The sequence below is a fragment of the Nymphalis io genome, chromosome 12, assembly GCF_905147045.1.
Source record: "Nymphalis io chromosome 12, ilAglIoxx1.1, whole genome shotgun sequence".
Classification (NCBI taxonomy): domain Eukaryota; kingdom Metazoa; phylum Arthropoda; class Insecta; order Lepidoptera; family Nymphalidae; genus Nymphalis; species Nymphalis io.
This window is the reverse complement of record NC_065899.1, coordinates 8,675,022-9,251,737: the sequence shown is the minus strand read 5'-3', so window position 1 is coordinate 9,251,737 and position 576,716 is coordinate 8,675,022. Positions and strand designations below refer to the sequence as shown.

General features: G+C 33.0%; 10 protein-coding genes and 1 long non-coding RNA gene across 23 annotated transcripts; 4 read left to right on the top strand and 7 right to left on the bottom strand.

Annotated features, from left to right (window-relative positions):
- Nucleotides 1-93,251: 93,251 nt before the first annotated feature.
- Nucleotides 93,252-97,331, bottom strand: LOC126772504 (histone-lysine N-trimethyltransferase SMYD5). Its single transcript, XM_050492901.1, has 7 exons — nt 97,174-97,331; nt 96,978-97,105; nt 96,464-96,700; nt 95,870-96,107; nt 94,158-94,335; nt 93,713-93,927; nt 93,252-93,474 (listed from the first exon to the last, which is right to left on the bottom strand). The coding sequence occupies exons 1-7, from the start codon at nt 97,210-97,212 to the stop codon at nt 93,355-93,357; spliced, it is 1,155 nt and encodes a 384-aa protein (XP_050348858.1). The 5' UTR covers nt 97,213-97,331; the 3' UTR covers nt 93,252-93,354.
- A 9,623-nt stretch (nt 97,332-106,954) lies between these two features.
- LOC126772490 (organic cation transporter protein-like) lies at nt 106,955-116,938 on the bottom strand. 2 transcript variants are annotated; one of them, XM_050492880.1, is made up of 7 exons: nt 116,839-116,938; nt 111,080-111,290; nt 109,336-109,436; nt 109,069-109,220; nt 108,058-108,684; nt 107,759-107,940; nt 106,955-107,610 (listed from the first exon to the last, which is right to left on the bottom strand). In XM_050492880.1, exons 1-7 carry the CDS (start codon nt 116,871-116,873, stop codon nt 107,452-107,454), a joined length of 1,467 nt encoding a protein of 488 aa, XP_050348837.1. In that variant the 5' UTR covers nt 116,874-116,938; the 3' UTR covers nt 106,955-107,451. The 2 variants fall into 2 exon arrangements, with proteins under 2 accessions (XP_050348837.1, XP_050348836.1); XM_050492879.1 differs by lacking the exon at nt 116,839-116,938 and adding an exon at nt 115,952-116,313.
- Nucleotides 116,939-126,145: 9,207 nt separating this feature from the next.
- LOC126772480 (structural maintenance of chromosomes protein 3) lies at nt 126,146-146,291 on the top strand. Of its 2 annotated transcripts, none has more exons than XR_007669665.1 (23): nt 126,146-126,234; nt 126,345-126,459; nt 126,820-126,959; nt 127,049-127,207; nt 127,624-127,749; nt 128,282-128,449; nt 130,402-130,493; nt 131,851-132,004; nt 133,600-133,829; nt 134,259-134,468; nt 134,755-134,854; nt 135,049-135,195; nt 135,587-135,745; nt 137,092-137,250; nt 137,655-137,866; nt 138,147-138,309; nt 138,430-138,593; nt 138,716-138,923; nt 141,536-141,712; nt 142,107-142,243; nt 144,267-144,447; nt 144,755-145,288; nt 145,675-146,291. XR_007669665.1 is itself a non-coding variant. In XM_050492860.1 (23 exons), the coding sequence occupies exons 1-22, from the start codon at nt 126,220-126,222 to the stop codon at nt 145,148-145,150; spliced, it is 3,612 nt and encodes a 1,203-aa protein (XP_050348817.1). In that variant the 5' UTR covers nt 126,146-126,219; the 3' UTR covers nt 145,675-146,291. The 2 variants fall into 2 exon arrangements, 1 of the variants encoding a protein (XP_050348817.1); XM_050492860.1 differs by having other exon boundaries at nt 144,755-145,150.
- Nucleotides 146,292-146,737: 446 nt separating this feature from the next.
- On the bottom strand, nt 146,738-207,976 carry LOC126772339 (5'-3' exonuclease PLD3-like). 6 transcript variants are annotated; one of them, XM_050492668.1, is made up of 11 exons: nt 207,713-207,976; nt 171,960-172,072; nt 171,536-171,700; nt 170,735-170,912; nt 170,525-170,659; nt 169,871-169,993; nt 169,358-169,426; nt 158,873-159,004; nt 151,455-151,594; nt 151,079-151,244; nt 146,738-150,434 (listed from the first exon to the last, which is right to left on the bottom strand). In XM_050492668.1, exons 1-11 carry the CDS (start codon nt 207,974-207,976, stop codon nt 150,189-150,191), a joined length of 1,731 nt encoding a protein of 576 aa, XP_050348625.1. In that variant the 3' UTR covers nt 146,738-150,188. The 6 variants fall into 6 exon arrangements, with proteins under 6 accessions (XP_050348625.1, XP_050348628.1, XP_050348629.1 ...); XM_050492671.1 differs by lacking the exon at nt 207,713-207,976 and adding an exon at nt 173,046-173,146 and having other exon boundaries at nt 146,739-150,434; XM_050492672.1 differs by lacking the exon at nt 207,713-207,976 and adding an exon at nt 172,313-172,450 and having other exon boundaries at nt 146,739-150,434.
- Nucleotides 207,977-212,428: 4,452 nt separating this feature from the next.
- On the bottom strand, nt 212,429-214,644 carry LOC126772417 (THO complex subunit 7 homolog). The gene is made up of 3 exons (XM_050492789.1): nt 214,457-214,644; nt 214,254-214,377; nt 212,429-212,956 (listed from the first exon to the last, which is right to left on the bottom strand). The coding sequence occupies exons 1-3, from the start codon at nt 214,464-214,466 to the stop codon at nt 212,485-212,487; spliced, it is 606 nt and encodes a 201-aa protein (XP_050348746.1). The 5' UTR covers nt 214,467-214,644; the 3' UTR covers nt 212,429-212,484.
- Nucleotides 214,645-215,093: 449 nt separating this feature from the next.
- LOC126772370 (solute carrier family 35 member F2-like) lies at nt 215,094-220,195 on the top strand. The gene is given in 6 exon segments (XM_050492722.1): nt 215,094-215,287; nt 215,366-215,557; nt 215,890-216,137; nt 216,386-216,753; nt 217,670-217,812; nt 218,244-220,195. Coding segments are annotated over 6 exon segments (1,200 nt in total). The 5' UTR covers nt 215,094-215,228; the 3' UTR covers nt 218,434-220,195.
- Nucleotides 220,196-221,920: 1,725 nt separating this feature from the next.
- LOC126772309 (RNA polymerase-associated protein CTR9 homolog) lies at nt 221,921-230,299 on the bottom strand. Its single transcript, XM_050492606.1, has 19 exons — nt 230,131-230,299; nt 229,951-230,049; nt 229,589-229,828; nt 229,161-229,429; nt 228,016-228,211; nt 227,568-227,795; nt 227,282-227,488; nt 226,585-226,739; nt 226,163-226,333; nt 225,386-225,600; nt 224,871-225,028; nt 224,642-224,770; nt 224,252-224,514; nt 223,955-224,186; nt 223,573-223,778; nt 223,323-223,446; nt 222,825-223,060; nt 222,480-222,722; nt 221,921-222,200 (listed from the first exon to the last, which is right to left on the bottom strand). Exons 1-19 carry the CDS (start codon nt 230,164-230,166, stop codon nt 222,011-222,013), a joined length of 3,597 nt encoding a protein of 1,198 aa, XP_050348563.1. The 5' UTR covers nt 230,167-230,299; the 3' UTR covers nt 221,921-222,010.
- A 403-nt stretch (nt 230,300-230,702) lies between these two features.
- On the top strand, nt 230,703-233,151 carry LOC126772338 (crossover junction endonuclease MUS81). Its single transcript, XM_050492667.1, has 3 exons — nt 230,703-231,762; nt 231,884-232,307; nt 232,682-233,151. Exons 1-3 carry the CDS (start codon nt 230,792-230,794, stop codon nt 233,018-233,020), a joined length of 1,734 nt encoding a protein of 577 aa, XP_050348624.1. The 5' UTR covers nt 230,703-230,791; the 3' UTR covers nt 233,021-233,151.
- Nucleotides 233,152-234,266: 1,115 nt separating this feature from the next.
- On the bottom strand, nt 234,267-240,727 carry LOC126772414 (sialomucin core protein 24). Of its 2 annotated transcripts, none has more exons than XM_050492784.1 (3): nt 240,546-240,727; nt 235,480-235,918; nt 234,267-235,353 (listed from the first exon to the last, which is right to left on the bottom strand). In XM_050492784.1, exons 1-3 carry the CDS (start codon nt 240,613-240,615, stop codon nt 235,236-235,238), a joined length of 627 nt encoding a protein of 208 aa, XP_050348741.1. In that variant the 5' UTR covers nt 240,616-240,727; the 3' UTR covers nt 234,267-235,235. The 2 variants fall into 2 exon arrangements, with proteins under 2 accessions (XP_050348741.1, XP_050348742.1); XM_050492785.1 differs by having other exon boundaries at nt 235,480-235,915.
- Nucleotides 240,728-267,643: 26,916 nt separating this feature from the next.
- On the bottom strand, nt 267,644-522,375 carry LOC126772449 (uncharacterized). Of its 5 annotated transcripts, none has more exons than XR_007669656.1 (3): nt 522,305-522,375; nt 268,058-268,119; nt 267,644-267,802 (listed from the first exon to the last, which is right to left on the bottom strand). It is a non-coding gene; the product is annotated as an uncharacterized LOC126772449 (long non-coding RNA). The 5 variants fall into 5 exon arrangements; XR_007669653.1 differs by lacking the exon at nt 522,305-522,375 and adding an exon at nt 418,786-418,847; XR_007669654.1 differs by lacking the exon at nt 522,305-522,375 and adding an exon at nt 374,103-374,145.
- LOC126772354 (octopamine receptor) lies at nt 410,979-412,797 on the top strand. Its single transcript, XM_050492691.1, has 2 exons — nt 410,979-411,045; nt 411,133-412,797. The coding sequence occupies exon 2, from the start codon at nt 411,286-411,288 to the stop codon at nt 412,720-412,722; it is 1,437 nt and encodes a 478-aa protein (XP_050348648.1). The 5' UTR covers nt 410,979-411,045; nt 411,133-411,285; the 3' UTR covers nt 412,723-412,797.
- Nucleotides 522,376-576,716: the final 54,341 nt, after the last annotated feature.

Sequence of the window (576,716 nt, the reverse complement as noted above, 5' to 3'; positions counted from 1 at the left end):
TGTCCAAAATCATAAGAAAAATATACTAATAAATTATTAACGAAAACATGTTTTTACTTATTTTTACTCCTTTGTATATATTGATATTCCCTAATTACATTCCGAGATGGCCCAGTGGTTAAAACGCGTGAATCTTAACCGATGATCGTTGGTTCAAATCCAGGCAAGCACCACTGAATTTTCATGTGCTTAATTTGTGTTTATAATTCATCTCTGCATGTGTCTAATTTCATTAAAATTCTGACTCATGTGTATTCCACCAACCCACATTGGAGTTGCGTGGTGGAAAAAGCTCCAAAACCTTCTCCTTAAAAAAGGAGGGAAGGCCTTAGCCCAGCGATGGGACATTCACAGGCTGTTACTATTCAATAATTATACATTTTTGCAATAATCGTCAGTTTCTATAGTTTATAACCGCCGGGCGTCCATGAACAGCCCATTTTTCATCATTATACATTTCTATAATAATAAAATCCGATTAAAACAAACATTTATTTAAAATTACTACTTGCGAACCAATGATGCTGAAAATTGTTTATCAATAAAATTCTAAGCTTATGTAATTTTTATGTCATATACAATTTTGCATAACTTGTTGTAGTAAGTTAGCAAGCCGGTATTCTATTATATAACCAGCGTGTACACAATGTACATTGTTAGTCGATCTCTCTAACGAGCCCGACCCTCGTCAAGCGTGCAATACCGAGTGGACACCGACCTTTATAATGCGACCGGAAAAATAAAGCTGAAATACAGGAAATGTACATAACGAACATTATATTTCTTAACAGAGACATTTTATTTCTGTTTATTTATAAGTAAATTAATGATACACATATGTTTTAAAACCAAATTTAACGAAATTAATTTTTAATTATTATATTATAATTAAATTATACCTTTTGCAAGAAAATATTTCATTACAAGAAAAATAACGTCACTTCTTCAGAAAATAAAAATATATTTTATGGAAGTACTGCAAATGCACATAACAAGGGAACTTCCTTTCAGAAATTTATCAATTCAGTTCACGTAGCAATACCCTAGCCAGCACAAGCATGCATTTAATGAAAATAATACAAAACTACTAATGACAGCCCTTTACGTGAAGGATCTTTAACTGCAAACTTTATAGTTATTTGTAAGATTTAATAAAAAAAATTACACATACCTTAATCAAAGTAAAAAAAAATGACTCAATATAGAAGCATTACACTTATTGATTGTCAAAAATCTACCAACTATTCGAAAAAAAAACAACTCAGATCTGAGAAGAACCGGCGAAATACACTCACAATCATACATATTCCTATTTGAACCGGTCTAGGATCACTTCATTTCCAAGGTGTCATCTCATCATCTGACAAGTCATAAGCTTTATAATATCGTTTAACACACAAACCTTCCTTAACGGTTTTATTTAATATTTGACAGATGAACATTTTGGCACGTTTTCTGGGATTCTGTTTTAAAAGCGTATAAATTGTCCAAAATAATTTTTAACCCTGTGTAGTCCAGTAACATTCGAAATTAGCTTATTTGTTCCTGGTAGTAACAGTATGTGTATATCTCACTTTCTAGAAAAACATTATTATGATTACTTTATCAAGTATATATGAGAAGCATAAAATAAATATTATATAAAATGCTATCGGATTATTAATTATGTGGACGATTAGTTAATCATGTTTTTTTTAATATAACGGGCCAATTTGATTTAAATTATAAACATACTTTTCGCTTTTCACAGTGGAAACCTTCAAAAAAGTACGCAGGCCCTTGGACCTGGGGGATTCCTGGCAATGGTCATTATCGACACGGATTGGAGAGACTACCAGATCGTGTTGATATAACGCAACCGGGGCTTCTGCCGTGCAGTGCTCCGCGCGGCCATGTGGAGCTCTCTTCAGGGGCGAAGGTGATCTTGCGGCCACCACGGCTGCTGTTCCTCTCAGGATGTTTTCCGTTCCCATGCCGCCGTCTTCTTCTGGACCATCGCGGTCTCATAGCAGTAAGCTATTCCCTAAGGAGCATCGCTGACAAGATTGCTCGCAGGGGCAGGTCTCGGCAAAGGATTTCATTGAATTTGTGTCTTTGATGATTTATTATAAACTTATGGACAAAAATAATGTACGAGTATATTACAAACCGGTAGTAGTTTTACATTTAATTTTGTCTTGTAAAATGACACCAAATTTCTTATAAAGGACTCCGTGGTTTTTAAATTTGGTTTTATTTATAGCAAAAGGCCTTTCCATGAAAATGTATATTTATTAACATATGCAATGAATACGTTTAATTTTTTGCAATGATTTAAAATGCTTTAAGCTTTTTTTTTAACTTTTTTAATTTTGACTTGTTTCTTTAAATTAATATTTTTCTAAATTTTTCGGACTATTGTAATATATATTTTGTCCAAAAAAAACGATAGTTCTTTACTCATACCAGTATTTATTCACATTCATACGGATAGACTTTGTCTCCAACCCTCAACGGACTTTATTCGATTAGAACTGTAACTTCGCAATACAAATAAACTGACTGCATTATTCACTTTGGGGTGAATGCTGAAGTGAATTGGGATTTAATCCGTAGTAAATTGCTTACCGACTGTTTGGCTTGAACTGATTATCTCTCAGTCTTCAGCTATATTCCGACTATTTACATTTGAGACTTCCACGCTTTGACATTCCAAGGCTCTTGAGCTCAGTCCTGGTATTTAATATACTAGTAACATTTCTAAACGAATCTATATTTATCTCGGAGCTTTAATGTAAACTACCAGTTCGTGGGCACAATGTAGTAATGTTTTACAACTTAACGTAATAAATCCGCCGTTCGTACTTTTTATTGAAAGTAAAAACAAATATTAAATAATACAAATAACAAACATTATCAAAATTAACAAAGATCAACAAACTTCTGGGAACACGTCGTTATATTAAAACCTTTTTGGATATAAGCATGGTGAAATGAACTCCAGCTCCAGTACAGTGGGACACTCTAAAAGCATTTAAGGCAACTTAAATCGCAGCCAATTTATTTTAACAAGTATAAATAGTATTCACCGATTTCAAATCTTTGGAGAAAAACCATTTCCAATTAAGAAGATTCATATAAACAAGTATCATAATGATATAGGTTTATTATTAGACATTGAACCAACTTTTGCAAAAATAATACGTTTATAATATTACGGCGTCACTTATAATTATTGTTTAGAGAATAATTAGTTAATGCTGTGTCTTTTTCTTTCGAATGTCAAATCAATGATGACAGATAGAGAGAAATCAATATTTAACTGAACTACTTTTATAAGACCTGCTTTAATAACTTTTTCTTTTCGATAAATAAGTAACACGAATTTTATACCGTAATCCGTAATCCGTAACAGCCTGTGAATGTCCCATTGCTGGGCTAAAGGCCTCCTCTCCTCTTTTTGAGGAGAAGGTTTGGAGCTTATTCCACCACACTGCTCCAATGCGGGTTGGTAGAATTCACATGTGGCAGAATTTCAGTGAAATTAGACAGATGCAGGTTTTCTCACGATGTTTTCCTTCACCGTAAAGCACGAGATGAATTATAATCACAAATTAAGCACATGAAAATTCAGTGGTGCTTGCCCGGGTTTGAACCCACGATCATCGGTTAAGATTCACGCGTTCTTACCACAGGGCCATCTCGGCTTAATTTTATACTAAGCTATAAAAATCATTTCATGGGAGCAAAGAAACTTTTCTTCTATATAAATATATAAAAGAATAGTTTGCTGACTGACTGACTTACTGACATATCAACGCACAGCTCAAATTACTACTTGCACCATAAAAATTTTGTATGAAAATCCTTAATTTTTAAAGAAAGTGCTTTGGAATTCCGAATTATGATGCAAGCGAAATCGCTAGTTTAAATGTAAATACGATTATATCACTCAAATGACTTAGTACGTAAAATAGCAACATAATATTAAAGTAAGACTCATTATGATGTCTCAAAGCGTTCGAACAACAAAAGATATTTTATATTCAATACTTACAAAGAAACCAATATAAGGAAAAACCTCTTATCTCTCCTCGCGACGATTTCGAGTGGGCAGTAAAGTTATGGATACGTTACTGGAATGCAGGTCAAGTATCCACAGAATATCTTGAAATGAGCGGTTTCTCCCGTAATCTTTGATATATAAAGAGACCCTTTGTTCGTTTTGATATTTGATGATCTATATATTTATAGCATCATTGTTTGGGTTCGCATAAATGAAGATGATAAGGTAAAACAAAATCTAAAATATATTTGGACTAAATCTGTCATATGAGAGAGTTCGTCATGGGTAAAAGTTACTTGTATAGGAAGCATTTATAAATGTATGCTGTCTTTGTAAATAGTTAGTTCCTAAAGATAAGTTGTAGTTACGATATACATATTAAAATATTAATATTGGCGTAAGTGGACGGGGAGGAAAATAAATTGGTACAAAGCGAAAAACTAGTCGCTAGATTACACTACGCATTATGACACTGGAGTGAATGTCGAAATGGTAGCTGATTTAATTTTGAATGACGACGAGGTATTTCCGATACGTCATGAATGACGTTGGTTGCTTAAATGCTTTCATTATTATAATTGTTAGATTATTGTTGAATATTAGTTTAATTTTGCTGAAAAGAATAAAATAACTTAAGTGATTTAATTTTTTATATGATTCAATCGTTTTTGTGGTTAAAGTTAGAGTGAGATACTTCATTCCAACGTTTTTGTTTCCATTAAATAATATTTTCCTAAAAAATCTTCTATTCATCAGCCTTCCATGCCTTAATTCCTACTTCTTCATTATCGCGGTATTATCGGTTGCATTCCAAAAATGCAAATGTGTACTATTAAGATCCAATCAACATATAGTAATGCAGTCATGCAATTACATACAAGTAAACAGTTAAAAACAAAAACTACTACTACTCATATTTAAAAAAAAATCACCACAATCGGTCCAATGATTTTTGTGTGAATAAACAGACAATTTACTTCTGACTTAGCCATTTCGTGAAAAATAACAGAAAACAAACATGTTTAATCTTCGTTAAAGCATCTTTTATTGTTCATTATTTATTCAATAGCTATAAACCGTGGCTTCGTCAGCATTGAATTCTTAAAATCAACTTCCTTGTTCTTAGAAAGTATTATAAAATTTTGAAATGTTTCTCGTTTTGTTTATTATAAAATATCTGATCGTTTTATATCTCTTATGATTTGGATTTAAAAATATGATTTCTTAGAATTGGGTTGATTTAGGATGTTGTTTACGAGAATTAGCCCAAATCCAAGTACAATTAATAATTCAACTGCTTACAAACTATCTTGACAAACTTTTTGCACTACCAACAAGATCTTAACACATATCCGAAACTCACAAAAATACGTGACAATAATAAGTGTCAATTAGTTCGATATTTCAAATAATTATTTTTATTTTTAATTTACTCGAAGGATTCTTACTTTGTCTTTCAATTTGACGCTTCGACGATCACATGTTACAACGTAATATCACGAGTTACGACAAGAGTGCTATTGCAGTATACAGAAACTTGTACCTGATACCTACTACTACTATAATATCTACTTTAAAGGCACGTGGAGCATAATCTTTATTTAAGATGGTATAGGTTGCGTATTATAGATATATAACCACTTGTTTCATTTTCAATTTTTTTATAAGTAATTACTCAAACATATTTTCAGTGTAAAATGTTACCTTGTTCATGATCGTTAATGCCCTTAGGCATTCGACCGGTTGGCGTGGTTGGTAGATGTAGACTTGCCTTTCACGCCGAAGGTTGTGAGTTCGATTTCCATCCAGAACAGACATTTGCGTGCATGAACATGTCTGTTTGTCCTGAGTCTGGGTGTAATTATCTATATAACAAAAGAAAAGTAGTATATGTAGTATATACTACTTTTCTTTTGTTATCAGTTGTCTAAGTTACTTGTACAGAAAATAAAATTTACTTTGGGTGTGCGTATTTGTGTTATGTTTTATCATTAATTTATTACATGAATATGAGATTTAAGCTTTATTTGTATTTAAAAATGTACAAATTATTTTTTCACATATACACACTAACGCTTGGCTCTCTGCTTCGCCTTAACATAAACGATTACATCGAGGCTGTTATAAAAACAGCTTTACAGAAACTCGGAGTTCTGAACAAGGTGCGGCGTTTTTTCACGCCACAACAACTGTGCCTGCTGTACAAAACACAGGTACGGTCTTGCGTGCAATATTGCTCGCACCTGTGGGACGGCTCCGCTAAGTACCTACTGGAGGCCTTGGACCGGTTGCAGCGACGTGCAGTTCGCATTATTGGCGACGTAAAGGTCACAAACACCCTTGAACCTTTACAATTGCGTCGTGAGATAGCAGCACTGAGCGCTTTCTATCGACTGTATCACGGCGAGTGCTCTGAGGAATTATTCTCTCTAATTCCTGCTTCCCCCTTCCTTCTTAAGTCCACGCGAGCTGGTTCTCGATGTCACCGCGAATAAAGAAATTTGGCAACTCCTTTCTTTGTCGCACTTCCAAAAAATGGAATTCCTTACCAGCTCACGTATTCCCCTCCTCTTACAACCCGGGTTCCTTCAAACGAGACGTGAAGAGGCATCTTGCGGGCCGGCAGGGCGAAGGCGGCTAGTGCAGAACGTTTTTCCCATCTGTACTGGCCGTCGTCGCGTTTGAACTCTACTACCACTTACCATCAGGTGGAGTAGAGTCATTTGCCCTCCCGGCGAATATAAAAAAAAAAAAAAACGAAATTCCTTTTTGAACAAAACGTGAATGCTAATATGTATAATGGTAGAAGGTCACTCGGCTCCTGAAACATATTTTCAGGAGCAGAGTTGACGTTGAGAGACGTTGCGATTCAGAAATTGACGTGAGCACACCGCTATGTATAGGTTAATGGCCGCTACTTATATTATAACAAAAAAATATACGTACGCTTTTATAACTTTTGATAGACTTAACCGATTCTTATAAAATAAGAATTAAACAGAACCTCAAAATAATTCTTATTATAATTCAATTATTTCAATTGGTAGTTTTTAGACGTTTCAATAATTAGCCTAGACAAACGGACAGACTGATAAAATAAAAATAAAGATTTTTGGTTTTAGTAACTCGCAAATAACATATTTTGTAATCACGGACAAGCTTCAATTTTATTAATTTTATATAGATTTCCATGGAATATCGTTTCTGCTGGATTAGCACATTGTGATACGTATTATAAATATAATTTACTTTTCATCATATTAAAAAGTAAATAAGAGTTCTTCAGCTGCAACAACTTCAGTCACATAAATAATTATTATAGCAATATAAATATTATGCATTTATAGCGTACGTAGAGTGGCTTATCCTTCTTGACCTAAATGTTTCATAAAACGTTAACTATGAAGATTATGGAGATAAAAATGGTCATGGCTAAGCCTGTACAAATTGCTAATAAAATCCATTCAATGATATAAGATTATTTTGAATATGTAATATTATATTAAAAATCGACCTTTAATTTTTTGTATATAAATAAAATTGGTCGAAACAACTCTTTTATTTTTTTTGTCATTGGTTTATTGTAAAATGCAGTATTTCGTTAAGATATCAATCAAATCAAATATATACTACAAAAATAAACGTTTATGTAATAGGAATATATTGATTTATGCTTTGATAACCTTATTATCAAATGTCTTTAAATATTTCAATATGGGAAATAAATAAGAATGAATATACTTTTTGACCAAATTTCGGCCACTTCACCACCACCACCACAAACTACAAAAATTATCTATCTGAGCAGGAGATATTAAAGTGCCCAAACAAATGTCCATCTTTCAATGCCCTTCCTGCATATGCATAATCGTCAATTTATTATTAGTCTACATAGGGATTCGAGCATCGGACCTCAAGGTAACCTTATAAGCTTACCTTTAAATAAACAATATTTAAATATAATACTAAGAAAAAAGCAATCAGTTACCCTGGATATCGCTTACTCTAACTTGACCTTTTTTAAATTAAATACATGGTCTGAACTGTCATTATGAATAATCGGATGATTGAACAATCGTGTCATAAAATACTCGTGGAACGCATGAATAAATTTTCAAAAGCGTTTAAATTAAATTCATTTCAGCAATCAATTATTACCGCATACAAAACCAAATAATGTTATCTTTTATTTACATACTGTTAAAGTTGTTGTTTTGCAGTAGCTCAATACGAGTCTAAATAAAAAAATATGAAAAAAAAAATAAACGTAATATTACATATAGTATATTTGTAATAACGAATTTGTAAAAATAAATCTTGATTCTTAAAAATCTTATATCATATAGCCATATTACGTTATCGTCGTCTAATTCCACACTAGTTTCAGGAATATGCATTTTTAATTTTCGAAATAAGTAAAAATAACTAATATCCTAGTCCTGAGAGTACAGTGGTTGGTGAAGGATATCGACTTTCAATCGATGAGCTGCATCGTTATCGTGAAAAAACGACACGCTCAACGACAGTTTTTCATTCTCTTTGATGGCTGAAAGCACTTTTAAAATTAAATTTGCATAATAGAGTCCAGTAATTCAATCTGTAATCAATAAAAATAATGTCATCATGTTTTAGTGATATTTTTTTCAAATCTCAATTAGAAGAAAAGTCTTTAATACAAATATATATATATATTTTATAAAATAAATAGGCGGACAAGCGTACTTCCATAGACATTGATAATGTAAGAAATGTTAACCATCGCCTGCATCGCCAATGCGCCATCAACCTTGGGAACTAAGATGTTATGTCCCTTGTGCCTGTAACTACACTAACTCACTCACCCTTCAAACTGGAACACAACAATACCAAGTACTGCTGTTCTGCAGTAGAATATCTGATGAGTGAGTGGTACCTACCCAGAGGAGCTTGCACAACGCCCTACCACCAGTAATATGACACCTTAAAAGTAATATGAACCTATGAACCTGTAAAATAATTATGAAAGAAACTGACTTCTTTATGAAAATACAAGACAGAAATATTTAAAATATCAATTTTATTTGATGCCACTATATCGAATAAAGTAAAAAAAAGTTCGCTACTCCCAAAGGAAATAATTTCTTTGCATTTTCTTGAAACTATCTTCAGCTGTTGAAAAGTATCGCTTTTTAATGTAATTTCCGATTCGGAAGGTCGACGTCCACGGGGACTCGGCTAATGGATTTTGTTCATGCTTCACGGGGAATCATTTTCCGACGGGCCGTATTATCGAAGTGAGTTTTAAACTTTATTATTGTCTTATAAATTTATTATTATATACTTAATTGATTATAAATAACAAAACAAATATAGGTAGGTATAATGCTTAGATTATATTAGGAGAGGTAAAGTACGATCTAATAATTTTTAGTCTCACATTTGGAACAGGGATCTACTGGCATTGTTGCGACTTACTTGCGGACTATCGCCTAATTAAAGTCTATATATATATATATATATATATATATATATATATATATATATATATATATTATACATGAACTGCAATATTATATGCAATAGAATTCGTATCTGTAGAATCATTAAAAATGACGTTATGAATGTCGGAAATTCGTTCTGGGAACTTAAGAATCTTTAGTTCAGTTATAAGCGTATCAAATGTTTTTAACCTATAGCATATCATTTAAAAAAGCAGAGTAAATTTTCCTCTACTACAAAAATAATTTTGAAACTTTTTGTAAATTTAGAGTTTTTTTATATTTTCGCAAAAATGTGGTTTATTTATATAAATACAAATTTTATACAATCATGAGTTCATATGCTATTTAATGTTATATAGATCAAGAAACGTGATAAAATGAGCTAAATAATAATATTTATTTATCCACAATAAAACGCTGTATAAAAAGAATGATTTCATTTCCCAGTTTTATTATTGTTGGGACTTAAAACCGGACCTAATTTGATCACACAATTTTCTTCCGTCGCTCCCCGCGGCTCAGTGTCAACGTTTCATTCGGATTTCATAATTCCAAAGCCTGCATTCTCATTATATATTCTTTTGTTCTTAACAATAAGGTTCAAAGTCGTTTAAACTTATATTTTATAACATTGTCGCCAATTCAGTGCAGCGGTCATTCTGTTCAGCCACAACTTGAACATTTTCCAAGACTTTGTACTGTCATTATTAAAGTAAAATGAGGATTGTTATGGCTGCTTTTGTATTATTAACGAGCAACTTTAAAGCATAACAAGTTGTTATCTTCAGGCTTTATAAGGATGAAATATTCCCGTTGTTTACGGAACAAATTTCAAAATGACAACACAATTCTCTCGACAACTTCATGTTTAAGTAAACGTGTAAGGGATGCTAACCTAAATATTGAAAACAATTCTATTTTTTTTCTTCGCAAAATATTTAAATATTTCATGTTTAAAATAAAGTTTTAGATGTTTTGATTTAAAAATACATCAAACTCACAAAGCTCAAAGTGTGAAAATAAAACTTTTTAAACGGTTCGACTGGATTTATGATATAAAATATAAGATAAGTCCTGCATGATATTTTGATTTTACAAGTTTTTTGATAGTGATTATTTTTTGATAATTCATAATTAAATTATTAAATTGAAAAACATTATTGCTTTCTCTGGATCAACGTTAGATAAATTCTGTAAAGTTCGCTATTTTTATCTCCAACCTATGCGAAATATTCATGTCAACCTCCTTTATGTGCATAATATTATAACTGGACTACTGGCAGAGAACCAAGAATGCAATTATCCAGTCAGCTATAAATATTTTATGTGCATTTTATTACATATTCCAAATTAATAACCATACATACTGATGATATTATACTCGTCCTATTTAAAATGTTCTTACTAAATGTATTAAATTCAACACCAGTATTTACAACTATTTAAATTTATTTAAAATAATTTAGGAACCGAAGTTGATAGCAGTTTAAAACCCGAAATTTCGAAATCAAATAAAAAACTATCATGGAAAGGGAAAAAAAACTGCCAAATGTATACACCATTTATACCTTAGTCCAGCAGTGGGACTCTTTTACGCTGGTACTTTCTTTCACATTTGAATATAGTTATAGTACAATATATTCAAGAGACATTAGTAGTAACAAATTGGAACAAATCAATTATTGAATAAGTAAGAACTGCAAGGCACAAATAAATTCTTTCAACTATAATTCCACTGAAGGAAACTACATGAACATGTTTGTACTCAATTTCACGGTTTGCCGAGTCCGCCTAAAGAATCCGCTCACAAAACAAAATCACTTATCTAGTACAAAGCTTTCGGAATGAGAACGAACGAAACTCTATGGGTGTCGTACAGAAAATAGACCGGGTCAGTTTTCAAAGAGTAACTTTTGCCTGGTTACAACCAGCTTAAATGTATAATATTTTACTATAGATGCATGTAATATGTACTTATAATACATTAGGCAATTTACGTATAAATTATCATCAAGCACTATCAATCAGTTACCAACTAATGTATACTTGATCGTAGGGCTTTGTAAGCCTGTAGGTTGCGGGGTAGGTACCACCCACTCATCATATATTCTATCGCCAAGCAGCAACACTTTATATAGTCCTGTTCCGGTTTGAAGGGCGAATGAGCTAGTGTAACTACAGACACAAGGGATATAACATCTTGATTTCCAATATTGGTGGTGCATTGGCGATTTAAGGAATGGTTAATATTTCTTACGAAACCATTGTTTGTAGGCGGTGGTGACCACTTCTTGTCACGTGGTTCAGTTACCAGTCCACCTACGTGTTATAAATATTAAAAAAAAATCTAATATAGAAGAATAGATTTTTTTTTGATTAAGTGAAATAACTCGTGACTATCAGTAAGGTTTAAGCATTAATGACGAGCTGGTTGGCGTGGTTTTTTGGATGCTTGCCTTTCACGCCGAAGGTTGTAAGTACATTTTGGTATATCTAATTCTATTAGAACATTTCTTAAGCTTCTTATTGTCTTTCTATCATATTCTTAACTGAACTGTCACTGGTAGAGAAATCCTTCTCAAATAATAAGTTATTATGGTTTTTACTGTTAAAAACTATGCAAAGATAAATATTGATTTATAATAAATATATAAAGTTACTTTTATAAGGTTATAATTATGATTAGATTTAAAAAATCACTATTGGAAAAAAAATAATTAAATAATATTTTAATCGACAAAACCACGCTCAATGTTGCCATATTAAAATTATTAAAAGTGAGTAACGACGTGCAACTATCGGGTGGGTCTAAGGTTCCTCTGCTTTTTGAGGAGAAATATCTTGCGTTAATTCCACCACGATGCTCCAATGCTCCGGATAAGCTTCAAGTGTCTAAATTAGACTGTCTAATACAATATTTGGTAAATAATTTTCGTATTAAAATATTTTTAGTAAAATTCATATTAAACAATGATTGAAAAGTGGGTCACATTCTTACTTTAGTATAAGGTCGACTTTTATAAGAAAATAATAAGGCAGATGTTACCATCACAAAGATAGTCATTATTGCATAGCGCTCGCGCAAAGGAGATTGCCACTAAGACACTTATAAGACGGGCCTTTGAAAGCCAGTGCAGTATAAATGTCACTCTATATGGTAATTTTCTAGCTACACTATGTTACTGATATAAATAAGTGTTATTTTTGTTTTGCTTTAATGTTACAAACATATTTGAATATAAAACGAATCCTTGCATGATGCGGTTTACTTCTATTAAAAAAAATAGTTGATAAAATTTTATGCTAATGAAAATAGCATAAAATAAATAAATATATAAATCATTAAATCGTTATCGTCTGCATAGTAAAGTGTTTGTTGATTTTGCGTAATGTTCAGGGAAAAGGGAACAGTTGCAAGCTAGTGTCAGGTTTAGACTCAGCTATAAAGTTAAGCTCTTTGTCACTCAATATATATTACATGAAATTCAAATTGTTATTATTTATTTAGTTCTGTATTTAATGGCAATACAAGAAGAATTTCTCTCTTTCAAGAGTGTCCGCAAACGTTAGTGTAAATGTTCCTCTTACAACCTGGGTTCCTACAAACGAGGCGTGAAGAGGCATCTTGCGGGCCGGCAAGGCGGGGGGAGGCTAATGCAGAACATTCTTCCGACTGTACTATCACTTACCATCAAGTGGAGTAGAGTCATTTGCCTTCGCGGCAAATAAAAAAAAATATATATATCCCACACTTAAAATTAAATAGAGCGCCGATCTAACACCGTTTTCAGTAAATCTTAATATTTGCGATGACAGTATAATATTTGGTAAGACACATAATTTATGATTTGTTGGATTATACTTAGGTGATGGTTTAAGAAATAGTATATTATTACATACATTTCTAATATCCCCAAGGCAAGGTACATCTTCCTTTAAAAACCTAAACCCAATAACCCAATTGTTTTTTTAATTTAAGTAATGGTACCTTGTCCAACAATCCAAATGTGCAAAAACAAAACAGTTTTTATAAATTCTATATGTCATGCTTCTCGTCTTCTATAAAATTAAAAAATAAAACAAATACTTGACTACTTTGCTAAAGGTCTTTTACTATTAATAAATATAAAATAATATATAAATTACAACTTAAATAAATAGTAAAATAGCTCAATTTACCTTGTATTTTGTATATAATTTGTAAATAAAAAATATACAAGATTTACTAAACATAAACAAGTTACAGACTTGTTTCATCGTTAAATCTTTGAAAGTAAATTTAAAATAAATAAATTCGATAATTGAAAAACTTTATCGCAATTAGGCTCGATCTAATATTTGTTGAATTTAAAGTTTTGTTTACTTTTCTATCAAAACAAGCAATTTAATAAAACTTTAAGGTTACGAACGTAACGACTCAACTTCGACAAATGTAAGAGCTTATTCAATAAATTTATAACGATAAAATCAATATGTGAACCAATTTTATGAAACATTATTATTTTATTATTTAAGATATCTATTACAATATAAAATAATAATTAATATGGTATGGATGTCAATTTGGACGTGGTTTTTTTTTAAAAGTTTACATTCTTCGAGGCTTTTAGCATTATATAAAATAATTTTCTTTTTTTACATTTTCTATAATTCAGAATAAAAATTTGTGATTTATGAAAAATAAACATTTTTAAAATATAAATTATAACTAACCCACATGAATTATTGAGTAGTTGAAAAAAATTACACAATTAAAATGAATCAAATTAAAAAAAAATAAAAAAACAAATAATATTTGTCTCAACTTTTTGTAGTGTGTGAGATGAAAATATAAAACTACGTAACTACTGATGCTTGGATCAAGCAAATAATTATCTGTATTTAAATTAAACTATTTCTTAAGTATTGAACGTTTTAAGGACAATATACATTAAATCCAACCTTTTCGTAAAATAGTTCCGTTCCTCCTAAAACTCGCTTATCTCCACTTCTACAAACGACGCTAACTTGGATTTAGAACGTATTAACGTTAATCCCTCGCTACTGTGAGTGAGAATGTATTTTTCATACGTCTGATTCCGTATTGTTATATAAATGCTTGGTAAAATTCTATAACCACGCCCAACCTTTGTCTAAATTAATCAGGATGATCGTGTTGTATTAAAGTTGTCCAGTCGGAATGACAGTCGGATGACTTAACTAAAAACTGTTAAGTTAAAATCCAGGCAAGTAACACTTAATTTTACGGTCGTTTCTGATGAAATTCTGCCACGTTTACATCTACTCACAGTAGATTTTTATGAAAAAACTTCAAATCCTAACAAATAAAGGAGGTATTTATCCAGATACGGGATTTGTATGAATTGTTTGAGCCTTCAAACCGAAATAAAACGATACTAAGTATTGCTGTTTGATGGAAGAAATCTGATGAGTGGGTTATATTAACCAAGGCTTGCACAAACCTCTACGATAAATAATCTATATTAATATTATAAATGCGAAACTGTGTTTGTCTGTTACGCTTTCACGGCTAAATTACTGAACTGATTTTTATGAAATTTGGCTACTTTTTTATACCTACCTCCAATCCTCCATCTCCACTTACCTAACATCCAGGCGAACACTAGTATTATAAATTGAAGAAAGCTCATATAATATTAAAACTGTAAATGTATTCGTATATCCTTGCACTGAGGACGTCGCGGACACTGTTCGTAATATAAATAAAGTCAAATTTACTAAATTCATATTTTAATTTCACGAAATATCGTAAAGCCAGAAATATCGTCTGATGGCCTATTTTGTACGCTTAAGCGGGTTTTTTTTCATCAGAACAAATAAAAATATATTACAAAAAAAAAGAAACAACATTTTCTATTAAATTATTTACTATTCATGTATTGAGAAAACTATTTTTAATGGCATGATTCTAAACGTTTTAATAGATGGATTGAAATGCGCATTATTATTTTCGTTGTTCAAATTATTCATTTGTTTTGGTGGCAAAATATTAAGAAAGTCATTAAATATGATACAAGGTTTTCAAAATAAGCTAGAAGAATTAAAATTAATTCAATGTTAGTGAAAATTATCTACGTTAACAAAATTTGAAATAGAACTCCTATTCATAAAGCTATTTTCAAAGTTTCGCTTCCACTTTCAGCATGGAACGCACTTCTACTAGGTTTAAGCCACTACGCAAGTTCATAATTAGCTATTTCCCATTTCGCCCGCGGCCCGCTGGCTTTGCTGCGCCTTAATTAACTGCACTGTTTTGTAATATTCTGAGGGGCACAGCGACTACAACATTGTATGTATCAGAATATGACATACTGGAAGGGATGCAAAGTTTTATTACGTTCCTTGTAGGAAAACATGAAAGTTTTAACTATTTTATTTAAAATAAATGTGGCTTACATATCGAAAGTTCGTTTCTACAAAAATCAGTGATATTTAATATATTACCGAAAAAAAGTATGAGAATCGATTTAATATATACAGATTTTCTGAAATCAGTATTCCAATAGTTTACTTAACCTTTTATTAAACATCAAACATAAGTATAAAATAATGTTTTCCGTAAATAATTTTATTATTTCTATAACTTATCAAGAACAATGCTTTCAACACGAACACTCTCTGAGTGAAGTGCTAAAGTAAAAGTCTTACGGTTGATAAGTAAAAACGCGAAGCTAGCAAAATATTAATAGCTTTTAACAGTTATAATTTATGTAAATTAGAGGAAGTGCAGACAACAGACAGTAGTGTCATATGTAAAATGTTAACTACCACCACGGGATATAAGATGTCCCTTGTGCTTCTAATTACACTGACTTACTCTTCAAACCGGAAAACCGAAATACAAAGTACTACTGTTTGGATATAAAATAATAAACATATTTCATATGGCAAAATACATATACACTCAGAAAAGTTATCACAGCTTACTACGCGCAAATTTTGCTAAATTGAAATATTGTTATAATATTATTATTAACATATATTTCCAACTATATGTAGGTGTTTGTCTAAAACAGCAATTTTATCAAACGATTTAAGATAGAATTTATTAATTAAGCTCTTTATTTTAGACGTTAAAGTAGGAAGTGTACGTCGTCAGCTTTTTTTTAATTCTATGTCTATTAATGCGGGTTAAGTAATTGTAAAAGTCAAGTAAATAAAAAAATACTTTACAGTTATGGTTACTTTTATATTCAAAACATTTTCAAAAGTAATTTTAATTGTCTCATATCTGAAATCCAGATCTTGAGCAATTAAAATAATACATTTTACGATTATTACAAGTGCCGAGTTAACACTCACGTCTATATTTTGTATACGTAACAGGTATGAAGGATATTTTCATATATTATTATAATAGTACAACCAAGGACTGAATATATTAAATAACCACCTAGAATACTTAAAAAATATATCGTTTAAATTTTTATATAAACAATCAACCAAATATCTGGTGAACTATAATAAACAGTTGAAGTAAACTGTAATAAATACAATAAAAATATTTATTTTTATTTATTTGGATTTTTTTTACAGATAATGGATCAGTTACAAAAGAGGTCCGGAGACTACTTTAAAAGTGTCAATTACTCGGTCCTCGGTACTGTGCATACGTTTTTTTTTATTTGGCCGAAGAAGACAGACAATCGAAAAGGTTCAACGGAGCTCACTTTCAGAAATAAAAATATTCCTCAAACGGCTAAAGTACCGCTAATCTTTGAGTTTAAGATATGATGTCTCCTATGTTTGTAAGCACAATGCCTCACTCAATCTTTAAGTTTTAAAGTATTTAATTTTGGTGGTAGAGCTGATTAAGGTAGAGGAGTAGGTAGTATCCATATTGTATTGCGCAAAGCCTAACCACATGGAAATTTCTAGAAAGTAATTTTTAATGGAATTTTTAATATCGTAAAGAATATTTATTCCCAAAGAGTTTATATATGATATCTTACACAGATCGCCGCACTTAGCGGTCATTCCGTAAAGAAGATTCATCGAATACAATTACGCGGTCACTTGCTCGATTGAGCAAGTGATCGAGCTTCTTTAGTGTGCTAATATCTGGCAAAATATATAATTCAATCATTATTCGTTTGCCCTTATATCATTTTTGACGAGCCGTTTGGCGTGGTTGGTAGCTGCCTTTCACGCCGAAGGTTGTGGGTTCGATTCCCACCCAGAACAGACATTTGTGTGCATGAACATGTCTGTTTGTCCTGAGTCTGGGTGTAATTATCTATATAAGTATGTATTTACAAAAGAAAAGTAGTATATGTAATATATCATTTGTCTGGTTTCCATGGCACAAGCTCTGCTTAATTTTGGATCAGATGGCCGTGTGTGAATAAAGTCCCAGGATATTATTATTATTCTTATTATTTGGAATAAGTGGAGTCAACATAGTATTTTGACACTACTGCAAGAAATGGGAATTGATAAACTGACTTCCTTTTGTGCTTGACCGTGTACGTACCTACTCATTACATATTTTACCACCAAAGGGTAATATTTGGTACTAAAAGTGTAAATCTCGAGTTCAGGTACGATACGTACCTGATCTCTTAGCGATAGTGTTAGCTTTATTGAGAATTATGAGAGTAGGTTGATCTCTCTTAAAATAGTCACAAATTTCTTAGTTGACCGCCATGGTGGAACTTGATCATGACATTAATTAGCACCATGACACACGTTTTAACATGTTTTTTTTTGGCTATGTGAGCAAATGTAAATTGGATTTACCTTCACCACGCTTCTATAAATAATTCTATATAAAAAATAAATATTCCCTATTCATGCTTAAAATTATATATATACAATATGAGACATAGTACAATACAATGAGAGCCTGGTTATCTGTAAAACAGTTGTAACTAGTGTAGTCTCTCACAAAGGAATGTAAGCATTGTTAACGGTTTTAAATTACTGATTAATAAAATTACCTATACTTTTTCCTTTGTGTTGAGAAAAAATAAATATCACTTCAAAAAATATCATTTCAATTAATACTATTAAATTTAATTTGTTTTGTAAGGGAGATAACCAAATGCGGTAAATATTAAATACATTACATGATACACGTTTAAAATGTATTTAGTTCACTTTCATTATTTATAGACTTACGGCCTTATAAACGGCTTAGCGACTGCTTAGTTAAACACTGATTTCGCTCTTTCTGTCATTATTGATTTGACATTCGAAAGAAGAAGACACAGTATTGTTTAAGTAATCACGTTTATAATTAAGGCCGTTATATACACTGGCCGCCAAAAAAATCGACCCACCCGTATTTTTTTACTTACAAAGTTGTTATCTTAACTATGCGACGACCTAGGTGGATTGTTTTACTTATGGGACATACATTTAACATTTTATTACCCACTTGATATTGATTTGGAGGAGTTGTAAGTGTTATTGAGGATATTTGGAATATTTTTAAAGTATTGATAAGAAAACGTTACTTTGTGCACAAAGTGCATGGTTAGTTTATTTCCAGTTCTTAACGCGGAGTCATCTCGGTTCGATGTTTATTATTGATTAAGTGTATGAAACTTTGTTAAAACAATAATTTTAATAAGTTTAAACATAAAAAATGGATACTACTGAAGCAGAAGCTGCTCAAGTCGTAGCTCTTATTCATGAGGGGTTAAGTCAGCGAAATGTGGCTAGAACACTAAAATGAAGTCGTTCAGCGGTGCGAAGAGTGTACAAACGCTACTTGGAGACTGGGGAGTATCGCCGGAGACCAGGATCTGGCAGGGGGCGTGTCACGAACCCGACCGATGACCGTTTTATTGGTTTGACGTCTTTAAGAAACCGACATCTTTCGGCTGTTGACGTTCAAGGTAGACTCCGAGAAAGTCGTGGAGTGTCTGTGAGTGAAAATACTGTAAGAAGAAGACTTCGAGAGCAAAACTTAACCCCTCACAAGCCAGCAACAGGACCAAAACTCACAGCATCCCATCGACAAGCAAGACTACAATTTGCTAGGCAGCACGTCGATTGGACACTGGACCAATGGGAGACAGTATTGTTCAGTGATGAAAGCCGAATGTCTCTAGTAGGCTCTGATGGACTACGTAACGTCATGCGAAGGCCAGGAGAACGCTACTCTCAGTGTTGCATTCGAGAAACAGTCCGATTTGGTGGAGGCTGTACAATGTTTTGGGGAGGTATTTCTTTGACGGGACGCACAGAGCTGGTTTTTTTCCGTAATCGTGCTGTTAATGCTGAAACTTACATAACGGACATTCTGGAGCCTCATGTGATGCCTTACGCTGGATATATTGGGGATAATTTCCAACTTATGCACGACAACGCACGACCTCACGTCGCTAGAATTGTTAAAGACTATCTCAGGGAAGTCGAAATTCCAGTTATGCAGTGGCCAGCCAATAGTCCGGACTTAAACCCGATAGAGCACCTCTGGGACCAGCTAAAACGTACGGTTCGAGCACGAAATCCAATTCCAGAAACCCTGAATCAACTGGAAGCTGCCCTAACTGAAGAATGGCAACGGACCCCACAGGAAGACATTAAAAAGCTAATCAGGTCACTTAATAGGCGTATGCAGGCAGTGATTAGGTCAAGAGGAGGAAACACTCCCTATTAAAGTAAGATTTAGGCACCCAAATTTAAAAACAAACGGCATAATCGTTTTGTACACAAAAAAATAAAATTGCGTAAAATTTTGTGTTTTCATGTTTTGTCACATATTTACCTAAAAACCTATTTTTTGCGCACTATTTCTGTTTTTGTACAATCCTACAATTGCATTTTTACATTATCAATCTTAAAAATATAAATATGTGGTAGTTTAAAACCATACGATAGCTTTTTTACAAAAAATGTAGGTGGGTCGATTTTTTTGGAGGCCAGTGTATATATAAATAATATATATGTAAATAAATAGTTTTTTATTTGTCTTATTTATAGTTTAAATGACATATTTAAGCTGTAAGTAACTTGTTTGGATACAGCAAATTACAGCGAACATATCAAAACAATGTATGTAAAACTTTAATTTGGGTGTACAATATTTTAGAGCGATTACGTTTCCACCCCACCCTACTGTCAACTGCAAAGAGCTTTCGTGCAAGGAAATTTTAGAATGGTCACGAGGACACCCCCGTCTAGTCTAGAGCTTTCAGAAGATACTTAGTTATACTAGAAGGGAATAAAAAAAATAATTAAATTTTTATCCCTCGAACGATCTTTTAGGACTTAAGATAAACAATTGTAATTGTATAACTTTAAAATAATATATATTTTTAACGTAATCATTTACATTATCACGATATTAACGATACTGCTTAGTCTAAAAACATATAAATAATTTTATTATATTTCCATTAATAAACGAAAACTAGAATTGGATTTAATTTTTTTGATCAAAAATCGATAAAATGTATTCGATAATTTAGTTTTTTTTAAGTTTTTATACCACGAGTAAAACCATTTCCATCTTACCAATATCCTTACAAAAGTTTAGACAAACACGCTATGTTCACGTCAAACTGTCAAGTGTTTGAGTTTCAGGGTTTTAAATTAGCGCGGACTAGTCAGAAAACAAGGAAACCAGCCTTAATCCACTTAGGTCACGCCACGTAACCTAACTTGAATCGTAATGTTTTGATTTTAAGACGAAAGCAACTTGGACTGAAATGGAACTAAAATTTGTTAGAAGTGATTTAAGTAATATGAAAACACCCCTTGAAACAAAGATTGTTTCATTTTTGGTTTAACACGGACTGTAATTATTATATTAACTATTATTATGGCTCATTAAGCGCAATGTATGTAATGATGCGAAAAATAAGAGTTATAAAAACCAAAACTAAGTCGATCAATTTTAGGGAGTTATTATATATCTGCGTATTATTCCAATTCGGACCAGTATAGTTATTCGGTTTTTTTCTCAAGAAAATCTAAGAGTTAGGACGCAGCGTAATATTTCTGTACTTTGGTGTGCAGGTAAAGCGGTTTATCAGGAGACTGATCATGACTGATTCTTCGGTCGTGAGTCTTTTGATCTGATATATAACTCTATATGAAATTATTTGAATAATGAAATAATATGAATTGAAATAATATAAATTTTAAGAATTTATATTATTTCAATACAATTACTCTGATAATATTTCTATTTATTTAATAAAAATATTGCATGAACTAAGTTCTAAATCTCAACAGTTAATTTTCTTTCATGGAGCCTGTTCATTTAGCTCAGAAGTGACAAGTCTGGATAGGCAAATTAAAGGCCATTCATTACCGCCTGAAGCTACATCTCTTTGTGACATACATGAGCAGTCCGGACTTGTAGACGTACAGGCATTAATTAAGGACCAAGACAAAAGACCGTCTGGTTAGATTTGCATAACAATTCGAATATTATTATCAATATAACCATGTATTTATATACTTTATGTATTTACCGCTGTGTGTACGTTGTGTTTATTTAATTACACACAATAAGTGGTCATTATGTTATGTAATGTTCTAAAAAAATATACCGAAAATAATACTTTGATTATTTATTTTTATTAACATTAAATGAATTGTTATTGATTTCAAACATTTTACTTTTTTAATAAATGTTATTTTTAATATTAACTCTTAATCTATAAATACTGCTCTTATTACAAATTCATCTTTAATATTTCATATTACGAAATATGAAGAAAATAATTAGATATAAAAATTTGGAGTTATGATTTATTGTATCAAACAAATTATCTTAGAATTTTAATATGAATTATTTTATTCGCATAAATTAGTTTCTGGCTATTGTCATACGAAGTGACAAGAACAATCGAGGAGTTAATTACTCGATCCCGTAGGAAGGGCTACATATTGGGGGTTATGGCCAATTATAAAGTTTGCACATTGAAAACCAGTTACACGAGAGTCCGGGCGCCCCCGAATTCAATACGAATTGTTACGACTTTTGTTGAATTCACAGTTCAATTGATGTGGTCGGTAAGTTACCCTCTGTTTGCGTTTGGTGAAAACCAGAACTGAGTTTTGTTTGAAACAGTGTCTGTTTACTGTTTGCATTTTGTATCTGGTGTGAAAGTGTGCTTTACAATTTTAGAGACTTTTTCCATAAATTATAAGACAAATTAATATATATACTAAAACTTTTTATTTTATTACATTAGGATAATATAAGCGGAAAAATCACTCGTATCAAAAGAGTGCATGCGCAAACGTAGATGCACTCTATATTCTCTTACTCTCATAATTCGATGCGACGGCAATTCGACACGACCGGAAAGAGTACAGGCGCAGACCAACGGCTTTATCACGTTCATAGCAATTAAATAAATCATTTTAATTTATTTAAGTTTCTTAAATGTCCCTATATTCGTAATAATTTTCATATATGATAATTCTGACATGGTAAATTATGTATAAAAAATAAATTTAATTATGTTAACTTATTACTTCACAATAAAAAAATTAAAATGCGCTTATAAAAAGCAAAACTTACATTAAAGCGTTTAAATGTCCTACTGCTGGACAAAAGGAAATATAATTTTGCAGTCCACCACTCTACTGCTAAGCCAATGCGGGTCGGGATCATGTGCATCCAACATGTGGCAAAATTTCATCAGACACATGAAAGTTATATCGCGATTATTTGCTTCACGAGTACAAGATGATTCATAAACATAATTTACGCACACGAAAACCCTAGTAGCAACAATAATAATAATAATATCCCGGGACATTTTTCACACACGGCCATCTGATCCCAAATTAAGCTTGTACAAAGCTTGTGCTATGGAAACCAGACAACTGATATACTACATATACTGCTTTTCTATTGTAAATACATACTTATATAGATAATTAAACACAGACTCAGGACAAACAGACATGTTCATGCACACAAATGTCTGTCCTGGGTGGGAATCAAACCCACAACCTTCGGCGTGAAAAGCAAGTATACTAACAACCACGCCAACCGGCTCGTCAAGTCGTCAAGTCTTGGTAAAATTTAAATCTTTTACCTTCTACGTATACAATAACACAAAGAACCTAAGTGAAACGTTATCATCAGTAATAATATGGTAAATTGAAATGATAATACAATTTGTAAAACAAATAAATTAAACACTGTGCAATAGCGTGCTAGTCTCTAATAAACTTTGTTCAATTATTTCGTTTATCGTACGATCTTAAATTCATTTGTAATGCGGATTTCTTCTGTTTCTTGTTTCTAATTGTGAAATACTTAAAAAACTTCTTAAGTCACTTCTTTGTTCAATGTTCTTGTGTTTCAACTTCAAATTGTTTGCGATTTCTGAAATATGTAAAATTTGTTTTGCATACAAAGGAATATAGTAGCTTAAGATTTTAGTAATTATTAAGTTGTTATATAAATATTAATTACTTAACAGCCTCGTTGGTCTAGTGGCTATATGTAAGGGCGCAGACCCGGAGGTCCAAGGTTGAAATCCCAGGTCGGGCCAATAAAAAGTTATTGAATTTTCTGTCTAAAATTTTTCAGTAGCAGCCCAGAATCTGGACGTTGTAAGTATGTACAATTCCGTGCCTCTGAAAGCACGTAAAGTAGTTGGTCCTGCGTCTGAACTCTTTCCGGTTATGTCGGAATGCCGTCCCATCGGATTATGAGAGTAAGAGAATAGAGAGTGCACCTATGTTTGCGCACGCACTTGTGCACTATATTATGTCCTGCGCAGTTGGCTAATCTCTCTTGAGATTGGCTGCTGTGGCTGAAATCGGTCTGGTGATCATTATTATTAATATTTTTACAGTTTGTTCCTATATTCCTTTGAATATAGCTCACCAGATTTCCAGGCCAATTTAACAATAACAAACCTTTTTATCTGATGAGTAGTTGGTACCTTCCCAATCTAGCACAAAGCACCACAATAATGAATAAAATCACTGATCTAAATGTTTAAGGTATGATAGTATAAATGATTTTGCATGAATAAAGCCTAATTTTATAATGAGTTAAAAATTGCAGGATTTTCAACTAAATAGATTGTATATATAATTCTGTCAAATCGCTCTAAGTAATTTAACTGTCTCCTTAAATTTCAAAACAGTAAATTACTTTAAAAACAATTTACCTAAGCTAAACGATGTATAACTGGCAGGCCCGAAACATGTCAGAGCATTGTTATAAGAAAACAAAATGGCGTCCAGTCAACATCGTTAACTACGTCAACGAAATTACTAAACACATAAAATGTTCCTGTCAGTGTGTACTATGGGTGCGCGTTTTGATTAAAACATGACGATACAAAATATCCAAAAACTTTTATATATTATGTGTTTTTTTTGCCCGTATATTATTTATATTAAATAATATATAAAGGGGAAAGGCTTGTTTGCTACTTACCTCACTATTTTATACTTTCAATAGTACAAATAAAACTTCGTGATTTTGAAATAAAATTATAAACTAACTATGTATCAGTGGTCGGTCTTATGAATTAAGTTTAAAACCTTTATAATGTTAATTTGACGAAGCTTTTACTAAGAATATCTACAAAATGAATATAAAGGTACTTAAAATTATATTCGAAGGCTACTTATACTTAAGGCCAAACCGTCTAACATTTTAAATAATCTTGAACTTTATAAACACATGCATTGAAATAGGAGAGCTACATATTTATATTATATCTAGCTACGTATGTATATTCTGGCTATACATCTGTACACTCTTGATAATTAAGAAGTATATATTAAATAACAAATAATTAAAATTTCAGTCGTATCGTAATATTGTAAACGAGGTAAATGTCATGTCACTCGTAAAGCTCCCATTAAGCAGCGTTCACACGTTGATAGCTATTTACACGTGAAGGTAATCTGTTTATTTTGTCGCTGAGAAACGTTATTTAATAACGAGCTGATGGCTGTAATTATGAGGAAGCTATTAGCTTTGTTCGACTATTTCGCTGTTTTGCTTTTATCTCTAAATGGGATTTGAAAATAATATTGTACTAAAAATCAAATTACACATATTAATACAGTATTTATTAGTAAAAAATCGCAACTGTTAGTAAACTTTTTCTTTGAAATATTTTTATGGAATTCAAATCCTATTTAATCATATTAATAGTTACGTATATCTCTTCTTGAGTAATTTAAATGAAACAAAATTATTCAATCAATTTATTAACTTTTTAGAAAAAATTATCATCATAATTCAGTAAATTATACTCCACTGCTACCTCTCCTAAAGTGCGCCAAAACTCTCGGTTACCCGCCTTCCGTCCAGTCGGCTCCTACTCCCGTCCACGTCCTACATTTGACGAGCCACGATCTCTTATCATTAATTCCATCATCTCCATTAACCCCTCTAGAGCTCCGTATTAAATTAAGCTTCAAAATGTTTCATTAAAAAACATTTCCATAAAAAAAGAGCTGTATTTTTTTAATATAAGATATAACATAGAAATAATATTTTTCCTTTATACAATCATATAAATTAAATGTAAGTAAGATTTATACAATAAACGTTATTTGGTATATAACGAACTTTACGCAAATATCTCACAGTGAAAGCCTTCAAAAGGCTGGAATACATTATTATTCTAATTAAGTTGTATGAAGGAAAATTAATTCTCGTCGATGCTTAATTCAGAACAGTTTGCCTAAATATTGTCGACGTTTAGGCTCACTCTTCCCTTGCATATATAATATATTATAACCTACTAACGCGTTAATAACTGTATTTTTACTTGTTTTTGTTTCTGTATTTTACTAAATTTTAATAAATATTGCATCTTTTTGAAATCCATATGTGCTATGTAAGTCTACAAGAATTGGAAGTGCCATAAAACATTTTTCACACATTTTTACGCAGTCAACACTGCATCGACCCCAAAGAATTTAAGATTAGGCAAGCAAATTTAATAGTATAATAATAAAGTGAATGTTTTATCTCAAGATTAATTTTTAAAGATATATAATATCAATCAAACAAATATAGCATCAAGTACATACTTATATAGACTCAGGACAAACAGACATGTTCATCATCATCATCATGCACACAAATGTCTGACCAGGGTGGGAATCGAACCCACAACCTTCGGCGGCAAGTATCTACCAACCACGCCAACCGGCTCGTCACTAACAAGTAACATCAATGAAAATAACCTTATTGAAAATTGATAACATCAAAAAATTTTATCTTACTATATAGCATTACCCGGCACTAAATGTGGTCAGAAGTTAGCTTCAAGCCGGGAAAAGCCTGCTCGTATTTCGTTGGCTGCACATGAATTGAAAGAGATTTCTAATTTACGTACATTACAGATCGTAAATTAAGCCCTTAATTACATTTGCAAAGTCTAAATTGAACATGCTTTTCGTATAAGGAGTTAAATTTTTAGCAGCAATAATGTGAATAAATATTTTGATAAAATATGATCACTATATAACCAAAATGTATTACTACATTATTACTAGAAGATTAATAACACCAAATAACATTAAAGAAAATATTCAATAAATTCTAAAGAGTATATAATGCTAACTTTAATTAAACAAGGTTAAATCTAAACTTTTTAGAACGAATACTGACAGTGTAGCGAACGTAAACGAGAACTTAAATTTACATTAAAGGTCTATATTGCACCAATTGTCTTTATTTTGTGTCGCATAACAATGAAAATGTTAGATTAAATATTACACTTTACAAATAATAAACAGTAAAGTTGGGGTTATATACTAATTGTGTTTTCATAACATATAGTTCTATTTATTTATTTATTTATATACTCTTTATTGCACACCAATATAGACAAAAATAATAGGAGTAAAACAAAAACAAAGAAAAGAAAAATGTACAATAGGCGGCCTTATCGCTAAAACAGCGATCTCTTCCAGGCAACCTTTGGTATAGAGAGTATTGGCATAGAGAGATAGGATGGTAGGGGTGTACAAATTATTTAATACATAAAAAAAAATAGATACAATATATATATTTATATATACGATACATAAATAAATATTCCATAAATATATAATTATATAATAATATAATATACATACACATTATAAATATATACATTTACATACTATAGATACTTACATAATAAATAAAATATTTAATTGCAGTATTTCTTCATGAAGCAAGATAGTGCTCTTTTATCATTTTTTTAAAAGAAGTAATAGTTGGTGCACGTCTTGCTTCTAGTGGAAGAGAGTTCCAAAGACGAATTGAATGGACTGTAAATGAGTCACTATAAAAAGATGTTGTATGAGGTGGTATTTTTAAAATCAAATTCTCTTCAGAACGAAGATTATGGCTATGTGAAGAACTAAGAAATTGAAAACGTTCTTTTAGATATGAAGGAGAAGACGGATTGAACAGAATACTGTACAGAAGTTGAAGGATGTGAGTATTCCTGCGAAGCCGGATTGGGAGCCACTTGAGCTTTTTACGAAATTCAGAAACGTGATCATATTTACGAAGACCAAATATGAATCGGATGCAAAGATTTTGGAGACGCTCAAGTTTATTAAGTTGCTCCTCTTTTAGATCAAGATAACATGCGTTAGCATAATCGAGAATTGGTAGTAGGAGTGACTGTGCTAACATAATTTTGGTAGGGATGGGTAGAAAGTTGCGTAACCTTCGAAGGGAGCCAAAGGCTGCAAAAATTTTTTTACTAACTTATCTGTGGTTCCCAAGACAGGTGCTGGTCAAAGGAAATTCCCAATATCCTAGCTGTAACACTGAACGGTATGTTAACACCGTTAAAGTGTACAACCGGGAGATCCGAAAAAGATATACGAGAAATTAATTTTGAACTACCAATAATCAGCACCTGTGTTTTATTTGGGTTTACTCGTAATCCAAATGCAGTAGACCACTTAGAAATATTTAATAAATCATTATTAACTAAATGTATAGTTTCAGGAAGGTTCGCAATTTTACTTTGTGAATAGATCTGAAGATCATCTGCATACAGGTGATAGAGAGAAGATATATGAGAAGTGATGGTACTTATAAAGACCGAAAACAAGAGGGGAGACAACACGCCACCTTGTGGAACGCCAGCAGTTATAGGAGCCCATTCTGAGAAAGAATCTTGAACTCTTATCCGTTGCCGGCGCCCATACAAGTAAGAATGAAACCAGTCAATTACTTTAGCAGATATGTTAAGAGAACACAAAATAGCAAGAAGAATATCAAAGTCTACAGTGTTGAAAGCATTACTAAAATCTAATAATGTCAACACAGTAACCTGTTGATTATCCATTCCTAATCTAATGTCATCAGTTATTTTGATCAGAGCCGTAGTCGTACTATGACCAGGACGAAAGCCAGATTGTAAAGGATTCAATAGGATATTTTTTGAAAGGTATTGGTTTAATTGATTGTGAATAAGGCGCTCAAGTACTTTAGACAGGAAAGGGAGAATGGATATAGGACGATAATCAGTGTAAGATGAAGGATTTGTTTTTTTGGGGAGGGGGATGACTTGTGCGTCTTTCCAGGATTCAGGGAATTCACAAAGGATAATGGATTGGTTTAAAATATGTGTGACTACAGGAATTATGATATCTAGGATTGGGAGGATCATCTTACGATTAATGCGGTCGTTACGGATCAAATGAAATCCAGGAAGAGAGTAGGAAGTAGAAGGTAAGCAGGGTTTAAGCCAGGACTCAGATACGAGGATAGCATGTATTTTATTGCAATCGAATGATGATAACATATCAGGATAATGTGCAGGAATACTCTGAGCATTAATATGGATAACATTAAAATATTTTAGACAGTCTGAGAATAAAGAATTTATAGTTTCACCGAGCGAAAGGATACTATGAAAGCTGTCATTACTGCTCAATCCATCAGAAGAAAAAGAAAGAAAAGTTTCGTCCAAATCGTCATTGTTTCTAGACATTTTTAAATTAAATATTCAGCAAATAAAATAAGTAAAAATATAAAGATAAATATATAAAATATATATGTAAAATAATAATAATATATATTAATTCTATAATTACAAAATAAAAATAGGTAAATGAATAATTATACGTTAATTAATTTCATATGAACACTCACCCGCCAATTGCCTAGGAATAATCACTTAAACACAAACATAACAAAATAGAAACAATAATAACATTAAAAACTAACATTAACAAAAAAAAAAAAATCAGATATTTATCAGGCTGCCATAACAACAATTTTTACTAAAAAGGAATATTATTATATTATATCTATATTTATCTATTATCTATCTATATCGAATATGAAAATGAAGTAGAGACGATCTTTATAAATGTCTAGTATAGAACTAAAAAACTAACCATCCAAAGCAAGAAAACTATGGCGCCTGATTGACAAACGTCAGAATGACGTTAACTTTTAACTAAATAGATTCGTAAATAGTTTTACACAACACAAAAATTAAATCGAAAGCAGGTAGACAGAGAAATAATTTTAAAATTATAGAAAAACAAACAATAATAAGAAGAAAGATAAATATAAAATAACTATTTCTTAACTACGCGCTTTGACCTCTGCAATACAACTTTATCGCTAGTGTTTGCGATGGGAATTTTTTGGACTGGGGACTTACAAGTTGAAATCGAGTCAAGATCAGATAAACATTCGGCACGATGTCTAGATCCATCTGGGGCGATAATGTGTATCAAACCGTCTCGTGTCCAACACTTGTTGATGCCGAACCGCTTCCTGGCCTCCAAAAACACATTGTGTCGGCTTTTCGTCAGGAACTCTGACTCTGTGACACCGGTGCCCTTCAACTTCATTTTGGCGAACCAGACCTTATCCCTAATAGCAGTTCTATATGTTGTGAAAACAGGATTCCTAAAAAAACTTCGATATAAAAAATCACAATATGAATGAATACTTCATGTACAAATTCGTTGTTTCTATAAACTAAATTTAATAGAATAAGGGTACCATGTGACTGAGCGCTAGAGCGCTGACTATCGCCACCAGGGAATGCCTCTGGGGCTCCAGCACAGCACATTCTATCAGGGTGTAGTGCGCCGTGTCTAGTGGCGAACCACACTCGTGGCACCACGGCGATACCTCCCGCCTCGCTATCCCGTGCAGGTAGTTACCGAAACAGCCATGTCCGGTAAGCACCTGCGTAAGCCTATACGTAAGTGTGCCGATTTTCTTTGCTACCCAGCAACTCAAGTGTGGGAGCTTGTGTCGCTTGCGCAAACGCATATTTATACGGACTTCGTATAAATTTATACGTGACGTGATTTCTAATGAATAAATACGAAATGACCATAATAAAAATTATTAAAGACGGAATTAGGGACAAACTTTTCTTATATTCGCTTACATTAAAATAACTTGAATCGATACTAACATCTCTTCTGCCGGGTTACCATATTTAATGATCGTTGTTGAATATAACAGACCGTTTTTGAGCTACGAGTCGTTAAAGTCATTTTTATCTATATGTCACATAAATCTTTTGAAAACGCTTTTGAAATAGAAATCTTACTTAATTTATCTACCCCTAGACAAAATTTATTATTTTTTTAAATATAGTAACCGAACCTAATAGGAAGACAAAATTATTTTCTCATATTTAAAAATTAGTGCTTATGATTGTTCGTTAACGCTTTGTCGATAACACTATCAATGTGCAATAGATGGCGCGTTAAAAACGCACCGCAACGCTTGCTCTTTTTTAACAAAAAATTAGAAGATTGACTCAAAAAATTTTTATACTTGACAATTTTCTTAAAAACCATATTATACAAATAAAAAAAGTAGTAAGGATATCACTACTTTTTTTTTCTAAGAAAACGTGCACACTTTAAAAACAAGAGTTTTTTTAGTTCTTACTTTGAAGTAAGGGAACCGATATTTACATTATATTTAGAAAACAGGGTATTATTTATCAATCAATCAATCAACAGCCAATCGTTGTCCACTGCTGAACATAGGCCTCTCCCAAGGTGCGCCAAAGCTCCCTGTCCTCCGCCTTCCGCATCCAGTTGGTGCCCGCCACCTTCTTAAGGTCGTCGGTCCACCTGGCTGGAGGGCGCCCTACGCTGCGCTTGCCGATTCGCGGTCTCCACTCTAGGACTCGTCTGCTCCAACGGCCATCGGTCCTACGACATACGTGACCAGCCCACTGCCACTTCAGCCTGCTAATTTTGCAAGCTATGTCGGTGACTCCGGTTCTTTTCCGGATAATCTCATTTCTGATCTTATCCTTCAAAGATACTCCGAGCATAGCTCGCTCCATAGCACGCTGAGCGACTTTGAATTTGTGGACTAGTCCCGCAGTTAGTGTCCACGTTTCGGCACCGTATGTCATGGCAGGTAAGACGCATTGGTTGAAGACTTTCGTCTTCAAACATTGCGGTATAGACGACTTGAGGACTTGACGAAGGTTGCCAAATGCTGCCCATCCCAAGCGAATTCTTCGATCGGCTTCCTTCTCGAAGTTGTTCCTACCGATTTGTATAATCTGTCCTAGGTAGGTATATTCACTAACAACTTCGAGAGGTTTCCCCTCGACGTATATCGGTCCCGGCACGACATGCCTATTGAACATGACCTTGGTCTTGTCCAAGTTCATGCCGAGACCGACACACCGGGAAGACTCGCCTAGGCTACGCAGCATTTCGGTGAGTTGTTCCAGCGACTCTGCTATGATGACGATATCGTCGGCAAATCGAAGGTGTGAGATGTACTCGCCGTTTACATTGACTCCATACCTAGTCCAATCCAGCGTTTTGAAAACGTCTTCCAACGCGTTGGTGAACAGTTTCGGGGATATTACATCCCCCTGTCTCACCCCTCTGCGCAATTGGATCGCCTTCGTCTTACAGTCCTGGATGTGGACAGTCATTGTAGCGGCGTTGTACAGACATCTCAGTACCTCGATATATCTCCAATCGATATGACATCTCTGCAATGAGTCGAGCACTGCCCAGGTTTCGATGGAGTCGAAGGCTTTCTCGTAGTCCACAAATGCCATACACAGCGGCTGATTGTACTCTTCGGTCTTCTGCACAATCTGCCGAACAGTATGGATGTGGTCCACGGTGCTGTAGCCTGATCGAAAGCCGGCTTGCTCTGGGGGCTGGAACTCGTCAAGTCGTCTGGCGAGACGGTTCGTGACGACTCTTGAGAACAGCTTATACACGTGACTCAGGAGGGAGATTGGTCTGTAGTTTTTCAAGAGGGTTTTATCACCTTTCTTGAAAAACAGTACCACCTCACTCCCGCTCCACGTTTCCGGGGTCTTGCCATGTTGGATGACGGAATTAAAGAGGCTTGCTAGCTCTTTCAGGACCGGAGTCCCGCCTGCCTTAAGCAACTCTGTTGTGATTCCGTCATCTCCCGGAGATTTGTTGTTTTTAAGCTGTTCTAGAGCCGCCCTAATCTCTCCTTGGTCAACGACCGGGAGCTCCTCGGAGTAATGGCGCATAAGAGGGGCGCGCTGGTCATCAATACTGATTCCCATGGGTTTATCCGATCTTGAAGAGAACAACTGCCCATAAAACCTCTCTACTTCTCCGATAATCTCAGGCCTAGAGGTAACGACCCCACCATTTTCAGTTTTAAGTTTTGTCAGACGCGGCCTCCCAAACTTGCGAGCGAACACTTTCGATCCCCGATTTTGCTCAATCGCAGCCTTGATGGCACGGGTATTGGAGCGTCGGAGATCGCGTCGCGTCAGCGTTTTTATTGTTCGGTTTAAGGCCTTATCTGACAAAAACGATGGTAGTTCTCGTCGTTTTCTCATGAGCTCGAGTGTCTCAGCAGAGAGTTTTGGTGCGTTGTCTCTTCTCTGTGGCGGAAAACACTTGCGGGATGTGTTTTGCAGTATTTTGACCAGCGTGTCGGTTCTCTCATCAATGCTGCTTATGGTTTCCAACGCGGTGAATTGATTTTGAAGTTCCATTTGGAACTTTTCGGAGCCTTGAGCAGCTTGGAGCATGGTAGGTCGGAGAGTAGACCTCATCATTCTCGATCTTTCGGCTTTTAAGTTGATATTTAGAGTGCCTCGAACCAAGCGGTGATCACTTCCGGTATTAAACCTGTTGATCACTGAAACATCTCTAAATATGTGCCTTTTATTCGAGATGATAAAGTCTATCTCGTTCCTTGTCACGTTATCGGGGCTTCGCCAGGTCCACCTCCTCTGAGGCTTCTTTTGAAAGAAAGAATTCATCAAAAAAAGCCCCTGCGCTTCGAGAAAGTTTACCAGCATTTGCCCCCTGTGATTTCTGCAGCCCAAGCCGTAAGGTCCGACTTTCGATTCACCGCTATCTTGTACTCCCACTTTAGCATTAAAGTCTCCCATAACAACATTGTAGTGGGCCCTCGAGGTGTCGTTGAGGGCCTTTGCGATGTCCTCGTACATCGCTTCGACCACATCATCAGAGTATGTCGAAGTTGGCGCATATACCTGTACAACCTTCAGGGAGTACCTGTCGGAAAGTTTTAGGACAAGGTACGCTACCCGGTTCGACACACTACTGATTTCCACAATGCTGCTAATGAGATCCTTTTTGACTAGAAAACCGACACCACCCTGGGAGAGGTTATCACCTTCGCGGAAGTAGAGTAAGTTACCGGACTCTAGAGTTATCGTGTCCTCCCCCTGTCTTCGGACTTCAGATAACCCCAGTATATGCCAGTTTATATGACTTAACTCTACTTCTAATTCGGCGAGGTGATGGTCCAGCCTCATCGAGCGTCCATTATACGTTGCCATTTTCAGTCGTTTTATACGGTAGCCTGCCGTGAACCGGTGATTCTTAGCACCCCCTGCCCTGCCGATACCGCGACCGCTACCTTGGTCGGGCCTAGCGGGCTTGCCGGTAACTGGGGGCCTTTTTTTGGGCGCATCTGCCATTAAGGGAGGGGTTTGCCCATACTCGCCGCGCTGGGCAGGCGTGTTGGCGAGCGCAGTAGGGGGTAAGATGTTTATGGGAGGGGGGACGCTGCTGCCCATCCCCCCTTTTCCCCGTCCCTCAGTCGCCTCTTACGACACCCACGGGATGAGATTGGGGGAGTACTATTCTAAGCCGGTACTCCACGGCATTATTTAACGGTATTATTTAAGTACAGTTAAATAAATTATTTGATCAATAAATGCTAACGGAAGACAGCCGTAATTAATAGAAGGCTTGCAAGAGCTCTATACACAAAACGGCATTAATAAACGTCAATATCATTCACACAAGATTATACCTTATGAACTAAGAAATAGATGTGTGAATCGTATAAGCAGAGTTCATATTATTTCCTTTGGATTGTTGCAAGTCGTACATTAGAGTTGGGTTGCAATGAATTGATTCACACGTACATTACATCAACTTTAAGCTGTAGTGTTGAATTTATTACGGTACCATGTTGCTACAAACTGTTTGCTTATTCACTTATTTAGTAACATATACTAATATTTGATTTAGTCATATTCAATTATATAACGTTCTATATAGAATTTTATTATATCAAATAACTTGCAAATGAAATGTTTAATTTAAATTTATGGAATATTAAATTCAGAAATTTATATGGTTTTTACTAAGTATTTATTTTAACGTGATTTTAAAAAATATCATTTAAATATATATATATATATATAATTAAACTAGCGTAAATTAATTATGCCAAATTATGGCTTAAGCCTGTTTCTATCCTTACTTTGAATATTGTAGAAATTATTTCATCCATGAAGGAAACTTTCAATAGACACTATCACACATCTATTTTCTATCTTTACACAAGTTTCTATACGAAATTTGATTCATATAACCAGACAGAAGATATTATCCTGCTGGGTTTTTCTTCTGAGGTAACAATAATCGCGTATTAATACACCTTTCGAATATTATTACACGAACCTTTTTCCAATAACTAAACAAAACTATACAAAAGACATTAAATACAGAGTCCATACATCCCTATCGATACAATCTGTCGAAAACAAATTCCACATTCAGTGTAGCACGTTAATTATGAACCCACCTCACCCCATAAAGCATGGTGAACCCATAACTAGTTTGGAACTTAGTAAAATACGATCAATTAAAACGGGGTTGAGTTACGTTCAGCTGTTATTTACTGTTCATTATGTCTCTCGGGTAATATACTGTCCGGTTATTGTTATTTTAAATTATGTTTATTTTAAAAACGAGCTTTAATTATGAAATGTTCACAACACGTAATATTTATCATATTATTTTTTTTTATTTTCATTTTTAGACTTTTTTCTATTTGGACATGTTAGCCCCATCATATCTTAACCTATTCAATACACAGATCATTCATTAAAGTATAAAGAGATTCACTGACGAGAAGAAGCTACTAAATCATAAATGGCTATTGCAGCTTCTGAATTTGGAAAACAGAGAATACCTTTTCGCAGCATCTACATTCATATAATTAACATTATATGTTGCTATTAGCGACTCCCTTTATGCTTTATTCTTACTACATTCCATAATCGAATGATATACATCTTCTAACACATTACAGACATCGCAATTTGGTGAATCAGTTTTTCTCATTAAATATTTAAACTTGTTGCATGGGTAGTGTCGCGATCGAATCCTTACTGCTAATTTAACATATTTTCTTTTTAATTTTTAATCTTCAAACCAAGGAATTCGCAGAGGCTCATATTGCATAATTTTATACTAGATTCCTTTCATTTTAGACGCTAATCGAAGTATTCTATCCAATGTAACCACAAACATTTAAATTCTGAGAGGTTTTCTGAATAATTAACAAGAATACTAATGTTTACCCGTTATACTGGGCATTTTTGCAAGTCTGTCTGCTTTTCATTTTTATTACCTTTTAGACCAATGTGTGATGGAACCTATTGAAATTTTAACACCCTACCGTACTAGATAAAATCATCATTTTTTTAGAGAATGGTATAGGCTATCGATACACCTCTGAAACCAGAGACGCATCGAGCCAGGTGTTGAGGCGCACTCTTGCTATCGGAAGGCACTACAACAAGAGTTAAATTATTCGCTATTGCATAGGTTAGAGCTTCTAAAATTGCAATGAGTTCCGGCGACATTAAAGACATATTATATTTAATTGTAAAGGTTTCGGCCTGTGTCCAACTGAGATCATACAAAGAAGCCCCTTGTTAATTAATTTAATCCTTTTTCCACATTTCGACCCATCCGTAAAAATTTTATGCCAAGTATTATCATATTTTTCATTTTATTCCTTAACGACTTTTGTTTTTAGACAATTAATTTCATACTTCTCTCTCTTTCTTCCCCAGGCTCGATTTCACATTTCTCACTTTGGTTTTGTTTTTGTTTTTTCTTTTTCGATTTTTAGTTAGCAGTAACTTCGTTATGTGTTTCCCCTAAATTTGCCGAAATGTTAAATTCTTCCTCGTCAGAGTCATTGATTATATCACAACTAACTTTCATTTTTTTCACTATGTTGCTATATGTTTCTGCGTTTACTACCATAGGATCCGGTAACACGCCCTTTTATGTGTATTTACTTGTTTCTCCAATTTTTGTATTAGAACTAACTTTATTATTTTTGCTTAAGATTACTTGTAAAGCCTTTTTGTATGTTATGTTTTCTTTACTCATTGTAACCCGAATATCCTTCTCTTTTAAATACAGTGAACAAAATTTGTCTAATACAAAGTGGGCACCGTTGCAATTAAGACATTAAAAGTCTTTAATTTCACAATTCACATGTTAAGTACTTCCACACTTGGGGCATAAACTTCTTCTTGTTGGACAAAATTTTATAAAATATCCAAATCTCTAACAACCTGAACACTGAGAAACTGAAAAGATGAAGGTTTCCACCTTAAATCTGCATCCATATACATATACGTAAGTTGGTTGTGATTCCCCCACTTGAGTCGCTGGGTGGAACGGAGACACGGCTCACTCACATTCAGGCTGACGCAGGTACTTACCGGACACGGTTGTTTCGTAAGTACCTGCAAGGTGATTTAAGATTAATTAAGGTTATGATTAATTTTTTAAAACAAATTCTTACAGTTTCACAGTATATCCATTCATCAGTATTCATACGCTTAAGCCGTTTAACAAACAATATTTTTTAATCACTTTCTAATACTTTTAGGACTTCTTCTTCGGACATATCCAAGTCAACACCCTTAATAATACCATAAGAATTCGTTGTCTCATAGGTCTTTTTACATCGAAAGTCCATTTCTTGAAATGGTGATATATGGTGATTTGTATCTTATTCTCATAATATTCTTAATATTTTCCTCCCTCAAAAGCTTAGCCATAGCCATTTGCTTTGGCAACTGTGTAACAGATTTCAATCAAATTTCATGATAATCCGGGGGTTTTAATTTTTCATTTATGTCGGTCTCATTTTCAAGCAACATACTATTTTGCAGTGTTGAATCACTTCTATACACTCATTTTGATTTTCTCCTTGTAATTGTTATAAATCCTTCTTTACTGCTACCAGTCTCCTCCTCTCTTACTTTTCTTTTCGAATTCTGATACTATTGAATCATCTAAGAATTTTCCTGCTCAGACCATTGATTTAACTTACTCTCAGAAGTATTATGAGCATCACTACTATCTCCATTCCGCATTGTTTTATTATTGTTATCACATTCCATCATATTTTACATCGGTGGGTAGTATTGAAAAAAAAAAAACGTTGATAACTCGATTTGTACTGCCTTAGCACTCCAGTCTTACGCGAGCCGGCTCACGTAAGACTGGAATGTTTATCATTGATTTGGAGTATTACTGCTACTCGGCACTCGGTAAGTACCGCCCACATATTCTACCGCCAAACAGCAATACATAGTATTTTGGTATTCCAGTTTGAAGGCCATCAGTAAGCCAATGTGACAATTCCGAAGGTGGCGTATCAGCGCTTACATCGCCATTGCTTATATTTCCTACAGATTACTTAACATCATGAGACCCATTTGCCTACCAGTATTTTCAATTAAAATAATAATTATTACAAATTGAACTTGATATGATAAATTATATAAAATAAAAGTAACAATCCGTAAATGTCACACAGCTAAGCAAAAGCCTCCTCTAATCTTAGACGGCTTAATGTTTATTCCACCGAGCTAATCCACTTCAAATTGGTGGATATACTTGTACGTGTAACAAAATTTATTTCATCCGACACATATTCATATGCTTATTTTGGGTGTATAAATTATATTTATGCTTAACAGCGAAAGGGAAAAAAGCATGAGAATATAAATATGGAAATGTCTATTGATACTATTTTTTTACAATTCAGATTTTATTTATTAATTAAACAAATGTTTATTAAGTTAGAAAATAAAACGAAAAATATTTAATAAGCTCTTGAACTTAATACCAGAATTATCTTATGCGGTACTTTATTATGAAAGATAACACACTTAGGTAGATAAATAAAATTATTTTCGCATGCGCGAACCAGATAACTTCCACGCGTTAATTTGCATTTTAATACGCTCCCGGGATTCTGGGAGCGCATGAATATCAACACGGTTACCAAGAAACACACTCATTATACAAACTGAATAAAAAAAACACGCTACCTTTACACTGCAGTGTTCCACGAACTTCAGTCTTTGGAATCGGGAGGCTTTTTAATGCAGTCTATAATGAGCCTACACAGGGGGTGCCTTTAAAAGTAAATATTCCGTGAGCAAGTCGTTTAGTGCTAACGCAGCTTGAAATATGGACCGCTAGATCTGCAGTGTTAGTCACGATTGCTGTGCATTTTAAAATGCCTCCAAACTGCATGGTTAACTATGAATAGCAATAAAGGTTTATTGCAAAGAGCTATTCAAAATGATATTATATAATGTTATTTTAATTCATTACTACTGAATTGTTACTTACTAATAAATTAATAATTAAATATCGAATTTAGTGTATTAGTAATTTAACGAAAACATTTATCAGCTGCCCTGTTGTTCTATTGGTTATTAGGCTGCAAGTCCTGAGGCGTTATGGATCGGTCAGAGTGAGGGAATACAGAGTGTGCATGTGTCTGTATACACTTATGCATTATAATATATTCGTCGGTCGACTGAAATTTACTCAGGAGGATATTAGACGACATCAATTTACATTTTATTATTCCTAATAATAGCAGGAATACAGAGATTTCAAACAGGTTAAAGTAGCACGATAAAGTGTGGACCAATTTAGTAATGATAAGTATATATATATATATTTCGTGTATAAGTGTTTAAAATTAAAATGGATATCCCTAATCTTTTTATTTAATATTAATAAACATTTTTTAATTAAAACTTTAGAAATGTATAATTTAAAATAAGCAATTGAACTGTTACTCAATTATTTATGTAAAAAAGCATTTAAAATCGTTACAAATTATATTTAAAATACAAACATTACCTCATGGTTCCCGATATGTGTGGATTATACATTAAAAAGTTACATTAGTCTTACACAATCATCGTGTTATTAAACTCTTATCACAATTAGTTTTATCCCTACATCGGCTATTAGAGCAAGCCACCGTAATGCCAAGTAATTAAACTAAACCGTATGACTGTAATTACATTACGCCAACATGTCAGCTTCCATACAACGAGACCCACTTCACGTGTTCTAATAAAATTGCACACAATTACTAATATAAATGTAATTGATATTATTTTTATTTTTATTTGGAATGCTATCATATAAAGACAGCCATAGAAATGACTCTCGTTTGGTAAGTCTGTAAATATCAGTACTTAAGGAAATAAAAACGTTTCTAACACCATCCTTCCTTATACTGCTTATTCCCCAATATTGCTTCAATGCGGATCAATGGATCTCACATTGACGACTAACTTTGAACATCACAACCACGAGATAATTTATAGGGTCCTCCAGACCGATTTCGGCTACAGCGGCCAATCTCAAGAGAGATTAGCCAACTCTGCAGGACATATTATACTGCACAAGTGTGTGCGCAAACACAGGTGCACTCTCTATTCCTAGTATCTATAATCCGATGGCGCAGGACCAAAGACTTTGCGTACTTCCCGAGGCACGGGAGTGTACACACTTCCAACTTTCAGACCCTGTGCTGCTACAGAGAATTTTCTGACAGAAAAATCCAATAATTTTTTATTGGCCCAACCTGGTAATTGAACCCAGGACCTCCAGATCAGCGGCCTTATATCTAGCCACTGACTTATAAACACAAACTAAACAATTGAAAACTCAGTCGTGCTTGCACTTACTTGAACCCACAATCTTAGAATAAGGCAACACGTGTTCCATCTACTGGGCCATCTCGCTCACGTTATCATGTAAATAATCTTAATTTATGTATAATAAAATAAAAGTAACGCATAGATAAAAAAATATCGTTAAAACAACCTTTACTTTATTAAATTAAATACAATATTAAAATAAAGAAAACATCTGTATAAAAAACAATACTTAAATGATTTCACAAATATATTTAAGAAATAGAAACCGTAAAACTCCTTACAAAATTGAGATACATAAAAGTCATGTCAACGTACATCTGACCGGAGCCATGTCCCGCTCGTAGCGCTACGACGTGACGTAGCGGATAACCGTAGGGCGTCGTTAAGCTCATGAGATTAGAGAACATCTTGACCCATTTCGTAAAACAGTTTCTACTTGCTAATGAAATTTTAAAACAAATTAGATTTTAAATTTAAGAAAATACGAAAATGCTTCTTTTAAGTTCCTTCCAGCATTTATTATGTTAAAAATATTACTATTTCTTATAATCAAGTGTGGTGTAAGTTACGGTATAAAGTGCTCTCACATGTACTTGGAATCGTAAAAATATATATTTTATAAAAGTCGAGAAAGTCTGGCAACCAAAAGTGTTTACGGCTATTTACCAATAGAAGGTCATATATTTATTATTTACGTTCATTGGATAACATATGATTGAAGTAAGAAATTCCACCAACCCGCATTGGAGCAGCGTGGTGGAATAAGCTCCAAACCTTCTCCTCAAAAAGAGGAGAGGAGGCCTTTAGCCCAGCAGTGGGACATTCACAGGCTGTTACGGTACGGAAGAAAGAATATTATCGTCTCCAAAAATGAGTAATTAGACTTAATAAATATTAAAATATAATGTATAAATTTTTTAGTATAAGCGAACACGCGGGCAATATTTGGAAGGACATAGTGATCATCATTATCACTTCTATTCTGAAAAATGAACTCTTAACAAAAACGAGGGAGTAAAATCAGCATATTTTTATTAAGAACAATAATTAACAGTAACATTCTACTTAGTTATAGCTTACAATGTCATGAACATGATTTCCCATTAAAGCAGTAAGCTCGAATTGAATCGGTTACTATTTAAACTGTCTTTCTTATTTAACACCTCACATTCGTCGTTAAAATAAGTGGACTTTAATTTTTACGTTTATATTTAGAAATTTAAATTTATTATGAAGTTTACTATAGTACATTACATTTAATTATAAAAGCGAACGGTGTTTAGTTATCACATTTCATACCAAAAATAGATATGTAGAATGTTCCTGTGTTCTCGTCACAATCGTAGCGCTACAACGTAACATGTCGCTATGTTCATAAGATTAAAAACAGTATTCCTATTCTTTATCAAGCTAACAAACAACATTCTTAGAATGTATTTTTAAACAGCGTTAGAGAACCCATAGAACACCCACTCTTACTCGTGCGAGCGATTACTGTTCGCCATATTTTCAATTTAATCTTGTACTAAATAAATAACATTTATTAATTATAAATGAAAAAATAAATGTATAAATTAACTTTGCTTTTTGGGGCAAATCTTTTTAGAAATAGATTAGTATTCGAGTCGGTCGCAATCGAATTTCAATTTCATCAAATTATAAACAAAAACGGTCCAGCGAATTCAATTTCGTCAACTTTACGACGAAAAAACCTGTAATCGAGTTTTGTTTATTTTTTTCCGAGTAATTACGAGCTCAGAGTTCGTAGAGTTAGTTTCGCTTGGAACTTTCGAGCACGTTTCTATCAACGGATAAGGCACTAAACACACCTGAAAAGCTAAGCGCAGATTCCTAACCAAGCGAAATAAGCTTTTTTATTATCACATCTGTAATAATAAAAAATAACAATTCCTAACATCAAATAAAAAATGATAGATTGTTTATATATAATAAATATTACAATATCCGATACAATTTAATCATTTTTGATTATCTTATTTATTTACAATTTCAGAATTAGGATTACACAAATATGCTTATTTACTAGTGGTAGAGCTTTTTGCAAGCTCGTCTGGATAGGTTCACCCACTGATCAGATATTCTACCCCAAAACAGCAGTTGTGTTCCAGTTTGAAGGATGAGTGAGCCAGTATAATTACAGGCACAAGGGACATAACATCTTAGTTTCCAAGATTGGTGGTGTATTGGCGATGTAAGCGATGGTTAACATTTCTTACAATGCCAATGTCTATGGGTGTGGTGACCACTTACCACCAGGTGGTCCATATGCTCGTCCACCTAACTATACAATAAAAAAATCTATAAGTAATATTAAGCTAAAAATTAAATATAAAAATTATGTTTATTTGATTACACATTCATTTTAGTAAAGGCTTATTACACTAAGAAGATTGTACATCTTTGTCTTAATTTTTACATGAAAAAATAAATATATACTTATAAAATATTTGACGGTTCAAATCCCACTGTAAATTAATGTTATGTTATTTTTCTCACTATATATACTCGCATCGAGTTTATATGACATGATTGAATGCGCTATAATTTATATGGGTAGAGATTCATGATGAGCCGAGATGGCCTAGTGGTTAGAACACGTAAATCTTAACCGACGTTCCTGGGTTCAAACCCGGGCAAGCACCACTGAATTTTCATGTGCTTAATCTGTGATTATAATTCATCTCGTGCTTGACGGTGAAGGAAAACATCGTGAGGAAACCTGCATGTGTCTAATTTCATTAAAATTATGCTACATGTGTATTCTACCAACCCGCATTGGAGCAGCGTGGTGGAATAAGCTCCAAGCCTTCTCCTCAAAAGGGAGAGGAGGCCTTAGCCTAGCAGTGAGACATTAACAGGCTGTTACTAGAGATTCATAAAATTTATGTGTATTCCGTATTATATGTGAGGTATGTGTTAGGCAAAGGCCAATTATTAAGAAGAAGGTTTTGGAGTCTATTCCGTCACGCTGATCCAATATTTATCAGCCTATTAAAAGCATGCATTTTCATGATAGTTTTCAATTAAAAAATAAACTGTAACTGTGTTATAATGCTTCTTCATCCAATATCGCAGCGAACAAAATGATTCAAATAAAATAAATACAAAAATGCTTTTGTGCGTAAAGAAAGAACTGATCGCCGCGAGCATGTTGTCTAGCAATTATAGCGATCGTTTATAGTGAACAGCTGGGATTTTAGGCCGCGCATAGAGAAGAAGCTCAACCCTGAGCCTCTTCTGATCATACGCAGCTTACTAATACATCTCATATTAAGCTTAATATTCTCATATGATAGCTAAATACAAAAATAAACTTTAATCATGTTGGCTTACAACGGGTGTTTTTTCCTGTGGCAGACATCACATAGGAAAATACCGAAAAATATCCTAACAATAACTGAAGTGAATGTATTAAAATTTTTATTTAAAAAATATACGTTCTATACAAACTATTTTATATGTATATTAATTGTACGTAACATATAAAGGCCATGTAGTTTCTTCTAACATTAGAAACCTCTTACATGAAAAGTTTTGATGTCGGCCGTGTTATAATTTACCGTCCAAAATTCCTAACTAGTTCTGAACATAATTAAACATTTCATAAAGTTTAGGTCTTATCGCGAACTATAATGAGTATGTTGTAACAGTACTGTACTTTGAATTATGGTTAAAGTTTAAACAAAATAACGCCTATATAATGTTTTACATGCTTAATGTCATCACAAACATGCGACTATCGAGATGAAAACGTTAAAAATAAATTGATGGCTTTAACATTGGGGAGTTTACCTTTAATCAGTACAGTAACAGCCTGTAAATGTCCTACTGCTGGGCTAAGGCCTCCTCTCCCTTTTTTGAGGAGAAGGTTTAATCAAAAAATCAAAACAAAGTCCAACAACCCGTCCCACTGCTGGACAAAGACTGACTTCCCTTTCTGAAGTTCTCTCCTCGCTCAGCCAGTCCTGAAGCAAGCTATCTTACCAAGTTTCCTTAAATAAATAATAAATTAAAAGTAAAATAACTGTTATAAAAAACTTAGTAATATTTGTTTGAATTTGACCCCGCGATTTTCATAAAATTATTAATTCGACGCCTGAATTGTCTAACAAAATTATAACAGTAGAGAACCCTATGTTATAAGATAAGGCACGTACGTTGTAAATGATCAACCCGCCTTTAAACTAGCCTTACACGTGACTCCTCTTTAATTGTTATACACCTTTTTGACACCTATAACTAATATTTTACAGTTTTTTCAGATAAATCGTGATTGTAAATATTGGATATTGATGCTTTATATTAAAGAATAATAATTTAATCTACAATCATGTTATATTTAGGCTGTATAATTTGTCTAGTCTAGTAGTAGTAACTGTTCGTTGTAGTAATTAATTAAAGTCGTAGCAGTAACTAGTCGTTGGTCTAGTGGCTGTACTGCCTAGATATAAAGCCGCAGATTTCGAGATCATGAGTTCAAGCCCCAAGTGGGGTCAATTAAAGTTTATTGGGTTTCTATCAAAGAATTTCAGTAGCCTGGAGTCTGAAATTTGAAATATTTAGCACGTAAAGCCGTTGGTCCTGCCTGAACTCTTTCTGGTTCGATCGGGTAATGAATGAAGTTGGCAACGGGGGCCAAAATCGGTTACGAATAATAATCATAATTTGTGCTAATGTATATCTAAGCGTACTTAATATAAGGAATAATAAGTCAAATTTGAATAAAATATTTTTGCTTTAAATAGGCCATATAACAACAAGCGCAATTTAATTCCTAACATAACTTTAAAGTTATAAATAATCTGACAAAGACAAGCGACAGACGAGAACTAAAAGTTACTAGCCTTTGAAACTGAAGCGTGTCGCTTGAACTATTACAACAGGTTTGGAAACCTAGCAAACAAAACTGTATGGCTATAAATGGCCGGCTGAATGTCTGGACTCGGTTCTCGTTACAAAATATTACATATTATACGGACCTATGACTACATTCTATCGATATTTAAAATAAATAAAGGTCTACTCTTAGTGACTTGAATTACTTTCAAATAAAGATCTTGTCAGGCCCTGCAAAATAAATTGTTTGATGAAGGCGATGCACGCTCACTTTTAACTCTCGCCACCACGCCCTCTACCGTTACTAAATAACGTTAATTTTTAATTTAAGCTGATTCCATCACGTACTACATATAAACTTCAACGGCATGTTACTCGATGTGATGCAATCGCAAAGTTAACATAAAAGATCAATGACATTTTGTTCTCTAGACGGACGCCAATGCGGTTGTGTTCTATATACATGTTATATAGAAAAGCAGTTACGAATTTCGGAAACCTCTACTCGTCTGCAGGCCTAACCGCAACGCTGTTAGATAGCCGACGGTGATTGTCGGGAATGTCTACTAAATAATGGTCAAGTATTACGATAGAAATAAAATAGGTGTTATGTTTATAACGTTTTAATAACATTGTAAATTATTATCTGTGCACTAAAATTATCCTGTTAATCTGTTTCTAGCTCAGTTAGTTGGATTCAATAATTATATTATTAATACATTACTAGTAATTTTGTAAAATCTGTAATCTATTGAAATAAGGAGTTAGTTCATTTATATATGTAACTTTTTTACTATAACTTATTAAATTTCTTACTTAGTCTCAGACAGCACTATCTCAGGTTATATACAACACAGGTTACAAATCATTACCTGTATATGTAACTCATCGCTATCTTCTCGACCAGGCTTCGATGGCAAGGTGGCTTCGCAGACGAGGTAGAGAACTTCAGCGCTTTAAAGTCTCGCTGAGCTGATGGAGGAAGCGCTTATTAAGCATATCTACTATGGTTTCCAAGGTCGACGAGTGCTGTTACCGCCTTGTAGGATATCGTTCTATCCCGCATCTATCGTTATATCTAGTTGTGAACGCAGTTCTGCAGCGGAGACACTTAGTTATTTGAATAATCTAAATTTTGATTTACTAATTAGCGTTCGCGTGAAAGTCGGCTTTAATGAAAAATATTTAAAAAAATGGATTTTCATGTTACGTTACTCATTTTTATCGCCCACAGTCGTCTACTAAATTGAAAATGAATATTGAAAATTATTTATAATTTAATATTTGAATTTATCTGAAAGTGACAATAAATTATTCAAACTTTTTTCCAGTTTAATTTATGTTCAAAGCAAACTCTTAAACTTTTGCCATAAGCTAAAACAACTTAAATTATCGGTAAACATGACGCCAGACAGTACAAAAATATTTACGGTAGGGAAAGTTGGCTTCGCAGTATTAATTAATTGACTGTGAATTAGCAAACGAAAACACATGCTTCAGCTATTTTCGTACCGTTTTTCTAACAGATCATTAAACCTTTAATTAGTTTAGTAACAGTTGTGGTATTTTATTCACAATAAAAGCTGAGTCAGGGCTTTTTTTTTTAACGAGTGTCGTGGACGGCGGCAACACTTCTCGCGGGCGATCCGCCTTGGGAGCTCCAGGCGGAGGTGCTCGCGGAAGTGTACCGGTTCCTGGCGAAAGTGAGGTCGCGTAGCGACCGTCCAGGGTTGGAGGAGGATCTGGGCGAGAATCAGGATTCTCGCCCAGCAAGCCCTGATTCACAGGTGGGAGGAGGATCTGAGTACGATCTGGTAACGAGAAAACGCGGCACACTGACCTTCAGACTGACTCAGGTGCTTAGTCGACATGGGTGCTTCGGTAAGTACCTGCACGGAATAGTCAGGCGGGAGGTAACGCCCTCCTGCCACGAGTGTGGTGCGCCTACGTGCACGGCATGCCACACTCTGATGGAGTGTGCCGCTTGGGGGCCTCAGCGCCTTTCCCTGGCGACTTTAATCGGCGGAGACCTTTCGCTGCCGAGCGTGATAAATGCCATGCTTGGTAGTGAAAGGTGCTGGATGGAGATGGTCTCCTTCTGCAAAAATGTCATGTCGCAGAAGGAGGCCGCGGAGCAGGAGCGCGAGGAGAGTGCCTCCGCTGACCCGCTTCGCCGAAGAAGACCGGGGAGAAGACGTCGGCGCTATGCGCATCTTCTCCTCCCGCCGTGCGTGTCGCCGGGGCCAGGGGGTCTCTGTACCCCGAGTACCCTCTAGGATTTAGAGGCCCGCAGAAGCGGGCCAACCGTCGGGACGGCACGGTAGTATGCGCAAGCGATCCCGTGACGTCCCTCGACAAGACAGAGTGGGTACCGCTGGTTTTTTAGTGAGTATTCCGGCGCCTTCATCGCCGGTGAGTCCCACATACCCCCCCACCTCTAGTGGGGGAAACACATAAATGTATTTTTCAAGCGAGAAAAAAAAAGGGCTGTTTTAACGAAGGGGTATGTATGCCTTTTGTTTACTTGTTGCTTATGGACAAATGAATTTGGTAACAGGTAAATGATCTATTGATGTATTTGTTATGTTTCTTTCTAGGCCTAAGCCTCTCCTGTAATAAGTGCGCCTAAAGCCAACAAAATTTCAGGTTCCACTAATGCGTCCCTTACACGTCCCTCACGTAGCGGAATCGACGACCGGCAATATACTATTTTATAAAAAAAAACACATATTTTACAAATTATTCTTAAGAATATTGTCCTTTTAACTATAAATGATAATGAATACATAGCGCTGTCATTTTTTTTATCGTAGTCCTTTCGTATCAACAGCGCTGCAGCGACTGATTTGGGAAACAAATATGTATATGATTGAAATGCTTCAACATGTGCCGTTTATTGATCCATTTTTATCTTAATAATCTTAAGCATTAGTAAGTAACAGCCTGTAAATGTCCCACTGCTGGGCTAAGGCCTCCTCTCCCTTTTTAGGAGAAGGTATGGAGCTTATTCCAACACGCTGCTCCAATGCGGGTTGGTGGAATACACATGTGGCAGTATTTCGATGAAATTAGACACATGCAGGTTTCCTCACGATGTTTTTCTTCACCGAAAAGCACGAGATGAATTATAAACAGAAATTAAGCACATGAAAATTCAGAGGTGCTTGCCCGGGTTTAAACCCACGTTCATCGGTTAAGATTCACGTGTTCTTACCACTGGGCCATCTCGACTTATATATCTTAAGCATTACGAGTATAAATCAAAATAATGTAAAAACTACAGGTCATTTCATGATTTTTTTTATGGAGCAAATTTTATTAATATATGTTTTTGATCAAATACAACCCTTGAAATATAGAATTTAGTTTCACATACAATATTTTATATTTAACTTTAAACTAGATAACATATACAAAATCAAATAAAAGCTTAGCAATTTTGCTCATAAGGTTAAGGTTAGGGACTTTTTTTATCACGATGTTGCACTGCGGTCAGTGATTATGCATGGGACAGAATTTTATTTGAAATTTCGTACCGATAAACCACCAGGTTTTCCTTTGCCACTAACTAAGACAATAATTAATAATAAATACAAGTTAAGCTTGTCAAAACCCAGTCCGCTATCTTCGACTAAGATCACATGTTTTATGCTATATGTGTTATATATAATATATCAAAATTATTTCTTTAAAGTAAAATTAGTACACTGTATTACGAAGTTATCATATATTTTTTCTTAACAAATTACACTAGCAGTCTTAGAATTAATTCCACATTACAATGTAAGTCATACTTACAACAAACTTTAAGTTACTTGAAAATAATAATTTCTATCGTGGCTTATTTATACATTTGTTTAATATTCGTTGAGTTTAAGAGATAATACAAATGTTTAGCTTAAACATAAACATTAGATTAATATTATTCGCAAACCTATCAATTAAGTCTGTCGCCGGCAGCAGTTAAACGCGTCTTTGCCACAATTCCTACCACATCGTCACTATCAACATTAACTAAGATGTATATGGCTTAATAGATAGTGGAAGTACGAATTTAGTTGTTCTGATGTAAAATTGATCCACCCTCAGTTAATGACACTATTACTATATATATAACAATGGATGTCGGTATATATTACTTGGCATGGCTTTAGGCAAGCTCTTCTGGGTATGTTGGTTGTACATACCCAGGTGGTACATACTCATCTGATATTCTATCGCCTAACTTCTTTGTTTCCCATGTTGGTGGTCACAAAGGAATGGTTAATATTTCTTAATCTCTTCTTAATTCATCTTATTCCACAACGGATTTAAATATCACAAAATATTATCAAACCTACCAATTCCCTTACAATTTCTTCACATAACACACGTACAAATCATTCCCATCAGATACACACATACACACATCTATATCATAAAAAGGTTCATAGACATGAATTTAATTACTTAACTTGATACAACAAACATATGGCGAAAATGAATACATATTTATAGTCATTATCTTATAACCGTACACTGTCACTTTCATAACGCGTCATATAATAACGTAAGTGCTGCGGATAACATATCTTCCATTAAAGAATTCTCATTGTCGTCACTCAATGTAATCAATGTATATAAAACAATCATAGATACCGTATTAACATTTCGACTATATCATAATTTCCCTGGAGCTTCGTGTGCTTCCACTCTGAGTTCTCTGTCTAATTGATCGTATTTCAACTCGATCCCTTAGGGCTTACGAACTATAGTTATGAGGTAGTTTACGGTAAACTTGTAAAGTGTAACGGGAACAACTCCATTAAAGTTAAATATCACATGCCCTAAATGTGTTTCGGGGCAGGTATCTTGTGTTTATGAGACGTAATCGTCTTTATCTCAGCTACAGCATCATAATATGAACAAAGATATAGTGTTACAGATACTGTAGTGTCATATCTACCGTCGTACTAGTATTACAAATAGCTTGTAATTTTTATTTGCTTTACCGGAATTAAACAAAAAATACAGTTCTGATTTATATGAAACATTAATATTACTTTATAGTTTTATAACGTTTTATATTAGGTCCTTACATATGAAATTAGCGTTTTGTCGTACCACCACTTTGATCTGAAATATCTCCTCTTTGGTTAAAAATTTAAAATTCAAATTTATAATTTCATTTAGCTGGAATATTTGAGTTTTGAAAACATTCATTTGTTTTTCCCTCATTATTTTTTTCTTTACCGCACAATGGAAAACATGAAACATCGGTATATTTACGAGTAAGAGTTCTACCGTGGCACCAGTGCTGCAGAAACAGCTCGAAGGATTAATGATGTGTACGGCCCTGGTGTCGCAAAAAAAGCACGATGCGTTTTGGTTTCAACGTTTTTGTTCTGGAAATTTCGACCTTCAGAACCAACCCCGTGGACGGCCGGAGACCTAAGTGGAAAATGAAGAATTAAAGGCTATTGTGGAAGCGGATCCATCACAAATCAGAATTTCTCGAAATTCTTCAAATTCTTCAGAGATAGCTGCAGGCGTCGGGGTAAGTGATAAAACTGTATTAATCCGATTGAAGCAAATCGGGAAAGTAAAAAACTTGAACGATGGGTACCTCATGAATTGAGTGAATCAAACTTGCAAACACGCGTCGACTGCTGTGTTACTTTGCTCAACCGACATAATAATGAAAGGATTTTAAATCGAATCATAACTTGTGATGAAAAGTGGATACTGTACGATAATCGGAAGCGCTCGTCACAATGGCTGAACCCTGGAGACCCAGCCAAATCCTACCCCAAACGAAAATTGACTCAGAAAAAGTTACTTGTGAGTGTTTGGTGGACTAGCGCCGGTGTCGTTCACTACAGTTTTCTAAAATCTGGCCAAACGATTACGGCAGATATCTATTGTCAGCAACTGCAAAACATGAAGGAAGAACTCGCTGCTAAGCAACCGAGATTGGTCAATCGCTCTAGACCACTGCTGCTTCCCGACAACGCAAGACCACACACTGCACAACAAACAACCACTAAGTTAGATGAGCTACAATTGGAATGTCTGCGACATCCACCGTACTCACGGAATTTGTACAACTTCTTACAAGGAAAAAAATTCAACTCCAATGTGGCAGTCCAAACCTCCTTCAAAGAGTTTATTGATTCTCGCCCCATGGTTTTTTTAGTAAAGGGATCAATGAACTATCTATGAGATGGCAAAAGTGCATAGATAATAACGGTGCATACTTTGATTAATTAAATATATTTAAAACGCCAATTTCATATGTAAGGACCTAATATTATATAGTGTATAGAGCATATTTGTTTTAAAATAAAGTTTATTATAATAACGTAGTCGAAAAGAAAATTGTCTATCCGGATTATTTTATAACGCTACCCAATATATAACCGATACACGGAAATTTTGAAAAGGTGGCGGAACAACTGAATACGGAAAGCAGAGAACTGGGATTTGTGGCATAGCTTAGTGGAGACCTATGTCCAGCAGTGGATTATGATTGGCTGATGATGATGATGTGATGGTTTCACCTGTGGGTATGGCTGCATTTTAACGGCTGCATTTTATTTGACGGTCGTAGCATACATCGGTAAGGAATACATTAAATCTTGTTGTAATTACTAACGGATTAATTTATAAACGTTGCTCAGCAGCTGCTTAGTTAAACACTGATTTCGCTCTTCCTATCATTATTGATTTGACATTCGAAAGAAGTATACACAGCATTCTTATCATCTGCTAAATAACTTTTGTAATGCGGTTAATATTTAAAAGATAAAAAATATATATGTCTCATTAGTGAAATATTAAAAGGAAAACATCAAACTTCTACATTTTGCAAATAAATCTATTCAAAAGTGTAGAGTTTCATCTTATAAACGCCAGGAATGTCCCAGAAGTTTTTTAACATTCGTTCGCTTCCATTTCATATTCTTAATGGACTCACCGGCGACTTAAAGTAATGCGAAATTGCGAATGTTCTTTCATTTAATACCCAACTATCTCAACTAAATTTTCAAGTTACAGTGTCTAAGTTTCCATTTAAATTTGTCCAAGATTAAATTATACGTAGACATTATATAATAATTTATTCATATAGTTTTGTAAGTTACTTGTGATTGTGTATGATATATGTTATTTTATTATTTATGAATTTATTACATAGGATTATATATATATATATATATATGGCAGGTCAATGCTAAAAACATTATCTAACAGCCAAACATAGTGGAAGTGCAGAAAAGAACGCTTAAATGAAACATAATTAAATTTAAGAAAAAATAATTCACTCATACATACATATAAGATAAACCAAAAATTACAAAATAAAATATTAAATACTGGGCCATATATGATTACATAGAACTAAAAATATTGATTATTGATATAACTTAACCCATTCCTTCATACTGAAATCGTAGTAATAAGTTACATTTATCCTTCTAATACTTTAACCGGCTAGCTATAAAAACAGCTATTTGACGAACAGACAGACATGAGTCTTTCTAACAGAATTCTACCCTTTTGATATGGAATCATAAAAAATATTTACATCAGACGTAACATATCAGAAAATTCCGATAATCAAATGATAAGTTACTCCACGACGAGTTAAAATTGTTTTTTTCTTTATTGTTCTGTTTTGATAATGTTATTTTAATATGCCAGCATTTTTGTTACCAGGCATAATAAATATATAATTTTCAGTAAGATGAATATAATGACAGCATCTACGAATACATACATCTAAAAACATGAGTAGTCTTTTCTAATCTTGTATTATATGTCGCTCATAGGCTCAGCTTATATTGTAACTAACAGTGATCGTTTCGTCATAATAATCGTGGAATAAAAACTTTTGAAACTTATATAACGATTTATACAAATCATTAATTATAATTAAGTAATTGGTCATACAATAAATAAATAATTACTACGACGTCTGCATGCTTCGCCGTCCAAGTGTTCGAATGCAATAGAATGAATTATTAAGGAATATAAATATTAATGGATAAACTTTTTATACAATATACATTTTTATTATGCTAACCATTCCTAAATAGTCTTGTATACTATTGACTATGTTATGCGTCGCCTTAAAAAGGTTCATAGCCCCTGTTACAGATATTTAAAAATAAACCTTAAACTGAATGCTATAAGAACTATTATTCATTGCAATTAGTATAAGTATTTAACGTCGGTATGTAATATCCTTTAGCATAAATATTTTTTCTCATTCTTTATCAGGAAGTGAAGCAAATGCTTTCATACTTTTGTTCATTAAATTGTATATTAAAAGATGTAAATAAAACGAAATTCCTTTGAGTACAAAGTAAAGTAAACTTTAATATTACAAAATTTACCGTTTAAGATAACAATTAAAAAATGCTTAATATTTTATACGTAATTCCAATTTTTATATTCAGTATATTGTGAACTTCTAGAACGTTTGTCTTCTAATCTTTTTCGTTGTATAATTTCTAAAAGTCGGCAAACAAAAAAAGAAAAAATATATGAACTTAATAAAGGAAGAAAATTATGAATGATATATCCTAAACGATAGTCAGAATAGCTGAGATAGATTGATCTATAAATAATATAATGGCTAAAATTTGCTCATTCCAAAATAAGAGCACCGGTTCAAATCCAAGAAAGCAACATTAGAACTTCGTGGATTTCATTTGTGTAATAAATCATCTTGTCCTGTATAGTGAAGGATAATATCGTAAGAAATCAGCATGATTCTTGGACATCAATCTGTGCTGTAGCAACACGCAGCAACGTCCTTTTTAGTCCTGGTGACCACTCCCTACAAGTAGTAGGTGTTTGTATAATATATGTACAAATAAATATAGCCGTCATCATTGAAAATATATCTAGTTTTATTCAGGATGGTCAGATATTAAATGCCACAACATAGAAACTATAAAGAACATCGTAATAACAATTGTCACAATTCCTTAAACACTTATATTTTAAACTTGAAATATTCTTGGATAATCAAGTAACACGAAAGTTTCGTTGTAATATATATGTATTTGTAAATATACTTACAAAACATATAGCGTATGAAAAAGAAATCTCTATGTAATAAAGGAACGATAAAAGGATATTAAATATAAAACAAACTCGTATGTGGGTAATATTTACGCAACTCGTTACTTGTAAGTGCTCATGAAATCCTCGGATCTCCCCCCATGGGATGGCTTTAACGCTGAAACGTAAACCATGTGCTTGATATTAGGTCAAGGTGATTTCAACGCACTACAAAAATTCGTTGAAGCTTACCCTTACTGCCAATTAATATTGAGTACAAAAACCAGCAGAGCGTTCCACTATTTAATGTTCGCAAAATATTATACGTGAAAATATATTTTATTTTTCAAAGTTTATTTCGAGAATATGGGTCGTATTGACTTTCCAATAAGTATATGGTAAAGTAATATCGCTTTTGAAGCTCATTAAAATATTTTGTGAATTTTTATTTTAAATTTTTATTCAAGTTGGCTCTTACAAGCAATTTTTATAAGATGATGAAGCACTCAACCTTAAATGGTAGAACTTTTTGCAAGCTCGTCTGGGTAGGTACCACCCACTCATCAGATATTCTACTGCAAAACAGCAGTACTTGGTATTGTTGTGTTCCGGTTTGAAAGGTGAGTGAGCCAGTGTAATTACAGGCACAAGGGACATAACATCTCAGTTCCCAAGGTTGGTGGCGCATTGGTGATGTAAGCGATGTTTAACATTTCTTACAATGCCACTGTCTATGGGCGTTGGTGACCACTTATCATCAGGTGGCCCATATGCTCGTCCGCCTTCCTATTCCATATAAAAATATATATTTTTTGAAAATATATTATTGTTACAAAAAATGTATTTTAAAAAAACTTTTTATCCTCATTTGATAAAGAGTTTTTTTAAAAGACATTTTTTACCGTATAATTTTATTTTAATGAAACTTTGAAGGACGTTTCGTAGACTAAATTGTACAAGTAGTCTCCTTCAACGAGCTCCCTAATACTCGAAACTCCTCAATTAAAACTCTTAAACGAAAGAAACAACAATACTTAATTAACTATTACGCTCAAATTGGGGAAAGTTCTAGAAAATCCAATGAGTTTCAAAGTTCTAAAACCGGCACGTTAAATACATTGTCAGGTTTTAAATGTACTTAGCGAAGTAGAAGCTTCGATTTTTTTAAATTAAGATAACAAATACACGACGTACACATGACATATGTCGACGCTGTATATATGATAACTGGCATCGGTAGGATGAATGATTTGGCTGATGTTTAGCTGTTTTACACTGACAGACGTCAAAAGAGTTGGCGTCCTGACATTTTCGAATCACTTTTGGTAGCCTGCTTCCCTTCAACCATACGAATAGTTGAGGAGCTTCTTGAAGGGCTTTGGTTTTTTCTTAATATTTTCCTTAATCGGTAGTTAGAATATGCACAAGTTAAATGGCTTATACATTAAGTCCACAATCAATTTAGAATATTTATTAATAATCATGAGACAGACATGCTACAACACAGTCTTTAAAAATCATGCTTTCTTTCTGCATATAAAAATAACTAAATATATTTTTGCAAATGAAAGTGGGACTCGTGCATTATATAATTTTTATATAATGCATGTTTGTGATTGTTAAATTTTATCATGAAACAATGAAGTATATTACTTTATTTTGTAACAATCACGTAAAACACATCATACTAAATTATAGATATTTCTAAAGTGAAACTAAATATATCTTTGAAATAATTCTTTATATAGTGGAAAACTAATTAAAACGTTAACATGATGTTTACTCCAAAGTTTATAAAAAAGTTCTTTTATAAATTTTTCTAGATAAATTTCACCACAAACCCACGGCATGCACAACAAATGCATCTACTATCTTCCCTTGTGAATACAAATGACCCCCTCAGTAGAATAGGCAGAGGGTCCGCATACGTTATACCGACGCATTTAATATCTTAAAATTCCAAGACATATTTATGCTGAGGAAAACAAAAATAAGATTTTCGTGCCTCAAGCGAATTCCACAAGCATAGCGTTGCCCCTTTAAATTATTTTGCTTTGCATATTAAGTCATAAATAAAGAGTTTTCGTATAATAATCGTATTTCGTATGATATTTGGAATATTTTAAACCAAACAACGATAGTTTTGGTAAATAAGAGAATTTGTAATGATATACTATTTTATTTTATTGTTTCATCAAAGTTATAAGTTGAAACCAAAACATTATCAGAATATAAAAAAAACAATAGAATTGTGTCAATAAATTGTTTTTAAGTGGATTGGCATTAACATTATGACATTTATGAGTTTTAATGTAATTAATATTGTATTAGGAACATGTTTTAGTTTGCTATAACAAATTAATTATTTCTGAAGCGATTTATTATAACTATACTACTTATTAACGTTGTTTAGCGGGTGTTTAGTTAAGCTGTGATTTCTATATTGATGTTCGAAAGAAAAAGACAGCGCCGTTTATAGATTCAAACAAAGCCCCCCACCCCCCTAAACAACATTTATACGTAGAAATCACTCGTGGACATATGAATGGGATTAATAAAACGATAACTGCTTAACATAATATTATTATGAGCCAAGGTGACCTAACGGATAGAATATATTATCATTTTAAAATGTATATGCTTAATTTTGAATAAGAAAATAATTTTTATCGAGTCCTAAATTAAAATTTACAGTTCTTATGGTTTTTGGTGAGAAGGAATATCGTAAGATGAATAGAAAACTTAGAAATGCATTCTGAGACAATACGTTTTTTTTTTAAACTTCCAAGCTAAGTAAATTAGTTGATGTATTTTTGTACTATCGTATTAATAGAAGAAACCCATTTAAGTCATATAGATTGTACGCAAAATACTTATTCAAATCTCTCTATAACTTAAAATGTATGAACAAAAAAATATATGATTTTTTTACGTTTAATAAAATCAAATTATATTGAACAAAATCAAGTCATAACCGCACGGGCACATAGACACTTCACAAAGGCCAGGTCTTCACCCTTCAAATATTAATTTCAAAAGATCGAGTTTGAAAGCCAAGTGGACATAGTATTATTCTTAAATGCGAATCTAAATAAATTCAATTTAAAAACGCTCTGTTCAAGGGCATTGCTCTGTAAGACATCCTATTTTTGTTTTTGCGTCGTGCTTGAGGGAACCAAATCTATTCATTGTTTTTTAAAAATACATAAAAAATTAAATCATTATCATAAAGTGCATTTTAAGAGAACTGTGAAGCACAAGCACAAGTTTTTTCTTGTCTATCAATTAGATATGAATGTTAATCCTAGTGATAAGTAATGCACACCTGTTTCGCAAAAGATTATATAGATTATTATCTTGTTTTTTCAACGAACGTATTATTGGGTAAAATACATTTTTTTTTCTCAAAGAAATTAGATTAATTAGTTTTCCTTTTTTTTAAATATTATCTACATTAATTTATTGTACTTACAAGTGATGATGAATATTTAATTATTGTTAAAAAAATATATTGGTAGAATTTTCATAAAAGTTATAATTACGTGTCTTAAAATAATACGTTTCAAATATATAGTCTTTTCATTTAAATCTTAATCCTAACTAATCATTGCAAAAGCTGGACTAATGAGTAGAGCCCTTTCATCTCATCCCTTTTGGAAAAAAGGTCAACCCTTGTACTTGATTAATTGCTAACATGCTTTGTTAAGCAGTCGCTGAAAAATCGCTTTAATTACAGAGCCATAATGGGTTTTGTATAGCCATCAAAGTGTTAAGCGAAAAGTAAAAAACTTGGGGAAAAATCTGAATAAATTGTTCTATTCTGATCAAACCCTTATTATCATCCTTTGTTACATAAGGGTACATTTGTGAATATAGTAACAACAGTTTATACTTTATTTAATTACTACCAGCCTTATCTTTAAAAGGCGAGGAGGCCTTGGTTCAGTGACGGAATATTTACTTGGTGGGAGGACTTTCTGCAAGACTGTTTAGGTAAGTACCACCCACTCATCAAATATTCTACGCCAAACAGTTAAGCTTAGTATTGTTGTGTTCCGGTTTCGGAGTGAGTGTGCCAATGTGTACAGGCACAAGGAACATAACATCTTAATTCTCAAAGTTGCTATTGCGATGTAAGGTTAATATTTCTTAAAATGCCGATTCTTTGGGTGATGGTGATCATTTACCATTAAGTGGCCCATTTGCCGGTCCACTACGTCCACTGGTTTCATACCGATTACCGATATTCTACCGCCAAACTTCTATATTCTGTATTTTTGTGTTCCGGTTTGAGTCAGCGTAAGTACAGACACATGCTTAGAAGCGCATTGTGTAAGGAATATTTAAAGTTATAGTACTGTCTATGAGCGAATGTCCATGCTTACCAAAGGATGGTTGCCTTCCTAAAATAAACTAAATTAATATATTGATCATATATTCATGATCATAAAGGATTCTTCTTAAAATTCAATTTAATATTATATAAAATTAATCTAAATAAACAAAGTTGTTATCTAATATAATATAATACCTAATAACACTACACTACTCCTAATTTAAAATAATATTACTTATAGATATATCTTATGTAAAGTAACTACTAAAACTACTACTCAACTATGTATGTATACTAAGATAATAATAATGTACCAGTGTCTGTACATGTACACTTATTATATTCAAAAATATATTTTGCATATGATAATAATCATTATATATATATATTAATATTAAATAAGACAATTTATATATATTTATAAGCATAATCATAAATAAATACACACATTATATATGATACATTGCCTATCTATATAATAAATAATCGCACAACAATTTAAAAATATAAAATTTAAAAACATCAGATAAATCTAATGTCTCACCTCGCTTAGTTATCATTACTTTGTATACGCACTATATTTTTCACTCGACTACCCTACTTCACGTCACAAACTATTCATACTTGTTTGCACTGAACCGATGTTATTATTTTTTTTTTTTTTTTTTATAGAATAGGAAGGTGGACGAGCATATGGGCCACCTGATGGTAAGTGGTTACCAAACGCCCTTAGACATTGGCATTCTAAGAAATGTCAACCATCGCTTATAGCCAATGCGCCACCAACCTTGGGAACTAAGATTTTATGTCCCTTGTGCCTGTAATTACACTGGCTCACTCACCCTTCAAACCGGAACACAACAATATCAAGTATTGCTGTTTTGCGGTAGAATATCTGATGAGTGGGTGGTACCTACCCAGACGAGCTTGCACAAAGCCCTACCACCAGTAAAGTATTATGATATTATTATGTTATTGTAACATTCATCGTATCACTATCTACGCCTATTCGATTTAATTTTTTTAAGTGATTTAAAAGTAAATCTTTTGAGAAAATAAATTTCTTTAACCGTATATAATTACGTAGTATCCCTAATATATAGTGACGTATACATTCATAATATTAGAACACAATAATCCTTTGGTTCTTGACGGGCAAGTTTAGTAATATGTATGATGTCATTCTGGCTGATTTTACGGTGGACATTTACAGACAGTAACCAACTGCGCAAGTTTGGATATAAACACCGGTAAACTCTCTATTTGCCTCTTACGTAACCGGAAAGAGGTTAGAAGCGGGACCTAAAACTTAACATGTTTTCCGAGGCACGAAAGTGTAACAGTATGAGCAAGACCGTTAACGAAACATAATAAATTCATAATAACTTACATTAATACATAATAAATAACTTATTACTTTAGCAAAAATAATTTATTTCGATTACTAAAATATAACATCAACATCACTTAAAATCCTTTACTAATTTCACCACATCAAACTTCGCACTCGTGATTTCCCAAGAGTTTCTTAATAATTCATTACGTCCCGTGTCCAAATCTTACATAAGTTGCAGGACTAATGATGAATTTAGTAGATAACACGAATTCACCCTGTGACCTACAAAACTGTTTGATGTAAGATTTGCTAAGTAAATGGTTTAAAAGGGTTTTTTTATTAGTATATAAACGCATTTTCCATGTACATAATCTTGAACTAAAGCGTCGTTAGTTTGATTGTGTAATTTATGTTACGTATTAGTAAAGTGCATTATCATTTATTTTTGCATATTTCTTATGAAATAAATATTATTACTATAATTTGAATGATCTTTCTGATACTTTTTTTTATATATATGAAGGTACTATAAATATACATTGTTAACAGAAGTAACATAAAAGGCTGTAAGAGTAAATCATCACCACACACCACACTTTAAAAGGAGTGCGTTCTTTTTGATTTAATGTTTTATCAATGTTGATTGAAACAATTATAAATAATGCATAATTTGTAAGGCAAGTTATAGGTAACTATCAAAATTTTGAATATTTATTATTAAAATATGATACAATAAATAATAATACAAATATAACTACCAATACGAGATTTAAGACACGGACCCAGGTGCAACACTGCATCACGTAGCTCCGAATCCTGCCAACATAAAAGTAATAACATTCACAATCCTGAAAATTTTGCAAACATTTTCAATGTCTGTCTATGAAAAATGTAATAACAAAAAGGTGAAGGCATTCTGCTCGCTTATAAAACTACTAACTCATAACAAAAGTAGTAAAATACTTGATTCTAGTTCGTACAAAATTGCTTGAGTTTAATTATTAAGTTTATATTATAATAAACTTATTCAAGCAAAGTTCTTTAATAACAGAAACAATTTAGCGTAGGTTTGCAAAATTGAAATGCCAAATCAAATTAAATCAATTTAAACACGGAATAATTTTGTTAACAACATCTATTTATTTAATAGGTTTTTAAAATTGTCAGTCAATATTTATCATACTCAAAATAAACTATATAATAAATTTATCATCTTATGCTAATATATATGATATTTTATATGGATTTGCTTACAAAGATAAAAAAATACGTCAATCAAAAGCTTCAAATAATAATCACTGAAGATTTTTGAAGCATTGTCATATGTAAAAAATGTTCATATTACTTATAGCGTGTTAAACACTACAAATTGCTTACCAAAACACCCGTAACTTTGCTAATGTGTCTGTAGTTGGAAAACAAAATAAAAATAGACATAACTCCTTAATTTCGTTACGGCGCATTGACCTCAAAACAAATTACGGTCAGATAGAAAGCAGAGGTCATTGTAATTGTTACATAAGTACACCATTAAATGCCATTAACCCTACACAAAAAACAACCCATAAATAACCGGACCGCAACCATGTGTCTTTCGGGCCCCACTAAATTTGGCAAACGAGAGCTTTGTAACAGTATTATGGACTTGATGCAGTGAAAACCACATTTTTATACTAACGACACAAAATAATTCACCATTTATAAATATGAAATGGGGGACCGTGGCTTAACTCATATAATAAATAAGGCTCATAAAATGAATCCAGTAAACATGCAAATGAGATTATAATTCTATGTACCAACCTAACCATACCCACCTCGACAAACAGTTTTTTATTGGTAACAGAAAGTAAAGCCAATGGGCTACCTGATGGTAAGTTTCCACTTTTTGAACACCGCCACTGTAAGAAGTGTACACCACTGTAGAGTTAAATTAATGGGATCTAAAATGTCACATCTTGGTGTCTGTAATAACGCCGTGTTTAATCATTACACAAAATATTAAAGTTTGGCGGCAGACCTATCCATCCGGATAGGTGATCCAGTCACTAGTTATTCTAATATATATAAACTTAATAATTATGTGAAGGCAGGATTGCCTTCACATAATTATTAAGTTCTAATTCTACTGCCTGTGCCACTAACTGTAATTTTGTTTGCTATATATAATAAAATTATACAATAATAATAACAATGGTCATTTTTAAAAAGATTTTACCTACAAACTAAGTGTCAAACTTATGTCTAACATCCAAATGGGCAGCAGTCTCGCACCATTTACCGGCTCGTAGACTGTAAAGACTAAAAGAAAATGAAGAAGAATAATACTCCGAAATAAAGTTAAATAAAAATCTGTATATTTCCAGACATAAGGAACGATGTATACTGAATAGTTCTGAATGCTCTTGAAATATTGCATTCAGCCAACGGGGACGATGTCATTTTATTTGAAGGTGTATTGAATAAGTTATTTCGTATCAAGCAGAGGCTCAGGTGCGAAATACGTCCCTTTACCTTGTATTCACGGACCGCAATCCGGGTTTTATTATAGAAGACCACTTCTTATTTACCGACGTTTCTCATAAACAAAGGGGAATTGATGTATGTATGAGCATTTTTATACGAGTGGCTTTTATTTATTAGATCGATTTATTCCGCAATATCTAAATAATACATCAAAACACACTGAACTTCACTAAGATTCAATTTTAAGTTCAACATCGACTATGAAATTAAAAATTACGATTACTATTTTTACTGATTTATTATTTTCATATTGAAGTGCGTATGACTTACTACTAATACTTAATTATAGTAGTATAACTACTGCGAGAGAATCACATACTTAAGGTGCGATAAATCGAGAATCCGATTGAATCTTATGTACAGATTTTCAATCGAATTAAAGCAACGAAAATCGATTTCATAAAAACTAACCAATTTTCAAAATTACTTTGATGATTATGGTAATGTTTTTATTTATTTAATTTATTTATTTGTAAGTAAGTGAAACAAACAGCATATTTTATATTACATAAAACTTATAAACCTTAAATAACACACCTGCCAATACAGTTTCCACAAATAATTAATCTGGAAGTGAACATATATATAAAAGAGATAAAACAGTAAAATTAAATGTATGGTAATTAAAAAAAAAAAACTAACTAACTAACAAGTGTAAAAATGTATATAAACCAAACTTATATCATGTGAAATATGAAAAAGGGAAAAAAAAAAGTTAATAACAAATCTTAATCTAATTATTTTTAAGTATCGAGTTAAACCTACTGAGACCGCTGCTGAACAAGTCTATGTGGTTATATTTTGTAATAATTTGTTTTATGATTTGGAGTTGCGAAAGTGGCTTTGTACCGAGCACTTAAGCGAGGACAGTTAAATAATATTTTATTTAGGAGATAAGGCGAATCTATAAGGCTGTTAATAATTTTAAATAGAAACAATTGGTCTCTATGTTCTCATCTAGTTTTCAAGGACAGTAGAGTAGGCAAATCGTGACCAAATTTATATTTTAATTTTTTAAGAAATTTATTTTGAATTGTTTCGATTGCTTGAATATACTTAGCATAACATGGATTCCATACAGTCGATGCATATTCCAAGTGTGACCGAACGTAAGCATTATAAAGTATAATGTGTGTATTAGGGTTCCTAAAGTCAGTACCTTGCCTTTAGATGAAGCCCAACATTTGGTAAGATTTTAAAGTAATTTTTTCAATATGCTTATCGAACACGAGTTGGCTATCAAGGTGTACACCAAGATCCCGTACCTCAGTTACCCTTCGCAATTTAACACCAAACATTGAATAACTGAAAGAATGTTGCATTTTTTTTCTTGAAAATGTTACAATACAACATTTAGCCAAATTTAGTTGTAAACCATTAGATTTGCAGTACTGTCCTAACCTATTTAGATCATTTTGGAGTTCGATACAATCCTAGTTATTTCTTATAACTTTGAAAATTTTTGTATCATCGGCATAGAGTAAAAACTGTGAGTTTAAGAAGCAGCATGTTAAGTCATTGATAAAGACGTTAAATAATATGGGACCAAGGTGGGAACCCTGAGGCACACCGGATGTTATAGGTACAAAAGTAGAAGTAAACCCTTTAACTGCGACAGCTTGAGTACGATCACGAAGGTAGGATGTCAACCATCGCAAAAGATCGCCGTGTACACCGATGTTTTCTAGTTTTTTTTGCAACAGATTATGAGAAATTTTATCAAAAGCTTTCGAATAATCGGTATACACGGCATCCACCTGGTGACCATATTCCATAGCTTTCAATACTATATCAAGAAATTCGCAAAGATTTGACTCAGTTGAGCGTTTATTGATGAATCCATGTTGATTTGGTATAAGTAAAGGCCTTAATAACGGAAACAAGGTATCAAAAATAATTTTTTCAAACATCTTAGGAATCACAGACAATTTTGAAATGCCACGGTAGTTTTTAACATTATTTTTATCGCCTTGTTTAAAAATAGGTGTGATTAAAGATCTCTTCCACTCCTGTGGCATACAACCCGTGTTCAAGGACTTTGTAAAGAGAATAGTTAAAGGAGTGCAAAGTGCCTTGCTGCAATTTTTTAGAAAAATAGGATGTAGGCCATCTGGGCCGCTACCCTTAGATATCTTCAGCTTTGAAAGATAATGCTCTACTTTGTTATTAGTAATCTCAATTGAATTTATTATTGTCTGATTGCAAGAGTTGTTAGACGATATGATCGACATGGACCCTGAATTCAATTCAAAAACAGAATTAAAAAAGTGATTAAACATATTCGAGATTTGTTGTCCATCAGAACTGAATTCATTATTATAATATAAAGTATCCGGCAGACTGTTATGACCTTTCTTAGATTTTATGAAAGTCCAGAAATGCTTAGAATTAAAATATATATTCAGTTCTGCTCTCTCTACGAATAAATTGTAACAATCAGTTTCAATATTTTTTGTTTGAGCTCGAAGGTCCGAAAATTTATTGTAATCATATATTCGTCCATAAATTTTCCACTTCCTATGCCATTTTAATTTTTTATTTATTAAGGTAATTAGTGTCCGAGAGTACCAACAAGGATATTTATTGTTTTCAGTAATTACTTTTGATGGAATAAAATGTTGTATGATCTGGTCCACGATTTGATAAAACATATCAACTGCTTCGGCTATATTTTTATTATTTAACTGAAGCTCCCAATTAACTTTGTTTAATTCAGCACCAACAACCTCATAGTCAGCCTTATGATATAAACGAACAATACGCCTATTAGGTCTTAAATTCCTTTCAATTAAACAAATATCTATCATAAGACAGAGAGCAGGGTGGTGGGCATCCTCTGGTTCAGATAAAGGGGCGGTACGAGATACATCACAGTGTAAATTTGAATTGTGAATGAATGAATGAATATCTCGTGCTTGCCGGTGAAGGAAACTTGCATGTGTCAGATGATATTTTTCCAAATGTGTATCCATTTACTTTAAATGGTGTGATCAATTCCACTTCTTATTAAGAAGAGACGATACCTTCATCCAGTAGCTTAGATGTACCTTTACTGCAATAGGCAAGTTCACCATTGAAACCAGAGTCCTAAATATTTTCTCCTTTAATAAAATTGTCGGATTTTCATCAATTACAAATTTATCGTTTCTGTCCACACGTTGTTAAATTTTAAATCAGTGCAACCACATTTAATTGATTACTAGAGCGGATTGATGGATTTCCTTATTTTATTATTTATGTGTCGGAGTGCAATTATTTTGCACGAAGTAATTACGTGCTAAATTAAAATCTATACTAGCACAGGAATATTAAAAACGAAGTCTTGGTACTAGATACAAATAATGTTGCCAATCATTCAAGTCATATTTATATTCATTTTAATTACGTTATTGCATCCTTCTTAAAAGAAATATGCACAATTTTATAATACGTAAATATTTTAAATCTTAAATTTAAAAATCATTAATAGAAACAGATTTTGTGTGATTTCATCAAATATTATTAATATATGTATCTAGGTACTTATTGCTTTTTTTATTTATAAAATGCGAACCACCGCAATTCTTACCGGATCTCGTTAGAATTTACTCAAAAGAAATTTGAAATGACTGATAATATTTGCTTAACCGTTATAGGTATATGAAAAGTGATTTAAAATATTATCCATGGTTTTAAAAAAATGTTACTCACAGATTAAAAAAAAAGAATAATAAAAACACTACGTTCTAATTTCAAATTATCTACCTAGCTATCTACCTGGAATGGCCGATAGATAGATATGTACCAAATGTATGGTCCAGGGATTCTATGGGGTTTTTAAAGGGGGCTTGAACATGCAATCTTCAGTTGAGATAAACGCGATCTAGGTTATATCGTCTGAAATGAACTGTAATATGTACTAATTATTTTCAAAGATCCATTTCAAATAATAAAATATTAGAAATTATGACAAAATTTACATCAGCAACACCTTTATGTCAATACATTTTTAATCAAATATAAAAAAATATTTTGTACATAATATACGGTGGTGCAGGTGTACACGGTGAGTCGACGAAAATGGTGCGGTCGCATCGACAACCACTCGACAACGGACCACCGAAGACGCGACCAACGCTACACATCATAAACCAAACGAAACCAGCCAGTTTACATTAATAATATAGTCAAATAATATATTCCAATTAGTTTAATTAAGCGCCCATAAGGAAACCATCACGGTTGTTCATAAAATCTCTGTATTGTCACCTACAGAATGAAAGAATTTGGAAAAAGAAGCACATAAAATGTATATCCAGCAGACGGTATATAACGAAAGTTGATTCAATTTGCCTTTGATCAGAGACAAAAACAGAAAGTTGATGCGATATATCTTTATAAAAGTATCAGTATCAAGGTAACTACGTTTAGGTCGGAAAATAAAATTATAGACTACCTTTTCGCAGGAGGAGCGTAACACACTTGGAACGTGATTCGCATCCTAAAGCTTCGGAATCGTTGAGAAAGCTTCAGCTATCGATTTCTGGAAAATTGAACGGCAAACATTCGCTGCTTTTATATAAACCTATAAAACTAAAATTTTCATGAACAATAAATATTTACCATGAAAAGAGATACATTTTATCACATTTTTACATAAGAACTAATGTTGATATATCTGTATGAGATTAATGGACTTTGATTGTTTCGTAGATTTTTATACTATTTAATTTGTTGTAAGTCTCTCGTTGGTGTTATTCATCTTATATATCGTTCAATCGATCGCCATTACTATTGACGCATATACACAGGCAAGACGTCTGCCGGGCTTGAAGTCGAAATCGTGAAGGTTAAATTCAAAATAAAATCAAAATATTGATTCAATAAAATCAAAATATTGATTCCATCGCTGTAAGAATGTAAAAGATCCTTTCATTGCCAATGCGCCATTAACCTTTTGAACTAAGATATTATGTCCCTTGTATCTATAACTGGAGATACGATACTTACATACTTAAGGCCTTAGAATATCAGCTAAATAAATTGATATATGTAGATAAAACCAATGTACAAACAAAAGAAAAAGTCAAAGTCAATTCTGTGAAATATATCATTTGAGTTGCACTAAACCTACTGATTGATTTAAATATGATTGAAAGGTAAATAATACATAAATTATTCTACATCACATAACCTTACTTATACATAGTAAACAAAATTACATTTGAAAAACGATAGGACAGTCCATGGAGACTTAAAAAGGCGTCCATGTCGTAAATATACCACGAAAACCGTTAACAGAGGGTTCGGGGATAGAGGAAACTAAAAGGTAAAAAAGGGTAAAGCGAAGTCCTGTGTCCGCGAAACGTGATGCAACTCTGAATACAAACTACCAACAAAAATATGCAGACCGCTGATGTCAAGTCAACTCTATTTTAAACTGGATACATTTTTTTGTTTTTTTTTTTTTTCTTATAGCGTCAAATTGCAGGGTACTATAAGATTATTCGGTTAAGATTTTTCTACATATAGGAGTTACATATTAAGATAGTATAATCGTGAGTAAAAATTATTGTGGTTTATGGAGAACTTCTTTAAGAAACAATAACTTAAAGATCAAATAAATCATAAAAATGTACAAAAATGGCGAAATACTCTGTTTTTGGCCAATAATTGCTTTGACTTACTATATTATTTACCATGTAAAACTTTATCATCATCATTATGTCAGCCGAAAGACGTCCACTACTGGACAAAGGTTTCCTCGTTGGCCGGTCTTGCGCTGTCCACATCCAACGGCTTCCCGCAACTCTTTTTGTGTCGTCGGTTCACTTTGTACCTGGGACCTGCCCAGGCTGTCTTCCGTTTCGTGGTCGCCACTCGAGAACCTTTCTGCCCCAGCGGCCGTCAATTCTGCGAGCGATGTGCCCCGCCCACTGCCACTTCTATTTAGCAATTCTTCGGGCTATGTCGATTACTTTGGTTGAAAAAAAAACTTACTGAATAAAAAACTATGTATCTATCTATTTAACTATAAAAATCATTGAAAAATACTCAACAATCAAAATTTCGATTTTTGAATATGTAATGGGCAAAAAATGCTCTTTAATCCAAAAAATGATTGGTAGTTTCGTTTATTGAATGATAGTAGAATTACATATTATTCTACAATTTTAAATGCCTTCTATAAAATTTAGGATAACTAGTATATTATCTACATTGATGGTTATTGTAATAATTTATAATAAAAGAAGCAATAAATAAAATACGTGGAGTAAACAAAACAAAAACATGTATTCGTTAATAAAACAATACGCAGCATGCACACACAATGAAGTAGAGAGCGGCGGCTGAGAGTAGGCGTGACGGGACTCAAGTTGCATGAAAATCAATAAATACTAATTTCACCTTCTTATATGTATAAGCTTAGCATCTTGTATTGAATACTATACTTGATATATTAATGATTCGATGTTAAAGGTAAATTATAAAAACTTCTATAGGACAGTGATTCGAACTTCGAAATAAATTTACATATTCCGTGTGGTTTTAAAATAGCTCTGCTATATTATGCACTACACATAGTTCTTCATTACTATATCCTTATTTATAATACAACATTATTCCACTTAACTACTTACATACACTTTTATTTTACTTCATAGTTCCAATAATAACTTCGCCGTCGTTCAAAAAGTATTATTTTACGAAACAATAATGAAAACCATACATCGCTTTAGATCTTGACCAATGATATGTCAATTCAGTATCTAAGTTTTATATTTATCATCACTACTGTCATTGGAATAGGCTACAGAAAGGTCATTAACCTTACTGTGCCGATAATAAAATAAAAAAATTATGAATTAAGTAACAAAAACATTGAAGACAAATCTTGTACATGATTGAGTGGGGTCAGAGTCAGAAAGAGCAGAGGTAAATCTAAAGACCAAACAGCACTCAAGTATGTCCACTTAACGACCCGGGCACGGATAAAGGACCTTAGACTGACCAGAATAAATAAATGAATTCTTTTCACGGAAGTCTGAGACGGATTCCGCTAAAGACATGGTAGGAAGTTAAGTAGATTTTCTCAAGTATGAAATGGAAGTACTCTACTAATATAAATACAAAGCTTAGAATGAAACGTAATGACTTAAAACTATTTAAAGTAAGTAATATACTATTTACTATTTAAAGTAAGTAATAGGTATATAATACTAATCAAAAATATTCAATTCTTGCTCAATAAAAAAGCACATACATAAAAAAGCATACTAATAAAGGGTATTGTGCAAGCCCGTCTGGGACCCAAAATTTCACAAAGCCCTTTTACCCAAAATTCCCCAATAACGCCAAATTAGTAATAATTAGTATTGTTGTGTTCCAGTTTGAAGGGTGAGTAAGACAGTGTACCTACAGACACAAGGGATAAAACAACTTAATTTCCAAGATGCATTGGTAATGTAAAAAATGGTCAATATGTCTTACAGCACCAATATCTACGGACAGTGGTGACCACTTACCAGCATGTGACCCATTATCCCGACCGCCTATACCTATTTCATAAAAAGAACATACATGTCAAAGTAATAGTTTTTGGAAGTTATATGCTATTTCACTAGGATTTTAATACCGTTTAAATCATGTATCATTTCTAAAATTAAGCCATATTTCGAATTTTAAATTATCTATGAAAGTGTTACCATAAATATATTGCAAAGGAAATAAAGCGTGCAACGTGTCCGAAACCGCGGCATTTGGCGGACACGTGTCGTGTTTAGAGCTCGAAATGTCAACCATCCCCGCTTGGTTTGGATTTGGGGCCACGAAGACAATTATTTGTACGTTATCTTGATTGTTATCCCCCCAAACAACGTCAACACAATTATGCAAACCATAGCTTCGCTTCGCATCGCTTAAAAATCAATTAATATAAACGGATCAGTTTTCCTTACTGAAATAAATCGTGTTTTGTTTATTTTCATTATCTGTGACTTTTTATTTACAGACGATATTCGAAAAACAAAAAAACAAACACTTTTAATATACAAAAAAAAAAGTTTAAAATAATATAAACTTTTAAAGTTAACTGTGTTGATTCACTATACACTTAGTTTTTTTTATATATAGAATAGGACGGTGGACGAGCATATGAGCCACCTGATGCTTATTGGTCACCAACGTCCATAGACATTGGCGTTGTAAGAAATGTTAACCATCGCTTACATCACCAATGCGCCACCAACCTTGGGAACTAAGATGTTATGTCCCTTGTGCCTGTAATTACACTGGCTCACTCACCCTTCCAACCAGAACGCAACAATACCAAGTACTGCTGTTTTGCGGTAGAATATCTGATGAGTGAGTGGTACCTACCCAGACGAGCTTGCACAAAGCTCTACCACCAGTAAATTTTTTATCTCATATCTGTTTGAATCCACAATAAATTATATAAACGTGAATATTTATTAGGTTTAGTTGCCCTACTCTTATTACGAACTGAAAATGAGATTTACCTATTTAGTATGCAACATTTTGTTGCTTACTATTCTAGAATACTGTATTACTGTGGAATGTATATATCAAAATTGGGTTCATAAAATTTTCAGCGCCTTATAAGAGAGTAAGATAATATGATTAAGAAATAGGACATAAGTTCAATTTTAATATCGGGTAATATATGGATTCAGGCCTCAGGCCGTTATTGGCCAGCGATCCCGTGGCACTCCTCGTTAAGCCGGAAAGGGTACCACTAGATTTTTAGTGGATATTCCAATGGATGGCGCCGAGTGTTCCAGGGCGCACTTGGCGTCTCGGACATAAATACCCCCCGTATATGGGGCTCGCCGGTCTGTTCCGTACGAGAAACGCGTAATGCATTTTTCCAGCGTGAAAAAAGGCCGTTAGTGGCCGCCAGTTTCTCTCTTTCTTTCATCAGAAAATTTGCATTCGTAAGAACAAGACAAACCACTGTGTAAATTATAATACCTTTAACAACGTATATTTTGTTATGTGTTTGTAACATGAGACAAAATACATAGTGCGACAAGGATCTTGTAGCAATCTAATAATATTGACAGGGAGTAAGATTTTTTCTGAAATAATTAAATGAAATTATTCCATGTCGAATTCTTCATTCATTTCATCTTCGCCATAATCTCCAGCAATATGTTTGCTATTGTTATAAGAATTCGTTATAACAATACGTTTATGTTCTCGTTTGAAAGGTGAGTCAGCCACAACAGACACAAGGGTCCAAACCTGATTTAAGATATATTTAATACTTCTTACAGCGCTAGTGTCTATAGGCGGTAGTAAACACTCACCATCAATTGGCTCATTTGCCCGTCTATTTTATGTAAACTGGTGGTAGGGCTTTGTGTAAGCTCGTCTGGATACCTACCCAGACGAGCTTACACAAAGTTTAAAAACATATTATTATATATGATATTGTCTGATTTCCTTCAGCAAACAAACACACAAACATTCTCAATAGAATAAATTAACAATAAATTGTAAAAAATCAACACACACTAACATTAGGTATTAGTGTTTAGTTTTTTCTTTTATATTCAACTTACGCAATGATATTCTATTTCGTTCACATTAATTCAATAGATAGCTTTTAGGCAAAACAAAGTGAGATTTGTCACCGGCAATGGTGAATTTATGGGGAGTCTTATTAAAGGCGCGCCATCTGCAATACGTCACGCAATATTTCGTGTCGAGGCTACTTAAACTGACTCGAATTAAAATAAGAGATACTTTATGTCTGATACTTAATTTTTACTGGGCTATTTAAATAATTATTAACTTTTTTTTCTATTTAATAATATGTCTGCATACCACCTTTCAAAATGTGTGTATTAATATTTGCCTTGTTATTTTATTAATTTGTTAAAAAAAATGACAAATTACGTCTAAAAAATCTGAAAATTATATTGAAACAATGTTTCAATAATACGTATTACCATATTTATATTCTTACGGCTTTACCTACAAATATTTTTAGTGGGTGATTAGTTAACGAGAGTTAGACGAGATGACCCAGTGGTTAGAACGCGTGAATATTAACCGATGATCGTGGGTTCGAGCCCGGGCAAGCACCACTGAATTTTCATGTGCTTAATTTGTGTTTATAATTCATCTCGTGCTTGACGGTGAAGGAAAACATCGTAAGTAAGCCTGCATGTGTTTAATTTCATTGAAATTAGGCCACATGTGTATTCTACCAACCCCCATTGGAGCAGCGTGGTGGAATAAGCTCCAAACCTTCTCCTCAAAAAGGGAGAGGAGGCCTTAGCTCAGCGGTGGGACATTAACAGGCTGTTACTATACTGGGTGATTAGTTAAACAATGCTGTCTTCCTCTTTCAAATGTCAAATCAATAATGACATAAAGTGATAAACTAGTGTTTAACTAAACACTTTTTATAAGTGACAGTTAATTTCTATAGAATAACATTTAATTATCTTTTCTAAGGCAACTCCACACGTAGCGACTCAATTTTTTTACAAAATGACATTTACATACAAGAATGTAATATAAGAGAAGATAATTTGTGTCAATATTTTACATAAAATACTGACTCAGATTTCAGATGATATTATTTCAAAAGACAGATGTTTTTAAATTTTTCCTCCTCTTTATTACATATATTGTTTATAAAATAATCAAATTGACATAATAATGCGAATAGCGAAACATTAAATATTGCACCCTCTTTGTGTGTGCAACAATTTTTAAGTCCTACAAGGGAAGGAAATTTTGCCAATTTGCATTCTTTATTACCAACAAAAATAGCTGCAGAAAAAATTAATACTATAAAGTTTTATTTTATTATCCTTCGACTACATTTGTAATTTATTTGCTTATTTGTCGATACTGTATGAACTGCTTCGGATCTGTGCTACATATACAAATATATAAGCTTTATTACGACTGATCCATCAGAATATCATAATCTTTACTAATAATATAAATGGGAAAAAAGTTTGTGTGTTTCTTAAGTTTTCACGTCTTAACTACACAGCTCAGCATCGTAAAATTTTGCATGTACTTTGTCAGGGGTACAGAGAAAGACGACCTAGTATGATCTTTAAGAGAAAATAAACAGTGATATTCAGAGAAATAATATGTCCATTACTTTTTGATAAATAGGGATATTGATATTATACCAACCAGGCTTTTTAAAACAATTATTATTTTTTCCCAGAGAATGGCGAGTCTCTGTCTAATGTTACGCGAATGGAGCAGCAAAGATATGTTAAGATCAACTTAAACATAAAATATTCATGCTCTCGGGTTAAGTTATATATATGATTTTATTATTACATTTTAAAATTTAGCTATATAAAATTTTGTTTGTTTTAAAATAAAATACTACCTCACCTATTAAACATTTACACATATATATTTATCCGATGTCGAATTCAAAAGGTGAAGTGGGGTGAGTTCGTATAGTTTACTGGTGGTAGAGCTTTGTGCAAGCTCGTCTGGGTAGGTACCACCCACTCATCAGATATTCTACCGCAAAACAGAAATTCTTGATTTCGTTGTGTTCCGGTTGGAAGTGTGAGTGAGCCAGTGTAATTACAGGCACAAGGGACAAAATAACTTAGTTCCCAAGGTTGGTGGCGCATTGGCTATGTAAGCGATGGTTGACATTTCTTACAATGCCAATGTCTAAGGGCGTTTGGTGACCACTTACCATCAGGGTCCATATGCTCGTCCGCCTGTTCTATAAAAAAATATATATTTTATTTACTGTATTACAATTAAATAAAATAAAATTTGGGCAGACAAACATTAAGAAATTTGCTTAATCAGAAGAAATTATGAAAACGTTAAAACAGCGATATAGCATAGTAGACTATTACTAACATTAATATAGAAGTGTCCATTTCTAGTGCTTTAATTTTTTAAATCCCTGTAAATTTTACCTTTTCTATTTCTAATAACTAACCGGCTAAAAGAATAGAAGACTTGACAGATTCTAGATATATAGGGCTTAGCGTCCAATTAAAATAGATTTGTAAAATGTACTAAAGTATAGATAATTACTTTTTGTGGTTCCTAATAATATTAGGATTAATGCATAAAAAATACAATGTACTAAGTCTATTTGTAAATATTGTCTATAAAGATATAACTGCAAAGATATAACAAAACAATATTAAACCTTTTATATTATAACATATTATATCTTAATGCATATAATTTGACAAGCCACGAAACCTCTTATACAAGACATATTTCAACCTTATGAATGAAACCTTAAGGACTTTACGACCACTTCGTCTAAAACGGGCTGATAATTGAATTCAGTCTTTACGATTAAGTGTTTAAAGTTTATAATAGCGTGTTTCGCCAGAGGCTTTACAAGATATTCAATTTTCCCGCACGGCTGCTTGGATCTTCGAGGTCTAGAAATGGGTTAACAAGAAGGGGCTACAATATTCGTAGTTAGGATCGTACATAGTCTTGTTATGTAACATATTATACGAGGTATGATATTTTCCAATTGGAAATGCAAAATTTGCATAATTTAGGGTTTATACATCCTACGGGACGTACCCTATGTACACAATATCCAATTATATGTTTCATTCAAGAGTAGTCTAGTCAAGTAGTCAAGGGTATAAAGCAGAATTGCTAATATTTTATTTTATTTTTATGGGTATATCCAGTTCAAAAGTAAAAACAAAATATTGTATGTAAATCACATTATTATGTATTTGAAAGGGTCGTGTCTGATCAAAAACATAAAAGCATACTATTTTCTCTATGGATAAAATCATAAATTATCTTATACTGTATATTGAGACAAAAATGACATGATTTAATTTCATTTTTTGTAAAATTCTTTTGGTGCTTACTACATTTTCTTTCCGCGAAAAACCACATTCAATAAATCAATTACTGTAAAACATTATCTTAAAAAAATTATATATGTTCAAATATTTTGTTTAAATAAAATATTAAATTTCTTTAGAATAATTTGTAAAATATGTGCAAGACGAAAAAAAATAATTAAATACAAACACTGAGATTGGCAGTGTACCGCCGTGGAGTACCGGCTTAGAATACTACTCCCCCAATCTCATCCCGTGGGTGTCGTAAGAGGCGACTGAGGGACGGGGAAAAGGGGGGATGGGCAGCAGCGTCCCTCCTCCCATAAACATCTTACCCCCTACTGCGCTCGCCAACACGCCTGCCCAGCGCGGCGAGTATGGGCAAACCCCTCCCTTAATGGCAGATGCGCCCAAAAAAAGGCCCCCAGTTACCGGCAAGCCCGCTAGGCCCGACCAAGGTAGCGGTCGCGGTATCGGCAGGGCAGGGGGTGCTAAGAATCACCGGTTCACGGCAGGCTACCGTATAAAACGACTGAAAATGGCAACGTATAATGGACGCTCGATGAGGCTGGACCATCACCTCGCCGAATTAGAAGTAGAGTTAAGTCATATAAACTGGCATATACTGGGGTTATCTGAAGTCCGAAGACAGGGGGAGGACACGATAACTCTAGAGTCCGGTAACTTACTCTACTTCCGCGAAGGTGATAACCTCTCCCAGGGTGGTGTCGGTTTTCTAGTCAAAAAGGATCTCATTAGCAGCATTGTGGAAATCAGTAGTGTGTCGAACCGGGTAGCGTACCTTGTCCTAAAACTTTCCGACAGGTACTCCCTGAAGGTTGTACAGGTATATGCGCCAACTTCGACATACTCTGATGATGTGGTCGAAGCGATGTACGAGGACATCGCCAAGGCCCTCAACGACACCTCGAGGGCCCACTACAATGTTGTTATGGGAGACTTTAATGCTAAAGTGGGAGTACAAGATAGCGGTGAATCGAAAGTCGGACCTTACGGCTTGGGCTGCAGAAATCACAGGGGGCAAATGCTGGTAAACTTTCTCGAAGCGCAGGGGCTTTTTTTGATGAATTCTTTCTTTCAAAAAAAGCCTCAGAGGAGGTGGACCTGGCGAAGCCCCGATAACGTGACAAGGAACGAGATAGACTTTATCATTTCGAATAAAAGGCACATATTTAGAGATGTTTCAGTGATCAACAAGTTTAATACCGGAAGTGATCACCGCTTGGTTCGAGGCACTCTAAATATCAACTTAAAAGCCGAAAGATCGAGAATGATGAGGTCTACTCTCCGACCTACCATGCTCCAAGCTGCTCAAGGCTCCGAAAAGTTCCAAATGGAACTTCAAAATCAATTTACCGCGTTGGAAACCATAAGCAGCATTGATGAGAGAACCGACACGCTGGTCAAAATACTGCAAAACACATCCCGCAAGTGTTTTCCGCCACAGAGAAGAGACAACGCACCAAAACTCTCTGCTGAGACACTCGAGCTCATGAGAAAACGACGAGAACTACCATCGTTTTTGTCAGATAAGGCCTTAAACCGAACAATAAAAACGCTGACGCGACGCGATCTCCGACGCTCCAATACCCGTGCCATCAAGGCTGCGATTGAGCAAAATCGGGGATCGAAAGTGTTCGCTCGCAAGTTTGGGAGGCCGCGTCTGACAAAACTTAAAACTGAAAATGGTGGGGTCGTTACCTCTAGGCCTGAGATTATCGGAGAAGTAGAGAGGTTTTATGGGCAGTTGTTCTCTTCAAGATCGGATAAACCCGTGGGAATCAGTATTGATGACCAGCGCGCCCCTCTTATGCGCCATTACTCCGAGGAGCTCCCGGTCGTTGACCAAGGAGAGATTAAGGCGGCTCTAGAACAGCTTAAAAACAACAAAGCTCCGGGAGATGACGGAATCACAACAGAGTTGCTTAAGGCAGGCGGGACCCCGGTCCTGAAAGAGCTAGCAAGCCTCTTTAATTCCGTCATCCAACATGGCAAGACCCCGGAAACGTGGAGCGGGAGTGAGGTGGTACTGTTTTTCAAGAAAGGTGATAAAACCCTCTTGAAAAACTACAGACCAATCTCCCTCCTGAGTCACGTGTATAAGCTGTTCTCAAGAGTCGTCACGAACCGTCTCGCCAGACGACTTGACGAGTTCCAGCCCCCAGAGCAAGCCGGCTTTCGATCAGGCTACAGCACCGTGGACCACATCCATACTGTTCGGCAGATTGTGCAGAAGACCGAAGAGTACAATCAGCCGCTGTGTATGGCATTTGTGGACTACGAGAAAGCCTTCGACTCCATCGAAACCTGGGCAGTGCTCGACTCATTGCAGAGATGTCATATCGATTGGAGATATATCGAGGTACTGAGATGTCTGTACAACGCCGCTACAATGACTGTCCACATCCAGGACTGTAAGACGAAGGCGATCCAACTGCGCAGAGGGGTGAGACAGGGGGATGTAATATCCCCGAAACTGTTCACCAACGCGTTGGAAGACGTTTTCAAAACGCTGGATTGGACTAGGTATGGAGTCAATGTAAACGGCGAGTACATCTCACACCTTCGATTTGCCGACGATATCGTCATCATAGCAGAGTCGCTGGAACAACTCACCGAAATGCTGCGTAGCCTAGGCGAGTCTTCCCGGTGTGTCGGTCTCGGTATGAACTTGGACAAGACCAAGGTCATGTTCAATAGGCATGTCATGCCGGGACCGATATACGTCGAGGGGAAACCTCTCGAAGTTGTTAGTGAATATACCTACCTAGGACAGATAATACAAGTCGGTAGGAACAACTTCGAGAAGGAAGCCGATCGAAGAATTCGCTTGGGATGGGCAGCATTTGGCAACCTTCGTCAAGTCCTCAAGTCGTCTATACCGCAATGTTTGAAGACGAAAGTCTTCAACCAATGCGTCTTACCTGCCATGACATACGGTGCCGAAACGTGGACACTAACTGCGGGACTAGTCCACAAATTCAAAGTCGCTCAGCGTGCTATGGAGCGAGCTATGCTCGGAGTATCTTTGAAGGATAAGATCAGAAATGAGATTATCCGGAAAAGAACCAGAGTCACCGACATAGCTTGCAAAATTAGCAGGCTGAAGTGGCAGTGGGCTGGTCACGTATGTCGTAGGACCGATGGCCGTTGGAGCAGACGAGTCCTAGAGTGGAGAGCGCGAATCGGCAAGCGCAGCGTAGGGCGCCCTCCAGCCAGGTGGACCGACGACCTTAAGAAGGTGGCGGGCACCAACTGGATGCGGAAGGCGGAGGACAGGGAGCTTTGGCGCACCTTGGGAGAGGCCTATGTTCAGCAGTGGACAACGATTGGCTGTTGATGACTGAGATTGAGTTGAAGTTGAGATGAGATGAATCTATTCTACTCTGTTAGAAACTATGTAGTTTCTGTGTGGTTACGTCTCCATGCAATAAATACTTCAGTACTTTCATTATAAAGATCCGGAAATCATACATACGTAGTGATAATCCAATAAGATTATCCAATAATGAGATCAAAATAGCAACCATTAATATAATACGCGACAGATACATGTGTTGTTCGAATAATCTCATCTAACATGATAGCACGGAATCATCGGAAGCCATGCGTGAAAGTTAATTTATCACAGCAACCAAACCATCCAATATTAGTTGAAACATGTTATATTTATACAAATATTATATTGTAATGGAGTGTTTCCACTAGTAAATTAATTAGAGACACGTACATATTCATTATTATTTATATCCAAATAAGATAAAGGATTTGGAGCTTATCCACAAATTTACGGACAAAGGGCTTTATGCAGTGTCATCTGAGTAGCTACCGCTGATTCTTATTAATGTTAGTTATCCTGCTGCCATTAAAGAACAATACTTTGTATTGCTTTATTCTTATTTGAATGGTAAGTGACCTAGTGTAATTGTGTAATACAAGCACAATAAAACTAAGAAGAAGGTGTTTCAATGCGAGAATTTACGGGCGTTGGTGGACCGCAGACCAGCCCTAAGTGGCTGCCTCCGAAATTTTATTAAAAAAAAGAAAGAAACAGATAGATAGATACATGTGTCAGGCTTACTTTTGATAATTATTAATAGCATCTTTCTTCATCGGTGAGCACGAAGTGAGATATAAACTCAAATATATCCACTGTAAAACTCAGTGATATTCAATTTGTACAACTGTTCTATTTGCTGGACCATTCTCATTTTCCATTATCTAGCATAATATAAAATTAAATATATATATATTTTACTATTACTTTATAAACTTTACAAGTGTAGCTAATGAGCAACTTTTTACCTACCACCTATTTTTAGGTTACCACTCGACATGAGCAAGGACCAGTAATTTAACTTGAAAAAAAATACAAAAATAACCTTTAAGAAAAAAAAATGTTTAAATAATGGATTTTTACCTGCGACTACAATAGTACCTAAGTTGAGGCTACGGTAACTTAAGATCAAAGAGAGACATGAGGCTAAATTGATAAAGCACCGACGCAGTGATACTCGAAGCGTAAATCAACTCTTGTTGCGTCGTAAATTTTGATTTGATTTTCAAATAAATATCATTTATCTGCCAGGGTAAATTAATACAACATAGTTCAAAGCTTGTAACTGAAGATTGAACAAAGTTAAATCAAGTCTATCCATTACGTAATTCATTTTGCAATGTTTTGTTGCACATTTTGCAAATTTGTTTACTGATGAGTAGGGCCCGTTAATGGTAAATATATTTAAGCGTATCTTTAATAGTGATTTAGTGTAATTTGTATTCAAGAGCTTATACACTTTTATTAAAGCCTACTTATATCTTTATATAGTATCTTAATCCGGGTCTGCACCAATATATACCAAAATATCGCAACAGTTCAGCTATATTTTGTAGGAGTAAACAGTTCAGCTATATTTTGTAGGAGTAAACTTAAAGCTCACCGTAGAACGTGATAGTGAAATGTCGGAAAGTGATACAACACTGACTAATAAGCACGCAACAATATCGGTTTTTAACAACTGGGCGAGATGTGGACGGTCATCGCCAAATATTTGTAATTATTAAATAGCTCTTCTGGACATTGTCCTTTTTGAACAATTATTCATGCACTCCATAAGTTGTCGATAAAATTTTGGATGCATTCATTTTAAATAATAATAATATATAATAATTTCACATAATAAGGAAAATAGTCTTCGTAAATTGTATGAATAGTTAATAATACTCTTACATCGAAACTTTGCTTTATTATTTCCAGAATGAATTTCCTAAAAGATGAGTTTTATCACTGTTTGAGTTTGAAGTTGACAATATGAAATGAAGAAAGTCCTGACAAGGTTATAACAAAGGATTATGAAATTTTCTCTTACTTGACTGACTTGTGACGTTTCTAGAGTCAATTATAATTAGAACAAACTAATGATAATAATAATATTTTGTGGTAACGATCAGAAAGAAGGAACTTTTTCTTAAAAAAAAATATATTTTTTGAGCTTCGTACAAGCCCGTCTGCGTACTACCCACTCATTACATATTCCACCGCCAAATAACAATACTTAGTTTTGTTGTATTCAGGTCTGAATGGTGGGTTAGCCAGTGTAAGTACAGGGACATGACATCTTAGTTCCCAAGCTCGGTGGCACATCATCGATGTAAGGAATCCTATATTTCTCACTTAGTAAAAATCAACTAACAATATGTGTTTTTTAGGTTTTAAAACAGTAATTTATTTAAGATATACGCGTGCCAAATTCTATAACAACAAAGATAACACACAATCACAAAATATTTATATTTATGGTGTGGATAAGGAATTAGCCCTTATCAACTTAGGCATCAATCTGTGACGTAGACTGAGCATAACCGTTACGAAGGAATAGAATGCTGCTGTTACGCACAAACTTCTGCAACATATCTCCTGCTTGGATGTATAGTATAAGTTACTTTTGTTTTATGAACGACGAATTCGATGTCGATAGTTAAGTACTTAACCAACAAAACAAGTAAAAGCCACATTTTCTATGTAATAAAATCAATCATTAATCCTATTAAAAGTTCATAGGAATCCCTAATCCCTGTAATTATATAGAACAAGCAAATCACGATAAGGAGCCGGGCTCACTTTCATCTCATTAATGTCGCGGACGCATTTAATTAAAATCCACCCTCCGAAGCACCGACTTTATCTTTGTAGAGTTTGAGCTCGTTATTAGCACATTCCATGGCACAGGGTATTTTGTTCCGTAAAGGAAATTACATTAATATATCATTGATTTTTATGGAGTACCAATACATGCTAATTTATACCATATACCTATATATACATGAGAAGTTTTTTATGTTATGCCTACCTGAAAAAAAATCTACACCAATAAACCAAATTAAGTATTTTGTATAAAAAATATATACAATATACAAAGAATACAAGAAGAGATAGTGCGTTTCCGAGAAGGTTTTAATATATATATATAATTATTATAATATGTAGCTGCGCTTCATAGTTACCTAGTTTAAAAGACTAGTTACCCAATTTATAAGACAAGACAAGCAGAGATTTCATGTTCTTGTATACGTAATACGACGAAATCATAGATGTAAGAGACATCTTAAATGTCGTAGTTGGCAGCGTATTGATGTAAGCAGTAATGTATTTTTCTAACAGTGCCAGTATTTACACGCGGACTCTTCTGTCGTAAAAAAAATATATCTATATATTTTTTTATTAAATGGACAAAAGCAGTGTTTACAAAAAATTACAAAGGAAAAAAAACTTACAGGAAATTTATTTGTGTCTAACTTACAGGAGGTCTATTTTGTAGTTCAACGGATTCAAAATTCGTCAGTGAATTCGAAGTACAAATGTGAAAACGTACTATCCTGATACTTACGTACATGTTATCTGAGATTCGACTTTATTTGTTTGACTTTCATAGTGGTGGTATCCTGATTTTTTAGTATTGTTAGTATAAAATTTATCCTTACAGATTTATATTGAAGACTCAATTGTATTTTTTATAATATTTATTAGATATTAATTATTGCAAATATTTAATTGAAAATAAAAGGTCGTTTAAGATCTCTCATATTCTGTAACAAAAATGACATTATTTCAGGTTTAAAATCATTTGTCGTATAATTTCATTTAAAAGAATAAATACCTTGAATGTTTGAACATGAAAATAATATTAAAAATAAAACAAGTCTAAATGAATGAAAATGTAGTTACACAAAAGACACAAAATCTGTCACTTACGTAATTTAAAAACATCTGTTGAGACAAGCCACAAGTCCTTATAGATTTGCCAACAGAAATACGTACACACACATCCGTAGTTTAAAAACGTACCTCGCCCTAATCCTGAGGTTCTCAACGATTATGCGGGCTGAGTAAGATTGATGATGACCAAGGAACGTCGGCCGACTTAACCCTCGAAATCCTGGATTATGAGGCATAAATAGCAATTCATTTTTATCCCAACACGTTTATTTAGTGTATAAAGTACAACAAACGGTGAAGGCAATCGAACAAGAAAAATATTGATACGATCAGATTTACTTATTGTTTTGTTTACATAATATCACTTGCATATACAATATGTATAAACAAACATTGCATTTGATAATATCAATAACTTATCTGAAATTTTACACATTAAACTATCACGATGCATGTATATATTAATAATGAAATCATTATTTAAACCGGCCCGTGACCACAACAGATACAAATAAAACGAGCGATCTTAAAAATCAAATAAAATATATGATGTTAATGAAACATGTACCCATGATGGATATAATACAGAATAAATACGAATAACTATACACGAAATTAACCTGATATAACCCGATTATTTTTTATCATTTGCAATAAAGTACTGTCCAGATAAATTAAACTTCAACATAAATATATAAAATTAATGAGCTCCAAACTTTCTACTTTATAGAGATTAACAACTTAATACAAGCCACTGTTAAATATATTTTTACTTAGATCAGATAGATACACAAAATTAAGCTCAAACTATAATTACACACAGGCTTTGTGCAAGCCTGCCTAAAAATTATCACCCACTCATCAGTTTTTTAACCACCAAACAGCAATATTTAGAACTGTTGTGTGAAAGGTGATTGAGCCAGGTACAAGGGGCATAAAATCTTAGTTTCCAATGTTGGCGCTTTGGCGATGTAAGAAACAGTTAGTATTTCTTACAGCGCCAACGTTAATATCTACAACTTTTATAGAAAAAAACAAATTCAATAAACGTTGAGAATCAACTTCTTTGATAGCAAAAATTACAGTGAATATATAAAAACAAAATTTAATTGTATCTATATTAAAGGTGTATTTTAGGCACGTCCTAGCTTATTGGCATTATGACAGTTTAAAAGACGAGTAATTCCTTCTACCTACGCAAAACCTACACGCAAATACCATCGGGCTTAATGAAAACAAATTTATATAGGTTCGATTCGATAGCTACTCATTCGTTAATATACAACTTTTGTTATACATTTTCCAAACACATAATAATAACATGTATCAGTGAATTTACCATTATCATTTGTTAGCATTAATTATATTCAATTTATTAGTGGGAAATATTTAATAAGCCTATCAGGGCACTAAAAGCATAATATTAATCTTAGTGTTTCTAAATAGCTTATTAAGATAATAAGGAAGAAGTTTTGCTACTAAAACAATATAAAGCAATACTAGCAAAGAGGTCAGAGAGGATTATGTACTTGAATTCAGTAATATTTAGTGACGCTTAGCCGCTTTTCCCTAATTAAGTAACACCTTAACTTATTCCGATGTAATAATTCAACCATTTTTAACCGAGCTTATATCATCGTAATAAAGTAAGACAGGTGTCTGATTGTATTTTGTTAAGACTGGTTTCAGTATTCATTCTCGTCCAATAATTTTCATTAAGTCTCAGCTTTAAATTACAAAAAGTAAAGTAGCAGCTCATTAATGTCCTATTGCTGGACAAAGACCTTTTAATCCCTCAAAGAGATACCTTATTCAACCACGTAAACTGCTGGTTGAATGTTGTCGGACTCATGCAGATTTCTACAAGATATCTTCATTCAACGCCAAACTAGATGATTTAAAATACAAATAAGGTACATAAAAAGGGACTTTAAGGCGCCACGTTCGTTTGATCCACGTGTTATTATCCACTGAACCATCTGCTCTTAATTAAAATTATAATCAAAGTTGAAAACATTCCTCGGGCTAAAGTTAATTAACCCGCCCGAAAAAACACTAGCACGTTCGGATTTCGCCTAAATTTTTATGAGCACTACTTGCTTAGTGGATACAAAAACCTATCCTCAAGTCGTTCCTACCCCGAGGGTCCGCTTAACCTATTTTCATTTCCCCGTTTTTATTTCCTGGCAGCTACGCGAAAGCGCTATATGAGCACGAGGCTTTCCAATTTACTACGGGCCTTCTTCGGAAATAGTTTTTGGTACAGCGGCTACTGTGAAATAGACATTTGGCTTTTGCTTGTTCTTTATGTAATACCAGTTTTGTTAAGTTCGTTTTTTAAAAAACAATACGTAAAGTTAATTAAAAGTATACATCTAAAACTAAGCATATATAATGCTTAATATTCAATCAGTAAGCTTCTCCTATTTCTTTGATATAATAAAGTAAAAGTAAAAGTAATACCCTTCAAATGTCCCAAAGATGTTCCTTCTTCAATTTTTCTTCGGTTTTGGAGCGTATTGACCATATTTTTCTCCATAATCACTCGATACAATATTACATTTTGGCAACGTTTTTAACTATGTTGGCTAAGTGTACAGAACATGTCAAATCATAATAACTATGAAAATCCGGACAAGTACCTCTCATAGACCATCGGCAACCATGTGTCAGATGATATTCTGCTACTTATGTACCTATCCAATAATCCACTCCGGACTAGCGTGGTGGAATAAGCTCCAAATATTACGAAAAAAAAAACACAAACAAACAGAACCTTTGCAAACCTTTGTGACATTTACAAGCTATTACTTTAGGTTTAAGTATTAAAATATAATAGTTCCAAGTTAATAATGGGCTTATTCATTCTCATATAAAAAGGCATTATTCTGAACGAAATAACAAATAGCCTTTTAATTCAATCAACTTGATGTAGACATTAATATAAAACATATTAAAATGTTAGTCGACTAGAACAACACGTTCTCACTCTAATTTAATATCGCAACAGTTCAACGCACCAATCATCAATATCAACAATGGTGTTAATGCAAATTGGACGCCATCTCATTTCTGATGTAAACATAATATACGCTGTCTATATGTTGATGCAATATGCCAATCACAATTTAATGATTAAATTAATTCGTGTAGTTCAACGATAATGCATTTTGCAGTACGTGAGTGTTGAGTATGTTATAGCTTTATAATAATAATTATAATATATAAAGAGGAAAATAATTTGTCAAAAAAACTCTGAAATTATGATAGTTTATAGATTCAAAACGGACGCAGAAAAGTCAATTTTTTTTATATTTTTAAATATAGTTCATCTTATTAAACCACGAGAGCTTCAAATTCGAAAATAAAATGTTATAATTTGGTCATTTTCAAGGTGAAGTGGCAATACTACAACTATATACACCAAAACTTTGTACGGGAAAATTAATATCATAGATGAGTGCTATGATAACTCGTAACTTACTTGGTAGTAAGGCTGTGTGCAAGCCCGTCTAAAGTACCATCCACTCATCACATATTCTACTACCAAACAGCAATTTTTAATATGGTTTTGTTCCGGTTAGAAGTATGAGTGAGTAACTCCCCGCACAAGGAATAATAATAGTCCACCTATCTACCATGAAAAAAAAAGGTTACTCCGGCACAATAATATTAAAAGATATTACAAAATGCTCGTAAGATACATAGGAAAAAAATGCAAACTTTGTCGCTTATAAAAAAAATCTACTTATTCGAAATTGGAACAGGTAATGTTAAAATTAAGTTGAAGTATACAGTACTAATCTTGTTTTTAATAACAAACCTTTTTTTTAGATGCAGTGAAACAATCTTTCTATATCATTCAAGAGAAATGGCAAGGTACAAACTTATTGAACTTGTCATTTCTTTTGAAAAAAAATGGGTTTTGTAAGAGACATTTTAATGAATGTTTTAAAGCATCGCTTCTGTTTCTAATGCCTGTGCTTGAACTGAGTCCATCCAATCTCCATACTATAACTCAGTTAGATATTATATAGTATATGACGGTAATTACGAAAAGAAGAAAACGAGTAAAGTTAGACCGATAATGTACACACTTCCAACTTTAAGACTCCGTGCTGCTACTGAGAATCTTTGACAGAAAACCCAATAACTTTTTATTGGCCCGACCCGGGGTATAAACTCAGGGCCTCGGGATCAGCGGCCTTATAAAGTATACAAGCCGGGCACAGCTATATATGTAGTATTCATAATAAGTTCAGGATATCACAAAATTAAATGAAAAAGTTCAGAAAATAGTTTTATTAATTAATTTAAAGGTTAATTACAATTCTGATAAAACTAATAAAATACCGCAACGATATATTATTTATATTTTCAATTAACCCCATCAATGAACTTCCAATTCTGATAAAACAAACACAGCCAATATTCCAGTATTGAGGCTGGTGTTATAGGGCTTCGGTCATTTTGGTAGCAACTGACGGAATGAATAACAAAATTGGAATTTGGAAGCTGATTTGATCAGCTTACGTCGTAACGTCGACTGCAAACGTGGGATGATTCCACTGGAAAACTGTTACTAGCAATGGATTTAGCGGACTTGCGAAATGGAATTAGAAAAACTACTCACGGGTAAGTTCTATTCCCCATTGTGAGTTTGCAAAAATGTAAATAAATTAAACAGTAAATCATTTCACTACATTACATTCAATTTTTCAAAAGTCTATTTATTTATTTATTATTTAAAAAATACAATGTCCATAATTATAACAGTTTTATTTTATTTTACGTGTTTTGCCTGGAATATACTAACACTCCAAACCACTATCCAAATTGGCATATTAATACATATATGTATACTTACATATACCCTACACCAATCACAGGAGGTATAAAGGCAAATAAACAACTTAGACATTGAATTAACATGATAATATAATTTGTCAGAATCTTGAACAATCTATGATTTTCATTATGGATTCGTGAAAAAATTACCTTTAGAATGTCGGCGATGTTGATATCGTAAATTTTCGAAGGTTAGTTAAAGCTAATATAAATAGTTATGTGGAAGAGTGTTATATAATAAATAAAGATATCATAATCAAGAAGTTATTGCAATGCATAATAAAATAGAGCTTTTATCAAATCGCATGAAATATCTAAAACTAAGATATGTGTATATCTACTCCTTCAATTGAAATAAGCATACAACACTAATTATCTCCCATCATACAATTATCCATAATATACCAGTTCATTTAAATTTTTAGGGCAAAAAATTCATTAAACGATAAAATGTAAACATTTATCAATAAGTTTTATTTTAGTACAATTTATTTTTATCATTTTGCATAAAAGTTAAATGAACAATTATACTTAGCATTATTGTATGTCTTTTTCATTAACGTAATCCTATTTAGTTATAATTCGTCTCTCTGCTTTGTAAAAAGAATTCCAAAAATAATTATACTGATATACATATATATATTATATTTGTTAATTCAAAAACCACAACATGATTTCGAAAAGAATTTTTCAGTCGAAGTAATTTTCCGTTCCAACTGAGAGACGCTCGGCTAACTTAATAACAAAACGACAAAAGGCATTTGAGTATAAAATTTGCCAATTATTCTCAACCCGCTCGAAGTCCAATATTTCGAATGGATCACAATTAAATATACCCTCGCCGCCATTTCTTCAAAGAAAGGGAACGATTTTAATTTAAATCCTGGTCGCCCTTGGATGTACCGGACTTCATATCAGGCCGTTATTAGCACATTCGTCAACTCGAGCGAGTCGATCCCTAAATAGGGAGTCAAGCTTTTGAGTAGCATTTGTATAATATTCTGTGTATTCAGCAGGATAAACAAAATCAAAAATTAACTCACATATTTTTAAATACGTACAAGCGATTTTTAAACGTCATTAAATATTAAATTAAATGTAAATGAAATAGATGAACGTAAGGTAAAAAAGCGCGTACCTCGCAACTGATCATAACTACTCATTTTGATAACTAATTTTAAATATCAGTATTAAATACTGATTGAAATACTTACTTCAACTTTTATAGTTGAAAAATTGACGCTCCTGTCGGAAAATTTAAAAAACCGAGTTATTTCTATTGTTCTACATCTCACAAAGTGAACTATCCGCATAAAAACTTGTATCTAATATCGCTTCAAGGCAAACCTATCTCCATTATATTTAAGATTTAATTTAATATCACATGCAGTATTTAAAGGGATGGTTCCCCGACCAATGAAATAGATCAAAGACTTTGATTTGAATGATGACTCGATTACAGCTATAAATGATTTTGTTTTATTAAATTTTTAAACGCAAAAAAGTTTAAAAAAATGTATCAGCCTGTGTTCCTCTCCCCCTTTTTTGAGTTTTGGAGCTTACTCTATCAATGGTGAGAAACACATATTAGTAGAGAATTATGCTATTTACCTAAGGAAATCTTAAATATGTAAATATAACCTCCGTTAAAAATATTAAGGCGGCTAAAAATTGTGACGAAAAGTCTGTTCAATTTTATTACGATTTTTTTTTTATAAAAAGTGGTATTTTATGTAGAAACAAGTTTATAAAACTGTTTTCATCGTTAAAAAAATAATTTAAACACGGTACTCCGCATCATCCAAATTCCTTGTTATAAATTTTACTACAGGTGAATACAAATTATCTGAATTCCAACAGTCTTGAAAAGAAAATATAAGTAGCGACAGGTCAAAGTCTTGCTATTAGAGTAGTGTAGACCGCTCTACACAGTACAAACATTCATTCGTGCCCACCCTACTTCAAACGTCTCCTTAAGGGGAGGAGAAAATTATCTCGTGAATAAATTATATTTTTCCCCTTTTATGAAGACAGTTGAAGTGCATTTTCGTTCATCTTTTTTTCTTGTTTGGCTCAGATCAAAGACATCAGGAATTCCGGGCCGTGAGGTCGCAAAAATGAAATGAATGAAGAATTTAATGTGACTTGATGTAATGCGTATAATAACATTAAAAAGTGCTTTAGGACGTTCTTCGTAACTCTGTTTGTTTTCACAATTCAATTTTCTCTTACGAATTTGCACTTTGTGACGTTACGCACCGCTCCCTTCGGCTGTTCCTTTGTGTAGCAAAAATAGAATTATAGATACGAGTTGATTTTAACTGTTATAGTTTTGTGACAATTATATAATTGCTCACGTAACTAATTAGCTATGTTTATTATTAATTAAACATGTTTTATTTATTATTTTAGATTGACTTGTTATAGATTAGTAGGTTGACTCACAAACAAACAACTTTCAGCAATTTGACGAGCCGGTTGGCGTGGTTGGTTCATACTTGCCTTTCACGCCGAAGGTTGTGGGTTCGATTCCCACCCAGGACAGACATTTGTGTGCATGAACATGTCTGTTTGTCCTGAGTCTGGGTGTAATTATGTATACAAGTATGTATTTACAAAAAAAAAGTAGTATATATAGCATATCAGTTGTCTGGTTTCCATAATACAAGCTCTGCTTAATTTGGTATCAAAAATCTGGCTTGAATTATAAGATGTCTAATTTAATAAACACCAAGCCAACTTTTACTTTTGCTTGACATAACGCAAGACTGTGCAAAAACCCTTCCTAAACTAAAAACTTATTAAAGCTTTTTTACAAGAATACTAGCAAAGTCCATTTTTAAGGAATAACTAATATTCCTATTTATTACTCCAATTATGTTTCAGCTTGTGTTAGGAGTCTTAACTGTTCTTGATTGAACCTGCTACTTTTACATACATAGGTCCGTAAACCTGATTGCGCTATTGACGCTTTCGATTCATTTTTTTTTTGTTTTGCATCATTTGTTATGCATCAATTGAATCAATGAATTGTGGGTAGAGCCATTTAACTACAGAAATTATTTCAAGTAAAAATTAGAATAATGAACGGACAAACCATGAGGCACGTGTTTTATTGCATATTCTGTTTGCTTTTGTTCGCGTATTCGACGGTTGTATTTGGTTCCCGATTCCGTTTACTTTGTGTTACTTTTTTATATCGAATCGACGACCTAAGAAAACTTCATAAAATGCTTTACGTTTTGGGTAATAAATAAAGAACTATATACCATTGTTATAAGGAATTTATTTCCGTTAAAATGCATTTAACTCTGATCTAACATTAAATACATTTAGGCTTAACAACCATAACATGAATTTAATCTAAAACGTTTAAATATATCTATGACGTAATAACACTATTGTTTCATCAAATTTTTAAACGAATAAACATATACGCTTTATTACTTAATAATATAACGACGGATATTTTTCATTAATGTAATTAGGCCGTTACATTTTTAGGCGACATACCAAATTCGTTTTTACCTGTACAATATTCACTTACATCTAAATTAATTCGAATTAAGTTTTTAAATATTCAAAATTTAAATTTCGATCCACTTCCAAACCTAACTTTTTTTTTAAATTGATGTAAGTCAATAATCTTACTCTACCTAATGGTGCGTTTCCACTGAAATAGTTGGCAATTTAAGTGTTAAAAGTCACTAACGATTACAAAATATTGCATAACTTTTTGATGACAACTTTAAATACATTGACTTTTGTCACCAACAAGAGTTGACAGCACAAAAGTCTCCAATTATTTTACTGGTGGAAACACAGCTTAAGTATGAACATACTTTTCATACTTCCACAGACATTTACAATACATTTATTATTTAAAAAGCTTACAGAATTAAATAGGGTACCATAAATATATACTACTATAGCAATTATAAGAAACACCCTCATGGGATCATTTATAGAAAATGTTCGTAACGAAAAGGGATGTTCTATCTAGCGTAACATTGTTGTATGAGGGTTGGTTTAAGTTTAAAACTGTTATGAAGTTTATTTATTACATATTTAAAGAATATATCTGTTCTAGTGAGATCTTAATTAAGACAAACACTTTCACTTTATAATAAAAATCGTTTTATAAATCATCGCCCTCTGTATCAATTTAATTTAAATTAAATACCGTAACCGTGAATGTCCCACTGCTGGGCTAAATGCCTCCTCTCCTTTTTTTTTGAGGAAAAGGTTTAGAGCTTATTCCACCACACTGCTCCAGTGCGGGTTGGTGGAAATATTTAATTAAATTAAATAATGAAAGGCATAAATGCTTGAAGGTGTTAATTAATAGGTTTAATTCAAAAAAATTAGTGTAAGCGTCTCGAATTTGTTAAAAATATGACATCAATGAACATTTTACGATAGACATGGTATCTTCAGCTCTCACGTTTTAATACTTTAAGTGATATAAACGTAATGGATGAATGGCGTAAGTACACGAATAAGTAATCAACAATCGATTTAATGTTTTGAACATTAAAACCAAATGATTTAAAAGCATTTTGTTTTATGTCACCTACCAATAATATTTTCAATTATTTATTATTCATATTAATGTTTCGATAAAATGTACGAATATGAGCCTACGGGATATTTTATGTTAGGCCGCATTTTCGCGAAGTCTCGCTCACTTGTCTCTAAAAATACAAAATGCATTGAAATACCGAAGTTTTATAAAAAACTAATGCAATAAAATTATTAAGTATTTACTGAGGAATATTGCATTGAAATTTCTAGCAGTAGATACAAAAGCATATTAATACATTTATATATCTTGTTACATTAGTATATAAAATAGACATTTTCTTTTTTTTTTTTTTTGACTATAAACAGACATACAGATAAGATAATGAACAACCCTTGCCTATTAGTAATACAGGTTCAAAGTTTATTATAAATCACATACTCAGAGTAAGCTACATACCGCATGTTCATTCAATAGTATAAAATCTTTATGTCATTATTTCAAACCTGCAATGACATCACTACTCGTCTCTTGGAATACTTTCACTGATAATATTTTATTTTTAAGTGAAAAATGAAATAGTTTTAATATAATCGTTTAAATAAAAATAAAAAATTTCTATTTAGGAATTTAATTTATCGATATAACATGTTTTATCCCCCTATTATTTGACAACTCGGGTTAAAGAAACTTTATACTCATCAAGAAGCACATTCACTAACATGAGAACATAATATTACTACAACAATTGCTCAGCGGCGCGTGCGCAATTGAACATTAAAAGAAATAGGAGCGGCAAGTAAGTGAATGGCTCCTACTTCAGACAAGTTTCGATGAACTGTTTGTGGTATCTAGCCTTCTCCGATTCAGTGGTATGACTTATGACCCTTATTTCTTGTTATTGGCACACAATAATATGTTTCACTTTGGCAATAGAATGCAATGTGGTGAATAAAGTCTTATATGTTACACACACTGGGAAAGGAATATTCAATTATTAATAATAAGGATTGTTTGCACAAGAGTCTTAAATGCCCAACAAGCACAGGGCAAGGAAGTTAGAACATCAGTCATCCGCATCAATCTCTTCTTCACTATTATCCTCCTCGCTGGTACAGTCTGGCTCCGAACTTTGAGAGCTACAACGTTGGCACCAACACATAAAAAGGTAGTTCTCTGCTAACTCCTGAAATAAAGTTTACATGAATTTATAAATACAATTTATAATGTATAAATACATTATCATATATCAAAGATGCTATTCTACTATGATTTAACTTCATAAAAAAAATATATTTTATGCATATCTTACACCTTCTTAGAAGAGACTTTGGATATCAAACGATCACGAAAAGTGTATTTAGATAATATGTTATCATCAAATCATGTTTCTTTCAGTTTAAAAACAATAATATTAACTTCACCTTTTGTCTTGAATGCCTCGATCTTTGCAGAGTACAGTCATCGAGATAGCTTATATAAATTTCTTCCCCTGGCATTATAGGTTTCAATGCCTTTAATTGTATCCTGTGATTGCCATATGGAAATGAGGACTCAGCATTTGGCGCACAACTGTGATTGCAAGCACTCTGCAATCGAAACAATCCAGAGCCTTCCGTGTTTAAAAATTGACCAGATTCTGCAACAATGTGAGATTTTATAACTATTTATGAAATATACTAGCTCAAGTTCAGAACATTAAATACAATACTGGGTTTATGCACAATAATAAGAATTGTTTTATTAGGATTTTATATTCTCTTCAATGTAATTTGATAGTTTTTGTCTGTGATATATTGTACTTATTCCATAAATAAATTTCCGCTACATGCTAGATGAAATCTACATACTACAAAAATATTGTCTTACCTTCTTCAACATACTGATAAAGTTTATCTATAAACATATCAAGCTGTTGCCTTTCATCATCTGACATGGTCAACTGCGATACTGAAGTGACCCACAGTGAAAGGGGACTTGTGCCAATTCCCTGACTATTAGTCCCCACTAAAGCCATCAGAGAACAGAATCCTTCAGGAGTAAGGAACTGAAAAAATATTTCTTTTGCTTATCTATAGATCATAATTTGAAAGATTATATTAATTATTTAGCACTTAAGTGTATATTATAGTTTTGGTATATTTACATACTGATTGTATATTCAAAATAATAAAATTATATAATATTGGATTCAGTTCAATGTAGAAAAATCGGTCAATATCCTATTACAACCACAGGAGCACAAACAAAAACAACTACACAACTATCACATTGAAATGATGTGATAACATTGGTCAAGATCTTGAAGAAACCATACTAATATTATAAAGAGGTAAAGTTTGTGAGGTTGTAGGGGGTATTCTCTGGATCTACCGAACCAATTTGGAAAATTATTTTACCAATAGAAAGCCACATTACTTGTGTGTCATAGGCTATTAATTGACCCATAAAATGAAAATCGTGGTAGTCGGATTTGCAAAGTAAGTCGGACAAAAACGGTCGAACGAAAAAGTTTCTCACGAACGCTGCCTTTACGATGACAGATATATGATTAAGTTATATAGAAAAGTTGTAGAGCTTGATAACGCCTACAAAAAAGTCAGCGACAGCATATGTGTAACTTTTATATTTAAGTCACAAAAAGTAGTTTTTTTATATTAAAAAAATAATTTAAATCCTTAGGTCATATTATCAACAATTATGAATTCTTATGAAAATAACTAAACTTATTATATTAAGTGTTTAAAACAAAAGACTTTTACTGATTCCCTTTTACTGCATATATTTGACGAATGGTTAAAGAGATAATACGACATAGGTATGGAACCGTGACCGTATCGTAATCTATTCGGTGATATTTCTATTTTTTTCATATACATCACATCATTCTAATAAGAAATAAATTGCTTTATCACCAAGGATATTTTATTTAGATAATTGGTTTTTACGGTATCTTTTTTGGTTGCATAGTATAAGAGATAATTTAGAATACCAAATACGCGAGACAATTTTATTAATGTTCGTCCAACGCAGTCAGTCAGTTTGGCAGTCAGGAAATCATAGCACTCAATACTAACCAAACTACAATCAAAATTTCATCACAAGTAAAAATGTTTACCGCCCAACGAAGTGGGCACGGGTCAGCTTGTCTATAATATAACAAATAATATAATTGTGTATTTGTGATTGCAGATTAGAATGTTGACGAAAGAACCAAAAAAATATTTTTTCTTGACATAAGGCACAGAGCCAACATTGCTTGTAGCATGTATGAACATGGAACATGTTATTTAAGCAAATTTCAGTTGTATATTTATGATTGTAAAGATTATATTTATATACTGTTACTTATTTTAATTACAATGTCTCTTTCAGTAAAATCTATCAAAATTTTTGTTTGATTACAACTAAATGGACTAACTTATAAAGAATGGAGAGTCTGTCTTCACTTCATTTTAAAGTAGTTTTAATATTTAATCATTTGTAATTATAACATTTGTCTTACAATATAATTTAATTAACTATTTTCATTCAAAATCTCAAATAAGTATGTGTGTATATGTAAACTTTTGAGAGCTTACCTCTTGTATATATTCTCCATTAATAACATTAGCCGTCATTTCCCTTAGAGTATTCAACTGACCACTAAACTCATCTCCTAATACTTTGTGAACTAATTCTGCATCTTCATTAACAGTTCTGTGACAAAATTGTTTGATTGTTGCAGCGGCAGATGCTGGATCGGAATGTTGCTGTATATATGCCAATATTCGAACTAGAAGCATTATATTTGCTGTTTCCGGAGGATAATGGATTTGTCTGAAAAATATATTATATTAACAATACTAAATAGATATAATGCAACTTATATTGATAAAAATTGTAAGTATTTAAAGTCAGTATGAATTAAAATTATATACAAATGTCATCTTATTTTAATACAATAATTAGATTAAATGCTTTATCAAAAAAAAAATTAATTTATTAACACAAAAAATTAACATTGAAACAAAACATCCAGTGGCCCCACACTTGGCAAGCCTGTCTTGCGGGTACCAACTATCGGTTACAATTTCACATGCTTAAACAATAGCTCGGACGATACATATTGGATTATATCTTTTGACATAATATTTATATATACTATATAATGATTATAAGATTAATTTACTTACTTCCATGTTTCAATGAGCAAATTTATTGGATGATGAGCATCATTTTGTATATAACACAAAGTGCGGTGATAAATAGCTAAAGAGTTCACTTTACATTCTTCGGAACAATACAGTATACCACATTGGTTACAACTTGTAATGTTTAATAGATCATCTTCAAAGCAATTGGAATGTGGCAATAAAATATCTGGTTTGCCTGATAAACGTATTACATTTTGTTCCGGGGTCTCCAGGGGTCTGAAAGATATATATTTACATTGTAATTATGATTGCTTTTAACTAGTCTACATAATATTGTGAGTTCTAAGATTGTGTAATGATTTCTCATAGTCATATTAATAGATGAAATGACGTAAACATTTTGAGTTCATAACACACCTAACTCAAAAAATTAGCATTGCTTATTGATGAAAAAAATTACAGATACATGCTAGGTGTTTTTAATATAAAGAGTAATATTAAAATTTGTATAATATAAATATAAACAGATTATTTTTATTAAAAAGAAATAAACCTCATGCAATGATCACATGCTAAGTATCTGTAGGCAGCATTCCAGGCAAATTGACATGATACTAAAGGGTCTTCCTCTAAAATAATGTCGCCTTCATTATACTGCTTAGTTGCGAACAGCCCCTTTCCCTGTAAAAATCATTTATTAGTAATTATTAAAAAAAATACATATATACATATGGAAACCGGTAAATTACCTTTTTACTGTTTGATATCCTTATTTCAAATCCTTCCATAATTGTTTTTCTGATAATCGGATTGGTAGTTTTTTTATACTTTTATAGAAATGCTTTGAATATTTTTAAAGGTTATTACAATTAAAGAATTAGAATTTTGATCAAATTTAATACTTGTCAAGTTGTCAGGTTAGAATTTGCTGTAGTTCAACGTCATTTGTCATTTTTTGTACAATCTTCCTAAACGTTTAGAAACATAAAAATTCTTCAAATCGATAATAATACACTGTCCTCAGTACTTTGTCTATTATTTTAATCTACATATTTATCTTATAAAAATGATATTATGCATGTAAAAAGAAGCAGATATGTTGCTGACGAGCACAAATTGAAGACTGAAATACGTCTCAAATTAGGACGTTTTTAGTGACCTCAACTGACAATAAATATTAAAAATGCTATTATTGTTTATTTAAGCTATTTTTCTAAGAAAAATATACATAATATCCTCAACTGACAATAAATATTAAAAATGCTATTATTGTTTATTTAAGCTATTTTTCTAAGAAAAATATACATAATATCATTGAAAAGCATAAAATTTATTAGTTTAATCCCCCACACTAGACTGAACTTTTAGGAAACATCTCAATTCGATAACTACAAGTACATGGAAATATTTCTCTAGATATGACAAATTCAACAATAAAAAAATCACGACTACCTACTAAAATATCACACTATTACATCGCTAAGCACTTGATTCACTCTTCGTTCAACTCACAGAATCGTAGAACTAAATGTAGTTGCGATAAACATAATCATTTTGGAATTCAAATTTTATTAGGTTACTGAATAATTTAAAACAGTTATGCAATAAGAACATAACCATCTATCTACCTAGTTTTCAAATAGAATACTATATTTTTTTTTATATGCGCCGGGATGGCAAATGACTACTCCACCTGATGGTAAGTGGTAGTAGAGTCCAAACGCGACGACGATAGTACAGTCGGGAAGAATGTTCTGTACTAGCCGTCCCCGCCTTGCCGGCCCGCAGGATGTCTCTTCCTGCCTCGTTTGAAGGAACCCGGGTTGTAAGAGGAGGGGAACACGTGAGCTGGTAAGGAATTCAATTTTTTGGAAGTGCGACAAAGAAAGGAGTTGCCTAATTTCTTTGTGCGCGATGGAATTGATGTCAGTTAGGCGGTGACATCGAGAACCAGCTCGCGTGGACTTAAGAAGGAAGGGGGAAGCAGGAATTAGAGAGAATAATGTTTGTTTTTAAAAGAGTTGTAGCTGTGTATTTGTATTTATTTTTATTAGTCTTTGCCAAAAGTACACTAAATGATCTGCGTAAAATTTTCTTATACTACGCAATTTTCATTTCAATTGTCATTTGACTTAAGAGGGTACTTTTGTAAACTTTTGACTTGCTTACTTATATTCGTTAGTAGCAACAATATCTTAGTTTGTATTGTGCGTGTTGTTTAGAATATTGTGAGTAAATCAGTGTAAAACGTCTTGAAGTCTTCAAAATGAATAAATACTTGATTTACTGCAAACCCTATTAAAAAATCAATCGGAAAATGAATCTGTATGCACAAATTTAATTAAGAATTACATGCTATTAGTTCAAACTATGATAGTGCAAACTCTGACTATCTGGAACACCCAGAGTATCTGTTACTCCTAGCGATTTTGCAGCATGTTAGCACTACTACTATTTATAAAAAATATATATATTTAATACAGAAAATAAATTGTGATCTTAAAAAATCTGTCTGTGTGTGATTTCAAAATAACTGCCTCTTCCCAAGTTAATATTACATATCTGTAGAAATATATATATAAATATACATATTAACTTTGACTATATATATATTATATATATCTACAGTTGTGGCCAACTAATTAGGGAGAATAGTTTTATGTAAGAAAATATTTTCTTTGTCTATATTTCATGTATATCAGTAGAGTTTTGAACATGCTTGCTCTATTTTAATGTTTATTATTAAGTTTCCTTGTAGTAATAAAAACTTTTTACAAAATAAATTCTAGTTATCCTATTTAAACAAGGATTAACGCTTTGCCGTGGAGTACCGGCTTAGAATAGTACTCCCCCAATCTCATCCCGTGGGTGTCGTAAGAGGCGACTGAGGGACGGGGAAAAGGGGGGATGGGCAGCAGCGTCCCTCCCATAAACATCTTACCCCCCCTACTGCGCTCGCCAACACGCCTGCCCAGCGCGGCGAGTATGGGCAAACCCCTCCATTAATGGCAGATGCGCCCAAAAAAAAGGCCCCCAGTTACCGGCAAGCCCGCTAGGCCCGACCAAGGTAGCGGTCGCGGTATCGGCAGGGCAGGGGGTGCTAAGAATCACCGGTTCACGGCAGGCTACCGTATAAAACGACTGAAAATGGCAACGTATAATGGACGCTCGATGAGGCTGGACCATCACCTCGCCGAATTAGAAGTAGAGTTAAGTCATATAAACTGGCATATACTGGGGTTATCTGAAGTCCGAAGACAGGGGGAGGACACGATAACTCTAGAGTCCGGTAACTTACTCTACTTCCGCGGAGGTGATAACCTCTCCCAGGGTGGTGTCGGTTTTCTAGTCAAAAAGGATCTCATTAGCAGCATTGTGGAAATCAGTAGTGTGTCGAACCGGGTAGCGTACCTTGTCCTAAAACTTTCCGACAGGTACTCCCTGAAGGTCGTACAGGTATATGCGCCAACTTCGACATACTCTGATGATGTGGTCGAAGCGATGTACGAGGACATCGCAAAGGCCCTCAACGACACCTCGAAGGCCCACTACAATGTTGTTATGGGAGACTTTAATGCTAAAGTGGGAGTACAAGATAGCGGTGAATCGAAAGTCGGACCTTACGGCTTGGGCTGCAGAAATCACAGGGGGCAAATGCTGGTAAACTTTCTCGAAGCACAGGGGCTTTTTTTTAATGAATTCTTTCTTTCAAAAGAAGCCTCAGAGGAGGTGGACCTGGCGAAGCCCCGATAACGTGACAAGGAACGAGATAGACTTTATCATTTCGAATAAAAGGCACATATTTAGAGATGTTTCAGTGATCAACAGGTTTAATACCGGAAGTGATCACCGCTTGGTTCGAGGCACTCTAAATATCAACTTAAAAGCCGAAAGATCGAGAATGATGAGGTCTACTCTCCGACCTACCATGCTCCAAGCTGCTCAAGGCTCCGAAAAGTTCCAAATGGAACTTCAAAATCAATTCACCGCGTTGGAAACCATAAGCAGCATTGATGAGAGAACCGACACGCTGGTCAAAATACTGCAAAACACATCCCGCAAGTGTTTTCCGCCACAGAGAAGAGACAACGCACCAAAACTCTCTGCTGAGACACTCGAGCTCATGAGAAAACGACGAGAACTACCATCGTTTTTGTCAGATAAGGCCTTAAACCGAACAATAAAAACGCTGACGCGACGCGATCTCCGACGCTCCAATACCCGTGCCATCAAGGCTGCGATTGAGCAAAATCGGGGATCGAAAGTGTTCGCTCGCAAGTTTGGGAGGCCGCGTCTGACAAAACTTAAAACTGAAAATGGTGGGGTCGTTACCTCTAGGCCTGAGATTATCGGAGAAGTAGAGAGGTTTTATGGGCAGTTGTTCTCTTCAAGATCGGATAAACCCGTGGGAATCAGTATTGATGACCAGCGCGCCCCTCTTATGCGCCATTACTCCGAGGAGCTCCCGGTCGTTGACCAAGGAGAGATTAGGGCGGCTCTAGAACAGCTTAAAAACAACAAAGCTCCGGGAGATGACGGAATCACAACAGAGTTGCTTAAGGCAGGCGGGACTCCGGGAGTGAGGTGGTACTGTTTTTCAAGAAAGGTGATAAAACCCTCTTGAAAAACTACAGACCAATCTCCCTCCTGAGTCACGTGTATAAGCTGTTCTCAAGAGTCGTCACGAATCGTCTCGCCAGACGACTTAACGAGTTCCAGCCCCCAGAGCAAGCCGGCTTTCGATCAGGCTACAGCACCGTGGACCACATCCATACTGTTCGGCAGATTGTGCAGAAGACCGAAGAGTACAATCAGCCGCTGTGTATGGCATTTGTGGACTACGAGAAAGCCTTCGACTCCATCGAAACCTGGGCAGTGCTCGACTCATTGCAGAGATGTCATATCGATTGGAGATATATCGAGGTACTGAGATGTCTGTACAACGCCGCTACAATGACTGTCCACATCCAGGACTGTAAGACGAAGGCGATCCAACTGCGCAGAGGGGTGAGACAGGGGGATGTAATATCCCCGAAACTGTTCACCAACGCGTTGGAAGACGTTTTCAAAACGCTGGATTGGACTAGGTATGGAGTCAATGTAAACGGCGAGTACATCTCACACCTTCGATTTGCCGACGATATCGTCATCATAGCAGAGTCGCTGGAACAACTCACCGAAATGCTGCGTAGCCTAGGCGAGTCTTCCCGGCGTGTCGGTCTCGGTATGAACTTGGACAAGACCAAGGTCATGTTCAATAGGCATGTCGTGCCGGGACCGATATACGTCGAGGGGAAACCTCTCGAAGTTGTTAGTGAATATACCTACCTAGGACAGGTAATACAAGTCGGTAGGAACAACTTCGAGAAGGAAGCCGATCGAAGAATTCGCTTGGGATGGGCAGCATTTGGCAACCTTCGTCAAGTCCTCAAGTCGTCTATACCGCAATGTTTGAAGACGAAAGTCTTCAACCAATGCGTCTTACCTGCCATGACATACGGTGCCGAAACGTGGACACTAACTGCGGGACTAGTCCACAAATTCAAAGTCGCTCAGCGTGCTATGGAGCGAGCTATGCTCGGAGTATCTTTGAAGGATAAGATCAGAAATGAGATTATCCGGAAAAGAACCGGAGTCACCGACATAGCTTGCAAAATTAGCAGGCTGAAGTGGCAGTGGGCTGGTCACGTATGTCGTAGGACCGATGGCCGTTGGAGCAGACGAGTCCTAGAGTGGAGACCGCGAATCGGCAAGCGCAGCGTAGGGCGCCCTCCAGCCAGGTGGACCGACGACCTTAAGAAGGTGGCGGGCACCAACTGGATGCGGAAGGCGGAGGACAGGGAGCTTTGGCGCACCTTGGGAGAGGCCTATGTTCAGCAGTGGACAACGATTGGCTGTTGATTGATTGAACGCTTTGCTACTTACATGCTGCGTTTTTTCCTGACCTAGATGGTCAGGAAAAAACGCAGAAAATTAAGAACATTATTACATTTGCGTTATAAATTCAATTTTTTTTAAATAAATACTTTTTCCTTCTTGTGCTGCTTAATTTTGGCGCCGTTCTTGAATTTGCTGTTTTGAAACGAATACTATTAAATTACTTCATAACTCCAAATAGATAAAAGCAAAAGCTGCGATGCTTCTTCTTTCTTCGACGTATCTTTATTGTTCAAATACTCTGGTTTATAATGCAGTTCAATACTTCAAAACGCATAATATGACTCAAAGTTTTCCTAGAAAAAAAAAACAAGAAAAAAAACACCGCAGCTCTTTGGAAGGATTGCTCGAAAAGTTCCTTTGCTAAATATGAACATATAGCGGCGCGGTTTGCCTACGATAATAAATTTGGACATTGGACCAGTGGAAATTGATGTTATTTTTTGACGAGACAAAAATAAACCTAATTTCTTCGAATGGTAAGCACTACGTAAGGCGTCCGTCCCGAAACCTAAATACACAAAAAAAGCAGGTAAAGCAACATCAAAATTTGAGGCTGCTTTTCGGGGCTCGGAGTGGGACTAGTAAAAAAATTTAAGGCACACAATTCAACAACAATACCGACAAATATTAAAAGAAAGTATGCTGCCTTATGTTGAAGAGAATCTTCCTATTACGGGACGTTTTAACATAATAATGACCCTAAACATACAGCATAAGTCTGTCAAAACATTTTTTATAAAGGAGTCTGTGACGGTACTTGACTGGCCTGCAAAAAGCCCAGATTTAAACCACATAGAGCACATGTGGTTTGAAGTAAAGAAGAATGTTGCAACTCAACGTTCCGGAATAATACACCAGCTCTACGACAAGTTTCAAGAGGCTTGGCACAACATTTCTGCAAATACTCGTCAATGCCAAATGGTTATAACCAATAATGGTAATCACACGGGTTACTAAAAATGTTTTTAAAGAATATTTAATTAAATTATCATTAACAATAAATTGGTAATTTATTAAATTATTTTTAATGTGATTCATGTTAAGATGTTTTGTGTCCTTAATTAGCTGTCCATGATTTCAAAAAGTATTTAATTTAAAGTTATCGTTAACCGTTGAAAAATAAACTATCTTGTCAACAATGCCTTTATTCAATTCCAGCTTTATTCAGGGTTAATTGTGTTTTCATTTGAGTACCAAAATAAGCATCAAAGCTCTACAGATACACTTGTAATACAGACTTAAAGTAAATATTTACTCACACAGAACTATTGTCCCTAATTAGTTGGCCACGACTGTATATATATATACATAGTTAAGCATTTTGCGAGTCACCAAACCAACCATCTTTTTTATTTTAGACTACCGCTGCTAAATAATAATTTAAATTTGTATATATTTACTAGCTGACCCGGCAAACGTTGTTCTGCCATATAAATTATATTTACTGAATATTTTGGATTTTAAATAGAAAGTAAGGAATTTATTGTAAGTGTGTTGGGATGGGATCTATGACAGAAAAAGGAAAGGAGCGCTGTAGACGATAACCGCCAATAAAAACAAAAAAATACCAACCATTAATTTTTTCAATTCAATGTATTTCATTAATGTAATGGACATATTCATTGTTTGATTAAAAGTTAAATGTAAAGTGAAAAAAGTAATATATTTTTATCCTAAAGCAGTTAATTTCGAAGAGCAATTGAGTGTACGATATTTTTTGTCCGTCCGCCTTTAGCCAACACAAATAAGCCCGATGGTTTGCCCACCCGAGAACATTCCACTTATCCGTGTGACACAAACGGACATCGTTTGGCCTTGCGACTTATTGATTGTCATTATACATATATGCATAAAGCACCACCCTGCGATTTTTTTCATGCGTTAATTTATTATTGTTTTCTTAGGTTATGTCTCGTCTCGTCCCACATTATGAGACAGAACTTTTGAAACTTTTAAATTACAGTACAGTAACAGCCTGTAAATGTCCCACTGCTGGGCTAAGGCCTCCTCTCCCTTTTTTGAGGAGAAGGTTTGGAGCTTATTCCACCACGCTGCTCCAGTGCGGGTTGGTAGAATACACATGTGGCAGAATTTCGATGAAATTAGACACATGCAGGTTTCCTCACGATGTTTTCCTTCACCGAAAAGCACGAGATGAATTATAAACAGAAATTAAGCACATGTAAATTCAGAGGTGCTCGCCCGGGTTTGAACCCACGTTCATCGGTTAAGATTCACGCGTTCTTACCACTGGGCCATCTCGACTTTCTCATGCTCGGTAGAGCATGAGACTCTTTTAAATTAATCCTTTTATAATTCCAGTGAGGCAACCGCGTCGTTTTATTGCCTTTCAATCGATTCAATTATTAGCAAGTAACAGTTTCTATTAAAACAGAAATTGAATTACTGCTAAATATTTTTTGGAATATAGTTTAAGATTTTACACAACTCGAGATGGTTTATTTCACACAGACTATATAAACAAACATAGTCTGTTCAAAGGTGGCGGTCCTTTGTTGTTGTTGTTTGTTAACAGAATTCAAATGGTTATTGTTTTACTTATTGCATTAAATAATTAAATTTGATTCAGAATAATAATATTATTTCTAAAGAATTTTATTCTGAATGTTGTCAAAGTAATTTAAACCCCTTAACAATAAATTAAACATCAAAAATGTCTTTAAAAGTTTCAAACAATCAAAACAGTGTATACTATAAATTAAATATTGTTATAATTGCTTTATAAATAATGGTCATTAATTTTGATTTTTTTTCTTTCGATAGTTTTTTTGACGCTGAGCATATGATTATACTATCATTTCTCTAATTATACTGTCAATAGTAAACACTCGAATCATGTGTATATTGAATGTATGTATACTTGAATTAATTTACAAGATTTATTAATTTATTTTTCGAGATTGCATTATTTACACTTGCTACAATTTCGGTTTCTTGACTTTCCTCCATAAAATGGCGACGAAGACACGATATAAGTCCCGTATTTATATTAAAATGATAACCCGAATAGAGACACGGGGAGGAACGAAGTCCTTTGCGATATTTTTTCGAATAGACTTCAGGAACAGCCTTGCTACTGGATACGTGCCGAAGAGCAAACTGTTCAATGGTGACATGCTCACATGTACATTTTCGTTATTTTGTTGGATTGTTCGTCTGTTCCTTCTGCTCTATTATTACGCATGCTTGATGCTTTATTAGTTCGACGGCCCAAATGCCAGCAAGACGCAAGGGATCACTTGTCACACACACTTGTCACACACACACACACACGCACGCACACGCACACGCACACACACACACACACACGCACACACACACACGCACACACACACGCACACACACACACACACACACACACAAATAGACCAAATTGTTGTATTTACTGATAAAAACGGTATACCGATAATGTATTTGATCTTTTAGTATTTTACCAACCTTTTCAATATCATAAAACACGTTTATATTTCTTATAAATTAAATAAATCGTTAAATATTTTGCCAATTTTTATATGTCAAAATGACGCGACGTTTCTCGATGAGGTTCACTATAAGTAATTATTTTGATATTGTTTATACAAAAATACTAAAATCGTGATTAAAAAATGGATAATGGGTTTGGAGGGTGAAAATTTGGGGTTATATGTATTTTTTGACGCTTAATTTAAATAAAATACAAAATAAAAAATGACAAAAAAATAGAAAAAAAACTGGATTTGTTTAACTGGATTTGATTTGATTGAAACCCTTAACACCTAGTGGTATGAAATATACTTTACGACCGATTCTCATACCTCCCAAATATACATAACAAATTTCATAAAAATCGATCGAGCCGTTTCGGAGGAGTTCGACCAAAAACACCGTGTATATAATAATAAATAATACTTTTTATTTACTATTACTTGTAGACTTATTTGAAATCGCTTTCATAAAATGCAGGATTCCATTTTTAGGTAGTGCTGCTTTATCCATTCGTAAACCTCACTTTATCGTAGTCAATATTTTGTTAGTTCATTAGTATCATATTGTTTAGTACAGCAAAATTTTAATTTACGCAGCTGGTATCTTCAAACAAAAGCTATTAAAATCAACGTTTCAAATGAATCTTTTTTGGATTAAAAATATTGCTACATTACAATTATTAGGATTTTTTTTATATAAAAATAATTAAATGTTAAGCTAACATGATTATCAACTAGCAAAAAATTGTCAAGAGATATATCTCATCAGTCAGGCCGACGTATCGACATGCCTAGAACCCTATATGGTCAAAAATCTGAAGTAATTTTAATTGAGATTTAAATCATTCTTATTAAAATGCCTAATTGAAGTATATTTTCAATAAAATATTAACATTAACCACATTATTGGCGACATTAAAACGGTAAAGGTATTTTTTTAGGTAATACCAAAAAATTTGTATAAATAAGACAATATATTTCTATCCTGAAAACTTATAGATTAACTCATATAAAACTAATTTTCATTATTCGTAACTTTGCAATCACATTTATTAATAAAATCGAATAATTAAACAGTCGATATAAAATATATCAGTATATATTTTTCGCTTTAACATTTTCACAAACTTTGAAATAAATTGCAGCTTCAATGAAATCCTTCAATGAAATCATAGTTCTTCTTGATCAAAACGACGGCTTATAAGACAAAACTATTACAAACGCCGATTTATATGCTTATTTTTTAATAATACTTGTTGTATTATTATTATATAACTTTTATTCTTAAATTATTATTTTCTATAAATAATAAAATAAGCTAATCTAATGATCTTCATCGATATAATTGCACTTCGTCAGAAGACATTGTCATAAAAACAAGTGTAATAGAATATTCTTATTTATATAACTTTAATATTATAATAAAACTTATAGGATAAACTTATAATATTACCTTACATGTAAATGTTGTTTAGGGGGATTAGTTAATGCTGTGTCTTCTTCTTTCGATTGTTAAATTAATAATGTAAGAAATAGCGAAATGAGGATTTATATAAACAGCCGCTGAGCAACATTTATAAGTAAGGCCTTAAGAGATCTAATTTATAAATGTGTCATAACTTTAGACTTGTGGTGTTCTATTTGAGTTATTGTATCGAATAACGGTAAATTTTTTGTTTCAGGTGTAAATGTGAGTAGAAGAGCTGCTATAACTGCGGTTGAAGAGAACAGGATCGACGGTAGAGCATCCAGCTCACTCGCCTGAAAAGAGTAAATTAAACATCTTGAATCACTATATTCAGATAACACGATTGTCGATTTAATCAATATAAGCTTCTGTAATTAATTTGCAGTTTTAGAATAGCAGCAATAGATTATTTTCTATTTGTGGAAATAAAAATTATATTACCAATAGAGGGGTAAGTGGCGCCAACATACTGCCAACCCTAGCTGCTGTATTGCCACATCCAACGAGAGTCCCTCGAACGCTAGTCGGGAATAATTCCAAACTGTACGTATAAACTCCTGTGAAGCAGAATGCGACTCCCAACTTTCCGAATAAAAATAACGATACTTTCACCCAGGTTAAAGCTGCAAAAAATTTTATTAAGAAATTAAAAATAAATATGTAATACTTATAAATATGTAAGACAGGTCTCTATTGTGCATAAAAATAAAAACCTTGTATTTATTTATATATATACTTACATTCAGGGGTATAAGTTTGAGCAATAAGAAAACCCGCGGAGCAAATATAGGCACATCTCAACGATATATTTCGCCCAAACTTTTTAAAACATAAAAACGCTAAATAATCTCCAGGGAAAGCTGTCAGTGATGATAGGACAAAATTTGTATATTTATTACCAGGTAGCAATACTGAATGAACTATTAGACCGTAATACATGAAACTCGATGTGAAAAAGCAGAAAGACGTAACCGATAAACGTAGCATTATCTCTTTAGAAGCCAAGATGTCTTTTATGGTTTCCTTCTGTTTTTGTATAACAACATCGAACTTTGTGCGTAAATCTTTATCACTTATATCATCAATTTCTTCGCCAGTTACTTTCAATTTGTTCATTTTTGCAACTAGTTTTAACGTACTTTTCGCTTCTGTTGACTTCCCTCTTATCATTTGCCATCTTATACTCTCTTTTAGCAATAGGGCATAAAAAGCATAAAGTACCGTCGGGGCGTATACAACTATGATCAAGAGCTTCCAATATTTCAAACCCATTGCTATGAATGCAAATAGTACTTCTCCAACGTAAACTGCATACGAAAAAATTACTCCAGCCATTACTCGTTTTGAGTCTCCACCAAGTTCTATCACTGTAACGAAACAAAGTAAAAATCGAAATATAAGTTCTGTCACATGAGAAAGCTTTAAAACGCCTGGGTTGGAGTTTTGCTTAAATTTACTATTTCGTAGGAATCTCTCCGATCTGTGCCAAGGACGACCATCACAGTGGTTTTAGTGTTTATGATAATTTATTTCGTACACGGAGATGAAAAAAATACATGGCACGGAGACCTGCATATATCGGAGGAAAAGCTGTACCCATATGTATCCACCAATCCGCATTGAAGCAGCGTGGTGGAATAACCTTCACCACAAACGGTGAAGAGGTCTTAGCCTAGCAGTGGAAAGTTTACAGGCTGTTACTATACTTTACATAATATATTATTGTGTAATTGTTAATAGTTATAACTTACATAAGACGACAGCAACCGTATAAAGTCCTGAGACAAGAACCGATTCTAAAAATTCGACTCCAAGGTATAAATAAAAATTAGTGATGAAAATTTTAACCAAGCCGACTATACCACCAACCGAGCAAATAATTATAGTAGGTTTTCTTCCAATTCTGAAAAATAAACATATAATATCTATAACATATACTGGTATAATAAGATTTTTATTTAAAAAACTATAACGCAACGTAGAATTTCGAAAACTACATAAATATTAAATTCAATTACTTATCAGCTATCCACCCAGTGATTATCATGGAAACAACCATTCCGGCATTGTGTAAGCCTCCGACGAGAGTCGATTTCCAGGACTGGCAACCCAAATTGAGCTGGAAAAAACCCGTAGAAAAAACATTAATATAATGCATAATGTAGGTACATAATACAATTTCTTGTTGCAATATGTAAAAACAAGAGAGAATTTTATTATTTTTTTGTTTTTAAATTTTGCTATTTAACAAGCTTCATATACTCAACTTATTACCACAACAGAATCATTTTATTCCCACCTCAACCTGTTTTCGCGTAATATCCCTCGTATTACGCGACATTTACTTCGCTTTGCTTGAATATCTCGCTTTATTAAGGCTCTGTAGTTACAGACAAAAAAGAAAACCTTTATGGCGAGACCGATACCTGTCACTATTTAAGTCGATGCACTCATGATTAAAGGTATGTTGTCTAAATACAATCCAAAGGCATGTGTAGTAAATCGGTACTCGATTATTTAACGCTTTAGTTGTCACTTCATATTCTTTCCAAATAGATAAAACGAAAATTGAGGTAAGCACCGCACAGCCTTTGAAATCCGACACCCTATACAAAAAACGATATAAAATTATTAAATCAAGATACAAAATAGTTATAACGTAGAACAGACATTCATATTTTTTCCCCGTTATTTAATTATATCTTCAAAAAAGAATTTGAAAACCTATTTTTTTTCGAATTAGGATATAACATACTATAATGGATTCTATCTTACAACTTAATTTAGTAGTTATAATATATCCGAAGGCTTATCTACCTAACCTGGTTTTTTTTGGAGCTAAAAATTATGCTAGCAACTTAACTAGCTAATAAAGCTAGCGAGTTAACGTTATTTTAAGTGCAAATAAATATAACATATTAATGAACAAAATTTTTAAGCTAACAACCGGTTCCTAACTACAGATAAAACAGTTTAAAAAACTAACCTACTGGCTACTAATCTAAATAGGGCAATAACCGCCCTTGACTCTTACATAAACTTCTTGTTTATACATAATTAAAAAATATTTTTTATGAGTTATTTACACATATTATTTATTAATAATATTTGCAAATCCCTTATCTTGTTTTAAAAAAAATATATCACGTCGGAAGGAAGACTATAAAATGATAATACTCGAAGGAGCTCACGTAGTGTAATCTTATAATGATTATTATATTGACAAATAATAAAGCAGTCACAAGGAGAGACATTATAATCGATACAGTGGTACTATTGTCTGTCTGTATAAACACGCGGAGCCACCTGATGGAATTATTTTGTTACTTTGTTATTAATTCTTGCTGGTTCTTTTCGGTCGAATCCACTTTCCAAACCGGTAAAAGTTTCATGTGAAACTGTCATTTGTGTCAAGCGTTGTAAGTGTAAAACATAGTGATTATAACTCTTTGATGTTAAGTGCTTAAAAAATAATTCATGATTTTTTTTAAATGATTTGATTATTATATACTCCTATCAAAGTAACAGCATGAGGCCCACTGCTGGTTCAATATAAAAATCAGATTCTAATCACGTTGCCTATAAATTAAAACACGCATACTGATTGATTTTAAACCACAAATATATATATCACGTAACATTTTATTATGATGAGAAACGTGCGAACTTTAGATGTAGGTACCTACAGCACAAATGTTAATAAAACAGAATTCTTCGAAAATCATGCATTTTTCTTACAAACCATGTCCACCCCAAGCTTACCTCAGCGACGATGGAGTTGTTGTTTTCATATACCCACTCGTGGCATTCTTCCAATATCTCTAGAAACGTGTTATTGGAACATGTTTGGTTTGCACTGTCATATTTTTGCATATCTACAACCGGTTTCAAACACCTGGCATTCACTCCTTTCGGCCACCAATCTGGTATCTCTACACTTGGATTCGTACCTTCGCATTCTGGCACCAGACATCTGGAACAGAGTGATTCATATTTGAGTTATCATGTACTTTTAATATTTTATCTTATATTTGTATAGTTTGGTAATTAATATTGTTAAATCAAAGCATTCTATTGATTGTTAGAATTAGTGAAAAATAAATTAAGGATGGCGTATAGTTATTATTCCGGTAGGTATATAAGTCACATACGAAATGAATCATAATTGACACACATGGAGCTTTGAATATTTCTTAAGTGGTATAAATTAGAACCATATTGTGGCTTCAATTGATGTAAATAAGAAATGAAAAAGTTTTGTGTTTGATTTATAGTTGTTTTAACGTTGTGAACTTAAATATAATACTTATTAATATTATCAATGCAAAAGTGAGTTTGTATGTTTGTTACGGTTTCACGTCTAAATATGTGGGGTTCGCCGGTGTCCAAGGCGCCGAGTGCGCCCCGAACATCAGAATCCCCACTAAATAACCAGCGGTACCCTTTCCGTCTTAACGAGGAGCGCCACTGGATTGCTTTCGCATGCTATCGTGAGGGTACCTAACACCTCAACCCTTAAAAGCTGGGAAATCTGCAGTCAGTCTTTTAGAGTATTTCAGCAAAATTTGAAGAAGATTATCTTCTCAGCAGTTTTTACTGCGATATCTTCGGCTATGTTGGGCTGTTTTGTCTAATCTTGTTTACTAGGATACTTTAAGAACAATCCTATTTAAATTGGATAAAAAAATCCAATTAAAATAAATGGGGCATTCGATAGTTTTGGCTTTCAAAACTGTTTGTTTAAATGTTGTTTTTAAACAGCGCATTTAAAAGGCCTACGCATATTTGTAATAAAAATGCTTATTTATTACTTAAAATTTATTTGAATTTTTATTTTTAACTAAACAAAAATAAATCATTTAGACATTATTTTTGTCGTCATCACAATATGATTGAATAAAAAAGTTTTGGTATGATATCCCTTTCTAAGTTAGCCTAAGAAGGACAGGAAGTGACATTGATGATGATAAATTTCTATATGATTCAAGTGGCAGACATTATTAATAGTGATAAATGCCGTGAGAAACATTAAGGACCGCGTGTGCCACCATGGTAATTAATTTGTTGATGACTTTTCTTACATATTGAGCGCTACGCAAGTGTGATCGGGGCCTTATCAATAATATACTAGCTATGCCAGTGGTTACAAAATACAAAACCAAGTGCATCTAATTAAATAAATACCAGTAAAATTTGCTAGATGTCTTGACGTTTATGATTACTATTTCGCTTAATAGGATCGTAGCTTGAAACTTTACAGCTATAGGTACTGGTATAAACTGGCTTTTCTAACATAAAAAGGTTTTTTTTTGTGAAATAGGTAGGCGAGCTGTGTCACCTGATTTTAAGTGGTCAATATCGCCACACACATTGGTGATATATGAAACCATTCCGTACATCGCCAATGCGCCACCAATCTTGGAAACTAAGATGTTATCTCCCTTGTGCCTTTAGTTACATTGGTGAAGTTACACACAATCCAAGCCGGAATACAACAATACTTAAAATTACTCTTTGGCGGTAGAATATCTGAAGAGTTTGTTACCTATACAGACGGGCTTGTACAAAGCACAGCTGCGTAATTGAGTTTAGCGTGTTAAAACATACAAATTCTTTAGTTTTATAATATTGGTAAATATTACCAGTTATTAAATGTTAAAGGTTAATACAAACTAATTGAACTGGCAACCTACGTTACGATATTTGCATAACAACTTAAATTATTTGTTATGGCGCCAAAAAAAGAACCCATACCGAATATTGGATTGGTGGATAGTGGATACACATGTGGTAGGTTTTCAAACAACACATGCAGGTTTCCTCACGACGTTTTCCGTCACCGCTGAGCACGAGATGATATTCATCATCATCATCATCATATCAGCCGAAAGACGTTCACTGCTGGACAAAGGCCTCCCCCAAGGATTTCCACCTTGGCCGATCTTGCGCTGCCCGCATCCAACGGCTTCCCGCGACTCGTTCTAAGTCGTCGGTCCACCTTAAAACAGGGCTGCCGGGGACTAGGGGCCGTGGTTTAGTTGCGCGAATCATTGAGGGGATTTGCCATAATCGCCACGCTTGGCAGACGGGTTGGCGATCGCAGTAAGTTAGTCATAGTACTCAGAGAGACGCTGCTGCCCGTTCTCTGGTGTATATTTCCTGGGGTCGACTTCTACGCCCCCCACGGGATGAGATAGGGTGGTGATATTCGTCGCCGTCACCACACGGCAAGAGATGATATTATAAATACAAAATAAGCACATAAAAATACAGTAGTGATTGCGTGCGTGTTCTAGCCTTAGGACAAGTTGGCAGTATTGACGTATTGTTAATTAATTAATAGACAATAAATATGGTTATTTTTTTATAAGTATTTTATTGAAAGTTAATATTTTTACAACAATGTCTTTATACCAGTATCAAACAAACAGCAATAGAAACTTTTTATTTTGAGCAGCGTAAACAGCGTATTTTATTATGTATTTTGTAACATGAAGAATAAAATAATTTAAACAAAAAACATAAAGCAAAAACAAACTCGTCCTGATTTATGCGATGTCAAAGTTCGACTAAATTTGTTTATTTTCCTTATGGTTTTTAAGTTTGATTTGAAAGTAGGGTTTTGCACAAATGAAAAAAAACATACACAATAAAAATATTTCATGTTTATTTGTGTTATACATTAATTGTATATATAAATTCTTGAATCATGAATATATTATTACTACTTAACGTTTGAGATATTTACGCGTTACGGTTCAAATAAATTGTGTACTAGGAAGCTCTTAAATTAATAACTGGAAACGTAATCGCTAGCAATAAAGTTATGTAAACAAAATTTTACGTCGATTTTGATCGTGGATAACAATATAACTCATTCATGATTTTTGATGTTCAAGGAAATATCAATATAATTATTATTAAAAAACCTAAAATATTTAAATATTAAATTTAATTAATTAATAAACTCCATATTTAAATATTTAAACGTTATTAACGATACAAAGATTTATGAGTTGATTTCATATAATATAGTTAATACTTTAGAGGTTTGATATATCCAAGTACTGAATTGAATTTTAAAAAGGTTCTACCTTATTTTTGCCGTTCATTTTTGGCATATGCCTCATTGAGAACCGGTGCGTCAGGTAGAATTGAGGCAACAGACTTGTAAATACCCAAAAAAGTGAAAATCGATATGAGCTCCTTCCCGAGACTTTTATACTTTTCTCTTACAAAGTGTGTCTTTTTTGACGAACATGTTCCTTCTAAATATATTTGAAATATCGAAATAATAACATGTAAGTATATTAAGATGTTAACGATGGTAGTGTTACATCATATAACCTTCTCTAAATAGGTATATGAAACTTAATATTCGATTCATTCTACCCAATCAATTAAAATAATTACATTATTTTATTCATCATGTTACGAAATACATAATTAATGCGCTTTTTAATAATACATAACTTTTTTTCTGTAAGCTTATATGTATTTAATTTGTTATTAATATAATACCATTATGTTGCTTATTATATCATTATATTTATGTTATCTATAGGAAAATTGCAGAGTACTGGAATTATTCTAAAAGAAATCTCAAATAAAACAAATTAGTGACAATAAACTCAAATATGTAATTTGAGATTAAGATAAAGATCTCAGTCTCTTTTTACATATTATGTTAAAAAGTAAATAAATAAAAGTAAATAATTAAGTAATAATTTATTCCTACTACCGTACTTTTTTCTTTATATAAGTGATGTATTAATCGTGGTCTAAAATACGAAAAGCTTTTTTAATGCATAGATATTTTCTTTTGAACCTAATAATTTGAATACTAGTAAAAACAAACAGCTAATTAACTGCCTACTATATCACATGTCAAATAAAATTAAAATCAATAAGCAAAAGGGTCTAATATTTTAAAATGTAGTTCATGTATTGTATACATACATGTTAAAAAATGGGAGTAAAGTTACTATATATATGACGAAAAAATCTCGTCAAAGAACTCAGTTAGGTGTAACGTTGACAAGTTAAGTGATACAACTATTATTTGTGAATGCACTGTTTAAAAATTATGACTTAAACAAGTTTTAATAAAAAATAATCAGAAACGAATAGAGAAACTTGTTTAAAAGTTAACGATTTTTATATGCACGTGAATCTCAAAAATGAAAGTGAATGATAAAAATATATTATTTTTTGTTTAAAAAGAAAAAAAAAGTGAGACTAAAAAAATTTTCAATTCTTTTAATTAAGCGCCATGTTATGTAGCATTAAAAATATTTATTTATTTAATTATTGATATAAGTAACACTATCGGCATATTATTCGGCACAAAATTAACAAGAAAAATACGTCAATAATAGACTAGTACAGTGCTAGGCAATGTTACACCAACAATGGTGTAAATACATTTTTATTGCCTATAAAGGCTTAAACGTGGATTTTTAGTTTTCCATTAAAAATATTTTTGTTTAAATAAAAATCATATTTATATACCAATAACACACTAGTTAATACTATTTTTGATAGTCTCTTGTTTCTATATATTTGAATTAAATCTTTTCATTTGATATTACATTTAAGGATATTTAACACTTTATAACAAAATAAATAATTTACCTGTGTTCAACGTCCTCAGCAACAAATATATAATTAACATGCATCATAGAAACCGTAACGAGTGGCATACATACTAATATATATTGAAACAATTGAAATCTACTAAATTTCTCGAACTCTTCATAAACATCATCGGATCGCGCACAGTTATTGGAAGTCGCGGTCATATTTATTATGATAATTCACAACTATGTTATAATTTTATGAAAAATTATTTATTCTACACTGTTTCACGATAAACCGAATACTATCAGATACGGATGCTGTCAAACAACTAATTATAAAAAAACAATTCTTCGATGTCTGGTACGAAGCGCTACGCGTTTCGTCGTGATCACAAGACGCATACCGAATGAATAGCAGTCTACTAAACTGGCTGTAAACCTCGTATAGTAAGATCTAAGTATTCACAGAAATGTGATTATAACGTTAAATCAATATAATATTTTTTTTATTTTTATAAGGTTATATATAGTTATTTTGTTGTAAATACGAACTTATATTATTTAACCTACAGCTCGTGAGACAGATATAATTTATAAGGCTTTCCTCTAATGATAACGTATGAAAATATACATTTACAGACATAAGTATATTATTGATTACAATATTATGTTTTCCATGGTCTCAAATATCGTATACGTTTTCATATAATTAGACTTGAATATAATGCGTCTAAAATTAGTTTTAACACTTTGTAATAATTCAAAATATTACAAATAAAGTGAAAAAGCAGTCTATAAATGTCCTCCTGTTAGGAACAGGGTTCTCATCTCATGGAGAAGGTTGGAGCTTACTCCACCACGATGTTCTAATACGGTTGAGTGGGCAAAAGCGGGCTTCCGATTTTTGCTGTGACTGCCATGCTTGAGATGAATTTTACTTACTTTACAGTGATACTCTCCCGGGATTGAAACCGCATTCTTCGGTTGAGATAAGCCACTGAGCCATATCGACTTATGAAAAGACATCAAGTCTAGAGAAAATTGGCAACTGTACGAATTGGCTTAGCCAGAGACAAATCATATTTTTAGACATTATATAATTGAATGAGTTTGGTTTGAGATTGCCAATTAATAACTTTGAAGAAAAAAAGTTTTACGGAAATAAATGTTATAAAAATCAACTAAATATTTTTATTATTAAAATATCACTATAATTAACTTTTTTTACACTAATTTTATGTAATTTATAGAACCCGTCGTCGATTAACCCACATACGGCTTTTTACATAACATGAATGAAAAAAGCTAACATATTACAACTAGAAATTATGAGTAATTGAGCTATGTATTACATCTTCATTTTAAACAACTATTTCATGACTGTATAATATGCACTTTACATTTTAGACCTTCAGATCTTTTACGAAAAATTTTGTTTAAATTTTCAATATCATTATCTTTTAACACTCAACTGTTAATGGAAGCAACACGAACCCCGATAGATAATTTTTCGTATATTGTAACATTCCAGGTTTAGTTAATATGAGTTAATAAAGTTCTTGTCTACCGTGTATGACGTAGGCATCATCTCAAAATGACTAACTTCCATCGTAGAACGCTTTAACTAATAATACTAATGAGACGCTAGACGATTTGACAACATAATACCGATTCAACCGATCAATTTATTGAAATACAAATTTTGTAAACTAATTACAGGTAGGTATTATACGTTGAAACCACAAAGGTTCGACCTTTAAGCATAAAGGTTCCACGTCAGCCTATTAATAAATTAAAAGTATATATTGTATTTAACAAATCAATACAATAAAGTAAATATAAAATACATGGAAAATAAAAAAATATATGAATATACCTATAGTTTATTGCCGGGAAATATTTTTTAAGGAGGGCAGCTAATATAAATAGTATATAATAATAACACGGGAAATAATATAGCAATTTCTATGTTATTTAACTTTTCCAAAAGTAATACATAAATGACAGTCATAAAAACTGTATGAAGGTCACAGATAATTAAACATCCTAATCAAAGATCAACACATTAAAATAATATTTATGTCATTAATAAAATGAAAAATCAATATGTCGTCCCATACCAGTTTAACGTAGCAACAAACGAATTATATTATAGGTAATAATTATAATATTTAATATAACATACATAATTACCTACAAATCTCATGTGGCAACTCATTAAAAACCCTCATTCCAAATTAAAAACATAAATAAACAAGTAATAAAGATTATGGTGAATTTATATGCATAACAATAAATCGGTCTGAAGACAGACACAAGCTAGACACTACAAAGACAGTTAAGAATATATCTGTATGCATAGTAGGTACGTATTTTTTTCTGATAATACAAGATTTTTTGGCCTTAACGAAAAAAAATGTACGGTCTTCACTAGTTTATTTTGGTTTTAAACGTCTTACTGATTGTTTTTGTATGAGAAAATAACAAAAGAAACCTGGTATGATATTTTACAGAATTTAATTTTGACATAAAATAGCGTTTTTCATCATTCATTTTGTGAAGTTGAGTTTTTCATCATAAACATTGAATCTTCAATAACTCAGATTTTTTTATTTACAGATTTTTTTTTATTATAGGACTAAATTGGCAAAAAATATATGCATTTCTGGCAAGGGGTTAAAGCAGATTAACCCCTTGCAAGGAATGCATATTATTTCCTGTTACATCTATCTCCACTTATTACACTATTTTAATTTGGTAAGGACAGTCGGACGGCCGACATATAGTAACGACATCGCCTGTAGAATGTAGACCCCAACAAAATATTACGCACCGACATTTATCTTTCGATCTTACAGTCAAATATATTTTTTTTAATATAAATTACGACGTAGGCGTTGTTGAACTACCATAAGAATACGGTTGCTTTTAATTAAACATAATGAAATTTATTTCAATTTAATCAATTAAGGATGTATAGACAAAGGACAAACTGGTTTTTTAAATTCATTTGCAATCCTAAAGAACAATTAGGATTGACAGCTCATGCTGCCGTCCAAATCACGGCGGGGTATCCGAAATACCGTAATAGCCAATGGATGGATTTAAATGTTATTTAGCATGGTGATTTTATAGTCGGGTTTCAGGTTACAAATAAATCACTCTCTGACAAAGGACATTTATTTAAAATTTAAAATTAAACGATGTAAGTTGCACGCAGAGCTCGTAATTAAATACTTTTAAAGTAAATTTATAACGTTATGGTGCCTGAAATTTATATTAAAGTCGGGTACATTATTTTTTATAAGCAAATCTCTTCTTTTTACTGTTACAAAAAAAATCTTTTGTTTAATCCACATGTAAAACGAATAAAATTTAGTTATAATTTACATAACTAAATTGCATTATAACCAACAATAAAAGTATGTGCAAATTTTTTAGCTTAATCGATCGGGTCGGTAAAACTGGTTTAGAAATAAATTTGCAAGATGACTTACGCATAGTGACAACGGAATTTTGTTCAATAAAAGCTTGTAAAAAAACGAATGCTAATATAAGGTGTTGCAGTTCATTGAATTACTAACATCACGTTTTATATTAATTTGTATGTAGCTATAATTTTTTGATTTACTATAAATATATTATATATAGATTTAGATTTAAATATATATAAAGGCTTACCACTTCTAAAGAAAAACTAATATTATAATCTACTAGAAGTTACCTACGTAAATAGACCACATCTACCGTTTTATATTAAATTTATTTAGGTAGGTATACTTTATAATGAATCTTCTCTTGAAGTAAAACATTTGTGATATGTTGTGTATTCACTTCTGGTTTTTTTTTTTATAGAATAGGAAGGTGGACGAGCATATGGGCCACCTGATGGTAAGTGGTCACCAACCGCCCTTAGACATTGGCATTGTTGGAAATGTCAACCAACGCTTATAGCCAATGCGCCACCAACCTTGGGAACTAAGATTTGATGTCCCTTGTGCCTGTAATTACACGGGCTCACTCACCCTTCAAACCGGAACACAACAATATCAAGTATTGCTGTTTTGCGGTAGAATATCTGATGACCCACTCATCAGATATTCCTACCCAGTACCTGGTACCTACCCAGACGAGCTTGCACAAAGCCCTACCACCAGTAGTAGTTTCTATGTCACTGTAGTCTTATAGCCAGTGTAATTACAGTTACAAGGGACATTACATCTAAGTTTTCATAACTAGCGGACACTGAAGATGTCATGAGTGGCTTAAAATTATTACAGTGTATGTGGGCGATGATAACTACCAGCAAGTGAAATATTTGGTCTCCTTATTTCCTTAAGTACCCAATGTAAATATTATTATACAAAAACTATATTTTTAAATTCTATTTTATTTATTAATATATATAATAATCTTATCTTCCTTTACATCAATGTTCATTCCTTAATTTGTTTCGATTAAGGTTTTATACAAAAACAATAATTAAGTTTTTATAACAAATCATTTTACATAAAACATATTATTCTATATAGGTTTTTATTTATTTATTTTAGGATTAAATTAAAGTTATTCTTTTAAAAATATAAATACATTTTAATATATAAAATGAAATATAAATTAGATGTTGTTAGAATTATTTTATAATCTCAAATCTCAAGTAGTGAGTGAGTGAATATTTATTAATTAATTAAGATTATTAACCAATTAGGAATATTTGCGATGTGGTCACATTTTATTACATCAATATGATGTAAAGTCACAATATTTTTTTAGGTTAAAAGCAGAAAAAAGCAAATCAAGTTTCGAACTCCGCAAAGTCAATGTGCCCTTTTTGGGGCAAGGAATTGGATTATATATTTCATTAAACTACAATTTAAAATTAAATTAATTATATAATGTTTAAAAACAAGCTTTTTATGCTGTTTATCTTTTGAGAGATAAAATTTCAACTCAGTAGGTTAAGTTGCAAATAAACCAAAATATATTTAAAAAAAACCACTATCAGACATATCATAAGATTATTCGATAAAGACTTCAATATACCAGGCAACATATATCAATAAAAGGGTAATTAATTATGGGTAAGTTTATAATCTCAATTGTCATCTGCACGTAATAAGAGGTTATTGAACTTTGTACCAATATACTGCTTGTGCTGCTCCTTGTATAATAATTTATATTATGTATATTTAATTATAAAAGTACATACAAATCAGCGTTGAATGTGCATAATATTTCATTTGTTAAGAATCTTTAAGAATTACTAAATTTTCCATGATCTTATACCAATATCTTTCATAAGAATATAAATAGTGTGTAATTGAAAAAACAAAGGCTTAAGACAAATAGTAACAATAAGACGCATTATATATTTAAAATTACGTCAGGTCGCTTTGAAGATATGTAAATTTAAAGCACGACCATTTTTAAAAACAATATGGTTACTTTGTTTTGAACTATATACAATTGTAAATGTATTATATAAAATTATAAATTTAGCTGGATATACAATGGTATAAAATCGTGTATTATAGTTATCGTTGGATATTTTTATAACCATTTTCAAAATCTTCTATTCTTCATTTCTCCTTTTTCATAATATTTTCATAATACGGATCACCAGACCCAAGAACTTAACTTAAGAATTAAAGAATCTTGGATTTAAAATTAAAAACACAATGCTGTGTGTGCAATGAACGTATGTGCCAGTGTCAAAATTTCAATTGCCGTGTTCGGAATTGTGATCAAAAGAAATTATTTTAAACATAAAATAGACTAACTAACTAAATTAATTAACTAAATAACATTTAAATATATAGAATTCATCCTTTAATAAAAAAATATATTGTAATATATGCTGAGAAATTGCCGTACATTTGGCTGATTGGCATTGAACATGGCAAATGACACTGCTTCTGAGTGTTCCTCTTTATATTGGTATAACAGTTTTGCAACGGAGATGTAATATCATGATTGTATAGTATATTCCAAGTTATTAATTTAAAACAAGAAGAATTACTAACAGTTACTATCAATAAATATTAATACTGGTGGTAGGGCTTTGTGCAAGCCCGTCTGGGTAGGTGGTACCACCCACTCATCAGATATTCTACCGCAAAACAGCAGTACTTGTTATTGTTGTGTTCCGGTAAGAAGGTTGAGTGAGCCAATGTAATTGCACAAGGGACATAACATCTTAGTTCCCAAGGTTGGTGGCACATTGGCGATGTAAGCGGTGGTTAACATTTCTTACAATGCCAATGTCTATGGGTGTTGGTGACCACTTACCATCAGGTGGCCCATATACTCGTCCGCCAACCTATACTATAAAAAAAGTACTTATATAGTTAAAACGTCTGTAAAAAATAACGATGTAAAGTATAAAAAGTTTTGATTTTATTATCGATAATCGATATTAGAATTATAAGATAAATCGACGATAGATCGATAAAAAAGGTTAAGGTTAATAAGTGTCATGTTTTTTGACAATAAAAAGTTAAATATTTGATAGTACCTACTGGAAACTTATTAATACCGGGAATCTATTAATAAAAAGAAAATTATTTACCAGCATACTCTGATATTTAAATCATAATGAGCCGAAATGGTCCAGTGGTTAGAACGTGTGAATATTCACCGATGATCGCGGGTTCAAACCCAATCCAGCATCACTACATTTTTTGTGCTTAATTTATGTTTATAATTTAGTTCGTGTTCGGCGTCTGTCCATGTCTATGATGGTAACTAATTTTAGTGAAATGAGTAATCCACCATATTGTGGTGGCTGAGTGGTGGAACGAATTGTAAATATTCTCTTCAAGGGGAGAGGAGACATTAATCTCGGTGTGGGACATTAACGGCCTTTAATGCAAACGTAAACGAATTTTACAGTGAAAGAACAAGAGTATATTCAGTTCCTAAATTTGAAATTAAATTTCAAATTACGTTTGACAGACGTTTGACATAAAACAGTTCTTAATACTTTGAAGCTTAACAAAAATATCTTCTTCCTTTTGTTGTAAGAGCAAGCTGTTCCTTAGTTAGAGCTCTTCGACACCTCCTCGTTTATTGATATTTAGTTATATGTCGTAGGTATTAGATTGGTCCATAATTTCGTTAAAGTGAATAGTGTGCAGGACAATCGGCGGACATTACTTCTGATAATGCATGTAATTTTATTTTAGAAATCTATTCAAAATACTGCTTATACATACTCTCTCTCTCTCTTGATGATAGATTAGATGATAGATAGATTTTTCATATTCGATTTTTAACTGTTCCGCGGCTCAGACCAAAAGCCGGTGCCGACCGCATGCCCATATGCGCACAAAACCCACAAAATTATGCAATGCAACATGAGTGATCATCAGTTTATGTAAATCATCATCTCTAGTTATCATCTCATTGATCGTTACATACGTTTCTATAATTAGTAGTTAAATATTTAATAGACTCGTTTAAGCCCTAGTCATTTAATTATATTTTTATTGTGTTTACAATTAAAATATGTACACCATAAATATAGCTCATTGTTAAACTCCAACTAAAACATTCCAGTAGTCATCAAATACTTACATAATATATCTCATAATCATATTAAAACATTTTTATTTAATATTCCACTCACAATTTAAGTGGTTTTTTTTATAATACAAACATAGAAGTTCTTAGTATGAACCATTTAGCTTAAATAAATAATGTTGATATTTAAATATTTGAATAATCTTAAATTTTTAAGAGACAACAGACAGATCACTTTGCACTTTAATTATCATTTATTATGATATTGTTATCATAATTTCATAACATCAGCTTGGGGAACTATTATCCAGTTGAGGTATCATTTTGTTATAAAATTGTAAATACCTATATATTTATGAAGTTGTGCGTGATATACCTACACGTTATTTTTATACGCGTGCGGTGGATCGATATAACAATAGTTTCGTCTATCTCTGAGATAGATATAAAGACTCAATTGTGCATTTTGCTTTGTAGGTAAGAATCGTCTACTTTTAACTACCTTCTCGCTACTTGCTCTAGCGGATAACAACAAAACTTTGTACAGCTGTGTTTCGTTTGAATTGTGAGTCAGTGTAATTAGTAAATACAAAAGTACATACCTTATTAGATTCTGTGCTTCCGCCAAGCACCAAAGCTATTTAGGATAAAGAGATTTATAATTTTTACTCACACAACACACACTAGCTTCCCTATCTCCGGTCCCATTAAGAGGACTATATGATCGTCTAAATTAAACTTAAAAAAATTAACATCTTAAGGGCAACAAGTACTTTGTCCTCTCTATATTTATAGTAATACATCAGCTTATAACGTATAATACATAAATAAATAAAAGTAAATATAATTGTAACGGTAAACATAAAATGTTTTATTGTTGATGCAATAAAAAGGAAATAGATAAAATTCAAGGAACCGAGACAAGGAAGTTAGACTAAAGCTAAACAATAGATCTCTAGCTTATTATACATTTAAACATTGACCTAACGTAACGTATGTAGATGCTTATAGAAAGGCCGTTTTTTTTATCATGTTATATGTAGGCGGACAGGCGAATGGTGTTAAGTGTTCACCACCGCCGATAGACAATGGCGATGTAAGAAATGTTAACCATTCCTTACATCCCCAATGCGCCACCAACCTTCGGAACACAGATGTTATGTCACTTGTGCCTGTAGTTACACTGGCTCAATCACTCTTCAAACAGGAATGCACATATACTAAGTATTGCTATTTAGCAGTAGAATAACTGATGAGTGGGTGGTACCTACTCAGACGGGCTTGCCCAAAGCCCTATCACCTTTATTTTCGCTGGAAAAACCCATTTACGCGTTTCCCCCACCCACATACACCCTCACGAGGTGGGAGGTATGTGGGACTCGTCGGAATACCCACTAAAAACCAGCGGTACCCACACCGTCTTGTCGAGGGGACGTCACGGGGTCGCTTGCGCATCCTACCGTGACGTATCGACGGTTGGCCCGCTCAAGCGGGCCTCCATTCGGGGAAGAAGGTGCGCATAGCGTTGGCGCCTCCTCCCCGGCCTTCTTCGGCGGAGCGGATCAGCGGCGGCTGACCTCGTTTCACGCTCTCGTTCCGCGACCTGCTTCTGCAACGTGACACTCGCAAAAAGAGACCATCTCCATCCAACACCTCTCGCTGCCAAGCATAGCGTTAATCACGCTCGGCAGTGAGAGGTAAAGCCCTATCACCAAGTAAAAGCCGTTGTTAAAACTACACTAAAGAATTTTAATATAAATTAGAATAATTAATCAATTTTATTTAAATTTTTAACTAAGCTTGACGAAATATATTTTCTCAAATTTGGTGTATTACAATAACAAAATCTTTCTATCTTTAAAAAAAACGACAAACATTGCATTATATCATTATAGTTACATTTATACCATAACCAAATACTGTCATGACGTACGATTTTTGATAAGCAGGAAATCTGCAATGCCTACTAGTTAATTTATAAGGAGATGGATGATATAATAATTTTCTCCATGTGCTGCATGTTTTATAATAATCGGTGACGTTAGTCTGTTAATCTCAAACAGATTACTCCAACATCCATATTTATGTACAAGTAATACTTATATAAATAAAAATATGGTAGAATTATTGCACCACTAAACACGAAATTAGTAATAATTAATCCGGCGTTCTTCGCTTAAGATCTAAATATTGTAATTTATATCCACTATCATGCGCGAAAACCGTAAAACTAATGTATTAAAGATGGCTTCGAGTACCCGCTTTGCGGCATTCCCCGTTCGGTGTCGGTTTTTAGTCTCGCTATTAAGACAGTGAAGGGAATATTGCGATTGTAGAGGACCATATTTTTCCGGCAGAGACCACGCGCAAATTGCGGCTAAAGTTCGCGGCCGCGTTTCCCGGGTGAGTGTAGAGCCGGTTCATCAATTGAACATTTAATTTTATATCAACAAAATGCCATCTAGTGAAATCTACAAACATTACACATTTGTTAAGCAATAGTATTATTAAATTGTTTTTTTTTTATTAAACTATTTTTTTTATAATAATAGTATTTTCTATAAAAAACGCTATATTAAAAAAGCAGAGAAAATATAATATAATAATGCGTACTTTATACATACATAAGGTAGTGCATACGGTACTTGCCGCCTATTTTTACTTTAAAGAATATATAAACTTCCTGTGGAATTCATTTATAATCTGTGACTATGTATTCATGATTGAAGTGTCAATGAAGAAATGGCGGTGAATGCTTGGATTAAATTTTTAAGTTAACTAAGAAGTCTTTAAATCACTAAAATGCATATAAAACAGGTAGAAAATTGAGTCTAATATTTAAAGTAGTTTTTCTTGACATGGCCTTGTCATTTACTGTAGTTTTCATTTGTGACGTGTATTGTTAAATGACATTGTTTTGTTTATAGGTAATTATTCAGGGTTTTAAGAGTTATCGTGAACAAATAGTAGTGGAACCTTTTGATAAAAGGCATAATGTAGTCGTTGGACGTAATGGTTCTGGGAAAAGTAACTTCTTTCATGGTAAGTATTAACTTCTAACCACATACCCTTAAGATTTTTAGAACATAAACAATGTGTTATAATTCTCTGTAATTTGTTTTTACTGAATAATATTCAGTTATTAGTAGTGATAAATTATATTATTTGATACCTTTTAAACCAGTTCCTCATTTGGTTAAACTTTTATGTACTTTTTTTATCAAAAATATTCATAGTTTACAACCAAGTGTGTCATGTTCTATTAAGGTGAACTTAAAATATGCAATTTTTTCCATACCGATATATTGTTAGTTAGTCTCTTGTTTATTAGTTTTAGTAGTCTTGAGTATTTTTTTTTTTTTTTTTTTTAGTATTTGATATACTTTTATTATTATATTACAGCAATTCAGTTTGTACTAAGCGATGAATTTTCACATCTCAGACCAGAACAGAGACTTGCTCTTCTCCATGAAGGCACTGGACCCAGGGTGATATCTGCTTTTGTGGAAATCATATTTGACAATTCTGATAATAGAATACCGGTAACTAAGAATATTTTTTACCATTCATAAGTTATTAGTAAATTTATAATTATATTAAAAGAGAATTAAATATTTCTATATGTTCTTAGATTGAAAAAGATGAAATTTTTTTACGCCGAGTTATTGGTTCAAAGAAGGATCAATTTTTCCTTAACAAGAAAGTGGTACCTCGCTCTGAAGTACTGAATCTTTTGGAAAGTGCTGGGCTTTCTAATTCAAATCCATACTATATTGTCAAACAAGGAAAGGTTAGTTAAATCTTACACATTTTATTTTTTATTTTGATGTTTTTGTATTTGTGATTTCTAAAAGTTGTGATAAAAACATGTAAATCATATCCTAATAAATAAATTTAATTCCATTTATGATAAATATTTTTAAATAGAATAGACTGATTTATTTTAATACATACTTTTTTTTTATTAAAATATCTGACTTGAAGAATATTGGGCTTTTTTGTCATATACTTTTTTTCAGAATATAAAAGTCTTTAAAATCCTGTGATCGTGCACCTTGATTCTCTCAGGTCCGGTTTGATTGCTATCTATATGCATAGGATTATGAGAGTGTACCTTTATGCTACATCTTCTTTATAGCTGGCTTGTTTGCAGTAAACTGCCACTGTGAATAAATATTCTATGATATATTTTTATTTGATGAACAGATTAATCAAATGGCGGTAGCTCCAGACTCACATAGATTGAAGCTGTTAAGAGAAGTAGCTGGGACTAGAGTGTATGACGAGAGGAGAGAGGAATCTGTCACTATACTTAAAGAAACTGTTGGCAAGGTTAGAAAGAAGTGGTTTTTTATAAAAACATCCTATATTTGATATAACTTTTATTAGTAACACATAGGCATACCTTTTTTTCATGTTAATAAAAATGATTCTTCATGTTCTTTCATTAGTGATAGGGCTTTGTGTGAGTCCATATACCTTAGAAGCAGTTGCTTTACCAGTGAATATTAAATAACAATTTAGATAATATGGTTGGACGAACGTTGATAAAGATCCTGTTGTTGGAGGCTTAAAAGAATAATTTACTATGGTTATAAATAAAATTAAAACATTGGCCATTGGTTATATTTTTTTTTATTTTGGTGCTATCTTGTAAATTTTAATAAGTTTCATTTGCAGATTATTAGAAGATAGTGCAATAAAATAACTATTTTGCTTGCTATATTATAAAACACTATAGTTATATGTGAAACATTATTAAAATAATATGTATTCTAAAATATTTATTTTCTTATTTTAAAAATCTCATTGTTCCATTTAGTAATATAATTAGTCTTAAATTTAAGACAATTCTCTGTTACAGGTCGAGAAAATCAATGATTTTCTACAAACAATAGAAGAGAGGTTAAAAACGCTCGAAGAGGAGAAAGAGGAACTCAAAGAGTACCAGAAATGGGATCGTGCTAGACGTGTCTTAGAATTCATCATCCACGACACTGAACATAGAGAAAATAAGCGCAAATTGGAAGATGTTTGTATACTTATTATTTTAAATATCTGGTAACTTTAAATGACATGTAAAATTAATTTAGATCTTTATTTAAGTCCATAATGACACTTAATGTGCTCATAACACTTAATGTCCAGCCACTTGATTGCATTCCTGACAGTTCCGTTATGGATGGACGACGTTACTTTGAAATTCTAAACAATTTTACTATAAAACAAAAAATATAAATATTATCACTCTATAAACAAATTATGTCATTCAAACAAATGTTGCCTAAGGTGTTCCACGCGGCTCCAATGTGAGTACAGTAAAAACTGTATAATTATATCAACGCACTATAAATAATATAATTTTGCGTTAAATTTAAGTTTTCATAAATATAACAATATATATTTTTTAATTCATACTGCGCGGGTTTGCTGTTGATTTTTCTATTGTAAGTATGACCGAATGACATGTGTCAGGACTCCAGAGTGCAGTCGGATTCGGCGGCCTGACTTTGCTAAATAAAATCAAACAAGCAAAAAAATTGTGTTGCTATGTTACGAAGTAGTGTTCAAAAATGATTTTAGTAGTTATCAAATATAATCGTAATTATATTAGGATTTTTACCATGATTAAATTGCTATCAGCCAATGTATCTAATATATATATATATGTATATATATATATTATTGAGATATAGCCTAATTTGCCAATGAATTATTCTGAGAGAAAATTTAGGTTCTTGATGGCTGTAAAGAAAATCTTGTTAAAAAAATTAAATCAGATACACATAAAAATATTAGTCAGTATATAATAATTAGAATAAAAAGGGCAAAATAAAAACAATTATTGCAGTTTAGTTCTAACTATCCTCATATTACCCATGCGAAGTTCAGATAGGTAGTTAGTATAATGTAAAATGGTCTTTTGCTATTTAACCTTCTTACGAGACACAGATACAGTTGAACTAAATATATTAAAGTAACATATGTATATTGTAATTATAATGGAATAATTATCCTTTTCATTATATTAAACATGTTATAAATAATAAATATATAATTCCATAAATCACTGGGACTGAATAAAGAATGAGTGTATGGTAAAATTATAAATAGTCTTAATTCTAAAACAAGTTTAAAAGTCAAAATTTGATAAAAAAAATTCTCAGACAATGAATAAGCGGTTTGTGTTTGAAGAAAGAACTCATCTGAATTATTGTACCGGCCATGACACTTTGTAACCTAATTCTGTGAAATCAGCATGTTCTAATTATAATATACTGACTAATATTTTTACACCTTCCATTATTGTTCAAATTGCTCCAAATGATTCTCTATTTTCAATACATATGAAATTAAAACACACTTGAGATAGGCATTAAAACATAATTTTCTAATCTTATCTGGTCACGGTAAGTGAAAATCAGTAAATACCCCACTGTTGGACAAAGGCCAACACTGCCTTTTTTTATAGAATAGGAAGGCGGGCGAGCATATGGGCCACCTGATGGTAGGTGGTCACCAACGCCCTTAGACATTGGCATTCTAAGAAATGTTAACCATCTCTTACATAGCCAATGCGCCACCAACCCTGGGAACTAAGATTTTATGTCCCTTGTGCCTGTAATTACACTGGCTCACTCACCCTTCAAACCGGAACACAACAATATTAAGTACTGCTGTTTCGCGGTAGAATATCTGATGAGTGGGTGGTACCTACCCAGACGAGCTTGCACAAAGCCCTACCACAAGTGAATGCCTCAATGAGGTTTGGTGAATTTATGTTTTTTATGTATATATTATTTATATTTGTATAATCATCTATTTAAAATATTTACATAGTTCCATATTGAATGCAATTAGTGAGATAAAAATATATGTTCAGTGGTTTACAATAAATTATAATTAGTTAAGCGATACTATGAGCTTGGTTTCTTAGTTTTTAATTTATGTCAATAGCGTATTAAAAGTTATAAATTTTTGCAGTTGGAGAAAATGCGCGCGAACAGTGGCAAAGAGCAACAGCACTACGCGGATATGGTCCGTGAAGCTCAAGACCATGTGAGGGAATCTAACAGGTATGAGAAAATAAACAAAATATTATATTAACTTACTTAAACTTTTTCTTCTATCTGTGCCCGATTGACGCAACTAAAACAAACTAAGCTAAGAATGTAATTGAAAATCTTTTTATCCTATTTAATAACTTATATTTAATTAGATAATATCGGATTCGCAGTAACAGCCTCTTAATGTCCCACTGCTGGGCTAAGGCCTCCTCTCCCTTTTTGAGGAGAAGGTTTAGAGCTTATTCCATCACGCTGCTCCAATGCGGGTTGGTAGAATACACATGTGACATAATTTCAATGAAATTGGACACATGCAGGTTTCCTCGCGATGTTTTCCTTCACCGTCAAGCACGAGATGAATTATAATCACAAATAAAGCACATGAAAATTCAGTGGTGCTTACCCGGGTTTGAACCCACGATCATCGGTTAAGATTCACGCGTTCTAACCACTAGGCCATCTCGGCTTCTCAACTTCGCTTCGCACTGGTAGATAAATAAAAAGTATTTTCCAATCCTATCCGATTTGCTTAAATTCCGTTCTTAGTGAGTGTCTACGTTGGGGAGTAACTTAAAAATTTCAAGTCAATCGGGCGGATAGTTTAGAGGATCTCGTGATGAGTCGCATTTCGCTTATATAGATAAGAGATACCAATAATCCAATTTGTAATAATATTATTTTAGTACTGGCCATTATTGTTGGTAGATATTTATAAAATTAGTATTAAAAGCCTATGAATGAATTTTTTGAGGAGAAAGTTTTGGAGCATATTTCACCACGCTGCTCGAATACGAGTTTTTTAGACACATGCGGGAAATTAGACACGTGCAGGTTTCCTCACGATGTTTTCCTTCACAGTCGAGCACGAGATGAATTTTAAACACAAAATAAGCACATGAAAATTCAGTGCTACGATTCACGCGTTCTAACCACTGGGCCATCTCGGCCTATGTAAAAGTATATAACTGGTCAGTATATAGCCGCATAAATTCATATTTAAAATTAAATCCCTGATGTGCTCCCTTGTACTTAACTTTCACCGTTTTAATTTCCTTTGTCCATATTACATTGTGAAATTAAATATTTAAATGCCACTAATGACTTGTATTCTGTGAAATATCATTGTCGTTGATCTTTCTTACTTATATAGCGATTCTTATAACATAGCTAATATGAACAATTAGCTTTTATACAAATTGGTATAAATAATTTTAAAAACTTTTTAATAATACTAAAATTAACGTAAATAAAGCTTTTTAATAATGATTAATTATTTTCTCGAAGATAAGATAAATAAATGTATAAATTATGAAGATAATAAAAAACGTATAATAACAATAAATTTTAAAATATTTTGAAATTTAAGGAAACTAAAAGACGCCCGAAAGGATGTGGCCGCGACACGAGAAGAGAAAGATATATTATCGACAGAACAGCAGCAACTACTGAGGGAGAAGACCAAACTCGAATTAGCTATAAAAGATCTTACCGACGATGTTGATGGCGACAATAAATCTAAGGTATGTCACTTAAAAAAAAGTATTTTAAATTTAGAATTTTATAAATGGGTAACAGTAACAGCCTGTGAATGTCCCACTGCTGGGCTAAGGCCTCCTGGGAGAGGAGGCCTTGTAGGACCCTTGTAGGACTTAAAAATTGTTGCACACACAAAGAGGGTGCAATATTTAATGTTTCGCTATTCGCATTATTATGTCAATTTGATTATTTTATAAACAATATATGTAATAAAGAGGAGGAAAAATTTAAAAACATCTGTCTTTTGAAATAATATCATCTGAAATCTGAGTCAGTATTTTATGTAAAATATTGACACAAATTATCTTCTCTTATATTACATTCTTGTATGTAAATGTCATTTTGTAAAAAAATTGAGTCGCTACGTGTGGAGTTGCCTTAGAAAAGATAATTAAATGTTATTCTATAGAAATTAACTGTCACTTATAAAAAGTGTTTAGTTAAACACTAGTTTATCACTTTATGTCATTATTGATTTGACATTTGAAAGAGGAAGACAGCATTGTTTAACTAATCACCCAGTATAGTAACAGCCTGTTAATGTCCCACCGCTGAGCTAAGGCCTCCTCTCCCTTTTTGAGGAGAAGGTTTGGAGCTTATTCCACCACGCTGCTCCAATGCAGGTTGGTAGAATACACATGTGGCAGAATTTCAATGAAATTAGACACATGCAGGTTCACTCACGATGTTTTCCTTCACCGTCAAGCACGAGATGAATTATAAACACAAATTAAGCACATGAAAATTCAGTGATGCTTGCCCGGTTTGAACCCACGATCATCGATTAAGATTCACCCGTTATAACCACTAGGCCATCTCGGCTCATAAATGGGTACTATTGTATATAATAATATAAGTTGCTTATTAACATAAACAAAATATATATATATATTCATTTAATTAAAGACAACGAAAGAGGATTCACTGTGTTAGACCGTAAATATTTTACAATACATATAGAAATCGACGCGACCTGAGCAGTGAAATGTATTAGTCCAGTATGGACATAAAAAAAGGCTTTTATTTTTCTTAAGAAATTAAATTAACCCTAAAAAAAGACTTATATGTTTCTTAAGAAATTAAATTAACCTTCAGTGAAGATTTATTGTCCAAGCAAGATATTATGATTATCATTAGATGTTCATCTTATCAAGCAGGATAATGCTAAATATAAGGTCCTGTAATAAGACCTCTACAATGAATAATACAAAATCTGTTAAAACGGATATCCGAACGCTTTTCATCGATACTACTGTGGTTGTGTGTACATTTTTTTTTTTTTTATATAGAATAGGAAGGCGGATGAGCATATGGGCCACCTGATGGTAGGTGGTCACCAACGCCCATAGACATTGTCATTGTAAGAAATGTTAATGCGCCACAAACCTTGGGAACTAAGATGTTATGTCCCTTGTGCCTGCCTACACTGGCTCACTCACCCTTCAAACCGGAACACAAAAATACCAAGTACTGCTGTTTTGCGGTAGAATATCTAACGGGTGGGTGGTACCTATCCAGACGAGCTTACACAAAGCTATTCCACCAGTACTAGATACTATATTTTGATAATTATTTGTAGGAAAGAGCAGAGGCTGAACTAGAACGTCTTCGTCAACAAATATCTGAAAAGGAACGTGAACTGGAAGAGCTTAAACCTAAATATGAAGAGATGAAGGCACGTGAAGAGGAATGCACCAGAGCACTAGCATTGAATCAACAAAAGAGACAAGAGTTGTACGCTAAACAGGGTAGAGGTACACAGTTCACGTCCAAGCAAGATAGGGATCGTTGGATCGAGAAGGAACTTAAGTAAGTACTGTCTTAAATTAAATATAATATGAAAATAGAATTGAATTGCAAAATTACTGGTGCATGCTTGCCTGTGTGGGTATATATAATAAGTATATATTTTATAAATATGTGTGCTGTGTGTCACATACTCATTTGGTCTATTGTGAAAATAATTAAGTGTACTTTTAATCATATACTTTAAAAAAGTATCGCACTCAAACAAATATTAGATCCATTTCTCTTTTTAATATATGATAATGTTTTTTTTTTTTAATAATCCCTATTAATTAATAAAGCATGATAAATTACAATCTATTGGTTGATTTCCTTGTCTGTTTATATAGAAATGTGTTTTGAGTTATATACAAGAGTCAAGTTGTTTATAAACATATATATCACTGGTAACACCTTTTTCATAATTCATGTTTTTATCTTTTTTTTTTCTAGATCGCTCAACAAACAGATTAAAGACAAAAAGGACCACGAGAACAAATTACGAGAAGATCTACGTCGAGACGCGACAAAGTTGACAGAGCTAGAAAAACGTATAGAGGAGATGACGAAAGAAATGGAACGGCAGCGAGTGGCTATCGACGAACACAACAAACAGTACTATGAATGCAAGAAGCGGAAGGACCAGGAACAGAGTTCTAGAAAGTGAGATATATAGTATATGCATAATAATAATGGTGGCTGTATCTATTATGGATGCTTTTTTGTCTAGTAGATAAGTTATAAATCTTTACATCCCAGGGTAAAAACTTATTTTGTCTCTCAAAGTATTTTTAAGTTAAGCTAACACTCACATTTCCTGGAAACAGCTTCAAAGTCCAAACTGCGTTATTTCGGTTACAATGCAGCATATACATATTATGTACTTTACATATTACTTGAAACCTAACTTTGAAAATGTAAATGAGTAAACTGTGAATATTCTTTTTAGTGAATTATGGCGAAAAGAAACAACATTAACGCAGAATTTGTCATCACTTAAAGAAGATTTGGCGAAGGCTGATCAAGCTCTACGTTCAATGGCTGGAAAGGTAAATTGCAAACTAAAATAAAAATCAGAATGCTAAACCCAGTATGGAACATTTGAAATATTATATCATATTTAATAATCGCAGGAAAAAAAAGTGTTCAAGTCCAAAAATCCATCACTATTTTTTGTAAGAGAGAGTTGTAGAGTTTGTTGTTGTAAATAACTAAGGAATTTAATTCTTCTTGTTACTTTCAGCCCATATTAAACGGTAGGGACAGTGTGCGAAAAGTTTTAGAAACATTCCAAGAGAGGGGAGGAGACTGGGCCAAAATTGCTACGCAGTATTACGGGCCCGTCATTGAGAACTTCACCTGTGATAAGACCATTTACACAGCGGTCGAGGTGAGTCTTATATTATGCACATTTTAATACATCTTTGTTATATATGTATATATTAATTAACTATTCCACTTAACTACTTAAAGACTATTCCAACGAAAAAATTGTGTTTTGAATGTCGGCGAATTATCGAAACTTTGTATGTAAAATTAAAGTATGATTGGCATAGATATAGTATAAGTCCAAAAGTGGCCTTCCTCTAGCAACTATTGCACTTATTTCATTAGATTTTTTTTAATATTAAAACAACATAATTATCATAATCATAATCTTTTCTTTTTTTTTTTTTAAGATTCATGCAAGAAACAAATAATCCAATTATTATATAACTTTGCAAATTCGGAATATGTAGCTAGTATATACAATAAAACATAATGTACAAAATTAATTTCAGGTTACAGCCGGTAATCGTCTTTTCCACCACATAGTAGAGTCGGATACAGTGGGCACAAAGATTCTAAAAGAGATGAACCGTCAGAGCTTACCTGGAGAAGTTACCTTTATGCCCCTTAACCGTCTCCAAGTTAGGGATATGGTGTATCCCAATGACAATGTAAGCGTTTAATTTCATTCATTCAATATACGTGTGTAATGTATGTTAATATTGCCGGTACTGGCAGGTAATAATTAGTAGTATATTTGACATAAGTTTAGAATGTGTCAGTTTGGGATTAAAACGGTTATGGCGAATTGGTATTATTTTTTCTAAATACAACAATGTGAAAGCATTATATGTAGCAGATTATTTAATCCATTTTAGTTTATAATGATTTGTCGCTTAGAGTGGAACTAACACTGTTTTCGAGGTGGAAAATTATAGACAAGGTGGTTTGTAAAACACTTGTTTGATATGGTCTTAGTTATATTGCAGGACTATTAGGGTTTTACAAATAACGATGTTTACTAAAAAACATTTTATTATTTATAAGATTTTATCTGCATGTATAAATTACATTCACAAGGTAAATACAACAAATTATTTGCTTGATTCTACATGATCAGATCCAAATAATTCTAAATATAAATTATGTTGTGTCAAATCAAAAGATTAATTCTAGATTTAGTTATGTTTAGTTAAAATATTTGTTTATTATTTTAGTTTTTACTTCTGTATGAAAAAGCCTTGAAATTGTAATAATTTTTATATTTAATGTAGAAAATATTTACAAATGATCTTCTAATTATAATGACATTTTTAATAATCATTAACGGCCTTAACTATATTTTTTAGCAGTTATTATTAGTATTAGTAGCAGTTAGTATTTAGATTAGTTAAAAATTCTGTGTTTTTTGTTTAATGCTTTACTGGTGGTAGGGCTTTGTGCAAGCTCGTCTGGGTAGGTACCACCCACTCATCAGATATTCTACCGCACAACAGCAATACTTGATATTGTTGTGTTTCGGTTTGAAGGGTGAGTGAGCCAGTGTAATTACAGGCACAAGGGGCATAAAATCTTAGTTCCCAAGGTTGGTGGCGCATTGGCTATAAGCGATGGTTGACATTTCTTACAATGCCAATGTCTAAGGGCGTTTGGTGACCACTTACCATCAGGTGGCCCATATGCTCGTCCACCTTCCTATTCTATAAAAAAAAAAAAGTGTGAATTCAAATCAATAGTGACAAAACAGGTTTTTTATAGGCAAGCGTGCTACATCTTAGACAGTGTCGATGCTTAACATCAGGCAAGTCAACGGTCAAACGGCCTATTAATTCTAAAAAAAAAGTGAAATCTATATTTAACTAAACAGCCGTTAGTAAGCAAGATCGTAAATAGTTAACTATTACTATAACTCTTTTATCCTTCTGTCATTAAAACATATTAAACTTCATGTTGTTACAAATAGTACGTACTTTAATTATTATTGTTCCAAAATAGTAACAATTCATTTTATTTCCAGAACGCAATAGCCATGGTACAGAAGCTAAAATACGATCCTAAATATGCTAAAGCCATGAAGTACATTTTTGGAAAGACACTCATCTGCAGGAATCTCGAGTGTGCTACTGAGTTGGGCAAACAGTTCCACTTGGACTGTGTCACATTAGAAGGAGATCAAGTATGTTCTATCTGAAATATTTTAAGATTAAAATAGTATATCTATGCGTTTCAAATAAAAACAAAATCAATACTTGCACGAAATTTCTTTAAAAAACTATATGCCTTCATTTTCGTTTTGAACTAAATATTATGAATTGTTAAATTGAATTGTTGGGGTATGGTTAGCAAAGAAATTACGAGTTCTTATCTGAATATTTGACATATTTTAACAATCTTGAGTATATAGTGTGTTATAACAGATGAAAAAGAGAAAAAAATATGTTTGTTGTAGAAATTGTCATTTAAAAAGAATTCAATCATCAATAAATACTATTCAATAGTAATTACTGCTATATGATAATACTATTTAACACTAACAATTTTATAGAAAATTGAAATAAATGACACCTCACACAATTTTAGGTATCCTCAAAAGGGTCCCTTACTGGAGGTTATTTCAACCAATCGCGTTCACGTCTTGAAATGCAAAAGACCAGATCAGAGCTCATGGAACAAATCACTACCTTAGATGAGGAATTGAGCACTCTGCGACAGGAGTTGAACAAGACTGAGACAAGTATAAACACAATAGTGTCAGAAATGCAGCGGACAGAGACGAAACAGGGAAAGGCAAAGTATGTACATCAATTAGACACCAATGAAACAATTGCAAATTGTAGAATTTAAATTAAGATGTTAATGTGTAATGTTGCAGTTGTAGAACAAACAGTTTCCTAAATAATTTTATTGACATATAGAATAATTTTAATTGGTTTTAATTTTTTTTAAAAGATCAACTTATAAAGATTGAATATTACCTACGTTTACTACTAAAATGTTGATATTTCTAACTAATTTGTGTAAATACATTTCCTAATTTATGACGGCAAAATTATCTAATTTGTAATTTTCTAGGGACATATTTGACAAAGTTAAAGCAGACATTCGTCTGATGAAAGAAGAGTTGGCATCGATAGAAAGGTTCAGGGGACCGAAAGAACGATCGTTAGCGCAATGTCGCTCCAGCTTAGAGGCGATGCAGGCTACGAAGGAGGGACTGGAATCTGAATTGCATCAGGTTAATGAACACAACATTTATGAACAATTCTATTTTTTCTTGGCTTCAATTCTTTTGAAATTATAAGCCAATAAAATCGATTATCATTATTAGTTATAAAAAACATATTTTTCATTTTAGGAATTAATGGAGCAACTATCGACAGCAGATCAAGGGAAGGTTGACGAACTAAACGACGCCATCCGGAGACTGACTCAAGAGAACAAAGAGGCCTTCAGTCAGAGAATGAATCTCGAAGCTACTAAAAATAAATTGGAAAATCTTCTAACGAATAACCTTATAAGGTAATCTGAAATAATTAAAGTTATTTATTTATGTGGATTTACATTATCAAGATTTAATAACAAAAAATATACTTTACAAAGCTTGTCGATCGTCGAAGTCTTATATGAATTAACTTGTGCAGACGTAAGGACGAGCTCGTGCAGGCGCTGCAGGAAATATCGGTGGAGGACCGCAAGCGTCGCCTCGCCAACAGCAAGGCCGACCTCGCCGCCGCAGAGAAGCGCATCCGACAGATCAACCGCGAGCTCGAGGACACCGAGCGCGCCGTGCAGGCCGCCGTGCGCAACGAGAAGGCGCTCAAGGTGGAGCTCGACAAGTGGCGCACCAAGGTAGGCACGGCCACACTAACACGGAGCGCGCCGTGCAGGCCGCCGTGCGCAACGAGAAGGCGCTCAAGGTGGAGCTCGACAAGTGGCGCACCAAGGTAGGCACGGCCACACTAACACGGAGCGCGCCGTGCAGGCCGCCGTGCGCAACGAGAAGGCGCTCAAGGTGGAGCTCGACAAGTGGCGCACCAAGGTAGGCACGGCCACACTAACACGGAGCGCGCCGTGCAGGCCGCCGTGCGCAACGAGAAGGCGCTCAAGGTGGAGCTCGACAAGTGGCGCACCAAGGTAGGCACGGCCACACTAACACGGAGCGCGCCGTGCAGGCCGCCGTGCGCAACGAGAAGGCGCTCAAGGTGGAGCTCGACAAGTGGCGCACCAAGGTAGGCACGGCCACACTAACACGGAGCGCGCCGTGCAGGCCGCCGTGCGCAACGAGAAGGCGCTCAAGGTGGAGCTCGACAAGTGGCGCACCAAGGTAGGCACGGCCACACTAACACGGAGCGCGCCGTGCAGGCCGCCGTGCGCAACGAGAAGGCGCTCAAGGTGGAGCTCGACAAGTGGCGCACCAAGGTAGGCACGGCCACACTAACACGGAGCGCGCCGTGCAGGCCGCCGTGCGCAACGAGAAGGCGCTCAAGGTGGAGCTCGACAAGTGGCGCACCAAGGTAGGCACGGCCACACTAACACGGAGCGCGCCGTGCAGGCCGCCGTGCGCAACGAGAAGGCGCTCAAGGTGGAGCTCGACAAGTGGCGCACCAAGGTAGGCACGGCCACACTAACACGGAGCGCGCCGTGCAGGCCGCCGTGCGCAACGAGAAGGCGCTCAAGGTGGAGCTCGACAAGTGGCGCACCAAGGTAGGCACGGCCACACTAACACGGAGCGCGCCGTGCAGGCCGCCGTGCGCAACGAGAAGGCGCTCAAGGTGGAGCTCGACAAGTGGCGCACCAAGGTAGGCACGGCCACACTAACACGGAGCGCGCCGTGCAGGCCGCCGTGCGCAACGAGAAGGCGCTCAAGGTGGAGCTCGACAAGTGGCGCACCAAGGTAGGCACGGCCACACTAACACGGAGCGCGCCGTGCAGGCCGCCGTGCGCAACGAGAAGGCGCTCAAGGTGGAGCTCGACAAGTGGCGCACCAAGGTAGGCACGGCCACACTAACACGGAGCGCGCCGTGCAGGCCGCCGTGCGCAACGAGAAGGCGCTCAAGGTGGAGCTCGACAAGTGGCGCACCAAGGTAGGCACGGCCACACTAACACGGAGCGCGCCGTGCAGGCCGCCGTGCGCAACGAGAAGGCGCTCAAGGTGGAGCTCGACAAGTGGCGCACCAAGGTAGGCACGGCCACACTAACACGGAGCGCGCCGTGCAGGCCGCCGTGCGCAACGAGAAGGCGCTCAAGGTGGAGCTCGACAAGTGGCGCACCAAGGTAGGCACGGCCACACTAACACGGAGCGCGCCGTGCAGGCCGCCGTGCGCAACGAGAAGGCGCTCAAGGTGGAGCTCGACAAGTGGCGCACCAAGGTAGGCACGGCCACACTAACACGGAGCGCGCCGTGCAGGCCGCCGTGCGCAACGAGAAGGCGCTCAAGGTGGAGCTCGACAAGTGGCGCACCAAGGTAGGCACGGCGACACTAAAACGGAGCGCGCCGTGAACTTGTTTATGTTAACATCGATAACTGCCTTCTTTCAGCGGATGTTCAAGTTAATAAACTTTAGTACACAAATCCATTGTTTAAATACGAAAATACAAAAAATGTATTAATAATGTCCTCCAGCCCGATTTCGACCACGGCGGCCAATCTCAAAATAGATTAGCCAACTACGCAGGCATTATAGTGCACAAGTGTGTGCGCAAACACAGGTGCACTCTCTATTCCCTAACTCTTATATCCGATGGGACGGCAATCCGACACGACCGGAAAGAGTTCAGGCGCAGGACCAACGGCTTTACGTGCTTTCCGAGGCACGAGTGTACAGACTTCCAACTTCCAGATTCCGGGATGCTACTGAGAGTTTTCTAAAGGAAAAACCCAATAACTTTTATTGGCCCGACCTTGGAATTGAACCCAGGACCTCCGGGTCTGCGGCCTTACATCAAGCCACTAGACCAACGAGGCAGTTAAAAAAAAATATATGCATTATTGTGATAATAAGTATAACTAGACATATAATTATTTTTATTTCGAAATATAAGGACCACCAATATAAAACAGTGTTTACACAGAAGTAATATCGGTGATCAAATGGTAATTGAAACAAAGGAAGTTCTTCCCACTGTTCAGACAATTATAAATAATTTGTCACGTCATTAATGGGGGAACACGAAATGGCGATGGGAGGAAACAACGAAATTATTCGTACGTGACCATAGCACGCGTGTTCAATCAGTACAAATCGAAAGGAACCGGTTGATTTCGAAAAAACTGAATTGACACGCCGTAGTCAGTTGCGCGGAAGGCGACCTATAATCGCTGCTACAACCACTTCCACATCATAAATACCCTAGAATCTAGACAGCGCGATTCAGAAATGTATCAGATCCAATCAACGCCATCTATCGCTACCGAGTAGTAATATATGCCATTACACACAAGGATATATTTTATTGTTTAGGAAAAAGAAGCACAAGACAAAATGGAAGAAGATGCCAAGGGTTTGGAAAAAATGGCTTCGAAAGAAGTATTACTGCAGGAGAAAATTCAAGAGTCCTTAGACAAAATAGCTGCTCTCGGCACCTTGCCCAATGCGCCCGAGTTACACTCGAAATACCAGAAGATGTCTTTGAAACAGGTAAGTGTGTCCTTTCTTTGAGTTATTTATGTGGTCTTTTATCTGAGCCGGAATGATTCAATCAATAAAAGGCACTACGATGAATGACTCAATCAATAAAAGGCAAGAACACTACGATTCCGATCATCAATGTTTTCATTTACTCAATTTGTTGTATGAGTAAATTAGTGTTTAGTTGAAAAGTTCACAAACCACTGCTCCTAATGTTGCCCTGAATGCATGTTATGTAAAAATATTTTAGTATAACCTCACGGGAACCTTTAGCTTTTTTTGGTTAATTGATTCTATTGAATAATCACGAAAATTAAATATTATTATAACCACATTAATGTATGTTACTATCATTTTTAACACATAAACAAATAATTTAATAAACTGCTACATGTGTTTTTAGTTATTTAAAGAGCTGGAGAAAGCGAACCAGCATCTCAAGAAATACAACCACGTTAACAAAAAGGCTTTGGACCAGTTTATAAGTTTTTCTGAACAAAAGGAAAAACTATACAAGCGAAAAGAAGAACTCGATATCGGGTAAGTTTAACAAGTTTTTTTTTTATATCAGAAACTATATTTTTTACTGTAATTTTATATAGTTTTATATAGCTTTTTGATTGACCCTTGCAATTTATTACCTAATAAATCATTCAACATGATAATAATCATGAAATTTTAGTGTGAAATTTCATTCATTTAAATTGAATGTATATCATTCGCGATTTTTTTACTTAATGTAATTTTGAGTCATTTTAAAAGACCGCTTTTCCAATAGCTGTTGTGAAATTACTTTGTTACTTTAATATAGAGTAAATAAAACACAAGAATGATAAAATATCTATTTATTTATTTTTTATAATAACTGACCAATAATAAATTCGTTTTCTTCTAGTGGTCGACATTCGACCGTAATCATTATTGAAACTTAAAAATAAAAATATATGTTGAACCTCTTTTTATATTCCTTTTTCCAAATTTTTTTATTGATAATAAATCCATATATTTAACTATAAACAGCTCAATTTTAATAGTCATTAAAATCTTGTATTTCCTTAACAATATTAGTGTAGATTAGATCTTTGGCTATATTAGCGTACATGTAATCGAAATGATTAAAGTTTTCCAAATAATAAGCGTTATAAACATTCGGTAGAGCGTTAAACAGTAACGAAACATCAGCGACATCCGATAACAAATCGTTACCACTATAAAAGAACACAGTCGGTACCGACACATTACTCAAATTATAATCGGGTGGCGTTTCTTGTCCATATTTCACCAAGTTCACACTCGCGCCGAAATCGAAACGACAAAATCTTCCAGACGAATATAATTGTCCATAATGAACAATTTGCAATGTTGACGAGCTGCTCGGCACGTGACCGATAATGACTGGCAATAATGTTGGTTTCATTAATTTGTAATCGTTACCAATAACAAATTGTAGCAAATTATCGCATCCAATTGTTAATATATTGCACAAGATATTTTGTATTTTATTTAAATGTTCCGTGCTAGATGTATAAATGTCGACGTTTAATAAATATCCAAGGATTCCGTAAGCCGACGTCAATATCTTGACTATTGGACTTTTCGCGTGACTCATCCAAGTTACCGGTGCTAGTGAAAACATAATTTTGACTTTACTGTTATATTCCGGTCTTAATGAGTTCATAACGTAAAATATTGTCGTTCCCTGTGAATATCCAACGTAGTATAATTTATCCTCTCCCGTTACATTAAGGACATAATCGATCATAGCTGGTAGATCGTAAGTTCCAATTTCCTCCCAAGAAAACTTCCAAAAGTCCGGTTGCGACTTGTTCAATGTTGTATGCGACGAGGAATATTTATTACCTCTCGCATTTCCCATCCAAACGTCGAATCCTTCGTCTACAAGGAAATATGCAAGGGCATGATTGGGACCTTGTAAAACCCAACTGTCAGAGGAATCGAGGATTCCGTGCATTAGGAATATAATACTTTTTGTTTTATTACGAGCTGGCATTCTTTGAATATTCAAAATGTAGCCGTCTTCGGTTCGTAACGTGTGTTCCTCAATTTCGTATTCATATTTTGTTACTAATTGAGTTATATTCAAATAGGCATCTTCTAGTTCTGGCACGCTTTGCTTGTTATTGTCGTTTGGGCTTACGACATCTTTTATCTCGCTGAATAAATTGTTAATTGCAAAGAAATTAAAATATTCGAAACCTTTTGAAAATAAGGGAAAAGTTATCAAACAAAGTAAAAAGAAATTACTCTTGAACATTTCGGTTCGCGTTTTGAAATAAATGTGGAATATAACTGGAAAAGTATTATATTTATACCGCGACAATTACTATTGTCATTACCATATCTTATGGTTTCATGTCGTTCCAAATTATATAATGAACTTGACATATTAGCTTATTACATTTTTTCTAGAGTAGTAGCTATTAACTATAATGAACTAATATATCAATTAACTTTTGTTAATATGTAAGTTGCTGGTATTTGAAACAGAAAAAAAAAATTTGATGACCGAGTCAAACTTAACAGATTATTTATTTTTTTACAGTGGAGAAAAAATTCGCGAATTGATCGAAACACTGGAGCACAGAAAACTCGAAGCCATTCAGTTCACATTCAAGCAAGTCAGCAAAAACTTCACGGAAGTATTCAAGAAGTTGGTACCTCAAGGGCGAGGGAGTCTTATAATGAGAGTTGCGCCGGATGAGGGGCAGGACACTAACCCCGATGTGAGTTGTCTTATATAGTCATATTAGTTTCGGACTGTTTACTTATGTAACGTTTGAATAGGTTTAAAAAGTTATGTATGTTTTCCAAGGTATTAGTATTAATATGGTATAATTCTTTGATTTAAACATCAACTATCAGTATTGATGTTTAAATCAAAGAAGCTCTTAACGTCTCAACAGTTACGGTGATCAAAAACTAACCGAACATTAGAGTTATAAAAAGGACTGCGCCGACCCAACATAAATGACATAAGGGTATGAGAATTATAAGTTCACTCTCTGTATCAAAGTTATGTTTAATTCGCAGCGCGCCAACGCGGACCCGTTCACCGGCGTCGGCATCAAGGTGTCATTCACGGGCGGCGACGGCGACATGCGCGAGATGAACCAGCTGTCGGGAGGACAGAAGTCCCTGGTGGCGCTGGCGCTCATCTTCGCCATACAGAAGTGCGACCCGGCGCCCTTCTACCTGTTCGACGAGATCGACCAGGCGCTGGACGCGCAGCACCGCAAGGCGATCGCCAACATGATCCACGAGCTGTCCACGTCGGCGCAGTTCATCACCACCACGTTCCGGCCCGAGCTGCTGGAGCACGCGCACAAGTTCTACGGCGTCAAGTTCCGCAACAAGGTGTCGCACGTCGAGTGCGTCACCATCGACGAGGCGCGCGACTTCGTGGAGGACAGCGCCACCCACGCCTAGGTCGGCCGGATTCGGCACTCAATACTATACGGATTCATTGAGTATCTGAACGAACACTATGTGTAGTGCCTTACCTGGAACTAGATTTGTCTGACGATGTTCATTGTTATTAGCTATTACGTCGTGTCAATTACTAAGGTAGTCCGTACATGTACACAATAAATAACAATAAAATAGTTAATTGTAACCCACTAGGTGCAAACATCACCCGCTCATAACAATAATATAATAACAGTACATATATTGTACAATTTAAATTTCAAACAATCTAGAAAAAAAGGCGCGTATAAAGGTTATTTAAAAAATAATATCTCATGAAAATAATGAAGAAGAAGTGAAAACTTACTATTTGAATCGATAAGAATTTTCTTCAGTCTGTAAAATGCGTTATATAACCTATGTTATTATTTTTATTAAAAAATATACTTTAATACCTGTCATAGTATATGTAGAATTCTATATTTTAATGATGCAAATCCATGATTGTAATGCAAAATTAAAATATTTTAAATAAATTGTTACAGATTAATCAATGAGCGATGATGAAAAAACCTGGACGACCTCACTATATTCCGAAAAAGAGAATATTGTTTGGATCGAGATCGCGAACTAATAAAAAACCTTTATTCAATTTGATTAAAAAAGAGAAAAGATTAAAAAGTTAAAAATAATTATTTGATGAAATTTTCTTCATCTTAAAATATTCATATTCATTGGATCTAAAGTGTACTAAATAGAAATGTATTCGCTAAAAACATTTCTTTTAAATGTGTAAATAAATTTAAAAAAGAAAAACAATGAAATTGTTGTTTTGACAACGTTACTTTCCGTTTAAATTCGCGAAGCCTCAATTGTGATCAAGCTATTATGTTCGCTAAAATAATTCTGTGTATTTCTTTTACAAAAGTGCGGGAACATTTTTTGTTATATTTTAGTTTTGTATTTGATATATTTTAATCCGAAAGTCGGTTTATCACATTCTTCATTGCTCTTGGTTGGCTCGGATGACGTTATCTTTATCTTTAATGAGTAAGTTTTCGATTTTTATTTAAGATTATTAAATATATTGACATATTTGTAATATTAGATTTTAAAACCGTGTTAAATTAAAACACAAGTTATTAATAAATAAATGAAAATATACGATTTATTTATTTTCCTTATATTATTATTAACTCCCTAGACCCTGCGACGCGTTTATTCGTTCTTGTGTTTATTTTAATTTTTTGAGAACAAGTATAGAGAAACTTTGTTTTAAACATACATTTACTATGCCAAGTAATTAATTTTCTTTATAAGTTTGTTATCAGATGATTTCAAAACGTCATCATATTTTATAACAACTTAAATATGTCTGAAGGATATCTTGGATAATAAACATTTTTTTTTTAATTAAATTTGTCCCAGCTAAGTTATTTAGCAAGCATTCATTTACAAAACTAACATTTAAGCAGTGTATAACTAGATCCTTATTTTCAAAAAACTTAAATTGAAATTATTACATTATACGTTAGGTGACAAGTAGTTTTGCTGTTGCATATAAAATACGTATCAGTATTCTAAGAAAGAAAAGTCATTATAAGATAGAAGTAATTTATTTACAACTTTAGAATAAGTATCACGCATATTGTCTCTCAATACAAAACGCTATTGCTTTCGAACCCTTATTCTAAGAAACAGATATTCAAAAAATTAATTAGATATTCTACGCCTTTCGAAGAAAAAACATACGATACATAAAAAAAACATGAGTTACAATTTATTATTATTTTAAGTACATTTGTATGAACTGGTCGGAAACATTCAATTTCAGCTTATAATTTTATAGCAACATTTTTTTCAACAAAAATAGAATTTAAAAAAAACGTAATTTATATGAAGATGCACATGAAAATGTTTTATACTTACTGTGTGTTTTAAATGTGAATATTTATTTAATGGTTTTTTTACAACAACAGAGTTTTATTATCACTTATATTACATACAGATTAATAATATAAATTGAACAAATCCTATCCGCCGCAAATACGATAAACCATTTCATTGATGAAAGAAATATAATTATGATAATACATAATTTGTTTAATTTATTTTATATTTTACCAGATGGGCTACATTTATATAGCTGACGCTTCGAAATTTGAACAATTCCTGTAGCGGTTAAGTACCAATACGCACAATTTAAATTGACCGACCTTAAGTAACGCTCTCGAAGACATTTACAAAACAGTGGAAATGTTAATCTATTACGTAATTGTAATCGCGTTAATATAAGTATAATTTAATAACAATATAGTACAACAAATATTTGTCAGCATTAAGACAAATATAACAGAGAATAAAATATGATTGTTACAGTAACTGCTTATAGTAATCTGATTAGTTCTTATAATGCAGCGCCAATGGTCAATTAATAGGTTACGCGTTACGCGAAGTCGTATAACAGTAACCTAAATCAGTATAATAGAAGGTATCATGAAGTCGAGTTAATGTCGATTAGAAAAACAACAAAATAAATTTCCACAGTATTTACAAATACAATTAACTTCTGACAGACACTATTGCGCGTGCATGAGTACCTACTCACGAATCTTAATAATAATCTGATGCGAATGGGCTGCTATCCTTACCATTGCCGTAGTTTGATAATAATTGCAATCATTTTACTTACATTATATAAGTATTCGGTATTAATGATATGTTCTAAGAATAACAGCTAAACCGATATTACTATTTTGATATATGAAAATAGGGTCGATAATTTAACAATTATCAATAGCTATTGCTATTTTAAGAAAGTTTTGCCATAATTTATAAGTTTAAATTTAATTAAATAAAAATGAAAAGAAATTGAATTAATTTAAATAAAAAAATATTATTGAATTTAGTCTGTATTAATACATACTACAACATCATTGCCGCCACAGATAAAAAAAAAACGAAACAGATAAATTAATTTCTGTTTAAAGATAATATAATAGAATAATTATACAGACGTTAGCTTAGAAAAATAGTTATGATTTTACAAAAATCATCCCCCAAGACGTAGGCAAGTGTAGGTATACAATTATTAGTGGGGGGTATGGTAACAGAGAATTTAAATACGAAGATAGAAAGTAATTTATTAAACGCTTATAAGCTTGTCAAACTAATGGTCAGTCTGAGTACGTGAACGACGCGAAAGGAGGCTTTTCCCAATTCCAGCCCGGAGTTAGAGCGAGAGGAACGATCGATGTAGGGGCCAGGTAGCAAGGGGAGCGAAAATGTCAGAAACAATTTCCAGGGGTACATAAGCATTTTTGATTTTAAGGTAATGTATATATTTAACAATTTAAAAGTGAAAGCGTCGATCAAAGGGCTCTGAAATACCTCGGTCTCATCAGGGCCGGCGTTGGTTTTACCGATGACAATTATTATATTTAAATATACCACTAGATAATATAAAAATCTACACACGAACAACGATCAACCGATCACACGATTTGAGAAGGCACGCTGTCAGGCGATTTTAAGACATTGGAGAAGGCTGAGCGCGTTCCGTCAAAGTCAAATGAGAGCCATTTCACATTAAAAAAAACATTATACACTAACGATGGGTTTTCAGTTCCGCAACTAATATTCTAAGATTAAGAAATATTAGATATTATTCGAATTAATTCATTGACATTATTTACTAGTAATAACTCGCCGAGAAGCCGAGATGGCCCAGTGGTAAGAACGCGTGAATCTTAACCGATGATCGTGGGTTCAAACCCGGGCAAGCACCACTGAATTTTCATGTGCTTAATTTGTGATTATAATTCATCTCGTGCTGTACGGTGAAGGAAAACACCGTGAGGAAGCCTGCATGTGTCTAATTTCACTGAAATTCTGCCACATGTGTATTCCACCAACGCGCATTGGAGCAGCGTGGTGGAATAAGCTCCAAACCTTCTCCTCAAAAAGAGGAGAGGAGGCCTTTAGCCCAGCAGTGGAACATTCACAGGCTGTTACGGAATTTACGGAATAATTCGCGACAAACAATAGAAAGACACGCTAGATATTTAAAACTTGAATTTAATTTTACGAAGTACGAGAATTATTTAATGTGAGAGATTTTAACACATCTAATATGTAGGTAATTTAATAAATTTTCATTAATTTATACTAAAATGCCCACAACAGGGACTACTCCATCCATACAGGAAGAAGTATTATATGTGTAGTTCCACATTTTTTAAACAAACAAGCCAGTTTACATTTATTTCTCATGGTGAGCGGTATATTGAAGTTGTAATTTCTGCTTGTTACTTATTGCTGGTTCAGCGTCTATGACCCGTTTACTCGTTTTACTTCCTATAATAAATCAAATAAAATATACATTCGTTTATTAAGGGAAGATGTGTTCTCTTTTTTGTGCATCAAGTGTAATTATTATTGTAAACTTTTTAAGTTATAATATCATAGCTTAGTGTTTTGCGTCATATAATTTACATAACGTAATTTGCTATAACTTATTATAAGTGTTTAAGTATTATGGAACACAAAATCGGCAGATTGTAAGATTTATTCGTAGAATACAAATCTTTGGCACGCTTGTAACGATAACATCAAAGATATTTTATTTTTTATTTTGTAAAAATGGAAAATGCGTTTTGGTAAAACTTATTCTATATTACTATCTACGGACTCAAAACAAAATATGATTATTTAAGGGTGTATTTACACTGTAATCATGTCAGCTCCGTATATATTTTTATTGATCTACATCGATTAGGTTGATAAAATCATTCTATTTAACCTAAATCAAGGCAAAAATGCATTAATACAATAACCGTACAATCTACACAATTATGTAATAAATGTTTGTTTATTAAATGGTCGTTGTCGTTTAAGATCAATTTTATGCAATTTAAAATTACTTTATTTTAAAGATAGAACTGAACCGCCATTTATGAATTAGATACATTATTTATAAGATATTTTGGCTGTATATATCAAGGTCAATGTTGCAAAATAAAAAAAAAGTTATAAAAAGTATGTGTGCGTGCACACCGCGCTATAAGGCACGCAGCGGCACGGCATAGGGCGAGGCCCAGTCGCGCTCGAACACGGCGCGCAGGCGGTCGTGCAGCGCGCTGCGCCCGCACACCAGCGCCGCGCCCGTCGTGTCCACGAAGTAGTCGCCGTACCAGTTGGACGTGCCCACATACGCGGTGCGCTCCGTCACCATGTACTTGTTGTGGTTGACGCGCGCCATCGGGATCTTGTCCTGCGCCGGCGTCGACGGCACGATGAAACGGCGCTGCGGGGGATTTGCTTATTATATGTGTAGTCTTAGAGAAATTTGTTTAAATGCGTGTTACTCCATAAACAACAATGTTTTGCTGGCACTTCAAGTCATAGAATAATTTATAAACAGAGTAACGACACATTATTTTTACCTAACCCGCTTTGTTACCACTTGTCTACAAACATGTTATAATAAAAAAAACACGAATATAATCATTTCTAAACTTATTTGAACTCTGACTTAAATGTAGAAAAATGTTAAAATACAATTTATAATCATCATCATCATCCTCTCAAGCGAAAGACTTCAACTGCTGGACAACGGCCCTTGGGGGAGCCCCAAGGATTTCCATTTTGGCCGGTCTTGCGATGCGGTTTCCCGCGACTCTTTTTATGGGATAGCAGGGCTGTCGGGGACTAGGAGCCGTGGTTTGGTTGTAACAATCATTGGGGGATATGCCATAATCGCCACGCTTGGCAAAGGGGTTGGCGATCGCAGTAAGTTGGTCATATTACTCAGAGAGACGTTGCTGCTCGTTCTCTGTATTTCATACGACACGTGTATGATTTATCTCAATTTTTACAGTGGTTATTATCCGCTCATACCGATGCGTAGCTATTAATTGTATATCTGTAGCAAGTAGTAGTGATACGTACCACCTGAATGTCGACGCGCGGGTAGGCGTTGGCGAGCGCGGCCAGCGAGGCGAGGAAGTGGTCCTCCGCGGGCTGCGAGTGTCGCCACCAACTGATCAGCATGCGCACGCGCACGCGCGCCTCCAGCGCCGCGCGACGTATCGCGTCGTCGATTTTGGGCCAAAATCTGAATAAATTAAAACAGCATATTTTATTTTTGTAGCATGTTTTCTACAACTGTTATCATTTATCCTGTTCGATTTCATGGATTTAACTGGAATATCATTTCATATATGGGTGATGTTGGCAACAAATGACCTAATTGCCTATTTTCAATTCAAAAAAAAAAACAACAACAAATAACTTATGGTAAATCATCTTAATGAAAAATTCATACTTAAGTTTGGGCGCATACTCCAGTGCCGGTCCGTAGTCCATTACGGCGATGTAGATGAACTCCTCGGCTGAGTGAATGATGTCAACGATTGCATCGTCGTCGTTGGTTCGACCGGTGGGACTTAAGGGCGGCGGTGAACTCTGCGTAAAAAAATTATAGCTTCATACAATAAACATTGAGAAAACAATAAATTTATCGGATAAGTAGTAAAGACGTTAAAAGCGTAACAAACTCACTTTACGTTTGTGTCTCTGTTCTAAATATCAATAAAACAGTTTACATCGAAATATTTCTGTATTTTGAACATTGTTATCTGAAATAAGCAAATAGTGATATACTGAAAACTATTTAAAACAATAAATACCACATAACACGCAAACATTCCCCGACAACAATTTAACGATAGCGATCCGCGGAATGGAGTGAGAACTCACATCGTAACACGAAGCTATGCTTGTTCTTCGAAACAAATGTGGATTTGTAAGATTACCGTGTTGGGTGTTGCTATTCCATTATTTACATTCAGCTCTCATAGTTCCACATCTATCTATTCTGTACTAGAAAATGATTTTTTTGTAATGCGTAACTGAAAAAACTACTAAACCAATTTACATAAAACTTATACCTGAAGCGTCAGCGCGTTTCGCTATAGTATAATAGTGTACATCGTACACCGCCGTACATTTGCGACGGGACAGCCGTGAAACGCAAGTATATAACCTATTCCAATCGAAGAAGAAAAAAATAAATAAAACTTAGATTTACATATTCCATGCGCTTTGCTAATAGTTCTGTTGTATTATGCACTACAAACAGTTCTTCATATATTTACCTTCATTTATAATACAACACTTAACTACTTGTAGTTATAACCACTTCAAAAGATCCGATTGCAACTTCCAAAGAATTTAACTTCCAAAGTTCCGATTACAACTTCGCGGACATTGAAACCACAATTTTTTCGCGAATACATAGTGAATATCATAGATTGCTCAAGATCTCGACCAATGATATCGCGTCAATTCGATCTCTAAATTATTTATGTGTCTTCCTTCTCCTGTGATTGGAATAAGGCTATAGATGGTTTCACTGCGTTCCTCGTTTGGTAACGGTTTTTTAGTCCCGCGACAAAAAGAGTGAAGAGAGCATTGTGAGTGTATAGGGCCATTTATTTCACGCAGAGACCACGCTACAGCGCCAATGATTAATGTATCTACAAATACGCATAGAAACAGCGTGGTAGGCTTCTCCTCAAAAACTTCACCTCGTAAAGGAGAACCGGAAAACCAAAATGTCTCACTGCTAAGACATTTACAGGTTGTTACTTTACTTAAGCCGAGACGGTCAGGGGTAAAAACGCGTGAATCTTAACCGCTGATCGTGGGTTCAAACGCAGCCAAGCACTACTGAATTTTCATGTGCTTAATTTGTGGTTATAATTCATCTCGTGCTAAACGGTGAAGGAAAACATCGTGACGAAACCTGCATGTGTCTAATTTCACTGAAATTCTGCCACCATCCTGCATTGGAGTAGCGTGGTAGAATAAGCTTTAAACCTTCTCCTCAAAAATGGAGAGAAGGCCTTAGGCCAGCAGTGGGAAATTCTCAAGCTGTTATTGTATCGTACTGTACTGACTACTTTACTTTAATTTTTATGTAAAACATTAAAACAGTGGATTTTAACTTATTATTTCTAAGTGTTTATAATGTTATAATAAGGTTATAACGATAAGGCCAAGCAAACAACATTAAACACATTGGTTGTACTTGTATAACGTAGCAATGGCCTGGTTAGTCAGAGTATTAGCAATAAAAACCGAGTCAGATAAGGCGAAAACATCACTTGACTGTATAATTAACAGATTGTGAATCGTTCAGTGCTAGTTAAAAGCGCCGCCTAAATTAGGGAAATTGGAAGCTTAGTTCATTGATTCACTAAAATTATATAAATGGAAATAAAAATATAAGATAGATAAAAGAACAAGTATATTTGAGATGTATATACATCTCAATATTTGTTTTGAAACAGAAAATATTCGACGATATTTCTCTCGAGTCGTAAATATGAGGTAAATTCCAAATACAAGCTTTTATCGAAAAAAAAAACTGTTTATTTTGCGGATATAAGCTTGCGAACCCCGTCACGTATCCGAGTATTATATTTAGATATGAAACTTATATTTTTTAATAAAACTATTTCATATAATATTTAAAATATACTTAACAAAAACAGTTAAACAGCTCTATTGTGTCAATCAAACTGGTGGTACGACCCATCCCTACAGGTATAATAGGTTTATGCGTCAGAAGGCAAAGGTCATTCGTTAACCGATCGTTTAGCTTTTAACCGTATGCAAACAATTCCAACAAATATATAAATGCTGATGTCATTTATAGCAAAACCATGACCCAGTCCGCTTTAATATAAACTTTATCTGACTCTTTTAGCTCGTCCTTCATAAATATTAAATTGAATTTCCAATACGAATACGCGCTGGGAAACAACTGCGAAATTACATGTTTATTAATAAAAAAAATTGTATATAAATAGGTACAATATTAATAATATTTTATTTATATTTTAAATAAATTGTTGAAACCATTTTAGAATATACTCTGGCGAAGAATATAATCTGCCATATGGAAATATCTATAATTTTTGGCTCAACTAAAGACCTGCAGAATTCATTTGAATTGACGACTATATTCCGTATTAACAAGTAACTTTAACGAGAAACTTTTTATCAATCATAAACTCAAATAGTTTAAGACGTAAAGTCTTTAAACTTTGTAAAGTAAACCTAAATCATTATTAACACCAAGAAAAAGAGGCAGGAAGCGAATAGTCCACTAGAACTTTCCATACTCTGTCAATCCACCGCCTCCCATGGAATCCCGAACTCGACTGTACTCAATATCATCCATACATTGATATTAAATAACAAATTATTACATTTTAAAGTACATTTTTATCACATCATTAACAATTTAAATTAAATTATATTACGTTTTTGATAATAACTAATTGTTAGATTACGTTAATTAAGTACAGGCGAGATTTAGGCATTTATGTGTAGTTTTTAATTTGTTTTTAGTTCAGTAAAATCAACGTCACCGTACTGTTTAATATTTCAATCAAATTTTATGTGAAAATGAATTACACATCGTCTGTGGTTGGAGCTTTCCTATCAATAATATGTTCAATTGTATTAATAACGGTATGGATTTTGAATCCAAAATGGCGCAGTCTGCATAACTTCATAGCCATCAACCAAATTGTTATCGGAAGTTTGCATTTGATTTCAACAAATTTGTCACAAGTATTTGAAGATAAATCGTATTATATGGAGCACAGCATTTTTGTTTTGATCAACGGGTACTTATTCCTGGCGTCGATGTGCTGGTCTCTGTGCGCGACTATACTCGCTTATTTAAGACTCGTGTTGGTTTACACAGGCAAGATAAGTTATGGAAAACGCAAGGCCATCGCCTTCAGCTTCGGTGTTCTCATTGCGATAAAGGGAATTAGTGATTTTCTTATACCTGTATTATTTCAACTGGAAAGTTTTAATGAATTATTAGCTCCAAGATTTTTGACCGTGTTCACGCTTATGACAGTGAATTTATTTTTGTTCGTTAAAGTTATCATCGCCGTGATACCTCGGGGCCAACCAATCACAAGAAGTGCAAAAGGGAACCGAGTGTCGTCGTTGATTGGTGTCGCAGTACTCTGCGATATGATCACGACTTTTGATTTATTAAATATTTTATTATTCGATATTTTTAGCTTTTCATCATACTTATTCGACTTCAGATTAATACCGCATACATATATTTTACTATTTAATAGAACATCAAGAGACTATTGGCAAAAACTTTGCAATAAAAGAAAAATGCGTACATTGAACAGGACAATTTAAGCGTTTATTAAATCGTAGTGGTCATGCAAATTTTTGTAACATGAAAATTATTTAAATAATTATAAATATGACAAAAATCAAATATATTTATTTAAATATGTCACTATATATTAAAAATTTCTTGGTCGTGTTCTCGTAGAATATTGCGCTTATTGAAAGGGGCTTAAAAATTGTAATTAGTAAGACCATATGTCTTATATATAACAAAAATATATTTAAATTTCACTTGTGTGTAAAACCTTAAGTTGCAAATTTGATTCAAAACAAAAAAAAAAACCTCCAATAAAATGACCCATTTTATACCGTACATAAATAATACTTCATGTGTGGTTTAATTTATTAACTAAACACCAATAACAAGAGTTAGGTGACAGCGATAACGGTCGCCATGTTTCGGCTTTAGTAATTCTATTAAAGAATTAAGTATTGTATGGTTTTGTTATGGTAATATGATAAAAACTGTTATATAAGATTTGATTTTTAAGTTATATTGTAAATAAAATAATGATTTTAATATGATTACTTTTTTCATTACACCCCTTTCGATATAGACATCACAATGTTTGGTTCATTGCGCGGTCCAACTATTCAATGAGGGTGATGCTTCGAAAAATAGAATTAGTTACCTATACGTCGACAAGTAAATTAAATATTATTTACAAATTTGTCACAAGTATTTGAAGATGAATCATATTATATGGAGCACGGCATTTTTGTTTTGATCAACGGGTACTTATTCCTGGCGTCGATGTGCTGGTCTCTGTGCGACTGTTATTTACAATTAAGGTCGACTTTTGGTAATTGAAGGTTGCGATTTTAAAAGAATTTTTAAGCAATGGTCTACTATAGTCAATAAAAAAGAGCGAAGATATCGAATAATAATGATAGATGTCAGCCACGGCGGCCATTTTCAAGTGGGAGTCGCCAGCCGCGCACGCGCACAAGTGCACTTTCTATTCGCTAACTCTCATAATCAGACGCGACGTCAAGTTAGGCATGATCGGAAAATTTGAGACGCAGGAGCAACGGTTTTTACTTTCCGAGGAACGGAAGTAAAACGCCTACCAACTTCCAGGATCCTAGGTACTACTAAAAATATTTCGACAGAAAACCAATAACAATTGTTTGGGACCAAGAAATTGGGATATTTGCCCTTATAAACTAGCCACTAAACGAGGCAGTAGCATACACAGAATTAGTGACAAGTCAATTAGTATCACAATAGATCACAAACAGTGAAACTCAAGAGGATCAAAAACTTAAAATATAGTCCTGAATTGATAACCTCCTTCATTTTGAAGTCGGTTAAAAACAGGAAAGCAGTTTCTATATTTTTTACCTCAAATATAATTATAGAGTGAATTTTATTGATGTTTGTATCGCGTGAACATTATTAAGTACTCTACGTTTACAGATTATCGGTTCAATGGAGAAATACTTGTACACATTAATTATACAAAACATGAATGACTTTCATAGAACCGAGTTATTTTTGAAATAAATGCCTGACAACCTGAAAACGCCTAAATGTCTGACAAACAAAGTCGATCTTTAACAGGACGTTTCTAGTTTTAATCATTTATTTATAAAAGGTAGACGAACTGTCAAATGGGCCACCTGTTGATCACCAATGCTCATAGATATTGGCGCTGTAAGACATTATACTTTTCTTACATTACCAATGCACCATACTTTAGGAAGTAAAAAATTATATCCCTTATACCTATTTATATTAGGTCACACACGCTTCAAGCCGGAACTCATCAATACTAAGTTGTGGTATTTAGCAGTAGAATAACTAATGAGTAGGCGGTACCCACTCAGGCAGGGTTGCGCAAAGCTAGGACTTTGTGCTAAAATTATTCAATAATTATTCACATCAGGTTGGGATTGACTACTGAGAAAACCGAGTTGTCTGCTGTAAAAGCGTTAATGTTAGCCCATAAATTAACCTCTTTATGAAGTTAATTTTAAATTTTATTAAGTTTTATTAAGTTAAGTCATCATATTTAATACTATTTATAATTTACATATTTTATTGCCACGTGAAACACGTATATCATTTGTTTTATTTTACAAAAGCAATTATGCTGAAATCATACTGTTATTAAATATTAAAATATATTTTATTCTTATCGGTATTTTAAATAAAGAGGTTTTTTCCGTGTATTATATTAGGTAATAAGCGTCAATAGCGCAATGGTTTACGGGCGGACGACGTAAAAGTCGCAGGTTCGATCCTGACCTCTTGCTGCTGTCACATATACGTTTAACCGTGTGTTCGGTTTTACGGTTATCTTGAGGGATAATTATAGGAATATATAAGTAATTCCTCAAAAAATGGCATTACTATTATTCTTTACAAAAAAAAACAAAACCAAAAACTGCCGGTTCATAAATACTTGTATTATACCTGGATAATTTTTTCATAACAATTATACGATGAATGATGATGTTATAAAAATATAGATATTCATATCCAATTATAACAAGTAGGATACAAGAATAATGTCCGGCAGACCGATTTCGGCCACGACGGCCAATCTCAAGAGAGATTAGCCAACTACGCAGGAGATATTATAGTGCACAAGTGTGTGCGCAAACACAAGTGCACTCTCTATTCCCTAACTCTTATATCCGATGGGACGGCAATCCGACACGACCGGAAAGAGTTTATTTTCCGAGGCACGGGAGTGTACACACTTCCAACTTCCAGACTCCGGGCTGCTACTGAGAATTTTCAGACAAAAAAACCCAATAACTTTTTATTGGCCCGACCTGGGAATTGAACCCAGGACCTCCGGGTCTGCAACCTTTCATCAAGCCACAAGACCAACGAGGCAGTCGATACAACATTAATGGCCCAAGTAAAAGCAAAAGTTTATCATCTAGCTCCGAGGGAAACGCCAAACTATAATAAAGGCAAAGCTATAAAGAGACCCGTCTACTGACATTTTGCAATAATAAATTCTTTATATCCTATCATATATATACAAAACGCAATGAATAATACCCTTGAAAAATATTGACAAATAAGATTAACGTCTTATAGCGCATATATGCAACTACCATTATATGTACCGTAATAAAAAATACGGCTTCATAATAAAAAATATATAAGAAAATTAATTAATATGAAATATTTATATTAAGAAAAGTTTCTAAACACAGCAAGTTCAATACCACATTTTTTTCTTTGTGCAATTTCATTGTCGAAGTGAAATATAAAGATAAAAATTGCTATAGCTGAGAAATATTTTTATTTTTTCTTAGATATCATATAACATACTAAAAAAACTTGTCATTAGTCTTGCATTAAAATGCAGGATTATTAAAAAAAATTTATTGTATGCAAATAATATACATGCCTACATTAGGGCAGTTCTTTCACCAACTATTATGATCAAACGTAACATTTAATTGAATGTCAAATGACGATTCAGGTGTGCTCGTGAAAGCCATCTTGATGAAAATATATTTTGATTTTATAATACTTACAGTTATGTACGCTCCAAAAGTACTGTTCCCATCAGATATGTTGATTTGGTGCTGCATGTTGATGTCTGTGCTGAGCTCGGATGGCCAGCTGTCCGGTACGACTGCGTCCGCCGCGCCCAGGCTCCAATACACCTTTTAATAAGACAATTATTACCCGGCTAGTATAAATAGGTATCACGTTCTTTAATTTTTTTAATATATTGATAGACGGACGGGCGAAAAGGCCACAATGTGGTAAATGGAGCATTATAGCTGTAAGAAATATTAACGATTCCTTACATCATAAATGCGCCACCAATCCTGGGAACTGAAAGGTTATATCTGTAGTTGAACTGGACAACCATACTAAGTATTGCTGTTTGCCGATAGAATATGTAAGTGGGTGGTACATACCCAGACGGGTTTGCAAAAAGCCTTGCCGTCAAGTACTTCCTTTAATTATATTATACGTTTATTTTAAAGTATACAAACATATTAACATCATTGTGTCCAAATATATATATACTTAGAAGCTATTTTAGACCAGTCAATTTAGCTCTAAAAATAGGGGTAAGGTTACAATAATTCCCATAGAGGCAAAAATTGGTATGAATGTTTGGAATACTATTATTAACTACTATTTCTTTTTATAACGGATCAATAATATATATAAAAGTACATTAACATGCGTATTGAGAAGGAAATGTTTTTTTCAATTGAAAAGACTTTCAAGAAGAAATGGCGATTCTTACGAAAATAAGTGTAGATACATATTTTGTAGAGAATGGAATGATCTACAATTTTTTTATATAATTATTTCATAAGATAAGTTTATATAATTATTTCATATTTTATTATATATACGTTTTTAAGGAATTGTGTTAGTAATGACCTTGTTTTACCTACATATATGTATTGAACTGCACACAACTGAACCGTGTGGTGGTTTCATTTATTTCTTAATTCATGAAAATATACATTAATTAAGAAATATATACAAAATGAAAATTTTCATTCTATAGGAAAGCATTACATTTACGTAATTAATGGATAAACTGTATCTTCAGAGTGTTATTATCAAGTTAAGTTACAATTTAAAGTCATTACTTGTTATATAAAAACACACAAATATCCTTTCCCAATTTTTTTATGCGCAACACTCCAATATACGTTTTTACTGGCATACTTTTATTAAATGTACCTATAACATTATGCTACAAAATACTTAATAACTTTGATATTTTTTTTAATTTAACAAATTTTTTTTATAGCTGAGATGGCCTAGATCGTGGGTTCAAACCCGGGCAAGCACTACTAAATATTCATGTGCTTAATTTGTGTTTATAATTCATCTCATGTTTGACGGTGAAGGAAACATCGTGAGGAAACCTGCATGTGTCTAATTTCGTTGAAATTCTGCCACATGTGTATTCTACCAACCCGCATTGGAGCAGCGTGGTGGAATAAGCTCCAAACCTTCTCAAAATGGAGAGGAGGCCTTAGCCCAGCAGTGGGCCATTAACAGGCTGTTACTGTAACAATTTTTTACTTCAATATTATTATTTTTTCAAATGTTACTGTTTAAAAAGCAAATTGAAGTATATCTAAACATGTCATAAAATATCTGTAGTGCTATTCTTTAAGAACTCAATCAGACGTGAAATGTAGACAACCGACTTATAGTACTATTTTGATGATATCACTTTCAGAAATTTCGCGACTGTTTTCTGAGTTAGTTTGGAGTTTAAGTTGTGTGATGAAGCTGTTAAATTCAACCAGAACTTCAATTTACAGAAGTTTAGATGAGTTAAGGAGTTGCGCCTTGATTGATTGAACGTCTTTCAGAACAACATTGCAGAATCGTAGTGTTTGAATTAAACTAGTTTTGTTACTCTATAAGTATTAACTATTTCAATTTACAGCTTAAGTTTTGGTAGATGATGAGAGATAACATATATGTTACCGTAGCCGTTATAAATTAGTAAAATTGGCTCAATGTTAGTTCTCTGATCGTGAAGGAATGTATTTTTGTTTGAGCACGCACTTGTGCAGCATATCTCTTGGGAAAGGAACATTCAGAAAACTGTAAAGTACGTTCTTTAAAAAATATTTTATATATATACATACATGTACAGATAATTATGTCGGGTAAGGCTCATTAATACGGAACGTCAATTGACAGCGAAACGCATGTGTGTAATTGGCGGCCTTCAATAAAATCTAATTAGATGTTCGTAAGTCGATAAAATGTGAGATTGCGTGTCCTGCAAACCGATTACATTAGTAGATATCGTAGACTATAAGTGATCAGAAACTGTCCAATGTTCTGTTGGATTAAATAAAATCATTATCCCGAGTTTTGTTCGCGCAGACACAATTCTAGTCAAATGTACTCTAAACAAAAATAAGAGATTTTTGCCATCCAAATGGCGGATCGACTTTGGGAAAAAAAAATGTAGAATACTTGTTAAAGACCGTAATATATTCATAATGAAAAACCTTCTGTTGATTCTCCCGAAGCTGAAGTTCCAGTCAGGCATGAGTCAAAATATGTATAGTAAAATGTATAACAAAGAAAATTTCTGATCCCAAATCAAAGAAATTCTTCTGATACATATTACCCGGCAAAAGCCGCGTCTGCGTCAACGCGGAATTCAGTTTGTGACGAAACATTTTACGTTAAGTTTAAAGATCTTTATTATTACTTAAAGAACATACAATTAACTTAAAGAGCAATTTAGCAAATTTCACAGAGTGAAAAGGGTAGACAATCTTAAATAAAAAATTGTCAAAAAATGAAATGTTATAACAAAATACAGTACAAATCAATGACCGGAAAAAGAAATGGAGATTCTAGAAACTAACAAAAAATAAATAATAAAATATACAGAATTTTATTCCTTAATAATGTTTTAGGTGGTGTATGTGTGCGTGTGTGTGTGCGTGTGTGCGTGTGTGTGTAATGTATATGTTTTTTCAAATGTGAGTGTGTTGTTTTAATCATAAATATTTGTAGAAATAAAACTTTTTAACTTTGATTTAAAGGCAGGCTTGTCGAACAATTTTTTATATCAGCAGGCAAATTATTGAATAAAGTTACTCCGTCGAAAAGAATGTTTCTTTTGCCAAATTTTGTACGGGGTCTAGGCTGTCTGATTTTTTTTTGTGTTCCTTAAGCTGTGCGTGTACATTCTTTGTGTGAACGATATTTCGGTATTAATGTCCCCGGGTATTTTTTTTTAAATTAAGACGCGTATGTTATGTGTGTATGTTTGTTTCAGGTTAAAAATTTTAGTTTTTTGGTATAATAGGAGAGTGTGTGTCAGTTTGTCGTAGTTGAATAATACTTTAATTAACTTGTTATGGGCGATCTGTAAAACTTTTAGGTTAGTTTTTAGGGCACAGCCCCAAATTTCATTAAATAATCGAGTTTAGATTTCACTAATGCGTTATATACAATTAGTAGTATCTTATGTGGGATACAATGAGCCATTCTACGTAATAAACCAGCCAATGAAATTAATTTATTTTTAATATTCTCTATATGAGGTTTCCAACTAAGTTTCTCATCTAAAAGTAAGCCTAGGTATTTTTCTGTATGCGATCTATTAAATACGTTATTGTTTATTGATAATAATGGATAATCTAAAATAACTTTGTTTTTTGCGCCAAATATTATATATGATGTTTTTGAGCATTATTTATAAGATAACATTGACACCAGTTATTATATTTAATAAGCTCAGTGTTTGCTTGGTTTACTAATTCATTTATATTTCTAGCAAAGTAAAAGGTCATGTATCATCGGCGTACAAGGTAAGGTGACCGGTTAATCCAATTTCGTTAACATTATTGACATAGGTTTAGAATAATAATTTTAGGCATTACTTTCTGAATTTTAGGTATAAAAAATTTAAACTATAAGTAGCAGCGGTAGTCTGAAATAAAATAGACAGTTGTTTTGGTTTTGGTAACTCAAAGTATATGGACGTTATTTTATCTTAAATATAGTGAGTTTAAATTCACAGACCGTTCTATTTTATTTATTTGTCCATAATTATTTATTCATAAATCGTAAAATCGTTGTACCTACATATTTTTGTTTCTATTACATAAAATAAAACATAAATAATTCGAAAGATATAGTACCGAAAAAAATGTACACATTTTTTTTTAAATATATTAATACTCCTTTTGATAGATCGTTAGATGAATATCCGCAGTCTGTTTAATGAGGTCAATAATAATGATGCGACAGTCACGTACAACTCCGTACCAGCTACACTTTGACAGGGAATGTAAAATTAAATCGTTTTTTAGTCACGAAACAACTATTAATATTCACTTTACTGCCTCGTTGGTCTAGTGGTATGATGTAAGGCCACAGACCTGGAGGTCCTGGGTTAAATTTCCAGAACCAATAAAAAGTTATTAGGTTTTTCTGTCAGAAAATTCTCAGTAGCAGCCTGGAGTCTGGAAGTATGTACACTCCCGTGCCTCGGAAAGCACGTAGAGCCGTTGGTCCTGCGCCTGAACTCTTTCCGATCGTGTCGGATTGCCGTCCCATCGGATTATGAGAGTTAAGGAATAGAGAGTATACCTGTGTTTGCGCACACACTTGCGCACTATAATATCTCTTGCGCAGTTGGCTAATCTCTCTTGAGATTGGCCGCCGTGGCTGAAATCGGTCTGGAGGACATTATTATTATAATATTCACTTTATATTTTCACCACCATTTTCAGGTATAAGTAATTCTCGAAACCAAAAAGCTAATAACAGATTGTTGAAAATTTATTTAAATCAAATTTTGACACCTTAATATTATTAATTTAATTTAAAAAATCAAACCTATCTTTATATCCTTCTCTTCATATTGATACGCAAACGCACACGCTTCATTTCCTAAAAACTGTACCTATCTACGTACTGTACCCACCCCACAGCTTAGGCCGCACGTTTTTTTTTTTTTTTTTTTAATATTAGCCGGGAGGGCAAATGACTCTACTCCACCTGATGGTAAGTGGTTGTAGAGTCCAAACGCGACGACGGCCAGTACAGACGGAAGAAACGTTCTGCACTAGCCGCCTTCGCCTTGCCGGCCCGCAAGATGCCTCTTCACGCCTCGTTTGAAGGAACCCGGGTTGTAAGAGGAGGGGAACACGTGAGCTGGTAAGGAATTCCATTTTTTTGAAGTGCGACAAAGAAAGGAGTTGCCAAATTTCTTTGTTCGCGATGGAATTGATGTCACAGTTAGGCGGTGACATCGAGAACCAGCTCGCGTGGATTTAAGAAGGACTTAAGCACGTATCATAGATTTAATAAATAACGCACATTCAATTTTAATTAGACCTCAACCTTCATAAGTATATAATATATATAGAAAAACTAAATAAACAAATGTATCCTTGAAATATTCGATGATAAAGTTTTATATACATTCGTTCCGTATAATATAAATTACGTTTGCATCAAACTTTTACATAATAAAAATAAATTTACAATAGATAGGTAGAAACTATACGAGTTAATTTATCAAAAATAATATTACACATATACGCTATCCTACTAATATTATAAACGTGAAAGTTTGTATGTGTGGATGGATGTTTGTTACTCTTTCACGCAAAAACTACTGAATGGATTTCAATTAAACTTTCCAATAATATAGCTTATACATCAGAATAACACATAGGCTACAATTTATAAAGATATTGTGTGAGCTGTCCAAAATATGACATTAAATGTCAAGTAACTAGGAAAAAACCTACCTTCCTGCGAGCTATTCTGGCGTGCGCTGCCATAAACGTTAGTTACACATAATTATGTAATGTATGATAGACATCATTTAGTTTAAATGCGCGATACTACGGGTGCGGTGTAGCGAGCGGTACAGAAGCGTGAGGGCAGACATCGTTGACTGTTGTCTCCGTTTTGCGAATTTTCATGGTTAGAGCGATTTTTTAAAAAAGGATTATACTTCAAGTAATATAGGCCCAAGATTAGGTATTGGCAGTTTTTTTTTTTGGTTAGGAGTTACACTTAAATAAGATACTTCATTTTTATTTAAATTAATAGATATAGGTTACTTACCTGTTCATTATACCGAATTCCTTCTTTTTTTTTGTAAATAACAGAGGTTGTAGGTAGGTTAGTAATTGGTCCTTTTTTGGTTGATTTATAATATTGTAAATAACGTGATGTATGTCAATGCGAGTTACCGAACTAGGAAGGCACATTGTGAATGCCACAATTTTAACTGGAGAAGCCAAGGGAGACAATGTTCTTATACCGCGCATCCCAATCATACCCAATAACTTGCCATTCAATTTTAAACGCCTGCAGTTCCCGTTAAAAGTCGCATTTTCAATGACGATCAACAAATCGCAGGAGCAAACCTTAAAGGTAGCAGGCATACATTTAGGCACGCCATGTTTTTCTCACGGTCAGCTCTATGTGGCTTGCTCACGTGTTTCCAAAGCAAAAAATCTGCATGTTTATGCTGAAGGAAAAAAATCGTTACATATAGTTTATAAGAGCATACTGCAGTAGCTAGATAACTATAGGCCTATGATCAGGGTTCTGCAGTGCCTAATTACCGTATATTTATTATATTGCCAATTTTCTTATGTTAAAATATTGTCAAGCAGTTATATTTTTCAAATGCGACTCAAAAAATATTTATGTCTTAATGTCAGTTCTTTTCTACGCCACGCTAATATAAGCTACTCTAAATACTAATCCTGCGTAGACGAAGTCGCGGGCACCAGCTAGTAAATAATAAAAGCCGATATGGCCCAGTGGTAAGAACGCGTGTATCTTAACCGATGATCGTGAGTTCAAACTTGGGCAAGCACCACTGAATTTAATGTGCTTAATTAGTGATTATAATTCATCTCGTGCTTTACGGTGAAGGAAAACATAATGAGGAAACATGCATGTGTCTAACTTCACTGAAATTCTGCCACATGTGTACTCCACCAACCCGCACTGGAGCAGCGTGGTAGAATAAGCTCCAAACTTATTTATTAACTATTACTAGTGGAATTATTTATTAACTATTACTGGTGGTAGGGCTTTGTACAAGTTCGTCTGGGTAGGTACCACCCACTCATCAGATATTCTACCGCAAAACAGCAGTACTTGTTATTGTTGTGTTCCAGTTTGAAGGGTGAGTGAGCCAGTGTAATTACAGGCACAAGGGACATAAAATCTTAGTTCCCAAGGTTGGTGGCGCATTGGCTATGTAAGCGATGGTTGACATTTCTTACAATGCCAATGTCTAAGGGCGTTTGGTGACCACTTACCATCAGGTGGCCCATATGCTCGTCCGCCTTCCTATTCTATAAAAAAAAACCTTCTCCAAAAAGGAAGAGGAGGCCTTTAGCCCAGCAGTGGGACATTCACAGTGTGTTACGGACGATAACGAATAGACGAAAATATTTTAGTATATTATAATATACATAATGAGATTTTCGGAGGTATTTCGGATGTTGTACAAGTAACTGAATAATATTGCTATATATAGGAACAGTATATATAATACTTACATATGTATAAGATAAGGATTACTACTCTGTGGTTACATATAATATAGTAGCACGACAAATAACTAAATCCTCATAAGCTTATCGTGACGAGCCTTTTGGCGTGGTTGGTAGACACTTGCCTTTCACGTTGATGGTTGTGGCTTCGATTCCCACCCAGGACAGACATTTGTGTGCATGAACATGTCTGTTTGTCCTGAGTCTGGGTGTTATTATCTATATAAGTATGTATTTACAAAAGAAAAGTAGTATATCAGTTGTCTGGTTTCCATAGCACAAGCTTTGTACAAGCTTAATTTGGGATCAGATGGCCGTGTGTGAAAAATGTCCCAGGATATTATTATTATCGTATCAATTTTTATTACTTTTCTCACTTTCACAATCTTCAATTCTTTTCGATTTATAAGAAGAACGAAAGCAATGAGTACAAACTAACACACGCTGCCCACATTTCTTTTGACATCGTCGAAGCGCGAGTGTGGATTTCCTGCCAATTTACTTCCGAAAGTAAATATAATAAATGGTAGCTATATCAATACTCTTTTTTCATACGTTGTTTGCGTTTAATGATAATGAATAGCCGAGATGGCCCAGTGGTAAGAACGCGTGAAACTTAACTGATGGTCGTGGGTTCAAACCCGTCCAAGCACCACTGAATTTTCATGTGCTTAATTTGTGATTATGTGAGTGAAGGAAAACATCGTGAAGAAACCTGCATGTGTCTAATTTCACTGAAATTCTGTCACCAACCCGTATTGGAGCAGCGTATTCTAATAAGCTCCATACCTTCTCCTCAAAAAGGGAAAGGAGGCCTTAGCCCAGCAGTGGGACATTCCCAGGCTATTACTGTACTGTTAATGATAATGATGCTGTCTTTTTGGAAGGAGACCACTTTGCGCCGATATTTCAGTATGCGCGTAAACACATGCATTCCTGAATACCGTTTGGTTTCTTGAAAGATAACTTTTAACCCAGTACCATTTGTTGCCTTATATTTACTTTGATTTTAATAAAACGTATATAAAAGACATATTCGAACCACCAATCTGCACACTGAAGATACTTCACAAGTCATTTTTCCGTATGGAAATCATCCACTTCATAGCCGTTCCACTATCTAACAGTAATAGCCTGTGAATGTCCCACTGCTGGGCTAAGGCCTCCTCTCCCTTTCGGGGAGAAGGTTTAGAGCTTATTCCACCACGCTGCTCCAATGCGGGTTGGTGGAATACACATGTGACAGAAAACTATCTAAAAGAAAACTAATTATATAAGCTTATGAGAAATAAAAACTAGCCATCACTATACCGATCGACAATCAACGATAATTATAAAAATACTCGATTACTGATAAATGTTTTCGATCTTGATTAGTCTACATTCGTTTTAGTTTGCTGACGTAATTTTTGTAATAATTTGCTACGTTTTGTAATAATTGTAATAACATGTTATGCCTAACATTAGGTCACGAAAAATAAAGGCCTTTTCAGATTTTCCGTTGGCAAATCGTTGCTACTACTCCCAAGGTAAATTATTCATGGTTTTTTTTAATTAAACCTTGGCCGGTCCAATACGGCGTTGGACTCACTTTTGGCTTTGGATAGTATCGGGTACCATTATCTTTGTTAAATGTTTTCCTTTTTATTGATGTATTTTAAAATATAAAAATAAATAACTACCAATTTTGTTACGCTGATGACTTGAAGCGATAACGCACCGTGTTACGCTATATTCAATGTAAATATTTAGCCTTATAGCTTAGGGAGTTCGTTAGCGAGCGTCGCTCTTGTAATTAGCACGCTTTGTGTCGAGACACGAGAACTCTTTAACGATGTACAATTTTAGAACGAAAATAACTTATTGCACGGAACAAATATTTAATGATATCATATATAGTACAATAATAAAATTATTAGTCTATAATTCATACGTATACAGTATGGTAAGAGAGCTAGAAAAGAGAAAAGGATATTTAGGTAATAATATTGAAGTGAGTTTTTCATGTTTCTACTAATCAAAGGTGCTCCGCTGGTATGATTCGCGCGTTATGAGAATGGCACGGAACTTTGTCAAAGTATATCGAAAATGATAGCTCTCCCGCAAAGTATCGTTAGCAAAAAAAATCTGAAAAACTATCCGACTGTGGCCAAAACAAAAGGGAGCGGATTATGTCTATGTAGGTGACTCGTGATTTTTAATGTTTAATATTAATGTTTAAGAGTTATTAAGGTCCCACTTGGCACAGAGGTTGTCCATTGCCGTATAGTGCGGAAATGCGGCTTTCATTATGGGCAGCTTTGCGTCGGGTGGGAATCGGGACGTACTATTTTAAATTTGAATTAAATAAGTTAAAAAAAATATTGACATTGTTATATTTCAGAGTTATAATCATCACTTACGATAATATAGGATATACATATTGTATTATTGTTATTATTATTCTTAAGTCTGTGTATATTCAACTATATACTTATAATGCATTAATTGTTACTGAGTTACTATCATAGACCTTATTCAAACGTAACCTCGAGGCGGACTGTCAATCTTATGAAGATATCGAGATGATAGGCATTTTTAGCACATTTTATAGTTTTGAAACATTTTGAAGATTTAAAAAAAAATGTGTTTTAAATATCGGCGAAATTGTTATAAGAACTTTACTACTTCCAAAATGTTATACCGTTATGCTAATTAAAGTGGACATAAGTTGTTAAGTGGAATCGTGTTGTATTATAAATCAAAATAAATTAATAAAAACTACATAATATAACAGAACCATTAACAAACCACATGGAATATGCCACATGTATATTCCATCAACCCGCATTGGAGCAGAATGGTGAAATAAGCTCCAAACCTTCTCCTCAAAAAGGGGAGAGAAAGCCTTTAGTCCAGAAGTGGGACATTCACGGTATGGTGTGGAATATATTACTGTTATAAAAAGAATCTGTAAATACTTACATCAAATATCTTCCCCAAGTCGGTCGCCAGACAGGAGCAGTTGTATGCTAAAATGCCTAACTCCTTCACCTGTGCGTAACAATGATTTAAAAAAAATTAAATATGACTTAATAAACATCAAACAATTATTATGGTATAAGAAATGCACCATTTTATAATCAGCTCAGACTTTGAAAGTGTAAAAACAATATTTAATTGTATTTCCATTTGAATGTACATTTTCTAGCTACACATTAACTCAGAGAACAAATAGAATCTTAATTGAAATCCGTTCTACCAGTCTTAACCTAGTATTTTTGCAAATATTTATCTCTATTTGCAAAAATAATAAGTATACTAATTATTTTTACTATACTAAAAATACTATTAATTTTTTTATGTATAAAGAAAATATTTATAAACGGTGGATTAGTATGGACAGCAAAAAAAAATAATTTAAAAACCATGAGATGAAATCATTCGTCATCTATAATTTTTTTCATAATTTTACAGTCGAAACTATCGAAAAATGACCTGTGTGAGCGACCTCCAGTCCATGTTGGCGCTGCCGATGTAGAAGTGCTGTCGGTCCACGATCCAAAACTTGGTGTGCAGCACCCCACCGCCCAGCAGCTTAGAGAAGTTCAGGCTCCTCACCTTCAACCAATTATACATGTTATTGTTTTAAAATAAATGCCAAAAATGATGTATGGACGCTTATGACTCAATCACACTCAAATTACTATGAATTACATTATAATTCAGTATAGAAGTGCTTAATATTATTTTTATTTTAATAGCAGTAAGATAAGAGGAGTTATAAGACTTTACTCATAGCATCAAATTTAATTGTATTATAAATTAGTATTATATTTAATTGTAATTAGCAAATGTATTTAATTAAAACTAATAATGTTTACAGAATTTATTATTTATATTGTTTACTATATAGGCTTTGGTAAAATTACAAGAGATGTAAGGTATTTTGTATTTTTTAATGCAATGGTAACACCATTCCATTAAAAAATACAAAATACCTTGCTAACCAATATCTTGGCATATTTATTTGTGAGCTCTTTGACATGCAATTAACAGATAATAAATTGCATGGTATTAAAATTTCTATAAAGATTTTTTAAGTATTTTTTTCTTAAGCTTAGCTTTTCAATATTTTTATTATGAGCTCACCTGTGCTGCCTTTTTCTTAACTAAGTATTCAGTATCTATATTAGGATTTGCCTTTGTGGGCCAGTTTTGAGCAATTTTTAAATCTATATTTCTCTTCGTACCAGCCGCAAGTAATGCTTGGAAAACTTGTTCACCCTAAAAATGAATATTCAATTACAATTATAAATTAAAACTTATAAATAATTATAGAAATAAATAAAGATAATTTACCTCTATAGAAGAATTATAGGGATACTCTTCATTAAACCTAAGGGTCCAATAGAAAGAGGCAATTTCTATTGATTTTTGAGCTTCATCTATCAAATCTAACCAAGCGTTTTTAGTTGGCATATGAGTTGCGTTTGGAGGATACATGTGACCTTCTGGTATACTCTCCACTAAAGATAACCTGAAAAACAGTCATTTGACTTGAATTTATTGTTAATCTATAAGAAAGTACATACTATAAGTACTAACTTAATATTTCTTAGAAACATTAATTCAAGTTTTAATATTAAATTAACATTAAAATCTCTATTTTTATTTTAAACTAAGCATTCTTAAACATATTTTTATTTATGTACATGAACATCATACATTTTTTATTATAAATATAAATATGTATATCATAAAAAAATAACTATTTTTTTTAAGCATAGTCATAAGACTAAACCATATATATGAATATAATATAATATTGCTTATGGAGGCAAATTTTAAGATGCATGTTGAAATGACCTTATTAAATATTAAACTTGTTAAAATGTTATAACTACAGAAGTCAGCATATTTTAAAACAATTAATGTAAACATTTCAATTGCAAAATAGCAAGCACCAGAAATGGGTATCGAGAATTTTTTTTAATAATACCTATTATTTCTATTTCACTACTTAACACTTATTTCAATAATTTAACAGCAAGAATAATTTAAGCAAAAACTGTTCCATATGATTCATATTTTTAATTTATGAACCAACCATAACTATAAAAAAAAAAACACATCATTATAGATTATAATTAAAATACTCACCTACATTCATCTGAGCAATGCAAATCAACATGAGCAATGGTCGGCAATACATGTGCAATGTTTGGCTGATCAAGCAGTGGGACCAGTACAACTAGCACTATTAAAACTATGACTATCGACACTGGGATGCATGACGGTCTGCACCATATACTTCGCTTCTTTCTTCTATGAAAAAAAAAGTTTAAAAATATCTTGTATTTAAATTAGTGTACATGAAATTTATGTAGCTAAGTAATCCCTTGTAAGTTTTCTATTATTTTGTGAACAGAAAATTTGCTTACAGTTGTGTATTTATATGCTAGTATAGAAATAAAACATTTTCTTCCATTCAAAAACTTAACTAAATTTAATTTGTGATTAACAATTATTATTAAGTTATTTTTATTTATAGAGCATTCAATTTGATTAATAGAACAATACCTACTTATCATTGTAACTATTTCCATTTTCATCTCTCATCATGAATATCTGCTCCCACTGCTCCAACTCCTCATCAGATGACGACGCGTTCCCCACACTCCCTGATTCTAGCACAGTCTAAAAGAATAAAAAAGTGTACATTAAGTATAAAAAGTTCATTAATTTTTTTAATTAACAAATAGCATTGTTTTGATTCAATGAAATTATTTAAAGCTTAATTTAAAACATACTCTTATTTTATCTCTTATACCCTTAAAGGGTGAAATTAATATCACCATTGTTTACTTTATTAAATTTTTCAATTAAATGAAATCAAAATTATATAAGTAATTATTAAATAAAATAAATAGCACCAACAAAATATGTTATAAAGAAACTTTATGCTTAGTATTGTACTTTATCATTCTGTTATAAGATAATAAATGACTTTTCTTCTAATATTTTTTGTAAACATCTGTAATTGTAAACTTTGTCTCTGTCATGATCAAATTATAGGTTAACATAAATCATTGACGTATGAAATTGATGTATCAAAAAAAAATCGTTAAAAAAAATCTATTTTCCTATAAGAAAAGTAAACATGTTGCTGGAAATTTGTAATAATATAAAATATAAATATATAAATTATAATATTAGTGAAACACTGAAAAGACAATCGTGTCATTAAAAATACCTCTTTTTTTTTTAGAAGTCAGTTAATAATATCGATATTCGTATGGAATGAATTGTCAAAATAAGAGCATCGTTCATATTAATGTGTCATTAGTCTTTCAAAATGATCAAACATATTACTTTAGATATTATTAATATAAGTGCAACTTACGATTAGTTTTACACTAGTAACGTTTTAAATTTAATATTATTTTTATTTTTTATTATAACAACATTATTTTCTTTAATTTTGAATGACAACTTGTTTTGTTAGAACTGTGAACTTTACCGGTAAGTTAATCGAATATAGATATCGATTTTTTAAGTAATGTGTCATCTATTATTTGTAAACAAAACACTATTAATAAAATATAACTAAAACACTTCACTGAAATATTATGTTTAATGTAAACTTTTAATAACTTCGATTTGAACTAACCATTTCAATATCGCTGACCACTTGGTGATCAGGAACTTCCAACCATTAAATATTGTAAAAATATTTTGCCAATCGTTTTTTATAACACAAGAAAACTTTGATAACTGCATTTTATGTAAATCCTGATGTTCCTTTACCAGTCGTGTAAGCGCATTTGCAGCGAAAATAGTACTGCAAAATAGATGACGTCGACTACAACCGCATTGTTCACGTGTATTTTGAATACAATGTCAGTTTCTAACCGTAAAACTATGCAGGGCCAAACTAATTTAAATACAGTAATTATTGTTGTACAGGCAATGGTATAATTTTGTTGAAACAGTGAATTAAATATATAATTTATTTCGTAATTCGTTTTTAGGGTTCCGTACCTCCAAAGGAAAAAAAGAACCCTTATAAGATCACTTCGTTGTCCGGCTGTCTGTTTGTCTGTCCGTAAATACCCTTTTTTCTCAGAAACGCGTAGAGGTATAAAGTTGAAATTAATACCAAATACTGAGGTCTACGGTCTCTTGGAGCTATGAAAAAGTCAAACTTGTAAGTGTCGCAATCAAAAGATATGGCCGTTTATGTTGCATCTCTCATACATTCGCAAAGAGAATCAAAACGTATAGAAGCAATATCTTGTAGCGCAAGTATAGGTAAAAATACGCAAAACGTAAATTTGTTATTTAAATAAAAGATTTTTACGAACAAATTAAAGGAAAATCTATGGAAAGTCTAAATCTTAAATAATCTGTTAAATATTTCAGCATTGTGTGGTGTTACGAAACCCTCAGTGCGCGAGTCCGTCTCGCACTTTAAAGTTTATTATATAGCTTACGACACTTAAGTACATAACTTTTTTTTACAAAAATATTTTGCCATTAAAATATACAAGCGAGATTTCATGTAAAATATTTTTGTCTGTAATTTTGTTGTGATTGTAGAATATAACATTTACAGTTTTAATACTTTTCAATTTAGTAGATAGATAAACTATCTTCTGTAAAAAAATATCTCCACAATACATAAACTTCATTAAATGGATTCTTCCTTACATATGTGATGGTACGATTAGATTAGGTATACCATAACTTAAGGTGACTTGAAGGTTTGCCCAATGCCAAGTAGTGTTTTAATTATTTTATTTCAATCCCTAGTTAAAATTTTTAATGGAATTTTAAATAGTCTTTGTTTTTGCTTAGGTAAACACTTAAAAAAAAAACATTTTATCATGCCATAAAGTAAAACTAGAGCACGGCCAGCAACAACTTACCTACTTAATTAAAAATAATGCAGTCAGTACTGTGTAATAATATTTTATTTGCGAAACAAAATATTTATAAAAATCAAACATTATCTAATAAAAAATACCTGACTAAAATTACCTTACCTAATTAAAAATAATTCTAAAATATTTTTTCAATTTTATTCCTTAGTTTCATTGTATATCATTTTCGTCTTTCACGCTTGTAGTGTCATAATTGTGGGATGATCATTGTAAACCATGCGACTCCACAAATCAAATGGACACGACCGGAAAGAGTCCAGGCTGGATCAACGCCTGTACGTGCTTTCCGAGGCACTGGAGTGTACAGACTTCCAACTTCCAGACTCTGGGCTGCTACTGAGAATTTTCTGATAGAAAAACCCAATAACTTTCTATTGGCCCGACCTGGGAATTGAACCCACGACCTCCGGGTCTGCGGCCTTACATCAAGCCACTAGAACAACGAGGCAGTAAAATTCGACTATAAAAAAAGCTCTTAGAAAAACGAATGGAAAACATTTTCTAAAAGCCATAATGAGAATATAAAATAGAACCGACTCAAATACAGCCGTAATTTTTATTTGCATTTAAAATTTTATTGGCTTTAAAATAAGTCTATCATTTTAATGAAATATATAATGTCCTTGGTTTAGTTGCTTTCACTTTGCATAATGTCGTCACTCGTTAAGCAGTGAAGAGCTACTTACTTTTAGATTTATATACTAATAACCATCTAAAGTAACATTATATTCAGGACGACAATTTTCATTTGCCTTTATATTTCTCCATCGTCAGCCACAATATATATATGTCAAAAAATGATAATAATGAAAACTTACTATTTGTCTAATGAAAATTTGGTCATATACTAGTCAGTGTTAATATAATCAAAATGTATTTATTCGTGATGTGTATGATATTATGATTTTTTCGAAGTAAGTAGGTTGATTTTTCAAAAAATAATTTTGTATGTAGTTTTTAATTAGTATCGGCCCCTATCGACTCCTTATATCATAGTAGCTCTTTGTTGTTCGATTCAGCCATCCACACACATTTGAAAAATTAATTCCGTATTTATTACAATAGGAATCTAAATTAGAATTTTCAGACTCAAACTAGTTAGACTAACATCAGCCCAGGAGGACAACATCACCCAGTGGGCAGTAAAAAACGCAATGGTTAACGTAATTTCATTAGATTGCGACCAATAACTAATGTAAAAGGAATTAAATATGATAATACATATTAGTTTCAATCTATATTTTTATGTTATACTAAATATGAAGTTATATTATATAACTTCATATTCAGTATAACATGAAAATATTTGTAAAAACTTGGCATATTTTTAATTTGTCAATTTGGAAAGTTGATACCTAATCTAATTTTAATGTTAAAACCAATGTATTTATTAATCAATAAGAAGTCACTTTTAAAGTGGATTGTAATATTATATAGAATATATTCGGGCTTATGATTGACATATGTCTATTTTTGTTCTAAGAAAATGACTAAAAACAATATTGATATAAAGAATTCAAATGAGTGACTTGATCTTACTAACGCCTTTTGGGCTTTATATGTACTGACGCGACGCCAAGTGAGCAAGAATTTGAATATTTTAAGAGCACATGTACAAGGAAAGCTACGTCTTAAATATAAATGGGCATTTAAATTGTATTTAGTGTTTATTTGTTCTCAAAGAAATGGCACCCGAAACCGTTAAAAGTCATTTTTAACAAATGTATGTTATGTATGTATGCTCCGTTTTATACGTGAAATGCTTATAATTATTTTATAATAAAAAAGACATAAGTGCATAAGTGTTACATAAATGTTATTATAACAATCATTTTAATAATATGATGCAATTGTAAGTTTTTTTCGTTCTGTATTAATGAAAGTAAAAATATTGTCATATTAAATAGTTTGTATTTTTCGACGTTGATTTGATTGACAAAAAAATTGCTAGGTTCAAGTAAAAAATCATTTCAAAATTGTATTAAAGGATTAGTTCTAAAAAATATACAGGAAGAAAAACTTGTCCGTTTCTAAAGTATACAAATTGAATTCCTGAAAAACGTAATTTCTATTGAAAGTTCAGCTCTCGTGTAAAAATATCACCTGGAACTTTCTCACGGTATTATTCAATTAAACCAGCATCATTAAGCTTTGTTTCCGCCATTAAACGTGTCCAACGTAATCCTTACTAATGTTATAAATGAAAAAGTGACATTTATTTGTTTGTTATGCTTCACGTCTTAACTCCTCAACCAGTTATCATGAAATTTTGCATACACCTTGTCAGAGGTACTTACAAAAAAGGATGCCTAGCATCTCCCTAATAAGCAGAAAAATCCGCAGGGAAAAACTAGTAGACTATACATGAGTCAAAAGCAAAACATTGGCCTTACTAACGATATATTTGAACTTATTTGTGAAATTTGTAATACTGAAATTAATGTTATCCCCATTAAAATATTATTTGTAATAATTACTTTTTTCTTCTGAGTAGCTTTAATTTTAAGCTGATTTCAAAACAAAAGTTATGATTATTTATTATCTATGTTCACAGATCTCTCTAAAATGGCTGCATCGAGTTAAAAGATTTAGAATTTATCATCTAATAAGGAAGGTAACCTATATTTTTTAACATATAAGACGTATATGTAGATGAAATATACCTTTTTAATTATATAATGTAAATAGTTAAAAAATAAAACATATAATCATAATATCCTGGAAAATTATTCACACACGGTCATCTGATCCCAAATTAAGCAGAGCTTGTACTATGGAAATACATACATACATATATAATTACACCCAGACTCAGGACAAACAAACATGTTCATGCACAGAAACGTCAGTCCTGGGTGGGAATCGAATCCACAACCTTTGGCATGAAAGACAAGTAACTACCAACCGGCTCGTCAATGTAAAATATTAAAACCAAAAATATATTTATTAACGTTTTACATTTGAATAATTAAAAACATAAGTTTACATTAAAGTCCCCGAGGATGCATATAAAATTTACTACACATATATATCGATTCAATCCATTAGAGAAATAAGCACGAACACTTACCATTCACTGCAATAGGAAATTAGTCTAGGCATCCAATCCATTTACTTCGACTTTTTAATCCCACTTAAGTCTTAAATTTTGTTCAGTTTAATATCATAAAACAGCTTTAAACCGTTTACTGCCAATTAAAATATACTTATTTTCATTCGTTCATTTGAAAGAAATACAGCTGGTGATATAAATGAATACAAGTTATGTTGGTTTTCTATTATATAAACTATTTTATTTATATAGAAAAACAAAATCAAGAGAAGCGCCATTCCTTCTATTTTATCCATTTGAATTATTAATTTAATGAAGTTTGCCTTTTGAAATTGCCATTATATTTAGCAAATCAAAACAAAAAATACCTACGACTATAATTTAAATACCGTCTTCAAACGAGCTAGTAAGGATAAAATAATTAAAAAGGTTTTAATTTCAATAAATAACATATTAAAACGATGTAATCAACATAACAATGCTGATTACGACCGGAGACACAGCAATAAGCGGCGATACGAAGCGGACGGGATAATAACAGTTCTGATATTGAATATGTATATACATATCTAGGAAATTAAGCAGTAGCGTGCTTTTGAAATGATTTATTTCTAACAAAAGAAGACATGATAAACATATTTGACAAACCATTTATAAACTATAATATCATATACAAGTAATAATTAATTATATAAAAGTGGCATTGGTATCTAAGAAAATAACATAAGCAGTCGAGATGGCTCAGATCTCAACTGAAGTCCGCAGGTTTGAAGCAGGGCAATAAACAATAAAATTTTGCAGCAATTTTGGTGTTTTCAACGAATTTCGGCAACGTGTTTTTCTACCTGCAGTAAAGTATGTTTAAGTAATACAATATAATAAATTTTATTTATATGTTATGTTACTTTTATTAGTAATAGTAGTCTATTCGAATAAAGCCGATGTAATTCACTTTAAAGCAATACTTCAAAAGCGCACAAATAATATTCGTTATTAGCTATGGAATTATATAGCAATAATGCATTTTAACTTTGCATGTTCCATCCTTGATCCTCAACCATTATCATTGCTAGTTAACTTATAAAAAATATAGCGTGCAGAAAAGCCGTTAATACCTGATAAAGTAATCGAAGATTACGTCCATTCCTAGCAACCGCTACGTCGGATATGTTTCTGTATTACTCAAAGCGGTTATAAAAATATTATGCGATATAAACACGCTAAGACGGTGCATTGAATTATAATAATATTATTCCAGTATTAAAACTGAGTTAATATTAATTACTTTCGTACATAACATTTAGGTATAAGTTCATATTATGCATGATATTATTTAAATGTATTTTAGAAAAACACGAGAAAATAGTCCACTGAATAATTGTACCATCGCTCATAGATATTGACAATGCACCACCAATCATGGATAATAAGATGTCCTATGTATCTGTTTTGAACATCGAAGTTTAATCACCAGGTAAAAAGTAATTATATAATATATTGTCATGAGCATGGGATTATTATACGTTATTTTTATTATGTTACTGATATTCGTCTGTGGCTGCGCCCGCGTGTGTCTGTACCCCTAACAACGTGTATGCAAAATTTCATGTTTGGTTGAGCAGTTAAAACGTGATAGCGTAAAAACCAAACAAGCACACAAAGTCACTTTTTCAATTAGGATTTCAATAAATAATAAATACTGAATTTCATAATCTTTTCGTTTTAATATTTCATACCGTATCTTAACTTTGTACATTTTTAAAATAACAATCCATTACCTATGCAAGAAACTGATGACTGCAATAAATTATAGGAATGCTATTTTAAGAAGAGCTTTCATAATTGAATTTTGCAAATGTTTTTACAAATATTCTACTCAATATCGCTGAAGAGGTAACTTTTTACACACCTGCTATAAAAATTCAATATTTTCAAGTGCTTCACTAGTCTACCCACTTGCTACGACTAGTTCTCTGAACATATTTTGTTGCGACTAATACGAATTCAGTATAAATAAGTCTACAATGTTTTGATTTATACTTCAATAAAGTAAAAACAATTACGTGTTATGTGTATTTTTATAATAATCGCTAAACGATAGACCGTAATACGCTGGACATTAATTTGTTCTAATTAATTATTTTAGCTATTTTTATTTGTTATGAAAAACGATGGGTATATTAATTTAGTTAGTTTTTTCTTATCTGTACCTTTTATTTTATTATTGACATTTGTAGTTAAAATAATTGGACACTTAAAATTTACCTTGGAGTACGTAATAACGTAAAACAAAAATTTAACAACCCATCTTATAATAGATCCATCCATTTGTGATAGTTTGTCCTATCGGACTGCACTCCAGACTCTATATTCATATCTTTGATTTGAACAAATATCTGGAAACTTAGAACCTGAAGAAATGACTGTAATTTTTGTACAATAGCGAGTGACAACACTTGAATTTTTTTCTTGCTTTTTTCTAGCAAGAATTTACTTAAAAATACTTAATTATATAGCATTTCACTGTAAGGAATATTTTTTATAATTGATGTCATAAAATAAAATAATGAATGTTAAACGTTTGACCCATTTCAACTGGTTACAATGTAGAAAAGGTGAACTCAGTTGTTTGCAATTAAAATACTTGGCTCAAAGAAGCCTCTCATCATTCATTTTTATTTTATTTTTAAGCGCCGTTTCTAGACGGCACAGTTTAAAACATTCAACTGCAGAGTTAGTTATTCTTGCCGCTTTGTCTGTCTTTTCTTGCTGTACCTTGCTGAGTTTTAAATGGTATAAATCAAACAAGAGTGTTTGCGAAATCACCATTACTTTAATAAAAAAACTTTTTGAGGTTAAAACGGGTACACATAAATTATACCGAATGCTTAAAAGGTATAGGTATGCTCTAGGTCTATTTTTTATATACACTTTTAATTTGCTATGACGTAACTTCATTATACAACTTAAAATGAAATAAGTGATATCACTTACAAGTTTTTGAATAAAAAATTCTGTAACAACATAGATCCGTCGGTTGGCAAATCAACCACAACGATTGGTTTTTAGAGATAGAAGTTAATTTAATTAAAAATTTCGTGTTACAGACACATATAAAAATTATTATATTAATTACGAACAATTGTTTATGCTCCTTGAATAATAATTTCGAATAATCCCGACTTTCTCACGAGGATATATTAAATAACGTTATACCTAATATTATAATATATTAGAGAAAAGTAACATTATAGTATGAAATTTTATGAAAACATCACTCCTTATAAATAGTATTGTTTTTTTTTTGTTTATCGTTAATTTCATTTTATAGATTGTAGGGGTATATATTTTATGTTCTATTATATTATATATAAAGCCATAAACTTCTTTTTTGCGGCAAACAACACATTTCCGCCGTGCAAATGTTATGTATGTAGGTATAGGCTATAATTAATAGCTCAGCGGTTTATGATTTTGTGTTTAACCATTAGACCTGAAACTACGTAGTGACTTTGTAATCTATATTTGTATGTAACAGGGTTCTACTTTATCCTAAAATAACGAATGTTGTTGTTAAAATAAGAAATGATTAAATATACTATTTTAGTTATTTCCACAGTATAATGATTTACGACAATACGATATTTGTGCTGCAAAAGAGGGCTATTCGCGCAATCTATAACCTAGGAGCTAAAAAATCTCTAAGACAAAAATTTAAAGAAATTAAAACATCAACTGTTGCTTCTCAATACATATTATGTAATATAATGTATGTACGGAAAACTATTTATGATTTTATGAGAAAACGTGATACTACTAACATTGGTACAAGGAACAAACACAAACTAATTACTCCTGTTACTCGACTGCATAGAGTCATCGGCTCCCGGTAATTTTTTTTAAACTGAATATTGTAAACGAAACATGATATAAAAAAACCGCTGAGTTTCTTTCGCCGATTCTTCTAACAGCTGGGTTTCTTTTCTAGGTAGCTGGGTTCTAGTTTGACTATCAATAAGTAAGTGTAATATTCATGTTGATAAAATATTTTGATTTTGACACTTAAGTTACATTTGGATAAATATAAAGTTATCTAAAAACTTACAAAACACCATTCTTTGTTTTATAAACATAAACCCACTAAAAAATTCTGAACACCCGAATAAGTAAAAAGGTCTCGTCCCGGCAGACTATTCCCTATCTCAGGGCGCAAATCTCGAAAAACCGCCTATTTTTTTATAGAGTAGGTAGGCGGACAATCATATGGGCCATCTGATGGTAAGTGCTCACCAACGCCTATAGACATTGGCATTGTAAGAAATGTTAACCATCGCTTACATCGCCAATGCGCCACCAACCTTGGGAACTAAGATGTTATATCCTTGTGCCTGTAATTACACTGACTCACTCACCCTTCAAACTAACACAACAATATCAAGTACAGCTGCTTTGCGGTAGAATATCTGATGAGTGGGTGGTACCTAACCAGTGAAGCTTGCACAAAGCCCTACCACCAGTAAATAATATGTTAGACGCATAAACAATCGAGCACGTAAGTTCTTCTACAACTCGTACCACAAACGTAAAGAAACTTAGCACATATACAATGTTGGAGAACAAATTTAACTACAAAAACGTTTACATGAGATTGCAATCAGGCAGGCAGCTTTAAGTCAGGCAGTTTTCAATCATCATGGGTACTATCGAGAGAGCTTGAATTTGTAAAGAATTTATTTACATGAAAGTATATTAATTTCAGAATTACTTGATTATTTCTTTGAAGCCTTTTTATGATAAAAAGTTTCTTTACTAAACCAATCCATCAATCAAATTTCGGATAAAGGGTATACAAATAATATTAGTTTTTTTAGTTAGAAGGTCGTACTCAAAGATTTATACTAAGACATGATAATCTATTGGAAATGGTGCTAAATATATTTTTTTCTATATACATGCAGTATATAGAAAAAATATATTTAACAGTTGTAGACAGCAAGTATCTGATATTAAATATGTTTATTTATTTGAGAATCTTACTATTATATAATAAATATATAAACAACGAGCAAATTTCAGCTTTATAATCATATTAGTATATGGTTCTACTATTAGAAGATTGTAATTTTTATTTCAATTGTATTAGACTGACTGATAAGTCGAAAACAAGTTGAGTATAATGATTGATTATTTATTTATTTACGAGATCAATTAAAAAAAAACATTTCGCCTCAATAAATAGGATATCTTATATAATATATATGAGATTTATTATATATTTTATATAATAATAAGATTATAATAGACTACATAACATGACAACACGACCAACACTGGCGCGAAGCAACTAGTCTAGGAGCTTATATATACGCAATCGACAAATGTATATACGCAATATATAAAATTGTTTCAATGGCATAAATAATACTCACATTGCTGTAATATGTACTTGTATCACTGAAATAGACACTTCCATTATAATCTTGTTCTAAGGTTGTAAATATTAGTAGGGAAACAACGTTACTACAGGTAACCATGACGACGGTTTTAATAACAAATTAGGCAAATAACATGTATAACGGTATACACAATTGATGAATCGTGTAACTAATGGATATATAATAATACTGAAGCTAAAGTAATGAGATCTTACATACAATAAATATACATATCACGTGCATAAAAATAAAATAGTATCAGACAATGACAATCATTATATTTATATATGTTCGGGTATATATTTATGGATATATTATGTATCTTCATGACATTTATTCCATAATTTCGAACTGCATACCTACTTTTTTCAATCGACTGTCCTTTGTTCAGCGGTTGTCTAGAAGAGATCGCTTACGTAGCGATAGTACTGTCGCATTACACATACATACCTTAAATTTTCTTTAAATTTTTCTTTAATCTTGTATTACTTTTATTTAAAAAAATATTGCCATGTAATTAAAATAATCTTTAAATAATAATCCAATCAATAATAATCTTTAAATATAAAAAGTAACTGACTGATATGAACACATGATCAAAGACGTTGGACTTGGGGCGAAAAAGCTGAAATTTCGAACCACCTCGGTTTTTTTATATATGTAGATAAAGAATAAAACTCAGAAAATATATTCCCTACATATAGATGACCCAGATTGGAACACGTGAATCATAGCAGAAGATTACGGGTTCAAATCCGGTCTAAGTAAGTAACAGCCTCTAAATACAAGTACGCAGCTTGCCAGCCCGTCCAGGTACACCTCATAGTCAGCGAGGGACCTATTAGGAGAGACGTAGCAACCGATGATAGCCAGAGAGCCTAACCTTATAGCCACGAATCTCTGCCCCCTTTCGAGCAAGGAACAAGGTGGGACCCCTACACCGCCCGCCAATACTGTTCCAGTTACGTCCCCGAACCAGCGAGAGTGGTCGGGGACATTATAGGGCTCCGCTATGACTGCGAGACCTGAGGACCGCTCCGCAACGGTCTGCATCAGCAATTGCTGAGCGTTGCGGCAGTGGTTAAGGTTCGCCTGCAGCACCTCAAATACAACAGCTGGGCTAAGGTCTCCTTTTGAGTAAATGAGTTTGAGCTTATTCCACTACGGGTTACTGGATTAACATGCGTGGAGTGTGGTGTGAGGGTGGGGTTTTACTAAATATTTAAAATATATTTATGTACCGTTTAAATATTAATGGTCATTACTGTATGTATTCAGTATTTAAAAAATATATGTTATATATTATCTTGTATATATAATTTAAGTAGAAGAAATATATATACGATTAAATTGTATTGATAGATCACACAATACATCAACAATATTCAACTTGAGAAACATTAGCAGTAATATTTAAAAAAATCACACATAGGAAGGAACTTTATTACAAAACCTAATAACCCGTGCATTCCCTTAAATAAATAAAATTGTTCGGACATTACAGTAATCCGTGATATTACACAATGGTCGTAGCTTTATACCAAGTTGATTACAAAAGCGTTAACCTTTAATTTCCTGAGTGCCTCGATCCAGTCTTTATGTCGAGTAAGTAACTGAAGATATTTCCTTGCAAAGACCTCATTCTTTCAGAGAGCTCTTAAAAGTCATGTAAGCACATTGAAATTGTATGAATGCTATTAGAACTTTATATTATCATAAAATAAAGTGGAATATTAACATTTTAATATAATAATAATAACTTCACTGAAATTCAATTATATTCAATTACATGAATCCAAAAAAACACACTTCATAGAACACTTTTCGGATTTCAAGATAATATTCAAAATTCTAATATTATTTTTATACGATTATAGTTCTTTGTAGATTTTACCAATAAATAAATAATAATCAACGAATAATAATTATAAAATGTATATTGTTACCTATGTGTTACGTGAATAATAATTATGGTCGAAATTACTACCACTTACCATCAGGTGGAGTAGAGTCATTTGCCTTACCGACAAATATAAAAAGAAAAAAAAAATTATACAATCTTAATACATAATTCAATAACTTCATTCAATTAAAATATCAAACACTTAATAATTTTCAGTTATGAGTTAGAGATAATTATATTTTTTTTTGATATTATTAGGATTCATAATTTTATCGAAAATTGCCATAAGTGAATGATCACAAAATGTCTACCTAAACAAACACCCTTATTAATATCCCTCGACAGTTCAATAACCTCAAAACCGTAACAACAAAATGTTTGTTGAATATCCTGTTAGGTTAACCCCAAACAACACGTACGCCAAACCTTAAAAAATTGGACGGTTGAAATACAAATTATATATAAGTATTTTACTATACGTAAAGTATATCGTTTCTTCAATTAATTTTTTTTATTATTTTGTTATATGTTATTAATGCGGTCAATAATATAACTAACGAATGCACTAATCTCATCCATTTAATTTTAATTAATGCTTTATTTCCAATTTTATTAATATATTTTTTTATTATACGAGTATACTTTCATAGAAACGCAGTTAACAATTTTTATTATTATAAAAAATATTTATTCTAAAAATCGTCGTCGAAACTTCTTGAAGAGTCGCTCATTTTATATTAAATCTGAATGGAAGTAATTTTTATTGTTACATATGTAGGTAAGTATAGCGACTGGTCCATAATTAATAATCCTTAATAAATAAGTTGTACTTATTAAAAAAAAAAGTTACATACTAATTCAGCGTTATTGACATTCAACATGAACTAGATCTGAGCGACAATCGATATCAAATTTACGGCTAGTGAGTGAGTTCGAAAGATTTTCAACCATTGCATTTGAAACGTCTATTGTGAAGGAACGGGGACAGACGAAGTCAAACATTCACGATAAGAAGCTTTGAACTGAGTGAAGTTGCAATACCACGCTATTACAAGTTCCAACTATATAAATGTGATACTTATATTGTATCAGTCAGTCTATGAATTCAGGTTGTAAATATAATTTAGTTACGATTTCATTTCCATGATTATATATTATGATTTGTATCTATTTTTAAATCTCACAACAAATCTAATGTTACATCTACTACGAAAAGCCTCATTTCCTCTTGAGGAGATTTAAAACTTATTCGACGTCGGTGTTGCAATGCTGGTTGGTTACATGTGGAACAATATTGTATGATTCATACAGGTTTCCTTGTGATGTTTTCACGGCTAAGCGCGAGAATTTTAAATACAGATTAAGCATATAAAAACTCATAAGTGCTTGTTCGAGCTTAAGCTTGTAATTTTCGATTAAGATTCAAATATTTAATTCTATAATAAAAAAATAAATAAACAAATATATAACATCATTCAAAATAAAATAAACATGTATATCTACTTAACATTTTTTAGATGTTGTAAATGAAACGTTACAATAGATATTACATCTATCTTATTATAAAGCAATATAAATTGCGGTTAAAACTCTCATTAGAGAACTTCAAAAATGGTAAGTTAATAAATTATTATATTTAGGTTTCATAGATATTTTCCAATACTATTTTTGTTAACATTAAATATTTAACATTTTACTTACTATATCATTTTAAGTTACTTACAATGTTTAATAGAACATGATCAATTTTCACATTAAACGAATCTATTTTTTATTGCGTCTCTGTAAACATAATTACCAGTAAAATATTGTATTGCGTAGTCAAAATTATTTAAAACAATATTTGCACGAAAAATTTTAACATACTATACTTTTAACACTGCTTCCACCTTCACAGGGAAGTTCTATAAATAGTTTTATTATTATTTTTCGGTTGGAATATTTTAAACCGTTGATCAAGTTCGATTGCGAGTGTGTTAATCACGTATATACATTCGTTTGAGCATAGTGCGTGTGAGTGTTTTCCTTGTAATAAGTGACGGTATGAACTACATCTAACAGCTCTTAAAAAGAAGACAATTTGACATTAGCAAAAACAAACGCACGTAGATGCTTAAAGTATGTTTGAGTTCTTCGAGTTGGATAAGTATCTATTAAAATTAAATTAAAATAATGTTAGAAAAAATATTTTGAGTGGTTTTGAAGAGCATCGAAGAAGAACCAATATTAAAAAAAACTATTGGTATAGTTTACAATATTTAACAAAATAATAATGTAATTTAGTTTTTTTAGTGATAATAATTTTTTTAGTGATAATAGTTTTTATTGAAAGTAAAGAGTTTGTTTTTTGTTTGAGCTAAGATTGACGCAATTAATTTAATTCCATCAATAATTGTTTTATATTAAATCTTAAAATGTAGACGCTTTGACCTTATTACCGATTATGCAATGACTAGCGCTTTACCCGCGGCTTCGCTTGCGTCATAATTCAGTAAAATATTGTCTTCAACCATTCTAATATTAAAAACATGCATGTATAATCTGTCCACAATAATATTATCTATATAGAACCCAAAAACCCTTTCATTTCGCATTTTAAAAATACGTAAATTAACGTACTCTATACGTATACGAGTAATGAGTTCAATTGTTTCGTAGAGTCTGAAATAAAAAAAAACAGATAATTTTCTATAAGTTTGAATTACCCATAAATTTGTGTCATTTTAGACATGTACGTAACATTTCGAACGGTTATTACGTAATTCAGCATTACTTTCGCTACATAAAATGTTATTATTAGCTTATATGGCATCACAAGCCATATTTTATGAGCAAGCAATCATTTTTAGCATTAACTTATTTTATGGTATGTAGTTAGAAATACTTTAGTCGTTAATAAATGTATAATAAACGCAATACGCATGAATATACGAAAACTATTCTCTTTCATAAATTCATAAGCTAGAATTATATAATATATATATTGTTTATTATTGTTAGCAACAATTGTTCCAGATACACTATAAAAATATTTTTAGTTTTTTTACAGTACAGTACAGTAACAGCCTGTGATTATCCCACTGCTGGGCTAAGGCCTCCTCTCCCTTAGAAGAAGGTTTGGAGCTTATTCCACCACGCTGCTCCAATACGGGTTGGTGGAATACACATGTGGCAGAATTTCAGTGTAATAGAAAGTTTTTTTTTTTGAAACAACATTGAAATGCTTAGTAACTTATCCATTACTAATCATTTCATTTTTATAAACGCAAAGATATCATATTATTACAACTTTCCTTTTTTTATGAGAATAAAAAAAACCTTAATTATTCATGTGTTTATAAATATGACACTTTAAACAGATTGATTAGATGAAGTTTCAAATAAACAGGGTGTGACGCCCTTCATTCCATTTAAAATTTTTAAAATCCTTTCGTGGTCTCACATTAACAAACATGTCTTGACTGTGTAACATAGGTAGTTATTTAAGCTAAACGCTAATTTTAATCAGTAAATCAGTCCGTTGCTTTATATATTATAAATATCTATCAGAAAATAACCGAAAGCTTCTCTTAATCGGCCATATTGACGTGACCCAAATTGTTTACGATGGTCTTTTAAAATAGTTCAATATTCATAAACCGTCTGGACGAAAAATAAAATAGTTAATAAATTTAATCAAACCAAGTGAATAAAAGTTTTAAATGTATTTAAAATTATATATTAAATTATCTTTTAATATATCATTTGTAATTTATTGTTGTTGCAGTTATTATTTACTTATTATTATTTACTGATGTGATTCAATTAATGATAAGAGCCATAACGCAATTCTTTATATGTATAATTTAAAGAAACCGCGAAATATTTAGGCGGTTTTCACTCAATGAACATTTTCATTATTTGCACCGTAATATATGACAAAAATGAATAGCTTCCACTGCTAACTCTAACTAAAATAGGAAAGTATTATTTTACGATAACAATACTATACTTTTTGTACACAAAAATACATAGTTTTATACAAACAACATAGATAAATAGAAGTTATATAAAAGGGTGTTGTGAAATAGCGATTTATTCCTGACAACCTGAGAAACATAGGCTCGATTAAGCGACATATCGTAATTATTTATTACTGTCGTTGAATTCATTGTTCTTCGGAACACATACGGTTTTTAAACCGATGGTGTCATTGATTTTAAAAGATCGAAGTCAAGAAGGCGTTTCCGTTCAAAAACATGTAAATATTATTTCAATAAAAAGACGACAAAAAAATGAAAATACAAAAAGGCATAAGTGACATTGAATTTAATCATGTCAATGTCACCTTTAATAAAACATTTGATTCGATATACTATAGCAATTGAAGTATGAAGGTCAAAATAGTGATAGCGTCGCGCTACACTTTAAAGTAGAATAGGGGTTGAACCTGCCACAATATGTTTGTTCGAATGTCAAGCGACTATCATCATTTCAATCTATGATTCAATCGCTGTTGACAATGGAACGAGTCGCGTGAGAATGCTCGATAGACGATCACGGCCGAGACACGTGCAAGCTGCCACAGGTATTGTATGGATGGTAAACAATATTTACGATACTACAAAATTTGTGTAAAGTAAACGATGTGACAGTAAACGGTGAGTGCTCTATTAGAAATAGCGTTTTAGCGAAATTCAATCTCAGCACACATTTACAGCATTTATTTTTATATAAACTACAATTTCACAGTTAATGCACTTTAGGCTTTTTAATGCACATTAAAAAGCCGTTTGGTGTTAAAAATGGTGGTACCATATGGCTTTGAACTAAGGCTAACCACCTATTAAAGGTTACATTAGGTATTTGATAGTTTGCTGTTCTAAAATACCTTAATGTTTTAAGTTAATTAATTGTTTTAAAAAAATATTTATTCATGTAACATTTGCCCTTGTACGTTTTGCGTTCATTCATTTTTTTCTTCATGACTCAAGCCTTGATACGCACCACGATTCCACCTTTAAAAGTTTGAATGGTGCGTCAAAAATAGAAATAGCGTAATTTTTCATAATTTTATACATTCTTATAAGTGTAGATATAACTGTAACGATTAATCAATAATCCTAAAGTACATCCTGAAGATCTCAAAATAAGTATTTGTACAGTATGTAAAAGTAACATGCCACAAACGTGAAACCGTTAATACTTTATAATTTTGTATTATATGTCTTTAGTCTCATATATACTTTTTATTTGTTATAATCACTGTAAGGCTGTTCGGCATAGAACCTACGTTTATATAGCCTTCTGGCGTATTGACAAATTTATTAAAGACATTAAGATAATCGTATATAATTCCTAATTTTTAACTAGTTAGAAATATTCCTAAGAAATTATTGCTTAGTTTCTCATTGAATGAAAATTTCAACTACATTCTGAATAGTCATTCATTCAAATCTAATCATAATAAAAGGATTTGTTCAAGAAGTCTGTCAACTTCTCCAGTGTTTTCTAATAATAGCGATATCTATAATACACTATAACTGAATAAGTAGGTACTTCAGTGCTCTTTTTAAGTATTTTACAGTGTAACTAGTATTCTACCACAAGGCAGAATACTATATATAATATGCTATATATAATACTATATATAATAGATTAATGAGTCTTAATAAATAAAACTATTTTCAAACATGAACATTGAGAATAGCTCGAACATACTTTTAGTATTTAAGCCTGTGAATGTCCCACTGCTGGGCTAAAGGCCTCCTCTACTCTTTTTGAGGAGAAGGTTTGGAGCTTATTCCACCACGCTGCTCAAATGTATACTTGTAACATTTTAGTGTTATAGATGTGCACTAGGTAAGCCATACCACTTGTAGAAATTAGTATCTCCTCCACGGAAAATATAGTCGTACAGATATGTGTGTAAAGTTTGATTATATTATTGAAATGTTATCACAAGCGCTTGGTAATGCTCAATAACTAGATTGACTATAATTATGATCAGAAGCATCGATCACTTTGTGAAAAAGATAGATAACTGATGGTATCGGTAAGCTCCGCTTTTTACATTGGTTAAAAAGGAATAATTAAATTAACTAGTTTCGACGTATTGTATAAAAAAATAATCGTGTGTACTTGACTTAGCTTGTTTTGATTGTTTAATTAAATAAATTAAATAAAAAAAACATACAGTAAATACATACATAAAATACATTAAATAGTTTATTTCTGATTATTAAATAAAAATTTAAATACATAAATTGCAGGGCAATCTTTACGTATAATAAGTGATGTACATATACAACTATAAGCATGAATATAAATGTAACAGTTTGAAACATGTTACATTTTTAGCAATAAACGACGTATAACAAGTAACGACATCAGTCAAGCAAATTGTATAATATGATCGTTTGTTAAAAAACATAATAAAATACTTACAATCACGAACGAACATTCGAGTACAGTTAACTTAATGTGTAGCAATCGCAATCAACTTCGGGGCAAAAATGTGACCTCCAGGGACTAAATATTAATACTTCCTATGACTAAGGGCTTTGGCTAGAAACGGTTTTACCATTGTTTTTAATAATGCTGTTACTAGAAGTTTTCGATATAATATATTTAATTATGAATACAATAAGAACACGAGCCTACAAGCACGAGATGCCCTAGTGAATCTTAACCGAAGATTACGGGTTCAAGCCTGGACAAGCTCCACTGATTTTCATGTGCTTAATTTGTGTTTATAATTTCATTCATTTGCGGTGAAGGAAAACATCGTAAGGAAACCTGTACGAGTCAGATAAAAATTTTATATTCGCATTCGAGCATCGAGGTGAAATAAACTCCAAACCGTTTTCTAAAAAGTGAGGTGGCCTTAGCCCAGCAGCGGAACAGTTATAGGATGTTACGTTACGTTCACTTTACAATAACATATATATTAACAAAACAACTATCACATTTTACGATGCATAGATGATTATACTTGCGTGTGTTGCTTGAGTTGCGTGGGTGCATTATAATGTTAGGTACATTCACTGAGACATACTTTAAAACGATTTTACTATGAATCACAAAAGCATTATAACGATGACTTATATATGAGTACCAATGTAATACATATATATTCCATTTTATTAAATGCTTTTTTTCTTGCCTGGTCTAATTAAACTGCTATTTTTTTTGTTGTCTAGATATAATCGTATATATATCATTAGCTAACATCTTTTCTCTAAAAATATTACACAGAGTTGATATTTAGTTTAATAGACTATAAGCCTATAATTGATATAAAAAACTAACGACATAATTTAGTTACATCGTTGAGAAGTATTTTCTCAAGCTTTCTTAAATTATTAATATATGCCTACATTTAATTCCTTGTCGAGTCCTTAAGATTTTTTTTACTTAAAACATTTTGCATATTGTATTCGTAAGGTTGTCTATTATTTGAATTTAGCTTGATGTCTAGCCTTATATGTCGTTAAAAAAATAAATCATTTAAATAATATTAATATATGATAATTTATAAAAGCACTTTAACCAAGGACAATACAATTATAAAACATAGTATCTACATTTTTACGACGCAATAGTAAAAGGGTTGGGTTAGTTCGATGTAACCTTGACCGATTTAAGTTAACCCACTTGTTTTCTTGCCGTTATCAATATGATAAGGTGGTAGTCATGAGCACGTTCTCTTACTAGTAAATAAATATTATGTCTTGTCTTGTCTATCCGTGCAGTGACGGAGAAAGAATACATTTCACTGCCCCTCTCTTTCCCATGGGTGTCGTAAGAGGCGACTAAGGGATATCTGAGCGACCATCTGCTCATCTGGTGGTAGGATGCTAACATCCGCCTGGCTTGTTACCACCGTACGCATGGTGAAAAACTCGTGAAGTGGCTTGCAGCCGCGTTTCGAGGTCAGCCAGCGTACAGCCAGAGCCCGAGCGAGTATTGTCGCGATGGGTGTTGGTCCGGTTGGAGACGGCTGCTGAACCAGGGTCAGGGAGACCCGAAGAAACGGCTGTTCCGCTGGCCGCCCGTGGCATAGTACAGGGGCCCGAGCGTGCCTAACCAGCTCGTGAGGCTGCCCCACCAGGCCACGCATAATCTCGGGGTGGACCGTCGTGCCGGTTGGTGACCGGTAGGTGGGGTCCCGGCGGCCACTTCCGGGGGAGTTCGGGGGCCCTTCCGTCCGGCGGGTCAGTGTATTTTTCCTTTTGGCAACCACTTGGGGAAACACGCCTCCACACTTTGCCCATCCCTATCGTGGCAATACATCGCTCGCTTCACGTCTCTTTTCCATTTAATTTCTCCCAAATGGCGCAACAAAAAAGAAATAACGGTCGTACAGCGGTGCTCACCCCCACCATACCCTCGCTGTTTGAGGTCGAGTTCTCTAACATCCGAGGACTCCACACTAACCTCAACGCTGTCCACCACCATCTCGAGACAGCACGGCCAGCAATGTTGTTTCTCACGGAGACACAAATACTCCGTCCTGCCGATACCAGCTACCTTAATTATCCCGGCTACACGCTTGAAGAATCCTTCAAAGCGAAAGCCGGAGTATGCTTGTTCGTCAGGACGGATGTTTGCTGTCACCGACTGCGCTGCTTGGAGGACCCCTCCTTCTCCATGTTGGTGGTACGTGTGGACCTGGTTCGTCAGAGCCGAGTCTACGTGTGCCTCTACAGATCCCACAATGGTGACTTGGAGACAAGCCGACTATTTGACCATCTTAGTCGGGTGGCAGATGCTGCGCAAGAGCAATTTCCTAACGCGGAATTGGTGTTTTTGGGGGACTTTAATGCTCACCACGAATCCTGGTTGAAATCCCTCAAAACTGACCATGCTGGAAGGACTGCTCATGCTTTTGCTCTCACACATGACTTGACCCAACTGGTTGATCAGCCCACCAGGATCCCAGACATTGATGGGCAAGCACCTTCTCTACTGGACCTTCTGCTGACTTCTCACCCGGTGGAATATCAGGTTGTGGTTCAGGCTCCTCTTGGCTCTTCGGATCACAGCCTTATTTCTACCAGAGTGCCACAGGCCAAGCTGCCGCCACTAGCGGTATGCAAACGTCGCGTTTGGCACTATAAGTCGGCGGATTGGGACGGTATGCGCGATTACTATGCGTCGGTCCCTTGGAAGGAACGTTGCTTCAGTGGGAATGACTCGACAGCTAGTGCCGCTGCTGTTGCTGGCGAGATCATGCTGGGAATGGAATACTACATTCCTAGCTCAGATCTCGTCAGTAGGAGTACGCGTAACCGTTGGTTCACTCGTGAATGTGCCGATGCTGTATCATCTAAGCAGGCGGCATATCGCAAGTGGATCAACGGCTGCATTAGCGGGGCATCTAACATTGACTCACTGAAAGCAAACTATAATAAAAATTCCAAGTCCTGTAGACAGGCATACACGAGAGCGGATGCACAGCGCATTGTACAGATTGGTCATGACCTTGTTTCGCATCCTAGGGGCTCCCGTAGCTTCTGGCGTCTGACCAAGTCTGTGCAAAACAATTTCTGCCAACCTTCGCTGCCACCGCTCAGAAATCCGGACGGATCGCTAGCTCACAGTCCGCAAGAGAAAGCTGATCTCCTGGCTAAACTCTTTGCCGACAATTCCGTCATCGATGATTGTAGTGCGCTGCCACCTACAATACCTTCATGTGGCCATACGATGCCTGACATTAAAATCAGGCAACGTGATGTGCGTGCGGAGCTGCAATCACTTGATGTACGGAAAGCTAGCGGTCCCGATGGAATACCAGCCATAGTGCTGAAGAAGTGCGCAGCGGAGCTGTCTCCTGTGTTAACGCGCCTGTTCCAACTTTCTCTCTCTTCGGGAAGTGTGCCGGAGGCTTGGAGAAGAGCTAACGTGCAAGCGGTTCCCAAAAAAGGGGATCGGTCTGACCCGGCAAATTATCGGCCAATAGCTATCACCTCAGTACTTTGTAAGGTGATGGAACGGATTTTAAACAACCAACTGATCCATTACCTAGAAGATCACTGTCTAATTAGTGCGTCAGTACGGGTTTCGACCAAAACGGTCCACAGGTGATCTTCTAGCGTACGTAACACACCTCTGGGGTGAAGCTATCGACAAGCATGGAGAATCGTTGGCTGTCAGCCTCGATATCTCCAAGGCTTTCGACAGGGTCTGGCACAGAAGTCTTCTCTCCAAGCTACCGGCATATGGTCTGCCTGCTCAGCTATGCACCTGGATTGCCAGCTTCCTACACAAGCGTAGCCTTCGTGTTTTAGTAGATGGTTGCGCTTCACAATTCTATGTAGTGAATGCTGGGGTCCCCCAGGGATCTGTGCTATCTCCCACACTCTTTCTTTTGCATATCAATGATATGCTCTCCCTTGGGAACATACATTGCTATGCAGATGATAGTACAGTGCATGGTGGATACCACGGACGCGCAGTGGCTGGGCGGGCGGAAACTGAGGAGAGGCGGGAGAATCTTGTCATTGAACTCGATAGGACGTTAGATCTCATCGCCAAATGGGGCTCTGATAATCTTGTTGAGTTTAATGCCAAGAAAACACAGGTATGCGCTCTCACGGCGAAAAAGTCAACATTTTCCCCTCTTCCCTCCCTCTGTGGTACTCCGCTGGTGATGCAAAGCAAAATCGCCATGCTGGGGATTGACGTTCGCTGCGACCTTAGTCCAAGGGATTACATCGAGGCTGTTATAAAAACAGCTTCACGGAAACTCGGAGTTCTGAACAAGGTGCGGCGCTTTTTCACGCCACAACAACTGTGCCTGCTGTACAAAACACAGGTACGGTCTTGCGTGGAATATTGCTCGCACCTTTGGGATGGCTCCGCTAAGTACCTACTTGAGGCCTTGGACCGGTTGCAGCGACGTGCCGTACGCATTATTGGCGACGTAAAGGTCACAAACACCCTTGAGCCTTTACAATTGCGTCGTGAGATAGCAGCACTGAGCGCTTTCTATCGACTGTATCACGGCGAGTGCTCTGAGGAATTATTCTCTCTAATTCCTGCTTCCCCCTTCCTTCTTAAGTCCACGCGAGCTGGTTCTCGATGTCACCGCCTAACTGTGACATCAATTCCATCGCGAACAAAGAAATTTGGCAACTCCTTTCTTTGTCGCACTTCCAAAAAATGGAACTCCTTACCAGCTCACGTATTCCCCTCCTCTTACAACCCGGGTTCCTTCAAACGAGGCGTGAAGAGGCATCTTGCGGGCCGGCAAGGCGAAGGCGGCTAGTGCAGAACGTTTTTCCCGTCTGTACTGGCCGTCGTCGCGTTTGGACTCTACTACCACTTACCATCAGGTGGAGTAGAGTCATTTGCCCTCCCGGCGATATAAAAAAAAAAAAAAAAAAAGTCTTAACCAACAATTTATAAGAGGTTTACTTAAAAGTCTCTTATTTTTGCTCTACTATAAAGTTTTAATTAAGTGACTTTTTATATTTTTTTGGGGAAAATAACTCTAATCCACCTGATGGTAAGTGGTAGTAGAGTCCAAACGTGACGACAGCCAGTACAGTCGCCTTGCCTGCCCGCAAGAAGCCTCTTCACGCCTCGTTTGAAGTGAGCTGGCAAGGAATTCCATTTTCAAAAAGATAGGATACAAAAATACTAAATTAAATCTTCCCCAAAGGATAATTTTTATGATATATTTAACTATAATTCATGTTAGGATGTAGCAAGGATACAACTTTTATCAAATTTATTTTCTTCGCCCAACGAAGTGTTCCTTCAACGCATTATTATGTATTATAGTTGCACTACCATGAATAAAATGTAAATTAAAATAGAGAATTGCTGAAAATATTCGTATATTATAATATAGTTTTATTTATTTACCCTTATCATAACCTGAGCAATACTGTCGTGTTGTTGAGTGGTATACATATATAATTATATTTGCTAGTAACTAGTAACAGCCTTTGAATGTCTCACTGCTGGGCTAAGGCTTTGTTGAGGAGAAGGTTTTGGAGCTTATTCCACCACGCATTTATTTTATATATAAAGTTAATATTATATATTATTTTATAGATAACCATTATTATCATATTAAGTAGGTAGTTTGATTTAAATTTTTTGTGAATCTATTAATGTAATATCACGACACGACATAATGTAGTCTGTACGATAAGACCGTATATTTTTTATTGTTACATTCAATATAGACCTAAAAAGAGCTAACCTTTAGCTCACAAAAGTGCCTTAGTAATTTATTTAACCTTAACATTGTAAATGTTCTAAATCTTCCTGGGATTCATTTGGAAAAGCATATACAATGCACTACAAATGAATGTCTGTCCTAGTAGTATATCTACATGATTAAATACAAGACAAAAGAGTATTGAATGTATATGTATTCGTTAACTTATACATTTAATACTTATATATAAATGCAGGATATATTAAAGTTGTACCTATATGATTATTATTAATGTATATGATTGATGATAGAGAGTAACCAAAAAATATGCGGTTCTTCTCGGTAAAATCTACATTCAAAATTAGTGCTAGATACAGATTTAGTTAATAAATTATTAATAAAATAACAATATATAGATGATACGATAAAATAATTGTTCAAAAATCGAATCCGCTGAAAATGAGTCATCACGCGTTATTAACCTTAAACTTGCTACGTTAAAGGGCTTTATGCTTCAAAAGTAATTGGCTTTTACAATATGAGACTGGTCCGAGGAGACATTAGTTTGTCAGCGTACAACGTACATAATTATATTAAGTCGTTGACCGGTTTTAATATTAAAAGACATGAATTCACTTAGTTTCCAATTTCCAAAAGAGAACCAGGAATGTATTTGGTTGGTCATTTCAATAGCTGTGAAAATGTAGAGACCAAATAATATGGCAGTCACGGGACTTTTGGCAGATGTGAAACATCAAAATTGATAAGTATTGAAATAATTTATAATTAAAGAAAAACAATAAATATATACTTAGAAAAAAAATATAAAAAAAGTTGTTTGGTTTCTAAAATAAACATGTTATTCTTGTTACCGTAATAATTTATAAAGCGACGAAGTATATAATATAAGAGCCACGTACACCAAAGGGAGTTAAGAGCGGTGGGGTAGAGGTGCATGACTACATAAGCTACGAGTAGCGATATGCCGTTTGTCATCACGGCGTAGGAGTTTGCCCCCAAGTCGCATCACCAACGAAAATCACATCACTTTCACTTACAATTTCGTAACTTTTGGATTTTTTACTTACAAATAAAAAATTATATTAAAAAAACATTATTATTTACCTCAATGTATGTTGTATTGCCTTAACCAAATTGATGATTAATTAGTAATTCACGTAAATTATCATAATTTAGTATATTAATATATACCAACATCATTACTCTATAAAAAAAGGTTACATTTGACACGTGGCCATGGTACTTTATTGGTATGAACTTGTAAAGTAGCAGTCAAGGTTACACTGAGGAAATTATTTTAAAAACAAGTACTCGATGCGGAAATGCAAGTTGACATACCATGCACAATATTGCATGTATGCCCTTCAGAGCTATACTTATATATTAAGGACAAACCGCAACTAAATACTTAGGAACAAGATTTCTTTGTAAGATTTTTTTTTAAGACTTCATGAGAATTTCACGTAGAAAAGAGACCATTTTTATGAGGCGTTTGATAAGAATAGTTTCTTATCGTGTATACCGTCAGAATACTTAAAGTTAGATAGGATCGGATTGAAATTATAAGAAATTTAATTTATTGAATTAAATTTGGGTACATGGTTACCATAAATAAAATAATTTTTCCAATACTGTAATCTATACAGATTGATATTTTTTAAAAATTAGTCTTAATATTCTTCTACAATCTTCATTATAGTTTGTTAGTATTAGAAGGTTATGTACTTATATAATAAATATTCGAAATTAAAATACACTGTTAGCTGGGAATTCATAATAATAATTATTACTTACATTTCAGAGCATTATATACATCGTCACGATACTATTGTAAAATAATTTTATTAATGAAAAAGAATAATTAACGATTGGGTTTCTTGCTGGTGTTTCTAGGAAAAATGTATATTCCAAGCCGCTAGCTTTACAATTTATTAATATTGTAGAACTTACGTACAGGGTATAAACATGACTGCCTTCGATATTGTTTATTACGATATAATTAATTTTACCAATGGTAGGCCAGAGGTTTTCACGGATGTATGCGGGGTCACTTATTACCAACGATATACTAGTTATCCTACCTCCAAACAGTAATTCTTTGTATTACTCCATTCCGGTTTGAAGAGCTTACTCGAGCCAGTGCAATTACGGGTATAGACACATAAAATACAGCTATATTATTAAGAAACATGTTTCCAATGCAGGATTATTTTTTCTTTGAATCAGTTACTGCAATAGAAAATATTATATTTAAATAATGTGATTTATCTAACGTATCATATATATGATAAATAAGAGAAATCACAGACATACATATATCCGATTACAATCTAAGGAGTTAAGACAAAAAAATCTTAGATTTACATATTCCATGTGATTTTCTAATAGTTTTGCTGTATTATGTACTACAAATAGATTTTGATTAATTTACCTTTATTTATAATACACTATTCCACATAATAAGTTACCACCTATTTTTTCCCTGGAAAAACGCATTTACGCCTTTCGTATGTAAGACTATCGCCATTCAGCACCTCTCGCTGTCAAGCATGGCGTTGATCGAGCTCGAAAAGAAGAGATCACTAGGGAATGCTTCTGAGGAACGCATCACACTCCATGCGTGTGGCGCATCGTGTCCAGTGGCGCACCACACTCGTGGCAGGAGGGTGATACCTCCCACCTTGCTATCCCGTGCAGATACTAACCAAAATAGCGATAAACACCTGCGTCAGCCTAAACGTGAGAGTGTACCGCTTAGTTATAACCATTTTATTTTTTCATTTTCATTTTTCGACCAATGATATCGCGCCAATTTGATGTCAAAGTTGTTTATTTGCCTTTACTCCTCTTGTGGTTGGAATAGGCTATAGAATTGTTTAATCTAAAGCATTTAATTGTATAGCTCGCAAAAAAATATTTGTATACCTAAACTCATATTTAAATAAATTTCCGTTAATAGTAAGAAAATACTTCTATAAATGAGTGTTCCGCTACCTCGTTGTTCTCGTGGCTAAAGGCCGCAGATACCGAGGTCCTGGGTTCAAACTCCAGGTCGAGTTAATAAAAAAATATCTGTCGAATATTTTCAATACCAGCCCAGTCTGGAAGTTGGAAGTGTGTACGTGTGTAAAGTTCCTTAAACCGTTGGTCCTACGCTTGAACTCTTTCCGGTCTATGTTATTTGTAAATTTGAAATATAAAAAAGTGCTGTTATTGTTAAACACAAAGTTGGAATATTTACAGCCACATCGCATATAATATTGATTATTTTAATAGAAGCAGTGACAATAATAATAATGTCCTCCAGACCGATTTCGATCACGGCGGCCAATCGCAAGAGAGATTAGCCAACTACGCAGGAGATATTATAGTGCACAAGTGTGTGCGCGAACACAGGTGCACTCTCTTTTCCGACACGACCGGAAAGAGTTCAGGCGCAGGACCAACGGCTTTACGTGCTTTCCCAGGCCCGGGAGTGTACACACTTCCAACTTCCAGACTCCGGGCTGCTACTGAGAATTTTCTGACAGAAAAACCCAATGACTTTTTATTGGCCCGACCTGGGTATTGAACCCAGGACCTCCGGGTCTGCGGCCTTATATCAAGCCACTAAACCAACGAGGCAGTCATAGAAGCAGTGACAAACGTGTGTAAAAACGATAAAGTAGAGATAAACTTGTAACATCAAGTTGCCGCTTTTATGAAGTCAATACAGGATGTATTTTTAGGGCAAAGTATTCTTTTCTGTATCTAGCTGAGTTTAGTCAAATTTGTTAAAAAAATCTCAATCTTTATAATATTTGACAGTACGCCAGAAGGCTACGTATGGATAGGGCTTATGCCAAATACCTTTGTCATAATTATCACGTATGTATACAGTGAGTTGGTAGTTAAATTAGACTAAATACTAATAGTGATAATACAAAATTTAAAGACTAAGTTCACTATTTTAATTTCCTATAAGATACTTTTATTTCACATAAGCATCCTTGAAATTATTGCTTACATACTTTGTATTGACCTGTTTTCGAAATTCGCGAATCTATGAAAATACGGGAAACAAACAAATTTTTCATTTCGAAATCAGATACTGATCTATATATGTATTTACATTATTTATGACAAATTTTGAGAAACTACGAGCAAACGCAGCAATAAAACGATTGGATGAAAGTTCAATTACCTGTGTGGGAACCTCAAGCTTATTTGTGACTGTTCTCAAGGCTATATGATGTAATCATTGGACTTGAGGGAATTCGTGATACATTTGTATTATGCTCTTAGTAGTATAATAAGTAAAACTTTCTCTAGTTATATAAATATGCTATTCATTCTTGTGCCTTAATAAAAACCGAAACATAAAACTGACGTCCCGACGTTTGGTCCGTCTGAGTGGGCTTCCATTCCTAAAGATGTGAAGGTTCGCAAAGCGCCAGCGCCACCGGCCTAGTATTCTTCGACAAGTCGGATCGGAGGCACTCTCCTTACGCTCCCGCTTCGTGGCCTCCTTCTGCGAGAAGACACTATCAAAGAAAGAGCCTAAGAAGATACCATATCCATCCCGCACCGCTTGCTGACAAGCCTGTACGTGAATCTGCCACCTCTTCTCGCTCCTCAATGACTCAAGTGAGGGTGGATCGCCTCTACTATCGCCAGGTCAGCTGATGGAGAGGTCTCAGGTCTACTATGATTCGCCGCACCTCTTCAGACCTTAGACGGACACTGTTAGCTTTGGCTTCCACCTTGAACCGGTACACTTCCACGAGCACCTCCGCCTGGAGTTCCTGCCGTTCACAACGTCTTACAGTAACGACGTATCGCTCACAGCTATGAGCCTGTGTAGTCTCCGTAAAAGGGCCTTGTTCTGAACGGTGAGAGCGTCCCCCGATATGGCCGTACCGTATGACGCCATGGAACACACCACATCAGCTTAGAGGCGCCCGCCTGAGTAACCTACTTGTTTTTACTGCGTAATTTTTTTTTCATTATTTAAAATAGGTATGTCCCTAGCGCTTGTAATGTACACCAAATGTACACCTTGGTCGCTGTTGTTGGCGTTTTATTAATCTCATGTGCTTAATGCAAAGGTAAAAGCGATTTTTTGCCCAACTATTTTTAATTTTTTTAGTTATATTTATTGCCGTTTATAATTATTGTTTTTGTGTTGAGTTCAGTAACCCAATGGTCCCAACTTCCATCACAATTTCATTGGTATAATCATAAAAGAAACATTTTCGTCCATTTCTAAATCACTTTTACATATTTTTTGAAAAAATATTTTTGTACATGTTAAATTATTCATTACTGTTATACAATAAATAGTATTTCTGAATAATAATTCTTTTTGATTTCACAATATTTATCTCAAATTATAAAACAAAAACAAATGTTAAAAACAAGCAATCAGAAATCAGAAATACATTATGTACGTTGAGTCTCTCGTTATAGTCCGGAACTTAAAATGGATGAATAAGTTGTCATAAATTAATCTCTTAAAACAGGACTTTGGCTAATGGATTCGTAATACAAACTATTAATCACAAACGAAATACACGCCCAAGTCTGTACGGGCCTTGACCTCGACCTACAAGAACTGTTGGCATTTGCAAAGGAAAGCTTATAAAAAATAAACTAAGCGAGTAACACGTTACACAACGGCTATGTTCTTTCAAGAATTACTTATAGCTATTGGAAAAGAATATGTAAAAAATATTCGCTATAAATATGCTATAAGTACTTACAAACGTAGTTAATGTGTGTTATTTTTAATCCATTTTAAAAAACACAAAATGAAATTAATAAATCTAAATTATTAGTTGTTACAGTCAAAGTATTAGTTCTTTTAGAGATGTCAATAGTTTAAAAATCGGGTGAAACTGCAAAGCACAGCTATCGAATTCAAAGGGTTCATTGAATTGTCACTATTTTTGAAATTGTAATTACTTTTAACAAAGTGTAATTAACAAATTTGAAGAAATAATCCAAAAACAGATCTACAAGGCATCTCATTATTGCTTCCACTGTTGACAAGATAACTGGTTCATTTTTGTAAAGACAGATAAGATTCAACGTAATGCTTTTTAAAGATTTTGTTTCAATTATAATGTCCCTTTTTTGCATCGATAATATTATCTAACAAAACCAAAATCTGTAAAAACGTATGTATATGAAAAAGTCTAATAGTAAAATCGTTTGTAGTTTTGTTAATTATCATGAGGATCTATAAAATAATTTGTTACGTATTTTTTCAATCAGTGTGTATTGTACTTTAAAGAATACTAGCGAGGCCTATTTTTAAAGAGCTTCTAATTTTGCTATTTCCTTTTTATGACAATAATGCCTCGAAAGGTCAGGCTCGACTCACAATATAGCGATATAATAACGATATATATCCATGTTAATTTCTTAGGTAATAGTGCTTAAGTGATGCTCAATTAGACAGTGCTAAAAGGTGAAACCCATTTTATTTAATCAAAAATGAAGATATAATCACGCGAATAGCCACGACAACGTCTAGGTTATATACTAGATGCGTTATTATTGAATTTATAACTTTTATTGTAACATTCGGTTCTTGAGATTGCATTTTAAGGTCTAAGAAACGTCAATAGTACGAAGCTGTTAATGTTAATGAAGGAATGAAGTCTATATAATCATCAACTTAGATCGTGTCAGTTAAAGTTTGTAAAGATTTCCGAGTGCTTGGCCTTAGCGTAGCTATCGCGTAGCAGGTCAGTCATCATTGCTACGAAATTCGTAGCAATATAGCTTATATACGTGACTGTGCTAAAACTAGGTCACGAAGCTAAATTACCACTATAGTCTTGAAATACTAAGTACCTATCGCTTTGAAATCTAGGTTATAAAGCATAGAGTCATGTACGTTCAGAATGCGTTGACTAATCAGACACGTGAGCCAACCTTCAGCAGTAATATAGAAAATAAGAAGTTATTCAATTTTTGCAGTCACAGTTATGCTGATTCGATAATTATTTAATATATATGAAGAATTCGAGATATTTTATTCCTATATATGCTAAACGCAACAACCAACCTAGCATGTAAATGACTAAACCACCTGTTTGGTGACGGGAACCAGTGCACCAACGAAAGCGACTGGCGGCTGTTAAAGTCTGCCAAAACATTTTATCATGCAGTTTACAAATTTCACTTCAGATGAATGAAGGCTAGCTAATAATGAATAGTGATGATACGTAGGTGAACCCAAAGCAAATATTTGTTTTTATTTATTTTAAAATAAGCTTAGCTAAAGTAATCGCATTTCAGAACGCTACAGATTATACACGAAGGCACGTTTTAGAAATGAATAGTCAAACAAAAAGTTTATATATTGGACGGTATGATAGTCGATGGCGAACGAAAGGTTCCCAGACAGTCGAGACAATACTATTAGTTCACTAATCGTTTAAATTACGAAGTGAATTTCTTACTATTAATTATTTATTATTATTATTATACGTACATTATAATTACTTACTATTACTGTAAATACTAACACATATTCATTATTGAAAATTTTAGGAAATCATGCATTTTTCGAACATTTTCTTCTACTCTAAATCTCATTTTTTTTTCTCAAATAAAAAAAAAGAGAAAATTGTACAGAAAAATTTCGTCTGTCTATATATATATATATACTTTTATATTCATTTAAATGATTAATAATTATTTTTTATTAATTACATTATCACTGAAAACAGTACATTTATGAACACATAATTTATTTTGCTTGCAATCGTAAACCTTAATATCAGTATAATTAAAAATGATTGAAATATTTTGTAGTAAAACAATTAAACCAATTCGATCTGGCGTATTTGTGAACTGCGGGTTTTTACGTCTTTGTGAAGCTAAGCCTGTAATAAAAACAGAAAAAGATTTCGTAAGCTTATAAATATTTATAAAATAAAATATTTATAAAATAAAATACATATTTAAAAGGTTATCAATCATAATAATTAAAAAAGACGGCCAATCGCAAGCCGGACTCACACACCAAGGATTCCGTACAAACGTGTATGTAAAAGTATGTAATTTTATTACGAAATTAAGAAGACATTTAGATGGAAAACTTGTCTCCACATACGTATGTCGCGGTTAGTTTTGTGACGTAACTACAATTTTACGGTTTCAAAGTTTTCGATGCTTTTTGTGCTACATGACATTGCTTCTTCAAGATTCTAGGTCAACGGGAATACCCTAAAAGTTTTGACTTACAAGTGTCAACGAGGCAGAAATGCCCGTATCTTTAGATGGCGTTGTCTTAAAAGTTTGATTTTTTCAATGCTCTGATTGCAGAGTTGAGTAATTGATATTAATTCCTGAGAAAAGGGTCTTAACAGACGGACAGACGGACAACTAAATCCCAAAACGAGTTAAGTTTTCCTTTCGACGTACGGGAACCCTATAGTAACCACACACACAGTAAACCAAACCCAAAAAAAAACTTTTAATACAAAACACAACAGATCGATTTATAAAATTATGTTTATGACTAAATTTCTTTTAAAAAAAAATATATATACAAACAGAAAAATAAACTAAGAGTCAACCTTTATATAGTAAAGCATTAGCTGACAATGACTCCTCGCCGCTGAGTATTCTGAACCCTTTGTTTCAGCTAAAACATTGTCTTAATAGCTAAATGCTTTTAGTGTCTAAATTGACAAGATGAAAATTCCTTTTAATATTTGAGTTAGATATTATAAATATATATTTAGTACCTACAACATGTTTAAAGTTTTAATAAGAATTTAAGAATAATATCCCAATGTTTTTTCAAGTCTTAAGCCGAGATGGCCCAATGGTAAGAACGCGTGAATCTTAACCGATGATCGTGGGTTCAAGCCCGGGCAAGCACCACTGAATTTTCATGTGCTTAATTTGTGATTATAATACATCTTTTGCTATACGGTGAAGAAAAACATCGTGAGGAAACCTGCATGTGTCTAATTTCACTGAAATTCTGCCACATGTGTATTCCACCAACCCGCATTGGAGCAGCGTGGTAGAATAAGCTTCATACCTTAGCCCAGCAGTGGGACATTCACAGGCTGTTACATTTTTTACATTACATTTAAAAAAAGTTGGGATTTTACTTAACGAATACAAATTAAAAATAAAAACTACGTGTCAATTATTTTTCAGGTTTCTTTAATTTAAACTTTTTTACTAATAATACGAGTACTTATAATTCTGAGAACCATGTAACTTCATGTTTAAATGTTCGTGGAATTAATCGTTGTTGCTCTTAGTTATAAGCTAATTTACATTGGCGTGGTATATTGGATTCCAACTAATCCTAAGTTAACGGTATACCCGAAAAACAAGCACAAAAGCCACAGCTAATACGAAAATAATTGGAACAAGGTCGATCGTTGGGGCAGAGCGTATGCAGCGACCGCGGTGTCTTTCTCTACGTATAAAATCAATATAGCGACAACATACCACCACGGCACGCTACGACGAAAAATAAGAACAACAAAATTATACAGCTGGTCATTCACCTCAAATAGAAACTTAGAGGCTTGCAAAAATTTGCGCGCCGCCAAAACTGCTTAGAAACACCGCACTCACACCACCTTGTCTTTTATTATTTTATGTCTCACTGTATCCGTTATACAATATATCGTTTATAACCGATGGACAATGAAAGTAGACTGGACTTACCCCGCGCACCTATGCATCTTTTAGACGGAAGACAAGGACGTAAAGTGATTGGCTGTAGGGTTCTATGATTTTTATCGTTGATGATAACTTTAGTAATTTTTCGCTTACTAACTTACAGTTCGCGTGTTGTTTAATACCAATTATAATTTCGAATAATAATTTGGAATAGTATCATCAATGAACTTCTATAACATTAACGTTGTTTGTCCTGGGACGTACCAACAAAAGAGATATCAGTACCTACCTAATTATTATGTCCAACTATGAGTCACGATAGTGCGGTCATTAGGATATAATGGCAGGTTTTATTCTCTTATTATTGTATAATACATAAATAATAAATCCAAGACAAAACAAATAAAAAAGCAGACTTAATCACCAAAGTTTATCAAAATCGGTGTATATGTTGTATGGTAAAGTTTATTTCTTTGTGCCTGATGAATAACGCAATAGGAAATTAGCATATTCATTTACTGAATAGAAATAGTCAACTTGTATTAATAACAGCGTTAGCCAGTTAATATTTAATAAGTTTCTGTTCTACATATTACTGACAAAAAGTATTTCGGAAACTAATAAAGTAAAAACTGCACCGATATAGAACATTTTACGAACAAAATACAGCATGAAGCACTAAAATTAATGTTCACGCCTTTCCAAAACTTGCGTCAAAAATAAAGCGTTCGTCACCTAATACAATATGCATTTTAAAATTGACATTAGTTATATGCTGTAAGATTTCGAAATATTTATTAAACCGTTTTTGATAATGTAGTAACTAATGTATTTACCTTCATTAATTAGTATTAAGTTCTAAAAAAAAAACAAAATATGTATAAAAAAATAATAATAATTACAATCATTTTAAAATTACTAAAACCGTTATATTTTTATATAGTATTTTGATGAAGGATCCTGGTAGAAACGTCTATTCGTTTAGCTACACTAAGAAGTTTTTAACAAATTTTGCTAACCTAAAAGTAATTTCGTTTTTTTTTGTTACTGCAAACGAATGTACTAAAAACAATGTTAATATAAAATAGAGTATATAAAAGTAAATACCTAATGCGTGCAAGTTTTTAAATTAATTGCTTGTAATACAAGTTTTATTTAAAAAAAATAAAGCAATATACACTTACAGATAGTCCAGGATTGCAGCCCGCCGTGATAGAATTTTTTCTAAATTTGGGTACGCAGATCTGCATCGAACTTTTTCCTTTAGGGGGTCCGGCGCATCCGTACTCGTCACTTCTATTGTTTCTTGTCAAATTAATATTATTCGTGTTATTGACCTTTACTAATATATTGCAAGTCTGTGAGGCTATTTGAAATAAACCTTCTTCTAAGTTTCGCTTATTATGATACTGTCGGTTAAATTGCAAATAGTCCCACCATGAAGGCATTTTCTTTTATAAAGACGTAAAGAAGAAGTTTCGTAAAAATTGTTGGAAGCGTCGCGTGCGAACGCTCTGAAACGAAGCCTCACTTTGACGGTACAGCCGACCCGAGCTTGCGCGTTAAAACTTTAGTTTGACGTGAAAAGTAAACGATATAAATGTTTAGTATTTTACACCTAGACCCACAGGAATTTGTTCGTGGGTTTTATTTGTTGGATCAAACACATACAATAGAATAAAACGTCCTTTCCATAAGTAGAGACACATTAACCATGCTATGTTTTTTTTAAATAATATATTTAGTTTGCGTTCCGATTCACAACTCATATAAATTAGGTATAGTTCATTCGGATAGTTGAATGTTTATTCAATATTATTATAAATATTTGTATTGTATCTATATGTACCAATATACCTCTGACTGCCGCTTTAGTTTAGTGGCTTGATGTAAGGCCGCAGGCCCTGAGGCCCTGAGTTCAATTCCCAGGTCAGCCAATAAAAAGTTATTGGGTTTTTCTGCCAAAAAATTCTTATTAGCAGCCCGGAGTCTGGAAGTAAGAAGTGTGTACACTTTCGTGCCTCGGAAAGCACGTAAAGCAACGGCTTACAATTTTTAAAAGGACCAACGGGTCCTACGCCTGAACTCTTTCCGGTCGTGTCGGATTGCCGTCCCATCGGATTATGAGAGTTAGGGAATAGAGAGTGCACTTGTGTTTGCGCACACATTTGTGCACTATAATATCTCCTGCGTAGTTGGCTATACCTTGTGCAAGTTAGCTTGATCTTTTTGACAGACGGGCTAGTGATGTAGTAGTAGTCCAAAAAATAACGTTTTAAAATACTTGTAACTGTGACGAGATGGTGTGGGTGTATTATGTGTGAAATTCTTTATTGCACTAGACATATAAAACTTTGGGTAAATTAGCGACGGTGGGTCAATATTCATAATAAGTACCTATTTAATATTACAGGGTTATTTTTGACCTCCCGCCAAATTTAAATAGGTGGTTTAGACCATGAAAGTAAACAACTTTCCTAAAGAAACACGGGTCGAATTTTTTTTTTCACTATTCGTAATTCAAATTAGAATTTAAAAAAATGTTTACCTTATTTTTCTAAAAAGAGTTAACAATGATGTTTAATAATGATTTTTTGTAATCGATATTTGTAACAGTTACTGCCTGTTATTCGTGTCCCATCCGTCTCCGACCGATGTAACATTGTACAAGCGTCTATTATTTTCAGTGTTCCTATTTAAATTTTACTTTGAAGCAATAAAAAGTCTTAAAATTTTCGGATAACGCTTGAATCTTTAGGTACTTTTGTGTTATATGTATTTCTTTAATATTTTTACAATTTTTAAAATCATTAAATTAAGAAAATAATATGTTCGTCAGTGCAAAATGTCGATCAGAAAAATTTACATCTGTCAAAAAGATCAAGCTAACTTGTACAGGGTATAATCTCTCTTGAGATTAGCCGCCGTGGCCGAAATCGGTCTGGAGGACATTATTATTACCAATATTTTTTTATATTATTTATTCTTTATATTATTTTTTTATTTCGCAGGATAAACCGTAAAAAGGGGGAATCCGGTTTATGTAGGATTCTTATCTCTTCCGTCCTCTGCACGAATTGGAGTGGTTACGGAATCGTTTAAATGTAACACACCCGCATATTCTGCAGAATTCTCCTCAGGGGAAGGAAGTGGCCCATTGCAACCCCAATCATTTGAGTTGACTGCCTCATTGGTCTTCAAATCCCAAAGGGAAGTAATTGGGTTTTTCCGTAGGAAAATTCTCAGTAGCAGCCCGGAATCTCGAAGTTGGAAGTGCGTACACTCCCGTGCCTCGGAAAGAACGTAAAGCCGTTGATCCTGCGCCTGAACTCTTTCCAGTCGTGTCGGATTGCCTTCTCATCGGATTATGAGAGTTAGATAATAGAGAGTGCACCTGTGTTTGCGCACACACTTATGCATTATAATATGTCCTGTGCAGTTGGCTAATCTCTCTTGAGATTGGCTGCCGTAGCCGAAATCGGTCTGGAGGACTATTATTATTCATTTGGGTTGCTCCTCACCGAGCGGAGAGGAAAACAGGTCGAAATCGAGATAAATCCCGACCTGTTTCACGGTGTTCCACAAGCATTTCAAAGTCAATTCAAAGTCCCCGCTGCCATTCTATTTCAGGCTATTTGTAAAAACGTGCGAGGCCCGGTGGACTGGTTGGAAGTGGGAAACTCCAAATGTTTCACCGATTTTCGATTTACGCCAACTTCACCCATCGTAATCATTGTATAGTATGTTAATTTTTTCTCTATATTTTGTGTGTGTATTGTACAAAAGCCGGCTTTATGCTAATTATTGCCAATAGCGTTCTCTGCTAGCCAATCCTAGGAAGTGCAAGATAGTACGTTTTATACGTGGGCAAAAGAAAAGTAAATGATTTTACAGAAAGTACAGTTTAGGATCAACGGGCTTTACTTTACATGCTCTGGAACGGGAGTGTACCATGCCAACTTCATAAATTGTTACTGAAAAGTCCCGAGAAATCCCTCTAAGTCGCATTTCAAGCTAGAGAGCTTGGATTTCCTCTAAATGTACTTAATAGAAGCAGTTAATTGTATAATTATGATATATTAAACTACGAAGAATATATTATTGCAATTTTAGCTTAGATGAGAAGTTTTTAAGGCAGCAATCTGTGTCTTTTGTTAAAAAAATGCTTTTGATACCTATAATAATAAATATTTGGAACAAAAAGTTCTTTTCGCTGTAGTTTTAAAAATTATTAATATACCATAAAAATGCTAATCAAATACTTAAATTGACGGAAAATCCAGTAATCTGTTTAACTTAAAAATTAAACCCGTCAATCTTACCTTATCGACCCAGAAACGAGAGCTCTTTTGCGTGATGTAGCAGCCTAAGGAAGACGGAACATTGCCCGCCAACTTTACATTTTATTGATTTGCACGTGTTTTGTGCTAATAAACTCGGTTTGAAGCTGCCATCTGGTTTCAGGATTTATTATTTAACAAAAATAAAACTTATTTCACCCATACGAAGTTGTAATGGGCAGTTAGTACAATATTAGGTATTAATAATTATAGCCTTAATAATAATACAATCTTATGTTATGAGCAGTTGTAGGTTTGCCGTGTGTTCTTTTCATTAATAATTCCAGTTGGGATTGCAAAGATGCATTGAGGTAGGCAGACCTATCTTAAGATTATTATGCTTATAATACGATATCGTAGGTTATTAATAAGTTGATTATATTTATATACATATATAGGGTTAGGTTACATTAAGAATTTAACTTATGGTTAGGATAAAAACAATATTTGCACATCATGGGACTGTAGACGTCTATAGACATCATAACAATTATTTAGTGTTTGCGTCTAGTATAGTATGCTAACGTGTGATATCTTACAATTATTGTATGATTTTTTTATTATTTAAAATACAAATAAAAATGTAATAGCAACGATCTTAGACGTTTCATAAAATGTAACTAGTTAGATTGAGTTGAAAGTCTCGTCTAATAAAAGCGAAACAAACACGAAACCGTGAAGTAGATATTAGCTAGTACGTAGTTACTTATAATTAAAGTTTTATTTTATGTCGTTTGAAAGGACTATCATGTTATCTATGTCGAAACATTTCTTTGTAGGTATATAACCTTATATAATACATTGAAAATATGTACATTTATTACTCCTCATGGACTGTTAACGTCTGCAAATAGTAAACCACGAAATTCCCCGGTGTATACCACCTGGGTATAGTGGACTTGGAATATTAATAATTCAAGAAAGGTACATATTTGAGGACCAAAAACAGATCAAAGCCTTGAAACATGTGCCAGTAACATTAAATATCTAAGTCATAACGAATTTACTTAGAAAAAGATTTTAAAGAATTATAAAATAATGTTTTTACGTGCTATTTGGGACGCTGTTTTCTTATCAGAGAAAATAACGCTACCGAACTCTTCTGCTAGCTAGGTGTAGTTGTTTCATGTTTGGCTATGCAGTCAAATGTGTATCTTAGTTATTAACATTATTGCTTTATTGCAAGCAAAGCCCATAAACATGTGTTAGTTACAAAAATCTTATCCTATGCTTTAATTATACGTAATGTTACGAGTCTAGTAAAATATTTTCGATATAACCTTTTTTTATTAAGATATGTAACTATATATTATAATAAAGAAAAAGAACAATACAATCATTCACCGAACAGGTCTTTTAAAAATATATTTACATAGATAATAAAAAAATATTAAAATTACAAAACAATTTAAAATTACAATATATAAAAATATTGTGTTTGGCCTTTTTATGTAACGAAATAAAAATATAGATATATATCCCTGAATTCCAAAGTTTACGGCAAATCCAATTCACGATATAGTTCATAATTATATTAATTTAATAAAATGAAACATCAAAACAGTTGCAATATTCAAAAAAATTTATTATCAAAAATAGTTTTCTTAATAGCTAAATCAATTGACAATATCCTTCATTTCGACATCGTCGGAAATAGATTCCAAATCATCAGGTTCGTCTAACAATGCTTGCAACTGATGTATCGACGTCACAAGCACGTGGAATTGTTTCTTCCTCAATGACAATCGACTCTCTAACTGTTGTTTCGTTGTTTCAAGACTACTTAATTCCGTTTTCAGTGTACCGAGACGTTCTAAAGTTTCCTTCCTATCAGGCTGTTCACTTATCACTTTCGCTAATACATCATACTCTATACGATTCTTCCGCACCGTTTTTGCTTGAGCTAAATCAGCTTTGCTCTTTTCTATATTGTCTTTCGCTATTTCTATGCCGTTTTCTAGAATTTTAGATAACGATTCGTAGCTCTGCAGTTCTGCGGCCATCATTTCAGAGCCGAGTTGAGATTTAGTTACAGCGAATTCACATTGAGCAAGTTGAGCTAACATTCTATCATATTGTGTTGATTTACTGAAAGTATAATGAAACATTTGAAATGTATTTTGTTATAATCTATTGTATTGTTGAGTTTATTCACGCCCATAAGTTAATCAGCCATTTCAATGACAGCCACGCCTATTACGCAGCACTTAGACTGTTGTTTGTGTAAGTAATAAAATATTGACTGTAGCTATTTATTTGAATTTGTAAATAAAAGAAGAACATAAATTAAAAAATCTGGAAAAATAAGGCAAATATAGACTATAGATCTGATTGCATTCTCTAATCGATTTGTTGATCATTCAATTCCAAAACTACAAAATATTGTGTATATATGTTTTTAAACAAGATCCTAGACAACATTAATATATTTATGATATACAGACCTTGAACATGATATTCCTTATATTAAAAATGTAAAAGTATATTTTATTGTTTTTTATGCTTATATTTCATGTTGAAGATTATGTGGACATACCAAATGTCTTTGATCTTTTTCTACTTAATATTTAAATCATTTCATTCATAGCTAAACAAGATTTTACTGTTCTGCTTTGAAAAAAATAATAATCAACTGCATTTCTCTCTTTGTTGATCTATTAGCTAGGTAGTAAAGGAATATATTCAATGGTTCTAAGTTTAAATATAGAGTCAGGCGAATAGTTGTTTTTCTGTTAAGAAGAGGATTTGCCAATAATCACTTTAATGCTTCAAAATGAAGCTAAAGCCAATGTGCCTGATTGAGAAGTGTGATGAATGAGAAGAGTTCAACACTCTTCTGGGCAGGATTTGTCATACCATTGGATTATAAGTCAAGAGAGAAGAGGCTTGGGTTTGATTGGCTAGTTATACTATTTTATGGTAAATTTATTAAAATAAATGTTACATAAAACTCACACCCACTCATCAGATATTCTATCGCAAAACAGCAGTACAGTTGTGTGAGCCAGAGTAATTCTAAAGCACTAGGGACATGAAGTTATAACATCTTAGTATCCAAGGTTGGTGGTGTGTTGGTGATGTATGCGATAGTAAACAATTCTTACAATGCCAATGTCTATAAGCATTGGTAACCACTTACCATCAGTTGGCCCATATGCTCATCCACCGATCTATTCAATAAAAAATAAAAACAAAAAAACAGTTATAGAATTATAAATATATATGTTTATGTTATTTATAATCTGCTTTTTGTAATTGTATTGAATGCATATATGTTTTGTAAAGTACAAGTTTAAAAGAAGAAAAAAAAATCTATCACTCAACTAGCCATAACTGTTAAATCATTTGATACAAATACAATCTACATATAAATCCAAATTCTAACCTCTCTTCAGATTTTTCATCTGAACTGTTACACCATTTTATTAATGTTTTTAACAAAACATTAAGACGACGATCGTCTCCTGTTCCGTCACCGTCTATCAGAAGCCTTCTTCGTATTACATCCTCTGCAAATGTAAAATATGTAACATGTATTCCATTCTAGCAAGTAAAACATAAAAGTTGTTAATCGCTATTATTACCTACCATCACCCATTTTATTAAAATTAAAGAACTCAACGTCCTACGTTAAGACAGGTGTGGTTTCGCACTTATTAGGAACTTATTAATTGAATACTAGTTAACTATAAAATAGTATCTTTTTTTAAATTCAATTTCAAACTTCAATCGTTTCAAATCAAACTTTCTGAAAATGCTTTGATGTGAGGGGTCAACTGACAATTGGCAGTGTCAAACCAAATAACAACAAGAAACATACAGGTTACCTAGAGAGGGCTTTTGAAAGAAATTTAAATTTAGCTTTACATTTAATTTAATCTTCTAAGCCCATTCGGAATGTTTTACAGGTAAAATATTCAGTAGCAGTATAGAAACTGTATTTCCCACATAATATATCTCAATAAACGTTAAAAATCAAAATTAACTATCATAATAAAACTTTACTACTAAAATAATAATTACTTTTGGTAATATAAGTTGAACAAATTAAGAATTGAAGAATATTTTTCAAAAAATGTTTTTTTATAAATAAAAATAGATTATTATGACAAACAATGAGTCGCACGAAAATCTAGTGATTACATTACTTTTATACTCTGACAATGTTGCTGTAACATACATTACCTACCTTAAATATTTCCGAACGTAATATGTCAAATAATTGTTTTGCTTTTGAGGTAGCCCTAGCCCGTTTGTAGTTAATTATGGCAAATTCCTATGGTTTATTTACTTATTATATGCAATTCATACTTACAAGATTCGTATTTATATAAAAGAAGCGGATTAATATTTTACAGTCATGGAAAACGTAAATTTTAGTGAGAAAGTAGAAAATTATTTTTCGGAATTGGGTCGATGGTTTGTTATCTTTTGCTGTTACGTATTTGTGTTAAAACAAATTTATAATAAAGAAATACAAAAATAATAATATTTCAGGAAAGTGTGGCGCTGCATAATATTGGGTCAACTATTGTCTCTACTGCTAAGTGGCAAATGTATTCTTACTACTCTACTTCAAAGTGCTACTTGGCAATTTCCTACTACTGGCCAGCTTATTGTACCCTATTTAATACTTTTTATTTTATTTACACCATCTCTACTATGCACTGGACCTAAAAAAATATTACAGTAAGTTTTTATACAAATTAAATTCAAACTTTCTTTCCAGAAGTCTCTTAGTAAATTTGTAAGTTGCAAATGTACCATAAGTTTTTAATTAAATGTGAAGCTACAACCATAATACTTCATAGTAACAAATTAATCAAATAAAAAAATAATATTCCATGCATTGCATTGTATGCTATAGAGTATGTTAAACTGTAGAATAGCATTTGAGTACCAAAATTTAAATATAATGAATTATTAAATGTATAATATGGCTAGTGTCAAATTAGCTGTGTGCTGGTTATAGTATATTCTAAAGATCATTGATTTTAAAATAAAATATTTTATATTTACAGAAAGTGGTGGCTAGTTCTCATAGCATGTACTTTAGATGTAGAAGCAAGTTGGCTTCTAGTGCTATCACAGCGTTTTACATCAGTACTTAGCTGACAACTGTTAGCATGTAGTGGAGTTGGAGCTGCACTAGTAGGTGGAGCTTGGAGAGGTCAAAGGTTGGGTGTGGCTCATGTAGCAGGTGCTACCTTAGGTCTCATGGCAGTTGTGTGTGTTGTGTGGGCTGATGTTGAGGGTGCTCCTACTGATGGTAATACTGATTTTTATTTAATTTTTCTTAAAGCCTATATTTGTTTCATTGTTAATAATTAAAATACATTTAATATATTATTTTATGCACTCATGTTTGGTATTATTATAATCACCTAAATATAAATATATATAGTTTGCACTTTAAATAATATTTTCGAACAAGTGAAAAGAATATTTTTAGTAAAATTATTTAATTAGTATTTTGGGGTGATGTGTTTGGATTTGTATTATTTCAAAATATTTCAGGTAAAAATCAACTAGTAGGAGATATGCTCTGTTTAGGAGGTTCACTCCTTTATGCAGTAATGACTGTGCTGCAAGAAATCATGCTCCAAACACATTCATGTGCAGAGTACCTGGCTCTGCTGGGTTTTATTGGCAGTGTCCTATCTTGCACTCAAACATTTTTCTTGGATTTTGGAGAAGTATTAACATTCAATTGGTATGAACTTGAAACAATTGTGCAGCTTGGAAGTTACTGCGGGGTGCAGACAATATTTCAAATATTACAAAGTTTTATGCTGCGTGACTCTGGCTCTATTATACTGCATCTGTCATTTCTCTCTGCAGATTACTACACTCTTATTGCTGGAATGTACATATTTCAATTTAAGGTAAGTTGACTTACTGCTGGGGTAGGGCTGCTTCTTTTAAAGGGAAGTTGCTCCGATTTGGGTTTTTTAATATGCTTGTGGTAAAATATTATTCTACAAATGCAAGCTTTCTGGCATTGCTAACGTGCCCAGCATGAGTTGAATGATAAATATAACTAATGCACATATAAATCTTAGTGGTACTTGTGATTAATTCATATGTTATGTCAGTTATTAGCTTAGAATTTAAGCATAATTTAAATAAATATTTATAACTTAATCCCAATAATACAGACAGCCCAATTAGCTACATACTGTATGGTAATATGGGATATGCATTTGCAATTCAAAAGTTATGCACTTCTTTTTCAATTGAAGAGCTAACTTAAATAAAGCATATTTTGATTTGCATTGTAATAAAATTGAAATTATATTGACTAATAACAACCATGGGATTGGATGTTATATGGCCTGTAAATACACTGAGTAAGCCTCATTCATGTCACTGGATCAAATTGATACAAGAATCACTGATTGATACTATGAGGCTCTCACCTTCAAGGTAGTTCAAAAAGCTATTTAACTACTAATACAGCTGACACTCTCTCTTTTCTCTGAAACTAAGTGTATAAGTAAGAAACTAAGTGTATAAGTAAGAAACTAAGTGTATAAGTAAGAAACTAAGTGTATAAGTAAGAAACTAAGTGTATAAGTAAGAAACTAAGTGTATAAGTAAGAAACTAAGTGTATAAGTAAGAAACTAAGTGTCTAAGTAATGTTTCAGGTTGTAAAAACCCTTTAGATCAATTTTTTTTTTATTAAGCCCGGACTACTGTATTTAAGGGAAAGGGGAATAAATATCTTAGATCCCAGTTGCCAGTCAGTGCATTGGTCCATTTACTGCTATCCAAAATTGACTTAATGTGTTTCCCTTTAGTTTCACGCTTTGTACTTCCTGTCCTACCTGTTGGCCATGGTGGGCGTGTTCCTGTTCAGTTCACGACCCACGAGTCCGCCGCCGGCGCCCATACTTCCACAACTCATCCATGATTCTGTGCAGTCGCAGGATAATGTCTCCATGTGAGTAAACATCCATACAATATTATATTTTTATATATTTTTTTTATGTTTACTAAATTCGAAAATTAATACTTTCATTAGTAGTAATTTATAAAGTGAAATATACTTTAAATAAATCATGCTTGGATAAAATGTCTTAGATTAATTCAGAATTTTTATATTTTATTATTCCTTTGACTATGGATGGATTATTTATGCTTAATAGCAAATCAATAATTCAATGAAATCTCTGCACAGTTGTGGATTTCGTCATAATATAAAGCATACTAGTTATGCTTACTAATATAAAGCATATTATTAATCTTGGAATTCTTAGTAAACATATGGTATATTTAAAAATAATAATATTTAACAAAAACTAAAGCTATGCTTTTAAAAATTTAAATCTAAATTGTATATGCATATTAAGCTTTTAATGTTTTAACTTATAGGGAGTTCACAGTGCCCACTCTGGACTGCATTCCCCTTTCAGAGGGACTCGAACCCCCCATGAGTAGAGATACAACATTTACATCATTCCTTGGAGGGCCGCAGACAAACTTATCTAATGTTCCAAATGGTAATGTCACTATTGGACACTCAAATGGTATAAACAATACTAAAGAACCAACTCAAAATTAACGTATTGAATTGAATATCTCATAGCTTCTTAACATTTGTATTATTAGTTTAAGAATAATTAAGTTCATATTTTAGGACCAAAGCAAGTAACCGCCTCAAATATATTGTTTTTGAATTATAATTTCATTTTATTCTAGAATCAAATTATAATTTGACTAGACATATTTATTTACAGTTGATTACGCTTAATAGTTATAATATAATTAGCTAAAATATTCTCATTCAAGAAGGAATTTGATGAGTTAGTTTGCTAGATTCATTGTATGTATTTGTAATAAAATCTACCTAACTTTAATTATTATTGTTCAGAACAGATTGAATGTTAAAACTCTTAGATAAATTTATAATTCTGTTATAAAATTGTCTGAATATAAATTGTATATGTAATTCTTATTTTGTGCTTAATATTTATTATACTAATAATAAATTAATAGTATCTTAATAAATCTAAATATAAAAAATAGTGACATTTAATTTTAAATGTTTGTAGAAGTATAAAGTACTAGTTAATATAAAATTTAGCGCACAGTAAAATCTATCAAAAAAAAAAAACAATATTGTTATTGGAATTAAATTTTAACCGGAAATAAACGAATTGAAAATTTATATAAACATAAACTGCCATATACTCGAATTTTTACTCAATTTTAATCAATTAGATTTAGTGATGTTTGTATGGAATTTTAATGTAGTTTCTACATAGATTTAAGTAATATTCTATGATAGAATATGTAATATTTTCTCGTGGTATTTAAAATAGGCACACTTTTTAAAACACCTAAGATTGTTTTCAACAGCCATGTTCAAGAGCTGCATTTACATTTCTATGAAACATATTTAAGTATAAAATAGTGTGTAATTTTAAAGATAATATGTAGGTAAATTAGAACGCTTCATACATTTATTTTATTTAACCAAAGATTTAACAATATGTGTCTTCAATTAAATCAATGAATATTTTATTTTCTTAGATTCAAATGATTTAAAATGAATTAAACTATTACATGCTGTGATTTATTTGATATTAAGAGATTATTGTGATGTTATATTTTAAAGATATTATTCAAATTGAGTTATATAATTAATTGTTTACTGTAATCGCTTGTCTAATATAAGATTTATGTATAACGCTCAATTACTAAAAGTAAGATTTTAATATGCAATTTAAATATTTAGTCCATTAGTTGAAATATTGATTAACTAAAAACGATAAAATGGATTTGAATATTTTTATTTCTTATATAAAAAAAAAAGTATGCATGCATAGCTATGGGCAATTTACTCTGGGTACCAATCACTTATTACTTATCTACTGTCAAACAGCCTTACTTTGTATTGCTATTTCGGTGTGATAAGTGAGTGAGCCAGTGTAATTATAGTGGATAATATTACAGTGGCAATGATTACCAGTTTATCTTCATAAATATTTGCATAATATTTGAAATTGACCTCTATTGACTTTTATTTTGTTCTTGAACAACAAGACGCAGCTGTATATAATGTGAATGTAAGTCCTTGTTATATAAATGCTACTGTTATCTAATTGCCTCTTTTTAGTTTTAAATCTAAAGCCATTTACATCATCATGATTGCACATAACAAATTTGGTATCTATAAATAAATAGGTTCAGATTAATTGATAATATATAGTAACATATTATTTTAAATAATTTATATTAAACAATAACACCAATATATTAATGAGAATTTATCCATAATTGTTTCTGCATGTCAAAAATTTGTCTCACTATATACTTATAGATCATGAAATATACAATGTTTTCAAGAATTTAAGTGTTGTTATTTCTATACATTTCCTAATACTCCCTTATAATTTTATTTAGACAGAATTTTCTGTAAAAAAATACGTCGACTATTATAATAGGAGTAGCTAGTAAGTATTTCTTGCTTGGCAATTTAAAAGAATTTCAAAATCTTATTTTATTTTTCATAATGGCAAAATAGCTCTAAAAAATACTTTACTTTCATAAAATTCATATGTGGCTTCCAACTTCCAATAAGCATTTAATCGTTTTGTTTATAATTCTTGTAGACGAGGGTCGAGAACAATATTGTGATGCTTTTGTCAATAACATAGGTAACTAAATTAATTTAAAAAATATATTTAATCATGACGTAAGACAAAATTACGATAGATGATTCATTTTACTTGAAATTAATTATTTTAATTAAAATTAACTTGTTATTGTGTCATTATATATTAAAAAATAAAGAAGTATATTTCAACAACAACAAAGAAACTTTTCACCATTGGACATAGGTGGCAAAGAGAATACAATCATTTCTGTTAAATGGATGAGAAATTTGAAAAATATAGGATAGAATTATTTGCAACATATGGTAAAATGCGTCCGAACACGTGGTGCGTAAACATAAACACAATTGAAGGCAAACGAAAACTAAATTGGATAAATAGATTTAAAAAAATTATAAATATAATGTTTTGACATTTTTTGCGTAGCAGCCGTATACACTACATACGGCTGCTACGCAAAAAATGTCAAAAGTTTGACAAAAATATTTACATAATTTACAAATTCATGTAAACACATGGTTAACACTTGTTTAGTATATTAAGTCCCTTCACAATATTAAAAAATAATAATGTTATTCTTTATAACTATCTCCTAGTAGTAGACTAATTTGGAAACAGAGATGCCTATTAACCGGTTTCCCCCGCATTGTACTTCACCTTCGCTGCAATTCACTACATCAGATAATATGTCTATCCATGACCATGACAGCGATGCTTCGCAATCAAAGGTTACATTTAGAAGTAAATGCAAACACAACCCTGAGCAAGATTATTTGAATAATCTTAAATTTGAAATAAAATTTTACATTCCCGAACTTAAATAGCTCAACATGTACCAGACAAAAATTAGTTGTTGGAAAGGATTTTCAGTATGAATTAGTATATCTCGATTTAATGGCTACTTAAGGTCTTAAGCAAGATATGAATTGTCCGACCGCATATTACCATTTACCGAAATATTACAATTTAAATAAATAAATAAAAACTGACCATTTAGTAGTTGTTTTTAAAAAGGGCAACATTTTACCTATTTCAATACATATGTTCAAAATTATACTGCTGGCTTGTAAGGACTCTTAAGCGGGATTTTATTATATTTTCAATGTTTATTGTTATCGTAAGACGTATACGATAACAATAAACTAATAAAAAATATATATATTATTCATATATTATTTGTTGTTGTTATATTTGTATGTATATATATTTTCGACTTAATTACCGCCTTCATGAATTTCCGCTTAGCCTAAAGGTTGACTGGTAGAGAATGCCTTTAGGCATTAAGTCCGATTTTTGTCATACTACTCAATGTGGTAGGCAAAAAGTCTTTAAATAAATAAATAAGACAACGAATAGGGGGATAAAAAAAGAAAGATAAAGATAAATCTGCATATATCATTTATATTCACAGTAGTAATTGAAGCTCAAAGGTCTTTATGTGATAATGTATTTGAAAGAAAATTACAATATAGGTACCTTGTAGGTTACACATTTTATATCACTAAATATATACACAAATATCTAAGCTTCATCTTCACTCGCCGATACAGACTTCCTGGATTCAGGTGTCGCTGGTCTGGAGTTCCTCGAACCTGATCTGGACCTGGAGCCTGAATGTGATCTTGAACCGGAACGACTTCGAGACCCGCTTTTAGATCTTGAACGAGACCTCGAAGCGCTCTTGGATTTAGATCTAGAACGGCTTTTAGATCTAGAAAAATAAAGATTTTATTTATTCCTTTGGTATAACATTTCAATATTACGAATAATATGTACGATACATATTCGACAAATAATATTATGGATTTTGGTAGGTACTATTACCGTTATATAAGAAATGAAACTGATTATATTTAGTGTATGTCTATACAACAATACCTATTTAAAATATCCATTTCTATTCTTTTATTATAAATTTTTTTTTAATATTCATTACCAAAAGAAGTTGCGAATAATGTAAGATTAAATTTTAGATAGTCATAAAATTTACCTGGAACGAGATCGAGACGGACTCTTGGATCGAGAACCACTTTTGGATCTTGAGCGGCTTTTAGACCGAGATTTGCTCCTCGACTTTGATCGGCTTTTCGATCTCGAACGGCTCTTTGACCTCGAACGGCTCTTGGACCTTGATCCGCTTTTTGATCTAGATCGGCTCTTGGATCTGGAGCGGCTCTTTGCTGAACCTGAACGCGATCGGCTACGGGATTTCGATCGGCTCTTTGAACGGGACCTTTGGAAACGAAAGAATTATTAAGAAATGGAATATTCAATATGAAAATATTCAATACATTATTATTGTATTTGTTAAGACAATATTTTGTTGCTAAGTTACCTATCGCTGTCCGATGCCGACATGATTCTCTTTCTGCCTTTAGTGGCAGGCGGACTGCGACTACCGCTGCGGCTGCGACTTCCACTGCGGCTGCGACTGCGAGACTTTCGCTCGTTGTCCGAGTCGGACTCGGACGTCGAGATAGTTTCCTTGGAAACGATTTTAGCGCGTTGTTTCATGCTGAGTTTCTCTTCAGCCATTTTCGCTTTGTCTCGACGCCCAATACCTTTTTCGCCCTGAAATAAATAGCTTATTAGTACTTTGTATAAGCTACAGAATCTCAGTGTGTTATATCGTCGTAAGAACCCATAATTAATAATTGAATGTTAATTGGATCTAACAATACTTTGCGTTTTAATAACCTGTATGGTGTCGAGAAACTAATCGACCAATGCTAAGGCTTTATCAAATTGGGTTAGTCAGACAGGAGATTAATAAGTAATCGTAGACCCAATCGAATGATGACCCGTATTTAAAACGCTTGTCCTTATTCGCTACCTTTTTGCGCGGTCGCTTACGCGGTGCGTCGCTGTCGCTGGCGGAGGCGCGCGCGTCGCGTCGTTTGCGCGAACGTCCCTTGCCCTCTCCGTCGCGTTTGCGCTTGCGCTGCTTGGCTTCACCACTGTTAAGCATCAAATATAGTATTTAGGCTTATATCTTTCTTAAATTTTTTTTTTTTATCTAAAATATCTTTTATTTTAAATAAACATTTTTAAATAATAGCTTTAATTAAGGGATAAGTACGTACCCTTCTTCTCTGGGTCTATCGGGCTCGCTTCCAGAATCCGAAACGTACTCGTCACGTCGCCTGCCTCGTCCCTTAGACTTGCTCTCAGTCGGCATGTCGGCGAATAGCAGAGCGTTTTTGGTCTTCTCTTTGTATTCTAGACGCTTCTGTGACATCTCCACCGTACTCTTCGCTTGCTCTTCTTCCCGGCGTTTGCGCTCCTCTTCCTAAAGAAAACGTTTTTAAGAATTTTTATTACGAATGCCACTATTGTCGCGTTCATTTTGATCTATTAATAGTTCAATAAATAGTCGAATAACATATATCGCAGCATCGACGAAACCTCGGATTATTTATCGGAGTAAGTGAGGAGTCCCGGGCGATCGACGCCGGAGCACAGTACCTGCTGTCGGCGGAAGGCCTCGCGCTGCTCGCGCTGGCGGTCGCGCAGCGTGAGCTCCTCCTGGTGCTGGCGCCGCGCGCGCGCCACGTGCCACTGCGCCTGCGACAGCAGGTCGGCGCACGTGCGCGCCTCGCCCGCCGCCGCCGAGGTCTCCGCGCCGCGCCGCTCCGCGCCCTCGCCCTCCGCTGCGCCCGTCGCGCCCGCCGCGGTCGCCGCCAGTCGCTGGAAGTACCTGCGGGCACGCACATCGTTAGACGGGCCCCCTGCGAGCGACCCTCGCGGCGCCGCCCGACGCACCTGTGCGAGACGTGCAGCTCGTGCACGGCGCGCAGCACGACGCGCAGCTCGGAGCGCTCGTCCTTGAGCACGTGCGCGGCGAGGCGGCGCAGCGCCAGCGCGGTGTTGTGCAGCAGCGCGGCGTCGTGCGGCGCCACGCGGCGCGCGCGCAGCAGCGCCGAGCGCGCGGCGCGGGCGCGGCCGGCCAGCGTCTGCGCGCGCGCCAGCCACGTCAGCCACTCCACGTCGTGCTGCATGCGGAACTTGCGGATGCAGTTCTCGTACTGAAATGCGAAATTCGATTCGTAAGTTCCGAGCCGAGTGTACATTGAACGAGCGAGGTTCACTGGCTCGTTTGTTTTTTCGTCATTATCTTGGTGGCGTAGTAGTAGAAATAAGAAAAAAGGTTACCATCTGTATCGCATTGATGTACTGCTTCTGCTCGACGTATATGTGCGCGATGTTCATCCAGACGTCGGGAAAATCTGCGGTCGCTTCACGTACTTGCGCGAAAATGTCACGGGCTTCGTTTATACATCCCTATAATACAATAAATAAAATAAAGTTATAAACACAAATATGCAAGGTAAATCTAATAAAAATGTACCAAAAATATCGACTTTCACAATTCTAAAACTACCTTATGTGCCAAAACACATCCAATTCCATTAGCCGCCCAAATGTTCTTAGGATCGTTCTTGAGGACTTGCTTATACATAGCTAGTGCCCGCTCTTGATGTCGCTTCTCTTTGTCTTTTTCGCGACACGGCTGGTGCAGAGTTTGTAACCACACATTTCCTGAAGAAATAGTTATATTAGCAACAAAAATAATACTTGTAAAAACTTAAAAAAGAAATTTGGTAATCCTTTACAGTAATTTTTATCGAAATTGTTAAATAAATTTTTTAATTACCTTGTAAAAATATGTTTCTATAACCATCTAGAAGTCTTAAGACCTTGCTTATAAACGTTGTTTAGCGGGTGATTAGTTAAACAATGCCGTATCTCCTTCTTTCGAATGTCAAATCAATAATGACAGAAAGGGATAAATCTGTGTTCAAAAATAGTTAAAGCCGCTAAGCAATGTTTATAAGTAAGGCCTTTACTTTCTACCAACAATAACATACTGTTAATAAAATAAAACCCTTAACTCACCAAGTGCAATGAGTGAATAAGCATCACTAGAGGTAGAAGAATTTTGCAGAATCCTTTCGAATTTCTTCTGTCCCGGCCCCCACTCCTGTTGTGCTAAATGCAAATTTCCCAGGAGAGACCAGGTGTCCGGATGTTCTGTGTTTACTTTAAGAGCTTCCTTGAACCAATCAGAGGCTTCATAGATTTGTCCCTTGTCACGAGCCATACAGCCCAATCTGAAAATAGTATTTTGTTTTATATTTATTATTTTAGGTAATGGTAATACTTAATGGTGCAGAGTCTATCATAACATTGGACCTGTTAGGACCAAAATGCTTATATATACTACATAATACAATAATAATTATTATGTCCTTTCGAGTGACCGATTCCGGGACGGCAGCCAATCTCAAGAGAGATTAGCCAACTATGCAGGAGATATTATAGTGCACTAGTGTGTGCGCAAAGACATGTGCACTCTCTATTCCCTAACTCTCATAATCCGGTAGTTCGGCAATCCGACACGACCGGAAAGAGTTCAGGCGCAGGACCAACGGCTTTACTTTGCTTTCCGAGGCATGGGAATGTAAACACTTCCAACTTTCAGACTCCGGGCTGCTACTGAGAATTTTCTGACAGAAAAACCCAATAACTTTTTATTGGCCCGACCTGGGAATTGAACTCATTCGTATCTTGCATTGAACAATGCAAGATTTATGAGATACGCATAAAAAAATGATGAGTTAATAAAAAAATAATTAATGTATATAAAGATAAATTATTTGCTGAGTAACTTACCTTAAATAACAGTCAATATAGTTAGGATGTTCCTTCAATATATCCTTATATAATTTTTCAGCTTTATTATATACACAGAGTGCTTCATTGAGTCGTGCTAGATTGTACATAGTTGTAACTGCAATTGAATTATAGTACTGTGCATCCAATGTTTCTGCATCAACTTTTTCTCTGTTGGTTAAAAAAGAAACAATAAAAATTCTATTGTCTTATTTATTCATACACACTGAGATAGAGAGAGAAAGAAAGAATATTATAAAAATTAAATCTATCTCTTGAGCTAAAAGAAATATAAAAATTAGTTTTGAACACTTTGAAAATCAAACAATATATAATGATTTATAAATCAAAATTTGAAATAGATAATTACATTAAAAAAATATTAGGTAATTGAATTAATAAACGAAATAACTTGATGTTACCTCTCTAAAGCATCTTCGAGATATTTTTTTGCTTCAGATAAATTTCCAAGTCTATAGTGTAACGCTGCAACATTGTTCAATATTTCAGCTGGAATATCTGCATTCACCTTTTCTTTGAGAATCTTCATTGCAGTGGAGTATGCATTTAGGGAGCCCTATATTAATAAATGATCTTTGTTAAAGGGAATAATTAAATAAATAAATACTCAATAAGTTGTCATGCTAATCTCTTTTTTAAATCTTAATAATAAAGTCTAATTATGTGGCAACAGTCAAACCAAGATGGCAGTGGTAAGAACGCGTGAATCTTAACTGATGATCGTGGGTTCAAACCCGGGCAAGCACCACTGAATTTTCATGTGCTTAATTTGTGATTATAATTCATCTTGTGCTTTACGGTGAAGGAAAACATCATGAGAACACCTGCATGTGTCTAATTTCACTGAAATTCTGCCACATGTGTATTCCAACAACCCACATTGGAGCAGCGTGGTGGAATAAGCTCCTTTTCCTCAAAAAGAGGAGAGGAGTCCTCAGTAGTGGGACATTCACGGGCTGTTACGGTACGGTAGTATAATGCAACAATGCATATTTTGTCAATTATATATTTTAAAATTATATAAAGAATTACAATGATCAATCACCATACACTAACTATATGCATAAAGTTATAACAATATTTATTAAACCATCACACCTGCAAGTCGTTCTGTTCTAATATTTGAGCCAACTCAATCCAAGCTTCTACATCATCTGGAAACTGTTCAGTGACCTTCTTCAAATGTTGTCTAGCAATATCTCTTTGTAATTGAGATGGAGAATTTGCATACAGGGATCCTAGGATCTTCATAGTTTCATAATTCCCTGGTTGGGCTTTGAGAACTTTTTCAAAACACTGAGCAGCCTGGTGTGTGATATATTTTATTAGACACGAAAATTAAGCAATGAAACTTTAAAAATAATAATGATTAAATCAAACTTACATTCTCAGTGTCTCCTCTGTAAATATACATTTGTCCTAAGCCGTAATGCGGCAGCACAAAATTTGGTGGTGCAAACTGAGTTGCCTGATAGTAATACTGGAAAGCTTGTACACAATCGCCTTGAGCATGAAACGCTCTTGCTAAATGATGACAACTCTCTGCTCGCATTGCTTCATTCTCTGTATTGTGAAAGGCGTGAAGAGCTAGATGTTGCACTTTGTTGTAATCCTGTTAATAAGTCAGTTGTATATATAGTAGTTGTAGAGACAAAATCAATAATTATTATATGACTAATTGAATATGTAAATTTGCTCTATAAATTTTATATAAACAAATATTATAATCAATAATTGAAGACATAGTTTTAACATGCTCCAATATTTTATACATAATATCATATAAGTTAAAAAAAGTTGAAGAAATACATAATCATTTTTTTAAATATTACCTTTTTAAAAAAGAAGTGGTTAGCTAAATGGTTAAGCACCATTGGGTTCTTAAGGTCAATAGCATAAGCCTTTGACAACATGATGACAGCCATTTTGTTAGATTCACTTTCTTGTAAGTTTAGTTTCAAAATAGATAGTCCTACTAATGCCCCAACACACTGAGGATCTAGTTGTAGGGCTCTTTCAAAAGCCATTCTAAAATAAAATAAAAAAATCAGAAAAAAAATGTTATTAAATTATGAGCATAATTACTAGAGTTTTACAATATTACTAATTTATAAATTGTTATTATGGTCTTGTTTTAAGCTTAAAAGTTGTTGTTCCTTTCTCTTCTATATTGAGCAGTGTTTATTACTAACCACAAAAATAATGTAGCAATATATAGTTCAGACAAATAAATCTTGTTTAAGGTTATATTATACAATTGGACATAAATTAATAATAGGTGGGCGACAAGTCAGTGTTAGGCTCCTACTTCAAACACACTTAAGAGTTGTAGTCTCTTGGTGCATCAGAATTAATTATCAAATTAAAATTATTCTATATAGGTTTCATGGGTATTGTTAGAACAAAATTTAGTATAAGTATAGAATATATTTTAATGTTATGTTTAATGTTTTTAAATGCATAAAATTTATATTCAGTAAAATATATGAGCAGGGAAGTATGGAATTTGTTCAGGATTAACTTAGATACCCTTTGAGTTTAAAAAATTTGTAATACTGCTAATGTTCTGAATGAACCCGAATGTTAGACCAAAAGAGAATATTGATGTGGAAGTAATAAGAATGTTTAGAATACGAAATAGCATATAAGAGGAGATGCCAGTAAAGCTAAAAGAAAACACATTGGTCATGATATGGTATGTCATTACAAGATGAGCTAACAAGTTATACCAATGTTATATTATATGATAAAAAAGATGATATTATGCATGTTTGTACACATAAAAAGACTCCTTAGTCACATAAGACAAGAGATGGAGATTAAAGCGGTAATCTCACTGCAACAAAGAAATGAGAAAGAAAATAGTAATTGATGATACTAACTTTTGCTATTAAAAATTTCTTATTTGATAAATAATACATTTATAAATCATAAAATTTAAAAGATGGTTCCATTTTTTATTCAATTAATTATTTACCTAGCTTTTTCCTGATTATTTAACTTCATAAAACAATGTCCCATTCCAAGACGTAAGGCCGCTGGACTATTTGGATTTGTTCTGAGCGCCTTCTTATAGAATGCTAAAGCTCCTCTGTAGTCCTTTCTATTGAATGCAATACAGGCTTTGCCAAGTAATGATGGCACATTGTTAGGAGATTGGTTTAATACAAAATTAAACTGAGTGTCAGCCTGTCCCATTTTGTCACCTTCGAGTAGACAAAAGTAAGCACGACCAAGGAGATGGTTCTAAAACATCATAAAAATAAACAATGCAATTGCAATACAATGTGACAGTAAAACAAGTGTTTTTTTATCAATTTATATTGTGTATTATTAATAAACTAAAATGGTCAAACATCTCTACAGTATTGATTTTATTTTATTAAGTAATATATTCGTAATTACCTGATCATACATTATAATTTTGTCTGCCATAGTATAAAGCAGTGTTGCTTTAGTGAATAGCTCTTTTTTCTTGTCCTTTGACTTCTCCTTATTCGCTTCCTGAACATAATATGCAGCCAACATATCCAGGGCACGCATTTGGTCACGCTCAAACTCCCTATAGTCAATATTCGCATCCACTCGAGATGCTTCCAGTATTTTAAGAAAATCATTGATTTTCTTTTGTTTATAATAAGCAAGCTGAAAACAAAATCCATAATAAATAAGGCATTATCGTATCTATCGTCGGAGATTGATTTATCAATGATTTCATTTTGAAATAAATGTTGACGCTAATTTTCTGGAGGTTAAATTGATCTTACCGCAACATTGATCCAGACATTAAGTTGGGATCGTTCTTGTTGTAAAATACTGAGCACTTCATCTCCAGACGGGAGTTGTTCCGGATCCAACTCTATTACCTGTATAAATAGTAAGAAAATTAATTACGCGATTGACATTATATATAAGAAAAACCGCGTCGTATCACTTTAATATCTCACCTCATCAGTACTCATTAACGGTATTTCGAGCGACATTTTGATGGTTTGCTATAGCAATTCACTTTCTCACAAATAAAACATTGTAGTGTTAAATAAATCGATTATTACAACTTCAAGCAACAACATTTAATATTATTGTCACCGTCACACATTCATTGAAGGAATAGAAGATTCGGTAACAGATTAAATTAACTATTTCAACTTTTGTCTAAGTTAGTGTTGCCAATGTACATTCGCATATTTCCAGTCATAACAAATCTTACGCTTGCCTTTCCTCGTTTATGTTTCATGAATATATCGCATATTTTGTTTGCAACCCATAAATGAAACATAATTAAAATTCTTCTTAATTTCTAATAATAGTCTTATTCGATATGGGTATACGGATGATAATCAAGAACATCAATATTTTTAGGACACGATGTACAATCGATATTATTACTATTTTTAGTTTACCGCTTATGAAAAACTATACACGGTGCAACACTAATTTAAAAGTTAAGTTGACATCTGACAAAGTATGAATTTATGTTACCTCTTACTTTAATTGTTTATAAGATGTAAAACAATGATTATGTATTAAATATAAATGAACGAATAACATTATAATTTACAACACATGTGCAATTTTAATATTTCTTTTTAACTGTTAATTTCAAGAATGAGTCTTGTGGAGGGCAAAAGAATAACTTTTAAAAGAGCCAGACCTAATCCATTGTTTCAGGACTGGCTAGAGGAATTATACGAACAAGCTCTACAAAAAAAGAGTAAACTTGGAAACATTCTGAAGGAAGCTTTGGATTCTATATCAAAATATCCATTGCCTTTACAATCTGGAGCAGAGTGTGCTATATTAAAAGGATTCGATAAACGTTTGTGCTTATTCCTTGACAAACGCTTGGAAGAATATAAAAATTTAAATAAAGTTACCTCGAACTCCTCCCCAAACGGAATTGTTAACATATCATCACCGCCCAGAAAAAAATATGCAGTAATTTCGCCTAGTCTACCTATAGAAAAGAATAAACCATCAGAAACTCTCTCTAGCAATGTTAATCCCAATCCAAGACACAGAAAAAATCATATTAAATACAAACCAGTTTTTCGTTCTGGAGGCTATGCTATCTTGATGGGTCTATTAGATCATACAACATGTAGCACTACAGAGTCACTCAATAAAGATGAATTAATTGAAAAAGCACAAAGATATTGTGATGAATCTTTTACCAGACCAAAACCAGAATCTTTTTATACTGCATGGTCAAATATGAGCAGATTAATAGCGAAAGGCTTAGTAAAAAAAACTGGAAGTAAAAAATGTCAATACTTTTTGACTGATTTGGGTATATTAGTAGCTAATGAACTTTTATGCGATACTCAAAATATGCCATCTGTTAATGATATTATTTTTAAAGATCAATCATATGGTACTGTAGCATCTCAGAATATAGAAAATGAAGTAATAGTGCTTGAAGAACATAGTTCTAAAACAGATTATGTTTCTGAGAATATAGATTTAATAAAAAACAATATGCTAGATGAGCAAATAGCTGACTTAGAACAACAATTGATAGTAATGGATGCTGGCACTTTCAATATCATACTACTAATTGACAAAAACGAAACTAGTGGGTGGGTTTATTTTCAATATTTATATTTTTTTACTATAAATTTACATGTTTTTCTGTGAACAAAAATGTTGCTGTACTCCAAATTAATATTTAGATATAAAATCAATTTTCTAGTATTTCAGGTTGTCCAAAAAGAATGACCCTACAGTGGCAGAGTTTAATAAATTCCCTGATTTGAAACATGAATACCGCAGTTTAAAAGTTGGAGACTTCACCTGGGTGGCTCGGCATAAAACCAGTAACCAAGAATTGGTCCTTCCATATGTTGTTGAAAGAAAAAGAATGGATGATTTGGGTGCTAGTATTAAGGATGGAAGATTCCATGAGCAAAAATTTAGACTGAGGAAGTGTGGATTAAAGCATGTAATTTATATGGTGGAAAGTTATGGAAAAAACAAATATGTAGGCTTACCTGTACAGACTTTGATGCAGGGTTTGGCAAATACCAGAGTTCAAGACAATTTCAAGGTCCATGTGACTGAGTCTCTGACTCATTCAGCTAGATTTTTAGCTATGATGACTTTAAGATTAACATTTGAGTTTAAGGTATTTTTAATAAATCTTCCCGTAACAGCCTGTGAATGTCCCACTGCTGGGCTAAAGGCCTCCTCTCCTCTTTTTGAGGAGAAGGTTTGGAGCTTATTCCACCACGCTGCTCCAATGCGGGTTGGTGGAATACACATGTGGCAGAATTTCAGTGAAATTAAACACATGCAGGTTTCCTCACGATGTTTTCCTTCACCGTAAAGCACGAGATGAATTTAATCACAAATTAACAAGGGTTTGAACCCACGATCATCGGTTAAGATTCACACGTTCTTACCACTGGGCCATCTCGGCTCAATAAATCTTATTGTATGTTATATATGATGTGCTTAGCTCTTTTAATGATTTATATTAATATTTATTTTCATTTCCAGGACAAAAGATTAAAAGGACATAACAAAGAATCATATAATGATATACTTATGACATTTGAGTTCTTCAATAAGTCTTCAATAAAAAATAAGCCACTTTCAGTAACAGATACATTTATAAAACTACTTCTTCAAATAAAAGGTGTCTCCGTTGAAAAGGCTTTGGCAATTACTAATGTGTATAAAACTCCAATATCTCTGATAAAGGCATATAAACTTTGTACAGAGAAGGAGGGAGAAATATTATTAGCTAACTTAAAATGTGGAGTAACAACTCGAAATGTAGGGCCTAGTGTGAGCAAAACTGTATACCAACTATTTAAATTTGAAATTATTAGCTGAATCTTACTTTCAAATGAAATTATGTTGTAAAGAGTAATATTTTATATGTAAACATTTTAGCATATTGTAGCATATAACATGTGCTTATCTTATAAAAATCAAGACTGTATTTTATATATTTTAATAAACTAAATGAGAAATCATTTATATTTTTATTACCACTATGTATAGTTTTTATAAAATAATAATTGTTGTTAAAATATAAGCAGATAATCATCTGCTTGTTTATAACAAACTATGATAGAAGATAATTGTTATCTGATTATATTAATCTATATTTTCTGATATCTTAGTATGCTTTCCCTTGTTAACAATAAAAGCTCTGTCACATACTATGTTTCACCATGAGTATATTCAAACTTGTTTTTTACTTATGTTATAAAAAAACTATGTTCAAAATCTGAGCCTTTTTGAGTCTGTAATTTTGACTGTGTGTTGTTAATCAGGACAAATCATTTCTAAGTACAGATAAGGACTACGTGTATGATTTCTCTAAGAAGTGACAAGTTTTTTTTACCTTACTGATACTTTTTTATGGCTAATACCTGACCTCCCACACCGTAGGAAAGCAAAGGGGACGTCGGGTAAGGCTTGCTGGAATATTACTTCTTGACGGTAGAATATGTGACAAGTGGTTGGTGAGCCAGCAAGCTTGTACAAAAGCCGTACCACAAAGTGATCAATGTATTAATTTAATCTAGGATTATAGGTTTAGATAGTAGGATTGTAGTTTCATTATCTGCATTTTGAGTGCAAAGAATTTGTCAATCTCAATTTCATATAAAAATCTGAGCTTAAATTGCAATTTGCTTAGGATATAGAAACACAAGTTAAGGAACACTTGTGTGCTAAAGAATATTACACATCCGATAACTTTTTAAATGATTGCACACCCTGGAAATGAAACGATCGCCTCCAGGTTATCTCAAATTAAAAAAAGGTATATATAATTTGGCTAGTGTTGTATATGTATTGCACTTCTTTCTAAAGGAATGAGATATAAAAAAACCCCGCCGAGTTTCTTTCGCCGGTTCTTCTCAGGTCTGAGGTGTTTATTTCCGAACCGGTGGTAGATTTACGATAGTCAATAAGCAAATGTAACGCTTCTATATTGAATAAAGATTTTTGACTTTGACAAGATTGTTTACACAATAGGAGGTCTATGTTAAGACAAAAATAAATCTTGTGTTATTAAAGAATAAAGTCTACTTTTATTTAATTTTAATGACTGAATTATAAAATTAAACATTTTAATTATATATACTTTATTAACACAACTATTGACTGTGACAGAGTGACATAACTTCTGAATAATCTGTATATATATTCAGATTTAAGAGCACTTTAGGATGGAATCAACTTTCCCAAGTTTACAAAACCATGAAAAATAAAATGCACAATTGGTTCGGCACAAGCACTTTTACAGATTCAGTGTAATGAGATTCAAAAAGTAGTAGAAAAAGTTAAAGATAGTTTATATAGTTTTCATTTTTGTTTTTGAGATTTGTTGTTTGTGCCAAACCAAAGTATTATTTCAGACCCTTACTTTTATCATCACAATAGTTTTACTTATTAATATATAATTTGCTTACAACTAAAGTTTTGGTGTACAAATGAATCATATTTTGAAGTGGTTTAAAAAATTTAGGTTACAAAAAAATATTAAAGACAATGGCACAGATAAAACAAAATTCAATGCTAATACTAAATTGCATTTGAAATAGTTTTAAACTTTTATCATTTTAAAAAACATGTGATAAACATTTCAAATATAGTATTATAATATATTTATTAATATCTAATTTAGCAATTTTCAAGCTTCATGACATTAAAATATATTATTTAGTGGCAAAACATCAAGATACACATATATACACAAATATCGCTTATAGTTAAAATAATGAATGAGATAAATGCCAAAAATAAAAAATAAAACTTATCACTATAACCTAAAATGTTGGTTATATAAGATATCCTTTTAATAAATTCGAGAAAATAAAATTCTAGACCAGCCACCCTCCAATTTAGGCATATTTAAGGAAATAGCTACTCCAATTTACATATTAAACCCTGTCGGATTAGACAACATAATATGCTACGTGCACATAGAACAAAAAGAATCTCTTCAAGACTTGTGTAAAAAATAACATTTACAATATAAGGAAAATGTAGCCGAGTGCACTCACATAGATAAGAATATAATCAAATATTATATTTAGAGAGTGTGGTAATTTCTTTCAGTTTGATTCTTGTAATATTTGAATCCCATGAATCCAATAGCAAGAAGACCCAAGGTCAGTATTATACCGCCAATGAAGCTTGCTCCATCGAACCTGAAATAATAAAGGTATATTCTTATTTTGCAACAAGATAGTAATTTTAAGCATATAACGAAAAAATCAATTTGCTCATGTTTATTGTTCTTTATATGGATTTAAATATATATGAGGATATCTCACCCTCTCGCTTGAAGAATGTGCTTGTCGGCATCAGACTTAGGTGCTTCAGTAGTCTTAGGAACTTCAGTTGGTTTGGTAGGTATAACTTTTTCTGTTGATGGCTCATCCTTGGCTTTTTCAGTAGGCTTTACATCATTGTTTATTTTCTCTGTGGTAACATTAGTCACTGCCGAGGTTTGGGTAGTTTCTTTTGTTGTAGATTGTTTATCTGTTGTTTTGTTGTCGTTGGTAGGCTTAGCATTGTCTGTGTTCTTGGGTGGTAATGGTGGAACTGTGCTAAGTGGGGTCTCAGGTACATTTTGTGGTGTTTTTTGTTCAGTTGATGCAGTAGATTTTGGAGGTGTTTGAGATTCTGTGATATGAGCAGGCGGAGTCAGATCAGTTTTTTGAGTTTTAGGATCTACAGATGAGTTGGTCACTGCAGTAGGTTGAGTTGCTGCTGGTGATGAAAAAAGGTTTAGTTAAATTTAACACACCCATAAATATTAATTAATCCTAAACTTTTATATGTTACTAGCCATTAATTATTAATTCAAAACATACAAACAAGCAATGAAAAAAATGTATTTGATGAACAAAGAGGAAAATAAGTTACATGTAAGTTCATTGGAACATAACAAGACTTATTTCTATTTTAAAATATCTACAAAGTGTATGGCTTCTTTACTACATATTAGCTGTATATAAACAAAGTAGATATTATCGAACTACAGCAGTGCTTAATTATAAATATTATAATGCTAATTCATTTACATTTCAAGCTGCTGAGGTGGTCACAGCTAGGTTAAGTTGTATTTAAAAATATAACACCTAGATAGGTGTCACCCATAGATGCAATAAGATTATTGCCTCAATGGGTGACAGAAGGGCATTGCGTCCCTCTAGACGAAATTCCGATTCAAAGGGGAAATGTTGCTAACATTCTTGCCACCATTCCACAAGGTTATGATTTATACATAAGCAATTTTTATTTAGTAGTAGTAGAAGTTATAGACTTGAAATTATAAACAACACTGTATGATTTTAAATCGATATGTAAACATTGAAATTGTCTTAGGACTTTTAAGCATTTATATTGGGACAGTTATGAAAAATTAAATAAAAAAAAAGAATGTAAAATAAAGGTATATTCAATAAGTGTTACAATCTCTTAAGACTTGTAATCTTGGTGCTAGGGATACCCCTCAGGTTGTTTTAACAAATTAGTTCCTAAGAATGATGATAGCGTCAATTTGTTATAATTTAATTGATAATAAAGTTATAAATTAACAAAAGCAATGAAACTTCATAACAAAACCGATTATTTTGGTCGAAACAATGAGAAACATTTAATAAACGCATAAGAAGTAAAGATAAACTAGTAACACCAAGCTTCCGACTTCACATAGTCAATATCTACATCCTTTTTGGCGTAAGATAAGTAAATAAAGCATATCATTCAGCTCAAGATTTATATAGATAATAAAAGAGCTCGAGTATATTTTAAACAAAAGCAATTAATCTAATTGCATTAAATATATTAATTATTTAGATAAGAATTATTATTGTGACCAAGAAATGAAAATATTAATAGTTATTTTTAAATAAATCGTATATTATTTACTATTTTTAAACAAATACTCATACATTTATTATTACATTTTGGTAATCTACAAATCTAGTATTGACAGTTTGTTAACCGAAAATTTTCTTTCCGACCGACATGGTCATGTTCATATACTATCATGGTGTGAAAATTGTACCTTGAGTATAGGTACAATCTTCATTAATTACCTATTTATAAGATTTAAATATTTTGGAATAGATTATACCTAAAAAAAATTAAATCGAATGGATAGTTTATACGTGAAATCGGATAATCCAAACCAGAAAAACCTCTATCTATTATTGGTATGATAATATACTAGAAACTATATTTTATGTTAATTATATTACGTGTTATTTTACACTAACATTATATGTATAGAATATTCAAAGTTATTTTTATGGCATCAACTGACCTTGGTACCTTTTTACTAATCGATAATAATATTTGATTACATTATATGCGTTTATTATATTTTTATATGAGATCGACAAGACAAAGCTTGTTATATTATGTCCTCGAAATACAGCTAACAAAATCTATAATTTATTTAGTTTTTTAAAAATAAATTAAAGAATAAATTTTGTATTATTATATTTTAAATTGTTCTTTTTAGTAAAAAATAGAACATATTTGTTTGTTATTTTAGCATTGACGCCATACGCCAAATTTATTATCTACATGAAAACAGCGCCACGAACAGACTTTATAAGTACAACAACATTATTATATATTTTGAAGCAAAACTTTTAGTTAAAATTCTTATTCACAATAAAAAATATTATTTGAATCGCATTAACCGGCTGTTGGACACAACATATTACATACTTTAAACTTACACGAATTCGCTAAGTTGCGAACAATACTCGTATTCGAATACGACTTACCTATTTGCGATTTTTGTTTATTTTTGATAGAGTAAAAGTAAAGTCGGCGAATTCAGAACAAAACCTTTTAAATATATTAAACTTGTTTTAACGAATGAATTTTCTTTAAGAAGCAATATTCTAAATTAAATTTTACTTTAATAAATAGAGCACTATTCCAATATAGAAGATGTCCTATTAAATAATGGTTCTTACGAGAATGTTATTTGACAACAATTAAAACGACTCTAAAATATAAGAAAACTAGATAAAACTAACTATAACAGGACGGTCTTTTTTCCTACAAGCAAGTGGCACTTTGCAATGTGTGATATCTTACATTATAACACGATTAACTGCATTGCATACTAATATACCGTTAGTTTAACAGAGCCGTATTTAAGTACTTGTAGCATGCGAAATTATAAACAAACTAAGTAGGTCAATCCATTTTACTTTCAAAGTTTTCGAATTTATATATATTACTATATTCATAGGACATAAACTTACAAAAAATAAAACAGTTAAAAATAAAAAAAAAAACACATTGGTCAATCGTAAGTAGGTACAATAAGGTTAAGGCAAGTTTGACTAGTTTTATTAAAAGTAGCTTTTTGAATATATAATTTATATTAATTTGGGTAAACTATTAACGTATAAAATATATGAGCTTGTAATAAACTGACAACTCCGGTAGCATATATTCATTTTGATAAACTTATATATTCATAAAGATGAAATTTTAAATCAAACTCAGAATAATTTGTTAAATGAGAAGGTTTGGTACTTATTCCACCATGCTTTTCCAATGCATGTTGGTGGTTACACACATGACACATTTCCTTCACAACCGAGCGTGAATGAATTATAAATACAAATTAAGCACATGAAAATGCAGTGGTGCTTACCTGGGTTTGAACCTTCAGTTAAGATTCAAATATTCTAGCCATTGGATCATTTTGGCTCTTAAACTTGTTAAATAATATCAAAATTTAAAAATTGCCGCATCAATCAAGAAAACTAGCATTTTATTTATAGTTTTTGCATTGAGGTCAGAAATCAAACAGTACAGAGTTGGCAAATTATATTAATTGTCCCTATTATAGCTTGTTAGCTGAAAAATCGATTAATTAAATCAAGCAGAATATTTAGTTCACTGTTCATTGATAATATAGCCTATTGTGTTATAAATTTTCTTTGTTTATTTACCTTATTTTTACATAAAACAAATAAAATATCACAGAAATAAGATCTTTGACACCTGGTTTTGGGTAAGATTTTTTAAAAATAATAAAAAAATTGACATATATATTTAAATAGAACACTTTTATTATCTACCTGTAAATTTCATTTAAAATAAGTAATCATAAATGAATAGTTATTTTGAAAATAGAATAAGAAACACTGATGTAGTTACTGTATAATTTCAAAACTTTTGCACTTACAGCCACACTTCTTCATAAGTTTAGGCTGATAGTAGTAAAAAATAATAATGTATAAATATACTTATACAAAGTAATATAAATAGCATACTTATGTAAAAATAGTATATTTTTAAGGACATGTTATGAACTGGAATATTTCCAAGTTTTAATAGTATAATCATATTCTGTACCATTTATTTTAAAGCATTAATACCTTAAATAAAGAATGGCAATATATATGGTTTGTTAATTTTTAAATTAAAGGACTTACAGTAATTTTAGTTAACAGTTTTTACACTTTAATTTCATAATGAAAAGTCAACACAAGTGAGGGTATTCTGATTATGGCTTTAATATATAAAACATCTCAAAGTATAATTTACAATTCAATGCGTTTATATATTTTTTGTAATTTCTATTAAAGAATGTTAATTTTCCATATTTATAAATATATCCAATTGTTAATTTTCCTTTTCCAAAACCATTTGATATTGTTATAACGAATAATGATAGGGTATTTACTTGTAATACATTTAACATGATTTAATTAAAGAATAATTAATATTAAAATAACGAATTTATCGTTTGAAAAATGTTTAATGGTCGTCTAACGTCTTTTATTAAAATGTCGAATATTATTGAGTTAAAAATTGCTTATAATTTCAAAAATTAAAAAGGGTTTATGAACTTTTTATTAATTTTTTCAATTATTTTATACGCACATTGTTACTACATAAACGAAGTTTTTTTTTAAGTTTCATAACATGTTTATACGTTACTTCTTTGTAAATTAAATATTACTTTGTTAGATATCAGGCAGGTAATATTATTACAAACAAAGTTATGAAATTAAGTGTAAATGCAAAACATGAACATGAACAAGAAATCAGGAAACAGTTTTTAAGTTTGATAACAATGAATTGGTTAACGTTATTTTCTCTTTGGAACAATGGCGAAATGTTTCGATTCGTCATTTTTTATTTAACTATTTGCTTTATATAGTAGCAAGCTATTCATTTAAAAAGTGATAGGTAGATGCTGTTTTAATTAACGATAAGAAATCCAGTTAATGTTGTAATATTTTTGTAATCATTATGTAAACTGGTTTCGATCATGGTATTCATGATCATGAGAAAATTATTAGTAGAACGCAATAATATGATGGACGCCAGATTGTTCTAGTAATCTTACCTTGTTCTACAGCTGGTTTGCTGAGACAAACGGAGAGCGATAGGAGGCACAAAAATATAATTTTCTTCATCTTTCTTAAGGAAAAATATAATTAATTAGTTAAATATTCGTCAAAAAGTATACCTATCTATGACTATAACTGACGCCCGACACGAGTGCGTGGGAAAAAGAAAATATTGTAAAATGTAAATGTAAAAGATTAGTATCTAGTGATGTGATTGATACCGATTTTTTTAAGAACAGATAATGTAAGCGATTTAGTTTGTTATCTGTCACCTAATCGATATTTCACATACGATTTAAAAAAATATTTTTTCTTTAACCTTGTGTTGCTAGCTGTATAAAAATTTTATTTTCGAAATAAAACACTTGAAATCTCTTTCACTGATGTTTAGTAATGCTATGACACTAACTTTTATTGATCATAAACTATTTAATGTTCCGATAAATAAAAGTTGGATTAACAATTATTTTTGCTACAGTTATAAGCAATATGTATTCAGCGTAGACAGAGAAAAAAAAAATGGACCAAGGGGCCGTGAAACCGCGATTCAGACAGAGATAGTTTGTCAATGTACGCGTATAATGTTGCCATAGTAACTGCATTCCGGATTTAATTAAAACAAAATAAGTTTATTAAATTTTATTTTTTAATATTTATTATAATTTTTTTTAATTAAAATATTTTTTTGTCTTCCAACTACACCCAAAAACCGTTGCATTGTTTGTTTTTGTTTCCGTTATCAGCATCTTTATATGGTACTGGATTAGCATTCTCCTCAGATGTTGAAATCTAAAACACACAATTAAATTATTAATAAAGAATGGTTGCCACATTGGTTGGTTCTATGTTGACCTTTTGACTCGGAATCTAATATTATTATAAATTCATAAAGAATGTTAAATAATGTTGTCGTTAGGAAATTATAAATAGGAGCTTGTTTATTTGTTTACTGAGCTTCTTTCGCTTTTTGAGTAGCGAAACAAACACCAAAACTGGTTACGCGATAAGAAACTAAAGGTTTGATAATTAATCTAAACCATTTGTAACGTAATTTTCGTTCTTTTTCTTGTGTAAATGAGAAGGAAATCGTCATTGCGTCTTTTAGTTTTTTCTATCTACGGTATTCAGTCATTTTGTCTACAAACCAACACTTTCCAAAGGGTTGCTTAAGGCAAAATTTACATTTCCCTTCCAAACCGGGGAAAAAGTTGTCACATTGGCAGCATTAACAAATAATTTGTTTAACTTTCAAGGTACAGATAATAAATATGAAATGGACTCTTTGAATAACAAAATTGAATGACTCTTCAGTTGCTCTTAATTAAAAACTTGTACAGCTAGTTGTAAACAAAGCTTTTACAACCTATCGCTTACATTATTGGTAAATGTTAAATTTCCCTAGTTGTTGTTTGTGGAACTATGGATAATGTATTGTATAACCCTATATAGGTTTTGTGCATCTCCGAGTAAGTGTTCTGTCGGTGTGGGTGTGTGTTTAAATTAAACAAAGTTTGTCGTTATTTGCATTAATCCTTATCAATATTAATATCAAATTAATTTTAAACATATTCTAATTAAATATATATTGAAATGAATATAAATATAAAATACGCTGTTCCAAAAAAGTCTAACATACGTTACCCTATTTTGTTAATATATTCGTATTTTATCATAAACAATTGACGAGAATATTAACAATATTTTCTTATATTTTTCTTAATTGTAATAGGTTTATTACATTTAATATATTGTTAATATTTATTATATTATTGATATTGTTCCTATATCTAGTTAAGTACTTTTCTCTTCTAATTGTAAAAAGTAGGAAAAATCTCACGAGTTTAACTCGAACATGATTTTTTTATTTCAGTAATACGGCAGCTTATATAAATAAATAATACATTATAAGAGACATATATATTAGGACTACGTAATGTAAAAAAAAAGAATATCTATTTATTTGTTGTTTGACTTTTTTCGAGTCTTGAAATATGATGCTTATGTACGCATTATTCAAGGTTAGACTTGCAATCAAGTTATTTTCGGAAAACTTGTCAATGAACCATGGTAAAACCATTCATTAGTATTTGGGATAGATTAACATGAACATTCATTGACATGAGATTTCTTGAATGTACGTATGGTTTGAAAGCCGAAATACCTTCATCAGCTTCTTGTTAAGCACTAATGAAACTGCTTGCATAATATGCAACGAATAAATTAATTACAAATAGTGAAACGTTCATTAACTTGCAATTCCCCTGACTCCGCCACAATGCTGACATGAATTTGGTTAATTGTCGTTTCATAATACATTATTAAACTTATACATTGTCAGTATCTGCTTTAAAATCAGTTCATAGGTGATGAAAAAGTTACGAATTATTTTTCGTATGTAAATGTTTGGCTATAAATTGAGATTTTGCTCTATATGAATATAATCTAATTGTTTTTAAAAGAACCTACAATTTGGATACTATCGTAATACATAAAAAATTAAGTATTCTCAAACTTGAAATACAATAGGTCCTATCATAGGTACATATCGTTATTCTTGTAATTTTTTTATACATGTTCATAAACCTGCAGGCCTGTCAGGGTGGGTACCGCCCACTCATCAGATATTCTACCGTTAAGCAGCAATACTTAGTATTGTTACGTTCCGGTTTGATGGGTGAGTGAGCGAGTGCAAATACAAGCACAAGGAATATTACATCTCATTTCCCAAGGTTGGTGGCGCATTGGCAATGTAAGGAATGGTCATTATTTCTTACATCACCTTTGTCTATGGGCGGTGGTGACCACTTACCATCAAAAATAAAAAAAATCAAAGCTTGTCGGATAAATCAATTACACGGCAAGAAATTGAAACGACTTGAATACCTTTCGTCTTGAAAACCTTTCGAATTCGTCTAATTGTTCGGCGAAACATTTAAGGACTTTACGCTGACATGTTGTTCGCCTTGCTACTCAATTACCTTTGAATCATGTTCAAAATAACGCTCCGTACGCAAGCGGCGTACTCATCATTCGTTTCGCCACTCGTCCAGTCACTTCCTCGAATGTGTAAATGCGGTATAACCTTTACTGAGACTGGTAGCTAATACAAAATGGCGGCGAGAGAAAGTGTCCGCTATTTTTAACACCTAATGCAAAAACCTTCTTTATTTTATTAGTTTTTTTTTGGTTAAGTGACATGATCGAAAATATTCTTATACCAATTCTACAGTTACAGCACTAATAGAGCACTTAACGAAGAGCCGTGAAAAGAAGTCGGTGGAGATGGAGCGATTCAGGGCTCTAGGCCAGCGGGCCTCGATGCGTAGGTGGGAGCGGGACCTGGGAGACCCCTTAGCAGGCCTCTGTAGGCCGATACCTCTCGCTGCCGAGCGTGATAAGCACCACGCTTGAGATGGACCCCTACTTCGAAATTTGTATATCACAGAAGGAGGCTGCGGAGAGGGAGCGTGAGGAAAGTGCCTCTACTGACCCGCTTCGATGATGGAGGCCGAAGAGGCGACGTTGATGCTCTGCAAACCCCTCTAGGAATTAGCGCTTCGCAGAGGCTGGCCAATAATCAGGGTGTCACGGTAATTTGAGCAAGCGATCCCGTGACGCTCCCCGAATAGACGAAGTACTGCTGGTTTTTAATGGGTATTTAGTGCGCATACTTGGCGCCAGCGAGGCCCATATACCTCCCACTTCATGTCAGGTAAACGCGTAAACACGTTTAACCAGCGAAGTAAAAAAAACCCCGTTGGATTCAGCTGCTTTTTAGTTACGATTTCACACTTATTCATTCATTCACAAAATATTCATTGCGGTAATCCCTGACGTATGTTTTATTCAAAATTGTGTTTTATGAGTTGTAAAAAGTGTGTCTGAAATATGAACCGCTCTAATAAAGCGCCGACAAAGACTGAAAAATAATAAAAAAAAACTCGGACACTTTGCCTGCGGTGTTTTGTATTACTTCGCTGTTTCGAGTCCCAGGCGTGTTGTACATCAATTTCTTGACGAAAATCCTTAATTGTATCTGACATTGTTTGCGTCTTTATTATTCACGCAAAATCCTTTTTAAAAAATGCATACTTTAACATCATGTTTTTGGACGGTGGACTTCGTTAAAAACTTATGTATCACAGGCACGATACACTATTTAAGTCATTTAACTATTAAAAAGTACATTTAGTAAGTATAAAATTAAAGAACAGACAATCATTTTCGAAGGAACACCCGACGAATCATAATAAAGTTTTTCACGAATCTTTAATGTTCAAAGCCGCACTTCCAGGCGTTCTTTCAGTATTCCTGCGGTAACCTTTTAAGATGAAATGAGAGTCTAACAAAGGGATGGGGAGGCGTCTTAGGCCTTTGAATATTTATTTACATTATGACTTTTTACTTACAATAAAAATGAACTCAAAGCTAAAGTGAATATTTTAGTTGGCATATGATAAATATTTTTGTATCATCTGTACATTTAATAAAACAGTTAAATATGTTTGTTAAGTAACTTACGGAACACATTAAATTTATTTTAAATTGGCGTCTGTCTTTAATTTGTACTTATATTTAACTTATATTTTTTGTTGATTCATTGTAAATGACTTATAATGATTCGTCTAATACTTTTGGATTTGGTAGACAGATAGGTATATTGGTATATGAATGAATAGTTAGGTTAGATGGGTGGGTGGTTGTATAAGTAGAAAAGTTAATAGACAATAACAGTTCGGTGTGTTGGTAGAGCTTTGGTTTAGTATTACTATTATTTATATTAGCAACCGGAAAACATGTTGGGTCTCACATGCACATTTATTATAAAAATGCATGCTCGGTAGGTGAAAGGCAAATAATAGTCATAAAATGATTATCAAATCTTAGCATATCTATTAACGTAGGTATATCTTCTTTAAAATAATGTGTATCTCAATTTTTTTTTTATTTATTTACTTGGGTATATATCGACGGCACAATCTGAAACTTAATAATAAAAATTAAATTTTATATTTCAACAACTTTAAAAAAACCTTTGACAGTTATTGAATATAAATAGAATTAAAAATGATTGTGAACTGATTTGCAATTGTATTCTATGAATACATAATAACTTTTTAAAATATCTTCTTTGTATAACTCGTAAAGCCGATTTTAGCATTTAAAATGTATTTTGAATGCGAAAATCGTTGAACTGTTAAATACATATCAGACTACTCAATTATTCTTTCAAAAGACTGAATTACAAAAAAAAAAACATTCATTGAAATTATTGACACCTGCGTGTTTTTACTTGTAGGGCTTTGTGCAAACTCGTGTAGATACACCCACTTATCAGATATTCTACCGCAAAACAGCAGTACTTGGTATTATTGTGTTCCCGTTTGAAAGGTGTGTGAGCCAGTTTAATTACAGACACAAGGGACATAACATCTTAGTTCCTTTTTTTTTTTTTTTATATCGCCGGGAGGGCAAATGACTCTACTCCACCTGATGGTAAGTGGTAGTAGAGTCCAAACGCGACGACGGCCAGTACAGACGGAAAAAACGTTCTGCACTAGCCTCACGCCTCTCTTCACGCCTCGTTTGAAGGAACCCGGGTTGTAAGAGGAGGGGAACACGTGAGCTGGTAAGGAATTCCATTTTTTTGAAGTGCGACAAAGAAAGGAGTTGCCAAATTTCTTTGTTCGCGATGGAATTGATGTCACAGTTAGGCGGTGACATCGAGAACCAGCTCGCGTGGACTTAAGAAGGAAGGGGGAAGCAGGAATTAGAGAGAATAATTCCTCAGAGCACTCGCCGTGATACAGTCGATAGAAAGCGCTCAGTGCTGCTATCTCACGACGCAATTGTAAAGGCTCAAGGGTGTTTGTGACCTTTACGTCGCCAATAATGCGTACGGCACGTCGCTGCAACCGGTCCAAGGCCTCAAGTAGGTACTTAGCGGAGCCATCCCAAAGGTGCGAGCAATATTCCACGCAAGACCGTACCTGTGTTCCTAAGGTTGGTGGCGCATTGGCGATGTAAGCGATGGTTAACATTACCTTGACCACTTACCATCAGGTGGCCCATATGTTCGTCCGCCTTCCTAGTCTAAAAAAAAAGATACATTGAACTTTACACCACTTTACGCAAAAAATGTTATTAAAAAGAATATAGATAGATAAAGAATTCTACAAGTAAAATTTTAAATACATGTGAAATCATTCAATTAACCTTGTTGAAAATGGTAATTTGTCTTTTGAACATTACTGTTAAAATGGTTTAGAATACAGCCGTCGCCACTTTATTTAAAAAATTATACTTCAGGGTAAAAGAAATAAATAAATTTTTAATTATTAATCGCGCTTGGTGTTAACCTGTTCTGACGTGTGATGTGATTATTATATTAACAGAAACAGCCTTTTAATATCCCACTGCTGGGCTAAGGCCTCCTCTCCCTTTTTGAGGAGAAGGCTTGGAGCTTACTCCACCACGCTGCTCCAATGCGGGTTGGTAGAATACACATGTGGCAGAAATCCAATGAAATTAGACACATGCAGATTTCCTCGGGATGTTTTCCTTCACCATCAAGCATGAGATGAATTATAAACACAAATTAAGCACATGATAATTCAGTGGTGCTTGCCCGGGTTTGAACCCACGATCATCGGTTAAGATTCACGCGTTCTAACCATTAGGCCATCTCGGCTTTTTTGATTATTATATTGTAAATAAAATAATATTTTGATAGGTAACACAGGTTACACTCTTCAAATATTATATATTTATAAGAAAAAGTAATATGAAATTTTTTGTCTCAAATAAATAATAAAATATAAATAAAATTTCAACGTTTTAAAGTTGTTTAAGTGAAAACTTTTTTGTATAAGTACAACCGTGTAAGTTTTTTAATCTACAGTGAGATGAACGAAGCTGCTCGAAGAACTCAATCTAGAGCAGCCAAGTCAAAGTTAAAAAAGCTCAGAAAACAACGGTCTTTAATTGATTAAATTCAATAATTAGAGTCTATCCTAAAGATTTATTTATACTTAAAACAAAAAAAGTTTCAGGGACGACGTTTACCGCAATGAATGAAATTAATATCGATTCTTCTGAATTTTAACTAGAAACCATAGAAGCTTTAAAGGTTAAGCGCAGTTACTCGTTCGATCGATGGCCGTTGAATAACATCAAGTTTTTTTTAAATGGTTGACGTATTATGTATTTTTTTATTTTTGAATTTTGATATTCTAGCTGTAATCATTTTTGATTTGTTTCATTGCTATCATAGTGTTATAAATAAATAAACGCTTGCCCGCTGGTATCCATTTAAAAAATGACACGTCGAACGGGGTAATAGGCTGAAGTTTTCAAATCCCTTCGTATGCCGCATCACACACCATGAGAAATGCTGTATCTGCCGCCGATTTATCGGGTGAAAGAGAAAGAACATATACCTAAGAAGAGATAGTTTTTTTTTGTCTCCTTCATAGGTCGCACGCTATGATTATATTAATAGCCAGGTGTAAACTTTATTTTGACAATATTATCGAAAGTTGTTGTATACTCTTTTTTATCACAATCACAGATTTTTTAAATATTTGTTGAATAAAAGTCTCAGTGTTTTACTCATTTGTTATGATTGTTTTAACTTTTTTACAACACAATTTTAATTACGTTAATTGTATTTGATTTAACACAGAGTGAAAATACTATAGAACCACAATCTAGATTTTACGAATAGGGTTAATGACGTACAAAAATTATTGTATGGGAATATGTTATCGCAGACTCGAAGATTTTTTAGGATTATTCTCGGCTATTAACGTATAATTGGTAAAAAACTTTCTATATAAATAAAATAATACTTCGTTAAACCCTTGTATAATCCAATCTTGCATTGGCTGCATTGAACATGTACCGTATCTGCAAACTTCGACATGAAAGTTTATGAACTTCCTTGAAGCTGAAATAGTATTTTTATTAAAAATTTAAACGCAAAACATTGGCAAGGACAAGGTAACGTCATCGGATACGGTACTTGTATATACAGCAGCCTCGTCAAAAATTGTCCTCAAACCAAATATGATAAATTATCTTAATTAAGAGCAAAGTTGTTAATCCAAGTTCATGGTGAAAAGCATTATAACTTAAAGGTTATAAATATAACTTAAATAATTATAAACATTAAATTATTATTTTTTATCGAAAAAAAAACACGAATTGACTCCTTTGATATTTATTAAAATTGATTGAATTTACTCATAATTTAGGGCTAACATTAGAGTATTTTTGTTACATATATTATAAAGAGAGGTATACATTATAAAGAGAGGTTTGAGCGCTTTACATTGTCTTTTCATATTCCAATATTCATATATGCGACTGCGCTCTCCAAATTAAAATGTATACTGTTTCGCTACCGTATCTTCATAGCAAACCGGAAGACGAAATTCGAGAGGAATCCCTTACCTGCCAACCAAATTCATTGGTATGATAAAAATATTTACCATTATACTTTTATCCCACTTTGCAAAATATATTTCAAATGTCTCTACTAACGGAATTGGGTGAATAAGTTTTCTTTTTACCATAAAATGTAAAAAATGTATCTGTTTTTTTTTTATATGAATAAGGTTTTCTCAGTCCGATATGGTTCACGGATCGTCTTTTCGCCTTTTCATCATTCATATCACCGCCTTCTCTATGTAAAATCCTATGAAGGTCTGACATGAATATAGGTCTGGCTTGAATATATCTGTTACGAGTGAATATTACGAGACGGTTTTAAAATAATTAGATTATTTGACTTGTCTGTTACGTTGCCCTCATATCGTTATTTTATTAATTAGTAAGCCAACATTATATATTAAGAAAAACATTTTATTAATGCTTATATAAAAATAGTGGAATAAAATATATATAAATTATAGGCTAAATTAACATTCATATAAAAAATAATATAAAATATTTTTTTTTCTATTTTTAAAATTTGTTAACTAAAACATTAATTCAATTGAATATGTATTTGTAAAGGGTTTGTTATTTTTAATTAAAGGTGTTATAAATTACGAACTAATATGAATAAGAATATTATATCTACAAATTCAAGTACCTACTATCAATACTAACAATAGAGTGTCTTGGACGAATCTAGTCGGATTTTATTGTTAGTATCAAAAAAAGACTTAAGCCTGTAGACGGTAGGGTACAGATCTTTGCACGTGGACTTGTTCAATGTTTTGTATGATATGCAACATTTCTCTAGGTGATCCGGAAAAGGCAATGTCTAAAATATTATCCTAGATATCCGTTTCAATTCCATCCAAAAAATAATAATAACTTTCTTCATTTTCTTGTATATGAAACAATGAAGTTAAAAAATGAGTTCACAAATAGTAAGAGCCGAACACAACCTGAAACTGACACCTGCATCTTATTGATACAAATATGTTTTTAAAAAGATTTATGAATACCTACGTATGAAATTAATTTAATATGATAACTTTATTTAAATAAATATAATAGAAATTATAAATATTATTATTGAATGATAAGTTTAAAAAAATAATAATATAAGTTTTATTTAGGGTAAACTAAAACTTTGCGGAAGAAGTGCAAAAAGCTATTTTGTATATAGAATATACAAATGTATCCTACGCTTACCCGAGAAACTTAGTTATCATGAATAAAATCACTTTACTGTTGTTAATTATATTCGAAAAACATTTTGCAATTTACGAAATTTTCACAAATATGGCCGCGAGCATTCGAAAAAATGATGTTAGCGCGCAAATTTGTGACGTGAATTTCGTCGTCGCTGATTGGTCGTAATGATAATCCTCATATAACGATAATGAAATTCCTCTCTCTCTCTCTCTCTTTTTATTAGAAAAAGAGAGAGAGAGTGAGACAAATATATATCAATTACTATGGATAAAAAAGAGCTAAATATATGGTCACTGGTGGTAGGGCTTTGTGCAAGCTCGTCTGGGTAGGTACCACCCACTCATCAGATATTCTACTGCAAAACAGCAATACTTGATATTGTTGTGTTCCGGTTTGAAGGATGAGTGAGCCAGTGTAATTACAGGCACAAGGGACATAAAATCTTAGTTCCCAAGATTGGTGGCGCATTGGCTATAAGCAATGGTTGACATTTCTTACAATGCCAATGTCTAAGGGCGTTTGGCGACCACTTACCATCAGGTGGCCCATATGCTCGTCCACCTTCCTATTCTATAAAAAAAAAAATGTTTCTCTAGTGTAGTGTAAAACAATAAAATTTGAACTATGAGATAACGTTCGAGCGCACATCTACGCTCCGGCATACTACGGGTACAAAATTGGGAGCGCGTATATGCGCTCCGGCATACGAAGGATTAAAGGATGCATGTGGGACTCACCAGTGTCAAGGGCGCTGTGTGCGCCCCGAACATCAGAATACCCATTAAAAAATCAGCGGTACTCTTTCCGTCTTAACGAGGAGCGACACGGGATCGGGTTGTTGTCCCGGCGATGAGCACTGCTTTCTTAATTATGATTTTCAGGAGGCGCCTAAAATCATAATTAAGAAAAACATATATGTCTGACAGGAAACAGCTTTATATATCTAGCATATAAGGTGGCGGGTTACGTGGGATTTTTAACCACTTAAACTACTGCGAAGGCCGTCCTCGTGCATACCGTGCTGCGCTCCGCTCGTGGCCCGGCGGAGCTCTCCTCAGGTGAGTATTTACAGTCCACCTCAAGGCTGCGTGTGAGCAAGGTCTATGTCAGTTAAGTTAGTGATAATTAATACGTTAATATTATGTATACCACATATTATACAAAGACTTAACATAACAATAATACAATATAATGATAAAGACTTAACTTAAAATAACAATAATACAATATTTAACTTGAACGAGATTTATTTTTAGAATAAAATCATTTTCATGTGCACTAAACAAAACATAGTGTAAACACCTATTCTACAGAGATCAATTTTAAAAAATACAACGCAATATGTTAAATTTACCTAATGTTAAACCACAAATATTTGGGTTAATGTGTTTAACATTAACAGATATTTCACTGTATTTTATTTACTCTTGATTCAATGTTCCAGTAAAATTCAAAGCAGATTAACAAATTTTCAGTTACACGAGGAGAGTTTTAATTAAAATAGGAAACAGGCTCGATGTCCCTGGATTAACACTAGTTAGATTCTGAAAAACAGCCAGGAAATTGTAGGGTTTCAGACAAAAATAGCATCGTTTCATACAGTGGTTAATTCATAGTCAGTTAAAAAAACTCGTTTTGAAAGTTAACAATTCTGTTCACAATAAAATGGCCATTTTAACTATTCCCATCAGATTTGCCATCCCATTGAAATATAAGAGTTAGAGAATAGGAGAAGGAATGAACTTGTATTTGTTAACACGCTTGTGCACTATAATATGTTTATAAGGATTATAGAATAACATTTATTTTTATTATGGATATTGTAATATTGAACTTTTAAAAAAACGGCCTTACTTATTAACGTCGTTTAGCTGTTCATTAGTTAAACAATGCTGTGTCTTCTTCTTTCGAATGTCAAATCAATAATAACAGTAAGAAAGAAATCAGTGTTTAACTGAACAGCCGCTAAGCAACGTTTATAAGTAAGGCCGAAAGTGTATATATTAAAAATATATAAATATAGTGAAGTTTAATTAATAATAAATGTAAGTCTTATTCTTTTTGAGTTAATTGTAGTAAACAACAAAGCTATGGAACATATCGTAGTCATAAAACATTAATTAATTTAATAGAACTCTAAAAAACAGGGAAATATTACCTAAATTATTTTATGGCTTGCGTGTTAGATGGTCATCAAGATAAGATAGACTAGACATGAAAAAGGACCACAAACTGTCTGCCTTACTTACAAACGTTGTTTAGTGGGTGATTAGTGAAACTATGCTGTATCTTCTTCTTTCAAATGCCAAATTAATAATGACAGAAAGAGCGAAATCACTGTTTAACTAAACAGCCGCATGTAAAATTTCTAAGTAAGGCCGTATACTGTAAGTTTAAAAAAAATCATTAATGCTCATTAACTATATCCAAGAAAAGAACAGATGCTACTATTTTTCTTATTGCTACTTACTATCTACTTAAAAATCAGAAAGCTATGAATAATGGATAGTAAGGTAAATGTATGAAGGTGCCAAGTACTTTTGTTTCAATAAAAACTTGTAAGCGTCAATTAAATAATTCTACTATCATTAGGCTGAACGAACATTTTTTGAAGGCCTTAATGCAATGAATACCAACCAATATAATATGTGTAAGAAAATGGAACGCGTGGAACGGTTTAAATTTTACATCACTCTTGTTTAACCTCAATTTTGTAAGTTAGAATGATTTAAAATGAACAGTAAAATATATATTTGTACAAATTATGGCTTATTTAAATGATAAAATAACCCGCCTTTAACCTTGGCCCGTGTAATATAGTCAGTACCGAACTAGCTAAGTGACATAAGGGTGGAGCAGACCTACTTATGCGCAATTTTAAACAGGGATGAACAGTGATTTTAAGTAGTCACCTGTAAGTTCAGTCATAGGAGTAAGGAAGTCATGCTTCAACGAAAATTAAAATATGGTTGTACAATCGTCACTATTGTGGATATAATAAGTAAAGGTTCTTATATTTTTATAAGACTACCAGAAAATGATATACAACATTAGATGTCATATTAATTATATATTATAGCTTATTATTACATTATATTGCGGGTAGTTCCTATCAATAATAAATTATTTACTGTTAAGTTTTGATTGAACATTAAAACGGTAATGCCGAGTGTTTCTAATCTGTAAAATGTAGTAAATTGTCTATAGTTTCATCTTAATATATTTGATAAGTTAAAATAAAAAAGACTAACGACGCATAATATAACAATACAAATATATATAATATAACGATATAAATAGAACGTTACTTGTGATTAAGAATTTTTATAGATTTACAGAAACCTCGTTTTATTTTTAATTTATAGACAATTTTGTTTCAACAAATATTCGATATACTATAAGCGGAAAGCTATTTATTTTACGTCTTAAATGTATCGTTAGTTGACTAACGTGATATAAACTATTACCACGCAGAACTTCACTAAAATCGATTTGGCAATATTTGCTTGACGCTTTTATAATAATAAAATTTCGTTAAAAATTAGGTTTGACTGTTTTACGGTGCAGAAGTTATAATATTAAACATTGACATTATACATATATTTGTCTTAGTAGTTTAACTTATTTTTGTAAATTAAAATGTTTATATAACAGAATGAATAAGGTCAGTCCGTTTTATTTAGTTATTACATTTTGGTAAATTGTTAATTTAGTGAAAATAACAAATATTTTGCTATATTATCAACTATTCCACATATAACATGTTTGATGTTTAAAATTAGTTCGTCGCAACCCTATTTTTGAGCGATGTAGTGTCATAAAGGAATTGCAAATTAACGAATGTTTCTCGCCAGGCACAGCTGTAATGTATTCAGCGTCTAACACTTCCATCAGAGCGTAGTGTACTCGGATGTTCCGTATGTCTGTTATGCTTCCTGAATTTAGTTTAATGGAATGATTATACATGCCAAGTACATTTCAGTTGATTTTGATATCGTTAGAACTTTAACGTAACTTTTAAAGTAACTGAGATTCAGATCATTACAAATCGGTTTGGTCAAATTAATTAGGACCCTACGTCACTGCACTCGTGCGTTACAGCGTCTCCAAAGCGTTCTTTTTGCAAACAAACAACGCTCATTATTATATAGGTAGCCAAGTGTTATCAGCTTCAAGTATTTTTATATAGTTATAAACGGTGATAGAATTTATTTCATCTCTAGTTTAGTATACGGAGTACGAGATGTATCTTAGTGACATAAAATTTTAAAATGCCTCAAAGTTTTAAACATGGTGTAACCGTATTATCAAAGCCTGCAAGCTTCTTATGGTTGTCAATAATCTTCAAGATGCTGACAGAGTTTTTTTAGTCACGAAATTGTTGGACGTTTTGGATGACTAATAGATGTAGTGTACGCTGAAATCTACCGAGGCATATATTTATTAATGAGCACATGATAACTCAATGGCACGTCTCCGGTTTTGGACTCCAATTTATTTACATTCAGGTGTTCCATTTATCTCAGCTCATAGCCATTTACCAAGTTACGTAAGAAATGTCGCGTTGTATATAAATGTTTTACTAAACATTATTGTCTTTTTCATTGTTTTCTTCATACCTTGTGTAACTCTTACAGCGACGTGTCAAGGGACCTGTTCAAAACTTTGTACTTATCTCCTTTGTCTATACTTCTATAGCTAAGCTAATATTTTACGCAAAATAGATATCTTTTATCCCCCGAGTTCTATTATTGAAAACAGTTGTAAAAACAACTGACTAAACACAGATTAAATTTACATAAAAAGACTATACGAAGTTAAAATCTTATCGGTAGGCTAATGTAATTGTTTTAGTATTTCTTAGGACTCAAAGGGATTTTATTTAAATTCCCTAAACATTACTGAATTTAATATTTAAATTATTTGTGGTTTTCATTTATCGGACCAAAGCTTCACAAAGAGTTGCTTTTCATAGTAAAATAACTATTTATTAAAGTGGTTACAAATTAGTTAAAATCTTGATACATTTGTGTACAAAAGTAACAAACTATTTATTTTGTTTTCTTTAATTTGTTATCAATCTTTAGAATGTTTCAATTTAATTTTGCTATTAAATATATGATGTTTTATCAAAATAGACTTAAAATGAATTTCTAAAATCTTTAAATAAAATTTATTGTTGTATAATCAATATACATTACAAACAATCTCACTCTTGCTATTGTTTATATCGCTAAAATGCTATTTTCATTCACAATGCGCTGAGGTCCGTTTTTAACAATTAAACTGTCAAATACGGAGTTACTAAGAACATTGTTATTCAATATTGAATTATTAAAACGCGGTGTTTGTGAACTGATTCAAATTCAAATCGAGTTTTATTTAAGATTAAGATGTTCACTACATTATACATATATATATATTTCTAAGTAAACATAATTATATCAAAGTAATATTAAAATTAGCTTATTACTTGGTGTTTTATTGACAGGTATTTATTAACATTGTACGTTTAAAATAGCATATGTTTATCATATTTTAGTCAATATTATTAATCAGGATAATTTTCTAAATGTAAAAGTCCGTTTATTTAATATTTCATCTAATCCACAGAACCGATTGTAATAGTTTCACAGTGCGATAAAGACGTATGAATGGAAATTATGGGAAAGATAATTAACATGAAGTAGATTTTTTAAGAGTTTTAAGCAAGGGAAACACAGATACATAATACATGTACAATGTATTGCTATTTAGTGGTAGAATAAAACGATTAGTGCGCGGTACCCAGTCCAGCTGGCACGAAAACCAAATCAAGTAAAATAAGCCATATAAACTACTTGTTCGGAGGATAGGTAGATCTAAAAAAAATAATAGATTACTTTATTCTGTTTATTAGAATACTTTATCTGTTTTATATTCTTTACATTTAAAAATGAGATTGTATTAACTGTTACAGCTCATTTCGTTTTGCAATTCTAAAACTAAATTACTATATAATTTTTCTCTTTGTTTGCACCTAAAAGTTATGTTTGATTAAGTAGATGCATAAGATCTCTTAGCACTGGGATAGAGAGGTAATTTAACACTTTATTTAGATAAAGAATAATACGGTTAAAGTCCGTAATTCTATCTTTGCAACCTGGAACGAAATCCGAAAATATAACTAAAGCAAATATGTACATCTGGTAATGTTATGTTTGTAGTGGGTATGTTGTTCATTAAAATGAGATATTCTGTGAATTTCTAGGTTCAGAAAGTTCAGCTATTTCCTATTAAGACTTTACTATTTACTGTTTATTATTACGTATAAAATTAATATCGCATGCAATGTTTTAAAAAGATTAAATATATAGGTATACTCACTAATAAATGATTATTTCCCAATCTCCAGATAAAATCACGCCGTTTACATGATTTGTCGTGTTTTGATACAATTATCATCAGTTTTCTCTTTCACCCTTTTCACTCTTTCATCTTATTATTAAAAGAACTTATAAAAGAAAGCGGACTTGTAACATATAATATGTAGTAGTACCTGCTATATCCAAAAAACTTTTTGGAGTAAATCTCAAAATCCATGCTAGAATCTGATTTCGAAATTACATCCATTGTAAGACGACGTCTTCTCAACTAACTTACCCAATTTTTCAGTTCTGTGGTGCCTTTTTGATTTGGTGCTTTAGAATAAAACGCTTTTGTATGAATCTATATTTGGTTCGTACACTGCTGACAATAAGTCGACTTAGTTGTTTGAATGTCTTAGTGCCGCGGCAAACTTCTTTCAACAAATACATCCGTTTGCACAACTAGTATTTCTAGGGGATTTTAACGCTTATCATAAGCATTGGTTGTTTTCTTATCAGTCAACTAAGTATACTGGGAAAGAGGCTCGTCAAATATTTCCGCCGATTACTTGTACCTTCTTTTGACTAACTAGACCAGTTCTCTGTATAGGTTGCTACCACGATTTACTTGTTTTATATATTAAAAATTATCTTGTGTTTAAGTATATAGTCACTAGTTATTGTTATTGTTATTTCCTTTAACTGTCTTTAAATTTATAACATTACAAGTATTTTTTAAGTTTATTGACTCTTATACTTCTCTCTCATCTCTGTTTCCAGTTACGGAACATAAAGTTCCGACTCTAGTAGGAAGTAATCGTAGCTCCTGTCAAAATTTTATGGCAATGGACATTTATGTGAATTAGCATTAATATTAATAATTGTGTCTGTAGAATTTAATTGGTTTGATTTTAAAGTATAATGAGGCTATGGTTCTATTTATAATTGTATAATTCTATTTATAAATATAAATATTAGATCATTTTAAAATTACAAATTATCATTTGTCCCAATTTATTTATTTGTTTTAAATGTTTCCTACATCACTGTAACAATAAAATCCAACAAATGCCTGTCTGTACCAATTCCCGTTTTAGTTTTGCACAATTGATTCCATGGCAGCCGAGAATTGAGTGATATATAAAATTCTATTTCCTTCAACAATTCGTGCTTAACCTCTATATCTGTTGTTCGGCGCGTCTTTTATTCCATTTGTTCTAAATTCTCGCACACTCTTCATCTTACTTTAACAAGTACCGGAACAAAATGTACTCTAGAAAATTGATGTTGCTTTTAAAGTTTTGTTTACTGTTTCTACATTACAACAGTTTTATTTCAGATTTTATTTCTATTAGTAATGTGGAATGTGTTTTCGTTGTTTCAAGACGATTGCGAAAGCCATCAATATTGCTCTCGCAATTGTTAAAATAGCTTTATCGCCTGGAATATTACAATGCGATGCAATTTCTCTTAGGATTTTCTAAACTATCCACAAGTTGTTAAGGGCAAAGCTTGGATCGCTAGTCCATGTTATAAGCCTCGGAGACACACTTGTCTCTTTCTTGGCAGTGGTTTTCCAGAGGGGATAGTTATTCGCTTGTCCAGTAAGGTTATTTGTACATTGTGTATTGTTCGCTAAAATAAAATTTATACTCAATTTGAAATAATATAGAAATGTTTGGAACGGAGATTGAAACACGCGTAATCTTTGGCTAGACTTTTTAAGTCTTGACCAGAATTTTATAAAAACATTACATTAATATAACTTTATGAATTACATTATAAAGGCATACTATTTTTTTTATATTTAAAATTTTATATTACAATTAAGTAAAATTAATTAGTAAGTTTGCTGAATCTTTTTTGAATCAATATTTCAGATCAATGGCAGTTTCAACATTCTTAGGTGACTGATGTTTTTTTATTCGAGTTAAGCTTTTGGAAATACCTATTAGTAATATATATCATATTCATATCAGCATAATATTACGCACTTTCCCTTATTTATTATTGAAATAATAATAGGTAAGGAAAAGTATTTTATTATTAATTGATACTATTTGTTAATCAAAAAATAATTTTCTAAGAATATGCTAGATATAATAGCAATATTCTAAGAATATGCTAGAATATAATTAAATTCAGTTAACTACCAACCTTTATATATATATGGGATATACAGAAAAAAAATTAAATAATTCACTTTTACTGTATACAGTACAGTACTGACTGTTACATACATTAAAAAATATGTTTTTATAAATTTATGTGATACAATAAAATTAACAACGATTTATGACTGTACAATGACTATTACTTATTATATATATGTGTATATAACATATATAAAACATATTTTTATATGTGTATATATAATAAGTAATAGTCATTGTACAGTCGACGTACATATTACATAATTTGTATAGATGCTTTTATAAATAATGTCCTTATCTTTCAACGACTCTTTATCTTATGTATGAACTCAGTCTAGCAAACGAACGAATGAGCCACTGGCTCTAAGTAATCACTTTGTCAGTAAATATCGCTAGTATTTTTGGAAGTATTTTAAGTATTTTATTATTGTTATTGTATTCAGAGTTTCTGTTTCTCTAGAAATGCAAGATTAAAATGTCAAGATTATTATTCCCTTAGTTATAAATATCGGATTACAATGACATATAATTCGTAGTTTATAGGCATTTCATAAAAGGTTTTTTTTATATATCAATATTAATAGCAAAGATTTTTTCCATCACGGGACGTCCAGCAGCTGGACTTAGGAAATTATTTATATTGAAAGAAATTAAAAGTAAAAATTTCATTTGATGTTAAGTGTTCACCACCGCCCATAGACAGGCACTGTAAGAAATATTAACCAACCCTTAAAATAAATAAAATAAAATAAAAATAAAAATTGTTGTTTATCACCTATACGTAATGCTTATAATTTTCTCGTTATAATGTACAATGCAGACACTCAGAGAGTATCATAAACAGACTAAATATTATTCATAACTCGTATTGTTTTGAACACTATAGCTTAGACTGCAGTGTATACGTGAATAAAATAGCAGTTACGTTTGGTTTATATTCCACATTTCCGGTTCTCTTGTATAGTAGAGAGGAAATGATATACAATGCGATTATAAAGATTATTCGGGTCTATGTAAATAACACATGTAGTTTTCCTATATATAATGTCAAGTCTCAAGAGCGAGGAGACAATATTGAAGGTCAAGTGTACTCTCGTATGTTGTAATAAAACAATCAAACAGACTGTCTGTCTTTGCGAAGTGACGTCGCAATTAAATTTAATGTTTGTCTTAGCTGTGAGCAGAGATCGAATGAAATGGAACGAAAGATAAATATGATTTATTATTGTCTTAACAATTTATTTTTACCGAATTAGTGTTTTTATTTTAAGTAAATATATTTTTTTATTTAGAATTTTATGGATTTCAGGAATACCGGTCTTAAAACTAATGTCAATAAAAAAATCAAAGGAATCAGATGATTTTCTTTTAATATACAATGCTTATAGCAAGTAATTACTTGATTTTAGGCGGTAAAACTTTCAGCCTTACCTATAAAAATTGTTTATCGGAGGTATAGTTAAACACTGATTTATCTCTTTCTGACATCACTGATTTAACATTCGAAAGAAAAAGACACAGCTTTGTAGCTTTAACTAATCTCCTAAACAATATTTATTAGTAAAGTAAAAACTAATGTTTAGCCCTAGTTCGTAAACTTCACATTACAGTATATAATTGTGACCAGTCAGATGCATTCAGGAATACGTTCCGAAAACGTTATTTCTTAACATTTTTACTCGAGTATTACCAAGCTCAGCTCATGTTGACCACGAAATAAGACTTACATACTGATAATGTTATTATGGTCCATAAAACAAATAAAAATAATTACTATGGTCATACTAAGAAGAAGTTACAATATACTTTTAATTTATCAGTAAATGTTTACGAACTTATATATACTATGCTTATTATATATTAACAACAAAAACTTTCCTATATTATTAAATGTCGCACTATCACGATGTGGAATCATGGATGCTATTACAGACGAAACACCTAATACCTAGGTCCCGCACGATCTCGCTGCGTGCCTTTTATCTACCATTAGGGTAGCCATCATATACGTTAATATTGTCATTATATTAATTAATTAAAGTCTATTCTTGCTTATTGAATTATAATTCGAATGTTAGAAAATCTATGAAGAGAATAAATATTCTTCTAGTGTGAATGTTTTTTGGTCAAATTGCTTATACCCACTTTTGAATTGTGGTATTTGTGACAGCTATCGCTTTTATAGGGTTGAAGGAATTCTCTTCAGATACTTTAAACAATGAATAACAAATGAGTTAGATTTTTAATATGAGCCTAATTATAGCTTTCTATAATAATTATTATATAGTATATATAAGGCTAATAGGTATCTTTACAAAAATAATATGAAAAGGTAGCACACAAACAAGTAATTCTTCTGACTGTTTAGTAATAAAATTTCGAGGTAATTGTTTTTATCGAATAGCCTTTTGATGTCGATGATCGTGTACTGCTAAGCATTTTGTGTTAAAAGTGTCCGGAAAAGAGCTAATAAATGTGGATGATTGTTTAACATAAGTACCTATTTTATGCACGTTTTCCGTCATTATGTCATCGTTAAATGTATGAGATAATATTAGAACTATTGAATGTTAATGTTATTAATATTATCACACGTGCCATTGGTTAATAGTACGTGTTTAATATATACAGCAACTGTAAATTAAACTTACTTTTACCGAATAAATTATTAAAATTAATACTATCTTCTACTTATATTAAAATGTTTGGATGCTTGTTCATTTTAAATCAATCAAGCAAAAATGGCTGGACAGATTTTGATGATATTTGGTATAGAGCTTAGATATAAAAGTCTTTACACAAAGGCTACCTAAAAATTATTTTTACTCCCTCAGGCGGATGAAGCCACGGGCGGAAGATTGTTCTATATTTTTGAGTTCTATTTATTTATATATATTTCATCGTATTTTACATTTTAAAAAGTACGTCTGTGTATGTCTAATCGTAACGGCTCAAGCTCAACTCAAAGAGCTTTAACAAGAAACGTGTCATTTTGACAGTAGGTTAATTTCACGCTTCGTGTACCACTGCTTATTTAAAATGTTGCATGAAAAATTGGAATTTTAACCATTAGGGTTGTAAATGGCAAATGTAACTGAAAATATATGTGTATGTACTTAGAGGTGAAATGTGAATAATAAAAACGAATTCAGTTGAAATCATTAAATGATTATAAAAACATTCATTTAATTTGGAGTCCCATCTCCAAATGTTTTGGTACTTTTGCTGATTGTTGTTTGATTAGAGAACAATAATACTTGTTTGTATTGAGAAATTGTCTACGGAATATATTTTATGCAAGTTAGTCAAGGGAGTTGGGATTTCGAATTACTAAGTTTACAGAAAATAATGGGAATATTAGGTACAAATTACCTTAAGTTCCAAGCGCATAAACTGACTAAGAAAAGGCTTACGACAGCAGTGATTACTTTTATCATTAGGAGTATATTTTGTCCGCCTTTCAGATCAATAAAAAATTGTAAACCATTATGCAATTATACGAAGGTATGAAATATATTAATTTGAATTCGCTTAGTTAACTATACGAGTACAAAGTTTCAATTGTTATTATAATTTATTAACTGACTAAAGTCCAATTCATCTATTATTTCCTCATTCCTAGTTTATAGTGAAGTATATGGAAAACAACAATAAAGAACTTTGTTTCAAAGTCATAAGAACGTTATGCGAATATTAAGATTAAATTATAGTAATACCTAAGTCTATTACATGAGTCATGATCGTAATTAATTATTGCATTTCATACAGTGCTTATTAAAGAATAAATAACAAAGGTTATTTTATACGTAGCTTGTTTAATATAGGTTCATCATTTGCTTTTATAAATACTAATTTGTACTTAAGTATCGATAGCAGAATTGGTAGTGAAGAAAATACTGAAATGCATTTCGATTTCGGCTTATCAATTTTATTAAACTTAGTATATTTTACATCATTTTAAATGAAGAAAAAAATATTGTTTATAAATAAAAATAACTGTATTATTTATTTGGGGCAGATCGTTTAATTTGCCAGGTGTTATCAGCAGTTGTAAAACTTTAACAATAAACGTTCACGTTACTCGTTTTTAAAAGTATCTAAATGTTTTTTTTTCTAAAATTCCGTTGAAATTAGGTATAAACAAAAACTCTGCATGACATGGATTATAAAGAATAAATTATGCTTATTTCACTGTTACTTGATTTGAACCCACGATTATTATTATTTTGAGATCCACATGTTCTACCCACTATCTCTGCTATACAAATATTCTGCTACACAAGTAAACAAATAAACCTGTTAGTATTGTGATTATGCTTTTTTAAAGAATTCATACTGTTAAAATATTATACTCATTAAAATCTCAGAAAATTTATAAAGACATAAAAGTTCTACTTAGCTGTGTTAACAAAAGAAAGAAATTACGAAAAGTAATATTCTTTTGGGACAGGCTGGTTCCTTAAGAATTAATTTCTATAAAACACTCGTTTCGAGCTTTAAAAAACGTAACTGAAAGAGGTATTTTGTGCGAAAGGATTTGCAACATGATTGACTTTATGTAGCTGGATTTTCCAGCCCACGTTTTTTTAAATTTGTGTATGAATTGTATTTAACATAAATAATAATCCTTTCAAAAAAACATTAAAAGGACTACAAAAAAAACAGGAGATACACATTAATATTATGTTTCTTTTAGCAAAATTAACTGCTATTTTTATTTACTAGTTTGCGCTCGCGGTTTTTTGTACATGTGAGTGGGGTCTGTCTTTGTACCCATGACAACGTGTGTTCAAAATTTCATAATGATCGGTTGAGTAGTTGAGATGCGAAAGCGTAACAAACAAACAAACTTACTTACCCATTTCTAATATTAATAAGGATTACAAAAAAATTATATTATTTAATAATAAAGATGATAGTTTGCGAGTAACATGCTAATATGGTGTTTAAATAAAATGTAATAAAGTTCACAATTATTTAAAGGCTATCGACTATTAGGCTATTTTGTAGAACAAACAAAACCTTTTCAAAGAAAAGCCAATGAAGCTATTTTCTGTTATAAGTGCATTATCAATTGGATTAGTGGATGATTAACAATTACTGTTAAGCAATGCTATTCGAATTTACCGTGCGTCTCGACTCTTATACCATAAGAAAATATTTTTTCTATAACATCACCATATGTAGTAAATGATTAATTACAGTTTTATTTAAAAAACGAATATAACACGTAATCTCGTGCAAGTTTTTTTTTTGTTTTCATGCTGTTTATATGTTTTTATTATTTGCTGAAGTCACGTCATAAAAATTACATATTTACATATCCGTTATCTTCAATTTGCTAGATCTTTCTATATTACAGTGTTTGCCTACAATTGTTTATATAAAACAATAATATTATTATAACGAGAATCATTAAATACTTATGTTAATACATTATGTTTATCTGTCAATAGATATGATGATTTTTAAATATATTTTCGTGTGAAGTTCGTTTAAACAAAACTATTTCATTTTGAATAAATTTTAAATGAGCATGTAATTTTTATTTGTTAATAATAACTATGTATGTTTATTTTAATCAATAAAACGTTTACATATATTTTTTAATACAATATATTATTATATTTAAAATATATATTTATTGTATTTAAAAAATCGACGTCATCAAATTTTTGGCAATACGTAACATTTCATTTCTTAGTTTGAACATTTTATTTTCCTTATCAATTGTATATTCATGGAAATAAATTAATGTTTATTCGATGTCGCATTTGTTTATTTCCTACCTGATTTCTTAGAATATTCTAATTTAATTTAAATGTTTTGCTGTTAAGAATGTAAACAATAATATTATCGTTCTTTAAATTTAAAAACATACTATGGAAAATTGTAAGTGTAAATATTAGTTTTTATAATAATTATAAAGTACGGATGCGGTTTTAAAGGCTGTAACAGTAAACAGTAACAGCCTGTGAATGTCCCATGGGCAAAGGCCTCCTCTCCCTTTTGAGGAGAAGGTTTTGCAGTTTATTCCACCACGCTGCTCCAATGCGGTTTGGTGGAATACATGTGGTAGAATTTCAGTGAAATTAAACACATGCAGGTTTCCTCACGATGTTTTCCTTCACCGTCAAACACGAGATGAATTATAATCACAAATTAAGCACATGGAAATTCAGTGGTGCTTACCCAGGTTTGAACCCATGATCATCGGTTAAGATTCACGCGCTCTTACCACTGAGCCATCTCGGCTTATTCGGTTTTAAAGGCAATTGCATTTAAAGAGTTGAGTTTTGATTAGAAAATTAATTTACTTGGTGGTACTGCTTCGTGCGAGCCCGTCTGTGTATATTCTATCGCCAAACAGTAATACTTTGTATTGTTGTGTTTTGCCTGAGAGCAATACGTAGTTAGTCGATTTGAGGGTGAGTGAGCAAGTGTAACTACAGGCATAGGGACATAGCATCTTAGTCCCGTGGTTGGTGGCACAACTAGCTATCAGGTTACTTACACTTGCCAGTCCACCTAGCTATTTCATAAAAAAAAGTTGATATAACATATACATAATTGTTTATTCGATGTTGCATTTGTTAATTTTTCGATTATTTTCTAGGATGTACTAATTTTAGTTAATTGTCCTACTGCTAGGTATATAACAATAATGTAATGTTGGTTATCAGTAAATAATTTTATAGTTCCCGTTAGAATAATAATTTTGTAGTAAAAATAAATTGACAACATTACTTGAAGTTTAAACAACCGCTGAGCAACTGTCATATATTTATAAATATTTTTTTCATTAAAGAAATGTATGTACTATTCTAGAATCGAGTTTAAATACTTTTTATAGTAATATACTAGTGATTAACGAGTACAAATATTTTGATAAAAAGGGAAACAATATTAGTTAACATCTTTTTTAACGAGATGCAAAACAGGAATTAAAAAAAGGGAGTATAGAAGTGACTGGCGTTTCCTACTTCACTTTTAGTTACACGTACGTTTTATGTTACTAGTGAATACTCTTACATCATAAGCGGTCAGGATCGAATCTACGACTTGCATTTAGCTCGGCAATTCGTATATATACCGTTGAGCTAAATAGGTAACATAATAACATAAAAACTTAATGCGTAAGTAAGTGTAAGTGATTTTCCATACTTGTGTTATCAAATTTTGAGACGTTTATGTACTTAAGGAATTTAAAACACAATTGATAAACAATACCCAGTTCAAATATTAAATCTTGACGCTGAGGAAATACCTAAATGTCGTCGACATTATGACTGTCCGAACTGTTATCAGTATAAATACACATACTTATGGCCGTGATTATGCATATGATGTCAACCGATGAAATTTTATTATTTTTACAGCAAACTTATATTACTAATATTAAAATTGTAAAATTAGAAGTCACATTTAATGATGATGTTCAGTTGTTTAGTTAAGACGTAAAAAACTCATTTTCCAATCCATAAAATTAGTAGGATTTAGGGTTAACAAAGTACATAATACGAATTCCGTTCACGATAAGATTTAGATGGTCCAGGGATTTCACCAATACACCACAGTAACGTTTTCAGGGCTATATAGGCGAAACTATTTTCTTTATTACTTAATTGTAGTGTGTTGTTCCATTATTAGTTAATGATAAATTTAATGTAATATTTGAAGTGGGTATTGCTTATCAATTTTGTTTAAATTTCTTAATATAATATGTACGTCTCAAAATTTGATATCATAAGTACGGAAAATCTCTTACGCATTTTTATTTAAAAAACTAATGCGGTTCTGAGGTACAGCATCCCCTCTATATATCACAGCGCGTTATATAGTCTATATATCTCTATCTATAGCCTTTCTCAATAATTAGACTATCTAACCTACTTTAAATTTAAGGATAAGAAGAAAAGACGATATTATATGATTAATTAATATTTATGATTAATTAAGAGTAGCTAGGTAATTACTCATTAGGTTTAGATTAGTTTACTTTCCAAAAGTCGAATAAGAAAGTAACATAAAATGGGTAACGATTATGGAACGGCGCCTAGGCTGCCGTCACTACAAGACCATGGGGTAAAAAATATGCCTATGTATACGTCTCGGTATTACTTGCTTATAAATATATATTAAAAGCCTTAATATCTAAACGGTTTACAGATATACAGCTCGGCTAGAGGTCGCCAGGTCAATTTCCGACCCCTGGAGCTATTCTGGTACCTAAAACTTACGCAAAATTTGCGTTAAATGAAGGGGAAAATAGGAGGCATTGTTAATTTTTTACCTGTTTGTTTTACATCACGCTTAATATAATTCATCTAATGTTGTTTCACTTTATAGTAAAATATTTTTCTCGTTAATTATTAGTATATTTAAGAAATAGTTAATATATTTATTGGTGGTAGGGCTTTGTGCAAGCTCGTCTGGGTAGGTACCACCCACTCACTATATTCTACCGAAAAATAGCAGTACTAGTTATTGTTGTGTTCCGGTTTGAAGGGGGAGTGAGCCACTGTAATTACAGGCACAAGGGACATAAAATCTTAGATACCAAGGTTGGTGGCGCAATGGCGATGTAAGCGATGGTTAACATTTCTTACAATACCAATATCTATGGGTGTTGGTGATCATTTACCATCAGGCCCATATGCTCGTCTACCTACCAATTCCATAAAAAATATATATAGTAACTATTAATGTATGCAGCTGGGCTAAGTGTACATGAAGTATATTCATTATTACATATGTACTCAGTCTAGCTAATGAACAGGTTTTAAACATTTTACCTGAAAATAATCGTTATGCTGACAAGACCGTGCAGTGACGGAGAAAGAATACATTTCACTGCCCCTCTCTTTCCCATGGGTGTCGTAAGAGGCGACTAAGGGATATCTGAGCGACCATCTGCTCATCTGGTGGTAGGATGCTAACATCCGCCTGGCTTGTTACCACCGTACGCATGGTGAAAAACTCGTGAAGTGGCTTGCAGCCGCGTTTCGAGGTCAGCCAGCGTACAGCCAGTGCCCGAGCGAGTATTGCCGCGATGGGTGTTGGTCCAGTGGAGACGGCTGTTAAACCAATGCCCGGGGGAAACTATATTGACCTGCCAGACAGAGAGACCTGAAGAAACGGCTGTTTCGCTGGCCGCCCGTGGCATAGTACAGGGGCCCGAGCGTGCCTAACCAGCTCGTGAGGCTGCCCCACCAGGCCACGCATAATCTCGGGGTGGACCGTCGTGCCGGTTGGTGACCGGTAGGTGGGGTCCCGGCGGCCACTTCCGGGGGGTTTCGGGGGCCCTTCCGTCCGGCGGATCAGTATATTTTCCATTTATCAACCATTTGGGAAAACACGCCTCCATACTTTGCCCATCCCTATCGTGGCAATACGTCGCTCGCTTCACGTCTCTTTTCCTTATTTTTCGAAATGGTAGCGCAACTAAGAAATAACGGTTGTTCAGCGGTGCACACCCCCACCATACCCACGCTGTATCATCTAAGCAGGCGGCATATCCCGCGTAGATCAACGGCTGCGTTAGCGGGGCATCTAACATTGACTCACTGAAAGCAAACAACAATAAAAATTCCAAGTCCTGTAGGAAGGCATACACGAGAGCGGATGCACAGCGCATTGTACAGATTGGTCATGACCTTATTTCGCATCCTAGGAGTTCCCGTAGCTTCTGGCGTCTGACCAAGTCTGTGCAAAACAATTTCTGCCAACCTTCGCTGCCACCGCTCAGAAATCCGGACGGATCGCTAGCTCACAGTCCGCAAGAGCAAGCTGATCTCCTGACTAAACTCTTTGCCGACAACTCCGTGATCGATGATTGTAGTGCGCTGCCACCAACAATACCTTCATGTGGCCACACGACACGCCTGACATCAAAATCAGCAACGTGATGTGCGTGCGGAGCTGCAATCACTTGATATACGGAAAGCTAGCGGTCCCGATGGAATACCAGCCATAGTGCTGAAGAAGTGAGCGGCGGAGCTGTCTCCTGTGTTAACGCGCCTGTTCCAACTTTCTCTCTCTTCGGGATGCGTGCCGGAGGCTTGGAGAAGAGCTAATGTGCAAGCGGTTCCCAAAAAAGGGGATCGGTCTGACCCGGCAAATTATCGACTAATAGCTATCACCTCAGTACTTTGTAAGGTGATAGAACGGATTCTAAACAACCAACTGATCCATTACCTAGAAGATCACTGTCTAATTAATGATCGTCAGTACGGGTTTCGACCAAAACGGTCCACAGGTGATCTTCTAGCGTACGTAACACACCTCTGGGGTGAAGCTATCGACAAGCATGGAGAATAGTTGGCTGTCAGCCTCGATATCTCCAAGGCTTTCGACAGGGTCTGACACAGAGGTCTTCTCTCCAAGCTACCGGCATATGGTCTGCCTGCTCAGCTATGCACCTGGATTGCCAGCTTCCTACACATGCGTAGCCTTCGTGTTTTAGTAGATGGTTGCGCTTCACAATTCTATGTAGTGAATGCTGGGGTCCCCCAGGGATCTGTACTATCTCCCACACTCTTTCTTTTGCATATCAATGATATGCTCTCTCTTGGGAACATACATTGCTATGCAGATGATAGTACAGTGCATGGTGGATACCACGGACGCGCAGTGGCTGGGCGGGCGGAAACTGAGGAGAGGCGGGAGAATTGTAATGACAATAATAACGTCCTATCGAGTTCAATGGAACTCGATAGGACGTTAGAGCTCATCGCCAAATGGGGTTCTGATAATCTTGTTGAGTTTAATGCCAAGAAAACACAGGTATGCGCTCTCACAGCGAAAAAGTCACCATTTTACCCTCATCCCTCCCTCTGCGGCACACCGCTGATGATACAAAGCAAAATCGCCATGCTGGGGATGGACGTTCGCTGCGATCTTAGTCCAAGGGATTACATCGAGGCTATTATAAAAACAGCTTCACGGAAACTCGGAGTTCTGAACAAGGTGCGGCGTTTTTTTACGCCACAACAACTGTGCCTGTTATACAAAACACAGGTACGGTCTTGCGTTGAATATTGCTCGCACCTTTGGGATGGCTCCGCTAAGTATCTACTGGAGGCCTTGAACCGGTTGCAGCGACGTGCAGTACGCATTATTGGCGATGTAAAGGTCACAAACACCCTTGAACCTTTACAATTGCGTCGCGAGATAGCAGCACTGAGCGCTTTCTATCGACTGTATCACGGCAAGTGCTCTGAGGAATTATTCTCTCTAATTCCTGCTTCTTCCTTCCTTCTTAAGTCCACGCGAGCTGGTTCTCGATGTCACCGCCTAACTGTGACATCAATTCCATCGCGCACAAAGAAATTTGGCAACTCCTTTCTTTGTCGCACTACCAAAAAATGGAATTCCTTACCAGCTCACGTGTTCCCCTCCTCTTACAACCCGGGTTCCTTCAAACGAGGCGTGAAGAGGCATCTTGCGGGCCGGCAAGGCGGGGACGGCTAGTACAGAACATTCTTCCCGACTGTACTGGCCGTTGTCGCGTTTGGACTCTACTACCACTTACCATCAGGTGGAGTGGAGTCATTTGCCATCCCGGCGAATATAAAAAAGAATAAAAAATTCATTAAAGTTTTGTGTTAGTAACAGTGAAACTTAGCCCTAGATTAGATATGTATTCATTTTCATTAATACATTTCCTATAAAGAAAGTGTCCCTTATAATTATTTACAACAAATTCAACTTACTAAATTAATTTCTTCATAAGTGCAAGCGATGAGAAATGCTTGAAAAAATGTAACAAATCAATTGGCCAATGAAATGATATCGTCAATTATTCTTAGACTTTCCACTCGTTATTTACGTCAAACCGTAATAAGATACATGCGACTATAAATATAAAATGTAAGATTTATTTATGGACAATTTCATTCAATTGATTTAATTGATCGTTGATATTGAAACGTTCGGAAACATCTTAAGGTGACGTGATTTGTATTGACAGACTGTTAGCGTGTGAAGATTGCATGTCTAAACCAGGTTCGAACAACCCATTAAACAAGGCTTAGGTGAATTTATGGGAATGCGGGGAATCCATATCCAGGGACTGTAAGGCAATAAGTTAGCAAGATAAAATAATAATAAAGTAACTTTTGTTTTTCCTTGGTATTCAAGCTTGCTTTGTACCAAATTTCATTAAATTCCGTTCGGTTCAGCCGTGAAAGCATACCAGAAGGACAGACAAACATTTATAATATTAATATATATATAGTATATTTATTTAACACTATAGCATAAAACAAATTATACAACATTCTGTATCGACTGATAGACCTAAGGTTGACTAACCTTAGGAAGTACAGGTAAGAAAGTATGTAGATGTGCAAAAGAAAAATAAATAAATTAAAAAAAAAACAATGTTTTTATAAACATACACAAATACATATACATAAATACGTAATATGTATGCTATATAAAAAATCACTCGATATATAATAATGTTTGTTTTAAAGAGATTTATCTCTACGTATATCGACACGTATTTCGTTTTGACTTATATCATATCTTATTATTATAGCTTATCAATTGCTTGCAATTAATTAGCAATTAAAGCTGAGTTAGTTATTTGCATAATATATTTCAATACTCAATTGATTCCAAAATAAGTATAATACCATATCGCAAATATATCCATAAAAATATAATTAGAAGGTGGAACTAAATTCTTATACTTACAAACGTAACATTACCATACGTAAAAATTACCATACGATGTTTAATACGAATATACTCATCGCTGTTGTTGATTTAAAATATTTCTTTTATTATGACGTGTAAGGCTGAGCTGCATTCAAGTGACGATTGTTTAAAACGTTTTTTTAAGTACTGATTTATAGAAATAAGACAATCTCAAAGAAAATATTGCTTCTAACAGTTTATGAACTTTTTACAAAAATCAAATCTTTATTTCAAATACTTATATTTATTTATTAACACTTAAAATGAAAAATCGTATTTACATTTGCATGTTTTTATTTAACATCGCATGGAAGAAAACATTATTCTTTAATGAATAATGTTTTCGTCCATGCGATGTTAAACCCTAACAACATTGACATTCATTGATAAAATTATCGACAAGTCAATGGACTGTGTCAAGTTCAAAACCGGATTCGCAGGACACGAGGCGCTTGGAAATAAATTCAGCGCTGCCCTGATCATACGGTGATGATAAGCAATATCAAAAAGTTTTATTTATTTATTGAGACCATCAATTTTTCACTAAACACTTAAAATAAACACTGAAACAAACTAACGAAGTGATACCTCTTTAAAGGTGTAAACTACATTGACCGTTATAACAAAAAATAATATAAACCAAACTAACCTATAAAAAACTTTAAAATTCAAATCTTAACTAATAATACAACATAACTAATAAAATCGTAAAAAAAAAACAAATTTATTATAATATTATATTTCATATTTTGTAATTGTACATATTTTATAACCTTTATTAATATTTTATTCACTTTAAACTTTGATAATTTGGTATTTGGTTTTACTGGTGGTAGGGCTTTGTGCAAGCTCGTCTGGGTAGGTACCACCCACTCATCAGATATTCTACCGCAAAACAGCAATACTTGATATTGTTGTGTTCCGGTTTGAAGGGTGAGTGAGCCAGTGTAATTACAGGCACAAGGGACATAAAATCTTAGTTCCCAAGGTTGGTGGCGCATTGGATATGTAAGCGATGGTTGACATTTCTTACAATGCCAATGTCTAAGAGCGTTGGTGACCACTTACCATCAGGTGGCCCATATGCTCGTCCGCCTTCCTTTTCTATAAAAAAAAAAAAAAAAAGTATTAATGTAAATCGTAAATGACTAATTCCAGAAATAGCACACGTATAGACTGTTGTTGACGGTACAGAATTTCATTTCTTGTAATATTTTATGCAAATGTATAAACATTTACTCTTTAATTCCAATATATTGTCATATTTTTATATGATTGATATATGTTTCAGATAAAAAAGGAAAAATGTATAAGATAAAAATTTCGGTACGTTCACCTCTGATTCTTCTTTTACCTAAATTTTCGTTACTGCCGTCGCTTTCCTTGAGATGTTGACATTTTACTCGAAACAGCTTAATATTCAATACCGTTAAGTGTTTCCTACGAAAGTCTCATTACGAGTATCGGAATGTGTTCATTGTGGGGTATAAATTTAATTAATACGTCTTTTGTGTAGCAACAATGGAAACATTTTATTTTTATCGGACTTAGTACTCCGGATTTCTATCAGAATTATATTACGGGTTATTGAAAACAATATAATGATCATGATATGGCAATATTTGCCGTGACGATAACTCTCTAAAATAAAACATACGATAAAAAAAATTATGATTTGTGAATACATGGTGACAATTTAAACTGACCGCTTAATAATAACTCTATAATAAAAACACATACTTACACATGATGTTAAATAGATAGAAAATCATATTATGCATGTGTTGCAGCACTTAAAATAAAAAATACATTGACCCTGATCTAAATTAGGTCAGGTTAGCAAATGTGTCGTGCTATAAAATCTATAAAATTATATCGATATAATATTCACAGTCTTGACGTCAATGACGGTAATTAAATACTCTTGATATCTAGTGATCCGGAAATTGTTTACTATTCATAATATCGTAATTAACCTAGTCATTTACGTAGCTTTTAAGCTATAAATATAGAAGCACTACATCACTATTAGTGTAGACAAGTTGGTAGTTCGATTGCGAAAAACTGAAGCATTGTCTATGATTATATTAAAACATGTCTTCTTGCTAATTAGTACATTAGCACAGCTTAATAATTACTTAGAGACCATTTTTGGTTTTATGCTCTAAGACTTAAAGCCTAGCTGTGGTGCAACTATTCCATTTTTTTATGATTAAATTTCTTAACCATTGATTAAACAAAAATGAAAGCACAGATAAAGAGATAAATTCTTAAATACTATGTTTAAATGACATTTCCATTAACCAGAATGGATCATAGTTAAGTGTATTATCTACTATCTCTACACATGTGTCGTAAAATAAATGACAAAATAAACAACCGCGAACGTAACGTAAATGTTTTGTTTAATCATGAGCAAATAGCCTGACGGTGTAGGGAGATCGAACAATAGTTTCTGATTGCTAAATGGTACTAATCAAGGGCGTGCATCATATCAGCATATAAGCTAAGCTTATCCTATTATAAACATTACACAATACATATGTATAATGTTTATAATAGGATAAGCTTGCAGCTTTCAGTCTACCCATATGAAAAAAAATATTATAAGTATGATATACTCATCACCATCATCATCAGTCTTTTGTCGTCCACTGCTGGACATAGGCCTCTCCAATATCAAGCTTGTGTCATTATACATATATATTGTGTATAATATTTATAAGAGAATAAGTTTGCCATTGGAGAGGCCTATGTCCAGCAGTGGACGACAAATGAATGATGATGATGATGCGTATAGCATACTTATAATAATTTCTTTCGTATGGGTAGACTGTAAGACAATATATCTTTTGTATTTAATTTATCTTGATTTATATGAAACCTTGCAGAATTTATTTGCCTATAAGATGTCAGTGTTCACGGTAAAAAAAGGAAACCTAATTCTAAAATATTTTAAAATAAATTATGTGTACAATTGTATTGTGAGTGATAAAAAATGGTCTTTGAACTTTAAAAACGGGATCAATTGATAAGAGTATATTTAAAAGAACACGTAAAACGAAAATATGTCATGTGATTAAGACGAACATTGCAGTGTGCATACTTGTAATGATACTTTTAACGCTGTAATAATGAGTATAGGCAGCATCCCGTGAGGTATAACAGTCATAGTAGTTTTGGCAGTGATGGAATGTTCTCAGCTAATATGATGCTTGTACACACATACAAATGTTCGCGAACGTATCAAACGCTTTTAAATGGGTTAGTACCATGCTATAAACTATAAGGTATGCTCATCACATTCCTCCTGTTTATTACATTACATGATACTACGCTGGAGATATTATAAAGTTTACTTACGGAAGATTAAATTAATTATACTGTTATTTTTGTCACTAAGACGATACCTTCTAGAAGTAGCGTCCAATTTAATAATACCATTATGATGGTTATTAGATGTACATACCTGAATTAAATGTTAATTTTCATTTTTTTATTGTAATTTATACAAATAAATAATTGAATGATAAGCATAATAGTATTTGTTATAACAGTCTTGTTGGTCATGTACATAGGTTATAAGGCAAAAAACAGAAGTAGCTCAGAGTTTGGAAGTTCACTATCAGTCCCGTGTTTTGAAGGCACCCGTTGGCACTGTGCCAAAGCGCTCTTTCATTGAATCGAATTGCCATCCCAACAGATTATATGATTGAGAGAATACAGTGTACCTTGCGCATGCGCATTTGCATTATAAATCTGCTGCGCAGTAAGTCAATTCAAATCAGTTAGGAGGACAACATCATCATCAACATTTCTTATATATATTGCAAATAAAGATTAAGGGATCGGGTTCTCAAACATGTTATTATAACGTCATTAATTATATACTAATCTTCATTTGTTATATAATAAGCCTGTATAACTGTATACGATGAGTCAATATTATAATCATTATATAGTCTATATAATATATAACGTAGAAAGGGTACATTCACAGAATTGTTTTTATTTTTATTGGCTTATTATAATTATAGAATTGAATATATGTATATTATTATTTACATAAGAACTATACAAGTTCTAGAACTTAGGACTATAATATAGAAACTATAGTAGTTTATAATACAAATAATATAAAAAAACATATATTAAGCGAATGTTTAAAATGAAACAATGTTGTGAGTTTTTGTCTAGTTTTAAATCTTATCACAGTTCTTTTGTCAACAAAGCTTAAAATATTTCAATAAAATTATTTGTGCATCGGATTTAATTTAATTAAATTAAAACGATAATAATGAACTCTTTGGAATGATTATTTTAAAAGTATGTTTTAGTCTTTCCAAAGTTACGTCATTATATCTAGAATTACTCGTTCGCAATTGTTTGTTTACTCATTTAATCTATTCACTAATTGAGGCACGCGTCTGCATAGTGCAAAGTTTACACTCACACATCGATATCATACACGATGATAAAATATACGTCAAGCCGTCGCGTGTTCAACTCGAGTATATAAAGCGACAATTTATATTTCTCCATACACTAACAGAAAAGCCGTGATACAGTTGAAAAATACTCTCTAACGGCTATCAAATTGAAATTGAATTTTACTGAAGTACTGTTATACTGGCTTTATCATTTTCGGATATTGGATTTGAATTTGAATACTAGAATTGTTCACTGAACCTAAATTTCTCAATTTACGTTTTAAACTCCGAAACCTTAAATATGGACAAGAGACAGCTGATCGGAAGTGCGACTCGCTACATCGCCGGCAGACACGCAGTCCAGACGGTTTACTGGAGGCGTTCAGGAGACGATGCAAAAGGTTTGGTGAAGACAAGTAAAATGACCTTCTTCGGCAAGAATGAGGGTCCCAACAAAGTAAGCAGCGCAGAAATGTTCGCAAGAGTGCGTGATAGGTATTCGTAAGGGAAAGTGCTAATTTCAATACTATCTGTGATAGCTATATTTATTTTAGGTTAATTTTAGTCAAATGCCTCGTCATACAGCCTCGTTTAAAATCATCTAAATTTTAAATCCTATCTTTCTTGTTATTATGTAGTGTTTTTTATTAAACTTAATGTTGACAAATGTGTATGTGTAAAGTTATTTAGCAAAAAATTGTAAAAATATTAACACCATTTATATTTTAAATTTATTTAAAGTTTCATTTAAAGAGGCTTGTATGATTTTTTTAAAAATAAGCTTAGTATTAATTTTTGGAGCTATGACGTGCTGGAACTAAGTTCACTGTGTGTGTTTTTTTTGACTCAATTTGTAAAATATTGTAATATACAAATAAAAAGAGTTATTATTTTCTTGATTTTTTTTTTGTTTATTTTTCTTATTTTAATTTCTGTAACAATAATAATACACTTTATGCAAATACAAAACATTGACATTCGAAAAGCATTGTTCTGCGAATTAATTACACAAAGTTTATCAAAAATTCCATAAATATTTCCGTAAAATAAATTTTAATATTTTTTCGACAATTACAATTAAAATAACATTTATTAAACTTTCCGTTTTAAATACTGAATAATACTTAGATTCGTTTCAATAAGTAAAACTTTAGGAATATATAGGAGTAAATAAAATGCACTAAAAAGTATAATTAAAAAATTTTGAATGTTGCGAATGTACTACAATGTTAAAACTTTATTTATTTTTAAAGAAATATATTTAAGCAATCTTAATATGAATATATATTTTGTTTATCACAGCATTGTTTTTTTTTTAAATCTAGTTGTGGGATAGTTTTAATCTCTTTTTATGTGTATATAATATTATATTTTCATGCTTTCGGAATCCAGGCATATTAAACATCTTTAAATGTTTAAAATATTTAAAAATGACAAATAATAATTGGAACTACAGTTATCGGGAAGAAGCTTTATTTATATTACTTGTATTCTATACTAGCTGTTCCCGCGGTTTAACTCACGTATAACTTAAAGAAATCACTAAGAGTCGACTTAAAGTAATTCAGATATTAGTACTTATTGATTTTCGACGCACCCGGATCTAGATAGGGAAACATACCATGAGAGGCCATGAGAAAACCAGCCATTATATTAATCCCATAAAACTATTTTGACATACTCGAATGTGCTTTATTTATTGTGACTGCAAACGATATCTTCACATGAAATAGTGTCGTTTTAAAACTAAAAGATAAATATGCGTATTTAAAAAATAAGTAATTTTTATTAACTAACCGATAAAGTATAAATTTAACAAAACAATTAGAAATAAAAAAATATATGCGATGACGAAGCGTAATACCTACCTAACCTATAAACTTTAACTTACAAAGTTATTTACAAACTGAAAACAAATACTTAAGTATGAGTATTTTCAAACAACCTACTCAACTATCTGGTGAAATATGTCAAAACTATAAAAAGTACTAAAAACTGTCTATGATCTTATCTCGTCTTATCTTTATAAAAACTACTTCGCAAATAATGCATTATTTTAGAAAAAACTTGATTACCATACAAAGTAAGTCAACATTAAAAGATATGCTATCGCGAACTTTTTTTTAGAAATTTTCTAGAGGAACAATTCCGTCATACATGATTGTTGTATAACTTTAACCTTTTACACAGCGCACGCAACGGAAGCTCTTAAAAGGAATAATTTTTTTCCCGTTTTTGTAACATTTTTCATTGATACTCTAATATCATTTTTTGATTCGAACCAGTAGTTCCTGAGATTAGTGCGTTCAACCAAACAAACTCTTCAGCTTTATAATATTAGTATAGATAAGATAGATATAGATAAAGTTTTTAGTTAGTTAATTTTTTTTTAATCTGAATATTTTGAAATAAAAAAATATATTTGTGGACTTGGTCATTTACAGCGTTAACAACGACGTCGATGACGGGGGCAACTGAGCTACAGCATCGTAGATCGGATGACATGTATAAAATAAATTTTGGTTTAACTGATTTAGGTCACTATAAAATATATGTATAAAGTCAAACTACAGGCATCGCTGTAAGTTCACTGAAGAAAAAATCCCGTAATATACTTTTTTCTAACCAAAATGGCATTTGATGCTTCTTACTTACTACTAAAATATAGATAAAAAACAGGCTTCCAGAAATACAGACTTCCATACAACCATTTATCCTTTAACTACTTACGCGCAACTGAAGTCGCGAGCTAGTTAAGTATATAGTATCGAAAAACAAAAGAAATGTGTATAACATATATTGTTTTTTTTTTATTCCATAATATGTACATTTTGTTTAATAATCTACTACCCTAACCTAACGAAATATATAACAAACGGATACAGACAGAAGTTTAGTACCTGTTACCAGGGAGCGTCGTTTGTCTCTGACATACATGCGTTCAACAGCGCGGCAATCGCGCGCAACCGAGGCGCTTTACATATCGTGGGCGCGTTTAACCGACGTTTGTTCAGCATAAGCTGAACCCTATTTAATATGATTGATCATATAGATCTGAGCTCAACTTACATTGGAGAATCTAAATCTCTGAAACTGTCCATTTTTTAACTTTGTTTTGTTTCTATAAACTTTTAATAATTATCATTTGTAGGTAGCAAAAATTTCAACTGAACAGTTATATAGTATTTTTGTTGAATAAATATTTGATTTTTTAAATTGATATAACTTTTTTATTTATAAACCGATTGAAACAAACACTAAATTTTAAGTGAAGTTGCCACAAGACATTAATGAAAAATGTACCTAAATCATTACAGCCGTTTCTAAGATTAGCGTGCACAAACGCACAGACAAATGTTTTGGGTTCTATTGCGTTGAATATATATATATATACATATATATATATATAATATAATATATATATATATATATATATATATATATAATATATTAATATATATATATATATATATATATATATATATATATATATATATATATATATATATATATATATATATATATATATATATCCCTAAAGATGGATAGGTTCACTGGCGCGAAAATACCATCAGACCAAACCGGAACCCTATACCTGGTCCACACGCAGGAAGAAAAGAGACTCCTGATGGACCAGGGATACGACAAAGGCGTAGGGTCACGCGTCATGACCATCATCATCATCATCGTCCAGACCAGACGCGTGAGGCTCCGAGTTCATGAAAGTATACCTCACGGGGTAGTAGCTGTCACCAGACACACCAACACCTGTGTCTACTACACGGATGACGGTGACGATGCAATCGGCGGTTTTATCGGCCGAGCGGTGGGGGCCTCAAGAATGACCATCGTAGAGCACAGCCTAAAAATGGCCATTCATAAACGAGCCAGCACTGTCGCAGAGGCTGTGCTCTCGCTGATAAAACGTGGTGCAGCGCCCGCTACCCAAAAATAGGATCATAAGAATCATAATGTAATAAATGTAATATGTAATAAATGTGTAAATTAAAATGTAACGCCTGTAAGGATAATACACAAAAAAACAGTATAGATATAGATAGATATATATATTATTATGGTCAGTACGGCTACCGTAAAACTGTAATACTTACTTTTGTAGTGTTCCTGTTTGAAGGATGAGCGAGTCAGTGTAGCTACGGGTACTAGGACCTAAGATCTTAGTTCCCAAGGTTGGTGGTAGCCATATAATGGATGGTTCATATTTCATATAGCGTGTCGCCTATTTGCAAGTCTGCCTACCTATTATAATAACAATAAAAATATATTAATTTAAGTGACTTTCAAGAGGTAGTCAAGCAACTGGGCTAAGTTCTAATGTAATCTAATGGTAAGTTACTACCGTCAATAGACATTGGGACTATGTATTGTTTCATCTTATTTTTAATTATGGCCATGACTAATCGACAATGCACGGTTTACAATAGAAATTAAGATATTTTGTCCCCTGTGCCTGTAAAGTTGTGCCTGTTGCTACAGTAGGAACAAAAATTCAATCATGAGTAATAATAATAATTGTACAGAAAAAATATGTCAGTAATGCCAGTAATGCCATATTTTTTCTCTGTAAGGATTAAGTTGCTGATGATGCTTTCCTGACCGATTTGAGCAAACGCAGGTCCAACACATTTACGTGCTTTCCGAGGCACGGGAATGTACACACTTCCAACTTCCAGATTTCCAGCTCAGTGGTTTAGCTGTGAAAGCGTAAAAGACACACGGAGTTACTTTCATTTGTAATATAAGTATTGATAAAAAATTTATACTATATAGAGGATTCTGTAGTAAGGAGTTACATGTTTTTCTTAGCAATCGTTTTGCTTATATATACTATGTGTTTCCCAACAAATTATAGTAATGTCATAATGAATGTTTGTAATAAGCTATTACTACTAAATAAAATATAATTTAACAGATTTATCTTGTTTTTATGAATTAGCCCCATTAAAAGGTTTATTACTTATTGTAAGTAATAAAGTTGATATGAATACAAAGTACCTACTGTTTTTACACAATACTCTTTATTGATGATTTAGAACACCCGATGCAAATTTAAATCGGGAAAACTATAATGGATTCTATTACCCAATATGTTGACAAAGAAAAAAGTTACCTGTATAAAGCAAGCGTGCGTCAAATTTGTATGACGGCTTAGAAATTTAGATGACATGAAGCCAAGTGAAATGGAGTTAATCTTTGTGTAGCTGTAAAGCGAGTCTCAAGTTGCCGTTCTCTTGTTAGGTTTGTAAACAATGGGTACATGTGTTCGGCTTAAAGCAATAGCTCAAATTCACAATTGAATTTTTGTTCTTAAAGATTTAAGTCGTTTTAGATTTTAATTAAAATGAAAATTTTCTAAAATTTTTCTTCTCTTTTCATACATACATATCTGAGATTTCTTTCGAATAGCAGATTTCTTTACAATATTCCCTTTTAAGATGAGTACACGATGAAGCTTAAACATGGAAAGTTTTAAGTTACCCGGATAAAGAGTTTAGAAACAATTCAATCTAAATCAAATCAAATCGCTAAGTACTCTGATATTAAAAAACATTCAAATTTGTTATAAAAAAAACAATAACAAATAATGTTTGCTTACGTAAAACGTAACAAACAGTCAAGTCTGACAAATATTATGATTAATGATCCATAATTTAAACATATTTTCGTTTAATAAGATAATGTGCGTCATAAAAACTCGTAAAGATTTTTTTGACGTAATACAATTGAAATATTTTTATTATTACCAAAACTCGAAGCAAATTCAGATTTACTATCTGCAATTAAATGATATATCAATGTCCATGTTATTATAACATCAAATGGAAAAAGAAAGTTTTATTTGAAACAAACACGTACTAAAAGACTGTTGTGCACGGATTTTAGTTTTCGTAAAATGTTTTGACCAATTTTGAGGAAGACGGATTTTATGAGTTATTAGTTTAACCTAATAGTTTGTATTTTAAAGTAATTGGTTAAATTTAATGTATGTTCTTAGTGAACTGTGCCTTGGATAAACCTTTTTTTATATTAACTCGAGCGTTAACAAGGTTTCAGTTGGACATTGTAGCAGATATAGATGCGAGGATCCACAAACAGATATGCGTTCTCCATTAACACCTCGCACCATTCAAGTATGCTCGTTGATGGAATAAAAATACCAGCAAGCTCTAGCTAAGTGATACGATAGCACCGAGAAGAATGCATCTGTGAAACCGTCTTGCCAGTGTTCAAAGTTAGGAAGAGATGAAAGCGATAAGTTGCTTTTTGACTTACGCAGGTGAAATCCAGTCCCGGTTGTTTTGGCATTACATTATTTTTATTATTACTTTCCAAAGCGAGCTTGGCCGAGCCACAAGGAAAGGAAACTATGACATGAGTTTGCAATATGTGAAGACGGCCATCGCAGGGGTTTTAGTTGGTAAGATGTACATAGCTCGATCGTGGCGGTCAATTCAAATGCCTGCTGTATCTTTGCGAAGACGCCTGATAGACAACATATAGATAACATATTCATGTTTTGAAGCTTTGTCACTAAATGAGTAAACTACGGGAAGGGACTTTACGCACTTCCTAAATAAGAAATCATTATTTAACAGGATTAAATATAATTTTACTGTATGTAATTAATAAGAAAAAATCATACAAAGAAACAAAGCTAAAAAACTAAGGGACGAATACAAGCTAATGTAAAAAACAATTATTTTAATAAAACTTTATACGTGTATGTAAGTTTCGAAATAGAACACCAAATGCCCTTTGTTTCATTAATAATTATAAATAAATGAAATGTAAGAACCGATATGAAATGTTTGTCATGAAAATAGTTGCATCACGTATCGTTCTTATTGTATTAATAAAGAAAAAATGTTATAAATTATAAACGTTTCGAATATATCATATTGAACACATCGATTTTATGTTGTAATTGAATAATTGATGTTTCATTCGAATAAAGCAAAGATCACAAGACTTCTGCGTAAATGAGAAAACGTTGCTTACTTAGAAGTACTTTTTATTGCCGCAATTTTAAAGAGATAATAAAGCCCAAATATTAAACCATTTTAATCAGAGATTTCAATTAATTATTTGGTATGAAATACAACACATCAGAAAATTAATATGCGTCAGAAAACGAACTCAGGGGGTCCGAATTCTCTGAATAACTTTAATGGTTTAATTTCTTTGAAAAATGTATCTTGAATCGCTTTAATTAATTTTTAAGATAACCTACGAATTGATTAAATCAATACCAATTCACATTTGTCAGAAACATTGTTATAACAAATGTTGGCTACAGAGAATTGAAACTCGATTTCTGAGTTAATTTAGAACGTTTAGAAACTTTCAAATGTCTACAATGTTTTAAAGAAAAGTTAAGATTAATATTATCTTTTACTTGGCCTCTTTGCTGCGACCATTTGATGAGAAAACCATTATAGCATAAATACAAAAGAAAGGCAACGGATCTAGAAATGTTTGTTAACTGTGCAATCATTTTTTATTCCTAGTCGATATTAAATGCATAAATGAACATATACTTTATTAAAATAGGCGTAGACAAGCACTTTTGAATCGTTATTTCACAAGTTTAATATTGACGTGATTCGTCTTTTATGTTAGTTAGTAGGGGGCATTTACAAAAGCCAAATATAATGAAATATTAATGTAAAGCAACAACTGGTTCGTAACGCATGAATCGAAATCGAAAAAAGCATCCTAAAAACACAACTCTAGTCTTTTTATTAATCAAAAATTTGCATGTAGTACATAATTGTACAATTATATTCATGTATTATATATTAAAGTTACAAAATATTAATAACAGGTGGTAAATGGTAATATATGGTAAAATGGTAAATGGTACTAGATACATATATCTAGCACGCATTTTGTACGATAATGACGCTATGATAGATCTTCAATTAAGAAAAAACTGCTATAAACAATTTCAATTAATTCATGTAAACGATGTTTAAACTAATAGTATATAGTAATAGTAACAGCCTGTTAATGTCCCACTGCTGGGCTAAGGCCTCCCCTCCCTTTTGAGAAGAAGGTTTGGAGCTTATTCCACCACGCTGCTCCAATGCGGGTTGGTAGAATACACATGTGGCATAATTTCAATGAAATTAGGCACATGCAGGTTTCCTCACGATGTTTTCCTTCACCGTCAAGCACGAGATGAATTATAAACACAAATTAAGCACATGAAAATTCAGTGGTGCTTGCCCGGGTTTGAACCCACGATCATCGGTTAAGATGCACGCGTTCTAACCACTAGGCCATCTCGGCTTAATGTTTAAACTAAACGTACAAATATATTTTTATATACAATACTTTGTTGTTGCAGTAACTATGTCAGCACTTGTCATGATATACCAATAATGTTTCAAAAACCACCAATACTGTTCCACTAATTTAATAAACTATGCAAATCAAATAACGTTTCCTGGATAACTAAAAACAATCAAATAAGCGAAACAGATATGGTATTTATTGGGTAAATTAATTCATTCTAAGGATTAAAAAATAAATAAATAGCAGTGCGCGATTATTTTTGGTTCATGAACAAATACGGTTAATAATAATAAAAATAAAATAATAAAAAAATAAATAATCTGAATTAGTTCTTAACCTTTGAAGTTGTCAAATGAATACGGGCTAATTTAAAGTTCGATATTTAAATTATTTTAAAATTAAATCCGAAACTGGAAATAATGTCATATTAGAGCTATGATATAATTTTATAATCCTATGCTCAAAAAAGTCAAAGAATTGGTGCCGATGGTGCCGAGGTACATGATGCATTTTTTGTTTGATCATTTTCGTTCTGGAATTTTTGATATTAACTAATAGCTTCGTGGATGTGAATACTCCTGAATTTAAAGCCAGTACTCACGATTTAAAGGGATTGTGCTCTCAAATAATGCAGAGTTGCTGAAGTCAACGTAAGCGACAAAATGTTACAGATTTTCATTTGCATCGAATTGATGAAATAACGAAGCTGGGTACGAATGAATTTACTGAAATATAACGCTAAAATTACGTCGAAGCTGATCTGATTTTTTTTAATTATAGCTTAAAGAGATTTTGGGTCGAAAACGGTCTTGAATGATGATAAATCATACCCTAAATGAAAATATATATTTGTAAGAGTAGACTGAAGTAGTCATTCATTACAACTAACTATCTGTCACAATAATTACCGCTAAAGTATTTTAAAAAATCGTAAAAGATGATGGACAAAATCAAATCTAGACTTTGTAATTCAAAACGATCTATCACTTACTGAGATCTGCCACTACTCGTGAGCTTTTACTAAGGACACTTTTTTGTATTTCGGAATATTTTTACAGGGAAAAAGTAAGTTATCTTCGCCCATAGACACTAATACGGTAATTACACTGGCACAAAAGTACAAAGTCCTTTCCCTTCATACTGGAACAGAAATACAGAAATAATAATAAAAAAGAAATAATAATAAGAAATTTATGTTTCGCGATAGAACAAAGTAACGCACCAGACAGACCCGCATAAAGCTCAAAATAGTGGGTAAAAATATATTATATTACGTTTAAAAAAAAAAAAAACAAAATTAAAAATACCCGTTTTTTACCGCTGAGTAAAAGCCAACATTTAAAAAATTCATCTTATCCAGTACCCAGGATTTATATAGCAGTTCTCACATATTATATATTTATGTATTCAGTATTTATGTATAAAAGTGTATATCTTTTAGATACGGTTCAAACGCTGACCTTTGTTTTTAGAGCTTTTTAACGATAGGGTTATAAATGAGTGACGGGAAACAAGCCACCTGGAACATCTCGTTCTGAATCAATTATTACAAGAAAATATTTAAGAAACTCTTAGGGCGTGTAAAGAAGAAATGTTACATAATGATGTATTTATTTTAAAGTTTTTCAATCATAATTTGAAATTCAGAAAACTTCCAATAATCTTTATTCGGAATTGTACATTCGTAAATGTCAAAGAAAATCTTAATAAGAAAGTTTCTACGGTACAAAATGTTTCTCGCCCCTTGAGGGAAAGCTGTTACATTTTGTCTAAATATTTTGTTTGAAACTGTTTATAAAATAAATGTTTAGAAATGACATTTATTTTACATATAATTTCTAAATCAGAACAATAGCTTAATCATTGTAATTATTATTTTTTATATAATAAACGCTTTCTTTATTAATTAAAAATATTACCATTTATAAACAAAGTGTTTATTTTGTTATTTCAATATTAGATTATGTTACGATATTATAATGGTTTTTCCTATTACCGATACTAAAAATAAGTGAAGTGTGATATTTCCACTTCAATATCGAGATTTTGTTAAGATTTGTTATCGTTATCGCTTACAATCAATAATAAACTAAATTACAATATTACATAAGATAGAAATTTACTTGTACAATGTACATGTAAGTAAATCAATAATAACATAAGTGTGAAAAGTGAGAAATGGACTTTCCAATACTTAGTTACTAAACATAGAAAATACTAATACATACGCAATAATAGATATAATCTTTTCCGTTTATACTTCAATCACAATGAAAATCGTTATTTTAATGGCTATATAATATGACTGATTTTATTGCTAATGTTTTTGAATAATTTATTACGCTTATTTATCGAAAGAGTTCATTTATATTGTATAGGATTATGTTATAGATCGGAAAAAATTACCTCATCTTCATAGAAATTAATTACTATTTATGAATGATTGGATCATATGCAGATAACTCAATTCAAATGACAGCAAGTATTATGTTTTACCAATCTCAACATAGAGTCGGTATTGGTAAAATATATACGGGTAATATAAATGTATTATCTCGTGCCATTTTTATTGAACCATTGAGATACATTACTGGTGGTAAAGCTTTACTGGTGTGCAAGCATGTCTGGGTAGGTACCACCCACTCATCAGATATTATACCGCAAAATAGCAGTACTTGGTATTGTTGTGTTCCGGTTTGAAGGATGAGTGAGCCATTATAATTACAGGCACCAAGGACATAACATGTTAGTTCCCAAGATTGGTGGTGCATTGGTAAAGTATCTACCAACCACGCCAACCGGCCAGTCAATTAAAATATAAAAAAATATATATAATTGTGTCATATTATTTTTTTGGTGGCGCATTAGCGATGTTAGCGATGGTTAACATTTAACAATACCAATGTTTATGGGCGTTGGTGACCACTTACAACATCAGGTGGCCCATATGCTCGTCCGCCTTCCTAATAAATACAAAAAAAATTAACATTCTTAAGCCGCTATATTTTCCCGTACTACAGTACGGGAAAATATAGCAGCTAAATATGTCGTTATGTATCTAAAACAAAATAAATAATTTAAATATAATTTTATAAAGGATTAATACTTTGAAACCAAAGTTATCTGAGTTATCGGTAACAGATAAGTTTTTACTGCCTATAACTTTTCTATAGACATTTTCGAGACCTACAAATGTAGATTAATAGTAGTAGTTGTAGAATAATATGTTCATTTAGGAATCAGGATAGAAATAGGTTTTTTTAAAAAGATAAATCAAAACACTATACAACAATAAAGTACACGTACAATTTAGATACTAAAATAGAAGAAAATAATCAAAACTGAGTAACTGAAATATAATTTGTGAGATGTCCTCCACAACCAACAGTTCAAGCAAAAGTGTTAAAACAAGCGCCTGCCTGTGCCTGTGTCTCCGCTCACCCGTTTGCGTTCCCCTCTTCACCTCGAACCGAAATCACGCCACTCTGACGTCACAGAAGTTCCTGAAGTCGGCTCGTCCTCTACCGCAGCATCTTCAGGCACCAACCGGCGTGGTCGCGATGATTGAGTGTGGACCTCCGCTTGTACTTGTTTCAATCCGCGCTGTCTTCGGAATCCAGAAAGTCGTCTTCCACCTTGTCGGCGGCACCTTATAGGCAACATTGTTTGCGTTTGAACACAATAAGTGTAAAAATCTGATCCCTAGAGTAGTAGTGGTAGAGCCTGTTGAAGATGCAGGCATTGTATGTCCGCAGCACCAATGGTGCGCAGACTGGTGGTTAGCACCCAAAGCACCACGTCTGGGAGGCTGAAGACTGCTGACTGGACCGGAGATTATCAGCCGCAGCACATTGGGAAGCGCCTTGACACGATAGACCACACGTACCTAAATCGAGCTTGCCAGTAGATTGTCTGTTAAAGAACAAATACAAATGAATGAATATTAAATGTTGATGTTTGCTTAACAGAGTATTCCGTCTGTACCGATTCCTTTCTAGATGCTCTAATACCCGTTGCCTTTGCATCTCTCGCACAGCTTCGAATTGATCAGCACGGCACGATGCATTTCGTACGGTAAATAACGCGGGAACACAATAACACATTCGCATTCATTAGCAGTGGCTAATGAAAATTATCCACCTGCAGCGACTAATTTTAACTATAGCTTTGAGGTCAAGTAGCATGGATGTTTTACACAGATTCACTTTAATCACCAAACTGAATTTAATTAATTCAATCCCCAGGTATCTCATTCGCGGTCTATAGCTATCTGCACTACTATGCTACATGGTAGTCATCTCATGACTCTATGGTCTTTGCTATGACGTCACAGTTAAAGACACCTGGGGCCTATCCTTCAGCTAACTGTACCTATTTGTTTATCATATAATATAAAAATATCATAAGGCCTTATATGATATAATATAGTCCTAGTTTTGCCCATGCGAAGTCGGTGCTAAGGATTACTAAAATATCACAAATAGAAAATTATATTAATTAAAATATGATGGAAATATTTCTAATAAAAAGATCGGACTTTTGATTAAAAGATTTAACAATAAAAACAAGTATATACAAATACTTTTAAAATGAATAATTCTGTAATTCGTTATTTTATATTATGTCAGTTACATACAAGTAATAAAGTAAATAAAAATCCAGTGTAGACCAATATAATCGAGATAATCTTAACTAAATATTACTTAGTACTCTCGTATATTATTGTTTGCTTTGTAAATAAAATAAATTTCTACACGAGTAGTTATTTCAAAGAACAATAGTTAATTCCACTTAAGAAAAACAAGCGAAAATACTTTTTCTACCGCTTAGTTTTAACAGATTAAATAAAGAAATACTGTAGTACAAAATATGGATTCCTGACTATATTCATACGACATAAGTAGCATATATATATATATATATATATATATATATCCATATAAAGTATAGAATAGAATAGAATAAAATATGTTACAGAAACATACAGTTATAAACACAAACATAAAAAAAGAAAAGTATATATATGCAGCAAAAAAGAGAATAATATATTTAAAAGCTAAAATTGAGTCATTAATTATTTCCTGGTAAAATTTCCTCAGTGTAATTACCATGCACGCGTATGGCAAGTGCAAGGATCGTGGCTACAAGTAGGAATAAATCATATACACATAGCTATAGCTATGTAGCTGACACGATGACTCGTATCGGCATATGTATAAAAGAGCCGTGAATTATTCCCTGTTAGCATACAGCAAACAGAGCGCGCTTGGAATAAATAAATTATTTCTTTCAAGTTATAGTTATAATTCAAATTCTGGTTCTGAATTTTACGATAAGCAGCTAGGAGAATAAGGATTTATAAGCACTTTAAAAATACAATGGACAAATCAAGACAAATCATTGGCAGTGCGACTCGTTACATTGCTGGTCGCCATGCTGTGCAGACCGTCTATTGGAGAGTTGGGGAAAATGGCAAAGGGTTGATGAAAACAACGAAAATGACCTTCTTCGGCAAAAATGACGGTCCCAACAAAGTTGACAGTGCAGAAATGTTTGCGAAAGTGCGGGAACGATACACCTAAAAGTTAGTGATTGTGATAATTGTTATTATTTATAATTATATATCTGTGATATTGTCATGTGTTTTTACTTAACCTAATTTATAGAGTACAATTTAACAAATATTTTGTTTAAATAAGTGTGACAACAAGTGTAAAAGATTGTAGTATAATACAATAAAAATATTTATTCCTTAATGAGATTGTGTTTTATGGAAAAAGAAGATAAATAAATTAAAATTTAATCAATGAAAATAATAAGAATAAATTGAGAAATATGCTTAGAACTAACACAAGTTCTATTTTTTATTTAATTTATATAACTGTTCTATAATATAATATAAATATATCTGTCCTAATAATTATGAAACTGTAATCATTATTTGTATGCACACATGTTTTGTCAAATGTAAAGAAAAAAAATAATTGTAAACAAGAAATACTGTAGATAACATAGATTCTAATAACATCGGTCATTGACAGTGAATAATAAAAGGCAATTAATATCTAATAGTTTTATATAATTCTTAAAATTTTAGCATAAAATATTTAATATAATATTTATTTATTTTTGAATAAATAAATTATGAAAGATATAAATAATGTAAAATATATTTAGTGTGTTTACGAAAAACCTACTTTATTGTTTTGGTGTTAATATTTGAATATTTCGCCTTTAATTTTTAAGAAATAAAGTAATAGTAGAACTATTCATTAAAAAAACAACCTCAATTTTATAGCATAGCGCATTTTTTAAAATAGCGTATCAACATAAGTCGGTTTTCGACATTTCATGAGTGAGATAAGAAATGAGTTCTTACGGAATAGTACTGCTAAAATGAGTATTATAATTTTTGATTATATCAAGTCAACTTGATCTAGTATTCACCGGAAAAATAAACACAACGATATTCTGTATCTCTTATGTAATGTAAATGTACTTGTATATAAGGTTAGTTTGATAAATTCTTTCGGTAAGTATAAAGATATTGTTTTGATATTTATGATACTTCAGGATTTTATAATTAATATACTGACCTACGGCGGTGTTATTGATAGAGTAACCACATGATAACAGCGTAAAGCGTTAGACAACACGGCGACGATGCGAATTGCTTTATCAAAAGTTGCGTGTTTGAAGAGTTTATTTTCACCCAAAATAAATAAAATTGTAATTTAATTTTAATCTGTTTAATTATAACAATATATAATTTTATATATTGTTTAGGATAAATTAAATGGAATGATAAATAATAATTATATATAATATTAGTTATCTGTAAAATAATATATTTAAATGTATTATAATTCATTTACCAGCGAAATGTTAATACTATTTCAATCTGTATATAGTTAACCTGTTGGTAGGTCTTTGTGAATTCTTGTCTGGGTAGCACATACTCGTCAATTATTCCACCGCCAGACAGTCATGAGTAAACCAGTGTAATTGCAAGGTCAAGGGATATAATCTTGTAATTGGCTGCGTATTACCTTTCTACAGAAAAATTAACCACAGGGTTATTACCATCAAAGCAAATTTGATCCTCCGCCTTTCTTAATTCCTTAAAGATTTTTATTTATCTGAAGAGTACTTAGCACCGAAAAGTAAATTTCGTGTTACAAATAAATTTTGTAGGCCTTATAATCTTTAAATTAATATGTGTGTTGTATTGAATTTTTATATATAGTTAAGTATATAGCATATCATCTGTATACTTTTAAAAATAAAATTATTCATTGTATTTAGATAAGTAGTAATTAATTATTACTCACGGAAAGCATAACATTAAACAAGTTTCAATAAAATCAATTTAAAAAAGAGTTGTTTTATTTATTTCAATGTTATAATTATTTAAGATTTCAAATCTTTATTAATATTGAACGTTCAATAATTTGCTTCAAGTTTCTTTCTTAAGAATTGACTACACAATTATTAAATATAACCACACCAAGGGCTGTTGATTTCTTATTTAAAATATAATTTATTCACACAGCCTCTTTCAAGCACCTTGGTGGCGTCATAAGTCTCAAGTCAATGAAATCGGTTGGTATGTAAATTATATATAACGGAGCTTATTTTAATATTTATGTTTTATACCAACTTAGAATTCCGAATCAGCAGCATATACAACATGCAATATGTACTGTCAAGTATATAATTATTGATCATGTGCACAAAATTTAAGGGTAAAAGTAATAACCCTTAAATGGCCCTTACGTTATTCTTTTGAGGATAAGGCTTAGGTTTTATTTCACCACGCTGCTTTAATGTCGGTATTAACCCAAACTTAAGAGAATTAAGGATAAAAAAGTGGTAAGTTTTCATGTACGCGTGCATGTTTGTTCGTGTTTAAATGGTCTTTGTCGTGATTTTATTAGACGTCACGTGATTTTAAGACTTAAATTAAAACTATTTGAAAAAAAAATGCAATTGTTACTCTGTACGACCATAATGAATACTGCAGCTGTTTATGTTTAGTTATATTAAGGTTTACCATCAAAGTTACTGATATTAACTGCCCAAGGTCATATATCAAATTTTGGAGCAGCCCTTTTCGCATGATTATTGATACGAAATCCTATCCAATTCACAAGGTGGACATTAAAGTCCCCCCGGGTCACCATATATATATAGCACCTATATGAGGTACCTTTGTAGAGTCATTCCGTTCCACGGTTATCGTAGTACTTCCGGATTTGATCTCCATAATCTTAGCGTACCTAAACATGGACGGATCCTAATATTAGGTCTAATCAATGACTACAAATATCTCTGCTGATAAATTGCACATACGCATGCATGTGGCAAATTGGCTTGTTGTAGTATGTAACTGTACCTAAAATAATATATCTCGTCCGTTATCTTAGGCCGTTTTTTTCTCCGTTTAAGTGGCATTGACCAGCAACTGACTATTTCTTTTGACGTTACTTTTAAAAAACTTAATATTATGTCTTTAGTTATACGTATGAAAGACGTAAATAATTTAATTTTTTGACGGTGAAAACAGCAATGAGTTGGCATTTTCCTAAACAGTGTAGGGGGCTTGTTGATTTAATTACGTAATAATAACAGAGGAGTGGTTCGTAATTTAAATTAAATATGTATTTTTATAAATGTAATTTAGAATATTTAGTATGCATAAGACTGCAATTAGTTGCCTTTAATTTCTTTACTTTTTTATATAAACTCATTACTAGTTACCTGCAGATGCAGAAGAAGTCGTAATTAGAATTGGGTGTATTTCCAAAAAGCGCATAACGCCGATCGATCTGAAATTTGGTTTAATAACGTATTATAACCTCCTTATCACAAATATCATAATGAAATTTGGCACAATCGCCATTTTGAATATGAAAAACGTTAATGAGTATTTGATATAAGCTTTTCTTATATTATAAGAGATTAAGAAATAAAACAGCTAGTCTATCTCTATAATACCGGAAATAAAGGTTTTTAAAGGTCTTCGGGGTTTTATTGTATATTGTAGTAATACTAAAGATAATGTAACTAATGCTTATTTCTTTTCTGGTTACGAGCAATTTTCGACTGTAAAACGGAGGTGATATATAAAATAGGTTGAAGTAGTCAGCACCGTTTTATTGATTCGCAGAAATGTACAAACCTCAGAAAAGTCAATAAGAATACCTCATGTTATATTTTCACAGTTTTTTATCGGCTGAATTGTTGGTTAATTTGAGTTGTTACAAATCAAATTATAAGATCCTTGGAAAAATCCATGGCTTCGAATCCTTGAAAAATTGGTAGTTGAGGATGGAAGATGCTCCTGGTCCTGTGTCTGTTTTCTTTTACGTTGTGTTGCATCGTTTTCCCATTGAATTATTAGAGTAATGTAAAGTAACACACTGTAAATATTTCAGTGCTGGGTTAAAGCCTTCTGCTCCAATGCGGATACACATATGTCAGATTTCATCTAACACATGCCAGGTTTCCTCACGATGCTTTACTTTCCTTGTCGCGCACGAGATGAATAATATTATAAAGAAAAATTAAGCACATGAAAATTTATTCACGAGTTCGAAACACTGGGTCATCTCAGCATTATGAAATATGAGTGTGAGAGAAACTATAGAGACTGCGTACGCGTTTGCACACACACGCAAGTGTGTGTATTATTATATCTCCAGTACCGTTGGTTCATTGAGAATAGCCGTCGTGACCGAAATCGATCAAGATGCTATTATATCACTAACGAAAGATTGGTGGTTCATACTTCACAATACATTATAACTTATTATTGTTGTTTGTTCAGTAATTAAGACGAGATTAGGCTGTTAAGCAATTTGAAAATACACAGCCTGGATATTTCTGGATATTCCTGGATTGCCTGGACAGTCTAGACATGTTTGCCTGGATACTTATTATTAAAAATATATAAATACACTATATATTTAATGGAAAAGTTAAAACAAATACATATTGCTAATACTGCTATTTTATTCATTTCAAAATTATATTAGGTCTTACATATGAAATTAGCGTTTTGTCGTACTCACCACTTTGATCTGAAATATCTCCTCTTTGGTTACGAATTCCAAATTCAAATTTATAAATTCATTTAGCTGGTATATTTGAGTTTTGAAAACAGTAATTCATTTGTTTTTTCCTAATTATTTTTTTCTTTGGCGTCGCTTATTACCGCACAATGGAAAACATGAATTATCGGTATATTTACGAGTACGAGTTCTACCGTGGCACCAGTGCTGCAGAAACGGTACGTTTTTGGTTTCAACGTTTTCATTTTGGAAATTTGACCTTCAGAACCAACCCTGTGGACGACCGGAAACCAAAGTGGAAAATGAAGAATTAAAGGCTATTATGGAAGCGGATCCATCACAAAACACTTCAGAGATAGCTGCAGGCTTCGGGGTAAGTGATAAAACTGTATTAATTCATTTGAAGCAAATCGAGAAAGTAAAAAAACTTGAACGATGTGTACCCCATGAATACCCCATGAAGTTTTTAGTTAGTTGAACACGCGTCGACTACTGTGTTACTTTGCTGAACCGACACAATAATGAAGGGATTTTAAATCGAATCATTACTTGTGATGAAAAGTGGATACTGTACGATAATCGGAAGTGCTCGTCGCAATGGCTGAACCCTGGAGACCCAGCCAAATCCCGCCCTAAAGGAAAATTGACTCAGAAAAAGTTACTTGTGAGTGTTTGGTGGACTAGCGCCGGTGTTGTTCACTACGGTTTTCTAAAATCTGGCCAAACGATTACGGCAGATATCTATTGTCAGCAACTGCAAACCATGAAGGAAGAACTAGCTGCTAAACAGCCGAGATTGATCAATCGCTCTAGGTCACTGCTGCTTCACGACAATGCAAGACCACACACTGCACAACAAACACCACTAAGTTAGATAAGCTACAATTGGAATGTCTGTGACATCCACCGTACTCCCCGGACCTAGCTCCAACAGATTGCTATTTTTCTGGAATTTGGACAACTTCTTACAAGGAATAACATTCAACTCCGATGCGACAGTCCAAACCGCCTTCAAAGAGTTTATTGATTCTCGCCCCCCATGGTTTTTTTTGTAAAGGGATCAATGAACTACCTATGAGATGACAAAAGTGCATAGATAACAACGGTGCATACTTTGATTAATTAATTATATTTTACAAAAAAAATTGACTTTATATTCCTCCCGTACAAAACGCCAATTTCATATGTAAGGACTTAATATATTAAATATATAAAAATAAGTAACTTTAGGTAGAATTATTATTCCAACTGATTAAGGTGACATGATAGACTTTTAAGATGTAGGGCAAAAGTGCTTGAAATAGCCTATGAGCTTAGACTATGTTTTGATTTTAAAATCAACAGCCTTCAATGAGGTTAAAATTAAAAATTGTATAGTTACCTGCTTTTTGGGCACTAATCAAATTCAATTTCCTTAAACTAAGACATTAATAATTATTAAAAATATTAACAAGATAAATCTGACACACACAGATGGATAAATTAATAAATAATGTCTTTGTGCGTTTAAATCATAAACCTAGTGACTTACATAACAAATAGATTACGGAGTTCAAACAAATAATTTAATTCGAACGGATGTATGATTTGATAACTTACTTGGCCAGGGCTTTGTGTCCACCCACTCAACACTTCATATTCTACCGTCAATTAGCAATACTTTGTACTTTCGTATTCCATTTCGATGGGTGAGAAAGTTAGTGTAACAGGCACAAGAGGCATAACATTCCAGTTTCAAGGTTGGTGGCGCATATCAAGAAGAAATCAGTTATTCAAATGTAAATAGCCTGTGTAACGCAAAGAATTAACATAAATGTAGATCTTGTTAAATTCAAGGTAGAACGAATGCTATTTATTTTATTTTTCACGTCGTCTACAGTGAAACCTACAGTTTGTATGTACTAACAGATTTTTGCAAAGCAGATTAAAATTAGTGGTGGCCTTGTACGCACACACATGGTGTCTAAATTAATTTATAAACTAAAAAGATTCTTATTCGGCTAGGTTTTTTGGTTATTTTAATATATTTTTATAGTATATGTAGGCGGATGGGCAAATGGGCCACCTGATGTAATTACAATGGCTCACTCACCCTTCAAACCGGAGCACAACAATGCCAAGTACTGCTGTTTGGGGTGGAATATCTGATACATAGCCCTACCACCAGTGATAAAATATAATACCAAAGAAAACAATTACACGTATTTGCCGAATAACGTCACTGGTAGCATGGCCCTTGACTGATCATTTACATTATTCCAGTGACGCTGCTGAGAAAACCATAATTTCTGTTATTCCTGTTGTAATGCAGCACTGCACTCGGTTAATAGACTGGAATATTACAGGAATATTAATTATTCCAGACGGCCTTAATTATAAATGTTAAGCAATGCATCAAAATAAAAATGTTTGTATTTTATACATTAAAAAAATAAGATATTAAAACATTATGATACGTTAGTTCTGACACGACTTAGTATATAATTATAGTCCGTAAGTCAGTTGCAAACATTTCAGAGGTGAGTGATGAAGTAGTTCTTGTAGAATAACACTAATTTTATTTAACTTTCTTTGTATTAATAGTTTTTTTATATTAGAAATAAGTATCAGTAGCAGGCTGTGAATGTCCTACTGCTGGGCTAAGGCCCCCTTCTCCCTTTTTGAGGAGAAGGTTTTGGAGCTTATTCCACCAAGCTGCTCCAATGCGGGTTGGTGGAATAAACATGTGGCAGGATTTTAGTGAAATTAGACACATGAAGGTTTTCTCACGATGTTTTCCTTCACCGTCAAGCACGAGATGAATTATAATTACAAATTAAGCACATGAAAATTCAGTGATGCTTGCCCGGGTTTGACCCACGATCATCGGTTAAGATTTATGTGCTCTTCCCACTGGGCCATCTCGGCTTTTTTATTTAGATCTACGTAAAAATATGTATTTTATGATAAAAATAATATCCTGGGACATTTTTCACATACGGCCATCTGATCCCAAATTAAGCTTGTACAGAGCTTGTACTATGGCAACCATACAACTGATATACTACATATACTAATTTTTCTTTTGTAAATACATACATATATAGATAATTACACCCAGACTCAGGACAAACAGACATGTTGATGCACACAAATATCTGTTCCGGGTGGGAATCGAACCTACAACCTTCGGCGTGAAAGGCAAGCATCGACCAACCACGCCAACCGGCTCGTCAGAATAATATAAATAATAGTAATTTTGAAGAGCAAACATACAAAGAAACATCAATTTTTTGTTTATTACGTTTGACCACAATCAAATATGTGATATAAAAAACGAACTTTAGGCTTATTAGGTGTTATCTGGCAATCAAACAAAATAATATAAACACTTGTGATGTTTTTTTTTAATTTAATCATCTATGGAAACTTTATTTGTTTATATATTGTATATTGTTTTTATAACGATGAGTTGCTATTTAAAATCATGTTCATTAAATAAATATGAAATATTTTGTTTGATCTTTGATTGTCATTTAGAGAGTGATTATTAAATATTGTTGTGTCTTCTTTTTCGAATGTCAAATCAAAGATGACAGAAAGAGAAACAAACATTTACGAAACAATGTATGTAAAGCCGTATTAGTTTAAATTGTTACACTTTGTAGCTATCAAATGTACTGAGTTGGCCAGTGCAGTGAAAAACTCAGGCAAGCACTACTGTTTCCATTTGTATTTGTCTTTATAAAAGTTTTCTTTGTTGTTAAAAATAAAGTCATCCTAAGTAAACGTTCCAAAGAAACACAATCGTCCCAAATATTTTTACAATCCGAGTATGCTATTGTACTACGTAGTGAAACAATGATGAATATAAAATAGTTTTACGAGTACCTTCCTTCTATCCATTTAAATCTTGTAAAAATCTACTAAATTTGTAACCGACTTCAAATAAAGGACGTGGTTCTCAATTAGATTGTATTTTTTTGTTTGTTACTTCAGATCTCCGGCATTTATGAACCGATTTGGAAAACATATTTTTTTAAGTCACTTAAGGATAAGCGGCTATCGATAAATTATTTTCAAAAAGAAGCTCGGTAGTAAAAGGTTTACGCTATATTTATTTTTTTAATTAAAAAAAAAAACAAAAACTTTAAACATAACTCAACTTTGTATCTGCAGCCGTGTAAACAAGCCACTAAAACAATGAGGCAAAGTTGTTGAATGTTGATCTTTATTTTTTTGAAAAGAATCATACAAGTCAGTTTTGTCAACGACGTGTAGATATACTCGTCGATTGGCATTATGTTGTACCTTAATGGCAATCATTCTTACTGCTTATAAACGTAGGGTAGGTGGATGTAATATTTTTATAAATTTATATAGTTCTTAATTTTTTTTTACTTGTTAAACCATGAATCGATAAACAACAATTAACTTACCAATGATATTATAGTAAGTAACTATTACTTTGTGTGACAAGATTGAACTAAGAATTTCATATAAAGTTATAATATATACGTCACAATTAAGCCGTTTTTGTCAAAGAAACTGTGGATCAATATGACGTAAAACTTATTTAGAACTTCCGTTTTTGGAGGCTTTAATTCATTAGTGGGTAGTTTGGCAAACAAAAGCAGTTGCCAAGTTGTTAAATTGCTTCATTTTGGTTAGGACTCTTGAATCAACTTTAGCTACGATTTATAATTAAATATGTTGTGACTAGTAATTAATATTTAAGTGCTTTGAATTTTATTATTGGTTTTAAACTAATATAAAATTCTATCCTTCCTTTCTCTATATCGTTCAATACGATCCTATCTAGTAAATGGTTTATCAACACCATATTAGATAAAATCAACTATAGAAAAGTTTTTTAGGTTACATTTTTGAGAAATAATTTGAATTTTACCTCAAGCCATATTTCTTTGTTAAGAACGCGCCTAAAGCCTGATATTTCAGATTTCACCCACGCCGTACACGCCCTCTCGATACGTGATCGCACATCTATGCTTTTTCTATCTACAACGACCAGAATTATAAAAACAAACCGAAAAGGTTTTATGAAAAAACCCAAGGATAACACAACGCCTAAAATATTGTGTAGATATATACAATATTTTATTTTATGAAAAATGAAATAAATGATTAGCAATTTTACTTTATAAAGGTACAAAGATTACATAGTTCTTACATAAAGATAAATTATTCGTGATTGTTAAAAAAATGCAATGCCTAAAGTTTATATGTACAATGAATCCAAACATTTTTCATTGTAAGCTCAGTACTCGTAACTATTTGAATTGGTTACACATGAGTTAGATTAAAAAAAAAAAGTTTGAAAATGTTTTACAACTACAAAGCGCACTTGTTCTGCAATATGGGGTGTATGTATGTAATAATGCAAAAAAAAACCTTACAGTCCGTTGCGTGACGCATCAAAGCCTTGTTGGAAGAAATATTCAAATATATTTTTTAAATATTAAGTAGTTTTAAAAGACACGTTTTAAGAATATTCGAAGTAATTTAATATTTTAGAAGTTAGTTTGCCCTTATAGTAATGGGTGCTAGCAAAACGGCTTCTTAGGTCTCAGCCACAAAAGTTGTGAAGGTTTTTTTATCATGTATACGTAAATTATTGGTAGGGAGACTAGTGAACATCATGAGATGCGCTTTATCAATAATATTTTTATATTATGTAAGTAAAAATGTAATAACTTATACTAATTACCAGGACATATTACTTCCCAGCATATTACTTGACCGCATAATGCTTACAGCAACGACTAGATCGAATTTATTTGGAAGAACTTTGTTTTTTATGGCCAACTTTATACCACATATAAACGTAGAGATTGGCAACCACATTGGCAATACGATAACTACGTTCAGGAATAAAGAATTAAGAATAACAAAAATCAAATAATTGAAATCAAGTTGACCAGACTTGCATTCGAGCCATGCCATAGATGAAAGTAATGAACGACACTGCTGTAAAGTTCAAAGTTCTTTGGAACAACTTCAAACAAAGAAGATTATGTTGGCTAAGGCATGATTTGCCGAGACAGATCCATTTCGGAGAAATTGCGCATATGAAGTGCCTAGTAAATCAGCCTCTTTCGAGATATAAAGACCAGCTTAAAACGTTAAGCGCGATTTGCCTTGTTCTAATATTGAGGTTGACGGCTGGAACAAGTTGTAAAAGGCTGCGATCGCAAGACATTCACATTTGCAAAGGTTTTTCGTGATTTCCGAGGCTATTATGTCTCGAACGTCACTTAAATCATTTCTAGTAGATGAAAACATGTACATGATCTTTTAATAATAACATTAAGCAGGCAAACGTAAGATATTATTTTTGAATTATGGCCTTTAATGAAAATGGTCTATACCAAAACGCAAAATTCTAGTCATAATTTATAAAATAACAAATTTCTATAAATGTGGTTGTCAACCGTGTTTCTAGTTAAGTTTTGTCATCATTAAAAAATATATTTTAATGCCAAACATGTTTTTTGCACTTGAAGTTTCATTGTAAGCGGGTACTTGATCTTATGACCTCAGCCTATTAAGACAACGTCTAGGTCATTGCTCTTAAATAATATTGGATTTGTTCCTAATCCTTATTGATACACTTAATCGCTTCTAAGATGATTTAACTATTTTTTTCCTATCTCAGATCTAATATAAAAAATATTATAAATGTATTTTTTTCTAGTATCGTCGTTTTTATTAAATCAAGATAAATTAATTCAGTATAAGTAGGCTACAAGTATATTGTAAATTTATTTTATTGAAACCGAGGATTACGGTATATTACTTTAGTAAAAAATTGTATTAATTAATTTAATACGTAATCATTTTGCTACATTATGCAGGGATATATATTATATAGTTATAATATTATAGAAGTTAATTATCCTAATACATAGTTTTAAGCTATGATATTTGAATCACAGTTTCTGTTTTTAAGCCTAGATGGCGTAGTGGTTAGAACTCGAGAATCTTAACTGATGGTCGTGGGTTCAAACCCGGGCAAGCACCACTGAATTTTCATGTGCTTAATTTGTGATTATAATTCATCTCGTGCTTGACGGTGAAGGAAAACATCGTGAGGAAACCTGCAAATGTCTAGTTTTATTGAAATTCTGCCACATGTCTATTCCACCAACTCGCATTGGAGCATTGTGGAATAAGCTCCAAACCTTCTTCTCAAAAAAGGAGAGGGGGCTTTAGCCCAGCAGTAGGACATTCACAGGCTATTACTTTTACTGTTTTTATAAAATACTAACTAGACTGCCTCGTTGGTCTAGTGGCTTAATGTAAGGGCTCAGACTCGGTGGTCCTGGGTTCGATTCCCAGGTCAGGCCAATAAAAAGTTACTGGGTTTTTCTGTCAGAAAATTTTCATTAGCAGCCCGGAGTCTGGAAGTTGGAAGTGTGTTTACTCCCGTGCCTCGGAAAGCACGTAAAGCCGTTGGTCCTGCACCTAACCTCTTTCCGGTCTTGTCAGATTGCCGTGCCATCATCATTAGTGGATTATGAGAGTTAGGGAATAGAGATTGCACCTGTGTTTGCGCACATACTTGTGCACTATAATATCTCCTGCGTAGTTGACTAATCTTTCTCAAGATTCAAGCCGTGGCCGAAATCGGTCTGGAGGACATTATTATTTAAAATACTAACGAGCCGCTCTTTTAAAGGGGTACCACTAGCTAAGCAAGATGACCCGACATCTTGTGGCCACCTGGATGATGATGACGATGATATGGGATTCTTACTTTCTAAAATCTCTGCGATGGCTTTTCTAAACTCTAATTTCAGAGGAAACATTTTCTTATAATGCAATTCTTCGCTGTCCTTATTAGCTTGTGGCTTGCCGTAGCTAGCCTTAATTGATGACCTCATATTTCTTATCGCTTATGCTCACTGTACTCAAATATCTAGTTTAATGGTCTTTTTATTATAAAATAACACTTTTTACTATTTTCTACCACAAAGCCAATTAGAATTGAAACAATAGAAGGTTTATGTAGTAATTATATTTTTCGAATTTTTCAACGTCTATTTATTTAAGCTAGTCTTTTTTTGTAATTTAATCCCATGCAGATGTTTGATTAATAACAAATAAAAATACTCTTATTTGTAAATATCAATTAGGATAAAAGTTATTTTTTAGTAAATTACTTTTAATGTATTAATTGTGTTTTGATATTTGTGAATTATTTTGTTTTATATTTAGATAGGATATCTCTTACAATCAGCTCTCATTGAACGAACAAACGAAGTGTTTGCACGTATAACGTTTTAATCACTTCAACTTGTCTGATAGCTGTTTCAAAGGGACAATGTTCGATGATCCGTTAAAACAATACACTCAATGTTCACCTCACGTACGAGAATCATGTTCTGAGTTTCAAACTATCTTTGACTTGCTGGCATTGTTTAATACTTATATGAGAGTAATTAAGACGTTTTGGTACACGTGCCGAGGTAGACATAGTGCTTCTTTATTAGATAAAATTATCTAATATCCAGTGCAGATGTTTAGCATTCTAGATTGCTAATATTTCTAGTCAATTAAATATTTTGACGCTTAAAATATAGTAAGCTCATAAAATTATCATCATTCATCTGATCCCAGCCCTCTGATTTTTAATATCTATCGATCTATTCTCACACTTCTAAAGGAAGCCTAAACCGTTGATCCTGCGCCTGTACTATCTATCTCTAGTCATGTCGAATTTCCTTTCTTTGAGTGAGGGGGTATAAAGTACCCCCCGTTTCCCTCTGTGAGGGAACAAAAGGTTCAAAACGGGGGGAAGTCGGGCTATTCATTGGAGACTACAAACGTGAAGTTTAATAAAATATTTTTTAAATCGTACTGGAAGCTTAAAGTATTGGCGCGTTACATCAAACAATTTTTTCAGCTTAATAATATAAATGTAGGTAAAAATTATTTTAAAAAGGTATTAGGTATATATTATGCGATTTATTATATTTTATTTTGTAAAGATTTACTTGTTTACACTTAGTACCCTCTGTATTTTAAGCAAAGGTTATCGTCAATTTTATATTTTATAAACAGTGACTCGCAGAAATTTGTAATTTTAATAGGTTTTCGATATCATCTTTATTTAAATAGCATAAGCCAAGTTAGTTAATTTGTTGGCATTAAATAACTGTATATTGTCTATAAGCAAAGTATGTTTAGATATAGTACATGAATGTATCTTGAAAATAACTTTAGATTAAATCAGAAATAAAACTCTCTATGTTTGTATACTGACGATACACATATTTTTTATACGTTAGAATAATAAGGAAGTATTTAGAATAATATTTATTTGCGTTTATTACTGAGAGAAAAGAAAATTCGATTGTGCAAATATTAAAAATAATATAATATATTTGTGAAACAAGATTTTTCAATTTAATATGTTAAAATTTAATTACCATTTTTATTTTCATTTAAAGCGTTTATATTAGTTATATTCGTACATACAATATTTGAATATGGATATAGGATATATTGGAACTGTACTTATTTATTAATTTTATTTTATGTTATAAGTAGGAAGCGGACGGTAAAACGGGCCACCTAACGATAAGTAGTCACTACTGCCCATAGATATTTACAAAGTAAGAAATATTAACCATTCTTTACATTAGCAATGCGCCACCAACCTTGAGAACTAAGATGAATAATTGAAGTGACCAATGGCTCACTCACCTTTGTAATCAGAATGCAATAATTGTACATACATACAATAATATATGAGATCTTCTGTCACTTATATATATATATATATATATATATATAAGTGACAGAATATATATATATATATATATATATATAACAGAACATTATATATATAATGTTTCTATTGTACTTTATTGTACGTAAAAATTGTTTTCCAATTTAATAAATAAAAAGTAAAAGACAATATTATACACACTATCGTGTTAACATAAGTATTATAGTGTGTGTAATATGTGTGCGTTTAAAAATGTAAATAACGTGCTATTTACTTTAATTGTTTATTTATTATAGATTGATTTCAATGCTTTAAGTCTAAGGTCGTGGTATATGGTATATGTTTGGGAAGAGACCAATATCATTCTCGTTCATGTTTTTCTTAGCATCCTCCTGAATATCTGCTACGTCTGGTGGGCATTATCTAATGACTGAGAACTGTGTTTGTAGTTCTTTGTTGTCAATAAACTATAAATAAATAAACAATATTTCGGCAATTATGTCAAAAAAGTTGCTGTTGATGTTTAAGCTGTTATGTGTATAGTCTAAAATATTATTTGACTTCATTCAAAAGTAATACAGCCAACATCTATTACATTGATTTTTATTTAAGGCTTTACCTAATTGATCACATTTTATATTATGACTATACGATTACGTTCCGAAACAATAATGAAATACAGTGGCTTATGTGATTTAAGTAATTTGTTTTATCTATCGCTTAAATATACGATGAAAGACATATTTTTAGAGGGCATATAAGAAACATGCTCAGTATAAATGAATTAGCACCTTACAATTATAAAGCAATGTAATTTTTTATATTATAAATGTGTAAAGAGTTTCTATTACATTTAAGAAAAAGTTTTTTTTAAATTGTCTTTGTTTTCACGTTTTAAGCAAATTAAAATCGTTGTTATTAATATACTTGGATATACCAATCAGTATATAATTGGTAGTTATTAAATATGTAATTAAATGTAAGCCTCAAGTAATAATAAGAGTATTTAAAATTTAATTTTATAAATTTTTATAAAATAAATAATATATTTAAATTTTTTGTTACTAATTTTTTTAAAGAATGGTCTCGTTTACTTCATTCATCGTAAAATTACATTTTCGTAGCGTTTTTAAGTCTAAGAGAGCGACTTAAGTTAACTAAGTTTTAATTATGTCGTTGGTCGCTTAGTATTAAGCAGTTGTTTATAACTATAAGCGCTTAATTAATTCAACTCCGAACTATTCAACTTGTCTAGTAAGAAAAGCAGTAATAACTGGTGTTCTCTTAGTTGAGTCACATTGAGTAATCTTAATCTTATAAGCTTCTATGATTAACAAGGTATAAAATAGTGTGTTTCATAATTAAGATAGTTTTCAGATTAGCAGTTTTTACAAAATAATTTTGTATATATTATTATTTAGTGCAAGTTATTAAATTTAATTCAAATCTATTTAATCAATATAGATGCATAACACCTAATTATTTATAGTAAAAGAAAATACTACTTCAGGATCAGAAAATAAATTAACCTACTGGTGGTAGGGCTTTGTACTGGTGGTAGGGCTTTGTGCAAGCTCGTCTGGGTAGGTACCACCCACTCATCAGATATTCTACCGCAAAACAGCAATACTTGATATTGTTGTGTTCCGGTTTGAAGGGTGAGTGAGCCAGTGTAATTACAGGCACAAGGGACATAAAATCTTAGTTCCCAAGGTTGGTGGCGCATTGGATATGTAAGCGATGGTTGACATTTCTTACAATGCCAATGTCTAAGAGCGTTGGTGACCACTTACCATCAGGTGGCCCATATGCTCGTCCGCCTTCCTATTCTATAAAAAAAAAAAAAAACCAGGCTTAAAGAGACCGGACGAAAGAAAGGTAGCGGGGTTACTTAAAAAAAAAATTGTTAATTATTGTCTACCCGAGGTTCAAACGAATAAGCAGTGAGAAAAAGCTTAAATGTTTTCTTGTTATTCTCATAAGCTTACAAATAGCCAAGTTGTTTACGAGGCGTAATTTAAAACAATAAAAATAAACATTTAACATGTCGCATGCAACGTAAACTCTTATATTAAACCTTAACGGCATGAGCTCAAAAACGATCGGTTACTGATCTACAATAACAATTCGTTAAATTTAGGAGCATCTTAATAATAATAGCCCTTTTTGAAAGTTAGGGTTATCACATACGTTACTTTTTAAATATTTGTAACAACAGCTAATAAATACATTATTATAATAAAACATAGCAATGCAAATGATGTATTGCTGTGTATTAATATTATATGTGTAGGTTAAGTTGTTTGTATTGATTTTATAAGCCTAAAAGATTTATGCTTTTACGCGTCGGACAAAATAGCCTTGGAATCGCCATAATCATTGTTTTTCAAGAAAAATGTGTTCAGGGAATCGAATACTCCTTTCTTTGTCGCACTTCCAAAAAATGGAAATCTTTACCAGCTCTGACCGTGACCCCTTCCTCTTACTACCCGGGTTCCTTCAAACGAGGCGTGAAGAGGCATCTGGCAGGCCGGCAAGGCGGGGGCGGCTAGTACAGAATATTCATTCCGACTGTACTGGCCGTCGTCACGTTTGGACTCTACTACCTCTTACTAACAGGTGGAGTAGAGTTATTTGCCTTCCCAGCAATTATAAAAATAAATAAATGTTAAAGCAAAAAAAAAAAACGGCGCAACTATTCGTTACTTAATTTAAATTATCATTTGCGCTGATAGCAGGTGAAACACTTGAACCTGGGTTTAATATTGTGTAAAGTTTTGTTAAATATGTAATATACCTTTTAATGGCTTCCATTGATGACAAGAGGGCCGATTTCTTAGGGAAATGCTATTATGCATTATTACGCCATGTCATGAAGACCTCTGAGTATTTATTGAATTATGCAAATAAATTCTCAAATTATGCAAAATCAAAGAAACATTAACTGTGAGTTATTTACACGTATGTGTTTTTAATATTACATTACTACATTTTATATTATTATTACATTACATATATAAACCTCGAATCCTTCTAAACACTTAAAATACGTAAACATTTGAATTTTTATTATAACTACATATAGAATATTGAAAATAAGTTATGTAAATAAACAGACAAACTTAATTATTGACACTGAGTGAGTTTGATGTTACGTGCGTTAAATTTTCATGCAAAATCAAACCAAATTACTTTAATATAATACTGAATACGTGAGATGTTATCGGGTTATCGGCCGTTCATTTGCTTTTAAATAAACATAAAAATAAAATTTTCAATATGATTCTCTTCAATGTTGTATGTAAAATAAAACAAATAATAATAAATATATTTTTTTACAGAATAATAGTAATAATGATAATGTCCTTCAGACCGATTTCGGTCACGGCACCCAATCTCAAGAGAGATTAGCCCACTACGCAGTAGATATTATAGTGCACAAGTTTGGCGCAAACACAGGTGCACTCTCTATTCCCTAACTCTCACAATCCGATGGGATGGCAATCAGAAACGACCGGAAAGAATTCAGGTGCAGGACTAACGGCTTTACGTGCTTTCCGAGGCACGGGAGTGTACACATTTCCAACTTCCAGACTGCGGGCTGCTACTGAGAATTTTCGACAGAAAAAATCAGTAACTTTTTATCAGCCCAACTTAGGATTTAAACCCAGGACCTTCGGTTCTACGGCCTTACACGCCACTAAACCAACGAGGCAGTCAGTTTTTTTATATAATATGTAGGCGGACGAGCATATGGGCCACCTGATAGTAAGTGGTCACTAACACCCATAGACATTGGCATTGTAAGAAATGTTAACCATCGCTTACATCGCCAATGCGCCACCAGCCTTGAGAACTACGATGTTATGTCCCTTGTGCCTGTAATTAAACTGGCTCACTTACCCTTATCTGATGATTAAGTGATACCTACCCAGATGAGCTTGCACAAAGCTCTACCACCAGTAAAATAAAGTAATATGACACAATTGACTGGCCGGCGTGGTTGGTAGATACTTTCGGCGAAGGTTGTGGGTTCGATTCCCTCCCAGGACATACATTTGTGTATTTGCCCTGAGTCTGGTTGTAATTATCTATATAAGTACGTATTTACAAAAGAAAAGTAGTGTGTGTAGTATATCAATTGTCTGGTTTCCATAGTACAAGCTCTGCTTAGTTTGGGATCAGATGTTCGTGTGTGATTAATGCCCCAGGATATTTATTTATTAATTTATTCGTTTAGTGGTAACTAAAGGTGTTTAAACTTATGTCAGATAAAAAATAATTTAGCTCTCGTGTTTCTTGAACTTTGTATACAAAATAAATATAGATTATTATTAACTTCATAATAAATAAATAAATTAATTAAAATCGGTAGAATGACAGGAAAATGGTAAGTAGTTACTAGTCCACAGACATTTCCACTGAAAGAAATATAAACAATCACATATATCATCAATACGCCACCAATCTTCGAGAATAAGATGTAATATGTCTTGTGCCTGTAGGTACACTGACTAAACACAAAAGTACTAGGTATTGCTGTTACTTGGTAGAATATGTGAAGCCTCCGCTCCGCTTTACCGTAAACATTTAAGCACAGATACATTAGTTAAATGTTTGGGTGTGATTTTCCACTAAACTACCTGCGAATTACAGAATACCTCACATTCAATGATCCTTACAGCACTAACCATATTATAATTACAAACACTAGTATGGCATAGAGAAATACTTGTGATAAATGGTAAAGATTTTATTAAATATTTTGCCTTACTAAATACAAATAACAGGTACTTAAAATATCGCACAAATTTTACTTAAATACACATAATCGACAATTATGTTTCTTTGTTATTTGATAATTATTTCTAAAATTACCGAGACGATAGATAAGATTCGCTTATTCGATTATTATTGAATATTGTAGTATTATGAAAAGTACTATTTATAATATGCGTGCGAAATAGCTTTGTATTGTTAGGCGCCAAAGAGGGGCATGCCGGCATATGAGAGCGTCATGACGTTTGCCATCACGGCATAGGTTTTAAATCAACAAATTAATCCTTACTTACCTTACTTATTATATATACATAATAGGTGGGTAACTTAATAATAAAGACGAAAATAAGTGTTCTCAAAAATATTTATTATGTCAGTTTATTATTTATAATGTAGAATTATTTTTTATAAAATATAGATGCTGTATCATTCTTAAATTTAGTTTTATTAACTTATATAATGGACTTTAGGACTATTAATGCTCGTCATTATAAGATCAGTTTGTAAGCTCCGTTTTCTTTGTCGCAATTCCAAAAAATGGAATTTCTTACCAGCTCACGTTTCTTCCAGCCACTCCCCTCATTTTACAACCCGGGTTCCTTCAAACGAGGCGGCAAAGCAGGGGCGGCTAGTGTACTGGCCGTCGTCACGTTTGGACTCTACTACCACTTACCATCAGGTGGAGTAGAGTCATTTACCCTCTCAGCAAATATAAAAATAAAGAGAATCACAAGGAAATAATACAATTGCTATTTTTAGTAATAATTTAAGCATATTTGTACCAGGCTATACATATCATGTTCCCTAGACATACACATGGTTATTTAATTGTTTTTCTTTTGTATGGTCACATATCCTTTAAAAAATTTTAGGCGAATGGTATATCTGGTGATAAACGGTCACTTTATTATAGCATTGTAAGAATAACACATTCGATACAGTCACGTATAATGCAACGGGATCTTAGAGTTCTCTTGTACTTTTAATAAAAATAAAATATTGATTTTTGTCGATAAAGAAAGTGATTGTTCGTTATAGTTATTATGTTGACGAGTTTTTAAAATCAAGGGACTTTAGATGGGCTTCAAATTTAAGAATAATGTAATGTACATATAAAGCCTTTTGTTCGCAAAACTGGATAAAATAAATTTGGTGGGATATACATTCATGAATACAGTAAATATAAATGTAACTTTAACTCACTATTAGAATAGAATAAAACATAAATACATAATCAAATAAAAATATATGAAGCAAATAAAAATTATGATTACATGACAGAAAGTATAAAATATCCTATTCCCTGAAATAATTATTGTTTTGTACTTGTAGAGATATACAGGTGATCATTTGACTAATATACAAATTGTCAAATTTATTATACGATAAGTAAAATATGTATTATATTGCGAAGTCTCTCTTTATAAAAAAACCACATATTGTTTGAAAAGAGTAAACAAGGAAAATAGAAGAAAAAATAAAAATTTGATTATGGAACCCTAAAAAAGCATAATTTGTTTTCGTTTGAGATATACCGATAATGTTTGTTTCGTATAAAGTATTTTATTGATAAACAAACAAATAAAAACGTTTTTCAATCGAAAATAATCATCGACAAGTGGCATACAAAAATGTATACAGAATTTATATAATTTTGTTCTTTTTTTACTTAGTTCATGGTTTATAACGCGTTAGCATTACAGTATTAGCTAAGAAAATTAAACCTACAACTAACATTGTTTTAAGTAAATTGTTTCAAAAGTGTAATATTTAAGATAAACCTGTAAGAAGAATAAAGAACGAAATGTCTCAAATCAATAAATACAAATAATTCTTTATTAATGTATGGGCTTATGCGCTTTTGAATCGTCATATTACAGTGTTGAATTATATGTAAATGTACCACCGGTTCGGAATGTACACTCCACCGAAAACGACCGGCAAAAAACAATGTAGCAGGGAAGCGTTCTACATCCTAGACCGTGTCGATGCTTAAAATCAGGCAAGCCAACGGTCCAACGTTTGCCAATTAAGTGTAAAAAAAAGTAGTACTTTATAACCTCATTAATTATAATGTCAATAAAATACAATTAAATTTATGTGTGTCCTGCTCCACGCTTTTTTATCATTCATGTTATTTTGTAGTGAATAATATTCTTTATTTATCAAAGGTGAGATTTAAATTTATTTATAGAAAAAGTAATATTATTATAGAAACGAATTATTTATCAAAGCTTTTTGAAATGAGATTTAAATTTATTTATAGAAAAGGTAGCTGTAGAAACTTATTAAAGAATCGAATACTATGCCCCTGGAAGGATTTAGTGACTTTGCAAACTGAAACTAGGTGTAGTTAGTTTACTGTACTCAAGTTTATACAATGTTTCTACATTATTGTAAATACACCGGTGGTAGAGCTTTGTGCAAGCTTCTCTGGGTAGGTACCAACCGCTCATCAGATATTCCACCGCAAAACAGACTGCTGAAGTACTGACTTGATATTGTTGTGTTCCGGTTTGAAGGGTGAGTGAGCCAGTGTAATTACAGGCACAAGGGACATAACATCTTGGTTAACATTTCTTACAATGCCAATGTCTACGGGCGTTGGTGACCACTTACTCTATAATATATATATATATATAAAAGACGGCAACGATGTTTACTTTTTTTATTCAGGACAGGTTGAACATTAACCCAGATGGTTCATTTTAAAGTCTTCTTTTGTGATGTGTGTTTGGATACATATTGTGACGCCTCTGAAAGTATACTACACTACACTTTATTATTTACAACTACAGTTGTGGGTTCGATTCCCACCCAGGACAGACATTTCTGTCTGTTTGTCCTGAACCTGGGTGTAATAATCTATAGAACTATGTATTTACAAAAGAAAAGTAGTATATGTAGTATATCAGTTGTCTAGTTTCAATAGTACAAGCTCTGTTTGCTTTGGGATCAGATGGCTGTGTGAATAATGTCTCAAGATATTATTTTTATTATTATTATTCATGTACACTAAAATCTGTCTAAAATCTGATTTATCTGTATACAATAATCAATGATCATAGCTACACAGTACATTAATATTTGTAAATAATAGAATGCATTAAATGTTATTCATTAGGTAAATCCATACTACACAAAACAGTAAAATGGCTTTCAGTGGAAACACAATTGGATGAAAGACTTAATTTGTCGAGCGGACTCGGTTGCGACATGTATAATCCATCGATTTAATTTTACGCACCAATGGATATATCTTTTGTTTTTTATTTATTTATTTAATTGTTCAACTTTTCTGGCACCGAAAGCTTTTAAAGCAACGATGACAAGTATAGCAAATAAAAAATTGTCCGAAATGTTATATACTAATTTATTTAATGTTTTATTTTACTAGAACATATAATATTTTACTAGAAATATAATATATAATTTACTATATTTTGTATAATTATGAACTTGTATTTGTCTAATATTAATTATTATGTACGTATGTATTTATGTATGTATGTGTAATGTAGGTATTAGAATAGCTCTTTTTTTTATAAAAAATACATGAAAAAAGGGCTAATTACAAAGAGATTAGCATCGCCAGTGTATGATAAAAAAAAACCAAATTAGTAAAATCGTTTCATTTAAACTCATAACAATAGGTAAGATCAGAAAGTTTTGCCAAAAAGCTGCAAATAGAATGTTTCATTCTCTGCTCTAAATGAATGTATGGCAACAAAAAAGCTTATATAGAAGTCGAAGATTATAACTTACTATTGAAAAGCTTTTGATGTTTTTGTTCCGAGCATAAGATTTTCAGAGTTATAGCCAGGAAGTCACGTTTTCAATTCAATTCGTGTCACTAAAGCTTTCTTGAATTCTTAATTTTTGTTCGTAAACTACAAAACTATTATTATAGACTTCTAGCTACTCGTATATCTGACTTACTATCATTAAAATTATAAAAAATCAAAAACAGTCACTTTCATATTTAAGGCTGATTAATATGTGTTATATTTTTAGACATTGATTATATTCAAAAAATATTATCTATATTAAACTCGTTATGATTTTTGTAAAAAGCATTTATTAACAAGTAAAAAACATAATGTATAATGTACTAGCTAATGTAAATATTTATGTAAGTATTTGCTTAAAAAATTAGCTTCTTATAATTCGCTACTACCGTTTGGTGATGGTATAATTTACTTGGTTACAAACATCTGCCAACTTAAAGTTTAGTTTTGTAAAGTTTAGTCAAATACTTGAACAAATACAATTAAAATATTCATCAAATTACAAACTAATCTCGGAGTTCTGAACAAGGTGCGGCGTTTTTTCACGCCACAACAACTATGCCTGCTGTACAAAACACAGGTACGGTCTTGCGTGGAATATTGCTCGCACTTTTGGGATGGCTCCGCTAAGTACCTACTTGAGGCCTTGGACCGGTTGCAGCGACGTGCCGTACGCATTATTGGCGACGTAAAGGTCACAAACACCCTTGAACCTTTACAATTGCGTCGTGAGATAGCAGCACTGAGCGCTTTCTACCGACTGTATCACGGCGAGTGCTCTGAGGAATTATTCTCTCTAATTCCTGCTTGCCCCTTCCTTCTTAAGTCCACGTGAGCTGGTTCTCGATGTCACCGCCTAACTGTGACATCAATTCCATCGCGAACAAAGAAATTTGGCAACTCCTTTGTTTGTCGCACTTCCAAAAAATGGAACTCCTTCCCAGCTCACGTGTTCCCCTCCTCTTACAACCCGGGTTCCTTCAAACGAGGCGTGAAGAGGCATCTTGCGGGCCGGCAAGGCGAAGGCAGCTAGTGCAGAACGTTTTTCCCGTCTGTACTGGCCGTCGTCGCATTTGGACTCTACTACCGCTTACCATCAGGTGGAGTAGAGTCATTTGCCCTCCCGGCGAATAAAAAAAATAAAATAAAAAAACTAAATATGTTTAAAACAAACGCCGCTAAAATAACTTAGTGTAATGAATATATTCTATTAATATATAATTAGTTTAATTGTAATATCTTTATATACATATCTTTATTAAAATATAATTCGCTGTACATAGTTGTACTAATAATAATGATTAAATTAAGAGACGGCAACGATGTTTACTTTATTTTATTCAGGACAGGTTGAACATTAACCCAGATGGTTCATTTTAAAATCTTCTTTTGTGATGTGTAATGTAATTTTAATTTTGGATAACTGTTACTTCGAAAGTAGTTTAATTTTCATCTAATAGAAAAAGTGTTTATGTTTTCACTAGTATAAATATTATAAAATAACGGGTATATATTAATATATATTTTCTAATCTAAACGAGTAGTTGGTGAAGAGAAATATGAACTCTTGGGCCTTAGCTTTGAAATCGGATTTTTTTTAAATTTTTTTTTTGACTGGTCTTCAAGCGCAAAAGTATGACGGCAAGCTTGAATAAATCAATGGGCATTATCGATAGTGTTTCCTTGAACATTATTTCGCGAGCTCACGTTTATTTCCCTAGTGTGTAGTGGTATATTTACAAGCTAATAAGAAGAAATTCAATTTTAAACTAGCTACTTAAAATTAGTTGAAGCTTATACTAGCTTTATTAATAAAGAATAATATATTTAAAAAAAATACTGGGCAAAGGTATTTTTAAGTCGATGAAAACAAGGGTTTTTATTTCTAGACTGAAATTTTTTTTTTTTTTCATTACTAGCTTTTAAACAATTCTTGATCATTATTTATTCTTATTAAAAGAGAGTTAGAGTAAATAATTTATTAAAGAATTACTAGCAATCCTGTTTTCATCTCTACTTTAGGTAAAGGGGAGACGAAGAGAACAATTCAACGGTTACGGGTCACGGTTAAATCTGCAATCCTTACATTGCTACATTGAATGTATCAACTAGGAAATGGCATTAATTCAAACCGTATTACATCAAAACGTCTTTATGTCGAAGCGTCATTACGTCGAATTTTACTTACGATGAAACGTGCCTCCGTCGAAATATATTTACGTCGAAAATTGTTTCATCGTATTTTAATTGTGCCAAATCTCGGGTGCGGCAGACCATTAATTACCATGGATTAAAACGTCTCGACCTTATCAACGAAAACTTTTGAGCTTCAAGCCAGGAAGATTATGCTAATCTTAATACTTTGCCCTAAAGGCGTTGGTCAGAAGCAATCGCTTTGCATAAAATTTAGTATGTAATTTGAACCATTTGCAGTACAAAAATTTAATATAAACATTAAACAAATTCAGTTATGAGTACAAAACATACGTTTATATATTATAATTATATAAAGAAATAAGGCGCTTAGCTAATGTATATATAATAACGTTTTCTACGTGTTCGGGTTTTGCTGATCAAATTTCTTCTATTAAATTTTAACTATATTCGAATAAAGTTCTTTTATTAACAGAAATCAGTACCGTGTTAAAACAAATGTATTTTTTTAAATATTTAGTCCTTTAGTATTTTTTAGAAAAAGACTAATATTTTCTTCAAACTTTCATCTTCCCAATATTTTTACAGATAGTTTTGTTAATACAATAAAGCCCGGAACCAAAAAATTTCAATTATCATATTAGTATGAAGAATGATTGTACGAAAAATATGATTTATTAAAACAAAATTGTACCTTATTTTATACATTCTCTTTATAAGCGAATGAAAATGTTACATTTGAAATACACATTTCTTTCGTCTGTGTTCCGTGGATTACAGCGTCGGACGAGCTAGACTAAAACGACCTTTAATATATCAAGTCTGACTGACGGACGAGATAACATAGCTTTTTAACTTACTATAGCCAAGAAGGGTTGCATATTTAATCTTATTTGTTTATATCTATGTATTACAGATGTAGTTTTGTTTGATTTGTGAATGCTGGTATATATACGATTACGATATATATATATATATATATATATATATATATATAGTTAATGTTATATAGCGAATCGTAGGCACTATATTGAAAATCTTTAATGATTCTAAGACAGTTTCATTAAGAAGTTTCTCTGTTTAAAGCATATTTTTTAACTTATCCAGATGATTAAAAATATTTTTGTATCGCCTTTTATTTAAAAACCTTAAGTCTTTCAGGGATTTTATTTAAATGTTTCGAATTGTTATACCAAATTTTATCATTTTTAAGTACTTATTAATTAAAAGAAAATACTTAAATATAGGTTTGTATATCTGCTCCATATTTATATTGGAAATATGTGTTACATGCTTTAATTTTCCGTTTTACTCTTGCTTTGTTGTTATTTTTAAGCTTTTATTTTTATAGCAAATAAGAGTAATTGTGTTTTAATAAGCATGTAGTGTTTATTTTTATATGATTTTATAAAATCTGTAAATGTTTTTTAATTGTATGTATATTGTAAAAGTCCTTGAATTTGATACAGTATTGTTGTGTTCAAAATACTCGATGTCAAATATTTTAAGTTGGTCTCTTAGCTAGAGTGAAATGAATTTTAACAGCGACACCTGGCTTTAATAACTGTAAGAATTTAAATCGAAATTAAACTCTCATTCAGTGTGCGCGTGGAACGTTCTGGAATTATGTGTATTGAACCATTGTTTATTGAATATCAAATTTTATCACCTATAATGTGTTCAAATCCCACTTAAATTCTTGTACTACATGTAGGTATATACCTTTGTCAAATCGATATATTCCAGTGGACAAGTGGATATTAATTAAAGATCGCGGGTTCAAATACTGTAATCACATAATATTTTTGTATGTGCTTAATTTGTTTTTAAAATGTATATTATATACATTCGATTTTCAGTTCTAATCCAATTTGAGATTCGGTTTCGATCTCCATGCTCTATGATTTGCAGCGGTATAATATACCTATTTTTCACTACGTAGTAGAAACTTTCGGAAAGGTACTTGGTGAGGTGGAAACCCGGGTTATGAGGGGTTCTTACCCACTAAAACCACCGCGATGGCCGTCTTCAACATGGGTCAAATGTGTTGCGGGATCGTGTCAATATAACGCATCCCCCTCCCTTGGCTCGGGCTCTCCTCGGAGGGCGAACGTGATCTCGCCCTCTTCATACTTCTCGCTAGTGCGTACGGCAGCATGAGGCCATCTCGGCTGCCATTTTTCTCAGGGATAATATAGGTAATACACCAAAATGGCGTTGCACGGAACGATTGTAGATAACAAGAATAAATTACCTAAATATTTTTTACTATAAATCCAGATATTTGAACCTTATAGCGATAGCAAACGGCAAATCTTTATAAAAAAAAAACCAAATTTTTTATATTTCAGAAACATTACTTTTGAACGAACTGTTTTATATGGAAAACGTAATTCGCTTCGATAAATACATTTTATCAATTCTTACTGCAGCCTTTTATTTGATTCATTTTATCAGTTTTGGTCGAAAACAATGGATTAAGAGTTTGGTTAGAAATCAAACCAATGCAATTGCATATTTTTCATATTTCACAGATATTTTTTTTCAAAAGTGTATTATTTAATATGTATAAATAGTAATTTATTATTAATAAAATAATAGCGTTTATATCTATTATTGCTTGAAAATGCTTCACATATTTGTTTAAAGCACACGTTATACAGCAGTATGTACATTCCGTTTTCAACAACACAACAACACTTAAAACGTCGTTATTAGTAAACTCGCTTGCTTTGAACAGACAACGTAAAGTTCGTTTCGCATATAAACAGGTACTTTAGCAGACAACGTCGAAATAAGTTCATTCCAAAACAAAACACAGTCAAAGCTTTAATGTTACATGACGTTGCCCTATGAACATCGCTTGTTCGGCTATTTACGTTAAAGAAATTTTAATTTGTAATTTGTCAAGATTACAACAACTGTAATGTTGTGCAAAAAGTGTGCTTATCATATAATTACTGGAAAATTTGATAGTGCTAAGTGGATTTTAGTTTGAAACGTTAAGCAGACTTATATATTCCCCTCTCCTAGGGGGAACAAATTAGGATTATGAGTGATATATATATATATAAACATAACTCATGTTCTTTACGAAGTAAATTATTTATGATTACATTTTTTTGTTGTTCTTTAAATTCAATTTAAATAAATTCCATTTTAAATATTCTTTAAATTTCATTTTAAATTATTATTTAAATTTCATTTTAAATATTCTAATGTAATATTTAAGACTCTCAGTGAAGACGCATCGTTAATAATTTTAAAGGTATTTACTAACGAAATGCATTTACTATGGGCATGTTTAGTGTATTTATTAAGAATACGCAGTACATTACAATCAATTTACGGATTTTTTTAAATCAATAAGTAATAAGTGAGAAGGCTTCCACATTGTACAGAAACTCTTATAAATTATTGTTTTTATAAAATATTGTTTTAAAATAATCGTATACATACGTGTCTTATTAGTAAGTCCTAAAATTATACTCTACAATACATGTTGAGATCTACAATATATATGTTTCACAGCATTTCATTGAGTTTCCATCTCATCAACTCATAATGTTCGTAGGTACCGAGGAACGATGCGTTATATTTCGATGTGTGTGTAAGCGTTAAGCCAATGCAATTGTCGACACAATGGATGTAGTCATTACGCTGATGCTGCAGATCTATAATTTATGCCTAATGTCAGAGATGACATTTCTAAAATCGAAGGGAATGTTTCCATTTATTACATATATTAAGTCAATGGTTATAAGAGATTACTAACAATGATTATAGCTGTATGATGTATAAAAACTAAAACTTTCTTATTTATAGTTGTTATAAATTTAAAAACAGGAAGAGTTTCGCCTTTCCGGAAATTAATTAATTGAAATTGATTTGTTCATTCGCTTACTTTATAATAAATTTCATATTAAGATATACAACAAATTTTAAATAATTAAAAAAAATCCAAAATATTGTACTCTATTTTGTTATTTTAAGTCCGATGAAAATAACTTGTAAATTGAGTTCTCTTTACTTTATGTTTTGTCACTGTTAACCTTAAGGAAGCTATGTTCAGAATATCTTAAAACATTTTGTTTATGATCGTATACTTAAGTATTATATAACCTAATATTATGTATAAACAAACAAAAGCCTATGTAGTATTGAACATGTTTTCTCCTTAAAAATATTATTGACTCCAAAACTGGTACATTTATGTGAAAAAAAAACAAACAGATTCGCCTTGTAGATTGATGGTTGAACGTGATAGATAGATAAATATAACAATAAATGTATTAATTTAGTTAACTTAATAAATAGGTAAATAACATTATAATGTTAAATATATATAAGCTATGTATATATATATTTATAGAATAGGAAGGCGGACGAGTATATGGGCCACCTGAAGGTTAACCATCGCTTACATCACCAATGCGCCACCAACCTTGGGAACTAAGATGTTATGTCCCTTGTGCCTGTAATTACACTGGCTCACTCATCCTTTAAACCAGAATACAACAATACAAAGTACTGCTGATTTACGGCAGAATATCTGATGAGTGGGTGGTACCTACCCAGACGAGCTTGCACAAGCTCTACCACCAGTAAATATATAAGTATATTGGATAATATTAATAAAACACTAATTTGAATCATCCGTCATTCAATATAAAATACTGGGAACAAGTGTAGAAGCTCAGATGTGCCCTGGCAAGCGGCGTGTATTACTAAGGTACGATAATTGTTTTCTTGTATAATATTATTGTCTTACTATAGTGTGATTATAACAGTTAAGTATTGATTTAACCTTTCATATGTCACAATATTATTATATATACATTATTACATAGAAAATATCTACGACAAACGCATCAGTATAGTCGTAATTGCGGAATACTGTCTTATGAATCTTGCAATAATGAGAATAACAGCTGACGCCGCACACTGCCACAAGTGTGGTTTGGAGGGAACCAGCGTTTGCGGTATTGCCGAATACCGATAAAATATTGGGAGAAATACGAAATAATATTTAAGGAAAGTATTACGAAAGGGCGGTACGATTTTTATAAATAATATCCAGGTTTAATACTTTTAATAGATAAGTAATGATTAATACTCATAAAATTTTAAGTAGACAAATTAAAGACATGCAGTCTAAAAGATTTAATAATTTCATTATAATTTTTAATTCGCTTCACAAACTCTTGAAAGAATGTCGTCGCGAAGCGTGATTTTACACCGAAATTCTTTTAAGAAAGGTACAAAGGTTTTAAGACTTTGAAAAAGTTGTTTCCAATTAAGAGGAATTGGGGAGTGATGTACTGAAATAATGAGGACTGAGTTCGCCGAAAAGAAGCAAAGATTTATTATTACACAGCCATGAATCAAGGGTAATAACTTTTGTAATATAAAACATTAAATTAAAACCGAATTTTCATTATAAAATTAAATATAAAACTACAGTTGCATTCCTACTAATTTTAAAACAATAATCATAGGAGATTAATATTATCAACGAATGTTACAGATAGACCTTGGAAAATAGGAGTCATTATGAAAAGACTTCGTTTGGCGGTAATAAATTCTTCCATTTAAAGCAATTCCTATTGACCAACGTACCTTTTTACTCAAAAGATCAAAGCTACTGTTTTTTGCATATCCAAGATTAGCAATTGGCATTATAAATTAACAAGAATGCAGCGTTGAGAACAGATCCGATCTCCAGTGATAAAAATCCGACGGTAATCCACATAAAACAAGCGAGCCAAGGGATTGACATTAACAGAAGATTGGTTTCTAGGTATGCCAAGAGTAGGTAAGAGTATAACTGGTGGTAGGGCTTTGTGCAAGCTCGTCTGGGTAGGTACCAGCCATTCATTAGATATTCTACCGCAACACAGCAGTGCCAAGTATTGTTGTGTTCCGGTTTGAAGTGAGTGAGTGAGTGAGTGAGCCAGTGTAATTACAGGCACAAAGAACATAGCATCTTAGTTCCCAAGGTTGGTGGCGGTGGTTAACATTTCTTGCAATGCCAATATCCATGGGCGTTGGTAATCACTTCTTTCAAGAATTAAATGGCATAAAATATACTCTCAATTAATACACGTGATGAAATACTTAATTTGTATATGTGACAAGTTTATTTATGTAGTAGTAACAGTCAGTGAATGTTCTACTGCTAAGGCATCCTCTCCTTTTTTGAGGAGAAGGTTTGAAACGTAACCCACCACGCAGTGAGTTGGTGGAATACACATGTGGTAGAACTTCAGTGAAATTAGCCACATGCAGGTTTCCACAAGATGTTTTGCCTTCACCGTCAAGCATGAGATGAATTATGAACACAAATGAAGCACATGAAAATTCAGTGGTGCTTGCCCGGGTTTGAACCCGCGATCATCGGTTAAGATTCACGCGTTCTTAGTTTACCACTGGACTATCTTAGCTTATGTGTATAAGGTGTATATACAAATATTTGCAAGTTTATTTACGATACAAAAGATTCAAATATTTTATCAAGAGTGGTTTGTTGTACTATAATATTTTAAGGTCCTTTTTTGTTATTTACCTCAATACTAACAAGTTAAATTGACATATTTACTAAAAAAGCTATATATATGCTTCCGAGATATATAAAAATGTATAGGTAATTCTTTTTTATCAAATAATAACTTCCATTTTGATTGTCAAATGTTAGACTCCTACGCGATAACACACTGATGTTACCTAAGTGTTCATCTCCATGACTACGTTCCTTGTACCAAAACTCAGGATATAAATCAAAAGTTGTTTCTAAGAAAATGAAAAGTATTGTATTTATATGAGGTATTATTATATTTTGATATATAAATGAATAAAATATTTTGATATATAAATGAATTTGAAATTGAAATATGTTAAGCTTTGATATTTTAAATAGATGTTGGTGTTGTAATAATTTTACTACAGCGTCAGAAAAATGTATCGGAGGTGTGCGACCACAAATTCCGTGACGGGAGATTTTTATATATTAGATAACTTTAGACTTGGAGCTTGGAGCAGCAAATTACAATGCCATTTGGTGTCCACCAATCTACTCATATCGTAGATCTGACACCAACAGATTTTTTCACGAATACTTTTTACTACTACTACTATTCTAGTCACGGAAGTCAAGTGAAAAATATACAGAAATGTAACCAATAAAAATATACATTATTAAAACACGTTTTGAGTTAAAAAAATCGCAAGGAAGTTCGTTCCTGACGGGGGTTCCCCCGACCTCACATTTTTTATAACGGTCTTCGGTTCTATCTATATGTTCACGCTCATCGAAAAAAAATTTTAAATCAGTACAGCATTTTTTGAGTTTGTTCATTAGAAAAACTCAAATTTGACTCTTTATAATATCAGTATATATATATATATATATATATATATATATATTATTACGCGCGAGCGAAGCCACGGGCAACAGCTAGTAATAGTATGAAAACAATAATTACCATCAAATTTACAAAATGACGTATTTTTTAAAAAAAAATATGTACAGAACATTATAATTTTAAATATAAACATTAAACAAAAACTATTACAATATTGCAAGGTCTAACGAACGGCAACAATGAGTTTCACATTAAATAGCCCATTATCAAGTCTGTGCACACTCGGTTATCGGAAGCAGCTTGAACATTTGGTCCTTTATTAACTGTTAGCATATTTAACAAATTTTAAATGAAATAAGTAATTTAACAACAGTTTCATCATAAGGTCTATTAATAACGATAAATTAGTTTTTCAGAATTCATTACATAATTTCCATAACAAAAAAAAATTTGTTCCATATAATATATAACTAGTAATTAACATTAATTGAATTTCAATATTAACGCTCCTGTATCATGACATCAAGGATATCTTCATGTTTAATTTTTTTTTTAAGTATTTACGTAGTTTAGGAAAACCTTTTTTATCAGATAGTATAACTAGAGCATCTGTTTTACGGCAAGTTTCTTAAATAAATTTTTAAGGAATAATATTTTTGTACGTATACGTTCATCTTCCATATCACTTAAGCACAATGGAGCAATGTTTTAATGCTGTATATTGCAGTTGAATAGGTAATGATAATGTTTTTACTGGTGGTAGAGCTTTGTGCAAGCTCGTCTGGGTAGGTACCACCCACTTATCAGATATTCTACCGCAAAACAGCAGCACTTGTTATTGTTGTGTTCGGGTTTGAAGGATGAGTGAGCCAGTGTAATTACAGGCACAAGGGACACAAAATCTTAGTTCCCAAGGTTGGTGGCGCATTGGCTATGTAAGCAATGGTTGACATTTCTTACAATGCCAATGTCTAAGGGCGTTTGGTGACCACTTACCATCAGGTGGCCCATATGCTCGTCCGCCTTCCTATTCTATAAAAAAAAAAAAGTTGCCATAAATTAAAAAAAATGTTTCGACCACACTAAAAATCTAAGCCTACACTCAAAATGATCGTATTAATTTATAAAAATTTCACGAATTGAAAACCCGTTTTAAGTGGACGAGTAGAATCCATTAAGAGCTTTAGGCTTAAGTTTCAATTTCATTTATATGCAAGATCACACACTTCATACACCAACATAATATTTGTGCTATAAAGTGCTGTACTGTTTAATTAAGGACTACTTAAATAATTTGGAAAACAAGATGATCTAAAACATATTCTCATGCTTAATCTCCTATAAGGGTAATCAAATCGTAATAATAAATAGGTTTTTTTTAAAGAAAATTGTATATGAAAACGAACAAAATATTTATTTGAAACAATTATGTTTGCAAGTCATCTCTCGATGTCACTTTTCTCACTATAAATTGGTTTCTTGATTCGATGATTCGTGTTCTCGTATCAGAGAAATCTTTACGAAAACTTTTATTCATGAAGGAAGACGAGAGTAAATTAATTACCTGATCGTTAGTAGTCAACTAGTTCCTAGGTCTTTGTAAGAGGTTTTAGACGAACACTGCGTTGGTGCTTTGATAAATGTTTTATTAATTACACTTGCTAATTTCTATGTAATGCTATAAAATTCGTTTGTTTTTAATAACACCATTGGTACTTAGCGGTCAAATACATAATCACATAGTTTCTTTTTTTTTTCTTTCAATAATAAAGAAATTAAATGTATTTATATTTCTATGCACTATAAAATCGACAGACTTACTACAAACACGTGCTTCTTTTGTTGAGTAGTTACAAAGACTGCTCTTTGGTCTAGTGGCTTAATGTAAGACTGCAAACCCCCTCCGGGTTTCCCTCTTGAGTTCAATTCCCAGGTCGGGCCAATAAAAAAGTTATTGAGTTTTTCTGTCAGAAAATTCTCAGTAGCAGCCCGGAGTCTGGAAGTGGAAGTGTGTACACTCCCGTGCCTCGGAAAGCGCGTAAAGCCGCTGGACCTGCGCCTGAATTCTTTCCGATCGAGTTGGATTGCCATCCCATCGGATTATAAGAGTTAGGAAATAGAGAGTGCACCTATGTTTGCACACACACTTGTGCACTATAATATCTCCTGGGTAGTTGGCTAATCTCTCTTGAGATTGGCCGCCGTGGCCGAAATCGGTCTGGAGGACATTATTATTATTATTACAAAGAATAGGTATAATTTAAGTCAACGAATTTTTAGAGCTATACAAAATGCCTATTCTTATTTCTATAATAATATTAAAAGAGATTATTTTGAAACATTATTTATTATTATGATATTATCACACACTCAGTGAAGCGGGCAGATAATAACTAGTTTTCGTATGTTAATCATAAAATAAACACTTCATATATCTTTCAAACTAATAGATTTCTGCGAAAATCTCCCAAACGTATAAATTAAACATATAGAATGTATATGAAGCCCAAAGTCTTTGAAATATATTATTTTGTTTTTATCCTATCGGCCCTTATCAAATGAAGGTTTTCGTTGTCTAAGAAATAAAATATAAAAAAGCATACATGTCACAGTAATTTGCTAGTTCACCGAAAACTGAGCTATTTATTTATATTGTGGATTTCATTAATTCCGTTATACCGCAAAGATCTTATCGCTTCCTTTGTGTGTATAATCAAATAAATATCTTGTTTTCTCAATAAAATGCGACGCCAACATAAATAAATACAGCGTTGATTTAATTAATTACGAAGAAAATATTGACGCACGGCTTCCTTCAGCTGTTTCATTCTTATTACTATTTTATATAATAAAGGATAATGTGATAAATGTATTATTTAATTCTCTTATGTATTCATTTGGGAATATTTGATAATGGTAATTAAAGTACGTCAAAATAACACAACTGCTGAATCATAAGCGAACTAGGTAATTATTGAATTAAATATAGGAACAGTTACTGGTATTTTACTTGATTAATTAATATTACTAGGATCGACAACTTATAGTGATTGCTATGGATTGGAGACCGTTAGCTATGGTCTCCACAATGAAATAAATGATAACATATGGATGTTTAAAAAATACTAATTGTATATATTTTTGTATTCTAGTAACAGTAAGTGTTTTTTGTATTATTTTTATTTACCAATTCATATTTACTTCATTTATTGATCGGTGAGCTCTCGACATGTTTCAAGAAGATGTCATCATGTATAAATAAGTACTAACCAGATTAGTTCATAATTATAATGTGTCAGTATGTATAAGACGAAAGTCTTCAACCAATGCGTCTTACCTGCCATGACATACGGTGCCGAAACGTGGACACTAACTGCGGGACTAGTCCACAAATTCAAAGTCGCTCAGCGTGCTATGGAGCGAGCTATGCTCGGAGTATCTTTGAAGGATAAGATCAGAAATGAGATTATCCGGAAAAGAACCGGAGTCACCGACATAGCTTGCAAAATTAGCAGGCTGAAGTGGCAGTGGGCTGGTCACGTATGTCGTAGAACCGATGGCCGTTGGAGCAGACGAGTCCTAGAGTGGAGACCGCGAATCGGCAAGAGCAGCGTAGGGCGCCTGCCACCCAGGTGGACCGACGACCTTAAGAAGGTGGCGGGCACCAACTGGATGCGGAAGGCGTAGGACAGGGAGCTTTGACGCACCTTGGGAGAGGCCTATGTTCAGCAGTGGACAACAATTGGCTGTTGATTGATGTATATGCCTATTTATAAGATTTCAATATGTAATTTTCTTAACGATACAAAGTTATAAAATTGACAAGTTGTCTTAAATACTAATTTAAATGTAATACGAATTACTAGCGGTCGGGTTTTGTAAAGCCTGTCTGCCTAGTTACCATCAACTCATCGCATACAATACAGCCCATTTTTTTAATTAATTTTCTCGCAGTGGAAACCTTCAGTAAGGTACCCGGGTCCCATGGGTGGAACAAGGTAATGTGGGATTCTCACCCACTAAAACCACTGCGATGGCCGTCCTCAACACGGATCGGAGAGGCTGCGAGATCGTGTTGATATAACACATCCGCGGCCTCTCAGCAGCGCGGAGGCCATCCCGGCTGCCGTCCTTTTTAGGGCCGTCTGAAATAAGACACGCGAGGCCCTCACCTTACGCATCCACGGCCCCAGGGCTACGCTCTATCTTTTAAACCCCGGGCGTCTGGGCTATGAGAGGGCCGAGACGACGCCGTCGTCGTCTCCGCCGAGCAGGATCGGCCCTTTCCCGTTCCCACCCCGCCCTCTCTTTCTGGACCATGACGGTCTCACAGAAGGAGGTTACGGCCTTGCCACGGCCGCGCCACAGTGGTGACACATTGCCGTAGATTCGTCTGATCTTACACAGGTATCCTCCAAAACAACCGTATCCGTAAGTTGCGTAAGTTGGAAGATGACTCGTCGCTTTCGTCTCATACAGGCTTCGAAGGCTGGCAGAATATTTCCAAAGACTCGTTTGCGTGCGTACCGTTCTTCACAGAGACGGTTGCGCACAGTCGCAAGAGCCCTCCGGTGTTCCTGCCGCTTCAACACCACGAGCGCACTCGAAGAGGGCGCGATTTCACTGTTCTTGCGGTGGATGCGGGTCTGTATGACACTCGCGTCCATATCCACCAGAATATCCAAGTGAGCTAGGACGGTTGCCGCCTCGTAGGATATCGTGCGATATCCCTGCACTATGCGGATGGCCACTCTCCGCTGCGAACTTTGGATCTTAGTCCTGCAGTGGCGGATGCCCGTTAGCCTGTGATACCAAACGGGTGCCCCGTGGAGGGCCATCGATCGCACGATACCGGCATAGAGGCGGTGAGCTTCCTCCCTCGGTCCCCCGAGATTAGGCAGCAGTCTGTGCGTGCCACCCGCTACCTTTTCGATCCGGGGGGCTAGGCGCTCGAAATACTCCTCGAAGCCCTAGCGACCATCCAGGGTGAGGCCCAGGTATTTCATGTACCTGGCCACCTGGACGTATGAGTCACCAACGCGGACGTGCGAGTCAGGCTGTTCCCTGCTTCTCGGCAGTTTATGGAACCATAGCGCCTCCGTCTTATGGAACGTGATCCGAAGGCCCAACTCGCAGATCTTTTCAACGACAATGTTCACCCCGAGCTCGGCGAGCTCTTTGGTTTTTTCAAAATCCTCCCCCATTGCCAGCACTAACGTGTCGTCTGCATAGCAAACGATGCTGACACCTTCAGGGAGAGTGACGTGCAGGACAATACAGCCCATATAGTAACCAAACGGCAATTCTTAGAATTGTTATGTTCCGGATTGTAGAGTGAGTGATCCAGTGTAACTGCAGATACAAAGGATATAACGTTTCAGTTACAGGTTAATGTAATAAATATGTAATATTTCTTATTGTGAAAATTTTTATATGCAGTGGTGACCAAGTCCAAGAGTGGTGAGTGGTGGTTACTATTAGGTGGTCTGTTTATCCGTCTGTCTACCTTTATAATATACGATTAGACTATTTATTATGATTAATTTATATACTACTAGTTTTCGCCCGTGGTTTTTACCGTAACTTCGCTCGCGTGCTAGAGTAAGTGAGGCAGGTATTAGATACAAAAAGCCTATGTTCTTGCTTGGCGGTTTACTTGCTTCATACCAAATTTCCTCAAAATTAATTCAGTAGTACAACCGTGAAAGTGTAACAGAGAAACAGAGTAACTTAGTTACGACCACATTTAAAATATTAGTGTAGATATTCATAAAGCCACGCTACCGCTCACGGAGGCGGAACAGTGAAGTTTAACGCGGATGAAACCGCGTGGAAAAACCATTTTTTTAAAAGTGAGATATATCTAATCTGTTTCTTAATAACTACGTACTTTGCCTTAAGGTTCTATCATATTTAATTGAAAGGAATGTTTTATATCTTGTTACTTTTTAAATTATCAGAATTTTTAATTACTACTACTACTATTATTGTTAGACAAAATTTCCTTTCAATGTATTTTTAATTAAATATGTTATTCAAATCACTTAGTATATTATTTCAGATCATATACTTAAATTCAATTTAAATACCTTTTATTTGATACCTTTGATCTTAAACATTTCTTCTGTCCTTGGGGCTTATAATTAAACAATGACTTGGGCAGAATGATTAAGTAATTTAAACAGCTCAGCTATGTTCAATGAAAATGAGACAAAAGATAAGGTTTCTTTTGTAATCAAGAAATGATTAAATAATTTGAAACATAATAAATCAAAAGTATTTTATGAAATTTATTAAACTACATAGATTGGACATAGTTGCTCTGTGATTCCGGCAAATTAGATAACAAATCAAAATCATAATATTATAAGCACGTTGGAATCGTCGTGTTACTCGTACAGAGTTAAATATACAGCTATTACCCGTTAGGAATGAAGATTCTACCGAGAAGACCCAGCGAGAAACTCAACATAGGTGTTTTAAATAAATACAATTAATTGTTATTCATTATTCTGTATGAAAGCTACGAATACTAACTCCACACTTTTTCATCTTTAAAGTTTAATGTTTTTGTGATTAGACCAAGTTGAGAACTTCGCCTCAAATGGTCGGTGTTTATGAGTCGACTAAAAATTTTTTCGTTAGCCGTTTTGTCCACTCGTTTGGTGACGAGGAACTGATGATGATGATGTCCCCTTAAGCGATTTCACTATTTGCTATGGCTACCAATATTTTTAATGGCCCAAGTTGACGCGTTAAACCAGGATCTTGGGATCTGCAACCCTATATTTAGCCACTAGAACAAAAAAGCAGTCAACTAGGAACTAAAATACCAGCAAAATAATTCCCAAGGAGGGTCGGCGGCAGGCAGACGGCCGGTCGTAAAAGTCTGGCAAATCTTTTATTCATGCAGGATACACACACTTCGCTAATTCCAAATAAATGACAATACCACCTGAATCATGATTGTATAAATTTTTTACTGCGCATTATCAAATTAACTTAAATATAATATTTTAAGTATAATGGGAAAGATGGTATATAAACTCATAAATAAAAAGTTTTCTGTCCATTGTAATTGCATTGAAATTACCAAACCAAATATAAAAATTAAAATGTTTTTATATATAATAATACTATGATAAGTAGAATATTTTATAAGATACATAAATATAAAATTTACATAATATATTAATAATATAATTGGTCATGGTATATGTTAACGTTAGGTTTTTATCGAGTGAGATTCTGCCGTTCCACGATTTGATTTACTAATTAGTCTTGTTTGCGAGTTGTACTACGAAACTTCTACTAATTAGGAGCCGACAATTAGTAGAAGTTTACAATTTTAGTCTAAGTGATATAGCTAATTTAAATTTAGATTGAAATGTATAAAACATTTGCACGTTTCACCTAATTTTAACTCATTGGGTCCATTTATGATATATTACTAATTTATTAAATACATGACACATTAAACAATTACACCCCGTCCTATTGTCTCTACTTGTGACAAGAGGGCTGATTCATTCTTTATCCAGATAATAGGAATTTATATTCAACAGGAAAATGCGGCTAACCTTCTTGTCACCATTCCACGTGGTCATTTGTACAGTATCTATTTAGACTTTTAGTTGTCAAACAATATAACTTCCTAATGTAAATAATAATCCTTGGATATATTTCATTCGTAAAAGATCGAAGTAGCAACCAGTGAATGTTCCGCAAGAGAATGTACGTGTGTCAGAATTTCGCTTTAATGACAAATGCTACTATATTATACATAATATATGCAATAATAACCTCCAGTAAAATAACAATAACATTGTTTTTACGACTTTAACTCCATAAAAGGGCAGGAAAGTTGACGATATTCCATATCAATATTTTGATGAACATTCAAGTTTACATATATTAACAATATTCGTTTTAAGATATTATTGTGTAAGACAAAATATTAAAATGTTAAAGCAAGAATATCATAATTAAAATTAAAGTAACTTTTATATCTTGTTTTTCGAAAAACAGATAGTCTTGTAAACAATTCAATACTGTTGTAATTTAAAACATCAATACTTAAGTTAACTCTTAAGTTAAGAGTGTTGGAAAAAAATGTAATAGTAGTACTTTAGAAAGAAGTGTTCATCCAATTATTTTTGATCGACAATATTTAAATTACAGCGCTAGAATGAAAACTTGGAGATACAAATTAATGACAATTTTAGTTGTAAAATGTACGCAATTCTGTCTTATGATTCATAATTCATTAGTGCTTTTCAATAAACTATTATAAACACATAATTTCAGAAGGTTGTATACTAACTTAATTAAAGTTTTATTTGATTAAAATTCTGAAACATTCAAGGGCTGGTATTAAGATTAGTTTTACTTTATACGAGTGATTTAAAATTAATGTTAGGAAATCGACTCATGTTTCTTTAATTTTTGTTTTAACTTTTCTATAGTCACCGAAAATAATGATATGGCAATATAGAAAAAAAGTATGAATATTAATTTATTAAACTAGTATTGTATAATATGAAATTCGATTAAATTTCTTGTGTACTGCACACAGTTACCTTGTGTTGCCTGTTAATATTTCCCGCTGCTGGGCTTGCACTCCTTTTTGAGGAGAAAGTAACTAAAATAGGTGTGTCCTTTTCCCCTCACTTTAAAAATCCGATGGAGTGGTAATCCAAGGCGACCGAAAAACAATTACGACCAACAGCTTTATGTGTTTTCAAGTAAACATATACCAATGTATAAGCACTGGCAACCTCTTATTTAGATATTAAGAATTAATTTTAAAGCATCGAATATATTTTTTGAGCCTGCGACCTTGATCTGCAACTTTATAATCCAGTAAGTAGTTTGTTAGTTTAAATTGTAAGTGTAAAAATATGTTGTTTGTTAGTGTAAATAGTAACGTTACGTTATTATTTATATAGCTAAAGCGTTCCAGCCCAGAAGTCTTCTCATGATAAAGAAAATTCTCGAGCAGTAAGGAGATTTATTCGGATTAATTCACTACGTCGTTCCAATGAGGATTATGTCAGATTTTCCACAACACTAACAGTTTTCCTCTGTTCGATGTTTTTATTAACAGCGTATAATAAATAAATATTTATTTTAAAATTAAAAAGCCCATGAAATTTTCATTAAATAAATTAAGAGTACATTTTCTTTAACCCTTTTTTTGCTAGTTTTTACTGGTTGCGCTGTTATGTACTATATAATTTATTTATGAAGCGAACCTGTGACTAGCTCGTACATTCGTCTGATGTTACAAATGTATCAGAAATGAATATATAACGCAATTAGTGTTTGCTCGTGCTCCGCTTATCTTAAAGGTTACTGAAGGAATATTAATGGAAATTTTATATTTGCTGGATCATCTGGAAGTTATTGTGAACAGTGAACAAAAGAAAATGCTTGTCATAAACAAGAGCCGATGCTATGGTTAAGATTTAAGTAACCACTAAACTGTTTACATAAATCTTAACCATAGCTTGTGAGTTCAAATCTGGATTGAACTCTAATTTTGTTATATGTATTTATTCAAGTAGTTCATCTCGTGCTAGGCGCCCTCATAAAACCAGTACATAGGATATCATCTCATAGGACCAGTGTGGTGAAATAAGCTAATTTCTAAACCAAGTTGAACTTTTACGACATCTCGTGATGTATCGAACTCTGAAAATATAATGGAAATTAAGGGATCCTTGAGCTTCATCAGTTTACGAACAATTTTAGAATCTATTAAGACTTTTGCCATTTGCAACTTTTTCTTTTAATTTGATTGATTGATGAATAATTAGTTTCTCTATTACAGCAACATTGCTTCTTCATTAAGTATGCTTTGGCTAAATTTTATTACAAAATTTATGACTTGCAAAATGTAGTTTTCACAATTATTGAGATTATATGCTAATAAAAAACTATCAAATATGTATATATGGCTTCATGCGGGTGCTCGAGAACTTTATTAACAGCCTGTGAATGTCCCACTGCTGGGCTAAAGGCCTCCTCTCCCCTTTTTGAGGAGAAGGTTTGGAGCTTATTCCACCATGCTGCTCCAGTGCGGGTTGGTGAAATACACATATGGCAGAATTTCAGTGAAATTAGACACATGCAGGTTTCCTCACGATGTTTTCCTTCACCGTAAAGCACGAGATGAATTATAATTACAAATTAAGCACATAAAAAATTCAGTGGTGCTTGCCCGGGTTTAAACCCACGATAAAGTTAAATGTTAGTATAGATGCTTAATAAGTATATATGATATATATGATCTACGAGTAAATAGTACAGAGTGTGTTCGAAATTCGCATATGTTTTACACATATCTATGTCACACCTCACGATTGCTATACAATATTACATTCGCTTATTTTTACAACAATATACATATTATAAAAACTAACAGAATATTGTTGATGCTTTTCATATATAAATAAGATAATACACACAATTAATTTAATTTAAATTGAAATTTAAAAGCCAGGATTTTTGTCAATTATTTCCACTTTATTATTTCCGCTCTAAATGTAATATCTCAAAAAATACAATTTCAATTTAAAATTTATAAAAAAACATTCGAAATTTCACTTAACATCTCGTCATTATAATTATTATAATCTCGCGACTTACTGTGTAATATAATTAATTCAAACTTACGTTTTGTTCTCATAGTATGTCTCATAGTAATATCTTTTTATATTGACTCATTCATATAATTGTGTGGTATCTCTCGTGTTTGGGACGTTACTAAGAAAAACTTTTATTTTTAGGAATAATGTATCGTAGCTGTTAATTATAATTTTCAGGACTTGAATCTTAAGTTACAGTTGTCTATTTAGTTTCTTATGTCTAGACATCGAACTCGCGAACGAAGTATATATTCAGTACACATTTCAATAACCAAAAAATCTAATTGTAATACAAAAGAAGCAATTTTCATTAATAACTTTCATCTACAGGTTTGTAAGTTAATTCAAGAGTTATCCGTAAAGAAATTTACTCCGACCTTTCATTAAACTTTTGATATTTTATCGACAATAGCTTTTCAAAGAATCATCATTGAAAAGCTATTGAGTAAGACCGCTCAAATAATATAGAGACAAATTGGATAAAAGCCAAAAGGCTTCAGTTTCGGCTGTTTGAAGTTTTTATTAAATGATACTAGTTTTAGTTAGTAATATTATAAAGAGGATATTTTTGGAATCATCCAAAATTCGCTTCTAAATTTAGAATAATAACAGTTCTACTTATTGCTTGATATACTAAAATATGATTTTATTGCAAGTTTCAAAAAATTAGCATGTGCATATTTATTGTTATTGTACTTACCTAGTAAGTGCGAGAATTAATAAAATCAAGTATCGAAATCGAAATACTTTAATCAACATGGAAGCATTACGCTTACTTAATATTTATTAAATATTTAAATTAGGCTGTTTAAACTTGATGACGTGATCGTACAATCCTATGATATAATCCTAGACTATGATACAATTATTTAAACACCAATTATAAACATAAGATTATATAAAACTAAAAACATATAAACTTGTTTAAACTATCGCTACGATATAACATTACCATATAAAAATGTTAAAGTATTTTTTTAAACTTAAAACTTACTTGTAAATTACAGAATATAAACCTTGTATATAGTTTTCCACCCTTTAAGCAGTCTTTAACTTTACACTACAAACACTCTTTCAGAAACGCTAAATGGAACTTTTCTAAGAACAATATATTTAACATAAGCTATAGGAACGCAGGTCCGGGAGGCAGCTTTGAAAATGTTAAAATTATTTAATGCTGCTAGATTATTATTATTGCTTATAATATCTATATAATTTTTTTTATTATAAAAAACTTCCAAATAAACTTATCTTATAAAATCTAAAATATAACTTATTTATGTAGGTTTAAAAGCACTTGAAAGCAAATATGACACATTTTTTTACTAAATTTGAATTGATAAAATTTTATAAAATGATGTATTTTAAAGCTGATTGTTGTTATTATAATTTTTATATAAAAGAGTGTTCAACGAGTAATTTCATTGAATATTTTTTTTATTTATTATTAAAATATATATTTGATTTTTTTTATGTTCTACTGTATTAAGAACGATGTAACAAAAATCCTATTGAATTTATCCATACATCGGTATTACAACACTTATAGACTTAAACTATACAATAAAAAAAGAACAAAAATTAAAAAACGACAAAAGAGTAGGTACTTAGCAAATAAATAATGTTAATTTTTTTTTACTTCATAAAGTAGCGATAAGCGGATTACCGCGGTGAAATTATTTTACTTTGTTTTTTTTATGTATTGTTGAAATAATCAATTATTGGTTATTGATTGTACTTACTATTAGTTTTAGTATTAGTCAGCAATTAATGCAGAAATAATTTAGTTAAATGTTATGGCTTTTAGATATTTTATTTATACTTTGTACATTTGCTAACGACCAAATTCAGCACGACTGGCGGATTGACGATTGTTTGTTTATTAGTCATATATAAACTATCAATTTATTAAAATATTTAGAATAAGCATACAAAATAAATAACTATAAAGAAAGCAACGCTACTTCCCGGACCACATCGCAAGCTACAAAATGCTACGGAAAAGTTAGTAAAAATAATTTATGTTTTTATTATCCCTAGCCGGGATTCCTTTTAATGCAACAAATGAGTGAGCGAATGGAACGCTTGTGATTTCTACTAGATTCATTCAACACGACTGAGTTTCTGAGTACTGTGAGCTTACAATATATTTCTAGCTCAATGGGAAATTAAACAAAAAAAAAAGCGTGTATAGGATTTTTTCTTGTATATAATAATACTATGTTTCCATGATCGTCAAAGTACCGTGACTAATTTTTAAGACATTTACTATATTAATTATGCTTTTCATTATTTGACTTTTCTAAAAAGGTGAAGTTTATAACATTTATGCATGTATTGTTACGTCCGTGGTTTTTTCTAAACACAGCGCTCAATACATATTTCGTAAAAAAGTATAAATATGATTAATGTGTCCTATCGTGTGTCTTAATCATTGTCTTAATCAAAACATTAAGAAAGAAACGACTGAGCGATTTGGTATTATACGGTGGAAATAAAAACACTTTTTTTATGGCGGCTTTACATTACCCACAAGCTTATAACAGAATCTTATCTCGTATGAGTGACTGACTTTTTGATGTTTATTATTATATTATTTTAAAAAATCACTTATTGTACATCTACTAATAACTAAAGTTCTGGTACGGATATTTTTATATTTAACAACTTAAACTGTCTTAATTTTACTGGTGGTAGGGCTTTGTGCAAGCTCGTCTGGGTAGGTACCACCCACTCATCAGATATTCTACCGCAAAACAGCAATACTTGATATTGTTGTGTTCCGGTTTGAAGGGTGAGTGAGCCAGTGTAATTACAGGCACAAGGGACATAAAATCTTAGTTCCCAAGGTTGGTGGCGCATTGGCTATAAGCGATGGTTGACATTTCTTACAATGCCAATGTCTAAGGGCGTTTGGTGACCACTTACCATCAGGTGGCCCATATGCTCGTCCTCCTTCCTATTCTATAAAAAAAAAAAAAAAGAATGATAAATTGCGTTATTCTTTAAGAACAGATGATTATACAATAGATCGGCTAATAGATGGACTGTTTAAAAGGCAGTGCATATATTATATAATTATCATATTATTTTATAATCAGCTACAGTATAAAATTTCATTAGAGATCAGACGCAAAACTAACGGCTTCGTTGGATTTCGAATAACTAGCTTATTAAGCCAATGAGTAATTTACTGTAAGGTATTTTTTTATAATAAATAATCTTTGGATCAATTTTTTTTTAACTCTGTGATATCAGTTACATTCAGATTTTTGCTTAAAATAATATATATATATATATATATTTGCATGTATTATCGTTATAATAGTGATGTTTGTGATGATGATGTCCTGATCGATTTCAGCTATCAACGGTCATTCTCCAGAGACTACTACTACGCACTTTGTACGTGAGATGTGGTACAGTACACAAGTATGCGCCCAACTATAAGTGTACTATTACCTCACTCTTATGATCCGTCCGAGTGACTAGAATGACTTCAATCGCAGGAAATATTTCTTATTCATGGCACAGGAAATACTGACAATTTCCAGACTCCGGACTGTTAGTGACAATGTTTTAATAGAAACACTCAATAACTTTTTATTGGGCTGACACGGTGTTTGACTCCAGGAGCTCGAGACCAACGAACCAAAAAATTAGTAAGATTAAGTAAATCGAAACATTTATTTTAAATTGTAATGAAATGTATAGGAAGTGATTATTTAAAGGAATCGGTATTTAAGTTAAAGACTAGACTACTCAAATCGACCATCACGATCCATCTCCGCATCGCTGGTAATACTATACTCTTATTAATTCGAAGTATTGACTAAGGATTCTTTTTATTTGCGAACGATGGATACGAAGCCATAAAGTCCCTTAAATTTTATTGAAAGAATTTAAGAATAAAATCATGTTCAGAGTTATCGTTAGAATTATTGTTATTAACAGTAGTATCTTTATGTCTCTCATTTACAAAAATGATGAGTTTGTATTATATTTTGTTTTAATATTACATTTAAAACAATATTTTTTTATTGATCGAAATCCAAAGGAAAATTAATACTTTAAGAAGGATTTTTAAGGAATGTTAGCCTTAAATTTTCATCATCGCTGAAATATCAAGATTTTTCACGCGGAATTATTGTTAAAATTTTAACGCCTTCCAGTAAACTTACAGCTGTATCAATTCATCCATTTAATAATACGATTATACGCCTTTAAGAACGGTCTAAGCACTTAAGAGAGTAGTTAGAATTTCCACTAGCTTACGAGTACCATGATATAAATTGCGTTAGAGCGTTATGGAACGTTTGGTACAATTTCAGATCAATTTCATGTGTTTAATTAATATTCTAAGTAAAGCCCTAATCAGCTATTAAGCCAATCGAACATCCACAAAAGGATATACATAATTCAAAGCATAGTTATTTATTTACATAGACCTGAAACTTATATGCGTATATTAGCAAGTAGACCTCTTGCGTTCTCAGCACGCAACTACACTCACATAATAAAGCTGATATATGATTATTTTCGCAAATTCATGTCTATGAAAGGCATTTAATTGGTTTTTGAATTGACATTGACAACGAAGGCTTTTTTTACAAAAACCTAATTCCAAATACTTGCTGTTTCAAATGGATCACCTCTTTGATATTTTTTTCCAAGATATATTAAGCATGGAAATACTATTTTGAATTCTGGGAGATTTCTGCCACTTCGAAAGATTGTGACGCCCTTTGTCGACTCGCACTTTGTTTGCTCCTGTCCAACGAGCTTGGCTTCAGTAAGTAGAATTCACCACGTCGCATATTTAACCAGCAGAGAATCATAAGTGAGTATCATCTTAGAATCAGCGATAAAGTTGGTAAGTGCAAACATTCTTGTATTAACGTCAGTTTTCATATACATATACTTCGTGTGAAAAAAAACCCGTAACATTACCTACTTTAAACCAGGATTACCAATTCAATATTTTGATAAAATTGCGGACTAAGTAATAAATTATATTTTATGCAAGTTTTGTAGGATATGTAATATGGTTGCAAAAATTTAATATTAAGATTATTTTAACGAACTTCTACCACCGAATGGTGAGAACTAGAATATTTGCAGCTACCGATACAATTTATTATAAATACTGAAGAAAAATAAAAACATTATCATTAAATAGTATGAAACAAAGTCATTTTCGCGTTAGTTCCTTCACCAGCCACTTCATTTTAGGTTTACAAAATTATTAAGATGATATATTTGGAAATGTTTTTTTATAATACATTAATAAACTGTTCATTATGTTATAAAAACTAGGTCCCGTCGTGTCTGGCTGCCTCGCTGAAACAAATTTTGATACAGAGGGTACACCTAACAAATCCATCCCCCTCACGCGGACAAGGCCGCGGGCGAAAGGTAGTTTTCTAAAAATATAAATTAAACACGATATTTCATAATATGATAAACAAGATGTAAAAAAAAATATCACGAGGTTAAAAGATGATAAATTTTTTTCGTTCGTATTCTTTGTAAACTGTGTGTAATCTGCAATTCTTATTATTTATACATTAGCATAAAATCTATAACTTCTGGTTCCGCGGTTGTGGTCATATCACTATAGCGTCGTTATCACAGAATCTTTAAACAAATATGTTCAGCCGTTGATACATCATGGCTTATACTCGACAGGAACAAAACAATTGTGCGTCAAAATCAGTAAACAGTTTGAGTGAGAAACGTCAAGCGTGGCTTTACCCTTACCACAAGTTATTACATTCAAGCAAAGTTGTGATACGATGCGGGTAATCCGCATAACGTTATGGAATGTGGGTCATAAAATCATTGTGCGTGTTATTATTTAATGACATGAGGTTAAGTAAATCGTCATTATATATTATATAGTAGCTATGCGTGAATAAGTTCCGCAATGAAATAAAATTATCTATATTAAATTTTTAATTATATTATGATTACGGTTAAATAAGGTACCTACCACTGATTTGAAAATATATTTTTTATAATATTATAATAATATCCTGGGACCTTTATCACACACGGCCATCTGATCCTAAATTAAGCTTGTACAGATCTGTCCTGGGTGGGAATCAAACCCACAACCTTCAGCGTGAAACAAAGCATCCACCAACCACGCCAACCGGCTTGTCAAAATTTTTTTTCTTTAGATAATCCGTTTATTGAAGAAGAAAAAATATGGGCACTGCCCCTCTAAGAGAAGTTTTTTTTTTTATTGAATAGGAAGGCGGACGAGCATATGGGCCACCTGGTACAGCCACCTGGATGGTAAGTGGTCACAAATCGCTTACATAGCCAATGCGCCACCAACCATCGGAACTAAGATTTTATGTCCCTTGTGCCTGTAATTACACTGGCTCACTCACCCTTCAAACCGGAACACAACAATAACAAGTACTGCTGTTTTGCGGTAGAATATCTGAGAAGTGGGCGGTACCTACCCAGGCGAGCTTGCAGCTCGCCTGGGTAGGTACCACAAAGCACTACCACCAGTAATTGACGATTGAAGTAAGTGACGATAAACGTCAACGAATCCAGCAAACGATACCAGTATTAGGAAAACGAGCTAATAATAGTTTTAGCTCTTAGTAATTTAGAAGGTTACCTGTTACAAGATCATGTGAAAAATAGTGGTTGTGTTTTGAATAAGACGTATTAATCGTTAAAATATTACAGATCTGATAAAAAAATGTTTCAGTTTATAGTCATTGATTTTTATACAAGATTTTATTTAAAATTTAATTATATTTAATTAACATAGCTATTAAGTTTAATCCTCGATAATGTGTGCCACGGAGTGTCCGAACAAGCAGCCAGTTTAAATCAAAAGTATGTATAGGTCAATTATAATTATACTTTAAATAAAATATTATTTTGATTTTGAAATGAGATAATATAATAAATAAATATATTTCTATACAGTTTGTATTGAGATATAGGAACTTATATTATAAATAAACAAAAAAAGCATTATTTTAGTAACGTAAAATAAATCTCAAGTGTGATCGTGTCCTTAGATCAAAGTATAAAATATCTTAATATATTTAAACAACGTGACGATCAAAAAGTACGATAAAACATAATGTGATTGAATTAATCCAAGGTTTTAATAGTAATAAATTAACATTTGAAGGGATTTATTGAAGCGTGTAATTGAACGGACGGATTACGTCCGTCACGGTGGAGCCTGATTAAATCTTTAATTCGAAATAGTGATGTTACAGGGAACAAAATACAGATTTCATAAATAGCCTTTTGAAAATGTTAATGATTAGTGTCTTACGATGTTATTGATTAACGATGGAGTGACTTTATTACACATTAGAAAAACAATGTAACTGTTTATTTATGGCTAGTAATTATAAAAATGAGGATAAGCAGCTCTCTTTATCTTTTAACACATACAAAATCATAATTTATCTTTTCTATTTCCATTAAAAGAATTTCTAGTCTGTCTACAATACTAAATGTATTGTAGATTAGAAGGAGAAAATGATTTTAAATAGCGTGATAGCGCTAGGCGGTTGCTTTTTACGCTAGGATGAATCTATTTTGCTATGTAGTAGCATTTTAGTTCTATCGCGAAACTCAGCTTCATCTAAATATCAGACGTCTAAGCGTCTCTTACATGTGCATAAATATAAATTGTTGAGTTTTCACTAGATATTTTGGATATGTAGAAATTTCTTAAGCAAAGTATACACACTGAAGCTCTTGCTATGAGCGAGCAATAAGATGATTATTTTCGTCGCATCAAATTCCCTTAAATGATAAATTATTTATTTATATATTCGAAAACCAAACAATTGTGTTTTTTTAAATGTTATAAGAAGGGATCCGACTGGCAATTGGACTATCTGATGGTAAGTGATCACCAACAACCATAAACATTGGCACTGTTAGAAAGATGAACTATATACCCTACGTTGCTAATGCGCCACCAACCTTGGGAACTAATATGTTATGTCCTTCCTTGAGTAATTATGTGATACAATATTTTTAAAATATATACAGTAGTAGTCATAAATCAAATTAGGAATATAAAAATCAATTATTTTTACTAAAGAAATAATAATAAACTTAACATATTTGTTAAGTAACTAACATAAATTAGGTCTCACCTTATTTATGCTTAACAATTTACTGTTAAAATACATTAAGTATCATGTCTGCTTCTGTGTTAGCATTTTGTTGTATAATAGTAACGGATAACGCTTCGAATGTGATTAAAATGACTGCTATTTTTTTTTAGACAGTCATAAAAACTCAAATGATCGCAAGTATGGGCCCTGCTTATTAAATGTCCATTAGTTTTGTTTTTTTTTGACTGCATGAAGTAATGAAAAATGATTGGAGGGTTTCTATTAACTTTTACGGCTTCTGATAATGTAGAGAACGATGTGTGAAATCAAAAGGCAAATTATTCGGCTCAATTTTTTACAAATTTGATGTACAGTTATGCAAAACGCAATAACTTTGATCAATCCAAACTTTAATCCCTATGCTATGGAACATGAACCAATCATACACAAAAATGCTCACCAGATGTCTAATTAAAAGAAAATGGTTTGTGTTTAGTAAGGAAGTCTGATCAACTATGTAGGATATATTATATTATAGTTCACAAATATTTATGTACGTTAGCACAAAGGCACTCTCGGGATACGAAAGAGTTGAGTTGTATCAGTAAAGCAGTGCTTTCCGAGGAACAGAAGTTTAAACACCTCCACCGTTCAAAGTCTGGTCTCCTACATAGAATTTTTGAAATAAAATTCCAATATTTTATATTTTGTGAGGAAGTTACTTACTAATATATATAATAAGACATAAATAATAACCGTCCTATCTTCAAATTATATTCCAAAAAAATATCATGACGATGACTCACGCAGCTCATGAAAATATGTAATAATGCATGTTATAGAATACATTAAAGTGAATTATTATGACTCTTCCTAAGCGTTATCTCACGTAATGTTATAATATTACGGTAATATAAAAGATTGCGAATCCTAATCTTACGGGAAAGGTAATTTAGTATGTCCTTAAACATGAACGTTGAAGGTAGAACCCATTTCTCTTATATTTTATCAAGACCGTTTAAAATAATATAATAGTAATAAACAAATATGAAATATTTTAAGGTGTGCATTTTATTATGTAAGTGATTTGATAGTTGTTTCTAATGGCAGAAGAAGATTCTCAACTTTGACCTTGAAAAGACACCATATTATTAAATATAATATAATCTTTGGTATGATGGATTCTTGAAAAAATGGCGTCTTGAATTTCGGTAGTAATTATTGAAACCGATATGGAATTATTAAAGCCGAGATGGCCTAGTGGTAAGAACGCGTGAATCTTAACAGATGATCGTGGGTTCAAACCCGGGCAAGCACCACTGAATTTTCATGTGCTTAATTTGTGTTTATAATTCATCTCGTGCTTAACGGTGAAGGAAAACATCGTGAAGAAACCTGCATGTGTCTAATTTCATTGAAATTCTGCCACATGTGTATTCTACCAACCCGCATTGGAGCAGCGTGGTGGAATAAGCTCCAAACCGTCTCCTCAAAAGGGAGAGGAGGCCTTAGCCCAGCAGTGGGACATTAACAGGCTGTTACTGTTATTGAAACTTTGGAAGAAAAATTAAGATAATATAATAATATGATTGAATGAATTTAAATTGCCTAATATATTAGAGCTATTAGCAAATCATATAGTATTCCTATGAAAATCTAAGATTTGTTTTGTTCTTATTCCTCCCACCATGGAAATATAGAATAATTGTTTTATTGAAATCTTTATTGTATACGTTACATAATTTAAATATGAGCCAAATGAAAGAAATACATGACTTTGTGCAGCATAAAAGGCAGACATTATATTATACAAGACGATTAATATAATACAAGCAAATATTTTTTGCATGTGTTTATATATTTTGCTTTATTTTAAATTCGTTATTTAATTGAAAATAAATAAATTAACCCTAACATTTTATTTGGCAGCTACATCAAAGTGTATATTTGTATTGCGAAATCACTTTCAAAGTAAAGGTACATAAAGATACACGTGCAAATTACGCAAAGCGCACTGGCCTAGAAAGATTTGAGCTTGGACAAAAAATCCACAGGCATTGACCCTTAACCAAACATTTTCAGGTTTATCTCCAAGGGAAACAGCATTGAATTTTTTCAATTCAATTTCGTAATTGGCGTTCAGAAAAACTTCAGTAAATATAAATATTCAGTATCCAGGGTTAAGCTGTGTTGCAGATTAAGCTCCATATCACTCTCTGTGAGAGACGAGTGTGAGACAGGACTAAAAACCAACGGTGAAGCATTAAAATATTCATCATCATCATCATCATCATCCTTTTCTCGTCCACTGCTGGACATAGGTCTCTCTAATGGCACGAAACTGAGATCGATTTTCAGCTCTCAATCTTCAATCGCTGCCAGCCACCTTGCGTATATCATCACTCCACCTAGCTGGAGGGCGTCCTACGCTACGTTTGCCAATGCGTGGTCTCCACTCCAGAACACGTCTACTCCAACGGTCGTCGGTTCTGCGACATATGTGTCCAGCCAACTGCCACTTCAGCTTACTAATCCTTTGGGCTATATCGATAACCTTATTTAAATATTAAAGATTCAATATATTGAATGATTAATTTATTAGAATAACCGGTAGACTTTGTGAGATCGAACAAGTACCCTTCATAAAATGATCGAACTTCCGGCTGTCGAGCAAAAAGTGCTTCCATTTTTAGAGTTAATAATGACATATCCCTGAAGTATATCACTTGAAATTTTAAATACCTGACCTGAATTTCATATTGTAGAATTCTATTCAATATATCTCTAGTACAGATTATTTTTTCTAATGGATGACTACTTGTAACTTAATGGTCTACCATTTATTTTTTATTCTTATCCAGTGTCGTTATTATAAAAGAGTTGTCGACAAGCAGTGGAATATACCGTAATAATTTACATTGCAAACCATTGTAGATCAAAAAACTTAAAATAGGTAAAAAATATCAAAGTTTTATCTGATCCATTTAATGCCTTATACGATTTTGGATCGCTTAATTTCTATTTTTATTTAAAAAAATATTATTAAAAATTAGTATTATTTTATTTTGGATAGACGAAGTTAGGGGTATTTAAGTTTGTGAAGCCAACCAGTATGTCTACCAAAACGCATTGAAATAAGCTCCAAACCTTCTCCTCAAAAGGGAGAGGAGGCCTTAACCCAGCAGTGAGACATTAATAAGCTGTTACTGTATTGTATGTGAAGCAAAAGAAATATTTACGAATATGCGAAACATTTGATACACATCCATACCGCTGAATAGCTAAGTACCATAGAGACATAAAAATAAATACAATTGCAATTAAGTCCTATTACAGTCCACTGCTAAAAAAGGCTCCCCTAAGGTAAAACTCCTAGTCCTTCGCATTCCAAATCCAATTGGTTCCCATTAACGTCTTGTTATATGTGCAACAAATAATAAAAAAAATTGTTACAACAAAACAAAACAACATTATTAACACGATTTTACATTTAAAATGAGCAACACTGTAGCAATAATAATAAATAATGTGAGTGTATTCTACATTAAATTAAATTAGACTGAATGTCGGTACAAATTATCTTCAACGCTCACGGCAAGTTTATTACTGACAGTGCTTGTGTACAATTCTGCTGTTATCTTTGCAACACGGCACGCGTTAGAAACAGAAAATCATTTCAAATGTAGTTTATTTCGCTAAAGCAAAGAGAACCTTTTAGGTTAAAACTTAAGGTCCATTATTAGTTACACTTATCAACGCACAGTGAAAGAGATAAAAGTCTACCTGTTGCAGAACCATGAAATTCATGAACAGTCATAAACGGTAATGTTTGCACTAAAAATAAAATATTTACAACAAAAAATGCATACAATGTATAGCCGCCGCGGGCTATTCTTAGGTAAGGCTTCGTCTATTTAATATAAAAGTAAGTCTACTGACTCGCTACTTGCTACGTCTTTCATATACAATAGAGAGCAGTAGAAACATTTTTAAAGGCATCTTTAGTCCCCTTGTTATATTGTTACCGGCTAGCATTGTTCATCATAGTGCAAAATTACAAAAGCCGTAGTTATGCATAGCAAAAATAAACTATAGAAAGATAAAAGCACTTAGATCTGCTAATAAATATAATGTTTGTAAAATAATTATTAGTATTAGTAATAAATTTTTTTACAAAATATAATTATTGCTTAATTACTAAGTGTAAAAGTTGACAAGATTTTTCCTTTTCTTTTCCATTTAAACAAAACCTTCTAACAAAGGTGTTCGTATTAGTTACGAAAAGGTCACGAATTAGCTAACTTGGGGCCATAGATGGTTGTAGCAATTATCGATATCACCTAGATTAACGTCGGCTATTATTAGATAAGTAGGATTGTGGACTGGAAGCAACAACTGGACAATGATATCTAATTATGCAAGCGCTTCAGCTGTTAATTAATGTAATACAATGTAAAGGTAAGTAATTAATATAAATCGATTTGATCTTTCCATGCAGGGATTAAATCATTGGTTTACATTATTGATGTATAGTGTATAACACAATTATTAATGTGTAGTGTTTCTTTTATATATAATATACGTAGGACGAGCCATGGGCCACCTGATGGTAAGTGGTCACCAACGCCCATTGACATTGGCACTGTAAGAAATGATATGTCCCTTGTGCCTGTAATTATACTGGCTCACTCGCCCTTCAAATCGAAATACAATAATACCAAGTACTGCTGTTTTGCGGTAAAATATCTGGTGATTGGGTAATACCTACCCAGACGAGTTTGCACAGAGTACTACCACCAGTGTAAATGGGAATATGTAAAGGCGGAATGTTGAATAGTTGTATGGTGCATATGTATATGATACTGTTCAATGTACTGTACTGTACTGTACAAACAAAAAAAAATTGGTTATTTTGATTATCTATTGTTTGCCTAGCCTAGGCTTTTCATCTATACTAGAATACAATCGATAGAAAATGCTGATTAATATTGATTATGCCTTGTTGTGCAAGAACTAATCACAAAAAATAGTGCCTAGTGAATCATAACTCATTCTGTATCTATTCTAGATATGAAAATTAAAATAGGCCAATGGCTGAAATCTTAATATTTTTTTAAAATTCATAATTTAATAAATATTAGACTTGGCTTGAAATTAGATTCAATATTGTGATAATCAGGTTAGCCTAAACGCAGGTCATGACCGGTCCAGGTTGTTTTATACCGCAATACCTGTGTAGGGTCAGACGCGCATGGATGACGATATACCAAATCTATTGAGTGGACCAGGACTCCATTTTAAACGCTGAATGCCCTGCGTGGGACGTGAGGAGACAGATCCTGGTTGGTGGAGACAGAGCGAAGTTGGACGAGGCTTCTCTTTGCGAGCAATCCTGTCAGCGATACTGCGCAGGGAATCGAGGCAGAAGGCCATAATCTCCTTCTGTGAGACCGCCATGGTCCAAAATGCGTAGTTTCAATGCTTCCATAGCTTTGACGCTTGAGGCTTAAAACATACTCCGTACTCTTGGATAGTAGACGGCCCCCGGCCTTAAGTCTTCCATTTCATACGGTTCTGAGGAGAACGAACGAGAACGATAGCCATGATGGCATCTAGCTACTGTATGCACTAGCGAGGCGACACCTAAGCAAGATATCTTCCTGAGTAGAACTCCAAGCCTCAATCAAAATAGGATACGTATGTTAAAACGATCGCGCGGCTTCTATGACTCTCCTAACAGGACTTTTAGTTACCCTATATTCCAGATAAATAAAAGAAATAAATTCTAGAAGACGTTTATAAAACTATAACCTATTTACATCTAAACAAGATACAGTTCATAATTAGTTACACTACGAAATAGTTATTCTACTTTCAATGAACAATACTTTGTATTGCTGTGTCCCAATTCTATGGTATTGGCGAATTGGCTGTGTAAGGATGACATTTATTACAAAGATTTTTTGTTGGTTGCGATGACTGCTTAACATACGGTGGTTTATTGTTTACTTGTCTGTTATACATAAAAAAAGAGTACGTTACCAAATTTTTATTGTATTACGTCCGTTATAGATAAATAACTTGAAAATTCCATGGGAATAAGCTGGTTAAAATCAACTCCATCGGATATTAAGTGTATGAGTTTATTTGAGTTGATATTTCTAAAGTAATAGTAACATCTGAGATGAGTTTCTCTTGAAGTGAATTTTCAAAAATGACGATATATTAATATGATTCATCAATATAAAGTATAAGTATAATAGCTTTTATGTTAGTATGAATCGAAACATTATTAAGTGCTTTTGTACTTATAAGTTGCAGAATAACGATTTGATTTCAATTGAAAAAGTCAATAAGCCACTGATTGAATGTTCTCATAATAGATGAGTTGCACTGCATGTTAGCTTCATCGTTTAATTGAAACATTTCATTTATTGATGTTTTAATTTTAATAAGTTTTAATTAAAATTGAAAATTGCAGTAATCTTGTTTTATTATTTCAATTGGCCATATTTTAAACATGCTTTATTATAGACATAAAGTGAGGTTCATAATTATCTAAAGTGATTACATTAATAATGAATGCTCTCATGATTTTTATGAAACGTTCACAATCTTTCATACATATATACAAATGAAGAGCCGAGAGGGCTTTATGGAATCTTAACCGATGATTACGGGTTCAAAGTACCACTGCATTCACGTAATAATATCCTCCAGACCGATTTCGGCCTCGGCGGCCAATTTCAAGAGAGATTAGCCAACTACGCAGGAGATATTATAGTGCACAAGTGTGTGTGCAAACACAGGTGCACTCTCTATTCCCTAACTCTCATAATCCGATGAGACGGCAATCCAACAAGACCGGAAAGAGTTCAGGAGCAGTACCAACGGCTTTACGTGCTTTCCGAGGTACGGGAGTGTACACACTTCCAACTTCTAGACTCCGGGCTGCTACTGAGAATTTTCTAACAGAAAAACCCAATAACTTTTTATTGGCCCAACCTGGAAATTGAACCCAGGACCTCCGGGTCTGCGGCCTTATATCAAGCCACTAAACCAACGAGGCAGTCATTTACATATACATCCCGTGAATGGCGGTGAAGGAAAATATCGCGAGAAAACTTAAATCTGTTATAAAAAGCCACCCCGCATTGGACCAGCATTGTGAAATGAGCTCCAAACCTTCTCCTCAAAAGGATATGAGGCCTTAGACCAGACTTACATTTCTATTTAGGTATTTCTATACTCGTCCATTTTTTTAAAATTTTATAAAAATTTACTTTTTTGTCAATAATACCACGAGTGGTATTATTTAATGTAATACATCTTAAGGGTAAGATAAAATTATAGATAACAAAACCCAGATAGAGTTTCTATTTTGTTGTCGGCTCAGATATTTTAAATACTTTGTGATAATAATAGTTTTTATCTCGGTCAGGATACACGGTACTTTAAATCAAAAATGAACAATTTGACCATCACTTAAAATAATTTGTGCGTGCCATTTGTTCAATTAAGATAAAATTAAACACTAAATATTAATAAGCATAATTAATGCGCCTGATAATTATTTTTTGATTTGAAAATAATAAATATTTTAATAGTTTCAATTTCTCGATAATTTATAAAAATGCAAATTTTAAATTATTTTGTATGATATAAAAAAGAAATTCATGTGCAATTAAATATTTGCAGCGATCCGGCTTTTATTAAAGGAATCTGACGTTCATTTGCAAATGTTCAATTTTCGTGACGTAGTGTCGGAATTCGTAAAACAATTTACTATGAAATGGCTAATAGGGTTAGTTCCGGAGACTTGAGCAGTTGAACCTCGCTGAGTTAATAATTACTCTTGTAACTTTGGTTCTATGTCCCTATTGTTGTATACGCTTGACACGGTTTTATTTTTATATCTACTCTAACAAAGACTTGGCATCGTCCGCGAAATAAAATAATACAATTCATAACATAGCAGTCCAAATATAAACAAAAATATTTGTGTTATTTAAAAGTGTGAGTGATCGATTTGAATTAAGTTTTAATGACGGGACGCATTCAATATTATGTCAGATTTACTACACAACAACTCACCAACAAGCAACTCTACCACAGATAATGTATAGCTATAAGCGTACTGAATTTCTAATTATAAGCTATTAAGTCTAGAATTGTTCAATCAATCAACAGCCAATCGTTATCAACTGCTGAACATAGGCCTCTCCCAAGGTGCGCCAAAGCTCCCTGTCCTCCGCCTTCCGCATCCAGTTGGTGCCCGCCACCTTCTTAAGGTCGTCGGTCCACCTGGCTGGAGGGCGCCCTACGCTGCGCTTGCCGATTCGCGGTCTCCACTCTAGGACTCGTCTGCTCCAACGGCCATCGGTCCTACGACATACGTGACCAGCCCACTGCCACTTCAGCCTGCTAATTTTGCAAGCTATGTCGGTGACTCAAAAAAATAAATGCTGCCCATCCCAAGCGAATTCTTCGATCGGCTTCCTTCTCGAAGTTGTTCCTACCGACTTGTATTATCTGTCCTAGGTAGGTATATTCACTAACAACTTCGAGAGGTTTCCCCTCGACGTATATCGGTCTCGACACGACATGCCTATTGAACATGATCTTGGTCTTGTCCAAGTTTATACCGAGACCGACACACCGGGAAGACTCGCCTAGGCTAGAATTGTTCGCTGAGCCGGAATACCAGTTACTGTAATACTTATTGTAATTATTTATTGTTCTTCTCGTTTTCGAAACATTTTTATTTAACGTCCTACGTTTTTTTTATTTCCATCACCTTATGTTTCCACGTTGAACAGATAGATGATGTGAAATGGATATATTTGTGCATTTTAAGTAATTTTTTTATATTTCATGTTATAAAAAACATCGTTATATCATGATCTTGAAAAAATTATGTGTTGTACGTGGTACGTGAAACTTGAGATTAATGGAATGCTCCTACTAAAAATGTATAACCCGAGTACCCGCTACGGCTACATACATATACATATATCAAATTAAAAGTAAGGCAGTTAGGCTGTCTGCAGTTTAGAAATATATATTTCAAATAGGACCTCCCTTATCCCTTATCTTTTGAGTTTCCCAACGAATTAATGTATCCATTATGCTGATTGTTCCTTTATTAGGATATATAACGCATATTATAAAAGTGCAAGGCTTTTCATTTGTGTGTATAAATACTCGTTCAGGTAAACACTAATTTTACAAGTGTGTAAAGTGTAAAAAAATTAAATCAAAGAACAAAATCAACTTTTTTTTAACACTTATCAACTGAATGTAACCTTTGTGTTGGCAGCATATGTACAAGCAGCCTAGTTGAGACTACGACCTTTTCATTAAATTATCCAATATCACATTGTTAACTTTATTTTATGGTTTTGTACCTCAATTTTGTCTTTGTTTCTTTTTGATGAATAAAGTTATTTTATTATTATTATTATATAGTTAAGTTAGGTAACGTAACGCGCAAAAGTATCAAGGAAAAGTTCAAAGAATATTTACTGGGAAATTATAAGTATATTCATAATTTTTATTTTTATATTTTTCATGTATTTCATATTTACTTTATTGTATTCATTTTTACTTGATTGTTAAATATAATATGTATTTATTCATAGATTGAGGTCAAAGCTTTGTGCATTGATGTCTTTTGCGTTTTTTTTACTATAGTTAGATTTAAGCTTTGTATCTAATCTTAATAAATTAAATAAATAAAAAAACTTGGAGGATTAAAAATAAAAGGAAGTGCAACTGGGTATACGTAAGAGAAATAAAATGTTTGCATTGAAATCGTAAAATTTACTCAACTTGTACACACACGTTGCAATAAATAGTAATAATATCCTGGGACATTTTTCACACATGGCCATCTAATCTCAAATTTAGCTTGTACAGAGCTTGTATTATGGAAACCAGACAACTGATATAATACATATTATTTTTCTTTTGTAAATACATACTTATATAGATAATTACAGACTCAGAACAAACTGACATGTTCATGCACACAAATATCTGTCCTGGGTGGGAATCGAACTCACAACCTTCGGCGTGAAAGGCAAGCATCCATCAACCACGCCAACCGGCTCGTCAATACATAAGTTTATATTGAAAAAAAATATACAACCTAATTTTAGAAGCTCATTTAATTAATTTAAATGAGCTACTAAAATGAGGTTGTATAAAAAAAGGTCACAAATATTTGTTATTAACCCATATTGGTCCGGGAAAGAAACATTTCAATCAATTGAGGTCATTTTACATCGCAAAGGCTAAATATTTAGAAAGACGTATGACACTTATCTGGTCTCTCTCTTTGGTTCGTTTACGTTGATTAAAGGACAGCAAGACATTCTGCAATCAATATTGGAAAATATCAATTATTTATTTCCGATATTTATATTTAGACACACTTATTTGTATACATTTTTATTATTGGTAACATTTGAATCTGTAATTAACACCATTGCTAATATACTATACTTATTATCAATACCAATTGACGAATTTAATTTTAGGCATTACGACGGCTTTTCAAGAGAGAAAAGCCGAGCTAACTGCGAGGGACACAGTTTATTGCACAAGTGTGTGCGTAATATTAAGTGCACTCTCCATTTTTTACTACATTAAGTTTGAAGGATTTTGGGATTTCAGTCAGAGGTTTTCCTCTTTCCAAATTATGTTCTACTACTGCGAGTTTCTTGGCAGACAAAACCAATAACTTTTTACCAGCCCGACATCGATTTGAACTAGTACCTCGGGATCTTCTATTTCATGTAGCGACAGAGCCATGAATCGTAGTATTTTTTTCCGTAATGATAGTATATGTGCCGAGGCCACTCCGCGACACGTATACTATTACAGGTTCATTATATAATCAGAATACCATAAAGTAAAAGGTTTTCATCCCATGCGTCTGAAACATACCATATCTAACAAATCTAGCGTTGAGACAAAATTTTCATATTGAGATTCTCGATACAATTTATAAGAGATACTTTTAAAAGAACTAAGTGCGCTCTCTGAGAATAGTTGCTAGGTATTTTTCCATTCCGTCAGCAACAGGTTCAGAAACATCTTATAAAATGTCCTCCGTTCTAGTTTTCAATTTAACTTCAATGGGACAGTTTCGTTGTATCTCGAGAACTGCAGGTTGGATAATCGAAAAAAGTGTGTATAAATAATATAAATCCTATTGTGAAACTTTTGAAATGGACTGAAACAGCTAGAGTTGAATGTAATATTAAAAAAATATATGTTTTTGTTTTTTACAGAACTTCACCGGGACATATTAGGTCATATTCATATGAGCCATCTCCATTTCTTTATCGGACTACTAGGCGCAGGTAAAAGTTTCATCCATACGTTGTTGACATACCCAAAAGTCGAACTAAACGGTTTGACAGCTCGTTTTTGGTGAGAGTCGTCAAGATTTGGAACGACCTGCCTGGGTCTATTTTTCCTGATAAGTTGAACTCTGGAGCCTTTAAGAGTAGAGTGAACAGGTTTCTTTTGGATGGGCGTGTACCACCTTCGTCTTTATCTACACTTTCCATCAGGTGAGATGAAAAACAAGCGCCTATTCCACTACAAATATAAAAAATAAATAAATAAATATTGTGGTTGAATAAATGTTTCGTTAAATAGTTGCTTACTTATAAGTCTCTAGCCCAAGGTCGCGGGTTCTAATCCCGAATCAGACTTATAAAAAATATTGAGTCATTGTGTTTTGAAATAAATTGACAACATTTACATTCCTGTGTCTCAGAAAGATCGTAAATCTATTGGTCCTGCTCTTGCTCTCTCTCCGATTATGTTGGAATGTAGTCCCATTAGCTTATAAGCGTATACATACTTGTATACTATAATTTAATTCTATTCATTTTGATAATCTCTTGCGACTGTTGGCTTCTATCCATTGGAAACGGCCGCTCTGAACAAAGTCGGTGAGGAAGACATCGTTATGATTAAATAGTTATAATTGTAACAATAATCAAAAGTATCAACTTAATAATAATTATAATATTTCGGGTATACTATATAACATTTAAATTGTCGCTTAGTTTTATAATAATTCATACTAACAAGCTCGTTAATATTTCGTCGTGGTTATGTGGCAATCGTAACTGTGATGAAACTCTATTTACATTTTCGCGTTTCGGTTTCCAATTATCGAATTTTAATTAAATTACATTTTATTGTTTCAGCCCTGAATAGAGTTGTTATGGTGATTCTTATTATATTATGCATCACACTTACTCATTTGAAAAAAAAATATCACTGCTTCGGGAAGAAGACAGAGAAAATGTAGGGAATGAAATTCAGTGGATTTCAGTTTTAGCTAACAACATTAATAGGCTTAATATGTTTACTCGAAATGGCCTAGAGGTGGCAGTTTAATTGCCCAATTACTAATGAAAGAACCACATAATAACATGTTATTAACTAAGAATCCCTTAGTTTTGTTATATAGCATACAAACAGAAAAATTTCAACTTTTTAATATATTTTTCGTATTCGAATGTTTCTTAAGTACGATGGTAAGAAATTTTCCAAATGGTCCTCGTTTGTATCCCAGAATATATTATCGATGCAACTTACGATAGAACGGTTTGTATACCCATATTAAAAAATGTCATTTTAAACCAGTTTTAATATAATCTAAATTCATTATATCATCATATTATATTACAATATTATTTACCATAAAAAGCTGAGCTGTACAATATATAATAATAATTTGTTTTCGAATATCGTTGTATACAAGCAATAGACTGTTTCCTTAGATCGGAACTATAGCTGTCAGATGTAAAACAGGAGGTACATTGATGTAATCCTAATGTACCCCCAGTAAATGTGTGGAAATCTGAGTTTTATGAAATGCTTATATATATATATATATATATATATATTTATATATCCTAATAAAAATTGATAAAGACCATGTATACCCTCCAACTCGCAATTGAGCAGCGTGGTAGGATAAGCTCCAATCCAAACGAAAGGAGAGGATAGCATAGCAGTGGGACATTAACAGGTTGTTACTTTACTTTTCTTGTTATTAAAATGAAATTATGAAGTCGTAAGTCTATCAGATACTCGCAACACACATACATGCATGTTTGTACGTACAAATCTATGTTGGTTACGCAATAATTGAATTGTCACTTAATTATATTTAACTTTAGCTAATACATATACACGGATACACGGATTAAATACACGGATTTAAGTTAGATTTCATTCATTAAATTGCTGATTAATAGTTTCTAAATATTCATCGTTTGTTTGTTATAAATACTGAATTCGTAATGTATATGTAATTAGATACATTGCTTCGTTTGTACATACAAATGTTATGTTGATGATAGCTATCTATTGGCGCTTAAGGGGTAAGAAAGACTCGTGTCGTGTACTTTGTGAGTTTTATTTTCCTCGTGTTATTTTATTTCATTACAAGTTATATTACTAATTTATTCATTAAATATCTAAGTAACATTAGTACTAATTTATTATTAAAGGTTTTTTTTCGCTAGAACATCTATCGTAGAGCACCATCACACGATAGTGGTATCAAGTGCATTTCCATATTATGCAAGTAGACAATGTTGAGATATTGGATAACACATTTCACCGGCCACGATTAAATGAATAATATGCATTACAGTGATGTATGTTCGTGTAAACTGCAGACGTTTATTTAAACTTATTTAAAAGAAATAGTTTTCTTACTATCGATTTTTTATTTCCTTTTATTCTTTTTGACTGTGAGAGTTCTATTAGTTGAGTATTTACTTGCTGTAATTTAGTATTATTTTGATTTGATTGTAATTTATTAAAACATATCTCTATTTGTTTAAACATTTTATATTCAATATGAAATATTTTCCTTTTTCTAGAATTTAAAAAAAAAACTTCACTGTTTTAGTAATGCTTGCATGTTTTCTTTTATTTTAGCCTATTGTGCGTGTTATAAATTGTATTAACTTTTATTATTTAAGTAATTTTATCTCCTTTTACCTTTTACTGCACTGAATGTAGCGTTTGTGTTGGCAGCATATGTACAAGGCGTAGACTGAAAAGCAGCCTAGCTGAGACTACGACCTTTTCACCAAATTATGATATTGTTAACTCTTTTTTTATGGTTTTGTACCTTAATTTATTTGTCTTTGTTTCTTTTTGGTGAATAAAGTATTATTATTATTATTATATACTATATATAAATAACAAAAATATGTAGCTATAAATGTCGAAAAAAATGCGATGTTTCTTTTAATAAGGAATTTTGTATTTTTGTCTTTCAGAGTAAATGTTCTACAGCTAGTCTGGTTTTCGTTACTTTTTAATTATCAATGTGTTGTTTAAAATACAGTTGTCTAAAGACTTGAGCGTGACCTAAAAAAACGTTCCTCCAGCAAAGTGACAAGTAGGTCACTTCTTTTGTTCTTATGATGCAAATGTAAAAGACGTACATATTTAAAGCGATAAACATATTTTAAAAGCATTTTCATACCAAAAATTTTGTAAGCTCATACCTTGTATGTTATCACTATTTATAGCTTCTAACTTTATATTACAAACACCGTACTTAGAACACAACTTCATTGGTGAAGCGTCAGAAGCTCAATGGTCTAACAATGTGAAAGTCGCAGATTCGGTCTGTCAAAGTGTCGTTCCCACTCTTAACACAAGATTTACGCTTAACATGATAGGAATATTTGAATATAATCAAATCTTTATCAATTGAATTCTTGGCGTTGATAATAATTTGAAATAAAATAATCAACCAACTTTGATCTTGCGATATCGATAAATTATGAGCTCGTAAACTATTGTCGTACTTAACTCCTAGTAAAAATTAAGCTATTAGACGGCAAAGTATAGTAATTAAGTTAGGGCAAAAAATAGTAATCTTCAAATGAGACGTTATTAGGGAACGTTTATTTATATTAAACAACACAAATTTTTACTTCTAAATCAATGCCAGTCTTTATTCTATTATTTATTAACGGAACTCATATTTTTATACGTAAAATGTTATTTTATGATCAACAATTTAAAAAAGCAAAACAATAATACGATTTATTTTGTATATACATTTATTATTGTTTACATCTCTGAATTTATATTTCTAATGAGAATCTTATTACTGCTCCAGACTGCCTTTGACCTACAATAATTTGTCTTGGAAATTGAAAGTGTAATGTCAAGCGCAGACTTTCATCAAGACATCATTCAAATAAAGTGTAGGTTTTTTTCATATTTAATAATTTTCCAATAACTACAGTCCTTAAAAATATATCGTGATTTTGAAGTTCTAATATAGCATATTAGAGTACTAATATTATAAATGTGAAAGTGAGTTTGTTTGTTTATTAATCGGTTTGCTTGTTAAGCTTTCATGGTGTTACATACATAATCGATCATCATGAAATTTTGCATACACCCTGTCAAGTGAACAAGAAAGAATAAGATTCATCTTATTCCTCTTACATGCGGAAGCTGCGGGTGGACACTATCCGTAAATATTGGTTTGAACTTTTTATAGGGCTTATATTTGGATGATGTTTAGAGTTTTGAGAATTGTTTTGCTATAATTTCACGTTCGACTCGACATCACGGTTTTTGAAAAGCGAAACTATTAACTGAGGATAGAGAAGTAACAAACCGCAAATCTCTATCTATCTAATTTTGAACATTTAGGATAATCTAATTTTGAATATATAGGAATCTCTCATTTCAAGCTTCTTAAGAATATTTTTTTCAGAAAATAATTTCGGTCTCTTCTAAATTCGTTTCATTTATACATCAATTTCGTATTTTTAATAGCTTGATTTGAGTCTTGATTTATATGTTGTATCTGAATTTTCCTATTCCTTGCTAGTGGATTATTTGAATGAGCAGTTAATGCTAAATAGAAATAAAATAATACTTTCTTTTATATTACCGTAATATTCATGCTACCCATCTTCTTGTTTTAATCATTGTAGGGCAAATTGCAACACAAAGCGATTCCCGGTAGGACAATAAATACATTGATCTTTTGTTATTACCTCGTGAATATGTCCAAGTAACCGTAAATTTCCACTGTGATACACAATTTATATATAAAGACACAGGTGAATAGTATATTTATTTATAAAACACATCTGTTAATACGCCAAAATTCTGTATATTGTGTATTTTGTAATGGATACCTAAAAAATATTTTCTAAAATTTTATTTTTGACCTTGTAAAGATTGGATCTGTAATTATAAGAAAAACAATAATAATAAGAGTAACTATTGTTAAATTATAATATATACATTTACTTCTAAAAATAACACGATTTATAAACGTTATAAGTAATAACAATTTTAATTAACATGATGATAACCGAAATGTAAAAATATATATTTTGCATTCCATATTTTTTTTTATAGAATAGGAAGGTGGACGAGCATATGGACCACCTGATGGTAAGTGGTCACAAACGCCCTTAGACATTGGCATTGTAAGAAATGTCAACCATCGCTTACATATCCAATGCGCCACCAACCTTGGGAACTATGATTTTATGTCCCTTGTCCCTGTAATTACACTGTTAATTAACAATTTTACTTGCTTTAGTTTATTGTGATGATTATATTCTTGTATATATATTTTGAGAATCTTGGAAACGGCTCCAAGGATTTGGCTTTAATTCTGTATTTAGATAAGATTAGAGAAAATATTCTTCTAAATTTATCTATCATTTATTTACCTTTCCTGTAGCATATTCCTGTTGTATATTATCTTTCCTGAAAAAACTCATTCTTTTACATAAAAACGAATTGGTATAATATTAATTATTTTAGCCGAGGTACTTAGTAATAATGACAGCAACAATGACGACATCAATATTTCGAATTCATCCCTAAAACAAAAAATAAAACAACGAATCAAGCAAGCCTAAAAAAGGCACGGTGAATTTTTAACATGTTTCTTTCAATATTAAGGATCCTTCATGAGAATTTATCTCGTGATTACAATTTATCTCATTGCAGCTACACTTAATAATTGCAGACTTTCGAAATAAATATGTCACTGTCTATACGTGGTCGATTCCCAGAACAAATGTATTGCCCATTTAGTTGTTTGTGTCGGTTTATATGTTATCTATATCGTATCACAATAAGTTAAGACGTGGGTTCTATGTTATCGGAAGTGTTAGCTTCGATAGCTGCTTTTGTGGTGGTAAAAATAACGAAGACTTTGGAAATTGAATACTTGTATTAATGATAAATAATTATAAGATGAAGAACTGATGTGTGTCGCGCACGCGAGTCGAGACGACAAGTGAAGTTAAGTTGGTAGGCGCGTCCCCGCACCCCGCGATGATAGATAGTGAAGCGCCGCAACAGAAGCATTTCCTAGTCATTGGTCACTAGTGGTTGAGAGTTATTCTTATTTAATATAGTACTATTTTTTTATTTAAGGATCGTAGAGTAAATACGAGTTTATCCAAATGATGTAGAAAAATTTACCTCGAAAAAAAACTGTAGAAAATAAATATATTTTAAAATAATTGATATTAATAGCAAATGAACATTATATTTATTATTAATAAAATAGTATACGAGCTTATTAGATGATTTTAGTTTATAAATTTTATTGTTAGATTATAATTTAAACTAAAACTTTATATGATTTTATTATCAGAAAAAAATCACAACCACCTCACTCACCTTTCAAGCCGGGAGACACCAATATGTTTAAATGTTTGGCGGTAAAATATGTATTGAGTGGTACTTAATCCCTACCACCAAGTATATTAGTCGTATGTTTTCTTACGAATACTACTCAATGTCCAGAATATTTAATAATAATAATATGAATAGTCTCTTATGTCATTTATATAAGTATTTGCAATATTCTGGGAAGTGGAGTGGACGTGATGAAATCGCTGACTCTTTGGAATATCAAATTTATAATATACTCGTAACAACAAACCTAAACACAGAAATAATACATAAGATTTTTTTATCATTAGATTTTGATTGATGAATGAGAGATGGCCTAGTGGTTAGAACGTATGAATCTTAACCGATGATCGTGGGTTCAAACCCGGGCAAGCCCCACTGAAATTTCGTTTGCTTAATTTGTGTTTATAATTCATCTCCTGCTTGATGGTGAAGAAAAACATCGTGAGTAAACCTGCATGTGTCTAATTTTACTGAAATTCTGCCATATGTTTATTCCACCAACCCGTATTGGAGCAGCGTGGTGGAATAAGCTCCAAACCTTCTCCTCAAAAAAAGAGAGGAGGCCTCAGCCCAGCAGTGGGACATTCACAGGCTGTTACTTATTTTTTTATCAAAATATATTTATATATTATTAATTACAAAATTAATACAGAGATACATTTCCGAATGTCATAATATGGTGATATTTTATCACGTGGTCTAATAAAATGAATTTGAATAGAATATGAATAACTGTAAATGTTATCAATCCGGACTTAAATGCACAGAATACTAATACTCACACGTTTGTAAATAAAATAAAAACTTTTGAATAGCATAAAAGCTAAACTTTTATCATTCCTGTATATGGCTTTGTCGGAGATTCAATGAACCTGAAACTTTGCCGTTCGGGTTATAGATACACAATTGTTACAGATTATAGTATATAAATTAATATGGATAACGAGTAATAAATATTGATAATTTTTCTATATTATTGAAACTTGAACCATTATAACGTTTGCGAAGAACAATGCCAGTTATGAAGCTTTTTTCAAATTTTGCGACTTATAAATAATCCCATTGCTTGATAATTCGTTTAAAAAACTAGTTTTAATCAATGAAATACTGGCCTCGACTATGGTTGTTTTTTTATTTTTGGTATAAATAATTATCTTTTTTTCTATGTTAAAGGTATGTACGGTGTTGTGTTGTTCGCTTCTGGGAATATATTAAAACATTAAGTTGACATCATCAAATTATTAAATAATAATATATAATAATATTCTGGAAAAATTTTCACACACGGCCATCTGATCCCGAATTAAGCTTGTACAAAGCTTGTGCTATGGAAATCAGACAACTGATATACTACATATACTACTTTTCTTTTGTAAATACAAACTTATATAAATAATTATACCCAGACTCAGGACAAACATACATGTTTATGCACACAAATGTCTGTCCTGGGTGGGAATCGAACCCACAACCTTCGGCGTGAAAGGCAAGTATCTAACAACCACGCCAACAATTTCTATTATTAAATTCGATTTAAAGCTTTTATTCTCATAAAAAGGATATTGTTCACTTATACGAAGACTAATTATACATATACATTTTTATTATGAAATATGTAGGCAGACTGGCGAATGTCAAATAGTTACAATCGCCCACAGACACTGTCGATGTAAGAAATATTAACCTTTCCGTCGATCACCAATGCGCCACCGACCTCTACTCACTGGTGGTAAGGCTTTGTACAAGCTCTTCTGGGTAGGTATCACCCACTCATCAGATATTCTACCGCAAAACAACAATACTTGGTATTGTTGTGCAGAAGGCCCTAAGTGAACTAATTATTTACACAGACGCATTCATATAATTCAAATATACGCATACACTCACTATTCCTATTCCTTTGCTCTTATAATTCATTTGGTAAATAAATCCGATGAGACTAGAAATAATTCAAGTATAGAACCAATTACGTTACATGTTTTCTAAGGCATGGGCGTGTAAACACCAAAACTTTCAACTTCGAAACTTCAGTTTGAGAATACAGAAACTGTAGTACTGAGAATTTATTGACGGAAAAACTCAAATTTTATCCCAGCCACACCCAGTGTAAACCTAGGAACTTTGAAAGTAATGTTTTAAAAATTAGCCACTAATGAAACAAAGGCTTAATATTAAATTAAATTTAAACAAATATTTCGTATTTATTTAATTGGATTTAAACAATAATTGTATAAATCAAATAAAATGTGAAATTATCTGGCTGGTTGGTTGTTTATTTAATTGAAAGGAGAAAAAATATATAATACTAGTTTCCGCAACCAGCTTCGCCTATGCGTTCGAAGAGAGTTCGGGTTCGTATATACAAAATTTCACGATGATCGATGCAGTAGTTAAGATCTGAAAGCGTAATAAGCAAACAAATAAACTCACACTCGCAATTAAATTATTATCTTAGTTTTTTAATGTAAGATACCTCAATCGAGCCGGAGGCTCACCTGATGGAAAGTGACTACCACCACTCATGGACGCGTTTTTTTATCTCACGCTGGAAAACGCAATTGCGTTGCCAGCCTTTGCTTATTTAGTAAGGGTAATAAATTAGATAAATATTATATTATGAGCTTAGAATATTAGTACTATTTATATAATATGATTCAATCAGTCAATCAACAGCCAATCGTTGTCCACTGCTGAACATAGGCCTCTCCCAAGGTGCGCCAAAGCTCCCTGTCCTCCGCCTTCCGCATCCAGTTGGTGTCCGCCTACTTCTTAAGGTCGTCGGTCCACCTGGCTGTAGGGCGCCCTACGCTGCGCTTGCCGATTCGCGGTCTCTACTCCAGGACTCGTCTGCTCCAACGACCATCGGTCCTACGACATACGTGACCAGCCCACTGCCACTTCAGCCTGCTAATTTTGCAAGCTATGTCGGTGACTCCGGTTTTTTTCCGGATAATCTCATTTCTGATCTTATCCTTCAAAGATACTCCGAGCATAGCTCGCTCCATAGCACGCTGAGCGACTTTGAATTTGTGGACTAGTCCCGCAGTTAGTGTCCACGTTTCGGCACCGTATGTCATGGCAGGTAAGACGCATTGGTTGAAGACTTTTGTCTTCAATGTTTGAAGAGTCTTGAGGACTTGACGAAGGTTGCCAAATGCTGCCCATCCCAAGCGAATTCTTCGATCGGCTTCCTTCTCGAAGTTGTTCCTACCGAGTTGTATTATCTGTCCTAGGTAGGTATATTCACTAACAACGAGAGGTTTCCCCTCGACGTATATCGGTCCCGGCACGACATGCCTATTGAACATGACCTTGGTCTTGTCCAAGTTTAGACCGAGACCGACATACCGGGAAGACTCGCCTAGGCTACGCAGCATTTCGGTGAGTTGTTCCAGCGACTTTGCCATGATGACGATATCGTCGGCAAATCGAAGGTGTGAGATGTACTCGCCGTTTACATTGACTCCATACCCAGTCCAATCCAGCGTCTTGAAAACGTCTTCCAACGCGTTGGTGAACAGTTTCGGGGATATTACATCCCCCTGTCTCACCCTTCTGCGCAGTTGGATCGCCTTCGTCTTACAGTCCTGGATGTGGTCAGTCATTGTAGCGGCGTTGTACAGACATCTCAGTACCTCGATATATCTCCAATCGGTATGCACTGCCCAGGTTTCGATAGAGTCGAAGGCTTTCTTGTAGTCCACAAATGCCATACACAGCGGCTGATTGTACTCTTCGGTCTTCTGCACAATCTGCCGAACAGTATGGATGTGGTCCACGGTGCTGTAGCCTGATCGAAAGCCGGCTTGCTCTGGGGGCTGGAACTCATCAAGTCGTCTGGCGAGACGGTTCGTGACGACTCTTGAGAACAGCTTATACACGTGACTCAGGAGGGAGATTGGTCTGTAGTTTTTCAAGAGGGTTTTATCACCTTTCTTGAAAAACAGTACCACCTCACTCCCGCTCCACGTTTCCGGGGTCTTGCCATATTAGATGACGGAATTAAAGAGGCTTGCTAGCTCTTTCAGGACCGGAGTCCCGCCTGCCTTAAGCAATTCTGTTGTGATTCCGTCATCTCCCGGAGCTTTGTTGTTTTTAAGCTATTCTAGAGCCGCCCTAATCTCGCCTTGGTCAACGACCGGGAGCTCCTCGGAGTAATGGCGTGTAAGAGGGGCGCGCTGGTCATCAATACTGATTCCCACGGGTTTATCCGATCTTGAATTGATTCTGTAGCGGAAAACACTTGCGGGATGTGTTTTGCAGTATTTTGACCAGCGTGTCAGTTTTCTCATCAATGCTGCTTACGGTTTCCAACGCGGTGATTTTGAAGTTTCATTTGGAACTTTTCGGAGCCTTAAGCAGCTTGGAGCATGGTAGGTTGGAGAGTAGACCTCATCATTCTCGATCTTTCGGCTTTGAAGTCGATATTTAGAGTGCCTCGAACCAAGCGGTGATCACTTCCGCTATCTTGTACTCCCACTTTAGCATTAAAGTCTCCCATAACAACATTGTAGTGGGCCTTCGAGGGGTCGGTTAGGGCCTTTGCGATGTCCTCGTACATCGCTTCGACCACATCATCAGAGTATGTCGAAGTTGGCGCATATACCTGTACGACCTTCAGGGAGTACCTGTCGGAAAGTTTTAGGACAAGGTACGCTATCCGGTTCGACACAATACTGATTTCCACAATGCTGCTAATGAGATCCTTTTTGACTAGAAAACCGACACCACCCTGGGAGAGGTTATCACCTTCGCGGAAGTAGAGTAAGTTACCGGACTCTAGAGTTATCGTGTCCTCCCCCTGACTTCGGACTTCAGATAACCCCAGTATATGCCATTTTATATGACTTAACTCTACTTCTAATTCGGCGAGGTGATGGTCCAGCCTCATCGAGCGTCCATTATACGTTGCCATGTGCAGTCTTTTTATACGGTAGCCTGCCGTGAACCGGTGATTCTTAGCACCCCCTGCCCTGCCGATACCGCGACCGCTACATTGTTCGGGCCTATCGGGCTTGCCGGTAACTGGGGGCCTTTTTTTGGGCGCATCTGCCATTAAGGAGGGTTTGCCCATACTCGCCGCGCTGGGCAGGCGTGTTGGCGAGCGCAGTAGGGGGGTAAGATGTTTATGGGGGGGGATGCTGCTGCGCATCCCCCCTTTTCCCCGTCCTTAAGTCGCCTCTTACGATACCCACGGGAAGAGATTGGGGGAGTACTATTCTAAGCCGGTACTCCACGGCAAAATATAATATGATTCATCTAAAGTTAATATATTGAAAATACGTTAAAATTATACCTTTATTTCATAAATAAATTGTGACTATATATGAATGTTTTACATCACACCACTTAGTACCGTCTCGGGAATGATAAGATACCGAAATATGTGAAATATGCATCGTTGTATAGCCGTTAAAATAATAACTTGCAATTTGTATGTCGTGAATATTAAATGGATAAATGAAAGCTTCACTTGATATTCATGATATTTTACTTTACGTTTTGAATTTAAAATGTATGTATTTATGTAAATAATAAGTTAATGATTTTAATAATGTATATTTAAAAATAATTTATTTTAATAACTTGCACGCGTACTACACTACACACGCACAACTAAATGTCACATATATATAGATAGATTACAAATAAATATGTTCAATATATATAACTCATAAAAATAATAAATTATCATTGAGAACAAGATAAAAAGGAAGAAAAGCAGACGTATTGAAAATAAATTAAAATTGACATTGTTTCTAATATTTCAAACAAAACGATTCCTGAATATTTTTGTGTCGTTTTAAGATTTCCGTTGATTTAGAAACCTTAAGGAGGAGTAATTTATAAATCATATAACTAAATAATTGTGTTTTCTCAACCGATCATCATACTATGTTGAATACACGATGACCGGATAAAAAGAAACATATACTAGACCATAATTAAGAATCATTAAGAATAATTAAGAATCATAGGCCCTTTACAAATATAAGACATTAGCTGTAGTAACCACTGTGTCTATCAGTCATCTAAATTAAATATTAATACATACATAACATCTAAGACTTTTAAATAAATAGCCGATAGTTCATACTTAATTTTCAAATAAAAGTAAATACAATAAGACAAGCACAATAGAAAAACTCAAATAAAAATCTAAGCAAGTATTAAGCAGCGATCATTAGGCTGAAATAACTATCCTTACTAATATTATGTATGCATATGAGTGCTTGATTTGTGTTTATAATTCATCTCGTGCTTAACAGTGAAGGAAAACATCGAGAGAAAACCTGCATGTGTCTAATTTCATTGAAATTCTACCACATGTGTATACTACCAAACCGCATTGCAGCAGCGTGGAGGAATAAGCTCCAAACCTTCTCCTCAAAAGGGAGAGGAGGCTTTAGCCCAGCAGTGGGACATTATCAGGCTGTTACTATATGAGTTTAATTATTTGTTACACTTTCTTTTGTTTATTAATCAACCCATCATTATGATCACTACCACTCATCAGATATTCTACCGCAAAACAGCAGTACTTATTATTGTTGTGTTCCGGTTTGAAGGGTGAGTGAGCCAGTGTAATTACAGGCACAAGGGACATAAAATCTTAGTTCCCAAGGTTGGTGGCGCATTGGCTATGTAAGCGATGGTTGACATTTCTTACAATGCCAATGTCTAAGGGCGTTTGGTGACTACTTACCATCAGGCCCATATGCTCGTCCGTCTTCCTATTTTATAAAAAAAAAAAAAAAAGAAATGAAATTTTGCATACACGTTGTCTGGGGTAGAGAAATGTACATAGGAAACCTAACACCTCCCCTTCACTCGCGGGCGAAGCCGAGGACTAAAACTAATAATTTTATAATTATTAGATTGTAGATATTATAATATATATGTGTATATATCAAATATATGAATAAAACATAATACAATAAAATTTATACCTATAAGTTATCGTCTAATCTTTATTAAAAAGCTTAGATTTATCTTTAAATACCTACAACAATATATTTTTTTAATTTAAAATAACAATTCTCTCATTGCCAACAACTTTAAAATTACACTTCTGGTACGGAAAGTATTAATTTAAAAGTTTTGTTTACAAACTATACGGTACCGCAAAAACCTGAATGTCAAAAGCAGTGCCAATTTCCATTCTAAGTTAATTCTAATGAATTATGCTTTCAATCAGCAATTTTATTTGTTTCAAATAGCTGTAGTATGGCGTTCTTAGGTTAATAAAAAAAAACTTATTGGTTTTTCATTTAAATACTCTATTTACTTTACGGGTTACGTTTATTTCCTAATATTAATTATATATTTACTCCGAATTAAGAATTCATAAAATATAAATATCATTACGCACTTATGGACATCCGTAATATTTTTGAATAAAATAAAAAACTATATTTCATTCATAAAATTCGTTATAAATTAAGTAAATTAGATCGTAGCTTTTAGATTTTAATTATGAATATTTTAGATTTTTGTAGTGTACGACATAATCGATAGTAATCCTACAAAAAAGTCATTTTCCTTTTAAAATAGGGACTGAACTAGCCGCAGAAAGCCGCACCCGTATAGAAAAATTAAAGCAAAAAGTAATAATATATAAATACAATTATTAAAAAGCAATAAATATTACTTTGTAGAATATCCAATGTAGTCGTCGTCTGTTCTACGGCGTAGAGCTCGTAACGTTAGTTGATAACTGAGCGCTACGCTGTGCACACGTCATCAGCTACACTACGAAAGTGGCTGGGGTTAACTTTACGATTTTTTTAATTTGCGTCCTGTGTTTGTTTTATCAAAGAACCTTAAAATATTATATGTAAGATTATAATTACATTTTACTTTTCAAGAAATATATAAAAAAGTGGTAAAGGAACTACAATTAAATTGGACTTTGATAGTGCCTAGTTGAAAATGATAACTTTGTTTATTGAACTTTTATTAAAACGAAGATTAAAGTGAATAATTAAGGTAAGAAAACAAAACAATATCATAACATTTTATTTTCATTAAAATTTAATTATTACAGATTAAAAATTAAAATAACAAAAAACACATACTAAGTTACAAGTTATAGCATATAATTTTATATAATGACATAATTATTATTTTCATAAACGATTTCATTTAATTGAAATACTGACAAAATCTTGACTCCATTGTTGAACCGAGATTGAATAGTGAATATAGGTCAAGTCGTTGCCAGATCAAGAGACGAAAAATTGCATCCGATTTCTTTTGAAATGTTTTATCACGCCAATTCCATGGTATCTTAAGATCAATTACACACGTTGTAGTAGATAATTGATATTTTTTTAAGCACATTAACTGCTTAATAAAGTTAATGTTGTAAAATAATTAAAAAACAAAGTATATCGTTTTAAAGCAGATATCTTACCTGATATTGCAAATTTTTAGATTTTTCATGCAGATTGTACAAATTGTATTAGTAATCATTTAGGTTATTTTCTATACTATAATGGAGGAACAATACTTACCGGTTTTTTCTATATAATTTTTGACTACCTCGTTGGTCTTGTGGTTAGATGTAAGGCCGCAGACCCGGAGGTTCTGGGTTCAATTCCCAGGTCAGGCCAATAAAAAGTTATTGGGTTTTTCTGTCAGAATATTCTCAGTAGCAGCCCAAAGTCTGGAAGTTGGAAGTGTGTGGTGGAACATTCCCGTGCCTCGGAAAGCACGTAAAGCCTATATATAGAGTTCAGACGCAGGACCGCGTCTGAACTCTATATACAAATATAATACATTTTGATAAAAACATAATACAATAATTAAGACTTCTAATTTATATAAAGTTAACTTTATATAAATATAGTATAAAGCTATTTATTTTCCTAGAGGCCATGAAATGCCATAACAATCTAACTCTTTTTTTTGCATATTAAGTACCGCAGTACGAGGTAATTCATTCATTGTGTCATACTCGGATAAAACTACAAAGTTTTTATTATTTATTCATTCCGACCATATGTTTTGTTCCCATTCACTATGATTGATTGAATTTTAATCGATTTACAATATTTGTAAGCATTCAAGTATAATTTGCATATGAAATAAAAGTTTTTGAATAAGTACTATCAATAGTTGGAAAAGCGAGCCTTTTTGTATGGAAATAGATAGAAATAGTTATACCATTTAGTAGTTAAGGAATTTATTTCTCATGTTTATTATACAGACGTTGTGTTTGCATCAATAGCATCCAATTATTTTTAGACTTTTGATAGAAATATCTTGTAAGAGAGTACGTCTCAAGTACATTTTGTTAATAAATACATTTTTGTATATTTCTTTAACACAAATAGGTAATAAATTTATATTTATATATACTTGTTTTTGATTTTGAACGTTTTATAAATATGTAATTATTATTATAATTTATTTTATGAAGAAAAACTTAATCATACTTGTAACAATACAGTAATACTTGACTATGGTTATAAAATAAAGAGGAAGTTTGCTTTATCTGATTTTACCCCATTAACGTCTCAAGTCATTGTCATCAAATCTTATTTTGAATGAAACCTGACGATAGGAACCTTTTTGTACTCTTATCTACCACCGTAGTAAGAATTTCGGACAAATATAATTTTAAATTTCGCGACCGAAAATGTAAGATAATAATAATATTTTTTTGGCGTGATTTTATTTAACTTACATCCAAGTTTACTTTGACTGATTGTGTAACTTGTTTTATATTTGAGCTAAAGTTTTAGTAAAATAAATGTCTTATTTAAATATTTGAGACACAAAGAGCTGGAGTGCTAGAAATCGTAACATAGTTTTTGATATATTTTAGAGTAGAAGGATACAGAAAGGAGTCCTATTTCGTGAATCAGATAATACAATTTTTGATATCGTGTTGAATGTTTTTATTTGTTGTATGTAAATGCGATTTAAAATTTTAAACCGAATGTTAGGTAGGATGTTATAAATTATTTTTTATAATATATATAATATTTAGATATTTTATCAATTAGTGATGTAAATTTTAAATTATACGAAATAGTTTACTTAATATTCTTACCCTTACAAAATGAACGCAATATTATGTGCATAAATTGTCAAAGATCGACAGAGACAGATAGCACAAATAATGGGGACCTTAATGGCCTATATTATATGAAAGATGGATGGTCTGACCGTCAGGCATATCCACTTAATGAAATTCATAATTGACGTTTGAATTAATAATAATTGATTATAAATTTTCATAAATAAACTGGTGGTAGAGCTTTGTGCAAGCTCGTCTGGGTAGGTACCACCCACTCATCAGATATTCTACCGCAAAACAGCAGTACTTGGTACTGTTGTGTTCCGGTTTGAAGGGTGAGTGAGCCAGTGTAATTACAGGCACAAGGGACATAACATCATAGTTCCCAAGGTTGGTGGCGCATTGGTGATGTAAGCGATGGTTAACATTTCTTACAATGCCAATGTCTAAGAGCGTTTGGTGACCACTTAGCATCAGGTGGCCCATATGCTCGTCCGCCTTCCTATTCTATAAAACAAAAAAAAATAGATAAGCTATAGTCAAATAAAAATGTTACAAAAGAATAATTATTTTTCAGAATATTACTAATTTTTTATTTATTCTTTAATTATACAAATATTATTTGAAGCAATCACGATCAAATTTATGAATGAGAAAACGATGCCGATTCAATTTTTTTTTCATAATTTGTTTTTTTTTTTATAATAATATGTAAACTGAATTGTATTAATTGTTGTTAATTATTATTTTTCCATAAAATACTGTTTGTATGTTTTTAATAGACGCTGTTACATTTAAAAAAAAAATACAATTATTAATTTGGATTTAAGAAAGAAATGCGACTTCGATTCTACACTAAGGATCAAGCGTTCTTACTTACAAGATTATTATTTAACTAATTTATATATAACTTAAAACCAATGCATAGATTCTGTATCAGCATAAATCACACGAGTAATTCTATCAAGAAATAGATTACTAGTTCTAATTGGAAAATGGTGTGTAGTCAGTCTTGTTCACGTTGGATGTCACGAGTATTATCGAACATGACAAACATAATTTGGGCCCGAGTCTCTAAGCATACATGCTTTACACGAGGCTACTGTCGATATGGAGTGTAAATTAATATAATAAATTAATTTAACATTAGCTTACGAAAAACAATATTTCATACCGACCAAATTTGTTTTTTGCGTTCCTACTAAATAAAAAATATATGAGTTTTCAATTATAAATATAAGAATATTTATTGAAATTTTAAGAACATAAAACTTGTCTTGTTAAAGCAATTTATAGTTGAAGCTGTTCAATGTCGTGACGATTATAACACTAGGATGAATCTCATTAAAAAATTCAGATGAAGCATATATTTTATTTTTCCGTTTGAAAAAATATTATATATCCATAAAATATTTCATTGAGTTGAATCTGAACCTTCGAAGGACTATATATATGCTTTTAAATTAAGTGACACAGATTTGAATTTGGTCGAATACTTCAATTACTTTCGGTATTTTAATTAATATCAAAATGCAATAATAGCATTACATTTTTGAATCAACGTAAAAAATCATGACTCATGAAAAAAACTATTTATATGTATCTGAAATAACTCCTGATAGATTTAGGGATGACATTCCGTTTTCAAAAACTAACTATCAGATCTTTAAACAGGTAGAAATCTAAATATGTATTAGTCTCGTGCTTGGTTGTTAAGTCGAGTAACAAGTCTGTAAATTCCCAGAGCTGAGATCTTATAAAGAATCGAACAAATACTAACATTTATATAAGGTGATATACAGTATCACTGCCGTTGCAACTGAATATTTTTTTAAATCAAAAACATGTATATATCGAAAATTGAATCAGAAATTTTCCGAAGCGTTTTTTGATATTCTTTGTGTTTTTGAATTTGGAATTTGATAAATATAATATATATATATATATATATATTATACATATATTATACATATATTATATATATATATATATATTATATTAAATGACAGAAAGTACTTAAAAAACTTTCAATATAAATAGCAATAACCTATATGAGTAGATTATACTGTGATATTACATGTAAATTTCTGAGTTTGTTAATCAAAGACGTTTTTTCTTGGATAGTTGGAACAACTGTAGCCGATTAGTTTTCAGTCCACGTTGTTTAATTAACCATAGCCAGCTAAGCTAGTCAATGTCAGCTTTTGTGTAATAAGTTTGTCATTGATATATTACATGTGTCACATTATATGTTTTGAAAGTAGTAAGCGACTCTAATCGTACACGGTGAGTAGTGTTTAAGCGAACCTAAAAAAATAATTAAACTTACTTAATAAAATAATTCTATATATATTTATATAATAAATAATTACACAAAGGCAGATTTAAAACAAACTTCTGACTGACTGTCGTCACACACCGAATACCACGCGAGCAAAGCCGTTCAATATAATTATTGATCAATATATAGTCAGAAAATTCTCAGTAGCAGCCCGGAGTCTGGAAGTTGGAAGTGTGTACTCCCGTGCCTCGAAAAGCACGTAAAGCCGTTGATCCTGCGCCTAAAATCTTTCCGGTCCTGTCATGTCATGAGAGTTAGGGAATAGAGAGTACACCTGTGTTTGACACACTTGTGCAATATAATATCTCCTATGTAGTTTTTCTAATCTCTTTTGAAATTGGCCACCATAGCCGAAATCGGTCTGGAGGATTATTATTTATTATTATTACGATCAATATTTTTATTGTTTATATTTGGAAGTAGAATAACTAATTACTGGATGTTACCGACCGAGCTTGAATAAGGTCTTAATATTCATGTGTAGCCGTTCCTAGCTATGCGTAGCTATCCGTAGCCATACGTAGATGTTCGGCTTAAGAGTTAAATATGTTTGATGATACTAGAAAACATACAACATATACATTAATAATATATTATACACAATAGATTTAGATCTTTAATCCAGATTTCTACCGTCTGACCGTTACAATAGATCCGTCTTCACAGACTAGATTGCTTTTACCGAGTAAATAAGGTTTAAATCCCACAATATTATATTAGATAAAAATTTTAGAAGATTGAAAGTAATTTAAGCATAAGAAAAATATTATATTTTCAAAGGATGGAAGCAGGATTTTCTTTCGAAGTTTATTGAATTTTAGTTTTAACTATATGAGTTTATAAGCTCATATTTTTATATAAAAATATGTACAAAAAGCATAAAGATTATTGTTGAGAAAGCACGTATTTAATTATATTTCTTTTCATTTGTATATTCTTGATCCGTGCAGTGACGGAGAAAGAATACATTTCACTGCCCCTCTCTTTATCATGGGTGTCGTAAGAGGCGACTAAGGGATATCTGAGCGACCATCTGCTCATCTGGTGGTAGGATGCTAACATCCGCCTGGCTTGTTACCACCGTACGCATGGTGAAAAACTCGTGAAGTGGCTTGCAGCCGCGTTTCGAGGTCAGCCAGCGTACAGCCAGAGCCCGAGCGAGTATTGCCGCGATGGGTGTTGGTCCAATTGGAGACGGCTGTTGAACCAATGCCGGGGGAAACTGTATTGACCTGCCGGACAGGGAGACCCGAAGAAACGGCTGTTCCGCTGGCCGCCCGTGGCATAGTACAGGGGCCCGAGCGTGCCTAACCGGGGGCACCTATTAGCGGGGCATCTAACATTGACTCACTGAAAGCAAACTATAATAAAAATTCCAAGTCCTGTAGAAAGGCATACACGAGAGCGGATGCACAGCGCATTTTACAGATTGGTCATGACCTTGTTTCGCATCCTAGGGGCTCCCGTAGCTTCTGGCGTCTGACCAAGTCTGTGCAAAACAATTTCTGCCAACCTTCGCTGCCACCGCTCAGAAATCCGGACGGATCGCTAGCTCACAGTCCGCAAGAGCAAGCTGATCTCCTGGCTAAACTCTTTGCCGACAATTCCGTCATCGATGATTGTAGTGCACTGCCACCTACAATACCTGCACGTGGCCATACGATGCCTGACATTAAAATCAGGCAACGTGATGTGCGTGCGGAGCTGCAATCACTTGATGTACGGAAAGCTAGCGGTCCCGATGGAATACCAGCCATAGTGCTGAAGAAGTGCGCAGCGGAGCTGTCTCCTGTGTTAACGCGCCTGTTCCAACTTTCTCTCTCTTCGGGAAGTGTGCCGGAGGCTTGGAGAAGAGCTAATGTGCAAGCGGTTCCCAAAAAAGGGGATCGGTCTGACCCGGCAAATTATCGGCCAATAGCTATCACCTCAGTACTTTGTAAGGTGATGGAACGGATTTTAAACAACCAACTGACCCATTACCTAGAAGATCACTCTTTAATTAATGATCGTCAATACGGGTTTCGACCAAAACGGTCCACAGGTGATCTTCTAGCGTACGTAACGCACCTCTGGGGTGAAGCTATCGACAAGCATGGAGAATCGTTGGTTGTCAGCCTCGATATCTCCAAGGCTTTCGACAGGGTCTGGCACAGAAGTCTTCTCTCCAAGCTGCCGGCATATGGTCTGCCTGCTCAGCTATGCACCTGGATTGCCAGCTTCCTACACAAGCGTAGCCTTCGTGTTTTAGTTGATGGTTGCGCTTCACAATTCTATGTAGTGAATGCTGGGGTCCCCCAGGGATCTGTGCTATCTCCCACACTCTTTCTTTTGCATATCAATGATATGCTCTCTCTTGGGAACATACATTGCTATGCAGACGATAGTACAGTGCATGGTGGATACCACAGACGCGCAGTGGCTGGGCGAGCGGAAATTGAGGAGAGGCGGAAGAATCTTGTCATTGAACTCGATAGGACGTTAGAGCTCAGCGCCAAATGGGGCTCTGATAATCTTGTTGAGTTTAATGCCAAGAAAACACAGGTATGCGCTCTCACGGCGAAAAAGTCAACATTTTCCCCTCTTCCCTCCCTCTGTGGTACTCCGCTGGTGATGCAAAGCAAAATCGCCATGCTGGGGATTGACGTTCGCTGCGACCTTAGTCCAAGGGATTACATCGAAGCTGTTATAAAAACAGCTTCACGGAAACTCGGAGTTCTGAACAAGGTGCGGCGCTTTTTCACGCCACAACAACTGTGCCTGCTGTACAAAACACAGGTACGGTCTTGCGTGGAATATTGCTCGCACCTTTGGGATGGCTCCGCTAAGTACCTACTTGAGGCCTTGGACCGGTTGCAGCGACGTGCCGTACGCATTATTGGCGACGTAAAGGTCACAAACACCCTTGAACCTTTACAATTGCGTCGTGAGATAGCAGCACTGAGCGCTTTCTATCGACTGTATCACGGCGAGTGCTCTGAGGAATTATTCTCTCTAATTCCTGCTTCCCCCTTCCTTCTTAAGTCCACGCGAGCTGGTTCTCGATGTCACCGCCTAACTGTGACATCAATTCCATCGCGAACAAAGAAATTTGGCAACTCCTTTCTTTGTCGCACTTCCAAAAAATGGAATTCCTTACCAGCTCACGTGTTCCCCTCCTCTCACAACCCGGGTTCCTTCAAACGAGGCGTGAAGAGGCATCTTGCGGGCCGGCAAGGCGAAGGCGGCCATTCCCGTCTGTACTGGCCGTCGTCGCGTTTGGACTCTACTACCACTTACCAACAGGTGGAGTAGAGTCATTTGCCCTCCCGGAGAATATAAAAAAAAAAAAATTCTTTATTGCACATTGCATAAAAAATGGTACAAAAAAGGGGGTGCATATATGAAATACGCGTTAAGCGTATGCAGGACAAGATCTTTGTATATATATTTTTTTTATCATCAAATTTGTAAAATCAAATATGTTTTTAACTAATAAATTCTTAGAGAAATAATTGACTACAATATCTAAAATGTCAGTACGGTGAAAGATCCGTGACAGGCAATTCCGAAAATTGATCGTTTAAGGGAGATAGTCGATATTGCTATCTTTATAAAGTTGCAAGTCATCACAGCTTAAAGAAAGTATTGCAGAAAGTGTCAGAATAATAATGGAGTTACAATTCTTTGTTGACATGACAGTCAAATCACATCCAGCCAGAATGAAGAAATCGTTTTGATTGGAGCGATGTGAGTGACGTCACTTAGAATTTTTGCACTACCGAGATCCTTGACGATGTCAAAATCATTGTTAAGGTGTTGTTGTAAGTTTAAAATAATAATAATTTTGCAATTTAACACTTTATGACATATATATTATGACAGCGAGCTTTATGAAACCCAGAAAAGCCAAAATGAAAAATAAAGTCTTTCAAAGAAAAAAATAAAAGCAGTGACAATAAACGACAGATTTATTGAAAATGTGTCAGAATATTACTGGGAATAATGTGAAAAGTTTGTTATAAAGCCATGCAGATAACAGTACAATAAAGACAAAGCTAAAGTCACTTAGACTATATTTTCCGAAATCAACAGATCATGCATGTCATGTATTCGATAAGAATTGGTTTGGAATGGAGTTGGGACCAGACGCAACTTTAAACATAGAATCGTGTCAGAGCCGGTCGACTGAATACACAAAACTATCGGACGAAAATATTATCTGTGCGCATTCCATGAATCAAAACTTTACACAAACAAATCATAAAATCGGAATAATACTCGCCGAGTAGAGAAATGTAACTACAGTTATCAAGATTTCGAAATCGAAAATACAGTTCGTTCGTACATACAGTCAACTAACTGCAATAATTAGACTGTTTTTAAGTATTAAAATCTGTCACAAATATATTTTATCTTTTAATTGCTCCTGAAATAATTATAAACAGAGATAATATACATAACCACAATGTTTCATATTTATGATTACGACTGTTTACACTTTATATTAAATTTTAATACCATCAGCATATATCACTAAATTTTACGCCTGTTGGCACTTTCTGCAGAAGAGGATATTTGCGGCTTCCTCCGATTTAAAATATACTTAAGTTATACAATTATATAATAAATAATGTTTAAAGGTTTTAAAATTTAAAGGTTGTAATTTTGAAACTTTAGGAATATATTTTTGTTGATTAAATTGTGCCAAAAATAGATTTTATATAAGTCACAAAAATTGTCTTATTTCTATGGATAATATAATCATATTGTCAAACGAATAATCTCAGATTTATAATAATGTGTATAATATAAAATTATTTCTCTTCGTTTTGCGCGAACAGCACACATTGTGGATAGAATTCTGTAATATTGTAGTTATGAAATTAAGAAAACTGCGTGCTTTTTTTAAATTATATAAGCAAATGACTAATAGTAAAAAAATATTTTATATGAATAAATGAATCCATTAAATAAATAATGTGCTGATTATTGTATTTACTGTAATTTTTTCCTAAATTACTTTGATTATTTAGGTTATTACGAATGCTTTGTATCGTTCCGCTCCTTGTGACTGATTACGTCATCGATGTGTCTATAGGCTTGTTAATAAACATTTAATTATTTTAATAAGTTTCATACTCAGGTGCGTCATTTCAAATTTATGCTATATACTGACAATAAAATATAGATACTGACAATTAAAATAAAATTCAGATAAATGTCGTTACAGCATTTGCAATTTTTGAATTTATGTAAAAGTAAAAAAAAAAATATATTTTAATAGAAGACCATGACGTAAATGGTCTAAGGTGCGTAGCGCAGGTTCATATTAAATAATATTAAATACTAGAAACTTCAACAAAACACTAATATTGGTTTAGTAGTTTTTTCAGTTAGTCATCATAAATAATTCGTCTCCTAAATTCCTCCTATATCAATATAAATAAACTATATTTTACAATTTCTATAATTATGATATCTACCGTTAAGGTTAATTAATAACTGTATATGAGTGTAAGCTCTATAAAAATTATATTCCGCGCAGTGGGCTTGTCTCATCAAGAATGACCGCAGTGACTGGTTCGCAGGACATCATCATCAGTCTATAGGAAGTTGGTGATGAATCTAACTTTGTTATATATGCTAGGAACAATTTAGAATTGTAATTAAATTTAGAATTAAAATTAAATAAATTAGTTTTTCTAACTCATTATTATTTTTTTACATTTATATTTTATTTTTCAAAACTGTGTGTTGCTACTTCTGTTAACTATAATTAAGTTTGTATAATTCAATGGAAAACAGTAATTGGCTCTATTGTCTGTATATTGTATTTTTAATGTCAACTTAAATAAATAAGTGAACTGTTATTACTAAATATTTATTATATTGCCTAAAAATAGTACTCACTCGATTGAAGGGTGATTGAGTCAAGAGGAATATAGCATTATAGATCTTCACTTACTATTTGGTAGTCCGAGCCCATTTAATGATTTAATTTGTATTTTTATTGCCTCGTTGTTCTAGTGGCTAGATATGGGGCCGCAGATTTTTTTTTTTTTTATAGAATAGGAAGGCGGACGAGCATATGGGCCACCTGATGGTAAGTGGTCACCAACGCTCTTAGACATTGGCATTGTAAGAAATGTCAACCATCGCTTACATATCCAATGCGCCACCAACCTTGGGAACTAAGATTTTATGTCCCTTGTGCCTGTAATTACACTGGCTCACTCACCCTTCAAACCGGAACACAACAATATCAAGTATTGCTGTTTTGCGGTAGAATATCTGATGAGTGGGTGGTACCTACCCAGACGAGCTTGCACAAAGCCCTACCACCAGTAGTAGATACTGAAGTCCTGGGTTTTAACTCCAAGTCAGACCGATAAAAAATTATTGGGTTTTTCCGTCAGAAATTCAAAGTAGTAACCTGAATTCTGGAAGTTTGAAGTGTATACACTCCAAAACGGTTAGTACTGTGCCTGAAGTCTTTTCTATTATATCGGATTGCCGCCTCATTGGATTCTGAGATTGAGGGAGTGCATCTGTGTTTGTGCACAAACATGTGCACTATAATATTTCCTGCTATTATTGGCTAATATCTCTTAACATTGGCTGACAAGGCCGAAATCAACCTACATCGATCATTATAATTAAAAAATAAAAAAGTAATGTCAATCATAATAAATTCTTATTTGAAATTGAGTTATTAATATAAAAGACCAGCTTTTAAACAACTATGTAATATTATATGTATTTCCTTTAAAATATGTTTGCAACTCATTATAATTCAATATAACAGTAGCGTTTTGTTAGTTTAAGTAAAACTTTGAAATTGAAAAATTTCTTACTTGTCTTATATGTTCTTCGACATTTCTTATCGAATACTTTTCTGGCGACTTAAGAACTTGTTAAGAAATATCTTTCGAGACGTGTATCGTTGTTGAAGTTCGATTATACATTAGCACAATACAATTTCCTTAACTCAAGTGAAGTTTTAGATTGGAATTGTGATATTCTTAATCCTGACGAACTGATAGAGCGAGCCTATATCTTATTTCTATATCTTACTGTATGTATAAAATAAATAATGAATAACAATTCTTTAACTTAATCACATATTAATACAATTATTATTTAAATAGAGTAATGAAACGTATCTATATATTTTACTCAGTTTTGTCCAAAAAGGAGAAATAGACATTTTCGACTATGAACGATACAAGTAATGATTATTATATACCAAATGTCTGTCTATTTTTTTTAAATAACTATAAAATTGGAAGCATTTGTTATGATGATTTATTTGTGAGTAAATTCAAATACGAACAAAAACATATTATTTATGGAAATTATTAAATATTAATAATTGATATTGTGGTTTGTATTTAATGTGTAAAGTTTAAATATTTATTTTGGTTTTAATTGCATGTCATCGAAATACAAATAATGTATGTTTCGGTTTATCAAATATGTTAGGCTTATGGATGTGTTTGTTCTATTAATATGCCCGTACTCATAGCTTTGTGACAATTAGACTTGTTCGGATATATCAGTCAAAGGAACAATGGGATTTAGGAGCTCGTGAGTGTGCTACTACCAACTTCTTACCTTTAAGTTAATAATAGAATTTTCTTAATAGGGAAACTCATTAAACGTTTATTAGTTTGACACGAAGTTTGAGCCTCGAATATATTGACCTAAAGCCAGCCACTTTGCCTGCCTAATAAGGGAAAGTGTGGTCAAATAAACAAACAAACTCATTTTCGCTCATTATTAATAACATATAACAATATATAAAAACAGTATTTAAGACTACTACTACTTTTTTGATTAGTATAGTATAGTTATATCTAAATTCGTGTTAATTCATAAGCAACATTAGATTTACATTTGCTAAGTAAGACTCAACTTTTTGCCTCTCGTTCATTCCAGCTGCTTTGCATATTTAACCTATATTAGTAAGACAAACAGCTACCTAGTAATTAGACATTACGGATAGTGCTAAGAGTGGCTTATACAAGATACATTAATTACTCTTAACATCGTCAAGGTGCCATCAACCATGGGATCAAAGATGTTATGTCTCATGCATGTAATAACACTGGCTCATTCGCCCTTCAAATACGAACAGCAATATTATATATTAATATTTGGCAGTCAAATAATTATCATATAGCGTCGTCAAGGCTTTACTACCGGTTAAGTTACATGACTGAGAAACTTCAGCTTGTTGAATCTTTATTAAAAGACTTCTAACTTTTTTTTAGAGTATACATTGTCAACGGAATTCACGGCTGACCCAAATGTGTATTAGCTATTACGTAATGATAAAATAATGTTGCAGTTATGTAAGAACATCCATAATTATTTAAATAATAATGAACCTGTGAAGGAGCCATAACACGTCATATATGGAGATTATTTTAAATATCTCCATAAAATGATGCTACGTTATATTATTACATAATTTCTAAATATAAACATTTCATTCAATTATTTTTTTAAATAATAATCGACAACGAAGGCTCGTCGACAAATCACATAGATTATCTATAAATTGACAATGAATAATATTAGAGTCCATTGTATATAAATAAGCCATACAATGAATCACTATTCCTCATCCTGATCTAAGCTCTCCAAAAGAAGAGGCCACCGTAGCCCTACATTCTGTATTATTCCAACTTAAACTTTCGATAAATAAAATAAAATAACACAATATATAATTGCGATAGATAGACTTGCAAGTCACATAGGTGCAACTATGCACGAAATAGAATTTTCATCGATTAATAAGTAATAAATATGTTTAATTATGCTTGCGTGTTTATTTACTTACAGCGTTCTTTTTTTAACCCACACCCATTGAACAACATAAATACAAATTCCACACATTATTTACACAAAAAAATGTGTGCGTCTCTTTGCGTAAATAGTTAACGGTTACTCATTCATTTTTAAATACAATTAAATTTGGAAGCTCAAACCAATATAACCACTTTTTGCTAAACACTTTAAGGTTATATCACCTTTTTATTGGACTATATGCGGTATCGGATAAATGATTTTTGTAGCCGAGTTTGTTTTCAAGGGCCACAGGGCCCGACGATTACACAAAAATGGTTTTAAAAAGTGTATTTGTATGTTTAATATATTTAAACTCATTTTGGTTTTTGTGTCATAAAACACAGAGTTCAAAATGCAGTGTTTTCTCTTTTAATGATACCCCGTCCATAACGAAATATAAGGGATCGCTTAAAAAGGCATAATATGATGTTAAAATGTAGACTAAATGTTTTTGGTAATATATTTGTTGTCGACAGTACGTACAACAACAACATTACATTTGGCTTATTAATGAATGATTTTTGAAAGAAAACGAGTTGCTTGGCGATAAATCAAAAGTTTCGATCTTAAAGTCAATTAAAAATCCGATTATCATACTAGCCGCTCTAAACAATTAATTTTGTATTAAATTCTATTATAATATAAATGCATAAGCATATTTTACGTTTTGCCTCTTTTACGCAAAACGCAACGATGATCGTTTTTTCTTAGCACATTAAGTATAATAGAGGTGAACTCGCTATAATAGAAGCCAGACATTATCAACTTTGATTCTGAAAATTTATGATGAAGTAATTAATTGATTAATTGCTTTGTTTGAAATATGTATATAAATATTTTTTCTACATATATTATTACCAAAATTAAATCATGTGAAATAATTAAAAAATGAACTGTATTTCAATGATTATGTATTTTACTGAATAAGAGAATTATATATATAGAGTGGTAAGAATGCGTGAATCTTAACCGATGAACGTGGGTTCGAATCCAAATAATTTCTGTTTATAATTCATCTCGTGCTTTACGGTGAAGGAAAACATCGTGAGGAAACCTGCATGTATCTAATTTCACCGAAAAACTGCCACATGTGTATTCCACCAACCCGCATTGGAGCAGCGTGGTGGAATAGCGTTACTCCAAACCTTCTCCTCAAAAAGGGAGAGGAGCCCAGCAGTGGAACATTCACAGGCTGTTACTGTACTGTACTGTACTGTAAAAATGAACTTCAGTGTAAAAAAGTTCATTTAATGTTCTTAGCAAAAAATACTAAGCGTTTTAAAACATTTTAGTTTAAACGATTCTTACAATTTTAAGCTAAATGTATTCTCATTTTCTTGAAGGATTTAAGCCAATAAATGTGTCTGAAAGACTTTCGGGAGTTTTACATTTGTGCTAAGATTTTCCGAGTTGAAAAAACGTATTTATCAAGTGCTAAGCTCGAAATTTATTTTTATCTATAAAGTAAACTTATAGATGTTTAATAAAATTTACTTGGAAGTTAAATTATTATCTCTCCATTGTGATTGTTTTATTAGTAACTAAGGATATTTTCGCTAGGTCCCTAAATTCAACGAATCATTATTGTATAATCAGTAGATCATAATAAAAAGGTTCTTATTTGTCACATTCGTGTGACTTCGAAACTATCGAAATGTTTTATTATAGGAACGTTTTTGCTGCATTGCTGATTACAATAATGCTTCTTTCAACATTCCAACACCCGAAAGCAAAACGAATCGTTTCTTAAATAAAGTAACCGGGCATAGAAATGAAGATAAAATGAAATGCTGATTTTCTTTAATATTTTTTATGTCTTTAAAGGTTATTTGACTCGGTACCTCAATTAACAGATGATTGTACCAGCTCATCTCGGTACATACCATACACTTATCAGTGTTGCAATCTATAAATATTTTTAATACTTTATTCGGGTTTGAAGTGTAATGCCCATTTCGTTATCGTTATTGTACATTAGTAAAAATGTTTTTGAGCTACGAGACTTAAAGGCGTTCCTATAAGTTTTTATGTCATGAGAGTCCTAATATACCAAACGATTTTATAGGTGCGCTTTTTAGTAAATAAATAAAAAAGAGCAGAAGTGGTGCTTTTTGTTTAATCAAAAAAGCATAATTCAAAACAGATGAAATATACTATAAACAATTCTCACATTATAACGTCTATCATAGTCTCGTTTGTGCAAGTAACGAGAATATTAATATGTAGGATAATGAAGTTCGATTTAAATTTTATCTTAAATTTTTTGATCAATTATTTCTATTTTGATGGCACTTATCTTAAAATCAAAAAGAATCCAATTAGAATGTAACACATTTTTTTTATTTTTAACCGTGTCAAAAAATACAATTTATGAATATTCTCACGTTTTAGCAATTTATTTGCTTATTTAAACAAAAAGGGCGTTGAATAACTTGTCCAATTAACGGCGTTAGTCCAGTCATAAGTAAGGAACCATTATTGTACTTTGTATAACAAAAAACTTTCTCTTAAACGAAACGGAATGAGCGGGGCTTAAGAAGGGAGGGACGCTAACTGTTGCCTTATTGCTTCGTCAATGTGATTAGTTTTTACGGTACAATGTAATGTAATCATTGTAGGATAAAGTCAATATAAAAATCCGTAATGACTCACTGAATAAAACATGTGGATCAATCTAAAATCGGAAGATCTAATCCAAGCAAGAAATACTGTTATCACGTGCTTCTTTCGTATTTATAAGTAATTATTTCCGCGGGAGTTAATGGAGACCTCGTAAACGAACTTGCAAATTGCATTTATCGGATCAAATACTGACTCAGAAAACCAGTGTGGCGGTAGAAGCTACAAGCTTATCCTTAAGAGGAGACGATCTTTGCCTAGCAGTGTTGACATCAACAACAATGTTATCTGTTATCCATGACTTTGAGTTTATTTATAAATTAATTTATTTAATTATTGAATATGTCTTATTCCGTCAATGCGTCAACAACTATAGGAAATAAGATATTATATTTCTTGTACCTATAATTCTACATACTCAACCTTTTGACCAAATCGTTGCGTAGTTAGAAATTTTGAAACACTAGATATTTTCCGTGCGACAATAGGATCTAAGATTCATAGTGTTGCCTACAAAACCAGTTCCAAACTTTTTAGTATATTGATAAATAACTCAGAGGTAACTCTTAAAATCTTGATCGGCTTGAGGTTAGTAAAAAGAAACAAAATAAAATTACACTTAAAATACGGTTTGTCACTTGCAGCTTGCAATAAAAGACCCGGATTCGCACTGGTAATATAAAATTCTAAATAAAAGGTAAGGCCAGTACAACTCACCAAAGAGCACAATGGTTATAGCAACGCAAAAAGGACAACCACACACTCATTTTTATTTATCAAAAAAAATATGAATAAAAATGTCGTCGTTCGTATTATTTTTTTATTGTTATAAAATATAGTTAATTTGCCTATAGGTAAAGTTTAAACTTCAAACTCTAGAATAATTAAAAACAAAATAATGAATACAAAAATATAATTAAAAATTAAAATTAAATTAGAATTTTTTCGTTTATTCACAAGCTTTTCATCTTATAAACGCTCTTGAAAATTAACTCGCGTAACGAATGGGACGGGTTTGTCAGGCTCCGATAATTTCTCATTATGCGAAAACTATTGTGGGTTTGCCATGTGTAAAATATACTGTGTTGGCTTTCAAGCGTCTTTTCAAATAATGCGAAATATTTTATCGTGCTCATTATTGAGCAACAATTATATATGTAAGAGAATGAGACACAAAATAAATAGTAAAACCAGTTCATAAGTCTACATAGAAAACAATGGCAATTATTATACTTATTTATGAGCCATTAACTAAATATTATCGAATAAACGTTTCAGGATACGCTTGTGCCGTATAATTTGAATATAGATAAAAATGTTTAGTTTTATTAAAGTCCACCTGGCTTTGCACGTGTAAAATAAGGATGTAAATAAAACGTTTATATTAAAGGTCCAATATACAAAGAAATAATCTTGTTATTTTGGACCAGATTTCTTAGCGGGTGTACGTAGGACAACATAAAAAAATCCATCACAATCGGCTGAATGGCTTAGGAACGTATCGAGGACGAACATATAAATAAATGATCAAAAAATCTTGTATTCAGTTACTATAACATGCATAAGTGGTAAGCGTTCTATTTAGTATCTAATAAGCAAGGTTGCAGCTTAATATTTTATATATATTGATAAGGAATTTGAGCAATCCTCTTTAGTTAGTACAACCTACTATTGCACTTATCCAAAGAGCACTGCTTAGGATTGTTGTGTTTTGGTTTAAAGGCTGAGTGAGCCAGAGTAATTACAAGCACAAGGGATATAACTTCTGCCCATTTTTAAGATCGCTTACCTATTTTAAATAAATAAAAAATATATAATAAACTTATCATAATTAAATGTAAGTTGATGCTTGGAGCAATATGATATATAACTGGTGATAATTTATAGTGTTGAGATATAAAGGCTTAAATATCCATAGCTAGTTAGTACGATTAGTCCCGCTTTCATAGCCGCTCATTACACGTTCCTGATTATAATACCTCGCAGCGTAAAAACAATTACAAAGGCGTAATTAAAACCGAAAATTTCTCTGTTATCGCTACAAATGAGTTTTAGGGAAGTTAATTTGATGTTCTACTCTTATTTTTATTAAAATGGTAAGACAGTAAGAATTGTTTAAGACTTAATGAAGAAATAATGAAATATAAACGAATATTCACATTATTATTTTAGTAGCAAAGTTTTCATTATAGTTAAGAACGTTTTAGTAGACGCATCTATCGTAGTTTAGTTTAGTAATCAATATTTAGTGATTATCATATCACATGGCAAAGTATAATAAAGTTTGTCTATCGTAAATTTTATTATAACTTAAATCTTCCATATCTATCAAATTAGTAGATTCTGTTTGGAATAATCCGGTAAAATAATAATTACGATTTTAATTAGGTTGGGACATGTAATAAACAATATGTAACAAAATAATTAACAAAATAATTTTAAAATTACAACTTTTTCTTAAACGTAATAAATACTCTTTACACAATTTTAATATAAAAATGACATTGCTTTCTTATTTGTAAAGTGCTATAAATACTTATTTATATATACTTATTTTAACTGAACAGATACTTTTGCGTCAATTTGGAAAAGCAATCAAAGAAAACTTATTTCTTTAATCATATTATTATAATTAGTCAACTTGTAACAAAACAGTAAAAATATACAAGGGATAACATCGCTCTTTTTTTAATAGACATATTTATGAACTATTAGTTAATAAAATCACTACGTGTTATGATAATTGAATATACAATTTAAAAAATATGTGATGTTTTCTAATTATTTACATATTACGTTTATATGGGCAAAGTTGTTGTTGAGTAGTTCGTCTTTTTTGTGTAAACGTGTTTGTAGACAAAAGCGCTGCAGCGTCATTAAAACGGTAGCTCACACAAACCTAAGCTTTAGTAATCCTTATATAAAAAAGATGATGAAAGATTTTATTTTAGTATTTCGACAATATAATATCGTATTTATGATTTTTTAACAACAAAAAATTTATTGTTTTTTTTTTCTAATTTAAACAGAAACTAGAAACATCAAAAGTGCATCATAATAAAACCTGCTTATTGTGTTCGATAAAATTCTGATTAAGTCACATACAATTTAAGCCGAAACAGAGGTTTAATCATATTAACACTTATTTGATCAAGCGATACTATTATTGCTATTTGACGTTGAAATAATTGATAAGTATAGTAAGTAGTACGTGCTCAGTTGGGATTACACAAAGAAACAGTAAAAAATAAATTTTAGAAACAAATATGATCAAAATTATCACAATATTAAGAATACTAACCTTGCGAGGACATTAAAATTAGTCTGTTCGCTTTTGTGGAGTCATAAAATTCTACAAGCATGCTAAATATTACAATCGTTATAAATTCCCTGTATTAATAAATTATAATAATCTTTGTTTAATTATAAAATATTTAATCTGCGTAATATAGTTTAAAGTATACAATGACTACATAAATACGACAACAGCAGAACTCAGCACTGTACTGAATCAAATGTAAAATTGACAAACTTCTTGACCTATAAGAAATACTTTTAAATCGACGATAAAGTAAATAAACTGCACTAGACACCCAAGATTCCATCACACGGCTCTCGAGCAGGCTGCGGACTAAATTCAATTATAATTTGATTGTTTGTTTGGTTATTGGATGAAGCAGCAATTATTTCGATACGACTCCGGAGAGCTGTGAAATGGTACGTAATATTTATTTGCTAACTTGTCGTTTATTATTTGGTTTTCGTCGCGAATAATAGTTCAGTTTTTGTTATCAATTCAATTTCGTATCAATCCCAAATGTTAAAAGGATCACGACAAAGTGACATTATTTATATAGAAATTTTTCCAATTTTTTGCCCTGTATCTCACATAAATAAAATTGATTTTTGTAATCAAATCATACTTTTATTATTGTTTCAATTATTTCAACAATGTAAAAGTTTTGTAATGAACCAATAAGAGATTTTGTAATGTTACACTCCTTATATTTATGTATATGTTGAAGCGTCATCTCATCTCATGAAATATGTTTTTATATTATATATTCCTTAATATAAGCCGTAATTTATCTTAACAAAATATTACGTTAAATGAGCCGTTTCGAGTGATATGTTTCAAACACCCTTGCCCTTATAATTTTCTATACCGAACGTTAATTCACGCCGAAACAAGATTCATTATATCTTTAAGTTTACCACAAATTATGATATTATATATATAACGATTATTCAATAGTCCTTCATATGATATCATACATAAAGTTGAATATCGCATACACGAGGTTTCAATTAGGGATGCCCTCGAAAAGAAAATTAGCATGTTAGCAAAATACCATTCATTTTGCAATCTGCAAAATAATTAAGCTTGAAATATGTTAATTATAAATCCCTTTCAGAATTTAAATGATACTAACGACGTTTTACGGGAAAAAGTTAATCCTTAACTTTTTTGTACGCATTATATATACCGTATTTGTACGTAAATAAATAATTGTTCTAAAGTTGCATAAACTTAGTACTGTTTCGATATCTTACTCACTGCTGCATTCTTTTTTTAGTTAGTTTATAAGGATGCAAACCTGGCCCTGGGCTCAAATCCTGGGTCGGCCTGATATAGTTTTGGTAAATTTACTTAATTATTAAGTTACCCTGTCAAGACATTCTCAGAAGCAGCCCGAAGTTAGGGAGTAACACACCTGTATCTCGAAAGCGTAAAGTTAAGGGTAATTACTATCAGGCGGATCGGATTACTGACACATTGTATTATGAGAGCACGGAAATAGAGAGTGCATCTGTGTTTACGCATACGCTTATGAAATTAATGAGATCTTGCACTGCTAGCGGATCCTTGATATTAGTCGCCGTGGTTGAAATCCGGTCATCAATTTGTGTTTATAAATTTTCTTTATTATTGGTGTCTTTTTTATGACAAGCTGTAATTGTTTGGTGGCCACAATATCTTAGTGGATCTAACTTCTAAACATCTAAATTGAATATGACCAGCAACGCTTAGTATAAAGTTGGTATCCAACAAGAATAACGAATCTTCAAGCAAACTCTTTTAGCCACTTCATAAGTAATTAAGATAGTCTGTGTGTAATTAAACTTCAACGACCAGATTGTGCTTTTAGAGCATTTCAGTTGTCAAGTTTGTGTCTCAAAGGATTAAGAAGTTCGTGTTAGACATCATATGTTAGTTCGGCTTTTAAATGCAGGCAAGTTTTCTTGTTGAAACTCTTATATTGTTTTATTTATTTAAAAATAATTTCATATGCAATTTAACATTTATTCAAGTCTGTCCTGGCCGTCGTCGCGTTTGGACTCTACTACCACTTACCATCAAGTGGAGTAGAGTAATTTGCCCTCCCGGCGAACATAAAAAAAAAATTTTTCAACAATAAAAAAATAACAAATTTTATGTTAGCTTAAGTCAAAAGCATGTCGTTTTATATATGAGTTCTAAATAAAAATTTATGTTAATATTGAAATATTTATTTAATTGTATGTAATGATATTCTTTTATACGATTCAAGTTGTTCGCTGTTTGAGTAAGGCGAATTCTCAAATGTTCGCAACGCAAACATTGCGTAATTAGATAGGGTTGGGATATCAGATATCTGTATATAATCTACATGCATATAATATATAGTATATGCCGTATTATCTGAAATAAAATGTACTTTTATTTAATGAATAAGAAATAGGGTTGGGTACTTCGATTTCTCGCGACATAGTCTTAAATAAAAATTTACTTTTTAAGCCTTGAATTTAAGCCAATAGGTAGGTTTTACGAGATTTTAAGTCGAGATGGTCTAGTGGTTAGAACGCGTTAATCTTAACCAATGATCGTGAGTTCAAACCCGGGCAAGCACCACTAAATTTTTATGTGCTTAATTTGTGTTTATAATTCATCTCGTGCTTGACGGTGAAGGAAAACATCGTGAGGAAACCTGCATGTGTCTTATTTCATTGAAATTATGCCACATATGTATTCTACCAACCCGCATTGGAGCAGCGTGGTGGAAAAAGCTCCAAACCTTCTTCTCAAAAAGGGAGAGGAGGCCTTAGCCCAGCAATGGGATATTAACAGGCTGTTACTGTTACTGTAGGTTTTACTGGTGCTTGGACTTTGTGGAAGCTCGTCTGAGTAGGTACCACCCACTCATTAGATATTCTACCGCAAAACAGCAGTACTTGGTATTTTTGTGTTCCGGTTTGAAGGTTGAGTGAGCCAGTATAATTATAGGCACAAGGGACATACCACCTTAGCTCCAAAGGTTGGTGGCGCATTGGCAATGTAAGCGATAGTTAACATTACTTACGATTTCCATGTCGATGAGCGTTGGTAACCACTTACCATCAAGTGCTGGTACCATCCATGCTAGACCGCCTACCTATACTATAAAAAATATTTATAAGTATTAGTTATATATGGAAAGGCAACTTAACACAATTGTGAAATATGATGTTTGTTTCGTACGTCCAAAAATATTTAGTATATCCAAAGTCAAATATCTATCAATATTTAGCTAGAGCGGTTTATATCTGTATTTACGAGTATACGGAAATTTAACAAATAATGTAAATAACCGTGTATACGATCATTCCCATTTCCTTACCCTTTTGAGCAAAACAAAATATTACGCTGAGTTATTAAAATTTTATATATGAAGGAAAATATTATACGCTTTTAAAGTATACTGATAATATTATGACGCAGATGGCTCGAAATGGACTCGTCCTTCTATTACCCGCTAAAAATAACGTTTGTCAAAAATGTTATGATTCGAAATATGGACCTAAATGTTATTAGAGCCCTGAATTAGGGTCTTCATCCTTGTATGCCTTGATAAGGTTATATTCGTTTATTAGGGGTTATCACAAAATTAACCTGATGTTTAAAATTAAGCCTTAAGGTTGAAAAACAAAGTGTAATTTTGATAAATGTTATATTAAACTAATTACGTTCTGACACAATCCTTAATGGTCTCGTAAATTTTACATTATAATTTTATGTATATTTCTTAATGTTGTCAAAGGAACTCGAAGCCATTATTTTAAAGTTAATTGGTAATTTATTTTATTATAATATGTAATAACAAATACTGTTTTTTTTAAGGTTAGACTTTATTTTATGAGGTGTTCACCCACTTCGAGTTTGTAGGGGTAACAATTTATTAAATTTGTCTTTCCATAATTTATATATTTTATTAAAAATTATAAAGAAATAAAAAAAGCCATAAAATGTAGAATATAATGAATTAAATAGTTAACATACAACGTAAGATGAAGATGGCGGAGAAAAAATACTACCTTGAGACAAATTCTTCTACAATTTATTAAATACTGAGACATTTCCGTAACAGCCTGTGAATGTCCCACTGCTGGGCTAAAGGCATCCTCTCCTCTTTTTGAGGAGAAGGTTTGGAGCTTATTCCACCACGCTGCTCCAATGCGGGTTGGTAGAATTCACATGTGGCAGAATTTCAGTGAAATTAGACACATGCAGGTTTCCTCACGATGTTTTCCTTCACCGTAAAGTACGAGATGAATTATAATCACAAATTAAGCACATGAAAATTCAGTGAATCTTGCCCGGGTTTGAACCCACGATCATCGGTTAAGATTCACGCGTTCTTACCACAGGGCCATCGGCATAAACATATAATAATATAGCCAATGCCAATAAAAAAACAATAATAGTACAACAATCGTATGTTAATGTTGTGTATCAGCAAAATATTGGGTTTTTTTTATATCTAAACTAATTCAATTGTATTATGCATACTAGAACGGTTTTATACCAAAAGAGTGCAGAGAATTCCAATTTTCCTGATTACTTGATATGAACATATAATGTGTAGGAATCAATTCGTTATTGGTAGGTATAAAATAAGGTGGATGGCTATTAGGCAAGAGGAAGATGAAATAAGAGATGGAAGAACTGTAGGAGATAGCATGTAAAAGAAGCAAATAGAAGAGATAATTGGAAAATAAGTTTATACCATACTAACTGATAATGCAAGCGAGCGATGATGGTTAACTTTTCAGGAACCAGATACGTGATGACGTTTTTATTTATTTATTTCAGGAAACATTATAAAAATTAAATGAATATAACAAATACATAAATCATTAAAGTTTCCTATACTTTATTAAAAGTACTTTACAAAAAAACACACATGAATAGAAATTTTTGCCTTATAGAATAGTTGGTCTTGGAAATATTCAATGTTAGATATAAAGTATAAATTGAGAGAGAATAGAAAATGATTGTAAATAATTGTGTATTTTCGACAAGAAAAACAAGATAATAAATAAATGCTTTTAAGAACTTAAAAATTATAATGTAGGTGAATATGTTCATTATTTTTCCTCTACCGACTAAAAGGTTAATACAATAACAATGAGGATCCATAATGGAGCCAGCTCGTTCACATCGTATAATGAATGCGAGTGACGTTTGATTTCCGAGCGAATTCGTTCCAGTCGACAACTATGGAACTGAGCTTACCAATCATTTTAAAAGTATATTTAACTTTTATATAATTGACAAATACAACAACATACAAATGGATCGTTTCTATACAAATAATATCGAATATCGAAATAAGTTGTACGGCTTGAGATCAAAATGTCAAGACTATAAAATGCAATTAACATTTCATCTATCATTATCTAAGATTAATATACATTAACATATTTTTTAAATTGTTTTGATTGATGAATTTTTTTTTACATAATTATAAAGTCCACTAGAAGGAAATCCGACCACGATGATAAATTACGTTAAGTACCCATATGCGCAGGATATACATGTAACATGTATATTAATGCACAAATATGTGCACAAAAACACATTCCCTCCACTCTAATACTCCGAATAAACTCGTGGAGGTTGATCAGGCACAGAAATACTTGGTGGAAGGGCTTTGTGCAAGCGTGTCTGGGTAAGTACCTACTTATAGAATATATGATTTTTACTCACAAGAAGCAATGTGGGTGGCCCATTTTCCAGTCTGCTTCTGCCAGTGATTTTTGAGGCGCGGAAGAATAACTTAACATTAGAAACTCAAATAACAAATTAGTTACTAGACCAACGAGTTGGCATTTATAATTATGATAGGTATGACAAAAATAGATTCAGGGAAATTTCTAAGATAAAACCATTCCTCTTTTAAACTTAATATATTTCATGGCGTAAAGGTACTGCGTTCTTATTTGATTTAAGTATAAAAATTCATCTTCTGAGTTGCATATTTGAAGCGTTTCATTTCTAGTTCTAAGTTTGAAAGTGACAGTGATATATTACGACTTGCATTACTTATTTGAAAATTTCCTTAGAAAAAAACTTAAAGAAATACCCCGAAATATAAATTCACTCTGTATAAATTTATTTTAACATAGGAACTAGAGCTACAATGGCACATATAGTAAGTTTTAAGAAACATAAAAGTATTTATACGTTCACGTTTAAAAAAATATTATAGGTATTATCGCATAAAAATTTTACCCTTTCTTAGAGATTCATAAATATTAAAATCGTAAAAAAGTATGTCTGAAAAATCTCAAATCAAAAACACGTTACAAAAACATTCGACGTGCGAAATGCAGCGTAGTAAGATCGATAGTTGTGTTGTGTGACCAATCTATGACAGTTCAGTTGAGTTAGCAATGAAATCAAGGCCCTGCATATACAGTACTCAATTAGATATAAGAGAGCTTTGAGTAAGCGTCTTCATCCTTTAAATAAATGCATCGGGTAGTCTGTATTAGGGACGCAGTCGCAGTGTGTATAAGTCGTTGTACAGAACAGGTCCTGATGTAGATAAAATAATCAAAGATACATACAAAAGTAACATTTATTTACATTTTTGTTCAAACAAAAGCTTACTTTATAGTTTTTTTAAACTTGGTTTTTACTCTCATAATTTTTTTATACATAGTTTGATATATATTTGCTGTCAATCAGTTGCAGTAGAGTTAAAAGTAAGCTTATTCCTTGCTACAGTCCTCGAGACTATCTTCGTTGAATCTGCCGCACTCGTAGATACTGCACTTGTTTTGAACTAACGCGTTCCCCGTGGGGATGACCACGTTCAAAGCGGGTCGACGAGAACTGGAATCTCTCTCTTGCTACTCAAACTCTTGGATACCCGTTTTATAGTTTACATATCGCACAAGGTGGTGATAGTCTAGAGCATTTTATCAAATTACTGCAACATACACATATTTTGATATCTAGAAGAGATATTATGATATATATTCGTATGTATGTCACAAATATTATAACCACATGAGTTCTATTAAACGCGATCAGTAAGCCAGACTAGCTACAGGCATCGAGGTTACTCTTCTTACCCAGGCCTATCCTCTCAGGTAACATTAGCTCCGGTCACTTTGATTTGACCTAGAAGTTCAATAAACACAGCGTGCAATGGTAAATTTACTTCCAAATGTGTCAGTTTGCATGTGACAACGCCAGGCTAGTAAGTCAGCACCAGCGTTTCTCTCAACAATGGTATTAAAATAATGCCTATAGGTAGTATACTTCTAAAGTAACATTTATATCTTTACGTTTGGTTTCTGTAAGTGACCAACTAATCGAAACGAAAGATGTTTTACGTTGAAAAATAATGAACAAATTACCGATTCAAAATTTATAAAATCTAATTTTAATAACCTTTCAAACGTAGTTCGTTGGTTGATGGATTAATCTAATTTCTGCTGGTTCAATAATTAAGAAGCTTAAATTTAATATAAATTAAGCAAATTTTGTTCTAATTAGACGTTGATTTACATTCAATTAGTTTATATGAATTCATTAAGAGTTACATAATATAATTCATAATGAGCGTTGATGAAAAATATTTTCTCATTAAACTTGTCAAAATATATTTGCAAACAAGCACATTTTAGCAGCGTGGTGGAATAAGCTCCAAACCTTCTCCTCAAAAAGAGGAGAGGAGGCCTTTAGCCCAGCAGTGGGACATTCACAGGCTGTTACGGTTACGGTTACATTTTAGTACATTATATAAAATGTATATGTACATCATTACATAATAAATATAAAAATATTCCACTGCAGCTGCTGAGCAAATGCTTCCTCATCGAGTAGTTTCTAGGAATGGGCATAATATTGGAATGTGGCATCTGTTTCTATCGAGTATAGTACCTATACTACAATTGATAGAAAGTGATTCTAGACGGTGTCAGTCCTTATGCGAGGTGGCTTAAGAGAGCGCCTAAGGGCAGCATGCAGATCTAATTTGCTGAAGAAGATGACGCTACAAGCACCGTCTCCTTTCGTCATAGAGCTGCCAAGCCGGAGACTAATGTTTTAGGTTATTTGTTACCTACAAAACCAATAGCGTAAAAGCCAGGTCGTGACGTCCTATTCGCGTTTCATATCTCTAAGCAATAAATGAGCTTTATGCATTTAATTTGCATAAACAATAACTTAAGAAAACACAATGTTTATCGATATTCAAATTCTTATCGAATATATCAAACCTATATTATGCGTAACTAGTACACATGGCTGAACGACATTAGTGTGAACTAACGCGTAACATGTTTACGCTTACCAAAATTTCGAACTAAGCACATTAGATACAGTTCTCATATTAAACAAGAGCCCGAAACTTCCAACGTATGTCATAATCGTATAAGCATTAGGCATAAATCAATGAAATGATACATTTCTGTTCCGTAATACACGTTAGACAAAAATATCAAACAAACATTGCAATAAATCTTCTGCAAGTGCTATAAAAACTTATTGCTAGATAATGATTTCGGGGTTGATTTATTACCGGTATTGCAGGGTATGATGTAATTTGAACGAGTTGTATAAATGAAATACCAATGTCCAACGCAGCTATGGAACGTATTTTTTGGAACAAATTACTATTTTTAATAATACTTTCTTTATTTACTGAGCTTCTTTCGCCGCTTCTCAGGTCGCCGAGATATTTTTTCCGAAACAGCGGTAGTTTTAAATTTGACAATCATTAAATGTAATGCCAAGCCGAGATAACCCACTGATTAAAGCTAAGGATAATGATGAACATTCTTAAACATTATACAAATTTACTGGTGGTAGAGCTTTGTGCAAGTTCGTCTGGGATCGGTACCACCCACTCATCAGATATTCTAGCGCAAAATAGCAGTAATTAGTATTGCTGTGTTCCGGTTTGAAGGGAGAGTGAGCCAGTGCAATTACAGGCACAACGGACATAACACCTTAGTTTCCAAGGTTGGTGGCGCATTGGTGATGTAAGCGATGATTAACATTTCTTACAATGCCAATATCTATGGGCGTTGGTGACCACTTACAATGTGGTGGTCCGCTTTCCTACTCTATATAAAAAAAACACTACTATTAAAATAATAATTTAATAACTCAACTTAAATGAATCATTTAATCAGATAAAAAATACATTATTATCTGTTGTGAATTAAATTGAGCTTGTTATTACCACAACACTATGAAATTACTAACGAGCAAATGAGTTTTCGTTATAAAGTAATAAATTAAGGAATTACAATAAATCGTAGTGTGACCGAACACTACGATTGCTCCAGGCGGCCTTAATTGGTCACAATGAACATTACACGAGTTCACGTATTGTTCATATAAATGATTGTAAGTAGGTATCATAATTGATTTATTTTATTTGATAATAAATAATATGTTAATTGGGAATATATTTCATTAGCTTTATGCCGTCCGCTTCATTGGGCGTGATTTATTTCTAGCAATTGTAACAGTGTAGCGACAGTTAACGGTAGACCATCATATATGCCTTTTTATATTAATATCTGTATTTTATTGAATTATCGTTTTCTTTGTTAAATTTTAGCAATATTTTTTGTCGTATTAAACATATATTAATTTTTCAACAAGTTCAATTGCATCACACTGGTAAAGCGCATATTGATGTACAGTACAGTAACGGCCTGTTAATGTCTCACTGCTGGGCTAAGGTCTGCTCTCCCTTTTGAGGAAAAGATATTGTTGCATAATCATAATACGGCATATTTTCTAACGGCACATAATTATGGACATAAAAGTTTGGACATAAAAGCTCAAAGAAGAAGCATAGCTTCAGAAACAGATATTTAAGAATCAAACCAGTGCTGCTTAAGCCTGCAGCCTCTAAATAAAATCTCAGGTGGATTCTATCCATTGAGCGATTTTTTTATTTACTTTACAAAATTGGCTAAAATGTGTTTAATATATTCATTTGAAACAGAACTTAATTTCAAAATTTATTTATCATAGACATGCTGAATAAATGCGTTAATTGCTAAAACTTTCATCTGGATATGAAAAATAACAATTTTTTAAATCCCAAAACTCTGTTTCAGATAAGTTTTTAACACGAGCTTTCATGGATTTCATTTATTATTTATCTTGACGCGTTGAAGCTGGCGTCAACAGCAGATAACCAGCAAACTAAATGATGTTGTTTTGTTTCGAATCCCCGAAAGATAAAATACGAACCACATGTAAAATAAAAGTTATTTCTATATTTAAGATACATCGAAACTAGTTAATTTGAATACGATTCAGAAATAAAAACAATGTTTTAAAAATTAAATGATCTTAGGCAAATATAAATTTCGATGTAAATAACTTGTTACCTATTTTTTAAATTTAAAAAAGGTATGTCGACTGGCAAATGAGCCCGACAGTTAGTGATCACTACCGCCATATATAGATTAAACATTGGTACTCAATTTTAACTATGCTATACGTTGTATCCCATGTGTTATGTGTCGAATAAATCACAAGAAGATGGTACCTACTCAGATGGGCTTTTACAAAGGACTACCACCAAATAAATTTGAAAGTTTTCATTAATATTTATTTTACATAAATTTCTATGTGTTATATTTATAATATATTCTATTGTCTCTTTGGCTATCTTATGTCTATGTTATACGTCTTGAAATAGAACATTAATATAATACTAATGCCTGGGATGTATTGTCTATTTCAATTTGTGTGATATTATTATTATTACGTAATACAATTTGCGCTTATATATTATCTGTGCTCAAATGTATAACAATTGTCATGACAATTGCTCGGACGGTATATAATTTGATGAGCTATAGTGACATCTTTTAAAATAGTTTTGCAAATTAATAAAAAAATATTATATATTTCAATTCACGCTGTGTAAGTTGGGATCTTATATGCTATAAAAGCCAAGATGAACCAGTATTTGGAAGACGTGACTTTTAACCGGTGAATGACATGCCACTGCATTTTCATATGGTTTATTAATCTTTATTATTCATATCGTGCTCGTCGATGAAGGAAAACATCATGAGGAAACCCTCATGTAGTAGATAAAAATCTGTCAAGTGTTCACCAACCATTGGACATTGGACCAGTGTACTGGTTTAAGTTCCAAGCCTTTTCCTCAGAATGGAAGGAGATCTTTGCCCAGCAGAGGGAAGTTTACTGGCTATTGCATAATTAAAAATTTATGACGTTACTAGAACCTGATGTCGATGTCTGTTACACGCTTTATTTACAAAGTCCAAAAATATGTAAAATATGTCAAATTTCTTTTATCTTTGTGTACATGATATAAAATATATCATAAGACAAAAATATTATGGCAAAGTAGTCTACAGTGTTTTCATTTTCCTGAAAGTAATAAAAACTCTCAGATTTTTTCACACGAGAAAGAATTTTATTGATATTCCGTCACGTAAAAATTACACATGTGAATGTGAATTTCGTAAATAACTGTATATATTTTCTAAATATCATAAAAATACATACATTTGACGAGGCGGTTGGCGTGGTTGGTAGATACCTGCCTTTCACGCCGAAGGTTGTGGGTTCGGTTCCCGCCCAGGATAGACATTTGTGTGCATGAACATGTCTGTTTGTCCTGAGTCTGGGTGTAATTATCTACATATATAAGTATGCATTTACAAAAGAAAAATAGTATATGTAGTATAGCAGTTGTCTGGTTTCCATAGTACAAGTTCTGCTTAGTTTGGGATCAGATGGCCGTGTGTGAATAATTTCATTAATAAGCGGTTGATAAAGCTATTGGTACTGAGTCTTATAAATCTGTAAGTACTTACAATAGAACATAAGTTACATACAATAGTTCCGTCCATAATTACTCCTTTATTATTCAGACATTCGGCATTCAAATGTAAAACAAAGCAAGTGGCTCTTATAGTTTTTTTTTTATATTATAGGTAGCTTTGATGGTATGTTTTCATCATCACTCATAGAAATTGGTGCCGTAACATTTTATTAATCATCCCTTATATCGCTGATGTGCCACCAACCTTGGGAACTAAGATTTTATACACTGGTACCTGTAGTTTTATTGGCTCATTGACCCTTCCCGCCTGAACATAACAATACTTAGTATTGTTATTGGTGATAGAATATGCGATGAGTGGGTGTAATCTACCCCGATGGGCTTGCACAAGGTCCCACTAAGATTATGAAGGTACTATGATAGTGTACCGATACTATGCCTATAATTATTATGTCTAGTATAATATTTACGAGTCCAGACATCCATTAGGACCCTTTCTTTATATTTATAGTTGGGATAGACAAATTCAAAATAACTTTTTATTTATTATTATACAAAGCCATAATGTAAGCCTATTTGCAACCGCGAAAACCAATAATAAAGATAAGGCAAATAGCCACCATTATGTTTAAATAATAGCTCGCATTATGTTAACTAAAATGTTTTGCTTTTACAAAAACCTTTCAACTTTATGGTTAATTTTTATAAAGATATTTTAATACACATTTAAACCAGCTTTTCTTCGGAATTGAGTTTGCCCAGTTCCATAAGATTACTGCAAAGTTACATAGCGTGCTGTAGTTACTCTCACACAGATACAATAGAAATAGAATTGTACAAAAATATATAAAACATTATTAAAATAGCGAGCTTAAATCTTATGGACTTAAATTCACTGGTGGTAGGGCTTTGTGCAAGCTCGTCTGGGTAGGTACCACCCACTCATCAGATATTCTACCGCAAAACAGCAATACTTGATATTGTTGTGTTCCGGTTTGAAGGGTGAGTGAGCCAGTGTAATTACAGGCACAAGGGACATAAAATCTTAGTTCCCAAGGTTGGTGGCGCATTAGCTATAAGCGATGGTTGACATTTCTTAGAATGCCAATGTCTAAGGGCGTTTGGTGACCACTTACTATCAGGTGGCCCATATGCTCGTCCACCTTCGTATTCTATAAAAAAAAAAGACTTATAAACGTTGTTTAGCGAGCAATTAGTTAAATAATGCTGCGTCTTCTTCTTTCGAATATCACATCAAGAATTATAGAAAGAGCGAAATCAGTGTTTATCTTAACAGCTCTTAACGTTTATAAGCAAGGCCGTTAGGTTTTAACGTAAACTACGAAATCATTCTAAATTTATTTTAGTTTCCTAGTTTAGTTTAAAACTAAACCTATTTTAGTTTAGTTTACAAAAGTTATTAGTTCATTTATTATTGGTCTAAGCAAGTTTTATGCCCCAATCATTTATTTGTATCAGGACTTTACTATAACAAAGTCGTTTAATAATTCATAAGATACCAATCTTTTATTATACTAATTCACTCAAATAGGTTTAAGAATTATTAGATGGAAATCACTTTCCATGGCAAACGTATCTGAAATTCTGGAGTAATGAGTCTGGAAAATGCCGGGAAAATACTGAGAATAAATAGTATTTTATTCTACATTTCAAAATCCGATGGATAGAACACGTCGTTAAGAAAAGGCCTCAGATCTTAGTCCGTACTAAATTTTTAAGTGTCTTTGTGTTTTCTATCCGTGTCGTAGTCGAGGTAATTTAAAGAAAAACATCATAATACCATATTATAGTTGTTAGAAATGTACAAAAATTACTCTTTCATTAAAACCAGTTAATCCTTCTAAAAAAATAAGGATATTAAAATTCAAAATTCAGTTTAGTAATAATCGATTCTTTTTCTATTACTAAAATAGGCTTTTCAGTAAATTTTTAATAGGAAGGATATATCTTTGGGAAAATTTTTCGTTTGGCTATATTATGCGATATGTTTGCTGATTTTCAATTAATTTTAATCTTTGTTTTATTCTGTACGATTTTCAATTTAATGAAAAATATCATCCATAATAAAAGTCAGTGTGAAAAACTAGGGTACGCAACGTTTACATAGCGAGACTAATTTATTTGTTCATCGCGCTTAAAAGGCTTTTGTATGTATATATATATATATATTTTAATTATATATATATATATATATATATATATAACGGACGAGCATATGGGCCACCTGATGGGAAGTGGTCACCAAACGCCCTTAGACATTGGCATTGTAAGAAATGTCAAACATCGCTTATACAGCCAATGCGCCACCAACCTTGGGAACTAAGATTTTATGTCCCTTGTGCCTGTAATTACACTGGCTCACTCACCCTTCAAACCGGAACACAACAATAACAAGTACTGCTGTTTTGCGGTAGAATATCTGATGAGTGGGTGGTACCTACCCAGACGAGCTTGCACAAAGCTCTACCACCAGTATGTACAAAATTATACAATATGTATAAAATTTAAAAATATAAAAAGCAATTATATATTTTGATGTGGTAGGGCTTTATGTAAGCCCTTCAGGGTATGTACCACCGACTCATCGATATTCTACCGCCAAATAGCAAAGTTATTTTTTTTTTGTTTCACGATATTTAATGAACTTATCATAATTATCAAATTTTACTTTGTTTTTTTTTTACAATTTTAAATGTTTATTATTTCTGGTAAAGAATTAAAATATAACATTTCTATTTTTGTGTATTCATTCGATTCCAATTCTTTTCATTCCAATTTTGTTTATTCAAAGTCTCGTAAATGGTTTGTGTATTGTATCCCTATTTTATGTTTGTACTGAGATTGTATGTTACTTGAAGAGAGCACTTTACGCCACTCACACGCTGGTAATGTAGTATACTTTTATTCGGGGCTTAGTGTAAGTAATAAGAATAATATTCTTGTAAAGTTATATTATTAAAAATAAATAATTATTCTTTATTATAAAGGTGAGTTGTCATAGTGGAAGATTGGTCTAAATTTCCTATTTTTTTTCTTTTAAAGCGATGGTTTCCTGAGCATTATGCAATATGGACTTGAGCAAAAGTATATTAGCTTTAAATTACTTTTAACTTTTCTTTACTGATGATAGTTTTAGAATTATTTATGAAATATTTTTTAAGCCAATTGAATCTGCACATTGGGTAAGGTTCACTGACGATTATATTTTCTTGCAAACATATATATAAAAAAAATTGAGTAATTTATGTATATATAGGGAGTATCGATCAGTTTGTTACAAAAGAAGTTTTTAATAAAACAAAATTAAGATTTTATTTCACCTGTTTGTATGCATGAAGTAAATGATGCTATTTCTTTTTTAAACAAGATCCAATTAACCGAATGTAGCTTTGCACACACTTTTGTTTTTAATATAATCTAGTATAACGAAAATAATAAGTAGCCCCCAAATAAAGTATCTGAAAAAGTTATTTAAGCTGTAATTATATACATTTAAAACGCTATTTACTTTTCACTTAGTTCAAAGTTATGAGAACGGCTTGCTAACCTCGAGTGACCGCAATATTCGTGTTTTCTTTTTCGCCGGCAATACTTTTACGCAATATTCTACTAAAAGCTCTACAAGAATTACTGAAAGAGAAAACTACACAAGGTGAAATGATGTATTACATATTAGATATTTTGTAAAAGCCGAATTCGCCAGCTACTCACCCGTTTGGTATAAATGCTTTATAAATAAATGTGTCGTGTTCGTAAATAAGATTTTATTAATAATTACATATATTAATGTATTTAATATCAGTTTATTTCTTGTCCGGGTTTCAGGCATACAAGGCTAAGGAAATCTGTAACCCAAGGGGCCCCACCCCTATAATTTCTCTCTATCCGCTTTTGTTTGGGGGGCCTCAAATGTTAAAGTGCCTAACAGCCTTGGATTAGAGATCCAAGACCCGTGCCTAAATATGTTTCTATACCTAAATATATTTATATAAGAACTAAAATGTTAAGTTCTTTGTGCCTGTGGTTACACTGATCTACTCGTCCTTCAAACTGGAACAGAATAATACTAAGTATTGCTATTTAGCGGTAATGTCTTATGTTATACCTACTCATACGGGCTTACACAAGCCTCTACCAACAATGAAAATAGATATCCATATTATAGAAGATAAAAAAATTTGTTACCATTAGTAAAAACTTTGATCAACTTTTAAGGGCAACTCATAAAAATGAAGATAAGGTACGAGATATAATAAGGTTGGAATGAGAATGAAAATAATAGAAGATATGCGAAATGACTTTGAGATAATCACGATTACACGACACGAACCACACACGTAGTTTACTTTCAAATTACACTTTGGTGCCTAAGCGTGACGATTTGTATATGGAAAAATCCGGAAAATAATACGATACTTTTTTTAAAAAGAATTGACAATTAGGTTTTTTCTTCATTACTGCATGCATAAGCAAGAAAATGTTCCTCACGAGGGTACTTAGGCCTTTGTTTGAGAAAAACTGCTAGAAAATAATTGGCCACAAATGTGCGGCTTCCGTGGTTGAACTTAAACGCTTGTGACGTCATTATTATCCTACGAGTATGTGTGTTATTTCAGTAAAAATAGACGACTTAATGATGCGTTCTTTTCCTCTATAGTATCTTGTGCTTATTCAAATATTATTCTTAAAAATACCGTTCAATTTTTTTTTCATTTTAAAATATTTCAGAATATAATTTCTTGAGCCGAACTGGCCTTGTGGTTAGGCAGCGTTAAAGAAAGCCAAAATAAATCGTTACTAATAATAAAAATGCAAACCTGAGTTTTTTTTAATTTGTTTGTTACCTTTTCACGTCTTATCGTTAACTACTCAACCGGTTATCATGAAATTTTACATACACCTTTTTAGGGATATGTACAATGATATTACATAACACCTCCAACTAACATAATAAAATAAAAACATAGAATTTCATTAATAAAATAATCTAACATATAATGAAGTAAGTGAAGATATTTTAGCTTTATCAAATTACATTCCGTATTATATATGTTAAGCGTATTTGCAGAGTAAAAGCAACACGATATAAATTAAACAAACGAATGTTCTATTTTACGTATTAGATTACACGAAAATCGGTAATTTTAAATATGTATTTGTGTATGTTAATACATGAAACAGACGCTGTAATTCCATAAGGACGTTTAATGGTTTGTCAACATTCAGTATTATTTTGAAAGGTTTTCGTAAAATATTTATTCATGTGAAATATATAGATATAATATATATTTACGGCTTTAATGTTAACGTCATTTAGGAAGTGATTAGTTAAACAATACTTTCTTCTTTTTTCGAATGTCAAATCAATAACAACAGAAAGAGATAAATCAGTGTGTACATATATAAAGTGAAAATAAAGTACAATGATAGAAATTAAATTAAAAATTATGAATAGTCAATCGATTTCAATAAAATAAAGCAACAAATGTTTAAAGCTCCAAGCTGAGCTTCACCTATCCGTTAAAACCGCAAGAAAATCCGTGCAGTAGTTTCGCAGATTACACAAACATACAATCAGACAGATAACCGCTAAACAACGCTTTTTATTAAGGCTGTAAGTATTTTTTTTAAGAAATAGTGAATATAAATGTGATATAATACAAGAAGCCGTTTAATATTTTCAAAATAAATGTGAGTAATTTTATTGTAATAAATTTCTACCGCTAAAATGTATTTATAGTAAAAGTTTTTTACTTCGAAACTTGGATTAGATTTTGAGACAATACGTAAGAAAAAAATCCGTATGGGCACGCGGTGCGATGTATTTTAACTGAGTAATAGTGATTGTATTATGTTATTTTGCGCAAAATACCTCTAATTTACCCGCGCGAATTTAGGATACGTAGCTAGTATAATTCATAATCACACACCAGTATATATACATAATTATATATATCTATAAAGTTTGTATGACGGTATATAAGCAAGTTTGCTATTTGCGATCATGCTATTAAAATATTTGTTTCTGTCGAAAAGTAAACAGCTTACTACAAATGAATGAATTAGCATCAGTTAAATAATTAAAAGTAAACTCTATTCGAAAAAAATTAAAGTGTTAAGTCAAGTTGAAATAAAATCTCTCTTTGTGATTGTTCTTAAAACTGGAAAAGTACTATTATTTTCTTTTAGCTTTATATTCGCAATTAAAGTTATTTAAACCCACCAGGAAGCTTTAATATTGAATAAAGAGCAATACTATTCCTTTGTACTCCAAAATATATTTTCTGGCAAAATACACCATAACAGAAATTGGGTAAAAAATAAAATTTCAAAAATCTGCCTACCTAATCTGCATTTTAAGCTAAATGATCTTAAATTATTGAGCATAAAAAAGAGAAAAGCTTAGAAAAAATTCTACACGACCATTGAGAGCTTTCTTGGAAGTAGTAAAGCGAAAATTCGAATTAAAATATATCATAAATTTAGCGAGAAACAACAGAATCAAAAATAATAATTGCTCTAGTGGATTTGCCTATTTACGCATTAACAATGCAAACTGTACTAATATTGTATTGTTTTGTTACATGAAATTGAAGCGTTTTTTCAACATTATTAAAATTGTTTATGCATTCGCGTTACTTCCGTGCGATTGCATGTTTTCCTAATTTTTTTTTGTCTTATACTTTTGTTATTTTATTTTTTAAATATTTTCTTACGTAACGTAACGTTTCTTATTGTAGAATAAATTAATTATTTTCTTCATATTTTATATTGTTATTATACTAAGGCGACTATATACGTTAACGTTTAATATATATTTTTATAATACATCTCTTCTGAGCTGTATGATCAAATAAAGGTTCATATTGGTCAATATTACAACATTTTTCTTCGAAAGAATTGGAACAATTCTTTTGTTATAAAAATATTTGTCAAGTTATTGCTAAGAGAAGTTACTTATCTCGTCCTATACGTGCTCACCCACGGAGGCTCCCTTGCAGCTGTTAAGCGATTAGATACATAGATAAGACATTCAGCGCTTAAATATCGAAATTGCTCATATTCCTCATAAACTAGTCTAATATTATATGATGATTTCAGGCGTTTCAAAAAGAAGAATGCTAATTATAATATGTATGTATATATGAACTCTGTCAAATAATATGACAAATCAGTTACTTTTTTAATCTTAAAAAAAAATACATATACGGCATCAAAATGAAAGGCCGTGGTTGATCTTATATATACTAAGCATTTTTTGTTTTTTTTATTATTTAGCTTTGAAAATAATTGTAAATGTAAACTGAATTCTTACGTCCTTAGGTGCAGTGCAATGTTATAGTGCAAAAGTGTATGTAGGTACAGGTGCACTCTCTATTCTCTAACTCTCATGGCAAAACCAACACCGCCATTGACCAATCAGCTGCCAACCAGGATAGATCATGGTTCTTGACAGAAAAAAACAATGCACAAGTATGTGTATAAACTCAGATTTACCCCCTATCCTCAAACAATCATAATCCGATGGCACGGCAAATCCGACATCCGAAAGAGTTTAGCCGCAGGGTCAACGATTTTCCGAGCCTTTTAAGTGCTTTCTACGTAGGCTCATAAGTGTACACATCTCCAGACTCCATTCTTCTAAAAATTTTTTTTTACAAAAATACCAATAAGGTTTAATTGACCCATATCAGTTTTTAGAAACAGAACTTCGAGATCACTTCAGCTAGCAACTGTAATAGTAGTTCATTCAAGTTCTGTGTATATATGAAATTAAAATAAAGGTACATGTCTACGTTATCTATTTCAGTAGATGTTAGCAGCCGTTCTAATTTAGATTGAAACAATAATGAGATATTCATCTACCCTACACCAATAAACCAAGGTACTATTAATGAATTTGCCTCGGCCTCTAATACTCTTGACTTTCTACTTGACTTAGTTAGGATTTACTTTAGGCTTATCTTAGTGAAAGTGAGATAATTGACTTCTAAATGAGTAATTTGTGGACGATAAGCTTTGGTACCGAAACTCATTTAAGATTTTATGACGCTACATAGGTTAATCTTAGCAATCCAATTAAAGGTTGATCATACTTTACCTTATCATACATCTCACACCATACAAAATTCGCCTGTAATTCTGTATCCTCGAGGTTATATGAAAACAAAAACAGCAATTGATATAGAAATAAAATAAGACCTCACAAAAGTACTATACCACACAGTTAAATTAATTTTATTTTAAACATTCAATAATAATAATCGTAAAATCAATGGCTTAAGGCTCATAAGTTGGTTAGACTTAATTATAATTTTATCTTTATCTCCAAACATAAACTAATAAAATCGAATACTTTAACATTGATTCGATTCAAAGGGTTATTTAGAGTTAATAATTAAATAGAAGCCATAAACAGCAGGTATTTAGACATATTAATTGATTGAATATTCAATATGTAAATTCTTGACATTCTATTGATCATCTCAACTAAACTATATTGTAAAGTGCTTTCCGTTAACTATATTTACATCCTAATTCCATAGGGAGGGATGAGTGAGGGAAAATAATTTGCATTTTAATTTATTTTGACAAACTATTTTCATTTATAATATTATATTTATTTGAACGTATATGACCTATTTATTTCAGTTATTCATGTTGCCATTCCATTGTTACACAGTCATTGAATATTTATCAGCATCCTCTTAGGTCCGAGTTTTGAATATTTTATTAATATAAATATTTATATCCGCGTTGAAAATAGCTTTTCTTATTATCCATCAATCTTCAGTCTGTTTTTAAGATGCTGACAACACCAACAATAACAAGTTTTTGTTTTTGTTTTTGGCTTTATAATTTAAAACAGTCAAAATAGTCCAGTAGTAAGAACAAGTGAATGTGAATTTAAGCCCAGGCAAGCACCTAGGATGATTTTAATTTTATTAAATCATTAAATAAACGTTTTTTCAGATTAGTGTCTTGAAGATCTTTCCAATACATTTTTTAAGAAAAATATAAAAATACATGAATACATTTATGTGATATGAGTTATAGAGCTTCACGGTCTTCTAACGGCATTTAATAGTCACATACCGATCTTTCTCTCTCTGTAATCTGTAATTTAACAATAGAAAAAAGAAGGATGTGTATTATATAATTACACAACGTTTATACAACTATATTTACAAATTAGTGCGTCCATAATATATCTATAATCCGATTACAGCATCAATCAGTATTAACAACTATAAAGGTCTGCATATATTATTTCAACATTGGATAATACAAAAATAAAACAGTTAATTTAAAAATCCCAAAAGAGTTTATACTAAGCCTTATCGCTTATATCGAATTTATATTGTTATTTATTCCACAGTTCACTCCGTTTACTAATTATTTTCCAATGTAATTAATTGTTGCTAAAATTACTTTGCAGAAATTGTTGAAATAACATTGTTTGTAAGTTCATTCTCTTCATCTTCCTTATTTCCCTATGCTTATGATTGATTTAATCGTCTTTTATTATTTAAAAATAAAAATAGATTAAATTTAATTAAATCTGTACGACGTTCCGCGAATTTATTCTTAATTATTATATTGGTCTTTTGAAAATTTTTTGTTAATGTAATATATAATAATAATAATAAATAATAAAAGCCGAGATGGCCCAGTGATAAGAACGCGTGAATCTTAACGGATGATCGTGGTTTCAAACCCGGGCAAGCACCACTGAATTTTCATGTGCTTAATTTGTGTTTATAATTCATCTCGTGCTTAACGGTGAAGGAAAACATCGTGAGGAAACCTGCATGTGTCTAATTTCATTGAAATTCTGCCACATGTGTATTCTGCCAACCCGCATTGGAGCAGCGTGGTGGAATAAGCTCCAAACCTTCTCCTCAAAAGGGAGAGGAGGCCTTAGCCCAGCAGTGGGACATTAACAGGCTGTTACTGTCTGTACTGTTACTGTAATATTTCATTGAATTAAACTTATAGATACGAATGGATATTGGTTAGAGATTAATATAGTTCAACACCTTCTGATCGATCACCGTGACAGTTGGCTCAAATAGTATGTATTTTTGATGGGGATTTTATAATATACACTTTTTGTATCTCACCGCTAGATGATACTGCAGCAGATCATTTTCTATACCGTTAAAAAGTCCTGGGTTCAACTCCCAGGTCGAGCCAATAAAAAGTTATTTCTGTCGGAAAATTCTCAGTAGCAGCCCGGGTCTGGAAGTTGGAAGTGTGTACACTCACGTGCCTCGTATAGTACGTAAATACGTTGGTCATGTGCTTGAACTATTTCTCCTCGTGTCGTATTGCCGTCCCATCGGATTATGAGAGCTAGGGAATAGAGAGTGCACTTGTGTTTGCACACAAACTCGTGCGCTATAATATGTCCTGCGCAGTTGGCTAATCGCTCTTGAGATTGGCTGCCGTGGCCGAAATTGTCTGGAGGACCTTACATATATATAGAGAGAAATGCGATACACCACTATTTATAAACTATTAAATTTAAAATATTCGATAAATGCTTCATTAAACTTCTAATACAAGATAAAAAATTCCCTAATGACATAATGTTAGAAAGAGTAAGATAATATATAATATTAATACTTAAAAATGTTCTGGTAAGCACGGTAGGTGACGAAAAATTAATACAGTTGAAGGTGCTGCAATTTTAAAACTCTAAGTTATGCAGCAAACGATCGAGTATTCGCGTCGAAAATTAGTTGACACTGACTGACACTTTTGACTGAAACTTTGGTAAATTAAGTTTTTAATATTTTTTGCAATTTTATTTGAATATATTAAGCAGTACCTAATAGTTTAACCAAAATACCTATTGTTTATCATAAATGATGTTCATGTTGAGTCTATATATATATAACATGAACATCAATTAATAGATATATATACATATACTCAACGTGAACATCAATCGATTCAATTTACCATACATACAATTATCACCAGGATTATATATTAATTTCAAAATATTTATCAAACGCAGAAATATTACTACGAGTATATTGTCAAAGTAATTAACTTTTATATGTCTATATATCAGCTTATCACCCACCAACGCTGGACGAAAGCCTCCATAGATCGCTAGTCGCTCCCGATCTTGGTCAACTTTTATAACAACGATAATCTCGTAATGTCCGCATAACTATAGCCATCGTCCTTTTAACGATTATTAATACACAGTGATGTTTTTAATGGTAAAGATAATTTACGCAAAGTTACAGCGAAAAGGAAATAGGTATATACCGTTAAATAATGTACTGAGTAATAATTTGCTAACAGTTAGTTTCTGATGAAACAAACATAAAATAAACGTTCCATTCATATTATACAACGACACGCTTGACAAAAGTATATTCTTTAAGCATTTTTGATAGTTTCGTAATTAAATTTCTGCCAATAATGGTTTTGTCGCTACATGCAGACGAATCTATAGCACAGAACTGCAATTAAACTTCAGAAATCTTACTTCTCGAAAGTAATTAAATTTACTATTTCACGAAGGCTCACTTAAGAGAAATAATTCTCGAGAAAGAAGAATAATAATTCTAATTTTAAAAGCGTCGTTGAATAGAATGGCTGAACTTTAAGCTTATTAGATTTTTTTTAGATTAATATTGTTTATAGCAACACAATACCGATTAAAAAAATTAGCTGGCTGAACAAAAATTCACGTACATTGTACTTAATAATAATATATTTTGTAACATAGAAAAATGTTTGAATGGACAATATAAAATAATGTTGATATTTAAATCTTATTTGATCAGTTTAAAATCAAAGTCGAGTTGTATTTTTTACATTTTTTAGCAACAAATTATCGTTTAAGTTTTTATATCAAATATGAGTGTAACTAAGTAGAAGATAGTAACTAGAATAAGCAATCACGAGCAAGTATATTTTGCATTATTTTTAAAATATTCGAGCGATTCAAAGTTCTGAACTCTGCTTCAAAGTACTACCGTAAGATGCCATAAAACTAATATAATTCCCATTTAAAATTGTAATTTTGTTGCACTAATAAATTCTAGAAACTTGAAGTAACTGCAGCTATCATTAATTAGTTGACTGAACCAACCTTCTTTAGGACGTTCATTATTTGAAGTAGTTAGCGTTGTTCATTATTTCTAGAAAATTACAACCCTATAAGAGAACATCTTTAAGTTACTTTTTATGGGCAATCCTATTTTTTATTGTACTCTTTTATTTGAGTGTTCATAGAAACATTTTATTTAAACCTTTACCTTGAAAAGGGTTTTTATTAGTGGCAGTATATGAGCTGCACATATTGATGATTTTGTGTAGCGTATTGTACATTTCATGAGTAATAATCTATATCAATTAGTAGTAAATGTTTTTACCACTGTTTACTTACAGATACTACATGTTTCATAAGCATATATGCAATACATGAGTGCAAATATTATTTACTTTAAATCATAAAGTAGGATAGCAATCAAAGGAACGAGGGACGTAATATCTTGAACAAAACATGCTTGGCTTGAACATACAAATAACGCGATAACCAATATCCGTTGAGAGAACGGTTTGAACTGTCATGACTTGTTGAACTAATATATACGATAAACTGCATTCTATCAAGTACGGTCTGAACAACCAATAAATATACTTACATTTATTTGTATTTTAACTTTTAAAACTTTGTACGTGTGGGTTATAGCGGCTAAGTGGTGCTTTAAATATTTAATCCTTATATGACAATTAATATTATGGAGATAAAGAAAAGTATTATTAGCCATATATTAAAAAAAAATATTAAACTCATCACAATAATATAAGCTGACATGTTTATTTAGTAATTGATTTCCAACTGTAATTCAATTTGTACCTATAGTCTAAACGCTTAGTTAGACCTATACGATGCCGACTTTCCTTTTAGTTTATGATACTACCACAAATCTAAAAAAATACAGTGTATGTATGTACACTTACATAATGTTATACTTACATAATATTAGTATTGCTTATTTTCAGAAAGTCACTTATATTCCTTTATTTCCTTTGAATGTAGGCATTCAGCTTGTATCAGGAGCGGGTTTAACAACAAAATCCCGTGTGTTGTCAAGATGGAATAATAAATACATGAATACAAGGAACTTCCGAATTTCATATCGACAAGCGTACATCATCTGCTATTGAGACTCGAGCAAGAAATTCAAGTTAAAATATTTGGATACATACAGTAATAGAAACTGTTATTAAAGTATATATTATAAAATGGAGATATTAATCAATGAATTTGAACAAATAATTTTAAAATATAAATTATTATAGATTTCAAAATCACAGTGTATAAATATTATTTTAGCATAATCATTTTGCATGCGTAAAAGTTGCTCTCTATCTCTCGTAAATCTACTTTGGGTACTAGAAGGTAAATTCGTTTTTTATTAATACAATATATTATTTTGTTACAGATTGAATCTTCGCATAAAATGAACTGGTTATGTAAATGGCAAGTAAAAAAAAAAATGCTTCGAGTTGCGGGTAATTTTAATTTTGAACAAAAAATACTTAAGCAAAAAACTTAATATCACTGCTTTAAATATAAAACGCTTATTTATTTTGTTACAGAATAATGCCGTATAATATAGAACACCTAAAATAAATTGAATTTTTGGATCAAACGATGACATATTTTAGCCGTATGCTCTCGGAAAGTATTCGGAACATCTTTCCGAGCAATGTGAACAATGCTACGTGAAATGAAGCCAAGGAAACAGCAAAATGGGCCAAACTTACACGCATGCCTACGCTAACTTAACTTCGATAAATTACTCGCAATCTTACGACGTAATAGACGTTGATAAAGACGAGTGTGCCGTCGCAGATGACCCTAAATATCCAAGTAGCTTAGGAATAACTCTGGCCGTGCCAGAATGGGAGGCTATTTGTACAGCCATAGTACTGACCCTTATTATCATCTCAACAATTGTTGGTAATATCTTAGTAATATTAAGTGTGTTCACGTATAAACCTCTTAGAATAGTCCAAAACTTCTTTATAGTATCACTTGCTGTAGCGGATTTAACAGTTGCAATTTTAGTCCTTCCACTCAATGTAGCTTACTCGATTCTCGGACAATGGGTGTTCGGAATATATATGTGTAAAATGTGGCTAACATGCGATATTATGTGTTGCACATCGTCTATACTAAACCTTTGTGCCATAGCTCTTGACCGATACTGGGCAATAACTGACCCAATAAATTACGCACAAAAGAGAACACTGAATCGAGTGCTTGTAATGATTGGAGTAGTGTGGATCTTTTCACTTATTATTAGCTCTCCACCTCTTCTCGGATGGAACGATTGGCCAGAAGTATTTGAGCCTGATACGCCATGCCGCTTAACTTCACAACCCGGGTTTGTAATTTTTTCTTCATCTGGATCATTTTATATACCATTAGTTATAATGACCGTAGTTTACTTTGAAATATATTTAGCAACTAAGAAAAGATTGAGAGATCGAGCTAAAGCTACAAAAATTAGCACTATATCTAGTGGTCAAAATAGATTTGCTTCCAAGGAATCAGATAATAATGACCAAGATTCAGTAAGCTCGGAGGCGAACCATAACGAACACCAAGGAGTCACGCGTCTTGTATCAGACAATGAAAAAAAAAAGAAACCAAAAAAAGCAACCCCAAAAAAGAAACAAAGGAAACGATATTGGAGTAAAGATGATAAATCACAAAATAAGTTAATTATACCCATTCTATCAAATGACAACTCTGTCACGGATATGGTGGATAACACTGAAAATCGAAATACGTCTTCAGAAAGTAACTCTAAAGAAACACATGAAGATGATGTCGAGGTTATTGAAACTACTGTAGCAAAGGTTCCAAAAAGATCAAGACCAAATCAACAGAATACTGTTTACCAATTTATAGAAGAGAAACAGCGTATTTCACTTACAAGGGAACGTCGAGCAGCTCGTACATTAGGAATTATAATGGGAGTATTTGTCGTATGTTGGTTACCTTTCTTTGTCTTGTATCTTGTTATACCATTTTGTGCAAGCTGCTGTTTATCTAATAAATTCATCAACTTTGTGACATGGCTTGGTTACATAAATTCAGCATTAAATCCTCTCATATACACAATATTCAATATGGACTTTAGAAGAGCCTTTAAAAAACTTCTCTGTTTCAAGCCTTAAGGATTCAAATTCTTAATGAGCGATCGTGCCAAACTGTTTGTGTGTTAGATGTAGATTTAAGCTTTTACTCATTAAAGCCGCTGACTTGCTCAAACTAAAGTTTTGAAATAATTGTTCTACAAATGTAGCGAGTTGTGAATAATATTAACGATTCTCTATATTTAGTATATGATGTGAACCGTCTATAGCATAGTTGAATTAAGTAGAAGTTCTTGTATAGAATAAATGTTTTGCGATACTAACTTCAATCTTATTACTTACCATAGAATGTTTAACTTACTTCACTATATTGTATGATATCGTATAGTCTAAGTGTATATACTAATAAGCGCAAGTCGTGCATAGCACAGTAGAAAAGTTAATAAAGTGTAGTACGGTTCAATAAAATATTTAGATTAGTTAATATGTTATATGTATAGTTAATGCCAACGAAAACTATATTAATGTACATAGCAATAATAATTAAACTGTATATACATATCTTGTTTCTTGTACATAGTTGTCATTGATTATAATAAATTTGAATCTAATAATGTTATGGGAACTTAATTAATGGCTTCTCTTGTAATAATATCACCTTCTGAATTTTTATCATATGAGTGATTATAAGAATATATGTGGTGTATATTATATCCCTTTAAAATAACTTGAGCCCTTATTTAAAAGGGATATTAAATTATATTGTTTTTGTTCACTATGCTGATTTTGTAATAAAAATTATATTAGATATTGTCTTTTAATGATCCACACACATTACAATTTCAGCCATTATAAACTCTGCTAGCGGCATAGATGGTAGAACACCACAATTTTTTTAAGATCATATAAATGTCTCAGTCATTGACGCTGGGAAGTTAATTTTGTTTTTTTTTATAGAATAGGAAGGTGGACGAGCATATGGGCCACCAGATGGTAAGTGGTCACTAAACGCCCTTAGACATTGGCATTGTAAGAAATATCAACCATCGCTTATAGCCAATGCGCCACTAACATTGGGAACTAAGATTTTATGTCTCTTGTGCCTGTAATTACACTGGCTCACTCACCCTTCAAACCGGAACACAACAATATCAAGTATTGCTGTTTTGCGGTAGAATATCTGATGAGTGGGTGGTACCTACCCAGACGAGCTTGCACAAAGCCCTACCACCAGTAAATTTTGGTTAAGCCCAATTTGGTTTACTACATGTTTATCCTAAAGAAAAAAAAATCAATTATATCAAGTAAGTAAGTATAATATCAAGTAAGTTTTCGTAATCAAGGAGTGTGAAGCTGCGGTGCATTATTTTCATTTCTCAAAGGGCGAGGGCGAGTTACTACTGAAAGTTGATGTACAGACTTAGACAAGCCAATCTTGCTTAACAATGTATCAGTATCAATCTTATATTTATCTTTAAATTTACCCTTAAAAAGATTTTTAGCCAAGAAGTACCTAGTGTTAGGATGTATCATAAGACGCAGAAAAAGCATTATATATCCTGACTCCGTCGAGGTGAATTACTGGTATACTATAACAAAGTAACATTACTGCTTCTGTTTCTAAGAAACAATTTAACGTTAGAGTCATGTTTCAAAAATTTATATCCGGTTTATATCAGGATAAAGCCATATATACCGATGAATGTCTTGCTTGTAACAGTTTACGATAAAACTTACATGAGAGCGTCGAAGAACATCTGGTGAACTGGTTTAAGTGAAAATGGAAATGTGTTTACTTTTCTATATTATATTCTTACCTGAATATTCAAAGCAATTTGTAATATAGTTTTTTTTCTTTTTAAGTTAAATTTGACATAGCAAGCGGCCGTCAAAATAATAATACATTTGTTTTCTCATATGCTTATTTGTGCAAGATATCATAATATTTTTTGTTATCAATAATGAAATCATTCTATGGAGGCTTTCGTTCAAAAGTGGACGGCAAAATGCTGAAAAAAAATAAAATCATGAAACACGAGTTAGATCATCACGCAAGCTACTCGTATTTTTCACCTGTAAAGTTATTCAGTAAGAACCGACTCGAAAATCGACGCATCACATTGATTCGATACAATGCGACATTTGTTTTATTAATTAAAACACTTATTAGGATATACATTGAAAGGGTATAACCGAAAGACATATTTTAAGATTTCACGAGTGACATACGAAGTGAGTTCCTGTAGTCAATACAACAACAAACATAAAATAAATGAAAAAAAATTCACTCTGAAGTTATGAAACTGAAGGTTATTGCAATAATTCATTGTTGTGTGATACGGACATATCAGTACATTTTTATTATTATTTCGATTATTACTTGAAATATACTTTCAATGTATTGTCTATTTAATAAAAAAAAAAAAATTCTATAATCCGCTTGCGCTTAACATACACTCCATGTTTGAAACTTTCTTATTCATATCATACTTTTTTTTCCCATTATGTGCCCCGCGGGCATCTCTTTGGTTTTGTAAAGTTGTGGTTTGGAAAACTTTTAATGCCAAAACTTATTTATGAAAGAATTTCTCAAGTAGCTCTGATTGTTTCAATATTAAAAATGAAATTTATTAAATGCTAGCAAACGCCGTCGTGGTTCGTGGTATTTTGTCAGGTCCGTTTGTGATCTTACGCGATCTGTTTAACCAGTTTCTTAAACCTGTCGCTCTTGTAAATTTTAGACATGATATATTGACTATTTAACTTTGTAAAAATTATTATTTCTATTACTAAAAAATAAATTCATTACTAGAAAATTATAAATAAGCGATATAAAAAGGACAAATAATGTAAAACAGTTTTATTGATTATTATTAAATATAAGGAAATTTATATGCATCTAAGTATTAGATGTCGGTTTCATAAAAAAAGAACAAGTTATATATATTAGTCACCTAAAAATAAATGTATGAAGTTGTAATTAGGCAAATGTAGCAAGATAAAAATGGTATAATTAATAATATTAATATCCTGGGACATTATTCACACACAACCATCTGATCCCAATATACTACATATACTACCTTTCTTTTGTAAATACTACTTATATAGATAATTACACCCAGGACAGACATCCTGTCTGGATGTCTGTCCTGGGTGGGAATCGAACCCACAACCTTCGGCGTGAAAGGCAAGTATCTACCAACCACGCCAACCTGCCCGTTCGGTAGAACGGGTAAGGTAGGTAAGGTATTACCTTACGATTTACCTTCAATAAGGTTATAAGCCGAGATGGCCTAGTGGTAAGAACGCGTGAATCTTAACCGATGATCGCGGGTTCAAACCCGGGCAAGCACCACTAAATTTGCATGTGCTTAATTAGTGTTTATAATTCATCTCGTGCTTAACGGTGAAGGAAAACATCGTGAGGAAACCTGCATGTGTCTATTTTCATTGAAATTCTGCCACATGTGTACTCTACCAACCCGCATTGGAGCAGCGTGGTGGAATAAGCTCCAAACCTTCTCCTCAAAAGGGAGAAGAGGCCTTAGCCCAGCAGTGGGACATTAACAGGCTGTTACTGTTACTGAAGGTTATAATAAAACCTACAGTTTTGCTATTGTAAAATCACCATACAGTCTTTATATATTTTTCAAAAGTAATTACTAAAATAAAAAAAATCTTCATCGCAATACCTTGCATGTCTCTCATTCATTCGATTAAAATAGTCGCCCTGTCATAAAATCACGACGTTAAAACAAAGAACTTTATCTGTACCCTCATTACTACCATCCGAATATTCTTTGACTTTGTAAAAACTTACTCTTCAAAGTTATTCTATTTAAGAAAAATATTTATGTAAATATGCTATTTTGCTACTTTCTTTTCAAACAAATTTAAATATACTTTAAACAAGAATCTTTTTTAATAAACAGTCACGATTCGTTACTTTATAATACTGTCATGATGATAATGATAAGATATAAAGTGGAAATTAATACTATATACTCTGGTCTGCGGTCCCTTGAAGCTGTGAAAAAATCAAACCTCTAAGTCTACGTAATCATAAGATATGGCCGTTTATGTCGCATTTCCCATACGTTCGCAAAGGAAATCAAAACTTATAGAGTACTTCCCGTTGACCTAGAATCATGAAATTTGGCTAGAAGAAATATCTTGGAGCACAAGTATAGAAAAAAATCCGAAAACTGTAAATTTATTGTTTAAACAAATGTATACAAAATAAAATTAAGGAAATTGTTTTTTACGAATAAATCAACGGAAAACCGAAAACTAAAAATAACCTGGTAAATCTTTCAGTATTGTGTGGCGGTACGGAACTCTCAATGCTTGAGTCCGACTCGCACTTGCTCGGTTTTTTAACATTAACATTAATATTTGTCCATAGAACAACTGTTTGAACTGGCATGGATAGTGAGGCTTTCAGAACGCTACAGCCAGCCTTCTTAAGTTAAGGGACACTTAAATAAGTAGAAAAAAATCGCATTACAATTCAATTTTAATCTTATTATATTAAATGCGTAATTTATACATTACATACATTTATTTTGTTAAAGGCAAAAATGTTTACTTTTTAAGTTTATTTGTGTAGGTTATCCGGAATTTTTTTTTTACAAAAAGACATTATTTAACTAATTATTAGAACCGAGTGAAGCCCGTTCGCCCAGGTACTAATAAATAATTAAAACAATTTTTCTTTTAAGAAAGACGATGTATATGCTGAAGAAGTGCGCAGCGGAGCTGTCTCCTGTGTTAACGCGCCTGTTCCAACTTTCTCTCTCTTCGGGAAGTGTGCCGGAGGCTTGGAGAAGAGCTAATGTGCAAGCGGTTCCCAAAAAAGGGGATCGGTCTGACCCGGCAAATTATCGGCCAATAGCTATCACCTCAGTACTTTGTAAGGTGATGGAACGGATTTTAAACAACCAACTGATCCATTACCTAGAAGATCACTGTCTAATTAATGATCGTCAGTACGGGTTTCGACCAAAACGGTCCACAGGTGATCTTCTAGCGTACGTAACACACCTCTGGGGTGAAGCTATCGACAAGCGTGGAGAATCGTTGGCTGTCAGCCTCGATATCTCCAAGGCTTTCGACAGGGTCTGGCACAGAAGTCTTCTCTCCAAGCTACCGGCATATGGTCTGCCTGCTCAGCTATGCACCTGGATTGCCAGCTTCCTACACAAGCGTAGCCTTCATGTTTTAGTAGATGGTTGCGCTTCACAATTCTATGTAGTGAATGCTGGGGTCCCCCAGGGATCTGTGCTATCTCCCACACTCTTTCTTTTGCATATCAATGATATGTTCTCCCTTGGGAACGTACATTGCTATGCAGATGATAGTACAGTGCATGGTGGATACCACGGACGCGCAGTGGCTGGGCGGGCGAAAACTGAGGAGAGGCGGGAGAATCTTGTCATTGAACTCGATAGGACGTTAGAGCTCATCGCCAAATGGGGCTCTGATAATCTTGTTGAGTTTAATGCCAAGAAAACACAGGTATGCGCTCTCACGGCGAAAAAGTGAACATTTTCCCCTCTTCCCTCCCTCTGTGGTACTCCGCTGGTGATGCAAAGCAAAATCGCCATGCTGGGGATTGACGTTCGCTGCGACCTTAGTCCAAGGGATTACATCGAGGCTGTTATAAAAACAGCTTCACGGAAACTCGGAGTTCTGAACAAGGTGCGGCGCTTTTTCACGCCACAACAACTGTGCCTGCTGTACAAAACACAGGTACGGTCTTGCGTGGAATATTGCTCGCACCTTTGGGATGGCTCCGCTAAGTACCTACTTGAGGCCTTGGACCGGTTGCAGCGACGTGCCGTACGCATTATTGGCGACGTAAAGGTCACAAACACCCTTGAACCTTTACAATTGCGTCGTGAGATAGCAGCACTGAGCGCTTTCTATCGACTGTATCACGGCGAGTGCTCTGAGGAATTATTCTCTCTAATTCCTGCTTCCCCCTTCTTTCTTAAGTCCACGCGAGCTGGTTCTCGATGTCACCGCCTAACTGTGACATCAATTCCATCGCGAACAAAGAAATTTGGCAACTCCTTTCTTTGTCGCACTTCCAAAAAATGGAATTCCTTACCAGCTCACGTGTTCCCCTCCTCTTACAACGAGGCGTGAAGAGGCATCTTGCGGGCCGGCAAGGCGAAGGCGGCTAGTGCAGAACGTTTTTCCCGTCTGTACTGGCCGTCGTCGCGTTTGGACTCTACTACCACTTACCAACAGGTGGAGTAGAGTCATTTGCCCTCCCGGCGAATATAAAAAAAAAAAAAAAATGAAATGAGGAGAGAAAAGATTCTAGAAAAAAATGTTTTAAAACAGAAATACAATTTTTCATATTTTAGATAAATAAACAATCAAGAAATCAACTAGAAATTAAATCAAGAAACCCTTCATTGAATTAATTTTGTTCTTTAAATTTAATTTAAAATAAATTAAGTTTTTATAAGCTTAATACTAATAGAGATTCCATTAACCCCTGCTTCAAATATAAATAATTAATTAACAATTTAATGGGATAACTTAAATTGATTATCGTTATAGTTTTCTGTTATTATAATTAATGTTTATTTGATTAAAAACCCGATTACGTAATTTTTACGTAAGTTTATATTTTATGCTTTACGGAGCTTTAGGCATTATTTATATAAATAGGAATTATTATTATATCTGGGATATCTAGATAATTGCGGTACACATAATATTTGATGGATTGGAGTGTCAACGTCGACGTGTACTATTCACGTTTCTATGAAAATTTTCACTAAATTTTATAGATGATTATATATTTCACACAAATATATTATACCCACACACAAACACAAACTGACAATGTTTGAATCTCAATCTCAATCATTATCAATATAAATAAGGACAGACAAGCATGGTATCTGATTAAATCAATCGAACCACCCATGGAGAGATGTATTATATACCCTTATTGTATACTGGTGGTATACTATCTTATTGTGTACTGGTGGTAGGGCTTTGTGCAAGCTCGTCTGGGTAGGTACCACCCACTCATCAGATATTCTATCGCAAAACAGCAATACTTGATATTGTTGTGTTCCGGTTTGAAGGGTGAGTGAGCCAGTGTAATTACAGGCACAAGGGACATAAAATCTTAGTTCCCAAGGTTGGTGGCGCATTGGATATGTAAGCGATGGTTGACATTTCTTACAATGCCAATGTCTAAGAGCGTTGGTGACCACTTACCATCAGGTGGCCCATATGCTCGTCCGCCTTCCTATTCTATAAAAAAAAAAAACCCTTGGGAATTATTTAATATAATACTATGTTTTGTTTCTTTAAAAAACAATATTATATCATTGATATTTCTTTTGCTATTGGAAGTACCAATTGTTAAGAATATTAGTCTATTGAGTGTACGAAAATGACAGCTACAAAGTAGTATTTAATGTCACGGAGTTCACACCATTAAGATTAAGAAAAAACTTAAATTGACACTTCTGCATCGCCGTCCGCTGCCAACGCACACGATTTTTCACAATTTTTATTACTCCATATTATTTTCTATATTGTTCGCTAATTACGATTCAAATGTAATATTATTTAAATACATATAAGTTTGTTACGTCAAAAGAGTTTTACGTCTACGTACAAATTCACGCATGCATCATCAAGATACATCAAGCCATGTATGGAACATTGACGCCATAGTCTACACAAATAATAAACGAATGTAAACGATATTGTAAATGTTATAAAGGATTGTTATATGGATTTATCTTTTTGATTTTTTCTTTAAACAATGTTGTTTTAATACAACCAATCAATCAATAATAAATTTATTACATCTTATCGAACTTAAAATTTGTTGTGAATATTCAGATATAAATATTTAGTCTGCATTTCACGATCGTGTTCTACACAATACTACTGTTGTGAAACAGAAGGTGAGCTAGGATAGTGAAAGAAGTTTTGTGTTGCTATAAACAATATTTATTAGACAGGCAGAGTAACCACCCTGCTCAAGTTCAACAATAATTATGATCGTTCATTGTAAATACATCGCTATTTATACAAAAGTTAAATCATTATAACGTTGGTAGTTGTAAAAATCATATCACAAAATTAAGTAACATTGAAACAAAATTTACAATAAAATTAACTTAAATAAATATTAGTTTATTCTAAATTATATACACGTTGGTTGTAGCTTTGAGTTTAACAGTTGTTAATTTTGCAATATAATACAATATAACGTTGGATAAATATTATTTTCATAGGAAAATTGTATTTGAGGCATGTCAAAGGAAGGTAATAATATCAAAATAATATTATTAATTAGTAACAGTAATATATGATATTTTCTAATTACATATATAGACATGGATTTTACTAAATTATTAATATAATTTAATGATGTTCTATTTTGAATTGGATACCTAACTATTGAAACAATGAATAAATAATAAACTTAGTAGCATGAAATTGACTATTATTTGTTGGATATATGATAAAGTGCCTGTTACATTTTTATTGGCAATGTAAATATTTTAAGATTTGCTCAAATTATTTTTATCTTATACAATATTATAATTATAAACTCTGTGTGTGTGTGTCTCCACCACTCTGTTGTGGGTTTCGCTAGTTACTCAAAAGAAACAAGATTATTTTTCTTATCTTCACTGAATCGAATGAGATGGCCCAATTGTTAGAACACTTGAATCTTAGGTGAATTTTGCGGGTACAGGCCCGGGTCCTCTGAACTTTCATGTGCTTAATTTGTATTTACAATTCGATTGGTATCGAAAGATATTATGATGCATACATATATAAACATATGTGTATTATCCTTGACCTTGCAATGGGACAGTTACTGATAAAAAAATACTACATATACTACTATATATATATATATAAATATATGTAAGTGTATTATAATGAGTAGTATTTTTTTATAAAACTTTTACCTCTGTTAATTTTGAAATCATGCTAATGCTCAAAATCAGCATTGAGGTTACATCCTCAATATCGAGCTGAGTTTTATACCAATTTATTGCGTCACATTACTTTGTAAAGTTAAATTATGTTAATATTATTATTGGGATTTTTTTTTATATCTTTTTTACATTTGAATAAGTAAAAAACCTCACCCTTTTTTGCTGATTAAAAATTTCGGTTCATAATATTCAGGTCTTATCAGTGTTACTTTTCCTACACTATTAAGAAAAAGAAGTCACATAATATATTACCTTTGTGAGTGTGGTTTAAAAAACAAAGTAATTTCATAACGTAGTCTGTGAAGAGATACAAAGGATCCCAAAACTTTCTCTTTGCATAAAATGATTAGTTTTGCAGAAAAGGATCATTCGGTAACAATAAACAACCTTTTGTACCTCAAACTATGCTTAAAATAATATACCGAAGATTGAATAGTCAATAGGGTAAAAAGATGTACTCAAGTAAGTTGAATTTTGTTTTCCATTCCACTATGCGAAGTAACCGCTGGCAAATACATCTAGTATTTTTTATTAATACAATATTATTATTAAACCATCCTAACTTCAAACCAATTTTACAGTGGCCATTGTAAATGGAAAATAGCTTTCTTGAATGTGAAAGAGATTGACGGTTACAATGTTTAATGGACTTAGTAACAAGATGTGACACCTTAGGATTTTAGATTGAAGTTTTACTGCAGCAAGACCTTTTTTAATATGAAAAAATATTTTCAACTTCTTAATTATAAGTTATAGCCCAATATAATAAAATCTACATATTGACCGTCACTGGTGGTAGAGCTTTGTGCAAAATCGTCTGGGTAGGTACCACCCATTTATCAGATATTCTACCGCAAAACAGCAGTACTTGGTATTGTTGTGTTCCGGTTTGGAGGGTGAGTGAACCAGTGTAATTACAGGCACAAGGGACATAACATCTTAATTCCCAAGGTTGTTGGCGCATTGGTGATGTAAGTGATGGTTAACATTTCTTACAATGCCAATGTCTATGGGCGTTGGTGATCACTTACCATCAGGTGGACCATTTGCTCGTCCGCTTTCCTATTTTATAATAAAATATTACATTATTAAGACTTATGGATGAATAATACAGAGTTTTATTCTGTATATTTTAGAGAAATGTCTGTATGTGTGTTTTTGTGTTTAAGTATGGTTGCGAGAGAATTTTAGCCTCATAGTCATTGATAATAAAATATGAATGGATTGTATCAACTTGAAACCAATGACGCCAACAATTGATAATTTTGTATTAAATTTGACGTATAATTGTTTTAAATTGTCGCATAAAAGTAAATTGAACTGTCTTTAAGATCGTCAGATGGACATTTGATAGTGTAGTCAATTAACCTAGACTACTTTAAAATTACTTTATATTATATGCCGTATTATATAAAAAAGTATTTTTGTTATATTCAAAATAATAATTTTAATTTTATTTGTGAATTTTATTCAGGAATGTGATTAGAGCAAAACATGTAAAATGTTATTCCTCAGAACCATTTTTAGGATGCCACAAGTTTTTATCTATCAAAGACCAGACAGAATGTGTGAAAGAAATAAAAATGTCCGTCATCAATCCTATAACTACGAAGGCGTTTCGACCTCGTTAACGTCTAACCAAATCCTTACAGTGATAACTCGGTACGATTTTTTTCGACCTTTAACATATATAATCTATTAAAAAAAATCTAACATTGCTTTTTTATTTTTGAGAGAAATTAATTAATCTCACTCCTCTATTATTACTTCCTTGAAAATATATTGACTTGAAATTTTGTTAGCTTAGATATTTTGCTGCTATTATGAAATTAGTTTTAAAATAATATTCAAATACATATCTAACAAATAAAATAAAGAATAGAAAATATAATAAAAATCCTCCATGTAATAACAACCTGCAATTACGTTTAAAAATCACACAAACTTGATTTCCACGGATGATAGACTTCAGTTAGCTATGGAATAAAATTATTTAGACTACCGGATAAGTATTTGTATGGTACTAACGCATTATAATTAAAATATATTTTAAAATGATATTTAGTATATTTTTTTTATATAAAACACATTTTCGGGATACCCAATAGGTTATTACTACGACGCAAGTTCAAATAATTTACAAATATAAGCATTATGTAATTATATCAATACAGTCGTCATATAAATAAAAAAAATAATGAAAATTCGGTTTTTAAATTTATGTATTTCACGATCATATTAGAAGTCATAATGTAATAATATCTGTTAGGTGTTGTTATTGTTTTTTTTTTTAATTTAAAGCTTTATCCAAGGCATTCCTGTCAAATTTCACGCAAATTGATCAGAACTGTCGAAACAAAAAGATATTGTGAAAAAAAAAAAAGACGTACGTAAAGAAATAAAAGGGGTGCTTGATTGAGGAACTATAAAAGATCTTTTGATGTCGAGCGCAAAATATCCGTATACGATTCATACGTTTTTACTTCCAATCGTTTTCAATTTCCGCATGTCAGAAAGATTCATTTTAATTTCAGTATGTACATATATTTGTTTCGATTACACCGGAATATAAAAGCTACACGTATGTCAACGGACAATTTTAAGCACTGTTAAAATAATTCGCTCGTAAATTTCCCAGTGCTGGGTTTTGGGCACCTCAAATAAGCACCGTTACATTATAAATCTAGATATTGTGCAAATTGAAATATCATGGGTCAATGTTAATTAAATTAAAAAATAATCTAAAACATTATACGCTTTGTTTATTTGCGCTTTATTATAAGTTGTGCGCTCCATTATCTAGGGATGGGTTTACAAATAGCAATCAATTATTAATTAAGCTATTTCTTTTCGAATACTCTTCTGAAGTATGTTGAAGTAAATTTATAATAGACAATAATATTATTTTGCTTAGAAGAAATATATTAAATAATTGAATGTTCGTAAGTTATCTAATATCAAAACTAAATAAGTAATTGATAGATTTTGGTTGGAACTTTCATTTAACTATAACCATTTCTTTTTATTACTTAATCTTCATAGAACGTAATATGTTTCATATTAAACGTAGAAATATTCCCACAGTTGATAAGCAACAATAAGCAGGTCATAATAATAAAATTGTTATATTCTATATATATATGTATACATATGATATCGACTTCGAGTACAATTAAAAGTTTTATCCAGAGTTCTAGGTATAAAAATACTAGCAACCCGTTTCGACTTCGTGCAGGTAAAATTAAAGTTTTAGCCTTGGTTTTATATGAAACAATTACTTTTTTGGTGGTAGGACTTTGTGCTGGCCCGTCTGGGTGGGTACCACTCACTCATCAGATATTCTGCTACTAATCAGCAATACTTAGTATTGTTGCATTCCGGTTTGAAGGGTGAGTGAGCCAATGTAACTACAGGCATAAGGGACATAACATCTCAGTTCCCAAGGTTGGTGGGCGGTGATGAACACTTACCATCAGATGCCCCAATTGCTCATCCGCCTGCCTATAAAATAAAAAAAAATTAAGCAGTCACAATTGTAGACAAAATATCAAACCGCATTAAGCGTTTTATCCCGGGCGTTCGTTTTAAGCGTCATCTTAAACATGGTTTAAATAATTTATACATTGCTTATCCAAATTACAAATTTCCAAAGCAAGTTCTTACGAGAAATGTTTAGTGTTCATGTTTTTTTTATTTCAATGACAAAAAAAGCCTTGCCAGAAACAAATTCATTTAAAGTTTTTATTCCTATTCATATGAAAACAACATATAAATATTTTTGAATTACGAATTGTTGACTATTTCGTTCTTTTGAGTGGAAAATAGCTATTAATTTTTTTTTATTACAGTCACCGAGCAATATTTATTAACTACATTTGTATTCAACATTTTTTATATTTTAGTAGCGGCAACATTCCAATAAAAATGTAGTGTTTGCAAATGTTTTTACTAGTATAAGTTTTTTCTTAAGTCTCTTTGAACAACAGTGTCCCTCGGAATAGTGCAGACACTTTTGCGAAGTAACCGTAACTACAGACTAATTCTTGTTTGCTTAAGATCTTAAGAAACCTTCTGCGATTGTTTTGAGTTACGTTTATTACTTATTTTACTGTAAAAGGTTTTTTTTGCTTTTAAATAATATAATTAAACTGAGTTATACTTTCACAAATTATATTAGAAAAATTTTGAAAGATTTGACAATACTTTCGCTGAAAACATTTCCGAACCGTCATGGCATAGAAGCCTTTAAGAAAAGAGACATAAAAAAACTTGTTACAATAAAAATTGTACACCTTTAGAAGAAGAATGTTTCAAATTGCACATTTGACCTTGTTTATAATATGGAATATGGACTACTATTGTGCTGTTATCAAAAGTACTATTAAAAATGCTTTAAGGAATTGCTAAGATATATATTTCAATCCAATATTTATTGTACTATAAGTATACTACAGCAAAATATTATAGTCCAAACCTCAATTTTTTTTTTATTACTTTAGTTTTAATTTTTTTAGTTTTAATTTTTTAGTGGCTAACCGACTTATTCGGCCATTGTGGCTAAAAAGGAGTAACCATATTTGCAAAATAATTTACAGTGCGTACATATTACAATTTGTAGGTAAATAGAAGCGTACTCTGTCCTACTCCCATAATCCTATAGGCCAGCATACTGTCCAACACGACCGGACTGAAATCAGGTTTAATATTATACGAATGCTTTTAATTCTTTCCGGACACTGCAGTATAACATCTCGTCTTCCCGAATCCAGGAAGTTACTTAAGACTTTCCGAATCGAGATTTAAATATATTTATAATCATTACAATTAAATAGATACTGAAATGATTTAGTAATTACTTAGGTGATTTTGGAAACTTTATTAGTTTTAACATATTTATGGGATTGGTTGAGAAATTAAAAAAAACAATTAAACTAAGTACAAAATAAAAATATTCTTTGTTCAAGTAAAATTAATTTTGAATCGTAAAATAAATGCAGATTCAGTAGTTTCTCTTTTTCGCCAATTTACAAATATCCTAATTAAATTTATTATTTATCCTCCATGAAAATCAATGACTACTAACTACACGCTTTTTCATTATATATTTAGTCATTTACCGAGTAATAAGCCTTCAATACAAATTTTATTTTTACAAATAATATTTTATATATGTATATAATAATAATAATATCCTGGGACATTATTCACACACAGCCATCTGATTCCAAACTAAGCAGGGCTTGTACTATGGAAACCAGACAACTGATATACTACCTATACTACTTTTCTTTTTTTTTTTTTTATAGAATAGGAAGGCGGACGAGCATATGGGCCACCTGATGGTAAGTGGTCACCAACGCTCTTAGACATTAGCATTGTAAGAAATGTCAACCATCGCTTACATATCCAATGCGCCACCAACCTTGGGAACTAAGATTTTATGTCCCTTGTGCCTGTAATTACACTGGCTCACTCACCCTTCAAACCGGAACACAACAATATCAAGTATTGCTGTTTTGCGGTAGAATATCTGATGAGTAGGTGGTACCTACCCAGACGAGCTTGCACAAAGCCCTACCACCAGTACAAAGCCCTACCACCAGTTTTCTTTTGTAAATACATACTTATATAGATTATTACACCCAGACTCAACAACAAACATCTACTACTGCACACAAATGTCTATCCTGGGTGGGAATATATATATATATATATATATATATATATATATATATATATATATATATATATATATATATATAATATCTATCGAACCCACAACCTTCGGCGTGAAAGGCAAGTATCTACCAACCACGCCAACCGGCCCTCACTCAAGCTGTTTAACAATGAGTATATTAATTTTATATTCACCCATCTTCCCTATTAATTATTGATTACTTAATAGCTTGAATGACTACTTTATTAATGTTAAAGAGCGTCACCACCATCATTCACGCGCCGATCTATAACAGTGTAATTTCTATTTGAATAACCTTAAAATAATAAATTAAAAATTGCTCACATTTAGTTGCATTATGGAAACTTGCAATAAATGCTGTTTTGATATTGGTTATATTATAGTAGGCTGGCATAATTAAAGGCATATATTAATATAAAAAAGACCAGATTGAAGAATGGTCCGGAAGTTTAGAGTAATTTCAAACAGGTTAAGATACGTTTTACTTGTCGTTCTTAATTCACGGACGAGCGAAAACGAAAGGTGAAAAGTAGGTACCTATTTCTTGACACAGCCAAATACCGCCTATTAATTTAATCGGTGGTTTTGCTCTGTGCAAGCCCGTCTGGGAAGATACCACCCACTTATATATTCATAAATATTTTACCACCAAACACCAATACTTAATATTGTTGTGTTCTGGTTTGAAGGGTGAGTGAACTACAAGTTCAAGGCATATAACGTCACAGTTCCTAAGGTTGGTGGTGTATTGAAGATGTGAGGAAATATTTGTACAGCGCCAATGTCTATAGGCGATAGTGACCATTTACAATCAGATGACCTATTTGCATGTCTACATACCTATTTTATATATAATTTAATATATTATATATTATAATATACAATATTTCAGCAATGTAATATAAAACTATTGATATCCAATTTAAAGTGAGTCATTTTTGTCCAAGCAGCTTCATTTTGTCAAACCGAGAATCTGAGTCTTCGCACAAAACCACGGTCTTGCAATGATCTAGCTGCGGCGAGCCACCGAAACCGCGGTAAAGATTACACGTCGATTCCTTGGGTCACGTGACTGATAGAAACATACTATATTATATATTACTCGTTTGCCAAAAACCATGTACTGTATGTATTCAATTGTACAGAGAGATAATCATTTGTTCATTTATTCAATCATTTGTGTAACTTATTCATTTGATTGTTAATTATATCTTCTCATTTGTTTCCTTGCCATTTCTCGAATGATTGTTTATGTACGTGATATACATACATGTTATATAATTACATTTAATATCATTTTTATTGTTAAACAGTATAATATATCTCTAATCGTGGTTATTTAAAAAATGGCTTGTTATATATTATAGCTACGGCCAAATCCTACTTTTAAACAAGTAAGTAAGCAAGTAGTAAATAATTTAATTTTGAGCTAAATATTTGATGTAAATAAACTATAGCAATGTAAACTCATGTACATGTAAAGTTATGCGAATAATTTAAGTTTTTTTAATTAAACATGAAGCCGAGATGGCGTAGTGATTAGAATGCTTGAATCTTAACCGATAATCGTGGGTTCAAGCCCGGGCAAGCACTACTAAATTTTCATGTGATTAATTTGTGTTTATAATTCATCTCGTGCTTGACGGCGAAGGAAAACATCGTGAGGAAACCTGCATGTGTCTAATTTCACTGAAATTCTGCCACATGTGTATTCTACCAACCCGCATTGGAGCGACGTGGTGAAATAATCTCCAAACCTTCTCCTCTAAAGGGAGAGGAGGCCTTAGCCCAGCAGTGGGACATTAACAGGCTGTTACTGTACTTACTAATAAAACATACATCGATTCCACTTTGACACATTGATTCCACAAATGTTTCCTCCTCAAAATTCCGCAGAATACACCAAGTCAAGTTACAAGATTTCATAATCGATCGCAACAACGACTTCGACTTTCGTCGAATGATCACAACTAAATAACAAATTAGACAATTTTAGAGATGACTACAACCGCTCATATAATTGTATTGTCTGCACTTAAATTTATGAATCAATATCCTATAATCTAGTTTTAATTCCAGCTATTTTAAAATTATTAATAAAACATATAATTATTTATTGGTTCAATTAACGTATGACGCAAACAAATTGGTATCAAACAAATGACTAATAAATTTTTATTTAATATTTTACCATACAATTAAATGTACGGTTTTTTATGTAAATTGTCTGCATAAAAAACAGTACAAGAATAATTTATATAGTAACTGCAATCGGTTATTATTATTACGCGTCTTTCTCTCTCTCTCACTCGCTCTTAGCAGAGTAGCATTATGTAATTTAATTAGCTTATTATCATCTATTGTATATAAATTTAATGAAAATAACATCTTATTAATTTTAAGTTTTATATGTGAATGATCAGAAATGCAAATATCCTGAATCAAGGTCGTTAACATTTGAAAAACTGCAATATCATTTATGTTTGTCGTTGTTATTTCTGTTTAGTAATACATGATCTGGGTATGTTATTTATTAATTTATTTTTAATGATAAATTTGCAATCACTAAGTCAACAAATCCGTACTTGACTAGCAGTTGCAATCTTTATTAAGCAATAAAAATGGGAAGCGGTATTCAAGCCGCATTATGCTAAAAACTTAAAATCAATACAAAATAAATCCACTTTATTTTAAATTTAATAAGAATTTTCTTTTTCTTTTGGTTTAATTTAATTTATCATATCATATATTTATAATTGAATAGACTAAATATAAAATTTATTAACAATAATAATTATATCCTTAAGAGTTCCATTTCTTGTTTTAATATGTGTTTAACACGTATCAAAAGATTTCACCGATCAGTAATTGAGAATTATAAAATGCTAGATCATCCTAAAACTTATTATCATATTAATGAAGAAATTTTGATTACTTTCATAGTTTTCGTATTTTGACACAAAAGTATTTCATGAAAAAGTTTCACATCGTGTAAACACAAAAGTTCGTAGTTTTTAATTTAGCCCGGGTAGACAGTTAAAAGTCCTGACGCGTTTGTACAGGATGTGCTTGTAAAATTAAAAAATATACAACAAAACAACAATATCAGAAAATTATACTGCAAAAATATGTATCTTGAAATACGACACAGTTATTATTTTTTTAGGTTTTATTAAATGAGGACTAAACAACCGTAAATGAAAATATTTTAATTTTCATGTAAGATGTCTTATTTAAATCAATAATGTTGGAAATCATTAAGGATACTAAATAAATACTAGGCTCCTGACATACCTGGAAGCCAATGACATTCTCAGTGACCGACAGTACGGGTTTCGCCGAAACCGGTCAACTGGTGATTTTCTGGTGTACGTCACACACATCTGGAGTGAGGCCATCGAGAAACACGGGGAGGCACTTGCTGTTTCTTTGGATATCTCGAAGGCCTTTGACAGGGTTTGGCATGATGGCCTTATCAGCAAGCTTCCTGCATATGGCCTGCCTGCTAGCCTGTTTGCGTGGATTTTAGACTTCCTGAGGAATCGATCGTTACGAGTAGTGGTTGATGGCCACTCGTCGGATCAAATGGCTATAAGTGCCGGTGTTCCCCAGGGATCAGTGCTCTCGGCGACACTATTTCTGCTGCACATTAATGATCTGCTGATGCCCGGTATCCATGGGTACGCAGATGATTGCACAGTTGTCGAGAGCTACAAGTCCAACGCGCGAGCTAGTGAGGCCCAAATCCAGGCTCAAAGAGAGGCCATGGTAGAACGCCTGAGCGTGACCCTTAAGGCAGTGTCCGAGTGGGGCGATGCCAATCTGGTTATGTTCAATGCATCCAAGACGCAGGCGTGTTTGTTTTCCGCCAAAAAGAGGGAATTCCAGCTACCTTCCGAAATGTGTCTGTACCTATAACTAACCATCTTGACCTTTTTGACATTACTCTCACGTTGACTCTAAATTTCGGCTCTTTTATTGAGTCCAAAGCCCAAATAGCCGCTCGAAAAATTGGTATCCTCTCCAAAGTGAGACGTTACTTTACTCCAGAACAACTGCTCAGCTTATATCAAGCACAAGTGAGGTCATGTATGGAGTGATGCTCTCACCTTTGGGATGGCTCTGTCAAGAACCACCTTCAGGCTCTAGAGTTGATTGAGTGGCGTGCCAGAAGATGCCAGAAAATGCCAGAAGGAGACGACGCATTGGTCGAGTCTAGGCTCCAAAGTCTTGAACATCGACGTGTGGTTGCATCACTCTCAGTCTTTTATTTCTATTACACGAACTGATTCTTTCAGCCCCTTTTTACTATACGATACGATACTATACGAACGGCCAGGCAAACGCGACCAAAGCGCCATAGGTACACAGTGGAAATTCCCCGCCTATGTACGAAGCGCTTTGAATCTACATTCATCATTCGCACTGCGAAACTATGGAATGCTTTGCCTGAATTCGTATTTCCCGATAGATACAATGTTGGTGTCTTCAAATCTAGAGTAAACAGGTTTCTTATAGGCAAACGTGCTACATCTTATAGGTACACGGTCTTAGACCGTGTCGATGCTTAACATCAGGCAAATCAACGGTCAAACGCTAGCCTATTAATTGTAAAAAAAGGATGTCTTTATCAAGGAAGCGACAATATTTTGGTTGAGTATCATTGGCAAATAGATCTTACAAAAAAAAAGTATTTGAATTACCATTTACATTTAAATATAATCGTGCGAAGTCGTGCTAAATTGCTCGTCTCGTGTAAAATGCAAATCTCTAAATGGATAATTTATTATGATGTTTCCAATGAATATATTAATGCAAACTATATTACTATATTATGTGGAGAATTTTTATTATACGCGGTCAACAATTTCTTTTTATAATTTTATGTATTTCGTATGTTTAAGAATATCGATCAGAATGGAAATCAATCGAATAGGATGATGACGATGATGATATATTTCAACAATTATAAAAATATAATAATTTTTCGTAAACAAAATCTAAAATAAATTGTTATTTTTTTACTATAAGCAAATTAATTTTATACAATTCCAGCGTTTCTAAACTCGTAATAATATTGTTATGTGAACAGTGACCTATAAATAATAAGTGAAATATACCACGTAAAGCGCTTTTATGGGCCATAAAATACTGCCTTGAACAAAACAAAAAGCGGTTTGTTTTGTACCAACCAACTGTCTTTCTTCTTCCGTAGATTAGTGTCCGTCGTCAACGCAATAAAAAAAATGCCTGTTAGTAGAGTCAATTTATTACCAATAAAACTGTTAAGTGATTTTATAAACACAACACAAGGATCAGAGGATTATCCAGTGATTAATTTCGTATATGTTTTAATCGTTTAAATTGAAACAATTTAAAAGAACGTTTAGCTCATAACTCCTAATGTTAATGAGAAAAATATACATAGATTTAATATAAGTGAATGTATACTAATCCATTATACGATTATGTATAAAGGCTTTTTAAAATTGTTTTAGGTGAAATAATGAATAACATTATAAGGTATTCTTTATTGCATTTTTGTTTTATATGACCATAGTTTATTACCTGAGTAGTCAGTCAAGTTAAGAAAATATTTACAATGAATAAAACTGGTAAATTTTAAAAGAAAAAAGAAGCAAACGAAAAAAGGTTATTGTGGGCGTTGTTAATAAAACAAAACAGTAAATTAAAAATATTTAAAATAAATAATCAATATAATAACATACTTTACAATATCAATAAAGTTTCTTCGAACTTATTTTGTCTTCTTTAGTAAATGTAACTACACTTTTTACTTCCCTAAGACTAATTTGAGACTAAATTAGTCTTAGGGTCTTAGTTTTTTTAGTTCTTTCTCGCAATCTCACTTTCACTGGAAATTATCACAAATCCACTTAAATTAGTTTGAACACTTAATCATTGGGAAAGCACACATCTCCTTCCTTGTGATACCCAGCGGGGCAATTATTATCAGGCCGATTAAATCTCACATCCAATTCAAATTCTTCACTATCCTTTGATGAATCACTAATTAAATTTTTTTCGTCATAGTTTGTTGGTCCTTCAAATACTATGGCGTCAGGCCAAGGATGTTTAGGATAATATATATTCCTTGTATGGATTGGTATTGCTAAATGTAAAATTGCAATTAAGAGAAACATATTCTCCATTATAAGTGTATTGCAAGGTATCGGAACGATCGTGAAATGTCTTTTAATGTCGATCAGCAGATCGCTTAAATATGACTAGACTCTAGTTGTACTTATGACGTGTATACACAGCGTCAAGTCGCTCCGTCGTCTGCGTCATTCTACAATGATTTACCTTGGTCTTTCTTAAGACATTTCTTGTCAAGGTATAAATTCGGAACAAAAGACACTAGTGATAAAATAGATATTTATTAAATGAGATTTACATTTAATTATAAAAATATAATACTAATTGTAATGATTTAATGTGTATCAAATCTTGAAAGACTACACCACTATATTTTTCATACGTTTCATTTGTTTTTATAATAATTCACCAAATGCTCGGCGGTGAAGGAAAATATGTATGACACATTTTCACATTTATAGGCTGTCATTTTCCCTTATATTGCCATCACATCGTTTAATTTGTGTATTAATTTATACACCATAGAAGCTATTGTTTGTTTAAAAATAATATTTACTTATATTAATTCATATCGAATAGTCAATTTATTTGTAAAGAATAACTCAACGATGTTGGGTAAGTCCCTTCAACCGGTTAATGACACACAGCTTGATTTGCACTAACAAGTACGTTATGTTACCAACTGTTATGTTTTTATAGTAGTATATTAAATTAGTTTTTTATAATATTAACTTATAATCTTTTGGTTATTAACTTTAGCAACATATTTATATTAATTATTTTTATTGAGCATCTTTATGAAAACTGTTAGGTAACAACTGTATAGCGGCTTTACATATAAACCTTGTTTCGTGGATGTTTATTTGAATACGGATCTATCTCTTTCTGTCATCATTGATTTGACATTCGAAAGAAGAAGACATAGCATGGTTTAACAATTAACCATAGAAGCAACATTCATATGTAAATCTGAAAGTGATTTATAATAACAACCGGTACATATCCTACTGCATACCAAATGAGGAATTCATTAATTGGTTTATTTACTAGGTTTTTATTTTAAATTAATTGTAAACAAATAAGGCATGTGTTGGTGCTTACTCAAATTTTACCTAAGATTAACCTAGATTCATGTGTTATCTACTGGACAATCTTAGGCCAAAACACCAATGTATGTAGAGTAAACGATATTTGAATTTACAAAAATAATAAAGTTACGAAATACGTGTTTGTGTTTATTAAATAGTCACTTAAAAATAATGCTCGTATATAGTTGGCAAGAGGATTCACAGTTTGTTCGTATGTGTGTTAACGTGTGAATATCACACAATGTTTATTGACTTACGAGGTGCTAATTTATTTTTGGGAGTAATGCGAAACTATTATGTGAATAACTATCAAATGACGTTTAAAAAAAGGCAAAACAATTGTGATAGAACTGTATTGTTTAAAAATAACAAGACTTCGGTACATGATTCAATAGCAATGCAATCAAAAAGTGAATGATCCAAATTAAAGCTAAACCTAGTAATTCGATTTATATGTAAGATGAATATTATTTTTGTTAACAGTTTTAGTAAAAACATAGGTGATAGTCTAAAACATACACAAGTAGGCCTTATTATATACTGGAAAAACAAATTTTGCCAAAACTATAACAAATACATCAAAACTTTGTATAGAAGTTTGCATCTCTTTATACTTCAACTAGCTCTATGGTGGTCTGCGCACCGTGTGTTTGAACGGTTCACGTTGACGTAAGCCGCACCAAAGGCCGCTTTTTCGCCTTTGATAAATGTCGATAAACCGATGAATCGTGACAACTTTGTCGGGATACACCGATCGGGATGTTCCAAGGCGATTAAACTATGCCGAGTTACACTGCAACACGCACCTGGAGAATCGCTTAGCTCATTTTATCAAACAAATTTTAACCGCTCTCATGTCACAAAATCATAATATTTAAAACCCTTATTTTATCTGTACAAATTCGAGACACATAATTAGCTCAATAATTCTACGTATATCTAATAATATTAACGTTTTTTTAATTTTCGGAATTATTTCTGAATATACAAGGTTTAATAGGTATCATGAATAATGTTTGACCTTCGTTTTGCGAGTCGTAATAGAAGCATGTACAAAAAATTATTTATTTAAGACACTAATAAAAACTCTAGTGTGTTATATAAAATCAATATTCATTAAATTTAATTGTATTGGAGTTCATTTTCATTATATTGAATGAACTTCAATATAACTGCATGTATAAGAACGTCTCTTTTCCAAACCGCAGTGGCTTAGCCGGGATTTAGCGTAGAGATAGCTTAAAACTAAAAATACAAGGTTTTGTATTTAACAAATTGTTTTTTATTTATGTAAAAATGCTTGCTACTCTCAAAAGATTAGGTGTTTTACATCATGATTAATATACCTAATATAATTTTTCTATTCAAATGATTGAAAATATATAAAAGGTCAGTGGCTAATAGTCTAAGTGCATTAGATTTAATTGGAATACGTAGACGACGGGATGTTCCTATCGCTTAGAACGTTTTGGTCGGAAGGTATAAGTAAGAAACAATATTATTTGAAATCATAGTTTGAACTTACTAAGCTTCATTTATTTCAAATCGGGAATGGACTGTAAACATTACTCAGAGTTATTATAACCTAAATGTGCCAAGACATATTTCATTATTATTGTACTGGGTTCTAATACATATGAATTAAGCGAAATGAAAGGCACCGAGTTGTTTTTTATTTAACATTAGCCAAGAAAATGACCACGAAAATGGTTTTACGCAGTTAAATGTATACATGGATACGCTTTTCTCAGACCATTTTAATAACCGTCTTAATCGAATTAATTCATCAATTATCCCTTAAAAGTATCACGATCGACCGAATTTAAAAAAGTTTTTGATGATGTCAATCAACTGCCTAAAAATATTACGTTCATTGAATCATGAATGATCTCGGATATAGAACAAATAAATTACAAAAACAGGTAATTTGAAAACAGAACTGGATAGAAACACCACGGAAACAGACCAGTTCTTCTTAGGTCTCTGATGTTTCTTTCCGATCCGTAAATATATGTTTGACAATCGATGAGCAAGTGTAATGCTTCTATGTTGAATAAAGATTATGAATTTTATTTTTGATGCTTATAAATCTTCAATCAAAGAAAGTGTGATATTAAAAATATGAACATTGGGTTATAACATTGAAAGAGGTGGAAAATAAGTGCAATTGTCTTTTAAATAAAAAATGGTGTGAAAGTTCCTGTTTCATGTCTTTTCTCAGCTCTAATGCATTTATTTCTATTTTACCCTTGAATATCTAAAGTACTTTATTAAATATTGAAATTGAAAGTACGCAGCATTTTTGAAGCAGTAACAGCCCAGCAATATAATTTAAGACAATGTCAACAAAGGTTATGCTTCGAAAATATTTATTATTTAAAAATGTGAAGCGATGAAATTCGTGCCATGCTTTAAAACTTCTGCTGAGGGATAAGTACAGGAAATGAAATACATTGAATGTAAGTTTCATAAAGTTCAAAGTTTATAAGAATTTTATTTATTTCCTAAGCAGTTTCCGCCCACAGCTTGGACCGACTGTAAGGAGGAGGGTAGGTGTTAAGTACTCTATATTCTGTACCCTTGTGTGCAAAATTTCATTGTTAACGCTTGAGTAGTTAAGACGTTAAAGCGTAACAAGTATACGCTTCAAGCAAATAAACTCTCTTTCGGTTTTGTAATATAAGTATGGAATTTGTGACAATACAAGAAATAACAACATTTTTAAAAATGTTTAAAATTTTAAAATACACTTTTGCGTGTTTGTATGTTTGTCTCCTGTTTCAAAATATACACTTATATATATACATATACGCATTTCATTTTTATTATCTTTAATTTATTCATATAAATAATTCAGTCAATTTATATAAATAAGTTAACCGAAAAATACAACTATTCAATTACTTTGACGTGAAAAATTGCAATACTTAATAACAGAACAAAAAACATGCTTCGATTCGAACTAAGAAATAATAATCTTATTACATAAATTGCCATCATTATATTAATAATAAAAATATGGATCTAGTAATCTACGTATTACGCCCTTCATTTCTCTCAAACGTAAATCACGTCTGAGAAGTAAATTGGGGTTGTATTACGAAGACTTTTTATCGCCTAAGGGTTTCATAATAATGTGACTAGATGTTGTTTATTTCTCGTTAGTAAGGTCTGGAGGTGATGCAAAAACCGTATGATTAAGTACTTCATGTCTTTATAAATTTATTTAAGAATATACACTTAATAATTGACATTTTGTTTAAAAAAAGATTCCTATTCAGCCTTATTTAGCTATCAAGTTAAAAATATATTTTTAAAAAATCTGTATTCTTAAAAAATCTTTTTTTTTTAATCCATGTAATTAAATTAATAAAATTTAATACTAGTTATAATCTTAAAGTGGATAGTACTGTATTGCATATGAAAAACATTTGCAAAATTACAGTTTTATCCGTTGAGACACAGCTTAAAATTGATTTGCAAAGTTTGATCCACACATAAAAATCTTGTAACAATAGCTTAATAAATAGTTAATCAAAAATAGATAACACTATTTAACAACTCATTACTAATTCAACATACCATAAAAAAAGCTAAGCCGCTACTTTTATAAAATAAATAATGGATGAAAAATTGTTTTATTATTTCTTTTGTACTAGGTGTCGAAAAATTTAATTTAATTCTTAAATGTCAAAGAATAAATTGACAAGCCAATAATATTGTAAAAGGTGTCAATTTTAAATTAATAATGTTACGTTAGTTAATATCTCAATATCTTTATTAAAAAACAGCAGTACTTCTCGAATTCTTCAGCTTTCATTTTGTTTTTACATATTTGTCCCTTATAGTTATAGTTTGCCATATTTGTCGTTAATCGTTAGCGGATGTCTACACATATAATACGAATGTAACTGATCTTTGTCTGTACATGGAAGATATATTAGTAAAACTATTATCGGGGGCGTAGTTTTTGAGTTTACCCATTACAAACAAACATAAAAAAATCAATTTTGACCTCTTTAAAATATTAGTGTAAATAAATAATTATATTTTTAGCAATAGATTCGCTTTGATCTTATTTATAATTACTGTTTAACTTTGTTTGTCCTTCTTTTCTATTCTATTCTGTTCGATTCTATGGCTACATTTTTTTTCGACTTCTGGTTTCGATGAAACAGGGCTAAATATTGTTTTGTTGTTATTGTATGAGAGTAGTTATAATCGGTTAAGATCGATTTAGACAAACCTTTAAAATATAAACGCCATCTATGATGTTTTTAGTAACAACTATACACAACTACTAACTTATCTGTTCATGTAAGTGCGCCGCTAGATAAAATCTGTTAATTTAACATTAAGTTCATTAAATAACGTGAGATCCGGATAATATTAAATTAAAATCAATCGGAATAAGATATTTTCCTGTAGTAAAATGGAACCTGTAATTTAAGCTAGACCTCTAGCAATACATCGGTACACATCACAAAATGCATTCAATTCCGTACAATAGTTTTTGCATTATGCGGGTATAAAAGACAGACAGACAAAAATTCTAAAATTTGTTGTTTTGTCGTTTGTTGATTTAATAAAGACCCCTATATTAGTTTTTTTAATATCTTTAATGTATAGATATGTACATCGGCCTGTTACAATTTTACCACTTTTTATACTTTTGACATATTTCAACAGCTAGTTGAGTAGTTTGTTTGAAAATACTTATACTTAAGTATTTGTATTCGGTTTGTAAATAACTTTGTAATTTACAGTTTATATAGGCGGCTATTTCGTTTCGTCGCCGCATATATTTTTTTCTCATTGTTTTTTCCAGTATATCGGATTAGCTACTTACCGCCTTCACGGATTTCTACTTAGCCTAAAGGTTCACTGACAGAATGCCTTCAGGCATTAAGTCCGCCTTTTGTTCCAACTACATATTGTGGTGGTCAATATTTTTTTTAAATAAATAAATAGCTTTAAGGGAATAAATAATTTTCTCATGGACAATTGTATGTTGCCCTATCTAGATCCGGGTGCGGCGAAAACCAATAATTACTAATATTCTACGAAAATAAAGCTAACAATGTTGTACATAATAACTAAAATACTATAAGTAAATAGTAAAATCAAAAGTAAAAGTAAGAAGTAAAAAGATAGTATATAATAACATAAAAATAAAACACTATAAGTCTGCTCTTAGTGATTTCTTTAAGTTACACTTTGGTGAAACCGCAAGCACAGCTAGTCCTAAATAAACAGATTGTATAACGCAAAAATCTAACTTTTATTTTTATATTATAAAATATATTATTAAAATCATAGAAATTTTTAGACGCATTATACTATTGTGTGTTAATAATATAAATCATTGTTTAAATAAATGGGTTTAAAGTTCAAGGGTCCAGGATTGAAACTGCTAAACGGCCCATATACTGCTATTAAAGCGTGAAGTGGATATACATATATTTGTGAGCCGGTGTGGTGGTGGTGGTGTGGTTGGTAGATACTTGCCTTTCACGCCGACAGTTGTCGGTTCGATTCCCACCCAGGACAGACATTTCTGTCCGTTTGTTCTGAACCTGGGTGTAATAATCTATAGAACTATGTATTTACAAAAGAAAAGTAGTATATGTAGTATATCAGTTGCCTGGTTTCCATAGTACAAGCTCTGCTTAATTTGGGATCAGATGGCCGTGTGTGAATAATGTCCCAGGATATTATTATTTATTATTTGATGTCATCATTTTACTCTTTCATCATATAAATAGAATATTTGTAAAATGTTACGTATAAGTCATGACTAATTGACATTGAAAATGTGTTGCCATATTGCGCAATACTTTTTTTCAATGTTACCAGTGGAGTCTTTATTGTGTTTTATATTACTGTCGAGTTAATACTTACAATATAGAGAAAAAAGACATGATAAATGTTATAGAATGTGACCTTTTACGTACATCTAGGTGGACTTACCTTTCTTTTTACCGGATTTATGAGTAAGCCTAGTGAGGTCCTTAACCCTGAAGTTAGTCACGGAAATTCTTTATTTATAGAATGCGGATAAAATCAAACGTTGATCCGCAATGTGTTTGTGTATCTTGCAAATAGTCATTATCAAATACGACGAAGTAAAAACTAGTTATGGTATAATTATGTATTGTAATGTAAAGTTGTTTTTCGTAATCAATATATTTATAAATTTGGATTGTATTTAATTTTATATGTCTACACGTGTTTGCTTACCTGAATATCAATATACAAATACGTTGAATAAATTAAAAAAAGGGTTAAATATTGTACGGGACGTAATGTTAGTTAATTAATGAATTTATTACAATATATATTTATGATGTATTATTCCATGGTTCCATTACAAACGAGTAATGTATTATATCCGCCTTGGTTCGAGATTATTACATTTTATTAATATATGTGGCAAGAAGTATACTGTTATTATTATTTTATATTTATTTAAAAATGTATTTTCAATCAAATCAATCAATCAACAGCCAATCGTTATCAACTGCTGAACACAGGCCTCTCCCAAGGTGCGCCAAAGCTCCCTGTCCTCCGCCTTCCGCATCCAGTTGGTGCCCGCCACCTTCTTAAGGTCGTCGGTCCACTTGGCTGGAAGGCGCCCTACGCTGCGCTTGCCGATTCGCGCTCTCTACTCTAGGACTCGTCTGCTCCAACGGCCATCGGTCCTACGACATACGTGACCAGCCCACTGCCACTTCAGCCTGCTAATTTTGCAAGCTATGTCGGTGACTCCGGTTCTTTTCCGGATAATCTCATTTCTGATCTTATCCTTCAAAGATACTCCGAGCATAGCTCGCTCCATAGCACGCTGAGCGACTTTGAATTTGTGGACTAGTCCCGCAGTTAGTGTCCACGTTTCGGCACCGTATGTCATGGCAGGTAAGACGCATTGGTTGAAGACTTTCGTCTTCAAACATTGTGGTATAGACGACTTGAGGACTTGACGAAGGTTGCCAAATGCTGCCCAACCCAAGCAAATTCTTCGATCGGCTTCCTTCTCGAAGTTGTTCCTACCGACTTGTATTATCTGTCCTAGGTAGGTATATTCACTAATAACTTCGAGAGGTTTCCCCTCGACGTATATCGGTCTCGGCACGACATGCCTATTGAACATGACCTTGGTCTTGTCCAAGTTTATACCGAGACCGACACACCGGGAAGACTCGCCTAGGCTACGCAGCATTTCGGTGAGTTGTTCCAGCGACTCTGCTATGATGACGATATCGTCGGCAAATCGAAGGTGTGAGATGTACTCGCCGTTTACATTGACTCCATACCTAGTCCAATCCAGCGTTTTGAAAACGTCTTCCAACGCGTTGGTGAACAGTTTCGGGGATATTACATCCCCCTGTCTCACCCCTCTGCGCAGTTGGATCGCCTTCGTCTTACAGTCCTGGATGTGGACAGTCATTGTAGCGGCGTTGTAAAGACATCTCAGTACCTCGATATATCTCCAATCGATATGACATCTCTGCAATGAGTCGAGCACTGCCCAGGTTTCGATGGAGTCGAAGGCTTTCTCGTAGTCCACAAATGCCATACACAGCGGCTGATTGTACTCTTCGGTCTTCTGCACAATCTGCCGAACAGTATGGATGTGGTCCACGGTGCTGTAGCCTGATCGAAAGCCGGCTTGCTCTGGGGGCTGGAACTCGTCAAGTCGTCTGGCGAGACGGTTCGTGACCACTCTTGAGAACAGCTTATACACGTGACTCAGGAGGGAGATTGGTCTGTAGTTTTTCAAGAGGGTTTTATCACCTTTCTTGAAAAACAGTACCACCTCACTCCCGCTCCACGTTTCCGGGGTCTTGCCATGTTGGATGACGGAATTAAAGAGGCTTGCTAGCTCTTTCAGGACCGGAGTCCCGCCTGCCTTAAGCAACTCTGTTGTGATTCCGTCATCTCCCGGAGCTTTGTTGTTTTTAAGCTGTTCTAGAGCCGCCCTAATATCTCCTTGGTCAACGACCGGGAGCTCCTCGGAGTAATGGCGCATAAGAGGGGCGCGCTGGTCATCAATACTGATTCCCACGGGTTTATCCGATCTTGAAGAGAACAACTGCCCATAAAACCTCTCTATATCTCCGACAATCTCAGGCCTAGAGGTAACGACCCCACCATTTTCAGTTTTAAGTTTTGTCAGACGCGGCCTCCCAAACTTGCGAGCGAACACTTTCGATCCCCGATTTTGCTCAATCGCAGCCTTGATGGCACGGGTATTGGAGCGTCGGAGATTCGTTCGCGTCGTTCCTTGTCACGTTATCGGGGCTTCGCCAGGTCCACCTCCTTTTAGGCTTCTTTTGAAAGAAAGAATTCATCAAAAAAAGCCCCTGCGCTTCGAGAAAGTTTACCAGCATTTGCCCCCTGTGATTTCTGCAGCCCAAGCCGTAAGGTCCGACTTTCGATTCACCGCTATCTTGTACTCCCACTTTAGCATTAGAGTCTCCCATAACAACATTGTAGTGGGCCCTCGAGGTGTCGTTGAGGGCCTTTGCGATGTCCTCGTACATCGCTTCGACCACATCATCAGAGTATGTCGAAGTTGACGCATATACCTGTACGACCTTCAGGGAGTACCTGTCGGAAAGTTTTAGGACAAGGTACGCTACCCGGTTCGACACACTACTCATTTCCACAATGCTGCTAATGAGATCCTTTTCGACTAAAAAACCGACACCACCCTGGGAGAGGTTATCACCTTCGCGGAAGTAGAGTAAGTTACCGGACTCTAGAGTTATCGTGTCCTCCCCCTGTCTTCGGACTTCAGATAACCCCAGTATATGCCAGTTTATATGACTTAACTCTACTTCTAATTCGGCGAGGTGATGGTCCAGCCTCATCGAGCGTCCATTATACGTTGCCATGTGCAGTCGTTTTATACGGTAGCCTGCCGTGAACCGGTGATTCTTAGCACCCCCTGCCCTGCCGATACCGCGACCGCTACATTGTTCGGGCCTATCGGGCTTGCCGGTAACTGGGGGCCTTTTTTTGGGCGCATCTGCCATTAAGGGAGGGGTTTGCCCATACTCGCCGCGCTGGGCAGGCGTGTTGGCGAGCGCAGTAGGGGGGTAAGATGTTTATGGGAGGGGGGACGCTGCTGCCCATCCCCCCTTTTCCCCGTCCCTCAGTCGCCTCTTACGACACTCACGGGATGAGATTGGGGGAGTACTATTCTAAGCCGGTACTCCACGGCAATTAAAAAAAATGTATTTTACCTACCAAAAATAAGATATATATAATAAAGCGTCAAAAGAGAAGTTTAAATCACACGCCTATCATTTAAAGATATTCTTTCGAGCACGAGAAGAAAAAGAGTATTTTATGAGTATCTGATGAGTAGGCATCTACCTACTCATCAGATAATCTATCGCAAAACAGCAGTACTTGTTATTATTGTGTTCCGGTTTGAAAGGTGAGTGAGCCAGTGTAATTACAGGCACAAGGGACATAATATCTTAGTTCCCAAGGTTGGTGGCGCATTGGCTATGTAAGCGATGGTTGACATTTCTTACAACGCCAATGTCTAAGGGCGTTTGGTGACCACTTACCATCACGTGGCCCATATGCTCGTCCGCCTTCCTATTCTATAAAAAAAAATTAATAAAAGATGCATATGTCAACGCATGAAACAATTATAATAAAAGTTATTAATTATTGTCAGTAAAAATCTAAATTTTATTATCATTTTACACTGTTGTATCCGTTGTGTTTGAAGTCGCACTGGTTCAAACCAGTAAACATAATCACAGAGTATATAATCATAGAATAATATATGAGTGGGTGTATCCAGCTCAATAGGCCGGACAGGATTCCCTTATTAAGCAAAGACATGTAAATATAGTTTGCCATTCAGATTAGCGAATATAATCTTACATGGCTAAGAATTTATTCCAAGTCACGCTTATTTCTTCAAAATGTTTACATGCTCAATATTAATTTTAAATTATCAAATCGAATAACGAAGTAACGTGAGTTCATCTCGTAAGCCCCAGACGTGTATGCACGAAATTAAAACCAAAACCTTAAAGTATAATGTATGCTTAAATTATATTTTAAAATAATATAATTATAATTAATTATCTAAAGATAATTAATTTTTGAAATCGGTATACTTACGCACAAAGCAATTTCTACGGCCTATTTCTTTGAAGCTATAATGAATACCTATCAAAGTGTTTTTACTTATTGATGTTTTCTTAGAACATTAATCTTATATTAAAGCTAAGAACTTGTAAGGTTCTCGACTGAGACGTGTATGGGGTCATACACGTTATCAGGATGGTCGAGTGTAAGGTTTTATTGATTTTTAATATTTTTTTGAAATTTTTAGAAAATAAGGGTAATATTTTTAACTAAATTAACACTGGTTGGAAATTATTGAGCGAAAAAAAAGCTACGCGATATAAAAAAAACAACACTCGGAAAAATGGACTGGTTGTCAGTGTGATTGCACGAGTTCCAATGAAAATTGTAATAGAATTATAAAATATTCATTATTATTAAATTATATTACAAGTTGCGTGTGAAAGAGAATAAAATATTAAAAGTAAATGTAAAGAATGGTTTTACTGAGGTATTTTTACACACTCATGGTATTTAATATATTAAGTTAATTTTTCTAGGTTTCTTATAATAGCAAGACCCATTTATAACATGTGAATAAATACGAAATCAGATGATGACGTATTGTAACGTTAACGTCAACAAGTCAAAGCTAAATTTTCCTAACGACCAGAAAATCGTAATTGTTGCAATGTAACACAAGCAAGCGGTCATAATGCATCAATTTCACGTTCTTTGATTTCGCCGAATAATGCATTTAGAGTCCGGAATAAAACAAACAATTGATTTTGCATTAATTGGGAACATTCAATATTTAAGTATATCTATATTTATATTATAGTTCCATTGCATTAACTTCTAGTTTAGATAAAGATCGTAGCGATTCTTTAAGAACAAACTAGAAACTAACCATAGATCATGATAGTGGAATGAATGAAAATTATATGCGAAATTGACTATAATTATTATGACAATAAAAGGAGATACGTATTAAAATTTCGTATTACTGGTAAGTCAGTTTTGAACATTTCACGAGCGTAATACAAAGTGAATGTATAAGTAGCCACAAAAATCGACCAATATTTATCCTTACATTACTGCATATTATAAAGCAAAGTCCCCTGTGTGTGTCTGAACGCGATAAATTAAAAAAAAAAACTATCGAACAGATTTTCATATAATTTTCACCAATGGCGGAGTGATTCGTGGTGAAGGTTTAGGTGTATAATTCATTAAAAAATTGCGTAAATTGATTGAAATATGACGATAATTGTAGAAGATGTCTAAAAAAATATGCCAGCTTGAAGCTTCACTGACTTATACAAGCTAGTATATACATTATATATTAAGTGCTGATTATGCCGCGGGGCACTCTTAGTTATTTATAAATTACAGTCGGCTATGTTTAATGTCTCTTTCTTTATACTATTTTGAATTTTAGATTGACGTGATTTGAATTCAAGCTAACCGCTTTTATAGTTTTTACAAGCTTAAAATATAATATAAATTCTGATAAATGTACATTATTTTAAAGTTTAAATTTTATTTCAGTTTTATTATAAAACTTTATTATGTTTCTTAAGGTCGTAAAACAAACACATTGTGAGACACTAAAGACGATATTACAGGTATTAAAACACAAACGGTCATGTTACGAATAAAACGAATAACGTTGGGAATGTTTTATTTATTGGTAGCATGTTTGTGACCTGATCTTGCTTCAATTTAATCTCGACTATCAACTTCCTACTTAAGATCGGACAACATTCATTACCGCTGTAATGAGTAATAACATTATCCTTAATTAAATTACCAATAATTATAATTAATAATACATTAAAAGTGGTCTCACTCATGTATGTGCATATGTTACAAGTCATATAATTAGTATAACTAAATTCTTAATATATGAAAAGGAATGTTAATATTAGTTATTTAGATGGTTAACATTACCGACATTAATATACTGCACAGATAATATAATTTCATGTTTATCGTTCGTCTCATGCTCGGCGGTGGACCAATCTGAGCAGTGTGGTGGAGTAACCTCTCCTAAAAGGTTAGAGTAGGCCTTAACTAAGCAATGGGATATTTACATATAATACAATATTCAGAAACTGCCTCTTTCCTCCATAGTAAAAATATTGTGTTTAAAGTTTGCGAGTAACAAGAATATTTACCGATGCAAATAGAAATATTCGTTAAAAAGAGGTTTTGTTTGAGTTCTACTATAGTAATTAGGTTAGCAAGTGAATGCAGTTTGATTCATTGTCCACTGCGACTTTGTTTCAAACCGGAAAGCATGGTGTTTTTTTTTATTAAGAGCCTAAATAACACAAATGGTTTTGATGGCGTTTGATCTAGCAAAACAAATTAGGTTTTTTTAATTAATCACTTTGTAAATAATTTATATTGCCTACACATTATAAAATCATGATTACTAAAAATTTTGAAGTTACCTATAAATTAAAAAACCTATGAAATAAACACTATGTACTTAATTTTATATAAATCGTTGTAAGAATTTATACCTACCGTCCGGCTGCGTCACCTACATACGCGTCCAATACATACGCGGAGAGAAGGAGAAATCATACGCAAAAGAAAAAAGACGAATTTGAAGAAAATAAAGTTATTGTTTATTGATTTAATGAACTTTTATGAATTATTGTACCATGAGTAATATATCAATATTCAAGATAGTTGCTTGAATGGTGCAAGAAATATTATATAATATACTGTATAGCACTATTTGCCACTTTGAATGATAGATGTCAAAACAGACAGAGAAATGGTAATTTTCCGATGAAAATTCAGTAGTGCTTGTCTGGGTTTCAACCCACAATCTTCGGTTATGATTCTCGTATTCTAACCACTTTTCCAACTCAGCTCACGTTAAGTTAAAAAAAACTCTTAACAATTAAAATAAAAGAAAAATGAATTATATGGATCGAACCCATATGATGGCCGATCCATATAATCCGTCACATGGATTGGTCATAAGAATTGGTCATAAGAATTGGTTCCAAAAAAAGAATATTTCGATTTGTTCGATACACTTTGATAAAGCCAGCTTAACTGGAATATAAAAGAGTCAACGAATAACGTACATGTGCGTTTCCAACGTTAAATTGCTTGTGACATCGTAGTTGGGACTAAAAAAAAGGCAAGCTTGGTTATCGTACAATATGACGCACTTGCGATATATTTATTTATATAATTTTCAATCGTAATAAACAGAAGTATAAACCTTATTAACCAACTGTTCATGTATAAATGAAAAATTAACCAATATATTCCAGTAATTTGTAAAACATGAAAAAAGCTAAACAACAGCAATAATTAACGATTTAAATAACGTGAAGTAAACAAAAACATTCTAATTAAATTAAATAGAGTAACGAGCTATTTGAATTAAAAATTAAATTCATTCATAAATATATATGAAGATTTTATTTAAGATACTAATAATGAAGAGAATATAATTACAAAAAATCCATTGCCTTTCCATAGCAGAAACGTTTTACCTATAAATTTAAAACATACATATTTACACCTGCCCCATTCCAGCTAGCATTTTAAATGTTTTAAGCTAAAATTACTTCATTCATCAACAAAAACGGCGGATTAGGATAATTTTAAATAAAGTTTGTATATCTTAAAATATGAACAAGTCATTTTTTAATATTAAATCATGAATCTATACAAATTAATTGAGTATTAAAAATAATGATTTGATTATATTGTCAGTGATATTGTCAGCATCTACACTTAAACTAAAATTTTAATGGGATTACTTTTAAAGTATATTTAAAGTCGGGGAAAAACTTTTATACGTATTTTATAAGCAAAAAGTTGCAATAAAAACTCTTTTGTTGTACTGCTTGTATCTGGCTGGTTTTGATACCATTAAATAGATGACATTTATAGTAAAAATTTAAAATAACAAGTATAAATCATTTCCCACCTTTAATGTGTTTCCGTCCGCCAAAATAAGTTTGAATTGGTACACCAAATAAAAAATTATTTTTTTTTATATTAAATTAAAACATACTTAGCAAAATCGTCTTACAATCGAAGTTATCAAAGAACACAAAAAATTAGTCCAAATTAAAAAATCTGTTAAGTCAGCTTATTTGAGAAAATTAGTGCTTAACATTAGCCGCTTCTTACGAGAAGTCTATTTTTATTAGCAAAATTATCGAACTGAAATTCAGTAGACAGAGTAAGCCAATCGTATCTGAGGATCGCTGCCAGCGATAAGCCGCATTCGAATGATATTGCGCTCCCTATGTATTTACATATCACACTAAAACCACTTGGTGGATAAGCACCAAGCCTTATTAACAGAAGAAGATATATAGCACTGAGTCTATTGCTGGCTGTTTCTGTGACGCGTGCATATATGAAGGTTGTATTTTTAATTATTGTTTTTAAAATTCGAATGTTTTTTTTTTAGTTTACAGCGAAAGTGTATCCCAATACACTTTTTAATTATTTTTTTATTTAGATGTATACTTTATAATTTCCGATTTGGCCATACATATATTCATGGAAAATTGAATTTGTGTCAATAACACTTCACAGTCCCGAAATTAACATACTATTGTTTAGTTAAAATGCCACGCGGCATTTACAGTTAATGTGAATGGAATCCCATTTGTCATGTAAATCTGTATCTGTTTCAGCTGAGCTTATTTTGTATTATGAATTAGGTATTATTATTTTTTTTTTTTATAGAATAGGAAGGTGGACGAGCATATGGGCCACCTGATGGTAAGTGGTCACCAAACGCCCTTAGACATTGGCATTGTAAGAAATTTCAACCATCGCTTATAGCAAATGCGCCACCAACCTTGGGAACTAAGATTTTATGTCCCTTGTGCAATTACTTTACTTTACTAATTATTGTGTAATTACACTGGCTCACTCACCCTTCAAATCGGAACACATCAATATCAAGTATTGCTGTTTTGCGGTAGAATATCTGATGAGTGGGTGGTACCTACCCAGACGAGCTTGCACAAAGCCCTACAACCAGTAGTTTATTATAACTAGTTATAATTAGTTCATTGTAACCTATAAAGATCGAATTTATCTTTATGTATATAGTTTTATGCAAACCAAACTGTATAGAAAAATGTTTCTATACAAACATAAATACTTAATTGTCAATATTACAAGCAAACAGAACTACAATTTTAACGTCTTTTAGTATACATAACGCTTATTATATATATATTAATATAATATTACTACCTATCACTTTGTGTATAACATAAATTGTTCGTCACAACCACCGAATTTGAATGACATGTTAATAAAAATTCAGGTTATTCTCAAGGGTTATGGCGTATGAAATATTAGTTCTTTTCATTCTATATGACTGTCACGCAAGCGTTGTCGTAAAACGTTGTAAAATAAATTTAATGTAATAATTATCGTTTCTGTACTACAATTCCATTGGAAAGTAGAAACTATTAAAAACAAAACAAATAATAACTTTTTCATAGTAAAATTACAAAGATATTTTATTTTTATTAATTTTTTATACTTTCAAGACTAAGGTAATAAAAGATTTTTATAAATTGCATATCTTGTAGGTATTATGTAATGTAACTTATTGTATCAATAATAAAGTATGCTAAGTAAAATGGAACTGGTGATTTGATATATAAAAACTTTGTATGTAAGATTTCTAGACAACAAAAAGCATATATACATATCTATACTTAAGTTTAATAAACAGTGACCACATTTTTAAATAAAACATTACAAATTAAGTAAAACATTTATTTGTCATACATTATTTATCCTTTTCAAAATAATTAATTATAGCTGTTAACAATCACACTATACATAAATAATGTTATGAAATAAAATCGTAATTAAACTGGTATGAAGTTGAAACTGGTAAAAAAAAAATATAATAATTCAATCAAAATGATTTTGAAATACGCAAAACAGCAAAATTTAACTACATTAATCGGTTAAATCCGGCAGACCATTATGCCGAATAAAATGCTCCCCGCTTTGCCAAAACCTTGCGATTGTGGAAATTTATGACCTTTGAATATGAAATACACGGTATTCCTTGATAATATAATTTTCTTTTTTCTGAGAATTAAAATATTGTTTTTTTTTTTATGTTATAAGTTTACGGACGGGCAAATGGGCCACCTGATGGTAAGTGGTCACCACCGCCCATAGACATTGGTGATGTAAGAAATATTAACCAATACTTACATAGCCAATGCGCTACCGACCTTGGGGATTATATATTTATAATTTAATTAGTCAATCTTATTTCGCTCCGGGTCCCACTTGGCACAAAGGTTGTCCATTGCCATACAGCGCGGAAATGCGGCCTGCATTATGGGCAGCTTTGCGTCGGGTGGGAATCGGGAGGGACTATTTTAAAATTTGACTAAAATAATAAAAATTAATAATGTAAATTTAAATCAAATCCTATGTAATGATCATGATTATATGTACACGCACAAATTAAAATATTAATATAGTAAATAAATTTAATCTTAATTCTATCTATCTTTATATCATATTATTATTGATGTATATAATCCTTATATTATATTATGTGTAAAAGCCTTTAACAAATAAGGCAGACTCGAGTTATTCAATAATATTATACAGTTGATAAAAAAGATATTTGATCTTGTATATGTGACTTAAGTACAGTTAAATAAAATATGTTTAGATTTTGTTGATATAGGCTGGAATAATAAAAAGAATATTGACAAAAATAAGCTTACCATAAGATCAGTATCCCTTTATTGTATTTACTTGCTAATAATCTTGTATTTGGTTATTGATATTGTAATATATGATATCATACTTTTATTATAAGTTATAAGAGTACGGACATAATAATGTCTAAGTTAATCTTTATTTAATATAGAAGCACAATTTTAAATTATTTATTTATTAAAAACTTCCCACCGTCTCGAAAAGAAATATCTCAGACCTGAGTATTATCAGGCAATGAAACTCACCGGTTTTTTTTTAGCAATCGTTGCTTACAATTATTATAAAGACGAGCGATTTATTTCCAAATAAAATTATTAGTTCCTTGAATACCAATTAATCATATACAAACATATGTTTACTTGGTGGTGATTGTACTATTAGTATGTACGTCAAAAACATTAATAAATATATTTAAAGTCTAATAATTAATTTCAAAAAGACATTTCTTTATCATATTTAATACAAAAAAATATATTAAAAATTACGTTTATGATATAATAAACCGCTACAATTATAAAATTCCCACATACCTCATACTTTCAATTCCTAATAACAATATAATTGTATTTGTCACGTGTATACGGATGTCCGTTATATTCAATGAAACCAATATGTGACATAACAAGGTCACTTAATCCATGCGTCACGAGATATTTATTTTGCATAAATTGTCATAATTCTATTTAATACTTAGGTGCTTATTTCATATATACTTAGGACGTATATTCCGTCTAAAGTCTACTTTATATTTATTTTTATTATTCAAATAAATGGTATTATACATAAATAATAAAATATTATTAAATATAAGATGTTATTACTAATATAAAATGTTATATTTTTAAGCTGTTATATTTCTTTTCATATGGAATTATAGTATAATATTAAATTGAGTTTGAATAAAAGTAGTCGTATTTGTTAATCCGTGGCTTGAAATTCCCATTTCGACTGTATGATTGAAAAAAATAGAACGAGTCTGTAGGCAATTTAAAGTGTTCCGTTTTTCGCAGCAAACTTAATAACATCAAACCGAACGAATCTCCGGGTACCATAGACTAACCAAGCGATCTAGACTACGTAAACTAGTAAGCGAAAAAAAAAGCAAAACTACATTCATTCATATGGGAGATAGCTGATGTCACTGTGTATTAAGTGTGAACGACTAACGTAAAATAAAGAAAGGACTATTTTTCGGTTATTCTTACATTAAGCTGCAACTTACCTACTGTATTTTATTTTGTGTGTGTTATCATGAATGATATGCATTGATGCGCAAACAACTACATTGACTAAAATGTTACGGCTCTTGTACCTTTAATTACACTCACTCGCACTTCAAACTAGAACACATCAATACAAAATATTACTGGTTTTTTTAATATATTGATTGATGATGTCACATTTCGAACCGATTTCGATTAAGGCGGCCATTTAAAATAGAGAAAAGCCATTTACGCATGAGATATTATAGTGAAATGTATGCGCAAACATAGGTGCTTTCTATTCCCTCATTCATATAATCCGATGGAATGGCGATCCAACACGACCGGAGAGAGATCCGCATTTCAGCTGGTCAGTGAAAAATGGATGATGTCTACATCGACGGGCTTGCATAGAGTTGTATCTAAATTGTTAGTAAAGCATTAAATTTAAAAATTAATGTCATGTAATATTAATAAGAACTTTCGAATTATCCTGAAATTATTTTATAGTTATTGTAAATAATTAACTATATATTCTGATGTGTCTAAAATAGCAGTAAACAAGTATATACGTAAACGTTATAAGTTTTAAAGAATACCCTGAAAGAACAAACAGCCGTACAAAAATAAAAATTACTATTGTTTTGATTTTGGTAACTTTTAAATAGATATATGAACATAAAAGAGCCAGTTTGAAATCACAGACAGAAGTTTTATTTATATGTATCTATTTAGATAAGATATTTATAAAAGTAAAACCGACTGAATATTACGCACATATAATATATATCTTACATAAACGTTATTTTCACATACTAAACACTCGAAACTTTCTTACGTCCTACATGTTGAACATCGGAGTTGGGTGAAATATCAAGGGGCTCAAGTAAAGCTACCCGCGGTTTATTGACCGAAATAAGACAATTCGATCCTCCACACATGTCGGGAATAACAATAAGATGTCTGTATCTCCGCTTAAACATGACTCAATAAGTATCTATGTATATAACTTGGGTTGTTGTCGAATCTATATGTATATCAATGTTTATTATAAAGCTTGTGAGCTTGTTACTCGCTTGTCTCACTACCAGTTCGATTTCAATAAGTATTATTGCATCCGATAGTCTTATTTTGTTTTCGCTGGAAAAACGCATTTCCGCGTTTCTCCCACATGAAGTGAGGGGGTATGTGGGGCTCGCCGACGCTGATTGTGCCTGAATACCCACTAAAAACCACCATCTTTTCGGGGGATGCCACGGGATCGCTTGCGCATACTACCTTGACGTCCCGACGGTAGGCCCGCCTCTGCAGGCCTCCAAATTCTAAGGGGTTCTTAGGGTACAGAGAACCCCTAGCCCCGGCGACACTTATGGCGGGAGGAGAAGGTTTGCATAGCGCTAACGTCTTGTCCCCGGTGTTCTTCGGCGAAGCGAGTCAGCGGAAGCACTATTCTCACGCTCCCGCTCCGCGGCCTCCTTCTGCGACACGACATGCCATGACCATGACAGCGCCATGGAGCGCGCCACACCAGCATATAAATGCCGGCAAGGTGTTTCCGGCCCTCCTACGTTGGGTAGAAGGCGGCCTAAGGCGGCAGCGACGTTGATGAGCTTCGGGCTGAGTTTGACAAAATGCTGCCCGAAGCTCCATCTTCTATCCAGAATCAGATACCTCATTTGAGCCTGCATCTTGATTAACGTCCCCTGGAAGTTGATAGATGCTCCTAAATGGGGACCGTGGAATAGGAGGGCCTCCGTTTTTGTTACAGAGACCCTCAACCCCAGCATCCTGATCCGGTCCATTGTGAGCGACGCTCCGACCTCAGCCAGGTGGGCCGCTTCCTGAATGGTACGTCCAGTCGCCGTGATGAGGGTATTGTCCGCGTAGCACAGCACCCCCATCCCGGGAAGGACGGGTGCCCGCAGGAGCCAGTCAAAGCCGACGTTCCACAGGATTGGGCCTGTGGAACGCCGTAGCCTACTCGACGCCGGACAAGTCGCCCAACAGCCCCCTCCCAGAGGACCACTCGATCCTGGAGGTATACCCCCAACAGCCTTCTGAGATAGGAAGGCACCCCGTGATATCGAAGCGCCTCCCTTATTGTCCCGATAGGAAGACTATTGAAGGCGTTCGCCACTTCCAGCGATTCCGCCAAGACCACATTCCCTCGGGCCATCGCCTCCATGGTCCGAGTCTTCAGGGTATTCAGGACGTCGATGATTGATCGACCCGCCCTGAACCCGAACTGATCCTCTGAGAGACCCGGTCCCACCTCCTCGAGGTGCTGAACAAGACGGGAAGCGACAATCTTCTCGAAGAGTTTGACCGTCTCATTCAGCAGCACAATTGGCCTGTATGCCGAATAAGAGCTTAGTGGGCGCTTCTCCATCGGCAATTGGACCAACTTTCCTTCCTTCCAAGCTTCCTATAGTTTCCTATAACTCAAAAATAACTAAAAGTAAAATTATAGTAAAAAAAAATGTACTGTAAATCGTATTAAAATTTTAAGTATATAATTTAAATGCGTGCGTGTATTACGGTTTCGTTCATGTTTTAAATCAACCTATATTGTAATAGCGTTTTACAAGCTTTGATTACGTTTAATTATATTAAATCCGAAATTGTTACGAGTTAGATGAATATCGCGACGGCCAATCTCCGAAAAGTTTTGTTAATAGCTCACATGTTAAGGAAACACAAAAGAAATAAAATTTGAAAATTATAATTATTATTTAACAATAACTTTCCTAAAAAATGTTGTCAAGGAGATAAATGAGTGTAACTATTTACTGTATTACTTATGTGAGTAAAATCGATAAAAATAAAACATCAAAAAACTAATTATTATACATCTATTGCATTATTTACTGTAACTATTATGTGTAAACATGTTCAAATAATGATATATTTTTTCTGTGCTAACCTGTTTTGTATGTCATATTTAATAAATAAATAAATTAATTAGCCGCTGAAGTTGCTCAAATACTCAAGCGCCGCAAATATTCACTTTTATCCAACGTATATTAATTTGCGGGGCTGGGTTTTAAAAAATTAGGTCCATGGTCCACACTTCTGGTGACCCAAGAGCTGGCGCTTATTTAGCCGAAAGGTTGAGTCTAGCGGTGCAGAGAGCCAATAGTGCCAGCGTCTTGGGTACAATACCACAGAACCATCTTTTAGACGGCATGTTTTTGCTATACATTTGTAATGTGTATTTTGTTTTATTTTATTTTAATATTGTATATTATAAAAATGTCTGTACATAGTTTACTAAGAAAGAAAAATAAAAAGTATTTATTATTTAATTGCATATTAATTAAATACAAAAATATATATCATAAAGGATATTTGTTATTTACAAAAACAATGTTCATTGATTTCACTATATTTTACACAGAAAATTCAAAACAATACGACTCGAATTATTTAAATTAATAAAAGTCCCTACGTCCCTGCATTTTTGAATTACAGCACTTCAGTAAAATAAAAAGGGTTACTGAATTATTTACTCACGTCCGTATCTGAGGCGTATGGTCAAATTCATCCTGGAAAAAGACGCAGTCTTTAATGTTTCTTATGACACATCACTTACTGACGTCTAAGGAAATTATATAGAAATTTTTCTCGCTAGCTGCCTAGCCAAAAGTACATAATATAAATTGGTAGTATAACCAACATTGGCCAAATTATCGACCAGCATTGATATTTAAATCTAAAGAATAAGATTGCTTATGAATGCGCTAAGCTGATGATCTGATTTGTAAAATATTTTTGCGTACGAATATTGTTGCATAGCATTTTTTTTATATGGTACAAAATATATGTCATCACGCTTCGACACAATGGGACTGGTATACACCACGCCGAGCTAGTGTTAACAAATAAATGTTGAGATAAATTATTATTATGGTTTTAATATTAAATGGAAATACTTTATTTCAATTTAAAATAGTATACAACTATACAAAATCGTTACATTTGCATTAATTTAAAAATACATTAAACACCTACAGCAAATCAATTAATTTAAAGAAAACTAGAATGTTGTGAAGCGTATATTGCATTACATGTTTTTAATAATCTACGTTTCATATAAGGAGTAAAATTGTTCTTCAAGTATCTTTTTAGTATTTATTGTATATTTTATTAACAGTGATTGATGAATATTTTCATACATTATATGTTACTACATACATTACATATTGCTAGCAGATCAAGATCTTCTTGCTTATATTATATATTCTTACAACTACAAAGCGAACTATTGTCATGCTCCACATACCAAAATGTCTTATCTTTTCGCATAGTGAGAACCCATTTTACGTTAGAACCTATTTTATGACGCATTTCCTCTTAAAGACACTTACAAAGTAAATGTGCCATCTCGTGATGAAGCTTGTACAATACTGTAGTAATTAAAAGGTGCCTTGAACATAATTTAGTGATATTAACAGCTGTTAAATAGTTCTCACTGAAATATATAATTTGCTAAAATTTCATTGTGTTGTGTCATTGTGATTGTGTATTATCATTTAAAAGATATATATAATTTAAAAAATATATATTATGTTTTTCTCTAATATAGTGGGTAGCGTATGAACAGAACCCGGGGTTCTGGGTACAAGTCCCGGGTCGGGTGAATCAAAATTGATATCCATTTAAAAATAAATGTTGTTTCTGCACCAGATTACACAATGGCATTAACTTTTCATTGTATTGACTCATGATGTTAACCAAAGACCTCGGTGCTTGCAACTTGCCACTAAACCAAAGAGGTGTATACAACTTCACTGTATCCATAAATATATGACCTTGTAAACGCTCAATTTATTTTTCTAACCAGATGAGGAAATTTTCGCCCAGCTTTGGTAAAAAACATTTATAATGTTAGCTTCATTTTTTTATAACTATTCATATTAATAAATTGAAATAAGATTCAAACTTCCCATCTAGAATTCCTAAAAAAAATATTAATTACTTTTAAACTGTGAATTATGTAAGAAAACTTAGTTTTTAAAGTATTCTTTTGCACATTAATTTTAAACACTGGTTAAATAGTGGAACTTCCTTGAAACATTTATCGTTTGAAAAACTTAAAAGCCACTTTGATCGTTGTGGACGCTTTTATAATAACTTGTATAGCGCTAAATTGGAATAATGATGTGAACATGGTCAAAGGCACGATATATCGTTTGAGAAGAAAAATTCGATCTGCATAGTATTATAGATGTGTTTGAAATATTTGGTATTTCTTTTTTGTCAATATTATATTACACTTAAGCCTATCTTTATGTGGAATATTTAAAACCTTATGAAAATTACATACGTTAAGTTAAAATACAAGTCAATATTATACTAACTGTCATTTAGGAAGGATCGATGACGTTGTAAGAACGACTTGCGACAAGACCATTAAAACCAATTTGTGTGTATTTTGAACAGTACCTCTATCGTGTACTTAGAGAACTTAATTTGGTAGCACGAATGAATATAAAATTTAATTTCGTATCGGAAGGATGTCATTATTATTACAAAACAGAAGAGTATGAATAATCATTAACAACACAAATTTTGTTTTAACAGACGGTTTTTTTAAACGAAAGCTAGCTACCGGACCATAAAATAACAAAAATCTTTGCTTCCGCTTATTATCTTTTCATAAGAAAATTTCGTAACGCAATATCTTTTTAAGTTTTTTCGATAATTATTTTAGTAATTCAAATTGTTTTTGATACATAATGTAATAACTCTTACAAAAAAAGATATTAAGTATAATTAGTATAGTAGTATAAGATAGTAAAATTACCTTTAGGATTTTGTGATTAAAAATATAGGGTTTGCTTTATATCACACGCTAATGTATGCTTGTTTTGTCTCTAACTTCATATTGTCAAAGGCTTACGAAAAGCTTGGATTTATACTGAAAGTGGGTAAAGAATTTAAATGTTCGTCCTCGCTTATTCTTCTTTATAATTAAGATCTACGATCTATTCTTTAACACTCTACGGTAGCCTGGAATCTTTGATACGGCATTTATATAATTAACAACGAATAATCAGAAAGTGAGTTTTTGAAACATTATTTTTTAACAACGTATTACTCTGATAACAAAGATATATTTAAGGAATTGTCATTAATTATTACATAGACACAAGATCAAAAATTTTGGGCATAATTATAAATAATTTAGGTAACTCAAAATTTCATGTGAACGATATTCAAATAAGATATATTCGTAGTACATGAAATCAATTATTATTTTTAGTACACTTGTTCATACAAAAAACATTATTATTTTGTATGTATGTAAACTAAATAGAAACTGCCAATGTTTAAATATTTGAAATACTTGTATTATTTTATTTAATTTTTTTATGTTTTCGATACATATTTGTTTGTTTTAAAAATTCTTAATTAAATATTCTTACATAATTGTATTTATGAATTGGACATTTAAAATGCAAAGACCATTTTTATAATTTTCTTCCCACATGTTTTTTAGAAATAAAGTGAAATTGCGTTAAGATATCATCATATTAATCATGTTTTATTTAGATACTTACTTATTTTTATATATAAATATAATTAACTATTATAAATAATGTGAACGTGGAAGTTCTGCGACGCGTCAGCCAAAAACGGCAACTTTTGAATACTGTCAAGAAGAGAAAAGTTGCATATCTCGGACACGTGCTTAGGCATGAAAGATATGAACTTTTGCAACTCATTATGATGGGAAAAGTTGCCGGAAGGAGAGCTGTTGGGCGCAGAAAAAAGTCTTGGCTGTGCAACATCCGTGAATGGACGGGAATCGCGAGTGCTGCCGAACTCTTTCGCCTCGCGAAGAACAAGAAGGATTATTTAAAGCTGACTGCCAACTTTCGCTAGTCGGAGTGGCACTCGAAGAAGAAGATTATAAATAATACTTCGATTACTTCGACTGCCCGTTGGACTAATCGCTAGATATAAAAAGGCCGTAGATCCAGAGGTACTGAAGCTATTCGAGAACACACTGAAGAAGAAGTCATTCAAAACAACTTTAAATCTTTGATATTTACGCTTTTGCATTACGAAATGTCTCGTTCTCATGTTAAATACTATAAAAAATAAGCACTAAATCACAGCATAAAAAGAAACATAATTTTTGGTACCGTCGTCAAAACAAGAGTAAAGATAAACAAACCTTAGATTTGGATATTTCACGCAATTTGCGATTTGTTCTTAATATACAAATCTTCATTTATAATACAACACTATTCCACTTGACTATTTATATTAGGTCCTTACACATGAAATTAGCATTTTGTCGTACTGACTACTTTGATGTGAAATATCTTCTCTTTGGTTAAGAATTCCAAATTCAAATTTATAAATTCATTTATTTGGACAACTTCTTAGAAGGAAAAAAATTCAACTCCGATGCGGCAGTCCAAACCACCTTAAAACAGTTTATTGATTCTCGCCCCTATGGTTTTTTTTAGTAAAGGGATAAACTACCTATCAGATGGCAAAAGTGCATAGATAACAATGGTGCATACTTTGTTTCATTAAATATATTTAACAAAAAAAAAAAAAAATTGACTTTATATTCCTCCCGTACAAAACGCTAATATTTACTTCTTAAGTTTTACTTTCAAAATTCCGATTATAAATTCGCTCACATTCAAATGACCACTTTTTTACGAATCCATAATGAATACTTAATATTTTTCACGTCACGTCAATTTAATGTCGAAGTTATTTATTTATCTTTTTGTGATGTTATAGTCTAAGTATTAGTCTTAAATAAATTCCCTAGTTTTTCTTATATATATACTTTTTCATATAAGTCCCTGAGGCTTGGAAGATTGCCAACGTACAACCTTTACCTAAGAAGAATAGCCGTGCCGACCCGGCATATTACAGACCTATAGCAATCACCTCCATACTTTGCAAAGGTTTGGAGCGTGTATTGAATAACAAACTCCAAGCGTACCTTGAATAAAACGATCTCCTATCGGACCAGCAGTACGGTTTTCGTCAGAATCGATCAACAGGAGATCTCTTAGTTTACACTACTCACATCTGGGGCGAGGCCATTATCCTACTAAAACTCAAGCGTGTTTGTTCACCGCCAAGAGGAGTCCATTCCACCAGACTCCGACTTTCCGAAATGTATCTGTACCCATCACCGACAGTATTTGTTGAGCTTCTAGGAGTTACTTTAACATCCAAACTCAACTTTGGACAATATATTGAATCCAAAGCTAAAACTGCTGGCAAAAAACTTGGCATCCTTAATAAGGTCAAACAGTACTTCACACCGGAACAGCTTCTGACTTTATATCAAGCCCAAGTCAGATCGGGCATGGAGTACTGCAGCTATTTATGGGAATTACCAGCTTGATGCTTTGTATTTAGTGGATCGTCGTGCTAGAAAGCCCATTGGTGACCAGACCCTGGTCACAAAACTCCAGACCTTAGAACACCGTCGTAAGGTTACCTATCTGACGGTATTCTACAGGATATATTTCGGAGAGTGTGCTCAGGAACTATTTAATTCGGTTCTACCGTCACCTTTTTACCACAGAACTGCGAGGCATCGAAAAGATCTGCACCCGTACGTAGTTAACGTATTTAAGACACGTACGAAACGATTTGCTTCCTCGTTTCTGATACGCACCACCAAGGTCTGGAATGCCCTCCCGACCTCCGTTTTTCCCACCACCTAAATACGGGTACCTTCAAGTCAAGAGTGAATAGGCATCTTCTGGGTAAGCGCGCTCCACCTTAGACTCTATGCTAGCCTATACATTTAAAAAAAAAGGTAGACAATTATTGACATGCCTCTGTTATTGAATTGGTGAAAAGGAATAACCACTGGGTTTGTAACTGAAAACTGGAAGCTTGAAGAGTCTGCATTTTGAATCAGTGACAGATATAAACTTATATTTATTTTTATTTATATGATACATGGGTAAAAAATTAATTTATTAATTAATTTTATGTATATATAAAATCTTTTAAAATAACGAAAAGAAAACTTTACTCAGTAGCTGTGTACTGGTAAAATGTTTTGTTATATATATTAAATGTACATGGAATTTTCAACATTCTTCGAAAATACCATCGACGGTATTAGTTATTGCTTTTTTACGACCTTGAAATAAACCTCACATTTCGAACGTCATAAATTCTTATCAAATACTTTTATTCTGCTGTTGTAATATTTAAAATATATTATATAGATACAGCAGTGATATGTCACTTTAGGGGACTGTGCCATATTTATTTGTTTAAGCTTTACAATTACACAAATAGACGTAGAACAGTAAAATGATTAGAACTTAATTTTCAGTTCCACCAACCCGCATTGGAGCAGCGTGGTGGAATAAGCTCCAAAACCTTCTCCTCAAAAAGAGGAGAGGAGGCCTTTAGCCCAGCAGTGGGACATTCACAGGCTGTTACTATTAATTTTCAGTTGTGTGTACTAATCTTATGGTGCGGTTTTTACTCGACTAGAGCGAAGTCAAGATAATGGTATATAATTGTTAATTCTCTAATTATAATAACTTGACAAATAAGCTAAGGGTAAGTGCCTTCACAATAAGTTTAATATGTGTAAGTATGTCTAAGGTGTCATACCTTGCCCTTTGGGGTGATTACGACTTAAATTGAATAAAATTTTCCAAGTTTAAGATCAAAACTTTTGTTAAAACAAGATACAAAAGCTGTTCAAAGATCTGAAGCAAGATTAGATTTTAGTCTTGTATGAAAACTTGTATTTGTTCGTGTCAATAACCGATTTTCACGACGAAAATAAATCACGTATTTCATAAAGTTTTATTTTAAAATATATGATGGCTCATCGATTTTTTAGATTGGCAAGGAGTGAATGAGTGTCGTTTTTCTCTTACACAACTCCGAGCGCTAATTAGCGTGTGCATCGAATGGCCGCCATTATGGTTTTGGCGATCGGCTCGCACCGAAGATATAAATTACGTGTTCGGCGGAGTGTTCAATCAGTTTATTGTGATTTTATGTCCATTGTCATTCATGGACATACAGTCTATTGTAATTTAAACTAATGACTATATTGATTATATCTTTGATTTAATACTTCGTTCTATTCTACTCGTCCGATGTAATCCACGCCTATCACCTTTGTAATTAGAATCGGCTATGTGTCTTATATATAATATTAATTGTTATTCATTATATTTCATATAAAAGTTATGCTAACTTATATGATCTGTTAGGCGGTAACATGATAATATTGCATCAAAACCCTATTAGTCTGAAGAGATAATAATATGCATTGAGTCAAATGCTCTAGAGTAATCAACAGTGATGCTGGCTTTGTATATATCGATTCGATTTGTCAACTACATATATATAACAATACATTTACTGTAGCGTTTTCTTAAACCTGATTAAAGAAACGAAATATTTTAGCAGACTGATAAAGTAATTAACGACGTGAATATAAATAAATTTATCTGACAAGTTAAAAACACAGTAAAACTCTGATAAGCTCTGTCCTTAAAAATAAGAAACGAGGCCGTATTCGAGCAGTGGAAATTTAGAAGCTATTATTTTAACGCTGATAGACCGCAAATAATGATTCCTTATCGGTGTTATATTAAGTTCTTTATTATTTCTTGCTTGGGCTGCAGTACAATAATAAAGTCGGTTGATTTTAGCCTCAATAACATTCAATCTTCTGTGATTTGATCATAAGAATATATAATTTATATACCGTAAGATGCACTTAAGACAATGATATATATAATACACAGTAATAGCCTGTAAATGTCCCACTGCTGGGCTAAGGCCTCATCTCCCTTTTTTGAGGAGAAGGTTTTGGAGCTTATTCCACCACGCGGCTCCAATGAGAGTTGGTGGAATACACAAGTGGCAGAATTTCAGTGAAATTAGATACATGCAGGTTTCCTCACAATGTTTTCCTTCACCATCAAGCACGAGATGAATTATAATCACAGATCAAGCACATGACGTTTCAGTGGTGCTTGTCCGGGCTTGAACCCATGATCATCGGTTAAGATTCACGCGCTCTTATCATTGGGCCATCTCGGCTCTTGTTTAATACACATTAAGATAATTTCTATAAAGTTATTTTTTTAAATTTTTAAAACACTGATTTATATCTTATATACAGTATCATATATTTCCAACTTGAAGTTCTGCATACATAACAAATTATTTGTTGCATAGCAAGTAATTTATTTGTAGCATAATATTATATCCATATCGAATAAATTTATAATAGTTGTATTATTTACACTTTTAAATATTTTTTTATAGAATAGGAAGGCGGACGAGCATATGGGTCACCTGATGGTAAGTGGTCACCAACGCCCATAATTGTAAGAAATGGTTACATCACCAATGCGCCACTAACCTATATATATATATATATATAAATTATAATTGAACCAGAACTTTAGAAATTTATATGATATTTGAATAAACGCATCAAAATATAGACGTATACATTCAGATGTTTAACCATTATTCAGGCGGAAAGAACTCTTGTATACCATTACCGATTTTTTATTTAAAAATTATTTTTTTTAATTTTTATTTCCATTCGGAAAGAAGTAAACGGATTTTACTTGCAAGTATCAAATAATTATTCATTGATTTATATATTTTTATCAAAATCTTAAAGCACTTTATAATAGACTTACGTTTACTGTAATTATTTAATAATTACTTTGAAGAATGTTCGTATATAGGTTGTGTGTTTTGTTAACCACAAATTTCAATTCAAGGCTGATAGCGACACGCGATGGCGTGCTGCGTTTGTTGAAACGTATTTCTTTCGTATTTAGGTAATTTCGACATATGTATTATTCAACTGTTGAATGTGACAAGCTTAATATATTTGTAACGTCAATAGATGAATTTTAGATCATGAAATAATTTATATATACCAGCTATTACTGACCTGATAAATTAATAAACTAAGCCAAAAATATTTACTTGGTTTTAATATATTTTAGTTAAAGCTTTCAAATAATAAACAACATTATCCACTGCTTTCAAATAATAAACAACATCATACAAATTATACGAAAACATAAAAAACAAGTGTTTATAACATTTTTTTCATAAAAAAATTATCAGTATTATAATTTTATTCGATGCATGAATTATTTTTTAAAAAGTTTAGTTGCGGTCAATTAACCTTGATTACTTGGGATACTTTAATTTAAATAATTTTAAAAAGTAATAATGATATATATATATTTTATTGTTTATCAATACTTACTCGTTATATTATGGTCTATTATTGCTATTTGCGTTCGACTATAAAATTTCATTTCATCGTCAATAAAATGTTAGAGCTTGCACGTGGCGGCCGTTTAACGAAGTAAAAAAGATTTAATGCTTTTCGTTTAGCTGAGAAAAAATGAAAAAAGAAAATCTTATCCTCAATGTGCGCCAGGATTATTTGAACGGGAGAGAATACTACAGCCCGGCAAAGACCCTTTCTCCTCATTAATAGAAGAAGTATACCACTTGCTTCATGTTACTTGTTGCATTTGGGTGAATTTCGTTTGAAAATTTTTCTCTATTTGGAACATACGTTAGGAAATTGAAAACTGACCATTTCTATAGGCGGTACAGATACATTGTGGTCATTAGCTCTAGTAGCATGATCAGGTGTTTTTTGTCACTTAGTTTTATTGTACCCAAAATATTAATCGCTAATTAATTTGAAATGTTTTGATTTATTCAAATTCAAGTTGGCCTGTGTGTTAGTATAGTCCATTGATTGGTGTTAAGTTATTCATGTTTTTTATCGTCATAAAACGTTACTTTCACTTTTCTAAATTACTACTCAGGTTTCAGCGTGAATTATTGAACGTATTCAAATCAAAATATATTGCTTAAGTTTCAAGCAAAAATTACTTGAAATAAAATTTACTCAGCAAATTTCGAATTGAAAAGTATCTATCAGGTTCATATCAGATAAGATCAACGATGCGTGAATAAGATGAACATTCATATGCTCGGATGAACTTGTACGCTTGGAAAGTTTTAAAGATAGAATCTAGAATTCAAAGTTGGGCAATCAATACTGAGTTTTCATGTGCTTATAAATCATCTCGTTTTGTGAAATCGTGAAGAAACCTGCATGAGCCAGATGAAGTTCTGCCGCATCTGTCCACCAACCCGTATTAGAACAGTGTAAGTAAATCGTCGAAGATGTGCAAATGTTCATTGTTGAGACGAGTAATCATTTTTCCCCCACATAACTGATTTTCAAATAAATTTCACCATCGTCTTTTAAATATAAAATAAGTATATGATGTATGTTTATGGTTCTGTGTTATTATGATGTCATTAAAATCATCTGGATAAACAAGACACTTAAGCTTTACAGTTTAAGGGTCTTGGGATAATTCAGTTGTATAATCTGGTTAGTTAAATCGGGCCATATTTAATCTTTCCCTTTTATAGAGATATTACGGTAACCTTTTATAATTTAAAATTTATTTACCGTAACAACTTCAATTAAAATTATCCTTGAGCTTTTAATAATATATTTATATAGACTTATATTTAAATAAATCTGTGTCTTAAAAATTAATATTGTAACAAAGAAAATTTTTAGCATAGATGATGATTTTAAAATACTATGGCGACATGATTTTAAAATACTAAAATAAATGGGCAATATGTGAAAAACAATAGTAGAAAAGTAAACATCTTCAAATTTTGAGTTAAACTAGAAATATATATTTAAACAATAATTATAATGATGTTTCTAATAACAAAACATAAATATCAATAGTTAAAGGCAAACATAAAATAGGCATAAATAAGGCAAACATAAATAATTAAGCTAAAAATAAGGGGTAAATTTTTTTACCATATAAGGAGTTTTATTTCAAATGTACGTAGCTGATACGTTCTTGTCCTTATAATAGCTACCCACATCACTTGTCAAATTTACCTTTCTATAAATTGTGTGACTATCATTTTAGTCCTACCTAACTGAATAAAGGCCAAATAATCGAAAGAAATAATCGTTGCCAAACCCCACGGGTATCGTATTATTTAAAAGGGATGAAACAAATTATTCAGTTAAGTATTTAATTATACTGAATTGTAGAAAATAATTTCGCTGCTTTGATGGAATAAATTTGAATTAATAGAATACGAGAATCAAAACGCTATTTATGGAAATAACATAGCTCCCTTTTTTAAATTGATGCTTACTTTTTAAGTATAACGTAGTTTTGATCAGCAAAATAATTTAATAATATCTTAAATTTTATATTAATTGTTAATTAAAAGACCGTGTATCACGTATACACGATATGTTTTTGATCAACGGGTCTTTTTGTGATTGCGATGAAAATGAAAACGTACTTTCTTTTCAAAACTACACTAAAAATAATGTTTTCTCTCTGAATTCTTTTTTTTTATGTACCATACGTTGGCAGGCGAGCATATGGACCACCTGATGGTAGGTGGTCATTAACGTCCATAGACATTGACATGTAAGAAATGTTAACGGCGGCTTACATGTTAACGTCACCTTCATTAAATTTATATCCAGTGTATTTTGAACAGTACCTCTATCGTGTACTTAGAGAACTTAATTTGGTAGCACGAATGAATATAAAATTTAATTTCGTATCGGAAGGATGTCATTATTATTACAAAACAGAAGAGTATGAATAATCATTAACAACACAAATTTTGTTTTAACAGACGGTTTTTTTAAACGAAAGCTAGCTACCGGACCATAAAATAACAAAAATCTTTGCTTCCGCTTATTATCTTTTCATAAGAAAATTTCGTAACGCAATATGTTTTTAAGTTTTTTCGATAATTATTTTAGTAATTCAAATTGTTTTTGATACATAATGTAATAACTCTTACAAAAAAAGATAGCTTATAGCGTTTAATTAAATTTACCTTTAGGATTTTGTGATTAAAAATATAGGGTTTGCTTTATATCACACGCTAATGTATGCTTGTCTTGTCTCTAACTTCATATTGTCAAAGGCTTACGAAAAGCTTGGATTTATACTGAAAGTGGGTAAAGAATTTAAATGTTCGTCCTCGCTTATTCTTCTTTATAATTAAGATCTACGATCTATTCTTTAACACTCTACGGTAGCCTGGAATCTCTGATACGGCATTTATATAATTAACAACGAATAATCAGAAAGTGAGTTTTTGAAACATTATTTTTTAACAACGTATTACTCTGATAACAAAGATATATTTAAGGAACTGTCATTAATTATTACATAGACACAAGATCAAAAATTTTGGGCATAATTATAAATAATTTAGGTAACTCAAAATTTCATGTGAACGATATTCAAATAAAATATATTCGTAGTACATGAAATCAATTATTATTTTTAGTACACTTGTACATACAAAAAACATTATTATTGTGTCTGTATGTAAACTAAATAGAAACTGCCAATGTTTAAATATTTTAAATACTTGTATTATTTTATTTACATTAAATTTAAAGTGAAATTGCGTTAAGATATCATCATATTAATCATGTTTTATTTAGATACTTACTTATTTTTAAATATAAATATAATTAACTATTATAAATAATGTGAACGTGGAAGTTCTGCGACGCGTCAACCAAAAACGCCAACTTTTGAAGACTGACAAGAAGAGAAAAGTTGCATATCTCGGACACGTGCTTAGGCATGAAAGATATGAACTTTTGCAACTCATTATGATGGGAAAAGTTGCCGGAAGGAGAGCTGTTGGGCGCAGAAAAAAGTCTTGGCTGTGCAACATCCGTGAATGGACGGGAATCGCGAGTGCTGCCGAACTCTTTCGCGTCGCGAAGAACAAGAAGGATTATTTAAAGCTGACTGCCAACCTTCGCTAGTCGGAGTGGCACTCGAAGAAGAAGATTATAAATAATACTTCGATTACTTCGACTGCCCGTTGGACTAATCGCTAGATATAAAAAGGCCGTAGATCCAGAGGTACTGAAGCTATTCGAGAACACACTGAAGAAGAAGTCATTCAAAACAACTTTAAATCTTTGATATTTACGCTTTTGCATTACGAAATGTCTCGTTCTCATGTTAAATACTATAAAAAGTAAGCACTAAATCACAGCATAAAAAGAAACATAATTTTTGGTACCGTCGTCAAAACAAGAGTAAAGATAAACAAACCTTAGATTTGAATATTTCACGCAATTTGCGATTTGTTCTTAATATACAAATCTTCATTTATAATACAACACTATTCCACTTGACTATTTATATTAGGTCCTTACACATGAAATTAGCATTTTGTCGTACTGACTACTTTGATGTGAAATATCTCCTCTTTGGTTAAGAATTCCAAATTCAAATTTATAAATTCATTTATTTGGACAACTTCTTAGAAGGAAAAAAATTCAACTCCGATGCGGCAGTCCAAACCACCTTAAAACAGTTTATTGATTCTTGCCCCTATGGTTTTTTTTAGTAAAGGGATAAACTACCTATCAGATGGCAAAAGTGCATAGATAACAATGGTGCATACTTTGTTTCATTAAATATATTTAACAAAAAAAAAAAAATTGACTTTATATTCCTCCCGTACAAAACGCCAATATTTACTTCTTAAGTTTTACTTTCAAAATTCCGATTATAAATTCGCTCACATTCAAATGACCACTTTTTTACGAATCCATAATGAATACTTAATATTTTTCACGTCACGTCAATTTAATGTCGAGGTTATTTATTTATCTTTTTGTGATGTTATAGTCTAAGTATTAGTCTTAAATAAATTCCCTAGTTTTTCTTATATATATTTTTTTTCATATAAGTCCCTAAGGCTTGGAAGATTGCCAACGTACAACCTTTACCTAAGAAGAATAGCCGTGCCGACCCGGCATATTACAGACCTATAGCAATCACCTCCATACTTTGCAAAGGTTTAGAGCGTGTATTGAATAACAAACTCCAAGCGTACCTTGAATAAAACGATCTCCTATCGGACCAGCAGTACGGTTTTCGTCAGAATCGATCAACAGGAGATCTCTTAGTTTACACTACTCACATCTGGGGCGAGGCCATTATCCTACTAAAACTCAAGCGTGTTTTTTCACCGCCAAGAGGAGTCCATTCCACCAGACTCCGACTTTCCGAAATGTATCTGTACCCATCACCGACAGTATTTGTTGAGCTTCTAGGAGTTACTTTAACATCCAAACTCAACTTTGGACAATATATTGAATCCAAAGCTAAAACTGCTGGCAAAAAACTTGGCATCCTTAATAAGGTCAAACAGTACTTCACACCGGAACAGCTTCTGACTTTATATCAAGCCCAAGTCAGATCGGGCATGGAGTACTGCAGCATTTATGGGAATTACCAGCTTGATGCTTTGTATTTAGTGGATCGTCGTGCTAGAAAGCCCATTGGTGACCAGACCCTGGTCACAAAACTCCAGACCTTAGAACACCGTCGTAAGGTTACCTATCTGACGGTATTCTACAGGATATATTTCGGAGAGTGTGCTCAGGAACTATTTAATTCGGTTCTACCGTCACCTTTTTACCACAGAACTGCGAGGCATCGAAAAGATCTGCACCCGTACGTAGTTAACGTATTTAAGACACGTACGAAACGATTTGCTTCCTCGTTTCTGATACGCACCGCCAAGGTCTGGAATGCCCTCCCGACCTCCGTTTTTCCCACCACCTAAATACGGGTACCTTCAAGTCAAGAGTGAATAGGCATCTTCTGGGTAAGCGCGCTCCACCTTAGACTCTATGCTAGCCTATACATTTAAAAAAAAAGGTAGACAATTATTGACATGCCTCTGTTATTGAATTGGTGAAAAGGAATAACCACTGGGCTTGTAACTGAAAACTGGAAGCTTGAAGAGTCTGCATTTTGAATCAGTGACAGATATAAACTTATATTTATTTTTATTTATATGATACATGGGTAAAAAATTAATTTATTAATTAATTTTTTTAATTAAATTAATTTATTAATTAATTTTATGTATATATAAAATCTTTTAAAATAACGAAAAGAAAACTTTACTCAGTAGCTATGTACTGGTAAAATGTTTTGTTATATATATTAAATGTACATGGAATTTTCAACATTCTTCGAAAATACCATCGACGGTATTAGTTATTGCTTTTTTACGACCTTGAAATAAACCTCACATTTCGAACGTCATAAATTCTTATCAAATACTTTTATTCTGCTGTTGTAATATTTAAAATATATTATATAGATACAGCAGTGATATGTCACTTTAGGGGACTGTGCCATATTTATTTGTTTAAGCTTTACAATTACACAAATAGACGTAGAACAGTAAAATGATTAGAACTTAATTTTCAGTTGTGTGTACTAATCTTATGGTGCGGTTTTTACTCGACTAGAGCGAAGTCAAGAGAATGGTATATAATTGTTAATTCTCTAATTATAATAACTTGACAAATAAGCTAAGTTTAATATGTGTAAGTATGTCTAAGGTGTCATACCTTGCCCTTTGGGGTGATTACGACTTAAATTGAATAAAATTTTCCAAATTTAAGATCAAAACTTTTGTTAAAACAAGATACAAAAGCTGTTCAAAGATCTGAAGCAAGATTAGATTTTAGTCTTGTATGAAAACTTGTATTTGTTCGTGTCAATAACCGATTTTCACGACGAAAATAAATCACGTATTTCATAAAGTTTTATTTTAAAATATATGATGGCTCATCGATTTTTTAGATTGGCAAGGAGTGAATGAGTGTCGTTTTTCTCTTACACAACTCCGAGCGCTAATTAGCGTGTGCATCGAATGGCCGCCATTATGGTTTTGGCGATCGGCTCGCACCGAAGATATAAATTACGTGTTCGGCGGAGTGTTCAATCAGTTTATTGTGATTTTATGTCCATTGTCATTCATGGACATACAGTCTATTGTAATTTAAACTAATGACTATATTGATTATATCTTTGATTTAATACTTCGTTCTATTCTACTCGTCCGATGTAATCCACGCCTATCACCTTTGTAATTAGAATCGGCTATGTGTCTTATATATAATATTAATTGTTATTCATTATATTTCATATAAAAGTTATGCTAACTTATATGATCTGTTAGGCGGTAACATGATAATATTGCATCAAAACCCTATTAGTCTGAAGAGATAATAATATGCATTGAGTCAAATGCTCTAGAGTAATCAACAGTGATGCTGGCTTTGTATATATCGATTCGATTTGTCAACTACATATATATAACAATACATTTACTGTAGCGTTTTCTTAAACCTGATTAAAGAAACGAAATATTTTAGCAGACTGATAAAGTAATTAACGACGTGAATATAAATAAATTTATCTGACAAGTTAAAAACACAGTAAAACTCTGATAAGCTCTGTCCTTAAAAATAAGAAACGAGGCCGTATTCGAGCAGTGGAAATTTAGAAGCTATTATTTTAACGCTGATAGACCGCAAATAATGATTCCTTATCGGTGTTATATTAAGTTCTTTATTATTTCTTGCTTGGGCTGCAGTACAATAATAAAGTCGGTTGATTTTAGCCTCAATAACATTCAATCTTCTGTGATTTGATCATAAGAATATATAATTTATATACCGTAAGATGCACTTAAGACAATGATATATATAATACACAGTAATAGCCTGTAAATGTCCCACTGCTGGGCTAAGGCGTCATCTCCCTTTTTTGAGGAGAAGGTTTTGGAGCTTATTCCACCACGCGGCTCCAATGAGAGTTGGTGGAATACACAAGTGGCAGATTTTCAGTGAAATTAGATACATGCAGGTTTCCTCACAATGTTTTCCTTCACCATCAAGCACGAGATGAATTATAATCACAGATCAAGCACATGACGTTTCAGTGGTGCTTGTCCGGGTTTGAACCCATGATCATCGGTTAAGATTCACGCGCTCTTATCATTGGGCCATCTCGGCTCTTGTTTAATACACATTAAGATAATTTCTATAAAGTTATTTTTTTTAATTTTTAAAACACTGATTTATATCTTATATACAGTATCATATATTTCTAACTTGAAGTTACATAACAAATTATTTGTTGCATAGCAAGTAATTTATTTGTAGCATAATATTATATCCATATCGAATAAATTTATAATAGTTGTATTATTTACACTTTTAAATATTTTTTTATAGAATAGGAAGGCGGACGAGCATATGGGTCACCTGATGGTAAGTGGTCACCAACGCCCATAATTGTAAGAAATGGTTACATCACCAATGCGCCACTAACCTATATATATATATATATATAAATTATAATTGAACCAGAACTTTAGAAATTTATATGATATTTGAATAAACGCATCAAAATATAGACGTATACATTCAGATGTTTAACCATTATTCAGGCGGAAAGAACTCTTGTATACCATTACCGATTTTTTATTTAAAAATTATTTTTTTTAATTTTTATTTCCATTCGGAAAGAAGTAAACGGATTTTACTTGCAAGTATCAAATAATTATTCATTGATTTATATATTTTTATCAAAATCTTAAAGCACTTTATAATAGACTTACGTTTACTGTAATTATTTAATAATTACTTTGAAGAATGTTCGTATATAGGTTGTGTGTTTTGTTAACCACAAATTTCAATTCAAGGCTGATAGCGACACGCGATGGCGTGCTGCGTTTGTTGAAACGTATTTCTTTCGTATTTAGGTAATTTCGACATATGTATTATTCAACTGTTGAATGTGACAAGCTTAATATATTTGTAACGTCAATAGATGAATTTTAGATCATGAAATAATTTATATATACCAGCTATTACTGACCTGATAAATTAATAAACTAAGCCAAAAATATTTACTTGGTTTTAATATATTTTAGTTAAAGCTTTCAAATAATAAACAACATTATCCACTGCTTTCAAATAATAAACAACATCATACAAATTATACGAAAACATAAAAAACAAGTGTTTATAACATTTTTTTCATAAAAAAATTATCAGTATTATAATTTTATTCGATGCATGAATTATTTTTTAAAAAGTTTAGTTGCGGTCAATTAACCTTGATTACTTGGGATACTTTAATTTAAATAATTTTAAAAAGTAATAATGATATATATATTTTTTTGTTTATCAATACTTACTCGTTATATTATGGTCTATTATTGCTATTTGCGTTCGACTATAAAATTTCATTTCATCGTCAATAAAATGTTAGAGCTTGCACGTGGCGGCCGTTTAACGAAGTAAAAAAGATTTAATGCTTTTCGTTTAGCTGAGAAAAAATGAAAAAAGAAAATCTTATCCTCAATGTGCGCCAGGATTATTTGAACGGGAGAGAATACTACAGCCCGGCAAAGACCCTTTCTCCTCATTAATAGAAGAAGTATACCACTTGCTTCATGTTACTTGTTGCATTTGGGTGAATTTCGTTTGAAAATTTTTCTCTATTTGGAACATACAGGGCGGTACAGATACATTGTGGTCATTAGCTCTAGTAGCATGATCAGGTGTTTTTTGTCACTTAGTTTTATAGTACCCAAAATATTAATCGCTAATTAATTTGAAATGTTTTGATTTATTCAAATTCAAGTTGGCCTGTGTGTTAGTATAGTCCATTGATTGGTGTTAAGTTATTCATGTTTTTTATCGTCATAAAACGTTACTTTCACTTTTCTAAATTACTACTCAGGTTTCAGCGTGAATTATTGAACGTATTCAAATCAAAATATATTGCTTAAGTTTCAAGCAAAAATTACTTGAAATAAAATTTACTCAGCAAATTTCGAATTGAAAAGTATCTATCAGGTTCATATCAGATAAGATCAACGATGCGTGAATAAGATGAACATTCATATGCTCGGATGAACTTGTACGCTTGGAAAGTTTTAAAGATAGAATCTAGAATTCAAAGTTGGGCAATCAATACTGAGTTTTCATGTGCTTATAAATCATCTCGTTTTGTGAAATCGTGAAGAAACCTGCATGAGCCAGATGAAGTTCTGCCGCATCTGTCCACCAACCCGTATTAGAACAGTGTAAGTAAATCGTCGAAGATGTGCAAATGTTCATTGTTGAGACGAGTAATCATTTTTCCCCCACATAACTGATTTTCAAATAAATTTCACCATCGTCTTTTAAATATAAAATAAGTATATGATGTATGTTTATGGTTCTGTGTTATTATGATGTCATTAAAATCATCTGGATAAACAAGACACTTAAGCTTTACAGTTTAAGGGTCTTGGGATAATTCAGTTGTATAATCTGGTTAGTTAAATCGGGCCATATTTAATCTTTCCCTTTTATAGAGATATTACGGTAACCTTTTATAATTTAAAATTTATTTACCGTAACAACTTCAATTAAAATTATCCTTGAGCTTTTAATAATATATTTATATAGACTTATATTTAAATAAATCTGTGTCTTAAAAATTAATATTGTAACAAAGAAAATTTTTAGCATAGATGATGATTTTAAAATACTATGGCGACATGATTTTAAAATACTAAAATAAATGGGCAATATGTGAAAAACAATAGTAGAAAAGTAAACATCTTCAAATTTTGAGTTAAACTAGAAATATATATTTAAACAATCATTATAATGATGTTTCTAATAACAAAACATAAATATCAATAGTTAAAGGCAAACATAAAATAGGCATAAATAAGGCAAACATAAATAATTAAGCTAAAAATAAGGGGTAAATTTTTTTACCATATAAGGAGTTTTATTTCAAATGTACGTAGCTGATACGTTCTTGTCCTTATAATAGCTACCCACATCACTTGTCAAATTTACCTTTCTATAAATTGTGTGACTATCATTTTAGTCCTACCTAACTGAATAAAGGCCAAATAATCGAAAGAAATAATCGTTGCCAAACCCCACGGGTATCGTATTATTTAAAAGGGATGAAACAAATTATTCAGTTAAGTATTTAATTATACTGAATTGTAGAAAATAATTTCGCTGCTTTGATGGAATAAATTTGAATTAATAGAATACGAGAATCAAAACGCTATTTATGGAAATAACATAGCTCCCTTTTTTAAATTGATGCTTACTTTTTAAGTATAACGTAGTTTTGATCAGCAAAATAATTCAATAATATCTTAAATTTTATATTAATTGTTAATTAAAAGACCGTGTATCACGTATACACGATATGTTTTTGATCAACGGGTCTTTTTGTGATTGCGATGAAAATGAAAACGTACTTTCTTTTCAAAACTACACTAAAAATAATGTTTTCTCTCTGAATTCTTTTTTTTATGTACCATACGTTGGCAGGCGAGCATATGGGCCACCTGATGGTAGGTGGTCATTAACGTCCATAGACATTGGCATTGTAAGAAATGTTAACGGCGGCTTACATCGCCAAAGCGGTTAGTGGCGCTTAGTAACTAGGATTTTACCTTCATTAAATTTATATCTAGTTTGTTAAAGCTAGAATTCGATCTTTAACAAGCTGGATGATTATATTAAGTTATAATTCATATATTTTTATATTAAGTTTAAATTTATTATAATCATGAATTATAACTTAATATAAAAATATTTAAAAAAAAAAACAAAAAATATTTAATCGCCAACCCTCTCATCTGACAATCATTTTATACTATTTGTTCAGTTAAAAATGTCTGCATGAAATTTCATAGCTGTACAAAAACATTTTATTTTAATTAAAAATAAACTTATTTGACCACCCACACTTTTTTCCGGGATTAATTTCTGAATGTAGAACTATTTACTTGCCAGCAAGTAACTAGTTTTTTATATTAAAATGTTGACTGAATCTTACAACTTGAAACATTTTCGTAAATAACTATTAAACCCTTTATGTGGCTAAACTTGATAGGACCAAGATTACTTGCGTACAGTGATAAGCAATTACGCTTAATGTTCTATTTTTACACGTTGTATATTAACTTCACTATATTTCGATTGGTAAACTTTGATCAATTTTGACATACTTTAATTTTCACATAAATTTGGAAATTTAAAAGTAAATATATAATCGTACGAATACATTCAAATAAGCAATTAAAATCTATAATTCATGCAGTTACAATAGGCAAGGGATAAGCTAACATCGTCATTATTTAACAGGAAATTGCATTGCTATTACTGTATATATCGTATAGCTGATTTAACATCAGCAAGCTTCGTTTGAATATGAATTATCCATTTAATTCTGAACCGCACTACGGTGATTAGTTGACGTTAGTTCGAAAACGATAAGTTGGAGATCAAATCAGTTACCGCAGAACTGTGGCTTGTCCATGACAGTTTTGACCACAGAGCTGATTATCTGCGCGCGCCAGTGGGGTAACTTGTGTTTGACCGTTAAGCTACTGTGAGCTTACAGTGATTCGGATTTCATCATATAATATTTGTATGTGGATTTAGCCTTTTGTCAGAAATGGTGAATTATAAAAAAAGCATTTCACGAAATGTGTGTCTGAACTCAATTGTTATATCAAATATTTATGGGTTTATATGTGTAAAAATATATAATTGACACAGTATATAAAGAAGGACGAATAAAGGATCCTTAAGGATGGATGTGTGTACCTATTGATTCATTATGTACTCATTTTGTACTTATATATAACTAACAAAAGCCTGTAGACATTGTCTTGCCTGCGTGTATATACTAATTGGTATAGAAGTTATAACAAAGTGGAGAGTATAAAAATATTTTCCAGTATACACGTTATGTAAAACGGTGTCCAAGCCTATTAAACTCCAACAGATACACCAACCAACCAATTTACATATATATGTATATGGACTAGCAGAATCTAGGAGGCGTTGTTCTGTCTATCTATATTATGCATATATTTATAGTTGCAGTCTCAAGTCAACACCCAATTTTATATATAAGATTAAGTTATTAAATCATTTACGTAACTGTATTACACAATACATTTTTCTTATTCTATTATAATTCTTCGATCCCATAACCCAATATAATTAATATTTCTTTATATAAGTATTAATAAAATCATAGCGTTTGAAGCTATGAAAAGAATTTGTTTGAAAGGAATAACTGGGTGTTTAAATTGAATGAAACCTTATTAAAACACGTCTGGCATTCAATATCGTTATGAAATGAATGTAACATTAAAAGCTAGGCCTTCAATTTAGTTACAAAATAAATAAAGAAAAATTAACTGAACGAGAATTCTTCAAGAGTTATTGCGTCCGTATATTTTTCAAACGCCAGTTACGATGCAATCTAGGGAAGCGCTTAGTGTCCTCCCTACATACGATCACTGGACAGAGGCTTCGTATTGCCTCATCTTTTGTCTTTGTTACTGGTATTAAACCAGAAAGCTCCTGGTGATAGATGAGCGTTTTAATGAAACCATAACTTTGTAAAACATAAATTCTTGGCTTAGATTTATATGTGGTACTTTTGTAAAGAGTGATTTTTTGTATTTTAAAAAATTAAAAGGGTATATCAGTAGTTTTGTCTGTTTTGTGTTTTTGGGTATTATATATATATATATAATATGTTATCATACAAACAAAAGATTGATAGTTTTTTGTAAGAATATAAGTGTATATAAGTTTTACGATCCAAGGTGTGGTCATGGGTCTAGGTAACTTCCTACAAGGATCATTGAATGCTTTGCGACGCAACATCAAAACGCAACTCCAAATGACAGCGTTTTTATGTATAACTTTTAATTCCTATTATTTTACAAGCTTATAGGTTGGTACAAGTGACTTAAATAAATTAACATTTTATCCATCAAATCGCTATTATTTTCTCTTTTAATGGTCACATGTATTTGAGTTTTAAAGAGTAATAACCTAATATTATTATTAAAGTTTATTATTATTATTTTTTTAAGTGACAATTTTTTTCCTGTCTAAATTCACCCTAAAGTCATTGCATAATTCTCAGTCATTACATTAATGTGATAAAATCTTAATGCGCACGGAAAACGGTACACATGAAAATATTGCGTAAACAGAGCGTCCTTAATGTGTTCAATGGGAAAATTTATCGTAACCGCCTTAATCCATAAAACTCCCATCCTCTAAGGGAATGAAATTGTCCTCCTTTAGAGTTCCGTACTCTAACTCGGCTGTCGAAATAACAAGCATTAATTTTTTTTTTAAATTAATCTGCAAGGGATGCATACTTTTGCAATTTTTGAATGAAGAAAAAACAAGCTAATGACACCTGATAGCAATCGGATACTATCAGGTTTACTGGTGGTAGAGCTTTGTACAAGCTCGTCTGGTTAGGTACCACCCACTTATTAGATATTCTACCGCAAAACAGCAGTACTTGGTATTGTTGTGTTCCGGTTTGAAGGGTGAGTGAGCCAGTGTAATTACAGGCACAAGGGACATAACATCTTAATTCCCAAGGTTGTTGGCGCATTGGTGATGTAAGCGATGTTAACGACATTTCTTACAATACCAATGTCTATGGGCGTTGGTGACCACTTAACAACTGGTGGCCCACATGCTCGTCCTTCTATTCTATAAAAAAAGTTCGATATCATTAGTCCTAAAATGCACCACCCTTAGGCTTTAAGACTTTTTGAAATGTAACCTATTTTTTACACCTTATTTGAGTCACTGACTCATGCCTATGTTTACAAAGTAGTATGTATGAGAATTTTGGTTCTTTCCAAAATTCTCATGCATAGCTATTATTTATAACACCACGTGGTATTTATTTTATGTATGGAAATATTCAATTGGGAAGAAAATTATTATTTTAATTGTTATCAAATGGACAAAATAATTTAGAATGAAACTCATTATATGATTTTTTTCTGTGTACAAAATTAATATTCAAACAATATATAATTTATTGTAGGCTTTCAAGCGCAATTTTGTCAATATCGACTATAAACAAAACCGACTACGATTCTTTATAATAAATATTCTGATTTAAATCCTTTAAAGTAAACTTAACAAACTGATATCGTTCATTGCAGATAAAGTCAATTCAAGCGACAAGTTAAGATTTTGCTTTTGTTGAGTTGGAGTTGAGACATGGCCCAGTGGTTTGAACAAGTGAATCTTAACCAACGATTACGGGTACAGACATTATTAAATTATTAAATTTATTAAAATCAGAAGCATATTAAATTGGCATGTGCTTAGTTGTTTATAATTTATCTAGCACTCGGCTGTAAAGGAAAACAACGTCAACAACAAGTGACAGTCGACAAAAAATGCCACATTTGAAACACTTTGGATCAAGAAACGATCCGTTTTGTATATGGACGGTAGAACTGTCTACAAGACGTAATTCAAAAGCCTACCAGTAAAAGTCTCGTTTCATTTCGTATAAAAAAGTGTCAAAATTATAGGTCAGTCACCCGTGTACAACAATGATTCGTTTAGATAAGTCGTAGAATAACTGATGTACAGATGGACCAGCGCAAAGTCTTACCTCCTGTTAGAATTTTTTTCTTATTTTATAACGAATAGGGGAATTTCAGCTTAGATATATATCCTAAGATATAAACAATAAAAGGAAAGATGAGATTACAGGAGAAGTAAATATAGAATATATTAATTTAGTTACGTGAGAGACGTTAAACATATCAACTTAATACAAGTTAGTTATCATATGGTCCATATAGCGCTCGCTTGGTGCTTAACTAAGGTAATTACGAGTATTACTAGCTTTCGCATTCAAACTTTATTTTAAAGACGGAACATTCTCAGGTTATTCTCGATGTATGTCCGGTTAATATATTTGAAGAGCCGAAATCTCCCGGTGATCAATCTTAATCGATGATTGTATAGAAGGCAATGAAATAGTTGATTGTTTGGCAAAATAAGCTTCTTCTGACGGTGTTCCTTATGCTTGCGTTTCGAACTACACAGAGGTTTTAAGTGTTCTTAAACAAAATTGTCGCAGACAGTGGAAAGAATACTTTGACATGAGAGCTGCGACAAAAGGGATATGGTACAAAACAATACAGCCAAATTTAAGTCGCAAACCTTGGTTTATTGGCCAATATGAGTAGGTCTGAAATTGTAACAGCCTTGCGGCTTCGCTCCGGGCACATTCCACTGAATAGTTTTGCCTTCTTAATTGGTAAGGCGGTGTCATCTGCTTGTGCAGAATGCCATAAAAATGAGGATGTATACCATATATTAGCAGAATGTGTCCGAAATGAAGCAGAAAGAAATATTTTATTAATAAGATTTAATATTAATTTATTAGATATAGGAGCTTTTAACAGCATACTAGCCTATCCTGTCTCGGATCAGGCTAGAATGTTGTATAAAGTAGTACAAGTAGGATTAAGACATAGAATTATTTAATTTTTGTTATTTATAGGTTGATTTTGTAAATTATGTTTAGTTATTCCTATAGGGGTGGCATGATCACTCGGTGACCAAACCCCTCTTAAATAAAGATTAAAAAAAAAATCTTAATCAATGATTACATATTCAAACGGACAATCACTACTGCATTTCTATGTGTTTTATTTGTGTTTATAATTTATCTCATGCTCGGTGGTGAAGGAAAACATTGTAAGGAAACTTGCGAATGACCGTGTACTGCCAAAACTGCCACATGTACTAACTGAAATGTATTTAATCGTCTATTTAAATAATTATATCGTAATTGGCTATTGAAACTGGCAGCTTACAAATCGGATATGCGTCAAATGAACGTTTCTAATTGGTGTAAGCGTTGTGACAGAGTATTGATAATACTTGTCAACGAGAATGGATGGGTTATAATTGTCGAACTAGATACGTCATGAAATGTCCTCGTGTTTAGTCATAAGAAGTAATTATATTATATGTGATATTACGACAGTGAATTTACACTGAAAATAGTGTAATTTTCATTACATTAAAATGTTAGACTGTTATTGATTGTTTAAAATTTAATCGTGGCCTTCTAACATATATGAGACAAAAATTCTATTTGACTGTACGCTGACAAATAGTAAATTTCATCATTAAAACAAATCAATTCAAAATCATGTTTCATAACGTGTATATTATTGAGAATAACTTTATATATCTATATAACATATACGTAATTTGTAATTTTTATGAAATTTGTATGTTTGTCCTCTTTACGTTCCTAAGATTGTATTGTAGTACGAATTTGGTGGCCTCTTTCACGTACGCCCAAGAAGGTTCTTAACCCAAAAAAAACAAGTTTCGTTTGTACGTTTGTCTTACAATATAAGCGTTTAATATCTGATTGAACTCCATTTTCTCCAACAATAATAAAAGTCAAATCAATGAACTTCATTCTTATCTTAATAAACATTGGTCAATGGTAGTCGACGACGTGATCAGCAACTAATAATCGTTCAGTATTTAAACATATTATTAAATATGAATTAAAACAGTGTTTCAGAAACGGGAGGTTAAGCGTTTCAATCTTTGACAGAATATACTAATACATCGTCTACGCATAAAATAACTTTGCATGTTACATCGTTAAAGCCACTAATCTTATTGTCATGAAATTTTATAAAGATAAAGGCTTAAATTACAACCGTACAATATTACGTGATTAACAGGAAAAAATAATTCAATTTTCTTATGACCTTTTCCTCTTTAAATTATTTTACAAATGAAATATATTATTCATGACCAGACGTGTTCATTCTTTATGAAAATTCATGTAAGAAATCTAGAGTATACGGAATTACATAGATTTAGCATATAGCAGCGACAATCATGGTTTAATTTCTAACTTTCGAATTTATCTAATGGAGGAGAAAGACAAATTTGCTTTCTTCTCTAGGCTGTTTAAAAGGTCGTCCTCTCTTTGCTGAGACCGTTTCTTCATGTAGAACCGAAACTAAGCCACTTTACAAAACAGAATTATTTGAATTTTAACATTATTCATCTTGAAAATTAATCAATATTAACCCAGTCTAGAGATTCAGTTATGAATAGACTTTCGAATGACATTTAATCAAAACATTTTGATAGATCCTTTGTCTTCCATGGTAGCACTTTAAAGCGTTTTAGTTCTGAAAATTAACTTCAGTAACAAATTTCAATTTGTTCGTAAAATACAGCGTAATTCTAACAATACTCCCTATAAATAGCGTATTTTTACGCGCTTCAGTTATATGTAAATAATCTAAAACCTTCCTCAATGAACTAATTTTGCGTAGTATGTTACTATATGAAACTGTTTCAAAATAATGTATATTAAAATCAAATAAATATATGTATTTATTTAAATATATGTATATTGAATGTCTGAATAAAACAACTAAAGAACGAGAATACATATATAACATTGGCTTAACTCTAAACCTTTTGTTATAATAAGCAGAAAAGTCTTCGAATATTCTCGACATACGAGTGAAGGAAGGAATTCGATTTCAAGTAATCTTTGAAGAATCATAATCAAGTAATGCTTTATTCAAGGCAATTTACATTTTCAAGTAGCAATAACAACAAATTACAAGCTACAAGCACACACGAGTAGTTACTTAACAAGTACATTAGACTTAAGGGTATGATAGCATTGAGTCAATTTTATTACCGTATTTTTATAACCGTATTATTATTGATTCGAAGCCCGATTAATAGTCAGTTCAGTTGTGGCATTACTTTTAATAACGATTCGGTATATAAAGAATTGTTACTTAAAAAAATAATTAAATTCATTTCCATTGTTTAGAAAATTTTGTGTCTTCTATCGAATTTCGAATATCGAATATAATTAATAAAGAAAAAAAAAACAAAAAAAGTGTTCAACTAAACTGCCGCTTAGCAACGTATATCCAGAACGAATTGGTTATCAATTAAGTTATTACATTATCTCTTAAGTACAATAACGTAATGATATGCCATCTTCACTTGAATATTTTTCTCCTATCATATTGTATATTCCAAATCGCGCCTTAATCGCCGAAGCAATTTATTCAAACGCAATAAATAATCGGAATGCATGACCTCTACAAGATATAGGCCCAGCTAGAGGGAGAACACCGACTTAGATAATATTATGCATTAGTATCTTTAACCTTATTATCGTACTAATATTATAAATCCATAAGTTTCTGACCTGATTCATATGGAATTGTGACATTCTTATAGTTCATAGTTTGAGGATGAGCATAATATTATGTATTTTCATATGTTGCATGTCATTTTTAGATATAGCTTATGATCAATATAGTTAGAGAAAATTTGTTAGAATACAGGTACATTGAGTATCCATCCAAATATTCAAAAAAAAAAAGCCGAGATGGCCCTGTCGTAAGAACGCGTGAATCTTAACCGATGATCGTGAGTTCAAACCCGGGCAAGCACCACTGAATTTTCATGTGCTTAATTTGTGATTATAATTCATCTCGTGCTTTACGGTGAAGGAAAACATCGTGAGGAAACCTGCATGTGTCTAATTTCACTGAAATTCTGCCACATGTGAATTCTACCAACCCGCATTGGAGCAGCGTGGTGGAATAAGCTCCAAACCTTCTCCTCATAAAGAGGAGCCTTTAGCCCAGCAGCGGGACATTCACAGGCTGTTACGGTTACGGAGTATCCATATCCAATGGATAAAACATATTAGCCCAGAGCGTACGTAAAACTGTTGTTTCTCGTGCTCTCTAAGGCACGTGGTGAACCATAAATTTTGGCCATGGTCATTGACAGCTTTCAAAATTTGCTTTTGAAAATTTTCTTATCGTTAAAACGTTCGTATACGCTTTGTAGCGTTGTATTTTGACAGTAGTTTTCAATTAGAAAAAACACAAAGTCTTATAAAATCGAACAACTCAATAAAAAATTATTAAATATAATTAAAGAAAATACTATATGGCGTTAAAGCGAAAATGTTAAAGTTGAAAATAGAATAATGGTAAATTTTTCCATAATATTTAACATCTCTTACAATACGAAATCACAATTATATTACAGGATATAAATTGAATTTTCACTCTGCTCGTCTCTGTCCACGCTGAAAATTATTGAAATTCTCAATAATTTACAGCGAAGCCTCGTGTAAGCTCATTTTGTTAACATATCGTAACTAATGTTTTAAATGCGAAAGTTAGTTTGTTTATAGCGCTTTAAACTCAACTGAAATTCATAAAACTTGTGTCGACGAAATCATTTTGATAAAAAAAATCGCAGGAATTTTTAAAATTATGTTAATCAATACAATCAATTAGTACATTTTTTTATAACAGATATCGCTTGTTATGTATTATTAACTAAAAAAATAACCTAAAACATTTAATTAGCTTTCATAAAACATTGTATCGACTTGACCTTGTGATTATGATTCTGCTTTTAATTTGTTTTTTTACTTTTTCTTGGCAGATTCCACTTCCTAAACTGGAAGTAGCGCTTAACAATTCAAACGATCTTATTTAGTCTATTTGGATACAAAACATTCGATTTTTGATAAACAAACAATAATCAATGTTAAAAAATAATGTCTCCCCGCTGGTAAAACGCTTCCTTTTTTCTAAGGGGAACGGCTTTGTGCTTATTTGACTTTGACTTATAATACAAACATGCATATTGATATTTGACTACTAATCAAGATGGCTTAGTGTATAGAATACGTTGAGAGGAAGATACGAAGATCTTCCAGCGAGCAATTGTGTCGGTGATGCTCCGCAGGGAACTGGCGTATAGGGTCGTAACCTCCTTCTGTGAGACCCTCATGGTCTAGAAGCAGACGGTGGAGCGAGAACGAGAAAGGGCTGATTCTGCTCGACGGAGACGAAGTTGGCGTCGTCTCGATCCTCTCACAGCTCCGACCCTATTTTTTAAGCCCCCGTCCTATTTTAGACGGCCCTGAAAAGGACGGCAGCTGAGATAACCTCGGGTTGCCGTACGCACTAGCGAGGAATGCGGGAGGGCCGAGATTACCTTCTACAGTCTCCCGCAGTCTCTCCGATCCGTGCCAAGGGAGCCTTTTTGAAGGTTTACATTGTGTGAAAAAAAGTGAATAGAATACAAGAATTTTAAATGCAAGCCGTGGCTATCAATTCTCGTATGAACTATTCAGGTGCTTAATTTTAACATATTTTTACTGTATTATTAAAATAATGTTAATATATAAAATATAAAACTACAAACATCATATCAAAAATTGAAAAAAATAGTTATCTTAACTTACGGAAATTTATTCGGTTTTTTTATATAATCCAAATTAACGTAAGTTAAGTTATACATAGTATTATGTTTACATACGTTTTTCACTTATATAAGTTTCATAACATTATTATTAGGCATTTTTATATGAATATCTTTAGCTAATTTTAATATTTATTTGTAGAAAGTATTTGAAGTTAATAAGACGAACGAGTCCTAAAACTACAAAATAAACACCACGATTTTCTTGAATTAATCTTAAATAATAAAGAACTCTTAGCTACTAAATGCAACTATGTATTAAAATTCTCGAAGTGAAATTGTCCAACTTATACACGAAAATAAATTTATCTTTAACGTAATTCGCAACAATGTGATACAAGCTTGCTGTTGCATTGCCTGTATTTGATCCGGATTTTCGGGATGAAACAAGTACTTCGATATATTTTAATTATTAAACTAGCTGCCCGCCCCGACTTCCTAAGAGTAAAATAGGGATTTTATCGCGTAAATTTCTTTATCAATAAGGTATACAATTTTTATGTAAGAGGGAGCAAACAAGCAGGATCACCTGATGGAAAGTGACTACCACCGCTTATGGACATCGACAACACCCGAGGGCTTGCAGGTGCGTGGCCAGCCTTTAAAGAATGAGTAAGATCTTGTATTGAAAGTTTGTATTTTATGTCGGTTCGGAAAAGCCACTGGCGAAAGCTGGTTCTATAGAGGGGTTGTGTGAGGCAGGAAATGCCTTAAAGATCGCGCTGTGGATATCCAGACATCGAGGTGGTTAGGATAGAATTTAGTTTAAACATTCGCCGATTGATTTATTCGCCCATACTGTAAAGTGCTAAGTGACTGTCTCGTTGGTCTAGTGGCTAGATATAAGGCTGCAGACCCCGAGATCCTGGTTTCAATTTCTAGGTCAGGCGAATAAAAAGTTATTGGGTTTTTCTGTCTCTCCTATGCCTTGGGAAGCACGTAAAGCCGTTGGTCCTGCATCTGAATTCCTTCCGATAATGTCGGATTGCGGCCATACATCACTGAAAACCGACAAAGTCACTTAAAGTTTATTTTTATGTCGTTATTATTTCATCGTTTATAGAGAATTTAAAGTGATCGACAACTGTAGAAATAAAACATGTCAAACATGATGAATCTGTAAAATTCGAAAGCCTTTTAAAGCTAATCTTAAAGCTTTTGATTTTGTTTTTGATTTCTATGTAGATTTACGCTCATAAATGGTAAAGATTATTGAATATTTGTAATTTCACCAATCTTGAATATAAGCTTTCGTCAGTCTGGAATATTGACAGCCCTATTTGCTATCAACCGAGACTTAAATTATGAAGCCCAGTGACCCTCAGGCAAAAGTAGAGACACGGCAACCCTAGGGATGTAACCTGGTAATAATTGGCTACCAGATATTGTTACATTATACATTCAAACTTTAGATGAACATATTATTATAATAAACACTCATGTTAGTGTATTTTTAATATACCTATATGGGATGTTTATCAACGCGTATGATTTTGATATTTCGAGTTTTTAAGTGTGTTTTTAAAAGAATTAATGCGTGTCTTATTCTTATTTTCATGTATTGCATGTGTGATTCGTGTCACGCTTTTTGTTAGATATTTTTTTTATCAAATGTATTCGACACACATATATTCGATTCGTTATTATATAAATATGTTCTAATCCAAATTTTTGACTTATATTAAAGTACTTTTTTAATTAATAAAACATTGATATTTTTTCAAGGTTATACTATTTTAGCACACCAATATTATATCAATCATTTTATTATCTTTTTATTTGAAGTTTTCCAGACATTCTAAGTCGGATAATATTCCTTACCGATCTATCATATTTTCATTATATTCTACGCGCACCTTTGTGCGTTCTATAAATAAATATCCAATTTACGACTAAATTATTATCAAGGGCAAATAGTACAGTAAGTTTTTTACATAATAACATTAAAATTAATAATTAAAATTATAATAAATAATTACTAAGGACTAAAATATTTAATGTGACAATTTTTCTGACCGAATTTCTACTATACGGTCAATATAGATTTCTATAAAGATTACGCAAAAGTTATTTTAATGCAAATACCTTTAGACTTTCTATTACGTCGCTCTTATAGTGTGAGAACGCAATCCGATATGAATGGAAATAGATTGAGCTTAGGGACACAACTGTATGTGCTTTCTGCGAGGTGGAAATTTAACACCACCTGCATCATAATTCGGGACATTATAATTAATATTTGCGAATAAATACATTATTTAAATGCCTGGAATGTAATCTGTAGCTGTATAATTTGGGTATTTAACCACAGAGGTTGTTATATTTATCCTCAGAACGTAAACACGGATAAGATCGTTGCACAGTAGTCAATACTGTGAATAATTAGTTTGACAATAATTGTCTGTGATATTATTAACCCGGGGGCCAACCTCGATGTTATCTCGATTGATTAGAACGTTGTAATGAGATTCGGGGAAACCCGATCTCTTCAATCCCTAGAGGGCGATAAAGGTTATTTTTCACTTCTCCTATTACAAATTACTTTCGCGTAGCCTTAGATATTTAAAATATTCATTGGGAAATTAGCTGAAATTCAATGCTCGTTTTCGTTAGCTATAATTATAATGGAGTTTGATTTAAGTATTCACAGAATACTTTTCTAGTATTATTAAATTAATTGTTCATAAGATCGTCAACATTATCATATTTGTCTGGGATATTGTAACTAGTATCAATTTGAAAACGTTGAAAATTTATCAACAAAACTCACTAGTAACAATAAAATTATATGGATATAAGCTGATAAAATCCTAGAGATCAGATTGCCATATTGAATCTCTAATATTTACAAGTAAGTTCGATGAATTGGGGCTCATTTGTCTTTGCCAAGAGCTGAGATGGCCCAGTTGTTAGAACGCGTGCCCAGCTAACACTGGAGGCGTGCCCCGCGTATCGGCAGATCCTGGTCCGCGAAGTTGGACAGGATCTTGCGTTGCCGTACGCACTAGAGAGGGCTATGAGACTACCTGACGAGATTACCTTTGCCCCTTGAGAAGAGCTCCACCGAGCCAAAAGTGGAGCACGGCACGGGAGGGGCCGCGGATTCTTTATATTAACACGATCCCGCGGTCTCTCCGACACGTGCCGAGGACGGCCAAAGCAGTGGTTTTAGTGGGTAAGAATACCAAATAACCTGGTTCCCCCCAAAACGATCCAAGTTTAACTGTGTTGCGGGTTCAAACGCTGTAAAGCACTTAATTTTAGTGTGTTTAATTTGTGTTTGCATTCATCTTGTGTCCAGTGGTGAAGAAAACCATCATGAGAAAACCTGCAGCGTGGTGGAAAAAGCTTAAAAACTTATAATCAAATAGAGAGGAGGCCTTATTACAGCAGTGAAAATTCACATGTTGTTTCGTTTTTATTACAATTATAATTATTATAATTAAACCTATTGAAAATATTATTTTCTCGAACAATAATTTATTAATAATATTTTATCCAAAGATAACTCAATTTTATGAGATGTCTAGATTGCAAATTTTTGTTTTTCTGAACGTATTTTATATTACAAAACGACATAAAAGACCTCTTTGTCTATAAAAAATATTTACTAAATAAAAATAATAATTTAATTTTTTTTAAATAAATATTTTTTCGTGGCTTTGAAATTCCACAAATATAAAGCTTTCATATTCATACAGGACCAGCGACCCGCTTCAATATTTGGGTACAACGTGTGGTGATATTATTTCTATATTCATACAAGTACTAATATGTTTTTTCTTAGTAGTAATTTCAATTTATAATATGTAAAAATGGATATCGGTATGTCTGTAGTCATACTGTTCAATTTATTGTAAACTCGACCGTACCAATCAATCTCTCTCGTGCCTTCAACGCACATGACAATGGCGAAATAAGCGGGCCCAACAGGGCACCCATACGAAGCCGGGGCGAACAGCTAGTATTAATGTACAATTGTATATCATTTTGACATAATCTAGACATATTTTTGACATATTATATCTAGCCGCGTTGTAAGAGTTTCTAAAAGTGGACCTTTTTTGTAGAAGCCATCTGGGTAGCTTATTCGTATATTATATAGCACCAATACTTTATTTAACGGGTGAGTGAGCCACAACGAGAAATTTTATTCCATAGTATGTAACGCATTACCAATATTATAATTGTCTCTCTAACAAAGTCTAATGGCAATAGTGACCATTTGTCATCACATTATATAGAAGTCAAGCTTTCATGATTTACGAAACAAGAAAAACTCTTATTTATATTTAAAAAAAATCCAATTAAGGAGCAGTAATTATATTTACATCAAAAACTTGATCTGAAAAATCACGAAATAGTATTAGCTTTTAAATTCGAGTGACATTTTATTTCGAGCGGAGGGTTTTAAGTATTCTTAAAATAAATAGACCTAATTGAATAGGTGGAATATAGCCAATATTCAAATCAGCCATTGCATTCGTTTCGATGCATTATTCAGTGACTTACCTCAATGCAGTTTTATATTCACTTTGATTTGAATTGAGGAAAGATAAATGTTCAGAAGTATGATTAAAAATCCGATCTCCTCCATATATTACTCTAAAACCGGCTTATTCGTAACTTTGATGATTTTTTGTAATATCAAACAGAAAGTATATTATATTAAACAAATAAGACTTGGTTCAATCAATACATATAATTACATTGTAAATAACTAAATACTAAATTGAAAGATCGTAAAAACAAAACCAGTAATGTCCTTTTGGGTGGCAAAAGTCTATATATATGAAATGCTTACTGCTCTATTTTTATTTTTGTATATTATAAAGGATTTTTTTATATTATTATATTATAAAAGAAGTCGTGTGAACTGTACATTGAATAAATTAAGAAAAAAATAAATGTGGGTGATAAAAAAGCTAGTAATAGTTTTTTTACTTTGTCTGTATGTCCACGTTTATCTTCGAAACTACGGAATAGATTTTCTTGGGGTTTTCACAGGTAAATTAAGCTCAGCTTTGAGCAAGACTTGGCATTTTTCGAATTCATTGAAATCGAATGAGAGTGAAAAATGCTATCGTCATTTAAAGAAAATTTTAATGCATTTATTTTGTATATAATATCATAATAAAACTGACTTTTACGCAGACTTGGAGTACTCGCATTAGTGCTTGTTACACCTGTATTAGCAATAAATGTTAAATATATATCTACGCAGCCTTTAGTAAATATACATGAGGAATGCAATTATTTTAATCCGATTTATATTTCTCATCTCATTGCGGTTGTATTGTGTAAACAGAGTTAATTTACAATCACGAAACCAAAAATAAAACCGCAGATTTATTTTCATTTATTTTCCAGACATGTAATCAATGTGTTTAATGATTAACAAGAAATAGGTAAACAATAAATGAATTTCAAATGAAGCAATATGTCTATGTTTTTCTTATATAAATTGCAGTAATAACCACGTTTCGGTTATTTAAAATTACATTTGACTTACTGCGTAGTAGAACATTGGTTCGGATAGGAAGAGAAAAAAAACCAATGGAATGGAAAAAGCCCAGATTTAATTAATACATTCATTATATGACCGGATGATAGAACGGTTTCCATTTTCAATAGGCATTGTATACAAGTATCACGTCGGCGATGCTAGATTTATTCTATTGTTTAGTTAAAAATATTTTTTTCTCACAAAATTAAAATATGTTCTGAACAATAGAAGTGGAAGTAAGTTCTTTGAGGTCTTATTTAATTTAAAAAAAATAGAAAACTATTACACCGGACTTTCATTTCTCTTCAGAATTGAATTGTATCTCTCTATGAATACCAATTTATACAACATTGGTATACAAATATAAATACACATGAAGGGGTTTTTTTTTAAATTCATTATAACTGGTTTTTAATTAAACGATTCATATTATAACCTCACTTATAATATGAATCGTTTAAGCGACTTGTTAACTATTTTTTATATAGATATATTTTTTTATATATTAGATAAACAAGAATTTCACTTTAATTTTTTTTTTGTGCATATTCGAATTCTTTCGATATTCGTATAAAATAGAAAATCGGAAAGTACAACATCCAGAAACTAATCCTTTTACCGTTCGTAATTTATAGCCACTTCTGCAATATATATCAATGCTGCCAATTCTATTGATAAGCCACTCCCTGCGATTAGAATTTGTCGACTCCCTCAAATACATCTACGATTTCTAAAATATATTTCGTAAAATATACATAAAATGTTGTTATTTTTTTACATATTGAATTGTGTTAAATTTAATTATTGGTTGTAACAAATTGCAGAAATTCACTTTATAATCTAAAATATATATATATATATATAGTTAATTAATAGTGGCCCCCAACTTGGCGTAGCCTGTTCACGTTTTATTTTCTGAATGAAAAACGGCATTGTGTAGTGGACAAATATGCTCAAACATTGCACAAATATCGCAAATACGCGATTAAATTAAATTTATAGGTTTTAGTTACACATCAAAAGTATTAAGTAGTAGAAAATATCACTCCGCTAAGTTACGAACTACTGAACTAGAGACTCCCTTTTTTCCTTTCCCTCTTCTTGGGAGAAAGTATTCATTCACCTCAAGCACGCGATGAATTATGAATACAAGTATATGAAAATTCAGTAGTGCTAGCCTCGTTCGCACCCACAATTTTCAGTTAAGTTAATTTCAGTTTATTAATGTTGATCTATTAGTTTATGTTTTAAAATTGCTGTGCCAACACGTTATTATTCAATAATATATCATTATTTTATTTCCACGCAGTGGGATCCTATAGAAGTACCCGACATTTGATTCTAACTTATTTTTCCGAAGTTAAATACATAACACTTTTCGGAACGTCGTATTAAATTTATGCGAGTATGAAACTATCTTGATACTGAATTCCCTTAGAACATTGTAATCTCGTAAAAAACTTGACATAGCTTAAGACGGTAACAAAAAACGTCGGAGAAACATCATTCCCGAGAGCAAAGTTTGAAAGGAAGCGGAAAGTTTCAGCAATATTTATTTCATGTTTTTTGTTAAGCCACACATTTAAGGTTACTTTGGCACCATTTATCATAATATTATCAGCTGTTCGCACTAACCTAGATAGTATAACGAAATGCTAAATACTGTTATATATAAATCATGATCTACGAGAATACTGTTATTGATCGTGTAACTTCTAAATTACTTGACATATTAATTACTTGATACTGATTAAGGTCGCATTCGTACAATATATCTTTTTTATCTAAACTAGTTAAAAGCTGCTAAGATCCGATAGGAGGCTCTGTAAAATTGTGCCATTAAAAATTTAACATTTATGGTACTAAATTACTTGTATAGAATATAGGTAAAGAAAAAAATGTAGATTTTTATTGATTAAATTATTATTGTAATTTTTTCATACCAAGAAGACACACACAGTCCTCCTTAATTTTTCTTTATTATTATGCAAAAATGTTAAATAGAGAGAATATGTAGCTAGATTTTACTTTTTAATAGAATATAGAATGAATTAACTTTATTAACAAGCTATAGGATTACCTAAAAAATAAATAAGTAAATATAAAATTAAAACTATGTTTCTTTTATAAACTATACGCTAGCTCTTAAAAGATTTCGGAAACAGCAGTTGAAGTTTTGTGGGAATCTATAATATTTAGGGTTAGAAAAATGGAAATATTATTAGCAAAAAAAAAAATACTACAGATATCTTTATAAATACACGTATATGTAACGAAGCACCATATAAATAATTCTAACAGATTTTGACCTTGAAAGCTGAAAGTAACCTCCCCGGGGAGACTCGACACTCTTCAGTATAATGGTCAGGCGGCAAGCTAATTCATTTCTTATGTTAACGCGGTGTTTTTACGTCACATAAAGTATTAAGATGTATTATATTCGCTATAGCAATTTTTTAAAATTAATCTTACAATATTTATGAAATTAAAAGTGTCATATAAACTATTTATAATGTTAATATTGATTATTATATATTTTATAATAAAGCGTCTATTTGTGACGAATGTTTCTTATTCAGAATAGCTCCTCCAATTTGCAGCATTTAAGAAAAATCCATAAATAAATGAAACTATAAATATATTTAATATATATTTAGGAGGTGTATGAAAATTGGGGTTTGCTAAGTATTTTAACATGAAGCCACTTGATGAAATTATTTTTTGTAATATTATCTACTAGAAGGATTCCTTTGATTTAGAGGACTAATATTAAACGAAACTAATCCACGAGGATGGACTGGTTGCTGTCACCGAGACATTGCTGGAACACTCGTATGCGCCTGAGTTAATCCCTACGCTATACACAAGCCTCCGTAAAGAAATCGTCTGGCTTCCAGTGAATTAAACAACATTTTAGTATCGCAATCAAGGTTATTAACGTGTATATTGACGAGCTACGTAGACAACAAAACCGTGTTAGTACAAACATTAGACGCAATGGAATAAGAATTCATTTCGCATCTTGCATCGTCGAGCGAGACATAATTATTACTCTCCTTCGGTCGTTCGTTCGGAAGAGAATCTAAGCGAATTTTATTGTCCTCTACCATAGTAAGCTGTTAAAGAATTGGTAAAAAAATGAATTAAACTATGATGATGTTTAAAACAAGTTCGACAAATAAAGTTTGATTTGCATTGCTGTACATGACCTTATAATTTTTAGTAAGCAGGTATTAAGCAGCTATCGCAAATATTTTTACTTTTAATTAAAGAAGCTCGTTCTGGGTGGAACTGATAGTGTTGATTACCGTATGAGCTTGAGAACCGTCAGACATATTTTTGAGTAACGTATTGAACTTAATGGTAAATGAACGACGCGGACCAAAAAGACGCATTCGGCGTCGGTTTTAACATACCCACGAGTTTTTGATTGCCATTTTACATTAAATTTTTGAAAATTTTCTTTGTAGAACTATTAAATCAGGAATGCAAGAATGAAACTGTTCCTCGTCTTTAGATTTATTTTGCGTAACAAAGATCAACGCGTGGTAATGAATTTACAAAAGTTAAAACAAAACAGCCAAAGAAGAAACCAAATCCGTATCGATAGACCAAATTTATGTAACGTACAATAGGAAATAAAGCCAAAGCCGACCTTCAATAGCACCAACTATCAGCTTACGTAGACTGGGCCCAGTACGTGTCTTCGGTCCTCTTATTTATACGTCTTCCATAGATGTCATCGTCATGTCGTTACACACACACTTATATATTTGATGATACAATTCACAGATAACACTGATTACAGTTTTTCGCGTAAAATATCGACCAGTCACTTGGGATATCGATAAAAACAGAATAGTTCAACGAATGTGGCGCTGTAGTCGCGCGTCTAACCAATAGGAACGTTTCTCTTCGGTTTTCTCTATTACGAAAAAGAAAGGTACTCATAATCATTTCTGAAAAAAAAAGAAAAAAAAAACAAGATTAATCTTAATTAAGGATTGTGTTATCTTAAAAATAATAATTAATTTTGTAGTGTAAATTCTGATAAGAAATTAATTAAAAGTGTAATCCAGTTAAGAACAACGCATAATTACAAATAAAATATCTTCATTCGTTTATATATAAACATAAGATTTTGCTACATTTCCATTAGACGAGATGTTATTTTTAAAACTACAAACAGACAGCCCGTAAATATTTGGAATATTTACGAGTAGAAGGCTTGCAGATTATTCCACCACGCTGTTCAACTACGAGTTGGTTAAGTGTGATTGTAAATTTGTTTAAATTCACTTAATCTTTTTAATTTACTTTTACATAATATTGAGTCTAGGATTAAGTCTTTAAATCTTAGTAAATATTTCTAAGGCTAAAATAAACGAATAATACAAGTAAAGTAAGTAAAGTATTAAAAAAATTGTAGACCTTGATGATCAGGACGTCTTGAAGAAGTAACTTTCGTATTTGCCCGACCCGATGATGTCGTACGCGATTGCAGCAGGAAAATCACCACAGAACACTATCAAAAGAACTTAAAAAGTTTTATATACATATTTTCATAACATTATTTTTTCACATGAAGTTACTCCAAATTGATAAAAAGTCTTAGCACGGTTTTTAGCCACGCTATACTGGACTATTTTCTATGTTGTATTATAATAATTCACTTCTAGTATATCTTTACAAGCTTAGGCACAACGTTAGTCTGGCTTACGTCGTCTTATATTGTCTTTTTGAATTATTTTATGGCCTAATACTGTGAAATAAACTTGAAGTAACAATGTCACGCTGGTGTTTTATAAGGCGGTTATAAAGCGGCAAAAACTTAGGTCATTTTGAATAAAGGAAGGAATGTATTAAATTTGCTATTTTCCATTGAACAGCATCGTTTGTCCAGTGGCTAGTTTAAAGAGCAGCACAACATGAGGTTTTGGGTTCAAATTTAGACTATTCATTGGAGCAGTTATCGGTGTTGTCTGTAATAGAATCCCGGATTTAGGAAGTAGAAGTAGTACTACAAAGCGGCTTCTTGAAAAGAATGTGATGCCATTGGACTTACGCCTGTTCTGATCATGTCAGATTACCGTTCCATAGGTTTATAGTTGAAGGTATAGTGACAGCAATTGAGTTTGTGCACTTGTGCACTGTAATATCCCTTGGCTAGTCACCACCGCCGTTGTTGAAATCCACCTAAAGTTCAATTAAAATAACTAAAAAATGTCAATATTAAAATAAGGTTTAAATTGGAAAAGGTTTGCGTTTGCCGTCAGAATTTATAGGTCGGAAATAGATTGAAGTTGAGGCCATGAAAAATGTTAAAGCAATATTATTATTATTTTTTTATTTATAAAATATTTTATATAAGGCCATGAGCATACTTTTATGTATATGTATATTTTTACGAGTTCTCTTGTATTTATTAAGATTACTCCTGTTTTGTTTTGATACTTTTAAAATTTGATATGTTGTAAAATGTACCAAATAATGCATCTGTACTAATAATTCCACCATTGTCAAAAAAATATCAAAGATATTGTGTTAGAAAGAAATTTGGTATTCGCTTCGAACATTGTTAGATGAACGAACGCTTAATTTAATCGAATACCGAAAACGAGTGCTATTTTGCTGCTTCTTCTTTAAATATTATTATATTAATGAGAATTTGTGTCGTCGCTCATAGGACGGTTTGGCAGGCGGGTTGGTGACCACAGTGGCTGGTAATTTTTCACTAATAGCGTTGTTGCCTGCTATCAGGATTTGCATTTTCGAATTCCAGCATCGTTAGCAAGATCGGGATGGTTGGTATTTTATGTGGGAGGTTTTCGTTCAGTAGTTTCGTTCGGCAAAAGGCTGATATTATATTAACGTAGTCAATCAAATACTTGACAGCTAAGGTCTACGTCAAAATAATTCTTAGCTACACAGTTTGCAAGTAATAATATATAAAGAATAGCATTTACAGCTTATAATAAATGTATTGTCAGCACAAATTATTTATTGAAATGTTTTATTACCACACGGCCGCATATATTTTCAGCAAGTATTTTAATTGCATTTCATTTAATCATACAAGCACTTTTGAATTATTAAGCAGATTTTAAATAACCTTTTACGAATTGAATCCGATATTTTACAAACTTTGAAAGAAACCAATTAAAGACATCTTACTATTGTCTACACTTTTTTATTTATACTCTTTGCTATTTTTTCTTATACATATATAAAAATGGATTTTGGTATATCTTTATTTTAACTGCTAGTTAGCGCTGTAGCACATCAACTACTATATCGTTCAACAAAAACATATGATTTATCATACGATATGTGTATACATATTATTACACCGATAAATATGATAATTGTATAATTATCATATTTATCGGTGTAACAAGATAACATCTGCCGAGGTTTGCCACTACAATATAATAATTGGCTTACTTGACCATAAAATAATGCCAATGTGGGAGTATGTACAGTAACAGTAAAAGCCTGTTAATGTCCCACTGCTGAGCTAAGGCCTCCTCTTCCTTTTGAGGAGAAATTTTGGAGTTTATTTCACCACGTTGCTCCAATGCGGGTTGGTAGAATACACATGTGGCAGAATTTCAATGAGATTAGACACATGCAGGTTCCCACACGCTGTTTTCCTTCACCGTCAAGTACGAGATGAATTATAAACACAAATAGCACATGATAATTCAGTAGTGCTTGCCTGGGTTTGAACCCACGATCATCGGTTTAAATTCACGCGTTCTTACCACTAGGCCATCTCGCCTTTTTTGTGGCCGTATAAATAAATATATTTAAATCGTTTTCTTAAGGGCCCAGTAAACCTCATCGTTTTTGAATTATAGAGTCGACGGGTGACGGCGAAATGCGAACCCACGTCATTTTGATACCTCGCCTTTGTTTGACGTGATGGGGTATTAAGGAGCCAATTACGTTTGTTTTGACCATTTTATAAAGATGGCGTCTTTTGAAAAAAAATATAAGGGACAAAAACCAACCCGTACGTTTGTCTGAAGTTGTACGTTCACCTATTTTGTGATGTGTAACTTATAAATATAACACAATTTTATTAATATAATGTAAATAACTCCCTGTTGTTTTAAATCAACATAATTAAATATTATAATATAATGGAATCAATTATTATTACAATTTAAAGCTTATGATAATTTAAATGAGAATTATGAATAAAACATGCATAATATAATATTAATCAACTATAATATTGAAAAATCTCAATACCTTGTTACAAATCATTTCGATAATATAATTTCCAATGGAAAATTTACCTACTAAATATCAATGTTGTTCTTATTCAAAACGTTACATCAAGAACAATGATGTCGTCAAAATCAATACTAACATTACACAAACAACGTACTCACTAGAATACCTTCGTCCGGAAACGTAAAACAAGCATAAACACCTAGTACGTGGTCTATACAAATGTTTGTATTTAGAGCTGGAATCGTTAGCGCAAGAGCTAGTGTAGCGGACACTAACCGTTCCCTTAAAGTAATATTATATGAAAACAATTACAAAATACCTTACAAAATGACAAATAATTTAGCCAGAAAATTTGGATGATTGTTATTCATTCAAGTCTTAATAGCTGAACGAGTTTGGATGGACAGCTAATCTCAGATTAGAAATAAAGTGCCTTTCGTCCCAAAATACAAGTAACATTTGGATTTAATCCTATAGACATATGTAGGTTACAAATCAATAGTTTGAATAAATGCTTTCAACAATATTATATATTTACAATAATTTTATTTTTATAGATAACTTTTGTATAAACACAAGAAGTACTCGTAAAGGTAAACTTATAACACTAAGTTATCGACTTGTCAAAGCTAATACATCCATCCAAGGTAAAGATTTTTTTTATAAGAATCCAAAATACAAGAATATATAGACGATAAAAAGGCGCGGTGTTCATATTCGTTGATTTTATAGATACAAATTTAATTGTATGTAATTTAAGAAAATTATATCTACTGAATTTTTTGCCGATTATTCTCGGTAGAATCTGCATTCTGAACCGGTGGTAGCTTAAAATTCAATTTAATTATGTAACATGACGATTCAAATTCTTATTCAACAACAAAAAAAAATTTTTAGCGTGAGCGTGAATCTGAGATTAAGCTTATATAGAATAATCATAACTTAAATCCAATATTCAACGGCTCATCGGTTTTAAATGATATATAATCCATAAATCCATAATCCTAAAATTTAGATTGAGACACTGTCTAATAAAAACATGCAAGCACATTAATAATAATAAATTAAAAAAAACATTTGTACCAAAGGCAAGGACAGCACCAGCTGTGGACGTCTGTGGAGATACATATATAATAAAATGTATAATACTAAATACCTATTATTTTTATTACGTATGTCCGTAGACGAATATTTAGTTTTATATACTTGTCTGATCTACCTAAATTCTAAGTTGAAGTGAATAATAAATTCGTATTTTCTTATTTGGGTCAGATTTTAATAGAGTTAGTTAATTCCGATGTTCATTGATTCAATGTAACGACAATATTTCCTTGATTTTAAACGAAACATTTAAAGTATCAATAAATATCGCTGACGCATATCGCTTTCAGGAATCATCCAGTTCAAAATTTAAATTAAAAAAAATGACTAACTTAGGTGCAAACATTAAGTAGATACCATTTTTTTACCATAATTTTTTACCATACCATTCTATATACAACATTAAGATATCTATGTTAAAAAAATAGTCGAATAATTAGAATACAACAAGTATGATAAATTTGCTATCATAATTAAATGTTATTTGTATTGTTATATGGACATTTTACAGTACTTACGGAAACCCATATTGGTTCTATTTTTAACATTATAATACATTTTGCTTTAAAATGTTTTTTTTTCCATAGAATAGGTAGGCGGACGAACATATGTGCCACCTGATGGTAAGTAGTCACCAACGCCCATAAACATTGGCATTGTAAGAAATGTTAACCATCGCTTACATCGCCAATGCGCCACCAATCTTGGGAACTAAGATGTTATGTCCCTTGTGCCTGTAATTACACTGGCTCACTCACCCTTGAAACCGGAATACAACAATACTAAGTACGACTGTTTTGCGGTAGAATATCTAATGATTGGGTAGTACCTACCCAGACGAGCTTGCACAAAGATCAACCACCAGTACAAAGCAATACCACCAAAGTAAAGCCCTACCACCAGTTGTTTTAATTGTTATAAAATTAAAAATCATTGTCTAGATACTTATTTTAGTATTCATATATACTAGATATTATTTAGAAATACAAGTATCAAACAAGCACTTTTGAATAGTCACTTTACATTATTAAATTAAATACTGATCTAGCGTGCTCGGTATACAAACTCCATCGAAGACACTCAACAAGAAGTTATTTATATAAAATTACAAATATTAATTGCAATTATTTTATATTAAGTTAATTTTAATACAAAATAATTTACATGGAATTTAATTCTTGTTATTTTTAAGGTTAGTGATATCTTTGTCCTCTTCACTACTTTAACCTGCTCGTGCATATTATATGATTATAAAGTATAAACTATAACTTATATAAGTATAGGTAACTTATATAACTTTTCAATCAAATATTATTTTCATTTAATACGTTTTAAGACTTACATTACATTGATCAAACTCACATTTGGGTCGCTGTCGACACTTTTACTACTCGAAGGCACTTTTCTTTAGAATTCTAAATATTGTAACGATACTGGAAACCAATTCTAGTAATTTGTAACTATTACGATATATTCAGGGTTATATTCTAATGAAAACTATTTTTCATAAAATTCTTGATTAAATTCTTCAGGTTTAGTTTTACGAATTTTAAATTGAAGCAAAAATGCAAGCAGCAATTTAAGAAAATAATGTAAAAATTAAAGAAAATATAGTACGTGGAGAAAATTTAACATAAAATAAAATCTGTGAATAATATTTAATATGCGTAGAGTTTAAAGTCACGTAAAATAATAAAAAGCTTAGACTGTAATAAGCCAAAAGAGCCTCAACATAATATATTTACATTGTTATAATATTATTTTAGAATAATTTGTTTGGTGTCTTATTAATTTCATTTATGTGTTTTGAATAAATCAGTACGAGATACACATTATTAATTATAAATAACATAAAGCACTTGAAAACTCAATGTGCTTGACTGGATTTGCAATCTTCGTTTAAAATTAACGTCTTTTAGCTACTAAGCCTTTTTAATAATTTAAATATACATTTTTAAATAAACTTGCGGACATCAATACGCAATAACTATCTTTACACAGTCACAAAAAAAATCGAAAAGAATGAAACAGTTTGACGGGCCGGTTGGCGTGGTTGGTAGATATATTTTATATATTGCCTTTCACGCCGAAGGTTGTGGGTTCGATTCCCACCCAGGACAGACTTGTGTGCATGACCATGCCTGTTTGTCCTAAGTCTGGGTGTAATCATCTATATAAGTTTTTATTTACAAAAGAAAAGTTATATATGTAGTATATCAGTTGTCTGGTTTCCACAGTACAAGCTCTGCTTAGTTTGGGCCTCAGATGGCCGTGGGTGATTAAGTCCCAGAATATTATTATTAGTATTAGTAGTATAAACAAATGCTATATTGCTTGAAAGCTAAACTTACTACAAACGTTATACAACGTTTATAAGTAAACCCTCTAAGTCTTTATTTTATTTATTTATTTTGAACAATTTACTTACAAACTTTGTATAGCGGGTGATTAGTTAAACGATGTTGTGTCTTCTTCTTTCGAATGTCAATCAATAATGACAGAGAAAAACAGTGTTACTAAATAGCCGCTAAGCAACGTTTAGAAATAAGGTTGTTAGTGTTTAATTAAGCGAAATTGCCGGGATTGTCTCCAGCGTTTCAGATTTTAATTAGATGCTGCGTACGAAGGCGAGTCATTGGTATTCAGCACACGATACTATTTTCTAGTGGCATTACAAGTCTTAAATAATATAAATTCTTATAATACGTTTCCTTCTCGGTACGCGATAAAATTTATTTATTATAAAACATAGGAATAGAACTCACATTGAAAATAAAATGTAGAACAAATTAAATACAATATGATATTAAAGACTCATTATTATTCAACGATCATGTCAATTTTGAGTGGTTTCATTAATTAAATTTATAATTTGTACTAATTAGAATGACACTTTAATTGTATTAATTAATGAAATAATCAGCGATACGCTCTGATTAATTATAAAATATAATTAAAAAGAAATATTATTGAATAACAACAATAATAATCATTTATTCTTAGACAACAAAAGTCCATACAATTGAGATACAAAAAAAAAATATAAATAATAATTGGCATTTATTTATTTATTTTAATACTTTATTGCACACAATTTATAAACATATTTAATTTACATCTATGTAAGAATTATCAAATGTCACATAGGATTCAGAATACCTTAACGCGACGCAACTCATAAACATAATACCAATAGATTTTAGTGACGGTCAAGAATTGTCATCAGCTGGACCGTCTACTCATTCGCAAGCCCTATAATAACAACGCTACTGCCTCATTGATCTAGTAATCTAGCTTTTGCAGCTGCAAACCCCAAGGATCAGGGTTCAAGCTTTGGGTCGGCCTAATAAAAAGTTATTGGATAATTTTTTTTTCAGGAAATTCTCAACAACATTCCAACGTCCTAAAATAGGCTGTGCTTATATTCCTGCGTCTGAAAGCAAACAAAGCCGTAGGTCATGCATCTAAACGCTATCCGATCGATCGTCCCATTGAAATAAGTCATTGAGGGAATAATAGGTGCATCAATGTTTGCGCATGCACCTGTGCACTACAATATCAGTGCAGTCCTACTGTCCACGAGATGACAACCGAGATAAGCATCGATCAGAAGGACTCTCGTCTCGAATGACTAAATTGTATATGTTGGTGTCGTTATCAATTATCCTCAAAAAAAACCATTTCCATTAACCAATTCACAATCACTTCACGATAATCTACTTCGTATAAAACATTTACTCGACAACATAAAATTTCATTCAATTTATAAACAAAAGATTCAAAGGATACGGGCGAAATCGAAAAAAACTTAAACGTAACATTAGGCAGGATAAAAATATACTGGAGTCTCTTATAAAATCAGGTTTGTACCTAAACTAAATAAAAAGTAAGAAAACCATCGAAACTTAGGGTTGTCAAATTAAATTAATTTACGCAAAATGTATTTATATAATTTTTTTTTGTATTTTCGTTTGGAAAATAAATCAAAAGAAAAGCTTTTTAATTTTATTTACTTTACAATGATTCCTGATTTGAGTTGCATGAATATTCATTGCGTGTTCTGTTCGTTTTTATATTCTTAGTTTATTTATGTTTAAAAGTACAAAAATTACGGTCATATTTATAAATGGTGGTTGGCGGGTTATTGGTTAAGTGAAAAAAAAATTACCTAAACAGCCGCTTATAAATAAGGCCGTAAGCTATTTATAATTTGCATTCAATTTAACCCGTAAATTTGTCTTATATTTTATACACAAAAGCTACCAAAGATATGACAGGTTGCATTAAACCTTTCGTCAGAAATCGAGATCGATTATTGAGCTGGGCGTTGAGTTTTTATAATTTACAAAACAAATATCATTGTACGTTCAGTTATTTAGAAATATGAAAAAAGAAATAAAAGTTTCCGATATAAATACCCTTTACAATGATATTTATCATTGTAAAGGGTATTTATATGATATTTATCATTGTAAAGGATTATCTATTTAGTATTATCTATATAGTATCTATTTAGTAGGATTATTTATTAAAGGATTAGTATAGGAAAATATCGATTAAGATTTCTTAATCGATATTTTTAGAAAAAAAAACAGTTTTTTAGTGTGATCTTTCGAATTTTATATTATTAACCTATGTTATACTAGATTTACTTAGTGGTAGGGTTCTGTGCGAGCTCGTCTGGGTAGGGATGTCCCAGAACCTGGGCAAACATCCTTTACCAAATTTCTTGACTGATTAAGGAATACACATTAAGTATTTGGTACCATATTTACTGCTACTGTATGTATGTACTAATGCAATTAATAATAACGATGCAACTGGAATATAGTGTTTATAAAAATAAATAACTAAATTTTAACAATTAACTATTTAAAAAAAAGGTTTTTTTTTCAATAAAAATGTAGTAAGTTAATCTTAGTACTAAAAATAAATATTAAAAACCTCGTTTTAAATTTGATAAATAACTAACATTGATACACACGATTATTCCTTATTTAAGCATCTTAGGTAATTATTTAAAAACGCTGTGCTAAAAATATTTTACTTTACACAGAAGCATAAATAACTTTTTTATCAAATATTCTGTTAGGCACAGCGACTTAGGTTGTGATAGAATATTTTATGTCTATCAGTTAATTTAAATTTTTACTACGTAGATCGTATTATGTATATGAAAGTTATCAATACAGTTGCGAAAAAAAAAATGAATTAAAAAAATATCTTAAAATACACACACTTCAATGCACATATAAAACTTTGAAACACATAAAGAATTATTTTATTGATTACCTAAATTCGTTTCTAAGTATATTTATATAGTTTATTACTTTACAAATAAAATACCAAAATTAATGTACCTATTGATCGTTAAAGTTTCAACCCTGGCTGCAGCTTATAAGGGTTAATTCCTTCGTCACGGTACAGGGCATATCCCGCTCAAGCCTTTACGTAGCAATATATCTTTTTACCTTAAAAATGAAATAACTTTGACATCATCTTTTTCTTAATTGGAAAAGACGACTATTAGAAAATTAAATTACACATTTTTTTTAGCTTTTTACAGCCGAGATAGCTCAGTGGTTATAACAGGTCCTGAGGAGAGCAAAGCACGGGAGAGGCCGCGGATGCGTTATATCAACACGATCCCGCAGCCTCTCCGATCCGTGCCGAGGACGGCCATCGCAGTGGTTTTAGTGGGTAAGAATCCCAAATAAGCCAGTTCCCCCCTCATGGGAGCTGGGTGCCATTCTGAAGGTGTCCACTGCGTGAAAAAAAGAAGTGGTTATAACAGGTGAATCGTTACACAGATTGCGAGTTCGAATCCGGGCAATCACCACTGAGTTTTTATGTGTTTAATGAGTGTTTTATTATTCGTTTTGAGCTCGGTGGTATAAATAAATATGGTGATAACCCTCATATGCCGCATACTTATAGCTGATGAGTCTGTCCACCTCGTATTGAAACAACGTCGCATAATCTCTAAGACTTCTCAATTGGTTCTCAAAGCCTTTGTTCAGCATTAACAAATTTGTAGGATGTTATAATACATTTTAATAAGATAAAAATAGATTCATATGATAAGGCAGTATTCACCATAACCATTAATTTTAAGACACACATATAAAGATAAATACTTGGTGTAACAATCCTTAAATATATGAGACTTTAAATTCACCTTTTTTAAAGTGATCTCAACCATCGTTTGCTTACAAAAATGCTAACAAAATAAAAGACCGTAATACCGAGCCATTAAGTTAAAAAATGCCTTTAAAAATCGTGAAATTAAGTGGAACCATTTACGTATCTTCATTTAATGGTGAAAATTCTCTAGATATCTAGAGTACACCGTTTTATTCCAAGTGGGGACCTTGAGTGCTGAATCGTGTCGCATCACCTACTATTTTTCTTGTTCACACACAACACCTCGATTTATAAAGCTTTTAGTTTACGCATAAATAAACAGAACTTAAGAAAGAAAGTAAAATGAAAATTGCGAACGCTAAATGGACTATTTGTTTAGTTCTTTTGTCTGTCAGTTAACCCTTTTATAAAAGATTAACCTTAGTTAATCTTTTATAAAAGGGTTTTTCTAAATTCTTTTATAAAACGAAAATATATTTATTTATATATTTTATTTTCGCCCAAATCTTGATGAAGTAGCATTAGCAGGTCTAAGCAATATTTCAAGAGATATCATCACTCCGATTTCGACACACGATATATATGTATATATGCGTATATTATGTAGGTTTTGAAAACCGGTTTGAATAGCCAGTGAGTTAGTACAGTACAGTACACACGTATAAGAGACGCGGCATCTGAGATCTTGTGATTTGTATTGCATTGGTGTGAGTGGCTTATATTTATTACTACTCCGTTTTCTATGGGCAAATGTGAATGTTATACAAAAAATTAAAATAACTGTCCTGCCGATAATTCTATTCACAAGATGTAGCAAAGTATGTCAATTTTATTACTTAACACAACAACATATTTAACAACAAACGAATTTCTTTCATTACTATTTACTGGTTTATTTCCTACACAAGTAAAACATCTTGCTACTATTCTACCTGCTTTGTAAAGTTTTTTTTAGTTATAATTTCTATATTGCATATATTTTATTAAATCTACATTTTAATGTACTTGAAGAAGAAACGTGATTATTTAAGTTGACTCGTAATAAAACCTTGAGACGCATATGACATAATATTCCTGACGGATACGTTTACGTATAAATTCTTTTATACGTTTAATTTTACGTTGTTCTTATCTAAGTTGTCAATACTTCCCTACTATACATAAATATTACCTAAATTTGTATGTCTTAATTATATGTCAATTTATATACAAATGATTCGAAAAATATTAAATAAATTACTTTAACATAAATAATATCAAAATGAGAAGTGCATAAGCGAATAAATCTTTTATACTTAATTCCTATTTACCTGATATTGCTCTTAGAATATATTGTACTTCCCATTCCAGGTGGCAGTGAACCAGCGTTTGCTTTTAAAAAAACTTTGTAATTTATGCGAAAAAGAAGTGAGAAGCAAAAATGCAACGTATGAGTATTCGCCTTATATTTAATCAAATTCCATTATATTCATACTCTATATTGATAGTTCTATTTAATATAAAAGATAAGAAATGAGAGTTATACTCAGAAAAATGCAAGTGTATTAAAATTTTAATAAACTAGTTTTTTTACTGTCTAACTTAAAAAAAATACGTTATGATATTATTGTGGAAGGTTATTAATAATATAAGAGCCCTTTGTGGTTTCAATAATAGCTAATGTAATTAATTTACTCCATCAAAAATGACAAATTTTTATAAACATCATAAATTATGAAGGTGATCCCAATAGATGTATTTGTACTAAAACAAGAGTGACGACGCATGCTAAAACTAACGAAATAATAACAATATGATTTTGATTTATACCAAATCCTGTTCCGTAGTATTAGTTCTGCTATAAAATGAGTATAGCTGGTAAAATTTATCGCCGTAATAAATTTCATTTTGGTCCTCTTGGCTTTTAGTGAAAGTCTTTTGCTGTAAAGATGGAAAGTTAAACATCCTATTAAGAACGACTCATCATAACTTAGGAATTAAAAATAAAATGGAATAAAAAGAAAATTATTTTGTACTGGAGTTTTTTTTTGAGTAATAATATGATGAGGATATCCTAACGACCGATTTTAACTACGACAGCCAATCTTAAAAGAGATTACCTGACTGTGCAAGAAATATTGTGGAGGAAGTCACGGGATTGTTAGCGCTCACTAACGTGTTGCCCGCTGGCAGCATTCCTAGGTCACCGCTTAACCATGCTCCCAAAACCTCTACATTAATCTGTATAATATGAATAAAATATAATTGACGATTAATAACAAGTGTATATGAATTATTCGATATTGATAATTAAATATTATCTTTATAATTAGGTATAAGTAATTAATTTACTATTTAAAACAAGATTAGAAAAAAAAGTCGATGAACATTATTTGCATTTACATCAACGACGTGCAAAATGTTCTCTGTCAAATCTACCATCCTTGTTACTGTCACAAAGCACTCTCGGATTTATCGACGTTTTATTCTCTTTGCTAAATTCTGGCAAACCGATTTAAATTCGACGCCGGAAAATCGGAAAGATTCACTTATGACTTTCAAATGGCAAAAATTTGGTTCGGCTTGAAAAGTTCCTGTCTCTTGTCTATCGAAAATGTACGATGGTTTCAATTTCTTTATCTCAAACGGTGGGAATAAAGTTACAGTATTCAAATAATGCACTTTTTTGCATATGTATAACATACGTTTATTTTTGTTTCTTTAATTCCAAAAAGACTATTAATAACCAAAACTTAAATCGTGCAAATCAATTTGCTGATCTTGTCATTGGTGTAAAAAAAGTTACATTTGCATTGCTAAAATGTTTAAAGTCATGTACATCAATTATTAATTACTATCCCTAATAAATCTATATCTAAATATCTTGAAGTTTCTACAACAACGCTGCTCCAATACTATTTACCACGAGATGAAAATTGATTGAAGACTTAAAATAATTAAAATGAAATGAATAGTTTTTGTATTATCATATATTCAGTATATAGATCAGTCACATATTGTTTAATAGAATAATATCAAACTTAATAAAAGTTACGTAACTATTATTTTTTAATAACAGAGATCGAATGGAATGCAAATAACCAGCATATTTGCTGACTTGGTACGAGAGCAGCTGAGAAAACATATTTTTAATAAAATTTTAAAGCAAAAAGGTTCTATTTGATAGATAAATTTCCTATATGCGAAATGTTAGCGTAGTCTAGTTTAGTTTTCAATTTTAAGACACGTATATAAAAAAAACATTATTAAGAAATAAAATAAGGTATCTATCATTTTAAAAAAAAGTAACTAAAAACGATTAAACTTTCTTTGCTATTTTATTTAATTATAATATTGTTCTAGATATTTACGGTAGAATTACGTAGTTTTCATTTATCATCTTAATGATGATGAATGAAAACTACTAAGATTCAAATTTTGAAACTGAATAATCTCATGTCATATATGTCATCTATTTTATACGCGTGACCTTGGCAGAATATTTTGCGCTCAAATAGCGTTGATAAACACCAGAAAAGGGAAAAAAACATTTTCATTGTCAATGTAAGAATAAAACAAATCCTCACTATCTGACTCTCAATATTATCTACCTGTGCTTGTTTTTACATCATCATGTTACGGAAAACAAATGTCATCTGGTTTTAAATACGCAAAATGAGTAATTAATAAAGTCTAGAGTAGAATTATGGATGATTACGGAACGTAATTCTGTCTTCCGGTTTATAAAATATGAATATTACTTCTTATTTTTTTTTTCTTAAATAAGAGCCACCTCAGCGTATAACATTTTAAACTTAACGAAACACCAAGGTTGAATCCATTCTTTATCTCACCGAAAAGCTAGACTTAGCGGAGATCAAACCAGCCACAATCTATTTGAATAGCTGTTTCATCCTTACACATAACGAAGTCATTACCTGTATCGGGTTTGAAAAATTTGTACATATATTCAGTATGCTTAAATATAATGATAAACACAAGGTAATAAATAAGTTGTTTTTCTATTTAAATATATATTTTTTAAACATAATTCTTGTAACTATTGCTCGTCAATCTTTTACTTTTATACTTTTAATGCACGCTTATCTGTTGATATGGATATCCACATATAACGGTATTTGAAAAGTTATCAAACGCTATAATATAAAAACTACCTAAGAAGGAATAATATTACAAAAAAAGATTGGACTTACAATAATGTTATCAGGTTTGGTTGTTTTGTAAAGTGTATTTATTACTGTAATTTCATATAATTCATCTGTTATTTCATCATTTTGTTCGAATACTCATATATGTAATGTAATTAATTATTATTAGCTTAAGTAAATCAATTTGCCATTCTATGGTAGATTGTTGTGCTAAACAATTTGTACCAGCGCCGTTGTTCTAGATTCGCCGCAGTTCCCGAGTTCCTTGGTTCAAGCTCAGGTCGGTCCAATTAAAACTTTACATATTTTTCATCTTATATAATATGATTTAATATTTTTTTTATATTTATAAGAAAAGATGTAAAATAAATAAAATAAATAAAGGAATTCTTTTGAAAACATATCGCTCGTTATTACAAAATATATGAAACGAAGAAAAAGCAATTCATTTAAATTTAAGCAACTCAATACAAATCATGACACAATAGCACCTAAAGCATAATCCCTCGGAAATACATAACTTCCAAGCTATTTGAAGATTAGTAAGGTGTGTACGAGTGAGTGACGATTTTCTTAATGCCTGTTATCGGCCTTAGCAACTCATCGCTCTTAGTAACCGAGACATTTTAAATTAACGAAGAGAACTCGGGGCCCTATAAAAAACTTTATTGAATTTCATCATCGGCTGAAGACTTTATTAAATTTCACATTTCATCATAGAAATGTTCTAAACTATAAATGTAATTTCCACTTGATCCATAATGCAAGGAATGTATTAGAACCGTTTATTGATACTGCATTGATATTTAATATTATTTTTTTATAATAATAAACCTTTAAATAAATAAATAGCATTTAATTCATTCTATAATAATAATATCCTGGGACATTTGTCACACTCGGCCATCTGATCCCAAATTAAGCTTGTACAAAGCTTGTGCTATGGAAACCAGAGAACTGATATACTACATATACTACTTTTCTTTTGTAAATATATACTTATATAGATAATTACACCCAGACTCAGGACAAATATACATGTTCATGCACACAAATGTCTGTCCTGGGTGGGAATCGAACTCACAACCTTCGGCGTGAAAGGAAATCCCCCAACCACGCCAACCGGCTCGTCAAATATATATATAACTATGTTCTGTTATTCTCTTTTTGAAATCTGCCTTAGAACGTTACTGTTCTAAAAGTTAACCTTAAAATGAGCAATAAAAATAATTTAACTGCTTAATAAATACCGTGAAAGGTAACTTATTTTTATAAGGATAACTTATTATCATGCGTAATAAATACAGTTATATTCTATGACACTGAGTAAAAGGATCGAATTTATTCTCTGCAAATTAATTAATCTAAAATTTTCGTTTTATGCATAAGTTAACTAATAAAGTAAAACTGAAATCAACAATAGCAATAAAATATATAAATTATACAATTTTAAACACCTATATCCTATGAATATTTTGAAAAGAAGCCAATGGCTTCAAATTGAGGGTTTCGTACATCTACAATTAAACAACGAAATAAATGTTATCGCAATTATACTTTTACATTAATTAAAAATGTATTATATTTATTATTATTCGTCCGACATGAAACTTTTGTAACCGCATATTTTTGTGTATGCAGTACTACATAATCAATATAAGCTAATGGGTATGTTATTAATACGTTTTATTCTTGGTTATAAAAACTTGTAAAGTTAAATAGCGGCAAATTAATATTATTTTGTATTTAATAATAATTAAAAACAAACAAACATAAATCATAGAAGTCACCAACAACAAAAAATAATGTTTATTCAGCAGCCAAAATCGATAATCGCTATACCATTTAAGTGTATATAATCGAATCGAGACTCAAAATGTTACGATGACGCACTCTCCATCCATCCATCTCCATATCCATCTGTCAAAAAGTGTATAACCAAACGGACAAAGTATATCATTTGTTATTTCTACTGCTTAAACGTATACTCAGTTAATAAAAGTTATAATACCATTTACTGGGCTTATCACAACTCCTACAAAAAATGTGATATGTCCCATGTGCCTGTTATTACACTGCCTCACTCACCCTTCAAACCAGAATATAACAATACTAAGTACCACTGTTTTGCGGTAGAATATCTGATGGGTGAGTGGTACCTACCCAGACTTGCACAAAGCCCTACCACCGGTAGAAAATCGAAATTGTAAACGTATCTCGCTTAGCATAATAAGGTAGGCGAGAGCACCTGTGCCTTGTCCGTGATCAGGAAGGATAATCAGTTCAGTAAGTATTTATTAAAAACGGAATATTGTAAAATACCGCTTTCATATATTTTTCATGAACGACTTAAAGGTTTAGGTTATCGGCTGATAATATTAAATTTTTTACTTATTTAGTCCACAAAACTGACTATAATTGTATTCACTAGATACATAAACTAATAATAATTTAGGTTTATATTCAACAAAACATCAACTTTTATTAAAAAAAAATAACAAAATATTATGAACACGTGTATGTTTGTCATTTATATATAGTTGTAATATTATCACAAAAATACCTATAGTATCTTGAAATCAATTCGCGAGAGAAAGCATTCTATAGAGCGGACTAAATTAACCATGGTTACTTCTAGTATGAGGCAAACAAAGTCTTCCGATTTTTAAAGCGACTACGTTCATGAGGTACTACGAACTTTAACATAAATTCCTAAATAGATAATCGACCATGATACCAAAGGCATTCTTTTAAACAGAAAATATATTCCGTACCTAAATATGCGATAAATTTTTTTTTTATTTAGTGTGTCACACTAATACACACAGCGTACAACTTCTTTTATATCGCACGTCGCACTACACAACATGTAGTATTAAAATACGGCCATACATACGTCGTATCCCTTAAATGTCTCTAAGATTGCGAAAACAAACAACTCTTGTGAGTTCATCTTGACCGCTTGGAGACCTCACAATAAAATTACTTACTGATATTATTGTTTCCGAGCCTCGATATAAATTATATCTCATAACTCTCGCCAATGGAATGTGCTTTTGAGATACATTCACATTTGAACATTTTTTTTAAATATTTACGGGGTTCGTTCCACCAAGACCATTACATTAATAAAACTCATAATTAATATTATAAAATTTTAATTATAAAATGTACAACATCAAAATCAGGGGTTGGGCCGTTGATAGTATCTGGTCAATAGTAATTAAACAACAGTTCCTCGGTTGAGTCCACCGAAAAATATTATATTACTTCGTAATGCAGTATAAAAAGTATATATAAAATTAAAGAAAAAATAAACACTCCCTGTGATCAAAACAACTTATTACCTATCTTGCATAAACATAAAGAAGGTCCTAAGAATGCCCTAGATACATACCTGTATCTAGGGCATTCTTAGGACCAAAGAAAAATAAGTTAATAAAACCAAGCAATAACCCAGACAATTGAGATTATTAAAGTTTAAAAAGTGTCAAACCATGGAAAATTATTGCTTAATTAGCAATAATATAATATTAGAAAGCTAGAACTATATTTAAATTAATGAAACAAAGCTTTTAAGCAATTCGAATCACAGTAGGATTCGACCCAGGTCACTTAGTACATTGACAAAGTTTATGTTCAGTTTTTGAATAAAATATTAAGAAATTGATAAAAATAAATATTGAACCACGTGATATATTGACCATTGAATGTAATTTATGTATCAACTCACCTCAGGAGTGTTTAAATATGTAGAAATAAGGCAATATATGACTTATATTGCACGTGGCACGGTTTTGATACAAAGACTGGAATTAAACGAAGAATCGATTAAATACTACTCAAATAACAAATAATATGCCTTGACTAAACGAATATAATGAGTTTTACTTACGTTTACGTTACGTTTATGTTATAATTACGTTTGGTAACCCGAAACCTCTCAACCTCTCATATAAGTTTTACAAAGTAGATGACGTAGGTAACCCTCCGTTAATATAATTTTGTATATAATATGAAACGAATTTCGAAACCAATATACGATATGTACAAACAATATATTCAATGCCAATAATCCACTACATTCAACGAATAAACTTACAAAAAGGAATATATTTAATCGTTTAAAACTGACAGGCGTCGGTAAGCCACCGGCGCCTGCTCAACGATCAAAAGGACCCGAACATCGTAGTGCTGCCATCTCTCAAACCGCACAGATAATAAATGTCGAAAAAATGAATGCCGATTTGATAACCGTAATTTATTTTATAAACCGATTAGGTTAGGTAAAATAAATACAATATTTTAATAAAAATTAAAATATTGAAAAATTAAAATTTTTAGGTTTACAATATACCTATCGGTACGGGGTATATCATTGTTTTAGAATTAGCGCATCGATATCACGTCACCGATTGAAGGTCATGTTTCATGTCACTTTTATTTTCACATGTAACACTTATCTACAAATATTATAAAATTTACTTTAAGGTGGTTTAAAATACAATATTATTTACATTTATTACATTTCATTCATTCATTTCAATATGATTATTTTTCATTCGGTATTTTTTATTTGACAAGTTCAAACCCACCTTTACACCCACGATATATACGAATAACGTCTAAAAATATTTCTGATAATTTGTCTAAACGACTCGTCCCAGTGCGATATTCTTTCATGAAATAAAATCAGAAGCGCGTTCAATAATATATAACTTGATCTGAAAACGGCTTTCACTTTAGATAATATGGTAAGGGTTTCAACACTCATTTATTTCGGTGTGTTTTAATTTCCTCATAATTCTTTTATTATTCTTCACTCATTGCTCGTAAAAAACATTCATGGACCGTTTTGTAACGTTTGGTTTAAAAGTATAAGCAGAACAATACATCAAAAACAGTTTTAATCTTAAAGCTTTATAAACATATAATATACTATATCTTTTAGAATACAATAGACTTCCGAAGTACACGCGGTGAAATGAGGTAATCATATAGCAACGTACCTATTGTAGCAAGTTTTGAAACTCAAGCTTTAGCTTGTATGTAGAACGGAATTATTCTAGAGCGGTCTTATGGGCGGTGATAGTCACTTTCCATCAGAAGTGCCTCCTGAGCAAACTGCCCCCCTTTTACATAAAAAATAATTATATTATACAGTAAAAGAGAGACTAATCAAAATGGAGGTAACGTTAAAAACGGACTGAATCTTATTTTATTCGAATTAGAATAACCCTTTACTAAAATTCTGAAAGTTTCTTAATTGATACCATCTCATAATTTCGTTACTGCCTCGTCGTTTCAACAGAGCTCGTCGTCGAGCGTCTTTTACATTCAGTGAGACCTGGTTTGAAAACTCACTTCTAGTTTTCAGTGAGACCCGATAAATCTGTGACTTAACGTTGCGCCATTCAATATGAGAAATTGACATTGCGGTCGAACTTTGACGGCATATCTCGCTATTTGGTGCGATGGCGTGGTCGCCAGTGTCTCGCTTAAATTATATTTATGCAAGTGAATTAACATTATATCAAGATAATTGCCTCAGTTTGGATATATTTAGTACCGTCATTGGGATTATGTTTCATTAGGGGACAATCGTTACTTTCATTACATTGTTTACGTTTAGTATTAAGAAACAAGTCTAGGGGGAAATAGAGGCATAATGAAAGGATATGCTTCATAGTCTCATAAAGTATAATTTACTCCAAACAAGGCTACCGTAACCGTAACAGCCTGTGAATGTCCCACTGCTGGGCTAAAGGCCTCCTCTCCTCTTTTTGAGGAGAAGGTTTGGAGCTTATTCCATCACGCTGCTCCAATGCGGGTTGGTGGAATACACATGTGGCAGAATTTCAGTGAAATTAGACACATGCAGGTTTCCTCACGATGTTTTCCTTCACCGTAAAGCACGAGATGAATTATAATCACAAATTAAGCACATGAAAATTCAGAGGTGCTTGCCCGGGTTTGAACGCACGATCATCGGTTGAGATTCACATGTTCTTACCACTGGGCCATCTCGGCTCTAAACAAGGCTATAAATCATTAATTGAATATAATAATAATAGTCTATCAATACTGTTCTGGTATCAATGAGCAGCCTCGTACTATCTAGATCAAGTATCGTATTAATGGTATTGTTGTAACCTTAGCAATAATAGTATCGCTATTGGCAGCCAGTGTCATTATATGTATGACTCGTTTCAAAGTCAATAATATTTATAAGAAAAATATAGTTTTGCTACTGTATCATCTACAGGCTTAAAAATATAAACAATAGTCATATTAATTGTTCTGTAATGAATACCGTAACCGTAACAGCCTGTGAATGTCCCACTGCTGGGCTAAAGGCCTCCTCTCCTCTTTTTGACGAGAAGGTTTGGAGCTTATTCCACCACGCTGCTCCAATGCGAGTTGGTAGAATACACATGTGGCAGAATTTCAGTGAAATTAGACACATGTAGGTTTCCTCACGATGTTTTCCTTCACCGTAAAGCACGAGATGAATTATAATCACAAATTAAGCACATGAAAATTCAGTGGTGCTTGCCCGGGTTTGAACCCACGATCATCGGTTAAGATTCACGCGTTCTTACCACTGGGCCATCTCTGTAATGAATAGAGTTTTCAAAATACTTGACAAAATATATTTATGAAATATTTGCATTGTAATTCTTATTCTGTCATCTCATTGGTTTATTATTTGCAATGCTAAAATATTTAAATCGTATTTTTGTTAACATACATCTACGCTACAGTAATAAACACCTTGTAAGTTATTATTAGTTTCTATAAATTTAATATAATCCTTATAAAAACTTTAAAATTTTTAGGATTATATGGATCGGTTGAAGTTGTATATATTGCTTAACATACCTTTTTAATGGTTAAATCTTCATCGGGGAAGCGCCAATAAAAAAAAAAGTTTACTGTATCTACAACTGTTCAGTAAGTGCCCAATGCTATAGCAGACAGTGTAACAATCTCGTGCTTCGGATAGCACGTAAAGCGTTTAGTTCTGCACCTAACCGCAGACTACTCCTGCGCATGCGCATACATTTTCTTACTTTAATATCTCTAGCAATCAATACGAGCCGTATTTAAGATTTACTGTCGTGGTCGAAATCTTTCTCATTATTGATTTCGCTCACGGTAACATTTAGCATGTTTTATTATATTTCATAACAAACTTCGGAGATTTTAAAATGAATTTGATAGCACAAAGTATATCCTATAAATGAAAAGATTTGTTATATGAACTCAGTATTTTCTTTACTTGTATTGTTTTATCTACTAATATTAATATCCTGGGACATTATTCACACACGGCCATCTGATCCCAAATTAAGCAGACCTTGTACTATGGAAACCTGACAACTGATATACTACATATATTACTTTTCGTTTTGTAAATACATACTTATATGGTTAATTACACCCAGAATCAGGACAAACAGAAATGTTCATGTACACAAATGTCTGTCGTGGGTGGGAATCGAACCCACAACCTTAGGTGTGAAAGGCCTCTACCAAACACCAAAAGTATGTACCAACTACCCGTTGGCGTGGTCGTCGTTTATCTACCTAAGTACGCTCAATGAATGGATATCCTTATATAGCAACCGTAACAATAAACACATATAAATGTAGTCAGATCCGAAAGTTTGTTTAGGAATTACCTAACAGGCTTTGGGCTACAGCCCTTGGTCCTTTTTTTAATGTCCTTTGGTATGTAAGGAAAAATTTATGATTAATATTTGAAATGTCAGTCTTATTATGAGCTTATTTAAAATTCAATATACTAAAATGAAATTTTTAAAGAAATTTCTTGATTACAATGTCGTAGGTATTTAATAATAATATGATCGTATTATTTTATTGGTTTAATCGTTTTTTAAGTTATTTAGACTTTAAAATAAATATTTCAATTATTTCTTAATTGTTACCGACTTTATAAAAGTGACTTTAGTAGAGTAGTTTGCATTTTTTAAAACAATTTCAGCAAGTAATTAATTAAATTTACATCACAATCTAATCATATCACGTTCACATCACACACATCGTTTTTTGTGTATCTATTACGGTTTTGTCAGCGTTCTCTTAGAAACCAAAGCGCTGACAATTTCCGCTATATCTATCTTATCCGCATATCAAAAATATACAATATACATACATTTTGACAGTCGCTCCGGGTCACACTTGGCACAAAGGTTGTCCATTGCCATACAACGCGGAAATGCGGCCTGCATTATGGGCAGCTTTGCGTCGGGTTGGAATCGGGAGGGACTATTTTAAAATTTTACTAAAATAATAAAAATTAATAATCTAAATTTAAATCAAATCCTATGTAATGATCATGATTTCTGTAATATAAAAGAAAAGTAATATTGTAATCATATACATACATACTACACAGCCCTATGTCCGTCCCGAAACAGTTCATATGAAAGTTTTTATGAATCAGTATAAAAAATTAAACATCTTTATAATCTATACTAATATTATAAATTCGAAAGTAAATCTGTCTGTTCCGCTTTCACGGCTAAACCAGTGAACCAATTTTAATGAAATTTGCTATGAACATTTCTTGGTTCCCAAGAAAGGATATAGATTACTTTTCATATCTTAAGCCAACAACCATCATAACATGAGCGGAGGCGCTGGCGGAAACCCACCCAGAAAATAGTAAAAGGAGACAATTAGGTATATCATTCAGAACGAAAATATATGAATATTTTGCACAATTCAACAGGACATTATAATGATGAGTTTGAAATGTTCGTGTTGTACGCTTTATAACAACAAATTTACAATTATATCTATAAAATAATAACTGCCTCGTTGGTCTAGTGGCTTCAATCCAAATCCAAAGCTTCAAGCTGGTACTTAGCAGAGCCGTCCCATGAATGATGATGATAGCTTGATATATGGTCAGAAGCTGTTCTGGTGTGAAGTACTGTTTGACCTTATTGAGGATACCAAGTTTTTTGCCAGCAGTTTTAGCTTTGGATTCAATGCATTGCCCAAAGTTGAGTTTGGATGTTAAGGTAACTCCTAGAAGGTTAATACTGTCGGTGTTGGTTACAGATACATTTCGGAAAGTCGGAGTCAGGGAGAATGGACTCCTCTTGGCGGTGAACAAACATGCTTGAGTCTTGGTAGGATTAAATTTGACTTGATTATCGTCACCCCAATCTGATACCTCTTCCAATATCAAATTGATGCGTTCTACCAACGCCTCTCTGTGCTCAAGAGTTTCTGTTGCATTCGCTCGAGGACCGGATTCGGTCTACGTCAAAGATACCGGGTTTCAGCATATATGCAGCAGGAAGAGTGGACCGTCGTGCCGGTTGGTGACCGGTAGGTGGGGTCCTGGCGGCCACTTCCGGGGGGGTTCGGGGGCCCTTCCGTCCGGCGGGTCAGTGTATTTTTCCTTTTGGCAACCACTTGGGGAAACACGCCTCCACACTTTGCCCATCCCTATCGTGGCAATACGTCGCTCGCTTCACGTCTCTTTTCCATTTTATTTTTCCCAAATGGCACAACAAAACGGAAATAACGGTCGTACAGCGGTGCACACCCCCACCATACCCTCGCTGTTTGAGGTCGAGTTCTCTAACATCCGTGGACTCCATACTAACCTCAACGCTGTCCACCACCATCTCGAGACAGCACGGCCAGCAATGTTGTTTCTCACGGAGACACAAATACTCCGTCCTGCCGATACCAGCTACCTTAATTATCCCGGCTACACGCTTGAAGAATCCTTCAAAGCGAAAGCCGGAGTATGCTTGTTCGTCAGGACGGATGTTTGCTGTCACCGACTGCGCTGCTTGGAGGACCCCTCCTTCTCCATGTTGGTGGTACGTGTGGACCTGGTTCGTCAGAGCCGAGTCTACGTGTGCCTCTACAGGTCCCACAATGGTGACTTGGAGACAAGCCGATTATTTGACCATCTTAGTCGGGTGGCAGATGCTGCGCAAGAGCAATTTCGTAACGCGGAATTGGTGTTTTTGGGGGATTTTAATGCTCACCACGAATCCTGGTTGAAATCCCTCAAAATTGACCATGCTGGAAGGACTGCTCATGCTTTTGCTCTCACACATGAGTTGACCCAACTGGTTGATCAGCCCACCAGGATCGCAGACATTGATGGGCAAGCACCTTCTCTACTGGACCTTCTGCTGACTTCTCACCCGGTGGAATATCAGGTTGTGGTTCAGGCTCCTCTTGGCTCTTCGGATCACAGCCTTATATCTACCAGAGTGCCACAGGCCAAGCTGCCGCCACTAGCGGTATGCAAACGTCGCGACTATAAGTCGGCGGATTGGGACGGTATGCACGATTACTATGCGTCGGTCCCTTGGAAGGAACGTTGCTTCAGTGGGAATGACCCGACAGCTAGTACCGCTGCTGTTGCTGGCGAGATCATGTTGGGAATGGAATACTACATTCCTAGCTCAGATCTCGTCAGTAGAAGTACGCGTAACCTTTGGGTCACTCGTGAATGTGCCGATGCTGTATCATCTAAGCAGGCGGCATATCGCGCGTGGATCAACGGCTGCATTAGCGGGGCATCTAACATTGACTCACTGAAAGCAAACTATAATAAAAATTCCAAGTCCTGTAGAAAGGCATACACGAGAGCATCCGCTCTCGTGTATGCCTGTGCATCCGCACAGCGCATTGTACAGATTGGTCATGACCTTGTTTCGCATCCTAGGGGCTCCCATAGCTTCTGGCGTCTGACCAAGTCTGTGCAAAACAATTTCTGCCAACCTTCGCTGCCACCGCTCAGAAATCCGGACGGATCGCTAGCTCACAGTCCGCAAGAGCAAGCTGATCTCCTGGCTAAACTCTTTGCCGACAATTCCGTCATCGATGATTGTAGTGCACTGCCACCTACAATACCTTCATATGGCCATAAGATGCCTGACATTAAAATCAGGCAACGTGATTTGCGTGCGGAGCTGCAATCACTTGATGTACGGAAAGCTAGCGGTCCCGATGGAATACCAGCCATAGTGCTGAAGAAGTGCGCAGCGGAGCTGTCTCCTGTGTTAACGCGCCTGTTCCAACTTTCTCTCTTTTCGGGATGTGTGCCGGAGGCTTGGAAAAGAGCTTATGTGCAAGCGGTTCCCAAAAAAGGGGATCGGTCTGACCCGGCAAATTATCGGCCAATAGCTATCACCACAGTACTTTGTAAGGTGATGGAACGGATTTTAAACAACCAACTGATCCATTACCTAGAAGATCACTGTTTAATTTATGATCGTCAATACGGGTTTCGACCAAACGGTCCACAGGTGATCTTCTAGCGTACGTAACGCACCTCTGGGGTGAAGCTATCGAAAAAGCATGGAGAATCGTTGGTTGTCAGCCTCAATATCTCCAAGGCTTTCGACAGGGTCTGGCACAGAAGTTTTCTCTCCAAGCTGTCGGCATATGGTCTGCCTGCTCAGCTATGCACCTGGATTGCCAGCTTCCTACACAAGCGTAGCCTTCGTGTTTTAGTTTATGGTTGCGCTTCACAATTTTATGTAGTGAATGCTGGGGTTCCCCTAGGGATCTGTGCTATCTCCCACACTGTTTCTTTTGCATATCAATGATATGCTCTCTCTTGGGAACATACATTGCTATGCAGACGATAGTACAGTGCATGGTGGATACCACGGACGCGCAGTGGCTGGGCGAGCGGAAATTGAGGAGAGGCGGAAGAATCTTGTCATTGAACTCGATAGGACGTTAGAGCTCATCGCCAAATGGGGCTATGATAATCTTGTTGAGTTTAATGCCAAGAAAACACAGGTATGCGCTCTCACGGCGAAAAAGTCAACATTTTCCCCTCTTCCCTCCCTCTGTGGTACTCCCCTGGTGATGCAAAGCAAAATCGCCATGCTGGGGATTGACGTTCGCTGCGACCTTAGTCCAAGGGATTACATCGAGGCTGTTATAAAAACAGCTTCACGGAAACTCGGAGTTCTGAACTGAAGGTGCGGCGCTTTTTCACGCCACAACAACTGTGCCTGCTGTACAAAACACAAGTACGGTCTTGCGTGGAATATTGCTCGCACCTTTGGGATGGCTCCGCTAAGTACCTACTGGAGGCCTTGGACCGGTTGCAGCGACGTGCCGTACGCATTATTGGCGACGTAAAGGTCACAAACACCCTTGAACCTTTACAATTGCGTCGTGAGATAGCAGCACTGAGCGCTTTCTATCGACTGTATCACGGCGAGTGCTCTCGAGTGGTTCTCGATGTCACCGCCTAACTGTGACATCAATTTCATCGCGAACAAAGAAATTTGGCAACTCCTTTCTTTGTCGCACTTCCAAAAAATGGAATTCCTTACCAGCTCACGTGTTCCCCTCCTCTTACAACCCGGGTTCCTTCAAACGAGGCGTGAAGAGGCATCTTGCGGGCCGGCAAGGCGAAGGCGGCTAGTGCAGAACATTTTTCCCGTCTGTACTGGCCGTCGTCGCGTTTGGAATCTACTACCACTTACCATCAGGTGGAGTAGAGTCATTTGCCCTCCCGGCGAATATATAAAAAAAAAATGTAAGACCGCAGACCCGGAGGTCCTGGGTTCGATTCCCAGGTCGGGCCAATAAAAAGTTATTGGGTTTTTCTGTCAGAAAATTCTCAGTAGATATTTCCCTTTATTTTAGGAGTACAGTTAATAGTGTCTTCCAACAAATAAAACAAAATAATGCAATGTTACTACTTTTAAGAACATTCAAGAAATTACAAATACACTATATACAAATTTTTGCGAATTGTAAAAATTAGTATATACTTTTAACACGCGGGTGAAGCCGCGGACGAAAACTTGTATCAAATAATTTTTAAGAAATTTCAACTGTTTCTTATTAAATGATTATGAAATCTAATATCAAAATTCACGTCCCAAAAATTTTACTATTAAATAAAAAATATCAAATTATTTTTCGTAAAATAAAGGGGTTCTATTTTATGTTAAAATGTAATATAAAATGTTATAGTCCCTTATCGTCAAAGGCGAAAGTCGATTTCACTCAACGCGTGATACAATCCGTATTGACAGGGTTTGTCAGGACAGGAATTTGTCCCCAATTCTATACCTGCTTATTTACATCAGATAATGGAAATGAATGGAGTCAACATTTGTACAAAGTGTGTACTTATTCTTAGTAGAAATATTGAATTTCTCTTAAACAGCAAGCATTTGATGTATAAATAAAATTGTATTGCAAATGTAGATATGATGTGAGGGATTAAAAATAACTTTTATTAATTACTTTCCACTTAAAATAATATTATAACTTTGTAATTACGTTATAATTTATCTGGCTTAAGGCGAAAATTTAATTTTATTTAAATACTGAAATGTTGTATATTTACTTTTATATAATAACACAAAGCTACAGTCATAAAATTGTTTAAGAAAAGAAATATTTTATATTGAATTTGGCCTATTTGCTCGATACAAAAGATTAGAAAACACTGATTTTATACTGTTTTTTTACATAAGTTAACATTACCTGTCCATGCCGTTTTTAGTCTAAACCAAAGGCAAAATCAGTTATGCCGGACTGAAGAACCTTCCCACATAACTCAGTTAAGCTGCGAGGAAAAATATAAAATTTTATCCCGCTTCAGCTTAGAATGGAATTTTCATAAGCGCCTATTACTACTACTATGATGCTGTAAATATTCATATACTTAAAGGAACATACTTATACGATGTGCAAAAAAGAAATTGATAAAGACTGCCAGAGCCAAAACCTTTATTCAATATAAGAAGCATCACACTTACTTATCTACCACTGTAGTATAGAAAAGTGCTTCTTTAACTGACAAAGACGATGTCCTCTTAACCAATTACTTTCGTAGCGCATTCTCAAGGGCACTTGCCATTACAGCGCTATATATATAGTACACAAGTGTATATTCGCAAACACACCTGTAATCTCTCTATTTCTTCAGTCTCATAATCCGATAGGACGATGACTCCGACACGACCGGTACGAGTTCAGGCGCAGGATAAACGGCTTTATGTATTTCTGCGGGGGGAATATACACATTTCCAACTTTTTACTCAAGATTTTTTTTGACGTAAAAACCTAATAACTTTTTATTAGCTGAACCCGGGGCTTAAGCCCTGAGGACTTTAGGATCTACGGCCTAATAAGCTTCCCACTATATTATAAGGTCGTTAGCCACTTATTTTTCTCGCTAGGAAAACGCGTTTATACTTTTCCCCCGCGTGTAGTTGCCGGCGAGTCCCACAAACAGGCGTCGGGCATAAAAAAACTAGCAGTACCTCTTCCTTCTCTTCGAAAGACGTCAGGGGTCACTTGCGCATACTACCACTGACACGACGGTGGTAGGCCCGCAAGGTCGTTAACCGCTAGACCAACACATGATAGTGAAATTTTAAATATTTATTATACTGAATTTTTAAACAAGTAAAAAATCAAAGATTTGTCAAAGCAAAGAAAAATTATTTGTTCATTTACAAAAAAATATCATTAGATCAATTATTAATGAATTTGTTCATTAATAATGATTCTATTTTATTATACTGAATACTGACTTTCCCATAGAATCCTAGTTTCTCGGAACCCACCTCGGTTCAATAAGACTGAACAATATGACTCTAATCGATAGTTAAATTAAATTCTGTTTAAAATAGAACCGTTATTAAAACGAGCTTGGGACGTGACTATTGTTTTATTGTTGACCACTTATTAGCAAAAAATTATGAGGTTATACTCGGCTGTCCTGGTTAATATTTAAAACTAGTAGTGATACCAATTGGCTGGCCTGTGTTCTGTCACTGACCCATTATAATAACTGGCATATATCTCATGAGATGAGCTACATGACAACTTTTATGTCATAATTTGATAAAAGCTGAAGCAATACGAGGAATTGCTAGAAATTCTTAGAATTTATATAGCTACGATTATACATAGAAACCTATTTACTTATATGTCTTTCTTGCAGGCGATAAACAATTATATATATTAAGTACATACAATTAAATTTAATAATAATGTCCTTTTCATAACAAAAAAATGCGTAAAATATTTAAAGTATTATATTCGTACTCAAAGCAAGTAAATTCATTAAACTGTCACAAAACAGGCAACTCAGGCCGCTCCACTCTCAGATAATTCAGTTTAATTTTAGTTTTCAGTCGGCATTAATTACCAGATACCAGATTATATTCTATTATACAAAAGTTCTTACTGTCATTAAAATACCAGGAAATTTAATCGTAGCAATATTTAATTTATAAAATATTTATTAACCATTGTATTATCATTAATTACTTTCTTAAGAAATTTCAATAGTATTTGACTGTTTAATATAAACTTTTACGGCATATTAGTAGTAAAATATAATCTCAAGCGGAGCTGGCACATATTGGTGTATAGAACAAATGAATTTAACCGAAGATTGTGGGCTCAAACCCGGGTAAGCTTCACTGACTTTTCATGTGATCAATTTTGATAACTTCGTGAGAAAACCATCATGTGCCATATAAAATTCTGCTACGAGCTTATTCCAATCTAAATAAGAGTAGTATAATATAAATTCCGACCTTCTCGTCAAAAGAAGAGAAGCCTTAGCCCAGCAATGTGACATTTATAGGCTAACTTACTATATATAATTACTCGTGTTTTTACCACGCTTTTATTTTTATATTTTTATATCGTTTTGGTAGAAATGCCTTTGACAAGGCCATGGCCATTTTCTCTTTTTTCAAATTTATGAAGTAATAGATTCAAGGTTATTGGCGAACTAAATCCATCGTCGAACTAAAATTCTTGTTTCACAATTTCTATCGTTTCGCGCAGTAAATGTTCTTGTTTATTTTATTACGTCAAAGTATTTTGTAATTGTCATATAGACGTATACAATGCACGTACGCGATTATTATGATAACACTAAATTATACAGAAAAGCGCTTGAACAACTCAAAGGAGCGTATTATCATTACATCCTTGATTATGCTAACCCGATTTCGCCTATTATTATTGGGCCTTTGTCAAAAAAGATGACTTTTACAAAAAACCTTTCTTTTTGTATGAGACATGTTATAAAAGGAAAGGAAATTACTTTATAGATATTCAAAAGACTGCTTATTAATATTTGTTTTCTCTAAAAAACAATATCAGAGTATTCTATTCAAAACAATAATACCCTATTTAAATTATTTTCTAACCAAATTTTACATTACTTAAAATAATGAAGTAGAATAGATCATAATTAATGTTTTATCTGATTAACTATAGTTGAAACATGAAACTATGTTAATTATATAAAATGACCTCCATGGGAGCGTAAAGAGCGAAGCTACATCATTGCATAGAATATATATATTTCGGATAAAATAGTACAGTGGTTTACATTCAATGTTGCTAATTAACATATCTAGCTTGTTAAAAGTCCATATCCCTCTAATCTAATATTTGTTTTGGCCCGCGGTTTCACCAGCGTGTGTTAGGTACCAAAATTTCGTTAAGGTTCGTAATGAATGATGATGATGATGTTTAGTAGTTAAGACGTGAAAACTTAACAAACAAATAAACAAGCAAACTAACTCAATTTCGCATTCATCATTTTTTTTTATAGAATAGGAAGGCGGGCGAGCATATGGGCCACCTGATGTTAAGTGGTCACCAAAGCCCAAAGACATAGGCATTGTAAGAAATGTTAACCATCGCTTACATCACCAATGCGCCACCAACATTGGGAACTAAGATGTTATGTCCCTTGTGCCTTTTTTTATAGAATAGGAAGGTGGACGAGCATATGGGCCACCTGATGGTAAGTGGTCACCAAACGCCCTTAGACATTGGCATTGTAAGAAATGTCAACCATCGCTTATAGCCAATGCGCCACCAACCTTGGGAACTAAGATTTTATGTCCCTTGTGCCTGTAATTACACTGGCTCACTCACCTTCAAACCGGAACACAACAATACCAAGTACTGCTGTTTTGCAGTAGAATATCTTATGAGTGGGTGGTACCTACACAGACAAGCTTGCACATAGCTCTACCACCAGTAAATTTAATTAGTAGAGTCTAAGTAAGGATACCGTTTTTCGCGATCTAAGATAACACAACAACGTCAAACATCAAAAAGGAACAAAGAAAATAACTGAAAAATATAGTATTTATTCAAACAATAATTATGTAAAATTTTGCTTACGGCGCCAAATCCTGTAGGGCTTAAGTGTGTGTGCAAGCACAACTCCACTGACTTTCACCACACTCTATAATCCGAAAAGATGGCAACGCAATAAATTCGGAAAGAGTTAAGGGCGTTTTACGGAGTTCAACGTGGGAAAGTAAACACAGCCATCTTCCAAACTTTGGGCAGCTACTGAGAGTTTCTTGACAGAAAATAATCAATAACTTTTCACTGCCCCGATTGGGCACTTGAATTCCAAATCTCGGAGTCTAAAGACTCATAATGTAGTCATTAATTAAACAGGCAGTTAGTCAGTGAACAAACTGCTTATGAGATATAAGTGTGTCCCACTAACTCCGTGTTCTAATAAGTATTTTGCAAGTGTAAATACGGCCTTACACTTTTGTTCCTATTGTTTTTTTTCCTATTCTTTGATACACATACTAAGCAAGAGCGAGCGATACAAACAACGTAGCTGTCTTTAGTAAGTAGTTTTATTTGTATACACAAGAACCGTAGCTAGAAAAGCAGTCGAGATTTGAATAAAAAATATAAAAGTATTTTTATTAAAGTAAATGATAAAATTTACACTAGTTTGCGTGCATAGTTTGCACTCGATTTTTTTCTTTAAAGAAAAAAAAAGTATTTTGATTTAGCGACAAAAAATGCCCTAAAGCGATGAAATGGAAAATATAGTAATGGATTTATATATTGTACGAAAAAAAAAATTTAAACCGAAAAACAGTTTATTTTTTTTATTTAAAGGAACAGGGAATAAAAATAAAATAAGCATATATATTTTTTTTAAATTAAAAAAATTTTCTTTTAGCTCGTAACGCTTGTCTGAATTTGGCCTAGATCAGGATCGAACATAAAACTTTCACAACGATAGGCCGTAACTGTAACGTGCACTAATGATATTTTTTATTTCGAATAAAACACTTGAGAAAATTAGAAATCCAAACGATATTCGTTATACCTTCGTATTCATTTACTTTCTGTAAAACCACTAATCGCTTCTACACATTCTACTTTTATCATCATAATACATCGCTATCCTAAAATACTATTGTAACCTCAACATTCATGATATCAGATATTAAATTTCAGACTAAATAATTCCTTTTTCAGACTTGCAATTTGCAGACTTAGGTTAGTTATGTCATAATAAGTGCAGTTTAACAAATTAGTCATGTCCAGTTGGCACATTACAAAATTTCTAACATGCAATTAATATATTTCACCATATTATTTCTAACCACACGGTATTGTTCTTATATAATTAATCGTAGTTCCGTTTATGGCAGCGCAACACATAGCGAACAAGCATGCGGCCCAGGCGCATGCTTGTTCGCTCTCTCTTGGACCGCTGCTCTTTCTAGCCGGCGCTCGCTCTGGCCGCTCACACGCTAACCCACTCTGCATGCGCTCGCCCGCCACGCTTACTTATATATTTGTAATTCGCTTTACATAAAGAACCATTCAACTCAATAACTAACAATCCCATGCATTAAAAGATATTTTTCTTTGCGTGATAAATTAATTGTATCAAAATCAAAATAAGTCTTGCGTAAATAAAGAACATGAATTTGAATATCTTAAGTTGTTTAGCGGGTGATGAGTTAAACAATAAAGCATCTTCTTCTTTCGAATGCCAAATCAATAATGACAGAAAGAGCGATATCAGTGTTCAAACCACGTTTTTAAGGAAGGCCGTAAATAATCAATTTTCGAATATGTTTAATAGATTGAACACACAATAAGGAAAGTAAAGCTTTTTTTGTACTTCTATATGATTTACCACAACATCCTACTTATGAGTGAGGGAATTGAGAGTGTACCTACCTTTGCGCACACATTTGTGCACCTGCACAGTTAGCTAATCTCTCTTGACATTGCCCTCCCTGGCCGAAATCGGTCTGAGAGACTACTACTATTATTATTATATATGTCTTTTTTTAAGATCATTATTCTCTTATTAAGATATTCTTTCAAGAGCGAGTCATTCCGATGATTCTAATAATTCCAATGATTTATAGGACCAGCTCGGCATTCAAACCCGTACTATGTACATACTTCTAGAATCTGTAGCCTTATTAGCTCGCCACTATAGTTACAAGGCATTTAATGAGGCACAAACTAAATAATATACAAAATAAACATTTATTCAAAACGTTTGAATTAATTTAGCTATTAATTGTTTTTGAAGTTCGAATATTATACATTATCGACTCCTTCCACTTTCAATACAAACTTTTTAATTGTCGAACCTCTCTTTCAGAAGGTAGTGATTATTAATTTACGTAGCGAAACAAATTGCTGAATAAGAGTCGACTCACAAGTTATTTGTCTTTAATTTGAAACTTAATTAAAAAGTTACTTTGGAACGAAAACTTCATACGATGTCCTATCTTTAAATAACTGTTGTATATCTTGAGTTTTAATATAACACGATGTATTTCGAATCCTTTGATTTAATTTACTCAATAAAACTAAAATACTATCTTAAAGCTACTGAATTTTAGTTCAATAATCTAGTGTATATCTTAAGTTTAATGATTGGGTCACCATGATCAAGTAAGAATTAAAAAAGGGTAATCGAGTATAGATGATATCTTATTCAATGGTTGACGGCGCATTAACCGTTACTGCTACATTGATTCTTATTGATGACAAGTTTATGCAAATTTATGCAAATTTAAACTAACCAATTTCTTATTACGACATTACAATGATTGTAAAGTGGCTTATCTACCCGTAACCTCAAATTTATTTTATACTACAGCAAATTTAATTCTTAATTTATAGTTAACTTAAAAAATATATAGAAAAAATATTATTAATTCATAAAAATTTAATAACTTAACATCGAGATTTTTCCCGTCCAACTGTTAATTACTCATCATATAAAATATAATAATCATTAAAATCTGTGTAACTGGAAAATAAAAAAATGTATGTGCTTTTGGTAATGTACTATATTTTTAACACTTTGATAATGATGTTATCGGTAATATTTAAGTTGCACAATTGACTGCGTTGCGCTGTTCTAGTGTCAACCCCACAGGCCCCAAAAACTGAGGTCGGGTCAATAAAAAGTTATTGAATATCTGCTATGAAATTCTAAGTAGCAACCTGAAGTATAAAAGTTGGCAGTTAGTAACTGTTAGTACCGAGACTGAAATACAAGTGGCATGTGCTTGTATTTTCAAAATAAATAAATTAATATATTTTTTTTTAATTTAATCAGTTATAAAAAGCAATATTATAAATATACCACCGCCTAACTGTGACATCAATTCCATCGCGAACAAAGAAATTTGGCAACTCCTTTCTTTGTCGCACTTCCAAAAAATGGAATTCGTTACCAGCTCACGTGTTCCCCTCCTCTTACAACCCGGGTTCCTTCAAACGAGGCGTGAAGAGGCATCTTTCGGGCCGGCAAGGCGAAGGCGGCTAGTGCAAAACGTTTTTTCCGTCTGTACTGGCCGTCGTCGCGTTTGGACTCTACTACCACTTACCATCAGGTGGAGTAGAGTCATTTGCCCTCCCGGCGAATATAAAAAAAAAAATATAATTACATGCCAGGGAAAATTGTCTTATTAACTTACTTGAGTTGTCGAAAATGAATGAAGCTACTTTTAAAATAAATTACCTAATTAATAATACTTCAGAACTCCATTTAGTACTTAAAATCAAATGTCTTATTACAAACTAATTAATTTATAATTCCATTACCCATTTATTAAGGTTTGTGTTAAATTAAGGCACTCTCGTTCTAAGTGACAGAATGAAAAAGGCTCATAAACGTAGCTAATTACAATTATTAAATTATAATTGTTGTAAAAATGTGATAAATACAGTTTATTTGCCATGAATATTTTACTACGGCTCTTAAGAAGTTTCCAATTATTTCCCGTGTTGTATGTACATTATAACATTTGTTACAACAATGATGAGGTTTGGTCACGTCAGCAATTGTCTAAACTAGGCAATATATAGTCAACTGCACATAAGATATTATATTGTACTAGTATGTGTGCAAGCTCAGATGCTCTCTTTTAATTTACTCTTATAATACTATGATGGTGTAGCAATATAACACGCCCGAATAGAAATCAGGCACAGCATGGCGGCTGTACGTACTTTTTAGAGCACGACTAAGATTTTTTGGCAAAAAACTTTTAATATTTTTTTTGTAATCCTTCTATTCTTTCCATTTCTTCTATTCTTCTAGCCGTAACCATGCCGAGGGATTTCCTCGTAAGTTGCCAGTTTATATAAGTGAACGAAACGTGAAGAAGCTTCTGAATTTTAAAATATAAATACTATTTGTAAGAAGTATTTTTGCTCTAATAAGTTCATGATAACATTGCTTGTTAAATTACTGTGAGATATATGTGCAAATACTATTAAAAAATAAGAAAAATGTAAAACCTAAAACGTATAACGTATAATGACGAATTTACTCTAATAAATAAAAATGTTTTTGTTTTCTAAAATTTCGTATCATTTCAGTGTTTTAACAACTTTTACGAGTAAGGAAACATACAATTTCAAGCGTCTAAAGACCATACTCCATTTTGCATAAAATACACAAATTAGGTTTACCGTTAGAAGATTATCCTGCAGCTAACGTTCCGACTCGTAGATTTGCCTTGCAAAAGAGATCGCTTTACGCATCTAAGGTAAAGCTTTCTCGGTAAGCAGCCAAAGTATCCGTTGGGAAAATTACTTCAAACCAGGGGCTGGATTATATTTGAAAATTTATTACGAGAATTTATTACCATTTGGTAAAAAAATAAACATCAGGCTACCTTTTTTTAAGCAACACATTTATTGCACTACTAAAATAACATTCACAGGTGGTAGGGCTTTGTGCAATCCCGTCTGGGTAGATCCACCCACTCATCAGATATTCTACCGCAAAACAGCAGTAATTGTTATTGTTGTGTTTCGGTTTGAAGGGTGAGTTAGCCAGTTTAATTACAGGCACAAGGGACATAACATCTAAGTTCCCAAGGCTAGTGGCGTATTGGCGTTGTAAGCAATCTTTAACATTTCTTACAATTCTTATATATATGTATGACGGCGTCTTCGATAGATCAGCGGCACACCCGTCATCGTTTGGTGCTTCTGGTACAGGGTCCATGGCGTAGGTCTCAGGCAATTAACCACAAAGATACAGTATGGTAATTCTTGTATTTTATGTAGGTAATCAGCAATCACAAATTACAAAGTAGGTATATTATAACTATCGGAGCTGCGTGAACCAACGGTCCCGTTTGGAAGGTCCGAACTGTATCGCTCTCTGTAATGAATTTTTAAGCTTCCGACTCATCGCTCTCTAACCATTAAAATGTGACAGTTGCCCCTCCAAACGATTCCGATCACGTGACTCATTACGTCACGGCGTTCTCACCCTACCGATACAATAAAATCAAATGAGTTACTAATTAGTCGTAATCGACGACATATATTTCCTTATTCTTCTTTAATTTATTTGTATACGTGTTGTTTACGCGATATCTTTAAAAATGTTACGTTGGAGTGAACGCAGCTGAAAATGTGAAATTGCATGATGAGTTAGCCTATAATTGCGATGTATAGTGTTAATAAATGTCATTATTTTGAATTGTTATTTTCTGGGACAGACATGTAAAAACATTGTACATTGTGTTGGCTTCCTATAAAATAAATAAAAATAAAGAATAAAAACAATGCGTTGGTGACCACTTACCATCAGGTGGCCCATATGCTCGTCCGCCAACTTATACTATAAAAAATCACAAACACACTTATATTATACACAATAAGTTTTTGCTTACCGCAATTTTAAAACTTCAATGTATATCTCGACGGTTCAGGGTTGACATATTTTTACACGAACGAAATTAGTTTAATTTATATTATAATTCAAATGAGTTAAAATATAACTGTAAAATGTATATAATATCATAACGAGTTAATTTTTTAATGAACGTAATTTTGTAACCATAAACAGATTTTGGCAGACTGTTGTAGCAAATTTTGAAATCGTATAGTTTTTTTTATATGTATTATAGATTGGCCTCTTTTTTATTTACGTCTCGTCTACTTGACGATGTTTCCGCAATGTATATTTATCTTATTAAGCCAACAAGAAGTTAATATTTTAAACTTTAGTCCATTTTCGTAACTTTTCTAATTGCAGTCATAATTAATGAGATAACTTCAAGGCTACAAAAACTTCCTAATAGTGTAAAGTTTTACGATTACTTCAAAAATATTTTACGAAACGAAAATAACAATACAATTAGAAATCTAACTGCAAAATTATGCAGAATAACCTAAGGATTTTTTTTATATATGAGCTTCCAATGTAGCTATTGTTGACCTGTATCTAACGATAATTTCCAAGTAGTCAAGATTTTAAAAAAGTTTTTTAAAATAACAACCTATTGACCAAGCATTATCAGTACGAATTCGTCGTATAACTTTTCTAATCATGTGTGCTATGGAGGTGAATCTACCTTATAAAACTGTTATAATGCCGTATGTATATTAATTAAAACCGAAGAAGATTAATCGTCGTGGTAAGTGGTCACCACCGCCCATAGATAATAGCATTGTAAAAAATAATAATCATCCCTTATATCACAAATGTGCCTCAACCTTGGGAACTAGGATGATGATGATATGTTATGTCCCTTCTACCTGTAGTACTCTGGCGCACTCACCTTGCAAAACGGGACACAACAATACTAAGTATTACTGATTGGTGGTAGAATATGTGATAAGTGGGTGGTACCTATTCAGAAGGGCTTGAACAAAGCTCTACCACTAAGTAATTGGTGTAAAAACAGGCACTGGTGTTATAGCCTTAGAACGAGCTAACGTCTAGATTTGTATTACAAGAAATCAAAATTTAAAAAATATGAAGTTCCGTGTCAAAATCTAGAATTAAGATACAGTTGCAGTTAAAAGTTGTTAAAAATAAAATTCATTTTGACAAAAACAACCAATGTTAAACAAATTTCTTGCAGTTTTGATGGAAACGAATTGAAGATTTTAGCAAACATTTACATAAAAACAACATGCTGCACGGATCATGCAATATTCATTCTGCTAATACTGCGACCAGGAATAATAGCGGACCAGAACTATTCAGTTATTCCAATATCATTTTGTTTATTTTGTATCGAAAAGGCAATTTTCCGCTGACCGACCTAATAATACCTGTCTGCGTTTCCATTAAAGCAAATAGAAAGATTTATATTCAAAATAGACTTCAGGTTTTTCATAGATTTCGGTTTGGCTTTCCGTCCCCAATTTTAAATGTTTTGTTTTACTATAGTATATATTAGAACTAAATGTACTTAGTATTTTTAATTTTTTTATAATTAAATGTGCCTCCTTTTTTTAAAACCTTAATAACGCTATACTGGCAGAAATTTATTTATGAGATCAGCGTGTCTTTTTTGCTTAGTTATCTTTTAACATAATTTAACTGTTTTCCTTAGCACGTATAAAAACTGTTAAACAAATACATATAGAAAATATTTTAATAAAAGACCCAATTAATATATTTCTATATTTTAACACATTTTCCAATGCTCTCAGCTGCATTGTATGGACTAAGAAAGCTTTCAAAGAATCATAGTGCTGCATTCTTATAGCAGTTTAAGTTCGCTTATTAGTTTTTATTTGTCAAGTGAGAGCATAAAGCAAAATTGCTTATCTTTTGTTTGATTTTATATGGGTAAATCCAGTTCAACGTTCAAAATAAAATATTTTATGTATATCTACATTATGATTTCAAGGGATGTATTGGATCAGAAAAAAAATAACGAAATATCCTCTAATCTTTACAACTTTTTTTAATATACTCGTAATACTCGGTTATCGAGACAAATATTATATAATTAATTATATTTACAAATAATAATCTAAGGCTGTCACAGTACCATTTCTTTTCACGAAAAATTTGTTTCTTAATTCAGTCGTTGCGGCATTGTTAAGACGAGAGTATGAAATGTTGTTGGGTTTAGGTGCGTTCTTAAGCAGCATTGCAATTTGTAATTTAGTACCAAGTCCTAGGTGAGCTTGATCAAACAAATATTATGCTTTTAGCTTAAAATAACGATCATATTAATATTTTGCTCTCGAAGTCGTCCAAAATAAATGAAAATTTCGGATACAAATAACCTATATACAGTTACTGCATAAGTTCTCAAAATAAATATTCATACAGAAAATAATCCGGGTGACCGAGTTTTGATAAATCGAATTTCCATTCCATAATACCGATTTTCCAAGCCGTTCGGTTTGCAAGTATCCCTAACACAAATTCAAAATGAAACTGAAATATACATTTTGTACATATTATATTTTATATATCTTTCTAAAACAATACTAAAAAATGTGGACATGTTTTTTTCGCATGCGGTACTGGTGACAAGCTAAAATTTCAAGTTTTTTGTAAAATATAAAATGAATATCAATTTTTTTTATTATTATTATTTTTTTGTATCTTTTTTTATATCTCCCTTTTAACAGGGGTAACTTAACTATCACGCGGGCCATGACCAAGCGTGATAGGTTTGTTAAATATTAAATTGACAATGGTGATGTGAGGAACTTTCGTGTAAGACGTTTGGTGTTCAGTATGACTGCTTTTTGTAAAAGTGCGAGAGTGGACTTGGACATTTGGAGAATATTGAGATTAGTCTTGAGTATTTTTGGGATAACGCCTATTTTATTACTTTTTCATTGTGTGTACTGAGTAGGTTGTGTGTATTACATACTGCAATATCGACTATATAAATTATTTTGTTGTTTTTGTCCACCACTGTTATATCCGGTCTATTGTAATGTATGGTTTGGTCGGTGATGATCGTTCGATCCCAGTAGATTTTATAATAATTATTTTCTAGAACTTTACAGGGTTGGTATTTATAGTAATCTAATTTATTTGTTATGAATTTATATTGATGGGCTAAGTTTTGGTGAATTAATGCTGCTACTTGGTCATGCCTGTGCTTATAATCAGTTTGGACGATTGTCTTGCAAGCACAGGTTATGTGTTGAATCGTTTCTGAACTGCTTTGACAACGTCTACATAAATCAGTCGGTAAATTAGCTGTGCGAATAATATGTTTCTGATAGTTTCGGGTGTCTATTACTTGATCTTGTATGGCTATCATAAAAGCCTCTGTCTCGGGAAATAACTCACCACGCCGCAGCCACTCGTTCGATGCTTCCATATCGACATGTCCTTGGCTCAAGTCGGCTTCAAGTCAATGCAATGACTTTTGTGACCACATACTAATTTTTTGTTCTTTATTAATTATTTGTTGACTTGATTGTTTATTTCTATTATGTAGGTTAAGTGGAGTGAATTTTTATCAGTTTCAGTTATGTATTTATGGATTGGAGTACTTTCTGCCTTATCATGAAAGTACTTTCTCAGTTTATCTATGAGACTATTGTGTAAATTATGTATATCAATGAAACCTCTACCGCCTTCACCGCGTGGTAGTGTGAGTCTCTGTATACAACTTTTGGGGTGATGTTTTCTGTGTGTGGTTATATGTGGGTTTATTATTCGCTGTAGTTTTTGTAGATCAGTTTTAGACCAATTTATAATTCCAAAGGAATATGTGAGTAATGGTATTGCATAGGTATTAATTGCTTCTATTTGTTCTCCCGTTTCTAACATATATGTATTTGTTTCCGTTTTCCTCCTATTTATTGAATGCATTTTACATTTATCAACCCCAAAGCGCATTTGTATGTCCGTAGAAAAAGATTGTGTGACGTCTGTTAGTTTTATAAGTTCGGCTTTAGTAGTTCCATCAATCAATCAATCAATCAATCAACAGCCAATCGTTGTCCACTGCTGAACATAGGCCTCTCCCAAGGTGCGCCAAAGCTCCCTGTCCTCCGCCTTCCGCATCCAGTCGGTGCCCGCCACCTTCTTAAGGTCGTCGGTCCACCTGGCTGGACCAGTTAGTAGTTCCATAGATCTTTATATCGTCCATGTACATTAAATGGGAAATAAGACAGTGTGTGCCATTATGTTTTTGTTTGAAACCAGCATTAGTATTATTTAGTAAATTGGAAAGGGGGTTGAGTGCCATACAAAACCATAACGGACTAAATGCATCTCCTTGAAATATTCCTCTTTGTATTTTAATCGGGTCAGTAGTAATTGATGCGTTATTCTGACAAACTTTAAGTGTGGTTTGCCACTGAGGCATTATACAACTAAAAAAATTTATAAGTACCGGGTCGATCTTATAAAGTTGAAGTACATGTAGAAGCCAACTGTGAGGTACCGAATCAAATGCCTTCTTATAATCGACATACATTGTGTAGATATTTCGTTTGCTGGTCAGTGCCTGTTTCATTACGATTGTATCTATAACCAATTGTTCTTTACATCCTTGACTATTTTTCCTACAACCTTTTTATTGTTCTGCTAAAATGTTATATACTTCTAAGTGCTGATAAATGATTTCGCTAATACATCCTGTCAGTGTTTTATATATTGTTTGTAAACATGTGATTGGTCTATAATTTGCAGGATTTTTGAAATCTGATTCTTTAGGGAGCATGTAGGTAATTCCAGTTGTTAAAAACTTTGGTATAGTTTCTGGTGATTTGATGAATTGACATATGTGATTATGGATGGACGCAAGTGAGTTTCTTAAGCCAAAAATTATGTATGTTATCAGTACCAGGAGCTTTCCAGTTATGTGTGCGTTTGATAATCTGAGTGAACGTTTCTATTGGTATGTCTTTAAAATTCATTTGCTCTATATGCGTATTATCTCCGATGTTCTGAAGCCAGTTGGCGTTTGCATTATGTTGGACTGGATTTGACCAAATACCCGCCCAAAATTCGTGAATTTTTTGTGGTGTGGTGTATTCAGTATTTTGAGTTAAAGTGTTATGATTATGTGTTCCTAAATTTCTGTAAAATGTTCTTTCATTATTTGTAAATGTCAAATTTTGTTGTTTTCTATGTGTACATGTTAAGTATCGTTTAAGCGTTTTAGATGCGGCATTATTATTATTATTATTATTATTATAGTATATATGTATGTATTTATGTATAGTATGTTTAATACAGTTCACGATTTGCGTTACTAGTGACAACTGCTTCGAAGATTCATGTAAATGTTACTCATATTAAATTAACCATATGATGGTATGGTAAACTCATATATAACATTCCAAACATTTACTAACCCTCCAAACTCATGTAATAATAAATAGTTTGCGAGACTGCAGTACCACTGTTCACGACGTGGCTAATATTGACTTACGTATTGTGTTTACTATTAGTTAAATACTATAATTTTTATTTACATTTAGATATATTTTGGGAACAGTGTTCTTGATAACAAAATATCATACATGAGTTGATGCCAATTTGAAATTCCATAAGTCTCGTTATTTCTACCACCTCTAAAACGGCTATCGAATCTAACAATTATAAAGAGATTAGTAATCACGGGAACCACGACAGCTATTTGAAAAATAAATCTTTTTCGGTTTATAAGGTTTATTATTGGAGATGGAGATAGGACATATATATTTATTAATTGATTAAAAAAAAAGCGCAGAAAAAAATCTTTATTTTACTCGTAAGAAGTCTGGATTGGCAGCTAGTACCCCGATAAAACAAAAATTGGGTATGATTACATTGTGAGGCACACATTAATTGGTTGAATACATAGAATTTTTAGATTTATAAAATTTTTAGATTTATATTGGTTGAATACATAGAATGTATTCAACCAATATAAATCTAAAAAATTTATATTGACATTTCTAAAGTGTTATCTGGTATCGTGCATAATTCTGCCAAATCAAATGTGCTGTATAAAAATTTAAAAACAAAAAATAACGTTCTTTTTTAATCCAAAAAAGAACTAACCTAAGAAATCTAAATGCTTTTATCTAAGGTCTACTAAAAGTAACTTTATTTTCAAAGTTAAATTTTCTCTTGGTAAGCTGGCTTTGTTTCAGAATGTCACAGATGGTGCTATTTGTTGCATTTGGGCTGCCGCAGGTATTAAGTTTGTTTGTTTTAAGCACTTTGTATAAAAGAGAAAAGCTGGGAACAATGCTGAACAAAGATTTTAGTTAAAGTATTTTTCGTAGTTATAATAGCAATAAAATTTGTTATAAATCATAAATTTACAAGATGACTAGAATTCACCCAAAACTGCTCATTTCCTTGTAACCTGAACAGTACAGAAGTTGAGTTTTGATTTTAACGTATGTAACTTTGAGTACTGTTCGATACATAATAAAAATACCCACGTCACGTCTCCTCAATCTACGGATTGCCGAAAAGTTGCTCTACGGAGATTTTTAATTAAATATAATAATTTTAAATAAAGTTGATTATAAACTTTTCCTTTTTTATGACAGGTCATGTACAATATTTTCAATGTTATTAAATTTTTTTTACTCTATTTTCATAGAAATATTGTTGCAGTTGCAGTTTTTAGTATTTTAGTTTTATAAAAATTATTGTTTACTTTATAATCTGTTATAAGTAATATAAATAAAAAAATATATGTATAATGTACCATAAAATGCATATTGTGGCCGTCTTGAAGAGTCGCGCATTTTAAGTTAAGTCGGAATGTGTTTTTTATTATTACATTTGTACGTGTAATGACATAAATAAATAAATATGTTTTATGTGACGTTTACAGTTGAAACAATTAAATCTTGGAGTGCCGTTGGACGTCATGAAAGAAACGGTAACAAATTAAACAGCCCTTCGTATTGTCTCGACGTTCATTATTTGTCAAGAAAAGCGCAATTGCAATTTAACAGAGAAACGCTCCTAGCATTCCTGTCACCATTTGACGCGATCATGAATTATTCAGATATCATTTTTTTTTAATTTTGATCTGTATATAATTAAATTATAATATTAAATATAAATGATTGATATATTGGACTAATAAAGAACGGCAGGCGTGTTCCTGTTTTGTAATAGTTCTTAATGTCATTGCGATCTGTGAAATTAAATGATATACCAGTAGATGTTATGAAACGCCAACTAGTTTCGAGTTAGAAGAAAAGTGAATAGTATTAAAAACTTTGAATGAATAAATACATACAGGTATGTGCCCAGTGATCGGTCAAGCGGTGTCAATGTATACACCATTTGTGACATATAAAACACAGTTTCATATGTCACAAAGACATATAAAACACAGTTTCATATATCACAAAGGCTAAGATAAAATCGCCATATAAGAGACCATTTGCAGAGGATAATGTCAAAACTTTGTAAGGATGATTTGTAGGTCTTAAAACTGTCTTTACCAAATTCTGTAAAAGAGTACATTCATCTTTGGCTGTAAAATAAAATTTATTGCTATCTTCAGCTTAATACTTTATAGCACATAACACATCACCGAAAGAAAAACTACAGTACATTAAAATATCGTTACATTAACTGAACTAAATTAATACCAATTTTAGAATATAAGAATTAATAATTCTTATATAATTATAAAAAATCATACAGATACTCTACCTATTCATGATACAACGACCCTTGTTTATCCGGAAGACCGAGACTGCTCAGAGCAACGTTATAAAAAATTATAACGATAATTAAATCTCGGGTTGCGATTTCAATCTGTCATCCTTCACGCAAGCAACGTTGGCGGTTTTGATGTATGCGTTACAAACACCGTGAAGGAAAACATCGTGAGGAAACCTGCATGTGTCTAATTTCATTGAAATTCTGCCACATGTGTATTCTACCAACCCGCATTGGAGCAGCGTGGCGGAATAAGCTCCAAACCTTCTCCTCAAAAGGGAGAGGAGGCCTTAGCCCAGCAGTGGGACATTAACAGGCTGTTACTGTTACTGTTACTGTTACAAACACAAACGTGTATCATAAACTAAGACAATAATTAATAGTAATAGTTAAGAGATAACTATTTAACGAATCACAAATTAAGCATATGAATATTGTGGTGCTTGCCCGGGTTTGAACCCACGATCATCAGCTAAGATTCAAGCGTTCTTACCACTGGGCTCCAAACCTCTTCCAAAAGGGAGAGGAAACCTTAGCCAAGCAGTACGTCATTCACAAGCTGTTACTTGCTAGTATTTAACGAAGACCAACCACACTAAAAAGAAACGCAAAAATCAATGACCAAAAGTCTGTGGACAAATAATTTAAATAAAATATATACATCAGCAAACAAGTACAAACAAGTATAACAAACAAGTATGGGCAAACCCCTCCCTAAATGGCAGATGCGCCCAAAAAAAGGCCCCCAGTTACCGGCAAGCCCGCTTTTTGAAGGTGGCGGGCACCAACTGGATGCTGAAGGCGGAGGACAGGGAGCTTTGGCGCACCTTGGGAGAGGCCTATGTTCAGCAGTGGACAACGATTGGCTGTTGATTGATTGATTGATATACATCAGCTTAAAATATTATATGATATATCTTAGTCAAAAATCAAGTTTATTTGAATACGAGTTAAAAGGTTGCTTAGATACAAACTAATCAAAATATTAGTTTTATACATTTGTAATTTAAAATAAATACGTTAAATATTTAAATCAGTATATACTTAAATAAAAATAAAAAACAGCTACTATGCGAATCATGACTGCTTGGAATGGTAGTAGGAATGCTAGCAGCGGTATCCCATAGAAACGCAATTCCTCTTCATGAAAAATGATTAACTTTCACCAGTGGACGCAATAAGACGCTGTTATATGTTTCAAATCAAAATCAAATCAAATCAACAGCCAATCGTTGTCCACTGCTGAACATAGGCCTCTCCCAAGGTGCGCCAAAGCTCCCTGTCCTCCGCCTTCCGCATCCAGTTGGTGCCCGCCACCTTCTTAAGGTCGTCGGTCCACCTGGCTGGAGGGCGCCCTACGCTGCGCTTGCCGATTCGCGGTCTCCACTCTAGGACTCGTCTGCTCCAACGGCCATCGGTCCTACGACATACGTGACCAGCCCACTGCCACTTCAGCCTGCTAATTTTGCAAGCTATGTCGGTGACTCCGGTTCTTTTCCGGATAATCTCATTTCTGATCTTATCCTTCAAAGATACTCACGCACGCTGAGCGACTTTGAATTTGTGGACTAGTCACGCAGTTAGCGTCCACGTTTTGGCACCGTATGTCATGGCAGGTAAGACGCATTGGTTGAAGACTTTCGTCTTCAAACATTACGGTATAGACGACTTGAGGACTTGACGACGGTTGCCAAATGCTGCCCATCCCAAGCGAATTCTTCGATCGGCTTCCTTCTCGAAGTTGTTCCTACCGACTTGTATTATCTGTCCTAGGTAGGTATATTCACTAACAACTTCGAGAGGTTTCCCCTCGACGTATATCGGTCCCGGCACGACATGCCTATTGAACATGACCTTGGTCTTGTCCAAGTTTATACCGAGACCAACACACCGGGAAGACTCGCCTAGGCTACGCAGCATTTCGGTGAGTTGTTCCAGCGACTCTGCTATGATGACGATATCGTCGGCAAATCGAAGGTGTGCGATGTACTCGCCGTTTACATTGACTCCATACTCAGTCCAATCCAGCGTCTTGAAAACGTCTTCCAATGCGTTGGTGAACAGTTTTGGGGATATTACATCCCCCTATCTCACCCCTCTGCGCAGTTTACAGTCCTGGATGTGGACAGTCATTGTAGCGGCGTTGTACAGAAATCTCAGTACCTCGATATATCTCCAGTCGATATGACATCTCTCCAATGAGTCGAGCACTGCCCAGGTTTCGATGGAGTCGAAGGCTTTCTCGTAATCCACAACATACACAGCGGCTGATTGTACTCTTCTGTCTTCTGTACAATCTGCCGAACAGTATGGATGTGGTCCACGGTATTGTAGCCAGATCGAAGGCTGGCTTGCTCTGGGGGCTGGAACTCGTCAAGTCGTCTGGCGAGACGGTTCGTGACGACTCTTGAGAACAGCTTATACACGTGACTCAGGAGGGAGATTGGTCTGTAGTTTTTCAAGAGGGTTTTATCACCTTTCTTGAAAAACAGTACCACCTCACTCCCGTTCCACGTTTCCAGGGTCTTGCCATGTTGGATGACGGAATTAAAGAGGCTTGCTAGCTCTTTCAGGATCTGAGTCCCGCCTGCCTTAAGCAATTCTGTTGTGATTCCGTCATCTCCCGGAGCTTTGTTGTTTTTAAGCTGTTCTAGAGCCGCCCTAATCTCGCCTTGGTCAACGACTGGGAGCTCCTCGGAGTAATGGCGCGTAAGAGAGGCGCGCTGGTCATCAATACTGATTCCCACGGGTTTATCCGATCTTGAAGAGAACAACTGCCCATAAAACCTCTCTACTCCTCCGACAATCTCAGGCCTAGGGCCCACTTTCGATCCCCGATTTTGCTCAATCGCAGCCTTGATGGCACGTGTATTGGCTTGTCGGAGATCGCGTCGCGTCAGCGTTTTTATTGTTCGATTTAAGGCCTTATCTGACAAAAACGATGGTAGTTCTCGTCGTTTTCTCATGAGCTCGAGTGTCTCAGCAGAGAGTTTTGGTGCGTTGTCTCTTCTCTGTGACGGAAAACACTTGCGGGATGTGTTTTGCAGTATTTTGACCAGCGTGTCGGTTTTCTCATCAATGCTGCTTACGGTTTCCAACGCGGTGAATTGATTTTGAAGTTCTATTTGGAACTTTTCGGAGCCTTGAGCAGCTTGGAGCATGGTAGGTCGGAGAGTAGACCTCATCATTCTCGATCTTTCGGCTTTGAAATCGATATTTAGAGTGCCTCGAACCAAGCGGTGATCACTTCCGGTATTAAACCTGTTGATCACAAAATCTCTAAATATGTGCCTTTTATTCGAAATGATAAAGTCTATCTCGTTCCTTGTCACGTTATCGGGGCTTCTCCAGGTCCACCTCCTCTGAGGCTTCTTTTGAAAGAAAGAATTCATCACAAAGAGCCCCTCAGGCCTAATTCATCACAAAGAACCCCTCAGGCCTGCACTTCGAGAAAGGGCATTTGCCCCCTGTGATTTCTGCAGCCCAAGCCGTAAGGTCCGACTTTCGATTCACCGCTATCTTGCACTCCCACTTTAGCATTAAAGTCTCCCATAACAACATTGTAGTGGGCCTTCGAGGTGACGTTGAGGGCCTTTGCGATGTCCTCGTACATCGCTTCAACCACGTATGTCGAAGTTGGCGCATATACCTGTACGACCTTCAGGGAGTACCTGTCGGAAAGTTTTAGGACAAGGTACGCTACCCGGTTCGACACAATACTGATTTCCACAATGCTGCTAATGAGATCCTTTTTGACTAGAAAACCGACACCACCCTGGGAGAGGTTATCACATTCGCGGAAGTAGAGTAAGTTACCGGACTCTAGAGTTATCGTGTCCACCTCCTGTCTTCGGACTTCAGATAACCCCAGTATATGCCAGTCTATATGACTTAACTCTACTTCTAATTCGGCGAGGTGATGGTCCAGCCTCATCGAGCGTCCATTGTACGTTGCCATGTGAAGTCGTTTTATACGGTAGCCTGCCGTGAACCGGTGATTCTTAGCACCCCCTGCCCTGCCGATACCGCGACCGCTACCTTGGTCGGGCCTAGCGGGCTTGCCGTTAACTGGGGGCCTTTTTTTGGGCGCATCTGCCATTAAAGAGGGTTTGCCCATACTCGCCGCGCTGGGGAGGCGTGTTGGCGAGCGCAGTAGGGGGGTAAGATGTTATATGTTTAAAAAAGATTTTTGCACGATTACTCCAAGGTTAAAATATAAATAATATAAATATATATAAGATGTAAAATAGAACGATTAATGTTCTTCACGTTTACGAAAAATGTAACAATCGGTATCATCATTTGTTTCTTTTACTGCTAAAATTGTAAAAAATTTGAACTTCGAATAAATTTAGTCCCAAAATGCCCCGGCGGCAATTTATCAAGGGTCCAATATACGAAAACGTCGATTTGTCCTAATTTAAAAAACTGAAACATTTTCGGACGCAAGGATTTTTACTGAATGAGAATAAAAGTGGGCAAAAGAAATGTGTATACTTATTAAAAAATTTTATTGTACTTACTCTAAATTTTATTGTATATTTATATTGATTATATATGTAATAGTAATTTGCAACAATAAAATTAATCAAAAATCAGTAATGACTTATAATCGAATAAATATACATTATATATTTCACGTAATATTATCGCATTCCAAAAAATACCTTGGATTCGAATGAAAAACTTAAAATCATCTTAGATACTTATAATAAAATTACTTATATCTATCTCTTTCTTTCATTAATAATTTTTTTCAATTCTACTAAAATCAAAGGAAAAAAATGTTTTCTCTTTTGTGAAATATTAAAACAATAGTCTAATTAAAATTAATAAGTGCTATAAAAAACAATGCCCGAGTGAAATGTCATTACGTAACCTACAATACACGAACGATAAAAGCTTTTTAAGGTGTCGTACATCTGTTGAATAAACTAAATCGTTGAAGATCACGTTCATATCTTCTTGTCCGTCTGTCACAGCTTAATTTTCGCAAACCTACCGAATAAAAAAAGTTAAAATTTAATTTCCTCATATCTATAGGTCTAGATATGAGGAAATTAAATCTAGGTGATAACAGAAAATTTAAAAATATTAATATTCCAATCATATGATACTTAATAAAAATTACATCACGAGAAATATAATTGACTTTTTTTATAAACTTCTGCATAGCTTAAAATCTATTAAAGAAAATATACGAAAATCGAGCATCCTTTTTCTGAAGTAGCTTACACAAAAATCCTAAGTATATAAGATTACAATCACTCGGAACCCTCTCCACGCGAGTCCGATTCGTACCCGTACTGGTCCACACCACACACAAAGAAATACTTTATACGCACTGTAAAACAACATACTACGTTCTAAAATTATAAGCCGCAAGTGCCTTTGTCGGTTAGAGGTCTTTAGAAAAATATACCTTTGTTTTTAAACTTATCTAGCAAGTGTCTAACGAGTATTCATTTAGAATCACAAAACCACTTGTACAATATTTCTATTAGGAATATTTAGTAGTATTAAGTTAATTAAAATATAGAAACATTTATATAGAATTTAGATTTTATAAATATTGAGTTTAATTAAGTAAGAGTCTAGTTGAAAACATAAACCTACAATTATATCGATGTGATAATATTGAAATTTTAATAATGGAATTTCTATTATGTTTTAAAATTAAACGTTTTTATTTTAGCAAAGTTCATTGCTCTCACTTGTACTGAATTGCGTGCGTTTTAATTGTTTTTGTAACATTCGAAAATCGAACTAACAATCAGCCATGTAACATATATACGCATAAAATTTGATATAGTGTGAGTAATTCACTATTTCGCCAACCAACCCAGAGGTTAAGCTCTTGTCTGCAATTACACTCACTTAGTGCTCACTCAACCTTTATACTAGAACAAAATTACACGAAGTCAGAACTACTTTGAATGGTCGAAACCAAGTCATTTCAGTCTTAGAAAATATACTTCCAGTACATTTTCTGATTACTATTACATAATATATGCAGATTAAAGCGTAAGGAAATATTTCTAAAACGGGAAGCAAATACCTGACAAATGCCTCACATTTCACTAAAGGTATAATAGTGTGTAATATTAGCTAATATAAATACTGTCAATGCGCCGTCAATCTTGGGAACCTGTATGTATAATCCCTACAAATCCGAACGCAGCAACATTAACTCTCCATGTTTATCGGTCGGTGTGTGGGAGCAATACTTAAAAGGGTTTCACGAAGCTACCTACACAGTTAATGCTGTACTGAGCCGTCGGTAAACAGTTGATTTACTATAATATTTCTTATCTGTTATTACGTACTTCGAGGATCTTGTTCGAGCCATATTATTTTTATAATATTTGTCGACGATATCATATAACAGTAAATGTGTATTATTTGCTAATGTTCTTATATTGTAAATATAAATAATATCGCAGGAATAAACATATCATAGCTTATAATTGAAATATCATATTCTTATATTTTATTGTTCTAATGGTAAACTTCATTAGTAATTTATTTTTTATTACTCATATTTATCTTGGTCTGAATTGGTTTTGTTTCCATTCTAAAGTGAGCTCATTTTATTCTAATTGTTAATTTGCGTACATTTTACAACGTACAGCTTTAACAATATTTAATTATAGTTTGTAGTTTTGAGTTATTTTTTGTATATTATTTATAAGTAATTTTTAAATCAATTGCTTGTTCACACGCATTACATATCTAACTGTGTGTTTTGTAGTGTAAATATAATTCTTAACAAATAAATAACAGTCAATGATAATATTATTACCGGTAATTGAATCAATGTATTATGCAAAAATATATATTTTAGCATTGATTTTAATTTAAGGTTCGACCATGTAAATTTGATTGCACGTACGTGCGTTGCGTTCGTAATGTATTAAGAAGTTTATAATGATAGAACCTTAATTACCGCTGCGACGTCGGAGCAGATGACGAGTCTAAAATAAAATTACTTTCTACTTTTGGTGGTCCTTACAATTTAAATTAGCTGTATCAGTCAGACCTTTGTTTCTCTAAAATGTTTCCCTTTTACAAGAATTGCTATTTTGAAAGAAAAATGTATGTCTCGACGAAACGAAATTTACATCACAAAGATGTATAAAAATATTCTTTACGAAAAGACTTTTAAAAGCACTTTTGAATTGTCACGTTACAGTATTACCGGTTCGGAATATAAACTCTACTGAGAAGGATCTGCAAAAAACTTACTCGTCATTCTTCTTCGACAATTTACAAAAGCATGATAAATGAATACAAGTAAATAAACAGCCCAAAAGCATCTAGGGCTAAGGCATCCTCTCCTTTTAGAGGAGAAGGTTTGGAGCTTACCCCACCATGCTGCTCCAGTGCGAGTTGATGGATGTACTTGATAGATTTTCATCCGCCACATGCCGGTTTCCTCAGAATGTTTTCCTTTACCTCAGCAGTTATAGAACAAGATTAATTATAAACCCAAATTAAGCAAATGAAAATTTAGTGTTGCTGGCTCGGATTTTAACTCTGAAACATATCAATAAGGCTCACGTATTCTAGGCATTGGACCATCAAAGGTCACTTCTGATAATTAAATACAGCAAGAAACACAATGAATGCTGTTATACTATACATAAACTACATAACATTTAAATACTTACATTCTTTAATTTTCTTTAATTATTATGCTTTTTATTACATACTACTTAAATTTTAAATTGAAATACAATAATTTCGATATGAAAAAATTAATACATAGCAAAATTAGTAGTCGAATAAATAACAAGTCATAGGACTAGTAAAATATCTAGTTTTTCTAATTCAAAGTTAGAAACGCCTAAATCGTAATCATGGGCTGTACAGTCACGCGATAGAGCGTGCGATCGACTTGACATTATTCACATTGCAAATAATTAAATTACTTTTATGGGAATGAAATTTTAACAAACTAACAAAACTACTTGCTTAATTTTCTATACTTTTAATATCGGTATTTAATTTTGCTTTAATGCGGTTAAATTGTTATTTGCAGTTTTATTATTAATTTATATAAGAGTTTTTGTCGCAGTTCTATAACTCCGTTATGAGTGTGATGGTCACACATTCTATTCCATCTTGTGATCGACATGTATCAATAATTGTATGATTTATATAATATTCATTAATGTTATATATACACATGAATTATTAAACCACACTTATTAACTTGGCGGTGGGTCTTTGTACCACCCACTCATTACATATTCTATCGCCAAACAGCAATACTTAGTATTGTTGTGTTTTAGTAGGAAGGGTGAGTGAACCAGTGTGACCACAGGATCACAACCATATAAAAAGTATATCAATTACCTTATTCCCCTTTACTACATAATATTTAAGACCAACTTTTTTAAATGTTAACTAATTACTTGTGATGAAAAGTGGATACTGTAAATAATCGGAAGTGCTCGTCGCAATGGCTGAACCCTGGAGACCCAGCCAAATGCTGCCCTGAATGAAGCTGTAGCATAATTATATATTTTCATAAATATAAAAATAAATAAATATAAAAAATATATTGTAAAATAATACACATATTTATTTGTATGTAAAGCGGACACGCAAACATAATTATTAGTAGTTAATAAATAGATCGGCCGCTGCCCGGTCCCATTGTCTCGAACGACTACGTCACAGAGGGGCGGCGCTTGCGCCGCGCGGATGGACGATGCACCGGCCGATCGAGTCAGTCAGCTGTACGCTTACACGCTATTAACTCAATTCGAAATTCTAAGTAAATTGTATCCGCCGCGTCCTATTTTTATAATTTATAATTTGTAACTGTCTCTGTGTAATTCTGTGCCTCTTCTAAACTTATTCTTCTTCTTCTGACTTTTAGTGTGTGTGTGCTTGTGACTTTCAATAAACTGTCCTTTCTATCTATAAACTCTTTCTCTTCAACTTTTACTCGCTCAACACTCCTTCTTAATTGTACGTAACCCTACAACTGGTGACCCCGAAGTCTAGAACTAGTGTCGTTCACTACAGCTTTCTAAAATCTGACTTAACGATTACGGCAGATATCTATTGTCAGCAACTGCAAACCATATAGGAAGAACTAGCTGCTAAACAACCGAGATTGGCCAATCGCTCTATGCCACTGCTGCTTCACGACAACGCAAGACAACACACTGCACAACAAACAACCACTAAGTTAGATGAGCTACAATTGGAATATCTGCGCCATCCACCGTACTCCCCGGACCTTGTTCCAACAGATTACCATTTTTTCCGGAATTTGGACAACTTCTTACAAGGAAAAAAATTCAACGCCGAAGCGGCAGTCCAAGCCATCATCTTCAAAGAATTTATTGATTCTCGCACCCATGGTTTTTTTTAGTAAAGGGATCAATGAACTACCTATGAGATGGCAAAAGTTCATAGATAACAACGGTGCATACTATATTCCTATACTATATTCCTCCCGTACAAAACGCCAATTTCATATGTAAGGACCTAATATAAAATTGAGGTGTGGCTGTTTTCGGGACTAATAAACATACATTTTATTCTTTTATTATATTAAATCGACTTATTTATATTTATAAGCTGAATATACATATATTCAAACCGACTTTTTGACAGAAAAATAAACAAGATATATTGAAACGAGTGAGCAAATGACGCATAAAATTAGTTCGTCGCCGTACAAACTATTTGTGTCGATCGCAATTCGTATCCATACTAATATTATTGCTAAAATATGTGTCATCGTTTTTTTTCGAAGAGATAAGAAACTAGCCTATTTTTATATAATACATGTTTATATTTAATACAATAGCAAGTTATTATACTTATGTCTAAACACAAATGAATTCGGTATATAAAATAATTAAGTTAAATTACATAATTAACAGAAAAAATATAAAAATACGCACACCTGGGTAATTACCAAATATACAGATCATAGCACCGATAGTGCCGTGTTCAACACTGAACCACTTCTGATCTGTTGACATCTGTCGAGACTTATATAAAGACTTGCCATTAGAATCAATTGAACAACCGTGATATAAGACTGGAACTTGATTAAAAATATTATCTCCCACATATGTGTATATAATAAACTCCATTCAACAAAACTCTCAACTCCAAATCCTCAACAGGATATGAGGCTTTTCCCCAGCTGTTGGGCGTATACTAAAGTATTACTGTATTACAATTATATAATTTCAAATAATATTCTTGACAAAATCTATGTTAATTAAAATTTTAATAATTATACTAGTAATTATATAAAAGCCCATTAATTCTTAAATCATATTTAGTCGAAAACTTTGATAATATAGTTCTGATATTTTAATAATCTATAACGGCCCCAGTCAAGCGTTTCGATTAAAATTACATCATACATCCATTATGACTCCTAGTATGACCCTAATTGCCATTAAGTACACACTGGACCCGTAATTAGAATCGGTCTAATCCTAAAGTCGACCCAGACTATAAATGGTAACCTCAAATAATAGAGACGCTTACTTAGCAAATCTCAGTACTATTACTTTAAAATAATTAAATAATTAAAGATTATCGAAATTCATTCTAATTACTTATACAAAAATATTAATATTAATCATTAAATTTACTTTTTTTACCTAAAAATAGTCTGAGTTTAATGAGGCTGAGAATAAAGAGTATATATGTATATGAGTGCGTGCGTGTGTTTGTGTGTATGCGTGTGTGTATGTGTTTGTGTAGAATTAATTTCAATACGACATTACAGTCTGTTATATAGCGTTTTAATTTGTAGTAGAACAAAAGTTAACAATTCAATTTAAATCAAGTAACTTCTTAACGATATTATTTATCAGATAATATTGTAACTACTTATCTTTGTAGTTGTATTATTTGAAAGTATATAAAGATAAACTTGTATATGAATCTGACTAAATAAATTTCTAAATAAGCGAAAAATAACCTATTTTTCTCATCGGAAAAACCAAACTAACGATTCCAATTAAAAGACACGGACGACAAATTACGAGGAGAGAATATGAAAGCATTGAATAATCAAGTGCTACTTTATATCAAAAGAATAATAAATTTGTAATTTCATCCGGTAGTTCTGTTATCAAGTTAAATTAATTTTGACTCAAAGTCATATTTTGAATATAAAAGTAAAATTAAATAAATTAGTTATAAAGTACTCACTGTTAACTTTACTGTACTCACTACAATCTTAGTACTTGACGCCCAAAGAGCCATTTTAAATCCACCCATATATACATAGCAATTTTTATGAAAAAAAAACAATTGTATTCTTTAGATCTCAAAATTAGTTTATCAAAAATATAACTTTCAGAAATCGGATCGGATCGGATACAGTTACTTTTTAAATATACTAAATATCCTTTATCAATTTCTAAAATAACTTAAAATTGATACTTTTACATTTGATAAAATAGAAAGCAAATGATTTGGATACATAAAGGGTTTCCCTTACCGCCAAGCATGGGATGAATTATAAACACAATTTTAACATGTAAAAACTAGAGGTTTGTTTTCTAAATTTAAAGCCACAATTATCGTTTAAGATCTTCGCGGCCCTTCCCTTGCTAAACTTGAAACTAAATAATTCATTTAAGTAGTAAGAGCTAAGGAAGAATGAATACTTGAATGAGTAGTTAAATGTTCCTAAATATAAACCGCTGTCAATTCATTAGCGTTATTGCGTCTCTTATTTCCTTAACTACATTAATAATTCTTATTAATTAAGGTCGACTTAACAAGTAATGTATTTAATAAATAACAAATAAAATTTTAGTTTTTTCAGTCTTAATACATAAGATATATTTCTAAAAATAAAAGATAGACCTTAAAGCAAATAAATGTTGTATTTAATTATATATATATATATATATATATATTGATGTTAAAGTATCAGTTAAAAAAATGTTTTTTTTTAAATTAAAATGAACTTTGATTTCAATTTAAAAAAAAATGGAAAAAGCTGCGTATACACACCAGATGACTCAGATAACGGCTTACACATAAATCTATACATATTAACATCAACAGTCAATTGGAATCAATTTAAAGGCAAAACGGAGCGACTGGAAATCGACATTCGTACAAAAAATTGGTATTCGTTAGGTATTCATGGTTTAATCCGCAATCTGTGTTTATATTCTACTCGTTGTGAATTTATGTAATTATCGTATTTATCTTTCTCCTTGTTGCCGAGCGTGAATTTGATAAAGAAACATTTAAAAAGCTTTTGAGGAATTTAATAACAAAAAATATATATATATATCTAATATGTAATTTCCACCGTTTGGGCGTGAAAGAATGAATAACAAATATACAATCTTATTTTTTTATTAGTAATAATTTTTAAGATTTTTCACTATACGTTTCATTTTATTAACTATGTGTGCGTAAAATTTTATTACGAAATCCTATATTTAATTATATTTTCATAAAAAAATATTTGACTAGACACTACGCTTTCAAATTAGATTTTTTCGTTAAATTGAATCAAACAATATACTGTCAACGAGATCGAACCTTTTCAACATACAAACTCTGATATGAACTGACGCAAAACTATCAATTTTATTATCTGTCAGTTTTGTCAGTGAAAACGTAACCCAAAATAATCGCTGAAATATTTGCTTGAATCATGACATGCGCTACGCCTTGTTCAGGGCTCATGCAGAGCTACTTCTTATATTCAGCCATTCTAGCATTAAAACGGCTCGCTTTAGCTCCCTTAGCGGCAATAGTGTGTCAACCACAAAAAGTACAACGTGCGAATATAAGTGATTTGAAGAATTTGACGCCTTTTTGGTTGATCGCTGCTTTTTATTTGACCACATCACCAGACGAGCAAATGGCTTTGACACTTCTAAGGGCATACGTTGCTGCCAGATCGGTAGCAGCTCTGGGTTATATTGTGAATTTACCAAAACCCCTAGTGGAAGCCGCTTTCTTCTTATCATTCTCTATGACCAGTTATATGGGTGGTTGGGTGGTTTATACCTATAGAGCGGCAATATCATTTTTATATTTATAAAAGTGATTCATTTATTTAAATTGTAATTTAAATGGTGTAAGTTAAAATTTATTATAAATAAAAACATTTTATTATATTATTTATTTTTAGGATAGTATTTCTAAAGCGCATTAAGCACATGTTTTGTGCAAGGAATGGTCACTAAAAGCCCAAAAGGTAATGATATAATTTGCTATTTGATATTGTCGAGTCTCTTACTACTATGATTCAGGTATTCATGTCTTTGATAATTTGAATAATTTAGTATATTACCAAGAAATCTGTTTTGTTTTAAGTAAGAGCCTTCTCTCACTGCTGGGCAAGAAGAGAGTACACAGAAAAGCTTTTGTATGACAGCAGTGATGTATTCACAGGTTTTTACTTACTAATGATATAAACATATATTTTATTATTGAAAAAATAAGTTAATTTAATGCAATTGAAAATTTTGTCTCCGTAATTTTATTTAACTCAACTATATGTTCAATAAAAAAATTATCAAAGTGATATTTCAAATATTTATCTTTAACCAAATTACAACACTACTTTAAACTTACAATTCTGCAAATAATCTATGTAGAACATGATTTATAAGATTTCAAAAAAATAATATAGTTTCGACTTTGAAATAAGCATAGTAATTATTTGCTTTTAACTGATTTTAATTTCGACATTTATAGTTTCTCGAAATCTTGATTTTGACAAAGCCCTTTAAGTTTCAATCTTAAGGGAGACTAGCCAACGGCGCAGGACATAATATTATATTGACAAGTGCGTGCACAAACACAAGTACATTCTCCATAAACCGACGGGACGGTCCGACACGACCGGCATGAGTTCAGGCACAACCGGTTTACGTGCTTTCCGGTGTACGAGATTGTACACACTTCCAACTTCCAGACTCTGGGCGACTGCTGAGAATTTTTCGACAGAAAACACCATATTTTTTATCGGCTCAACCTGGAAATAGAACTTGGGGTCTACCTACCGCCTTGCCATCTAGTCGCTAGACCTAGATAGTATGATATTGTAATAACATTATAAAAGATATATTTTTTTTATATTCAGTCATCCGTTACAGTTTAAAAAAAAAAACTTTGTATGCTTAGAATAGCAACATGCAATAAATTACGGTAAATTAACTATATAAATAAAATATGAGAATTACTAAGACAAAAGACATCGTTAGTTCTATAGTGCTTGGCTGGAACCGTTCCTTTGAAAATGCTTAGGATAAATAATATATAACGGCGCATTTGTACTATGTAATTTTACAAACCCTTCAATGTAAAAATGTAACAAAGTACATTTGTGTCAATTTAAATGCATTCTATAGAACCTGAGATATGAGAAAATAATTAGTTAAGTGGTTCTTGTAATAATACTGGTGGACGGGCTTCGTGCAAGCTCGTCTGGATAGGTACCATCCATTCATCAGATATTCCACCGCAAAACAGTAATACTTAATATTGTTGTATTCCGGTTTAAAGGAGGAGCGAGATAGTGTAATTAGAGGCACATGGGACATAACATCTTACTCGTCGTGCCCGAGGTGGTGGCATTGGCGATTTAAGCGATAGTTAAGATTTCTTATAATGTCAATGAGCGTTGGTGATCACTTACCATCAGGTGGCCCATTTGATCGTCCACCTACATATTCTATAAAAAACATATAATAAAAATAATGTTTTTATCGTCCCAGTGTGAGCTAATTACATTATAGTAAAAAAATAATAACTATCGATATCAATGAAAATCGGTAGTACGTGTATATGTTTGTTTTATTTAGTACCATTACATTTAACATAATCCTATAAATTGACGATTTAAAAGTAAAAGCCTTCTTGAATAAAGTATATTTTGATTATGATTTTAATCTTTACGAAGTTATTAAATATATTAATAATTATAGTTATTTACATTAATAGGTCAGCAAGATCTTAAATACAAATCGCGGACGTTTCGCCCTGGGAACTCCAGGCGGAGGTGCTTACTAAGGTACTTCCGGGCCGAGAAGAGGGAACACGGCGACCGTCTAGGGTCAGTGGAGGTCGGGTGGGTCAGGACTCTAGTCCAGCAAGCCCTGATAACCTGATGGGAGGAGGACCTCGGGCGGGGGACCCGAGGTACTCCTGGTTCAACCTCTTGCCGCGCTATCTGTGTGTGTGTGAGTGTGGTGCGCCATTCGACACGGAGCATCACACCCTGATGAAGTGTGCTGCGTGGGGGCCCCAGAGGAATTTCCTGGCGGCGGTTGTAAGCGGAGACCTCGGAGGGGTGCTGTTCGGAAACGGTCTTCTTCTGTGATAGTATGATGTCGCAGAAGGAGGCCGCCGAGTGCGAGCAGGATGAGGATGCTACTGCAAATCTGCTCCGCCGAAGAAGACGAGGGAGAAGAAAGAGACGCTATGTATACCTTCTCCCCCCGCCGCATAAGGCGCCGCCGGGACTAGGGGTTCACAGTACCCTGGAAACCCTGCCTAGACAATAGAGGCCCACGTAAGCGGGCCCACGGTGGCATGCACAAGTGATCCCATGGTGATCCTCGTTAAGACGGAAAGGGTACCGCTCATTTTTAGTGAGTATTCCGATGTTCGGGTTGCACTCAGCGCCTTGGACACCGGTGAGCCCCACATACCTCCCCACTGTTCCCGTAGGGTAAACACGTAATACGTTTACAGCGTATAAAAAAGAAGGTCTTAAATACAAATTAGTTTATAGACAAATCATGACCGCGTCGAATGGTGGACGAAACTATGTAAAGTTATCAGATATTCTACCGCAAAACAGCAGTACTTGTAATTGTTGTGTTCCGGGTTGAAGGGTGAGTGAGCCAGTGTAATTACAGGCACAAGGGATATAACATCTTAATTCCCAAGGTTGGTGGCGCATTGGCTATGTAAGCGATGGTTGACATTTCTTACAATGCCATTGTCTAAGGGCGTTTGGTGACCACTTACCATCAGGTGGCCCATGTGCTCGTCCGCCTTCGTATTTTATAAAAAAAAAAGTACCACATAGTCATTTTTTATTGCAAAAATTACACCTGAAGGCCTCAACTTATAACAGAATACGTGCATTATGAAATAAAAAAGGGAAAAATTGGCTGTTTGATCATAGAACTTTGCCTAATACAAATCTGATAAGTGAAATAAAAAGAAAACAGAAATTTCACAACTTCAAAACGTCTTATTGTAATGTCAAAAAATAAAATATAACAAATTAATAAAAATAATTCCGTATTATTCTAAAATTAAGATGTAGGATTTTAAATAAACGTATTGCAACAAAATAAAAGTAGCTTACAGTGCACAAAAATGTGATCATACGAAACATTTTGCAAGTTAATCTGTAACTTAATTAAAAAATACGTCTTACGTAATCGTTGGCAATGAAAACAGTAACCATATCGCTGGAGACACCGCTTACACAAACCTATATGGTTCACGCCGCGTTACTGGCTGTAAAGCTGCTCGCTTTAAGCCCCTTAGCTGCAATGACGTGGGTTAACAAGGGCATCTTCTCAAACACCGATATCGTACGACGGGCGTATTTCACGGAGCTAAAGATCTTGGCACCATTTTGGATAGTAGGTGCATTGTACTTAACTACTACGCCACCTTTTAATTTGGGACTGAGTCAATTTCGTATATACACAATTTCAAGAACTCTTGTTTATTCGGGTACGCAACTAAGCCGATTCCCGCCGCAATATCCGATTTTGCCCTTGTCACATCGTATTTAATAACGTTTTATATGGCAATATGGGTTATTTATTATTACAGGAAAGCTATATGATTACGAGGCAAAAAATAAATGGTAACGTTTGTATCTTAAATAATAATTGAAAACAAATTGTATGTACATACGTATGTTATCATATTGTTTTTATTTCTATAATACGAAAACAAGGCTTTGTGCCATTTTATCATATTATTATAGAACGAGAGCGTGAAATTTATTTATTTAATATATTATTTACTAACATTTTAGTTAAATCATTGCTCATTTATTTACTATTTACATTTAATAAAGATTTAAATAAGTATTTGTTTTTAATAACCAGAACCTAATTACATGGACTTATTATAATGATAATTATTTTTATTAATTTGTATATGCATAAAAAATAATTATATATAAATATATTCGTTCGATATATCTTCTGGAATAAGTTTTATTTAAGTTGTTTTAGTAGTTTTTTTCAGAGCGGCATTACACAAAAAACATGTCTGACTCTGACATGTGAGAGTTCCTCATTTATAAATATAGACATATGTTTCTTTATTGTATATATTTTATCAAAAAAAAATATTAAGAAACAAAATGAGTAAAGCAATTTAAAAATAAAAACAAGAGAAAAATGTTAATAAATCTTCATTCTTCTAAAAAAAATTGAATTGATAAAAAATCAAATAATTTCAATATTTATTAAAATTTTAAGATATATGTAGCACTATTCGTTTATAATATCACATAGCAATATGTATTGTAATGTATATAATCTTATACATATTAATCTGTGAATTATAAAGTGAATAGTGAAATTGTAAATCGCCATGAAAAAATGGATATTTTATTTTTCATTGAATCTGTCAAAGAAAAGTAATTACGTAGAAACACTAACACGAACCAAAAACTACTTAAATTGTAACCTGTGACATCACAATACAATACAAAATATGTATTATATCTTTTTATCGAAATCATGTTCATAAGTTATCATAGATTCAGAACTGATAACTGAACCCGTGGCTTTTATATTAATTGAAATGTATTTATAGCGTATGATAGAAATAGAATCCAATTTATTAGGTATTTATTTGAGCGTTACAATTTCATCGTAAAAAGTTAACAAAAGATGGGATAGGTCAATGTCCTGTGATATTCAATTTAGTAGCGAAACTTTTACTAAGTAATTATTGAATTCTTTATATTATTTCAATATTTAGAGCTTAGTCTGTCTGAGTAGATAGTATATTATAATTGCCAACGTTTCATCAAAAAAGTAATATTGCTTAATACGTTGTTGTGCTGAGAAAATATTATGCTCTTTCAACGTTAACTTATGGATAGTGCTGACCACTTACCGTCTTGTGACTTTTTTCTTACTAGTCTTATAATAGTTCCGGCAGGTTAAGTCAAGGATACTTTAAAGCCATCTAAGGAAAAGTAAATTAAGCGTATTTTTCAATCGCCAGCACCTAAGTGTTTCAAATAACCGTAATGTAGCTTGGAATCAATATTCCAGTAAAAACATTCTCAAGGAGTTCACAATCTGAACATTTTGGAAACTTTTGTTGAGACCTCAAATAAATGTGACAAAGTAGGTAAGTATGATAGATGATACTTTCCAAATTCTGAATTAGTAACCGTTTATTTTTTTCTTGTGTTTATTTATTTAAAACAGCTATTGTCGCGCCGTGGAAGTGACAAGTCGTTTGCCATGACGGCAAACATCATGGTACTAACTCACCGCTTTCGTCGCCGCTCTCTACTTAATTGTGTGAACGTATACTATATATACATGATAACAGGCTTCTGTTATTAATAATAATCGTCTTCAATTCGCATAATATATGTTATCTATTTGGTCTATTTGGTAGATGGAGTGGCAAATATTAAGTGGTCACCACCGCCCATACATATTATCGTAAAAAATATATAACATTCCTTAAATCACCATCAACCTTAGTAACAAAGATGTTATGTTCCTTGTGCCTGTAATTATACTGGCTCACTCACCTTTCCAAACGAAATACAAAAATACTAACAACGCACTCCGACTAAGTGTAATAATTATTAAATTATCATAATGTGATCAAGTGTTATATTTATTTAACTTCATATTTATTTATTGATTTTAAATAATATCAACAATCTGTATAGTTGTTACTTAATGAAATTCCTGCAGATTCAAGGTTTTGACCTTTGAATGAAATGAAAGGGCATGTGAAAGATACAATTAGTTAGGCGAAGCGGAAAACAACAGATAGTTAAATATTACATGAATATTGTTTTGCCTTTGTATAAAGTATTCGCCTTTCGTAATTGTCATTCTCCCTTTGAAGATTTCTTGTACCGTTTCGTTATATTTGTTTTTCACGAAATATTAAGAAATTAAATTCCGTCGTCAGTAAATTTAATATAACGTTCATAAATATATTTTTATCGTACTTTGGCTTAATTACTTTTTGTTATCATTCTATCTATGTATGTATCAAAATATTGAATTAGAACTAAATTATATTTCTGCATTTAGTCGTTTTAAATATATAAGTTTATGAGCAGGATAAAATCGATTTTGTTTGCGTACTTTATTACCTATTTATTAGTTTTACGTATAAACGTATAGCGGTTACTATGGGTTAGTCCAGTTAGTAATTATAAGTGCTGCGTGCTGTATCCTCTCTTAAGTACGCCCAGAATATTTTTTTAAATTAATTAGAAAAGTAAGAAACCCTTCTTGCGAGATTATAGAAGTCTATTAATAAGGCAATATTATAAACTTAAAAGGAGAACGCATGACACCGTGAGAGTGATGGATCGAATGATAATAGGCTTCTGTTATTGGTGTAGCAATATTTATACAATCGATAATTATAGTCGTCTTCAATTCACATAATAAATGTATTACTATTTGGTAGATGGAGTGGCAAATGGACCACCAAATGTTAAATGGTCACCACCGCCCATAGATATTATCGTAAAAAAATATGAAACATTCCTTAAATCACCATCAACCTTAGTAACAAAGATGTTATGTTCCTAGTGCTTGTAATTATACTGGCTCACTCACCCTTCCAAACGAAATACAAAAATACTAACAACGCACTCCGACTAAGTGTAATAATTATTAAATTATTATAATATGATCCAGTATTAAGCATCAATATGTTATTTTGAGCTTAGATTAATAAATAATCCTATTGTGATTCGTTCCCTTGATACTAATGGAAATAATAATGGATAATATTTTATTAAGAATAAAATCCTCAATTATTTACTACAGTGATATGTGTAAAATATATTTTGATCTATTTCATACAAACGATTAAAAATATGTCTATGCTAATAAATGAGAACACGCCTTACATATATAAAACTTATACCAGAAAATGCAGCACCATTTGAAGAAGCTTTTAGTATATATAAGTAGCTGCACTTCGCAGCTTCCTTTGTTTTATATTGAACTATTTATGTTAAAAATAAATAATTTATTAACTAACTTTATTAGAATTGAATTTGAATAAATTACTTATATTAATTAACTTCTTTTATTAATAATAACTCTTTCTAAAAAATTTTCGGTTAATAATAATTAAACGATAAATACAAAATTTATGACGGCAACATAAAGGGACATACCTGAAATTTTCTCAAAGTTCCGCATAAGATTACGAACAAAAGTCGTTAAATAAATTAGAAACTACACCTGTTACGGAAAACTTTTACAGTAATTGCACTAGAAAATTTATTCATCTTAAGGTTAGTTTCCACCTGCACTAATTACCACATTTATAAAATAAATCGAAGTAAAATGTGAGCGAAAAAACCTTATCATTACCGTAAGGCACTGTGAAAGTTGTGGAAAAATTTTCAGATATTTTATATTAATTGTTGTATTTTTAAAATAAATAATAGATAGTGATGTCTTATGAAATTATTAAAGTAATAATAATAAATAAAATAAAAATAAAAATGAATGTTTGTCTCTTATGCGTCGCTAAATCATTTATTACTTCACATCGATTGTGAGAAACTTTGGCGAATGACCTTTTTTGTTTGTTTGTCCTTCAATATAAATATCCTATGTTGATCCTTATTCTACCTGTGCGGAAACAGAACGTGAAGCTAGTCATCAAAAAAAACAAAGTGCTTGTATATTACCTTTATTGCATTATTATTTATTCTACCGCGACACAATAATTTATATATCTGTGTTTCCGTTTGCAGCACGATTAAGCCAATGTACAAGCACGAAGGTACCAGCATCTAAGTTCTCATAGCGAATAAACGACATAGCATATGGTTAACAAAATGGTTTTTTCTCGTATTTTTCTTTAAAACCAAGCAAAAGAAATAAAAATACAAATTAAGCATAAAAACCTCCGTGGCGCTTGCCGGTATTTGAACCCGATTCTTTCGTTTTATTTCGTTACCACTTACGAAATTTCTTTTTATATATCTATGTATAAAATATATATTGAATATAAATATTTTTAATGTATTAAATTATAGGTAATTTCAAATGGAATTCGTTTAACTATAAGTTTCATAATTTACAATTTTATTTATAAATGAATTTCATTTTGCTTAAATATTTCCTACTTTTTGTTTCATAAATTCAAGTAATTTAGATCTGAAAACATCTTTCAAGTGAATTTTGTTCTGAAAGTCAAAGAACCACATATCAAAGAGATTTATTACCACCTCACTTAGCACTTTTAGCCGCTCAAAGTAATTTCCTGTAAGCCCCATTGAGAATCAAATCGTTTAGTGTACTCCCAACTGCGAACCACCAGCGTGTAATGCATTTACCATGTTTGTAGTTAAGGATTGTGACTTGACACCTTTCACACTTTTCATTCTAAATGCTTCGATCCGTTTAAACGCATAGTCGTTAAATTCCTAGAAAAACTATAATGTAACTATATCTCAAATGTAAAGGAGTTTATTGATATTTCACCAAAAACGTTATATTTAAATATATAAAATCTCTATTAATATTATAAATGCAAAAGTATGTTTGTTAGTTTGTACTAATTTCACGTAGCAACGTTAGATCGATGTGGTTTTTGGCTTTGAGATAATAAAAGCACTGGATTGTAATATAGACGAGTATAATATAAGCAAGTTATGATACAACTAAAAGCACAAAACAAAAAATACTTTAATCCAGTACCAGACTTTAAAAACACTCTTGAATCGTCCTATTCCAGGATATATGTGTATATATATTATAATATACACCATTCCTTACATCGTCAATTCGCCACCAACTTCGGGAAGTTCATAATCTTATTCTTTTGAACCTTCTCCTACTAAACTGAAAATTCTTAAGCACTGGCACCCCTATATTTTGAAAGTCCAACCTGCCAGCACGAAGCGTTTTAATTGAACGTTTTTGATTAATATTGCAAGGATATGGAATAGTTTAATAGCTTCTGTTTCCTAACACGTATGTTTATACATCAAAATATGAGTGAAAAGGCATACTTTAGGTAAATTCGTTCAAAGCTATCTTATCATTGTCTTGGAGACATAATTGACATCTAATGCAAGCCTACAGACTTAGGTTAAATATATATATTATAGCCCTCATACCTGTAGTTACACACTCTGCCTTCAAAACAGAACACAAGAATACTATGTATTGCTGTTTTTCGATAGAATATGTAAATAACCTAATGATAAATATCATTACAATAAATATGTTTCCTGTTTTCCTTATTCAATGTAGGAAATCTTTTTTTTTTGTGGTATAGGTAGGCGGACGATGATCAATGCCACCCATAGACACTGGCGATGTAAGAAATATTAACCAGAAAGATGTTATGACTCTTACACTGTAGTTACACTAGCTCACTCACCCTTTAAACCGTTTTGCAGTAGAATATCTGATGATTGGGTGGTACCTACTCAGATGAGCTTACATAAAGCTCATATAAACGGATCATCAGATAAGTGATCACCGATTTTCTTCTTTCTTCTTTAAATCATTAATATACATCATCCTTTAGGGCTAGAATATTATGTTTCTTAGGCCTATAATTAAATTGGCTCACTTGGCTTCGCAATTGAAATATCAAAATATAGTATCAATGTTTAGTGGTAGAATAATTGGTGGTTGGGGGCTAATATAGGCGGGTCTGCATAAAGCTGTATAGCCACCGTAAATAAACTTAATTTAGTTAATTGAATTTCTTTGATAACTTAATATACCATATCTACGAGGCGAGTGTGTGATATTGTGTAGGTATGTGTGTGTATCATAATTGTTGCTGTCATTAGGAATTCAACGTTGTACGAAAGTAATAATTAGACAGCAAAACTTTGTAATTACCGAAAATGGCTTATTTGCAGACGAGTTTAACCATTTGTTCTAGAATTAACTTTGGAAGTCCAAAAATAATTGTTCGTAAAATTACCGCCATTATAAAACAATTGGAAAGACATTTAATAAATACGAAATTTCTAATCCAAACAGGTATTTCACTGTAATTGGTGTTGTGAAAGTCAAAAGTGCTGAAGACGAAAATCAAAGAGATGTTAATTAAATGGGGACTGATTGATATTTCTTGGGGGTGAGACAATCAAAGGTTTGTTTCAAATACTTTCTTGAAACCATCAAGGAGACCGTTTTTTAAAATTAACATTTTATGCTCAATCAACAGCCAATCATAGTCCACTGCTGAACATAGGCCTCCCCCAAGGTGCGCCAATTTATGCTATTAATAATAAAATAGTTAGTCATTAAGTCCTATATTTTGGGCGCACATTTTTTTCACACAAATATATAAATACTTGAATGAAATATATTGAAGAAAAACAAGTAAAACATAAAGGATTTGAATGTTCGTAATAAAAATATAGATAGAATGACTATTGAGACATAATAACAAATAAAAAAATATGAAAGACGTTTTCTTCCCGAAACGTATATTATTCAAAAGGGCTAATAATTTATTTGATAAAAATATATTCCATCAGCTCACTGCTTATTGACAAATCACCGAAAATTTCATCTTTGATGTTACACGTATGCTGATATTTTAATGGCGATCATAAATTAAGCGTACTGAAATAATATCGTATGTTTTTATTTATAAGAATATGAACAAGTTTATTTAGGACACTATATGTATTACTTAATTATTTATTAAGGAAATTATAACAATAACCCTCTGTCTTACAAGAACAAGATGGAAAAATCATAAAATATATAAAAGTAATAGAAAATACCCATTTATAAGATTGTAACCGTAAATAAAATTTTCAGAAATAATATACCAAGTGTATATAATATATTAATACAAGTTATTAAGAAATATTGATTTTCTGAATTTATTTAAGTTACAGTCGGGAATTATTAATATTCTGTGAATAACGGAGGGATAAAACATTATTCAAAAACTTTTCGGTTAATATTATACGGCGAAAAAAAACGGAAATCGTCATACTGTCTATTTTGTAAATTTTGCTCCAAAACAAGTTTTTTGGCCAATTCTTAAATTTGAAAAGCTATCTTATTATGAGTATGTTTGAATTATTACGTCTAAATAAACTTTGAAGAATAATTGCATGCTTCTGAAAAACGCGTTTGGATGAAGTAAGCGATATGAGTTTAGTTACCTAAAACCAACCTTTTTTTTTTGTTTCGCTGAAAAAACGCGTTTACGCGTTTCCCCCACTTGAAGTGGGGGGGGTCCCACATGGACCCGCCGGCGCCGAGCATGCGCCGGAATACCCACTAAAAAACCAGCGGTACGAATACCGCCTTTTCGAGGGGCGTCACGGATTGCTTGCGCATACTACCGTGACGCCCTGACGATTGGCCCGCCTCAGCAGGCCTCCAAATCCTAGGGGGTTCTCAGGGTACAAAGACCCCCTAACCCCGGCAACACTTACGGCGGAAGGAGAAGATGCGCATAGCGCCGACGCCTTCTCCCCGGTCTTATTCGGCGAAGCGAGTCAGCGGAGGCCCTCTCCTCACGCTCCCGCTCCGCTGCCTCCTTCTGCGACATGACATTTTCGCAGAAGGAGACCGTCTCCAACCAGCACCTCTCGCTACCAAGCATGGCGTTTATCACACTCGGCAGCGAGAGGTCTTCACCGACTAAGGCCGCCAGGGACAGGCGCTGAGGTCCCCAAGCGGCCTACTCCATCAGAGTGTGGCACGCTGTGTCCGAAGGCGGACCACACTCATGGCAGGAAGGTGTCACCTCCCGCCTCGCTATCCGGTGCAGGTACTTACCGAAACAACCGTGTCCGGTAAGTGCCTGCGTCAGCCTGAATGTGAGTGTACCGTGACTCCGTTCCACCCAGCGACTCAAGTGGGGGTGGACTGCCTCCACTGTCACTAGGCCTACCGAGGGAGACCTCAGGGCCCTGACTCGCTCAACCTCCGCCGACCCTGGACGGACGCCGCCTCGTTTCCACCCGGAACCGGTGCTCTTCCGCAAGCACCTCCGCCTGGAGTTCCCAAGGCGGATCGCTCCCGAGAAGTGTCGCTGCCGTCCATGACACCGTACGGTACCCACGTATCGCTCTCACCGCTATGACTCTTTGCGGCCTCCACAGAAGAGCTCTGTTACGAGCGGTGAGAGCATCCACCCAAATGGGTGCACCGCATCCGCGTAGCACAACACCCTCATCCCGGGAAGGATCAGGGTCCTCAGGAGCCAATCGAATCCGACGTTTCACAGGATTGGGCCGAGTACCGACCCCTGTGAATCGCCGCAGCCTACCCAACGCCGGACAAGTCGCCCATCGCCCCCGTCCCAGAGGACCACTCGGTCCCGGAGGTATGCCCCCAACAGCCTTCTGAGATAGAAAGGCACCCCGTGGTATCTGAGTGACTCCCTTATAGTCTCGAAGGGAAGACTTGTAGGCGTAGCGAACGCCTACAAGTCTTGTCCAGCGATACCGCCAGGACTACATCCCCTCGGGCCACCGCCTCCGTGGTCCAGGTCTTTAGGGCGTCCAGGGTGTCAATGGTTGATCGACCCTCCCTGAACCCTTACTGAGCCTCTTAAAGACCTGGCCCCACCTTGTTGAGGTGCTGAATAAGACGGGCAGCGAGGATCTTCTCGAAGAGCTTGTCGGTCTCATTCAGCAGCACAATTGGCCTATATGCCGAAGGGGAATCGAGTGGACGCCCCTCCTTTGGCAACAGAACCAACTTTCCCTCCTTCCACAGCTTCAGAAACTGCCCACTGGAAAGACATTCATCAAACAGTTCCCGAAACCTCCCACCTAGATGTTCCAGGACGTCACGCAGAACACGCCTTGGAACCCCGTCTGGACCCCCTCAATCGATCGAGGGCCATCTCCCTATCTCGCTCTGTAACGTGTGGTGGAGCCGCAATGTCATCTGTTACAGAGCGAGGGGACATAATTGGTGGGACGTGTTCACCTGGTTGGGGAAATAATTCATCAACCAGTCGCAGGAGGAGATCCGGTGGCAACGTTTCCGTCGCAGGGGCACCGTGTGTGCGGACCTTTCCTCGCACACCACGGTACGGGCGTCCCCACGGGTCCCTGTCCAGGCCCACCAGAAGCTCCTCCCTTGCTCTCTCCTTAGCTTGACTTATCATCTGCTGCAGCTCCTTTTTCAGCTGGCGATAAGTGGCCCACAGCCGTCCTTCCAAAGTGCACGACGAGGCCGTTGTCCTGCGACAGCGGACGTATGCCCTCCGCACCCGGTTACATGTCGCCCGAAGCTCCGCTATTTCGGGTGACTACCAGTATACCTGGCGGCTCGGTACCCTGCTCTGGGTCCTCGGCTTGGCCGCATCGCACACCTCCTTTAGAGCGCTGCGCATGCGGTCCGCCAGCTCGTCGACACTGGCACCCTCCCTCTTTCCCGTGGAACCCCACCGCTGCACGATAGCAGCTTCCCTGACCAGCTCACGATCCAGCTGGCCAAGGGACCACCTCGGGAGCGTGGTTGGCACCCTCAGAGGTTCCGCTGGCCTACAAGAGGTGGAGATCTCAAACTGGATGTATCTATGATCCGACAGAGTCTCCACCTCCTCCTCCACTCTCCAATTTCTCACTCTGCGCGCCGCGACAGGCGGAGCGAATGATAAGTCCACCACGGACCCTCCCTGCTGCATCACGCAGGTGTACACCTGCCCCCTGTTAAGTAGGGACAGGCTGGAGAGGAGGGCCCACACCTAGACAGCCCTCCCTCGCGAATTCGTGACAGGATTTCCCCAGGCACGTGATTTCGCGTTGAAGTCACCGAGAACCACTATCGGTTTCGGTGACTGCCTGGACACCGCAGCTCTGACAGAACTGAGGTAGCTCTCGAACTCCGCCAGGCCGCGGTTGGGGGAGAAGTACGTTCCTACTACTCTCCCCACCCCACCACTACGTAGCCCGAGCCCCTCTCAATGAGTGAGAGGGAAGGACCCGTACCGCCCCGAGTGAGGACTGCCACGGTGCCATCCAAGTACCCAGTGAGATAAGGGAGGAACGAAATAGGGCTCGCAGTTCGATTTGCCACTCCGCCATGGATTGCAGTAGCAGGTCCTGAGCCCCAGCGCAGTGGTTGACGTTCGTCTGGAGGAGGCTGAGTTTGTCGCTCATGTTGACATGGCTGCTTCCTCTTCGGCCTGGCGCCGTCCGACGTTTGTGATGGTGTGATTGCCTAATACCATCTTTCCTTTTGTAATGGGAGGGTTACACTCTCCTGAGCCCATCACGTGCCCAGAGGGTCTTCCAGCTTCCGCACATACTCCACAGTGCAGCTTTCCAGTGCAGGTCGAAGACTTGTGGCCCTCGATACCACACCGGAAGCAAAGCCCACCTCGTTCCGCCTTGGATGGGCAGAGCATCTTCGTGTGTCCAACGCCCATGCACTTGCAACGGCGCAGAGGGCGCTGTTCCAGGACGTATACTTTGGTTGAGCTCCACCCTACCAGAAGACGACCGGTGTCGGACAGCTTCTTCGCCCACCGTAATGGGACAGGTGATGCGGACCATACCCATATATCCGGGTCCACGCTGCAACGCTCCACACTTGACTGCCTCAGGCGTGCAGTCCCCTGCACGTGCGACTGCCGCAACCAGCTTCTCAGGGTGACTGAGTCGTCGAGCCACGTCACCTTCAGGTCAACTCTCTTTATGGGCCGGACAACGTTGGCCACCCCGTCAAGCACAGTACGAAGCTTCTCCGCAAGCTTCTCCGCCTGCTCCGACTGTGCTTTTGGTAACTCCAACACTCTGGCCCCTGTTGCCGAGCGACGGACCTTAAGTCCGCTACAGATCCCGAAGACCTGGAGCTTTATGCCCTGTTCCGCTCGCTCCAGGACCTATGCGTACGTTACGCCCTTCTCCTCCGCCTCCGGTTGCAGCGTGACAATAACTGCAGCGGTTCGAGGGGCGTCCAGTTTTGGCTTGGCCGCATGGGTCTTTGTCAACGCTGAGACAACTGGAGCGGAGATTTCGGCCGGTGGGGAAGCTTTCTTCCCTCCCTTTCCTCTCTTGACCACGGTGGACCAAGACGTCTCTTGAGCCTCCCATGGTTGAAACTCCGGCGCGGTTGGGATATTGGATGGGCCAGCTATCGGTGTTGCCGGTGCGACTGAGGCAGCTGGCTTGTATGGAGCCACGCGCTTGGGTACGGATGCAGCATTTTTCGGTGGGACCGGCGGGTAGCCTGCGCATACGTAGGTGCAGTTTCCTGCATCGCATCCCGCCTTTTGTCCGCAGCTAGCGGGCGACGGTGTATCTTCGCAGGAAGGAGGCGCTCCTCAATTCCCGCCAACCTGGCGTTTATCATCACGCCGACTGACGAGACAATTGAGGCCCTGAATTCTTCCAAAGTCTTTGAATCTTGCAAGGGACTAGTGCCCGACCCGTTCGCCGCTGCTACCGAGGTACGCATCTCGGTGAACTCGCGGCGATGCGCCTTAAGCTCGGTTTTTAAGTCGTCAATTTCCTTTCGGAGGCGACTATTATCCGCACGGAGCCTACGGGTCTCCTTCGCTTCAGTCCTTGAACCAGAGCGTCGACGATACTCTGAAGCGAAGCCGCCGAATCTTTTAGCTTCTTAATGAAGCCACTCTTCAAATTGCCCGACTTTTGGGCCAACTCCAAAATGAGCGCTGCGTTGCGGCCAGCCTCCGCACGCAGCTCTTCGGCACCCAATTTTATGGGATCTTCTATACGGACATCCAAGGAAGAGGATTCGTCAGAGTCCAACACGACTTCGGACGCATTTTCAATGGAAAGCCCGACTTCTTAAGGAGAGCTCGAACGCCTCCTCCCTGGCTTCGGCGGCTTTTGCCTTAAGCTCAGCTTTAGCCTGAGTTAGGGTAGTAGTGAGTAGGGTAGAGCCTGGGTAGGTACCGCCCACTCATCAGATATTCTACCGCAAAACAGCAATACTTGATATTGTTGTGTTCCGGTTTGAAGGGTGAGTGAGCCAGTGCAATTACAGGCACAAGGGACATAAAATCTTAGTTCCCAAGGTTGGTGGCGCATTGTCTATAAGCGATGGTTGACATTTCTTACAATGCCAATGTCTAAGGGCGTTTGGTGACCACTTACCATCAGGTGGCCCATATGCTCGTCCACCTTCCTATTCTATAAAAAAAAAAAAAAAGGCAGTTCCGCGTCCTTTCGAAGTGGGCTTCCCGCGACGTGCACTATTACACTTCGCCGTAATTCGTCCCTCTGTCTCAGTATCAGAGCCAGAGTCGAAAATGCCTAAGCCCACGCGTGGGCGCTTCCGACCAGCAAAGGCATCTGAGAACAACTCCGTGTCCATCGTCAATACAAAAAACAAAAAAAAAACAACTCAAAACAACAATTTGTCTATAAAAGACTTATACCTAAAACAAAAATAAAAATAGGTCTATAAAGACGAAAAAACGAAACCAATTCTTAAACAAAACAAAAGTCCATATTCAAGCCAAAATTCAATAATATGACGCGTCAGAAAAATCATAAACTAATAAACAAAGCCAAAGTGGGTAGTCGTGAAACATTCGGAAAGCTTAGATATGAAGCGTATGCACACAACCTCACTCGACGACGGCCGAGACGTCAATCCACCTAAAACCAACCTGTAACATAGACAGACAGATTATGAAGCGTTGTTACTCATTGTCTGGTACCATTGAATAACTTCCAATATTTCTTGAGAATACCGATGTAAATTTTATCCGCATGCTGAATTTTAAGTATCTGAGCTCATTGGAATATAATTTATCAAAAGATAGAATGCTAAACTTATATTTGTCTTAATTCAAAATCATTTATTGAGAAATGTAACTACTATTGATATTAAATTTCTAATTAAATAAGCTATATCAAATTATTTAATTTTTTTCATTGGTCACGGATCGAAAACTAAAACAAATTTAGATTTTTCAGATGAAAAATGTTCGCAGGCTTTGACTTCAGTTACCGCTATGTAAAAGCCATTGAGCCTGTATTTGCTTTAAAGAAATTGTTTAACGTGTTACAATTAACTACTCACAAAAACTTATATGATCTATAGTTATTTGCCTTGACAAGACAATACTTTAATTGGATCTCGGAACTCTCAAGACATAAGAAGCTCAACGAGGTAGAAAAAAAAATATAGCGCTTTTTGAAAATTATGTTCAAAGGTCGAATCTAGCGAATTACATAGATCTGATTATAGCTATCCGTCGGTTTTAGTTAATTAATTTCGTCGAAGTTAGTTTGACCCAGAACCCAAAAACTTTGCACATACGCAACATCGTAACGGGTGGAAAATGATCCAAGGGAAAAGTGTTAAAAATAAATATAAATATTTATCTTTAATAACATAACAACGCTTGTTTCAAACTTTTTATTATTAAATTTCCTTGCATATATTATTGTTAATCCATTTGATGACTTTATTGACATTTGTATGTATTTCGAATTATTTACTTTAAAATGTTAATAGTATACATCATAATCAATATAATGAATGGTTTACAAGCATTTGAATTGTTATAATTAAATTTAAAGCTATCATTAGCATTCTAAATACATAGCAGTTATGTATTTTAATTAAATACAATCCTGAATAATTTTAACTGAAGTCTTGTTTGATAATTATCCGATTTGAGAAGGATAAAAAACGATCCTGTGCGTCATTTAAAGTCCTTAATAACCGTTATCTTTCGAAAATCCTATGTAGTCAAATATGGAACTGATCGATAGTCATTTTTTCTGCCAAGATAATTGTCGTGTGCGTGTGTGCGTGTCGTCGGATATGCGGATAGTGGCAAATAGAAAAAGAAACTATGTTTTCGCTCACACTCGTGTGCTATATCTTCTGCCCTAGGCGAGGCTACTACAACATTATTATTAATGTGATTTTATTCAATTTTATTGCAGGTTTCGGAATAAAAGTTGCAACTTGTTACATTTAATTAATTTTCATACCTGACGTTGTGCGTGGTTATTAAAAAGCGTCCCATTTTAATATCGTTAACCAGCTCGTCATTTCAATTTCTCTTAAAACTTTATATAAATTTTATAAAAAAAAGTATAAAATAATCAAATATTATTAAGTTCCACGATAACAATATCAACTAATAACCATAAGAAAGGTAAAATAATAAAATGACTTCGTGCAATAAAACAATTATGTGTCATAATCTACAGCATTTATATAAAAATCTGTAAGATACTTGAACACATATAAAAATCACAATCTTGACAGTCACAAATATGGCAGTTAGGAAGGGCCCGTAGCTGTAATTCCCAGACATCATGTTAATCAGAAACGGTCTACGTGCATGGAAACGAAATGGTCACGGATATATATAAGCCCTGTCACATCTTTGATGATGTGAAGCCCAAAATTCTCATCCTTATGTTAATACAACTTAGATAGGCATAATGGGTATGTCTCTTGGCATATTTTTTTTAAACATTGTATACGCTACAAATCTTAACCATAGACATATATGAAATTCGAATATTAATATAGTTTTTCGGAGTTCATTAATTTTTATTTCCATTTCACATAAATCTTTGTTTAAATACACAATATATTCCTTAGTTACGGCATTACTATTCTAAAAAGTCATTTTGTATCTCACTCGTGAAAACCGACTTACGATGATACGCTAACTGTTACATTTATCATATTCAATATCGCTTATCATTTTCTGTTATTTCACGATCGGTGACAAACGGTATGTATTTTGTTTGTATTATATGTATATACAATATGAACAAGTAAGTTATATGTTATATGTACATTGTACGCTCAAATAATTGAATAAACAACATCACCAGTTAATATATTGAGTAAAGTCAATGAATATCCCAAAGGATTGGCAATACATCTACAATAGGTATCCTGTTGCAGCTGTCAAATTATAAACTGGCTTACGTGTGTTTGAAAAACGGCATAATCACCATTACGTTTATTTATTTTTTTAACGTTCTTTATTTCTTTAAATTATTATAAATTGTTGACATACTATGTTGTCTGGAGAAGATCGCTACTTAGCAACGAAATAGTCTAATTGTACAACTTAAATAGTTTTATTTTATTGTATGTACAAAATAAAATATATTATTATGCCGCATTTTTTTTAACAAATTTAAGCGTTGAGATTTGAAAGCGAGATAAAAAAACAAACCAAGTAATACTTTATTGTTAGTATTATTAGTCGAGATGGCCTAGTGGTTAGGACGCGTGAATCTTAACCGATTATCGTGCTTAATTTGTGTTCATAATTCGTCTCGTGCTTGATGGTGAAGGAAAACATCGTGAGGAAACCTGCATGTGTGTAATTTCATTGAATTTTTTTTTTATATTCGCCGGGAGGGCAAATTACTCTACTCCACCTGATGGTAAGTGGTAGTAGAGTCCAAACGCGACGACGGCCAGTACAGACGGGAAAAACGTTCTGCACTAGCCGCCTTCGCCTTGCCGGCCCGCAAGATGCCTCTTCACGCCTCGTTTGAAGGAACCCGGGTTGTAAGAGGAGGGGAACACGTGAGCTGGTAAGGAATTCCATTATTTGGAAGTGCGACAAAGAAAGGAGTTGCCAAATTTCTTTTTCGCGATGGAATTGATGTCACAGTTAGGCGGTGACATCGAGAACCAGCTCGCGTGGACTTAAGAAGGAAGGGGGAAGCAGGAATTAGAGAGAATAATTTCTCAGAGCACTCGCCGTGATACAGTCGATAGAAAGCGCTCAGTGCTGCTATCTCACGACGCAATTCTAAAGGTTAAAGGGTGTTTGTGACCTTTACGTCGCCAATAATGAGTACGGCACGTCGCTGCAACCGGTCCAAGGCCTCAAGTAGGTACTTAGCGGAGCCATCCCAAAGGTGCGAGCAATATTCCACGCAAGACCGTACCTGTGTTTTGTACAGCAGGCACAGTTGTTGTGGCGTGAAAAAGCGCCGCACCTTGTTCAGAACTCCGAGTTTCCGTGTAGCTGTTTTTATAACAGCCTCGATGTAATCCCTTGGACTAAGGTCGCAGCGAACGTCAACCCCCAGCATGGCGATTTTACTTTGCATCACCAGCGGAGTACCACAGAGGGAGGGAAGAGGGGAAAATGTTGACTTTTTCGCCGTGAGAGCGCATACCTGTGTTTTCTTGGCATTAAACTCAACAAGATTATCAGAGCCCCATTTGGCGATGAGCTCTAACGTCCTATCGAGTTCAATGAGAAGATCCTTCCGCCTCTCCTCAATTTCCGCTCGCCCAGCCACTGCGCGTCCGTGGTATCCACCATGCACTGTACTATCATCTGCATAGCAATGTATGTTCCCAAGAGAGAGCATATCATTGATATGCAAAAGAAAGAGTGTGGGAGATAGCACAGATCCCTGGGGGACGCCAGCATTCACTACATAGAATTGTGAAGCGCAACCATTAACTAAAACATGAAGGCTACGCTTGTGTAAAAAGCTGGCAATCCAGGTGCATAACTGAGCAGGCAGACCATATGCCGGCAGCTTGGAGAGAAGACTTCTGTGCCAGACCCTGTCGAAAGCCTTGGAGATATCGAGGCTGACAGCCAACGATTCTCCACGCTTGTCGATAGCTTTATCCCAGAGGTGTGTTACGTACGCTAGAAGATCACCTGTGGACCGTTTTGTTCGAAACCCGTATTGACGATCATTAATTAAATAGTGATCTTCTAGGTAATAGATCAGTTGGTTGTTTAAAATCCGTTCCATCACCTTACAAAGTACTGAGGTGATAGCTATTGGCCGATAATTTGCCGGGTCAGACCGATCCCCTTTTTTGTGTTTTTCTGCCACGTGTGTATTCTACAAACCCGCATTGGAGCAGCGTGGTGGAATAAGCTCCAAACCCTCTCCTCAAAAGGGAGAGGAGGCCAAAGCCCAGCAGTTGCGCATTATCAGGCTGTTACGGTAGTATTAATAACATCCTATTCGAAGAAATTTTCAGCTCACTTAAGACAATACAAAGCAAAAAATTACATTTTACTTTTTTCATCATGTCATATCGAATCGAGTGTTACACGTTACCATTGTGTACTCCCGTACACTGTAGTAGCAATAAGGATAAAGATATCGTAGTAATTCAAGCTCACAACATCCATTTGCGTAATGTTACATCATAAATAGTATTCAAAACCGTTAAACGTTTATTTAACTGTTTAGAATTCTATGTGCTATATAATAAGAATAAAAGTTAATTTTAATTATATTATTTTAAAAATAATTTTAATTATATTAAGTTAAAAACACATTTAATCTGTAGAAACAGACGCATACAAATCTTATATTTGAATTAAAAAATATATATAATAATATATATCTATGCTCTCTATCAATCTCCGAATTGACACCCTCAGTAATTAGAAAATATTGCACATTTATAAGACTTAGAGCAGTATTTTAGATATATACATAACACACATACATACATCATCTCAATAACAATAAAATATAATATATATATTTAAATTTCAAGCGACAGCAAACTACAAAAAATAATTATTGAATCGAGCTCTTTTAAAACTGGGACTATTTATTAACAATTAAATGATGTACAATTAAATAATAACATTTATATGCACTATATTCTTACCAAATACCAATTATTACATAACGTTTATCAAATCTCAATACACCCAAGGTTTTAATATGGCTTAAGATTATAAGCTTACGTATTTTTAAATCATAAAACCGAACTAGCGCAGACCTTGCAACATCATCTCATCGTTCTTTAAACAAACGCATAGCCAGAAATAGTACAACTGGACTATTGTATTTCCAATTGTACTATTTCTAGCTACTGCGCTTAAACATTGAATTCGCCTTCATTGCAGTTATTCGTACGAGAATAATGTGTACAATGTTTTGACAGCCTAATAGTTGGCTCCATCGAGCAGAAGGCAGAAGGTTAGTATTTAACACTTAATATCAAAGTTCATAAGCTAAGTGGCGTCAAATACAAACCGTACTGCACTGCCTTAAATGTTGTCTGAAATTATGTTTCAAGCTAATTATATTTTCTTTTGACTCCCTCTTGGTCTTAATATTATCTTTTACATCAGCCAAATCCACGCACCGATGAATCTAAAACAAACTAAGCTCTCTCTCCAGTCGCAATGGAGTCTAATTAGACTTCGAAAGTGTCATCCACATTTAGGTCTAGGATTTTTGGAATGATGCAGTACATGATGCCCACATCAAAAAGATACCCCTAAGACTTACATTGGAGTTTTACCCACTAAAACCTCTGCGATAACCGTACTTACTCGATACGGACCGGGGGTACTGTGGGATTAGCTGCGTTTGTGTGTGCTGAGTAATATATAACTCTTTGATGTTCCTGTAGCTTCAGCCCCTCGGAGGGGTCGCAATTTTCCTTTATAACAGACGAGGTAAATTTACTTATATATCATCGCATCCATATCTACAAGGACGGGATGTACATTAGGACTCGTTGGTCTAGTGGCTTGATGTAAGACTGCAGACCTAGAGACTGCAGTCCTGGGTTCAATTCCCAGGTTGGCCAATAAAAGTTATTGGGTTTTTCTGTCAGAAAATTCTCAGTAGCAGCCCGGAGTCTGGAAGTTGGAAGTGTGTACACTCCCGTGCCTCGGAAAGCACGTTAAGCTGTTGTTTCCGGCCGTGTCGGATTGCCGTACCATCGGATTATAAGAGTTAGGGAATAGAGAGTGCACTCGTGCTTGCGCACACACTTGTGCACTATAATATCTCCTGCGTAGTTGGCTAATCTCTTTTGAGATTGCTACGCCGTGGCCGAAATCGGTTTGGAGGACATTATTATTATTATTATTTAGGCATTTTTTAA

Bases quoted from the DNA above. Each gene is read 5' to 3' on its own strand.
- LOC126772504 (XM_050492901.1), bottom strand. From the start codon at position 97,212: ATGGAAGGATTTGAAATAAGGATATCAAACAGTAAAAAG. The intron at 96,108-96,463 runs GTAAGTAAATTA...TATATTTTTCAG, and splicing joins TTGCTCATTGAAACATGGAA to ACAAATCCATTATCCTCCGG. The intron at 93,928-94,157 runs GTAAGACAATAT...ACATTGTTGCAG, and splicing joins TTATCAGTATGTTGAAGAAG to AATCTGGTCAATTTTTAAAC.
- LOC126772490 (XM_050492879.1), bottom strand. From the start codon at position 116,118: ATGACCGCGACTTCCAATAACTGTGCGCGATCCGATGATGTTTATGAA. The intron at 109,437-111,079 runs GTAAGCTTGGGG...GGTTTTTTCCAG, and splicing joins ACAACTCCATCGTCGCTGAG to CTCAATTTGGGTTGCCAGTC. The intron at 107,611-107,758 runs GTAATATAATTT...TACTCTTTTCAG, and splicing joins CGCCACTTACCCCTCTATTG to GCGAGTGAGCTGGATGCTCT.
- LOC126772480 (XM_050492860.1), top strand. The intron at 128,450-130,401 runs GTTTGTATACTT...AAATTTTTGCAG, and splicing joins ATAAGCGCAAATTGGAAGAT to TTGGAGAAAATGCGCGCGAA. The intron at 133,830-134,258 runs GTAAGTACTGTC...TTTTTTTTCTAG, and splicing joins TGGATCGAGAAGGAACTTAA to ATCGCTCAACAAACAGATTA.
- LOC126772339 (XM_050492668.1), bottom strand. From the start codon at position 207,976: ATGCCTTCATGGTGGGACTATTTGCAATTTAACCGACAGTATCATAAT. The intron at 169,427-169,870 runs GTCATTTTTCGA...TGTTACGCACAG, and splicing joins ACTGGAGGTCGCTCACACAG to GTGAAGGAGTTAGGCATTTT. The intron at 150,435-151,078 runs GTACGTATCACT...AATCCCCCGCAG, and splicing joins CGCGCGTCGACATTCAGGTG to CGCCGTTTCATCGTGCCGTC.
- LOC126772417 (XM_050492789.1), bottom strand. The intron at 212,957-214,253 runs GTTAGAATTTGG...TTATACTTTCAG, and splicing joins GATGAAAAATCTGAAGAGAG to TAAATCAACACAATATGATA.
- LOC126772309 (XM_050492606.1), bottom strand. From the start codon at position 230,166: ATGTCGCTCGAAATACCGTTAATGAGTACTGATGAG. The intron at 223,061-223,322 runs GTAGCGAATAAG...TATTTATTTCAG, and splicing joins GTAAGCGACCGCGCAAAAAG to GGCGAAAAAGGTATTGGGCG. The intron at 222,723-222,824 runs GTAACTTAGCAA...TCGTTTCCAAAG, and splicing joins TCGGCATCGGACAGCGATAG to GTCCCGTTCAAAGAGCCGAT.
- LOC126772338 (XM_050492667.1), top strand. From the start codon at position 230,792: ATGAGTCTTGTGGAGGGCAAAAGAATAACTTTTAAAAGAGCCAGACCT. The intron at 231,763-231,883 runs GTGGGTTTATTT...CTAGTATTTCAG, and splicing joins GACAAAAACGAAACTAGTGG to GTTGTCCAAAAAGAATGACC. The intron at 232,308-232,681 runs GTATTTTTAATA...TTTCATTTCCAG, and splicing joins GATTAACATTTGAGTTTAAG to GACAAAAGATTAAAAGGACA.
- LOC126772414 (XM_050492784.1), bottom strand. From the start codon at position 240,615: ATGAAGAAAATTATATTTTTGTGCCTCCTATCGCTCTCCGTTTGTCTC. The intron at 235,919-240,545 runs GTAAGATTACTA...TTTCATCACCAG, and splicing joins CAAACCAGCTGTAGAACAAG to CAGCAACTCAACCTACTGCA. The intron at 235,354-235,479 runs GTGAGATATCCT...TTATTATTTCAG, and splicing joins CACATTCTTCAAGCGAGAGG to GTTCGATGGAGCAAGCTTCA.
- LOC126772354 (XM_050492691.1), top strand. From the start codon at position 411,286: ATGGGCCAAACTTACACGCATGCCTACGCTAACTTAACTTCGATAAAT.